This window comes from Pogoniulus pusillus, chromosome 5 (genome assembly GCF_015220805.1).
Source record: "Pogoniulus pusillus isolate bPogPus1 chromosome 5, bPogPus1.pri, whole genome shotgun sequence".
Lineage (NCBI taxonomy): Eukaryota > Metazoa > Chordata > Aves > Piciformes > Lybiidae > Pogoniulus > Pogoniulus pusillus.
The window spans coordinates 22,687,764-23,264,479 of record NC_087268.1 but is presented as its reverse complement, the minus strand read 5'-3'; the positions used below and the strand labels follow the sequence as shown (position 1 = coordinate 23,264,479).

The 576,716-nt window shown below is 40.8% G+C and overlaps 3 protein-coding genes and 2 long non-coding RNA genes across 8 annotated transcripts; 2 read left to right on the top strand and 3 right to left on the bottom strand.

Annotated features, from left to right (window-relative positions):
- Positions 1-128,868: 128,868 nt before the first annotated feature.
- OCA2 (OCA2 melanosomal transmembrane protein) lies at positions 128,869-374,648 on the bottom strand. The gene is made up of 24 exons (XM_064143512.1): positions 374,593-374,648; positions 341,092-341,378; positions 302,990-303,088; positions 302,222-302,410; positions 298,497-298,554; positions 297,539-297,611; positions 287,263-287,420; positions 285,062-285,144; positions 284,551-284,704; positions 263,558-263,629; positions 262,600-262,665; positions 261,388-261,444; positions 259,883-260,007; positions 253,854-253,992; positions 241,947-242,079; positions 227,059-227,206; positions 225,487-225,544; positions 224,025-224,133; positions 207,122-207,249; positions 202,105-202,164; positions 201,416-201,520; positions 191,763-191,856; positions 174,618-174,711; positions 128,869-129,433 (listed from the first exon to the last, which is right to left on the bottom strand). Exons 2-24 carry the CDS (start codon positions 341,355-341,357, stop codon positions 129,346-129,348), a joined length of 2,556 nt encoding a protein of 851 aa, XP_063999582.1. The 5' UTR covers positions 341,358-341,378; positions 374,593-374,648; the 3' UTR covers positions 128,869-129,345.
- On the bottom strand, positions 317,370-340,286 carry LOC135175419 (uncharacterized). Of its 2 annotated transcripts, none has more exons than XR_010302352.1 (3): positions 340,250-340,286; positions 330,244-330,275; positions 317,370-318,273 (listed from the first exon to the last, which is right to left on the bottom strand). It is a non-coding gene; the product is annotated as an uncharacterized LOC135175419 (long non-coding RNA). The 2 variants fall into 2 exon arrangements; XR_010302353.1 differs by lacking the exon at positions 317,370-318,273 and adding an exon at positions 321,613-321,805.
- A 24,810-nt stretch (positions 374,649-399,458) lies between the features above and the next one.
- Positions 399,459-517,475, bottom strand: HERC2 (HECT and RLD domain containing E3 ubiquitin protein ligase 2). Of its 3 annotated transcripts, none has more exons than XM_064143509.1 (93): positions 517,384-517,475; positions 516,426-516,542; positions 506,791-506,905; positions 495,490-495,627; positions 487,496-487,715; positions 485,816-485,916; positions 484,956-485,112; positions 484,055-484,165; positions 483,573-483,744; positions 482,870-483,043; positions 482,168-482,356; positions 481,378-481,529; positions 480,654-480,811; positions 480,113-480,226; positions 475,604-475,855; positions 473,627-473,820; positions 472,890-473,090; positions 472,043-472,271; positions 471,842-471,966; positions 469,111-469,289; positions 468,102-468,286; positions 467,615-467,770; positions 467,144-467,329; positions 465,303-465,473; positions 465,090-465,193; positions 464,854-465,004; positions 464,039-464,253; positions 463,023-463,155; positions 462,787-462,914; positions 462,469-462,664; positions 461,487-461,623; positions 460,819-460,992; positions 460,598-460,734; positions 460,336-460,487; positions 459,776-459,967; positions 458,759-458,946; positions 458,066-458,258; positions 457,332-457,514; positions 456,564-456,748; positions 454,836-454,983; positions 454,547-454,743; positions 454,078-454,308; positions 452,761-452,896; positions 452,055-452,198; positions 450,423-450,565; positions 449,955-450,222; positions 449,648-449,790; positions 448,104-448,202; positions 447,841-448,009; positions 447,600-447,725; positions 446,334-446,442; positions 446,046-446,185; positions 444,252-444,442; positions 443,273-443,378; positions 443,013-443,104; positions 442,305-442,480; positions 441,219-441,330; positions 439,678-439,759; positions 439,441-439,584; positions 438,746-438,836; positions 436,682-436,859; positions 436,130-436,211; positions 435,876-436,047; positions 433,921-434,065; positions 432,985-433,210; positions 431,913-432,084; positions 431,192-431,378; positions 430,335-430,475; positions 429,825-430,016; positions 427,876-428,029; positions 427,075-427,182; positions 425,837-425,968; positions 425,417-425,575; positions 425,204-425,322; positions 424,693-424,818; positions 423,661-423,816; positions 423,398-423,513; positions 423,078-423,276; positions 421,646-421,860; positions 420,712-420,889; positions 418,429-418,590; positions 417,446-417,537; positions 416,542-416,681; positions 415,314-415,501; positions 414,457-414,654; positions 412,729-412,812; positions 407,142-407,283; positions 406,184-406,378; positions 405,974-406,086; positions 404,914-405,104; positions 403,052-403,157; positions 402,240-402,452; positions 399,459-400,485 (listed from the first exon to the last, which is right to left on the bottom strand). In XM_064143509.1, the coding sequence occupies exons 2-93, from the start codon at positions 516,495-516,497 to the stop codon at positions 400,213-400,215; spliced, it is 14,520 nt and encodes a 4,839-aa protein (XP_063999579.1). In that variant the 5' UTR covers positions 516,498-516,542; positions 517,384-517,475; the 3' UTR covers positions 399,459-400,212. The 3 variants fall into 3 exon arrangements, with proteins under 3 accessions (XP_063999579.1, XP_063999580.1, XP_063999581.1); XM_064143510.1 differs by having other exon boundaries at positions 484,971-485,112; XM_064143511.1 differs by lacking the exons at positions 506,791-506,905; positions 517,384-517,475 and having other exon boundaries at positions 516,426-516,536.
- LOC135175417 (uncharacterized) lies at positions 471,049-472,666 on the top strand. Its single transcript, XR_010302351.1, has 2 exons — positions 471,049-471,159; positions 472,197-472,666. It is a non-coding gene; the product is annotated as an uncharacterized LOC135175417 (long non-coding RNA).
- Positions 517,476-558,131: 40,656 nt separating the features above from the next.
- Positions 558,132-575,266, top strand: NIPA1 (NIPA magnesium transporter 1). The gene is given in 7 exon segments (XM_064143507.1): positions 558,132-558,230; positions 558,233-558,292; positions 558,294-558,486; positions 561,729-561,776; positions 566,091-566,181; positions 567,431-567,591; positions 570,015-575,266. Coding segments are annotated over 7 exon segments (1,164 nt in total). The 3' UTR covers positions 570,527-575,266.
- The last annotated feature ends 1,450 nt before the right edge of the window (positions 575,267-576,716 follow it).

Genomic DNA, 576,716 nt, shown 5'->3' with positions numbered 1-576,716 from the left:
TTTAATAAAAGGTACCACTTGATGTTGGCTTCCTGTGGTCCTTTTTATTAAGTGCTACTTTTCAATGTACCCTATGAGAGAATAATAATAAGCTCTGCCACACTTGGTGCACAGAACCCATTAGAAAACATCATTTGTCCTTGCCCTGTGAAAATGTGCCCCCTGAGAGGTGGTAATACTGATTTTCAGAAAATAAAGAAAACTACCAGCCAAAGAACCTTCATACTTTACCTTATGTAAAAAAAAAAAACCAAACCACCAACCAACCAAAAAAACACCGACCAAAAAAACCCAAACACAACCCAACAACAAGAAAAACAACAAAAGCACCCCAAAAAGACGAATTTACCTTTCAGAGGTCACATGCACCATTGTGGGTTTTTTGCTTATTGTAAAGTTTAGTGGTAACTGAACTAACCTGACTGATACTTGCCAAGCTGAGAATTCAAATTTGAATGAATGCTCTTTGATGTCATAAAATTGGACCCAAAGTTGTCTTCCCCCTTGTGGGATCAGAAACTCTTCATAGTCGTCTTTGAAAAACGTAGTCCAGAGCACATCAAATGCCACCGTTTAGTGACTCTGAACTGGCCTAGAACAATGGCAGAAGTCTTTGCTTCTGTAACTGATTTGTGAATAACAGTGGAAAAATCCTGCCATGCTCAGTGCTGCTCTGTCCATGACAACAGTGAACAGTGTGGTGTTTGGCTGCAAAGTGCCTTGAAAGCTGCACTTTTAGTTCCAGGAATTGCAAGCACCGTTAGATTACTTTATTTCCAACAGAATTAATGGAACCAGAGTCACAACGGAGCTAACATGACAGCTAGATACAGCAGCAAAGGAGGTAAAAAAAGGGGCAGACTTTTGAGCAGTGGTTTTGGTCTCCTTTGTTCCACAACAATGGCTACCACTAAAAATCTTGGAAAATCCTATTAATAATGCAAAAAAGGAAGAAAACTGTTAAGGCTACATTGATATAAGGTATAAAGGAAGACTTTTACTTTAATGGTATCCATAATCCTTTTCCACTGCTAAGTTTTATAATAAAAACTTGTCTGGTTATTTTTTAGACTGTATTTGAAAAGACCAATTCTTTGCTTCCAGGGGGCAAAGTAAGTTGAAAGAGTAGAGGCTGTTGCTGCTGCAAACCCTGCTTTGTTTGGTGCCAAGCAAGATCAACACAGAGCATAAGACAGAATGGCAAAGCTGCAGCTCTTGTCTCAGATAATGCCTGCTGCTTGCAAGCCAGCTGCTGGAGGCTTCTTGCTGCAAGCGACTCCTCAGACACCATGCCAAAGGCAGTGCTGCCTCTGTGCCAACTGCTCTCTATAGCACTGCCCCACTCTGTTCTCTCTCGATGCACTTGACTCTAGTGGCACTGCTTCCTGTGACCACATTGCTCTGTAGGACTGTGCTGCCTGGTAGCACTGAAGGCAAGTTACAAAACGGTCTTAGTTGCTGCCTTTTGAAGGATATTATTGAAAACTGTAATAGTGCTCTGTGAAAAGCCCCCAGAATGGACTTTGAATGAGCTTCTTCCAAGGCTGGAGACAAAAGCACTGCTTGCCTGAGTTCAGTTTATAAGTCTGTTAACTAACTCAGATGAGTTAGCTATTGGCACAGCACCACATTGTCATGCTCATGCTCCTTGTCCAGCTGTATACCCTGTGGTGCTTCCTCAGTACAGCTCTACACTAAAGCTTGATAATGTCTCCCTGTGTGGGAGGGACCTTGGAGTGGCTGAGCCCATCCTGCAGGCAGCTACCTACAGGGGCTGAGAGCTCACACTTCTCCTACATTTACCTCCAGGTCAGACATACTCACCATGAGCTGTATCCAATTTGATGTAAAAACCAGGATGAAATTTGATGCCTTGAAAAATGTTAAGAGGAGACCATTCACAGAAGACCTTAGATCTCTCAGATGAATCCGTCTCCTTAGGTGGACAGAGATCAATAAATACAGGCTGTGTTGTTCCAGGTTGAAAGAGTTAACTAATTTTCAGATGATTCTAGTGTCTCCATTTATAGGTAGTGACTGACATTACACTGAGCTGTCAGGCAGTCTGTCATTCTTGTGTTAGTCATAATTTAGTTATATGTTTCTGTGTAATTTTAATGCGTGTCAAGCATGATTCATCTGGAATGTTGCTTCTACTACCACACAGAACTTACCCGGCTGATACGACAGGATGATGCAGGCTCTTAGAATAAGAAATGTATTAAAGCATCAAAACACAAAAAACAGTTGAAAAAAAAAAGTCAAAATCAGGACTGTGAAGCTAAAGCCTGTGATGAAGATTAAAAAAAAACAAAAACCAACAAAAAGACAAAAAATGTATATATGATCAGGTACTATTTGTGCAGCTCAAGAATTTTAGCCAGCAAAGCCAGTCTTCTGTCATCCCACAATATTAACCTGTGAATACCTTCACAGAAGAATCAGTGCAGCTCAGGACAGATATCTAAAATAAATAAGAAAAAATGCTGCCTTCAGACACCTATTTTCTTTCTTTTTGTTCAATAAAACGAGTCTAGACAACTATCTACAGTTCCAGCAGTCAAGATTTAAACTAACTCAAAACTGAAAGAACAAAGACATTGTTTAAATCCCATTCCTAGCTTAGTCTTTCTTGAATGTTCAGAAGCTGTGAACAAATAATGCATGTTACTCAAACACGCTTTGCTTCTCCCATGAAATAGTATAGCCAGTATGCTGGTACTGAGCAAACCAAGTCTGAATACTCCAGGTGATGCACATGGTGGAAAGGGCATGAAGTTCAATGATATCAAGGCAAGGTCCTTCACCTGGATCAGGACAATATCCAGTGTTAATATGGACTGAGGGACAGATGAATGGATTGTGGGTAGCCCCATGGAGAAGGATTTGCAATAATGGTAGATGAAAAACTGGATATGAGCAGCTGTGAGAGGGTAGATTTAGACTGGAAATAAGGATGAGGGTGATAAGGCATTGGTCATGTTGCCCAGAGAAATTATGGATGCCCTGTCTCTTGAAATGTTCAAAGTCAGGTTGGACAGGGCTTTGAGCAGCCTGATTGTTGGTGGTTTGGCCCTGGCTGAAAGCCAAATGCCCACCAAAGCCATTCTATCTCTCTCCTTAAATGGACAGGGGAGAGAGGGAAATATCACAAAAGCCAGTTATAAGGTAGGAGCAGTTCAGTAATAGCAGTAAACAAAGCAATAGCTTGTGTGGAAGCAAGAGCAGAGAAAGATGTTAGTCTCTACTTCCTATCAGCATAATGATGGTTAGCCTCAGGATGCAGGGCTCTCTATGCATAATGGTTGCCCTGGAGGACAGAAAACATAAAAGAATCCTCCAAACTTCCTTCTTTCACTTTGTTCTAATATCTGAACTGACATCAGAAATACAGAGCCCCAAGAGTCTGACTCTGGCAATGTACAGTTGATGTCAGAGAGAAAACAGGAATTCTTGAAGATTCAAATTCCCTGCTTGACCAGCAGAACAAGCCACTGGCCATTGCAAGCAGTGCTGATCACCTCAAACCATCACTTAATAATCATCTTATACATCAAATTCTTCAGTTGCTACTACGTAGTGTGTACAGAGCTACCAGAAAGCAGGCATTGGCCAGTTTAATATACAAGTTTTTGAAAGCCAAGCAAACACAGCTTCTGAAATTTGCAAATATTATTAAGCCTTCCTCTGTCTGTACTGCCACAGAGATGAACATTTTTTTCTGGGAGCACCCAGAACATGTCTCAGTCAGGGATATTGCACTCACAGACCGAAAACCCAATCTATATAAACAAAAGACAGAGAGGCAAAATAAACACCTGTCTAGATAGATTAGTATAGATTAGTAAACAGAACTCAGTTTAAAATGTTGTTTGGTTGGGTTTTTTTTTGGTGAAGGGACTTCAACATCCCTCTGAGTGAAGAGAATGGGATTGCAGCTTGCTCTGTTTTTCTGTCCAAGTGAAAGCTGCATTTCTGATGTCACACATGATGCTCCAGCAGGAGACCTGAAAAAAGCCCCATTCCTACTATTCTGTAAACGAACATCTAAAGACTGTGGATTCAAGTTCCCATTTTGAATCTGACACAAAGATTTCAAACCCTCAAGCTGAGACTCCATGAGCAGAGCATAATGTAATGTGTAAGGGTAAGAATAGAGGCACAAACACTGAAAGAGGCTAGTAGCACTCTTCTGTTTCAATGGGAAGCTTTGGTGGGCAAATATACATGGAAAGGCTAACAGTATAGAATTAATTTCTGTCTTGGTTGGTCAGCTCTGCCCATTGTTCTCTAAAATAAAGCCCAAAGGCTGTCCTTAAAAATGGACTGTCTGTGACAGCTCAGCTGAAAAACTGATCCATGGCTAGAGCCATTAATCACTGCTTGACTGTAACACCTTAAAATGAAATCAATCTAAAATTATTGAAGCCTCTCTAAAGGTCTGACTCCAGTTTTTGCATTGATTCTGGTCATGTCCAGCTGAGATCAGATGATGGAATGATAACTTACTCCATTTACCTGCTTATTGTCCAAGTCAGCTTATAAAATATAATTTAAAAACCCCCTAACCACACAAACCAAGCATGCTGCTATTTCTTTATTTTTGAGAATCCTTTTAAATAGAAACACTTAAAAATTGCACCAACAAACCCAAATTAAAACCTTGGCTTTACTTAATACATGTACAGATATAGATCTGTAGTTGAAAAACCATGGGACTGGTAAGCACTTAGATCACTCATTCCCTGTCTCTCTGCAAGGCAGGTTCAGCTATTCCTGTGTCAGTCATGACAGATGTTTAAGACTAAATGACCTTTTGTTCTTTCACAGGAAATACAGGGAAGACCTCATTCTCTTTATAGCTATTTTTTTGAAATGTGGTCTCATGTCTACCACAAGTTAGTCCTCTTCTTCTAAATTAAATCAAATCTTTTGCTTAGCTTTTCCTCATTCACTATATTCTAAATTGTGCTTGCAATGCACCTCTCTTCAACTACGCATATTTTATTGAAATTGGGTAGTAAATACTACTCACAGGTCAGTTCACACATTATCTGGATCAAATGGTGTCTGCATTTAACCTGTATCTAGGGCTGAACCATAGCTCTTATTCTATCACCTGATGATCCCTCCACAGCAGAGGAGGGGAGTCAGGAAAAGCAGAGAAGACCCGCAGGTTGAAACGAAAACATATTTAATGAAACAGCCAAATTAACAACAATGTCAGTATAAGATATGTAAAGTTACACACAGCCCAGCAGAAGTGCAGAAACCACAGTGCACAGAAACGCAGTCCTAAAGCACAGGCGAGGAGCAACGGTGCAGTGCAGGCGCAGAAGAGCCCAGATGAGAAGCTTCCCTCTTCTCAGCAAACATCCTCCTTTATGCTGAGCATGATGTTGAGTGACCTGTTCTAATGAGAGGTGTCACTGGCTATGGCAGAGGGGTTGGAACTAAATGATCTTTGAGGTCCCTTCCAACCTAAACCATTCTATGATTCTACATTATGTGATACACCTGTAGCAAACTTGAGTTAACTGCCCTGACTCAGCACTGCTAATGGCTTACAGCCCACAGCTGGCCTATGATTCAATCTTGGCAAAATCAGGACAAATAGGAACAATTAGTTCACATCCCTTGCACGTTGTCATGGTTTTCAAAGATGGCAACAGAAATTAAGCTCTCAAATGAAATTGGAGAAAAAAATACAGAATTATATTTAGAGAGAAATACAGAGATAGACATTACAAAGCAATTACCGCATCCCTGGCAGACCCTCTTGAGTTTTTCCCTCATCCCAAAAACTAAATGTAATCATAGAATCATAGAATCAACCATGCTCCCCAATGCTCAACCCTCCCTCCCCCGAATGCCTCTGCCATCCAAATAGGCCTAAACAAGCCTCTGGAGGCCTACTGCTTACATATTCTTCCCACTAAAGTGGCTCCTGCCACACACACAGGGCAGGAGGAAAGGAGAACGAACTGACCTTGTGGTGAGTTTATGAAGAGATAGCAGAATTATGGGATTGAATAATAATCTTCTAGTCCCAGGAGATTTTTTTAACCCTATAGTCCCAACCTAGGCCACAAGTCATTTTCAAAACCATCAAATGAGATAGATATAAGAGCCTTTCTACCGTAGAGCCTGCTACTGGGTTGTGTTAGATTGGTTTGCCAGGGGAGGTATAGGCTGGATGTTAGGAGAAAGTTCTTCCCAGAGAGAGTGATTGCCATTGGAATGGGCTGCCCAGGGAGGTGGTGGAGTCACCATCCCTGGAGGTGTTCAAGAAAAGACTGGATGAGGCACTTAGTGCCATGGTCTAGTTGACTGGATAGGGCTGGGTGCTAGGTTGGAGTGGCTGATCTTGGAGGTCTCTTCCAACCTGGTTGATTCTATGATGATTCTATGAGATCACAAAACATATTTGCTGAATTCCTTTCTCTTCTAGGTGTTTACACAGGAGGCTGAGGGAGCTGGGGCTGTTTAGGCTGGAGAAGAGGAGGCTCAGGAGTGACCTCATTGCTCTCTACAACTACCTGAAGGGAAGCTGTAGCCAGGTGGGGGGTGGCCTATTCTCACAGGCAACCACCAATAGAACAAGGGGACACAGCCTCAAGTTGTGCCAGGGGAAGTATAGGCTGGATGTTAAGAGGAAGTTCTTGCCAGAGAGAGTGATTGGCATTGGAATGGGCTGCCCAGGGAGGTGGTGGAGGCACCGTCCCTGGAGGTGTTCAAGAAAAGCGTGGATGAGGCACTTAGTGCCATGGTCTGGGTGACTGGATAGGGTTGGGTGCTAGGTTGGACTGGATCATCTTGGAGGTCTCTTCCAACCTGGTTGATTCTATGATTATATTTTCATTTCCTTCCAGAAATTGAAAGTATCCAAGTTCATAATCCCATAGCTTGCTGGCTTGGGGAGCTTCCTGTTTTGAAAAAGCAGGCATATTTGTTGTATTTTTCCAGTCTTCTGGAAGTTTAACTCAGTTCCTTCAGGTTTTCAAAAGTAACTATATGTGGTTTTAAGGTCTTTCAGTCACTCAGATGATGTAGGTAATTTTTTGGTAAATTTCTACTTTTAAAGCTAGCCACTTGACTGAAATCAACCTTTTCAGTGATGACTGCTACCAAAAAGACAATCAGAATGGTTAGTCATCTGCTAATAGCTTCTTGTTTCTATGTAGTGATAGTCTGATGCTTCCTTTTTTCCTCCTTACATGATTAACTTTTGAAAAAAAATCTTCATTCTCTGCTTATGTTTTGCATTTCCCCCTTTGTCATGTGCTCATCTATTCATATTTTGATTAACTTTCTTTCATTTGGCAGTTGAGGGGGGAGGAAATGAGAAGAGAGATACTTTCTTCCTGTGCTTCTGGCCACCGAAGAGCTGGTGATTTAGTGAGGCTCCCACTTAAACCACTTCTAGGCTGTGTGCAAAGTAGCTGATGCTGTGTAACATTAACTGAATATTTTTGTTGCTCTTTCTTTCATGGCTAGACAAAAGCACAATTCTCCAACACACCATGCATGCAACCAAAAACTGCACTGAGAACCAATGGGATAAAATACATAGAATCATAGAATCAACCACGTTGCAAGAGACCTCCAAGATCAGCCAGTCCAACCTATCACCCAGTCAACAAGACCATGGCACTAAGTGCCTCAGCCAGGCTTTTCTTGAACACCTCCAGGGACGGTGACTCCACCACCTCCCTGGGCAGCCCATTCCAATGTCAAATCACTCTCAGTCAAGAACTTCCTCCTAACACCCAGCCTATACTTCCCCTGGCACAACTTGAGACTCTATCCCCTTGTTCTATTGCTGGTTGCCAGGGATAAGAGACCAACCCCCACCTGGCTACAGCCTCCCTTCAGGTAGTTGTAGACAGCAATGAGGTCACCCCTGAGCCTTCTCTTCTCCAGGCTAAACAACCCCAGCTCCCTCAGCCTCTCCTCATAGGGTTTGTGTTCCAGGCCCCTCACCAGCCTTGTTGCCCTTCTCTGGACACATTCCAGCACCTCAACATCTCTCTTGAATTGAGGAGCCCAGAACTGGACACAGCATTCAAAATGTGGCCTGACCAGTGTTGAGTACAGGGGAAGAATAACCTCCCTTGTCCTACTGGCCACACTGTTCCTGATACAGGCCAGGATGCCATTGGCTCTCTTGGCCACCTGGGCACACTGCTGGCTCATCTTCAGCCTACTATCCACCAGTACCCCCAGGTCCCTTTCTTCCTGGCTGCTCTCCAGCCACTCAGTCCCCAGCCTGTAGCGCTGCTTGGGGTTTTTGTGGCCTTCTTAAATCTCATCCCATTGGCCTCTGCCCACCCATCCAGCCTGTCCAGGTCTCTCTGCAGGGCTCTCCTACCCTCCAACAGATCAACATCTGCTCCCAGCTTGGTGCCATCTGCAAACTTACTGATGCTGGACTCAATTCCCTCATCCAGATCATCACTGAATATATTGAACAGGACTGGGCCCAGCACTGATCTCTGGGGAACACCACTAGTGACAGCTGCCAACTGCATGTGGCACCATTCACCACCACTCTCTGGGCCCGGCCTTCCAGCCAGTTCTTGACCCATATCAGAGTGAATCTGTCCAAGCCATGAGCTGCCAGCTTCGCCAGGAGTTTGTTGTGGCAGGCTGTCAAAGGCTTTCCTGAAGTTCAGAGATATAATGAAGTCCATAGGTATAATGAACAACAGATACAAGGGAGTAATGCCAGTATGAAACAGCATGTGTGACTTCTGAAATGGGCAGTGACCTTACCTCTCACAGAGGTATAGGTTTCACCTCGGAAGTTGCAACCAACAGCTGAGTCAATTCAGTTAATGATTTAAGACACTCATAAATGCATCATCATTTGCGTTCTGATGCATCACCCAGAAAAGCATTGTTAGCCTGATGAAAACAAACAGAGAGATAAATAAAATACATAATCACAGGTCCTTTTCATTATCTGGGGTACACAATCCAGAGGTTTATGTGGGCAGCAGAAAGACGAATGTTGCAGACATCATGCAAGTCAATGTAGTCAGTAAATGTGTTTAACGTGTTCTTGGCTCTTACTCCAGAAGAGCTCACCTCTGTGGTGTATTTGCAAGCCTGGCAGCCTGAGATACCCAAGTGCATTTCAAGCTGCACCAGATGCCCTTGGCTGAGCAAGTAAATCACACCTCTAGATCTCAATGAGAGGAATCTCATCCAAATTTCTAAAATGTGTTTTCATTCCAGATAAAAGTCAAAAGTTGGATGAACCTTTGCACATGGGAACTGAAACTGTAAAAAACATTATAAAACTCTTAGAACATATTAAAGGGAAAACTGTGCTTGAAGAGCTGCTTCTTAACTGTTTCAAAATTCACCCTCAAAACCTTCATTTGCAGCCACAACAAGAGTCAAGTCCCCACAGGACTCATAGGACTCCTAAGTATGTCCATGAGGTGAGCAAAATGCATTTTTTGAGTGCCACTGTTGAGAACATAGGAGACTATTCCTCTCATCAGTGATTTTAAACCTGCCTTTAAGGCTACAAAGTAGGTAGATTTTTTTAAAACTTAATTTATACTAGCTGGTGGTTTTGTTCTGTCAGTTTATGGATATCAGGTCTGTAAGAATGATGAGATCAAAAGCTACATGCAAGGCAAGAAAGACGATAACAAATGAAGAGGTCAATGATGCTAAAATAGAGATAACAAGTGATAGAAGGAAGTGGAGTCATAGAATCATAGAATCAACCATGTTGGAAGAGACCTCCAAGATCAGCCATTCCAACCTAGCACCTAGCCCTAGCCAATCAACTAGACCATGGCACTAATAGCTTCATCCAGTCTTTTTTTGAACACCTCCAGGGACAGTGCCTCCACCACCTCCCTGGGCAGCCCATTCCAATGCCAATCACTCTCTCTGGCAAGAACTTCCTCTTAACATCCAGCCTACACTTTCCCTGGCACAACTTGAGACTGTGTCCCCTTGTTCTATTGGTGGTTGCCTGTGAGAAGAGACCAACCCTCACCTGGCTACAGTCTCCTTTCAGGTAGTTGTAGAGGGCAATGAGGTCACTCCTGAGCCTCCTCTTCTCCAGGCTTAGGGACCCCAGGACCTGCAGTCCCTCAGCCTCTCCTCATAGGGTTTGTGTTCCAGGCCTCTCACCAGCTTCATTGCTCTTCACCACTCTTGAATTGAGGAGCCCAGAACTGGACACAGTTCTCAAGGTATGGCCTGACCAGTGCTGAATACAAGGCAAGAATAACCTCCCTTGTCACTCCCTAGTCATCAGCTGCTTTCCAAAGGCATTAATGAAAAACACTAAGAGACACCTGGCCCTGGGGAGACTCCTGTGGAGTCAGCTGTATTCAGTGCATCCTTCCCACTCAACTGTGCTCTTTAGGGAAGCATTTTACTGTAACAGGCAATTGCGGTGAAAGTTCCAAATTATACCTAGAATTCATATTCAAGACATGTCCTAAACACCTGCCTGGATACCCACCTTGGCCTCCACCCCTCTCTCCTTCCTGGGTGGAAGAAGCACGGGAAATCAGACAAAAGCCTTGGTGCCTCTCAGTCTGTCACAAAGACACCATATTTGGCCTTGTTTTGCAGCCTGCTTTGTCTTTGGCAAACACAGGTCGCAAATCCTAGGCATGTGCATCTCCCTTTTTTGGTGAAATAATTTAGGATTGGTTCTAGGGGCATTTGTATCTGTTGCTATTGGTCAAAGACACTTGCCAAAATGCTTAAAAACCTAGCAAACGTGTTTGATGCTGCTGCTGCTTTTGTTTTATCTGCTACTTGTGTGCCTTTTGTGCTTTGCACCACCCCTAGCTGGGGACTTGTCTTCCCCACGAATGGTATGCCTGACCCTGTTTGTCTTCCATGCTGAGCCAAAGGACTGAAACAGTTTGCCCCATGCTGGGATACAGCTGCCTGCCTGAGCTCAGCCAAGCCTGAGTCTGTTTGACTCTGGCTGAGTCTAGGTGATGACCTAGCAACGAGTTGTGACACCAGGACCCCAGATGTTGCCTTGTGCCCAAGAAAGAATGGAGGGTTGGCCAGGGGGGTTAGAAAGCAGGCCGATTAATCAGGTTAGGTTAGAGAGAGAAAAATGCAGCTCAAAGCAGAGGCAGTGACTGAATGTGTTATCTATAATTACATTCTTGTTCTTATACCTCTCAGCAAGCCTATGAGTGAAGTAGACATCACCATTGTTTCTCTTTCACAGCCTGTAATCTGGTTCTTCCCACCAAAACATTCTAGCTAGCTTCAAACAATCTACCCCTGTCTATTTCACTCATAGTATTGCTGAGAATTATCTGATCTAATCTAAACCAATATTTACACTAATGAATATTACAAGTTCAGTTCACACTTCATTCCATCTATCTTGGAAGTAGGTGATTCAAAAGCTCAGAAAACAGCAGTTTGTCTCCTCACAGATGAGATGAGAACAGGGACTCCCAGGTGACGTTGGGTTCATGCTCATGTACTGTAGATTCTCTCATAGATTCTTTCATTGGACACCGATGGTACCTAGAACAGACAACTCCTAACAGCTTGTATTATACACTCTGAATTTAGACTCTCTCAGCTAAAGTTAGATTTCTCTGTGGAATACACTGGATTTCACCATTCTCCTGCATTACCCAGTAGGTATGACCAGGACCTTCAGCAGAAACCACCCCTCGGACAGGTTTCCCTTCGCCCGAAGGAGAAAATACCCAAACAGTTTTCCCTAACAGATTCTTTTCATGTACAACAGGAACTTTATCACCGTCTACTGTTTGGACCAAATCTGATTGTGCAGGTCCTGCTCTGTTTACTGAACTTCTACTATTTACCAACCAGGTAGCTTGTGCTAAATGCTTTTTCAGAGTTCCACCCCCCATCACCTTTAGGGTGGTTTTCAGCAAACCGTTGTAGCGCTCAATCTTCCCTGAAGCTGGTGCATAGTAGGGTATGTGATAGATCCATTCAATACCATGCTCTTTGGCCCAGTTTTTCACAAGATTGTTCTTGAAATGAGTGCCATTGTCCGACTCAATTCTCTCTGGAGTTCCATATCTCCACATGATTTGTCTCTCCAAGCCAAGAATGGAACTGGATAGGTTTCCAGCCATCCGGTGCTGGCCTCTGCCATACTGCACATACTGCTTGCCAGAACGAGATCGAGATAAACTGATGTAGTCAACCTACCAGGCTTCACCATAATTGTACTTTGACACTTTGCTTTAGTGTGATCAGAGAAATCATCACCTGGAGAAACTGCCATAAATTATGCTTCCAAGATTCGAGGACTTGAATTTTGAATGAGTTGACTTGACCTGTAAGGGCAATGACTGTATTTATTACAACATCTTTCATATAGTTACTTCTTTTTATACACTGATAGTTTTGCTGATGAATGTGTTAAGTATGTTTGCCACATAACCATAACTGAAGCCCTGAGAAAAAAGTTCTGTCCAAGTGACAACTGCCTTTCTGAAGACAGGATTTTCACAGTGTCATCAGGGTTGGAAGAGACCTCACAGATCAAGTCCAACCCTTTACCACAGAGCTCAAGGCTAGACCATGGCACCAAGTGCCACGTCCAACCTTGCCTTGAACAGCCCCAGGGACAACGACTCCATCACCTCCCCAGGCAGCCCATTCCAGTGTCCAATGACTCTCTCAGTGAAGAACTTTCTCCTTACCTCAAGCCTGAATCTCCCCTGACATAGCTTGAGGCTGTGTCCTCTTGTTCTGGTGCTGGCCACCTGAGAGAAGAGAGCAACCTCCCCCTGGCCACAACCACCCTTCAGGTACTTGTAGACAGCAATAAGGTCACCCCTGAGCCTCCTCTCCTCCAGGCTAAACAATCCCAGCTCCCTCAGCCTCTCCTCGTAGGGCTGTGCTCAAGGCCTCTCACCAGCCTCGTTGCCCTTCTTTGGACACGCTCAAGCATCTCGATGTCCCTCCTAAACTGGGTGGCCCAGAACTGAACACAGTACTCAGAACTGAACACAGTTTAAACTATATTATGTGGACTTTTTTGTTCTGCTTGGGAAAATTCTTTACCTCTCTAGGTGTTCTTAATCTAAGGAAAAAAACAAGCAAAAATGCAGAAAAAATTCCTAAATTGGGTTTTTGTTCTCCCAGAATATTTATTATTTTCCTGTAATTCTTAAATACTGGAAAAACAACACATCTGTACATTTTTGAAAGACTCAAGAGATTTCTAAGTGTCCAGTGTGGAAAAAAAAAACAAACCCCAAACTAAAGTAAAGCCTGGCTGAGGCACTTAGTGCCGTGGTCTAGTTGTTTGGATAGGGCTGGGTGATAGGTTGGACTGGATGACCTTGGAGGTCTCTTCCAACCTGGTTGATTCTATGATTCTATGGTTCTATGTATTTAAAAAGCTGTTCCTTCCACAGTCTATGTAGAATGGAGTTTTTTAGTACCTCCAGAGAAGGAGACTCCACAACCCCCATGGGCAGCCTGTTCCAGTGTTCTGTCACCCTCACAGTGAAAAAAATTCCTCCTCATGTTTAAATGAAACTTCCTATGCTTCAACTTCCACCCGTTGCCTCTTGGCCTGTCATCAGGCATCACCAAGAAGAGCCTGGCTCTGTCCTCCTGGAACTCACTCTTTGCATATTTATAAACATTTATGATGTGTTAACCCTTGCTGCCACACATGTACTATTTGAATTAGAGTTTAATTTCTGTACAAGTTAATTCAAAGACTTTTTTTCCTTCCCACAGCAGAAATCACTGTTATACTGGAATTGGTGATGGCCAATGAGACACTAAATACTGAATCATCTGCCCTTTGAGTGATCACACTGCTGTATTTGACTTGTACAGCTGAACCAAGCCACACAATGTTTATTAAGTTCTAACATGATTTGTCCTGAATGTTGTGTCTGAAATATGTCTATAAATTGCAGAATGACTCACCTAAAATTCCAAAGAACATCGAAGTACAAATAATTAACTGCAATGTGTTGGTAATAGTAATATTAAATGTAGTAATTCGATAGAATTGTCTGAATATTATGGTACACAGGAACATAAGCCATGGACAGGCGAGAGCACATGAGCTCAGAAGTGCTGCGTTGAGATAAAGCTGGTTGGAATGACCTTAGAGAATGGTGTAACAAATATAAACAGATGTAAGGCTGGAGTCTGTGGTTTTTGCCTATCTCTGCTGACTTAGATTGCTTAGACACAATGTATGTGTTGCTGAGAGAATATGATGAATGCCTATGCTAATTAGTATGCAATTTCTAATGCAAGTACATGTAACCAATTATCGTAGAATCATAGAATCAACCAGATTGGAAGAAACCTCCAAGATCAGCCAGTCCAACCTAGCACACAGCCCTATCCACTCAACTAGACCATGGCACCAAGTGCCTCACCCAGGATTTTCTTGAACATCTCCAGGGACGGTGCCTCCACCACCTCCCTGGGCAGCCCATTCCAATGGCAAACCACTCTCTCTATGAAGAACTTCCTCTTAACATCCAGCCTATACCTCCCCTGGCACAATTTGAGACTGTGTCCCCTTGTTCTATTGGTGGTTGCCAGGGAGAAGAGACCAACCCCCACCTGGCTACAGCCTCCCTTCAGGTAGTTGTAGACAGCAATGAGGTCACTCCTGAGCCTCCTCTTCTCCAGCCTAAACAGCCCCAGCTCCCCCAGCCTCTCCTCACAGGGCTGTCCCTTCAGGCCCTGTGGTAGTTTGGCTTCTATCCTGCCCCCCCGCCCCCCACTTTTTAGAAACACCCAGCTAACTCAGACGGGCTCTGGGAATATACATGAAGCTATTTATTTACAGCTAGCACAATATACAAGCAGCTATTTACAGTATATACAGTTACATACAGAAATATACAAAGTAAAAATAATACAGAAGCACAACTCCCCTCCCAGAAACCTGAGTGCCCAGGAGGGGCTCTCAACCACCCCTGCACCTCCCCCTACCCCTCTCAACCTTACCCCAGTTCTCAGGAAGAAAAGAGGTGCAGCCAAGAGGTGAAGAAGCAAGGTTAGTGGCAGCGAGGTTAAGGAGCTGTGGCTCGGTCTGAAGCCAAAAGCAGAGTGAGAAAATGGCGGAAGTTATCTAATGTTTACCCTTCTTGTTCCCACAGCTCTCAGCGAGACTGTGAGGGAAGGAGACACAACCATTGTTTTCCTTTTTCAGCCAATTATCTAGTTCTTTTCACCAAAACATTCTAGCCTGCTTCAAACCAGCACAGGCCCCTCGCCAGCTTTGTCGCCCTTCTCTGGACACATTCCAGCACCTCAACATCTCTCTTGAATTGAGGAGCCCAGAATTGGACACAGCACTCAAGGTGTGGCCTGACCAGTGCTGAGTACAGGGGAAGAATAACCTCCCTTGTCCTACTGACCACATTATTCCTGATGCAGGCCAGGATGCCATTGGCTCTCTTGGCCACCTGGGCACACTGCTGGCTCATCTTCAGCCTACTATCCACCAGTACCCCCAGGTCCCTTTCTTCCTGGCAGCTCTCCAGTCACTCTGTCCCCAGCCTGTAGCGCTGCCTGGGGTTGTGTTGAATACAATTTGTAGCCTTCTGATGAAAGGTATAAAAACACATGTTTGGAATGCAACAGATTGGATTGGATTGGATTGGATTGGATTGGATTGGATTGGATTGGCTTGTATCAGGCCTTCTCCTCATCTCTTCTTGATGCCTATGGCATTGAAGCCTGTGGCTGCAATGTGCTTATACAGGAAGATAAAGACAGCAAAGTCTTTCATGGGAGAGTAGTGATGTAGTGAACTAATTCTTCAGTGGAGTCCGCTCAGTATTAAGGCTTCTGTTCTGGAAAGACTTATGCCCACAGCCAGCTGCAAGCGTAAGACACAAGCCTGAGCAGTCTACATTCCATACACTGAGAGATAAACCCCTGTACATGCTTTGCATTATTATGGGGAGAAAAACACTATTTTGTTGACAGGTTGTGTGAGAGTCCAAAGTTCCAAATCCCTTCCCAGCTTTGCTGCTAGTTTACTTCTGACTTCTTTGTTTTCTTGGTACCAGGCTATGAAATCAGAGTAATGGAACTTCCTTAGTGCATGAGATTGTTGTGACAAAAAATGCCAGCTGCAAAGTAGCTGGCGTGAAGCAGTAAACACTAAAATACATTTTAAAAGCAGCTGAGAGAGTAATCTAGTATTCACAAAGTGTCTGAATTCTAGGTCATCTCACATTTTTCTTCTGGTGACGTAATAGTCATCAAAATGGGATTTCATTTTACCACATGATATAATTTAAAAGAAGAGCTGTAGTAGTATATGTAATCTACTTCTGCAAAATAAATCTTATCTCAGACTAGTATTACAGAGTTCAAATACATGTCCTACTTTTCTTTAGAAGTACCTTGATCCTAAAGAACTTAGTATACTTTTAAGTTGGGAATAACTAGATGGGAATAACAACACATGGGAATAATTGTATTGACGTCATATTCAATACATATTGACTTCATATTCAACATAATTAATAAACTTTCAGAGCATCAGTTGAAATTGACGGTACAGAGATTGTGACTGTAATTGGAATGGATGTGATTGTCTGGATGTGTTCCTCTGTGATCTGTGTGTAATATTGTTTTGCTCTGGCAGGGGGTTTGGACTCGATGATCTCTTTGGATCCCTTCCAACCTTTAATATCCTGTGATCCTGTGAATGAGTGGCTGAAATGGCTTTGTATGCACATCCATGTTACGCATGCTATAAGTATATGTCAAGCTGGAATTCGAGACAGAAATGCCACAGTTTTCTATTTATATGTAACTTGACAGTCATGGCATACTTTTTTGGTTGTTGTTCTTTTTTTTTCTTTCTTTTTTTTCTTTTCTTTTCTTTTTTTTTTTTACTTCAGAGGACCTTCAGTGTAGTATCTTGCAAGCACCTCTAAAGCCTGGCTTCATTCCATACTGAGGCTGTCTTTGGCTTCAGTGGTATTTTCCTCAATGTATAAATTAGTCACACAAACACACACACTCAAGGAGTAAAGAATAGGCTATTATAGTAAGAACATCTGTTGTTTTTTCCCCTGCTCTATTTCACTGCAGCTATAGAAGCCCAGTGGTGGTAGGCACTTTTACATATATATTTCATTTATTCCAGTAGTGATCAGAAGCACCAGCTAAATAAGCTACAGCCTGTGTTAGACTGTGCTGTGTGACTTAACTTTCTACAGGCTTGCAGTGTCAGGATATCCAGCATGTCCCAAAACAGTCTCATTTCCAAGAAGATGCAATCTCTTGATCATAGAACCATAGAATGGTCTGGGTTGGAGGGGACCTCCAAAGGTCATCTAGTCTAACCCCTTTGCAGTAAGCAGGGGCACCCTCAACTAGATTAGGTTGCCCAGAGCCATTCTGATCTATTGCATCTGGCCCTGCTAAAGTGATCATCCACATTTCTCTTATATGCTTCTTTTAAGACTGCAATAGGTCTCCCTGGAGCTTTCTCCAGGCTGAAGAATCCCAATTATCTGATCCCATCCTCATAGGAGAGGTGTTTGAGTGCTTGGATCATTTCTGTGGCCTCCTCTGGACCAACTCAAGCACTTCCATGTCCTTGTGCTGAGGACTCCAGAACTGACACTACTCTAGTTGAGGTCTGCACCAGGGTTGAGCAGGGGTCAGAATCACCTCCCTTGACCTGCTGGCCCTGCTTCTTTAGAAGCAGCCCAGGACACGATTGCCCTTGTGAGCTGCAGGTGTGCATTGCTGGCTCATGCCCAGCTTTCCATCAGTACCCTTCACTGCAGGGCTGCTCTCACTCAGTGGTAGCAGGGACTGCACCGACCCATGTGTGGGGGCTTGCACGGGGCCTTCTTGAACCACATGAGTTTTGCACAGGGCCACTTCTCAGGCTTGTCCAGGTCATTTTTTACGGCCTTGTTTGCCCCTTTCCCACCAGCAGCAATGAGGAGGTGCCCTCCAGGAGCTGCCTGCTCACCACACGGGCCCTTAGTGGACAGTTGGCACACTATGCCCTGTGGCCGTTGGTGGACGCCACCTTGGCGCGACTCTGGGCATGTTGATGTGTGATTTCTGGAACTTAGAGTGTTTGCAAACTGTTCCACATGCATCCACAGGTAGATGAAGAATTAAACTTTATTCTGTGTGCTCCAGCAACCTTCTCCTCTGCACTCCAAATACACATGAGAAGCAGACGCAGGAAAAGGGTTTCTGTGGAGTTTTCTTGGATGGTCTACTGGAAAACTTCCTCCCACAAGGGACAATGTGCCCTACACTGGGAAATCTCTAAACAATTTGAATTGTGCTAATGTTTGAAACATTTTTTTTTCAACTGCACCTGTTGGCTGTGGAGCTCTGGTCTTATTAATCAGTCAGCTACAGTAGCATTTAATACCTTCTGTCTCAGCAAAAGTATGTCCAGTCAAACACTTGTGAAAACCCTGAATGGTGCTTTCATTGTTTAGCTCAGTGGTAGATTTTGTCCTTCACATGGGAGTGGAAATATGAAGAAAAGGACTCAAAACTGGAGAAGAAACCTGAGCAACGTTTTTTAAAAGGTAAGCATCATAAGGAAAACAAAGTACTACAGGCTGTGCATTTGAGTGGGAAATGACCAGAGTATAAAACATCATCTACAAAGATTATTTGCATAGCATTTTGTACACCAAACTGCTTCTTATTTTTCTTGTAAGTGGTGTTTTTTGTTTTTCAGTGTTTTCTCATTTCTTTTTCTTCTCTTGGCTACTAAAAGGAAACTTTTTTGTGGTCATTACTTGTATTACAGCTATGATGGTGACCCAGACAGGTTGCAAGCCACTTATGAATATGGAACACTGAATATTTTATGAAGTTTGTTAATGTTTACTGCTAAGTAATTAATGTCAATGAATCAGCATATTTTTATGTGCATGTAATTAATGTATTTATAAATAGAGGGAGTAAGGCAAGGAAAAAGAAGCAAACAAAATAAATTAGTTCTGCAAAGGGGATTAAACAGTAACCTTTTATTGCTTGCTCAGGAACATATGAAGCTTCTTTCTTCAAGAGAACATGAGCACAATATTAAATGAAAAGATAGGAGGTCTTGATAGACTCTAGGGGACGGTGATGGACTCCAAAGCAATTTGTCAAGTAGAGCACCAAAATAAAAGCTGCTTTGGTTTTGTAGGTGTGCTGGTTTGAGGCTAATTGGAATATTTTACTGAGAGAAATTAAATCTCTAGCTGTGAGAAAGAAGAAAAAAAAACCAGAAGAAAAAAAAACCCTCCAAACAGTACCCTATATTGCCCATTCTTCTGCTGAGAAACACAACTAGTCAAAATACAGATAAGACACTCACTTCTCACACACCTCTCAGCTAGCTCTCAGTTCTGCTCCTCTTTTGGGGCAGACTGGTCTCTGTGGTTGCCTCTGCCTTAAGTCTAATCCAAACTAACCCTTTTTACTCTAACCTCCTTGTTGTCTTTTTGACATCTCCCCTCAGATCTCCAGATTTATCACATGAGTTCTATGTGGGTTGATCTGGTTATTTCTGAAGGGAGGGAAAGAGGGGGGTGGAGGGGGTGGAGGAGGTTTGGGTTGGAAGCCCTCCTGGCAATCTGATTGTTCTGGGAGGGGTATTGTGTTTCTGTATTACTTTTAACTTGTATATAACTATATATTTGTGGATATATATGCCTGTCAATTGTGCTAAGCTGTAAATATAGCTTCATTACTTAACTTCCAGAAGGCTGAGTCTAGTCTGGGTGATTTCATAAGGGGGGGGGGGGCCCAAACCATCACAGAAGGAATATAGAAAGCAGAACACAACACAATCCTTTGCTCTATTTCAAACACAGCTGCTCCCAACAGTGAATTTGCATTTTAAAACTAATGATCATACTTTATCAGACTGTCTTTGCAATTTTCGTGGTGCTGGCCCAGGGAGATGTAGGGAATAGTCCCAGCACAAACAACAAAGGGTTCTCAGGGACGATCCCCATAAACATGGAGGTAGAAACAGCCCTCATGCCTTCCCTTTAGCCACTAGTCTGTGGAGGAGTCCTCTAACAAAGAAACAAGAATCTAAAGTGTATGCACAGTAGAAAATCGCTTATAAAAGACTAACGCCTTATTGCTGCAACTAGGTGATATTTTAGAACTGATTTAAACACAAGTTCTGCAGACTTTCAAGGTTTTAATGATCTTATAAGGAAACCTATGTAGCATCAAGCACCATTTGGCTTTTAAACTGGAATGCTCAGCTAAAGAAGGGATGCAGATTATAAATAGAAACACAGTTGCCTGCAAAGTTCTGGATGTCTTTCCTCACCACCTAAAAATAATTGTCCTGGACCTATTGTGTTGTACTCTTAGCTAGTTGTCAGTAACACAGAATAAGTTGGAAGGACACTACAGAGTGACATCCATGTATCCTTTGAGACTCATACGGTGTTGCAGATTGCAGTGCCTGCTATCTCTGCTTGCTGTGGGACCACAGCAAACAAGCCCATAGACCAATATGGTCGTGGGCCAGCCACAAGGGTCTCCAGACGATTCAATGTGAATTACTCAGAAGCCAATTTTATTCATGTAACAGCCCGAATTTATACACTCAGCCAGTAGAGCACACACCTACACATTAGCATAATTAGTCAGGGACATCCCACCACATCTGCATACACACACGCCTTGTTATTCTCCTTAGTGAAGGTCCATCATCTACCCCTTCTGAGATCAGGTGGCCGGTTGCTTGTGAGAACCAAGGTTTGTTATTACAAGGATCTGCCTGTTGTCATTTCTCTTCACTCCATTCCCACAGCTCTCCTGCACCTGCACCCCACAACTCTTCTGCATTCTGCATTCCCACAATACAGTATTAACTGAATCCATCTTCCATGAGAGAGAGTGTATTGGAAATTAATAATTGTTTTTAATTATGAATATTATTTTCTGTATGTATATTAATTTTATTATTAATATTCAAAAATTGAGGAAATTCCTTGAAATTCTGTGGATTTTCAGTCAACAGGAAGCAATTGCACAGAATTAAACTGTTTAGACAATCAGAACTTGACAAATAGTAATGCAAAACCAGGAAAAATTCTAACTATGCTTATGGAGTCTTGGCACTCACTCCAGCATATGCGCTCACGACACTTTTGGTCCCTGAGTATGTCTCCTGTATCAAAGATGCTTTCAAACTTGCAATGATGATCCCAGGGTAAAATACAGGATATTTCAGGCAGAGTGAAGAAAATGCTGCTAAGCCACTAGTGTTAGCTGCAACACGTGGCTGCCTTTAATGAGCTGCAAAAGATGGGAGGCAGAAAGGCTCCGTGCTGAATGCAGAAAAGCAGGTGCAGAGAGGTGCGGTTTCTAAACCATCCCTCTTTATATTCTTCATTTTCAAAATGAAACTGGCCAACAGGCACTAGCACCATTGTTCTGGCCAATGAATTCAAAGCTTCATGCCTCCTTTGAGCAGCAGGCATGATGAGGGCAGCACAAGACACCTGACACGTGGTGCTAAGCCCCCTACCCCTCAAGGCTTTGCTGGGGCCAAACCCTTATTGTTTGCTCATCTAACTCAACTCCAGATGCCACAAGAGGAGGAGGATTAAACCAGCCTGGTAGGATTTATGCCCTACCAGGACAGAAGGGTATGTTAAGAGTTAGTTGATCTTGAATTTGGACATGCCTATATTGTGACTCACTTTACCTGAACTATATGAATCCCATTATCTTTCTTTGAAACATGGTTCTTCTGAGAATTTCGCCAAATTATCCATGCAAGGACAGATATCCTGTTTTCTCAGTGATACCTCCTAGCATGGCAGGCAGGGCGGGGGGAAGAAGGGAAAAAAGCTAATTAGAAGCAGTGGAAGCTTTAGTATTTGGCACATTTGAAGGAAGATATAAATCACAGTATCAGATCTGAAATAGTGAACAATGCTCCTGTGACACAAAAATGAATACGAAAACACAGTAGGAATTTTTTATTGCTAAAGTTTATGATTTTCTGCTCAGAACACTAATCACCACCGGATTTAAGTTTCAGTTTTTAAATCCATTTGATAGAAGTAGAATTTCTCATGAGAAAATTCCATTCTGCAGTATTGACAAGACAAAGAGCTCAGAAGTAAGAAAAGTGTTTCAAAAATTGTAAGTCCTTTGAAAAAAAATAGCCTTTTATAGTGAGGTTAGTGTAATTTCTCCACATTACTGGAAAAAAAAAAAAAGGCAAAAAAAGCAGAACTTTCTAGAAAAACGTTACATCAATCTTGAAATTTCACTCCCTACACCTTTTTTTTTTTGTGACATTTAGGTCATTATTTGAGGTTAGCTTTAAAGGCTGATAATTTCATTCGGCCTTGGAATTTCATCAGAGATATTGGAAGGTTTCCCACTGTGAGACTAAAATAAATGTCCTTGCTATAGATACCTGTATCAAAAACTCTGTGCAACTCATTTCTAATGTACATAGACTAGAAATATCAAAGCAACCTTGCAGAAACACCATATTCCACTATCTGGAGGACAAAGTATGCAAAAAAATACATCTGGATTCATGATCCAAGCTCCCATTCATATTCATAATTACTAAGTACAATTTTAAATGTTCATTGTTTTGTTGCATAGGTTGGTGTATTGATCCATGATTCTCTCATTTTGTGAATTCTTAAGGGTAAAAGCAATTAAATACTGACTGTAAATGAGAATTATAAACTATCAAAAAAACATCTAGGTCACAAATACTTAGTTTAATCAGCAAAGAGTATAACATAAAAAAGCAATGGGAAACACAGGGGCTGATTCTAAGACAAGCAGTTCACCAGAATAACTTTCCCTCCACAAATAAGTCTATTATTCCAAGATATATTATGTAGAATGGGCTCCATTATTTTGCTATTGAAGATTAATTATCTTGACATTGGTCAACTTTCTCAGAGATAAACAGGTTATAAAAATACTGATTGCTTCCCTGAAGATAGTAGAAACATATTTTTTCCCTACAAAATGTGTAGAACCAAACTCCAAAAGTTAAAATTAGCTTAGAGTATTTGTTGAGACCAAGAGATATCTTGAAAACTGAACGGGGGAAAAAAAAGGCATGAAATGCAACAGAGGCAGTTCTGAAGTACTCTGCCTGGACTGAAGGCTGAGTGTCTACTGGGTAATCTCCATCATCAATAAAGCCTCCTTTGGAGAGTGGCATCTCTCCAAAGGAGGCTTTATTGATGATGGAGATCCTAGTCTGAGTAGAAGTCAACCATTACTCAGCGTTAATTCATTAAGTCATCACAGACTGAGCATATATGATCCTGTTTTAATTTAGGCATTGAGCTGTCCACTCTACAGTACATGAGTCAACCTCCATGATTTCTCTTTTACATAAACTCCAATTTCATTAACTGCCCTACCTGTATCATATCCTCACAGTAAAAAAATATCATCTTCAGGTAGGCCACACAAATAATTGCTTCTTCTATTTAGTAGCCCCACTGAGGAGGCAAAAAAACAATTACTCTTGAGTAATTTAAAACTTTTAAATTCACATTTTATCTAAAATGTAGTATTTCTTTAGTAACCAAGAATAGTCAATCATTCAGCTGCGGATCACCTCACTGAGAAAATGGCACCAGGCAGCATAGCCTGTGGACATATCCCAAAGCCAGAATTAATATTAGTGCCCAGAAAGATTACTGCCTGCTCTACCAAGTTATGCCATTTCCTGAGGCGCACAAATACTGCTGCAGAGAATCCCTCCAGATGAAGTAGGCATCCCCTAGAGCACATTGCAGAGCAACCAGAGATCACAGCAGCAGCTGAAAAGGTGCAAAAAACTCAGGAGCCATTAAGGAACTTAGGAGAGAAACAGCAAAGCTGAACACAGAGCAGCAACGAAGGAAGCTAGATGCAAAACACAACAGCTGCTTGGGAGGACACAGAGGAAGGTAGCTGAATAAGAACTAGGTGAATAATCTTGAAAGCAAAAATGCACAAATTACTACTCCATCCACCTGTGAAAAATTATCTGTTATCAAAAATGATGCTAGAGCCACCTTCCTATAGTAAATGGAATTGGTGAGCAGCATGTAGTGTGGTGGGGTAAATACTCAGTCTTTAGTGCAAATTCCTGCAGAGGAATAAATGCACTTTAGGCAACAGCCTCTACTTTCTTCAGCCCTGTGAAGAAACATGTGTTTTCCTGTGGCTGTACACAGTACTGAGAATTTCTTGGCAGTGTGAGACAGAAGTATCATTGTAGTTGTTTCTCTTCAAGTCTACTGCTTGATTCAAACTTTAAGGGGACTGCTTTTGGCAGACTTGTTCTCAGAAAAAGCAAACTCCACAAAATGCCCTGGTGCATCATGGAAGAAAAGCAGGATATGTCAGTGCAGTTATTGTGCAGCTATCAATCCACACGCAATTGATGTGAGTACCTAAAGAAGATCAAAGCCTCAACTCTATCTCATCTTGTTTCCCTCAGCCTTTCAACTCCCCTTCACGTGGCAGAGGCAGCTTCAGTAGTTAATTTTAGAGTGGCAATGGTCTGTTTTGAAAAAGGTTTTGAACCTGTGCTTTGCCATGCTGCTAACAGGATTAGTAACAGAAAGGATCAGGAAAAAATAGTAGTGCATCCTGAGACCTTTCAGAGGGCACTGTGGAGTTGAGACTTCCATAGTTGCTAGGGGGGATGATGTTTAAAGAGCCTTTGTTACAGGTAAAGCACTGCTGCCTTTAAGCCCACAACACTAGTGAAGCCTATACGTATTTGATAAGAAGAAATTTAGTTTCTCCTCATCTATTAGCATGGGTGGCTGTAAACACGTACAACAGGATTTGTAAATGTCCAACAGCTTCTTGGTGCACAGTAAGCTCTGGCCTGGTGGGCATGGGGCAAGAGGAGTGAGACCAGCACCTGCTGGAGCATTGCCTGTGCTGAACAGACTTTTATATTTGATAGACAACACATTTTAAATGATGGATTTTGTGAGATGCTAAAAACAAAGGCAAGGAAGCCAGTTGTGTCCCAAGTACCCACTGATTCTTTACTTCTGACTCCAGGAGGTCCAGAGCATTATGGACTAAACTAACCAGGAGGCAATGGGGAAGGTTTATTTACATTACACAAGTTTCCTATCCATATGAATCGTTTTATTCACTCTGAGAGTCTTCTGATAATCACTATATTTTTCTGTGCATATATATTACTGCACTCATATGATAATAGCACACTTTGATTATCTTGAAATACAAGTTTTGTTTTAAAAAATAATCATAATTACTAGGGGGAAAGTACAAAATAGAACACATGCAACAGTTAATTATAAAGTATAACTTACCTCATCATTAGAGATTTTGGGTTAAAGTTTGGTTGCCAATGTGGGCATAATGGTCATCAATGCAAAGGTATAGTTGTTCCTCTACTGCCCCAGGCCTGTTTTGCTGTGGTGAAAAGGCAAATCTTTCATAAAGCTACCTAGCTTTCCCAAAGAAAGGCAGCTCTGCTTGTTGGATCACAGGTGGAAAGTAAGGCAGAAATATTTCCTGAGGAGAAAACTAGATTCACAAGGTGGGATTCGTCTGAGCACATTAAAGCATCAATACGGTAAAAACAAAAAAATGCATTGCTGAAATCTTCCTGAGGAGTGTCTAAAGCAATAGCTTGATCATGCATTACAAGTGCTTTAGAGTAAATGGTCCAGAAGACAATTTGTAGTGTCAAAGCACAAGAATTTCTGTAATCCTTGATGCTTATACTTGACCATGATGAATCTAATGTTCTCTATATCATAGGGAACAATGCTTATCTCTGTGTTATAAAACACAGATTAGTGTTTTGTGATGATATGGCTTGTCTCTACAGAGGTATCTGCTATTGACAGAACTAGATATCAGACAAAACCTTTGAGGGATGCAGTAAAAGTACAGTGGAGGTCTCCTTTAAAAAGAAAAGAGACAAAAACCAAAGATTGCAGGTCTTTAGCTGAAGAGAATTCTTAGTTTAACATTTTCTCAAATTTAAATGAAAGACAATTTTAGTTCAGTACAACAACTTTATTGTTATTTTCAGCTGTCTGAAGCTTGGTGCAACCAAACACAATTATTTCATTATTCAAGAGTGACTGTTGTAACAGAAGGAAAATTTGTACAACTCCCAACCCCTTTCAGCTGTCTTCCCCTGTGCCAGCCTATTAACACATGAAGATCTACAGCCCTTTTCTATTCACACAGAACAGGGCATAACTAGGTAGTGGTAAACATTAGCTTTTACATAGACCAATAGAAAATAAAAACCTCTTTGTCACTGTATAGCAAATAAATAGTTTACAATCATGCTTTTGAACAAAGGTAGTTGTCATTATCAGCTGAATAAAACCATGTGGCTCAAGCCCCCAAACAATCTTTTATTTTCCTTTTTTTTTTTCCCCCCCTTTTCCTGTAGGAATTCCTATCAAACTTGAATATTTCTGCTAGGAAACCTATAGAAAGATCCTTCATCAAATGTATAGTGAAAATGCCTAGTGTATATCAAAATCTAATCCAACCCATCTTTTCCACCTAAGAAGAAGGGAGAACTATACAGAGTGCATAAAATAATAGAATCATAGCATCAACCAGGTTGGAAAAGACCTCTGAGATCATCCAGTCCAACCTATCCCCCAGCCCTATCCAATCAACTAGACCATGGCACTAAGTGCCTCATCCAGTCTTTTCTTGAAGACCTCCAGGGACGGTGCCTCCACCATCTCCCTGGGCAGCCCATTCCAATGGCAAATCACTCTCTCTGGGAAGAGCTTTCTCCTAACATCCAGCCTATATGTCCCCTGGCTCACTGTGGAACTGTGTGGAATCAGACTGAAGCTCCATCTAGTCCTGTACCAAGCAGTATAAGGAAAGAACAGTTTATCTCCTTTTACTTATGAGAAGAGATAATTTTCCCAGAATAATTTCACCATTTCCAGTTGTTTGTGGCTCAGGAACATCCTGAAGCACAGATAATCACAATGGAATCTTCTCTCCAGAGTTTGTCAGATCTATCTTTGAATACACCTGAATTTTGCAAGCACTTTGTAAAGAGGTAGCATCAAATACAAAAAAGGTGCCTGTTTTTTACCTGTTTTGATTTCAAGTGTTCTCCATTTATAGGCCCCTGAAAGCTGTCTTAGGAAGATACCATCAGAAGGTAAAAGAACCTTTTTTGCTAGCATGAATAAACTTTCCAATAACAGCAACTTCCTTGCAGAATGAACTTTTCTGTTTCTCTCCTTTTCAGATATTTTTAAACCTCCAAATCCATATCATCGTGTTTAAGTAGAAAGAAATGATTTCTGAGAGAGCTCTTCAGCACCCTTCAATCTAAATAGAAGTCTAAGTGTTTTTCTCAGACACTTGCCATTGTAATTGCAAAGCCAATTATTTCCTTTGACATCTGCAGTTTAAGGAACTCCATGCGTTCTACTTGTGCTCAGCTTTGAGAACTTGACACAATAACTGCATCTTACATCTTTTGCTTTTTAGGCTTAATGACCTTTCAGCTGCTGACATAATTCTTTTAATTCCATTCCACAGATTCATAAAAGTCCACCTCTTTTGTTAGAATCATCAAAACCAGCTCTGTTCAGGGGTCCACAATCTTAACTTTATAAACCATGGTTTCAAATAGTCTCTCAGAATCCATTTCCACCTACACAAAACTGTGTGCAGAACTCATGTCCTTTTGCACGACTCAGCACACTTAAATGTGCATGCACAAAAGGAATTCAAACCCCTAAGCTGTTTGCCTCCTATGTGTGCTGCGTGTGCTCCTTCTTGGTTGCAGTAAGAGTTTGAAAGACCTCATGTAACACCCTGATTTCACTGAAATCAGTAACAAAATGCTGCCTAATCAACAGAACCAGAAAAAGGTGTATGCCTTCTCTTTTTCTCATGTTCACGTACAATGATTTCATTGTGACGAAGACTTACGCTTAAATTCTACTAGTTTGAGCCAGAAACTTTATATTAAGCTATTTTCCTTCCTCAGTACAGCATAGAACAAGAAAATTAAAAAAAGGTTTTAATTGTAAAAGTTTTCCCAGAGTCTCCTTTTCATCTCTAAACTTCTAGCTGCTCCATACTCTTTCCTTCCTTGGGGACATTTCCAATGATCTTCTCTCCCAGGTGCAGATCGTACTGGCTGTCACGTGTTCGCTCAGTCAGAAAGAGGGAAGATCCCACACACCTTTGACCAGAATGATTCTGATTTCAAATGCTGTGGTCTCATTACTTGCCACAAACCATTCACAGAAAATCACACAACAGAGACAGGGGAGGAAATGACAGAAAAATAGTCAGGTAATAACACGTAAATTACTGAGTCATGAATTACTTGCTGAAATGAACTTAACAAAATTGTGGGTTTGCTGTCGACATGATAGAAGCATGAAGAAAACTATAACATTTTTTGCACTTACAGTATTGATTCTAGTTGTAAAGAACATCTAACTAGAAGTGAAACTCTTACAGTCTTTTTTGTGAAGTCAAAACTGAGTTTTCCTCTAAGGTATTGTAGTACTTAGGCAGTAAGTTAGCTCCTACCATTGAAAAGTTGAGGGGTTTGCTGCAATATGACTCTATATAATTGATGTCACTTGCCTAAATTAGTCAAATTTATGTGTTGGTGCTTTGAGATATGAAAGATTTCTGCCCACTAACCACTGGAACCACCAGCTGGAAATAACATGTTTAATTTTCCATGACCCAGGTATCCTGCAGGCTCATTTGTGCATCTGTGTGTAAGAGATGGGGAAGGTGATTTAGGAATGTGTCTTAAAATTGTATTCCTTTTCCCCTTCTGAAATTTTTCAACTACAGTCAGGGCTCTTGGATATCAAAAGTACTCAGAGGAACTGCACATAAACCTAATAATCAGAAGCATGAGCCAGGATCAACTAAGAGCTCCTGATCCTTGTGTAAGCAGAAGGAGTAAATTGGAATTATCATTCAGATAGTAGGGTTGGGGTACTAGTTACAAAGCCAGTTTCCTAGTATTTCTCCTCCTTTCCCTCACCCTTAGAAATATTAAGCCTTGAAAAACGAGCTGTCATCTAGTGAATATAAAGCAGAGGAAAGGAGACACTGTTCCCATCTGATTCATGCTATGACGACAGTGAGGAGAGAATTGTCATTTGTGTTATCAAGCAGAAAATGCGTCTGGAGCTCTGTCAGTCATTTGTGGTTTCTGTACAATGAGCAAAGTACTTTCCAAAGAATCATGCTACCCTTGAATTAGTCCCACCGGGCTTCACATGCCAGCAGCTGCAAAGGCAAAGGATCTCAGGAGGTAGTTGGTTTCAGTCTGTCCCATAGGTCTCAGTGTATGGAGCAGATAGAAAGGATGGTGGGTAGTTGTAGGCATTTCAAATAAGAACAATCTCATTTAATTCTGTGGGTGACTGCATGTTACAGACAGCTAAACTTCCCATATTACCAGTGCAATAGACCATTTTTATGCATGATCCAGAGAAGCTACTTTAGACATCTGCCTTCAGATGAGATTAATGTCCTCCCTAAAATGTGTCTTTCCTTCTATCAGTTACAATGGGAATCGAGACAAGTAGCCCAGATGTAGGCATATATGCTGTACATCCTGACAGTCAGGTGATTTCACCTTCACATTCTATTCTGCATCTAATAACAGGAGACTCATCACTTCACAAAGAACGATAGAGAAAAACTTTCTGAATCAAAAATGCTTCCCTTCTAAAAGATCTGCAGGGGCTACAGTCTAGGAATTCTTGGTTAAAAAACGTTTAGGTAGATGTTGCTGAAAGACTGTGGGACTGACTGATAGGAAAATTCAGGTTGGAAGGGATCTGGGGATGTCTGCTGTTTTAAAATTCTGCCCAAAATATAATAATCTGTGATATCAGATCAGGTTGCTCAGGGACTTGCACAATGAGATCTTGAATAAAATCTCGAGGATGAACACCACAGCTTTTCTGGACAACCTGCTTCACCACCTGGATGTACTCTCATAAAGAAGTTTCTCTTTTCTTTGTTCAGCGTGTTCCCATTGTTGCCCTCTCACCATGTGCTACTATGAGGAGCCTGGCTTCATCTTCTTAAAGACCCCTCATACGTACCAGGGGAGTTGTTAGGTGTCCCCAAACCCATGTCTTCTCCAGGCTGAACATGATCACCTCTCCATGTAGGGAAAGCACTCCAACCTTGTCGTCTTTGGGGTCCTACATTAAGCTTCCTCCAATTTGTCAATGCCCTTCCCATTTCAGGGGCCTAAAGTTGGACACAGTCTCTAGATATGGTCTTTGCTTTTTGCATTGTTGATTTTTGTGTATCTGTTGGTATATTCCTCTAAGTGCCTAGCTCCCTCACATGGCAGCCATACACTTGAGCATATGAACTGTTCCCCAAGCTTGGTGTCATCTGCAAACTTGACTGCACATCTCACTGTCAGACAAATCCCAGGACAGATCTCTGAGGTACTCGCCACAGGCATCCGTGCAGGGCATGGATTAACTACTGATAATATGAACATCTTTCTACCCATGTAGTTGCCCACCCATCCAGACCATTAAGTTCTCAATACCTACAACAATTTCTCCTTCACGTTCTTAGTTACAGAGGCATTGTCTGATTGAACAATGTATGGTGGGTTGAAAATTACCCCCAGATAAAATCACCAGACTAACTCATACAGCTTGGAAGCAAATGAGGCTATATATTTACAGCAAGCTAACATTGACAAGTATATAATGCAATGCATAGGTACAAAACATATTTACATGTATTTACAATCAGGGACAACGAAGCCAAGGATGGAAAGAAGAAGAAATTGGTTATGCACTCATTTTTTATCCCAATTAGTAAACCAATGGATGACATAGATTTTAGCATCATTATTCTTTCCACAACCAATCATTTGTTTATTTACATTGTGCATTGAGCTTTGGGGAAAGTCCCAATTTCTCAATTTGGAATTTTAAACTACTACAGCAAGAAATAGTGTCATCCTAGAATCCCATTTGGATGTTAACTCCATCAGAACATTTCCTCGGTACTCTCCCCATGAAAGATCTGGGGGTTGTGTGTTATCAGTCCCTGGGTGAGTGTGGCAGGGACCATGTAATTGACTTCTGTATGGCAGAGGAGATGTAGCTAATCTACTGCCCATGGACCTACATAATCTTGCTTCCAAATCTCTGCATATCAAAATATGCAAAAGCATTCAGCTCTTCCAGGATCAAGATTATTATCAGATTATTGTTCTCAAGGCCTTTGAGGAGGTCTGGAAAAATCCTTCACAGGTTTTCTGCATCCATAAATTATCCTGGAAAGTGAAACACAAAGACTCAATACATGTGATATATATGCATATATGCAACTTGTCAACATAAATGTCTGCTGTCTTCAGTGAAGACACCAGGCTTTCTGGTTCCTAATCTCAAACAAGAAAGTAAGGGGGACATTGTTAGATTGAGGAGTTAGAGAAGATCATGCTTTGTCCAAAACTATTAAGTGTCTGTCTGCATCCTCACTAGTACTTGTCACCAAAAGATGTTAAAATTTAGCTTCGGCTTGATTGGAGTGCTGAAGCAGGAAGTTGAGCACAAAAGCTTCAGTTATTTCACATGGTATTTCCCAATATCCTGCTGGTTTGCAGAAAGATACCGGTTTCTTCTGTAGGTTGAAATAGAGGAGCAAAAACTACTAACATGATAACAGGGAACTGCATCTTTGTTTAGCTGTACATCATGAATCACATATGTTGGTTGATACAGCATCTTTAGTGAAGCAGCAAAGCAAGAAAACATCACTTGTATTGTGTGTAACCTCCTCCAAGTCCATAACCAGTTTCTCCAGGCTGAACCAAAGTGCCTGGTATGACAGACAGAAGATTTAAATTAGCTTTATGACAGATATTTTCACTGGCAGTCTCCTTCAAGAAATTCTACAGCGTCCTTGTGTGGCAAAGAAAAATACAAGACAAAAGATCAATCCACACTAAACAGAATGAAAAAGAGCATATCAAAACCAACAGCTTATCAGAGCTGATGGTTAAACAACTGCTAAAAGTAAATATTTTTCCTGCTTTCCACTGATGTGAAAAATCACCACCACTTGAGATGCTCCTAATTGCAAACAACTATTGGAAACCATCCCAGGCTTCCCAAGACATTCAGCCAATTTCTTGTGGCATAGCAGAACGCTGACATATGCATCACAAAAACAGGCTTCTATGCATGAACTGGAAACCCAGAATGGTCAAAAGTAAAAGCAAATATAGAGTTACAAATATAACACATGACAACCTTCACCAATCTTGAAAGTAGAAGGAAACAGAGAAAAACTCTTTGCTTCCCAAGCTTTATTGTCAAGGTTTTTCTGTTTCGGAGACAATCTGTTGGTATAGCCACCATCTGATTTGCAGAACACAATATATAATAAGGAAATCTCACGAGAATGGAAGTTCACCTGAAAGGAGACATGGATGGGATGTTTGTTTTGGGAGGATTGCAGGAACACTTATGCAGAAAATGTGTGCATTTCATTACAAAAAAAAAAGGAAGTTCTGTATCACATAGTAGTTTTCCCTAAATATAACCTTCCACAGGTTGGTTTTATTGAAAGTGAAAAAAATAAATTAAGTGTATTTTAGTTAGAAAATGTTTGAATACTTACAAAAAGAAACCCAAACCAAACTAAATCCTCACTAGTTCTATGAGGAGGGATATCTTTAACTTCATGGCTTGAATGACATTGGTGTATTTGTAACACAAAGTTATTGTGTACATAGAAAAAAAAAAGTCAATCTATTATGCTTACAGCTTTAATGTAGATTAAAGAGTTTCTTGGTACATATCAGAAATATCTCCTACTTAAATGTGTGTTTATGTATCCCATCCTAACCAAGAAATGTGTAACATTGCATTAGCTGGAGCTTTTGTGTTATAAACACTGTCAACATGACGTGTTTATATCATATTTACAGATGAAAGTTCCTTCAGGAATTATCTGTCTCTTTTCCTCTTCACTACTGTAATCAATAGATACAAATTTTATAGATGCCTAATTTTACACTCCAGTTAAAGCAGTAATTGCTAGGAAAGAGCTAGATTCAAAAATCAAGCACCACATAATCCTTGGCAAAGAAACTAGGAAGTCACTCCAATTTTGGAGATTTTTAATATCCAAGCAAAATTCTAAGGATGGGCTCATTTCAAATGCTTTCTAACAGAGCTTCAGATGTCTGTAACAAATAAACCTTGCAGAGGTTTCTAACATAGCACCATCCTTCCTTAAACCAGGAGGAGGCAGGGCTACTAATTTCACTTCAAATTAAAAAGAGTGGACTGGGTATTTTAAAATATTACTTAGCAAAAATCATAGCTTATCATAGCTTCCAGGAGGACCTGTTCCATTGTTTTCTGAGGCACAGAGGTGGTTGTTGGATTGAAGGTTGATAGTCCTGTGTCCTCCTTTCTGCCTTTTAAAAAATTGATGCCATATGTCCCTTCATCCAGACACCAGGGACTTCATCTGGCTGTCATGGAGAGTGGAGTGGCAACTACATCTGCCAATTCTCTCAGAACTCTGGGCTGCATCTCATCAGGTTTCATAGACTTAAGCATGTTCATGTTCCTCAGATGGTCACAAACATGAATCTTCTCCTACAGTGGGATAGACTTGGCACGTCTAGTCTCTGCCTTGTGGTCCATTCACTTGAAAGGTGTGCAATAGACATTCACAGTGAAAACTGAGGCAAAAATGTTGACTACCTCAGCCTTTCCTCTTCTGTTGTGACCAGCTTGTCATTCTTCTCTGCTAGAGGGGGTACAATGTCTTTGATCTTCCTTTTCTAGTTGACATGCCTGTAGAAGACCTTCTTCTTATTCTGGCACCTCTTTCCAATTTCAGATGCACCTTGGCCTTCCTGACTGCATCTCTACACAGCCACGCTGCATGCATGTACTCCAAGGATACCTATCCTTGCTTCCACTGCCTGAGGACTAAGAAGAAGGAGAATAAGCACCTGTCATGTACATTCTGGGTAAGGAGAAATGATTTGGGTTTCGCCAGTTCCTTGGTCTCAGTCCTCAAATGGAATGAGGTAGGAGTGACGTAGACCTGATTCACCAGAGTGACTCACTCTATTAAGAATATTTATTAGCTGTAGGCTGGCCAGTGTCAGAGAAGCTGGAAATTTTGAGCAATGCAAATAACTGCAAACCAAACTGTTTAGAGCTTATAAAGTCTTAATTTCATCAAGAGGTAAAATTTCTGAGTCACAGCTACCATTGGGGTGCCACATCAAAGGGAAAATGGTCTAGAGTAGTGCTGTAAGAGGGGCAGGGAGGGAGAGCAGCAGATACGGAACATTTTGACAGGCTCATATTAGGAGGTAACTGCCTGTATAACAAATACATGGAAAATCTCACTTTTGTTCATTCTATCTAGAGGAAAGGGTGGAGAGGAGTGGAGGATGATGACGGTGACAACCTTTTAATCTGGTTGATTATAAGAGCAAGACAGTCATCTGCCTACAACTTTGCCAAAGCAAGCACACAGAGCACCCACCTCTCTGAGTGACTCATTCAAAGAACAAGCATGACATAGCCCTAAGTGATAGCTTTATCATGCAATTGTCTCATTTCCTTCAGGGTTCAGTGCATGGGGTTTTGTTTCTCACAGTGATAGTTTTTAGAACTTTTTAATTTATCAATTTAATCAAGGTCTTATTAGGCTTTAGCAGCTCAGAGAGCCCTTGAACTACTAATTCTGCAACTTGCTTGTATTTTCTTTTTACTTACCACTTCATCTTTAAAGAATTCACTACAGTGATTAAGTGGATTTTTTTTTTCCCCATTCAGGCCTTATTTTCTTTTTCCATAAATGTTGTTCCACTCTTGCCAGATCACAGGCAGTTTTCCTTGGTAGGAAATTGTCTTCCATAAAATAATAAGTTTCCCTGTTTTGCAGCAAGAGCAGAACACACACGAAGTTGCTTCAATAATCTAGCAAATGAGGCACGAGCATCGTAGTAATCTGGCCACAGATCAATTTATGTATTTAAAAATTGAGTTTTTCACAAAGTCACAGAACTAACATTGAGTTCACCACTTTTATGTGGATAAATTAAAACAAACAAACAAACAAACAAAAAAAAAAACAACCCAATAAGAAAAAGAGGGAACAGCTGGTATAATCCAGGCTTTTTTTATGTGATAAAAGGCTGGGTGAGATTTTACTTTTGTAAGGACTACATTTGTTTTCTGCTGGTAGCATATGTATTGTACAGTTTGCAGTGACAGTGACATTAACAAAGTCTTGAAAGTCATCAAACTTCTGTTCTGCCTGCTGTTGCTTGCCTATTGTTCTGTCAGAGAGAAGAATGTATTACCCGCTTCCCTGTGAAGGAGCAGCAGTTGTTTGCACATGGAAGATCAGCGTTGCATGGGGTGCTTCCCTGCTGGAATGCAGAAGGTGTTAATAATCCAAAGAGTATGAACAGATGTTATCTTTAGAATAATTAGCACAATATTTCCTGATAGACTACACTGTGCATTCCCTCTTTTGCTTTTGTTTTTTAATTGAAGCTGTTATCAGAGTAATACATTTATTAATTTTCTGGGTTTGTTTCTGAGTTATAGACTGAGAAAGTTCATAAAAGAATATAAAAATCAGGAAACAGATGCAATGACTGAGTTCTGTTTTCTAAGCTACTGTATGTTTTGTCTTAGCATGGAGTGTCAATGATAGCATTGAAATATATAGGACTACATTCACAGAAGACCTCATGAAAGGATGAATGCTGAAAAGAAGACATTTTTTTTTATCCTCTCACTTACTTGTATGAAACATAAGTACAAAGTTTGAGAGTCCAGGGTCTGTAGGCAGTACAAGAAGGGTGTTGAGCAATTTCCCAGATGTTTTCATTACCTAGCAGAAAATATTGAAGAGACAAGTGAATTCAGTTAGACATCCCTGATGTAGCTAGATGTCAAGTTTCAAGACAAAGGGTCCTAATTTTGCATTTCTTTTACTTGCAAGAACTCCAGTTTATTATTGTCTCAATAAATGTTAAACTAAGGGAGTGGGAAAAAGACACTGAAAGACTTCTTTATATTTATTCTCATTTAAAAAGGATACATTGAAGGCTTCAATTAGTTTAGGTTAACTTTCCAAACTTCAATCAAGTGTTTATATCTAGGAAGAGTTTACATCAATATTTATTGTGGATTGTGGCAGTGCTTTTAAGTGAAACCTAATTGTCTTGAGGTACATCCAGAACTGTATAGCAGAAAAAAGGAGAAAGAAGGTTGTCACTGGTCTCACGGAGAAGAGCAGAATTATCATGGGTTATTTAAGGAATGTTGGGAATACACAGAAATCCAGAAGGGCCAAAGTGAGGAAACAGGATGATAAAAGTGGACCAGATGCATAAGCAAATGGAGAGGAAGAAGCATAAAAAGGACTAGTTGCTGGTCAGCACTTTCACCTGGCAAATCCTGCCTCTGATCTCAGCAGCATGTCTGTGATGGTTTGGGAGTTACTTGCCCCCACACACAATGAAATCACCCAGACTAGACTCAGACAGCTGAAAGTTAAGAAATGAAGCTATATTTACAGCTTAGCACAATTTACAAGCAGATATATACACAAATATTTACAGTTATATGCAAGTTAAAGTAATACAGAAACACAATATCCCTCCCATAAATCAGACTGCCAGGAGGCTCCTGACCCAAACCTCCCCTCCACCCTCTTTCCCTCCCTTCAGAAATAACCGGATCAGTCCCTGTATATCTCAGATGATAAATCTGGAGAGATCTGAAGTGAGATGTCAAAAAGATGATGAGGATGTTAGAGATTGGGTCAGATTAAGGAGTTAAAACAGAAGCAATCACACACACAGACCACCAGAGAAGGAGCAGACCTGAGAGCTGAGCAGTGTGTGAGAAGTGAGTGTCTTATCTATATTTTGACTAGTTGTGTTTATCAGCAGAAGAATGAGTGATATAGGGTACTGTTTGGTTTTTTTCCTTTCTTCTCACAGATAAGGATTTGATTTCTCTCAGTAAAATATTCCAATTAGCCTTAAACCAACACAATGTCCTACAAAAACCTATTCCCAACAATTTGCAGTGTTACCCTGCTCTCCCTTCTGTGTGCATGTTACTCCTGCAGTGCATGTGCAATTCCCTAGCGATCTTCAAGCTGGATAAGTTGGTGACTAGAAAATATTTATAGATCAGTGTCTATTTCTTTCTCTACCACAAAAAAAAAAAAAAAAAGAAAAAAGAAAGGAAAGGAAAGGAAAGGAAAGGAAAGGAAAGGAAAGGGAAGGGAAGGGAAGGGAAGGGAAGGGAAGGGAAGGGAAGGGAAGGGAAGGGAAGGGAAGGGAAGGGAAGGGAAGGGAAGGGAAGGGAAGGGAAGGGAAGGGAAGGGAAGGGAAGGGAAGGGAAGGGAAGGGAAGGGAAGGGAAGGGAAGGGAAGGGAAGGGAAGGGAAGGGAAGGGAAGGGAAGGGAAGGGAAGGGAAGGGAAGGGAAGGGAAGGGAAGGGAAGGGAAGGGAAGGGAAGGGAAGGGAAGGGAAGGGAAGGGAAGGGAAGGGAAGGGAAGGGAAGGGAAGGGAAGGGAAGGGAAGGGAAGGGAAGGGAAGGGAAGGGAAGGGAAGGGAAGGGAAGGGAAGGGAAGGGAAGGGAAGGGAAGGGAAGGGAAGGGAAGGGAAGGGAAGGGAAGGGAAGGGAAGGGAAGGGAAGGGAAGGGAAGGGAAGGGAAAGGAAAGAAAGAAAAGAAAAGAAAAGAAAAGAAAAGAAAAGAAAAGAAAAGAAAAGAAAAGAAAAGAAAAGAAAAGAAAAGAAAAGAAAAGAAAAGAAAAGAAAAGAAAAGAAAAGAAAAGAAAAGAAAAGAAAAGAAAAGAAAAGAAAAGAAAAGAAAAGAAAAGAAAAGAAAAGAAAAGAAAAAAAAAGAAGTGGCTGGATTTATTTCCTTAAAGTGTTATTGAAGCACTATTATATCATTAAGACATTTAAATATATGGGTATATAAACATATTCATGCAATCTTATTATTAAGACACTTATTCAAGTGTGTGTTGACAAAACAGAGTCTAGAGCAACCAGCTCAGTTATGGGCATCTACACAGGAGTTACCTAACGTGAGTGATAGTTTAATCTTTCCTTTTACCAATTAAATACCATGGCCAACTATCCCCTGTGTACTACCCATAGAAATAGGCTTCCCAGTAACTTAGAATTATAGAATCATTTTGATTGGAAAAGACCTGTAAGATCATCTAGTCCAAACATCAACCCAACACCACTATGACCATTAAACTATGTACCAAAGTGCCATGTCTAAATGTTCTTTGAACAACTCTGGTTTTTTTTAACACCTCTGATGACTCCACCACCACCCTGAGCAGCCTATTCCAGTGCCTGAGCACTCCTTCAGTAAAGAACTTCTACCTAATATCCAATCTTAACCCCCAAGCAGTGCAGCTTGGGTCCATTTCCTCTCATTTGATCACTTGGTACTAAGGAGAAGAGATGAACAACATCCACAGCCTTGCACTCAGCTGTTAAGGAGATCAGGTTTGTCAAGCGGCACCTGCCTTCCTGAGCCTGATCATCTGTTTGTCCTATATGTGCAGCATGATGGTACATACAATGATCTGTTCAATCAGATTCTCCAACATTGAGATTAAACTGATAGGCCTGTAGGTTCCCAAATACTCCTTCTGGCCCTTCTTGTAGACGTGTCAAATTGGCTAACTTTCAGTCTGCTGGGGCTGCAATACATGTGAGTCTCTGAAATAAAGTAAATCTCCCTTTCTCATTGCTTTAGATCTAGTTGATTTGTAAGTGCTGAGTTCTGCTGTCATCTTCCATGCTGTGCAATTCAAATATCACCAAAGCAATTGACAGCTCCTCCAAGCTCAGCCTCTCAAGATATGGGTGAGATGCCAGATGGGATGTAATGGATAGGACAAGATTTATGGTGCTGCTTAGTGTAATTCAAGGCACAGCTACCAAGAGCTAGAGAGAGGAGACAGCGTGAGCTGATGGCAGGCTAAGCAACAAGTTAATGTTTGTGAAATAAAGGAGATGGATTGGAGCAAAAAGAAGAAGCAGAGTGGGAATAGAGTATTGCTGATGAATAACCCAAAAATAAGAAAAACAGCTCATCTTTACATAGAGAAACAACTTCTTACCAGTTCCAGAAAAAACACTTAAAATGCACACTGTATGTTCAGTCCCTTCCAGCTTTATTCTCAGCTTTGCAAACCTAACCTGATTTTTACTTCTTTGGTGAATTAGGTACTAAAGAGGAAACATTTCCAGGACAATAAGACTCATAGATTACATAGAAGCAAAAGAGAATATTGCAAATTAAAATCTGTTTCTTTAAAATAAGGAACCACTGGGAGAGAAGTAATGATTGCAACTCTCCAACTTATTGCAACAACACAATACTAATTTGGCACTAAATGTCAATTCATTGCAAAAAGATATATGGAATGGAAAATTTAATGTATTCACTAGAATTTCTGGTGCATATTATGTCTGCATTATATTGTCAAGTATGCTGTAGTTCTTACTGTAAAAAATAGTCTTAATTACTTCCTCTTAAGTGTCCTTCAAAATCAGTAGTATCCCTACAGATAGTAGTTCTTGACAGATGTATCTATTTTGATGGAATACGTTTTGTGCAGAGCTGTGTTCAGGCAAAATTAGCTAAGTGGATGTCCAGAGGGACATTAAATAGCTTGCAGCCATATCACAAAGTAAAGGTTTATTGTAGTCAGTGTATTGCAGTACAATAGATATCAGGCAGATTTTCCTCCACCTCCTTCCCTGTTGATGTCTCTCAGACTTAAAACAGGAAACTGTAGACTGCACAGGAAATTTAGTGTATTTCAAGCAAGGTTCCTGATTTGTCCATCTGGGGAGTAAGGTCTGGGCTCAATTTTTTTCCCTTCTTTTTCTAAGTAATATTTCTAAGGCCACATGTGTTTGTATGGGTGTGTTTATGTAAAGCACGTTAAGATAACATCTTTGTATAGTAAGGAAAATCAAGATAATATTTGCTGATTTCACAAATTATATTATATTTATTGAAATATGACATTTTTAATGAAAAAGGGAAGTGGTTAATGTGGAAAGGCTTAAAAAAAAGAAAAAGATAAAAAGAAAGCTAAAAACCACCAGCAACCATTTATGTTGACCCATAGCCTTTACAGAAAAGGAGGCAAATATTTAAATAAGCACCCACACAAATGTCTGTACTCTCCTTAACAGAAGAAAATGGTTAAATTACCTATGCAATATAAGCAAGTTTTGTGTATCCATGTACAGTTTGATGTAACACATTTGCTGTGATTCAGCATCAATCCATTCAGTAAATACAGGAGAGGCAAAGGACAGCCACCTATTCAAAGGACAGTGAATACTGACAAATTGAGTACCACAAAAGTCTCCATCCAGTACAGTGTTTAAAGACAAGGTTAATTGTCAGCATGCAAATAGGCTGCCTCTGGATTTACAATCACACATCCAAATGAAGACATTTGCATTTGAAAAATGTAAATTATTTGTTTTGCCACTGAAAATGTGATAGACTATATGAGGAAACATAATGAAAGAGAAAGCAATCCCAGGAGGCTCCTGAGGCAAGACGCATCACACGTTTTATGTTTTGCTTGAGAATCTGGATAATAAATGATGGCAGTATGGCTTATTATAAGGGTATTTCTATACATGTCCTCACAACTACCTGAAATCTAAGCGATAAAACATGAAAGTAACAGAGGCTTTTCAGTCTGCCAGATGGATATTTTTATGTGCACAGAGCCAACACAAGATCTGCATGTGAATTCTGTCTCATTGAAGCCCTATTTCCACTCAAGAGTGATGAATTGGAAAGGTTTTATATGTCATGTGTATTTCAATTTTATCTCTAGACAATACCCAGAAGACTTTAAACACTGGAGGATTTAAATTCAGGTGTCTTGTTTGAAGGTTCTTTGTCAGCTTGAAGTAGCAACCTGCCCCCCATGGATTATTTACTGATCTGAGTGTAAGCAATACTATAAAACAAGGTAAACCCCAGTAATCCATAAAAATGTATTTGAAAAAAGCTGCTCAAGTCTTGTAGGACTGACCTCATCCAGGCAAATTTGATTGCCCAAACTGATTTGTCCAAAGTAATTGAGCCATGGTATCAAGAATTCACATGTGTATAGGGTAAACCCTGGCTGTTGTCATGGCTGAAGTAATACTGAATGCTCACATTAACTTGTTGAAAGCAAGTCTGGCAATCCTGCCATAATAAACCATCTTCCTGTGTAGCTGTGGAACAAACCCGATTGCCCTGGGTTTACTCTCACAAGCATCCCTTTGTCCACACATAGCGGAGGGAAAGTAACACAAGAAAACCTCTGGGTTGAGATAATTAATTTCATGAGGTGATACAATACACAATTACCTTAGCCTATTTGCAGAGAAATGCAGGGAGTGAAAAAGAAAAAAAGCAGAAACAGCAGCAGAAGTGAGAGATAGGACAGTACCCACTACTCAGGCAGAGCAGCCAGCCCAGCAGAAAAGACCAACACCAATAAAACTAGAAATCAGAAGCAGCAACTGAAACAGCCTCTCATGTTACAACCTGAACTTCAAGACCTGTGGCACCTTGCTCAAGCTAGCTCTTTCATTTCAAAAATGGCATGGTGTCATCATTGTACTGAATATTCATCAGCTGCTTCAACTCAGCCCATCACAGGATCATAGGATCATAGGATACTAGGGCTTGGAAGGGACCCAAGGAGATCGTCAAGTCCAACCTCCCTGACAGAGCAGGACAATATTATCTAACACAGATCACAGAGGAACACATCCAGACAGGCCTTGAAAGTCTCCAGAGAAGAAGACTCCACAACCTCTCTGGGGAGCCTGTTCCAGTGCTCTGTGACCCTTACAGTAAAGAAGTTCCCCCTTGTGTTGAGGCAGAACCTCTTTTGCTGCAACTTACACCTATTGCTCTTTGTCCTATCACAGGGAGCAGTGAGCAGAGCCTGTCCCCCTGCTCCTGGCCAGCCCTCAGATACTTATAAACATCTATCAAATCCCCCTCTAAATCTTCTCTTTTCCAGACTAAAAAGCCCCAGGTGCCTCAGCCTCTCCTCATCAGCCATGCCCTCCTGGCCCCTAATCATCCTCATAGCCCTCCACTGGACCCTTTCCAACAGATCCCTGTCCCTCTTAAACTGGGGAACCCAAAACTGAACACAGTATGCAAGATGAGGTCTCACCAGGGCAGAGTAGGGGGGGGGGAGAACCTCCCTTGATCTGCTGGACACACTCTTCCTAATACACCCCAGGATCCCATTGGCCTTCTGGGCCACAAGGGCACATTGCTATGCCTTCAGCTGTATCAGCCAAGCCTTCCAGCTTGGTGTTGTCAGCAAACTTGCTGAGCAGACACTCTGTGCCCTCATCAGTGTCATTGATGAAGATGTTAAACAGGACTGGCCCCAGCACTGATCCCTGGGGGACACCACTAGTCACAGCTCTCCAGCTGGACCTGGCACCATTGATCACCACCCTCTAAACTGTACCTTGCAACCAGTTCCTAACCCACCTCACTGTCTGCTCTTCCATCCCACACTTCCTCAGCTTGCTCACTAAAATGTCATGGGGAATGGTGTCAAAGGCCTTGCTAAGGCCAAGGTAGACTACATCCACTGGTTTCCCTGAATCTACCCATTCAGTTATGGCATCATAGAATGCTATCAGGTTAGTTAAGCATGACTTCCCCTTGGTAAATCCATGCTGACTACTCCTGATAACCTTCTTCTCTTCCAAGTGCCTTGAGATGCCCTCCAACAGGAGCTGCTCCATCATTTTTCCAGGGATGGAGGTGAGGCTGACTGGTCTGTAGTTTCCTGGAACCTCTTTCTTGCCCTTTTTGAAGACTGGAGTGCCATTGGCTCTCCTCCAGTCCTCAGGCACCTCTCCTGGCTGCCACAATATGGCAAAGATGATGGAGAGTGGCAGAGCAATAATATCAGCCAGTTCTCTCAGCACCCTTGGGTGCATCTCATCAGGGCCCATGGACATGTTAATGTTTAATTTGTGTAACTGATCCCTAACCCAGTCTGCACTGACCAGTGGGGAGTGTTCCCTTCATCCAGGGTCTGGAGTACATAGGAGAGTTCAGCCTTAGGCATAAAGACTGAAGCACTTTGCTTTCAGTATCTCTGCCTTCTCTGCATCCTCAGTTATCAAGGCTGCCTCCTCGTTCAGCAGTGCCCCCACACCTTCCCTGTGCTTCCTTTTCCTACTGATGTATTTGAAGAAGCCTTTCTTGTTCTACTTCCTTTGCCAGCTTCAGTTCCAAGAGAGCTTTGGCCTTCCTTGTTGCTTTCCTACAAGCCCTGACTACTTCTCTATAGTTCTCCCAAGTGACCAATCCATTCTTCCATGAATTGTGAGATTCCTTCTGCCCTGAGATTTCCTTCAGGAGCTCCTTATCCAACCATGCAGGTCTTCTAGCAGGTCTACCTGATTTTTCACTCAGGGGAACACACCTGGTTTGGACTTGGAGGAAGTGGTCTTTAAAAATTAGGCAACTTTCTTGGGCTTCTTTCCCCTCCAGAGCCTGAACCAATGGGATTTCTACAAGCATGTCCCTGAAGAGCACAAAGTTAGCTCTGCGGAAGTCCAGGGCTGCAATTCTACTTGTTGCTCTGATTCTACCCTTTAGAATACTAAACTCCACCATGTCATGATTGCTGTCCCCAAGGCTGTTCCTGACCTTAATGTCCTCAACCAGTCCCTCTTTATTAGTTAATACAAGGTCCAGCAGTGCACCTCTCCTGTTTGGTTCCTCCATTACCTGCATCAAGAAGTTATCATTGATACACTGCGAGAGCCTCTTGGACTGTCTGTGCCTGGCTGTGTGATCTTCAGCACAGCCAGCCCACGCTTGGGCCTGCTGCTGCCTTCTCCATCACCACCACTGCTGCAGCCCATGAGACCACTGCTAACACTAACAGGAATTTTCTGTCACCAGGAGCTCAAAGAGCAGGCAAACAGCCCTGTTTTTTGCATCCTGTTTTTGCACCAACCAATTCAAGATACCCAGGGAGTAAGTCCTATTGAGCTCAATGTGACCTAAGAATGTGCTTATTGATGAATAGTGTGTTGAATCATACCTACACAAATCCATTCAAGGGCTGACAGGCATAGGAAAAGCAAGTCACAGGGAAAAAAACCATACTGGAATAAAATTGTGAGCATATATTGATTCTGATGAGAAAGCAAAGGTGATGGCTCATTTGGCCTTTCTCCCACAAGAAAATAAATTAAGATCTCTCTCTTCTCCACATGAATTCCTATTTTAATATCTGTAGGAACTCTTCTGATCTGTCAGTGTGAATAGATTTGATCTATAGTTGAAGAGTTGTCCAGCTAACACACAAACACACAATTATTTTGTAAGCCACGTTTCCTAATGAAATCCAGCTAAAATTGAAGAGGTAATTACTCAAGTGAGACATTCAAACAAAGCAGAATTTTTGCTTTGAATTGCACCAAATTTATTTCAGAGCAATTCCTGTTCTGAATGAAGTGAGTGGCAACATTTTCAAATTTGTGTTACCAGCTTATTGATAACAGGAGAATACATAAACTTACGTGGTGTAAGAGCTGGTTCCACAACTTCATTTGTTGCTGAGTCTAAAGAGTAGAATACATGCCTGAAACAACTGTTTCTCCTTCACTTAAATAGTGTGATGGTTTGGGTGTTCCCCTCACCCCCACACTTTGGAAATCACCCAGACTAGACTGTTGTGGAGGCAAGAATTAATGTGTGGCCAAGTCAGGAATTTTATACAAAAATAGTTATTTTATTTTCCCAAAAACTCACCCCCAAAACTATATAGACAAAGGTTAATTTAGTTTAATTAGCAGATTCAGTCGCATGAGAATTATCTACAGGGATACCATCAATAATCTGACTATTTTGGAAGTCAGAAGTTGGAAGAGGCTTTAGCTATTAAATTATAGTGGTTTTCTTACTAATAAAGCAGAGCCAAAATAACTCACGATCAGGCTGACTTGCTCGTGGTCTGTCTCTCTTTCTCGCTCTCTTTTCAGCGGCTGTAGGTGGACCATTAAGAGTCATTAAGCTTGCAAAGGTGTCGATGGCCTTTGAAGCTTTCTGTATCCAGCTTAGGTGAGCGAGGGGAGGGGGAAGAACTCTCTGGTGAGCACAAAGGTTCAGGCAGTAACCAAGTCCAAGGTGGGAACCCCCAAAGGCGGGAAGACCCCAATATTTATACCCTCGCTAGACAAAGGGCAGAGTTACCACACCTTAGGTGCGAAAGCGCACAGCCGATCCCGGCTCGATCCCAGCACAGGCACCTCACGGGGCACTCCTCGTGCGGGCAGGACCCCTTTGCTCACCCCCTTCATGCCTGCAGGGCAGGCGAGGGGGAGGGAACCAGGCAGCTTTCCCCCTCCTATTCAAGCCACGGAGAGAGAGGAATTTAGGGGTACACAGGACTTCCAGGACATAGACTCATCTGGCTCTGGAAATATGAATGAAGCTTATATTTACATCTGGCACAATATACAAGCAGATATTTACAGTATATACAGTTATATACAGAAATACACAAGGTAAAAGGTAATACAGAAACACAACTCCCCTCCCAGAAACCTGAGTCCCCAGGAGGGGCTCTCAACCACCTCTTCACCTTCCCCCTACCACTCTCAACCTTACCCCAGTCCCAAGGAAGAATGGAGGTTCGGCCAGGGGGATAGGAAGCAATGTGAATTAATCAGAGAAATGGCAAAGAGGCTAGAGAGAGAAATACAGCTCAGGCAATGCCTCAAGAAGAAGTAGGACTCTTTTACCTATGTTTGGATTCTTGTTCTTATACCTCTTAGCATGCCTATGAGTGAATTAGACATCACCGTTGTTTTTCTTCCATAGCCTGTGATCTAATCATTCTCACCAGAACATACTACCTAGCTTCAGACTAGCACAGAGATGTTAATTCTGATACAATTTCATTATTTGAGTATAGTAATCAGTTGATGTTAACATGCTCAGACAACAAAGTGTTAAAAAGAATTGTTATCAGTTTTTCCTTATGAATCTCTGGAGCCATTTCCCAGTGGTATATGAAAGGGTTAAAGGCAAAACTCTATACTCACATTGTTTTTTCCTTCTGTTTTTTTTATTTGTCCATAAAGATAGCTTTAATTAGTATTTGCCTGGAAAGAATTTTTGTATATGTTAACTAAGAAGTGTAATCAGTATGAAGAGAAGTTGATGAATAGTTACAAAAATAGCATCTAAACATCAAAGTCTCTTTCATAAGAAAAATATTTTTAATCTTTATATGAGATAGTGCAGAAGTATTGCCATGTCGCTAAGAAGTTCTCTGTCTTCATGCCACATTAGCATGGCAGCTGGAGCCATGGTCACTTCATACTCCAAGCACATCCGCAAGATGCACAGAGAGCGTTCAGAACTAAGCTTTGTGTCTCAGATAAAATTTCTCTCTAACTTAAATTTGTGAACTATTTCAACTATATTAATCCTATTTCCTAATTGAAGGAAAACAAAAGCAAGCAAACAAACAAAAAAACCAACAAACAAACAGACAAAAGCCCCAAATCATTACATTTGCTCAATTTTTTAGCTACATTGCCAAATTTCAACATCATAATAAATGTTATGATAGTGGGGATTGTCTTTAAGTCCAGATCTTACAGTCAAGTGATCAAGAAAGAATCTTGTGCTAGTTTGAAGCAGGGTAGAATGTTTTGGTGAGAAGAACTAGATCGCAGGCTGTGAAAGGAAAAGAATGGGAATGTCTACTTCACTCATAGGCTTGCTGAGATTTATAGGAACAAGAAAGAAAAACATAGCCACCAGTGTATTCCACAGAGAAATCTAACTTTAGCTGAGAGAGTCTAAATTCAGAGGGCATAATACAAGCTGTTAGGAGTTTTCTGTTCTAGGTACCATCGGCATCCAACAATGAAAGAATCTGAGAGGGAATCTACAGTACATGAGCATGAACCCAACGTCACCTGTGAGTCCCTGTTCTCATCTCATCTGTGAGGAGACAAACTGTTCTGAGCTTTTGAATCACCTACATCTGAGATAGCCGGAATGAAGTTGTCACTGAGGGGTATTCTGCCGCCTGTGCCAATTGTGGCGGAGGGGAGAAATTAATTGGCATGAGAGGGTATTTTATAAAAATATCTACTTATTAATGTCAATATTTTTAACTCTCACCACCCCCAACCACTGAACTTTAATATCAATATGGATCTACACAGTCATGGAGGACATTATGGGAATATTTCAAACAGTAACTTGTTAATAACTAGCATACGCTCAGACTATTACATACAGAGAGGATTTTCCCCATGGCTTAATGCCGCTTGGGGTCAGTATACTGCTTGCCCAGCAAGGGTGGGCTGAAAGTTCTTCCTGCTCTATGGCAGGAAGCAATAGAAATTATAGATGCATTAAAGCATTTACTCACAAGTTTTGATTAATTATCAATCACCCTCTGGGGCTACGTCACAGCCTATGCCTAGTGTCCAATTCTTCAGGGTCTCTGCCTGTGGACTTTGAGGCTGGAATCCTCCAGTTTCAGGGGAAATGACAGTCTCTGACCTTGTGCTGCTGGATTCTTATGGGTGCTCTCTCCAAGGATACATAGGCAGGATCTCAGGCACAGAGGAAATACAATGCTGTGCAGTCTGAGCATGGTCTAACGCTGGCTACTCAGGCTGATCATACGCAGACAAGCGGGTCTGCTCCTGGCAACTTGTGGCAATGGTGCACACCAGGTAATCATAAGGCAGCGGGTGTGCAATAGTATGCATGGCTGCATGGGAGTCTGAGCTCCGTAAAGGCAGGCATAAGTGGGCTCTGCATGTGAGTACGCAGGCAGGCAAGCAATGTGGGGGAGCAAGCACGTTGTTTACCTGTGTACTCCTATTTATTAAATGTGGGCCAAGATTAATGGCCTCTTGGCCACTAGAATGACCAATCAGGTTGGCAGTCAGCCAAACCTTACCATAATTTGCAAAAGCCACAAGCCTAGAGTCTTCAAATATAGCAATCACATGGGCCTTACACTGGGCAGGCATGAGCTGGGCGTGTGGGGGCTTACACAACCACCTTACACAATCAGGGGTCCCTGGGCAGCCCAGATTTCATGGCACCAAGTCTGTTGTGCCCCTTTGTGCTCGTTATGTGTTTACCTCTGGTGCAGGCAGAGAAACATGTCCAGGCAAGGTAAGGTAAAAATAAGCCTATTTTTGGGCCTACAGGCCCTCCACAACAGAAGTGTGAACTGAATCATAGAATCATAGAATCAACCAGGTTGGAAGAGACCTCCAAGATCATCCAGTCCAACTTATCACCCAGCCCTATCCAGTCAACTAGACCATGGCACTAAGTGCCTCATCCAGTCTTTGCTTGAAGACCTCCAGGGACAGTGCCTCCACCACCTCCCTGGGCAGCCCATTCCAATGGGAAATCACTCTCTCTGGCAAGAACTTCCTCCTGAACTTGTGTTATTCATTAGTGTAAATACTGGTTTAGATTAGATCAGATAGTTCTTATCAATACTCTGAGTGAAGTAGACAGGGGTGGATTGTGCTAGTTTGCAGCAAGCTAGAATGTTTTGGTGAGAAAAACTAGATCACAGGCTGTGGAAGGAAAACAAGGGTGATGTCTACTTCGCTCATAGACTTGCTGAGATGTACAGGAAGAAGAAATAAAAACGCAGCTAACCACTTTCACTTGGGCTACTGCTGGGGAACTGGCTCAGCTACATCTCACTCTCTAAGCTCACCCTCCATTTTGGACTTTGCTTCCTAACCCCCTGGCCAAACCTCTATTTTTCTTTGGGACTGGGGTAAGGTTCAGAGGGGTAGGGGGAAGGTGAAGGGGCGGTTGAGAGCCCCTCCTGGGGACTCAGGTTTCTGGGAGGGGAGTTGTGTTTCTGTATATACCGTTTTATCTTATATATTTTTTTATATAACTGTATATACTGTAAATATCTGCTTGTATATTGTGCTAGCTGTAAATATAAGCTTCATTCATATTTCCAAAGCCAGCTGAGTCTAGTCTGGGTGATTTCTAAAAGTGTGTGGGGGTGGGGAACACCCAAAACATCACAAATCTGCCCCTTTTTTTCTCTTTTTTTTTCCTATTATTAGCACATTTCTTACCTTTCTTGGGGCACATATTTAAACATGTGAAGTTGTATTTTGGAAAGAAAAAAAAGGTTAGAAGTAAGAGTGTGCATATGTAAAGAGAGTCTTAAATATATACAGGAACTGGGGGAGGGAGATGCTAATTTGGGAGAGTGGGAAGACTGCATGTATCAACAAATACTAGTCTCACAGTGTTGAAGCACTGCTTAACAGAACATCTGAGGCTACACCTGTTTTGTCTTCCCCACAGCCTCCTTGTTTTAGTAAGTGTGAATACATAGCAGGCAACAAGGAACAGGAAACTGAACTAATTGGAAGGTGAGCAGGATGAAAATGGAAAGAACTGGCAGCTCTGGGCAAAGGAGGAATGTGGTGGGTTGGATGAAGAAAAGGAAAAGTGTGTGCTCAGTAAACAGAAGGAAGGCAAAAGTCAACACGAGTGTAACAGATGATTACAAGACTTTCTTATAAGAGCAGCTCATGGAAGGATCTATGGCAAATGGTTTAGACTACAAATCTGAAAAATTATCTGATCATTATAAGCAGCTGACAAGTGTCAGAGTCCCAAAGCAAATCCCATGACCATCTCCAAAAAGTAAAGCACAAAAATTCAAAGACCTAATAGCTTTTGTCCCAGCTTATAAAATATTAAATATAAAACACACACTGAAACCAGTATCTCAATTATTAGCACCTTATGAGAGATGTGGAGAGAAAGTTGCAAGAAAATGAAAGATTACTTAGAACAGCAATATGCCATTGAATTTTATCTTCCATAACCAGGAAGCCAAATAGCATTCTGGGCTGCACCAAAAGAAGTGTGGCCAGCTGATCAAGGTGATTCTGCCACTCTACTTTGCTCTGGTGAGACTTAACCTGGACTATTGTGTCCAGCAATGGGATCCTAACACAAGAGGGACATAAACCTGCTGCAGGGGGTCCAGGGGAGGGTCCAGAGGTTCATGGCTGAAGCACCTCTCCTACAAAGACAGGCTGAAAAAATTTGGGCTGTTCATCCCAGAGAGGAGAAGGTTCCAGGGAGACTTTATGACTACCAACAGGAAGGCTGAGGAAGGACTGTTTAGACGGGCTTGTAGCAATAGAATGAGTGATGGTTTTAAGCTGGAGCAGAATAGATTTAAGCTGGACATAAGGAGGAAGCTCTTTACAACAGGAGTGGTAAAATACTGTCATGTGTTGCCCAGGGATGCAGTTGAGGACTTGTTCCTGGAAACATTCAAGATCAGACTTGATGTGGCCCTGGGCAGCCTGATCTAGTTGGAGGTTTACGTGCTTACCAGAGGGTGGCTGGACAAGATCATAGAATCATAGAATCAACCACATTGCAAGAGACCTCCAAGATCAGCCAGTCCAACCTAGCACCCAGCCCTAGCCAGTCAACTAGACCATGGCACTAAGTGCCTCACCCAGGCTTTTCTTGAACACCTCCAGGGATGGTGCCTCCACCACCTCCCTGGGCAGCCCATTCCAATGGGAAATCACTCTCTCTGTGAAGAACTTCCTCCTAACATCCAGCCTATACTTCCCCCAGCACAACTTGAGACTGTGTCCCCTTGTTCTATTGCTGGTTGCCTGAGAGAAGAGATCGACCCCTACCTGTCTACAACCTCCCTTCAGGTAGTTGTAGACAGCAATGAGGTCACTCCTGAGCCTCCTCTTCTCCAGTCTAAACACCCCCAGCTCCCTCAGCCTCTCCTCATAGGATTTGTGTTCCAGGCCTTTCACCAACTTCGTCGCCCTTTTCTTTATTGTTAAAATTTCTTCTTTCAACTTCCAAATTGAAGTGAGATTGTTTATTTGGGTGTATTTTACCTTATCCTCTCTACATCTAATTCCTTTTCTTTGGGAAAGAAGGGGGAAGAGGGAAAGGTATCCTATAAATTGTTATTGGTTCTATTAACTTACGTTTGAGTCTCTGGGAAATTTAAACTAGAACTGAGACAGCTTTCCTCCATAACAGTAAAATTTTTCAGTCTTTCCAAGACTTATATCACTGGTTCCCAGTGCTTTCCTCACAAGACATGCCTTTAGGTACAACAAACACTCTTGTTTGTAAAACTTGGAGCCAATTTCATTAGCCACAACTCTGCTTTGGTTTGCTACTCCCTCTGTTGCCTTGGGGAATTACGTGCACACAATCTTTTTAGGAAGGTCTCAAGGTCTGATCCAGATTTCATTGTGTCTTTGAATGTAGTGGGACCTCCCTATGCAGAATCTTTCTTCTTCTGCAGCATGAAAGCAATTGAACCTGGTTGCTGACAGCTTCCTCATAGCAGCTCTGTAAAATGCAGCTCATGTAAGGAGCCATTCACATTAGATGCAATTTAATTACTGAGGCTTTTCAAATCTTGAGCATAATCATTACATTCATTTCAGAGGCAAAGGAAAGCTGTTTGCTTTTCTAAAGAGAAGTGCTGGAATAAGCTACAAAACATGTATGTAAATTAGTCTGCTTAGACTTGATCTATTCCAAGCAGTTCTGCTTGTTCTGCATGACCTGATGGACTTTGCTGCTATGGAATACTTAGAGAGTTCTGTATTTCTGTTTTTCTTTTTCTTTAATGGATATCACAAGGAAATCCCAAAGCTTGCTCTAGGGCAGAAATAAGTCACCCCACCCAACATGCAGAATTGAAAGTCTCTGCTTAATCAAGTTTATAAAACAAAAGAAAACAAACAAAATAGCCACACACACAAAACAACACAACACACACACAAAAAGAACCCCACCAAAAACCCAAAACACACCAGAAAAAAAACCCAAACCCTGAAACAAAACAAAGAAAAAAATTCCAAGAAAACTCTGTATCAGCTAACTTGTATGAGCATTAAAAATCAAAAATGCTTTTAGGCATCCAGTTTATAGATCAGAGTCAGGAGTCTAAAACATAGATTTTGCATTCTTTCCCTGAATTTACTATTCGGACTCAGTATGCTCATGTCAGGTTCATGGAAATGGTTGTTATTCCCCCAAATTTTCTTTTTATCACAGCAGTGAGCTGCTGGAATTTTTCAAGGAGAGAATATTTGATATAACTATCATGATATATATACACACACACACACATTTATGTTAGCAAATGTCCTTTCTGAATGTATTGAGAGCCATCTCGGTAAAATTTATCCCTAGTTCCACTGATTCATATTCTCAGGAAGGACAATTTTTCTAGATATAGAGGGGAAATCCCAACTTTTTTTTTGGCCTGCAAAGCCTCTGAGGTCAATGGCATTGAACTTGTTCATTCCAAGAGCCAGTCCAACCTGGGTGGTTAGAAGGCATGATGAAATTTTATGCAGCTAACAGACTGTGATTAATACAATAGCAAATGCAAGATTTGTGTCTTCCTCCTGTTTCTTTGTTCACCCTTGTTTAACTGATACAGTAACAGAGCTGTCAACGGGAAACTATGTGAAAAGTTCATGAATAAACCTAAACAAGCTCTCAGTTGTTAGGAAATGTCCATCACTGTATCCATTAGTCTTTTCAAATTGTCCTTTGTTCTGTTATTAGACATAAGAGAGTATGAACTTTGGGAACCCAAGAATGATTAACTATAGTCCTATTTTGCCCAGACAATGTCTTCTGCTGCTGCCCTGGGTCAACTCTGCTTAGTTTCTCTCTGTGTGAATTATGGATGATGATAGTTTTGTGCTCTAAAAGGATGTCAGGGGCTTGATTAGAATAATATTTTTACAGTGGCATGAAGGTGAATGGTATCTGAGATGATCACTGCTTTTATTGGTGCTTCAGTTATGCATTATTTCCCTAAGTTTATTTGCTTTCTTTCCAACATTGGTTCTGTATTATGATTTTTGCTACTCTCTTGAGCAAAATGACAGATTCCTGCATGTTCCTTCATGGTTGCTGCTCTCCAGTGTTTTATTTACATCTATTTTTTTCACCACCTGGCAGACATTCTTGAATGATAAACTGCAAAAGCTAAGTTACATCTCACAGTCCTCTTCCAGGAAGTTCTCATTGATAGCAATAATGCAGTATATCCATCAGAAGGAAGCCGTAGAAGTTCCTTTTCCCTCAGCACATCAATAGTTATTCTTGTCTCTCTAGGTATTCAACAGTGACTATACTGTAAAAGGTCTGTGATTTGTAGTATTGTCTATTTAAAGTACTACAACATAGTGTTTATCCTGATGACCACCTTTGTGCCTGTGATGTTTCACTCTAGAAAGTTAGAATGACCTTTACAGCACAAGGAATGGCATTAAGGCACCTGGAGAAGCTGGGTCGCTTTCTCTACAGCCTGAAAAGGTGACCATTTTGCTTATGTCTACTCCTCAGCAGTCCAGGCTGGAGAAGACAAATCTTGCTCTGGTGCTGTCACAGAGGCTGAACTTTAAAAAAAAAAAAAAATTAAAAAAAAAAGGAAAAGTAGATTTAGAAGATTTAGAAACAGAAGAAAACTGTAGTTGTCTTTTTAGTGAAAATAAACAAAAACCTAGCTGCCAAAACTGCCCTTGTATGTAAAATTAAAATTCATGAAAACCAGGTGAAAAAACCTGCACTATTTGGAAGATGTAATTAAAGAAGACAGGTGAACTTTAAATGCATGTTTCTGTAAGATTAATCAACAGGAATTATGGTGAAGGAGAAGGGACACTGGATTTCTTGACAGTCAGAACAGTGCACCCATTGTTCATAGGTTATACTTTTTCTTAAGCTATAGCTGTAAAGGAGCAGTTGCTTTTCATTCTTCTAATGTTCAGTCAAGCCAATGACAATACACAGCATCTCCAGAGATGTTTATTAAACTGGCATTTGCAAATGTCATACATTTAGTATCTCTACTGAGCATATAAGAGTTTCAGTAGAGCCACGAAGACAAGATAGGACAATGAAAAAAAAACACCAAACAACTGAGCCAGGTACACATAAATAAAATATAAGGGAGCTGTCTTCCTTGGGATGTTTCTAAACAAGATTCAGAGGCATTCATTAGGGCTCAAGTTCCCATCTCAACTCAAAGAATGCGATGCATTTTATGAATCAGACTGAGATGATATTTCAAGTAAGTTGGAAGAGAATCAGTAGGTTGCATCAGTGCACTTTTCATGAACCAGTTTTCAAGAATGAATTTTGAGAGGTTTTCATGTTGTTATCAAATGGAAGCTTTCTTAGGAATATTAATATCAAACTCTCCTATATTATCTGCATTGTAATGGTACCCTTAAACTCTTGGTACACAAGCACTCCTTTCTACCACTTTTCCCTTTCAGGACCCTCTTCTCGGTTGGAATGTATGAGTTTTCCTTTTAGCTGCATGTGAAACAAAATGTGGTAATGATCTTCAACTTACAATCAGAGCAGGTCATGAAAGTTGCCCATTAACAATTTCCAGAAGGGTAGAAGTGTTCTCTTAGCTTCACAAATTAAAAAGACGTTAGCCTCAGATTACTTTCTGTAGGTCTTTGGAGAAAATTGGCAGCATTTTAAAATTATTGTGGAGAGTTACCTCTACTTACACAGCTGTGACTGTGTTGTCTGCATCTAATCATTCTGCCCCTGTACTCTGCACTGGTTAGACCACACCTTGAGTACTGTGTTCAGTTCTGGGCCCCCCAGTTTAGGAGGGACATTGAGATGCTTGAGTGTGTCCAGAGAAGGGTGACGAGGCTGGTGAGAGGCCTTGAGCACAGCCCTACGAGGAGAGGCTGAGGGAGCTGGGATTGTTTAGCCTGGAGAAGAGGAGGCTCAGGGGTGACCTTATTGCTGTCTACAACTACCTGAGGGGTGGTTGTGGCCAGGAGGAGGTTGCTCTCTTCTCTCAGGTGGCCAGCACCAGAATAAGAGGACACAGCCTCAGGCTGCACCAGGGGAGATTTAGGCTTGAGGTGAGGAGAAAGTTCTTCACTGAGAGAGTCATTGGACACTGGAATGGGCTGCCCGGGGAGGTGGTGGAGTCGCCGTCCCTGGAGCTGTTCAAGGCAGGATTGGACGTGGCACTTGGTGCCATGGTCTAGCCTTGAGCTCTGTGGTAAAGGGTTGGACTTGATGATCTGTGAGGTCTCTTCCAACCCTGATGATACTATGATACTGTGATAATCAAAAATGAGGGTGGCCAATCACAGAAGCAGGCTCTTCAGGCCACAGCACAAGCCTTTCAGAATTCAAGGAGCATGTGGAGGACACTCTTATTAGTCATATGGCTTAGTTCAGGTAGTCCTGTGTGAAGCAGGAAGCTGGATTCAATGATCCTTATGGGCCTCTTTCAATTTAAGACATTCAGTAGTGCTGTGACATTCAGGCAGTACAGTCCTTTCACACCTGTAAATCCTGCTTTCTGCTAATGAGGCTTGCTTAAACATCGTCATAGAAATGAACTTTAGATAAATGAGGCCAGAAATATTTGTCACCTTTACCAACAGTGCAGGCAACACAGTGGATCACAGAGCATGGTATGTCAGCATAAGAAATGTCACTTTATCTTAGACTATTAAGATCAATTAGCTCATTGCTTTGGATGTTTATTGACCTGTCCAGTGCATATTTGGCACACCAGTAGTGTCTGTATTAGCCTAAGCCATAGGTGACTCTTATGTTAACTCCTCTTCAGACATCTTTGTTCCTCTTTACCAAAACAAACAGTTCTAGAGCTGCCTTCAAAAACATCCTGTGCAGGTTCTTAGCCCATGCTTTGCATGAACCAAAGCCAGTTAAAGAAACCTTCATGTTAAAGAAACATTCCTAGTTTGAACAAGCTACAGGTACTGATATTATTAAAAGAATACATTCTGTATGCTTGCTTTCCTCAAGAACTATGCAGAATGGGCATTTATATTGGGATAAGACACCACTCTTCTAGAGACTATAAAAGAAGCAGGAAGGGGTGTGGGGGGGGGACACACTAGCCTAGATAGAGGTACCTAGGATGCAATTTGGCTACCTAAACACAGACACCAGTTAGCATCTTGAATCTAAGTTATTTCACTTTGTTTCTAGATATGTCCTTCTGTAGGTCCAGTATTGTACTTAACTGGCCTGTGTCAAAATCTCAGTTAATACTGGGGGTCTGAATGGCCCTGGGCAGCTACGGGTGGCAACTGAAACCTGCTCCTACACTTTGAGCCTCTGAAAGGTGTTGAGATTAATTCCACTATTTGTTTTGCAATTGCCTTTGTTGGACCCTCAGAGAATAAGTGCCAGGGTACATGTGGAGCAAACTACCATGTGCCACCAAGACTTCTGTCTAAATAAAACCATCCAGCATGACTTTAGGTATCCTTCAGTGTCCATAGAGAGGATGGCAGAAATGGTAGTGGTTTGAATGTAGAGCTGTTCCTTCAGTTATAGACCCAGCAGCCAGATGGGTATCTCCAAAAAGCTGGAACAAGAGTAGGTGCCAATGTTTACACAACCGAATGATCCCCCCAGGGATGAGATTTGGACATCACTGTGTCTATGACACACATATCAGCCTATGTGCCACTGAACTGATAAAGAAGCCTAAAGATATCTCTTCAGGTGACAAGATACCGGCATCTGAGCCATCCTTGGGGAATGAGATGGATAACACACTAGAGTATAGCTCTATCCTGTAAGCTTAGGCATCTTTCTCATACATGGACATCTAAAATACCTGAAATTTAGTGTCTCAATCCAGAACTGAATCCAACCCCCTACTTTGGGAATTTTTTTGAAATATCTTTTATTATTTAGTGTCTCTTGAAGTGGATAAGAGATAAACTTTCTACATACAAACACTGTCGTCAGGTCTCCCAAATCTCTTCCAAATTTCTTGTGCAATCTCTATTTCTCTAAAGCCAAGTAAATGTCCTTCTTTAAGATCTAGCAGACTAAATGAATCACATACTCTTTTCTGAGAAAGCTGAAAAACAGTGCCTCTCACCCAGAGAAAGGCAATATGGAAAGGCAGATAAAGAAGATAGTGTAGCTTCCTTTCTTGGAGAAAGAGAGCCTCTTTTCAGTAGTGCCCACAAGTAGCAATGACCATAAACCAGAACACAGAAAGTTCCACCTAAACATAAGTGTGATGGTTTGGGTGTTCCCCACGCCCCCACACTTTAGAAACCACCCAGACTAGACTCAGCCAGCTCTGGAAACATGAATGAAGCTATTTATTTACAGCTAGCACAATATACAAGCAGATATTTACAGTATATACAGTTATATACAGAAATATACAAGATAAAAAGGTAATACAGAAACACAACTCCCCTCCCAGAAACCTGAGTCCCCAGGTGGGGCTCTCAACTGCCCCTTCACCTTCCCCCTACCCCTCCGAACCTTACCCCAGTCCCAAGGAAGAATGGAGGTTCAGCCGAGGTTCAGACAGGGGGGTGGGAAGCAAAGTGGATTAGCCAAAAAAAATGGAGGGTGAGGTTAGAGAGTGAGATGCAGCTCAGCCAGTTCCCCAGCAGAAGTGAGAGAAGTGAGAGACTCCTTTATCTATGTTTTGTTTTTATTCCTATACATCTCAGCAAGCCTGTGAGCGAAGTAGACATCACCATTGTTTTCCTTTCACAGCCTGTGATCTGGTTCTTCTCACCAAAACATTCTAGCTTGCTTCAAACTAGCACAATAAGGAAAAAAATATCTTCACTTTGAGGGCTATGATATATCAAAACATGATGCCCAGAGAAGCTGTGGAGTCTTCTTTGGACACTTTCAAATCCCACCTGGTTCCTGTGCAACCTGATCTAGGCAACCCTGCTTTAGTAGAGAGGTCAAACTAGATGATTCTGAGAGGTCCGTTCCAACCTCTAACATTCTGTGATTCTGTGAATCTCTGATCAGTGTTTCTGTTGCACTTCTCAGTGCTGTGTAGGAGGTTTCACCCTGCAGAGCTCCATACGTTCTCTTTCCTCATGCAGCTGTGGGAAAGTCTCCTTATACCTCTATCTTCCAGGGTACTAGGTGACTTCTCCTTAGTTTTCAAATTCTCAATGCTCAATTGGGGATTTCATTTGTTGATTTCTTTGGGTAATACTGTGAAGAAGCAGGTCTGAAAGACTGCAGATGGTGTCTTACGATGCCAATAAGAGGTTCCCATCTGCACTTTGTTAATCATCTCTTATCAACACTTTAAATCCCTGTCCAGCATGACATACATAATAGAAAGATAACTGTGTTAGCACAGAACTGCTTGGTGATTACAAAAAAAAAAACAACAAACAAACAAAAAAGCAAACTAGCAAACTACCAACCACAAACCAAAACAACCAAAAAAACCCAACAAAAACGAAGATAATAATAATAATAATAATAATAATAATAATAATAATCCAAACAAAACCAACCAACCAAACAAAAAAAAAAAAAAAAAAAAGCTGTAATTTACAGTTTGCTATTGATAGACCTACACAGAAACACTGGTATGCTACATCTAATATACACACCTGCTCACATGTTATGATGATGGCCATGATAAATTGATCTTCATGCTACAGAACAGGAATGTTCATACATGCTCAGTTACAAAGATAATAAGTAGCCACACAGGGTTCTATCTCCCTGTTTCACTTGAGGGGCTTGTGTGTCCTCTCCATTTCAACCCAGCTGCTCTGCAAAATGAAAGAGAAGTCATTCTAATTTTAAGAATGCAAGATAAGGGTTGCTTGGCAACACCACAGTCCCTGTTCAGGCTGGAGTAAGTCTCTTCAGAAACACTTTATGTAGAGATATCCCTTTATTATTGAGATTTGGGTTTGTTCTCTTTATCCATTTAATTGAATAAGTTTTCTTTTAAAAGTAACACCATTAGAGGATTTAATTTTTTGCTTAATTTCAGGAAGTTGTACATCACATAGAACTAATTAGGGGAAAAATTTGTGGTAACTTCTCAACGTATAGTTATTAACACAGCTGCTGCAAGCATACAAAGTATCCCCAGTTAGGAATCTTTGTAGGGTTATGTGCACTGACTTGTAAAACCAATATGTATTTTTTTCATACATTGCCACTAATTATTAATGTGATGCATTCCATACAAAGTAGAGGATCCACTGTGTCTTTTGTCTCACTGATAACAGGTCCATTTGTTCATCCTTCTACAATCTGTTAAAGCAAGTGGAAGTGGCTGTGGTGTTTTCTGTGACAAAGTTGTCATATTTCTCTCAGTTTTTGATGAAATTCTATTAAGCACATGTAAAATCCAGAGAGGTATTTTGCAGTATCATTTTAAAAATTATTAACCTTGTTTACTGTGAATTACTAAACTTCTTTACTGAGTCCCTCCTTAATCTTTTGAGAAATCCTCCTCAGCAAATCATAATTCAAGAGAGATGTTGAGATACTGGAACGTGTCCAGAGAAGGGCGACAAAGCTGGTAAGGGGCCTGGAACACAAACCCTATGAGGGGAGACTGAGGGAGCTGGGGGTGTGCAGCCTGGAGAGGAGGAGGCTCAGGGGTGACCTCATTGCTCTCTACAACTACCTGAAGGGAGGATGTAGCCAGGTGGAGATTGGTCTCTTCTCCCAGGCAGCCAGCAACAGAACAGGGGAACACAGTCTCAAGTTGTGCTGGGGGAAGTATAGGCTGGATGTTAGGAGGAAGTTCTTCACAGAGAGAGTGATTGGCATTGGAATGGGCTGCCCAGGGAGGTGGTGGAGGCACCATCCCTGGAGGTGTTCAAGAAAAGCCTGGGTGAGGCACTTAGTGCCATGGTCTAGTTGACTGGACAGGGCTGGGTGCTAGGTTGGACTGGCTGATCTTGGAGGTCTCTTCCAACCTAGTTGACTCTATGATTCTATGATATCTGAGTGAGAATTTTGGAGATATATTTCCACAGATTTTATAGCCTTAAACCTTTTTCTCCTTTTCATCATTTTGCTAATTCCATATTTCAGCTCATGACTCCTACTACAGGATCAGGTTTGAAATAAATTAAGCCTAGAAAAAAATTGTGACTCGTGTTTTATTCTCTTTAAAGTTTTACTAGGCTTCTAGATTTACAGAAACTGAAAGAAACAGATCGACCCTTCAAGCAAACTTCTATGTGGATATTGCTTCACTGTTCAAAAAGGATTATTTTTACTGGACTACAGCATTTTTCTTTACAAGTTCATTATGGAATATCTTTTGCTGAATATAGTAGCAATAACATGTTCGCCATCTTACACACAGCTGGAAACTGTGGACTTTGAGTAAAGTAGAATATAATTTTAAAGAAAGGGCTAGATTAAAATATCAGGTTTCCACCAGCATCTGCTGAAATATCCTTAATGTGTCTACAGGGCACAATAAACTGCAGTTATTTTGCAGTTTTGAATAAAAAGCCATGACTATGAAAGAAAAATAATTTCACTGAAAGACAGCTATAGATTTTTTTCACTGTCCATATGTTCCACTCAGAATCTCAGATAATTTCCACATGGAAGTCAAACGTAACATTATTTACAAGTCATAACACAGATAGTTAAGTTAGCATTATTTTTCTTGTGCTACACACAACTAAAAATTAAACAGGAAAGGAAAAAAGGCATAGAACTCCTCTAAAAAAAATTATATTTGGCTGGTTCCCAAAGAATTCAAACATCACCCAGTAAAGCCCACTAAAAATAGCAATGTAAGAAAATAGTGGTCTTCTTAGCTATTATGACATACAATGCATGGTGATTAACACGGGGGAATATGCACAGGGTCAATTAGACAGTGGGATGAGTAACCAAAATTAGCAAGTGATCATTATACCATTTTTACTGCATCCTCTTTTCTCCATTTCTCCCTGCTATTATTATTCAAGTTTCTGTGAAGTGTTTGTGAGGTTTTTGGAAGCATTAAGATGCATTTTTTCAACAGATTTTTTGTTACTTCTATCACCACAACTTTATAAGTATGTTTGCCAAGAAAACAATAAGTTGCAGTTCTCTTTAGTAATTTAATCCTTTGTCTTTGACAAATATTTCAAGACATAGGACAGTTTCACCTCTCCATCTTTGACAGAAAGATTGACTTTGTAATAGAAAGAGAGGCACTGTGATTATGTGCAATTTGTGCAAACTTACATGTCATAAAGAGAGATCATATCTTGAGATGCTTGAGAAGGCAAAGAAATCTAAGTGCTCTTGCAATGCCAGTTACACAATCCATTACATACATTTCTTTGTCATCTATGATTAAAAAAGATAATTTGAATTTGGAAACAGTGCAAAAGATACTAAGATAATAGCAGAACTAAGATTATATTACTCTAGAGATTAGAATAATTGATTAGTCTAATGTGAAGAAGTCTAGGCCAGAAGAAATGATAGTGGAAGTTCACTGGAGTGGCAGAAGGACATGTAAATAAGAATGAAAGACAATACTGAAACAAGGAAGAGATGGGTTTAAACTGGCCATGAGCAGAGGGAGACTGTAAATTGGGAGAATGATCCTAAATATGGGAACTACAATACTCCAGAACAAACTGCCAGGAGACAAAGGTGGCAGGAAGGCCCTGAATAAAATTCAGATTGAGCACATTAAGATTACAAAAGGCAGAAAACAGCAGAGCTATCTCTGCTGACTCTGTATGAAAGAGGAGCCAGCAGGTACCAGCCCTGCTGCCCACTCGTGTATGTCTAGGTTGGCTGGGGGCATAGGGCAGCCTTTGTGCCTAACACACCATCACTGTGTTGTGCCCTTGCTAAGAGCAGGGCTACATGAGGTGAGGGTGAGAAGGACCAAGACCACAGGACTTGTCCCCCATCTCTCTGTATCTGGCTCATACCTAGCATAGAGTCATCTTGCTAGCTCTGCAGGGGAGGTGTAGTGTGGGATGGCACTCCTGAAGTTCACAGGAGGAAGTGATGCAAGGGATTAATGAGGTGGGGGCACCCCACTGCAGCAATAAATTGGGAGGGTTAGTCTTTCATGGACAAAATAGAAATTGCTTTCAAACAAGTATTACATAAATCCAAAAATTTCTGCAAATAAAAAAGACAATAATAGATTTTTATTGACATTGTTGAGAGAGAGCAACGAAAAATAAATTGTTGCTTTATTGGTATAGCAGACTTTGGTTAGAAATCCTTCAAAGAATTCTTTAGAGATTTCACCTCTTTCCACTTCCTATCAACAAGATTGAGTCTTGTATCTCTAACAGGGAAGTATCAGGGGTCAGGTTCTCTGCTGCCTTGTATATTTCATTGCAAAATCAACACAACTCTCTCATTTTTACTTAAAAGCCTTTTTTTTCCCCCCTTCTTCAGAGGGCATGAACATCTTTAAAAAGCTCCAGGTAATCAAACACTATATGTTATTTACCTAGAGAAAGAGATTTTTCAGTTCTCTGCATTTTGTATGTCACAAACCAGGGACCAAGAGGCAAAGGTATGTAATTGCACTCCTGCTTCGAGACTAGACTTTCTCTTCAAAGATGAACCAAAATTATTTGAGTAAGCCACAGCAACACCTGACCTTCTAGAAATGTCATTACATCACTGCCCATGCCATAGGTTTTTCCTGTCATAAAGCCTGATTTATTCACTGTTTTCTTAACTTCCACTGAACATATCTCTGCCAGAAATAACTTCCCACAGTTACTCTTATGTTTAAACATTTGCAAGGTCATTATGATTATACTGATGAGGACAGCATAACACAGGGTCATCTAGACAGATGCTACAATATATATGGGCTAGTTTGAAGCAGGCTAGCATGTTTTGGTAAGAAGGACTAGATTACAGGCTGTGAAAGGAAAACAATGGTGATGTCTACTTCCCTCATAGGCTTGCTGAGATGTATAAGAACAAGAATCAAAACATAGATAAGGCACTTCTGCTGGGGAGCTCTGAGCTGCATCTCTCTAACCTCACCTTCTGTTTCTCTGATTAATCCACTTTGCTCCCTAACCCCCTGGCCAAACCTCCATTCTTCCTTGGGACTGGGGTAAGGTTGAGAAGGGTAGGGGGAAGGTGGAAGGACAGTTGGAAGCCCCTCCTGGGGACTCAGGTTTCTGGGAGGGGAGTTGTGTTTCTGTATGTGATGGTTTGGGCTCTTACCCGCCCCCTCACACGTTGTATTTGCCCCAGCTAACTCAGACGGACGCTGGGAATATAGATGAAGCAATTTATTTACAGCTAGCAGAATTTACAAGCAGCTATTTACAATATATACAGTTATATACAATTATATACAGAAATATACAAAGGATAAACAATACAAAAGCACAACTCCCCTCCCAGAAACCTGAGTCCCCAGGAGGGGCTCTCAAACCACCCCAACACCTCCCCCGGCCCTCTCAACCTTACCCCAGTCCTCAGGAAGAAAAGAGGTGTGGCCAAGAGGTTAGGGAGCAGGGTTAGAAAGCAGTGATGTTAGAAAGATGTGTCTCGGTCTAAGGCAAAGGCAAGAGTGAAAGACAAAATGGAGAAAGTTTACTTCTTCTTCCCAGAGCTCTCAGCGAGACTGTGAGAGAAGTTGACATCAATTGTTTTCATTTCACTGCCTGTTATCTAGTTCTTCTACCAAAACATTCCAGCTTGCTTCAAACTAGCACACTGTATTACCTTTTACCTTGTATATTTCTGTATATAACTGTATATACTGTAAATATCTGCTTGTATATTGTGCTAGCTGTAAATAAATAGCTTCATTCATATTCCCAGAGCCGGCTGAGTTTAGTCTGGGTGATTTCCAAAGGGGGGAGGAGGGGGGCAGGGAACACCCAAACCATCACAGTATACTATGCTGTAAAGCTAAACCATTCAGAGACATTTAATTAGTCTGTAATCTGATGTTCTTTCATATACTATTGTATTCAGCTGTGTCCTGTGTTCCTGTCTTTCCTCTGTTCTTTTTTCCTTTTTCTCCCTGACCCAGATGTCCACCAAAACACAGCACAAACAATGACAACAAACAGAAGGAACAAGCGGATCTCTCTCAAGCATGCAGACGAAAGGTTAGACGCACAAGCAGGGAAATCTGGCAACATTTCTCTGAGCTTGTTGCCCTGATTCCCGGCATTTTAATGAAGTAAGAAAGTCTTAGTCATTAAATTCTGGAAATAGCTGAAGCAGGCATAATCCATGCAAAATGTGCCTTTGAAAATCTGTGAAGAGTCTTGCACCATACCTTGGAAAAAATGAAAAATGTCCTTTTCTGTGAGATGCTGAATCTTTTGTCATTACATGGATGCTTCGCTGTCAGTGTTGTAGGAAGCTACATTAGTTTCGCAGGATGGAAGGGAACTTTAAAATCTGGCTCATATATTATTATTATTTGTATCTCATTTTAATGTCAAAAGTTCAGTATTTGAAGAAAAAGAGGAACTTTTCTCCCAGGGAAGATGACAAACTTAAATCTAACATGGTCCCTGAGCATCCTCAAGCCTCTGCAAACAGAATCATCATGAAGGAAGTAACTAGATCTACAATGTCAGGGTTTTTTTAACATTTGTGTAATCTTCCAAGGCTAGTGTTTGATTTTGGTGACTTTCTCAAAGCTTGTTGTGTGCACTTAAATCTTGTAGAATAACCAATGCTCTTTTCCAGTTTTGAAGACTACAGACATTTAAATCAGAGAGAAAAAACCCACTTGGTTTAGTGCTTGTGGTGCAGGGGCTGCAGCACAAAACTGAGGCCTCCCAATGCCTCTACATGCCTGGACATATTTTTCTGCCAGGACCCATGGCAGTGAACAGGTTGTCTAACACACACACACAGAGTCCGTATATCCCTGAGGTCCGCCCAGGTGATCCCCATATTTGGGAGGGTCCAGGCAAACAGCTACTGCCTATTAAGGTAAGGTTTGGCTTACTGCCAACCTGATTGGTCCCTTTGGATGGCCAAAAGGGCCACGAATTTCAGCCCACAGTCTATAAAGAGGGGTGCAAAGGTGCACCATATGTTCAGACTTAGCTATTCAGAGTGTTCAGACTCAGCTGTTCAGACTCTGCTCTCTGACCCTGCCTGCAGCACAGCTCAACTCTCTGATCCACATTGCAGCTGTGACCTGCACCCGAAGCGCTCAGCTGCTCACACCCACATGCTCGGAAGCCAAAGCACTGCTCCGATGCTCACTGAGGCTCAGACCTCTTACTTTGATCTCAAGGCGCAGTTAACCTGTCTGCGAACCTTTAGAAGCAGAGCACATTCAAGCCTGCACCTTAGACATATATGGGGAGCCGATAGCCCCTAAGCCTAGAGCCAGCCGTGCATACTGGCCTGCTATTTTGCATTTATCTACAGAGCCCAGACTCCTAGCTTTAGCCTGGAGAATCAGGATGGCAGACCTTCTAGATTGTGTGCAAACCCACAAACACAGCCTGCTAGCTGTGAAAGGACCGTGCCAGTAGCTGCATGGACGACATTCTTCTCCTGCTCCTGGAATCCTGCCAGCTGATCATCCCTGGACATGCAGCATCCCGAAAACCAAGAGTGCCAAGGCAGAGACCACCTCCAATCAGGAGAACAAAAGGTTAGAGAAAACCTGTTTACCCCAGAGACTGGGAGATTCATCTAGTTTTACCTCGCAAGCCGGGAAGATTCCAGCCTCACAGAGATCTGGGAGATCTGAACACTGGGCACAGGCTGTGACACAACCCAGAGAGCAACACTTCTAAGTAAGCTTTGATTCCTTTGTAATATAAGTTGTCTCTGCCTTAGAGCAGACACAGTTTCAGCCCACCCTGCTGGGCAGACAGCATAGTTCTTAAACTGGCATTAAGCCTGAGGGAAATCTCTCTCTGTCTATAGTTGATGATATTTAACAATTATTAACCAGATCCCTGTACATATCGTATCCAAATTGTTTTCATAACTTTGCACTAGAACTAATCAGTGGTTGGGGGTGGCAAGAGTTTGTAAATATTAATGTTAATAAATAATTTTTATAAAAAATTAATACCACCTCAAATTAATTTCTCACCTCCCCCTAATAAGGGAGGAATAGAGAAACCCCCTCCGCAACAGTGCTGTATCTTCCTTGGGGTTTTAGAGTTACAGGATATTTTTTTTCACTTTAACTTATACAAAGCCCATATAAGACAGTCTTACAAAGCACCTCAAGGTGCTTCCTACAGATGAGCTTGCTAAACCTATATTTATTTATAAGGATAAAATACAAACATGGGGAGCACAGAGGACAAAAGACCTTGTTATATACAGAACATATCACAGTTTGGATGCAACTGTGTGCTAGTTTGAAGCAAGCTAGAATGTTTTGGTAAAAGAACTAGATAATGGGCAGTGAAATGAAAACCAATTGTGTCTCTTCACTCACAGTCACACTGAGAACTCTGGGAAGAAGAAGTAAAACATTCTCCATTTTGTCTTTCATTCTGCCATTGCCTTCAGACCTGGTCACATCTCATTAACCTTGCTCCCACTAACCTTGCTCCCTAACCTCTTGGCTGCACCTCTCTTCTTCCTGAGAACTGGGGTAAGGTTGAGAGCGCCAGGGGAGGTGTTGGGGAGGTTTGAGAGCCCCTCCTGGGGACTCAGGTTTCTGGGAGGGGAGTTGTGCTTTTGTATTGTTTATCCTTTGTATATTTCTGTATATAACTGTATATACTGTAAATAGCTGCTTGTATATTTGCTGCTGTAAAATAAATAGCTTCATTTATATTCCCAGAGGCCGTCTGAGTTAGCTGGGGCAAATTCAAAAGTGTGTGTGTGGGGGTTTAATGCCCAAACCATCACAAACTGTTATGTTTCCTTGTTGACACTAGACCTCTCCAAAATCTTTCAAGTTAAGTTTGACTCAAATCAACTGAGTACCATAGCACATGTCAACTCCATCACCACAGCAGATACTCAAAACACAGCTGGAGGTGTTACAGACACCCAGGAGTTAAAACATCATTTGCAATAGATTGACAAATGTAATTTATTTGAGTGCAGTGAGTATGGCCTGAAGGAATACAATCTGAAGGAACATGTGAAGGGACTAAAGTCAATTGGACCCTGGTTGCACAGATAATTAAAAGGGCCTCCCAGCATTCCCTGAGGATATGATTCATTCCATTATCAGGATACAGCTGTCATAAACCTGCCCCCTCTATTTTTTTAAAAACATTTGGTATTGAATTCTTTGAAACGCGTGACAGAAAAAACAATTATGCTCTGAAGTGCTGGAAGACAATGATAAATGAACAATGTAACTGCAGAATTACTAGTGCCTTTTAATAGCCAGCAGGGACACACTCAGCAAATCTCTGAAATGTGACTCTTGACACACTTGCAAATAAAAGAAAGGAAATGTCTGTGTGATTTTTTTCTTCCTGGTTGTTAGAGGGCTTTACTTCAGTCTTTTCCGCCATCTAATGAGTCTGGCTCTGAGCTCAGTGAAATAAATATGGCAGTCAAAAGAATACCTAAGATAATTGCTAACACCTTGCTTAGCCTTTAAATCGTGGCTTAAACATTGTCTGTATGTGATCTTGTTTCAAAATACAAGGGTTGGTTTGAAAGATAGAAGGGGAAAGTATAGAGCCTTTTTTTGTTATCATGTTAAGATGCATACATGGTTTTCATGCAAAAATAGAGCAAAACTTTCTACTAAATAATTTTAATCTATTTAAAAAATGTAGGTATGCTGTGCAGCAGGCTGCATCAGTGAGGGAATCCTCTCTGGAACATGTAAATCACCTTGTGATCATGATGATTACATTGAGAATGGAGAGGTATCTCAACAAAGACACCTGCCTGATGATATCTGCCCACCAAGACAGCAAGTGCCATAGGGGTGTGGTGGAGAGCAAAGAGAGGAGGCTTCTTGACTCAGACACCTGCAAGCCCATGGAAAGACCCCACTAGAAGTCACCCTAGAAGTCATGTATGCACTGCTAATGTGACAAATGTGTGAGCTTAGTGGATCTACAATGAATGAACTAAGAACAGTTACGCCTGCTTGAGAAGAGAGAAAATGTCACTGGAAACACTATAAGCTGGATCAATGCCATCAGGACATCACAAGCTGGATGAACATTGGCCAGAGTGCCAGCAAAACAGCATCTTCATCAGCTTGCCTGGGAACAACTGCCCCCTCCTCCCCACCAAAGAAAGAACACGAGGGTGGTAATTATCTCTCTACATCTCTCCTGCTCTCTCCCTTTCTCCATTCTCTATCTACCTTTTATTTCCCTTCTTTCTCTGTTTTGTTTGTAAAAAATAGTCTCACTTTGATATGTGACCTCATTTGTGTCTTGATTTCATGCCTCCTTCTCAACTTCTGGACTGAGATGATCAGTCCTTATTTAAAGAAGTAGACCTGCCACTAGCCAGGATAATTATATTTAAAATGAATGTAAAGGTGAATGTTGCTCATTCAATTGACAAGACTCCTGACTCAATCTCTAAATCTTTTCAGAGTGGTGAACTGAAAACTAGTGTTTGGTTTGGTTTTTTGTTGTTTGGTTGGTTTTTTTTCTCCTATGGAGAACAACAATTCATGTTGTATCCATTTGTAGTTGTTAGAGTCTCCCTGGTACTGTTTGTAAGTGATAGTGAGATGTAATTTCACCTTAGCACAGCACTCATCTGATGATTTGTTCTTACCAGTTAACACACAGTAAATAGGTTAAGCTGCCTTCTCTCCTCACCCCTCCCCTCTCCCCTCTCTCTCTCTCCTGCTTACAAGGGATAACAGAAGGAAACTAGAGAGTTTTAGCTGAGGTACACAAATTATTTACTATTGTCTCACAGGGATATCAGACTACATAAAAAAGAGACAAGCTAAAAAAAAAATAAGAAAAAGAAAAAGAAAATACCCAACTGAAATCCATACAGAAGCCAACACAACACCACCCATACAAAAAATGAAACTGGAAAGTGACTTATGGAAAATGAGACCTCACAACACGCAAAGTGTTATTAGGTAAGGCATGTTTAATCAGTGTTGGGTGACAAGGGGAGGTCATCCTCCAAAGCCCTTGCATACCTTCACGTGCTTCAGGTAAAATATTTATGCTATAAAATCATACATATTCAGTACTGGGGTAGAGTTATTACAATTAGTTCTGGGAATAGGTGGAGTTATTACAATCAGTTCCTAGAACTCATTTCCATAATGTCCCACCTCTTTACACATGCTCATTGCCACCTGGTGGTCATCTTTTGGGGTCTTTGGGAGGAAGGCCAATGCCTTCCTCAGGCTGATCTCTCTACCTGTCTTTCACCTGGCATCAGTTGTGGGTCGCATTCTTGGCTGGAGTCTCCAATGTTCTCATCTTTGAATACAGCATTCTTCTTCTCCATGAGAGTGTTTAAAGATCCCCTCAAGCTTAACCCACCTCCTTTGTGTTTATCTGATTGATGATGCTTTGTATCAGTGCTCTCATAGTTAATGATTTAACTGGGTTTCTACACTCTGTGTTCTCTATCCCTTTTCCCATATCAAAAGGGAAGGGCCCAAAACAAAGGAACAAGGACTTTTGCAAACTACATAAAAAACCTGCAAACATGCAGGGCTGGGTGTCTACATAGCAAGAGTCTGCCATGAAACTGGATGGGTGCAGGCATTGGTCCTGTGGCTGAGCTCCAGTAATAGTCTCCTGTCTGCCAGATGCCTGTGAAAGATGCTAAGCAGCACTTGCAGAACAGTTTTTGTGACCCAAACTCTGCTGGCTTTCAGGAAGTTTCAGGCAACTAAACACTAAATGATTTCTAAAATGGAAATTAAATTCCAAGAAATCTGAAGGTCTGCCCACACCATAAAATGAATGTGGCAGATTTAATCTAGATAGCAGGGGCAGCAACAGCAACAAGGCTGGGAGAGATTCAATGTCAAAATGTGCTGCTGTAAGGCCACATACAGAGGCAGCTCCTGAAGCCAGTGGTTTGCATCTTAGCAGCCACCTCTAATGGACCTGTTGTCTTGGTCTAGAAGTTGGGAGAGAGACTTAGTTCCTTTTAAAACATCCCCATATGTGATGTTAAGGCGTGGAACTGCGTTCCACGACAGGCACAAAGGAGGCTAAATATCAAAAGCAAGACTGTTTATTTAAAAGTAAGTAAATGAAACAGAAGAAGGGAGAAAAGGGAGAGCGAAAGAGAGGGAGGGGAAAAATAGAGAAAGAAAGAGAGAGCAGGAAAGGAATTATATTACCACGGGAGGGGAGAGAGAGATCCTTTTGGCCTTATCTTGTCCTTTCTGTCTGAGGGTGCTGCCGAGTCCTGTGATTTTTCCGGTGTGTGGTGTCTCCAGCTGGGAGGAGGCAGAGAGAAACGTCTTACTCAGGCTCCAGCATGTAGTGTTTTTCAGTGGAGTTCTCTTCTCGTCCAGCAGGCAAAACTTAGGGCTTTTATCCCCTGGCCCCTCACCGTTATACCTCCAGGTCTTAACGCATATTCCTGTGTGCTTGCAAGAGTTGTCACCAGAGTGGCCTTCTCCCATCTTTGCCTCCCTCCTGTTCACGACACCCACTTCTGGGCTTATCAGGCCAGGACCTGCTTATATCTGTTGCACATTCCAGGGGGCCTTTTCATCACACCCCACCATGAGGCAGCTACTGGCAGAGATGACCTTATCTTTGTTGAGTCATTCCTCAGTTCTTGATATAATCACAAGGCGATTTGCACCCAGACACCTGTCATAACTACTTTTCTTACATCAGCTATCTAAACTAGCAAGCGTGCATGTGCAAACAGTATGGATGTAGCTATGGTAGTGAATTAAGCAATACAAACCACTATATGGGTGAACAGTTGGGTTCCAGGACTGCTCTGACCCAAACCAGCTGAACCAGTGTGCTACCGGTGATTCCTAGGCATGATTCAGGGTCAGTACATATCAGGGATCATCCTTCCCATACATGCAGTTTACAGGTAGACTGTTTGGAAAGAACGGGACAGTTCCTCTGCAGATACACACTGTGCAGTACCAATTGACATCAATGCCCAGAACTCTTTCTAGGCTTATTTTATTTGCTGCTGTAAACATAGCCTTTGAACACAGCATTTGCCTTTTGCTCTATGAGCATGCTAGACATCTCCAGTGTTTCTTAAAGCATTTGCTCCTTAGTGTTTATGTCACCGAACTCTGGGAGTCAATCTCTTTAGCACCAATGTAGTGTTAAGAATCAGGCATTTCTTTATTGTGGTGCACCCAGGTGCATGGGGGATTCCTCTTACAAAGCAATGCACACCTCCAAACATTTGTTGTAGCTATTTATACACAAACTTTTACAAACTAACACTTATCTGATAACAATTATTTCTCCTACCTATTACATGCACCTGAAAATATTTCTGTGTCTGTGCTTGTGTGAGTGGTCTGGGTCCCCCTAGCCCCCTCCTCAACTTACCTTTTATAGCATCAAGGATATTCTTGATGTTTTCCTCATCTGCCTTTAGTTCCTGACAAATAAATCACGCCATAAGCATGCTTTCTTCTCCATGCTTAGTTTACATAAATTGATTAGGAGGCTAAGAAAGAAGTTCTAAAACAACTCACGACAAAACTAATATGTTTTATGCCAAACTCAATATATTCAAAACAAGTCATAAAATAGGGGGAAAAAACCCAAACACCTCATGAATAACTGAGAAACTCAAGGTCTCCAGAAAAATAAAGGAAAGAGAAAGAACAGCTAAATTCTAGCTCGATATTGCTCTTTGAAATGCAGACAGGCTCAAGGCCTGGCCTTTGAAATGCAGGCCTAAGGTGACATTTGCACAACTTTCTCACTTCATCTCTTGCCGCAGCTTTGCTCCACCCTGAAGAGATTCCTGCTCCCAGCTTTCACCTGGCCAAAGAACTCTCTATTTAATTTCTATTACGTACCTCTAGCTGCAAAGACAAGACAGTAACTCTTCTTATACACAGAGTACATGGCTTATCCACAGAAAGAATACTCCTATGCCATGTAATTTGGGAGTGCCTTGCAGGGATTAAAATTCCTGGACATGCTCTGTAGTAAGACCTGTACACATGACCCATGTGGGAACAATAGTGTACTCTTGGAAGTGTCAGTTCAGACAAACAGCAGATTTGGGTTGAATTAATTTGCAATAAAACTAAAGAAGAGATCTAAGAGCATGTGTTTTATTCTCTCTCTTTTTTTTTTTTTTTCCATTTGGAGGTCTCTTTGTGTGACCATATTTAGAAAGAAATTAGAACTGCAACAGATTAATGATTTTAAAGCCCATAGAAAGTCATGAATGGCAAATTATACTGCCTGAAAATGTAAAAATCATCTCCTTTTATTTTATACAAAAGCATGGGCATAAAAATGGAAATAATCCCCTCAGGACACAATCCAGGGAGAAACAACAACATGACCCTGAGTTATAAACAGGAAGAGATTTTCGGTGTACTGCAAGGGATTTAGTGAAGGGATTCCTATTAATGTTAATAGGAGGCAAAGGGATGAATCCCATGCACTAAAGTAGAAATGCAGCCCTTCATTTCAAACGTTTGGAAAACTAGGCAGCTTGCTTCTGCCTCTGCACTCAGCTGGAAGCAGAGATGAAAGCAGTTAGTTGCTTTCTGATGTTTGAGTTGAACTGAGGACACACTGTAAGCCTAAGGCATCTGGAAATAATGCTCCTTTTAAGAAATCTGAGAGGTAAGTGCCTACTTCCCTACACAGACATGGGATCCCTCACTGCATCTCTCTGAAGAAATCTAACACAAGCATCATTTAGATTAGATGAGATTAATCTTAAACTTCATTGCCCATGCAAACAAGGTAATCTAAGCACACTAACATACACGTTAACTGTTCTTATCAAAGCATAAATGCTTCTCTCTGTAGGGCTTTAAAGCAAATTGCAAGCCAAAATGAACATAAAGTGTAAAACGAGCTATTCTACTGTAAAGGTATTGTATTTTTTATATGGTTTCTGAAGATTTTTATGCTCTGTAATGTTTAGCAAAGTAAACTATAAAATGTTCTGGTGTATTCTTCATTCATTACATTTTATGAGTTGAAGTTTTTCTTCTTTTGTAACAGAAATACTGAAACATGAAAGGAAACTCTGGTCTCCTGAAGTACGGAATAGATGTCTCACTGTTTTGAAAGAAGTCTGAATTTCATTCACTTCCTTCTTGTGCAGCTAAAAGCAAGGGTAGATAAGCAATGGGAAACAAAAATTAAAACCAGTGGAGGCAATACTGGCACTGCATAACAACTGGAGATCCCACACAGTGCTTAACTCTGAATACACTGTTATATAATACCAGAGAATGTCAGGGGCTGGAAGGGACCTCCTATGACCATCTGGTCCAGCCCCCCTTCCAGACCAGGATCATCCTACGGCACAAGCTCCAAGACAGCTTTTCCTCCCTTGTGACTAGGGGGTACTGCCTACTCCCACTGATATCAGTTGAGGAAATGAAGCAAATTAAGTGCACCATTTATGCAAATTTTTATGATTTACAAACTGTGAGGTAGGTGGGCACCTGATAAACTGGAATGCAGGGCTGCCATGACATGCTGGAGAAGTGGGCTGGCAGGAAAAACTCACGAAGTTCAGCAAAGACAAGTGCAAAATCCTCCACCAGTTTGTACAATACTAATGCATGCTGGGGAAAACAGCTTTCCAGAGGAGGCCCAGTGGTCCTGATAGGCATCACGATGAACACAGGTCAGCTATTTGCCCACAGATGACAACAAACTGCATCCCGGGCTGTATTAACAATATCACAGTCACTAGATCAAGAGATGTTATTCTGCTTCTTGATCACCTGTGGGGCCACTTCTGGAACAATATGTCTAGCCCAGGTTCTTGAGTGCAAGAGAGTTAGTGGATTATTGGGGGAGAGATGAATATATGCATAAAATATGAAGTTCACAGTATCACAGTATCATCAGAGTTGGAAGAGACCTCACAGATCATCAAGTCCAACACTTTACCACAGAGCTCAAGGCTAGACCATGGCACCAAGTGCCACATCCAATCTTGCCTTGAACAGCCCCAGGGATGGCGACTCCACCACCTCCCCGGGCAGCCCATTCCAGTGTCCAATGACTCTCTCAGTGAAGAACTTTCTCCTCACCTCGAGCCTAAATCTCCCCTGGCACAGCCTGAGGCTGTGTCCTCTTGTTCTGGCACTGGCCACCTGAGAGAAGAGAGCAACCTCCTCCTGGCCACAACCACCCTTCAGGTAGTTGTAGACAGCAATAAGGTCACCCCTGAGCCTCCTCTTCTCTAGGCTAAACAATCCCAGTTAAAGGACCTGAGCTCATTTAGGCTAAAAAAAAAAAAAAAAAAAAAAAAACAACAAACCAAACAAATTAGACCACCTTCCAGTACTTAAAGAGGGGCTGCAGAGAAGATGGATCCAGATACTTAACAGGTACAACGCAGAGAGCAAAAGGCAATAGGCACACGTTGTCACAAAACTTCCAACTGAGCTCAAGGGAACAGTGTTCACAAATACAACAGAATATCCTGTCGAGACATTTTGTGCAGCCTCCACCCTTGCAGACTTTCAAACAGATTGGAGAAGACTTTGAGCAATCTTATCTATCTTTGAAGTTAGCACTGTTTTGAGCAGGATATGAACTAGAGATTTCCAGAGCTCTCTTCTAACCTAAATAACTCTCTGAATTTATGTGAGTTCTGCAGAATAATTATAAAAGTCTAGCCAGAGCCAGGAGGGCACAAAAAAGTCACTGTGTTTATGAATGGTTGAATTTGTTCAGAAAGGGGCTCAAATCCATAGGCAGAGATTTCTCCTTAACTTTTAACTCACGTTGCATTTATACTTCAGAATCATGTAACTAGTGCGAAACAGTATGTGTGGCAGCAGATTATCTTATTTTGAAAGTGGCCAGAAAAAAAATCTCAGAAGCTCTTTCAAATAGCATTTGGAAGCTTTTTTAAAGTGAAATTTCAGCATATAGAAAAGTCTTCTCTGAAATTTCTGTTTCTTGTTTACCTGGCATTTTCCTGGTGAGGAATACAAAATGCAAGGCGGTGTAGGTTTCCCTCTCTGTATCGCTCTTTAACTACATCCAAGTGTGCCAGTAATGGGAAGCCCCACACTGACATGGCCCAGATGCATAACCTTATCTCAGACTACTGAAGTCTAGTTTTGAGAGTCTCAGTTTGAGAAAGAACCTTGGAAAACTGCGTAGAGCAGAGATAAGGAAGATAAAATTGCAAATAGGTAAGAATTGTGAGACAGGATCATTAGTAGCTCAAGTACTGAGGAGGAAAAGGTCATGGAAGGGTATAAAAATCTATAAAATCCTAAAAACTAAAACCCAGAGGTTGATACCAGAAGGTCTCGTGTCTTCAGGCATTTGTGTAAGAGGTTGTTTTAAGATAGCACCAGGTCTAGTAGAATGTTGTACAAGGTCAAAGGGGAGATTGCACAAGGATGAAGAATTTTAATGACAATGGATCTCAAAGGAAGTGAAGCTTGGGTGATAAATGGACTTCTCTCCAGAGCTTCCTCAGAACCTAGTACATTTCAAAAGGACAGGTGTGAAAACTCCAGCAGGGATCTCCATGATAGTTCAATTACCACCAGAGACTCCCAAAGAAATTCACCACGCATGTGTAATAGATATGCAAATGTGGTGATTAGTTATGGGAAATCTAATGTATGTGCATGTGTCTAAGAAATAAAAAGCTGCTACTTTGTCTTGTTGGTGTGCAACTTTGTAACAAAAAGCTGTCTGCCTTCTAAAACTTAAAACTGGAATCTTAGAGAGTTTTCATAAATAGGCGAGTTTTAGGGTATCACGATGATGATAAATGATAGAATATGATGAAGCAGTTCCATCCCTCTCTTCCTGAGTAATGCCTGCCTGGCCTGCAGGCTCTCTTTGAGTATCTTATTGGGGTGGAGAGCATAACAAACCATTTGGCTTGTTAAGTACAAGCTATCTTTTATGCCTGAGGGCTAATTGTCTTAGATTCATTGTTTCATAGAATGGTTTATGTTGGAGTAGATGTCAGAGTTCATCTAGTTTCAATCCCTCTGCCATGGGCAGGGGCAATTTCCACAAGACCAGGTTCCTTGAGACCTCATCCAACCTGGCCTTGAACACCTCCAGAGAAGGGGTATCCATGGTGTCCTTGGGCAACCTATTCCAGTGTCTCACCACCCCCACTGTAAAGAGTTTCTTACCATTTACAGCTCCATGTGTCCTGCTAGAAGGTCTCTACACAGGGATAGATGTACTGAATGAGAGGCCCAAAGAGATACTATCACAGGAGTACAATTCTGAATTTTGTACTTTTGCTAGGGTTTGCATTCTAGGGGTGGGAAAAAAATAAGCTTTTAATATGTCATTTTATTAGTCAGCTTGAACCAATGCAAAAGCATTCAGGCTGTCTGGATGAAGCCCTTAGGAATATTCATTATATTGTCACTGACAACTTTCTATGTGGTTACTCTGCCTGGGTGTTTTGTAATTAGCATCATTCCCAAATAAGCAATTGAAGAGTAGCATTTCTCAAGGGTTTTCAATGCAGAGCCACTTTCCTTTTTACAAACTTTGTACACTCAGCCATGAAACAAAGAATAATGGCAAGAGTTTAGGAAATTGATGCACAGTTGTTTTATGCACCTTTAAAATTATTGCCCTCAAGTAAATTTCCTGCATTCAGCTGATAGCAGTGAAACTCCTAGAACTTGAAAATACTTACAAGAAAGAAGTCATGTTGCTTTAATTACCAGAGACTGAAAACCCCACCACTATGCTGCACACTATTAGAGACCACTGCCGTCTGCTAAGGGCATCACATCTTTCTCCAGAGAAACCACTGCATATCTGCTACCAAGTCCCTCTTATGCAAGAAATATCTGGCAAGTGTTTGTCATCGAGAAAGCAGCATTAGAAACAGATTCCTGGCTGTTGTGTTTTTTATTCCATCATTTTTATATTTCCAGAATTTCAGTTTCTATACACATTAAAACTGTTGGTGTTAATCAGCTAAGCATGGAGTTCTCTTGAGAAATTTGTTTCACAAAGCTTAAGGTTAATCAAAGTTTCTGTGACTCGTTAAGAAATTCTCTTGGGAATGCTGTATTTATTCAGCGTGTCCTCCAATGGCCAAAATAATGGAGACTGCAGAAGAGATGGCCTGAGATTTTTGGTTGACCAATGTCCTGGGTTTGCCCAGTGTTGTGGAGGCAGGAATTAATGTGTGGCCAAGTCAGGAAATTTATACAAAAATAGTTATTTTATTTTCCCAAAAACCCACCCCCAAAACTATATATAGACTTGCTCACGGTCTGCCTCTGTCGTTCACCTTTCAGCAGCTATCCGGTGGGCCATTAAGAGTCGTTAGGCTTACAAAGGTGTCAATAGGAAAGCAGTTCCTTGAAGATCTCTCTGCATCCAAGGCGAGGGAAGAGTGGGGGAGCTCTCAGGCAAGCACGAGCGTCCAAGCAGGGATAAAATCCAGGGCAGGAACCCCAAAGACAGGAAGACACCAATATTTATACCTTCGTTAGACAAAGGGCAGAGTTACCACACCTTAGGTGCGAAAGCACACAGCCAATCCCAGCCTGATTCCAGCGTGGGCACTGCACGGGGCACTCCTTGTGCGGGCAGGACCCCTTTGCTCACTCCTTTCACGCCTGCAGGGTAGGCAAGGGGGGGGGGGGGGGGGGGGAACCAGGTGGCTTTCCCTCTTCCCCCAAAGTCCGGGCAGGAGAGGAATTTAGGGGTACAGGACTCCAGGACACCCAGGATAGGGTTTGGTTTTGTTTGCTTGTTGGTTTGTTTTTCACAGGATGCTGGGAGGGAGCACAATCAAGATAGGCTGCTGAACCACTCAATGGAATATTCAATACCACGCTGATGTCATGCTTGATATATAAGAGGAGAGGTGGCCAGGGCAAGTGTGGATGCTTCAAGTGGGTGGCTGCAGTGGGGCAGAATTGGATTAGGCGAATGGATGGGCCTGTCCTGTCCCATGCTGTTGTGGCCATCATGGTCAGTGCTACATTTTGTACTACTCACTGTATATACTTGTTCATTAGTATTATTGTTCTTCCTGATTGTTTTTTTCTCTCTTTGAGGTGTTCTATTAAACTCTCCTTAGTATCAACCCACATGTTTTTGCTTTTTTCTCCCAATTCTCTTTCCTATTCCAGCAAGGGGTTGGGGGCAGTTGTGTGAGCAGGTGAGAGTGAGGCTTGGCAGGTAGCTGGGCCTGAACCACAACCACCAAACAGCTGGGATCCACACTTATTGGAGGGAGACACCTTTGCAAGACAGCAGATGATACTCATGAAATCATCACAGACTCAGCAAGCCCTAGAGAGCATAGAATTATTCTGGTTCCAAATCTCCTCAAAAAGGCTGCACTTCTATATCCACAAGCCATAATTGTTGACCTATTTGCCATGCACCTAATATTTCCCCAATTTCCTGAAGCACTGTGTTGCTCATGGCAGGGAACTAAGATAAAATCTAAAATCCTCAGCTGAAATTGTCAACTTGGCTTCTTAGCAGTGTCTTATAGAGCCAAGTATCATCACTGTGCTGAAAATGCAAAGGGAGGAAACTGAGCAATTAAGGAAGCTTGTAAAACCCTTTCAAGCTGCAGAATGCTCTATTTATTTTCCTATTGATCTTGCCTTTCTTTCTTTGAGAAATAATGACTGTCTCATCAGACTTCCCAAGCTGCCCTTGTCGCACTCTGCCTTAACCTTTGTAATGCTAAAAATCTCGCATTTGCAATTCCTAGCCTGTCTTTTACTCAGTAATCTTTCACCTAAACCTCTATAATCGTATTTGTCCTGCATTGTTCTCCTAACTGTCATCCTTGTGCTGTTATTCTCATGCCCTTCCACCTCTAAAATCAAATATCAGATTTATGATAGGAGATGATTTCCTCAGCATGACAATTGCCCCTTTTAAGCTGCTTTTCCCAATACAGTTTTGTTTAAATTTTTGTTTAGTTATATATCTGACAAGTATTCTAATATACATGGACAGTGCTTAGCCAGTGAATTCCTCTTCTATGATATCCCAGAGATAACCCTGAAATAGGCTACTGAATAAAAGCCTCTTTTAAGTTTGTGGTCTATGATGCTTGTGGGTTTCATTTTTAAGGAAGTTACAGGATGTGCTGAAACATTTGAGATAGGAATGATATTTTCCCATGCACTTGCTAGTTCAACACCAAATGTCATGGTCTCTTTATATATGTAGCCATAATCTTCTAACTGTCATCCCATTGACTATCTATCTATTCACCTTAGGTTAAAAGTCTTGTTTCAATTTTTTATGCTTGGGTTTATAAATACTGAAAAACTTCAGTGTTTGAAACCTGAAATAATTTCTGCAGAAATAACTCTTAGCATACATAGCACCTTTGCTGTTATCTCTCTCCTGGTTGTAAGGACTCCAGCAATTGAAATGTGGTTGCTTCTGCTCTGCTCTCCCAGGACAGCTGTACTCTATCCAGGGTACTAATTCCTACTATATAGTTTGTGACCCTTGCTGAGGACAGTTTGTCAAAGTAGATAAATCAAAAGTAGATTGAATAAGTGAGCTAACCTGATTACTTACAATCCTTAAAAATGTTCCAGGCCAAGCAATGATATGAATGATAGCAGTGACCAGCACAGCACTGCAATATATGAAGGCCTTCCTCTGGGATACTGGGGCTTGAGTGAAATGCATTTGCAGAAAGACTGTTTCTTGAAGATATGAAGATATGGAGAAGAACCTGATACAGTCTCATTGGGAGTCACAGAGGTAGAGAGATTGGGAAGCCTTTCTACCCTTTCCCTAGGTCAGACTAGCGGGGATATTGTCATTCTTCACAAGTACATATCTTAACACCATAAGTCAAGCTTTCATCCATTATTTCTTTCTAAACTTTGTAAAAATAATTTGTAAAGGAATTACTTCATTTCATCTCAGTAGATCAAGAAGAACAGGGAGAGAGGAAATCTGAGCATCTATAGATTCTCTTTTTCATTTGAAAAATGAGGTCACATAGTATCACAGTATCACAGTATTATCAGGGTTGGAAGAGACCTCATAGATCATCAAGTCCAACTCTTTACCACAGAGCTCAAGGCTAGACCATGGCACCAAGTGCCACATCTAATCTTGCCTTGAACAGCCCCAGGGATGGAGACTCCACCACCTCCCCGGGCAGCCCATTCCAGTGTCCAATGACTCTCTCAGTGAAGAACTTTCTCCTCACCTCCAGCCTAAATCTCCTCTGGCACAGCCTGAGGCTGTGTCCTCTCGTTCTGGTGCTGGCCACCCGAGAGAAGAGAGCAACTTCCTCCTGGCCACAACCACCCCTCAGGTAGTTGTAGATGAATTAAATGAACTTAGCTGTCAACATACCTCAAGCCATGGCCTGATGCCAGACAGGAGGAAATTATAAAAAAATTAATAAAGAAAGATTGAAATCTAAAGTAAACAATTCTCCCCCTGTAAATGCTAATATTAATACTAATAAAACCCAACCAAACAAAGGTTCTTTGTTTTATGTTGTTTTGTTTTATGTTGGAGTAAATGGTTCTGATTGACTTGCAATCGTTTTTTTCTGTGTAACTTGAGGAGAAGGGAGTGTATGCCTAAATAGAATTTAAAAGACTAAATAAATATTTATCTTCTTCAAATCTCAGACTCTTAATTTGTTACTCAGTTACCAGAATGAGATGTTTGTTATTTGACCAGTTAAATTTCTTAGTACTAGCTCAAAGTGGTCAACTCTTCCTCTAAAATTATATCCATGGTGAAAAGAATTTGTACCAAAAATTATCTTGTTTGCTTTCCTGATTACTTTTCCCATTCATTAATGCCTTACTTTTTTAACAGCCATCCTGGATCAAGACAGCTACGCTACCACAGCCAAATGGTTTGGTTTTTTTTTGCAGTTCTACATAATAAGCCAAAATAAACCCAAACTCCTCCTTTTTCCTTGTATGTACACAAGTATTAAATAACAGATGCCCTGCTGCAACATGTAGAACTATCACTCACCACACAAAATGGACCACATTGATCTGATATCATCGCTTTGCACTACATTACAAACATAATCCAGATCTAAAGCCTTGTTAGCTGACACACTGAGGATTATCTCATTGCAAAGATAATCCTGTTGAGCACAGACCAATTCTAGAGTTCTCCTGGGATTTTTTTCCTTTCCCATAAATATAGCAAGGAAATAGGGATGTTGCTAAATGACAAGAAAAAATATTTATCACCTTACCGTGTCATGCCAGACAAACCCTTATGAAGGTTTGCAACACATCTGTAATAGAACTGACAAAAGAACTTCCTCCAAAACTACCAATGTGTTTACAGTGAGGTGAAGAATATTGAGCTTAATAACATAAGCCTTCTCAACTGACTCTTTTCACTGTTTGAGAGTATCATTTTTAATTTGATTCTAGATCTTGCCCTGAGTCCCCGCAGCCAGTCCACAAAGTACCTGTCTGGTACTACTTCACATTATCACAGTATCATCAGGGTTGGAAGAGACCTCACAGATCATCAAGTCCAACACTTTACCACAGAGCTCAAGGCTAGACCATGGCACCAAGTGCCACGTCCAATCCTGCCTTGAACAGCTCCAGGGACGGCGACTCCACCACCTCCCTGGGCAGCCCATTCCAGTGTCCAATGACTCTCTCAGTGAAGAACTTTCTCCTCACCTCAAGCCTAAATTTCCCCTGGTGCAGCCTGAGACTGTGTCCTGTTGTTCTGGTGCTGGCCACCTGAGAGAAGAGAGCAACCTCCCCTCCTGGCCACAACCTCCCCTCAGGTAGTTGTAGATAGCAATAAGGTCACCCCTGAGCCTCCTGTTCTTCAGGCTAAACAACCCCAGCTCCCTCAGCCTCTCCTCGTAGGGCTTCTGCTCGAGGCCTCTCACCAGCCTCGTTGCCCTTCTCTGGACACGCTCAAGCATCTCGATGTCCCTCCTAAACTGGGGGGCCCAGAACTGAACACAGTACTCAAGGTGTGGTCTAACCAGTGCAGAGTACAGGGGCAGAATGACCTCCCTGCTGCTGCTGACCACACCATTCCTGATGCAGGCCAGGATGCCACTGGCTCTCTTGGCCACCTGGGCACACTGCCAGCTACTTACACTAAAAGCGCAGTCTACAGAAAGGTCTTCAGATTTCAGATGCTCTAAATGTTTTTGTATGGATAACCTATAAGTAGTAAGTATGTCATGGGTTACTCAAAGATAAAATAAACAGAGACCTGTCAAAAAGCCCATGCAGTCAACAGTCTCTGCAAGATTTTCTAGCTAGTTCAAGACACTGTAGTAGAAATCAAGAAATGGCAGCCAAAAATTATTTGGCAAAATTTATGACTTAAGAAGCAGGGGGAAAGAAAAGGTAAAAAGACATTCCCCAAAACCCAAGGTGGTGATCTTGAGCCCAGTCAGAAGACAACTGGCTCTGAAAGTGGTGTGGCACTGCCTCAAATCCTGGGTTGCAAATGAATTTGAACTTTCTCTTTAGAGATGGATGAACTTGTGAACAAGGCTCACAATGGTGTTGTGAGAGTGTGCGGGCTCTGTGTGAGCTCAAGCAAGTCACCCAAATTTGTCTGTTGGCCAGTGCTTTTATCTGTATCACAGCAAGGGTAATCTTTTTCCCTCATCCTGTGAGCATGTATTGTTGCATTTTCTAAAAGCATCCTAACTGGGAGCTGCACTGAAGATAAGAACATTTTGATTCTATTTATTGGCATCCAAATAAAAGCAATAACAGCAACTGACTGGGCACCCTGGGGTAGTTTAAAGCAGATAAGAAGAGTCTCCTGAAATGATTTTTCAATTTTAACTGTAATATGATCTCACCATAAACTGATACATCAGTTCTCCCTAGCATGGAAGGAGAAAAACATAATCTGAAAGACATGCACAATCCAAGAGATCCTTCTAGGCCAAGGGCTTCAGCAGTATGGGGGATTCTTAGAGTTTCAAATGTAACTGTGATTTACAGAGAACAGCTGACATGTATGCCTGTGGCCTCCTTAACTAAAGAGGAAACCATATCAACCTTTCTAACGCATGAGATGTCTTCATACTTGTATAAAACATATGATGTTGTGCTCTTAAAATACAGTGGAATAATGTTCACATGAGTCTTGGCTTCCACTGAGGTTAAGCAAAGCTTTGTGTTCAATGGCCCACGTGCCTACCACCTGAACTCTAATGTCTGATCTGGCCACATACTACTGCTGAGATCATTCTCCTATTTAAGGAGATAATGAAAGCAGTGTGCATAGGTGTTGCTGCTTAGGTAGTCCATGTAAAGACAGCAGCAGTGCTCCTGGGAGTGTAGCATCTGAACACTGCTGTCCATGGGCATTTCATCAAAGGGACATGTGCAGAGCCCTGAAAAAAAACCCAACCAAACAAACAAAAAAAGCCCAACCAAAATCAACATAAACAACCTGCCTGTTGTGTGAAAACCAGGAATGTTCCTGTTGTAAGACTGATTTAATTAATTGAATGTATTTTTAAGCATTAAAACTATGGGCTGCCCTCCCAGTTTCTCATGTAACTACAGCTGAAAGTAACTGAAATAAAAGGTAGTTTTAAGTAAAGTTGAAAATACCTGGGCCTATATTTTCAGGGAGGCTGTGGCAATATGTCTGAGCTCCTCTATGCATAACAGCACATGGCTGAATTAGAAAAGCAAAGGAGAATTGTCATATGAAACCCAAATGCTATGTGATTTGGGTTGACAAATTCCAGCTACCTTCTCAAATGTGATTTTGTCCTTTCACTGAGTGGATGTTTAAGAAAGCCCAGTGCAGTACACATTGCAAAACCTGTGCTGATGCTGGATCACTCTGGTTGCCATAGAGATGATTGTTTCAGGTTTTTTCCACTTGTAGGAGGACTTTTCTGCTCTGTGCTACTACTGAATTTTATTTAGATACTTAACAGTCCCATAAGGTCAAGTGTAACTTCTGTTACATTTGAGAGATTTCTGTTCATGTGCCTGTTTCCTAGAGAGGTGCTCATGAGTGAAACAGTGGACTGAAAAATCCCTTTTGCTCCTTGTATCAATAGTGTGAGTGTGATCTTGGTAATTCGCTCCTTGTTTTCACATCAATAAGCACCTGTTGTCAGATAAAACAGGAAGATTAATGGGAAATGCAGTTTGCTTGATAAACATTCAGTTTTGACAAACAAGGAAAAAAATCAATATCATGTTTTTATATTTCTGAAACTAAGACTCATGTTCTGTTAGCTTAGTGCAGAGCATCTGAATACCGCTTGAACATCCCTCTTTGTCTCCACTGCAGGGCAGCTTAGGATCTATCTCCCAGCTCTGTGTAAATAGTTTGGCTATTCTAAGAGAGATTAAACAGCATTAGGCATTCAGTTTACAGAATCTGCATTCCATCTTCAATGCTCTGCTTTCAAGGTCCAGGACTTTGATGCCACACAAAAAAATAAGAGAAATGTAGTTTGTATCTTCTCCCTCCTGAATCCAGTTCAGAGTAAAGACACCAGTCAGAGACATGAGAGATCTAGATTCAAATTCCCACTCCGCTTGGTTCAAAGGAGGGACTGCAGTCCTCCCCAAAGACAGTTACACTATCTGGTAAATGCAGAGTATCTCCTTTATATACTGTATGTAAAATGAATATTGAAAATGGAGGTTCAAACCTACATTGTGCCGCAAGGTCTTTAATTAAATTATGACCAAGATCTTCTTTCTAGCTTGAGGTATATTTATCAATGTGAAGTGTAAGAGCTGTAAGGGAAGAATGTTATCCCAGAAGAGTTTATAATTTTTTTTCAAATGCTTTGTTTTAGTGGACAAATGAGAAATCCAAACAGCTGAAACCTCAGATGTTGCTGTTCTCTCAGCTTTACTGTGGTCTGCTAAGGAAAAGACATTAGCAGTGGATAACTATGGAAAAGCCCAGCACATAACATAAGCATTTAACAGACCTCCAGGCACTGCTGCGTCAGGAGCCGGCTGCTCCTCATGGAACTTAGGGAAGCCTAAGGGAATGGGGAGGCATTGCCTGTCTTACTGTAAGTGACACAAATGGTTCTGAGAGCAGTAGAAAATACTGCTATCATCTTCTGAGCCCCTACTTTCTAAACAATTGCAAATCCCTTAATTTGGGCCTAGATTTAAAGTTTGGTTATGCTCCCTTCTTCCTGCACAAATATATGGCACAGTGTATGGATGAACTGCCAGCCACATCAGCTGAGAACATTCTGTTACATACAGCCAGCCCCACGCATTCCAACATCGTTGCCTGTGATGGTGCTGTGACTCCTCAACTGTGCACCTCTCAGTGCAGTCAGGTACAGGAACATCCATCTGACACTGAATTAAATCTAAGTTTTGGAGACATATATGTACACAAAAGTGAAAATACATTGAAAAAAATTGTTATGCATTGGAATGAGATAGAGAAATGTTAACGTGGTAAAATCAAACTACTTTCCCTCTTTGCTCCTCCATAAGTGGGGGTGATAAATTTGAACAAATGTCCTCGTCTTTACTAGCAATAGAGAAAATTAGGTATCTTTATTGCTTCAGCTTTTAAAAGTTCTTTTTACCAGCTGAAAGAAATACCCATACACTATGCATTTTTTTTTCTCCTTATGTTAGTTGTCTGGCAAATAACAACTGCTCATTGATGGCCAGATTTAGATGCAGAAGAAATCTTTATTTAGACATAAGGAAGTTTCAAAGTAGGAGTACAGTGGATAATTATCCAAATACCAAATATCTAAAGATGCGTTACCAGCAGATCCAGAGGTGACTCTGCCACTTTGCCCTGGTAAGACCTCACCTAAAGTACTGTGTCCAGGTCTGGAGCTCTCAATAGAGGAAGTACATGGACCTAATGGAACAGTGTCAGAGGAGGGCCATGAGGATGATCAGGGAGTTGGAGCACCTGTGCTACAAAGACAGGGTCAGAGGAGGGCCATGAGGATGATCAGGGAGTTGGAGCACCTGTGCTACAAAGACAGGGTCAGAGGAGGGCCATGAGGATGATCAGGGAGTTGGAGCACCTGTGCTACAAAGACAGGGTCAGAGGAGGGCCATGAGGATGATCAGGGAGTTGGAGCACCTGTGCTACAAAGACAGGGTCAGAGGAGGGCCATGAGGATGATCAGGGAGTTGGAGCACCTGTGCTACAAAGACAGGCTGAGGGAGTTGGAGCTGTTCATCCCAGAGAAGAGAACCTCCAAGGGAAATTAATAATGACCTTCCAGTACCTAAAGGGAGCCTAGAAGAAGGGTGGAGAGAGATTGTTTACAAAGGCCTGTAGTGAGGACAAGAAGCAATGACTTCCAACTAGAGAATAGTAGATTTAGATTGGATGTTAGGAACAGGTTCTTTGCCACGAGGGTAGTGGAACACTGAAACAGGTTGCTTAGGAGTGAGGTTGGGGCCCTATCTCTGGAGAAATTCAAGGTAAGGCTCAACAGGGCTCTGGGCAGCTTGGCCTAGTTGAGGATGCCCCTGCTGACTGCAGGCAGTGTTGGACTAGATGACCTTTGGAGGTTTCTTCCAACCCAGCCCATTCTATGATTGTGTGACACTTTAGCTAAACAGACAACTTTTGAAATAACACATATCCAATATGTGTTGGTGGGAATCCAATAGATTGAAAAATGTGTCCAGTAATAAGTTTCTTCTACAAACTGGAGAGCAATCTTGCTGGGAAAAATTGCAGAACTGTGAAAAAAAAAAAAAAAAAGCCACATCTAATCACATTTTTCTACCCCTCTGGAAAACTGCAGCAGATAACTACAGGGGAAAAAAAAAAACAAACCCACAAAAAGTTGTGTAACCTAATTAGAGACTATTTCAACTCCAGTAGGAAATTTCCATGAATTTAAGAAAGAAAAAAAAGGTATACATTAATTAATTAACCAACACACACACACAAAAAGGAAAGGACTAAGCAACACAATCACTTGGATCTTTCTAATCAGTCTCCAGCTGCATGGTGCCAATTCTGTGGCGTTAGCTGCAATCTGCCACTGACAGATGTATTCAGGTCTGGAAGCTGTTACTTAACCTAGAGGCCATGGCAGTGTTTGGATAATTCTAATGTTATTCTGAGAGGATTAGAGTACAAACCCAAATTTAAACTCTCTCCTCCAATGCGTATTTGAAGATAGAAGTGATGTACATGTGCAGGGGACTGGCTGTCACAAAACTAATTTGGCCTATGGTTTTTATTTGTACATGTGTGGTTTTTCAAAGGAAATGGATTGTAGGCAAAAATGAAAGCAATTCAGTGCCTCTAATCTCTGAGATTGTCACTTCCCAATGGGATCAACTTCGCTGTGCATTTTCCTTTCCTAATACCACTCTGGAATTTAGAGAACTACAAACACACTCATATTTTCAGAAGTTTGGGGGTTTTTTTTGATAGACTAGATATTTATTCATTTATTTTTTGTGCTAGTTTCAAGCTAGCTAGAATGTTTTGGTGAGAGGGATTAGACCAAAGGCTGTGAAAAGCAAAACAGGAGTGATGTGTACTTCGCTCATGGGCTTGCTGAGAGGTATAAGAACAAGACTCCAAACATAGATAAAGCACTTCTGATTCTTCTGCTGGGCAGCTCAGAGCTGCATATTTTTTTTCTTTCTCTCTAGCCTCTCTGCCATCTCTCTCTGATTAATCCACTTTGCTTCCTAATCCTCTGGCCGAACCTCCACTCTTCCTTGGGACTGGGGTAAGGTTGAGAGGGGTAGGAGAAGGTGAAAGGGTGGTTGGGAGCTCCTCCTGGGGACTCAGGTTTCTGGGAGGGGAGTTGTGTTTCTGTATTACCTTTTACCTTGTATATTTCTGTCTATAACTGTATATACTGTAAATATCTGCTTGTACATTGTGCTAGCTGTAAATATAAGCTTCATTCAAATTTCCAGAGCCAGATGAGTCTATTCTGGGTGATTTTCAAAGTGTGGGGGACAGGTAACACTCAAACCACTAAATTTTTCTTCAATGTATAATGCATGTCATTGAAACAATTTTGGGCTTTGCCTTTTTCAGGGTATTGTAATTTCCTGACAACTGAGGTAAATGGTATTTTCCAAAGATGGACACAAATGATACCACTAAAAAAAGCCTCTGTTTCCTCCTCAAATTCACAAAACAAAATGTTTCTAGAAGCCTTTTGAACTCTTTTTATTGTCTCCAAAGAAAAATAGCAATGCAAGGAAGATGTACTTTAAGTTGTAAGAGCATCACTACCTTTCAGAGGTTAAATGTAAAAGCTAGACTTGTATTTCAATACACAGTACATAAAGAAATCTTTATACACTGAAAACTGTGAATCTGAGACAATTTTTTTCCACATCAGAAATGTCAAAAAATCTGTTGCTGCTCTTATTAGAGGTAGGACAAAATTGTCAGTTTCTAATGTATCTTCTGTTTGTTGGTACTATTTAGTAAGACATGTCACAGCAAGATCCACCTTTCAAGTGACAAACTGAGGTGGGAACTATCACCTGTGTTGCTATACTGGCATTTCAATTGATATCCTAATTGTTAATTGCTTGGTTTCTTACATCTAGCAAATGTGTCATGATAGCTTCATGCTTCTAAAGTTCCCATATCCTTAAGTGGGAAGGGGAAATGTATTTATGAAAAGAAGATCGGGGAGGGGGGGAGGAAAGAGATGATGTTAAAACTCTTTAATGGAATTCCTTACCTCTAGTGGTCTGACTTGTAGAATCATAGAATCATAGAATCCACCAGGTTGGAAGAGACCTCCAAGATCAGCCAGTCCAACCTATCACACAGGCCTATCCAGTCAACTAGACCATGGCACTAAGTGCCTCATCCAGGCTTTTCTTGAACACTTGTTTCATATAGACAGCACACAACAAGTGTTAAAAGATATCTCACATTTCCCCACTTCCAGATTGTGAATAGAAGTTTTGGAACACAAAGAGCTTACTAGCATGATAGCTTTTCCTGGCTTGATGGTTATAGACTAGTGCAGTTTTCAATATTTTTTTTTTTAGTAAGTTGCTGATTTTACAAATAAAGTAAAGAATGAGGATTTGTCACAAGCATTTGCAATAAAACACAGATTTTCTAAACAGAAAGGTATTAGAAAACAGCAGCTAAAGTACATACTGTGCCTCCAAGCCAAAGGATCACTAGGCACCACCATTAGACAGAAAAAAAACCAACAAAACTAAAGATATGCTTAAGGGCTTGTAGAAACACAAGCAACAGCTTGAGTGTGTGCTAGTTTGAAGCTAGCTAGAATGTTTTGGTGAGAAGAACTAGATTATAGGCTGTAAAAGGAAAACACTGGTGATGTCTACTGCCCTCAGAGTCTTGCTGAAGAAGAAAGAAAAACATTAGATAACACTCTCGCCATTTTTAGCACTCTCTGCCTTGGGCTTCTGACTGAGCTACATCTCTCTAACACACCCTCCACTCACCTTTGCTTCTTAACCTCTTGGCTGAACCTCTATTCTTCCTTGGGACTGGGGTAAGGTTGAGAGGGACAGGGGGAAGGTGCAGGGGTGGTTGAGAGCCCCTCCTGGGGACTCGGGTCTCTGGGAGGGGAGTTGTGTTTTCTGTATTACCTTTTAGCTTGTATATTTCTGTATATAACTGTATATACTGTAAATATCTGCTTGTATATTGTGCTAGCTGTAAATAAATAGCTTCATTTATATTTCCAGAGCCGGCTGAGTCTAGTCTGGGTAATTTCTAAAGTGAGGGGGGGCGGGGAACACCCAAAACATCACAGAGTGTAAGGAGCTGGTTAGTATTTACAGAGTTTTGAAAATGCTCTGATTTTACTGCTCCATGTTCTGTCTTGAAAAGTTATTTCTGTACATTAGACATAAATGCTGATTATATAGGTCCATTGAGGACTGTAACTACAAAACACCAGACTAGAAACGTGAGAAGATTTGGGGCTTAGAGATACATATTCTAAAGTGAATTTATGAGAACAGCTACTATTTTTTACTTCCCCAGCACCCTCTCTCTTTATTTCCAGGTGAAATAAACTGGGTGCTTTTTTTTTTTTTAATCTCATTGTAAGACTGATTTCATAGCTTTTGAATTACCTGTCCTTGGACCTTTCTGCAACTTGAAAATAATAATTCACCTTAAATTTTTCTTATATTGCCTCTCTACAAGGCTCTTGTGTCCATCCAGAGTTCATACCTTATACCAGGGAAGAACAATGGAAGAGGTGACTATGAAAAAAGCATAACAATAATAAAAAGAATCTATATTTTGCTCTTTTTATTTTATTCAAGTTGCCACATTTTTAGATTTGACTTTCAAGTTTCCCTCTGCAATGATAAAAAATAAAACCTGGGAAACAAGATTCTAGGGCTTTCAAGGCAAAGATCAAATGTCAAGAAAGTTGGCAATTTTGCTTACAAGGATACAAGGGCAATTTCCCATGGAAGACCTTTTGTTTTGTGCAGATGACCTGAATTTCTAAGGAGCTTCTCAAGCCTACACTAAGCCCACTAAAGATTGATAGAGTCTTCTTCAGACAGAAAACTTCAACTTTACTGATCATTTCCAGAATCAGATTTGTACCATCAGTCTGATTTTGTAGACACCTACAGAAGAATATTTTTTCCTAGCATACCGAGATTAAATAGCGAGCCTGGAACACTTACTGAATTTCATTGTTGAAATGATGTCTTTTAGAAGGTTTAGCTTCGAACTGTTTAGCTTGTCTGTTGTAAATTTTGGTGTATAGCACTGCCTGCAAAGAAAACCTACACTTGCGAAGAAGTCCAGTTGTCACAAGAAGAGTTAACAAAGGTAAAGGTGGTTTCATAGGAAGAATGTGTTAATTGCTAGGTTCTGTAATAAAAGGTTGTCTGCAAACTCAGAGGGGCACAACTGGGAAGACAGAATACTGCCCTCTTCCATCAGCTTCCAGGCCCATCACAGGAGACATTGGCTCATCTCCACAAACTCAGAGGAGCACATGGGCACAAAGGCAGGCAGAAGCTAAAATTAAGGACTCAAGAGGAATGGGCACTGTCCAAACCCTTCTCAGGGCTGCCCCAGGAGGCTCTCAGCCCCACACCCAGAAATAAAACCCGTCAAGCTGAGCTCAACCTCAAGGCATCTTTTGGACTGAAGGAGTTTGCTGTCTAGGGGTGTGGAACACATTTTGGGATTGCACAAAACTAATGGGATCTTTAGGGAAGAAACCAAGAGGGAATCTGGAGAGGAACAGGTGTGGAAAAATATAAGGGTAATAGATAAAGGAGGCTGGTCACCTGTAAGCAGTTGATGAGTTGGTAATCTTATCTGGCCATGCCCTCTGTGTCAATGGAGGTCTGAGTCTATGTCGTGGAGGGCCCATAGGCCCAAAATCAGGCTTATACATGCTTTGCCTCACCTGGACATGTTTTTCTGCCCACACCAGAGGTAAACACATGAAATGGACACAAACGAACACAAAAGGGGCACAACAGACCTGACGCCATAAAGTCTGGCCTGCCCAGGGCCCAGGTTGTGTAACACAGTTGCGTAAGCCCACGCTTACGGCTTATGGCTTACCGGGCACAAGGCCCATGCTCTCCCCAGCTCTGGAAGAGCCAGGCCTGTGGCCCTGGCCTACTATGTTATGCTTTAGTTAACTGCCAAGCTGATTGGTCATTCTGGTGGCCAAGGGGCCACTAATCTCGGCCCACATTTGATGAATAGGGGTATCACAGTGTCACAGTATCACAGTATCAACAAGGTTGGAAGAGACCTCACAGATCATCAAGTCCAACCCTTTACCACAGAGCTCAAGGCTAGACCATGGCACCAAGTGCCACATCCAATCCTGCCTTGAACAGCTCCAGGGACGGCGACTCCACCACCTCCCCAGGCAGCCCATTCCAGTGTCCAATGACTCTCTCAGTGAAGAACTTTCTCCTCACCTCAAGCCTAAATCTCCCCTGGCGCAGCCTGAGGCTGTGTCCTCTCGTTCTGGTGCTGGCCACCTGAGAGAAGAGAGCAACCTCCTCCTGGCCACAACCACCCCTCAGGTAGTTGTAGACAGCAATAAGGTCACCCCTGAGCCTCCTCTTCTCCAGGCTAAACAATCCCAGCTCCCTCAGCCTCTCCTCGTAGGGCTGTGCTCAAGGCCTCTCACCAGCCTCGTCGCCCTTCTCTGGACATGCTCAAGCATCTCGATGTCCCTTCTAAACTGGGGGGCCCAGAACTGAACACAGGACTCAAGGTGAGGTCTAACCAGTGCAGAGTACAGGGGCAGAATGACCTCCCTGCTCCTGCTGACCACACCATTCCTGATGCAGGCCATCTTCCACAACCGTGTAAGAACAAATATTAGTATTAACATTCAGTGGTTGGGGGCAGCGAGAGTTCAGAATATTAAAATTAATAAATTGCATATTTTTATAGGATATCCTCTTGCACCAATTAATTTTCCCCTCCACAAGAGTGTAGCAGGTGTAGTGAGTGTGGGTCTGCAATCTCTAAAGGTGAGTCTTACGTCTCTGTGTATGTGCTCAAGGTTCTGCAGCAGCAGCTGGAGGGTTGTGTGGCCTCATGAAGTTCTATATCCAAGAACTGGGAAGACTGGGATGCCCACAGATCTACTGGGCAGACTGTGTGTCTGAGCCCAGTTATTGGCAGAAAATACTTTTGTCATGGTTTAGGCCTAGTCAACAGCTGAGCACCACAAAGCTGCTCACTCATGCATACACACCACACCCCTTCTATCCTCATCTCCTGGGGGATAGGGAAGCAGAATCAGGAGAGAAAAGTAAAACACCTTGGACTGAGATAAGAGTTGAATAAAACTGAAGAAGAGAAGAAACAGCACTGATAAGAGTAACATTAATGAACTAGTACACAAAATGAGTGATGTACAACACAGCTGCCAAGAATCCAGAACCCGCTGAAACTGTTGAATGGCACTGAGTCTCCCCTGGCCAGATCACCCTTACATATACTGGGCAGTATGGTATCAAATGTTCTGCTGGCTAGTTCACTTCTGCTATCCTGGCTGTGGCCTCAATCAGCTTCTTGCGAAAATTAACCCTATCCCAGCCAAACCCAGGACAAATTTGTGATATGTGTGTATACATATATATTTACATACACACATATAATTATATCTGTGTGTATATATATGTGTGTGCGTGTAATGGATCTTCACCCTGCTCAGGCAGAGATAGAGGCAGGATGAGGCTGTTGGTGCTGTCTGTGTCATGTGAGTGTGCTCATGTGAGTGTCCTGCGTGTCTGTCTGTGAGCTACATGGCCAGCCATTTCTATGCATATATGTATAGTGGTGCCTGCATCTGTGCTGTCTCTCTGTGTGTGTCTATTGGGAATGAATCTTCAGCCTCACTACTGCTTGGGCAGGGGGGCATAGAGCTGCTATATCCTTACTTCTCTCAGGCAATCAATCAGATCCAATGTGTTATGTTTTCCTCCCAGATGTATGTACCACTGCTTACAGGCAGAAAAATCAGACCCATTTCCCCTTCATTATTAAACAGATAAATATTAGATTAATTACAGCCAGACACTAAATCTTAGTTTTCAGTTGTCCTTTAAGATGTCCAATAAAATTGTTGCCTGATTATTACCAGATGGAATGCTTAAAGTTCAAATGTGAAAATTAAATGTGATACCATTAAATGGAAATTAATTGCAAGGTTCCAGAAGGAAGCAATCAGTCTTTATATAAAACATATTCAGAATCAAAATGACACATACCAGAGCTGCCTGCAGCCTCAGTGCAACTCTCTACTCCTAGTGTTTTGTTGCTGTGAGGTGACTTGGTAGCACTGCAAAGGTCCAGTGCTCACTAACTGGGGCTCAAGGGTGCAAAACTTCCTGTAGAGGCAGCACAATTCAAATCTTGTACAGCTCAAGACCTGTGATTCTGCTCTGCCTCTTGTTAGCTCAGATCACAGCAGCAGTGAAACTTACTCTTCTATTACCATATGAGACGTGCCAACAAGTGGCCAAAGGAAAGATTTTTCCAGGTTTTCCTCAGTAGCATCTTCTGATTGCACTCTGGGTCCCTGAGAAGGCTTTATTTGCCAGAAAGAAAAAGGAATAGGAGAAAGGAAGAGAGAACAACTTCTACTGGTGGTAGGTGATATAGCTTTGTGTAACAGCAGAAGTTTCCCCTAGCACTAAATTCTCTCTTGAGTTTTGATGGTACAAAACTGGGCTGTCTGAGGCACCACCAGGTTGTGCTGTAACTCAGAGAGACCTGGACAGATTGGAGAGTTGGGCAGAGGTCAATCTCACTAATTTAATGAGAGCAAATGCAGAGTCTTGTATACAAGCAGGAATAACCTCACACATCAGTACAGGTTAGGGCTTAACCTGCTGGAAAGCAGCTCTGCGAAGAAGGACCTGGACAACAATTTCACAAGTCAGCAATATGCCCTTGCAGACAAAAAGCTCAATGGTATTCTGGGGTACATCAAGAAGAATGTGGCCAGCATGTTGAGGGAGGGTCTCTTTCCCCTCTACTCTTTGCTTGTGAGACCACATCTGGAGTATTGTGTCCAGTTCTGAGCTACCTAGTTCAAGAGGGACTGGGAGTTACTGGAGAGAGTCCAGCAGAGGGCCACAAGGATGATTATGGGGTTGGAGCATGTCTCTTATGAGGAGAGGCTGAGAGAGCTGGGGGTTTTTAGCCTGGAAAAGAAAAGACTGAAAGGGGACATTATAAATGCACATGAATATCTAAAAGGTGGAAGTCAGGAGGATGGGTCTGGGCTCTTTTCAGTGGTTCCCAGTGATAGAATAAAGGACAATGAGTAAAAGCAGGAAGTTTCACTTGAACTGAAGGAGAAACTTCTTTACTTTGAGGGTGATGTAGCACCAGCCTGTCCAGAGAGGCGGTGGAGTCTCCTTCTCTGGAATCTTTCAAAATCCACCTGGACATGTTCCTGTGCAGCCTGCGCAACCTGATCTAGGGGTACCTGCGTTAGCAGGGGGTTTCTACTAGATGATCTCAGGTGGTCCTTTCCAACCCCTATCATTCTATGAAACTCTGAGAAGACCTCATATTCTTTATTCATGAGCTAAAAAAAAAGCAAGCTTGTGTAGGACTACTCACTCTGTGTGAAAATACATTAAGCACAGAATCATAGAATAGGTAAAGTTGGAAAATGCCTTTTAAAGGTCAGCTGCACCGAGCAGGGACTTCTTTAAATCAGATTACTGAGAGCCCTGACCTGACCTTGAATGTTTCCAGAGATGGGTGTCTATCACCTATCTGGGCAACCTTTTCCAGTGTTTCACTACACTCATTATAAACAGTTCTTCCTTAAATCGAGTGTAAATCTACCCTCTTCTAGTTTAAAACCACTACCCCTTGTCCTGTTAGAATAAGCCTTGCTAAAATATTGTCCCCATCATTCTTATAGGCCATTTTTTGGTATTGAAAGGCTGCAATAAGGTGTCCCTGGAGCCTTTCCTCTCCTGACTGAACAACCCTAACTCTCCCAGTGTATTCTATAGAAGAGGTGTCCTCTTCTATAGAGAGATCAGTCCTCTGACCATTATTAGACCCTCTCCAACAGGGCCATGCCTTTTCTGTGCTGAAGGCTTCAGAACTGGACACAGTACTCCAGATGAGGTCTCACCAGAGCAGAGTAGAGCATGGTAGCACACACCCTAGTTTACACATGCAGAAAGTGAGGCAGAGATTAGGTACTTGCCCTGTAACTGCCAATTGCTGTCAACCAGAGAAAAGGAAGGAGAATAAAAGTAATATCTGCACAACAAATATATCACCAGTAATTGCCCAAAGGCCTAGGGCTGATTGCAGTGCAAAATGTTTTTAAATATCTTTTGTTTTATTTCAGGCTAAACACAGACACTATCTGATTGTATGTGTTATTGTATTATTTCACTGTTTCACATTCTTAACCACTCCTTAGTTTTTTGATGTTTTGGATGGAAATGAAGACAATAATAATGCGGTAACACAACAAACTCTTTAAAATACTTTTATTAGCATAGGATCATTTTGTTATAAAATACCATACAATGTGATAAAATATGGCAAGCAACATGCTGAGGTATGGAAAAGACTAGTGGAAGAGCAAAAGTCCAAATACATCAACACATATAATGTGATGTCATGGGTTGATCTGAATATTTGCTGCTGCTGTTCTAAACCATCTTGCCTCAAGACAGCTTCAAAATGAAAGTACTGGCTATAGCAAAGTATTATGGGGCTTAAGTTCAGGTTGTAACATGGGAAGCCTTTGTGTTCCAGAGTTTTGGGTCCTGGGATTTTGAGTGTTGCCTGTCTTCCAGTGACATGACAGCAGGATTGGGAGGGATGGGGGAGTAGCTCCCTGGCTTTTTTGACTTGCTTGTGTCTGCTTTCTGCTGCTTCCTGCTGTGCTTTTTATGCAAATCATAGAATCATAGAATCAGTCAGGGCTGAAAGGGATTGCAAGGATAATCCAGTTCCAACTCCCCTGCCATGCCCAGGGATGCTCTACCCTAGATTAGGCTGGCCAGAGCCTCATCCAGCCTGGCCTTAAACACCTCCAGGGATGGGGTCTCAACCACCTTCCTGGGCAACCCATTCCAGGCTCTCACCACTCTCATGCTGAACAACTTCCTCCTCACATCCAGCCTGAATCTCCCCACCTCCAGCTTCGCTCCATTCCCCCTAGTCCTGTCCCTACCCGATATCCGAAACAGTCCCTCCCCAGCTTTTATGTAGGCCCCCTTCTGATACTAGAAGGTCACAATAAGGTCACCTCGGAGCCTCCTCTTTTCCAGACTGAACAGCCCCAACTTTTTCAGTCTGTCCTCATAGGAGAAGTGCTCCAGCCCTCTGATCATCCCAGTGGCCCTTCTCTAGACACACTCCAGCATGTCCACATCCCTCTTGTAATAAAGGCTACAGAACTGTAGGCAATAGGCTAAGGTAATTGTGTATTTATCTTGCCTCATTTCCATTAAACTGTTACTTACCATGGGCTTCAATGCCACAGGCATCAGAAGAAGAGATGGAGCAATGCTTAACATAAGCAAGATCCAATTGCATTCCAAACGTGTTTTTATACCCTTCTTCAGAAGGCTGCAAATTGTATTAAACTGTAATTGGTTACATGTACTTGCATTAGAAATTACATACTAATTAATGTAGACATACATCATATTCTCTCAGCAACACATACATTGTGTCTAAGCAATCTAAGTCAGCAGAGATAGGTGAAAATCACAGACTCCAGCCTTACATTTGTTACACCATTCTCTAAGGTCATTCCAACCTTCCACTTTATCTTAACTCAGCACTTACTGAACTCATGCACTCTCACCTGTCCACGGCTTATGTTCCAGTATTTCAATTTCCAATAGCTGTACCATAATCAGATAATTCTATAGAATGTCTACATTTAATATTACTATTCCCAACTGTTACTTTGTCTCACTCTATCTCAGCCTGGAGGTTTTTCGTATGCTGTTTTCCCCTCAACTTTTGTGTTGAGGAGAGCAGACAGGTTAACCCATTCATATTCACTTTCACCTGTTACGCCTGATACTTCTGCAATGTGTGATACTTCTGATACACCGGCGATTGAGGGAAACTACAAATGTCTGTGTTCAGCTCAAGGAAACTTGAATCAGAAGTGCATAAGAGGCAAGTCCATCCTGTATTTCTTCCTGTTGTAAAAATTCACTCCCAAGTGAAGTTCTCACTGCCTGCCCTTTTTTTTTAAATCTTTCCATGTAATCACTGCACCAGCAAGCAGCGTTTGCAGAACACCCATCCTTCAAATGTGGGATAAAAGGATTCCTGTTTGAACAGTGAGCTGAACAGTACCTGGAACCTATCACTTTGAAAATTTCAGGTTCACGGGATGGTGGCTTGGGGGAGAGATAGCCCGGTGGAGAATGCGTGCCCTTCAGATCTTGATGTGCACCTTGTCATTTGAATAATTCTTCAAATGATTCAGGGATTATGTAACAATCTCAAAATTTTGACTGAATTTGGCTCTGCTTTTAACCACCTGCCAGAGTGACAGACTCTGTTGTTTGTTTTTTTTTTTCATCTGCAATAGTGCCTGCTATCTCCCAAAAGTCTGAGCAATACCATTTGTCATTTTAAAAGCTATGATTTGCAACATGAGTTTGTCTCCACTCTTTTTCAGCAAATAAAATTAGTATAAATTTACAACTGATTTTGTAAAATTTATTTTAGCTTTATTTCCTGTAATGCAGGGGGAAGTACAGGCTGGATGTTAGGAGGAAGTTCTTAACACAGAGAGAGTGATTTGCCATTGGAATGGGCTGCCCAGAGAGGTGGTGGAGTCACTGTCCCTGGAAGTGTTCAAGAAAAGACTGGATAAGGTATTTAGCACCATGGTCTAGATGACTGGCTAGGGCTGGGTGCTAGGTTGGACTGGATGATCTTGGAGGTCTCCTCCAACCTGGTTGATTCTATGATTCTATGATTGAAACCCTGTTTGACTAGACATAATCCTGACCCACACACACACTTTGGAAATCACCCAGACTAGACTCATTCAGCTCTGGAAATTTGAATGAAGCTTCTATTTATAGCTTAGCAGAATATACAAGCAGTTATTTGCAGTATATACAGTTATATACAGAAATAGAAAAGGGAAAAGGTAATACAGAAACACAACAACCCCTCACAGAAACCTGAGCCCCCAGGAGGAGCTCCCAACCACCCTTCCACCTTCTCCTACCCCTCTCAACCTTACCCCAGTCCCAAGGAAGAATGGAGGTTCGGCCAGGGGGTTAGGAAGCAAAGGGGACTAATCAGAGAGACGGCAGAGAGGCTAGAGAGAAGTGCAACTCAGGCAATGCCCCAAGAAGAAGTGCCTTATCTATGTTTGGATTCTTGTTCTTATACCTCTCAGCAAGCCTATGAGCAAAGCAGACATCACCCCTGTTTGTCTCTCACAGCCTGTAATCTAGTTCTTCTCACCAAAACATTCTAGCCAGCTTCAAACTAGCACACTAGATATAATCAATTACCTACCATTTACAGTAGGATCAGTCCTTTATCTTCAGGGGGTTATCAGAAACTTAAGCTGATATTTGCATTCTTTTGACAAAGATCAAACTCTGCAAATTTTGAGAGTGTTAGTTTCTATCTCAAGCATTTTTTCAGTTAAGTAATCCAGACTATATGAAAATTTCCATATATCCCCAGTCAGACACATGACACATATCAACTGTTTTAATGTTGCACAGCAACATTAAAACAGCTGATATCAACAGATGTCACTGGTATCAGCATGATGGAGCCACCAAAAATTATGAACCTGATCCAGTTTCCACAGTGATTTACATGGGAAGTCATGACACACTGAATCAGAAAAGTAAACTTACTGGAAACAAAGCTTTTTTTAAAAAAAAGTTATTTTTCATTCTTCTTTGCCTTATTTTCAGCCAGGCGTGATTTAATCTACTTTGTTTCAACACTTTGCAATTCTTTATCTTCTTTGCATCCCACACTATCACTACTACTCTGTCCGCAGAACTTGTGCAGGCTTGAAAGACAGTAATGGGCAACACTCTGAAAAATGGAAAATTTTACCTGGTTTCTAGAGACTGCAACATTTCTTTTCTTTTTTCTTTTCTTTTCTTTTCTTTTCTTTTCTTTTCTTTTCTTTTCTTTTCTTTTCTTTTCTTTTCTTTTCTTTTCTTTTCTTTTCTTTTCTTTTCTTTTCTTTTCAGAACCTAAAATTAAGGAGTAGTCTACACTGCATCACTGGGAGGAGATAGAACAGCATAACATAATGCAGTGATAATTTGGAATAACTGCTGTTTTCATGATTCTGCAAAGTAAAAATGCTCTAACAAAGAAATGATTGAAGCTTGACTAAGAGATGTGACAGCCAAGTCAGAGACGACTCAGCCTTTGGGTCTTCGATAGTGTCTGGCATTTCTTTTCTAGGTGAAAGTACAGCCTGGAGTCAAAAGGAAGAGCAAATAAAAATCAGTGGGGAGACTTGGAGACAGTCTCAGAAAAATGGCAAGGTAACTTCAGATGTTCTCTGATATGAAAGCACTGCCACACAGAGTGATGAAAACAAGAAGCCAAATTTATGATAGAAGGAAAGAAAGAGTTTGCTATGCTTCAGAAAACCACAGGAGGGTGGAAGGCAGGGATCAGACAGAGACAGAGGAAAAAAACCTGAGACAGAGGAAAGGAAAAAAAAAAAAAAACAAACCAGAGGCAAATGGGCTTATTGGGGAGTGATTTTGCAGTCAGAGAAAAAAGGAAAGAGGTTTCCAGTTTTTAGCTCTGTCAGTAGCAGTCAGATGGGAATCTGTCCCTCTGGACACCCCATAGGATGTAATTTCTTCCACCAGAATTAGGGAGTTTAAAAAACTATTATTTTTCACATCTGCCTTCCTATTCCCTAAATCGGTTAAAAAAAAAAAAAAAAGAGTTATGTTTCTTCATCTACCTTCCCCTACAGCTATTCCCTCTTTGGAACAGAGATGATCATGCCTACAAAACACTAGGGCTAAAGGTAACTTTTGTTGCGTTCCTATGATTTCCTAACTACCTCTTGTTCCCTGATTTCCTAAATTGTTTCAGTTTCATAGAATGGTTTAGGTTGGAAGGGATGTCAAAGACCATCCAGTTCCAACTCTCCACCATAGGCAGGGACACCTCCCACTAGAACAGGTCACTCAAGGCCTTATCCAACCTGGCCTTCAACACCTCCAGGGACAGAGCATCCACAGCCTCCCTGGGCAACCTGTGCCAGTGTCTCACCACCTTCATTGTAAAGAGCCCTTTCCTAACATCTACTTTGGATCTCCCTCTTTCAGTTTAAACCCTTTACTCATTGTTCTGTCATATACAAGACCTTGCAAACAGTCTCTCCACAGCCTTCCTGTAGGCTCCCTTCAGATACTGGAAGGCCACTAGAAGGTCTCCTTGAAGCCTTCTCTCCTACAGACTGGAGAGCCTCAACTCTTGTAGCCTGTTCTCATAGCAGAGCTACTCCAGCCCTCTGATCATCTTTGTGGCCCTCCTGTGGACTCGCTCTAGCATTTTGATGTCCTTCTTGTGTTGGAGGGTCCAGAACTGCACACAGTACTCCAGGTGAAGTCTGACAAGAGCAGAGTCAAGAGGGAGAATCCCTTCCTTTGCTCTGCTGGCCATGCTTCTCTTGATACAGCCTAGGATGCAGTTTTCTGTCTGGCCTGTGCACACACACTGCTGGCTCATCAGAAATCAAGAAGTACTTGAAGAGATCATTCAGGTTCAGAAGTCTACATTCCCATCACCTCTGTTCCTTTTGTTCCCTCTACTAGACTTTCAAACCACATCGTTGACTCAAAGGCCAAAGAATCTTCCTTTTAGAAAATACAGATGCTCCCTTGTTGCCAAGAGATAGCTGCACCCACAAGAAGCTTAAATGTCGAAATCTCTTGCTTGATCCTATAGGACACATCTGGAATTAATTCAGAAAGGTGATAGAAGGCTTTGTAAGCAGGTTTTCAGATGACCCTATAAACAAAATTATTCTCTACAACTTACCTAAGTTTGGAACTGTGTATGACTAAAACATGCAGAAAGAAAATTACTTTTCCTCTTGTAATGTCCAGTTAGATGAAGTATATGAATCACTGGAGAGCACTCAGGAAGATACATGTCTGCAACACAGGAGCTGAGATCTATCGACCCCAGAGGATATGCTTTGCAAAGCATAATTCCAGCTGAGCAGAGAGATGACAGTCAAAGGTGGCTGATAGGAGGTATCACAGTGTCCTGAAGGGACCACAATTTGTGAACAAAGACAGCGATTATGCTGAAATAATTAACATCCTTAATCAAGCAGACAAGATGTAGGGTTCAAAACACTGATTTTGTTCCTTTTATTTAAGAGAAAGGAGCTGCTCTTTTATCGCAGACACTGTAGCAGTTCTCTGTGCACACTGCCACAAGTCACAAAGCTCTTATTTTTCACAATCTGCTCTGAACACACCAAACTGTGCACAGCATGAGTGGACAAAGCTTGGCTAGGATTGTTTTTTTCCATATGTAAATCGCTGTAGACTTTAAAAGATTTCAGACCTCCCCAGAGTGGGCAAAAACTATTTTTAAAAGTGGATTTGATACAATGTCCGTTTTAAAAGTCAAGTCAAAAGAGAATACATCTGTCTGACAATGGGAGTAACTGGGATTGTGAAATCTATGCTGCAGAGACACCTACGCTGTGCTAAGAAGATAAGCGCACAAATAACAAAAGTAACAGAACTGATAATTCGTTGTGTACTCCTGGCACTCCCCATTGTCAAGGTCCAGGGAACAGACATTAACAATATCTGTGTCCAGAGGAGCAAGATCTGTTCTTATGGACTTCCGTGTTGTGAAATTAAGGTGCAAACGAGACCATAGATCACCACAAGGCTATTTATTAAAGGATAAGGTTGGACGAAACGGGGAGGGGGGTGGGGGTGGAGAGAGAGGAGCGGGGGGATAGATAATGACAGAGAAGAAAAGAAGAAGCAGGGAAGGAAAAGAGCTGTGATCATACTACCCTCAGTTGCAGATGGAGGGGGAGAGAGACAGATGAGTGCAAGGCCCAGGGATGATCTTCTGTGGAGTTCGTCAGGAGGTCTTCTGGTGGTGGTGCAGCTCTGGGAGTCTGGTGGAGGTCCACTTGGTGGCCTGGCAGAGGTCTACCCTTGGTAGTCTGGTGGGAGTGCCACTTTGGCAGGCATTTCTCCTGCCTTTTATCCAGTTTTCTGCTCGGTGTCCAACTGCAGCTCCCCAGGAACTCTTCCTGTGTACTCTCCTGCATTCGCAGGGGTCTGGCACCACTGGGGGGAGGGCATCCGCCCCCTCCCTGTGTGGTGGTTTAGGTGTTCCCCGCCCCCCCACACTTGAGAAGGTACCCAAACTAGGCTCAGCCGGTTCTGGGAATATAAATGAAGCTATTTATTTACAGATAGCACAATATATAAGCAGATATTTACAGTATATACAGTTATATAAAGTTATATACAGAAATATACAAGTTAAAAGTAACACAGAAACACAACTCCCCTCCCAGAAACCTGAGTCCCCAGGAGGGGCTCTCAACCACCCCTGCACCTTCCCCCTGCCCCTCTCAACCTTACCCCAGCCCTAAGGAAGAATGGAGGTTCAGCCAAGAGGTTAAGAAGCAAGGTTAGTGGCAGGCGAGGTTAGGGAGATGCAGCTCAGTCCGAAGCCAGCCAGAAAGTGAAGACAAAAATGGCAAAAGTGTTATCTAATGTTTACATTCTTCTTTAGCGAGACTCTGAGGGAAGGAGACATCACCAGTGTTTTCTTTTTACAGCCTATCATCTAGTTCTTTTCACCAAAACTTTCTAGCCTGCTTCAAACCAGCACACCCTGGCTGTACCTGTCCATACCCTGAATACACATCAGCCTTTTCTTTTCTGGGTAGCTGAGATAAGATGTATGCACCCTGGGCATTCCAGCCAGGCTGAGGTCCAGGAGTTTCCAAGGCGTTGTCTGTTGATTTGCACCCCTGAGCTTTAGGCCAAGCACCGAGTCTGAGTCCCAGGAGTTACCAAAGGCAATCTTTATCTTTGTTGATGAATGAGGGAGAGGATTTAGACTCACACCCACACACATACAAGTGTATCGACTTTGTCACAGAGATATAGCAGGCAGTTGTAGGTCAGGCATGCAAACTGCAGCTAAGGCATGCAAACTGCAGCTGGACTCTGCACAAACAGCAGCCAGTGCATAAAATGGGGGCAACAGAGAGGATTCCCTTATGGAGAAGGTTATACAAATTATTTTATTTGCAGATATACATATATGTGCATACTCTATGTATATATGTATGTACATACACAGACACATATATGCACATGTATATTCATATATGTATATGCACATACATATGTATACATGCACACATTTTTGGACATGATGTCTACAGAAATTTTAAGTTACTATTAAGTTATGAAAATATCAACTGTAGCTCAGCCACTGATGTGTTCCCATCTTGAAATGTCTCTTCTCTCATCTGAGCTCCCAGAGGGCATTAAGCATCCCCTGGGGCACACAAATGCCTCTAACAAGGAAGGTTCTTATCACCCAGTGAGGCAGCAAACTCTGAGGGAACCCAGTACATACAGAAGACAGGAGTGAAAGACCCCCAAATTCTCAGTCCTGTGACATCCTGTGGAAACATCTATTTGCAAGATAAATCTTTGGAAAGAACACTCAAATGTAAAGAAAATAAATCTGCATTTTAAAATATAGTAGCAAAACTTCCATTATGTTTAATAGACATAAAGATTTGCCACTTAAAAACCCAGAAACCTGTCTAACATATCCCTTCACTGACTGTCTCAGAACAGTAGTGGATGCACGAGCAAGCAGCAGTTTCCCACTTGTATTATCTTTCTGCCCTTGCACAAGAGCTGGGATGTGTGGAAATTGTAATTTTTGTTGCTGACTGCTTCTGACTCCTATATCATCCATGCATCCTTTTTCTGCCAGCACCTGCAGTCACAGTCTGTCAAAGTCAATTCTCTCTCACAATGGAAAAAAAAAAAAAAAGGAGAAAAGAGAGGAAGAAGGGAACGGAGGGAAGGGAGGAGGGAAGGGAGGAGGGAGGGAAGGAGGGAGGGAAGGAGGGAGGGAAGGAGGGAGGGAGGGAGGGAGGGAGGGAGGGAGGGAGGGAGGGAGGGAGGGAAGGAAGGAAGGAAGGAAGGAAGGAAGGAAGGAAGGAAGGAAGGAAGGAAGGAAGGAAGGAAGGAAGGAAGGAAGGAAGGAAGGAAGGAAGGAAGGAAGGAAGGAAGGAAGGAAGGAAGGAAGGAAGGAAGGAAGGAAGGAAGGAAGGAAGGAGAAAAGAAAAGAAAAAAGAGCTAATTAAAGGGCACTGCACTTTGGAATAGCTTAGAGAATGAAATTGTCACCTTTACTCTGAATCAGTTATCTCATAGAAAATATCTACCTGTACTCAGCAGTTTGTTCTTTATTCTTTATGCCATTTCTACAAAGCCATGCTACAAAACAGTGGGTTTAAAATTATGTTTTCAGTCATGTTTTATGAAACTATGTGAAGCAGTCAATCTATCTGGATTTAAAAAAAAAAAAAGACACTGTGCCATTTTCTTGGCAGAAAAAACAAAGCAAAGTTAAGATTATTATTATTATTATTATTTCATTTTCTCCTTAAATACTCTCAATATCTGTGGTAGAAGTAGGATTAACATGTCAAAAATATTATCCTTTGTGATGGATTGTTGGTAGGTGTGGATCCTGCACATGCTTAGGCTCTTCCCAACTTGACTAGAAGATTCCCAGAAAGGTTATTTTGACTTGCTTACTGTTTCTTAGAATTGATCATTTTGGAAAGATGGATATCTCTTCGTAGTCTAAACATTCAGTGTAGGCTGAGATGAACAGGGACTTGAATCCAACCTAGGTTTGTAGCATTCAAGTTGTAACAGGGCATTTCTGTAAGCAACCAAAATCTTCCTTTCTTCCCTGACACAGAATTCAAATCAAAACTGTGGTGCTAGACTTCAGTGTCATAGTGCCATGTCAGAGAGTGTGGTGGTTTGGGTGTTACCCACCCTCACCCCTACACTTAAGAAAAATCACACAGGCTAGACTCAGCTGCTCTGGAAATTGAATGAATGAAGCTATATTTACAGGTTGGCACATTATACAAGCAAATATTTATGATCTATACAGCTATATACATAAATACACAAGTTAAAAATAATAGAGAAACACAACAGCCCTCCCAGAAACCAGAGTTGCCAGGAGGGGCTCTCAACCACCCTTCCACATTCTTCCCACCCAGACTTTTTGCCTTATGTTCAAGGTGAGTTTGGAGGGTCAGCCAGAGGGGTTAGGAAGCAGACAGATTAGTCAGGCACAGAAGTGCATGCAGCCTAGGAGGCCCAGAGAGAGACTCTATTATCTGTGATTGTATTCTTGCTCTTATACATGTCAGCAAGCCTATGAGTGAAGTAGACATCACCATTGTTTCCTTTTCATAGCCTATAATCTAATTCTTCTCACCAAAATATCCCAGATAGGCTCAAACTAGCACATAGTGCCAGTGTTTTGTGCTTCACCAGAGAGCATCAATGGTTTGACAATAAAAATTCTTCCCTTTCTGAATGGCTCAAGACTGGCAGCACCCCAAAATGCCAAGTAGTATCATGAGTTGCCTCTTAATGTCAATACAGGAGAACTATTAAAGAATAAATTATTAAAGACTTAGTTAATAAATAATTAAATAATCTGATCTCAGCAGAACAGATAACTGGCTATGAAATCGTGTGGTAAAACAGAAAGACATCCCTCTAGGAAAAGCTGTCAAGACAACAAAAATCTGAATGTAAAAGTGGTGTAAATAATTATCTTCAAGCAATGAGCCAGGACAGACAAAGAAATACAGCCAAGAGAGAGTGAGATACAGATATAATCCATGCTTCAACAAGTGAGATACAGGAAAGCCAACCATTGATACAAAGTACAAGATAAGAGGGATTCTAGAATTCTGGAGTTCTGTTCCGGTAGAAAAATGGTACTTATAAATAGCTACTAACCACAGAATATTCATGTATTGGTGGTTATTCTAACTTTACTACTCAAGCACTCTTGTTTTTCACTTTGAACACAACTAAGTAAGATGAGTATGTAGATTAATCTAAACCTGGAGCCAATTTTCAATCATAACTGCTGAGTATTTGTACACAAATACCGTTCTGCAGAAATGTACCCTACACCTTTAATTTAGTACCATGAGTCCCGGAATCCTCTTTGGGCTGAATGAGTGGAAACTTTAAAAAGGTTTATACTCTGACATCAAGAGCTACACATAACTGTTTCCAAAGGGAATGCAAGATCACCAATGTGAAGTTATCTGTGCTTCGCATTCTTATTTTTGCTGGCTTATAAAACCCTTGCTGTAGCACAAGACTTTGGGACTCTGAGTAGCCTTTGCCTAACAGGGCCAAGCATTTTAACTTTGTTCTTCCTGCCCCTTGCTCACAAACACACTAGTCAGTGAACACACATTCCTGCACTTACTTTATTTCTCATCTCTCTCTCCCCTTCCTTCTTCTCCACCTGAGATGAAGCCTTTTTTCCTAAGCCCTGAACCCTTGTGCAGGTCTCAGATGACTATTTCTGATGAGCCTCTTGACCATCACAGGGCTCCTTTCCACCATGCTCCCAGGCTGTCTTTCCTGGGATCTTAGCCACAGTCCAAGCACAGTGACCACCATCTCCCAACAGCTCTCAGCAGTTGCTGGGTTTGAGCTGGAAAGACTTTGAGCCCTGCAATCACCTGGATGTCAAAAAATAATACCTTCCCAGATCTGTTGTTATACTCCAAGTTGCCCAAACCAACAGCTATGGAAAGGAGACACTTGTGCAGCTTGGAGGACACACACAGAGGCCTCTAATACCCATAAGTTAAAGCAAATGGAGCAGAAAAATATCTCTTCCTTCTCACTAAGACCTGCTGGTCAGGGCAGACAAACAATGAATGTTTTCATCTCCCTGTGTCACAGCAAAATGTTGCTGGAGGCATTTAGCTTTTGAGAAGTGCCAAGCTTAGAAGAACAAGAAAATGCTGGAGGTCACAAGGATTTCTCATATCCCTGGGGACAATATCTCTGACAAGGAAAAGCAAGTCTCAGGCTTCTTAATTGGCCAGTGAAACTTTAACACTGTACCTCACCTCCATGGTGCTTGCTTTGGTCTCCACTTTGAGTCAGAACTGCCATTTAGTTCTACCCCACAGTATGCTATGTTGCACTGCAACTATATAGACATCTATACAGTCACCGTGATGGGAATGGTTAGGAGACTGACAAACCAGACCAGAGTTTAACTTAAAAAATAATGTTACTAAATTTATCCACTATCACCTCTCTCCTGACAATGTTATTTTGCTTAAAATTTGGTTGCAAGGATTTCTGGCTACATTTTCTCCCATGCCTTCTGTCTGTAACTACACAAGCCTCCTCTCATCCCTTTGGTGGTCAAATTGCTCACACATATCTCTAAAGTACGTAAACATTGTGTCTTTCCAGCACATTGTCACGAAATACTTATATGCTGTGGTAGATCACATTGGGTTAGAACACTTTTATTTGGGTTTAAAGCAAACTATTATTATTACTTATACACTAATTGGACGATTTATAATCCATAGACATGACAGACCTCTGCTGGGACTGCAGTGGCATTGTTTACCTATTCTCAAGACTGTTTTTTGCTTGCACTTCTTTGATTGTATACTATTGTGAAACACAAAGACTTTCTTATTTAAAGTATCATTGGGATAATTTCTACTTTATAGTGTACTGCTGCATGTGTTGTTTATGCTATGCGTCTTGTGCCTCAAATAGATTTTCCATCCATTTTCCAAAGCCTCTTTGAAAGAAGACAACAGCAACACAAAAATAATGGTGTAAGAAATCCCCTTCTATAGACAATGAGAGGGTTGTGATTAATGGTGTTATCACTGCCACCACTCAACAATCAGAATGCAGCACACTGGATTGTGACATGCAAGATCCTCATTTTCCTGTATGAGATTTCTTGTATTGAAATGTGTGCCATGATTGTACTGTGCACAAAACTTAGAGCTGAATAGAACATAGCAGACAAGTAGCCAAAATCTTCTTGTGCCTCAAAGTTACGTGAGAAATAGAAAAAAATGATGTCAGGGTGACAGATTACTTTTAAAGGTGGCAGCATCTTTTCACTTCTCTTTCCCAAAATGAAAAAGAGACATCAAATACACATATATATTTTAATAAAATTAACCTCAAGTGGAGAGCTGAATCATTAAAAAAAATGAGTCAAAGAATAAGCAAATAGCAAAATGGGCCAATTTCTGCTCTAGAGAAGACTGTAAATACATGGAAGAAGAGAAGAAGAGAAGAAGCTGCCAGAAAGAGAATAGAAAGACAGAAGTGAAATGACAGATGGAAAAAGAATGGCAAGGAGCTAGATAATGTTAAGCAAAAAATAGATGTCTAGGAGACAAAAAACAAGAGTGGAACAAAAATGAAAGGCAGATGTCTAGGAAATAAACAAGAGGAGGAAAAAAAAGGGGAAGGGAATGTGCACATCTTAAAAAGGAAAATAAAAGTTTTTAAAATAGAAAAGACAGAATTCTAGTGAGACTGAATGATTGTGTAGCGGAGGCAAAGCAGCCTCAGGGGAAGAATAAGGACGCAAAAGTCATATTTCTTTAATTGTGCTGTGTAGCTGCACTAGTAAAAACCCCATAGCACAGAATCAGCTGTGCAGATCTTTGTTTGTATCAATAGAGCACATTTGCAAAAGAGGTGAAAAATATGTAGGGCAGAAATGCAGCTAATAGCAACAAAGACAAATCAAGGGTTGGGTTGAAAAAAAGATACAAGAATTGCACATTCTACTCAGCAGTAATAACAGAGTGGCAATTAAATGGTGTCTCTTGAGTTTTCCTGCAGAAAGGCATCACTTCTGTAATAAAATAATAAATTCACCTTTCAGAAGAACATTTCCAAATATTGTATGGTTCATTTTCACTTTAGGATACTTCAGACACAGGCTTAGCCTGAGCACTTTCAGGTAGAATTGTAGACTCATAGAATCAACCACTTTGCAAGAGACCTCCAAGATCATCCAGTCCAACCTAGCACCCAGCCCTAGCCAATCAACTAGACCATGGCACTAAGTGCCTCATCCAGGCTTTGCTTGAACATCTCCAGAGATGATGACTCCACCACCTTCCTGAGCAGCCCATTCTGATAGCAAATCACTCTCTCTGTGAAGAACTTCCTCCCAACATCCAGCCTAGACCTCACCTGGCACAACTTGAGACTGTGTTCCCTTGTTCTGTTCCCAGTTGCCTGGGAGAAGAGACCAACCCCCACTTGGCTACAGCCTCCTTTCAGGTAGTTGTAGAGTGTAATGAGGTCACCCCTGAGCCTCCTCTCCTCCAGGCTAAACAACCTCAGCTCCCTCATAGGGTTTGTGTTCCAGGCCTTTTGCCAGCTTCATTGCCCTTCTCCGGACATATTCCAGCACCTCAACATCTCTCTTGAATTGAGGAGCCCAGAACTGGACACAGTACTCAAGGTGTGGCCTGACCAGTGCTGAGTACAGAATAACCTCCCTTGTCCTACTGGCCACACTGTTCCTGATACCTTTAATGATCCAGCATAAAGTGAAGTTAGAGATGTAGAGAGGTTGTAGCTAGATGGTGATTGGCCTCTTCTCCCAGGCAATTGGCAACAGAACAAGGGAACACAGTCTCAAGTTGTGCTGGCGGAGGTATAGGCTTGATATTAGGAGGAAGTTCACAGAGAGAGTGATTTGCCATTGGAATGGGCTGCCCAGGGAGGTGGTGGAGTCATTATCTCTGGAGGTGTTCAAGAAAAGCCTGGATGAGGCACTTAGTGCCATGGTCTAGTTGATTGGACAGGGCTGGGTGCTAGGTTGGACTGGATGATCTTGGAGGTCTCTTCCAACCTGGTTGATTCTATTATTCTATGTTGTAATTATTCTGTTCTTTTTCACACCAAGTGAATACAGAGCACCTATTTTAATTCTGATGTGAGCAGGTACATCATCACAGACACCTAGCTCAACGTAGGCATCTGCAGTAAGATCCTGGGTAGGTCAGTCTTAAAGGTGACATGGCTCTGCTACATTATGCATTAATATACCCAGTCCAACAGTCAGAGACATTCCTACATTACATACTTTTTAATAATAAATCATAATTGATGGAGTGAAATTCATTAATAACAGAGTTAAGTAACAGGTAAGCTAATAATTATTATGGAAAACATACTGCTAGAGGAGCAGTGGATTTGTGCCTCCATCAGACTGCTTGTGGTGGTTTGGCTGTTATCTGCCCCCCCCCCACTTTAGAAAGAACCCCAGCTAACTCAGGCGGGCTCTGGGAATATAAATGAAGCTATTTATTTACAGCTGGCACAATATACAAGCAGATATTTACAGTATATACAGTTATATACAGAAATATACAAGGTAAAAGTAATACAGAAACACAACTCCCCTCCCAGAAACTTGAGTCCCCAGGAGGGACTCTCAACCACCCCTGCGCCTCCCCCTATCCCTCTCAACCTTACCCCACTTCTCAGGAAGAAAAGAGATGCAGCCAAGAGGTTAAGAAGCAAGGTTAGTGGCAGCGAGGTTAAGGAGCTGTGGCTCAGTCTGAAGCCAAAAGCAGAGTGAGAAAATGGTGAAAGTTATCTAATGTTTACCCTTCTTGTTCCCACAGCTCTCACCGAGACTGTGAGGGGAGTAGACATAACCATTGTTTTCTTTCATAGCCAACTATCTACTTTTTTCACCAAAACATTCTAGCCTGCTTCAAACTAGCACACTGCTAACCAGCCATTGCCTCAGAGATATGGAGAGAGGGCAGGTTAAGTCTCATTTACTTTCTCTCAAAAAGACAAGTGCTTTATAACACATACACAATAGAATCACTACCCAGCATTTCTCTGGGCAGAAAACACAGGTCGATTTTTTTGCATTGTGAGACACAAAAGTGCTACCCTCAAGTGTAATTAGATTACAAAGGTAATCTCTAAGTGTATCTTTATGTGACAGCTTTTTCTGACCCTCTTGTTAATTGCTGTAGTGGTTTGGGCGTTCCCCACCTCCCCACACTTTGGAAATCACCCAGAATAGACTCAGCCAGCTCTGGAAATTAGAATAAAGCTTGTATTTACAGCTTAACTCAATATACAAGCAGATATTTACAGTATATACAGTTATATACAGAAATAGAAAAGGGAAAAGGTAATACAGAAACACAACTCCCCTCCCAGAAACCTGAGTCCCCAGGAAGGGGCTCCAAACCACCCTTCCACCTTCTCCCACCCCTCTCAACCTTACCCCAGTCCCAAGGAAGAATGGAGGTTCAGCCAGGGGGTTAGGAAGCAAAGGGGACTAATCAGAGAGACGGCAGAGAGGCTAGAGAGAAGTGCAACTCAGGCAATGCCCCAAGAAGAAGTGCCTTATCTATGTTTGGATTCTTGTTCTTATACCTTTCAGCAAGCCTATGAGCAAAGCAGACATCACCACTGTTTGTCTCTCACAGTCTGTAATCTAGTTCTTCTCACCAAAACATTCTAGCCAGCTTCAAACTAGCACAACTGCCTACAAAGGTAAGAGCAGTCAGACACTTTATATAGTATACTGGCTTGCATATCCCATTACAAGAACTCCTAGGTTTCCATAAAAGAAACTAAATTTCAATTTCCGTGGATGTTTTAGGTTTCTAGGTATAATTTAATTTAATACTAGCACAAATCTACAGCATTTCCAAAACTCCCATCTTACAAGATGAGATAATTTATTTAGGGGATATTAAAGAAGTACCCATTTATACTACAGGGATGAGAAAGCTGCTTGATGACTTGGAAGGGTTCCTTCTCTTCAGAGTTAAACAAGGGAAATCATAAAGCTCATGCTACATGAGGATAAAATGAATATTTAACAAGAATTTTCCACAAGACTTCAGCTCTTCAGATACTTAGCTGAGCCAGGTTTACAGGGCCAGGACATAATGTAATTCTTATATATATATATATATATATATATATATATTCTAGTTTGATTAGAAGAGTTAGAGTTAGAATTATAACTAATAGGGGCCAAAATATCTCCTGAATGGAGAATGTCACTGAGGTCTAGATTTCACTAAGCTCTGTGCATGCTAAAGTACTGCCTTAAAATTATTTGCCCAAGTCAGTCATTTGTGTGTATTACACTTGCTTGATTTATTTCCCCACTTGAGATGGACACAGGCTATGAGCCATCCTTGTACCACAGAACTCCTTTTTTCCTCCACAGCTCCTTGTTTTTGTTTACCATATACACTGCCTCACCCCTAGATGCACGCACAGAAAAAAAAGCCAGTGATGCACAAGATTTTATGGGTGACAAGGGAATTCTCCTTTGCACAACCTTTTATTCCTGCACAAAACTAGCGTTGAATTCCAACTAACAGCATTTGCAATGACATAAACAACTATGTAACTGCTAGGATACCCTGCAGGCATTTTTATCATGTCTCAGTTACCCTTTTGCTTCCATAACAGCTGTGGCATGAGAAAAATTGCCTAAAGAGACACTACTGTTGGCAGTTGCTTACAGCCATGAAACCTCACTCCATCCACTATGGCCCCTCTGACTACAACATCAATAGAGATCCTTCCAGTGGCCCAAATGAGTCAAATAATTTCTGTCTAGGAAGCAGATAGAGCTGTGCAGCCCTGACTTTATTGGTACTTCTCTTGCCTGCATCTTCTCCAGGGAGCTTTTTTTGTGTTTGTTGGTTTTTGCTTTTGGTTTTGCAATGGCCCTCTTGGCTGTCCTGAGCAGATGTTTTGAGCTGTCAGATGGTTTGTGCTGGCAATGACTGACTATAAAGTTCTGGCAAAACAGAATAACTCAGTGTGAAATGAAGCTGCTATCAGGAGCTTCTGGGATCTGTAACCCTCAAGATGGTTTAGAGAGTGGTTATTATCATGCTACCAGTCAGAACTGGTTCCTGAGAAGCCTACTGAGGACAAAGCCCTACTTCTTGCTCCTTTATAACCTTGGAGAATCCACTGCAGAGTTAAAATGAGGTCACCTCTGGAAGTGGAGCCACAAAGCCCACTAAAATGCAAGCGCAAGCATGTCTCATGTCAGAAATGGTGGCTCTGTGTCCAGGAGTTAGTTTGACTTGTAAGCAAGGCTGAAAAATCCTTGCTCCCTTCACTGTCGTCTTTGGGGTTTGTCATCAGTCACCAAAAGCAAATGTCAGGGGTAGACAGGGTTGTGCTCTAGCTGACTCCCTCAGTTCCCTCAACTCCTTGGTTTTGTTTTTGTTCCACAAACACAGACTGATTGACTTGCTGCAGGGCCCTTTGTCGCAGGCCAACCAGGCAGGGGAGCATCAGGAGAACAGTGACAATTACAAGAAGTACAACAATCTCTGTTTTAACTATAGACAGAACCTATCCTGTGAGACCCCAAGCTGCAGTGGCCTATATTAAGCCATCTTTTTGAGGTGTCACCTCTTTTTATGTACCTGCTGTGGAAGGCTACTGGCTAATCTAACATGCTGCAAATGAAATCTCAGCATGTGTGTGTGAAAACTGAATCCAGTAAACTTTGCCAGAGTATTGTAACAAAGACTGTTCCATTCTTTTAAATCTTGACATGATGCCTGTCCTAAAGTACTACCATTAAATATAAAGAAAAACCCAAAAACTCCTATAATATCTCTATTCTGAACTCTTGACCTTAACTATGCTGATGCTAGAAATCCATAACCTAAAATATTTTGTTAAAGTTAAAACACTGAAATCTGAAAAAAAACAACAACAAAAATAACCCCCCCAAAAAGTTACATTACATGGAGTTCCTTTAAAATACCCTGGTACACAGAAAAAGGCCTTACAGCAATCAATGTAAAAGAGAATCATTAACCTATAAACTTACAAACAACTTATCCTATTAAAATTACACCAAACTCATTCCCAATATAATATTATATTACAATTATTAACCACTTATCATATTCTATTACAGTTACCAACTACTTAGCATACTATATTTTAATTACTTAAGCCTTATTATAATTACCCATGTATTTATTATTCATAAATAGATTAATACATTCATAGATTCATACAATGGTTTAGGTAGAAAAAGACCTTAAAGATCATTTAGGCCTCGTGCAACTTGGCCTAGAACACATTGAGAAAGGAAGCATTCATTGCCTCCCTGGCCAACACACTCCAGTGTTTTACCACACTCACTGTAAAGAATTTCTTCCTAGCATCCAGTCTAAATCTACTTTCCTCAAGCTTAAAGCTGCTCCCTATCATTCCTTCACTGCTTTCTAATAGGCCCCTGTCATGGAACACCAAAAATAGGCCTAAAACATGTCCTGGCTTGTCCAGGCATGATTCCCTTCTCACTGCTCCCTCTTCCCCCTGCTAGAGTGGGAAGCAATGAGGGAAAAAGGACAAAAGGCTTGGAGACACTGAGTCTGAGGACTTGGCTTGCCCAGACTTGCTTTCCTCCTGCTCACATCCTGTGGTAAAGAAGGTATATGCACATGCCTCATGCATAGACCCATGCTTTCTCAAATTTGGGTAAAGCAAGCCCCTGGCTTCACATAATATGGTTAGTTTTGGCCAAGTGCCATTACAATTGGTAAATCTCTGTTGTCCAGTGGAGCCACCAGGAAGGACTCAGGCATGAGAAATATGGCCAGAAGTTGTAAAGAACTCTCTTTGCTATGCCTTAATTCACCTTGCTATGCCTTGCTTTGCTCTGCCTAGCCAAGCTTTGCCTTGGAGGCCAGGGCTGCTTCAAACAAGCTTTGATCCTTCAAGCTTGTCTACCTGGAAACTTTGCCGTTTCTCAGTTTACCAAGGAGAGGCATTAAGTGCCTTCAAGCTGTAGGCAAGAATCATTGCTGAAAGCTGCCTGAGATAGTCAGCCTTAGTGTGAACAACCCTACCAGCAGGTAGCCACACCCTGGACTGCGCAGAAGGGGTTTACCCAGTAGTGGTTTACCTGGAGATCCAAGTGCCCTTGAGACATCTCACCGCAGCCTTCGGGGTGAGAGAGAGGAGAGAAAGCTACTGCCACACAGCAAGACACCACGCTTGCCTGCACACCTGCAACCATTCATGAGGAGTCTGGAGCCCTGAAGAGGACAGCTTTCACCTGAGAAGAGATCAAGACAAGGTCAGGAGACCGTGCAAGCCCCAGCACCCTGCCAGAGTGCTGGGGAAATTCCAAAAGCTTCCAACGGGTACCATACCACTGACAGCACAGCTCTGAGTGTTTTGGGTACTGTCTGGAACTATAACACAGCCCCAGAAATCCAGAGATACTAATTTGTGGGTAAATATTCTAAAAAGCCTCTTCATAATTAAAGCTCTTTGCTTTGGTTCTGTTCATTCTGCTTACTCTGTAATTGTGCCTTCTGCTTTGGCAGAAAGGAGCCTCTTGAGTCCCCCTAGAGAGCAAGCTGCATATTGGACTGCAAGAATCTCTTTCCAAGAATTTACTGTTTGTGTGCTTGCTAGTTCTGCTAAATTGCTTGGTATTGCCCTATGCACTGTACACATTCTGTAACTTCTTTTCACAACCAAGCATAAAGAGTCTGTAAATAAGTTAAGAAAATACATTTTGCATTAAAAGAATTACCATTTCATATTGAGTGCAGTTGCTTGTCTGCATTTCTGTCTCTATCATACTATGAAACCTTTTGACTGCCTCTGCAGCTCAGTCACCTGTTGCAGGAAGTCTTCTACCTGAGCACAGCTTTTGCAGGCAACATTGCTCCCCATCTCCACCTTAGCAGAAGGGTTGAGGCACTGCTTACAGTTCAAGGGTTAGAGTTAGTTTTGGGTTAGATTATGGTTAGGGGTAGGTGTAGGGTTTAGAGTTAGATTTAGGATTAGGGTTAGCACTAGAGGTAGAGTTAGGGTTACAGATTACGGTTAGATTTAGGGATAGGAGTTACAGTTAGGGTTTGGATTAGATTTAGGGATTAGGATTAGGGTTACGATTAGGGATAGTCTTCTGTGTTATTGTTAGAGGTCAGGGTTAAGGGGCTAGTGTTAGGTTTAGGGATAAGTAAATTAAAAATTTTACATGCAGATTGCTGGTAGCTTCTTTATCTATTTTATCACACAGTTTTCACTGTCATGGTTATGTATTTTTTAATTAAAAAAAAATCAGCCATCTTTAGATTGGAAATGCTGTGGATATCTGTTTGGTGTGGTGTTTTGTGTCCACTAATGATGTAGCCATATGTTGTTCACTAAATATTGTTCAAGATTTTTTTTCTCAGAGTTGCATCAGAATCTGCATCAGAATTTAAGAATTCTTCATTCACACCTTCAATCATTTTACAAACCTCTTTCAACTAGTGGGGACAGGTGAATTGAGATAGAATTTAAGTGTAAGTCTTCAGGCTAACATTGAGTTTACAATTTGCAGCAGCAACTAATCATGAGATAGGAAAATAGAGGTAGTTTTCAGGTGAAAGCCTTGTTCACCTTCCAGTGTCTCCCAGATTCAGCATGTGCACTGCAGATACTGTCTTGAAGTATTTAACTGCCATCCTAAGCAGCAGGTAGGATTTTTCAAAGGCTTGTGACAAGGTTGGCCTGTAGGATTTTTCTTTCAGAACACTTAAAACTATGTCTATGATGGTGTGTCTGCCTCTGACAAATTTTAAACCCTGAACTCTGTCTCTGGAACATGGGAGCATTAGACTGCTTCAACAGAAAGCATTGTGTGACATATTCATCCTCCCTTGATCTTATTCTTCACAAATAACTCAAACTGTCAAGCACCTTTATTTACTGGCAATGCTGAAAACTGTGTCTATAATGACAGTGGTTGTTATCTGGAATATATCTTGTCAAGATTTTGCTGGAACTCACCATGCGTGTGGTTCATGTGCTCCTTTCCCAATGGGGAAGAGAAAAGGAATAAGTGAGAGAGACTTAGGGAGTGGAAAACTGAACCAGTGTTAATGACAAAAAAAAAAAAAAAGAAAAAAATCTGTATACAAAATCAGTCTCAAACCCATCACTATCACCATGGATGTGGTGGCACGCACTGGGGAAGCCCCAGACTGGACTGAGTAGCCAAAGGGAATTGGATTCAAGAGGTGGATTCTGCAATTCACAGTATCACAGTATCACCAAGGTTGGAAGAGACCTCACAGATCATCAAGTCCAACCCTTTACCACAGAGCCCAAGGCTAGACCATGGCACCAAGTGCCACGTCCAATCCTGCCTTGAACAGCCCCAGGGATGGCGACTCCACCACCTCCCCGGGCAGCCCATTCCAGTGTCCAATGACTCTCCCAGTGAAGAACTTTCTCCTCACCTCAAGCCTAAATCTCCCCTGGCGCAGCCTGAGGCTGTGTCCTCTCGTTCTGGTGCTGGCCACCTGAGAGAAGAGAGCAACCTCCTCCTGGCCACAACCACCCCTCAGGTAGTTGTAGACAGCAATAAGGCCACCCCTGAGCCTCCTCTTCTGCAGGCTAAACAATCCCAGCTCCCTCAGCCTCTCCTCATAGGGCTTGTGCTCAAGGCCTCTCACCAGCCTCGTCGCCCTTCTCTGGACACGCTCAAGCATCTCAGTGTCCTTCCTAAACTGGGGGGCCCAGAACTGAACACAGGACTCAAGGTGTGGTCTAAGCAGTGCAGAGTACAGGGGCAGAATGACCTCCCTGCTCCTGCTGACCACACCATTCCTGATGCAGGCCAGGATGCCACTGGCTCTCTTGGCCACTTGGGCACACTGCTGGCTCATGTTCAGGCGGGTATCAATCAGCACCCCCAGATCCCTCTCTGTCTGGCTGCTCTCCAGCCACTCCGACCCCAGCCTGTATCTCTGCATGGGATTGTTGTGGCCAAAGTGCAGCACCCTGCACTTGGAGCTATTGAATGCCATCCCATTGGACTCTGCCCATCTGTCCAGGCGGTCAAGGTCCCGCTGCAGAGCCCTTTTGCCCTCCAACCCAGCCACATCTGCCCCCAGCTTAGTGTCATCTGCAAACTTGCTGATGACTGACTCCATGCCCTCATCCAGGTCATCTATGAAGATGTTAAAGAGGATGGGGCCCAGCACAGATACCTGAGAGACACCACTAGTGACAGCCACCAGCTGTATGTGGCACCATTCACCACCACTCTCTGGGCTCGGCCCTCCAGCCAGTTCCTAACCCAGCACAGAGTGTTGCCATCCAAGCCATGGGCTGACAGCTTAGCCAGCAGTTTGCTGTGGGGGACAGTGTCAAAGGCCTTGCTGAAGTCCAGATAGACCACATCCACAGGCCTCCCCACATCCACCAAGCGGCTCACCTGATCATAGAAGGAACCTCTTGGGTCCCTCAGCTATATAACAAATATGGCATATGTGATCTTGTTGGTCAGTTTATGTTCACCTGTCTGCTTCTCCCCCCAGGTATAATATTTTACTTTACAGCACCTTGATGTGGCACACCAGATTTATCAATGAGTTTAGTCTGCACATGAACAAGTATTTGCAAGAGCCCTTCTGCATTCCAGTCCTTGAGAGTAAGAATAAACACCAAGCGCTGTCACTTCTAGAAGCAGATGCTGTTGGCAAACTTACAACAGTAATTTCAGAAAGCACAGTCACTTAAAAGAGACTCAGCTGAAAAGCAAAATCACTGAACAGAATTAGCTCTGTTGTAGCTTGAACCAGGGCAACATGCCTTACATCACATGTAGGAGTTTAACACAGTTTTTTGAGCTCAAGCAAATCACATTCAGACTCTCCACTGATTTCAACTGGTAAGGCACAAAAATAGTGTGTAACTCAATTCTTCTTCAGTCTTACATTAGTATTTCTGCCCATTTTCACACAGTCAAGACAGAAAAAATATGCTCTTTGCATATGTTTTGACTAGTTAAAGTCATACTGTTCGAGCTCAGAGGTGGTGGATCTATGTAATGTTTTAGTGCAAGGTCTAAACTCCCCTCTCCCTCCTACTTTCCCTTCTTTTTCCTCTCTCCTTACCAGAAGATAAGAAAGGGAGGGGTGATAAAAAAGGCAGAGGGAGAGTTTTCAGTTGATTTACACAGAATATTTCACTCCTCTGCTACAAAGCTATCAGATTACAACAGTACATGTAGAGAACAGAAGGGAAAGGCATACTCATCCAAATCCCGTAACAGGTGAAAGTGCAGTCACCCACAGAAAAGCCAGAGAGAGAGAAAGAGAGAGAGAGCCTCCTTTCCAGGGCCATAACATGGTGCAGCCATGAATGCTGTAGCTGTAAATCCATAATCCTGACAGTGGGCAATATTATGCGGCTCAAACTGCTACAAGCAAAATCTTCCTTGAATATCAGACTGTATGCCCACATCAACTCGCAAAGTATTTTTTTTCTAACCAACCCTTGAAAATAAATATTCAGTCATGTGTACCCTTAGATCATGGAATAACCTTTGCAGGTGGAAATGCTCTTATCTGTAAAACAGAGAATATGTGCAATAGGTTATGTTATCCACAGTTTCAATCATCACTAAAAATCTGCAATGGTTTACACGGTATAATCAAACTAGTAGCATAAGGTTGGATATATTTCCATCTAGAATCATAGAATCAACCAGGTTGGAAGAGACCTCCAAGATCAGCCAGTCCAACCTATCCCCCAGCCCTATCCAATCAACTAGACCATGGCACTAAGTGCCTCAGCCAGTCTTTTCTTGAAGACCTCCAGGGACGGTGCCTCCACAGCCTCCCAGGGCAGCCCATTCCAAGGGCAAATCACTCTCTCTGTGAAGAACTCCTTCCTAATATCCAGCCTATACTTTCCCTGGCATAGGCGCTGGCAAGTTATTCCTAGTCTATATAACTTATATATATATATACATATATATATACACATATATATATACTTCCAGGTTTCCTTCTGTTAGGTAGCCTGGGAGATTAATAAATTAATTCACTGGCTATAATCTGTAATCATCTGAGCTCAAACAATGAATGCAGGAAAGGCAATGAGTATCAAACATCCTGAAGTATTACCATTCCTGAGCCAATACAGGGCTTTTCAGTTTATGTTCATGAGCCCCAGCACTGTCAGAATTACTGTGATTTTCTTTTTTTACTTCACATCAGTGTCAGCAACTTTTTTTCATGATCAATCCATAAAATGTACAAGAGAAGTTTTAGGTTGGGAAGTGCAATAGCTGAATATATTACATGGGAGGCTGAATTTTAAAAGGGAGACTATGCATATCACTCATATCAGGACATCTAAGAAAAAATAACTGCTCTCTATGCAACTTAATGTTGTTTTTGAGCTAAGACAGGTTTGGGGCTTTTTTGCCTTCCTCTTGAACTTTACTAAGGATAAATAGACTCAGGTCCTCTGGAGAGGGGCTGGAGGCAAAACAAATGAGGTAAGGTTTAATTTGGCATCTGATGGACTGGAGGAATAGAATGTGAATGAACAAGGAATAAGATTCAAAATAGCTGATGTCTATAAAGCAGTCAGGCAACAAATTTGAGAGGGAAGAGGGAAACATAGGAGGAAGACAGAAAAATAAAACCCTTTAATTCCCTGTGGTTTGTGCCTCTTATTTTTAGCACTACGCAGCTCCCTTCCACCCATTATCAGCTACATTTAGGGTAGATCATGAACAAACTGATGTGTGTTGATTTTCTTTAACATAATAGGATCTCTTTTACTCCAGCCAGGATAACAGTAATGATGGCCAAGACCACATCTTGAGAGGGCTTTCTTTCCATTACTGATTCATTAGGCAAAGCACTAATTGAAACTACTGCTAACGAACAACTGCTGCTTATCAAAGTAGCACCAGCGACCTGAAAAAAAGAAAAGAACAGCATGTGCTCAACTTTAAACACACTGCAAACCCCTTTCTGCTTATTATTTTGAGTAGCACTAGGGTGTTGCTAATCCTATAATATTTTCACTAATAAGAAATGTGTGAGTAAAGGTTTATTCTCTCATCCTCTCCCTCTAGAGCATCTACTGAGGAAGACTTTAATCCTTCTCTCAATAAATCTCCAACACTTGTTGATTTTCAGTTGCCGTTAACAAATCACTCAGATTTTTATATGCAGACTCCATCTGAGGTGGTTAGCACTTACTCTGGATTGCTAGGATTTCCATTTGTAAATTCACTTAAAAAATATTAATTTAATGCTTCAGCTATTTCATTATTTTTTCCTGACTTGGTTCCAAACAATTTTCTTAGCATCCCATTGCAACAAACTCAAAGGCTTGTGCTTAGCATATTTATTTTGTTTTTCAGGTGCCACTGATTGTCTGTCATTAGGAACCTATGAATTCTTTACTGGTGGTTAGCATAGTCAGCCATCTGATAGCTATTACACTAATGTTTCCACATGTTTTATTCTGATCTGCCATGGTTTTAGGTGGGACAGATTGCTCCTTTGCTGCCTCAACAAGGGACAAAAAACCTGCAAACACAAAGGATGGGAGAATTGGAAAGTTTAAATGGAGAAGCAATTCATGAGCTACGACGTTACAGTTCTACATAGTGGTGTCTTGGGTTCCCTTGCAAGTTCCCAGAGACTCTAATAATTTTAATAGACCCAATGACAATTTATAGAATTTATAGAGTGCCCTCCCCTCTTTCCCCTCCTTTCCCAAAAAATAGAGATTAGATACAGGGAGAGAGAGAGGTAAGCACACCCAAATAAATCAATCTCACTCGATTTGGAAGTTAAAAAGGGAAAGTTTAGCAATAACTTAGAAAAGGTATTGGAGGTAGGGAAGTTTACAAAGGATAAGGAAGGGAAAACAGCAAAATACAAAAAGGGATAAAATACAACCCGAGCAATGTGATGGTGTCTCTGCCTCCTGGCTGCCACGTGGTGTGCTGGTATGCAGTGTGTGTGTGTGTGTCGAGAGGGAGCGAAGAAAAAAGAGAGCAAGGATGCTCCTCTGTCTTTTATACCACAGGAAGTGGGGGGAGTGGGCTAACCATCACCTGGAGTGTGGCCCACCCCTGGGGAGGAGCCAAGACCCCTAGGGTCAGGTTCAGGGTTACTCCCCCGGAGTGTTAACCCTATACAAGTGGTGAGCATAACAAAGCATATAAAATACACACATTCATATCCAGCCTTGGCCCACTCCTTTGAGCTGAGCTTACCACAATCTTATTTGGCTAGTATGTCCCAAAGCCTTCCCCCAACCAGGCCTCAATTCCACTGACCTCAATGCCCCTTCCCTGTCTTTCTACCCCCGTACCAAAAGCGTTTGTGACACAGAACAAAATTTATCTTGGCAGCTTTGTCCTAACTGGTGGCATGGCCAAGGTCAGCAAATAGGCCTCTCTCCCCTGAAGGAGATAAGAACCTGGGCATCCTTTCTGGGAGGAGGGAGAGAGACATAAGCAAAGGGAGGATACAGCCAGGTTTTATAGGGATGGAGGATTATTGGTCTGAAATACAAAGATTGCACTTTCTGGTACACCTCCTGGACCTTTGTATCTCCTGGAGTCTTGTAGCTCCAGAGTCTGTAACTCTGCAGTCTTAAAGGCACCACCCAACCTCAAACTGGCACACATCTTTTAACTAAAAGCTAGCGTTTGCATAATTCCCTGCTATTTGATAAATGGTATGTATTTCTTTTGGAAAGCCCAAAGCATGCACAAAGGAAATATAACAGTTTAAAGCACTTCAAAAATTTAGTTAAAACCAGGAAACAAACACATAAACAAATCCACTGAATGCAAAAAGTTACACCGAAATCTAGCAACACAGCAGGAAACAGAAGCCTTTTCTTTCTGAACCTATTCCCACATATTGAAATCATTCTGAGTCACTGGGGGAATTCAGAATGCAAGTTGTCTGAAGACAGTTTTTGCAAATACTTTGATTTCTTAGATGATGTCTTTTTTGTGAGTGGTTAAACAATTTTCATTTCTAACTATACCTTTAAAATTGGTTTCTTAGAAACTATATACTTCATCTGATTTTTCACTAAAAAACCTTTAGTTCCTGGGACTACAATTTGGTGGAGTCACCGTCCCTGGAGGTGTTCAAGAAAAGCCTGGATGAGGCATTTAGTGCCATGGTCTAGTTAGTTGACTGAATAGGGCTGGGTGCTAGGTTGGACTGGATGATCTTGGAGGTCTCTTCCAACCTGGTTGATTCTATGACTCTATGGTGTTAACCAAAATATGGTATAAGAAGATGTAGTAGGGTCTAAAATAAGATTTTTTTTTTAATTGCTGTGACATGATTCATTCAATTAAGGAAACTTCCTTTTATATATATACTATGTGAAGTAGGTTTGTTCCCCAAATAATGAACAATTCTATATTTCTCAAGGCAGTTGGGCGCTTCTAAATCCTGCAGTTTTAATTCAGTATTCTCTTATAAATGAGAAATATTTTTTCAATCATACTTCAGTAATACCTGTGTTGAGTTTGAGCAGAACTGAAGTGAAAAGAACAGGCAGAGTGACTGAACAGACTTAGGTCATACTGATAAGGAGACACAGCTGCAGAAAAGTGGCCTAAGGAGGCTGGCAGAGAGGCTGCTATCTTGGCTGAGCCCTGTGAGAGGGTAGGCTGCTCAGCCCTGGGAACAAGCAATGTCATGGCTGAGTTCTTCCAAAGGGGGACTATGGGGGGTAGTTGGCCAGGTCTGCCTCTGTGCATGTGGGCAGCCCATCTCTGCTGTGTAAGTCTATCAGGAGTGCACGCCCCTCTGCCGACCTCCACTATATAGGTATCACGTTTAGCTCCAATAATCGGATTGACTGTTATGCACCACTCTGGTGTAAGCCTGGTGTCTCTCCCTCTCACACATGGCCTATAAGAGAGGCCAGCTCGACAAAGGTGTTTACAAAGCTTAGTGAGCAGCGTTGGAAAACAGTTTCATTTTTTTAACCTATTTTGATTTGATCTGTGGTTGGAATAGACTACACATATATGTGGTCCAATAGCATGAAAGAAATTAAACTACCACAGGATAAGGAGTATGACCCTTCCTTAAAGCTCTAGAGGGAGTCAGGCCAGCTCTGTGACGGTCATTTTATTTTGTAATCACCTAGATTTTTAAGTAAAAGGTTAAGTCTTAATAACTAAATGTTATTCAGGGTAGCTAAGACAATGTTTAAGAGTAAAGAGCCTCTGAAAACCCTTACCAGAGCAAGTGGCTGGGAAAAATTGGCTGGTGACATTCACTGTGGACAGTTGCAATTTAATGCAGAGGTGTAAAAACAACCCTAACATCACATGCTAGACAGTGTCCAGAGAAGGGCGACGAGACTGGTGAGAGGCCTTGAGCACAGCCCTACGAGGAGAGGCTGAGGGAGCTGGGATTGTTTAGCCTGGAGAAGAGGAGGCTCAGGGGGGACCTTATTGCTGTCTACAACTACCTGAGGGGTGGTTGTGGCCAGGAGGAGGTTGCTCTCTTCTCTCAGGTGGCCAGCACCAGAATGAGAGGACACAGCCTCAGGCTGCGCCAGGGGAAATTTAGGCTCGAGGTGAGGAGAAAGTTCTTCACTGAGAGAGTCATTGGACACTGGAATAGGCTGCCCGGGGAGGTGGTGGTGTCGCCGTCCCTGGAGCTGTTCAAGGCAAGGTTGGACATGGCACTTGGTGCCATGGTCTAGCCTTGAGCTCTATGGTAAAGGGTTGGACTTGATGATCTGTGAGGTCTCTTCCAACCCTGATGATACTGTGAGCTAAAAATTATTGCTCAGGAAATGTAGCTTCTTATTATGATGTGTTCCTCTATAAAAAATATTTTCCTCGACAAAATATATGTTCCTCAACTTATTTGTCTATAACAATTCAAGAACTTAATTAGATCTTAGGTATTTCTAGAAATAAAATGGAAAAGCAGAAGAAATCAGCAGGCTGCTGTCTAAATCCAGGGTTTGTCTGTGTCTTAGTTAGTGATCATTCTTCTCATGCCTTCGACTCAAAAAACTATAGTGCAACTTGCAACTATGGTGAAAAAAAGGAATGAGCAAAGATACAAGAGTACTCCCATATGAGAAATGGGCAAATAGACTGTGATTTCCAGACTGGAAGTGGGTCTATAAAACCACAGTTTAGAAAAATGATGGCTGTTCATTATCCCTTACAAGCTGAAAGATTTGGGAATGATGTTGAAGCAGCTGAAATATTTTCCCCATAGTTTATCTGTGAAACATCTTGTGACAGATGTTAAATGTGCGCAGGTTCAGCAAGGAGCTGGCTAAGTTTGTGGAATAACAATCCTTCAGGAGCAACGCAATATAAAGATGCCATCTCTCATTCAAGAGGGCTCTGAGTCACAGAAGTCTTCAAAAGCTTGGACAGTATTCTGGCAAAACACAGTTTTATGCATCCTTCCCTCTTCTGTTCTTCACAGGCACTCACTATGCCCCCTCATCAGAGACAGATGAGGGCTTAGCCACTCTCGGTGCTGTTCTTTGCTAGATAACTCAGTATTTGGTGAAGTTCTAACATGCCCCTGTTTCTTTGCTTGCTTTCAGTAATTCCCCTGCTTTATTTCCTGGAGATGGTTTCTTTTAAGGGGCTTTGCTTACATTGCTTTGTAATGCTATAATTCATACACCACTCTTACTGCACTATGCACCGTTCAAAAAAGGGAAACAGATCTCAGGGTAGTCACATGTTGATATTTACTCTATGGCTTAAAACAAGCATCACCAAATAGCCTAAAGGGATGTGAATGAAAATAAGAATCCCATCTTCCAAGATTAGCCACAAGCATAGTAAAGATAATACACTTTTACATAATTTATTACTTAACTATTATTTTATTCAGCCTTTTAGAGAGAATTTCATTGCATAAATAAATTCCACCCACTCTTCAAATTCACTCCATTTTTATGGGATGCTATACATTAGTTTTGTCACAGCTGTAGTCACATAACTTGCGCCCTTCTGATGCACAGATTACATTGATAACTATAATGGAAGTCAATGAAAAATATACCTCATTACTTTAAAATGATCTGAAGTACCTGGGTAATTTTCATTTTAGCAGATTGTCTGGTAATGTGAGAAACAACAGCAAGAGGCTAGAATAACATGTTTATCACCATTATTCCTCTGGTTATTGAACAGTAGATTACATTCACGTAAAGCACTCTGCAAACAAACAACTTTATCTTCTTACCATTTGCTGTGTTGCAGGAGCTCTCACTGATCTCCTCTAGGCTATGCAAAAGAAGGAACAAGGTTGTTTAAAGAAGAATAGCTAGCGTACTTGAAGGAAATCCTCAGGAAAACAGTACATTATAATTTTTTTTTCTCAGAGGCAGAATAAATTTAGCCTTCACTTTGATTGCCTAAAAGTGTGATCAATATGATTTTGTTCTCTCCGTGCACTACTTGCCTTCTTTTGACAGGACAAGTAACATAAGAGAAAGAAAATCTCATTTGAGTCCTGCTGATGTATCATTTCTGAAGCCAACAAGATCTCTCTCCCACTAAACAGTCCCAGAGAATTTGATAAGATGAATGAGTGGAAATGAATTACTGCACTGCTATTTTCCTTTATCCAGCAAATGGCACATGCAGATATGCATTTTCATGTCAGCTAATGTGATTGCACTATTAGAATGAGTTTGCTTAAGGCTAGCAGGCGAGTTTCAAGGCCCCAGGAGCAAGATAAGCTTTTTCCCCCCCTTTTTTTTTTCTTTTCTCTTTTTTCCCTCTTAAAAAGAACAATAGAGAAAAAATGGTGTCTGACTGTAGTCTCCTTTTTATACTTCCATGTGCTGGCAATGTTTAATTGAACAGAAGTGAGTGGAAAAAAAAAGAAAAGAAATGAAAGGCAATCTCCTCAAAATGAATGTCTTTTAGCAGAGACTGATTTTTGCATTCTATAGCACTTAAAACAATGCTTCTTGCACAACTGATGACTGCACTGAGATTGTCCCAATGTGAGAAATGTTGAAGTCTACAGAATATTGTGTGAATATTTTTTATGCAGGGATCAATGTTAACCAGATTATAATAAATGTTTATTTAATTGAAAGAGAATTCCACCTATCACAGAGGAAATTGTTTTTACAAAGACAAATCTCCACATTGAGAATGAGAGAGGCTAAATTCAATTTCAGACAACTTGTCTGAAATTGAACTGAGTCTTTTAGGCTCATTTTTTTTGATTTTGTTTTGTTTTTCTTTGCTTTCTTTCGATCCAGATTTGTGGCAGGCCTTTCATTTGGGTGGGACTTTTCAAATATAAAAGTCAGTGGAGCTTTTACTGCTTCTGTGAGAAATTCTGGTGATCTAAAGGTGGTCACTGTTGGAGCAGACTCAGGATTTCCCAGCAGTGCTGCAAAACTCAGGCCTGTTGTAGGATACTTCACCAATTTAGGGGGCCCAAACATGAGTGGGTCTGGAAGTCCTGATGGGAGGTTTAAGGGCACTGGAGAGAGCTCTTGCCATCATGCTCCACAAGCTGCTTCTACTACTACGGGGAGCAGGAGTTAGCCTCTCTTTGAGTGGGTGCTGTGACTCATTTCCATTAACCTTAGACTTTATTGAGACTCATAAAAACCTCATTATCTAGGTGAGGGATACAACCTACACATGAGTAAAATAGGATGTATGATTAACCTCACATCCTCTGTGGGAGAGATACGGTGTTTCTCTCATCAGGTTGTCTCAAGGACTAAGCACAAGTCAAATGTATGTTTGATCATCTCTGCTGGCTCCCTGCCATCCACCCTTATCCACCTGGGCTGCACTCAACAAGTTGCCAATTTATCTACCTCAACATAAAATGGACTCGCCAGAGGTTCAGATCGGTCCCAGAAAGGTATTGGAAGATGGGGTTTGGCATCTTGACTGCCTCACAGGATTTGATATTCATAATAAGAACTATGATGTTTTGGCAGCTAGTTGTACCAAACAATATATTTGGTTTCACACATTATTGTCAGAGAGGAGGAAATCAAAGCCAAAGAACCATCTCGTTCTTCCATATAGTGTATTAATCTATTAAAAGATTTAGAGTATTCTATCACAGAATTGAATTGATAATTGAGTGGAAGTTGCCCAGTGCGTTATCATATTTTATGTGCATACTTCTGTAAAAAAGAGAGGCATTTGTTAAGAGTAAATAAATAAATAAACAAAAGTAGCTCAATGCTGGTTGAGAGCTTTAAAATTAAAACCAAAGTCTCAATAGAATGCAATTCTGATTTGAAAATGATAGCTTCTTCCACAGCACATTGTCAGGAAATGTGTTTATTTTCAAAGCTAGATAATGATACAACCTTCATAGTGCACAGACTTTCTGCTTAACTGTCTATTACTACAACTTGTAGATTAGTTACTTTAATACAAACAGCTAAATAGATAGACAAAGACAAATGGAGGTCTAAAAAGACATTATTGAACTTCTGCGATTATGAACAAATTTTTCATCTCCAAGTGTACTCAGACTGTGTCAACACAAACTTCCAGGCTCAGCATATTCCCTTGAGATTGTATTCCTAATTAAGTATATGAAATGGTTTAATTTCTAGTTCTGTAATTTTTGTGGCAAAAGAGAAGGTTAAGAGTGACCCAATCTAATCCTGATAATTTTGACTGATACCATATATTGCAGTTTTACACTTCATTTTCTTTTGACATGTCTTCTTAGCATTCTGATATATAAACTAAATGAAAGAGAAAACTTCTTTGTGTCTTGAAAGTATAAATTACTATGAGTTCCAACCTATTACAACATGAGCAACAAGAAGATAGCACATCCCGATGGTGCAGGAGACAATCATCATAGGGAAACCTAACCTGAAACAACAAAGAAAATAAAGGAAAGGTTAATAAGGGTACAATAGTTTGTTTCCCAAGCAATTTCTGAAAGGAAATTCAAGTTATCTTATACATTCCAAGCCACAATTATGCATATAGCAGTGTACTGAGCATATGACAATGCCTAGGAGTATAATATTCAAGTTCACATTTCTACTTCTGGTCTATGTAAGAGATAAGAAGTCAAAGACAGCCTATTTACATTGATTCAGATCAGTCTGCTTTGAATCTAGCATACTTTGCCATTTTGTTTGGGGGTTTTGCATGCAACTATATAGGTGAAATAACAGTTCTTGCAAATGATGCATCATTAGAACATATCATCAAGTGTGTCTCATTTCAGATTAGGCATGTAAATTTGATGTGTCACTTTAAAACTTAATCTGTATCTGAAACTCATTAAATTGTGTCCCTGCTAATCTGCAGTCACATAGAGTGCTAGTAATTCTCTTCCATAACTCTCACCAGGTTTGACACACTTGAACATTGATGAACAGTTGCAAATAAACCCCATGCAGCTGCAAGAGTGTTAAAACTTTGCCGTTCTATCAAATCTGCTATTTCTTTCTCACCAGAGAGTATTTTTTTAAGACAACAGCCAGATTACAGGCAGCAGAGATGGAGACCTGGAAATGAGGTGGAGCTGGCCAAGTCCTACTCTGCCTTATTCATAGGTCTTACACGTGTGAAATGGAGTTTTCTGAAACTTAAAATCATTATTGTATGACACTGCAGGACTGTAAAGAACCACTGCTGCGATCACACTCAAGTATTTGTTATGACACTAAAATTACAAGAACTGAGACAAGAAACAATCACAGTACCAATGACCCTTCTTACATACTTTGTTTTGTCAAGTTCAGCCAAGATTTCAGTAAACCTCTTCAAAGTCTGGCAATGTTCTCTGAAGTACAATGTTTTTCATGTATTCTCTTCCACAAAGTAAGACCTGCTTATATGTGGGTATACTAGTTGTGCCTTTTTGCCTTGCTTGTTAAGAGCCCTTAGGAAGTTTCCTTGAGTCTGTTCCTCTCTGCCTTTGCTGATGAAAGCACTAATGAAGAGATGTCCATTTTATAGGTGAAAGGAGGACACCATTCAGTAAGCTTAGGTGGATGAATAGCTCCTTTCTTTAGGAAGCTACAGCTAGAAGGCATCTCTAGACGAGTTAAGCACGGTGCCTGCTTTCTCAGGGCATGAAGCCATTTGTATAAAATCAGAGTTAAACTTTTCAATGGATTGCTGCAGCCTGCTCTTTCTATCTGCAGCTGTGACATTACTCTAAATTTTGGATGATTCATGTTTCTTTCATTATTGCTTTGATAAAAGCTGACTGATGGAAGCAGAGCTGTGACCAGCTGATTGGACATGCTTTCATCTCTGATATCCACTGGTTCAAGTTAGTGGCAAAGGAATGAGAGTCACCACAAACACAAAAACAGTCAGCTCTGACCACTAAAGTTTGCAGAGTTATTAGGAAATTTATGAAACTCAGTCTATTTAAAATGTTGGAAGTATTTAGAAAGGAACAAATTTGTCCAAAATGCCTACCTTATGGCCATTTTTGACCCACTATCAAAGTGAATGCATGTGATACACAAGTAGAAACAGAGGTAAATCAAGAACAAGAGGAAAGCAAGACTAGAAAAGTACAAAAGGCAAGAATGTCAGGGCTGACTAATCATCTCATTCCTGTTTCCTTGCCACTCTTCTGGAGAAACTGGAATATCCCTGTGTCCATGACTCAGTGATGCCTGCAAGATCTGCCCCAGAAAGACAATTTCCAAACATGACTTGATAGTCTTTCTTCTGCATCTCTGAATGATGTAGGACATATTGTGATGTCCTCTACTGCCATTTTGGTAACAGCCATTATTATTATCCTACTGGCTTCAGAAGCATTCTGTTAAGATGGTTTTTGAACCTGAGAAAAGAGAAAGAGAGTGAAGACAGAAGGGCTGGCTGTGTTCAAGTGGTAAAAGGATAATTTCCTGAAACACGTGAGCTGAATTCAGAAGGGTTTTTAATTTGGGATTGTTTGGTAATATGAATGTGCATGAATATTCTGCATATAAGTGCTATTTCTTTTGCAGAGTGACTACTTCTCAGATTCTTTCTTTTGAATGACTCATTACTTCAGGGTTGCCACTAAACCAAGGTGATAATACTTTAAAACAGCAGAGCTAAAGCACCTCTGGTAATTATTTTAGAAAATAAATAAATATTCCATTCATTTGATGGCTGGCAAACAGCATCCTCACTTCTCTCAGAAAATCTGACTTTTGGCCTTCTCTAATCTCACTGGAAGTGCCTGAATGGGACCAAAAAGCAAACCTAGAAACAGATGTGGGAATAAAACAGGACGGCTAAAAAATCCTCCTCTCTTACATCCTTCAGTATACCTAATGAAGGTTCCCTGCAGTTGTATCTAGATGACAGGCTGCTGAACTAGAGATTGCTACAACTCTCATGAGAAAATTGGCTGCTTGACAGATTTTTATTGACCTCACAGCTAGCAAACAAAGACCTGGTACTGGGAGAAGTGGGAACAGTACATATCTTAATCTGTACTAACGCGACCTAACAAAGCTGGCTGGAGAAAGCAGAGCAGCTCAGCACTGAACAGCATTGAAACTCATTTGTGAAGACTGGCAAGGGGAAGGAAGAATCCAAAAAGATTCAAGGGCTACTCAACCATTGAAAAGAAAACAGAAAAGCTAGCTCCAGCTTGGAGGAGGCCTGTGCAGGAAAAAGGATTAATTACAGAGGGTCACATACAAAGAGACAGAAGCTGTGATCATACCCCCTGTATCACAGAAACAGCCAAACATGCAGACAGAGCCAGACACAGCCTGTCTGGGGCTCGTTTCATTTAGTGTGGATGCTTGCATAGGGAAGAATTGTGAAGCTGTTATTTTCATTGCATGGATAATTACCCCTCAACTTGAGACCTGAATTTCAGGCTTGCTGGCCTGAGTACTGATGTAATTGGATCAAATTCAATGTGGAATTTGTGTTCCAGAGAGAGCAGAGATAAGACTTAATCAGTAAGTATTAGTTACTTTGGAGTTAATCGATTTCTTGAGTCAGTTCGGTGTCCTATTATGCTATTGCACTACTCGTTGCTCTCGCTCTCAAACAAAGGTTCAGCTCCTGTTCCAGGCTACATACAATGCAATTTTTAGGTACATGTGTTTTCTTCAGTGACATCAAAGTCATTTTGAACAATGTAAAAATTATTTCCAGCAACTTTTCATTTCTTCAATACTGCTTGGAGTCAAAAACCATAATGTCACCCAATTGCTCCTGTCCAGGAAGGATCAACAGAGAAGTCATAAAAATCTTTCTTGTGGTAAAACCTTGTAAGAAATGTTAATTAACATCTTTGACATAAAAGTCATGTTTTTGTATCCTGCACTGGGAAACCTTTCCTTCTCTTGCTGCTGTCAGCAGACAGGGGTATACACATGCCCTGCTTAATACAGAAGGTTCATTCCGACTGTCCACAGAGAGCTCAGGGACTTTTCACCACTGCAGAAAGGAAGTAAGACCAGATTCAAGGAAAGGATGGATGACAGGATCTAGAAATCTCTCCACATTTTCTTACTACTCTTTATACTAAAAGCTCACACAAAACCCCTGTGGTCTAAATTAAATCACCCAGCTTAAATATACACAACAAGTCGATGTCAGTTCAGTGTGAGATAGTGAGAACATTTCAAGTGAGAGCCCCTGGGATTTGTCTTGAACAAAGTTTTACTTATTAATAGCTTCAGCAGTCCAGTTGTGAAAAGCTTGCAAATTGCCCCGGTATAGGAGAGATGTCAGGCTCTGTGGAGAACACAATTCAGCATGTTACTAAACTGAAACAAGAATTTGAAATTAATGAAATGAAACTCTCTGAAGCTAAGTATAAATTATGTATTGGAAGTCAATCAGGGGCACAAAACCAGCAAGGGAAGTGAAGCTTTTCATAGGTAATGAACTAATAATTTCTGCTCCTGTCTCACTGGAGGATTTCTGGCCCTCTATTTACTTTTGGGAAAAGGAAATTAGCGTATGATTATTCTGGAAATAAAAAATATTTTTAAAGAGTATCTAGATGTGTGAAACTTGCAGTTTTCTAAGGTTGTACATTGATCCAGCCTTATTTTCTAAATAGTAATAAAGATGCCAAGGGGGTTCGAGCTGAGTTTTACTGGACAAACTGATCTCCTGCAGTACCTTGCAGCTGTACTTTGTGATGCTTCAAGAGCCAGCAGGACTCAGGATGTACAAGACCCAGGTTCAGTGTCCTGTTTTGCCTGATTTGGGACATGACATATGAGAAGTGCTCACTCACAAAACCCACAGGTACTGCTTTCCTTGACATTTGCAATGCACAGAGCCTGTGCCTCCTCAGGGAGATCTGTACAAAACCAGACCTCCAAGCAAATGTGGAACCTTCAGAGTGGTTTCCCAGTGGAAAAGTATCAGGATCAAAATGCTGGCAACAAAGTAAGCCTGGTGATAGCCAGGCGTAAGAGTTAAAAAACAGTTAAAGATAATTCTACTCCTGCTTGTATTTGTAACAATGCACGATTTAAACTCAACTGGTGGAGCTTGCATCAGGCTTAAAATTTAGCTTTTTTCACTTCATATCAATTTTATACTGCAAGCTCTATAGAAAGTATAGCCTCAACTTTTCTGAGAGTACTTTGGAAGTCATAGTGAACTTGGAGTTCACAGTGGACACAAAAGCCAGGAATGTGCTTTTGAAACAATGAATTCTTGTGAGTATTGGGCTGCATCAGGAGAGACATTGCCATTAAGTCAATGGAGGTGATCCTTCCTCTCCAGTCAGTGAGGCCATGCCTGGAACGCTGGGTCTAGTTCTGGGCTCCCCAGTACAGGAGAGACGGATGTACTGGAGAGAGTTCAATAAAGGGCCAGAAGGACAATTAAGGGACTGGAGCACCTCTCATCTAAGGAATGGCTGAGAGGACTGGGACTGTTTAGCCTGGAGAAGAGTAGGGAGCAGAGACCTCACCAATGGGTGTAAATGACTGAAGGGATGGTGTAAAAAAGATGGCACCTGGCGCGTCACAGTAATGCCTAGTAACAGGACCATAGGCAATGGGCACAAACTGAAACACAGAAGGTTTCCTCTGAACATGAGGAAATAATTTATTACTGTGATGGTAACTGAGCACTAGCATAAGTTGCCAAGGGAGATTTTGGAGTTTCCAGCCTTGGAGATACATAAAAGCCCTAGTCAATGGGCTCTAGGTGGTCCTGTGTGAGGGCAGAGGTCCCTTCCAGCATTCTGTGATTCTCACTCTTCTACTTTTTCCTTTGTTGTTGAATACAGTGTTAGAAAATGTCATCTGCACACCTAAAGATTAGCATGTCATCAGATAACACTTAGCAAAATACAGACAAGAGGTAATTCTTCTCATTCTTGGACAGTCTCTCATTGTATGCTGTGGTTTCCTTTGGAAGTCTGATAATCACAAGCTCATTTTTTAAACATACAAACCCTTATGCAAGCAGCCTTCAAAAAAAACAGATGTTCCAGTGTGGGTATACTTAAGATACATAAGATTATTCTCCAATAAAAGGAAATTGACACCCATTAATGAAGTGTCCTAGTTCAGTTTGCAAAGTAACTCATTCATATTTCTTGTCAATAAAAGTGTATAAACACAATATCCATGTATCATGATGGAATTAATATATCATAACCCTCATGAACTGAACTCTAGAAAGGTGGGGTTTCTCATGGAAGATAAGACAATTTTATTTTGATGAAAACCAGAACTCAGCTAGTTAACAAAAGATATACAGGGCTGTTTAATCATAGAATCATAGAATCAACCAGGTTGGAAGATCATCCAGTCCAACCTAGCACCCAGCCCTAGCCAATCCACTCGATCATGGCACTAAGTGCCTCATCCAGCCTTTTCTTGAACACCTCCAGTTATAGTCTATATGTTATAGGCTAATGCAGTAAAGCTCCGTAAGCAGTGTCTTTTTCTATACCTCAGCTAGGATCATAAAGCAGGGTTAAAACCTTTTGAGGGAGGAAAAGAATTACATTTATAAATATATGACTTGCTTGTGAATATCCTACTGTGCTAATTTGAAGCTGGGTAGAATGTTTTGGTGAGAAGAACTACATTACAGGCTTTGGTAAGGAAACAGTGGTGAAGTCTGCTTCGCTCACAGGCTTGCTGAGATGTATAGGAACAAGAAATGAAAACATTAGATAATCACTTGGCACCACTCTCACTGGGGCTGTTGGCTGAGCTGCATCTCTCTAACCTCACCCTCCATTTTGGACTAATCCACTTTGCCTCCTAACCCCCTGGCAGAACCTCCATTCTTCCTTGGGACTGGGGTAAGGTTGAGAGAGGTATGGGGAAGGTGCAGGGGTGGTTGAGAGCCCCTCCTGGGGACTCAGGTTTCTGGGAGGGGAGTTGTGTTTCTGTATTACCTTTTACCTTGTATATTTCTGTCTATAACTGTATATACTGTAAATATCTGCTTATCTATTGTGCTAGCTGTAAATAAATAGCTTCATTCATATTTCCAGAGCTGGCTGAGTCTAGTCTGGGTGACTTCTAAAGTGTGGGGGAGCAGGTAACACCCAAACCATCACACCTACTTTTCTAAGTTCTCCTTACTTTCTCATATTTATCCACAATGATCAGTTTAATTATGCTTTTAGACACAGCATCACAGGATGTTGGGCATTGGAAGGGACCCAAAGAGATCATTGACATATAGCTCATTTTCATATGATTATTTACTATCATATTCTCCTATGGAGAGATATTTTCAAAAGTTTATTTTGACTTTTTGTCCTAATTGTCAAAAAAAGGAAAACTTTAGAATTCTTGGGAAAATGGTGCCATTTTTATTGGCTCTGTCTATTAATCCTCATTTTATTTTTGGCTCTGGAAATGAATGGAAACCAAAAGGAAATATTTTTCATTTGTTGTCTGCTTTATTCTGAAAGCCACAGGGAATTTTCCTCTCAGTCAACTCCTCTGCTTTTATTATATCTGTGGTTAGTTGCCTGTCACCTTACTTATTCTCTCCCTTTCTTTCAATGCAGATTGCCTTATGTGTTTCATGCCATTTTGGATGTGTCAAACTTTCCATCATTCCAAGTTTTTGAGATGCTGAACCAGATCAGCTGAAAGGAAAGTGTGGACTTTTCTAACACCTTAAAGAAAATATTTTAAATGCTTGTCACATGCTTATCTCCCCCTCAAATTCACACACCTGTTGTAGCTCAGGAAACAGGTGGCTAAAACTGAAAGTGATCATTATTTCAATGTTAAGTTGCTACAAATTTCATGTAGTCTGGAATTACATAAAAATTATAGTGTGGTTACCTACTGGTTACCACAGACATGAGTTACTGGGCAATTTAAATCACAGAAGAAATCCTGTAACACTGTTTTCTTCTGATTGCTAAAATTATAATAATTTCTCATTATAGTCTATCTGTTTTGAGTCCATATCAAGATTTCCCGCAGAGTTCCTGCAAGCACTGAACCTGAGATAGGGGCAAGCAGATTCTCAGTGAGAAAACATAAAGGTGTTAGGTTTTGCCTACCACAGTTTAGAGTAGACTTGATATTAGGAGGAAGTTCTTCACAGAGGGAGTGATTTGCCATTGGAATGGGCTGCCCAGAGAGGTGGTGGAGTCACTATCCCTGGAGGTGTTCAAAAAAAGACTGGATGAGGTACCTAGTGCCATGGTCTTGTTGATTGGATAGGGCTGGATGATATGTTGGACTGGCCGATCTTGGAGGTTTCTTCCAACCTGTTTGATTCCATGATTCTATCTTTGTAAAAGTGTTTTGCTGAAGCCTCAACTCATTTATGTGCAGAATGAGCACTGAGCCTTTCCTCAGCCCTTCAAAACTCTGGTTATCTAAACAAAAGGGCACAGATCTTCATTGTAAGAACATAGTTGGTCTGCCAGTTTCACTTTACAAATTCATATGATTACTGATAGATTGTGTGTTTCAATATTTACGTCTTGTGGCACAACTGAGATGAAAATACAGGACTGTCAGAACAAGTGACTGATAACTATGCAAAACCTATTCATACATGGTAAACTACTAACATGTAAGAAACAGCGAGAGAGAAATTGGAAAACATATTAATTGTACTTAAAAAAATGCTGCAAATGATTATTTAAAAATCAGCAGGAAGCTAGTTATTAGATAGTATCAGTATCTGACTTTTCTTTCACAACTACACATGCAACTCAAAAAAGAAACGCTGAAACCATGAAGACAGCAGGGAAGAACAGAAGCTTGACTAGAGAAACATACTTGAAAACACAGACTTAATAACAATATTTAACTCATGAAGAGCAACGTAACACTGATGGATTTTTTTCCCCACTATCCTTGTGACTCCAACACATCTTTAAATGAACAAATCCATGGTAATAATTTGCAACCTGAACAGGGCGTTCAAAGTCTTTTGACAAACGGGGAATACAACATGTAACTTCCTACCTTGAGTCTTGAGAACCCCGCGGCAAACATAAAATCACTGTGTTTAAATGAGAATGAGAATTACTTGAGTCATGCTCACTGGTGTGACAGGCTGTGGAGGAAGCTGGGTTGAGATCTCTGCACATGGCGAGATGTTTTTTACTAGATTTATACAGATCACTCAAATACAGATTACTTCCCTTCAGTGTAGAGTTATTATAGAGACATGCACAACCCAATAGTTTGAAGATGCTTTCAACTTAAATTACGTGTTTAAGCATTGGGCTAATTCCATCCTAACTTAAAGAACACATTTAAATATTTTGCTGGATCAAGACTCAAACAGATAAATGAAGTGGCCCCATATATCTCATCTGTAGTCCCTCTTGGAAGATCTCCAAAGGCAGAAAATCCAATATAATAAGGTAAGGCAGCATGACTCCTCTGTGTACATGTAGTGGTAGGTCAAAACAGGCCTAATAAGAGCCCTGGCATGTCCAGGAATGGTCTCCCACGTACTCTTCCCCTTCTGGAGTGAGGAGAGACACTAGAACTAAGACAAAGCCACCTGGAGCCAGAGTCTAAGGACCCTAGACTTCCCAGACATGTTTTGGTCCTGTTTACATCTTGTGGTAAACAAGGTCTATGCTTACCTTATGCAAGTCCCATGCTTTTCCAAATTTGGGTAAAGCTTGCCTATGCCTTCACCTAATATGGTTAGTTCTGAAAAAAATGCCCTTCTGATTGCTTAATGGTTGTGTTTACCTCCATTGCCCATTAGATCTATTTCCTAAAAGCTGTACTGGACTCATTCAAGCAGTCTCCTGTCCTTCTTGAACTGAAGGGCCCAGAACTGGACACAATATTTCATATGCAGCCTCACCAGGGCAAAGTAGAGGGGGAGGAGACCCTCTCTTGACCTACTAACCACAGCCCTTCTAATACACACTGAGATGGCACTGGCCTTTTTGGCCACAAAGGCATGTTGCTGGCTCATGATCATCCTGTTGTCCACCAGGAACCCCAGGTCTCTTTCCCCTTCATTGGTCTCCAACAGGTCAGTCCCCAACCTGTACTGGTACGTGGGGTTGTTCTCTCCCAGATGCAAGATTCTGCATTTGTCCATGCTGTATTTCATTAAATTGCTCCCTGTACAACTCTCCATCCTGTTCGGGTGCATCCAGCAAACCTGTTGAGATTGCACTCTGTTCCCTCATCTCGGTTCTTGATGAGTATGTTAATAGTACTGGTGCCACTACTGACCCCTGAGGAGCTCCGCTAGGTATAGGTCTCAACCTAGACTCCACAACTCTCTGACTTCTTTTCTTCAGTTCATAATCCACTTTGCTACCTGACCTGCTGGACCACACTTCCTCAGTTTAGCTGTGATAATGCTGTAGGAGAAGATATCAAATGCTTTACTGGAATACAGATAACTGTGATTTATTTTAGTTCCAAAATGCTTCAAATTAAATAACCTTTGCTCACTTTGCATTATCTTGCTTTTCCTCAGTGAGGATTCAGGAATGGCAGTTACTTGAATGTTGTTTGCACTAATGTCCTTTATCCTAGCCAGCACACTGTATATTGAGGCACTTTGTTTCTTTTTTAATCCTAGTGTGCTTTTTTATTTTGGTGAAAGCACCAGATAAAAGGGAAATTACATTTTACAGTGGAGATTAATCAGTCAACTCTTTAATAATTTCAACAGAATAGTCTCAACTATTTTAAAAGCCCTGGAATTTTATCAAAGGCCAGATGCTACGTAAGAAAGAATATATTCCACTCCATTGCCTCTCCTGTTTCTCCCCACTTTGAGATTCCCATTCCTGTGCCATATAATGTAGTGATAGAGAACCCATGTAAAACAGTTTATTGGGACAAAAGAGCAGTATAATTGCATTTTGAATTACAAAGCAGAAGGATGCCACTAATAATTGTTTTACATTATGAATTCAGCAGATGTAAAAAAAGGTTGTTGATAATGAAGGTCATTACACTTTACACCACAAGCTCTATGTTCTAGGCCACCCAGTCTAAGAGAAAAGCAAAGAGGAGAGATTTTCAATCCAGAAGGGTGCTTTTGGAGGATTTCCAGTTCATCATGAAGTGCCAGCCAAAGGCAGACAAGGGAGCAGCTGGAACCACTCAAGCCCTCTCTGCTATCATGGTACACTGAACAGGTCTTTCTGCATCAGAGAAGCTACAAATCTGAGCTTCCATGAGCTCACTACAAGGAAAGCTTTTAACCACGTGTTTCATTTTATTTGCACTAGCAAACTAAGATTAAATAATGTGAATCCTATATTAAGTCCCACCACCAAATCACATTATTAACTTTCTAAAATATCAAGATCATCCTTTCAGAGATGTTTAATACATTTTCTATTTTACTTTATCTGAATTTGGCCTTTTCAGCTAAGGTCAACAGACTTTTGAATTTCCTATCTCTGTCAGAAGTAGGAGTTGCAGAGATGCATTCTGATGTATTTCAGCTGTAGAATAAGCTTAGCATTAATGTCCTTACATTGCCAGAGATGGAATATGAATATTTCTTGTCTGTGTGGAATAATTAAGGGGTTTTATTTCCTTTTCCTTTAGAAAGTCTGCTCTTTAAATAATTGCCATAATACTAAGGAAATAGTTTACCTGCATGGATACTACTTAATTTTGAGCCTCTAACAGTATTTGCTCATCTCTATCATCAAGTAGTAGAGAACAAGTAGTAGACAATGAACCCAGAAAACAAACAACCAACCCCCCACAAAAACCCACCCCAACACTGACCCACACACATTTTTAAAATTCTTTAGTAATACTTACTAACATATGTGTTAGAGTACTAGAAATTAAAACAACAAAGAAAACAATTGAAACCAAACCAGAAATTTCCAAACTTTCCTATCATGAATTCTTCCCTTTTTCTAAATTTTCAAGACAAGTATAATAAAACTGATTCCTAAGAAACTCCTCCATAGCCCTAACTCTTTGTCAGGAACATGTTTTATAGCTTCTCAGAAAAAAAACAAAAATCCAGCCCTTAGTCACCAATATTGTAAAACTATTGCCCATAATAATCACAATTTTAGCCTACTGAATTGCTCTATATTTGCTTAGAGTATGCCTATTTAAGAAATCCTCACTGAAGCTGAACTGCAAGTGTCGACTAGGAAATTATTTTTTGAGGGGTTTATTAGTACTGTTTAAATTAATGTAATACTCCTTAGTGAAAATATAACCAGAAAGGTATATTTTTAAAGTTTTCAATTAAAAAAAAGAAAGAAAAAGGGCAAATAATATAGTAAATGCTAACAGGTTTGTGGGTTTTTTAGCATGACAAATAATGTCTAGCTTACACATGGAAATTATAATCTATTTACTATTCTATGAAAAGCACCACTTCCTATAAGGAGTTCTAATTTCAAACACATTATAATGAAAATAATGTAAACATTAATTCCTCTGTTCTTCTGATCCCACTGGAAGACACCAGGTTAGTCTTGTTTGACACCTTATTTAGTGACAGAGAGAGAAATCTATCAAAAATCTCAGATTATTTGAGAAAATGAAATGTCATCTGAAACTATGATTCTGGTGTAATTCCAAGTGTCTGTGTGATGCTTTGGCAAGCAAACATGAAGCATGGGATAAAGTAAACTCAAGCTAGTGAGAATTAATATATTCTCTCAAGAAGGCTTGTTGGATAGGGTTCACGTGGCAAATATATATAAACTTCAGACTGACTGCATTCTCTGTATTTCTCAGGCTTCAGGTCTCTTCCTGCCATTTTACTTACCTTTGAGTTCGGATCTCTTGCAAACTGTTTTTCAAAGCAATGATTAGGCAAATTTTCTCAATTCAGCACTTTGTGACTAATTCTGGTAATTGCCAAAGTGGAGCATTTAATCAGAAAACCACTTTCTAATTTCAACAATGTTTGAATAAGATTCTTGTTCAGAAACTACAGTGACTGTTTAATCAAATTGAGCATGCTGTAATTAACTGGAAACTTGGTACTTGATGTAACAACTGTACAAAGCTGCAAAAAAACAGGAATTTCTTACCTAACAAAAAAAAATTACCAAAACATGACATTACATGTGTGAGAATCCAAATATATCTTGCTTAGTACAAGTAACTGCATATGAATTTTATATCATCTCCCAGATGGAATAAACACAGAAATTGATTTAAGACAATCTGTGGTGGGTTTTTGTTTGGTTTGTTGGGTTTTTTTTTCTCCTCCAAGTTAAATGACAAAAAGCATAGAAATGGCCAAGCATGTCACTAGTTCTTCCCCTCTTTCGATCACCTCTACTTGGCTGAACTTGTTCCATTCTCAAACCCCTTCCTCCTATCTCTCACTATTTCACTCCCATCACAGTTTGTCAGAATACAACTCTCTTTTCCTCTGCTGTTCATGAGCTAAATCCTGTTCCTGGGCATACAGCTCATACTCTGAAATAAATCACTTTCTGGAAGTCACTTCTCTCCATTGACTACAATGAGAGCTGGGTGTAGAAACAAAGATATCAACACTGTAAAATGGAAAAGTGAGGTGAGAGTAATCTTTCCTTTACTGACAAGTAGCTCTATGAACACCTTTATTTCCTACCAATTTGTGTCTTAAGTTTGACTGACTTTCTGTCAAAGCAGAAAGCTCTAGATGAAAATTTCTTCCATAACTTATAATGATACTTAGCTGCATGGATTCTTTCAATATGTAAAGACTCACTTCCCTTCAGTGGGAATACTAATCAGGTTTCTTTTCCTAGCCACCAATGTTGATGAAATTTCAGGGATTTTGATTATCTTTGAGAAATCATGCTCCCTTCTCCACCATCCTCTTCTCTCTCAAAAGGGTTTGAAGTTGCTAAGTATATTCAGAATTCATTAGGTGGTAATCACAGAGATACATTCACAGCAGTATGATTGCACAGGAAATCAGCTGAAAAGTTAGATTTTGACAGAAATCAAGGAACAAGAAGCTTTCAAAAAATTATCTTTTTTTTTTCCTGAAACATAATTCTTACAAGTAACTAACTGATCTTGACATGCACCAAAGGCTAATCTTGATATAACTCAATAATGATTAGAGATGGGCATCTAGCTTTGCATGTGCATACATTACATAGTTCTAGTCTCCAACTTGTTATCAGAAAGTTTATGGGCACGGGAAGGTTAACAAGGAAGAGAAAGAAAAGTAAAGTTAAAAGTTGGTAGGAATTAGCATACATTTTTGTTTGAAATTTCATAGAGTTCTTAAGGAATTGTTAATTAAATAAATAAAGCCAGATCTGAAAGTTATAAAATTAAGTTACAAGACAGAAAAATTGTTACAATTCAATAGTAAATTTCAAGGTGATTTTAACTAGGGTAGTGCTGTTGACACTTCTATAATATATAACTCAGACTTTAAGAAGAAATAGAAAAATCAAGTTCCATTTTAAAAACCATGTTACAACAGCGGTATGACTTAATGAATGATCACAGATAAAGTCCAAATAAAGGGACTATTTTCATCAATGTGCTACTCAGATGTACACCTATTGAACATGAAAATATTCCTGATGTCATGAATAATTGATCATTGTTGCTCACAATGATAAAACTTCTACATGCAATTTCTATTCTGAGTATTGCATACAGTTCAGAAATCTCATAAAGCCAAAAAAATAGTATTCCAGCAGTGAATGTCATAACTGAAAAGTCCAATTGTTCATATGATAAGAATATCTGCCAAAGTTCAACGAACAAGTGAACTGATTGTATGTTTTGTTTGAAATTATTAAACACAAAAACGTATTTGAAGGGTTTTTTTTCTAAACTCAGTGACATCATTAGTTCAGACCAAATATGCTGTGCTCTGGTACTTACAGTGGAAATAAACAACTTGCACAAGTCTCACTGAAGTCATCTATTTAATGATAAGCTTCAGCACATTATTTTGTATTTAAAATTCTTCTATGCATTGACGTGTTAATTGCTAGCACTTCAGAATATACACTGACTACATGCACTTTGTGTTAGAAGAATATACTCACAAGATTTTCTGTACAATGTTCAAAACATGGGGTAATTTTAGTAACCATCAGGAGATACTTATTCTGCAGTCTGACTAGTACAATGACAGAACATCAAGCTCTGTGTAAACATATGATGTGATTGCAGATTTAACCAATGGCTTTTTAAATGTCAGTGTATCAGTCATCAAGCTTCTTTTTCTTGGTATGTAGGTACATGCATCTATGGCAAGAAAAAAAATTAGTTTTTGTTGCAAATCAAATAGCCCTTCAGGGGCAATGTGAAAGATACATATTACCTTCTGGCTATTTCTCCATGGAAAGAGCATAAAACTTGTGCAGTATACACAGCATCTGGTGGGATCAGCTCTACGCTCTAATGTAATTCTTCTCTAGGTTAGTGTATATAAATATGTACCAAAAATTAGAACTTTCCTCAGATAAGCTGTAATGTAAGCTACTACAGTCATGCACAAATTTCATTTCAGGCCTCAGCTTAGCCTTCAACTCATTTCTTCCTTTTTCTTCAGTTAGTGACAGAAACTTTAAAGTACTTTATAATAATACAGCACTTCATTTTATTATCAAGAAAATAATTCTCGATGAAGTCCACTCCACTGATCTCTTAGGTTAAACTAAAAGCAACATTCCCTCCTCATCCTCTGTTGTGGTAGGCCTGATAGGCCGAAATAGACTTATACATCTCCTGGCTTGCTCAGACATGTTTTTCTGCTCTTCCTCCTTCTGTTTTGGGAAGAAGGAACCATGGGATTCTGGCCTGCCCAGACTTGTTTTGCTCCTGTGGTAAACAAGGCATACAAGCTTAGCTTGTGCCTGCCTTGTACAAGGTCTATGCTTTTCCCAAATTTGGGTAAAGCAGGCCTGTTTTCACCTAATATACCCAGGCTTGGCTAGCTGCCATTCTGATTGGCTATTCTGTGTCCAAAAGCCCATTAGTCTCAGTCTATAATGATAAAAGGAGATAAACAGGCAAACACAGTGTGTGCACTGCCATTGTACTCATGCCTGCTGTTGCCTGCGGCTATTTCTTACTGCCTCCATGCATCCTGAATTGCCTGGAAGCTGTCTGCTTCAAGTTTTCCAGGAACAGGCTCTAAATACCCCCACGTGATTGGCATTCATAGCCAGCGTGACACTGTGCTAAGACTGCACATCGCAAGACATCCTGCCTACACCTGCAAGTCTCCTGCCAAGACAGGAAGTCCTGGAGATACATAGATCATCCAGAGAACCAGGTCAGAGATTGTCTGCCTCCTTTCCACAGAAGCCTAGGCAGAATCAGAAATCTCAGCAGCCAACAAGACAGTAACAGAATTCCCTGAAAACGTTTGGGTGCTATCTGAAGCTGCAGGTAGCCCCATGAGTTGGGAAATAATATTTTGTGAGTGAATACTCAAAGCCTCTTGTAATTCACCATTGCCTTCTGCTATAAGCAGAAAAGTGCTCCTTGAGTCCATCTAGTGGACAAGCTATATTGGCCGCAAGCAGTATATATGTTGACCATAGGAACCTTCTCTTCCAGTTCAGTTAATGTTTATATTTTTGCTGGTTATTTCTTGATACTGTGCTATTATCTGTATAAAGTTTCCATGACCATGTGAAGAACTGATTGTTATTAAAATTAGTTGTTGGGGGTGGCAAGAGTTCTGAATATCAAAATTTAGTAAACAATATTATTTTTGAAAATATCATCTTGCATTAATTAATTACCCCTTCATGGCACCCTCCCAGCAGTTACTAGTTTTGACATGGCTGCCTGTACTGTTCTTGGCTTTGGAGACCATTTCCTCCTGTAGATTTCCTCTTATCTTGCTTTATATGTTTTTTACAGCATCCTCTTCTTCTTTCTACAAATGTTGTGCTTACTGTGTATCAATGTCTTCCAAGAGTACTAGCACCACAGAGATCTCACACATATAAACACAAATCACAACAGGGAAATGGTTCCTGACTGAAGAGTAGCAACCTACAGTGCCATGCAAACCTAGGTTTAAGGTATAACAAAAAGAGCAAAAATGATGTAGACAGTGTGTGCAAAACACAGTATATATGGTTAAAATTCGAAGGGGGTAAGAAGTAGGTATAAGAGTTACAGCTGAAATGTGAATGATAAAAAATGAAGAGTAGAAAGAAAATTACTCCAGCGTGGGATCTTCCACATCATTACTTACCCATAGTAGGGTAAGTACTTACCCATCACCTTTGGTAGAAAAAAAGGGATCTGTTCTTCTCTTTACATTTCACAAAGTTTTGCTGCCATATCTCTGTAATACTTTGTGACACATTATCTTTTACTGTATAACTGGGCTGAATCACAATTCTAAGGAAATGTGTTTTTTCTGTTCTGGCCTTACAATTCGACATAGCGATATTTCAGTATTAAGCTGCTATCCTTGAAGATACAGTATAACACCTATGATAATATTCTGTTCATATTGACCACACAGGAAATACAGAGCAGGTTAAACACCTCAATTCAGTAGCCTGAATTACCCTACTCTTTCTATTCATTACTACTGAACAATCTTACATGCAGATTAGAAGTTGGCTTGAACAGGTACCATGGTTTTGATCATTGCTTTTACAGTGTCTCAACTTTTTACTGTCCTGGGCCTTGGCAAGAGCTTGGTAGCAGTAAGTGCACAAATCACAAAACAAACCTGAGTGGAGCAAGCAGCTCTGGATTGAGAACATGTACATTAATGCAGTTCTTATGAAACTGCCTGCACAATGACCTCACTTTGTACTTCTGCAGGATAAATCAAAAGCACAATGTGATCTTAAAGGAAGACAGAAGAAGCATTTACCAGAAGAAACACAATGCTCTCCACAAAATGTGTTGCTATCAAAAGAACAATGAAATACTCTGCAATACTGAAAGATGCTGCCTTGACTGTTTCGGTTCACAGCCCTGGTAAACAAGAGTTATTCAGCCACCGAACATTATACTGTCCTCAGGAACAGATACATAACTCCTGCAATTTGAAGATGTGAACTTCTGTTACATTAATTTATATATCTTCTTTTATAACGTATGTTCCTGTGAATCACATTCAAATTAAACAAGCAGTAAGAGGAAAAAAAAGGTGGTATCAAAAACAGAGGCAGATATTGCTAGATTGAAGAGGCCCTTTTGGTCCCAAAGCTAGACGACTGGCCAGAGAGTCATTTGCTGGCTCATAAGCAGACTTGTAATCACCTATCAGCAAGGTACAGCTCTATCTGCCACAAGACAATTTCTTGCACTAAACTTCTTGTATCACCTTCTGAATTACACTTATATTACCGGATCATTTCATAAACTCTGTATATAATCCAACAGTGCCTCTAGTGACAGTTTAGTCAGACAGTCTAAATGTTTGCATTAAATATATCCTTGCACAGAATGAGAAAAAGAAAATGTACAAGAGACTCTGGAAATACTCTTCAAGTGCAAGGAATTTTTTTTTCTTGTTCAGTTCTTTCATTAACATGACTCATGTTTGCTCCATAAGTGCCTAAGTCTCAAAGAGGTATGAGCAGTTCTGCCCTTCCTGTAGAACGCGTGTTAGCTTCAACTGTGATTTATTAGACTACCAATGTGTACTTTCAGCCATCAAGGTCCTCAATGTTTTGGTTTTAAAAATGAGAAAGAAACAGCCTTGTCAGTAACAACAAACCAAAACCAGTTCTGTCTCTGATACGCACATCTGTCTAAGAAACAAAGTTAAGAGCAACGGTGTGTAACATAGACTCTGTGCAATGAATGAAATTGAACTCCCTCATCTGAAATGTATGTTCCAAATCCTCTATCCTTCAGCCAGTCTAGCCCAGGGCCCCTGGTCCCTGTCATTCATCAGTACCCTTAGAACCTGAGACATAGTCAAGCATGTAGAGAACAAGTCTTACAAGGAGCGGCTGAGGGAACTGGGGTTGTTCACTCTGGAGAAGAGGAGGCTGAAGGGAGACCACGTTTTTCTCTACAGCTACTTGAAAGGAGGTTGTACCAAGGTGGTGGTTGGTCTCTTCGTTCTACTATCAGGTGATACAGCAAGAGGAAATGGCCTCAAATTGTGCCAAGACAGGTTTAGATTGGATATCAGGAAAAAAATATTTACTGAAAGAGTGGTTGGGCATTGGAATAGGTTATCCAGGTGTGTGGTAGCATCACTGTCCCTGGAAGCGTTCAAGAGTCATATGGACATGGCACTTTGAGATGTGGTTTAAAGGCCACGGTGGTCTTAGGTCAATGACTGGACTCAATCTTTGAGGTCTTTTTCAACCACTACGATTCTGTGATTCTATATTTAGACCAAAGATCACAGTCTGATGCAGACAGCATGGACAGGTAGTGCTATGTCTGCAAGCAGCAATACTATATGCCAAATCTGGAGCTCAATGCATTCCACTTTGTTAGCTGTGTAATTGTGATTACACTGCTACAGCTGATCAAGGTCAGCAACACTACGCTGAAGTCATTTGACATGTCCTAGATTGTGGAATTCAGCTCCACATTCATACACCTAAACTCAAATGCCTATTATGTAGACATCTACATGGGAGGTTGGTAAGTTCTCACTGGAGAATCAGTCAATATAGCAAGTAGAAACTGCAGGTGTGTTTGTCTCACCCTGCCATGACGCTGTATTTGGTAAGATAAGGAGATTTTCAGTCATAACAGAAAAGCTCTTGAGGAGAAAGTGGTGTTTACTAGAAAAATAATAAATCTTTAAAAGGACTGACAAAGTTAATCCCTGAGACATTTATGTGAATTTTCCATGTTTTTCTATAGTTAAACATTCCCTCCTTCCACTATGAGTTCACAGAAAGGTGCAAAGATAGCACAGGGTATCTTTTTGTAATAAAACTTCTTTTGTGGTAATGAAATTAAAAGATAAATTAGACTAGTGCTAGATCCAAGTCCTCCTGATATTAGCTAAGTCTCACTTGCAAAACAATCCCACTCTCCATTCATCTCTAGAGCAGTAAACCATGCTCTTTATCCTTTTAAACTTGGGTATTAGGCCTCCTTATATATGCAAGAATGTCCTTATTTTATCACAGTATCACAGTATCATCAGGGTTGGAAGAGACCTCACAGATCATCAAGTCCAACCCTTTACCACAGAGCTCAAGGCTAGACCATGGCACCAAGTGTCATGTCCAATCCTGCCTTGAACAGCTCCAGGGACGGCGACTCCACCACCTCCCCAGGCAGCCCATTCCAGTGTCCAATGACTCTCTCAGTGAAGAACTTTCTCCTCACCTCCAGCCTAAATCTCCCCTGGCGCAGCCTGAGGCTGTGTCCTCTTGTTCTGGTGCTGGCCACCTGAGAGAAGAGAGCAACCTCCTCCTGGCCACAACCACCCCTCAGGTAGTTGTAGACAGCAATAAGGTCTCCCCTGAGCCTCCTCTTCTCCAGGCTAAACAATCCCAGCTCCCTCAGCCTCTCCTCGTAGGGCTGTGCTCAAGGCCTCTCACCAGCCTCGTTGCCCTTCTCTGGACATGCTCAAGCATCTCAATGTCCTTCCTAAACTGGGGGGCCCAGAACTGAACACAGGACTCAAGGTGTGGTCTAACCAGTGCAGAGCACAGGGGCAGAATGACCTCCCTGCTCCTGCTGACCACACCATTCCTGATGCAGGCCAGGATGCCACTGGCTCTCTTGGCCACCTGGGCACACTGCTGGCTCATGTTCAGGCGGGTATCAATCAGCACCCCCAGATCCCTCTCTGTCTGGCTGCTCTCCAGCCACTCCGACCCCAGCCTGTATCTCTGCATGGGGTTGTTGTGGCCAAAGTGCAGCACCCTGCACTTTATGCATCAGGGATTTTCTTGTGTTTACTGTGAACTACAAACTTCCTGATCTTCTGTAATATACATATGAGGTCTTCAAATTGCATGAAGACCAACAATTTTCCAGGAACTTGCCCCCAGGCTGCTAAGTTAATTTCCTATACCTTAATTTTCCTGTAAAGTCTCAGGTTCTAGGCAAATCCAAGTAAGCATAGCTGGAAAAAATCATCTGGAAGGCTAGTTTCAATCTTAACCACTTTGGTATTGCACTTTCTGCACCAAATGTTTGTGGGAAATAAAAATTAAATACTTTTTGTGATAAATCCTGGCCCATATTAATAAAAATGTATTTTGAATGTGTATTAAGTGCTTCCTAACAATATTACCTAGTTTTATTTCTGACTAATGAACTATAAAAAAGTCCAACAGACTTTACTTTTAATTAGATAAAATGTTTTAAGAAATTAGATGCTAAATCAAAACAATAAAGCAAAGGTGATGTATAATGTTTCCATTACATTCCTTGAGGATATGTTGTCCTTCAAAGCTGGTCGTGTTATTGCCACAGATTTTAGAAAGAACAAAGGTTTTAATTTCAGATTACCATTTTTATAACCTAAAATAGCACAGCACCTAGGTAGAAAAGCGTACTTTGTGGAAACTAGTTATGTGGAAACCTTCATACTGGAACAATTACTAAGGAAAATGCTAAGGAAATTTGAAAAAAAAATACAAACACCTCACCCAAAACCAAAAAACAAACAAACAAACAAAAAAAAATCTTGCTCAACAGGAAAATATCATAAATTATGATGAATTACAAATTCAGAATTTACTTTATTAAGAGTCAACACTGGGAAATGTAATAATGATATAGAAAGAAACTACTATATGAGGAAAGAATTCTCCTCTTATTGACTAACCATTTCCTGGTTCTTGTGGAGCACTTTAAGAAGCTATCTGAAAAGGCCACAAAGCTAAAATATTACTGAAGGAATTATTAGAAATGTTTAAAGCAAAATGCACAAAAAAGATATTTCTCTGTTGCAGCCAGTAGGCCATGTAAGAGACAACATTCTTTAAATTCCATATATTTTCCCATTTTCTATTTTTTTGCCCCACTTATATTTTTTTTACTAAAGAACTTAAACCACTGGCATCTTTTCTGCTTTAAGGGACTATTTCCATGCTTAAATTTAGGCATAATAGTGGGCAATCACAGAACTTTTCTTATTTTTGAGCATCAGTATGGATTGGAATTATGAAAACAAATCATATCATCTGATCTACAGGAGTCAGCACATGAAAATAGAAGAAAATATTAATTTCAGTTTTACCTTGGCTTTCAGCAGGCTGAAGGGACTTGCTCTTAATTTTACATTCCTTTAGTTCATGCTCAGTCATTGTTTTCATCAGTTTTGAGAATCTTATGGAAATACTGGGGTTCAATAAAAGCAATATTCATTGTAGTCACAGCCTTGACTAAGTCCTGTGATCCTGAATGGTCTGTTACAAGTCTTGGCAACAGTAAAAGTAAAGAAAGATCACAGTGTTTGCCATGAAGACTCTCCGAGTATTTTATTTACTGCTCTTGCAGTAGGAAGCTTTTGATAATTTTAACGTTAAACATCAATTAAATCTCTAATAACCTTGCAACTGAAAAACATAACTCTATGGAGCTGGGCCTGTTTAGCCTGGAGAAGAGGAGGCTCAGGGGTGATCTTATTACTGTCTACAACTACCTGAAGGGGCATTGTAGCCAGGTGGGGGGTGGCCTCTTCTCCCAGGCAACCAGCAATAGAACAAGGGGACATAGTCTCAAGTTGTGCCAGGGTAGGTATAGGCTGGATATTAGGAAGAAGTTCTTCACAGAGAGAGTGATTTCCCATTGGAATGGGCTGCCCAGGGAGGTGATGGAGGCACCGTCCCTGGGGGTCTTCAAGAAAAGCCTGGATGAGGCACTTAGTGCCATGGTCTAGTTGATTGGATAGGGCAGGGTGATAGGTTGGACTGGATGATCTTGGAGGTCTCTTCCAACCTGGTTGATTCTATGATTCTATGTGTATAAAGAGAGAATGTTCTTTTCTAACAAACAACATGCTTTTGTGACTTCTGTAATTTATGACAAGTATTATCACACACATAATGCTTTCACTTCAAAATACTTTATAATTTTCAACAGGAATTTATTCTTAATAACAGAAATTTTCATCTGCTTTTAACAAAAAAAAAGAACTTATGTCACACTTAATGGTGAAATCTGCAAACATTAGGTTCATATTTGGAGTTTAACTGACTAGATGATCCTCAACTAAGGAAAAATAATGAATCACCTCTGTAAGAATTTAACAGTGGATGAAGAAAGTTAGGCACAGAACCATTAAAAAGGAATGTCAGGGTAAAAAGTGTAAAATATTTTTATGAGTCTCGTTGAGAAGAATTCTTCAGGGACCACAGATGTTCCTATAAACTATGAAAATAAACAGCTAATCTTTCATTTCTTCTGCAGCAAAGTCTCACCAGCCAATAAAACTTTAAGGTTCCCATTTTATGCATGACCAGACTTGAAGATTATACAGATTATATCTATCAACAATGCATGATTCTTACAGCAGTTATTTTCATGGAGTTTGAAATTTGAAGTAAGTATGCATCATGAGATTTTATTTTAATATATATAATACATTCTGGTCTAAATCTGATAAATGTAGAACTTAAATAAAAATACATTATATGATGGCAGAAGCAAGGAAGTATATTCAAAACGTTTTCTTCTTTTCTGATATGAGAATTTTAAGAAGGAACAAACACAGTCAAAGGGTTGTTTTCAGCAGACTAAATGTCTGACTGGTGAAGATTTGCAGGTTGTTAACTAAGTATGTTTTGCATTTGGGAATGCAAAAACAAGTTGATGTCCTTCCATTTTTACCTTCAGAATGCGCTGAGCAAATGATGCCTGTTTGGTGTACATGTATATTTCTTTAGGTGAAGTGAAATACAATGACTGTGACTGACCACTAAGCATCAATGTACAATCTTCACCAAGACCGCAACAAAAAGGCACATGAGGAGAACCCCTTTCAAATCTGGTATTCCCAAGGAATTAGACCTTGGTGAGTATAAAACTGCACTCTCCTATGAATTGCCCTTTTATGATTGTTTCAGTGTTGGTGGGGAAACTACTTGGAGAGAAAGTACCACAACGGAATGAGAGACACCCAGTCCCCCTGAAGCCAAGGTCCTGTCCCTTCTTCACCCTGCAGCATCAAGGACAGCATCTTCACTGCTCATCAGTAAACCCCTAACAATGACCCAGCATCTTAAACTCCAGAATCATAAGAAGACCATCATCATCCCTGAAGCAGCAAGTGGCTGACTAAAGAACAAGATTGCCATTTAAAGTTCCTTTCATTTGTTTAGCCAGATGAAATATATATTTAAACCTGGCTCATTCAGATCCTGATGAAAAATCCTGACCGTTGACCTAATAAACATGAAGGAGCTTGGGAAGCACTAGGTCTTTGTCCCTGGCTTTCTCATAGCTGTCACACATCTCTAAGAGAGATGAAAACACTACCTGCTACTAGGCAGGAAACAATAAGGGAAGAGATACAAACAGAGGGACAGTAAGAGATGAGAAGAATGAGTAGAATGCAAAATGAAAATAGATTAACATGTTGCTGTACCTTAAATGGAGTTTCAGTGGACTGTGTTGTTGTGTTTGGGTTTTGGTTGGTTGGTTTTGTTTTGTTGGCTTTTGAGGCTGTTTTCCAAGTGCATACTTTCTACATTTCTGCCTTGGTTATCCCTTATTATTCTCTTCTTCATTTTCATTTGATTTTTTTTTTTCACTTTGTCAGTGTATGCATGAGAAACTTATGCTGTGATTCATCTCCAGATGCAGTTACATGTATAAGGGAACTACATGTGAAAGGGCTGTTTAGGTAAGTTCCCACAGTAGACAGTAAAAAATCCAGTCAACACAGTAAGCAGGGTGTAGAATAGATCTGTCTACTACAGGATGACACAAAGTACATGGTAGATTACATTGAGTCTATTGTGAGATGCTCGAATTAGTTGCCCTAGTGAAGGGATATAGTGCCAGTGGAGATGTGAAGACTGCCCCACTCAGCTTCCAGCTGACACTTGAGGATGGTATGGGTGTGTATATCTTATGTCATATCTATCAGAACCATGAAGATACTCTAGGTATAGGACTAGATAAATATGTGTGTTTAGACAAGTGAATAAACTTTTACATCCCTGTTGGGACCTCCAATGGGAACTTAGACAATTAGCTCTTATCATATCACAGTATCACAGTATCACCAAGGTTGGAAGAGACCTCACAGATCATCAAGTCCAACCCTTTAGCACAATTCTCAAGGCTAGACCATGGCACCAAGTGCCACGTCCAACCTTGCCTTGAACAGCCCCAGGGACGGCGACTCCACCACCTCCCCGGGCAGCCCATTCCAGTGTCCAATGACTCTCTCAGTGAAGAACTTTCTCCTCACCTCCAGCCTAAATTTCCCCTGGTGCAGCCTGAGGCTGTGTCCTCTTGTTCTGGCGCTGACCACCTGAGAGAAGAGAGCAACCTCCTCCTGGCCACAACCACCCTTCAGGTAGTTGTAGACAGCAATAAGGTCTCCCCTGAGCCTCCTCTTCTCCAGGCTAAACAATCCCAGCTCCCTCAGCCTCTCCTCCTAGGGCTGTGCTCAAGGCCTCTCACCAGCCTCGTCGCCCTTCTCTGGACACGCTCAAGCATCTCAATGTCCTTCCTAAACTGGGGGGCCCAGAACTGAACACAGGACTCAAAGTGTGGTCTAACCAGTGCAGAGTACAGGGGCAGAATGACCTCCCTGCTCCTGCTGACCACACCATTCCTGATGCAGGCCAGGATGCCACTGGCACACTGCTGGCTCATGTTCAGACGGGTATCAATCAGCACCCCCAGATCCCTCTCTGTCTGGCTGCTCTCCAGCCACTCCGACCCCAGCCTGTTTCTCTGCACGGGGTTGTTGTGGCCCTGCACTTGGAGCTATATTATCACATCTATTTTAATTGAAGCTGAATCCCATCTTCAGGTAAGCTATTGTATTGAAAGTCAAGATACTTTTGTTGCATGAAGTTTAGCCATAAGAAAAATTGTATTAAAACAGGACAACAATAAAATTTTTGGTCTACATTTTTCTGGAATAAAAATAACCCTAAAAACGTAGTGCTTGCATTGATCAATAATATTTGAAGATTGCATTTGACTGGTTAGAACACTACATGATTTCAAAACTGATGTGAGTTTGATCTACTTGGTTTGGGTTTTTTTTAATTGACATGTTAATTAAATTAGATATTAACTTTTAATTAAATCCACTAAATGTAGAATGACTCTCAGCTACTATGCCTTGTGTAGGCATATATTCATGCATGAATTCCGTGAAAAATTGTCAAGATAAATTGGGAGTTTTACCCTTTATCTCACATTAATTAAGAAGTAGTAAAAGGAATTGATCATATAGCACTATTTCTTTTGTACATGTACTGTAGTTCAGCCTTTATCTAAGAGCTGTTAAAATGTAACTGTATGTATGGTTTACCTAAGGTACAATTTGCATTATTTGGCTTCAAGAAACACCAGTATGGGGTTATTTTTAGTCATTTGAAAGAAAGGGATTTAAAGAAGGTAATTCTTATCTCAGGATATCTCTTCAAGATGTCAGGATGAGTCAAGCCTGTTCTACTCCACTGACTGAAGAAAGAATATGAATGGACTGAATTAAATGGGTGAACTCAAGTGTGATATGTCTCGTTTCAAGACAAGTATCCTGTTTCTAACTGCTGTCTTGCTGTTTTCAAGGAAAATGTAGAAAATTCTGGATTAACACAACCATAGAGAAAATCTGTAACTTCTGTGAGGTGAAGGCTAATCCAAAAAGTGACACAAAAGGTCACTGACCAGGATAAACTTCTTTTACAATACTGTATTATCCACACTCATGAGTTGAGCATGCAGTTTTTCATGCTGTGACACAAAAGGTCGCTAATCAGGCTAAACTTCTTTTAAAATACTGTGTTATCCACACTCTTGAGTCTAGCATGCAGTTTTTTGTGCTGTGCCTTACTACTCCATATACACCAGGCAAAACAGCCTGCAGACATTGTTCACGTTGGTAAATCATCTGATTTTCGATTACACTGCAAAACTGCCATGTTCCTGAGAGCACCCACAGACAGCCCTGTCCCTGCACAACCTGAGCTGCCCTCTGCTCATGGCCAAGGATCCCATTTCACCCCTCTCTGGAGCTCTTCTACCCAGGTGTTCTTACTGTCAAGAAACCACATTGTACATGAGACATCAATGTGTTTTTTTCAAAAAGTGGGTTTTAAAAATAGTTATCTGGCCCCATCCTTTTTAACATCTTCATAGATGATCAGGATGAGGGCATGGAGTCAGTCATCAGCAAGTTTGCAGATGACACTAAGCTGGGGGCAGATGTGACTGAGTTGGAGGGCAGAAGGGCTCTGCAGCGGGACCTTGACCGCCTGGACAGATGGGCAGAGTCCAATGGGATGGGGTTCAATAGCTCCAAGTGCAGGGTGCTGCACTTTGGCCACAACAACCCCATGCAGAGATACAAGCTGGGGTCGGAGTGGCTGGAGAGCAGCCAGACAGAGAGGGATCTGGGGGTGCTGATTGATACCCGCCTGAACATGAGCCAGCAGTGTGCCCAGGTGGCCAAGAGAGCCAGTGGCATCCTGGCCTGCATCAGGAATGCTGTGGTCAGCAGGAGCACGGAGGTCATTCTGCCCCTGTACACCAGAACGAGAGGACACAGCCTCAGGCTGCAGCAGGGGAGATTTAGGCTGGAGGTGAGGAGAAAGTTCTTTGCTGAGAGAGTCATTGGACACTGGAATGGGCTGCCCGGGGAGGTGGTGGAGTCGCCATCCCTGGAGCTGTTCAAGGCAGGATTGGACGTGGCACTTGGTGCCATGGTGTAGCCTTGAGCTCTGTGATAAAGGGTTGGACTTGATGATCTGTGAGGTCTCTTCCAACCCTGATGATACTGTGATACTGTGACACATAATCAGTTTTCTATACTGCAAGAGTTCAGAATAAGCTGTTTTTCAGAAAAGTATTTTGGAAATCTCTACATAGTCAGAAAAGTTAAGAATTTCAAAGCATATAATTCTACTCCATCCAGAACAGTAAATATGACAAGCACTGGCTTATCACATGCCTCTTAATTAAACCAGTAATGATTATTTATTATATTTATTAATAGTGTCATAGTAACGGTCTCAAAATTTACAGAAAAGCTGACCACTCGTTTTGAATTTGTTTCTATCTTTTCCTCTCAGAAGAGTCATAGAAGTTCATCTTTTCATGGCAGTTTATTCTGTATGTACAAGAGCATCAATTATTTCTAACCTCTCAACTAAGAGAAGGCACATTATCTGTCACTGATCTTTTGAGTTTGATATCAATTATGTTTCTCCCATTAAAAAAAGACTTATTAGAGCAACACAGAGTCCTACCCAATCAATCTGTCAAGAAGATTTTCCTTTAAAATGTTCAAAGAGAAAACCTTTTCATGTCAAGCAAGCAGAAATTGTGGTGGCAGGCTTTAACTTCAAAATTAAAGCCCAGAGAGTCCAGACACTGTACTTTGCTCCCTTGAACATGACAGATAAGGGAAATTTTTATGTATTTTCACAATATTGTGTTTAAGTAATAAAATTTGATGGATTGTGTATTACACAGGAATGCTACCTTGTTTCTCATCATAATAGCCACTCGATCAAATAACGAATGTAGTGATAGGCCTTAAAAATGACACTGATTTTATTCACATATATTCAGTTGCATAATATAAAATATGATGTTAATATACAAATGACTGCCTGCTGGTTGCAACAGTCAATGCAATACTGCATGTTTTTCGTTTTCAAAAGACAAGAATTTAGGCAGAAGACAACAATTTGGCACTTCCCCAGAAGATCTTGCAGGAATAAAACAAATATGGCAAAATTAAAAGAAGTATACAGGCAGTAGGCAGTGTCTTTCTGACATTTCTTTTTGAAACTGGAAAAAGAGATTGAAAAAGTCTTAAACATGAAGCAGTCATTAAAAATACATGATGGAGAAACTAGTGTGAAAAGACAAAAAGTTTCCAGAAATTCCTGTTCCACATCTCAGCCTATAAGCAGATGACTTGGGCTACTTAGCAGGAATATTATTAGCTTGCTTTTCTCATCTAGATGGGTAAGGTATTTGTACTGACCTGAATGGCCATAACACACAGCTGCCCAAAGACAAGGTCTGTTTCACCTGAATGACAGGTAACAGCTATTATGCTCTGCTTAAGAGAAAGAACATTTTGTTCAGCCATGCCAATTCCAACCTCATTATGATTGACTATTTTTGGACCAGGTGCCACACATGAGCAAGTGACAAGCCACCAATAATCGAGTTGTTGTCTGTGAACATACATTCTAAAATTAATAATGCAGTAATAAATACCATGGAAATAAAATAACTTTAAGGAAATAACAATATTATCTCACACCTAAAAAAGAATAGTGATTTCCAGTGAAAAATGAAGCCAGTTTGGACTGACTGAAGCCTGGTAGCACAGAGAGAGGGGGCACAAGGAGACTGCACACTTCAGAAAACTACAGTTGTCACACAATGGACCAGAGCCTTTTTTTAAACAAAAGGTATCTCTTCCACTTTTTAACATATTTTACCTCTGTAGTTTAAAATACTCCAAAGTTTTCTGGCACTTGTTTCAAACATATCCTTTTTAGAACTATTTTTAAACCAAGTTATCCAAGTTTAAAATCTTGCATATTTCTCCCCCTATAATATACAGATCTTTTACAACTACAAAGCACAGAGGTCAGCCAGGAACCACATCTAAGAAAACCAGATTCTTTGCTTTTCCATGTGCCAAAAGAACTATCTATCCAATTGTTATCTCCAAGACCTGGTAGGGAAAAGCTATGAAGACCATTTCAGACCTCCTCCTTTGCTTCTCATCAGGAATATTTCTCTAATCTTTGCTAGTAAAACAAGCTGTCAGTATCAGGTGCGCATGGTGATCGGCGGGTGGTGTCACTCAGAAGAGACTGTAGACTCTTCTCTCCTCACTCATAGCCTGTTAATTCACTAGCTAATCTTTAATTTAATGGTCTGCAATGAAGTACAAGCACTAGACTACAGTGGCAGTAGAGACATGTGCATGCTAACTCTCGATGCATGACCCACATTCATGCTAACGCTATTGACATTGATAAATTATCTAGGAAAATAATGGACTGAGCTCTTTTAAATACAAAACCTCTCCAGTTTAATAAGCTTCATTTTAAAAAAAATCATGAAAAGCTGTCCCAGGCTGAGACTATAAGGTTAAAAATTTTCTGGGGACTAGAAGATTGCTATTCAATCCCATAATTCTGCTATCTCCTTATAAACTCAGAACAAGGGCAGTTCTGTCTCCTTTCCTCCTCCTCCTACCCTCTGTGTGTGGCAGGAGCCACTTTATCAGGAGGAACATGTAAGCAGTAGGCCTCCAGAGGCTTGTTTAGGCCTCTTTGGATGGCAGAGGGGTTGGGGGGGAGAGGGTTGGAGCACTGGGGAGTATTAGATTTAGTTTGGCAGATGGGGGAAAATTCAAGGAGGGTGCCAGGGATGTGGTAATTGCTTTGTAATATCTGCCTCTATTTCTCTCTAAATATAATTGTATTTTCTTTCTCCAATTTCATTTGAGAGTTTAATTTCTGCTGCTATCTTTAAAAAAAAACACAACAAAAGCCTAAAAGCACAGTGGTACATATGACCTCACTGGATAAGGGCAGAGATGCCATCCAAAAGGACCTGCACAGGCTGGAGAGGTGGGCCCAGGCCAATCTCATGAAATTCAGCAAGATCAAATGTAAGGTCCTGCATCTAGGTCGGCGCAATCCCAAGCACAAATACAGGCTGGGTGGTAAATGGCTGGAGAGCATCCCTAAGGAAAAGGACCTGGGGGTCTGGATTGATGAAAAGCTAAACATGATCCAGCAGTGTGCATGCACAGCCCAGACAGCAACTGTGTGCTGGGCTGCATCAAGACAAGCATTCCCCTTTTACTCTGCTCTTGCCAGACCCCACCTGGAGTACTGTGTGCAGTTTTAGAGCCCCCAACACAAGAAGGACATAGAACTGTTAGAGTGAGTCCAGAGGAGAGCCACGAAGATGATCAGAGGGCTGGAGCACCTCTGCTATGAGGACAGGCTGCAAGAGCTGGGGCTCCTTAGCCTGGAGAAGAGGCTATAAGGCTTCGAGGAGACCTTATAGTGGCCTTCCAGTATCTGAAGGGGGCCTACGGGAAGGCTAGGTAGAGACTGTTTGCAAGGTATTGTAATGACAGGATGAGGGGTAATGGGTTTAAACTGGAAGAGGGGAGATTCAAGCTAGACATTAGGAAAGGTTTCTTTGCAGTGAGGGTGGTGAAACACTGGAACAGGTTGCCCAGGGACGCTGTGGATGCTCTCTCCCTGAAGCTGTTCAAGGCCAGGTTGGATGAGGCTTTAAGCAATCTGTTCTAGTGGGAGGTGTCCTTGCCAATGGCAGGGGGTTAGAACTGAATGACCTTTGAAGTCCCTTTCTACCTAAACCATTCTATGATTCTATGGCCTGCATTTTGTGCCTTTTAGCATTAAAAAAAAAAAAAAAAAAAAAATGTTTGCCTCAATGCAAAAGCAGAAAGGCTGCAAATTGACTCCTGCCCTGATGGTGCAGAAGTTTAATTAATTACAGAGCCTTCCTATTTTCATTCTGGATGTCCCTAAAACTGCATAACACTTATTGTAATTATATCTTATATCTAACCAATCTGTATATTCAAATAGAGTCCTTTTTAAACTGGTTTTAGAGGATCTGGTAGAAATCACACTCAGTGAAATGAAAAATGAGGTAATTTACTTGGCTTTCGGAAAAGAGATAGAAAGGTGAATATTCAGGGGTGATTTCAGTCCACATTAATACTGGCAAAGTATGATTTGACATGTCAGCAAAGAAAGAGCTTTTATTTAAATTCCATCATCTACCAGTGAAAAATTATTCCCTGAGGATTTTTCTAGCAAATATTTTTTTTAATTTTTTGGGTGACTATTTCAAGAGTGACTGTAGAAGCCTTACACTGTTCTTTGGAGCAAACATTCTATCCACTATTCAGCACAAACCCTAATCTACTATCACAATTCAGGGCTTTGGGGATATTTAAGAATCTTTTCGTAAAAATATGATTCTGTTCCTCTTAAAGTTTCATGAAGGACTTCCCAAATCCTATCTATTTCACCTACTTAAATGTAGTAAAAACTCTTCTTCAGCTTCATTTACAGATTGTTAGAAAAAGAAATGCAAAGGCATTGTAGTCTAACAACCACAAAGTCTATAAATAAGTAATATTTTTCTTACTGCAATATTCACTTATATAATAACCGTCATAGCTCTGTGACTTGAAAATGGAATTAATCCAGGAAATTTGTACAGCCTTGTGATGGGGAAAAAGACATCTATGGAAACAATAGAATTAAACTAGTCTCTATAGAAAGAGAAGATTTTAAATCTTTCTAAAATGCCAAGTCAAGGTAATAATGAATTTCTCCTTCACAAATACTGTTTACAACTACATTTTAGAAGAGATCCTGTTTCATTTAGGGCTACTCTAATAAAAGATGATGAATGTGATTTCCTATGTAGAAGTTAAAACACAAACTCATTGAGTGAGATAATGAGTTAGCTATAAAAATCACTTCATCAGATGCACGTCTGATTTAGTTAATGGATTTCAACATTCATCTGTGGTAAAAAAGATGATCAAGTCACACACAGATGAAGAATAAGGCTTCAGTGTGATAATCTTTCTTCCAAGAACACAATCAATCTCTAAACAGGCTATGTTCTAGCTGTATACCACCTCCAACCTGAAATGAGAACTGAGACTACAACAGCCTCTTTCATCCTTCTTTCTCTCTCTTCATTTCTTCGTCCCCTCTCCTCCCAGATTCTATAGGAAGGAAATGCAAATAGGAACACCAGATTGGAAATACTGCATATTCCAAACCACACCTCAAACTGGAAGACCCAGGGACAAGGACCCAGGGATTACAAACCACATTACCTCACGTCTGCACCATGCACCTATGTTGGAAGTTAAAGAAAGAACTCCCATACATATTTAAACATGGTTGATATTGGCCAGAGGCTAGCCAAGCAGCTAAATACATATTTCTGTTACTAAAAATGTGGTGCAATTTATTCAAAAGTGTTAAGAAACCTGTCTTTGATGAGAAAACAAAAGACATTGCTGTTGTGTCCTTTCATTATATGCTGGACTGCATAAAAACTCTCTCTCCATGTTTTCAGAATGCCTCAGCATGGCTCCCAGTTTTGTTAGTCTAATTTTTCCCTTCCTACTGTCTAGATTCCCCTTGCCATCTGTACTGAATGTGAAACAAAATTGGAAAATGTTGGTTGGAACAGACAAGAAAGAGATTCATCTTGCCAGACATTACTTGTGTAGGAGTTCCAGACTCCTTCTGTACAAAATACAGCTATAAGTATGTACACAGAGAAAAAATCATCCTGTGTATTTTAAATTCAAAGCTTAGGATGTAATGCTCTACAGGTATAGTTACACAAATTTATTTGATGTAGATTAACACTGTAGAGTACTATAGATTAATAAAAAGTTCTGAAACACCACTCCTATCCCAGCAGGTGGTATCAGTCTAATGACATAACTAGTTCAGATGCACAAGGGGAGAATTTTATGCCTTTTCTTCCATGAAGGAAGACACAATTCAAGATGCTTTATATAGGAATAGAACTGTAAGAACACAGCAGGATATCCATTTTCTGACACTGCCAAAAAATATCTCATAATCATTACTGTTAAAACTATTTTCCTTACAAATACTGTTGAGAAGTTTCTAGGTATTGATTCAGTTGATATACTGTAACCAAAATCAAGTTATGGTCAATTCAAGGTTACAGAAATATATATATATAAAATATACAATCTCCTTAGTGTCCATTGATTGATTTTAAAATGTTAAATTATTTTATATTGCTCATGACTTATCGACATCCATTACATGCAATTTCTAACTCTGTAAACATGATCACTCCTATAACCTGCACTTCTAGTAGGAGCAGGAATGTGACCATACATTTTCTAGTAAAAACCTTAATTCCTCCATCTATACTGGATGCAACTATTATGTTTTCCAGAAGAAACTAAAATCAGTATCCTACATTTCAGCAAACAATGAAAGTTGCATTCTCAGTATGATCCAAAACAGTCTTTCCCTCTCTGTCCTACTTGTTTATTGTCCCTGCTCACTTTAGTAGCATGTAATACAAAAACATCTTCGAGAACAGGATTGATACCTTTATGCAGATCATTCTGTCGTGGAGGGCCTGTAGGCCTGAAAAGAGGCTTATTTATGCCTATACCTGCCTGGATATGTTTTTCTGCCAGGACCCTTGGTTGTAAACAGGTTGTGTAAGTCTCCACACACCCAGCTCATGTCTCCCTGGGGTAAACTCATGTGATCCCCATATTTGGGAAAGTCCAGGCAAGAGCCTTCTGCCTATTATGGTAAGGTTTGGCTGACTGCCAACCTGATTGGTCACTCTAGTGGCCAAGGGGACCATTAATCTCGGCCCACGGTCAATGAATAGGGGTGCACAGGTAAACAACATACACAGCTCAGCTCAGCTCTGACACAGCTGCATGGCTCAGACACAGCTCTGACCCTCACTTGCAGCACTCAGCCGCTCAGACCCCCACGCTCGGATGCCATTGCATAGCTCCAATGCTCAGAGGCTCAGACCCTCATGCTTTGACTTATTTGCAGCTCACCTGCCTGCGTAGCTTAGATGCAGAGCTCATTTAAGCCTGCCTATAATATATATATGAGGAGCCTATAGCCTCCTAAGCCAGCTGTGCACATCTGCATGCTATCATGTTATCAGGACCAGATCCTGCATTGCCTTTACCTACGGAGCTCAGATTCCCAGCAGCCGTGGACACTTTGCATGCCTGCTGCCTATCATTGCCTGGTAACAGCCACTGCCGCTGAGATAACCAGGAAGCAGACTCTGGATTGTCTGTGCACACACAGAGCCTGCTAGCCAGGACAACCGTGCCAGAGACAGCACGATATTCTCCTGCTCCTGAAATCCTGCCAGCTGAGAATTCCTGGACACAGCATCCAGAAGAAGCCAGCAGCACCAAAGGCAGAGATCACCTCTTCACCAGGAGAAAAGGTTAGAGAAAACCTATTTCCCCAGAAACTGGGAAGATTTATCCTTTCCCCTCAAGCCGGGAGGATTCCAGCCTCAGAGTCCACAGGCAGAGATCCTAGAGTAGTCTGGACACTAGACACAGGCTGTGATGCAGTCCCAGAGGGTGATTAATAATTAATAAGAAGAATTGTGAGTAAAGCTTTAATACCTCTGTAAATATCTGTTGCCTCTGCCGTAGAGCAGAATCAGTTTCAGCCCACTCTGCTGGGCAAATAGCATAAGACCCCAAGCAGCATTAAGCCACAGGGAAAACTCCTCTCCCTGTTTATAGTTTGAATGTTTGCTAGTTAATTACAAAATTCTCTGAACATATTTTATCCTAAATTGTTTTCATAACCATGTACTGAACTTTAATATTAATATACAGTGGTTGGGGGTGGCGAGAGTTCAAAGTATTGAATTTAATAACTCTATATTTTTATATAAAATTGCATCACCCCAATTAATTTCTCCCCTCCGCAAAATAGGCATAGGCACTGAGAATCCCCCCCTGCAACATATTCATACAAGTAATATTGCACATGAATTATACCTCCAAACACATCATCAGAAATATGAGGAGTTTGCATCTATTGGACATGAGTCAACAACATGCACTTGCAATCACATACTGGAATGAATCAAAAGAAGAGTGGCCAGCAGGTCAAGAGAGGTGATTCTGCCACTCTGCTCTGCTGTAAACTTAGCTGGAATACTGTGTCCAGCTCTGGGGCCCGCAACACAAGAAAGACATGTAAACCTGATGGAGAGAGTTCAGATAAGGGCCACAAAAATGACCAGAGGGCTGAAGGACATCTCCTATGAAGACAAGCTGAGAGAGTAGGGGTTGTTAAGGCTGGAGAAGAGAAGGGTCTGGGGAGACTTCACAGTGGCCTTCCAGAACCTGAACTGTCACTTCCAACTGAATTTTTCTATGACTGTTCTAAGATCTTCTGATTAGATACTACTATGTGCACTAGATGTGCCTGGAGAATCAGTGCTTCCTATGGAGCCCAGTGAATCCCTGGATCATTGCAATCAAAACTAAAATAACATCTTTTTTTCAAGAACAAAGAGGAAGAAACACATTTCACAGACTTGGAATGATAAAACCACATTAAAATGCTAATACCTGTATCATAACGTTGTTTTGAGATAAGATGATAAGTATTTAAATCCCATCTATACCTCAAGTAGAATCTAATTTGCTAGGCCAAAAGACTTCATGGTGAAAGAAAAAAAAAGAAGAAGAAATAAACAATATCCATATGTCCACAGGCCAAATGATTGAAAGATATTTGCTCTACTTAGAAGACATAGAAGCATTTTAAGCTCCATGGAAAACTTCACATCATATAGATCAATCCCATTTCAAATTGTAAAAGGATATATCCTCATATTCAAGGGTTCAAAATAATAATTTCCCCCTTTCTGCTACAAAATAAACCATTGAAACCCACATTTGATTATATTTTCTTCAATAAAGTTGTAACAAACAAACTAATTAAAAAAACTCAAACACCCATAACTCAGAAATTATTCTTAAAATGACTTGTACCACACTACTGCAGGAATGCTTGCTTGTATGGTGTTTGACATAAGTAATGCAACTGTTTAAAAGAAACTGCATTCATTTTATTCATTTGCCACAGGTGTCAGTGTAACATTTTGTAATGGTTTGGCTGTTCCCTGCCCCCCACACTTTCAGAAATCACCCAGACTAGACTCAGCCAGCTTTGGAAATATGAATGAAGCTTATATTTACAGCTAGCACAATATACAAGCAGCTATTTACAGTATATACAGTTATATACAGAAATATACAAGGTAAAAGGTAATACAGAAACAAAACTCCCCTCCCAGAAACCTGAGTCCCCAGAAGGGGCTCCCAACTGCCCCTTCACCTTCCCCCTACCCCTCTCAACCTCACCCCAGTCCCAAGGAAGAATGGAGGTTCAGCCAGGGGGTTAGGAAGCAAAGTGGATTAGTCCAAAATGGAGGGTGAGGTTAGAGAGTAGGATGCAGCTCAGCCCAGTTCCCCAGCAGCAGCAAGACTGGTTATCTATGTTTTTATTTCTTGTTCCTATACACCTCAGCAAGCCTATGAGGGGAGTAGAATCACCATTGTTTTCCTTCCACAGCCTGTAATGTAGTTCTTCTCACCAAAACATTCTAGCTAGCTTCAAATTAGCACACATTTGTTTAAGAACAGCAGGTACATCAACACTGCAGTTCAAAATCTTGCAATGATTGTTCTTGAATAACTGAAAAAGTGGCATTCTTAACAAATGCAACCTAGAATTTAACATTGAAAGATGAATTCATGCTGAACTACATTTTTCTACATTGAATGCTCAGCTGAAAACTAGAACTGTCTATGCCTTTTCTCTTTCCTAGCATATAGTGAATGACACATCAAAATCTAAAGCACATTTGTTAAATTTAGTTCCTTAAGGCTGATAATAGAGAGTTCCATCATTAAAATCAGTTATTTGAAAACAAACAAAAACCTCAAATGAAACAACCCCCCAGAACTTCTAATATTTTCCTTACACATCAAGATAAAGATGAAAACAAGCCAATGTTGTAACTATCAACGATCTGGAATTATAAAGGCAGAAAATCTATGAAACAAAAGTTATGAAAATGTAAGACTCAGCTAAATTAGAACTGTACACTAACTCACTCGTTGAAAGGGCTTTGCTGAAGCATTGTTTTTGCATGTATTTGAACAGAAGAAATCTGTTACCATAGAACCATAGCATAGCTTGGCGTGGTAAATACCTTAAAGATCATATAGTTCTAGTCCCACAACGTGGTCGTCTCCCACTAGCCCAGGTTGATCAAAGCTGCATGCAGCCTGGTCTTAAACATTTTCAGGGATGATGCAAACTTCCCTGGGCAACCTGTTCCTGTGTCTCACCAACCCCATAGCAAAGAACTTCTTAATGTCTAATCTAAAACTACTCTGTTCTAGAACCACTGTCCCTTGTCCTGTCACCACATTCCTTCTCCAGCTTTCCTGTAGGCCCTCTTCAGGTACTGGAAGGCTACTATAAGGCCAACCCTGATCTCTCTCTTCTCCAGGCTAAACAGATTCATCTCCCTCACCCTGTCTTCATAGGATAGGTGTACCAGCCCTCTAATCATCTTCTTGGTCTTCCTCTGGACATTGTCCCATAGATCCATGTCCTTCTTGTGTTAGGGACTCTAGAGCTGGATACAGCACTCCAGGTGTGGCCTCAAAAGAGCAGAGCAAAGGGGCAGAAGGACCTCCCTTAACTTGCTGACCACATCTCTTTTGATGAAGCAAAGGATATGGCTGGCTTTTTGGGCTGATAGTGCACAGGTCAAGTGCCTCATCAAATGCACTACCAAAGTCTCTGTAGAGCTGCTCTCAGTCCACTCATCACCCAATATGTATTTGTGCTTGCAATTGCCCCAACCCACGTGCAAGACCTTGCACTTTGCCTCACTGAGATTCATGAAGTTGGCATAGGCCTAGCTCTCCAGCCTGTCAAGGTGAAATGTCAACACATAAACCATGAAAAATTACTCTTCCTTACTGATAAAAAAGTAATGGGAAATGAGATTGAGCTAACTCACGAAACTCACTCAACAGTTCATTAAATCTTCTTTATATATATTTAGCATCCTGAAATTCTCTCTTCAGGAGCTACACCATTGACCAGAAAGCCTACAGGTTAGTTGCATTCAGGTGTTTGGATACTATATTGCCCAAGTGAAATTTCCATTATTAAAATTCACACCCAAAATAGTAGGTCTGCTCCTATTCTGATCAGAGTTATCCTTAAAACAGCAACACTGTTTAGCATAGAGTGGTGTTAAGACCTAGGATTTTAAAGAAAACAAGCAAAGAAATCCCCCCAAAAACCAACAAACAAAATAAACCCCAGTCATTTTCAGTGAATTGTGTAAATACAATACATTGATGTAACACACATCACATTTGGACTCCCCGATGCATAAATGGCAGCTCTTATGGGAAGCACTGTTTTGCAGTCTATCCTGAAGATATATTTTTGGACACTTCCAAATTATTGTCACTCCCAAAACATATACAGAATATTAATTTAGCTCTTCAGATGACATATGAAGTGAGAGCAATGAAAGAGGAATCCAAAACCTGGAAATGTGCACAGTGCTTTCTGCATCATGCCCAGCTAAGCTAACCACTGCGATCTAAATTAGGTCCTTGGGTTCGTGCCCTGTGTTCTTATGGGCAAACTGATTTCCTCATGTCTTAAATCATCTCTCCCATATGGTTATCTCATTACATAGAGTTATCCAATATTTTTCTCTCTTACCTATATATCCCACGTGATGATATATTCACAAGCAGTCTGAATTTACTTGAAATAAAATTAGAGTATTTTGCATAATACCCACTTTTTTGTGTGTGTCAAATAAGCTCAGCACTTATCTGCATTTTTTGTTGTTTTTTTTTTAATCTTATCCTACATCATAGCGGATTTAAATTGGATGTTAGGAGCAGGTTCTTTCTTATGGGGGTGGTGGAACGCTGGAACAGGTTGTCCAGGGACATAGTTGGGGCCACATCCTTGGAGATATTTGGGGAGAGGCTCAACAGGGCTCTGGGCAGCCTGATCTGGTTAAGGATGCCCCTGCTTACTGTAGAGAGGGTTGGACTAGGTGACCTTCTGAGGTGCCTTCCAATCCAGAATGTTCTATGATTCTATGATCACAGACACACAGGAGTAATTGGTATTGAATTATAATAGGATGAAGTAATATGATCCATTTTATGTTTTAAATACTAGGTTTCTCTACAAGGTTATAAATACTTCTCTTAAAGAGAGAATTAAAATCAAGCTGGCAATTTTATTAGCAAGTAGAAAGATAATTAAAGCCCCTACAGCAATGAGAACTTCTTATGCTATGAAGCTGTAACTGGATTTTTTTCACTGGTAACGAAAAGATTCCTGTGAGTCATTTCTGTATTCCACAGAGCAGGTTGATCTAGTGGAATGCTATATTGCAACAAGCAAACTTAGAGATATATTAGTAAAAGATTTTAAAAGTAACATGAAATCAAGCATCTAGATTAGAAGAGACATTTGTTCTATTTCTTTTACATTGTTCCTTGAGAAAAACAAAACTATTCTTATTATTCTACAGCCTTAATTGATATGAAATTACTATGTTAATCTCTGGGAATAATTTGGCAACAAGACCTTACCATCTTTATGGGACCATTTGCCAAGGAAAACAGTATTGTCCTATATTTAGGGGTTTCCTTTATGTTAACCTCTTATTTATGATTTATTGTTTCTCCAATAGCTAGACTAAAATTCATCATATGCACATTATCTTTCCCTACCTTCTGTTAACTCACACATGCTGCCGCTGAGTAATTACCTTCATATTGTAACACAAGTGACATTTTCTACAGGGTCAAGAGTACCAAAGAAATTAATCTTCTCTCCTGAGGCATAACTTGCTTGCTCTGATGTTCACCCCTAACCACTGTTCTCTATGTCTTTTTACAGACCCCACCGAATCACAGTTATTCCTGGTTTTACCACTTAGATTACCACTCTCTGTCCATCCTCTAATTCACTTATTAGATCACACAGCTTGTCAGTTCCCTTTTATCTCTGCCCATTGGTGATGTGTCAGTTAGAAACACTGTAGGAAAAAAACAAGAACTTGGGCAGAGGAGGAAACAGATCTACTTGCACTCAAGCAAGTAACAAAAGCTGAAAGAGACTTGGATTTAACAAGCAATTTAAGCAAGAATTTGAAATTGCCTGGATTAATAATGAAATGGCAAAAAGCACTGTGTCTTGTATTTCATCTTATCTTTGTAAAATAGGTTAAATAACAGTACTGTGCCTGAAATATTGTGCTCGGCTCTGCCTTCTGAATTACTGCAGAGATAATAAAATATTAGGCTATATATAAGATTTTTTTTTCAGGAGAAAAGAATAAAACATATAAATACAGTTTAATGAGGAAGTTTCTAAAGTAGAAAAGGAGTGTGATTTGGCTAGACTGACTCAAAAAATGCAAAAGTGTCTTTAAGAAAATTGCTACTTGAACTTCTTGGACTTTCATTTTTCTTCTTGTCTTAACATTGCTTCTTTTCCTTTGAGTTTGAGATAGTCCAAATGAATCATTCAGTGTCGGATATTCATTATTTGCCTTCAGATTTGGATCCAAAATAGCTGAGTTACAAAGGCACCACCAAGGATGGCAAACACCCTGGGAAGCACCAGTAAAGACTGGCCTCCAGGTGGAATTTGTGCTGCTGGTCACTGCTCTGAGAACTCATGCCTCCTCCATGTCATTTGTCAGCAAGTCATTTCTCCATTCAGCAGCAGACTCACATGCCCTAAACTTCGTCCTGCTCCTGATACATCAGTGTAGATGTATATATATATATATATATGAGGTATGTGTGTATATATGCATATAAATATATATATACTGATGGATGGATGTGTATATACGTATATAAAGGATATTTATATATATATATATATATATATATATATATATAAATTGTATATATATGTATATATATGTGCCCTCTTTTGTTGCCCTGCTACCTTGTAGAACATATTCAAAGGTAAAAATATTTTCATGGTGATAAAGTCAGTGTATTACAGTATTTGTGTAATTCAAGGCATGTGAGAATCTTTATTTCAATGGAACATAATGAAGTACCAAGAAAAGCTCACAAGAATCAGAAATAGCCAGCTGAATTTGCAACAACCAAGGGGTCTTTTCTTACAAGTAATCTTGATCTTTCTTGTGAGCACTGTTGAAACAGGACTGGATTCTACATGAGTTGACAGGTAATGTGGGAGAAGGGAACAAGATCTGAATCCATTCTGGGTAAGATGTTTGGTGACACTGTCAAGCACCCTCACAGAAAGGCATGTATGGATAGGGATCTGGTATCTCCTCGACCAACAAAGTGCTCTGGACACCAGACTGCTTTGAATTTCTTCAACACAGAGGGTGAGGATCTGTGGTTTTGTCTCTCTTTTCTCAGTATAATCTTTCACAATTACATGGCATCCTACTGAGACCTCCCTACAGGCACATCAATTCCAGAACACGGCACTGAGTTACTTGGATTGGTGAGGATAGCACGTCACTGCTGTCTGTCTGTCTGTCTTTGCAAGGAGATGAATACCTCCAAATTCTTGGGGAGGTAGGACTTTAATCTGGGAAAGGGAGCAATTGGATGTGACTCTGGAGGGGAATCTTCCCCAGGGTGACAGATTTCTGACAGACTATAGCACTCACAGTCATTCAGGCATACATCCCCCTACACAGGATATATTATGCTGAAGACACTCCAGAAGGAAGTGTATTGAGTCAATCAGACCACAGTTTTCAAGGCAGGCAATCACACTCAGCTATCACTGGCTCTACCTGGGCAGAGAATAACCTTGCACCACACAGCAGCTTGTATAGGGTTAACACTCCTGGGGGAGTAACCCTGAACCTGACCCTAGGGGTCTTGGCCCCTCCCCAGGGGTGGGCCACACTCCAGGTGATGGTTAGCTCACTCCCCCCACTTCCTGTCCTATAAAACAGAGGAGCTTCCTGCTCCTGGGGAGGGGCCAAGACCCCTAGGGTCAGGTTCAGGGTTACTCCCCCAGGAGTGTTAACCCTGTACACAGCTGGGTTGCCACTACTTTTCTAGAAAAGAGAGCAGAAAACTTGAATCACACCAAGTGCCACTGTGCAGACATACACAGCAAAGGTCCTGAGCCTATCAGCCCTCTTACAGGGCACAGAGTCTGGTTCTTGTTTTTTCCTTTCTCTTTCTACAGAGACAGTAATGATGATGTCTCTCACCACTAGGCACCCGAAGTCTCTCCACCCTTGTTTCACGGTGTACTCACCAAACCATTCAGAGTTCCTCCTCAGACCACCAAGTCAAAATATGTTTGGCAAAAAAAAAACGCTGCTTCTAGCAAAGACACCCCTCTTTAAACATAGCTGTATAATTTTGGCTTAGCATGGAGGTAGGGAGGAAGGGTATGAGATGTAAAGTACTGTACTCTATGTCACCAGGTGCCATCTGGAACAGGCAGGTCATGTTTCTTCTGCCTAGAGACACAAACAATACTAACACACTTTACACCAAAAACATCTTAGCAAAAGTCAAGCAGCATGGTACCCATGATTTTTCTGTAGTGATTTGTAGGGGTTTGCAAGATGAGAATAATGATCTGTGACTGTACTGGTAGAAGCACTACAGAAAACACTGAATAGGGGTTTGAAAACTAATGAGCGATCCTGAACAAACAAGGAAAAAAGGCCAAAAATTCACTTCATGCTTTGATACAACCTTGATAAATAGAAGTAACTTCACAACATTAAAAGGATGCATGTAATACCTCTTCATGCCAGAAGATGAAGAAACAATTGAACTGCGTCACATGAGATTGAAACAAATATTTTCCTAAAATAAGTTATGATGGAGATTATAAACTGCCTGCTTAGTGACTGAGAGGAAGCCACAAGTGTTGCACTTCAGCCACAAGCCCATGCAAGGCTGCCAGCTTGGGGCTGAACAGATGGAAAGCTACCCAGTAGAGAAAGACCTGGCAGTGTTTATCTATGTCCGGCCAAACATCAGCCAGTAGCGTGCTCAGGTGGCCAAGAGGGTCAACAGTATCCTGGCCTGTATCAGGAATAATGTAGCCAGCAAGAGTAGGGAAGTGGTGGATGCATAGATGTGGTGCTAAAGAGATGTATCTTAGCACCAGATTTGGTAAAGTTGGATAATGGTTGAACTCAATGATTTTAATGACTTTTTAAACCAAAATAATTGTATGATTCTATGATTCTAAAAGTGGACTTGAATGCTCTTTTTTTTTTCTAATTAATATCCATTGCTATCTTCTTGTGACCATTCTGAGGAGACTAGTCAGACTTTACACTTTTGTTTCTGCTTAGATACGTGATGCCATGGCAGCTCTAAGAACATTTCTCAGCAAAGTCTACATGTTGCTACATTGCTACATTACCAAAGGCAAGCTGAGCATCTGTGCAACAAGAAAAGAATGCTTCACAAACCCATTATTACTGTATTGCTATCTGCTTTTGTACAAGGACTTGACTTCCAGTAAGTCTGTACTGCAGTCTGAAAGGTCCGGACAACCAAGAATTTTATTTGATAGGCACTCCATCTTTCCATTATCAAAAGACTGTGGGTGAAGAGATAAGCTACGCTATGAGCAGCACATGCTCATTGTAACATTTTTAGGAAGAACAGTTCAGATCATCTTTCTTTTCAGGATTATCAATGGCTCTGCTCCAGGGACTCTCACATGAGTAATCACATTGATTATGCAGGTTTGAAGGCTTTGACATAAACAAAATAAAGAAAAGCAGATAGAGCTGAGAAACTAAACAATAAACAATGTTGGAGGAAGAAACAAAAATGAGGTGGAGAGAGAAACATATTGGCTCAACACTCTTTCATTTTGGCTGCTAAGCAGCTGGTCAAAAAAAGTATTTACTTTTAGATAAATAGGTTTGTTCACAGAATCATAGAATCAATCAGGTTCAAAGAGACCTCCAAGATCATCCAGTCCAACTTATCACCCAGCCCTATCCAATCAACTAGACCATGGCACTAAGTGCCTCAGCCAGGCTTTTCTTGAACATCTCCAGGGACGGTGACTCCACCACCTCCCTGGGCAGCCCATTCCAATGGCAAATCACTCCCTCTGGGAAGAACTTCCTCCTAATATTTAACCTATACCTCCCCTGGCACAACTTCAGACTGTGTCCTCTCATCTTGGTTGCCTGAGAGAAGAGACCGCCCCCATCTGGCTACAACCTCCTTTCAGGTAGTTGTAGACAGCAATGAGGTCACTGCTGAGCCTCCTCTTCTCCAGGCTAAACAAGCCCAGCTCTCTCAGACTCTTCTTATAGAGCTTGTGTTCCAGGCCCCTAACCAGCTTCATCTCCCTTCTCTGGACACGTTCCAATAGCTCAACATCTCTCTTGAAATGAGGAGCCCAGAACTGGACACAAACCATGGAATAAAATTGTACTTAGCCCAAGCTGGGACATCCTACTTTCTCCTGGAGATGGAATGTTCATGAAAATGTGCTGCTGAGAAACTACATTTAAACTGTATTTAACAACAAATCAACAATTTAGTATCACTCCAGAGATGAAGATAAGATTGAAGGTGATCAACACAGGAATTTCTGAGCCTTTGCTTCTCCCAAGTTTCCACTGTGCTCCCACAGCATTTACATATTCTATTCACAGTACACAAAAGTAAAGGAATCTGCCCTCCTCTTGGATTTCATTGCCAAAACCAAGTTAGGAACACAGTTCTATTTTATAGATCCTTCCTTCAGATTTTCTCCCTGGAGGTTCCGTTGTTTGCTTGGGGTGGGGGGAGGAAAAATGAAAAGAGGGAGAAGGGGAGAGAGGAATACAATGACAAATTTAAGGTGAGAAGTTTAAAGTTGTACCTGAAAAACTCCATGAAAGAGAAGCCATAACCATGCTGTTCAGCAATTCCTGCACAAACGACGTTTGCAGATGCTCCAATCAATGTTCCATTACCTGCAGTTCAGAAAACAAGTATCAGTTTAAAGTTGCACTCTGTTTCTTACCCTTTGTCTGTTTGTTCTGTGATAAAGTCCTAAGATGTACTAGTTAGAAAAGAAAAATCAATTTCTCTTGTATAGGCTTGAAAAGAAACATGCAGGCAGTATCACTACATCCTATAAATAGCTTCACACTTTGAAAGATAAGCCTGGTATTATTCCCTGACTCCACATAAGCCAGAAAACTAGGGAAAGAACATAACACCAATCTAGCAGTTGTCAAAATGACATCAGGGACTTGTATTCAGATAAACCTGCTGATTTTTGCTTTTATGTGCAAGCAGGTGCCATCAGATGAGCTGAAAACAAAGGATGAACATGCTAAGGAAAACCGATGTCTTTTTTACCTCCCCCAAACTTGGCAATGACAAATTAATATCTTTTTACAAAGAACTAATTTCTAAGATTTTCATTTTTTAAAAAACAGAAATTTAAAAGAAGTGGGATATTGGAGGGGAAAGGATATGTTCAATGCTTCTGCTAAGGCACCACAAATACACATTCTGCTTACCAAACCACACCTTTAAAAGATAAAGGAAGATAGCTTTATTCAGTGAATGTCATCAAATTACATTATTCAAGTCCCCTTAGGAGAGGAACACACCAAAGGAAGATAACATGCCATGTTTATAATATACATTCATTGCATTAGAAGAACTACATACTTCTCCTAAGCTTTTTCCAGTAACTAATTTATGTCTGCATTTTCTTCAAACTTTTAACAATCTGGCATGTAGAGGAATCAAGCACTCAGAGCTCAGAAAGACCCATTTTCTATAGCTTTCCCATGAGTCATACTTCAGACTTCCACAATGCAGATGTCTTCACTGATTTTTTCTGATCTAAAGCACGACTTGGGAAGTGACAGGGACTCCTACATTCAGTTCTTTAACTGAAATTTTGAACAAAAGAGGCAACAAGCTAGGAGAAAAAATGTACAATAGCAAGTCATCTCTTTTGTTATATCTTGCTACATTAACAATCCACTGTTTAAAGCATGATTCTTCCTTTGCTCCCATTGGCATATAGGTACTATTCTCATTTTGGCACTGCTAAACACTACTGCTGAGTGAAAATTCCTCTGATGTGACTTTGAGAGAAACAGATCAGAAGACAATTCATGCTCCAGTTAATTGTTTCAACTCAGAAAATATTTCAAGTCACCCAAACTGAAGTTTACTGAGCAAAAGCAGAAGGATTATTTCTCTATGTGTTCACACATGGGACCCATGGTCTTCTTCATCTGAAACTGAACACAAATTATAAGACATCTAAATATATTTTTAGAACATAATAAAACACCCTAAGGTCAAGCAACAACCCCAAACCTTTCACCACAGAGCTGCTCTCAATCTATTCATTCCTCAGCCTGTATTTGTACTTGAGATTGTCCTGACCTGGGTGGATCTTGATCTTGATCTTGGCCTTGTTTAACTCCATGAGGTTTCCAAAGACACCAAGGTCTGTTTATGACCTAGGTTTCTTACAATACACAGTGAATCACATCTACACCCACACGTTCTAAAGTTAGGGAGAGAACAGATACCTTACTAAATGACCGGAAACCTTTTAAAAAGGTGTCTAACACTGATCATTAGGAAGTGCACAGCCAATTTTCTTTGCCCTCTCTTTGCCTGAGAGCATACATTAGTTGCTTTAATGATGTTTAAAGATATTAAACTTGGAACATCGGCATTCCTGGTAGGCTCTGGCACAAGAAAGCAAAGACACAGGGTGTGTGGAACAAATGAACACAGATGATGTTATTAAAGGAGTCAGGCAGGAACACTTAAGGAATTTTCAATTCCAAAAGTAATCAGTACTCTGAAGCCTCCAAACATTTCATAAGAGGTTTCTGCTCTATGTGTAGAACAATCAGACATCACCATCAGAATAATATTACTGTAGACAAGCAATATATCTCTGCCTTCAAATTAAAGAAACAGGACAGAAACTGCACTTATCCTGTGTCTGTGTCTAGATAGGGTCAACATCTCCAAACAGCACACACTCTCTATACTGTACTTGGGCTATAGTAATCCTTTCATATAATGAAGTATTATGGGAAGACCTTCTGCTTCATCAGTGAATTGATTTCCCCAAGCAGATTCCACTGAGAAGAAATTGTCACCTTAGATGTTATCTGAAAGAAGCAGCATTTCTTTTTCATGCATTCAGAGAGTGTGTGCAGTTTAATTAGGTATTGGCTCAACAGGCTTCAGAGCACTACAATGAAATTAACAATAGAGGCACATTTTGTTTCCCCTCACAGGAACTTCTGTCTCCATGGCAAACACTTAACTCCATATTGAAACAGCAACACATGCCCTCTGAATCACAGAAATCCCAAGAATCGGTTAATGGACATTAAACCCTATTCATTTTAAATTTAATCCAGTTGATGCAAAATAAGAATAATCATTTTCCAGGACTTCGTCCAGTCTTTATCTTCACATCATCTTAAGCCTTAAGAATAAGTAAATTTTGAAAGACTCTTGCTTGTTTGTGTGATCACAAACGCAAAAACACACACGTGACCTGTATCACAGAATAACGTTGCAATAATCAGCCTTGCTTTGATGACTCCTATCGGAACTTTTTTTGATTACTCCTAGTGTAACAGATCCTTTATTACAAGGCTAGATGGTTATTAAGTAACTGGATCATGACAACAATTTAAGAATTATATTTCTAATATCAATAGTATGTGACATGTATAAGGTAAGCCATACATTTTATCCTGGATATCTGTGTTGCCTGTTACTCTTGGTAGACAACACACGTTATTGTCAATACTAGCTATGCTTAATAATTCAGTAACATGAAATTAAGAAAGACATTTTTCTTAATGCAAAAAAAAAAAACCCTAATTCTCTCTTTGAGGTGTCATCATATAAGATACAGACGCATCACCTAAATGCAGCAGCCATGCTGCTGTCTAGGCTAAAAAAAAATCTTTCTGATATTGAATATCTTTAGGGAATGTGAAATCAATGCTAAATATAAAGAATATTTTATAATCTATCATGAAAGATCCAAAGCCAAAACCCACACATTAAAATGTGTCTTTGTGTCTCCAGACAATTTAAAGGTATAAGCATCAAGACATTGATAAGGTTTAGTAAGCTTGGTTTGGTACCTGCAGTATCTATCAGCCTTGCTTCCTCCACTCTTCTGATTCTGTTTGTATCTACTTCTCTACCCAGTTTTCAGCTATTATCCTCTGCTACACAATTCCCTCAGAAACTACAAAATTCAAATTCAGAACCTGAACACCACATGTAATACACCTCCCTGGTACTCAGACTGCCTCTCCCTCATCAAACAGTGTCTGCCTAAGTGATTAAGGTCTGCAATGCACTGCAAAGCAATGCTGGGAGAACCGACTCAGCTTACTAAAAGAAGAGACTGACAAATCAGAGTAGAATCCTAACAAAAAAAAGGGAGAGAGTTTGCAGTAACACTCTTTTTTCCTCTCACTTTTAAGCCTCATTCTCAGCTGCTGAATTTTATTTGTCAGCAGTACATCTATTATATCTAAATTGCATTAGTTCTCAGGAATGCCTTTGGTATTTCTCCAGCAGGAGCAAGCCCTAACCTTTAGGTTTACTACATTAATATGTCTGCCTAGAAAATCACCTCAGCATGCCAGGTAGGATTAGTATTTATTACTCAAAGCATTGAGAAATCAAAGGGAAGGGATTATCACCATTTGGTCTAGCAAGAGCAGCTTTCATAAACAGTAACTTTCTCAAATATAAAGGAGCCGGTATCTTGTGCAACAGTAAGCTTCAAGCTTATACGTGGATTGCTTACAGAAAAGTCATGCTCTGCTGTGAGCATTACAAACCACTTCCCAGCCACATGCTCTGACAATGGATAACAAGCTAAACCTGTGCTTAACAGATCTTCTGCTTTTTTCCTTCTCTATATCACTGGACAGTTAATATGCAAGCAAAAAGACTACCCATCTTTTACGTCAGCGCAAGCCCTGAAAACAGCTTTTCCCTGAGTAAACATCTGCGACAGACTCAGTTTCACACAGGCACAGCTGTTTGCACTGCTTTGTCCCAGACTCTTGTCTGAGGTTTGCTGTGTAGACACAGCCTTTTGCTATAGTCAAGCCATCTCATTACAGTGTGAAAGCAAAATGTATTGAAACCAGTTTCTTGCTACCCATCCATCTCCAAATTCAGTCAAGCTCCACCAGGGGAGGTTCAGGCTGGATATTAGGAAATATTTCTTCACAGAGAGGGTTATCAAACCTTGGAATTCTCTGCCCAGGGCAGTGGTGGACTCAAAGTCCATGCAAGTGTTTAAGCAGCATGTGGACCTGGAAGTTACGGACATAGTTTAGTGTTAACATGGTTTAGTTGTTCCACACTGGCTCAAGGGTTGGGCTGCTTGATCTTTTAGGTCTCTTCCAACTGGGTGTTTTCTGTGATTCTGGAATGAAAACTATATGCAGTTTCTTATATGCTTTATCATCAATAAATAAAGGTAGACTGATGTGTGTTTTCCTTTCCACAGCATATTACATTTCTTTCCTTAAAGCACCATCTGCACAAATGTAGCTTTGGGCTGCAGAATGGAATGTTGAACAGTTACTGTTTTGATTAGCTTTACAGGAGACAGACTTCATATCTTGAAAGAAATTTCTGTTTCATACAAAGCTTATCTATCTGTGTGGTGCAGCAGACAGGCTGGAGGGAAGGGATGCCATCCAGAGGGGCCTGGACAGGCTGGAGAGATGGGCACAAGCCAACCTCATGAGGCTCAACAAGACCAACTGCAGGGTCCTACATCTGGGTCAGGGCATTCCCAAGCACAAATACAGACTGGACAGTGACTGGCTGGAGAGCAGCCCTGAGGAGAGGGACCTGGGGTGCTGGTGGACCAGAAGCTCAACAAGAGCCAGCAGTGTGCATTTGCAGACCAAAGGGCCAGCCAGATCCTGGGCTGCATCAGCAGAAATGTAGCCCTCTACTCCACTCTGCTGAGACCCCACCTAGAGTACTGCATCCAGTTTCGGAGTCCTCATTACAAGAAGGATGTGGATGTGCTGGAGCATGTCCAGAGAAGGACCACTGGGTTGATGAGATGGCTGGAGAACCTATCCTATGAGGACAGACTGAAAGAGTTGGGGCTGTTCAGTCTGGAGAAGAGGAGGCTCCCAGGTGACCTCATTGTGGCCTTTCAGTATCTGAAGGGAGCCTACAAAAAAGCTGGGGAAAAACTTCTCAGGATATCAGGGAGTGACAGGACTAGGGGGAACAGAACGAAGCTGGAGATGGGTAGGTTCAGACTGGATGTGAGGAGGAAGTTCTTCACCATGAGAGTGGTGAGAGCCTGGAATGGGTTGCCTAGGGAAGTGGTTGAGGTCCTGTCCCTGGAGGTCTGATCTAGGGTGGGGTGTACCTGCCTAGGGGAGGGAGGTTAGAACTAGACGATCCTTGCGGTCCCTGACTGATTCTGTGACTCTATGATTTTTCTCATTAAACAAAGCCATTTATATTCATTTGTTAGATATCCACAAGCCTTGAATATCTTTTAATATTTTTATGTGTAAAAATTAACAAGCCCTGGATAATGAAACCTTGTGGTCAAGAAAGAGCTACAGAATCAAGGCCAGCTATACCATTAACAGTCCCTGAAATAAAAAGGAGCCACAGGTCATAGGCAGTAAAGGGAAGAAAGCATACATGAATTTATTCAACATTGCTATAGATGGAAATTTTACGATGTCTAAATTTTACTGATTTGGAAACATTTTTATGGGATGTTTCTGCACAAATGAACATGCATGGACATTATAGGGAAAAAATAAATAGAAAAAGATAGCATGAATCAAAAAATTGAGTTATCATCTCTAAAAAGTTCATTGAACTGCTTTCACTTAATCAGGTGAACTATATAATTTTTAATCATAGAATCAATCAGGTTCAGAGAGACCTCCAAGATCATGCAGTCCAACCTAGCACCCAGCCCCATCCAATCAACTAGACCATGGCACTAAGTGCCTCAGCCAGGCTTTTCTTGAACATCTCCAGGGACGGTGACTCCACCACCTCCCCGGGCAGCCCATTCCAATGCCAATCACTCTCTCTGGGAAGAACTTCCTCCTAACATCCAGCCTATGCCTCCCCTGGCACAACTTGAGACTGTCTCTCCTTGTTCCGTTGCTGGTTGCCTGGGAGAAGAGACCAACCCGCACCTGGCTACAATGCCCCTTCAGGTAGTTGTAGACAGCAGTGAGGTTGTCCCTGAGGCTCCTCTTTTCCAGGCTAAACAACCTCAGCTCCCTCAGCCTCTCCTCATAGGGTTTGTGTTCCAGGCCTTTCACCAGCTTCATCACCCTTCTCTGGACATGTTTCAGCACCTCAACATCTTTCTTGAATTGAGGATCCCAGAACTGGACGCAGGACTCAAGGTGTGGCCTGACCAGTGCTGAGTACAAGGGAAGAATAACCTCTCTTGTCCTTCTGGCCACACTGTTCCTGATACAGGCCAGGATACACCAACAGGAGGATAGTTACTATAAACACTGCATTACTCGATGTTCAGTGCTTCCTTTTTTCTATGAGAGGAAAAGGTAAAACTTAAATTTGTCACTTTTCCACCCCAAGTGTGAAATAAATAAGACAGGTTAGTGAACATCCTTCATTTGCTACTTTAACAATAAACAAATCCATAAGCATCTTTCAAAGCCAGGCATCTGTAAAAGAGACATAAAACCAGTGACGATCGCTTGACCACTCTCTTCCTTGAAGTCAGCTTGTCCAGTACTAGGGCAAAATAAAGTAGTATAATGAAGAATAGTGTCATCAATGTACTCTCATACATCATTCCATTCCCTCACACTTTGAAATACATATTCAAGTCAGTTCCGTATGAACCCTTAAATGCTACACACAAGTCCCGGTTTGCATTTTTTCATCTCTGATTCTTTGATTCAGAGGTTAAAATTACGTCAGCTCATTTTTGCAGCTTCCACACACACAGAGCACTATTACTAGGTATCAAATATTGGAAAATGGTTCCAATTATAGGCACCTGGCATAAAAGTACATTATTCAACTTTACCAGAACTTACTTTGAAGACGAGCTGAACAAAAGAGTATTTAAGAAAGAAAAAGAGAAAAGGTGTCCCTCTGTTAAGTTATTTTAGAATACCAGCCTGCTTTAAATTCAGATTCTGACTTCAGCCAGACTGATTTTTCATTGGAGCCTACCTATTATGTTTTGCTATGGTTCAAATGCCACATTTAGAACAGCTTCACAGCTCCTACTAGTGTTTTAGTTCTGCTGCCCACAACTGTGCTAGGTGTATTTATTAGTATCTTTGAAACACAGTTATTAGCTAAAAAATATTATAACTTTATCTAGCGTCATGCAGTGTCCAATTCATCAGTAGAAATCGAGATGATTATTGCAGACTGATACATTTTTCCTCCTTTCTGCCGCACCACTCAAAATGCAGAAAAGATGTTATTGTCTGGAAAAGGTCTGCAGAGGAAGAAAATTAGATTGTCCAATACTATCTTCTGCACTTAAGCCTTTTAAACCTTGCTATAGCTCTCCTGTTTTGGTCCATCTGGTAGTCCAAGTGCTACCCTCTACTTGAATGTGTATCTATATCTTTACATATAATCTACACCTCTTCAACTGAGAGTTATGCATAGTATGTATTCTCATACTGCAACAATTCAGCAATACCACATAATGTATACTCTATATAGTTCTGAAAACAGAAGTTGCCAAGGTTTCCAGAAAGAATTTTTTGAAACTTGTGCTAACAAATGCATAAAATAAGCAAATAAAATCGAACAAAACTCCATATATCATTTGTAGGTGTCTCCAATGTCATATCTGACCAGTATCTTATCAATAAGTTGCAGAACTTTATAACATGAAGTTATTTTTCACAGATTGAAAACCATTAATACAAGCATTCAGAATTCATCAGTAATGCAAGCATCAGAATCAAGTACTATACTAATGATGTCTGGCATAAACTCTTTTTCTGATTCAGTGTAGAATACACACACCTCTCTTTGCTTCCAGTTTAAATTGTAATACTCACCATCCAAACTACAAATCCTCATCAGTTCATCTGAAATGGCATCTTTTAACCCATATACTTCACATTTCTCTCTTAGCGACACACACATCTATCTATGCAAGCCTGCCAAGGTAACCCTTTTCAAGCTTAGAAAAATGTCCTTGCCAATTAAAATTAACTGAGTTCAATATGTGGGTTTTTTTAAGACACTAACTCAGTGTCTTGAAGCCAGGCAGGATGATCAAGTTGAGTCATTATGGGTGAGACTTAAGGCAAAGGCCAACAAGGCTGATATCCCGGTTGGAGTCTGTTACAGACCACCCAACCAGGAAGAAGAGGTTGATTTATTACTCTTTAAGCAACTGGAGGCTGCCTCATGATCATCTGCCCTTGTTCTGGTGGGTGACTTTAACCTACCAGACATCTGCTGGGACTTAAACACTGCAGAGAAGAAGCAGTCTAGAAGGTTTCTGCAATGTGTGGAAGACAACTTCCTATCCCAGCTGTTACATGAGCCTACCAGAGGGGCAGCCCTGCTTGACCTGCTGCTCACAACTAGAGAAGGGCTGGTAGGGGATGTGGTGGTTGGAGGCTGCCTGGAGTCCAGTGACCATGAAATTATAGAGTTTTCAATACATGGAGAAACCAGGAGGGGCATCAACAGAACCTCCACACTGGACTTCCGAAGGGCAGACTTCAGCCTATTTAAGGAACTAATTCAGAAAGTTCCTTGGGAAAAAGCCCTTGAAAACAAAGGGGTCCAGGAAGGCTGGACCTACTTCAAGACAGAACTCCTGAAGGCACAGGAGCAGGCAGTGCCACTGAGCCGGAAGATGAGCCGACGAGGGAGGCAGCCAGACTGGATGGGCAGGGAGCTGCTGAAGGAATTAAAGATTAAAAAGAGAGTGTATCACCTTTGGAGAAGAGGGGAGGTGTCCCAGGAGAAGTTCAAGGAAGTTGCTAGGTCTTGTAGAGGAAAAATTAGAGAGGCAAAAGCCCACTTGGAGCTCAGGCTGGCCACGGCTGCCAAGGAAAATAAAAAGTGTTTCTTTAAATATATGAATGGCAAGAGAAGGGCCAAGGACAACCTCCAGTCCCTATTAGATGGAGATGAGAATATAGTGACAAAGGATGAGGAAAAGGCAGAGGTGCTTAACACCTTCTTTGCCTCAATCTTCAATAGGGGGACAGGTTGTCTCCAGGACAGCTGGACTCCTGAAGTGGCAAATGGAGTCAGGTAGCAGTATAGTCCCCCTCTAATCCATGAGGAAGCAGTAAGGGACCTGCTGAGTCACTTGGATCCTTACAAGTCCATGGGATCAGATGGGATTCATCCTAAGGTGCTGAAAGAGCTGGCAGATGAGCTGGCCAAGCCACACTGCATCATTTATCAACAGTCCTGGCTCACTGGAGAGGTCCCCAAAAACTGGAAGCTGCCCAGTGTGATACCCATCCACAAGAAGGGCTGGAAGGAGGAACTGGAAAACTACAGACCTGTGAGTCTGACCTCAGTGCCAGGCAAGGTCATGGAACAGGTCATCTTGGGTGCCATCACAAAGCACCTACAGGATGGCCAAGGGATCAGGCCCAGCCAGCATGGGTTTAGGAAGGGCAGGTCCTGTCTCACCAACCTGATCTCCTTTTATGATCAGGTTACCTGCCTGGTGAATGTGGGGCAGGCTGTGGATGTAGTCTGCCTGGACTTCAGCAAAGCCTTTGACACAGTCTGCCACAAGAAGCTCCTAGCCAAGCTGGCAGCTCATAGTTTGGACAGATTTGCTCTGTGCTGGATCAAGAACTGGCTGGATGGCAGAGCCCAGAGAGTGGTGGTGAATGGTGCCACATCCAGTTGGCAGCCAGTCACTAGTGGTGTGCCCCAAGGATCAGTGCTGGGCCCAGTCCTGTTCAGTATCTTTATTGATGATCTGGACCAGGGGATTGAGTCCAGCATCACTAAGTTTGCAGATGACACCAAGCTAGGAGCAGGTGTTGATCTGTTGGAAGGTAGGAGAGCCCTGCAGAGGGACCTGGACAGGCTGGATAGGTGGGCAGAGGCCAATGGGATGAGATTTAACAAGGCCAAGTGCAGAGTTCTGCACTTTGGCCACAACAACCCCAAGCAGCGCTACAGACTGGGGACAGAGTGGCTGGAGAGCAGCCAGGAGGAAAGGGACCTGGGAGTACTGATAGATAGTAGGCTGAAGATGAGCCAGCAGTGTGCCCAGGTGGCCAAGAGAGCCAATGGCATCCTGGCCTGCATCAGGAACAGTGTGGCCAGTAGGACAAGGGAGGTTATTCTTCCCCTGTACTCAGCACTGGTCAGGCCACACCTTGAGTCCTGTGTCCAGTTCTGGGCTCCTCAATTCAAGAAAGATGTTGAGGTGCTGGAACATGTCCAGAGAAGGGCAACAAAGCTGGTGAGGGGCCTGGAACACAAATCCTATGAGGAGAGGCTGAGGGAGCTGGGCCTGTTTAGCCTGGAGAAGAGGAGGCTCAGGGGTGATCTTATTACTGTCTACAACTACCTGAAGGGGCATTGTAGCCAAGTGGGGGTTGGTCTCTTCTCCCAGGTAACCAGCAACAGAACAAGGAGACATGGTCTCAAGTTGTGCCAGGGGAAGTATAGGCTGGATATTAGGAAGTTCTTCACAGAGAGAGTGATTTCCCATTGGAATGGGCTGCCCAGGGAGGTGGTGGAGGCACCATCCCTGGAGGTGTTCAAGAAAAGCCTGGATGAGGCACTTAGTGCCATGATCTAGTTGATTGGATGGGGCTGGGTGCTAGGTTGGACTGCATGATCTTGGAGGTCTCTTCCAACCTGGTTGATTCTATGATTCTATGACTGGCATTGCCTTAATACAGACAAAAGTATGTCTGTCAAATGTACACACTTAATGTCATCTGCTTTTGCACTGTAAATTCATAACTTTCTTATGTGCATGCCACAGGTGACTATCTCTGGTAATCTTAAGGATTAGAGAATCTCCTTTAGCTGCAGGGACTCTGGTAATGAGCCTGGCTCTCCCACCAAGAACTTAACAGCACTGCTGGGCTTTGAGAACTTCATACTGAAAAAGCATGAAGATGGCCCAGTTTGAATGCCATGAAAGAGATAAGGATAGGAGCAGCTGGATTTTTATAGGCTGTTACAGATTCTTCTGAAAATTGCTAGAGAACAGTTTGGACACTCAGATATCAACAGATCATAAAGAGTCCTTGTGCTTACATCTGATTGTGTCACTCTTCATGCCACAACAAATCACAGACTTTCAGTTAACACCTGAATGAGGTTCTCATTAACAAGCAAGTAGTACTACCATTTAATGGACAGCAATCATAGCTTGAGTCTGTGCTACTCATTTCTATCATTGTAAACATCATAGAAACAATGAGAAGTATATTCAGAAAGCAAATTAGACACGTGTAAAACCTACAAAATATCAGCTGTACTTTGCTTCTACATCTGTACAGGAGGCATAACACTGCTAAAGACTGAAGTGAGGTCTTTAAAGAAGAAAAGATGAGTCATTTACTAAATTTACTCATTTGTTTTGCCTTCTTTTCAAGGTCAAGAACAGACACATTCTTTTCCTTTGGAAAGATCTCTAGTAACCTTCATTCTCTGCAATATCACTGTTTGATTTGGTCTATAATCTTTATATGCATAGGCACAATTCTTATCTAAATCAGGGCTGTCTCACCCACATAACATAAAACTGAGCCCCAGGATTTCTCATTGTTGAAACCTTCCTTTAGAAGTAATAGGGACTTTCAATATTGGTGTCCTGGTTAAAATTAATCTTGGGTAGGTGTATTCTCTCCACCAACAAAACATTCCTACAGTTTGAATTCCATGATTTATACAACTAGGTTCAAAATCAAAGCTCAGTAGTGCTCCTCTAGCTGTTACATTTTTATATCACACATTTGATTCTTGATGAACTTACTGTATCTTTCAGATTGAGAAGTTTTACACAAATTTGATCTATATAACCATACAAGAATATAAAGGGATCTATAGCTGGGCTTTCCCCCATTATATTATTGTCTATTTTGATACATTTTATATTTTATTGAAGGCTATGGCTTTCCACGTTTTGCAAAGAAGAGTTGGTTTAGGAATACAAACAATACTTCTAGGTTTATACCTTCAGTGTGTCTGGAGCTTTAAAACTAGTTAAGGATTTTATGGAGCAGAATCAGCAGGAATAATAAATCAATGATATTCCACTGTGGAAGAGGCCATCTGCATCAGGATCGTAAGTAGGGATGCTAAGAGATTGAATAGATATAACACTGGACCACTGAGAGAAACCCCATTGCTCAGCTGCGCTGTGGATTGCACTCTGTTAATAGCTGTAATTAACACAATGTCCTGTGGATAATGGATTTTATTCATACCTGGGTTTTGACCTTGCAAGGTTAGAAGAGAAGTGCCAGTAGCACCCTCCTCCTACCTTCTTTCTTGAAGCAGAGCATAGAATTGAGATTGTGTGGCTGGAATACCATAGCTGTATGCATCCTAAATATTGCCTCTTTCAAGTAGAATTGTGACAATGATGACTTTCTGGTGTTGCCTTTCTAGGAAAATATGCAGAGAAGAAAAAAGGTGCAAAACTATATAGTGTAGGAAATATCCCCTTTGGACTACAGTAATAGTTACTGCAGCAAAGTAGTATTTTTTGTGCTTCTAGTAACTGAGAACTCAGAAGGCAAGGACTTGCAAATAGAAATAATTTTTTTTCCTCTGAAGTTTTTTTTTTTAAAAAAACCTTTTTATAAATATTTTTTAAAAATAAAAAAAAAGAGATAAAAATAAAGTAAATTCCACCTCTTTAAATGTCAAATGTACAAAATCTCATCAAATACTGTCTTCGCTATAACCTCTTCAGCTCACTAAAAAAATATAGCTTTACACAATTGAACAGCTGTAATAGGTGGATTTCTGACTGTGAACTGACTCAAATTAAGTTGAATCTATAGTTCATGTTTCTTTAAAAATTCATGAGACAATAGAAGCAATGTAATGAAAGCTCCTTTTGTTCTGAAACTGCTGAATCTAACAATCTTCATTTGTCCTGCAAAATTGCAGAGCAGCATTCCCTAGAGCCTATTGGAAGGTCCACATACGACTCAGTTTCAAGAAGTACCATAATTCTATCATGTACTAGAATAGGAAGCACAAATGAATAAAACTTTATTCAATGTCCTCTTGTGCAAAAGAAATACAGATGCATATCTGTCAGAACACCATAGAAAACAAGTGAATTTACTTCCTCATTTGAGGAAGTGATTGTGTCCCTGTACACAGCACTGGTGAGGCCACACCTTGAGTACTGTGTTCAGTTTTGGGTCACTCACTACAAGAAAGACATTGAGTTGCTGGAGCATGTGCAGAAAAGGGCAAAAAAGCCGGTGAAGGGTCCGGTGAACAAGGCTGAAGTGAGAGCTTATTGCTGATTATGACTACCTGATAGGGGATTGTATCAAGGTGGGTGTTGGCCTATTCTCCTTAGTATCAAGTGATTAAACGAGACAAATTGCCTCAAGCTGCACTGGGGGAGGTTAAGATTGGATGTAAGGAATATTTTTTTTACTGAAAAAGTGGTCAGGCATTGGAATAGGCTGCACAGGGAGGTGGTGGAGCCACTGTCCCTGAAGGTGTTCAAAAAACATGTAGACATGGTACTTCAGAATACAGATTAATGCCCATGGTGGTTCTAGTTTGATGGTTGGACTCAATGACCTTAGAGGTCTTCTCCAATTAAAAAGATATTATGAGTCTGTGAACAAATAGCATCATTCAGAAGCACTGACAAATCAAAAGGCCTCAAGGCCTGAATTCAACTGACCTGTCTTTGGGCACCCCTCTCAGCCACTGACTTCTGCGCTTAAGGGACTCTGATGTCCTCTGCAGAGAGCGTTTGGCAAACATCTGCTTTCTGAACATGTCAGTATTGCCATCATCCATCAGGGAGCCTAGAGCATCCAGACTCTAGAATTGCAGCTGAATTTAAATGCAGAAAGATAGCTGGGACAAATACAAACCTCAATTTCCAGAATCAGCTCCCTTGAGAAAAATGACCATGTTTATTTCTTAACCATGGAGGGTTGACATGATCCTGGGTAAGAAAACTTCTGCCAAAAAGGAATTGGCAAACTCCTAGGAAGAACTCAAGGTTTCGAAATTGTGACCAACTCATCAGGAATTGTCGAGGATCATCACTGTCCTTGACTTCCTTGATTAAGAGATGGGATTTTCTATCCCTTCTCTACCTTCAGAAACACATTTTACACAGCAAGGAGCATCTATGTGATATTAAGTTACTCCTCATGTCTGAGCCCAAGGCTATGAAAGACAGAAATTTAATAGAAGGAGCTCTCTTTTGGGAGACGCTTCTGCAGGTGACAACAGTTTGGCAGTTACACTGACAAAGGTCTTTTCATCTTGCTTCAGATTGACTCAAGCCTTCTTACATTTCCAGGAAAACAGCTGAAACAATGAAAGAAAATTACTGTCTTTTCTCATACTATCATCTTTTAAACCGGTGGCTGTCTCTGCACTTTGTGACAGTAGAAAAGGTAATTGCTCCCACAGGAAATTTTTCAGGACAAAATGTCACATGGCATTTTCCAAGACAGACACAAACACTGTCTTGGACATAAGCGTATAACACTGTTTAACACAAACCCCAGAAATGCTACCAAATTACCAGAACTGAAGCTCTGCATTATACAATAAACAACCCTTAAATATGCAGTTATAATACTGTTACATCATCTTGTCTCTTCTACAAGATGTCTTCTTTGCCAAGTTCATTTGGTTGCATAAGCAGTAATAAGATCCAATTTTCTGCCTTAAGCACCAGGCAGTAATGATTTAATTGTCATCTACCACTCCCACAATGGGATTAGCCTACTTTGAGGCTTCTCTCACATCACATCAGTGCTAATAAGGGTTCTATTTTGGAAATAATTTTTAAAGGCCATTACCATTTTTTTAAAGTTTTGTTTGTTTGGTTTTTTTTTTTAAAGCGTGCCCCTTTTACCTCATTCTTGGGGGCTACAAGATTTTTCAAAGCAAAAGTTTTTCCATAGTTTTTATTTCCTAACCATAAGATGGTGTCTGTTAGCTTTTTGACATAGGAAAGTCAGAAGCATAGTAATTTTCAGGCTAACACACCTGTGAAACCCTTGCCAGTATAACTTACCGTATGCTCAGCTTTATCCTAATGGAGCATAGTCTGGAGTGTTTAAGCTTTTGCTAATAATGATCCAACTTTTCATCAAAATATTTGTATAGAGCTTATCTGAATACCTAGGCACTTCTTCTAGTTATGCAGTGATTTTAATTCTAATTCTCATGGCACTGTTTATATTTTTACTTTTATCTCACATTGAATACACACAGAAGTCTCTGCTAAAATCTCAGCAGCCTTTAAACAAATCATTTTATTTTAGAAAATCAGCAGAAACTTGTGGAGGCTCCAAGGCTGAGAAGTGTCTCCCACCCAGAATATGTCATCATAATCTATTTTATATTCCTTATGCTTACTTCTTTTAATCTCAAAGTTTAATGAATCAAAGTATGTTCAATGATTAGCAAAGCATGAAGAAAGATTATATATTTCACAGAAAAACACCTTCATAAGCATATACTGATTATTCAAATTATTTGTTTTAAAGTTCAGTAGAAGAAAATCACAACATAATGAGTACAAAGAGATATTCTTCAAATTAATCACTGTTGTTTGGTATATATTGTCCTGTCTTTGCAAAATGCAGTAAATTTCAATCTGTAAATTACATTATAATCTTTGTCTTGTATTAAGGTCACTTGTGATAGCAATCACTTATCTAAATAAACACACAAGAACTCCTATTGCACACAAAACTGTTTTTTCATTCCAATCTCTGTATAGTCAAGGAAACTATTTGATTGTGTGTGGAGGATGAGTGGAGGTGGATGCATGGCAGGATGCCATTTTGTCAATTTTAACTTTATTGAAGCTAATTACCTAAATATTTAGGGGTCAAAACTCAGTTCAATACAATGTAATTAGCATTAACATTCTCAGTAGCAAAAAAAATAAAAATAACTACTTCTCATTAAAAATTTACACATTCTAGTTGCTCTTAGTACACTTCCTATTTGGAAATGTGGTGTTGCAACACCTTCATGAGTAATTTGCAGAATCTGGGAGGGGGGGAAGAGTAATCAAGTATAAATATTCATTTTAAAACTACCATGTGGCTATTTTTCTTTATTGTAACAAATAGTGAAGAAAATCCTGGGCCTATAGTACATACATGCTACGTTTTCAATTAAAAGTAAAAGTAATTAAACCATCTGCTTGTTTTTGTTCTAATGCACTGACAGTATAAGGAATTCCAGTTAATACCAAGATGGACATTAGAAGAACATCTATTAGCTTTGATTATTAGAAGTACATTTCCCAAAGGCTTCAAAAAGACTTTCATTCAAGAGTGGTTTTAGCAAATGGATACTCAAACAATTTCTGTGAGCCAGCTAGAAAACTGCCCAGCGACTTCAGTAGACTTTGAATCAAGCCTTCAGATCTCAGATATTATACATTTTCTGCATCTTTCCATTGCACAATGAAAGATCTCTGCTCTGAAAGCCAAATGTATCTTTGTATTTTCTCTCACAAAAGATCAGAACCCTATAAGTACCATCTGGACTACTTCTTTGTGCGTCTGTACATTCAGAAGATAGGATTTTCAAAAACAGCCTGCAAAAATCCTATTACAGCAGCAGACAATGATTTGGATCCTTGTCTGGGAGTCCTCTGAATTCAAAAGAATCTGGATTAGGCTTTCCTTGTGATTTGCATAATAAAAACATTGAACCTCTTTTGCTAGATCATATATGTCATACTAGAAAAGGTTTGACCTTATGTTGGCTTTCTCACACACACTCTTACCTCCAAGGCATGCACCCATGGCCAATGAGAAGATTAGTGGTTTCATAGGCAAGTTAACATCAGGATCTTTACTCAGATTGAGAAGCACAGGAATCTGTGGTTTAAGAAGTAAGAGAAAGGTTCAGGAAACATTATCCAACAACCCACACAATATAAATAAAATCCATTTAAGTGATCCATTAAAACCACCAGCAAGTCCAAAGAATAACTTAAAGGTTTTTTCTTTCATTTTCTTTTTAAAAAATATAATTAGTAACTTTGAATCCTACTCTCAATCTGTGTTCATTTTTCCCCACTGACAAGGTAAAGAGACAATATCAGCAACATTAGGCAAAGCCTGACACAGGTGATGCTGACGAAACGGGGTCTATCTTAAGGTGCTGAATTTCTCCCATTAGATCCTTTCAGTTCAACAAGGTGTTGACAGTGAACTGGCAGTGAATTCCCCTTCCATTTCTTGAAAACTGGAGGACAGAGTTATTTTGCTTTTTCTTGCTGAAGACAGCTCTAAGAAATGCCCAGACCTTCACAATCAAGATGGCTGTAGATCATCTGTCAGTTAACCAAAAAATTCCTGAGGCTTTGTTATAACCAAAACTATTTGATCTGTCAAGGAAAAATGAGAAAGATTGATGTGGCAGGCTTCCGAATTCATAAACAGAGCTGAGGTTTTAAACTTTTTATTCTAACTTTATATTTACCAGAGTATGTTGGTTTAGTTCACTGGAAAATATTTGCAAGTTTATGAGTTTCATTTAATCACTTTAGTAAATTAAGTAAAATAACAAAATCCCCGAAATGTCAAATGACATTTAACTTGCAATAAACTTCCTCATGTAGTTGTTAGAGAGCCCAAAACCACGCCAGGTAGGGTTTCTGGTTGCACAAGGTCTCAGCACCTCTAAAAGATAAACAACCTTTACCGTAGTTGAGAAAAATTCATTTGAGTTTAACTTAATTGTGTAATGAGTTGGTTTGAAAGGTGATATCAGTGCCTACAGAGTGCAGGTCACCAGTAAGAGGAGAAGTGATAATGTTATTAACCTAGTTTTAATGTGTGCAGAGGCTTATGGGACCAAAAGAGAGAGAGAGAGAGAATAAGCAAATGTGGAAGCAATTAAATAGGATGGGATCTGTGGAAACATCTGTGACATGCTTTAAAATTAATGCTTTCTCAGAGTACAGGATCTTCAATAGTGAGTAGAGTTATGACTTTTAATTGTCCAGTTTGACATCTGAATGTATTTTACAGGTTCCCTTCATGGAGTATGATCTCAGAGGTGGGACAACTGCTTCCTGAAAACCGTTTTCACTTTGACAGCTCTAAAATGATCACCTTTACTGATCATGTGTCTTCATTTCGTATGAGGCAATATACAGGCTTTATGAAGACTTACAACCCTTTTCACGCCCCTAGTGAAAGTGTTGCTAATCATCCCTCTTAAATCCTGTAATTGATTCATCTAGATAAGTTCAGGGCTAAAGGCTGTTCCTGAGTTGTTCATTGCTTGAAGATGTGTGTTGCTATTTTAAGGCCTAGAGATGGGCAAGTATGCTCAACATACTGCCTTTCCCCCCAAAAACAGTGAAGAAAGATCTTATTTCTCTCCACAAACTTTGTTTGTCTAGAGCCACCACTGTTAGAAAATGAGATGCAATTGAAATGGCAGTTATGTTTATTTTAAAGATATGCAATTGAAATGGCAGTTATGTTTATTTCAAAGATATGCAATTGAAATGGCAGATATGTTTATTTCAAAGATATGCAAATGAAATGGCAGTTATGTTTATTTCAAAACAGCATTGTGTCTCAACACAGATTTTAAGCAGAAATACTGAAATGACAGGATAAGTCAGCTTGCTCAATCTAAATAAAACATTTGTTCCTACTACAAAATTTTGACCAGTGAATCAAAATAAATGTAGTTTCCAGAGTTGTTTGCAAGTACCCTGGTGGAACTACTATGCAGACCAGTGACAAATAAGACTCCTTGTACATGCCCTACTCAGCACAGACACTGTGCTTAGGCAAAGCAGATTAAAATGACAATTCTATTTTCTTACTGTTAAGGTTAGCCCTAAAGATGATGCCAGCCACCTCCCAAGTGGAAAGGAAGTAATGCCATTTTCACACCTCACTGGTGAGAACCATGCAGAAAGCAGAGCCAAATTTCCCAAATTGTTGATGGTTGGTCTGTCTCTGTAGACAATTACAGCTCAGTTTGACACTTTTACCAAGCACTGAAATGCAGATCATCTCTGGTAGCACAGAAGGCTAAAAAGATCTGCTGCCACTAAGCGCACAAGATGAATACAAAGCCTTCAGTACTGCAAATTAAAAAACTCTGATGGTTTTAGAGGTAATAGTGGGATAAAAATTATCTGGTTTCTAGCAACAAACCATCAGAAACTAAGCCACCTTGCCAGCCAAGTCTTTAATGGAAATTGTTTGCTAGCCTTTATTGAGGAAATAGTATTTAAACTCAGTTAAAATGGGAATTTACTATGTCTATATTTGTGGTTTCAATAATAAAAGGAAAACATAAACAGATGGCTCCAGCATACAGAGCTGATAAAAAATGTCAGTTAAACTAAAGAGCATACTGGTAATAAAATTGTGTCATCTAACATTCTAAGGGCAGAAATCTGTGGATATTTGAATGATAATACTAGGTAAATGCAGGCTTACAAGCTAGTAAGTCTGTCTGTCAAGGAATGTCATTGTGAGTTTAGCCTATTGAAAAAGCAGGAGAAATATCAGAGGATTAATAGAATGGCACATAGAGCATCACTGTGTGATTCACCAAATTTATGCACAAAGACAGCTGGATATCCAATATGAAAAAAAAATCTTTGCCATTCAAGAATTGAAAGGTGTTAGGCTTAATAACTAAGCTCCTGTCATATGAATTGTTTATTCAGAGAAGATTTGGTGGGTGTTACTTAAGGATTTCCCAGATATATCTATTTATCTCTATATTAGATGTGCTGCTGGCTACTTAGTCTTTTACATACAGTCAGAGTTTATGGGGTTTCACACAAATTTTATCTCAAAATTTGGACACTGAAACTGTAAGGGACCAGTTGTGTCCACTGAATGTTTACAAGCCCATGAGACCTTAGGTGATTTACCCTAGAGTACTGAAGGAGCTAGAAAATGTTATGGAAATACCTCTTTTGATCATCTTGAGAGTATTTGGGAGTCTGGAGAGATCCTCATTGACTGGAAGCTAGCAAATGTTATTAAAATCCACAAAAAAATACACAAGGGAACATCCAATAAAACAGAGACCTGTTAGTCTAATTGCGGTTCCTGGAAAAATTATGGACAGGTTTATGCTGAGTACTATTCAAAGAACAGTGCAATTGTCAGGCACAGTTAACACTGCTGCATAATCAGAAGGTCCTGTTTAACTCACTCGATATCCTTGCATGAGAAGCTCATCCACAGTGTGGCTGAAGAGAAGGTGGTGCATGTAGTTTTTCTGGATTTTAATAAGGTCTTTAATGCTGTCCCTCACAGCATCCTTCTGGACAAGTTGTCAAACTGTGGAATGAGTGAGTTCACGGTGCACTGGCAGAAGAACCATCTGAAGGGTAGAGCTCAAAGGGTTGTAAGTGCATAGGGCTACATCTGGCTGGTAGCCAATAACCAGTGCTGCTCCTCAGGGTTCAATGCTAGGGCCAGTTCTGTTCAACATATTTAACAGTAATCTGGCTGAAGCAGTCAAATGCACCATCAGTAAGTTTACAACCCAAAACTAGGAGATGTTGTTGAGGTTGAGGGAGCTGGGCCTGTTTGGCCTGGAAAAGAGGAGGCTCAGGAGTGATCTTATTACTGTCTACAACTACCTGAAGGGACATTGTAACCAGGTGGGGCGTGGCCTCTTCTCCCAGGCAACCAGCAATAGAACAAGGGGACGCAGTCTCAAGTTGTGCCAGGGTAGGTATAGGCTGGATGTTAGGAAGAAGTTCTTCCCAGAGAGAGTGATTGGCATTGGAATGGGCTGCCCAGGGAGGTGGTGGAGGCACCGTCCCTGGAGGTGTTCAAGAAAAGACTGGATGAGGCACTTAGTGCCACGGTCTAGTTGATTGGTTAGGGCTGGGTGCTAGGTTGGACTGCATGATCTTGGAGGTCTCTTGCAACGTGGTTGATTCTATGATTCTATGATTCTATGTGAGGCCTTGCAGAGAGATCTAAATAGATTGGAGAGTAAGGCTATGACTAATACTATTAAATTTAACACATCCCACTAGGCTATGACTAATACTATTAAATTTAAGACGTTCTAATAATAGATTTTGCACCTAGGTTGGAGTAACACCAGGCACAAATACAAACAGAGAGGAGTGCCTGGAGAGCAGCCCTGTAGAAAGTGATCTGGAGGTGCTGGTCAACAGGCCCAGTAGCAGTCAGCAGCATGTCCTGGCAGCCTAGAGGACAAACTGCATCCTGGGGTTCTGCAAATGCAGTGTAACCAGCCAGTCAAAGGAGGAGATGGGCCCACTGCATTCAGCACCGGAGCTGCCTCACCTGGAATACTGTGTGACCACATGATTTGCGAAGAATGTGAAGGCCCTCCAATGTGTCCAGAGGAAGGCAACAAAGCTGGTGGAAGGGAATGTTCTTTGAAGTGGCTAAGGACTCTGGGCTTGTCCATTTTGGAGAAAAGACAATAAGGGGCAACCTCATTGCTCTCTGCAGCATCCTTAAGAGGGAAAGTTTAGAGGGACATCCTGATGTCTTCTCCCTGATATTCAGTGACACGATGCATGAGAATGGCTCAAAGCTGCACCAAGGGAGGTTTAGACTGGACATTAGGAAACAATTATTTATTGAGAGGGTCATCAAACGCTGGAACAGTCTTCCTAGAAAGGTAGTCAATGAGCCAAGCCCCTCCATATTTAAGAGCTATTTGGAAAATGTCCCTAATAATATGCTTTAAGAAGTGGTTGTTTTCATTCCCTTCCAAATGAAAGTCTGTTCTATTCTATAATTCTAAAATATGCTGCTATAGTATACTTGTTACACATTGACAAGAAAGAATTCATTTTCCATTTGCAGACACCTATCACAGTTTCCAGGTATTTTTATACAATGAAGTGCAATACACACTCACTCATATAAACATCTACTTAACTAGAGGTCTAGATCTTCACCTTCAAATGCCTGAAGAGAAAGCAAAGATCCTGAGATTACAGTTCAAGATGCAAGTTTCAATCATCTCATTTTGTTTTGGGGCAGTTCATGATCTTTGCATTCAGGACAAACAATATGAAAAATGCAATTGGAAGATACCCTGAGGATTGTTTTGTCTTTGTGCAACTCAAATACTTAATTTTAGTTTAGCACAAACAGAATTTTCCCAAGAAAGAAACTGTGAAAGTAATCAACCTATGATGAGCTAAGTGCCCTCAGAAACTCAATCCACAGTTTCATGTGCACAGTTAGCTTTCTACAGTATTGTCTGCAGTGTAAAATACTTTCTGTGTTCTGAGCTCTTTGTGGAGATTTCAGTTTAGCAACCTCTGTACATGAATGTCCTGGAGTCCTGTACCCCTAAATTCCTCTCCTGCCCGGACTTCGGGGGGAAAGGGGAAAAGCCGCCTGGTTTCCCCCCCCCCTCGCCTGCCCTGCAGCCGTGAAGGGGGGGAGGACTGCCCCGTGAGTTCCCGCGCTGGAGCCAGGCTGGGATTGGCCGTGCGCTTTCGCGCCTAAGGTGTGGTAACTCTGCCCTTTGTCTAGCGAAGGTTATAAATATTGGGGGTCTTCCCGCCTTTGGGATTCCCGCTTTGGAGTTTGCCTGTGCCTGGACGTATGTCTCTGCCTGAGTTCACTCACTCCCCTGTGCCTGGACTGCAGAGAGACTAAGGATTCGCTTTCCTGTTAGGCACACCTTGTCTGCCTGACGACCCTTAACGACTCCTGCAGCCGCTGGAGGAGGAAGACAGACCGCACGAGCCAGCCTGAGTGAGTTATTTGGCTTAGCTTAATTTAGTAAGAAACCGCTATTAATTAATAGCTGAGTCCTTTTCCAACCTCTGACTTCCAAATATAGTCAGATTATTAATGGTATCCTTGTAGATTAATTCTCATGTAACTGAACCTGTTTATTAAACTAAATTAATCTTTGTATATATAGTTGTGGGGGCGGGTTTTGGAAAAAAATAAAAAATATCTATTTTTGATAAATTTTTGACTCGGCCACGTATTTCTGCCCTCTGCAACAATGAATTCCACACAACACTGACATTTTTGATGGTGGAATTATACCACATCTACAATTTTCTAGAGCAAAGAAGAAATTGACCAAAACTGATGTTGCACTGAAAAGGTGTTTTCAGGGTAAGGTGCTTCAAATAGCAATTTGATTTTTATAATTTCAGAAATTTTCAGAGAGAAAAGACTTCTCCACATTGCTGATGCTGAAGGCTATTGAAAAGCATTAATGTGTTCAGAATGTTTAAACGCATGAATATTTTTATACTGAAAATATCTCCATCTTAAATAGATAATATGTTGCATTTATGTTTTAGGATAAGCAAGAATCCTAATTTGTCTACATAAATACTTAGAAACTCTTGAAAATGCTTAGATTTTCTGCTAGGAAGCTGTTTTCTTTACCTTTTTTTGTAACTTCAATTCATAAAACAGTTTATTTCCTAGAATTTTTTGTAATACTGGCTCAGATATATCCATAATATAATTGCCTTTTGAAAATGTTGATCTACAGCTTTTAGAACTGTAAAGTTGAGGGTCTCCAGAGGCTAGAGAGGTACAGGAGGTATGTCAGAAAGTGTCTTTCATCCCTATACGTCCTTCATCCCTATAAAACTGGATGCAGAGTCAGATTCTTCCCTTTTTCCTTCCCTCTCTGCTCCTGGGAAGATGCACAGGCCGTTATCTCTTTGTGGGGAAGTGAGACTTCCTTCAGCACTGGCAATGCTGCCAACTCAGGGCCTAGATCCGCCTAATTGGGGTCTGGAGCTGCCAAGACAAATTTTAGCAGCAGATCTATGATTCTAAAGCTTTTGCCAGGAACAGGATCATAACACCTGCTACATCATAGCAGATGCCCCATTCTCCTTGCTCACTATGCTTTAGGAAACCAAACTCATAGAATCGTAGAATCAATCAGGTTGGAAGAGACCTCCAAGATCATCCAGTCCAACCTATCCCCCAGCCCTATCCAGTCAACTAGACCATGGCACTAAGTGCCTCATCCAGTCTTTTCTTGAACACCTCCAGGGATGGTGACTCCACCACCTCCCTGGGCAGCCCATTCCAATGCCAATCACTCTCTCTGGCAAGAACTTCCTCCTAACATCCAGCCTATAATTCCTCCGGCACAACTTGAGACTGCGTCCCCTTGTTCTGTTGCTGGTTGTCTGGGAGAAGAGATCAACTCCCACTTGGCTACAGCCTCCCTTCGGGTAGTTGTAGAGAGCAATGAGGTCCCCCCTGAGCCTCCTCTTCTCCAGGCTAAACCATACAGTATGATCCTCTACTTTTGAACACACACTTGGAGTTGACTCACACTGTGTGAATGTGTGAGTGAACTATGTGACCGAACAAGTGAACTTACTGTGTACAAGGTTATCTGCCACAAACAAATGTATCTTGATCCTGTAAACAGCAAGTCAGTAAATAAAATGACATCTAAGAAACACCTGCTGCACTGTGTGCTTATTACACACACATTGTAAACCCTCTTGGGGAAGTGGTCTTGAACCTGACCCCAGGTCCTCCTGACTCCTCTCCAGGGGTGGGTGTGAACCTGGCCCCAGGTGTAGAGGTTACTCCACTCCCACCTCCTGTCTAGCCCCCTATAAAAACAGAGGAACTTCATTTCCTCTTTCTCTCGCTCTGCCTCCCTGCTTGCAAGCACTGCTGCTCTTTGTTTTACTGCATGGCTGTCCTTCCACAAGGTGGACAAACTCATTGCCACCAATCTGATTGTATATCTATATATATATTGTGTCTTGTTTTTCCTTCCCTATATCTCTTTGTAACTCCTCTACCTCAAATAACTTTTATTTATTGTTAAAGTTTTGTCTTTTAACTTCCAAATCGAATTGGGACTATTTATTTGGGTGTGTTTTACTTTTTCCCCTCTCCATCTAGTTCCTGTTAGCTATATCTATTTTTTGAGTCTCTGGGAAATTTAAACTAGAACCGAGACACACACAGAGAGACACACACACTCAGACCTCAATTAGTGAAAAGCCATTTCACAAAAAAGATACCTTAGATATATGTAATACTCCTCATCAGAGGTTTCTCAGTTTGATATATATCATTAAAAAGACTCTTCCAAAACCAAATGTTGCCCTTTTTAACCATAGGAATCAAGTGCAAGAACAGCAAAAAGGTTTTTAAACAGAAGTTTATACAGTCACAGATCAGAATATAGGACTTAGTTCCTTACGAATGTTCTGTAAGTATTTTCTAATGCAGAATGCCAAAGACCAAAATACAAGCCTGTTCTCTGAACTAGATGATGTGAGGTCTCAACTTCAGTCTGTCATATCACAGATTAATATTCTAACACCTCAGCTAATTACTAATTTTGCATAGCCTCAAATACACCTGCATTTCTAACCCCCCCCCCTTCTGCCTCCTCTCTCCATCTATTTCTAAAGAAAAAAAAAAATCTGAGATTCAGCTAAGAACAGAATGAAAAAAATATGTACATTTTAGTGTTGGCAAGGATTCTTTCTTGTCCATCTGTACTTCCCACCCACAAAGATACAGAAGAACCAATATTCAAGCATCCTAAAAGATTCCTGCACTTCCATTCCTTTCTCCAAATATACTCCTTTTAGAAGAGGGTTCCTTTTGAAACCCTTTAAAGACTATCAGGTAAAAATATCTGAACTAAGATTTTTTGCATTGGTGTTTAAGAGTCCTCTAGTATTTGCTGGGAGATATCTCACATTAAACCAATATTTCACTTCATACCTATTGCTTTTTAAATCAATATAAGTACACATGAAACACTACAATAATCAAATCAGAATATCATAACAATAGAATAAAAATAGTAAAACAATTATACTTATCTGAGAAGAAGCTGTAACAGTGAATCATGCCTACAGTATAATGGATTATTGCACTTTAAACAGAAAACTTGATTGAATAAACCTATATGATTATGTCCTAATTTGCTATAATTTAATACTATTCTGATATTAAAACTCAGATGCTGATAAGCATCCATAATGTTTAACATCATTTGGTGGGGTCTAAAGTAATTACATAAATAAGGTAGCAATAAAAGGTTCAAGAGTTAAAAAAGCATAGTGTAGCTACACAACACATAGAGGGAAAACACTGAGAGGAACTTATGAGTAGAGACAGTTTTTATCAGAAAGACAATTCTATTTTTCAGCTATGGATGTGAATATAAGAAGAAATATTCAAAAAATGCAGCTGAAACAGTGTCTCTAGCTCCACAGCTAATTGGAGCTGCTAGCAGCAATGGCCAGCTAGACACCTAAATGGTACAACTAAGTTTGTAATAATGATTCAATCTCAGATGATAAAGTAAACTACAACGCAGCAGAGGTCAAACATAAGCAAACCATTCAGTACACCGGACCCCCTTGCCAGCACCAGGAGGAGGAAGTACAAGTCCTGCACAGGCCCTTACCATTGTAGCTGTGAAGGGGATATTGTCAATCACAGAGGAGGCCAAAGCAGACACCCAGAGCACTAAAATGATGGCCACTGCCAAACGCTGGTCCTCAGGAACCACCTGGAAGAGAAAGCAACCAAATTATAATTTTGGTGAGATTAGTGTTGCTCTCTTCCCCTCCATGGCATAACTGTAAATTCTTCATAGGTTTAGTTCATCAACATTCACTAAAAAGCATCTTAAAGATGCATCTTAAAGAAAACAGGTCAGCATTTAGGAACAAAACCACTAGTGTTTTTTTCTCCAGAAAATTTGAACAACTAGAAATACAAAGACTGATATTTCTAATACTGTGATTTCACACAATAAATACTTTGTGCAGCCGTGAATTTTCACCTCTACTTCTTTATACTTGTTTCCTGGGTTTTTGTTTGTTTGTGGTTTTCTTTGGGGGGGGTGGTGTTAAGCTAGAAAAGGCTCATCTTTTACTTTTATGGCTATGCTTTTATGGCTATGCTTATTCTGGCTGTAAACAGATACATATTAAACATTCCCTCCACCAAAACAGCGTAAGCTTTCTTGATATTGTATTCTCAACACAAGAATACAATCACTAAACTAAACATGAAAGTATTATTCATTGTTCTATTGAGGTAAAACTATTTTCATTACCTGTTAAATAACTGCAAACACTTTAAACATACCTTTATTAATAAAGCTGTCTGCTCTCCTATATAGTCTATTAGGTGCAGATGAGCCAATGCCTAAAAAATAGAGGACATTGGTATGAACTACTGAAGTACCCGATGAGGTTACCATTTGTTTCCAGTCGATGTAAGAAAATGCAATACTTTTTCCCGTTCACAAGATATTGATATTCATGTCACATAGCTTTGATACTAACTTTGCAATTAGTGGAAAGAAAAGCCACTGCGGAAATTGATAGCTGGATTTGCAGAAGGGGGTTGATTGTACTGGACTGACTGGTAGCATTACTTAAGAGTGTGTGACACAGGCATCAGAGAATGGCTGAAATTTAAGAGATCACATTTTTCAGTGGACACATGCTTTTGAATATCTAAATGTGACTGATTTTAAACCATCTTCATCAAAAGACAAGTATAGATAGTTTATTATGTGCTTAAAAGGTCTGTTGAGATCAGGTATCTTACACTCAACCTCAGATGAAGAAACTGGAAAACAAAATACATGGTTCTGTTAAACAGTTTTCTCAAATCCATGAGAACCAAGAGTACTCAATTGCTAAAATCAGATATATTGGGTGAATGGAAATCAACACTGAGGCGGCAGCACTTGAAAGACAGGAAAAAACATCTTTCCAATGCTCAAGTCAGGCACCTGAACCAAAGAGACAAAGCCCTGTAAGAGTGTGGCCCAGTGAGAGCCTGGATCAGTGTGCTTTTCCCTCCCTCCAAGAGCCGTTCTCATTTGTACAGACAGAGGATACAGAATCTTCACAGCTGTGGAGAAGGAAGGATCTATTCCATCAAACCACAAGGCAAAAGGGTGATTTTAAATCATGAGAGTCAGCCTTTAATTCATGTTGGGTTTATTTTCTTACAAGTGTCCAAAATGAAGTCCTATTTTCAGGTTGAATAAAGTATATCTATTTTATGATTTCACTTAGCTGCTGTGCCTCACTCACAGTCTGTTCTCACACAGAGCTGCAGAAGTCAAGCCACGCAACACAGCTCCATATAACCCACACACTTAACAGTCAGAGTCCTTCGGAGACATCTAAGAAGGCAACTGAATGCTGGAATTTTGAGCAGTATCACATATCAAATTTGTCCCAGAAATTATGTTTCATTTTAAAAATGCATTGCACAAGAAAAGGTAGAGCCACACTTAAGCACACATCATGGAAAAAACAATCGATAAAATTGTGAAATATGTGCATGTATCCCTTACACTAGGGGGAAAAAAAAGTACACTTTTTCTGACTGTAACTTTTCAGGATAAAGTTTCTTAAGAAATTAAATTTTGTTGGCAATTTTAAGTTACTATTTTTATTCTATGCTATCTGTGTTTCTTTATCAACTCACAGGTTATGACCATGACTTTTTAAATGCATTAAAAAAGCAATATTCTTAATGAACAGTAGTATTTTTTCTGCAATTGCTTTGTGATCACAATTCATCAGAAACTTTTTAACACATGATTGGGAGCAATTAGAGCCCAGAATTACACTCAATTAACCAATGCTGCCTTAGCACTTTATTATCTATTAACAGAACATATAACTTTTCAGTAACACTTGCAATTTGGTCTGAAATCCAGATTTGGTGCTACAAATGAGATATTCAGGAAAGAGGGAAGGGAGTACACAGCATGTACATTACTTCTACAAGACATTCTGGCTGCAATTGGAAAGTCAGCAATTAGCACCCTACTGCTAATTAGCACCCTACTGCTGACCTCCTCTGGATATGAACTGCATGGAGGGTCTCCTAGATCTCCTAAGAGAACTAAGTATTCCTACACTAACTGGTATCTTAGAATCATAGAATCAACCAGGTTGGAAGAGACCTCCAAGATCATCCAGTCCAACCTAGCACCCAGCCCTAACCAATCAACTAGACCATGGCACTAAGTGCCTCATCCAGGCTTTTCTTGAAGACCCCCAGGGACGGTGCCTCCACCACCTCCCTGGGCAGCCCATTCCAATGGGAAATCACTCTCTTTGTGAAGAACTTCTTCCTAACATCCATCCTATACCTACCCTGGCACAACTTGAGACTGTGTCCCCTTGTTCTATTGCTGGTTGCCTGGGAGAAGAGGCCACCCCCCACCTGGCTACAATGCCCCTTCAGGTAGTTGTAGACAGTAATAAGATCACCCCTGAGCCTCCTCTTCTCCAGGCTAAACAGGCCCAGCTCCCTCAACCTCTCCTCATAGGATTTGTGCTCCAGGCCCCTCACCAGCTTTGTTGCCCTTCTCTGGACATGTTCCAGCACCTCAACATCTCTCTTGAATTGAGGAGCCCAGAACTGGACACAGTACTCAAGGTGTAGCTCCTCTCTGACAGCTCAAAATAGAGTTTTACTGCAGAAAATATAATTTGCTGGTTTAGACCAAAGTTTAATTCATGAGACTGTTTTATGAAGAGTATGTCATGATAGCTGTTGTAAATCAACTCTGCCTGAAGGAATTAAGGTAAAATGTCAATTTTGACTACAAAAGTGAGCAAAATACTGTATCCCAGAGAGGCCTAGGAGCTCATGCCACAGAAACAGAAATATTTTACAATCTGTAACAGGCACTTGTGAACAAGGACCAAAAAGACAATTGTAGAGACAAATTACCTGAGGATACAATAGAAAGCAAGAGAGCTATAAAGAAATTCCAACTTTTTCATTGCAAAAGAACTGCCAGACTGGGCTGATAAGCACCTGAAGGCAGAATATCCAAGCATGCCCCTGTGGCTCTGGAACTCAAATCATATTTTCCAAAATTTCTCACAGCCTAGGTCCCACACAGGATTTCAAATGTACCTTGTAATAGGAAAGGGAGCATTTGTAGCAGTAGGGAATAGATTCTAGACTGGGAACTAAGGCAAAGGATCTCCCGGGTGAAGAATAAAAGCTGACAATTGCTGAATGCTGATGCTACAGGTTGAGTCTCTAGGGGACTGGGAGGTGGTCTGGAACCTGACTCCAGGTCCCCCATGGCCCATTCTGGGAGGTGGTCTGGAACCTGACCCCCAGGTGCAAAAGGTTACATTTCCTTTCTGCAACACTATAAAAGCCAGTAAACTGCCTGTTTGCACTCTCTCTGCCTGCCTTGCCTGAAGAGTGACACTCTCCCTGCACAGCTGCTACCTGCCCATCTGGGTTTGTATGTCTTTTTTGTAGCTGTTTCCCTTCTCTTATACCTCTGTAATTTCCCTTACCTTAAATACCCTCTATTTATTGTTACAGCTATTTTTTTAACTTCCACAATTGGTACTAGATTGTTTTCTTTGAGTGTTTTACCCTTTTTCAGTCTTTCTACTTAATTCTTTTCACAGAGGAAGGAGGAGGGGCATCCTGTATTTAATTGTGTTCCATTGGGCTTTGGGTCTGTGGGAAGCTTTGAACTAGAACAGCCTCGATCTTGGAAAGATTTATTATACTTCAACTCATATCTTTGTTTTGACTTGTTTCTTCTTGACGTTCTTAACCTAAAGGAAAGAAAATGGCATTTGGGAATGACTATCCTCTCCTGCTAATCCAAAACAGATTCAAGTCAAAATTAGCAGCTAAGAAACTTAGAACACTTTCCTCCTGCACTTACAGGGAAGAATTTAATGTCTCCCACCTTTTCCTTAATCTCTGTACAGATTTATTTCATGACCTTAAACTCATACTATTCTAGAAAGCCAGGAAATATACTTTCATTAGGAAACCTTCACTGGTCACTTGAGAAACTGCAAAAACATAGTAAATTACAACAGCAGTATCTGAAGTCTGGCAATAAATGGCAGGTTACTTCCTGTGCGTCTTACTATGTTATTGTACGGTCGTGCAACACTCAAAAATCATTCAAACCATACTAAAATAATAAATACATTGGAGAATGCAAACAGTAAACCATTAGAGCAGCAGAAGACAAAATAGATTCAATATGGATACTCTAGAAGTGATAGAAAATGCAAAGCTAATATGCTGGATACAATAAAGAAATTAAAATTGCCTGTACCAATGGGTGTAAAAAAAAAGTCAACATTTCCTGATAAGTTTTATACCTAGCAGCTCACAAACAAGTTTCCTAATGATAATCAGTTTCCATTAATCTTCTCAGAGGTTAAAAGATTGACATTAATGAGAGATAATTGAATTATTCACTCTCTATTTCTTCATATTTTGTCCCTTTTAAAGTTGATTACTCTTTTAATAGGTGCCTGTTTACAGATCCTTGGACTCTGTAGTTCCTGGAGGGAGCAGGAAGGAAGGAGGCTACGTGAGCAAATTTTCTATTACAGCTTTCCCAGCCTGCCTACTTGGACAATTCTCTACCCATGGCAGTGGTCAAACCAATTGTGTTTCTATGACCTTATAACATAGTTTAAACCAAACCACTCAAAGAGACCAAACATTCTAAAAGCCTAATTGACAAGTAAATGTGAGTATTCTTACATACAATTATTCGTACATGTGAGCTAAAAATAAATCCTCTTAGACTATACAAAAGCATCAACCAGTAAATAAAATGAGATATACACATGTCTGGGCTACTCCTAATAGTCAAGCAGACAAACACAATGAAGCATTTTAAATAGTAAAAGTCTTTTGAAATTACAATGCATATTCATATGCATACAATGCATATTTCTATGAAATCTCTTAGGTTATTTAATAGCCAGCACATAGTAGACACCATTAAGAACATTCTTCAACCCTGGTTTATTTTTTTTCTTGAATGTTTCCTACAACTCTGCAGATACAGACCTCCAATGAATGTGGAAATTAAAATTCTCCCTATATGACAATGGCTGTTAGGCACCTTCAGTAAATAAAGGAGAGTAAGACCAGGTTTACAGTGAAAAATTAAATATTAAAGAGATCCAGCCAGTTTCCACCCCTCTGCAATTTGTATCTATGACTGCACTTGATATACAGTATTATAGGAGTGAATCTGCAGGAGGGCTCTGCCTAAGAACATAATTCACATTTTAAATCAATTGTAACACTTCAGACTTTAGAAATCAGAGAATCTTACCTCCATGAGAACAAACAATGCTGCAAAGAAAAGTAGGGTTGCCCACTCAACTCTGTTCAATATCATCTCAAAATCATGGATGTCTGCTAGCACTAGCAGCCAAATGGCTCCCAACATAGCAATCCAGCCTGCATCATAAAAAAGAACATCACTTTACACTTCACAGACTTGTTAGGCACTACTAATTTTTGCCACATTTTTGCTTTAACGGTGTAGCAGAAAAGGTCACAGCAGAGGATGGATGGTCTCTGCTTTCAATTTAAAGTAAATTGGAAAAGAAAAAAATGGCAAACAAGGCACATTTGGGTCACTCTCAATAATCAGTGGGTTTGGTTCCTAGAGAAATCTTTACATGTTTCAGGGATTGGATAGAGTTCTGGAACTCCCAAAAGGCCAGCTGCATCTCCAGGGCCTTGAAAACTCATTGCTATGTGCTCCAGAAGATAAATAGAGAGGAAAATAAAGCAGAAGACAGAGTGGCTTTAAATAGCAAAATAGTCTGTCTCCAGAAATCATCCCTTTGTACATCCTGAAATGTTTTAAGACAGCTACTTAGGTAACTGATTGAGAGAAAATGGAAATCAAATGCACAATAAGCTAGAGGACACAACCAGCAAATCTTCTGTCCAAGCGCTTTCTCTCTGCACAATTAAAATGCTTTCTGGAGCTGTTTGATTCTTCTGGCACATTTGTCTTGAATGATAGAATGGAATTTCAGCCATGAAACAAAAATAATTTAGGTGTTTTTTTGCTCTAACAAAGCTCCTTTTTCTGTCTTTTTTTTTTCCTAAGTAGGAGACGTGGGTTTTTTTGTTTGTTTGTTTGTTTGTTTTTTTACAAAAACATAATCCAGACTTGCATGGAAATAAACCCTCCCATCTCTTCAAGTTATTTCTTTATGAAAACTGTTTCATACACCTCATCCTATTTCACATATTCACAATCAGAAAATGATGAAGTCACAGAAATGCAGAAGAAGTGAGGAAGAGACAAAATTAATAATCTTCTCTGGCAAAAAAAAAAGGTATACCCAAATATGATTTACAGAGAATAGATCCTTGCTACAAAGCATATAGATAAATAAAATAAGCCCTCTCCAACAGTTGTCAGAAAACTCAGAAGACCAATTCATAAAAATTTAGGCCATGCAATTTACAGATCATGCACAAGTGCTTTTCCCTTTAAGTTAAAAGAAGAAAGAGATCCAGTTTCACATTAAGTTGTATTCTATTTAAATCCTAATAAAATATAAAAGAGGCAAAGATACCAAAGGTTTTTACTGTTGATGATGCTGTAAACATGAACAATTTCTGCTGAAGAATCCTTTAGGCACTCCCCAATCAAAGAATACATTTTGCTCTCTCAAGTACATTTCAGGAGCTGTCAGACATAGCACACTCTTTAAATGAGAATTTCAGGTTAGATATAATCAGTAAAGAACATCTGCTGAAAATACTGCAGCTCAGTGCAGTCAACCAGACCTACTCAAAAGACAAGACCAGCAGTTCAGGAGTTACTCTGCCTGGTCTGTTTGGCAAGGAAAATTGAGACAGCTAGTTTGACAACAGCTCTAGCTTTCGCTCTACTTTTCATGCTTTAATATGAATGTGTTTTCTGCCATGTTTTTTGTGCAGCAGTGAAATAATATATCTTGCACTGTTTGGATCCAAAATCACAAGCTCTTCAACTGATTATCTATTTCTGTCTTCTAAAACACCTCCAAGTGCCATCTACACCCCAGTTCAGCTCTGCTCTTGATGTCCCTAACCTGGCTTCTGTCCTTGTTGATCACTTGAAATGCATTTTCCAGCACTATAAATAACTTTTCCCTTCCCCAGATGCCTCTTGATGATCCTTCTTGAAAAGTTTCCACACAGTTGATCACTTCAGTCTTGTTTTTTCTTCGAAAGTGACTCTTGCAATAAGTTTTTCTTTAGCTCAGTGCAAACCTAATCTACAGGGAAAGCCTTGCAAGGGAGTGTCATGAAAGGCCAAAATAAACCAGATTAGGCCTAAAGATGTCCTGGCTTGCTCAGACATGTTTTTCTGTTCCTCCTGCTTCTGCTGTTGGGGGAAGTGGCTGCAGGAAAGGAAGACAAAAGGCCCTGACACCTCAAAATCTTCTCTCCTTCCAAACTTCTTTACAGGGTACCCTCACATGTTAATACACTTGTTTGTGTTCTGCCCTAAAAAGGTAAAAGCAAGCCCTGGTTTCACCTATCACCTAATATGGTCAGTTTTGGCAAAGTACCATTCTTATTGGCTGATCTGTGGCCAAAGGCCCATTAATCTCAAGCTGTATTGATGAAAAGGGAGGAACAGGTAAACACAACATGCTCTGCTTCAGTGAGCTTCTGCTTCATTGCTTTCTGCCATTGCATCCTGCCATGTTCTGCAACATTCTGCCTGCTACATAATAACAAGCCCTGATGCTTTGGGTTTGCCTGCCTGGAAGCTGCCTTGTCTCAGTTTATCAGAGGATTGGCATTAACTGCCCCATGCGATAGGCTTGCTTAGCCAGTGCAACATTGTGCCAGTCTGCGTATCTGCAAGACATCCTGCCCACATGCCTGCAAAACTCCATGCCAAGTCTGGAGGCAAGAGGAACCAAGATAAGGACACAAATTGTCTGCTTCTCTCCCAGCACCCTTATTAGAGCCTGGGAAGCCTCACCAGCTAAGAAGATATTGACAGAATTCCTTGCAAGTGTTTGGTTCCTGTCTGGAAACTGTAGTTAGCCCCAGGAATCCAGAGGTATAATCTTTGTGAGTAAATACCTCAAAAGCCTCTTAGCAAAACTCTGCAAATTTTGAGTGAATCCAAGTGCCTTCTACCTTAAGAAGAAAGGAGCTTCTTGAGTTCCTCTGGTGGGCAAGCAGTATAATCGACCACATGAACCTCTTTTCCAGTTCTAATTGTTTAATATTTCTATTATTGCTAGTTATTTCTTAAGTGTTCTAGAGTCTGTTTTCCTTTGTGCAATGCTTTTATGACTGTTGCAAAGAACTTATTATTAAAAATACTGGGTGGGGGTAAGAGTTCTGAATATCAAAATTAATAAACTATATATTTTTTTTAATAAAATCTCTCACTCCATACCACCATTACAGGCACTCAGTATGAAGGACTAGGAAATGTAATAGTTTGGAAGCAGAAATATCACCCTGTAGGTAAAAACAAAGCCAAATCTAAGCAGAGAGAAGAAAAATGAAGGAATTCTTTATCCCAAATTTTGTAGTTTCAGCTTCTACAGTGTTCCTAATACAGATTTCGAGGAAAATCTGATTTGAGTGCCTCCTTGGATCAAAAATTGACCTCACAGACAGCATTGATCACCTCCAAAGACAGAAACATTGCCATGCTGTAAACTGAGCAAATCTGTTCCTTGTTTTGGTCACAGTGATATAATCAGAGTGCACAGGCAAAATAAGCTCATGCATGGGCTCTGCAAATGAGGAGCAGAGTTAAACACAAAAGAAAGCAGGGTGGGAAAAACTAGTCCCAAATTTTCTTGTCAAGAATGACATTTTATCACTCACTAGAAAGAGAGTGCAGAACTAATCAAAGAATGGAAATACTTTGTTGTTTAGGATGAATACTGAATTGTTGAATTCTGGTATGAAATGGAAATACTTTTTTTTCCCCCTGCACTGAAGTCTGTGTATATATATAAGACTTTCCAAAACCAGTTACAGGCCACAGGGAGAGCTGTGCTCACAGAGTTCCCAAAATGGCAAGGGAAACTGAGAACAGTCTTTTCTTCTCTACCATGTTTTTTTTGCTAGCATAGCTAATTTACTGTCTTCCCAAAACCAAAGTGAATCTGTTCATGCAAATGAAATAGTTATTTGCTCTAAGGACGAAGAAAGCATAATTTTTTCTGACTGTCATCCTGACTGTTCTTTGAATTCCAGTAAAGAAGACTGGCCCCAACTCCACATTAAATAAAGACAATCATAAATCTTGTTAGAAGGATACTGCAACAGAAAGTAGATGTGTGCAGATCAGGACCTTGGTAGCAGAATTTGAATGCTATTTTGTACAAACCTAGATGACATTGTGTTTTGCATGCTAGTACAACAAGGTGAATAATTAAAGAACAACAATTTCTCAATAGTTCTGGAACAATCTGTGATAATATCTTGGCTTTATTTCTACACTTCTGCCTCACATGAAAACAAATCAGTTTGAACATGATGTACAGAGCTATCAATTATTTGCTAAAGCTAATATTGAGAGAGAATTGAATTGCACAAGAGGCAGATAGAGTCAGACATTTTCCTGCACCATGAGAATTATCAGCATGCATTGGCTCCACACATGTAACTCTCTATGAGAGAGCAGTGCCCTGCCTTACAATGTTCCTTGGGGATATGGACAGGCAAGGGAGATGTCGTCGGGCAGTACTCTAGCAAGTACAGGTCTCCACAGGATCAAACGTGTCAGCTGCCAGTTGTAACTGCAAGGAGCTTATTTCAACCTACACACATGTTCTGTATTTTGCTTCACCTGCTATGCCTGCAAGGAAGAGATGCAGTTACCCATCTCTCAGAGTGCAGAGAAGAGAAGAGAAAGGAGGAATTCTCTTCAGGAATTTGAAAGACCATGTAAGATGCCCTTTAGTACCACAGTGTGGTTCCAAGCACCTGGCAACTGGACAGGAGTAAAGTCTTGTGAAGCCTTACAAACACAGCAGACAGTGTATGCCACAACTGCTAAAGTCCTCTCCGCTGAGCTGCTTCTGAAAGTTAACTACAAATTTAGTGGCAACTTGCCTAAGTGGGCAGGTTTTCCAGGCTCTTCTGAGGCCTTCCTATGTACACTTATGACAGCGACTATACTGTATCAGTGGTTTATGTATTTGGATAACTTTGCATTTGCCCCGGATTCAATTTGAAGCATTCTTTCCTTTTGAAGAATTGAAAGCACTAGGATGCATTAAAGACTGGCTTCTCTGTTCATTTATTTTCTAGCTTACTGGGCCACAAAAGACAGCCAGAAGGAAGAGAGAGAAATAGAAATAATTTCAAAAAATAGCTTCTCATTACTATAGCGAAAGCACAGCTCATTTATAGTTCCACAGACCACTTCCTTTACTGCCTTTTAGTGCCACTGTTTCACAGTTGATGTTCTGGAAATAGAATATGGAGAGAAACTAAATCTAAATTCCATCTCATCACTGATACGGTACCTGTTTAAGACAGTGACAGTTTCTATTTATTTCAGGAAAAATAAAATGAAATTTTATTACAAAATGCACTTTACAAACTATAATGCATTCTTCACAGAAAAGATTCCCATGATTTCTGCTTGGGACCAGAGGAGGTAGGAGGGGAAGTACAGTACAGAGAGCTTGAGTGCTTTGCTTTTCTCATACACTTTACGCAGCAGGAAAAACACCTTTGGAACAGTAAATAGCTCATGACGAACAGAATACAATTGCAATCCTACTCAAAAAAAAAAATCCTCTTATTTTGAAATAATCAAGCAGAAGAACTTGAAAATAGAAAATAATCTAATAGAATCAAATAGAAGCCTAGAATATGTGGGAGGAAGGCAGGTGAAAGAGAAAGAAATAAAAGAAGAATTACTATGTAATCTGTAGATCTTTCAAATGTTCATTAAGAAAAATTTGTATTCCTTAGTAAAAGTAATTTTGGCTGACCTGCTACCAGCTCAAAGTATAATAAGCTTCCTTCTAACTATGTGAATATGTAGACTCTGTATGTGCACAGAATTTGAAATAGTATATTTATGAATACTGAGGGTACACATCTTTGCAGAAATTGAAATGCACTTGAGACATTTGCACTGAAAACCAAAGCCAGGATACCACTGCACAATCTCAGTGCTAGGCTGGGCAAAACAGTGTGCTGATCAAGAAAACACAGACACAGGGTACCACGTTTAGGTAGGAAGAGGTAATACTGTACAAACCCAAGGTGGGAAGCAACTGGATGCCTAACAGTTCTACAAAAAAGACTCAAGAAATACAGTGGATCACAATGGAACACAATGCATCACTGTAACACAGAACCAGGACAATAGTAAAGCAAATCCTGGGAAGCAATGTTGAATCTCTTCAACCCTGGTAAACCCTGAGAACATATACATCAACATACATGTCCATTAGAAAATCTAAGGCAGGTAAGTAAGCACAATCAACAGCCTGAAAAGTTGACGTTAAAGGATATGTTTAAAGAATTGAGGTTATTCAGCTCAAAGATTAGAATGCTAAAGGGGTCCTGACAAGTCTTCAAGCTACTAGGTGGCTTCAGAGAGCAGAGAGCAGCCTGTTGGTGATGGGCAGTACTGGACTGGACATGAAGAAAATTTAGGCCACAATATTCAAGGTCACATATTTATAGTGATTGGGGTTTTCTTTAAATCAGCTAGACCAGCTTCTGCCAGATGAAAATACAATGCCCCAATCTGTAAACAACAGGACAGACCTACCAATTTTTTAGACATTCGTCACTGAGCAAAGCATAATATTATTTTTTGTCTTTACATTCCAACTGCTTAATCAGAAGGAGCACAATTAACTCCACAATACCTTAAAATTTAGTCTAAGTATGTATGCTAGTCCTTCACATGCTATGGTGTGGCTATAACAGCCTGGAGAAGGCTTCATGGAGACCTTACAGAGGCCTTTCAGCAACTGAGGTGGCCTACAAGAAAGCTGGGGAGGGACTATTTACAAAGGCACGTAGCACTCAGACAAGCAGCAATGGTTTTAAGGTAGATGAAGGTAGATTTATACTGGACATTAGGAAGAAGCTCTTTACTAAGAGGGCAGTGTAACACTGGAACATGTTCCCCAGGGAGGTGGAGGCCCCATCCCTAGAGACATTCAAGGTCGGGCTGGATGGGGCTCTGAGCAACATCATCTAGTTGGGGATGTCCCTGCTTACTGAAGCAGGCCTGGACTAGATGACCTCTAGAGGTCCTTTCCAACCCAGTGCATTCTACGATTCAAGAATTCTACGTCAAGCATACACTCAGTTACATTTCTACACAAGGGTATAGAAACACTGTGGTGGAAAAGTTACATAAAAGAAATATTGCCCTTATTGCTTGTTCAACTCACAGAATGTATTTTTTCTGTAGTTATGCATGTGAATTAAAGTGTCCTGCATTTTGTTTAATCAACTATGTCTGAAAATATACACCCTGAGATAACTGTTTCTAAGAAATATTTGCTCTCAACTGACAAGCACCTTTTTATCTTTGATATTCTTTTCTTTTAACAAAGTTGCCTCCTTACGAATCAATTTGCAGGTCTTTTGAGTACTCTGTTTTCATAGGCTTAGCTTCATAGAAATTGTTTTTTGTTGGTCTGTGCTATTTGTAGCACCACAGTTTAGGGCTGCCTCTTGAGGAGAAAACTGTGATGGTGACAGTCCAGGGCAACTTGCTCTACAACAGAAAATGCTGAGTACAGTACAAGAGGATTAAAAGAACGTGGAAAAAAAAGTAGGTGTAAACTGGAACCCCTTGCAAAGCACAAGAAGCAGAGACCTATGCTGAAAGAAGGTAATTGCAACATTAAAAAAAACAAACAAACAAAAAAAAAAAAACCATAGCATAGAACAATGAAGCAGAAGACTAGCTGCTCTGTAATCACAGATCACCACATGTGCATTAGGAAAGGATGTGGTGGACTGTTGCATAGCAGTAACACCATGAGAAATCATATCCAGTGTTGTATTGCAATGTCAACACCCAACTTTGTTAATTCTCCAAATACAGTTGCATAGCTGAGATAGCATGGCATTCAAGATAGATATTGCTATAGCTAGACACGGTGTCTCCAAGGAAGATGTGCTGACAGATATATAGCTGTGTATATTGCTCCAATCCATAAGTCTAAAAAATTTATGGAGTTATCTCAGTAAAGGTCACTGAAAATAAAATCGGTCTGTTGCCATAGCCTCACTGACTGTTGTGAACCAAAAATAAATTGAGAAGATGCAAATATCAAGACAGAGAAAAGGTCAACTTTTCTAGAGTTAAGCAATAAAGCACAAAAGCTGCTACACCAAACATATCTGTTACTGAACCTTGGTGGTTTTTTTTTTCTAATCAAGTGTATGAGCAGCTTCAAGAGCAGATGATATCTTCTGTACTTGTAAAGATGACTGCACAGTTTCAAGAGCAAAATATTCTGGAAACTAAGAAATTAAGACTGCAAGGATTATGGAAAACAGATTCCTCTTATTTTCAAGAGCAAATGAAAATTGTTCTAAGAAGAAATAACTAAGATCTGGATGAGGCTTTCTGAGTCCAAGTTAATACTGACTACTTCAGCCAGCTCCATTCCAACATTTTCTTTGTTGCAAGATAATTGCTGAAAATAACGATTGTGACAGCTTTAAACACAGTTGATAATTCAGTATTATTTGAGACATGGCTTAGCATCTATAAACTCTCCTCAGCTAAAATGATTAATGTCGCAGACTCTAGATAATCTGGTAAAGAATATTATATCAGTGACAAATTAAAGAGCAAATGTGGACAATGAGGATGTAATGGTGTAACATTCTAAACTTAATAATGTAGTTTTTGTCTTTAAGCCTACATTTTGTCACATCTATGTCATTCACCAGTTTTATAGATTGCCTGGATTTTCTGGTTTGTTTATTTGTATTTTTAAGAACTAAACAATTATACATCAACTTATTAAACCTACATTATTTTTCTAGCGATTCATACAATAATTCCTCAGTAAAATTAAGTATTTCTATAATAAATCTTTCATTTCAACTATTGCTCAAATTAAACTAAACCCAAACATTTCCAAACTACAAACACTTTCTTATTCTCCTTCTCTATGGGTACAAACAACTAAAGATTTAGAGTTAATTTTCTCTGTTCCTGCACAGATAATTCTATTCTTGCAAACAGTGTCAGACTTATACTACTCTACCACCATACAGGACAGTATCACAGTATCACCAAAGTTGGAAGAGACCTCACAGATCATCAAGTCCAACCCTTTACCACAATTCTCAAGGCTAGACCATGGCACCAACTGCCACGTCCAATCCTGCCTTGAACAGCCCCAGGGACGGCGACTCCACCACCTCCCCGGGCAGTCCATTCCAGTGCCCAATGACTCTCTCAGTGAAGAACTTTCTCCTCACCTCGAACCTAAATTTCCCCTGGTGCAGCCTGAGGCTGTGTCCTCTCGTTCTGGTGCTGGCCACCTGAGAGAAGAGAGCAACCTCCTCCTGGCCACAACCACCCCTCAGGTAGTTGTAGACAGCAATAAGGTCTCCCCTGAGCCTCCTCTTCTCCAGGCTAAACAATCCCAGCTCCCTCAGCCTCTCCTCATAGGGCTGTGCTCAAGGCCTCTCACCAGCCTCGTCGCCCTTCTCTGGACACGCTCAAGCATCTCACTGTCCTTCCTAAACTGGGGGGCCCAGAACTGAACACAGTACTCAAGGTGTGGTCTAACCAGTGCAGAGTACAGGGGCAGAATGACCTCCCTGCTCCTGCTGGCCACACCATTCCTGATGCAGGCCAGGATGCCATTGGCTCTCTTGGCCACCTGGGCACACTGTTGTATCGATCAGCACCCCCTGATCCCTTTCTCTTTGGCTGCTCTCCACCAACTCCGACCCCAGCCTGTATCTCTGTATGGGATTGTCGTGGCCATAGCATAATATGGTTTACACTACTTGATTCCAGATGAGAAAAAAAGTTCCAGAATACCATTTTAAAATGTAAAAGATAACAACCTTTGGATGCTTTGACATTAACAGTCCTTTCATGTTGATGGGATCTGTTCAACCCTTTCTTGGCCCTATGCCCCTTTGTCTGTAACCATTTGCAAATCTTTTGGAACTGAGAAGTTCTGAAAAGCTGTGGGGAAGTGGTTCGACTTTAAAAACATTTTCATTCTTCTAAAGAAACCTTTTAGTTTATGTTCAAATGCATCTACATGCTCTGTTGCCAGGCTCAGATAAAAGCTGGGGGGGAACGTTTATTAGATGTCTTTTTAGAATGCTTCCTAGGATGCAAATTCAGACCAAAACCAGAGAGTACATTCATTTCACTTGTCAATATTAGCTCTTCCAGCTTGTAGCATTCAATGACTTAATCAAAGATCTATAATACTAAGTTTTCTGTCATTGCTCATGTAAGATTTTGCACATACTGACCCTGTTGATCACTCCCTTATTTGTTAGGAAAGAATCACTGCTGCAGTGAGTTCCTTACTGAAAATGGCACAGAAAAGAAAATGGGTGGAGTTAGTTGTTAAAATCTTAGTAGGCTGCACTAATGGAGAACTAACATCAGTGTTTCTGAGCCAAGTAAATATTGCATGGAACTTCTAACTTTCTGTGATTCAGTAGCAAGTCCAGGCAAGTTTGTGAACCTCTTTAGGACCGTGCTGCTTGCTCTTCATCACAGAGCAAGATACCAGACAAGTACCACTCTCTTCCAATTGTTATTATAATTACTGGTTCAACTATGCAAATTGCAGTCTAAGCCAATATTTGAGTGTGTTCACTTACAAAAACAGGATGAAAATTGGGAAGTATTATATGGAGTAAGTTCAGATTCAGAGCACTTCCCTAAGTTTGGGGTGTCACTCCTCTTTCCAGGATAAGACAAAAATGATGCTACAATTTAGGTACTATTCTCTGCAGATGTAATTTGGTAGGAGGTATGTTCTACTGAAGCCTTTTCCAATTTTCTGATTTCTTACACGAATTTCAACAGTTTTTTGTGTAAATTATGGAAATAGGCCAGAAAGTATGACACCTTGTATCCAAAGGAGTGACAGCAGGAGGGGTTTTTAATCTATGGCATCTGAACACACTTCTGCTTTAATGCTTTAGTAGTAAAATAAACAGAAAGTCTGTTTATTTATTTGGCCTACCAAACAAATAGAAGTCAATTTAAATCAAATTAAATTAATTATCTTGCTGCCTTTCTACTATGCCAGTCACAATATAAAAAGTTTCAGTGACACAAGATGCAACTACTTAAGGTAAATCACAAAAAAAAAAAGAGAGTTCCAGATCCTGAAAAGTATCTGCTGCACAATTTGAAGACCAGGCTACAGTCAGAAGTGAAACCACAGTGGACATAAAAGACACAAAGGAGTTTTCCAAGAGAAACTAGATTGAACTATATTTAACTATGAGGTCTCAGCAAACAAGATAATCTTTGTAAATATTGAGGGATTTTAGGTTTAGAGAAAGGACAACAGGGAAAATTTAGATCTAGGATGTTTACTTGACAGAAGTGATGCAGAATGTTGATTTAAAAAACTTGTTGTACTACCCAGAAAGGTCGTAGTGATCACATTAGTTTGTTAAACTAATAAAACCATACATCTTTTTAAAGTTCATAAGTTCAGGGGGTTTGATAACACTGTTTTGGTTGATAAAACCAAAACTGATTTTTGTTAAAAGTCAACCCCCTAAATAATTAATTTTCAAGCCAAATGTCCATCTAACTCTTGAGATTTGGGGTTTTTTACGTATCTATGACTAAAACTTGGTATAATTTGAGAAGATGCCCTCTGGCATACAAAAAGTGAAGTGGCATGGGTAAGGTGAATCATTTCACGAGTTAGACTTCTAAATTAGGTCAGATGAATCACATTTTCACCAATTATTAACCTCCTCCAGAGGTTATTTTAAGGGAAGCTGAAGGTAATTAGCTTAAACACTGATGTCTGAAGGATCACAGATGCCAATGGCACCAAAGATACCAGAAACGGCTCAGGCAATAGCATGAAGTCAGAACCCCTCTGCAGAAACAAAAAAGCCTCCTTCAGGGTTTAGTTTCAAACTTTCTCTTCTTCTAGGGTTGGAGCAAATAGTAGTCTGACATTATGGAAGAATTCAATGAGTTCAAAAATTTCTCCCTGTTTCCTTGCACAAATTATTAATTTATCAGAGGAACATAAGAAGGTCCATAGATGATGATGGCAAAGATTCAACTAAGCAGAAGCCATATCTCCACAAGGGAAAATAGCATCAATAAAGACAAACTGAATGTACAAATAAGAAAAATGTACAATTGCATTTCTCCTGATATCTTTCCAGCTTCCAGCAGTCTGCAGCCAAAATAGAGATAGTATCTCTTTGGAAAAGCAAACATCTCTTTTGTTTAGTCTTTGGCTTACACTTTATTTCTTGAAGATCAGAGCAACAGAGTCTGTTGCAACCCTCTGAAAAGGGGAGACCTCCTGTCTCAAAGTACTCAGCCTGAGCCTAGGAAAGTGACGTCCAGTGGTGTAAGGGAGCAAGTTTTAAAGGGTTTACAAGGAGCACAATGCAAAGAGCATTGCATACAGAGACCACTGAGAGGAACATACATAAGCAGGGCCACAGAGATGATGGGTCCCCTCTTCATGGGTACTAGAAAGGAACATCACAGAGTTCATGGTAGCTCAGTGATTCTTTGAACTGACTGAAACCAAATTGAAGAATCACAGAGTCATTGAGGCCAGAAAAGACCTGAGACATCTTCAAATTCAATCTATGACCTAACACCTCAACATCAGCTAAACTATGCCTCCAAGTATCACATCCAATCTTTTCTTAAAGGCCTCCAGGGACAGTGACTCCACCACCAACCTGGGCAGTCCATTCCTCACCCTTTCCGTGAGGAAGTGCTTCCTAAAATCCATCCTAAATCTTCCCTGGCACAGCTTCAGACCATGCCCTCTTGTCCTGTCACAAGTTGCCTAGGAGGGTAGCCTAACTCCCACCTGACTATGACTTCCCTTCAGGTAGTTGAAGGGAGTGATAAGGTCTCCTCTAAGGCTCCCCTTCTCCAGGCTGAACGACCCCAGCTCCCTCAGCCTCTCCTCACATGACTTTCCCTCCAGCCCCCTCACCAGTCTTGTCACTCTGCTCCAGACCCACTCCAGCACCTCAATATCCTTCTTGAAGTGAGGGGCCCAGAACTGCACACAGTGCTTGAGGTGAGGCCTCACCAATGCCAGGTACTGGGGGAGAATTACATCCCTAGTGCAGCTGGCCGTATTATTCCTGATACAGGCCAAGATGCCACTGGCCTTCCACACCACCTGGGCACACTGCTGGCTCCTGTTCAGCTGGTTGCCAGACAGCACTCCCAGGTCCCTCTCTGCCAGGCTGCTCTCCAGCCATTCATCCCCCTGTCTGTTGTGCTGCATGGGGTAATTGTGGCCAAAATGTGGGACCTGCACTTGGTCCTGTTGAATCTCATACTGTTAGCCTCAGCCCATCAACCCAGTCAGTCCAGGTCCCTCAGCCTCCAGGAGATCAACACTCCCTCCTAACTTGATGTCGTATGCTCAATCCCTTCATTCAGATCATTGATAAAGATGTAGAATAGAGATGGGGCCAGTACTAATCTCTGAGGCACACCAATTGGATGCAGCACCATTCACACTCTCTGTGCCCAATCATGCAGCCAGGTTTTAACTTAGCAAAGGATGTGCCTGTCCAAGCCATGGGCTGCCAGCTTTTCCAGGAGAATGCTGTGGGAGACTTTCAAAGGCTTTGCTGAAGTCTAAGCAGATCACATCCACAGTCGTCCCCTCATCTACCAGGTGGGTCATCCAGTCACAGAAGAAGGACCTGCCCCCCCACAAGCAGAAGGAAATAGGTTATAGATGGATATTGCGTCTTTTTTTCTGACCCAGTCATTTTGGGCATCCTTTATTAAAAATAATAATGATAATCTAGTTTAAATGCCAGCAAAATCCTGCTTCTTTAGCTTTGAAACAATTTGTCTTTTCTGGTGGATCACATCACAGTTCCAAGCTCTACACATGCCTACTTGAAAGTTAAAGTCAAAATAGGAATCAGATGCAATCCTTGAAGGGGCTTTACATCGATTTTTTTTACACTTATTAGATGCTTTATCAATGATTTATCAAGAAAGTGAAATCCCATGGGGTCACATGAAAGTATTGTAGAATGTTTGCCACACCTGTTTGTTAAAAGTCTTAGTACTAATCTTTCATTAACATAGATTGTTCATAGAACTAGTCTAAATAACTTGATGATCAAGTATCAAAACTAAGAAAGTGCTCTGCTTTGTATAAGGCATTATAAAAGGTATCTAAGTATGCAGATTTTATTATTTAAATTAAAATGTCAGTTCCCACAAATTGTATTAATGATTCCAAGTTCATAATGGAAAAATTGCATCAAGGCTGGGAACTGATAAAGAATTCTATAATCTTTCTAATTTACTCTACCAAATGCAATTAAAAGTTATTAGACTTCTAACACTGTAGCCTCATATAAAACATTATTCTGGTAGAAAATGAAACACTGAGCTACAATCTACTGCCATTTTTATGAGAAAAACATATTGAACAAATTTACCCAAACCATTAGAGTACAAGATTAACTCTATTTTAGGAGATTCATTTTGATGTGCTAGAGGACTAACATTCATAGAGACAAAAACATTGCTTCAGTAATGATAAATAAATGACAGCTATCTTCAAGACAATGGAATTCAAGAATCGTCAGTTAGATCTCAGTAGATATTTGCAGGTTCCATTAATTGTTAATAGAAATGATGTGCATGCTTTAATAACACCTACTCATTAATCTGATCATTTTGCCATGAATATAGACGAGGGAGAAATTATACAGAACACATGCAGCCTGTATTTACTTTCAAAGCTGCATCTGAAGATCACCTAGTGAATAATGAAAACCTACACTGCCAACCATGTCATTTGTTCTCATTTCTTTTATTTACATAAAGTAAGACGAAAAAACATTATCAGCTGTTAAATTTCTTCTAATATTCACTTCAACCACTTTGTAGTTTTGAAGTATCTCACCAGGAGCATGTGCAAGCAGTGCTTTTCAGTCTTTACCAACTGCCTATGATTTTTGAGAAACACAGATGTTGAGTTTAATTCAAGAAATGCTATGTGGTTCAGTGCCTACTTGTCTGAGGCAGAAAAGTGAAGATGGAAACTGGTGTCTTAAATTGCCAGTGTGACTGCCTGCCTTACTTAGCCACTGTGACTTCATGCATGTTCAACTGTCTTCAGCTTCTGCATCTTTCTGCACCCTAGTAATATAACACTTTCACTGTCATACATCAGTATACCTTTAAAATTTCTAGCAGATAATATTTTTTATGAGCCGAAACCCCCCATTTGCATGGCAAATACTCTGGAATAGAGAAGCTGCCACAGCAGCTGTAGCACCAGCTGGAGTAAGAAAGTCTAGCTAACGTGGATTGTTTCCTAACCTCATACTGCTCAAGGGCACCAGGACTTCCAACAAGGCCTTGATGGGTGTATTGACACTGCTGTTTAACTGCTTAGTCCAAGTCTACAGCAAGGTACTAGTCCCTTAGAGTCTCAGTTGTGTATATGTTGATTTTGTCCCAGACTCTTTTACTGTGACTCAGTTTGTTTCATCTCAAGTAAATGCAAACCAAGGTGCATTCTGAAGACAATTCACTTCAGAGATCACAACCAAACAGCAGCAGGAGTGTGGATCAGGTTTGTGTCTCTGCTCTGCACTGTTACTCCAACATTACACTTGGTGGCTTTGTGTACTCAAACTCTATAGTGTGTACCAGATAATGTAACACATGTCCTCAGCATTACAATCCTAAAACACAGCTGTACTGGGCTATAAACTGTCCCCACTGCAAATTTTAAAATTAACCCGTTCTTTTATGTCAAGAGGAAACACAGGGCCAACCACTGTGCTGTGGAGATGCAGGCAGTCTGCTCTGAAAGAGTGGTTTGAGCAGCAGGAGCCATTCTGCACCTCTAATGCCTGAGAGCTGGGGATCAGTTCCTTGCATTTAGCAGCAAAGCTATACCTATTAAAAGAGTGACCTGCATGATCCCACCAGTTCCATCAATACACAACACTTATGTTTCCCCAGGTTCCAGCAAACAGCCTTCTGCTATTGTTAGATACCTTCCTGACCCAGTCAATATACCAGAAGCATCAGTAGCAGCTACTGAAGGTCTTGCTACAACTTGATCATCGTTGTACGTCTATGACTAGCTCTATATTGTGCATAACAAAAATGGATTTCAATGTAGCATCTGTGTATATGATGACATAGTTAATGATGTACTGATTATGAGGTACTCCTCCTCAAGGCTGTTGCACCTTTCATCCATTGGGATGGATGTACACAGTGGCAAAATTCAGCTTTTGTGAAAAAAACATAAATCTGAAATCTTACAACTTTCAAGTAGCCTAAAAGTATATTTTTAACTTCTTATTGGGCAATGCCCAGTCAGGTTTGATGACTCTCCCTCAGTTAAATGTGAGATTTAACTTGGTTTTGTTTTCAGGCTATGCAGAACCCATACTCACACAGGTATGCAGCTAACTGTGTAAAAACCTGCGCATACAGGTCTACACATAGAAAGCATAGGGGCTTGCTTTTCACACATATACAGTGTCTTTTATTATTATTTGGGGAAATTATTTATTCTGGCAATAAAGAAATTTAGACTGGAAGTTATATAAAGAGTTGTCTATATTTAAGAAATAATGCCAGGCTATATTTTGTTCTTCCATGGAATGATTTTCTGGTCTCTAGAATGCATCTCGGCCTTTCACAGCAGTGAATGTAGGTCACTACAGTGCAATGATGCTAAAATCAGATTTGCTCATTCTGTAATATTTAGTCAGCTCATTAGTATTGAGAAGTCAGAAAAATAAAGTAACAAGCATTTTGTTGTTCCTCTTGGCATTACTGGAATGTGACTGCATTTGGAAAGCCTGTGCTGAGAAACTGCTGTTCTAATAAATCTGGTGAAATTATGAGGCCAGAGACATATGGAAAGTGGCTTTCTGAAAGGATCCAGACTCAGAAAAATATTATTGTTTCTTTCACAGAAGTTGTTTTCTTTACTTAGATAAAACAAAACTATGAAACTTACCAAGATCTAGGTAGATGCCTGGAACAAATGAGTTGAGAAAAAACATAAGAATAACACATCCCAGCACAGTCAAGCATTTGATGAGAAGAATTTTGTCTGTTATTCTGTGCTGCAGACAGGGAGGAAAAAAAATAATAACTGTATTAAAGAAGGAGCTACCTGTTATGCATAGAGTTCACAAGTGCATATGTGAAGCACAAAGTTATTTTCCTTTATTGTATATTCCTCTTCAACTTAAAAGATAGAAATAATTAAATTGAAGCATTTCAAAAAACCATGAATATGTGGCCCAGTGTGATCTAATATACAGAAGCAGTTAGCAGCTGCTACTTTGTTCAATAGCTGTGTTCAGCTATGTTAATCTACCGTGATCACAATTTCATTTCAGTAAAAATAAGGTTGAAATGTAATTCCTACTAGACAGCATTCTGGACACTCTGTGGTTTCCTGACCCTGGACAAAATCACTCTTTTTCTCATGTGTACTTTGAAAACCTATAGACTAGTCTAGCTGCCAGATGTTTCATGATGGCTGTGCAGCTCTCATGGATACATCAAGACCATAACCCCTATGCAACTTCAACGTCCCTGGGATCAGTTCCTGCACCCATGTTCTGACCTCCTCATGGTCTCACATTCAGACCCAGTGCTTTCTACCACAACTCTGCTTCTCTGCTCTCATCTCACATTTGTCACCAATCCAGGAAATCACCTTCTTTCAGTCTGATGTCTTTCTCATTTTACATAGTTCAAAGCTCTATTAAAGTCTCTGTTCTTAAGTTTGTCTTTTATACAATGCCTTGGAAAAAGTGTACAGTCTAATAAGGAGTCCTGTTGGTTTTGTTCTGTGACATATAGGACAGCAATTTCCCAGTGAAGGATCTGAGCTCCCAAACACAGACCTGGGTTCATTAGTGATGCCAATGAGCCAGAAAGGTTGAAACATTTTCACAGTTGAATTTAGATGAAATTAATCCCATCATAGACTTCACAACTCATCAGATCCAACTTCATCATAACAATTTAGGCAGTGTTGAAATGTGCACAGCAAAGAAAACAGGATTTATCCAAATTATTTATCCCTACTTAAATACAGGTGTGTCACACACAGTACAGTAAATTAGAGATGATATTTGGTACATTCAGGAGTGTACTGTACCATCATACTTCATTTATAAAAAACTATCTGACACCTTCTGCATCCCTTTTAGACGTGGATTAAAAAATTAAGACACTGTTGATCCTTTAAATTGTTTTTTTGTTAAGGAACAAAAGAATAAAACCTAACCAAACCTTGAAATGTGGTTCAGTAACCCTGTCTCAATGAGAAGCCAGCCAACCTGCCTGCCAGCATTTTTGCTGTCACGAGAGTTATTAAAATTGCACTGGATTCAAAACACTCTCTCCTTACAAAGACACAGATCTGCTTACATGGATACTGAGGAAAACTGCCATCTACTTACATTTTTCTGAAGTTCCTGAATATTTGTTTCCCAGTTTTTATCTTCTTGTGAAATTTGCCTGAAAGACAATGACACTTGCTTTTTTCCAGAGTGAAATTAGTGCTCTGAGAAGAGCATTGGCATAAATCCCTCTCATCACAAGCAGATCACCTCTTCCCCTGTGTGGAGTAACACATAGCACAAAGGACTCACGGCCTTCGTAAGGCCAGCTGCCAAATTCCCATAAGCATGTCCTTAAGACTCCTTTTAGTAACATGTTGTACTAATACACAAACCCATTGGTATAAAGTGTGCAGGGGGCTTGGAAGGAGTACGAGTATTCTCCTGTTCCTCCAGACTATGGACCTTGGTATAGGATCTGGCTATATGCATTATGTAGCTCCCTCAATAGTTTCAAGAGTCAATGTGTGGTCTACAGCGATAACACCACAGTAGTAGAGCGGTCACATGCTAACATCAACAAGACAGACCATACATATTTCACATTTGCATGTTATAATGAAGTTTTGAAGATCTGAATAACTTCATCATGTTATCAGCATAGTCAGCCCTCCAGCAAGAAGCCTTGGGGTTTGCAGTTCAGGAGTGCTGTTGTTAATGCTAATGAATTTTCACATTGTTGTAAATGAGCTGTGCTGGAGGAATCCTGATTTTAAATAACTCTGCCATTTTTATTTATACTGCAGAAGTGTCTTCTGTAGAGTGTTGCTAAGTCTAATAAAAATCTGTTAGAATCTTTTAAAAAGGAGGTGACTTAAACAGCATTTTGGTCTTCAAGTGTTAATGCTGTTGCTCCATTCAAAGTGCACAATACCAGCCAAGAAAATGTGTGAACAAAAGTAATCTTATAACTGGAAGAGTTTAAGACATCTTATTTACATGCCTTTGCCTATCTAGCATGTTGTTTAGTGATAGGTTATTTATAATCGCTATTCTCAGTCATCAAATTCCATAGCATAACAGCTGGTTTTGCTGGAATGTAAACAAAATAGGGTTAACATTTCTGCTAGTGATAGTTACATAACTTGCTTTATATCCATAAACAATTATGTCTGAACTCAGGTTCATACTGAAGATTTCATTATGTGTTAAAACACAGTAATTCATTGAATTGAATTTTCAAAATCAGCTGTTTTCTAAAGAACATTAGAATCTTTCAGTTAAAAGAAAAAAGAAGTGTTAACATTTTATTACACTGCAGCCACTACCACCTAGAGAAGTCCAGTGACATTGGGTGATTTTTTTAAAATAAAAAGCTACCTGAAATTTCTAGGCCTTTAAACCTGGGTTATGTCAATATTTATTTTCCAGAACTTGTACATCAGTTTTGTGACTCTTCATATCTGCCTTGACACCCATCTTATCAAAAGACACCTAAGAATATAGGTCTTGTCCTAGTGAAGATCCCTGAAAGCCTTTACCTTCAGCTCCACTGAAAATTACTTGTGAGCCTAGGATGGTTGAAACAAAGAGCCTCAGACAAGCAGGAGTTCCCTGCCAGTTCCTGTGCCTTTAGCTTGTCCCCATCGAGGGTCACAGCAGGACAGCTGGAACACCCTGGTCCCTGCTCACCTGTGAAAAGTCCTCAGCTTCTTCCTCAGAAGCATCTCTAGAGTCAGCACCTTCTGCATCAAGAGGCATTTCACAGCAGTCTCCTCTCTGCTGGCTGGGTTAATGCGCTGTGCAGTCAGTCTCCAAACATAGATCTCATGTTTCAGCTCTGAAAATAACCCACATTGCTTGTCTTAGAACTGGTGTAACACATGGGAAAACAGAGGCACACAAAATGTTTTTAAAAAAAATCAATCTCAAAGCCTTTTCCTAAAGGAAAGGAAGTACCATTTCCAAGTGCTTGCAAATGTCTCTCACAAGCTTCTGTACTAAAATTGTAGCACAATGATTGTTCATCAGAAAATAAACCACCAATATACACTGCTTTTATAATTCTAACAAATACTAGTCACATTGTATTTAGGAATCACAGCAAATGTTCCTTCACTGTACTCAGAATGGGCAACCTTCTTTCCACTCCCTCTGGGTTCACAGATGAAAAAATATCAATGTAAGGAGAAACTGAAATTTAGCACTGTCTAATGAAATATTGTTTAATAACAACTTAAAGGTTTCCTAAGAAGACTTAATTCCTTCATTCTTAGGCACTGAAAATATCCATGACCTGTGTGCTGATCTAAATGATTCTGTGTGAGTCCAGACAGACTGATTAACGCTTGAAATCAAACTCCAAAGTCTCAATGGGATTTTCAACACTTTCTGATTTATTTTTTCCCAGTATTGGCAAGCCTTTGGGGAATGATCAAAAAACACATGTTCTTGTCCAAGAACGACCTTACACTTGGCACAACCAAAAAAAGCTTTCCATTTTTCAGCAAATCACAAAAAATATAAAAGCAGAACAGTCATTCAGAAATTGTTTGTGAAAATGCTTCCTGATAAAGCAATAGGATCTTTCCACACACTTCTTTTTCCTGTTCTCTTATGTCTTAAGATCCCAGTTCAAAGAGGAAATTGTTTTAATCCTGAGAAATAGATGTGGTAGTCTTTGCACCATGTATACAAACCATATGCATTATTTATTTTTAAAAATTAATTATGAAGTAATGTAAGAAATGTTTAAACACATTTTGATGTAGGCAGTGATATTAACATTTACCGCTACAAATCTCTAGTGGCTCACAGTACGTACTATCAAAAAGACTGAACATGTTTAATTCCCCTCTTCCCTTTGTGACCAAGCATTTACAATGGTAAACAAGTGAATTGTGTAAAGACTAACCGTAAGAGAGTATTATACTTGACAGAGTTCAAACATTTAAGAGAAAAAGTGTGTTCAGACTCTACATACTTGACACAAAAAAAAAAAGGGATCTGAATAGCAGTTGGCTCATTTTGTAAGGTTCACGTCTACAGATGGGCACACATCCATCAAAATGCTCATCTTTGCCTAAGCTTTACAATGCAAGGCTAGAAACATAAACTCACACTATATAAAGCTGTCAGAAGCATGTAACAGTGGAAAAGCATGAAATAACAGTATTTATAAACTTGAGGTGATCACAGCAGGCACAGAGGTTGAGTAGAGATTTGTGGTCACCAGAGAGGAAAGAGGAGCAGACCAAGGCCCATTCTTACACTGAAAGGGCCTGTAGAGTCATTCCTCCACTGATCACATGCAGGAGAGCTCAACTGCTTATTCAACTGATAACAAAGCAATGACTTTACCACAGTCCTACTTTCCATACTCTGCATCATAGTAGATACAAGGTATAGATATTACTTTGATTTCTTACTTGAGGGACAAGAATTTCAGCACCAAACAGGGATTGATACATTTGTCCTCCTCACCCCATTCCTGAAGGGACATCTTTTGATACGACTTGAGACCTCAGCTGCACCGAGTGCTTTCCAAAGAAATTAAGCTTGTGCTTGTGTAGCTATTCTGTGGTGTAATGCATTTGTTGCTAGCAACCATAAAGAATTGCTATATGTTGCATGTTGTGCTAGTTAGAAGCAAGCTAGAATGTTTTGGTAAAAGAACTAGATAATGGGCAGTGAAATGAAAAACAATTGTGTCTCCTTCACTCACAGTCACGCTGAGAGCTCTGGGAAGAAGAAGTAAAACATTCTCCATTTTGTCTTTCATTCTGCCTTTGCCTTCAGACCTAGACACATCTAATTAACCTTGCTCCCACTAACCTTGCTCCCTAACCTCTTGGCTGCACCTCTCTTCTTCCTGAGAACTGGGGTAAGGTTGAGAGGGCAAGGGGAGGTGTTGGGGTGGTTTGAAAGCCCCTCCTGGGGACTCAGGTTTCTGGGAGGGGAGTTGTGCTTCTGTATTGTTTATCCTTTGTATATTTCTGTATATAACTGTATATATTGTAAATTGCTGCTTGTATATTTGCTGCTGTACAATAAATAGCTTCATTTATATTCCCAGGGTCCGTCTGAGTTAGCTGGGGCAAATTCAAAAGTGTGGGGGGGCGGGTTAATGCCCAAACCATCACACATGTAAATAGACTATACTAGCTGTGTAGCTATTCTGTGGCGTAATGCATTTGTTGCTAGCAACCTTAAAGAATCACTATATGTTGCATGTAAATAGACCATACTATTCATCTACCTGACTGCTGCTTTTGAATGCAGCCAGACATACAGCAGACAAGCTGTTTGTGCAGCCAGCGCTGGGCCTGTAAGCCACATCAATGGTTGGCCTACCTAGTATGAGATAGGTCCAGCCACCTCTATCCCCTCTAATCTCTGAGGACCAGCCAAACACCAGGTGCTTCACCTCTTAGCAAATTTATCCTTTGCTAAATGCCACAAAACCCCAATGCTTATCCTAGGTTATTAAACAACTAGAGCTCACCTAGGGCTTTTTTTCCAAGAAGAGATTCATACCTGAACTGCAGAAAGAGATGCAGGATTTATCACTTTTCTTTGTAAGGTATCTGGTGACTCTTGCCAGGAGCATAAATCGGACACTAAATTGTATTAAAACATTGGCCTTGCTTATCAAACAGTTCACATGACTCTGTGGAGACCTGGAGATCCTTTCCTAACCATTATTTACTTTCCCATCAACATTTGACAGAATCACAGAAACATTCCAGTTGGAAAAGACCCCAAGGACCATCAAGTCTGACCATTATGCCTACTCTACAAAGTTTACTCTTAAAGCATATCCTCAAGTACCACATCCAAATGACTTCTAAACATATTCAGCCTGGTGGCTCAACCACCTCCCTGGGCAGCCCATTCCAATGCCTGACCACTCTTTCTGTGAAAAAATGTTTCCTAATGTCCAGTCTAAGCCTGTACAGTCACAGCTTGAATATGTGTGTCTGATGCAGACAAACATATTAGCATTGATTTTCCATTTTATTCCAGAATATAAACAAGTGACAGAGCTTTAGGCCACAGCTGATCTGCTCCCCACAGAAAACAAAACAAAACCCACTCTTTCTGAGAATTAGAGTGGACAGGATCTGTGATAAACCCCACATATTTTAAACCTCAGAGATAGTGAAGTATTTGCTTTCATAAAATGGCACTACTTTTTGTTTTTTTAATAGTCTGAATTTATACAGTAACTCTGGCAATAAGTAGTGCTCACATGTTCAGAAACTACTTCAGATCCAGTAGTTTCTGGTCAATTGGGTAATAAGCTATTTCCTTATAGCATCTAGCTTTAAATTGGTCTGAAATCATGAGCTGTGGAATTGTTTCTTCCCATACAGCAAAATCAGATGGAGAAAATTTTGATCATGACTTTCTTGCACATAGAACATCCCAGGCAATTTTTTTTTCTTTGAAAACATTTCCTCAATCTTTTATAGTGAAAGAAGTATTCCTGTGACCCTACATGCTGCCCTAGAATGAAAGAGATAGAAATGTTTATATTCAATTAAGTGAATAGGAAGAACCTCCTCAGTCAGGGAACACTCCTTTTTGTAATGCTTTCATGTGCAATTTTCAAATCAATTGGCCTATGGCTTTGAAATTTTCTCTCATCCTAAGTCCAAGATAAGGAGCAAGGTTTTGTCTTTTTACATGGCAAACTCATGAAGCATGGTTATCAAGTTTAGACATATGCTTACTGACAGCTTGTCTTTGCAGCTCTACTTTCTCTGATCTTGTTTGTGAATCCCAACAGAGCATTTGGCCCCAGCCTTTCCAAGTTAAATTTCACCAAAGACTTTGCTGATGGAGGAAAGTTGAAACATTTACCATCTAACCAGGACACAGATCCCCAGTGAGTATTTTCATACAAGGATCTTTATTTTCTCTGCTTCATAAAGGGGTAGCAAGTATCAATGTGTCTGTGAGACAAACCCACAGAGCAGAATGCAGCATAACTTATGTTGGACATTCCTGATCCATGCCAGAACTGCTGTGGGGTTAATCTCCAGACTCAGCAAGGTCTGCCTGGTCCTTTCTGATCAATGTTAAAAAAATATATACACGTTTTCACATTGTTTTCGTCTTGTCTTTATATACAACAAGTGCATGCTTGAGGTTTCAGCCCTTAGTTTTCTAAACATATCAAGTATGTGAACATCCAGCCTGCTGTAGAATTTACTTTCAGAGTAAAATTGCCTTTGAAAAATCAGAATAGTTAATACATCTTTTATACAGTGACTTCTGTAATAATTTGTGAAGAATTTTTATTAGGTCATCCCACAGAATGTTTCTCCTATTTCTCTTTCATGTATACTCTTCCTGTAATAACTCATTGTTGCATCAGGTGATATGTATATAATAGTGTCGTGGAGGGCCTGTAGGCCCGAAAATAGGCTTGTTTATGCCTTGCTCTGCCTGGACATGTTTTTCTGCCAGGACCCCTGTTTATGAACACGTTGTGTAACTCCCCACACACCCAGCTAGTGCTTCCCTGGTGTAAGCCCAAGTGATCCCCACATTTGGGAAAGTCCAGGCAAGTGGCATTTGCCTATTATGGTAAAATTTGGCTAACTGCCAACCTGATTGGTCATTCTAGTAGCCAAGGGACCATTAATCTTGGCCCACATTCAATAAATAGGGGTACATAGGTAAACAACGTGCTCAGACCCCCATGCTCAGATGCTCAGACGCTCATGCTCTGACCCACTTGCAGCGCAGACTCACTTGCAGTTCCCTGCCGGTGTACCTTACTTGCAGAGCTCACTTAAGCCTGCCTATACATATATATGTGGAGACTATAGTGTCCTAGCCAGCTGTGCACATCTGCACACCACTGTATTATCAGGACCAGATCCTGTATTGCCTGCCTTTACCTACGTAGCTCAGACTCCCAGCAGCCGCGCACATCCTGCATGCCCACTGCCTTATCATTGCCTGGTAAGCACCGTTGCCGCTGAGTTAACCAGGAAGCAGACTCTGAATTGTCTGCACACAAGATTGGCCTGCTACCCACGTGTGAATCATGCTAGAGACTGCACAATATTCTCTTCTTGCACCTGAGATCCTGCCTGCTAAGAATCCCTGGACAGAGCAGCCAGAAGCACAAAGGCAGAGATTGCATCCTTCGTATGGAGAACCAAGTCAGAGACTGTCTTTCCCCACAAACTGGGAAGATTCATCCTTTCCCCTCAAGCCAGGAGGATTCCAGCCTCAAAGTCCACGGGCAGAGATCCCCTGAAGTTTGGTCACTGGCATAGGCTGTGACGTAGCCCCGGAGGGTGATCATTGATTAATAAGAATTGTAATTGTTTCGATGCCTCTGTAATAATCCATTGTCTCTGCCATAGAGCAGAAGCAGTTTTCAGCCCATTCTGCGGGGCAAATAGTGTATAGACCCCAAACGGTATTTGCTGTGGGGAAAACTCTCTCTGTTTATAGTTTGAATGTTTGCTAGTTATTAACAAGTTTCTGTAGATGTTTTATCCTAGAATGTTTTCATAACTGTGTAAGAATCCTTTTAATATTAATATACAGTGGTTGGGGATGGTGAGAGTCCAGAACACTGAGTTTAATAAATATATATTTTTATATAACATTATCTCACCCTAATTAATTTCTCCCCTCCGCCAAAATAGGCATAAGTGGCAGAATACCCCTCCGTGACAAATAGCAGTAACTTTTATTTTGAGGGAAATATAATGCAGGACCCTGAAATCAGTGACAACGGTGAACATGCCCTAAAAACTTTGGGTCACTTTCTATACTTCTCACACATCAAGTCTGCAAATCCACTTAGGCAGCATCCCCTAGAGTTAGGAAGTATCTGATATTTCACGTGGACAAGGGCTTAATGCAACTGCAGGTTCTTATCAACTACTTCAGAATTACAACTAAGGCAACATAAAGGTAACATTTGCCTGTCCCTGACGAGGAAGGTCTCACATCCTGTTTCCTCATGTCCAAAATTCCTGTCCCAACCTCAGATGAGATCTAATGATCATGTTACACCAGGGAAAACTCCATCTATTTACTCATCCGATAAAACTCTAATTCAGAAGATTTCCTTACAGTGGATCAGCCTGATAACTAATTTATATTACCACTGCTCAATCTACTGATGATAATTGAAATGATATGTGTGTGTGGCAAGCACTTTTCAAGGCAGTTTATCATCAAAAGCAGCCAAATTAACATTTAATGGCAGTTGTAGCAGCAGTAGTTTAAACGATAGAAAAAAAGGCAAAGATTACTATGCAGTGACCTGGAGTAAAGGAACACAGCAGAGCTGCAGCTCAGTCATGGAATTCAGCTCATTATGATGCTAAAACCTTTGTGAACATGGTATATTCTTAAAGCCCACAAGACACTACAGCAATATGACTACCAGTATTATTTCACAAAGATCTTTTTCCTTTTTTTTTTTCCCCTAAAAGTCCATTTCCAACAATAGAACATTTTTAGCTTAGTTCTAGGACCGAATAGGGGATCAGAAAATATGTAAACCTTATGCTGCTAATCTTGCCTGGTTTTGTCTTTACCACAGACTGGCATCCTAGACTCATTGAATTTAATTGAGCTTCAGCTACTAACCAGAACTCTAATATTTTAGAAAACATTTTCTGCACTTTAGAAAACATTAAGTTTAATTTAAAAGGCAACCTGACAATTAGTAGTCAGAGTGATTTTCACTTAGAGTAATCACACATTTCCTCCCACTCAACTGCCAATAACAAAGAAGACATCCTCAAAAACGGAGTGTAATTAATTTCTAGTCTCAGAATCTGAAAAGACTAGCCTTGTTAATTGAAGATACTCATGAAAGCATGACCAGCCCTGATGAGATGATAAAAATTATCATAAACCATCAATTTGTGCTCCTGGACTATGACAAATGGCATGCAAAGCATGTTCCTTTGAAAATGTTGTTTTTTTAAAGTCCACATGCTATTGCAGCTTAACTATTTTCAGTAAAGCAATCATTTTTCTTAGTTAACTTCTCAGAACAAGAATGCCTCTGTTTAAACATTGATTGAAAACCCAATTAAATACCATGAATAGCTTCATCTAATAATAGTAATATCTATAAATTTGGGGTTTTTTTTTTAGTCCTTGATGTCATATAATTAATCTTTTAAGCAGTTTTAGATGGCAAGATTCCTCACCATCTAAAAATCACAGAAGTTAAGTTAGAAAGGTGACACTCAAGTGTAGAAATAATTCACCTTGAGGCATGTTCCAGCTCAACAGCTCATACCCTGTCCTAGAGATGGAACCCCTCAACATGACATAAGCCTGGAATATTCTTGGGTTTATTACATTGAGTAATCAAGTTCATTAATAGTGGACAAAGGTAAACAGAGGTTTAAATGTTACAATGTCTTCAAAACCAATAGAAAGCACTGCCTTATTCAGCTAAAAACTTGCAAAGGAATGCAAATCTGCACAGTGCTGCATAAAACATTAGAAAACATTTATATAAGCTTCTCAGCTCAAAGTCCAACAGCTGGGGCCTCATTTGGTCACCAAGGCACATTAATACCAGTTTGTTTGTCCAGTGTGGGACTGCATCCATATCTCAGGACTTATAACACATCCTCATCCCTGAAGCAATCCTTGAGCAGAAAACTGCAAAGCTCAGAAGGTGCCTTGCACCTAAGTCATCTCCCTGGAGTCTCCTGGGCAAGACAGAGCAATCTGCAGCAGCCACAGGAGTTAGGTTGTTCGGAATGCTGCAAAACAAATATTCTTCTCCTTCAAAAGCTAACTGGAATTTTTCCTCACTGTGCTTTGGGTTTCCCCCTGTAATTTTAGCAGCGACACATATACAAAAATCAAAGAGCAGAACTGTTATAAAAGAAACCAGAAGTATCAATTCCTAAGCTTTTACATCTCTCATGAGTGATTTCTCTGTGCTGATCCTTAACACGTACACACAAATAGTGTATAATCATCTGTGAACTCTGCTCTATTGATTCAAAACACCACTGCATTATACTTTCTTTCTGCATAAGACATGTAAAGTCATATTACATCTGCCTTTTTGTGATGCATTAAACAAATAATAAGATTGTCATATTGTGCTTGCTTGAGACCACTTGGAATATTTTAGTGAGAGAAGTTAGATCACTGGTTGTGAAAAGAAAATAAAGATGATGTTTATAACATGCTTCAGTTTGCTGAGAGGGATAAAAAGTCAAAACATAAATGATGTTCTCTCACTTTGTCCTGGGACTTTGCCCTGATGGTTTCTCTGTCTAGTCCGTTTCATTAGATCTAATCAATTCCCTTTTAACCCCGATCTGCTTTGATATCTCACCTCTAACCTCGGCAGATAACATGTAAGATTTTGCTGGCTGCTGCTGGTTTATACTTTATGTTTGCCCGTCTGAGATAGAGGGGGAAGGGAACAGAGAGGGGGGGTAACTTTGAGCCCTTCTGGGCAGTTTGCTTTGTCTGGGAGGGAATTGGATTTCTGTATTGTTTCTAACTTGTATATAATTGTGAATATTTGTGTATAGATGCTTGTAAATCTTGCTGTGCTGAAAATATAGCTTCATCTTACTTCCAAACCCTCTGAGTTAGTGTGGCCATTTGAGCTGATCCTCTAGCTCAGACATAGGGGAGAGATGAACATTCCAGGGATAGGCCACATAAATGGCAACAATAGATAAATTAATATAATTTCATTGGAGCATCAAGAACTTAATGTCTAGAAGCACAGTTTGTTCTCCCCTTCTCCCGCTGGCTTCGGCTGCTGCAGATTTGGCTACTGCTGCTTCTACCACTGAGCCACCAACACATCCCCCCTTGGGGAATCGAACCTGTGCCACCAACACATCCCCCCCCCCCCCCATCCCAGGACATCAATTTTTGGTGCTTTTCCAAACGGAGACTTCTCTCCTTCTTAGGTGCATTGCCTTAGAAGCAGCAGTAGCCAGAACAGCAGCCAGGGAAGACAGGCGAAGCTGCAGCAGCCGAAGCCAGCGGGAGAAGGGGAGAACAAACTGTGCTTCTAGACATTAAGTTCTTGATGCTCCAATGAAATTATATTAATTTATCTATTGTTGCCATTTATGTGGCCTATCCCTGGAATGTTCATCTCTCCCCTATGTCTGAGCTAGAGGATCAGCTCAAACGGCCACAGTTAGTCTGGGAAATTTCAAAGAGTGGGGAGGAGATGTTCCTAATCCATCGCACATATTTTCCTTATTTTGCAGTGTCAGAATATAATTTTTTTTTTCATCTGAAAACAAGATATAAGAGATTTTAAATATAAAGATATCTAAAATATTTAAAAGTATAAAAATACTGAATTTGTGTAAATAATTACACTTATTTTCATTCATGACTATTAGAAGAGCTACTGAAGGTGCAAATAATAAAAGACAAGTTTTAAAACATTCTCAAACGTAAAAGCACAACCTTATTGTGATGGTTTGGGGAGGCTGGGGGGTGATTGTTTGCAAGGGCATGCAGCAATAGGATGACGTGCAATGGCTGTAAACTAGAGAAAGGTAGATTTAGATTAGACATTAGAAAAAAGCTCTTTATTGTGAGGGTAAAGGAACATTGGAACAGGTTGCCCAGAAAGGTTGTGGTAGATTGAGAAATCATCCCCCAGATAAAACTGAAATCACCAGACCAGCTCAAATGGCTTGTAAGATAAAACTATATTTTACAGCAAGCTATATTTACAAGCATATATACCAAATATATTTACATGTATTTTCAAGTATATACTATTATTTACAATTTAGAAATAATACAGAAGTACAATCCTCCCTGGACAAAGAAAGCCCAGAGGGGGCCAACACCACCTCCTCCTCTCCTTCCAGATAGAAAAGCAACAAGGCCTCACAAGCTATCAGTACAGTCAAGATTAGTATGCAGTCATGCACAGAGGGGCAGTGGAGGAGGTGGAAGCAGAAGGCAAAGGGAACAAAGACTGAGAAATTGTTTATATATTGCTTTCTTACATCAATTAACAAAACAATGAATGATATAGGCTTTATCATTATTTTCCTTTGACAACCAGTGTCCTGCTCATTCACTCTAAACAATGTCCAGAAAGTTCCTCTCTCTTGTTTATAATTTAGAGCCAAAATAGAGTGTTAGCTCTTAAACTGCTACAAAGGTGATGGAGGTCACATCCCTGGAGACATTCAAGGTCAGACTTGATGGGGCTCTGAGCAACCTGATCCAGGTGGGGATGCCCTTGCTTACTACAGGGATATTGAACTAGATGACTTTAAAGGTCCTTTCCAGCCCCAAGCATTAAACCACAAGATTATATGTTACATTGTAGGACATGGCATGAGAGCACACACCACTATTAGAGAATGCAGAAGACACCTGAACACTCCATAACCTGAGAAAATAGTGAAGTCCCTAACCTTTTAACCACAGCTGCCTGCCCTGGGGACTATTCCCCCTAGGCAGGCATCTCCAAGCTGTGATAGGCAAGGGGCTTCACACTGACAAAATAACGACAGGACTGAGCTGCACCTTCTGCTCAGCAGCAATTACGGTCAATGATGCCCATGCTTGATCAATCACGCACAGCACAAAGTGCTACAGCAGACATTTGTAGTCACTATGGGATGTAGAGGAAGAAAGTCACAAGGCATTAAGCACTAAACTAGTGTTTCGGTCTTACCTTGGGAACTTTTTTTTTTACCATCCCCTTAGCTCTGCCATTCTTTCATGCAAAGTGAGGCCCAATGTGAGCAGTAGGAACAACATCTAAATATCTTCCAGGCAGCACAGTGCTCTGTTGGTTGCACATGTCTGACAGCCCTCAGTTGTCACCCCCCTACTTCTTTTCTCTTCTACACTTTTCACCATTTTACTGCTGGGTTTGTACCTCTTTTTTCCCTCCCTCATCTTTCTCTTTCTCTTCTCTTAGAAAAGCAACTGTAAAACTCCATGTGGAATACAGAAACAGATTTGCTCACTCATCTGGTTACCACATTTCACATTGTAGGAAATATCACCATGTTTTTCACACATTAAGTACTTTACAGAAGGCTACAATTAATTAGAAAATTCCTTCTGTTGTCGTCTTTACATACCAACTATCAAACTACCATGAGAGCATTTTGCCAGCTGTTGCAGAAGTGAGATACACCAGAGAGAATAATGTGCTCCTCCACCTCCTGGCATCACCACCCCTGCTTCAATTTTGGGTCTCCTTTTTAAGCCAGAGAAAGAATCAGTAACCAGAGCAAGCAAGACAAGAGAAATATGGAGTTGGTGCGAAATACATTGGTGTGCTTTTCATCCTTGGTAAAAAAATAGCAATAATAATACTTGTCACTAGACCATGCGCCACCCACTGTCATAGAATAGAATCATAGAATCAACCAGGTTGGAAGAGACCTCCAAGATCATCCAGTCCAACCTATCACCCAGCCCTAGCCAATCAACTAGACCATGGCACTAAGTGCCTCATCCAGGCTTTTCTTGAACACCTCCAGGGACGGTGCCTCCACCACCTCCTCGGGCAGCCCATTCCAATGCCAATCACTCTCTCTGTGAAGAACTTCCTCCTAACAGCCAGCCTAGACCTCCCCTGGCACAATTTGAGACTATCCCCCCTTCTTCTGTTGCTGGTTGCCTGGGAGAAGAGACCAACCCCCACCTGGCTACAACCTCCGTTCAGGTAGTTGTAGACAGCAATGAGGTCCCACCTGAGCCTCCTCTTCTCCAGGCTAAACAACCTCAGCTCCCTCAGCCTCTCCTCATAGGATTTGTGCTCCAGGCCCCTCACCAGCTTTGTCACCTTTCTCTGGACACATTCCAGCACCTCAACATCTCCTTTGAATTGAGGGGCCCAGAACTGGAGACAGCACTCAAGGTGTGGCCTGACCAGTGCTGAGTACAGGGGAAGAATAACCTCCCTTGTCCTACTGGCCACACTGTTCCTGATGCAGGCCAGGATGCCATTGGCTCTCTTGGCCACCTGGGCACACTGCTGGCTCATCTTCAGCCTACTATCTATCAGTACCCCCAGATCCCTTTCCTCCTGGCTGCTCTCCAGCCTGTAACGCTGCTTGGGGTTGTTGTGGCCAAAGTGCAGAACCCTGCACTTGGCCTTGTTAAATCTCATCCCATTGGCCTCTGCCCACCCATCCAGCCTGTCCAGGTCCCTCTGCAGGGCTCTCCTACCCTCCAACAGATCAACACCTGCTCCTAGCTTGGTGTCATCTGCAAATTTACTGATGCTGGACTCGATCCCCTTCTCCAGGTCATCAATAAGGATATTGAACAGGACTGGGCCCAGCACTGATCCTTGGGGAACACCACTAGTGACAGCTGCCAACTGGATGTGGCACCATTCACCACCACTCTCTGGGCTCTGCCATCCAGCCAGTTCTTGACCCATATCAGAGTGAATCTGTCCAAGCCATGAGCTGCCAGCTTGGCTAGGAGTTTGTTGTGGCAGACAGTGTCAAAGGCTTTACTGAAGTCCAGGCAGACTACATCCACAGCGTGCCCCACATTCACCAGGCAGGTAACCTGATCATAAAAGGAGATCAGGTTGGTGAGACATGACCTGCCCTTCCTAAACCCATGCTGGCTGGGCCTGATCCCTTGGCCACCCTGTAGGTGCTTTGTGTCCTGGTAAGCTTCCCAAATGCTGAGGTCCACATCTCCACAGCTAGATAGTCAAGACATAATAGTGTATTGCCTTGCTTCCTAGATACTATGTATTATTTACTCTTAAGGAAGTAAAAACTTCGGTTTCAAGTTTTAGGGTAGAGAAGAGAAGACCAAGTTCAATTTCTCTTACACTACTATATTATTCTTTCCCTTTACATATTATTTTGTGATAATAAACACACCTATTTTTTAAACCTTCTCAGCACACAGTCCTGACCTTAACATCTTTTTCTGCACCACACAAAGATAAGTTGCAGATCTATTATCTGAAAGTCACACCCAACAGAGTTTTCAAAATACCTCTTAACCCTTGAAAAGCACTTGATTTTTCTCTTTTGAAGCTGAATTCTTCAGATTTTTTTTTTTTCCTAATATACCTCACTTAAAGCCACTGCAAATAGATAGTGGCTCCTGGGGCAAGAACATGTTTTGTTGTTTTAGTTTTTTTGATACATATATCCTGCAGCTCAATCTGAAAGCCAAAATTTTAAAGAGACAGGCAATACACCTAACTGAAATGAACCTAACAATGTAAGATCAGAAAGCCAGCATTGTTTCTTCTTAAAATTAGTGTTCACCCATTCTCAATTATCTGCGTAGCCCAAAGCAATAAGAAGGTAATCTTCAAGCACATGGCAGAGAGGGGGAAAAAATCTGTAAAGAATGAGATACCAATTAAGTCTCACATATCTTGTTTAATTGTTAATTGGAAGATGAGGGAAGGCTGGTATTGAGTTGATTAAAACAGCTGCCTGAAACAAACCTTTTGAAGTTATCACAGAATCACTGCAATCTGAGGTGGAAGGAGCCCTCAAAGCACCTTGGAGCACATTTTGCACATCCAAGCCAAAATGACTGCCTCCTGATGGAACTGTGATTGTCACCTTCTCTTTCCCTTTCACAACAGATTTTAATAGAAAGAGTAGCTCTTCAGTGTTTGCCATAATTGAGCAGCCACTGATTAGCTTCACAGCAATGGAGGAGCAGCTGATTATGAGAACACACTGTATACTGATTAGGAGACTGCTGCCTCCAAACATACTAAACTGCAAGTAGCAAAGATTACCATGAGATTGAGGGAAATATGCTAGCCAGTGTTTCACTCACAAAAGTATTGTGTCAGTGGATAAACTATACTATTCAAATTAATTTTAAAAGTGTTATGAATACTTGGCAACTTAAAATTCCAAATCATATTCTTTAAAAGTTTATAGATCAAAAAATATCAACAGCTCTATTTTCTAAACTATATATTCACAAATTAAAGATATTCTGTCCTGATCAAATTTTCTCACAGTTGGCAGAATGAATTTTCTGACTGTTTAGGTAGTAATTGTCTCAAGATACCTTGCAAGCTGGCACTTTTAAAGGTAATTAGAACCTAAACTATTTTTGTCTGTAGTTTGGGGGCAGAGTTTTCAGGAAAATAAAAATAATTCTATTTTTATAATTCATTACTTGGCCACATCAATTCCCTGCCTCCAAGACACACCAGGAAAAAAAAAAAGTCTATTTCTAAAACCCACACAGAATCACAGAATCAAGCAGGTTGGAAGAGACCTCCAAGGTCATCCAGTCCAACCTAACACCCAGCCCTATCCAGTCAACTAGAACATGGCACTAAGTGCCTCATCCAGGCTTTTCTTGAACACCTCCAGGGACAGTGACGCCACCACCTCCCTGGGCAGCCCATTCCAATGGCAAATCACTCTCTCTGTCAGAAAATACCATGACTTTAAAGAACATCTGAATTATTAGTTTAAATGTTAATGTACATAGACTGAGAAAAGAGGACAATACTACAGGTGGCACTTTTCATTTTCTATTTGGCAACATACTCAATGTAGTGATAATAAAAATGTTTTCATACTCATACGTACCAACGATTTCACTCGGCTCCTTATTGTAGAGTTTTTTGTTCCAGTAAAGAAGTCTAAGAAAAGGAAAGGAGACCAGAACAACAAGGCAGATGCCAACAAACATATGCCCTGTGAACGCTGCGAAATCCAATCCCTGGAAATAAAAATGAAAACCTAAATTAAAAATCAGTTATTAAAAATACAGTTATCTGTATCACCTACAGGGGAAAATACTGAACTATGTGTACTTTAGAAACCAATAATAAATATAAAGCAATAAAGTCAGTTCCAAGTGCAGTAAGCTGCATGTAATCTGTTTCAAGGAGATGAGACACATTATAATTGAATTCAAAGAACTAAAAAATAACAGTATCAGTTACTCTGAAAAGCAGTTTGTATTCCTGACCTGGATAGAATAACAAGCAAAACCAACCAAACAACAAAAACTCAATAATGACCTTTCACTTTCCATTTAAATTACTAAGTTAATTTTAAAGCACACTGAATCACGAAGTTACAATGTAACGACCAGCTTTTGTTTTAAACTAAGGACAAAATGTTTTTTTACCCAAAGAAAAACCCAGGATTTTGCCTAAATTCACAGCAGTGTTCCACAACAAAAATGCTGTATGTTGACACACAGTTTATTTTAATGCCTGGTGAATAAATGGACACATTTCTTCTTTACATTTTGCATAATGGAATGCTATAATGAAAGCATTCTCAAAAAGGTTAGGCTGAGTATATTAAAAAGCAATAAGAATGGTAGCAAATTGCCCTTAAACTTTGAAGTTAGCATGTTTCGAGTAGGACATGGGACTAGATGACTTCTAGGGCCCCTTTCAACTGAACCATTTGATGGTTTCATATTACACACACAGTAGCGGATCCGGGTTAGCCTTTGGGCTGGGATTTTCTGAAGTAGTCATCGCTAGCCTGTCCAAATGAAGCTGTCCATGAAACTCCAAGGGGGATCACATCCAAGTACTCTGGTAGCAAGGGACTGTCACATTCACAGGGTGATTAGGTGTTCTCAGCAGAGAGCTTGGATGAAAGCATTGTCTCAGTCCTGGATAGCTCAGATTGTTCAGACTGAGTTTTTAGAGCACCCATTGACTTCCTAGAGACTCTGGAAAGCCATAAGATCACCCTATTGCCACACCTCTAGGTCTCTATGGAGGACTTGTCTTACACAGAACACCTGTGTGTTGCCTATGCCTTCCATAATGACTAAATACCTTCTCATGCAGTATCAGCTGATATTACCTCATGAGCGTGAAGACTGTTGGAGGCTTACTAGCTTAAATGTGTTTTCTTCTGTACTGTCTCCTGCTAAAAGAATTTATGCACAAATATCCCAGCTGAAACATCTCTGACTTCAAAAACGAGACAAACCCCCCCGTTTTCTATTGCATCACAGGGTGTAATAAAATGACACATGACATAAGGAACTGATTAGGGTCATAAAGAACTCTTGTCACCAGATAAAAATCTTTTACCAAAAGTGCATAGTTTGCTAATGGTTTAATAAACCTCAAAATATAAATATGCAGACCTTGGATTAGAATTTGATCATACTAAAATACAGGCTTCAGATTCATGAGCTAAAAAACAAACAAAAACCCCACAAAGCAATCACTCTCAGTTGGTATTTAATAGTAGATTCCTTGCCTTTTCTACATTTCCACCTGTGCTTGTTTGAGGTTAATTGGAAAATTAGATTATAAGCTGTGAAAAATAAAACAATGGTGGTGTCTACTTCACTTAGAGGTTCACTGAGGTGTATAAAAACAAGGACATAAACATAGGTAAGACAGTCTCTATCTGTCAGTATCTGTTTTTTTCTCCCTGGACTTCTGCTGCTCTGTCTGGATCTGTGTAATTCAGCTAATCATTCTTCTTCTAACCCCCTCGCCAATCCTTCCAGATCACATTCCACACAAGGCAGACTCTGGCATAAGGTAGAAGGGTGGAAATAAGGGTGGGAACAAGGGTGGAAAGAAGGTGGAAGGGCAGTTGGAAGCACCTCCTGGGGACTCAGATTTCTAGGAAGGGAGCTGTGTTTCTGTATTACCTTTTACCTTGCATATTTCTGTATATAACTGTATATACTGTAAATATCTGCTTGCATAGTCTGCTAAGCTGTAAATAGAAGCTTCACTCAGAATTTCCAGAGCTAGCTGAGTCTAGTCTGGGTGATTTCCAAAGTGTGGGGGGCTGGGTAACACCCAAACCATCATACTCCCAAACCATCACACTGCCTCTGAAAGCTGAATCTCTGTACTTATTCACTTGGTCTTTTAACATAATTCAGCTAGTGCTGTTTCTGTTATTGAAGTAGAAAGAAGTCTCTTCATAAATTAGATTTTTTTAAAAAAAGAATCAGACTAGAAAATGTGATATCACTAAGGAAAATAATATATCTCCATTTAGTTTGTCCACAAAATAAGTCAGAAAGTCGTATGACTGCCACCTTTGCAAGACAGATTTACAAGTCAATGTTTATAAATGCTCAGAAAGACAGGCCTCTGGCATGTAAGTCAAGATTCAGAGCTATGGGGGACATTCCTATGAAGGATGAAAACAATTTTCATAACTAAGAAATTTACAAATAGCAACTGAAAAAAAAAAAAGAAATTCTGAAAAGGGTCCATGATTGTAAGACCTGCCTTCAAAGTGTATAAAGTCTGTATCCCCTACATGCATTTATTACAAACAGTTAAAATGGACAATAAACCAAATTCATATATGGGTTCCCTCTAAGATTATAGAAGGGTTATAGAAAGATCAGAGCATTTTGGCCAGAAGAGACAGAAAATTTTAACCAGGGGATACTCATACTAAGAAAATTACTTTTACTCTCATTGCAGTCTTACAAAAAAACAGTGGAGATGAAGTTTCCTTAGGCTGGTAGCAACATGCCCATATCATCAAGAAGGGTGCTAGCTACCAGACAGAGTATGTCTGCAGAAATATTTAAACATATAGATATTGTAGGAAATAGGAACCAAATGAATCCTTGGAAATTCTCAAGTTTTAGTGTTTGCTGTCTCCATCACAAATTAATGGAATTTAAGTAAGTAGCTTGCTGCAAACAAACAAAACTTTACAAAGTTCTGGCCTCTACACTCTGAATGCTGCCCCAATTTCAGAGCAAAACAAATGTTCTTTGCTACTGAAATGTCACAATGCAGAATCTTTTCAAACAAAATTACAGCACAAGAAATGTGTCACTTGGAACCCATAAAACCAATTTCTTTATAAAAAGGAAAATCACATTATCCTAGAAAGTAAACTAAAATACTGAGGTTAAGATGGAGGTCTCAGGTCTGACTGATAGTTGAAAGGAATTGAAATGAGATGGAGATCACAATGCTCTTAAGAAGATATCAAGATTAGCACAGCTTCCTGACATGTGAGTCTTCAAAGTGATCAAAAGAGAAAAAAAATATCTACTAAGGGCTTTTTACCTATTATCCAGGAGCTTACCCAAACTTTTCAAAGAGATTAGTAGCACTATGATCCAGGATTTTGTTAAAGTTCATAATATCACCATATTGGTTTTCTTATCTCTGAGATCCCTGGAGAAATAGCAAACACACTACTCTGCTGTGACTGCAGAAGAGCTTTCTGATTCAGCTGAAACAAATCATTTTCTAACATGGAGTGTGCTTATTTCAGGAAAAACCTTGCACAACAATATTGCCTGTGATAGCACAATGCTAGATTCAATTCACTTCCCAGTCCTTGCTCCGAGCTTTACTCTCCATTACCTCCTTGCTTTCATCCATAAGAGTAAAGAGTGAAATGGAGTCCTCACAATCGCTGGTCTTGGTCAGACACCTGATATCCTGTAGCCATTAGGAGGATGAGTTCTACCAAGTGCACTCATTTCTATGCCCAACATCAGAAGGGCTCATACTAAAAAAGTGGTCACTGCCCAATCTGGTGTTTTGGCCTGGTTGCTCTGCACCAACCTCTTTGTAGCACATAGAGTATGCTTCCAGGGAAGAATAAAGCAGCTTTCACACCAGATAGTGTCATGTAGCTAGTAGTTAAGTGGCCCTCCGTGAAGAGCTAAATAAAATTAAGGGGGTTTGGACTTGGTGATCATCTTGGGTCCCTTCCAACCCCTAATATCCTGTGATAACCCCTAATATCCTGTGGCAGGCACAAGCAATGCATCGAAGGATAGCAATAAAGTATCACAGTATCACCAAGGTTGGAAGAGTCCTCACAGATCATCAAGTCCAACCCTTTACCACAGAGCTCAAGGCTAGACCATGGCACCAAGTGCCACGTCCAATCTTGCCTTGAACAGCTCCAGGGACGGCGACTCCACCACCTCCCCAGGCAGCCCATTCCAGTGCCCAATGACTCTCTCAGTGAAGAACTTTCTCCTCACCTCGAGCCGAAATTTCCCCTGGCGCAGCCTAAGGCTGTATCCTCTTGTTCTGGTGCTGGCTACCTGAGAGAAGAGAGCAACCTCCTCCTGGCCACAACCACCCCTCAGGTAGTTGTAGACAGCAATAAGGTCTCCCCTGAGCCTCCTCTTCTCCAGGCTAAACAATCCCAGCTCCCTCAGCCTCTCCTCGTAGGGCTGTGCTCAAGGCCTCTCACCAGCCTCGTCGCCCTTCTCTGGACACGCTCAAGCATCTCAGTGACCTTCCTAAACTGGGGGGCCCAGAACTGAACACAGTACTCAAGGTGTGGTCTAACCAGTGCAGAGTACAGGGGCAGAATGACCTCCCTGCTTCTGCTGACCACACCATTCCTGATGCAGGCCAGGATGCCATTGGCTCTCCTGGCCACCTGGGCCACAATGTTGGCTCATATTCAGGTGGGTATCAATCAGCACCCCCACATCCCTTTCTGTTCATCAGTTGCTTCTGCTCCCTTTCCCACACTCTAGGAAAAGCATGCAACATCTCCACAGAGCCTACATTCATATCATTTGTGCCTGTGGATAATGTATTTTATACCTCCTGAGTCCCCAGCAGTGCTGGGGACAAATTCAGCATTGTAAAAAACACATTAAAGTGCTCCACATCTGCTGCATACCACAAAATGTAATTTTCATAAAGATTTTCTTTTTCCTGCACAATAGACTGAAATAGAATCGACATGCACAGTAGGCAAGAAATACTTTTCTTCCAGCAGATTTCAGTCCATCAGATAAATACAATACAAGTTTCAAATGTCTCTTACTGGAGGGCATACTGATTGTGTTAAATTTCTCCTGCTCCCCAGTCAACAGGAATTCTAAAGACTTTGTTTCAGCTAGACAACAGCCTAAAGGGTCTACTGTCTACAGATTCAGAACTGAAGCAGGGCAGGTATCTTTCGCTGGTTTACAGCTTTAAATGCAAAAATCAAATACATCAGCTTCATCTTAAGAGAAAGTAGCACACTGATTTTCAAAAATATTAACTTGCTGTCACCCTGTTTTTTTGTTTCATTATTGCTTTTGGAGGTATGAGATCAAATTCCAGTAATTCAGACCTTTCCAGGAGTAATCTGCCATTTTAGAGCAAAGACAAAGAAAAATTATAGACAGATGTAGCAACCCAGGCAGTAGCAAATACTGTGCTTCTAGCCAGAATGCCCTGTAATTGTATTTTAAAACTAATACAACGAGGAAGAGTGAAATTAATTTATTATTTCTGTATTGGTTTAACTGTCTCAAGGGAAACTGTTCATGACATTATTGAACCAGAAACCACTGACAGTCTAACGCAGTTACATGAATAGGTGAGACGCTGATGAACCTCCTTTTTTGTCTTGAGCTATACTCTTTAATGATTACTACATGCAGAAGTAGTCAAAAAAAAAAAAAAAAAGACAAAACAAAACTGAAATCAGCTATTAAGGCTTAAATTTCATTTCATATGCCTTACCTAGAATTTCAGTTTGTCTTGAGAAAAGGTATCAATGAAACACTGACAAAAAGAGAAGTTCTTCTAATTGGTTACAAGTTTTATCAATCATGTATCGACAAAAATAGCCTTGTAAGCTATGGGAATCCATTTCACAATCTGCCAGTGCTAGGACTTTCTCTCATCTATTTTCCAGAGCTACCTGTTTTCATTTAGAAATGTGTGGTGACACAATTTTTTCACAAAATACAACCGACTACTATCACACCATGCTAAATTTAAGCACAAAGGACAGAAGTCTCCCGCAAGCAGAACAGGAGAATCTGACGGCCACTCATTTCGCAGGGAGTTCTTTTTAGATGACAAGAGTGACTCCGGGATGCTGAAACACCCAAATCCTTGGCAAATATCAGGCAGAAGCTTTGTCACATGCTAAGAAAGTAAATAAGAGGATATAATCCAGTGGCTAGCACACACTAAAACTGCCTTTGTTCTTATCATTACCTGTTTTAGGCTGGTTATAACTGAATACACAGTGCACACTACGTTCACATCACCAATTTGCTCTGGAGACAGACATCCTCTAAAGAATTTGTAATAGCAGCGTGGGCTTAGAGCACAAGAAACTTCTGAATTCAAAGATGTGGCTGTAGATACTTCTGAAGTTCCCAAATACAGAGGATTTAGTGTTCAACTTTTCTGAAAGCCATGACCATTTTGAACTGGTTCGTGCCCTATTGTCTATATAAAAATGCATTTCTAAAGCCTGCAGCACCTATCTCTTCAAGATAAAAACACAATTTTGCTAACAATGTCCACTCGGTAGTGGTAGTCTGAAGGTAATAAAAAAATAGCTTTTTAAAGCTATGAATTCACTGAATAACTTTTAATTTTACATGTAATGAAAACTTCTCCTTTCCTTCCCTAAAATCAAAACAGAAGTGCTGTTTTGTGAAACTTCCCCAGCTGCAACTAAGAATGTATAAGAACATAACAATTCTTCCTCCTCTATTATGCAAATCTTCCACTGATGCCAGGCATGATAGTAGGGAATATCTCAGTATTGTAAATTAACCACTGCTAGAAAGGAAAAAAAATATCCTTTTGGCACCCATTTGCATCTGAAGACAAATAAACAGATTTATCTCTACACTTTAATGAGTAAACTGTAACAGAAAGCTTATTTATGCAAACATACTTTAAATAAAAAATCCTTAATATGACAAGAGAATTTCCTAGAACCAAGGGAGGAAAAAAAATCTCTCCAGCACTACAGTAAACAAAAAAATAAGACATTTTTAACTCTATAACCCCACAACAGCCCCCAAAGTAACAAAGCTGCATTTCATTTTGTATCGATTTGAAAACCAAGGTTTCCTAAGAAGGTGTAATCTCACATGATGCCTTACTAGACTGCTTTTAGAGGCTGATGTACAGCAGTAAAATTTGAGAAAAATGAGTGAATGCACTACACAGCTTCCTTGAAGGGCGTTTATCTGAGTACTCCTGTACTTAACTAAGCAAAAATAACCAAAAAAGAAGTACAAGAGGATTGAAAGGGGAATTTCAATGGCAATATCAAGGAAAAAGACCTTCCAGAATGGTAAAAAACATGACCAGAATGATTAGAAGTGGTAGAATCCAGGTGTTTTCTGTAGAAAATATCATAATATATACTACAAAAAAAAACACTGCATAAATACAATAATATATACTAGAAAAAAACACACTGCATGAGATGCTGGTCCCAAAACGACAATATTACATTCCAGAACTTTTCCCTCTGAAACAGCTTTTAATTCTTTTTTTTTTTTTTTCTTGGTACAAATATAACAGACACTCCATGCATTTCAGAGGCAGATTTGTGGTTGAGTGTATAACCCTACCCCACAGCAGCCTTTGCTAAAACTAGTTTCAGAAACAAGACAATGTCTGTGTTGCTTCTTGTGAGCAAAAGAGCATGCTGGAGCAGGCAGGTAAAATTTGGAATCGAGCTATTAGACCAACAGTACAAACTGTAAGAGGCCAGATAGGTAAGCTCCCTCCCTGCCCTCACTCTTGGCTTTATGCAGTTACTCCTGCCAGAGATCTCCCAAATCTCCTTCAGAGAGGATGAGCCCTAAGCAGAGAGGATGTAAGCCCGTTCGTGCCACTCTGCCTCAGAGCCAAAGAGAAATCACAGTATCACACAGTATCACCAAGGTTGGAAGAGACCTCACAGATCATCAAGTCCAACCCTTTACCACAGAGCTCAAGGCTAGACCATGGCACCAACTGCCACGTCCACCCTTGCCTTGAACAGCTCCAGGGACGGCAACTCCACCACCTCCCCGGGCAGCCCATTCCAGTGCCCAATCACTCTCTCAGTGAAGAACTTTCTCCTCACCTCGAGCCTAAATTTCCCCTGGCACAGCCTGAGGCTGTGTCCTCTCATTCTGGTGCTGGCCACCTGAGAGAAGAGAGCAACCTCCTCCTGGCTACAACCACCCCTCAGGTAGTTGTAGACAACAATAAGGTCTCCCCTGAGCCTCCTCTTCTCCAGGCTAAACAATCTCAGCTCCCTCAACCTCTCCTCGTAGGGCTTGTGCTCGAGGCCTCTCACCAGCCTCATCACCCTTCTCTGGACATGCTCAAGCATCTCAATGTCCCTCCTAAACTGGGGGGCCCAGAACTGAACACAGTACTCAAGGTGTGGTCTAACCAGTGCAGAGTACAGGGGCAGAATGACCACCCTGCTCCTGCTGACCACACCATTCCTGATGCAGGCCAGGATGCCACTGGCTCTCTTGGCCACCTGGGCACACTGCTGGCTCATGTTCAGGCGGGTATCAATCAGCACTCCCAGATCCCTCTCTGTCTGGCTGCTCTCCAGCCACTCCGACCCCAGCCTGTATCTCTGCATGGGGTTGTTGTGGCCAAAGTGCAGCACCCTGCACTTGGAGCTATTGAACCCCATCCCATTGGACTCTGCCCATCTGTCCAGGTGGTCAAGGTCCTGCTGCAGAGCCCTTCTGCCCTCCAACCCAGCCACATCTGCCCCCATCTTGGTGTCATCTGCAAACTTGCTGATGACTGACTCGATGCCCTCATCCAGATCATCTATGAAGATGTTAAAGAGGATAGGGCCCAGCACTGATCCCTGAGGGACACCACTAGTGACCTGCCACCAGCTGGATTTGGCACCATTCTTTGACCCTCTTTTTTTTATGTACATAGATGTAAAACAGTTGAGAATATAGAAATAAAGAAGTAAACGTCCCATGGCCCTGTGCTGAATCAGATCTATTTTACTACCTCCTGGTTTCTGTGATACAACAAATTACCTGAAAACAATCCTAAGTGGAAACATTTGACAAGTTTGTGTGCTTGTTTCAAATATAGAATTTGCTATGTCACATTTTCCAGGGTGTTTATACATGTGAGTTCTCCGAAAATTATCAGCATCTCATTTAAGAAACATGTAAAATTGTTTCCTTTCAATGTGACTGCTTAATTGCTTCCTATGTTTATAGCAATTTCTGAAGGTTCTACAGAGACTATGAGCTTCTGTGCATTTAGGAAAATGACCTTTATGACAGGTGCTAATTATTTGCTTTTAGAAAGAAAAATGTTCCAGGAGTTGCACAGGCTTCATATTTAAAAATGTAAAATTTAGCTATCAGATCCTTAGCCATGAATATTACAGTCTCCAAAAGTCAACAATCAAACAAACTGCAGGACATTTCTAACATTTTGAAGATAAACATAGAATTTATTAAAATCTACTAATTTTCAAAGATATTTTCCAGCACTTAATCAACTTTAGCATATTTAGTTAATTGGAAGTCAACTTTTTTATCATGGCAATAGAAACAATTGATTTTGTGCTAGTTTGAGGCTAGCTAGAATGTTTTGGTGACAAGGAGTAGATCATAGGCTGTGAAAGGAAAACAATGATGATGTCTACTTCCCTCAGAGTCTTGCTGAAGAAGAAAGGAAAACATCAGATAACACTCGCCATTTTTGTCACACTCTGCTTTGGGCTTCTGACTGAGCTGCATCTCCCTAACCTCATCTTCCATTTGGCCTAACCCAGCTTCGCTTCATAACCTCTTGGCTGAGCCTCTATTCTTCCTTAGGACTGGGGTAAGATTGAGAGGGGCAGGGGGAAGGTGCAGGGGTGGTTGAGAGCCCCTCCTGGGGACTCAGGTTTCTGGGAGGGGAGTTGTGTTTCTGTATTACTTTTATCTTGTATATTTCTGTCTATAACTGTATATACTGTAAATATCTGCTTGTATGTTGTGCTAGCTGCAAATAAATAGCTTCATTTATATTCCCAGAGCTGGCTGAGACTAGTCTGGGTGATTTCTAAAGTGGGGGGGGGGCAGGGAACACCCAAACCATCACAGATTTTTTTTTTAATCTAGAATTTTATGCTATAATTCCCTCATCTCACTTTCACAGGTATTTTCACTCTAGACCATTGCATTCCTTTCAATGCATTTATCTGAAGAATTTATGACACCTAGCCAAACCAGAAAATACATAATTGCTGTGCTATCAACTTACCCATTACATAACTACCCCTTCCATTGTGCTGCCTGGTGACGGTGGTGCAGGGGCAGACAGAGAGCAGAGCTGCCCCATCTAAAGAGGGACTGTACCTTACATCTGGAGAAAACGGCCTCTCTCCTGCCCCCAGCCTGACAGAGAGAGGTGACATATCAAGGGACACCTGATGCCCTCCTGTTTGGAGTGGCAGGTATAGCTGAAAGCCTGAAAAAATTGTGCATACATCAGCTCCATGCAAAAGCTGAAGACTGCAAACATGAACACCTGCCACCAGCGGCTCCCTTTGTTCATAGGGCAGAGAGAGCCGTATGGATAGGAAGAGATGAATGGACTGGGACAGTCTCACTGCCAGGTGTCTGAAACCCTGCAGTTCCACCCAACACCAGCCACCACAGCCTTTCCTTTAGCATCAATCACCCAGCAAACTGAAATGGAAGAAGAGCCATGCATTGGAAGTTCAAATTTGCCATTGCATCCTGTGAGACATCGAAACATTGACAGGAGGTAGGAGACAGTTGTGGCCAATGGGAGGACCCTTCCACTCCTCTTCTCTCACCCTTCATGCATGCTTGGGCTGCAGCTGAAGGACAAAGTCTCTGACTGCAGTGGACTCTTGTATGATGTGGGTCTATGGGGAGAATGCAGCCACTTTAAATGTGGAGATTTTTGTATGGGTTTTTGTTTTCTGAAAAGGAATCAAATTGCCTTCATATACTTCACTTTTAGGACAACATCTATTCTGAGAAAAAAGGTTGGATTTTCACCTTCATTTTCATGAGTTTTTTTGTTTGTTGGTTGGATGGTTGGGGATTTTTTTCAGATTACTGAAAGAGCTCTTTAGAGCTCTTCATCATTTTCTTTCCTTCTTCACTTTGCCATTGGCAAGGAATCAAAAAAAAAAAAAAAGGCAAAAAGCTATTTGTCTATTCTTTGTTACATTATTGTCCCCCCAAAAAAATCATAGAATCAAGCAGGTTGGAAGAGACCTCCAAGATCATCCAGTCCAACCTAGCACCCAGCCTGATCCAGTCATCTAGACCTCGGCATCAAGTGCCTCATCCAGTCTTTTCTTGAACACCTCCAGGGACAGTGATTTCACCACCTTCCTGGGCAGCCCATTCCAATGCCAATCACTCTCTCTGGCAAGAACTTCCTCCTAACATCCAGCCTAGACCTCCCCCGGCACAACTAGAGACTGTGTCTGTCCCCTTGCTCTATTGCTGATTGCCTGGCAGAAGAGACCAACCCCCACCTGACTACAACCTCCCTTCAGGTAGTTGTAGAAGGCAGTGAGGTCACCCCTGAGCCTCCTCTTCTCCAGGCTAAACAATCCCAGCTCTCTCAGCCTTTGTTCTGTCTAATCATCCTACTAAGAAAGAAATAGCATGACACAGTGGACTATATTCCGCTTGTATGACTGTCTGGGGAAAGAGAAGTTTCACTGCTGTGTAAGTCAACAACAGTACTTAAATTTAGTAGCCAAACAGCTTGCAGTACTTACCTCCTTTCTCAGCTCCTGCTTTGAAACAATAATCACATTTGGAGGATCTCCAACAGCTGTGGCAGCCCCCCCAATATTTGTGAAGATTACTTCTGCAATCAAGACATGCCTAGGATCTAGATTTAGCACTTCACAGAGCCTGCAATATAAGGAGAATTAAATAAACCTCTTTTCCAATGACTAAATTACCTTCAATCTTCAAATATCTAAACCTCTTTTCCAATGACTAAATTACCTTCAATCTTCAAATATCTAACATTTACAAAATGCAGCCATTTTGTTGAAAAATTGCAGGATTCTAAACATTTGTGTGTACATTGTTGAGGTTTTAATTGTGCTACATTATGCATGCTACAGTAATTCAGTACTTACAGTAATATAAATGCACATATGGTAGGTTTTGGGGTTTATTCATTTATAATGCAATAATAAAAAATGCATTAATTTTGTAATTATTAAAAGAATTCATTGCAAGTAATCAACTATTCCAAGGGTTAGACTACACAGAAAATAGCATTTCAGATTTTCAGCATGATGCAACTTCTTAATCCATGGTTCTCAGTCTATACTGACTCACAAAAAAAACTCTTTTAGGCAACCACAGGCTGTGTACTCAGCATCAGTTATTAACTGGTGGTAGAGGCACAGGCAGCCCTATTAGACACGAACCATCTATTAGTGACATCAGCTTCCAGCCTAGATTTATCCAGTATACTCAGTTCCTAGTTTTCCCCTTCTCTAAAGCTTGATCATAAGTATTTCTGTTTGTACCACAAGAGTAGAAAATACACTTTCTACATAATTTAATAAAGTCTCAACAAGTTTTGAACAGCTCAAAACCATCTAATGCTTCTTTAGAATGATGCTAAAGGAAATTTTTTTCTTTAATTAGGTGTATCTTAAAGTGCTCTGCACATACTGGGGTTGTCTGAGTAACCTCCTGATCCATTTGAGCTCAGAGCCCGCTTACACACAGTAATCTTTACACAGAATTATAGAGTCATAGAATCAACCAGTCCTTTCCTGAACACCTCCAGAGACAGCAACTCCACCACCTCTCTGGGCAGCCCATTCATTCCAATGGCAAATCACTCTCTCTGTGAAGAACTTTCTCCTAACACTCAGCCTACACCTCCCCTGGCACAACTTGAGACTGTGTCCCCTTGTTCTGTTGCCTGGGAGAAGAGACTGAACCCCACCTGGCTACTGCCTCCCTTAGGGTAGTCATCGAAGTGATGAGGCCACCCCTGAGCCTCCTCTTCTCCAGGCTGAAAAACCCCAGGTCCCTCAGCCTCTCCTCATAGGGCTTGTGCTTCAGGCCTCTCACCAGCATAGATTACTTCAACTCACACAAATTTCATTTATGGACAGAACTACACAATCTGATCACTTCTGAAGCACACATTTGACTTCAAACTTGGGCTGTGGTACTAAAGGCTGAAAGTTAATGTCACACCTAAGCACTTTGGAATACGGAATTACTGCTTTCCTGTTCATAGCTTATCAAAACTTTGTTCCAGTGCATAAAGATGGAGGTCACACTTAAATTATTGCCCTCTCTACCTAATACTGGATTAAGGAAAGAGTGGATGGCAAGAATGCTTTCTCAGGATTGCTTTTGCTATAGTGCTGTCATGTGGTGTTCCCTGAAGGAAGAGTTGATCTTTACTGTTCAGCCTAAGTCAGTATTATTAAAACCTATATTTCAAAGATAAGTATATATCGGACAAAAGCTTACCTTGATACACTTATCTTGTCACCAAGAGTGTCAATTTAAAAGATGACACATATCAGCACATAAAAACTCCACAAGAAAATACCTATGCAAAACTGCACTATTTCCTCAACAGCATAAAATTACCCAGTTAAAAGATACATTGCAGTACAACAAGACAAGTTGTATCAATTGTACTTGTAATTTTAACCTCATCACTCCTTGATTTCTGAATGTTCTGAAATCCAATCTTAGCTATTTTTGAAGAGATCCTTCCTTTTTTGAAGGACCTAGTTACAGCTTTAAAATAAGGACTACTCGCATGTACCAAGAAAGGTCAAGCTCAAAGTATAAAACTATCAAAATATGTTGGCTACGTGGTAGGATGAAACTTCTTCATTTAGCTTAACCCTGGTCATATAAAGCTCCAAGGCTAAAAGCATTTGCTTTTTTTAGTTTTGAATAACAAAGTATTTGGAAAATAAACCATAGCTAAAAAGAGGTAGTTACTTGGGGTTTTTGTCAGGCTCATACAAAATACAAAGTGAAAGCAGCATTGTGTTTCACAGCTTATTAATGGAAATATAAATCTTCGTATTCATGGAATCAGTAAGACTTTCTGTAAGCTTTGTCTCCATGGCAATGACAACACAGTGCAACACAGTGAGACTGTAGACAAGGGCTGAAAACAGTGACAGTAAGACAAAAGAAAAAGATGATGCCCAGCACGAAGCTTTCAGAAATAGGCAATTATTTAGTCTTACTAGATGGGATAATATTTTATTTTAGTTTCAATACTGATTTAAATGCAAATATTTCCCCCAAACAGAGGTTCCATTCAGTGTTTCAAATTCATTTGGTATAAGACTGAAGTACTTAGTATACATTTAGTAAAAAACTCCAGTATTTGAAGGGTGACAACAAAGGCAGAAAATGTTAACAAGAAGCCGTATGGAGAAGACAAAGTGTAACAAGTATAAGCTGCACTGGGAGAGATTTCTTCTCAATGGAAGAAATATTTAGTGGTGAAAACATTTAACTGCCAGAACAATCTCACCACAGATGTGGCAGACTCTCTGTTGCTGGAGGTTGTCAAGATGTGACTGAACAGGGTGATAGATAATCTCATCTGGACTCCACTCCCTTTCTATGGAAGGCTGGACCAGATGATCTTTTGAGGTCACTTCTGCAGAGGCTACTCTGCAATTCTTTGAAAACAGAGTTATTGCTGAAGTAGCTCTGCCTATGAGCAGTAAGTAGTTTATATGCATAGACATCTGGATTTCAATCTGTCCCCATTTAGAGTTAATCCAACATACTCTGCAACACTGCTAAGAAAAATTGCTGTTTAATAGTTCCAATATTGCTTACTGCTGGAGGTGAATTATTGACTGGAGTAACATAAAGTGATCTCTCCAAACTATAATTAAACAGAAGACAAATGGAGCTTTCATTTACCAGCTTATTCTCAATACAGAATAAATTCCACTTGTAAGGTTATTTCATACTGGTTTACACTACATATCCTAATAGAATTTTGTGTACTTCAATGTCATAGTGACTGCAACTGTTACACTACTTAGGATTATTTCAAAAACACAACAGATCTTTCTGAAACTTAACTGGATTAATAAGGTTTGCCTGGCCAGACACAGGTTAAATTGTAATTTATAATCACACATTGATTAAATGTAGTTGCAAACCGTGTGTTATTAATTTATAGATATATATTGATAGTTCCAAAAATCTAGTCTCAAATTGTGGATTAACCAGTGGCTGTACCAATGTCATGATCACCAGCAGAAAAAAACCTGCAAGTTTCATATTCTGAAAAGAAAAAAATAAAAAGCTTTTACTTGAAATCTGGATAGTATTTTGAATTTATTTGTATTAGGAGAGATACAACTTCCCTAAAGCATAGACTGCTATCTAAAATTGGATATTAGCCAGCAAAGAACAACAGAAAATTACCCTGCTTACAGGAAAGAAATTTCATCTGCTAGAGAACATTTGCTGCAATATGTTATTGGAGTTCAGATATGGAGATGAACCAGAATAGCTGTCTGCCAAGACATTATAACTGCCTTAAGATATGTGTTCACTATTAACATGAAGGGAAAAAATGCAACAGAATACTTGAAAATATTATCTCTTTACCTTACTACAATTATAAACTTAATATGAGCCACAGGTGTGCTCAGATGGCCAACAACATCCTGGCCCATATCAGGAAAAATGTGGCCAGCAGTCTTGTATCTCACTACAAGAAAGATATTGAGTTGCTGGATCACGTCCAGAGAAGGGCAACAAAACTGGTGAAGGCTCAGAGCAGCCTTATTGCACCTTATTGCTCTCTACAGCTACCTGAAAGGAGAATGGGGGAAGGTGAGTTTTGGTCTCTTTTCCTATGTAACTAGAGATAAGACAAGATGGAATGACCACAAGTTGCACCAAGGGAGGTTTCAATTAGATACTAGGAAAAAGTTATTCACCAAAAGTTGGTCAGACATTGGAATGGGCTACCCAGAAAGGCAGTGGAGTTGCCATTCCTGGAGGTGTTAAAAAAACATAGATGTGGCACTTCAGGCCATCACTTATTAGGCATGGTGGCATTGAGCTGGCAGTTTGTCTTGACGATCTTAGAGTTTATTACCAACCTTGATGATTCTATGAGTATCTGATTTTTTCATTTCCAGTTAGATGATCAAAAAAGTCCAACCTAGCACTTTGCACACATGCTTATTACTCATTGCTGTCTATTGTTGTGGGGCATTCCAAATCCCTTCTTTGCCCTCCCTCCATCTCCGGAGGTTTGAATGGGACAGGAAGAAGGCACAAAAACTGCTTTCTCCCCCAAACACTTGCAGGCTTGAGGTGGGGTGAGGGGACGACATGCAGCAAAGGTGCCCTTTTCCACATAAGTACTGACTCATGGAAAAGCTGGCACTGGAATTGGCTGGTGATTGGCTGGATTCTTGGCATGCAGTATATATGGCAAGTAGACACAGTGTCTAAAAAATATTATAAGCCGAGTGAGGACAAAAGCATTGAGCTCCTGCTTTTGGACCATTCCTGCTTTTGAAGAGTTCCCGATTTTGCACTGTCCTGTGCAGTCCTGCTCTTGCACAGCTCATGCTGCAAACTCACAAGTCTGCAAGCTGCGGAAGTCCTTAGGTTCATTCGAGAGAGAGCTGCCAGTGGCAATCAGACCTGGTGTCTCTCAGGCCACACCATGTCCTGACTTCTTGATTGCTACCCTGAGCTGGGCAGCATGCCAGCAGTTTGGCTTTTCCATATGCAGTTAAAGCAGTGCCACTCCACAATCTTTTGCCTTGTGGAAGCCGCATCTGAGACACTTGGACTTTGGTAGTTTTTTTACTTGCCTTGGAATTTGCCATGCAGATCCACAACATGGATATAGCTTGCAGTTTCAGAGGCTGCTGCAGAGAAATTCATCAGGGATCACTGCTAAATTCCTACCTCACCTCCACGAGTAAAGTCTACAGGGTCAAGAACTGGCTGGATGGCAGAGCCCAGAGAGTGGTGGTGAATGGTGCCACATGCAGTTGGCAGCTGTCACTAGTGGTGTTCCCCAAGGATCAGTGCTGGGCCCAGTCCTGTTCAATATCTTTATTAATTACCTGGATGAGGGGATCGAGCCTGGAGAAGAGAAGGCTCAGGGGTGACCTCATTGCTGTCTACAACTACCTGAAGGGAGGCTGTAGCCAGGTAGGGGTTGGCCTCTTCTCCCAGGTAACCAGCAACAGAACAAGGGGACACAGTCTCAAGTTGTGCCGGGGGAGGTCTAGGCTGGATGTTAGGAGGAAGTTCTTCACAGAGAGAGTGATTGGCATTGGAATGGGCTGCCCAGGGAGGTGGTGGAGGCACCGTCCCTGGAGGTTTTGAAGAAAAGCCTGGCTGAGGCACTTAGTGCCATGGTCTAGTTGACTGGATAGGGCTGGGTGCTAGGTTGGACTGGGTGATCTTGGAGGTCTCTTCCAACCTGGTTGATTCTAAGATTCTGTGCTGTTCCCTTAGGTTTTCTGTTCAGCTTGATTTTGAAGTGGGGTAGCTTAGCCTTTTCCATTTTCTAACTTCCCTAAATTACTAAACTTGCCCATAAGCATCTTTGTGAAGATTTCCTGACCAAATTAAAACCTGTAAAGAAACGTTAACTAGTTCTGTATATAGTTTGGGGGCAGGGCTTTTCAGGAAAATAAAAACAATTCTATTTTTATATTTTCTGCCTCAGCCAATTAATCCTCAACCAAATCATATATAAAAGATCAAGTCTGAAATCATAACAATAATGTACCTTATGGTTACTGGAGTAAAGAGAAGCATGGTGGTAACGTTGTCCAGAAATGCAGAAAGAATTGCAGCAATGAGGCACAGAAGTGTAATCATGGCCCACACCTTGCCTCTAGAGAATCGATAAGCCTGATAAAACCAAACAGAAATAAAATTAAGGGATTAGATCACTCCACCTTAGTTTTTAAAAGTTATAGATAAAACAACTTCATCAAATATGAGACAACAGTGAGCTCAGAGTACTTAGTACTGCATGCACCTCCAACAGCACCCTTTCCCATATTAATTAATTTTGGAAAGAAAAAAAAATCATGAAATTTGGCAAGCATTTCCATCATTCAAGGAAAGACACAAGTCAGAAGAAAGTCCATTCTTCACTGCCAGCCATGAAGGGGGTCTGTGGAAGGAGTAGGACTGAGTCCTCATCTAGTGCCTGCAAGCCTAGGTGCACTAATTTGGTTCACATCTCCCACTCTCTCCACACACTGGGGACACATTCCCCATCCTCAGTCCAGTACTGCTGGGGAGTCACAGTTTGGGCATCTACATAAGCAGAGGTTGTGTCCATCCATGTTTCATTTAGATCTGTGATCAAAGAAGCCCTTGTCATTTTTGTTTTCATTCTACTGTTTTCCATAAAATGAAGCTTTTGTAGCAGGTGAAGGAGTCCTTCGCCATGGGTAGTACTTGCTTTACACCGTTCCATCAGAATTATCCTTCTTGTGTAATCTCTGGTTCTGATATTGTGCAAAGACCAGTGGACAGTTTTCACATGTGATCATAAAGGTAATTTTCTTTCTCCTACTGCCTGGCATAAATAAAGAATCACAGAATGTTAGGGGTTGGCAGGGACCTCTAGAGATCACTGAGTCCAACCTCAGTACCAAAACAGGATCACCTAAGGCAGATTGCACAGGAACACATCCAGGAGAGTTTTAAAAGTTTCTAGGAGAAGAGACTCTATAACCTCTCTGAGCAGCCTGTTCCAGTGCTCCATCAGAAGTGTCTACTCACATTAAGATGCAACCTCCCATGTTCTAGCTTGTACCTGTTGTGCCTTGTCCTATCACTGGGCACACCAAAAAGAGACTGGCACCTTCATTTTGACACCCATCCCTCAGATATTTATAGACGTTGATAAGATCCCCTCTCAGCCTTCTCAAGACTAAACAGCCCCAGTTCTCTTAGCATTTCTTCATAGGAGATATCAGATACGAGTCACCGCAGAACTGCAATCCTGGGGAAGTCAGTGGAATAACTCAGCTTTATATTGCTCATATGCTTGTGTACTCTACTGGGGGAGGGAGGGTGCTTTCTCCTGGAGAAACAGAATTACTTCAAGGGCTTCCTCTCACCCCTAAAGGATTATGCAAAACTACAGGCTGATGCTGACATTTCTAATGTGATTAAGTACACACTGCCCCAAGAAAAGTTCTTCAAAGATAGTGTTTAGTGTAACAGATTTGATTAAATAATCAGTAATAATTAAGAGTAGCAAAATAACCCTACCTTTACTGCACAGTAGTCAAAGAATCCAGTCTCTGAAAATATGGCCACCAAAACCATCTACCAAAATATGAAAAAAGATAATAGCTTCAACTTAATTATTATACAAAACCAAATCGTGATAGTTTGTGATCCTGATGAAATTCCTTATTTGACACAGGTCTAAGAACCTGCTACTACCATATTAGGATATCCACTACAGCTACCAGATATCTCTTGTTAATGTGCCATGAAATTTAGTTCTCAACATAAACAATCTGTAAGTGTCATGCCAGTCTCATTTAATTTTATTTGTAGTTACTAAGTGAACATCACACATTAAGTACTCAATGTATCTCCCTTGGCTCATTGATGATGAAAAGTCAAACAAAATATAAAGCGTGTTTCTTTTCTGCAGTAAGGCTCTACACAGGGCAGAAGATTGAGGCTCCAGAACTACTGTTGTTTTTATGTATTTCTGGACATTTTCCTCTCATTGCTTCTTTGCTCCCAATAGATTTTTTTTCCTTTCTTTCTTCTTCTGTGGGTAAGGCAGGGAGCAGTTTTAGGAAATAGGAAATGCTCAGAATGGAAACAGATAATTGCAATTTGTGTCTTTGTGTACTGTATATTCTGTATTAGAGATTAACAGCATTTGGACAACTCTTCTTACCACAAATGGTTCTGGGCAAAGTAATCAAATTAACGTATGGTTACAATCAGATCAGATATTTCTCCTTTACTTCTAGCTTCCCCCCTCCCTCTTCTTTTTTCTTTTTGCAGGGGGTTGGGGGGTGGGGAGGCAGCTCTTGTTTGGTAGGTTGGGTTGGGGTTTTGTTTTTTTCTCTGAACATAGCACTAAGAAAAAGCAAATCACTTTTCCAGCTGAGTGTGTTTGGGGAAGGTTTTGAGTAAACAAAATTAACAAGCTAATGAGACTGATAATACTTGGAACTTAAACAGATCTTTCCACTTATAGGCCTCGAGGATGCTTTTAGTATCTTATTAACACAGCTCACAGATTTAAACAAAAAAAAAAAAAGAAAAGGATCAACATTTTTAAAAGGCTCCTTCAGAGGTATGATCAGTCTCTTTCTTGATAAATCCCTTAAGGCTCAAGTTTTCATCATAACATGCCTCAGCAAAGTATAATTAACAAAACATTTAAAGGGAAACATCTCCATATTGAATGTGATTAATACAGCACATTTAGAGCAGAAGATACGTTTTAATTACCATTCCAAACAGCAATGCCAGTGTCTCATAATCAATCCATTCTACCACTCTGACCATACTTGGCCTCTGCAATCAAAACATGGGATTACCAGTGAATGCCATGAAACACCTGTCTTGTGATAAGCTACGAAATATAAACTCCACTCAATTGCTGCATCTTTTAAAGAAGTTAAGATAGAAATTAATAAGTGTTTCTATGAGGTACACACAAATGACTCTTTATTATTACCAATATTACTGCTATTATTATTCATACAAAGTACTGTTGGTGTCCTAAGTGGGTCATTATCAAAAGCTTACATTAGGCTATTGGTTGATCAAGTTTTTCCATACGTAGAATGAAAGAAAAAAAAAAGGCAACTAAATTGTATGGTACACTCCAGTTTCTTTTTGGTAAGAGAACAAAAGAATGTCACTTCACCTGTGAATAGACCACAGGGAATATAAGGGAACATAGCAATGATATGGTGACCAGTTATGAGAAAAATAGAGAAAAATCAATCAGAGGTTTCTCTAAATACCAACTAAGGCTAAACAGGGAGGGGATCAAAAGGACAGGAGTATGCAAGCATGAGGTGTAATTACTTGGGGTAGTATAAGGCAGTGTATTTCCACTTAGGTTTGCTCAGTAACATAACATTACTGAAAATAACAATGTTTAACTCTGAATTTAGCTGAAAATGGTTGCACTTAGCTTCCTGCAAATCAGAACAAAATGCCATCAGTTGACTTTTTTCTGTTTTTATTTGTTTATACCTTAGGCTGACTTGCTTTTCCCCAAGATGTTTTCCCATCATAATATCAACTCTACCATCCCTCTCTCAAAAAAAAAAAAAAAAAAAAAAAAAAAAAAAAAAAAAAAACACCATCTCTGTGACATGCCCAGCCACAACAGGGCAAACACAGAAACTTATGACATCATAACCAGAAAGAGAGTGAGCACAGTTTGATAACTTACCTCCCCAACAGCTGCTAAGGCGGCTAAAGCTGCCAAAGACCCCAGCATCGCTGCAAGAGTTCTGTGAACAATCTGCAACAAAGAGTAAGAATTGAGCAGAGGCTCCTTTAAATACTTTTAAAAAGATATTAAGAAAAAAATATAATAAATTCCTGTTGTTGATTCTTTCCTTTATCTGTGAAGTTTTTTTCCTTATTTCACCCACCACATTTGTGCAAAACTCTGCTAAGAATTCTCGTCTCTGATCTCAAGGCAGAGAAGGGACTTCAGCACTAGTTTCCTGTATTTGCCAGTGAATGACCCAAGAAGAAAAGTAATTCTTCTACCCTAACTTAAGGATCAAAAAGCCTGGTCCTGTTGTCTTCCCCTCTCAGTCCATGGGAAGAAGGCTTATGTCCAAGAGGTGATCCACCTCATTCTTTGTCGGTGTTTGCTCATTTCCAGTGTCCAAAATCTTCTAAACACCTTTTCTGCAGTCTCATCAGTTCCTTAGAAGCTACTTTCACCAGTTGTGATGGTTTGAGTGTTCCCCACCCCCCTACACTTTAGAAATACCCAACTAGACTCAGCTGGCTCTGGGAATATAAATGAAGCTATTTATTTACAGCTAGCACAATATACAAGCAGATATTTACAGTATATACAGTTAGATACAGAAATACACAAATGAAAAGGTAACACAGAAATACAACTCCCCTCCCAGAAACCTGAGTCCCCAGGAGGGGCTCTCAACCACCCCTGCACCTTACCTCTACCCCTCTCAACCTTACCCCAGTCCTAAAGAAGAGAAGAGGTTCAGCCAAGAGGTTATGAAGCAAAGGTGAGTGGAAGGTGAGGTTAGGGAGCTGCAGCTCAGTCCGAAGCCCAGCCAGAAAGTGAAGACAAAATGGTGAGAGTATGATCTAATGTTTTTCATTTCTCCTTCAGCAAGACTCTGAGGGGAGTAGACATCACCAGTGTTTTCCTTTCACAGCCTACGATCTAGTTTTTCTCACCAAAACATTCTAGCCTGCTTCAAACTAGCACACCACTGTATAGAATATCCTGGCCTTTAAGAATGCTTCCCTTCCATCTCTAGTATTCCTTTTCCATATCAGCAGTGCTTCTGAAAATAAGATTCAAGCTTTTGACCACAACACAGACATTCATTTAGTTGTGTTCTTCACAGGGAGAGTGATTTGCCTTTGGAATGAAAGGGCTGCCCAGAGAGGTGGTGGAGTCACCGTCCCTGGAGGTGTTCAGGAAAGGACTGGATAAGGCACTTAGTGCCATGGTCTAGTTGATTGGACAGGGCTGGGTGATAGGTTAGACTGCATGATCTTGGAGGTCTCTTCCAACACAGTTGATTCTGTGATTCTACTGATACAGTTACTACAGTTCATGGACATTTTTCTATCTCTACATATCTACTGAACAAATTGCAGTTAAGGTTTACAAGGGAGTTTAAAAAAAGTATGATGTGGAAAATGTACTGTGTTTTCTGGATGCTCACTTGCAGTTATTTAATGCCACATGTCTGGAAGATCTCAGATTGTGTAAGACAACTCAGCAAAATGAAAATTATGCTACAAAAAACCCTTGTTTTTTATTAACAGCATTTGCTATTAATACTTTAAAATATTATTTAGACGCAAGTCAATTATTTTGAGAAGCTGCTCATTTCATAAGAAACATTTGCTGCTGGGAAACAATCAATGGGATTTGGAAAACTTAAGGACCTCCTACCTGCTTGTGAAGTGAAAAAAATAAAAAATGAAAATTATTCCTTTGGTTTTCCTTCCTGAAAGTTTTAATAGTAATGGTAAACAACTAATAAACTTACCAAATGACTAGAAAAACATATAATAAATAACTAATTCAGGAGCTAAAAGATAATCCTGTCTCATTGCTGTGTTTTTCCTAAGAATACACCGGAGATCAAGCTATACATAATGATAAAGCAGGAGGTCAGACCAAGATTTTTATGTCACAATGACCTAAAACTACATAGCACAGACTATGGCTCCCACAATAAAGTGTGCAAAAGGTCAGTGTCATCTTGGATTTTCATATCCTGAGCATTGATACGGCACATGTGTGGCCCTGACGATTCTTTAAAGGGAGGAGCATTCGATAACATTCAACAGTCCTTGTGTCTGACAACGAGGTGTAGCAATTACACCTTACAGTCTTCTCCAACAAAAGATGCAAAGCAGAGATGTCAGCTGGGGAAGGAGTTCTGCTCATTACCAGGGCAAAATAAGTTCAAGAGTAAGCCTCTGAGGAATCCTCAGCCATCCTCAAACTGATTCTCAGTTTAGCACCACACTAGACCCCTTTTCAGCAGTTCTCAGGGAGATATCACAGTTTTCATGAGACTTGATTTGCTTTAGATTTTTTGCTCATTTTCACAAACATTGTCACAGTTACCATTGTACACTTAATTGCATAGGTTTAGTTGACTGCATTTTAAGTTTCTGAGAGTTACTGTCACCTGTAGGTGACAGTAACACCTCCACTACCTGCACCAAGGGGGGTTCTCCTCATCTGCTCTGCCCTGGCAAGGCCTTATCTTGAGTACTGCATTCAGTTTTGGACTCCCTAGTTTTAAAGGGACAGGGATTTGCTGGACAACGTCCAGCAGATGGCTACAAAGGTGATTAGGGCACTGGAGCACTGCCTTATGAGGAGAGGCTCAGGGACCTGGGGCTTTTCATCTGGAGAAGACTGAGAGTGGGTTTAATAAATGTTTATAAGTATCTGAAGGCTGGGTGCCAGGGGTGGAAGAGGGTGGGGGGGGGGGGGGTGGTGTCAGGCTTTTCTCACTTGCTCCCTGTGACAGGACAAAAGCTTACAAAAGGAGAAATTGAGAAATGGAGGATAAAAGCTATGACATTCTTTGAAGCACGGTTCCACCTAACACACATTTGGAGGGCATTATATAAGGTAGAACTCCATTATTATTCTTTTGGAAAACAGTATGGATCTGATCCAAACCTTTCTGAAGACTGGCAGAAGAACAATTATCATTTCAGGATGGATCTCAGAGTATATCCATAAACAACAGTTCAGGCATAGAATTAAGATTGAGCTCAGAAATAAATTAACACAGAGATTTAATGTTAGGGAAAATGAGAGATTTGTGATATCTCTGAATCTAAAGACATTTTGAAAGATTAAGTGAGAGATGATCTCTATTGACCTGATCCTTCTTGTGCTTGAGAAAGTGAACAGCTTTGTACATTCTCTAGTAAGAATATATAGTTGCACTATAAGAGCTGCAATTCATAACAAGTTTCTTTTTTTAAGTGGGAACTGCCAGTAAAATTGCAAAATTGGATTGGCTGCATCAGCTGAAAAGAGCTTTCATTTTTCACTCCTGTTTCTTCCATCTCACAATTTTATCTCTACATTTCAATGATTCAATCCATTTTAGCACCCTCTAAAACACACTTTTCATGAAAAGTACCTTGTCTCACTTACTGGTGAGTTTTCTTAAACAAGCAATGGCCATTGAGACTGAAAGGACAGAATAGATGAGGAAAATATAGAAGTCTAGATGCTGGATCTCCTCACCTCCCAACTCAGCTAGAAACCTTATAATCTCTTCACAGAAAGGGCATCTTCATTATCTTTATTTTTGTCTGAAGAATGCTTAACAGTGCTAACTTGAAACAGCACAAGATGGTGCTTGCCTTTCACAAAGAGACAGCTATCCTGATACAAACTGCTACTGAAAACAATGCAGTCCAGATTGCATTCCTTACAATGGACACCTCTATCGTAGCGCTCACTGATACAGGAAGTTGCTAGGCTGAGAGCTGAAGAGATTTATGAAAAATGGAGTAGATATTTACAGAAAAGTAATTGCACTTAATTAATGAAAACACCCAAAGCTGCAATGATGGAGGCTCCTAAGAATGAACAACAATACAGGTGTGGCAATAACAACACCATAAAGTCACACTCTAGAGTCAGTCCAGAATGGGCAGATTAGGAAAAAAAATCCATAGCTCTTTTGTTTCATAGATACCTGTGGAAAGTTTGTCTCATGATTGACTGCTGTGTGATAAACACAATGTGCCGAGCACTGCTTCTGTATGATAATCTCCATACTTACTTCAAAAGTTAGTTTCAAGGTAAGAAATGAAAGTAATCCAAGTCCTTTATGGCACAAGTCTTTGTGCGTGATATTAATTTTTAAGTCTACATTTCTGGAGCAATAATCTAAAAGATTTAGACAACCTATACCTTCTCCAGATTTACATTTCTTTATCTATATGAAAGTGCTTTGGAATCTTTGCACAGAGTTCATCAAATCTATTGGTAGACTGCAACAGTACCACTATACAAATGATTCAGAGTTCCACACACGTTCTCTTGTACAGTGCTGCAGGAGATAAAAGGAAATTATTTAGAAGCCAATTGAATGGTGACCTGTATACTATTTCAGGGCATACATTTCCCAGATGAAATCCAAGGCATGTATATTTCAGGAATGTACTTCTAACAATATTTGATAATATTTGATACATCATACCAAATATTTATTTCTACAAATCCTTCTTTATAAGTGATAAATAGCAGTTGAAAGATGGCTGTCAGTAACTTTAATGTAGAGCTTCAGCTTTACGCAGCCTCCAGTCATTTTTTACCCATTTTTTTCTCCAATGAAGCCTATTGTGTCAAGATACTTATTTTACTCCCTGTTTTAGTGGGAGGTGTCCCTACCTATGGTGGAGGGGTTGGAACTGGATGATCTTCGAGGTCACTTGCAACCTAAAACATTCTATGGTTCTGCTGAGAAATTAATTTTCATTTGATGAAGTGCAGCAGTGTTGCCACTCTAACAGGAGGTAGTTGTTCCCAAGGCTATATCCACAAAAAGTTTTATACATTTTCCACTTATCTCCAAAATAGTTGAGACCTTCCCTATAAAATCAACAGCAAAACATCACTTAGTCTTAACAAAACCTCTAATTCAATTCTATATTCTATAAGGGACAAGGGGAGTGAGAAGGGGAGTAAAATTTAATCTATTTTTTTTCCTGACTTTATGTTTTGCATCTATTCCTTTCCATGTTTTAATAAGAGTTTATTGGTTTAAAGGAAGATATCCTCAGCAGTGGAAGAGCTTTTTTCCAAAGACAAAAATTTTGCTTTCCCTAAGGATTACCAAGACACCATTATCCTGACTGCCCCTGGAAACGTGGTCCTCAATCAGATCCCTTGATGGAGATTATCTTATTTCCTGCCACAGATTATTTAAATTTTTGTGGACTCCTTTGCTCTGGACTATTCCAGCTGTTTTAGCATCTGGAATACAGATGAAACTTCAGTCTTTCATGTTACATGTATTTGATCCACTTACAATTTGGAAAAATCAGCAATGAAACCTGACACTAGCATCAGAAACTGAAATTTGCAGAAAACCTATGGCAATTCAGCTAACTAATTTAGGTATTTTTTTTCCTGTCAAGCAATATAACTGCAAACGTTAGAAAAACAGCAGGATCCAAAGAATACCTTGCAATACTTCCATCTGTGTCCTGCAGTAGATCCAATTCAAAGCAGAACGGCATCGAATTCCCAATTTGTGAAATTTTGCTTTACTTCATGTAAATTACACAATTTGGACAGAATACAAACCAATAGACTAGAAATGCAGGATATATTCAGACACAGATGAGAACTCCGCAGCAGAAAAGGAAGGTCAAAGAGACCATCTAACCAGTATCAGTTTGTGAAGTGATAGCAGCATACCTCCCCTTCAGCTGGTGACGGCAGCTAATGCTTTACTTCCTCACCCTCTTCCCTTGGTTTGATCCCTAAAGGAGCTCTGAAGAAGCAGTTCTGCAGCTTCTTCAGCTGTAGGGTACTCCTCCGTGCACATGGAAACCTTTTACTGGGGGATGGGTCTCAACAGTTAATGCAAAATGAATAAAAACAGAAAATTACACAGAATCACAGAAGGTTGGGGGCTGGAAGGGACATCAAAAGATCATCCAGTCCAACTCCCCTGCCAGAGCAGGATCACCCATACCAGATCAGATAGGAACACATCCAGGTGGGTTTCAAATATTTCCAGAGAGGGAGACTCCACAACCCCCCCAGGCAACCTTTTCCACTGTTCTGCCACCCTCACAGTGAAAAAATCTCTTTCTTGTGTTTACGTGGAATTTCCTATGCCTCAACTTCCACCCATTATCCTTTGTTCTGTCATTGGACATCACCAAGAAGAGCCTGGCTCCCTCCTCATGCCACTCCCTTTTACATATTTATAAACATTAATTAGGTCACCCCTCAGTCTCCTCTTCTCCAAACTGGAGACCCAGCTGCCTCAACATCCTCTTGTAAGGAAGATGTTCCATTCCCAAGTCAATTGCCTTAGAACTACTTACTTGAGCAGTAGCAAGTAAACTCTCTAGAAATGTTAATGAAACAAAAGGGAACTGTTTGATATAGCATAGAAAGTATGACATACAGGTGCAACACCAGGGATAGAATAAAGCAGCTCTTGAGGCACTCATATACAGCACAGATGCTGAAAGTTCATGCACATTAAGGATCTTACAGTGACTACAAGCATCACAAAAAAACAGCGACAGAAAGAGCACCCATTTATATCTTTGCACATTAAGACACCATATGCATGGATTCTATACATGGCAGACATGTGAATCATAAAATAACACCTTAAGGTATAGTTCATTTTTTAGAAAATCTTATTATTAATCTCATTTTGGTAAGTCAAAACATGTCCAAATGCCATCACTCTACCTAAGCATGCCTTACTAAAAAAAAAAAAAAAAACACACAACCTAGATGAACATTTTTAAAGCCACACCTTGAGTACTGTGTCCAGTTCTGGGCTCCTCAATTCAAGAGAGATGTTGAGGTGCTGGAAGGTGTCCAGAGAAGGGCAACAAAGCTGGTGAGGGGCCTGGAACACAAACCCTATGAGGAGAGGCTGAGGGAGCTGGGGTTGTTTAGCCTGGAGAAGAGGAGGCTCAGGAGGGACCTCATTGCTGTCTACAATTACCTGAAGGGAGGTTGTAGCCAGGTGGGGTATAGTCTCTTCTCCCAGGCAACCAGCAATAGAACGAGGGGACACAGTCTCAAGTTGTGCTGGGGGAAGTATAGGCTGGATGTTAGGAGGAAGTTGTTGCCAGAGAGAGTGATTGGCATTGGAATGGGCTGCCCAGGGAGATGGTGGGGTCACCATCCCTGAAGATGTTCAAGAAAAGTCTGGATGAGTCCCTTAGTGCCATGGTCTAGTTGACTGGATAGGGCTGGGTGCTGGGTTGGATTGGATGATCTTGGAGGTCTCTTCCAACCTGATTGATTCTATGATTCTATGAATAGTGACTCAGCCTGATAGTACTGCCTTATGCATGAAATATTTGCCCAAGATTAGTTAAGAGCACACTGGAGAGGTCTGTAGACTTGGAAACATTAGCAGCATATCTTAGAATAAACATGCAATCTCCCAATGTAGACAATAAATGGCCAATCCCTGTAATTCTGTGGAAATAACATTCCATATGCATTAAATAAGCCTTTTTTTATGGACAGATTCCCAACCCAGAAAGATTTGGCTGTTTTTAATAGAAACATTAGAGTCTATAGCAAACTGTGTAACCTCCATAGCAAATTGTTCTTGTAGGCAACTTTAACCTGCCAGTTATCTGCTGGGACTTTAATACTGCAGAGAAGAGGCAGTCTAGAAGGTTCCTAGAGTGTGTGGAGGACAACTTCTTATCTCAGCTGTAACATGTGCCTACCAGGGGTGCAGCCCTGCTTGACCTGTTGCTCACAAATAGAGAAGGTGTGATGTGGTATGTGGTGGTCAGAGGCTGCCTGGGGTCCAGTAGCCATGAAATTAAAAGTTTTTCAATATAGGGTGAAACCAGAAAGGGTTAACCCTCCACTCTCCAAGGGGAGTGACCTTGAACCTGACCCTCGGTGGTCTTGACCTCTCCTGAGGGGTGGGTCTGAACAGTACCAGGTGATGGTTAGCCCACTCCCCATTCCTGTCTAAAGATCCATACAAGCAGGGAGACTTCCTGTTCTCTCTCTGCGCTCCCTGCCTCCCTGCTTACCAGCAGCACCATCCTGTTCCTGGTTCCTCTTTGTTTTACCATATGGCCATCACCCACGAGGCAGACAAAGCCATCACCATCAAAATCTGGTTGTATTTTCACATTTTGTATTTGTTTTCCCCTCCCTACACTTTTGTAACTTCCCTACCTCAGATACTCTTTTTTAATTTATTGTTAAACTTTTCTTTTTTAACTTCCAAATTGAGTGAGATTTATTTATTTGGGTGTGCTTACCTTTCCTCTCTCTACATCTAATTCCTTTTTTTTTTTTTTTGGGAAAGGAGGGAGAAGAGAGAAGGGCACTCTATAAAATTGTTATTTGGCTCTATCACATATATTTGAGTCTCTGGGAATTTAAATCAGAACAGAGACAGGCATCAACAAAACCTCCACACTGGACTTCCGAAGGGCAGACTTCAGCCTATTTGAGGAACTAACTCAGAAGGTTCCTTGGGAAACAGACCTTAAAAACAAAGGGGTGCAAGTAGGTTGGACCTACTTCAAGAAAGAACTCCAGAAGGCACAGGAGCAGGCTGTCCCACTGTACCAGAAGGAGAGCTGATGAGGGAGGCAGCCAGACTGGATGGGCAGGGAGCTGCTGAAGGAACTAAAGATAAAAAAGAGGGCGTATCACCTTTGGAAAAAAGGGGAGGTGTCCCAGGAAGAGTTCAAGGATGCTGATAATTCTTGTAGGAAAAATATTAGAGAGGCAAAAGCACATTTAGAACTCAGGCTGGCCACTGCTAAGGAGAAAAAAATATGTTTCTATAAATATATGAATGGCAAGAGAAGGGCCAAGGACAACCTCCAGTCCCTATTAGACGGAGATGAGAATATAGTGACAAAGGATGAGGAAAAGGCAGACGTGCTTAACACCTTCTTTGCCTCAATCTTCAATAGGGGGACAGGTTGTCTCCAGGACAGCTGGACTCCTGAAGTGGCAAATGGAGTCAGGTAGCAGTATAGTCCCCCTCTAATCCATGAGGAAGAAGTACGGGGCCTGCTGAGTCACTTGGATCCTCACAAGTACATGGGATCAGATGGGATTCAGCCTAAGGTGCTGAAAGAGCTGGCAGCTGAGCTGGCCAAGCCACACTGCATCATTTATCAACAGTCCTGGCTCACTGGAGAGGTCCCCAAAAACTGGAAGCTGGTCAGTGTGATGCCCATCCACAAGAAGGGCTGGAAGGAGGAACTGGAAAACTACAGACCTGCGAGTCTGACCTCAGTGCCAGGCAAGGTCATGGAACAGGTCATCTTGGGTGCCATCACAAAGCACCTACAGGATGGCCAAGGGATCAGGCCCAGCCAGCATGGGTTTAGGAAGGGCAGGTCCTGTCTCACCAACCTGATCTCCTTTTATGATCAGGTTACCTGCCTGGTGAATGTGGGGCAGGCTGTGGATGTAGTCTGCCTGGACTTCAGCAAAGCCTTTGACACTGTCTGCCACAACAGGCTCCTGGCAAAGCTGGCAGCTCATGGCTTGGACAGATTCAGTCTGTGCTGGATCAAGAACTGGCTGGATGACAGAGCCCAGAGAGTGGTGGTGAATGGTGCCACATCCAGTTGGCAGCTGTCACTAGTGGTGTTCCCCAAGGATCAGTGCTGGGCCCAGTCCTGTTCAATATCTTTATTAATTACCTGGACGAGGAGATTGAGTCCAGCATCAGTAAGTTTGTAGATGACACCAAGCTAGGAGCAGGTGTTGACCTGTTGGAAAGTAGGAGAACCCTGCAGAGGGACCTGGACAGGCTGGATGGGTGGGCAGAGGCCAATGGGATGAGATTTAACAAGGCCAAGTGCAGAACCCTGCACTTTGGTCACAATAACCCCAAGCAGCGTTACAGACTGGGGACAGAGTGGCTGGAGAGCACCCAGGAAGAAAGGGACCTGGGAGTACTGATAGATAGTAGGCTGAAGATGAGCCAGCAATGTGCCCAGGTGGCCAAGAGAGCCAATGGCATCCTGGCCTGCATCAGGAACAGTGTGGCCAGTAGGACGAGGGAGGTTATTCTTCCCCTGTACTCAGCACTGGTCAGGCCACACCTTGAGTGCTGTGTCCAGTTCTGGGCTCCTCAATTCAAGAGAGATGTTGAGGTGCTGGAACATGTCCAGAGAAGGGCAACAAAGCTGGTGAGGGGCCTGGAACACAAACCCTATGAGGAGAGGCTGAGAGAGCTGGGGTTGTTTAGCCTGGAGAAGAGGAGGCTCAGAGGTGACCTCATTGCTGTCTACAACTACCTGAAGGAAGGTCATAGCCAGGTGGGGGTTGGTCTCTTCTCCCAGGCAACCAGCAATAGAACAAGGGGACACAGTCTCAAGTTGTGCCAAGGGAGGTACAGGCTGGATGTTAGGAGGAAGTTCTTCACAGAGAGAGTGATTGCCATTGGAATGGGCTGCCCAGTGAGGTGTTGGAGTCACCATCCCTGGAGATGTTCAAGAAAAGCCTGGATGAGGCATTTAGTGCCATGGTCTAGTTGACTGGATCAGGCTGAGTGCTAGGTTGCACTGGATGATCTTGGAGGTGTCTTCCAAGCTGGTTGATTCTAAAAAACATTTACGCAACCCCAAGGTGAGAAAGCAGCCATCTATGACATTCTGCTATAATACCCATTTTCACTTGGATCGTGTGCCAAATTACTTGATCTGATTCAATGTCAGTAGAGAAAGTCATGGTGTATACAACCCTGCCTTAAGGAAAGGCAGCAATTTGCCATTTCCTAATGCAGTGTTTTAAAATATAAGACAGCAGCACACAAGATGGCTATCCTAAATAGGAGATTAAAAGAAACACTGTATGATATCCAAGACAAGTTCATGTCTGCGTTGGTTCACTTTTATTTCTATTGTATGTTTGCTGAAAAGGATAAGAAATACAAGGCAGGGATATCTTGAGGTTTTGCCTATAAAAGATAGCCCTAATGTAAGTTCCACCAGCTGACATGAGTTCTTTCTATAGGTAAAACACAATATTTAGGAAGGAAGAGAAAAAGAAAAAAAATACTTAAGGAGATCAAATTATTTTCTTTGAATAAGTTATCTGGTTACTTTATTTCTCTCTTCTATACAGAAAATCTATAAGCCAGTTCTAGATTCTGAAAAGGTATTTTTCCTCTAGATCATGCAATAGTATCTCCAAGACTGTCCCCACACTCTCACATTTGACAATTGACATTTGCCCTTGCTCTAGCTGAAGACAGATATCAGCTGAGGACTCAAAAGAAGCTGAGTGGCACTCATCCCTTTTCCTGTGCATTAGAAAATTTTAAGTCTTCGTGGCTCTCTACTCCTTTGGTTGCCATAGGCAGGGTAGAAACTGAACAACAGCATTCAATTAAGCTAAGTTAATGTTCTATTGCATGTCTCAGACAAAGGATAAAAACCAACCCACAACTAAATAGTATGCAAGGCAGGACAGGAGTCTTTCAAAAATTGCACCAAATACAGTTCAAAACTAGTGTTAAAAGGCAACAGGAGAGAAAATATGTATTTGGAAATTACTTTTTACTCTGAAGTGTTGAAAAATATTACTCCTATTATTAAAAAAAACCAGCATTCTGTGGAAAGCAGAGCCTAGGTAATTGAATCTTTTCAAGCAGACAATCCTACTGAGTCCTTAGAATAGCAAGCAGCACCATCCAGTGGAAACATTTTCCTAGTAAGTTCTTAATTAAGCACATTTACATAATAGAGGAGCACCATAGCACCCAAAAGAAGGTATTTTCTCTTAAAGTACATATATTTAGAAGAAAGCCAGAATTCTACCAAGGTAGGCCTAACAATTAGACAAGCATAAAATCAGTATTTAATCAGTATAAAATCAGTATTTACATTAGATTAATAATACAAAAACATTGTTATAGCATATCAAGCTGGGATCCAGGTAAGGATTTTATGTGAAACAAAATTACAGTGTAGTAGCAAATTAACCATATCCTGTCCTTCTCGTACAGCACTCTGATTCCTTTACACCTTGTTTTTTATTGCAGTTATGGCAGGTAAATATGACTAGTTTATATAAATAGTGCTGGTACTCCCCTGTTGAAGCCTCCTCATTGGTCAGAGTGAGAGTTCTAGCCAAGTGGTAGAAATCCCAACACTTCAGACATAATGATCCAATGCTTTTGTAGTGGTCCTGCACAGCTACTTTAAAGTCATTCAGAGACTCTCAAAATACAGAGGTCAAAATGTAGAGGCCACATCCTTCTCATACATCAGAGGATGACATAACTATAAGCCTTGATGCCCCATATTGCTTAATTGCTACCTCAGTCACAGGTTGTTCTGCCTGGGAGAACATTAGAGTACTGACTGGTGAACATTTCACTCTGGAGGACAGGACAGATGGAGCCTGCCTTGTGCCTCAATATTGTCGTTAAATCCAGTCCTCCAACACCAATGTCAGCAGAATTTGCTGCCTCCATCTGCTTTACAAACCTCAATATCATTCTTGGTACATGCCCCCAGTTTATGTTCTAAAAAGCATTATTTGTGAGGACTGAGTGTCCTCATTTGCAGCTGTGAAAAATAAACAAACAAACAAATAAATAAATGGCAGACTTTTGAATGGGAATTGTGTTTTAGCCTCATGGAGGTGCTAAACCTGACCCACAACCACATGCTGCCACCCTGCATCCTTTATGGTTTAGGTTTCACTGTATGGAATTCAGGTTCTATATAAGCTCCCAAGTTCTATATAACTCCCAGAGACACAACATTTATGATTTATTGCCTCAAACTAAGAATTTTGGCCTACAAGCCTTACCTTTTGGCTTCATTTCTACCTTACAGTAAACCACTGTGGCTAACCAAGACCGTATCAAGGCAGCCTTGGCTCTCCCCCAGTGAGTGCCAATAGTGTCTCAAGGAATGAAAAGTGTGTAGGAAGCTGACCAGGACACCCAGGGACACTGACTTTCCAGCTTTGCCCTAATCTTGGCCTCTTTTACTCTGTCCCAGCCATAGACAGGAGGGCAGAGGAGGGCAAATTTTCATTTTCACAGTATCACAGTATCATCAGGGTTGGAAGAGACCTCACAGATCATCAAGTCCAACCCTTTACCACAGAGCTCAAGGCTAGACCATGGCACCAAGTGCCACGTCCAATCCTGCCTTGAACAGCCCCAGGGACGGCGACTCCACCACCTCCCCGGGCAGCCCATTCCAGTGTCCAATGACTCTCTCAGTGAAGAACTTTCTCCTCACCTCCAGCCTAAATTTCCCCTGGTGCAGCCTGAGGCTGTGTCCTCTCGTCCTGGTGCTGGCCACCTGAGAGAAGAGAGCAACCTCCTCCTGGCCACAACCACCCCTCAGGTAGTTGTAGACAGCAATAAGGTCACCCCTGAGCCTCCTCTTCTCCAGGCTAAACAATCCCAGCTCCCTCAGCCTCTCCTCGTAGGGCTGTGCTCAAGGCCTCTCACCAGCCTCGTCAGCCTTCTCTGGACACGCTCAAGCATCTCAATGTCCCTTCTAAACTGGGGGGCCCAGAACTGAACACAGTACTCAAGGTGTGGTCTAAGCAGTGCAGAGTACAGGGGCAGAATGACCTCCCTGCTCCTGCTGACCACACCATTCCTGATGCAGGCCAGGGTGCCACTGGCTCTCTTGGCCACCTGGGCACACTACTGGCTCATATTCAGGCGGGTATCAATCAGCACCCCCAGATCCCCCTCTGTTTGGCTGCTCTCCAGCCACTCCGACCCCAGCCTGTATCTCTGCATGGGGTTGTTGTGGCCAAAGTGCAGCACCCTGCACTTGGAGCTATTGAACCCCATCCCATTGGACTCTGCCCATCTGTCCAGGTGGTCAAGGTCCTGCTGCAGAGCCCTTCTGCCCTCCAACACAGCCACATCTGCTCCCAGCTTGGTGTCATCTGCAAACTTGCTGATGACTGACTCCATGCCCTCATCCAGATCATCTATGAAGATGTTAAAGAGGATGGGGCCCAGCACTGATCCCTAAGGGACACCACTAGTGACAGCCACCAGCTGGATGTGGCACCATTCACCACCACTCTCTGGGCTCAGCCCTCCAGCCAGTTCCTAACCCAGCACAGAGTGTTGCTATCCAAGCCATGGGCTGACAGCTTAGCCAGGAGTTTGCTGTGGGGGACAGTGTCAAAGGCCTTGCTGAAGTCCTGATAGAGCACATCCACAGGCCTCCCCACATCCACCAAGCGGGTCACCTGATCATAGAAGGAGATCAGGATAGAAAGGCAGGATCTGCCCTTCCTAAACCCATGCTGGGTTTTTGCCCAGTGAGGCATGGCCCACACTCTTCACTGAAGACAATAAATGATTTCTTCTGATAAACAGCCCCTAAATTTCTGCAAATTCCTACAGCACTGTTTAAATTTCTCTGCACAATTTATCCATCCTATCAGAAATGAAATCAATAGCAGCAGGAATATATACTCTTCCACAAAGGCCAGTGAGAGTAACAGCTACAGTGTGTTTTTTTTACATCGACATTTCCCATGAAGACTGTGGGTTTTCTTCTGTCTTTTGCTACTAGTCTTTTGGTTAAATATATGTAGAGATGGGAACACTTTAATCCACACTCTGTCTATAGTTAAAGGCAGATCAATATGAGAAAGGATGGGAAGTGAGAAACCATGCTGGGTGAGCTAATCAGCAGATCCTGTGATTTTCCTCATCAGAAAAATTCTCCCTTAATATAAGCCAATTGCCACAACTTAGTATTATGTTTTGTATAGCAGTGAATATTTCTTTCATTTTCCTAATCACTCCATGAAGCATAACTTTCCCAAATGCAAATAAATAGCCTATTACTGGAAGTAAGAAAAAAAGGGGACTGTGTGAGCATAGGTAACTAATCACAGGATCATAGGATATTAGGAGTTGGAAGGGATCCAAGGAGATCATCCAGTCCAACTCCCCTGCCAGAGCAGGACAGTACTATCTAACACATATTACACCTCCAGACAGGCCTTAAAAGTCTCCAGAGAAGGAGGCCCCACAACCTCTCTGGGGAGCCTGTTTCAGTGCTCTGTGACCCTTAATGATAAACACCTTATTGCATTTGTAAAAATGCTTCCTGCAAGGTAATACTTTTTCAACCAGCTCACAAAGATAGAAAAAATGGTCAGGCTGAGCCACATAAGAGTTTGCTATCTGCAGCCAATTTCTTCTGGTTAGATGTTATTAGAAATCCCTTTGCTTTGAGTTTAAAAAAATTAAGCTTAGGGGATGTTTATTCATAATTTAAGATGGTTAATAATAGAAAATTAATATGGAGATAAACGGACACTCTACATTTCCATTAAAGTAATACAAATTATGATTATATGCCCATACTTCATGCTAGTAAGAAGCTAGAGCTTTTAAGGTCAGGTCTTGCACTTTTAAGTGTTTGTATTTTAATGAGCAATACAGATACATAAAAGTTATTCAGTATCTGGGATCATTAAAATGCCATCTGAAAGATCCTGGCAAGATCTTTCTTAGGGCTACCTACAAGACAGGATATGAAGCTAAATGATAGCTCCTGTGATAAAACAAGCCCTGTGGAGACTCTCATAGAATTTATGACACTTACTGGTATCATTTTTCTGCCATTTGATGTGCTGTTGGTATATTTTTTTAATTTAATACAATTATTGTTATTCTGCCTTTGCTCCCAAATAAAACAAAACATTTTTAAAATAGCTTTTAAAAGGCCATCACCTTCATATTTGCTTCTGCTGGCTCATTTAAGTATTATAAACACCTAATCCTCCACTTCAATCCACAACAAGAAACAAATAGATTTCTAAAAGAAATTATTGGACAAGTGTACACAATAATTCAAATTTATGAGCCCTATCCTTTAATAATAATTGTTTAACATATCCAATTAACATAATTCCAGCATAACCACAAATATGCTATTAATTGCTAATAAGATAAATATGCTTATTAATTACTAATAAGAGCTTTGTCAATTAAAGAAACTTAGTTCTAATACCAATTGAACTTTATTATATTAAAAGATATTTTAAGATATAGACAGATTTCTTTAGGATAACCTATGTGTTATCCCATTCTCTATGTCTAAAAACACATGCAAAAGGAGAAATCAGAGATATCTTATTGTATTGCAAGAAAGAAACAGGAAGTTTCTATCCACTTTGTTTTCCCTGACTATGCTCTACCAGCAGAAACAACATTACACCAGTGCTTACTGAAACTAAGTATATGGGGTGCAAATAGTTACTTCAGTTAGATTCATAAAAAGCCAAGAATCAAAAACTCTTAGAGGAAAGAGCAAAGGTGTTTGAAGCAGAAAAGCGCAAAAATTGAATTTTCTAACATATTTTGGTTGAATTGTTTTGCAAGTTCTCAATCTAAAGAAGCCACACATTTGGAGGATCAAAACTAGAAAGAGACTATCTTGAGGCAGATTCTGCGCTAGTTTAGTACAGCAGCAGCTGAGTGGAGAACTCAGTACTTTACACCAGATGTCCCTGTACACATCAATGTGAAAACATATTTATATCCCATTTTACCTAATCCTGAAGGGTCAGAGATGAGAAAAACAAAGGTAAACCTGGCACACTTTGGGGTGTTTTTTAACATGTGCTTGCATTAGTTTCCCACGTGGGATAGGCTTCTAAAAACAAAATTAAACACTTTATTGTTTTCAAAAAGTCTATAGTATAGATTCATTCAAAAATAGCACTAAAAGCAGGTTGGTTTTTTTTTTTCCTCCTTTCTCCTCTGAGAGAAAGGAAGTGTACAGAAGACTGAAGTGCCAAGGGGAAACTGTTCAATACTTGAAGAAAAATCAATTTGAAGAGAATGAATGTCTAGTTACTGAAGGAAAGGATGATTAGATGGGGAAACAAAGAAAAACCTGCACATTTCAAAGGTAAAGTGTTACTGAGACACAACCATCTAAAAAGAGTTAGAAGCAATCTAGCAAAATTTCAAGGGGTAGAGTAAGATTTTGAAGAAAATACTCGTGTTTGTGGTAAACATAAAAAAAAAAATTACATCATTAGAAATTACAGAGGAAGAATAGGCTTCTTCTACCAGAAAAGTATTTGTATTTCATGAATACAAAACATGTAATCTGTTTCAAAAGAAAGAGCAGTTAAAATAAAAGTCTCGAGAAACAAAGTTCAATGGCTTGTTTTCTGAACAACAGCACATCCCAAGACAGTAAGACCCCTGCACTAACAGAGATGTACTTGAAATACATTGACCTAGAAATTTGATGTCAGCATAGAGGCAAGCAGGTGCTTCGAAGCAGAGTTTACCCTGTATCTTTAGAGTGGTGTAAGTTTGGAGGAAAGGGTAGTTTACAGTAAATGCACTTAATTTTCCAGCTAGAACATCTTACTTTATCAGTTTTTCCTGTCATCTGTATCTGCAGGAGACAGAAGCTCTTGCAGCCTGTTCGCCTGCTTGCTTGCTGGTGACTAACATTGCACAGGGTAAAGTGGAAATGTAAGGAAGGATTGAAAGACGAGGACAATGAAGCTGAGGAGATTGTCATCACAACATTTATAGTTCGTGTTTGGGGAAAAACATTGTCCAGGAGAAGCGTGAGGCACATCATCTGGTGGCTCTTTTAAGTGTAATAGGTGAAATGCTTGTTGTTTTTCATCATTGCAAGAAAATATATGAAAATGCAGCTCTACAACTTGTTCATACTGCCTGAACTTGAACCTGTGTTGCCAATGATAATGAGTAAAGCACAGGAAACTAATATAGGCTGGTAAAAGATGAGGAGCAGAAACACCAAAAATGAAAATCTGTGAGAGATTGTCCCTGCAGTAACACAAACTGATTTCTCTATCAGTCATAACATGCAATGGAGTAGAGCACAATGGTAGGGAAAGCAGGACTTCAGGCACTGAACTTGTAAATATTGAATAAAAGGTAAGCCAGTATTATGCATTCTAACAATATTAACATCCATCTCTTGTAAGAGATCCATAAGAAAACTGTGAGAAATATATGTTTAATCCGATCAATTCATGGCAAGAGGCCACAGACAGGGAGGAAGGGGGGGTTTTGAATGGAGCTGCACTCCTCCTTGCACAACCATCACAAAAGCATACACTTGCCTTAAGATAACAGCAATAAATAATTAGAAACTAGAAAGGTGGTGGAGGAGGGAGGCAGGTGGAAGAGACAGCCTTTGCACATGAGCAAACCGAGGACTAGTTTGGAGTTAATGGAAAGGACACTTGGGGAAGACCCCTCACTTCATCACTGAAGACTGCTAGAGGGACCACCGGATAAAAAGAGCCATGCATGGAAGAGACACCTCCCATTTTTAGAACTGATAAGGAAAACCCAACCTTTTCTTAGAAGTAGTAATGAATATGGAATAGAATAGGATATAAAAAGAGAAAACTGAAAACAAAAGGTGTGTGTTAGGGTAGAGCGGAGTCTCCCCGCGCCTGTACATTGCTTGATTCCTGCAACTCTATTAAAGCCTTATTTTGCATGAACTCAAGTTTATGCCTATTATTTATGACAAAACCATTCAAGTTTTGTTTCTATGACAGTTATTCTTGGTTTATATATTTATAGTTCAAATTTTGCTCTGGTTTTAATATTTGTCATTCCTACAGATGTTTTGCAGCAAACAGCTAACAGTGATGCAATAGATTACTTTCCACATTTTAAAACTCCCAAAAGTTTACTTATAAGTATCTATTTATATCTTTGAATTTGCAGAAATAAATTTTGTGCCAGCAACAAAAGCTTTTCCTTGGTCTTTTTTGCAGAAACAGTAAATTGTTTGGGTTTTTTTTCCTTTAAAATGGGAGGAAAGTGTGCTTCCCTTTGCTGAGCTTTTAATTCTCAGGCATGCATTTCCTTTTCATATGAGTTGTTGCAAAGAATCAGCTTTCTAAGATGTAAACACAAACTCACCTTTTATACGCCTTAAAATTTTGATGTATTTGCAATTGGTAAAGGCGTGCATATTTGTGCTCTTCTTTTAATAAAAAACCCAAATGCTGGTTTTGAAAGTATTAGGATTATTTTGGTGCTGTACTGCATGCTACATTAATTATAGTAAAATCTAGTCCAGTCACTCTCCACACTTAATATTATATCTCTCTGTCCACTTATGCCACACAGAAGCATCTTTGGCTTCATAAATAAATCATCATTGTTGAACAATGTAATCTAAGTGCCTAAACATCTGCCATGTTATATGTACCCACTATTGATATTTGATTAGGTGTTCCACTATCTTACCATTTCAGTGAGTAACAGGATGAGAAGCATAATATGTGCAAGAGATGCAGAAGAAAATGAGCATGATGTACATATTTACTGCGTAACACAATGTAGATTTTGATTCATCTCTGTTTCATATTATAGGCTATTAAATAAAACAATGGTGATGTCTACTTCACTCATGGGTTTTCTGGGACACATAAAAACCAGGACACAAACACAGATAAGGCAGTCAGAGCCTGTGTCTCTGTTTCTCTCTTGCTTCTGCCATAATAACTGCTTCTAGCTGGATTTATGTAACCCAACTAATCATCCTTTTCTAATCCCCCTTGCCTGTTCTTCCAACTCACCTTGCACATAAGGCAGATTCTGGGATAAGAGAGGGGGTTGGAAAGAAGGAGGAAGGGTGATTGGGAGCCCCTCCTGGGGACTCTGACTTGCTGGGAGAAATACTCTATTTCTGTATTAATTTTAACTTGTATATAACTGTACATATCTGTAATATATTGTAAATATATACTTGCATACGGTGCTAAACTGTGAATACAAAGCTTCATTCCTTAACTTCCAGCCAACTGAGTCTAGTCTGGGTGATTTCACCGGGAGGGGCAACTCCCAAACCATCACACCCCCCTTTTTGTTCTTTATGTCAAGATAAGGAGATGTCAAGTTTTTTTGATTCAAAGAGGTCAGTTAGAGCTCTGTGAACTTTTGGATATATTTTCCATTCCTAGTGCTGATGCAATGCATTCTCACTGGGATTAGTACCTCAAGGCTTTGGAAAGATGCTGTAATGTGTGTTTAAAGTGCCCTGTCCTTTGACTTCTTCATGTTAACTCAGACTTTGGTTTTGATTTAAATATTACAGTAAAAGACTTTCTAAATTCCTCCCATTAAAAAGTATGCTCAGTGTAACCTTTTAAAGTACACTACATTCATAGTTTAAGGTGCCTTAGAGAAGGAAATAGCAAAGCTTTTTCTCTTTTACCTTATCTTGAAAAATAATTGAAACTTAAACCCAGATTTTCCAAACCTTTTATAACTCAAACTTATTTTCACTCTTACATCCAAACTATGATCCCCTTAAAATAGAAAAGCACTAGTAAATCCAAATAGAAAAATACACAAGCTCATTATAATGTCGATATAGCTTGCCAAAAGGAGTTACTTAGCACGTATCTTGTTAATGTCATTTGCAACAGTGATGTTACAGCAAGGATATATTAAAACCTGTTGGAGAAATTCTTGTTAGCACAGCACACAAGAATTGATAAACACAAGCAACCCGTGCTGGGAACACCCTTGGAGCCCTGGTAGCCCAGGAAATCGAGCTGTAAACAGCTGAGCACCCCACACACAGCTGCAGTGGGCAGAGACTAGATAACCAAGGGGCTGGAGTGGGGGGTGATGGAGGCTGACCCTTAGAATGTTGTGATAAGTTAACCTATGCACGCCTTACAAGTAACTCTGGACCCTCTGACTGTAACCAATCTTGGTGGAGCACACCTATTGCTAGAAGTGCATATCAGTCACTGCATCACAGAAATAAAGTGGATTTGACCATCTAACCATATTGGTGAACAAAGAGTCATTTTCCCATAGCACTCCACCGAACGGTTTTTCTCTACAATAACCCAGGAACTAAAGCCTTCCCTGTGCTCCATTTACAATACAGAGGAAAAACTAAAATGAAAGAACAAAGCTAGCTTACTTCCAGTATGATCAGCACGTAGACACCTACTAAGATGATGGATGCAATTGTTACTTGTGCCTCAATAGTTGCATGAAGGTATTGATGCTTCATGGAGAGAGGAATACTTCTGGGCTCCTGTAGGAAAGCCTGAACATTTATGAAGATGGTGCCTCTGGTGAAAGAAAAAGAAGTTCTTCTTGTTTCTGGAATTTTTAATCTTTTTATATTTTTCTTTATGCATTCATTTAATAGTGAATATCTATGAATATATGCATGTGTATTACATCTTTACAACTACAAACAGCTTTTCTAACATTTTCACTCTATCCCTCCAAAATAGCATTGTTTGGAAAGTAACCCAAGTATAGACCAGCCTTGTAAACCCATTCAAAGAGCAACAGGAAGCTATCCTTTCCTACCCCTCTGACACAGGCAGCAAGAGATTTTTTTTTAAACCCATTATCTATTCCTTCACAATGAAGTTTACGTAAACTTCTTCAGTGGATCATTTCATAGTCTCTTAGCCAACCTGCTTGGTGTCTGAAAGGTTCTAGTTGTGATGATTTGATCGTTTCTTCTTGAACTTAAGGGTAGAGACCAGTTGTACACCACCTGCAAGAGAGTCACATTGGGCAACATTAATAGTCAAAGTGACACATTTCTGATCTAGTGTTTAATTTTGTTCTGTCTTTTGTCCATTTATGAGAATCTTCTATGGACAGATCATCACACAGACCAGCATGAATCAATGCTGTCTGACCAGGTATGTTAAAGGCATTCAGCTTGGAGCAAATTAATTGTCATTCCTTCACTCAATCAATGAAACGAGACAGCTCTAGGAGGTGCTCTGGCAAGGGGACATCAAGTCACACTTTGCTTTGACTGCAAAGAGTACCTAGGAGAGCTAAGCTCTGAGACAACAATATGGCTTTCTCCCAAAGACTGCCTGGAAAGAACACAAATATACAGACAATGTAAGGCTCAGGAACAACATCATGTTCCCAGGCATTAAGAAGAGGTCACGGTAGAATTTCAGTAAACAAATTCCTGTTTACTGACCTTCTAGCAAAAATGAGAAAAAAAATCTTCAGAAAATAAACACCTTTTGAAGTTTTACCTATTGCTGCACATTGATATTCATGCAGCTTTAGCAAGATATGCTCCTTAAACATAGATACAGATAGCCTCTGCTTTTTAAGAAAGATGAACTTAAAAACCCTTCATACTTAGCTAATTGTAGCCTAAATCTCAAGCCTGTCCTGATTCTGTGTGCTATAAAGTGAAAATAAAGCAATCAGCCAGCTTGTAATATCAGACACAGAAATTCGTGAGAAGCATGCAGACAGGGAAGATTCATTTGGCTAGCTACTCCTTTGGTCATGTCAGGATGACCACTGGAATGCCAGCAGAGATGAGCTGCTGCAGCCAGCTGTGTGCTGGCTGTCTCACTGCATGCACAAAGGCTGCTTGCAGATAACAGCTGGCAGCAATTGTTACAGCAGCTTTCTTATCACAGGGGTAGGTGGTTTAAGGCAGTAATCACCATTATGTTGTGCTGTTTCCCATGCTGAGATAATATTTTGCTGTAGATTGTGAGATTGGGTGCTAGCAGGAACACTAATGATTGTCACTGGTAGAGCCATCCTGTCACATATGTTGAATGAGAAGCAGTTGTTTCTATGTCAGTGACATTTATTAAATGATAAACCTAATTTTTATTTTTCAGGCTGTAAAGGATCTTCCTTCACTGAGTTCTCTAGAAGAGAGAAGCAAGAACTAGTTCCAAACAACATCAACAATAAGAAGGCCTTAAGAGAAATAAAGTGTGCTAGTTTGAAGCAGGGTAGAATGTTTTGGTGAGAAGAACTAGATCATAGGCTGTGAAAGGAAAACAATGGGGATGTCTACTCCCCTCAGTCTTGCTGAACAAGAAACGAAAACATCAGATAACACTCTCGCCATTTTGTCTCACTCTGCCTTGGGCTTCTGACTGAGCTGCATCTCCCTAACCTCACCTTCCATTTGGACTAACCCAGCTTTGCTTCTTAACCTCTTGGCTAAACCTCTATTCTTTAGGACTGGGGTAAGGTTGAGAGGGGCAGAGGGAAGGTGCAGGGGTGGTTGAGAGCCCCTCCTGGGGACTCAGGTTTCTGGGAGGGGAGTTGTGTTTCTGTATTATCTTTTACCTTGTATAATTCTGTATATAACTGTACATACTGTAAATATCTGCTTGTATATTGTGCTAGCTGTAAATAAATAGCTTCATTTATATTCCCAGAGCTGGCTGAGTCTAGTCTGGGTAACTTCTAAAGTGTGGGGGGGCAGGGAACACCCAAACCGTCACATAAAGCAAATAAATGTGACACATTTTAGAAAATAATTTGCAACATAATCTGAAAATGTATTTCAGTTAGTCCAAAAAGGCACTCCACACTTAAACATTCCTTTCTAAGACAACTTTTGAAATGGTGCCCATTTTAAACACAAAAACTTGCATGCTAAGTGTCAATCAAGGGGCACAGACTTTACAGAATTTCAGTATAAAAAGATAAAGCAAGTCTCAAAGACAAAAGGAGTGTAACATTATTCTTATCAGAACAAGTTTTAACGCTGATGTTGACACACTTCAGAGCAGGGATAAGCATGACCACTTAATCCACATGATGGTGATGGAAGTAAGTGATAAAACACATTTCAGAAAACGTGAAAACAAAATGTAAAGACTGTTACCTGCTGCTGCCGTCTCCTCCTTGACCCAGCATCCTCAGTCTGATTGATTTGTACTACAATGTACTCCTCTGTTTGCTGATCAACTACACCTGCTACAAATGGGCCTCCTACATCTAACTTCAAGAGAGCAGAATCACGAGAATCTGTCAGATTCATAGCTGTCAATAATCTTGTTAAGGTGTCAATTTCCAGTGAAAATGAGTATAGACTCCACAAACTCCAGAAAAAAAAAAAAGACTAGTCAGTTTACATTCAAAAACACATTCTTCAACTAAAACGTTTATGAAACTATAAAGAGAACAAAAGAAATGCCTATTACTCCATCAAGTAGCACTGTCTTGTCCAGGTTCCTAAGGAGCAGGAGTCACACGCTCAGAACAAATACATCTCTCCTTCCCTAGTGACTTTTGAGATCACTAGCACTTTCAGCTGGCCCTGTAGGTGTGCCAAAATAGTATACAGAAATACATGGAGATAAAGAGAAGTAAGGCTTTTTAAGTGCTTGTCCTAGATTAAAAGCTGTATGGTTAAGGTCAGCAATTTAAACATTACAGAATTTGTACTGGGGAAAACACAGTGGAAACTCCAACCACAAGAAAAACTAATGCAGAATCAACATCCTATTAATCCTAGAGGATTTGATTCTCATTCAAAATTCTACTCACAATTTTTTCAAACAAATTAAAGACATGTTTTCAAGCTCCTGTATGAGTACTCCATCTCCAGCTCCCTTGTCTACAGAATCCCAGGTTGTCAAGGGTTGGAAGGGACATCCAGAGATCATCAAGTTCAACTGCCCTACTAAAGCAGGATCACCTAGGGCAGGCCACACAAGAGCTCATCAAGGCAGGTTTTGAAAGCCTCCAGAACTTCTCTAGATCTGATGGACACACTTTTATTAATGCACCCCAGGATCCTGTTAGCCCACTTGCCACAAGGGCACATTGCTGTCCCGTGGATAACTCATTGTCTACTAGGACTCCAAGATCTTTCCTCCATGGAGCTGATTTCCAGTAGGACCACCTGTAGTCTGTACTGGTGCCTGGTGTTATTCCTCCCCAGATGCAGGGCTCTGCACTGATATTCACTGAACTTCTTTCTTTTTCTCTTTGACATCTAATACCAAGTGTGGTCAAATTGTATTCCCAGCCTAATGTAATTGAGAAGTCAATCATGATCCACAAATCCTTTGAAAGTTTGGCTCTATTGATACAAATACATTCAGAACAACAGCAACATGGCATTGTATTTAGCATAGTTGAGAAAGCAGCATCCCTGCAGGTTTGGGGAAGGGGAGGGGGGCAACATCTAAGAAAAGAAAAGAAGATACTTCATTTTACACATATATGTTCTGTTGAAATCATGCAATTTAATCATGTTTGAGTATCTTAGCAGTTTAAACAGCTTGCATTTAATTGATCATATTACAAAGAGAGGATCTCTTTAAAAAAAAAAAAAAAAAAAAAAAAAAAAAAAAAAGGTACCTACCAGAAGGATTTTACCAGAAAGACATTTTGTTGTCCACAGAAACTCAGAGCTTTTAACAGAAAAAAATTACACAGTATGGTTAAAGGGGTCTAGGGGACTCAGAGCAGTTCTGTGTCCTGCTTCCCAGTGAGCCCCAGCAAGGCCATCCATGGTAGACCATTCTCTACTAGGGAAAGCCTTGAGATGATATGCAAATCTCTTTTAAAGCATTGCATCTGTCCACACTCCCAGCAGAAAAAAATGGATCCAGAGAAGAGACATCTCTCTACTAATCCAGTAAAGATCCTAGCAGATACGGTGACAGGTGAGCACCCAATCCATTACAGAGTAATAAAAATGTCACCCTGCTTAGCATGGTGGGGAGAGCAATCAGAAATGTCACTTGTATGCCATTCATCAAGGATGAACCTCTCAAGTATCTATTTCTTTAAAGGCTTTACACGAGAAAGGATTAAAAAATAACCTCAGATGCAGCAAATCAAGAGATCAACTCCAGTCAGGAGAATTGACATACTCAGCCCTTAGCAAACATAAATACAAATTACAATAGCTTCTAGTTCTGAAGGTCTTAAATGTGACTTCACATCAGTTTTTCTGTGTCCTTCAAGACAAAATATTAATTTCAACTGGAACTATAGCTATATCTTTACTTAGAGACATTAATTATACCTTCTAAAAAGCCTGCTGACCTGAAGTCATTAAGCCCATGGTTTGGGAGACCTCTTGACAGTCTGGCTTTTATTAGAAGTGTAGCCAGTAATTTATGTCTTGGAAAGTTTCAGGTGCACATAATTGTGACAGATTCCTTTTAAGTAACACTTTTAAAATAAATCCTGTCATTACCTTGGTGACACATTCAGAAGCTATTATAAAAGGTGCTTAAAATTAAACGTGGGAAACCTTATTTTCAAGAAGAGCAGTTCCTTCTTTTCCTATAAGGATGGAGATACTTAAGATTTTTTTCCACTCCTTTTTGTGCATTTCTAAAACCATCTAAGAAAGAGCCCTAGAAAAACAAGATCTCTTTTGGCTGCAAGTGGAGCTGAACATCATTCACCCATCTTCACTGAGGCTCTGAAATCCCAGAGTTACCTTTCTCCAAGCAATATTTAGAGGATGTCATAAGTCCATTGTTACACTAAAGCAGATCATAGACTTTATGAAAGGTGGAATCGAAATAAACCAGAAGAAAGCTTCAACTATGCTTATATGAATAAAAATGTGATTTTTTTTTTCCAAGCTGCTCTTCAAATTATTTTTGTTCTGTCTCATTTTGGTGTTGTGTTTCCCTTAAATATTTAGAATGTTAATTCCTTTATATTTTAATAATTCAGATGTGAATAACTCTTGGGAAAACCATCTTTTTATTTCTATTACTTTTCTTTTCTGTAGCTTAGGCTAGGACTTTTTGTATTTTCTGAATTTTTTTTGTACTGTGGCCTTCAGTGTGTGCCTTTAAAGCAAAAAAAAATCTCCCTGATAAGATTTACAGTCAAAGCTATTATTTTTTATTTCACTTCAGCTAAGCTGCCTCATTTTTATGTAGTTCTATTCTCAAAATTATATTACTGCTGTGAATTACCCTGTCAAGGGATTTGGGTTTGTGTATGCTTTGTGCACTGCTGTGCAGTGGCTGTCTGTATTTACGTCTGGCACCAAACTGGGTCCACTGCTCAGAGAAAAACCAAGAGCAGTTTTTTCTAATCTCAGTTTTCTGACTAGCTGCTCCTAAAAGATATGCAAGAGTCACCTCACATCACTTTGTGGTTTTGTAGCTTATGGAGACAACATGGTGGAATGGGATGCTGTAGCTAAATGTTTAAATTGTTGTTCATCCATGGTTTATATTTCTATGCTGTGGACATATACATCTGATTTGGTTGCCCCTTTAAAATCCTTGAGAACAGGATGCTTTTAAGGCAGAATTCATTACTTCATTTTAGACCACCACACAAAGATGAGAGAATTCACTCAGGTGAAGCATCACTTCTCTCTATTAACTATAAAGAGAGCCTAGGATGACTAATTCAAGGCAAGCTGAGATGACTCACTTGCTAAATACCAAGTCCCTGCTCTACCCTCTATCATGCCATTAACTTGGTATATACAAAGCCAGAAGGAAAGTCATGACTGACAGAGCTTTTTTGGCATATTCATCTGTAGAAGGCTGACTTTATGCATTCTTTAACCTCTACTTGTATCACCTACTTTGCCTACTGTAAAACAGGCTGAATACCGTGTCTACTGATTATTTTTCACCAAGTTTCTTTATATGCTATTGATCCTGATTTATAATCAGGTCACTCCTATTAGTTTCTGTAGGATATTACCATTTTGAAGAATGTGTTTTGCTTGGCTCTTCACATCTGTCTTTATATTTTCTCCTTAACTGAGATCATTTCTGTGCCACAAAATTTTCCTCTTTTGATGTTCTATCTCCTTTCATATTTTATGAATTTGTTTTTACATCTTCCCCTCACAGTGTGCTAAGTGGAACCAAATGCTTTACTATACCTGAAGAAAGCTTCATAACTTTTTATTTTCCTTTTTTGAGTGTCAGCTATCTGGCTCCATGCTTCCTCAGTTCTAGAAATGCTTTGAGTCCTTAATAAATTCTCTGTTCTACAGTATTTTCTTAATGATGCCTTGAGATTCTACTTCTTTGCCTGCCTCTTCATGAGGTTCTGGTCTTCATAATTCCTAGCAGCTTGAACATTGCCTTCAGGCCAAAATGTTTAGCATATTTCCAACAGCATCCACAAATAACTTTTAAATTAACTCGGCAAGGAAAAACTACAAAGGAGGGTCTGACAGTTGGGAACTGGAGCTACGAAATAAACAAGAATTTCTAAGGGGAAAAAGAATTAAAGGGGTTATTTTAAGTTGTATGCTAGAAAGCACTTGCTCATGGAAAGGGCAATTGGACACTGGAATGGACTGCCTGGGGAGGCAGTGGACATGTTAAAGGAAAGACTGGATGCAGCACTTAGTGATACAATCTACTGGATGTAGTGGTGTTGGGTCATAGGCTGGTTTATCCCAGCATCAATAATTCTGTGATTCTGTGATCTTGTTAATTCACACTCCCTAGGAGAAGGATCCATTTTTAGGTTCCATAGAAAGAAAGAAACAAACAAAAACAAGAACGCAAACAAAACCAACCTGCTAAAATCTGACTTGTTTCTTTGCATCATAGTCTTTCATTCTATATATATTTCCGGTTAAGAGTAGTAAAGGTGATTTTTAATGTAACCGATGCCCATGTCATGATTAAAAGTTTTCCTAATGGCTTTTGTTTGCTCCATGATTACACAGTTGCACCAATCTTTCAAACTCACACAACTTGAGCAGCAAATTTAAAAAGCTCAGCCCATTTAACCATCCTATGTCTGCTCAAACTAGAGCCTCACTATCAACTGCCATGTGTAAAATTGTTCTAACTAGTTTCCTTGAAGCAAAATTAAATGAGAAATCTGGCCTATGATGCAAGTTTCCTTGAATTATTGTTATTGAGAAACATCTAGTTTCTGAATTTTAGATGTTAAGCCTGTAGTAGATGTGACATAATTTCTAAGAGCTACTGAGGAAGGAGGCAAGCCAGTGAAAATGGCCGCTGACAAGGCAGTTTGATATCTCTGGCTTTGTCTGATTTGCATGTCTTCTCATTAAGTTTTGTTTTGTACATAAAGAGTAAGCAAGTAAGGAACCCTTCACACTGAGTATTGTGTAAATATGTACCTTGCAAAATGCCAGCCCTTGCTCCAAAAGTTTTACTGAGGAGATATCAAACACCTAAAGCAAACAAGCAGATCAGGACTGAAATGCATTATAAAAATGCAAGATCTTTGCTCAGACTCAAAGAATTCACAATCCACTCCCCAGTTATTGTGAGGTTTCAGGTCCAAAAGAAGGAAGTTCTGGCAATCAGGCTGAAAAGGAAAATGAAATTCCTTCACCTAGACAGATTTAATTTTCCCTCACCTGTAACAAGAACTGCCACAAGTACAGAGGTTGAGATGGAAATAAACAAGATTTTACTTTAAATCTTGCCAAGGACAGAGTAAAAATGGAAATTCACAGCTCATACAGGTAAATGTGAGGCCCACTGCACAGAAACTTACTGGAATAAGGCTTACCTGTTCTCACAAAAGGAAAATATGTCTACTATTGCAAAGTGTAGAAGCTGCAATCATTGTATCAAGTACAGTGAAAGAAAAGAATGCTCTGTATCAGGGAGACAGACCTTTCTTACAAATGACTGTGAGGTAGCAGACTGTTTGATTTCATAATTCCTTAATAAGAGCCACAAATTCTCAGTATTTTTTAAATTTTGTAAAGCCTAGCTCATTAATTTCATAGAGCTCATGCACAGTGCTGTTCCAGCTCTGTTCCCCATTGCTAAAGGAAAATATAAAATTTCTCTGAGATCAAGGTGGAAATTATTAGAAACAAAGGAAAGAACACAGAATACACTTAGCATTTCAGAAGGTTCTTCAGGTCTGTAACCCTGTGTAAACTGTGGAGAAGAACACCACTATTTCTCACTCACTCTTTGGTCAAACAGTCAACAGAGAGAAGTTGCCTGAAGGTTTGAATGGTCAAAGTCACAGAACATGGCACATTTAACTAAACCAAGAAATAGTGGAACTTATTTAGACTTTATATCTCTTCTTTCCAAAGACACATCATCTTATTAATTATTGCTACTTCTCAGTTAACATACAGCCTTTGACCAAAAGATCTGGAAATGGATGCTTCACACATTTGCATCAACAGAGGTCTAAAATCTTGCTTCCTGAGGAAAAGAGCTCTCTAGCCAGGCTTCAGGATAAACTTACTTCTTTCTGACTGACAGAATTTATAAGCAAATAAACCCCAAATGTTGTTGAAATGAAAGATCATTATTTTTTAAAAGTATACTTATGTTGGGGGCCATAGGGAAATCAGTATTAAAAATAAAAACAATAAAACCCCCACAACTTAGACTCAAAACGCTTCTATTAATTCACAGGAGGCATGATGCTTTCAAAAACTGCAGCCAACACACCTCAGTGCTACATGACAGGTTTATACCCATGAGGATGGGCAAAGCAAAGGGAGATAAAGTAGGCTAATAAAAAAAGGAAGATAATAGGAAGGAAAAGAAACAGTCTAAATCCAAGCAAGAGATAAAGGTATAAAAATACAAACAAGTGAGCAACTGGAAATGTGCCAAAGAGTTGTTATATGAAAAACAGATCACACCACACCAGCTGATGGGAATGTCTCCCAGAACAAAAGACGAAGTACTGCCTCTGAATAAGCTGAAGATCTAACTGGCATGACAGAAAAATAACATACAACTATCAAAGTAATATCAGTAATACCTTTGGATATGAAGTCCAAAGGGGATGACACAATTTGGTTTTTAAAAAGATTTCAAACTTTGGTTTGATTTTTCTTGTGTGTGTAAATACATCGCATGTGTAAGCACACACCCCTGAAGAACACATCAATGTGCATGGGTAATTTTACAACTAAAAGTGAGAGGAAGAAGAAGAAGAAAAGGATATAGTTGTTAGTACCCCTTCAACACTCTTGAATGGCTTTTCAGGCATGAGCAAGAGGCAGAGAGTGTTCATTTTCACAATTTGGCATCATATGAGCTAGCAGACTTATTTTCCACGCAAAGCTGTCTCTTCATGTGGAGCCTCTAGTAACCTCCAAGGGTTTTGTGCCAAAAGACTACTACAAGCATACACGCCAGCATATCATGAAATTCTTGCAGATGTTCGGAGGGCAGCGCCTAACGTTCACTGGGAATACCACAGTCTGTCAGCAGGCATAAATCACATATTCAACACTGCTGTGAGGTTATAGCCATCCAAGTCTAGCCCAAGAGGTGAATACTTTCTTCACAATATAACTAAGTGGAACACAAATATATGAGTTTGTTTCTGTACAAACATAGACCAGCAAGAGTGGTGAGAGGACATTCAGAAGCAGTTGTGCCCTTTCCAAACCTCATTTAGAAATGCACTTTCTCTTTGACCCCTCTGCTTTAATTACCTTGAAAAATAAGCATCACTTTGTTGAATCATTACTATTTTTCCCTAGCTCAGTGACATAGAGAATAACACACGACACAGACTCCAGGTTTGTCATGAAATGGGAATTCTGACAGTTATTTGAATCAAAGCACCCTGATGTGATGGAGAAAATTCAAGATATAGGAGCACCTGTTTCTACTCAAATTCCATCTCACCAGCACTTCCCTGAAACAAATAAAACGGAAAATTGGTTGAAGAATTGATGTGTGCAGTGGACCAGCTCTGATTCCAACCCACAATCTGTGGAAATAGAGGAAATCCTTAAGCTATGTTATGACAGTTGGCTAAAACTTGAACTTAAAGACTCCCTACCAATATACCCTCATTTGATAGACTGAGTCATGGAAGTTCTGGTGCTGTTAGTAGAAAGGACAAATGCCCTTATGAAAAGACATGCCAACATTTTGAAGGGTAATTGGGATAAACACCTGCCCCACACTTTTTACCGTAAACAACAGATGGGGCAACTACGGCAGCCCAAAGGTCAAAGCATTTTGTCCTGCTGAGCCAGTGGGAAACACTAACCACCCGCCAGGTAAATCCAAACAACACCCTCAGCACTCACTAAACAAGCTACAGGTGGGACAACCTTCAATCGGAATGTAAATTTTGCCTTATCCCTCGATTTATGGCCCATGAGCCAGGGGGTGGTACATGTGGTGGAGGGTCACACAGGCCCCAAATGACCATGTTTACAAATCTATTCATGTCCAGACATGTTGTCCCCCCAAAAGGTGATGCCCTGCCTAAGCTTGGGGAAAACAAGTTAAGGGGGACAAAGGAGCACACTAACACTGGTGCCTTCAAGTCTGGCCTGACCTGCTTGAAGGTTGAAGTAAACACCTTATGTAAGCTCATGCGCCTAGGGTGGGGATCTGCCTGACTCCTCTCCATATTTGGGGGTACCAGACCTGTGGATTTCACCTTATTTGGTATGTTTTGGCCTGCTGCTAGACCCCTATTGGACAGAATTGTGGCCAAGGACCATCAATCTCAGGGTCAAACCTCATAAAAGGGACAATTCAGTGTTCCTGCCACCCTCCTCAATCCACTGCTTCCAGCTGCTTTGCCATTTTGGGGACCAGTGCCGCTGCCTGATTCTGACCCACAGCACCTCGCACCAGCCCGGGGAAACTGACCAAGGCACTCCTGGCCAGCCGCCACTCCAGCACGCCGTTCCCAGCTTGACCGTGCCCATAGAGCCTTAAGACAGCGCACCCCAATAATCCCTGAACTGAACTATTCAGACGCATGAGGGTTAACAATGTGGCTTTGCCGCACATATTTGGGATCACCGAAACTGACTCCAGCCAGTGAGTAACTGAGCAAACTCGATTTAAACCAGCATAGACTCTCACTAATTTTACCTGTGGCACTTTTCATGCCACAGACTATCTAAATCTTTCCAAATCTCTGTTAAATTCCCAATTCTGCTGTATATAGACATTCTGTAATATAATTTCCCAACTGCATACAAAGAACTTGTGTGGGGTAGCTGTAAATAAGTTTGGGGAAGGGGGGGATTTAAACCCTTTTAAATTCGGCCTCATATTTCATTCCCCCAAAACCCAGACAAACCCCTTCACAACACTGTTCAACACTGCACATATATGGAAGTTTTCAACAAGAAGGAAAAAACATTCATGTGAACAGGGAATGTATAGCTGAAATTATCACTGGTCCTACTAAATGTTGATTTATTTTCCTCCAAAAAAGAATCTCACTTTTTTATTACAAATGGCCTTCAAGCACTATTCTTTTCTTCCTCTTCTACCCTACTAATCACTGCATTTTATTATGTTATTATTTGCAACAGTGAGAATGTTAATAATCAAATCTTTTTAAAATGGACTCTCCATGCTCACAGCCACGGAAATACTCAGACATGAAAAAATAGCATTTCAAAAATTAAAAATATCTGTAGGTGAACCTTTTTTTACATTGGCGAAAATAAGAGGCAAGCAGATTGGGAACCATGCTGACTAAACAAAAAATACAGAGGAAATGAGATGGGCAATTTATTTGCAAAACTTTTTGTTTATTTACTAACTAAATGCTCACTCCTCAAAGACTTTTCACATTCAGGTCTGCATTAACCTGCAATGAATCACTTTTAGGTTATTCTATTGCTTGTTCTTTTGAACAATTTCTTGGCAATCCACGGACTTTATCCACTAATGAGCAAATTTGCATGTAATATTTGTAAAGGAATCTGCATCACTGTTGAAAAATGTCTACAGTTCCATACATATAGATGGGCTAAGCTGTTTAGGAAATACAATCATGAATCATCTGTTTTCCTGCATTTGAAGGAGATCACTGGGTCACCTCATAGTCTAAGTACACACTACAGTTTCAGATGATAGCTAGCCTGGTGTGCAGTTTCTGTAGTCAGGTGCATGTCGTAGCCATGACCCCAGCTATTTACTATTCTTTCATCCCACTGGGTTTGTAACCCACTTCAAACACTCTTTGTTTCATGCAGAGGATGGACCAAAAGGCTGTGCCAAAGGGCACATTGGACAGATATCATTCAACATACCTTGGATAGGGAGCACAGCCTGCATTAAAGGACGAGTCTAAGTGCAGACCAGGCTCTGAAGCTGCTCAGTTTAAGACAGTGAGTATCCACCCAAAGAGTTCATCAATGAAACTTCAGTTCAGTTTTGGAGATTTTTTTTTTTTTCTAAGAAGGATACAGAAGCTTTCCAGAGGTGATACAGCCAACATCTGCCAGGACACACCTTGGTCTGGATAAATGCCAAACAAAATCTAGAGCAAGGATAAAACCAAAACATTAATAACATAAAAACTGAAAAATATCTGCTAAGTCTACTTCAGACAAGAGTCACTCAAACTGTACATTAAATTGCAAGAATATTTTCAGATATGTTTTCACCACAGCTGAAAGGCTGCCCTAGAACACTTGAATAAGGACAAGTAATATTCCTGCCATAAGCTTACTGCCAAAGTCCCATATTCAGTGAATGTTATCCAAGTGTCTCTTAAAACAAAGTTGTAAGATTAAGCATCTATCTGGAAAACACACCTATATCTGAGGAAATACTGTGTCATCTGTTTCGTCTCTGATATAGAAACACTGCTAAAGTAAAGGTGCTCACAGCAGACAAAAGAGAAAGGATAAACTCCAAATTTCTGAAATGCTTGAAGTCTTGAAGACTAAGATTTTACTAATTTCAAAAATCTTGGTCAAGAAGAGCATTATTCTGGCAGCCCCATTTAGCCTCCCCATGGTCTTCTGCCTTTCACATCTTAAAGTGCTGTCATTGCTGGTGTACCCTCCTCAGCACAGCTTTTCCTATGAATGTTCCTCAGGTATTTTCCAGTATCTAAAGACTCATTCTAAATTCAACAGGCACCCATGAGTGGCATACAAATTTGAGTTTAAGCTACCTTCTCTTCTAAAATTCAACTGCTCACCCTACCATATTATCCAGGGTGGTGGCTGCAGTGCCAAGGTGGTCCAGCAGTGTCTGGTTAGGCGTGAAGCCCTGCACAGTACTTTCATTTTTTGCCATCTTGACTACATCCTTCAGGTATCATTTTATCAGCTAGGACCAAATATCTATTGTCCCACATTTTTAACTAAATCTAAAGAAACAGGGGCCATGTAAGGACTGTAAATTCAATACTTACAGAGCAGACAACTACAAAGATAAAAAGGCCTGAAACTTTTAGGAATTTTAGACAGCACCTGGAACATAAGAAACATATATTTACTACATGGATAGTGCAGAAACACTATGGAAAACACTTGGAAATTATAATATACCACATCACCAGAACTCAGAGTCAGCAAGGTCTTGGAAAACCACAGTGACTACAAGGGCTCCTGCCCTAAGTCTGCTGCCAGCTGGATGTCATTGCATGGGAAGGAAATTTCACCCCTTGGGAAAGAGTGAAGGCTGCAGCATGAGCTGCAGCTGAAGCCACTTCTCCAGTGTTGCTCTTGGTCCCCAATAGACAAAGAGCCTCATCAGATTGCCCAAGTCTCTCCCAGGGAGGTAAAGAGGCATTGCCACTACAGAGAGGTGGCATGGCCAGGCAAGAAGCATAGCTAGTTGCATGAAGCGGTGGTGTCAGGAATGACTCCATCAAAACTAGACTTATAATAAATATTCTGGAAAGAAAAGAAGGTTTGCAGAAAAAATAAGCTTTAATAATCTGCTGGGTTTAATAGTGTATCTTTAAACACAATATACAGTTCATGAGCATCTCTATATAAATCAACCAGCAAATCAGGTATTTGTTTCTATAGCATATTTGTGCCCTTTGAAGGAATGTCAATTTCTGGAGATGTGATGGCATCAAATTTTCTAAGTGTCAGAGCTTACAACTGAGGGAGTTAAGCAAGAAAATTCTAAATTAAAATGTGAGGTGATGAAATGTATGCTCTCAACTAAGACATCTAAGTATTTAGCACTTTCAATTACCACTTTCCAATATCTTACCATACAAGGCAACTTTGAACTTATTTTCTGGCTGCCCATAAGAATGTTGCATAGATGTCTTACTTTACAGAACTCCTTTTGGAGATGTGCCCTTATTACATCTTTTCATTAATTGAAAGCACTGATACTCTTATCCCATTTTTTAAAAAGTAAGCAGTCAAACGTTACTTTTCAGACAGAATCACAAATGTGAGGCTTGATTTAAGCCTGATGAAATGCAAAAAGGAAAATATTTCAAGTTACCAGGATATAATTCAATTGAAAAGACAATAGTACAATAATTAGTTGCATTGACTTGCTACAGAAAAAAATATTAAAGCTGAGTAGTCTGAAGAGAGTCAGGAACAATTTTCATCACAGAGGAAATAAGTCACTAAATCAAGGTCATTGACCAAAAGCAACATAAGTGACAGGAGACTCATTTTTTTAAAACATTGCTTTCTGAAGATCCCTTGTTTTAGAGAATTCTCCAAACAGACAGAGGAAAACAAACAAAACCACAAAACAATAAAAATGCTGCACTTAATAAAAATGTGTTGCCACAGAGAAGCTACTACAAAGAGGCTACAATATCCTACGAAATACAAGTGGTAACAACCTCACAAAAACTTTGCATAACACAAAAATCTGAAGTAGAAAAAAAGAAGGAAAGTAAGCCAGTAAGGTGGCTTCTTTCAGAAATTCCAGGTAGTACTGCTCTACTGAAAAACAAGGTGGTAGAGAAGGGAAAGCACATAAGGTTTGAAAATAGAGGAACGACAACATGGAGTCAGTCATCAGCAAGTTTGCAGATGACACCAAGCTGGGGGCAGATGTGGCTGGGTTGGAGGGCAGAAGGGCCCTGTGTTCAGTTCTGGGCCCCCCAGTTTAGGAAGGACATTGAGATGCTTGAGCGTGTCCAGAGAAGGGCAACGAGGCTGGGGAGAGGCCTTAAGCACAGCCCTATGAGGAGAGGCTGAGGGAGCTGGGATTGTTTAGCCTGGAGAAGAGGAGGCTCAGGGGTGACCTTATTGTTGTCTACAACTACCTGAGGGGTGGTTGTAGCCAGGGGGAGGTTGCTCTCTTCTCTCAGGGGGCCAGCACCAGAATGAGAGGACACAACCTCAAGCTACACCAGGGGAAATTTAGGCTGGAGGTGAGGAGAAAGTTCTTCACTGAGAGAGTCGTTGGATACTGGAATGGGCTGCCCGGGGAGGTGGTGGAGTCGCCATCCCTGGGGCTGTTCAAGGCAAGATTGGACATGGCACTTGGTGCCATGGTCTAGCCTTGAGCTCTGTGGTAAAGGGTTGGACTTGATGATCTGTGAGGTCTCTTCCAACCTTGTTGATACTGTGATACTGTAAAGGACCAAGCAAGATAGAATGAAAAAAAAAAGCAAAACTTTTGGAAATTTATTTTATTAAATCTTGAAGTCAGAATATTTTTTTCCTCAAATCTGTGTTTTCATGGCATTTTGTATTAGAGAAACAGCACATCCAACAGCTTCCAGTTGAGAACTTATCAGCATTTGACTCACCTGTCTACAGTAGTAACCTGGCACAGATATGCAAGTATAAACCCTGACCCAGATCCTGAACTGATACATTCTTCCAGCACAATCCTACCTGACTTCACTTGGAAATCCATAACTCTATGAAAGATTTCACCCTCCATTTATAATCAAATGATTTTTAGCTTGAATTACATGTGGCATGGGACCATTTTTCTCCATTTATTATCTCAGCAGAGTATGCTGATTTTTATCAGCCAAGGGAGCTGGCCCCATATGTACAGCCAGCGCTACAGTAATGGAAATATTTTGCAGTAAATTCTTTCAGAATTGCACTACCCTCCAGATTATAATCCTACACTGTACTGGAAACAATTAATTCAATGCTCCCACTTGATGCTTGTGTTTCATCAAATACCAGGAAAAGCTATGGTGAGCATGAATCAAAATGCCTGCCAAACTTCTTTGCATCTGCTCATATTGCACTAAGTCCGACGTTGAAGTCTCCTGTTCTATTTGTTCAGCAGCAGTGCAGGAGAGCAGCACTCCACACAGTGCCACACACATGATGAAAGGAAGAAAACATTTGTGGAGTGATGAGCTAATAGAACACACAGATCAGGAAAAGATAAATGGACACTTCGAAAAGGGTCTGCAGATCAACACACAAATGAAGATGTACAGTGCTGGGCCCCGTGCAAATCTGGGAGCTATTTGAAGAGGATAAACAAAGATAGTAAAAAATACTGAGACTCTGGAAGGGTCAGAGAGAATCAGTATTCAAGATTAAAGGGTTTGCTAGTTAAATCCCTGAGAACATTTGAACTTGAGCTCTTACCACATTGGTATCTATTAATGCATTAACAGATTCAATTTCCTCAAGCTGAATGAGGTAAAAGACTGCTTTGAGGTAAAGAGTGAGATATGCTAATATACTTAGAGATGGAAAAATTCTCCATTAGACTAAGTATTGTGTACATGTGAAAAGCTATTGTGATGAGTGAAGAAAGACTGTCAGATACCTATTTTGAGGAAAGTATTTTTTAAAAGCAACGAAATACTGAATGAAGCTGTGGAATCAACCAAGGAGCTTTTAAGAAGCTGTTTCCAATAAATGTTAAGAGCAATATAAAAGGCATTTAATTACAAATTTAGAATTGGTGCCATTATTGATGCTTGTAAGAACAGAGGGGCTATTTATCACTAAGTAGAGTCTGGAGTTAGTTTCACCAGAGTTTGTTTATAAAATATCAATGCAAGGTATTAAAATATTGCATAACTATACAGTGTTATATTATTCATTTTCAGAAAATCTTTTTCTAGACTTTTATATTTAAAGCTAATCTCTGTATATTTTTTTTAAATATATATATAAAAAAATAAAAATGCAACAAGAAATAAGTGAATATTTGGATTCAGACCTCATCTTTGATAAATTGAACTTGACGTGAAGGGTGTCCAAGATTTCATATCTCTCAGAAGAAGCAGATCTGGACAAACTTGTCATTTCACTTCCCAGTTGAAACCTTTGCTCAAATTCTGCAGAGCTGTTGTCCCATGAATCATCATCTGTGGTAAAATCCGGATTATGAAGAGCCATGCACTGCAACCTGTCATACATTTTCAGCAAACATAATGAGACAAAAGAGTGGTTTTTCATCAGCTAGTAGGTGCAACTGACCTTTCACACCCTTAGGTTCATTGTGAGATATTGTAATGGAAAAAATCATAGAAAGACTTATGCAGTACAGAGTGAGCTCCCATTGGTGACACAGCTGGGTAGACTGTGGAGCAAGAACAAAGACCCCCATGATGTTTAGGTGCATCTAGGAGAAACAACTTCTTGATGCACTAAGCATGTGTGCCTTAAAGTTTGGTGTGTAAACCCCTATAAGAATGTGTTCTACAGATATGCTGTGTCTTTCAGAGCACCCAATGTGGCATCACGCAGAGGAAATAAGAACATATGACCTGCAGTTGCCTGATCTCAGACCTTAAATCCTTCCTGTCCACATTTACAGCCCCTTTTTTGTATTCAACGTCCTTCAGAGTAATTCTCTGCTCACAACCCCTGCTATTCACTTTATTTCCCAGCAGGTTTAGTGTCAGGATATAAGAAAAAAAACATGCACAATTAAATAGAAGAGAGTTTATAAAAAAATATGTCAAGTGAAATGAAAGTAACTCACCCATTTTCCTCTGAGGAAACTTTCAGTAGTGGTGTCTTCTCCGTAAAGCCAGTGTTTTTTGACCTTGAGCTGAATAATTTGGAAAAATTGAAGTGATACCTTTGGAGGGAATAAAAAGCAAACACTAAGTCTGAAGTACAATGATTCACTACAGTTCTACACAACATTTTGATGCAAGTGCATCTAACTAGTTATAGATTCTTCAAGAATGGTGTTCATTTTAGCTAAGGTTTTCTTTATGCTTAAACTAGTGAAGGATGCTACTTCCTTACAGTCATAGTGGACTGTACTACATAAAATAAGATAAATTTATCTTACCTTAAAATAATCAGTTAAATTACCTTTGAATGTAAGAGGTGCGATAGACACTTAATGCACACTCTAGTGCTTGTATTTTGGACACCTAAATTTACATTAGAACAATTGCACTGTAATAATACTGTTTAGAAAATTATTAAGATAAATAATCACATATATTTGTATATATTCATATTGATATACTTTGTAAAACAACAGGATAATTTCTGTCACATAAATATTACTTGAGACATGGATCACCAGAAATCTACTAATCATTACAACAACTTCATCAACCTTTATGTCAGGGAAGAGAGCTTTATCTGAAGTTGAAATACTTCACTTCTGCAGCAGAATCCCTTCCAAAAGGTTCCTGTCAAAGTCTTGGTGCTGTAGAAAACTGGCAAAGCATAATGGCTTGAATCAGGGGAAAAAAAAAAAAAAAGAGTCAAAGTGGTTAACCTATTTTCCCAACACAAGTGAGGGAAAAGTAACACACAAAAACTTGAGATCAAGACCAAAAAAAGATAAGAATAGAGTTTACTGGTGAAAATCAGATAATTATAGTACAAAACACATAATTTCCCTGACCTTTTTGAAGAAAAAGCATGTTGTAAAGCAGCAGTAAGCAGAAGCAAGTGAGCCAAAAATCCAAGCCAGAAAACTACTACCCCTGTCCCTCCTTGTCCTGCTACTATCCCAGCAGGAAAGACCAACACTCAAGAACCCAGAAGCAGCAACTGGAAGAGGAAGCCTCCCACGTTGTAATCTGAACTTCAAGCCCCATAATACTTTGCTCCAGTTGCCACGTTCATTTTTTGAAGCTGGCCTGACCGCAGCATGGTGTGAATAACAGCAGCAGGTTCAACTCAACCACAGAATCTCAGAAACATTCTGGTTGGAAAAGACCCTGGTTGGACCAAGTCTAACTGATAACCCTACTCTAAATGCTTCACCCTACACCATATCCCAAATCCAATACAATAAGCCACAGTACTGCTTAACAGGGTTAAGAATCCTTTCCCTAAAATATAAGCCCCAAAGCTTAAGAAACAGCTGAAGAGAATTAAGCACTGTCACAGAACGCTGGCTGTGGGGCAGGTTTCTGGAAGAGATTAAATAATTGAATGAATTTAGAACACTCTCCAAGACCTGTCTCTTCCAGACACATTTCTCAAAGCCATCATTATTTAGCAAGCTCAGATTTATTCCATTCAGCCAGACACCACCAGAAATTCATAAAGAAACCTGCTAGACGTACAGTCAATATGCATATATCATCACTCTCTCAAAAACACAAGAAAAGTAAAGCATCTTCTCCAATTGCTGGACTGCAGTGTGGAAGAAAATTATTAAACACAGACAGCTAAATAAATTTGCAAAGGTGACTGATACTTCAATCTTCTAAGTATAAGACCTGTGCACAAAGGACCTGTGTATCTAACTTTGTGGCTGTTATAGGTTAAGGGAATTACAGGTTAATTGGTATAATCATAAAAGAAAGTCCTCCAGAGACTAGAGGGAGTCCCAGGAGGACAGGCAGCTTGTCCCAGGATACTGTAGTTAGTTATTCTACTCCAATTTCCCATGTATTTCCATTTCAGGGAGCGCACAGCCTCTCTTCTCTCTCCGCCTCAGGAAGAGCGTATACCTTACCTTTACGGCCTGTGGGGGAGATGGCTTTCTCTGGGCCGTGGCTGGCAAGGCATTCCAAGCTATGCCACAAGGCCTGTAGAAGCCTGCAGTAGGCCTCCTGTCAGGGCAGGGGCACAGTTTGGCCTGCCCTTGGGCCTGCTAAGGCTGAGTGGGGTGGAGGTTTTCTCTTGGAAGGCTCTGGAAGGTTTTTGGCCTGGTAGGTCCAGATGAAGAACTGAGCTGAATTTGTGAATGTATTCCTTTTACCTGAGCACTTTTAGTATATGTTTGTAAATAGAATTTCCATTTAAACATCCAAACAGTGTGGAGCATTTATTATTTCACTGCTTGGAAAGGGGTAAGATACATCTTCTGTCCTTTTACCTTGGGCAGCTTGTGGCTCAAAATTAAGACAGTAACACAATGGAAGACAGTGAAACTCCCTGCAGTTCGGGAGGTATGCATGAACTCTGACTTTGTAAAATTAAAACCTCCCTTTAAGGTTTCAGCTCACTTGTTTAGTAGTGTTATTATCTAGAAGCCATTCTAGATAGGAAGCATTGTTTCATCCTTGAGTGGCCACAACACTCATGCAAATTCTGCCCTAAGCATTGTGTCTGCAGTGTCAACAGAAGAGATTAAGTCAGAGAAGCTGAATTATCCGGTACCTCAGTGTCCCAGGTTGAGGCTATAGGGCTTCATCATCTTTCCCCACCATTTTACTTGCCAGTGTATGGGCGTAATTACAGGGGGTGAGCTGAATAAGTTTCTTTAGGAGAGCACTGCTCACAGGTATCTCATCAGGGTCCTCTGTCACATAATCTCCATAGTTTAGCTCTCTTATGGCCATCTCTCGCAAGCACTGAAGTCCCTGGTCAATTGTATTCCAGCGTGAAGGTCTCCAGGGTAAGTCATCCCTGTTGGGGTACTGCAGTACCACAGCTGTCAATACGCGTGACCAGAAGTTAGAGTTGCCACCAAGATGTCCTAAGTGCTTATCTATGCCATTGTCTCTCGAGAAAACTCCCAACTGCCTCATTGTCCGAGGGTTTATTCCTATGGTATCAGCCATAAATACTATGGCTGAAGAGATAAAAGATGGCATGAAAAATTCTGTCATGTTTTTTTTTAAAGAGAGCACGACAGAGATTAAACTCTCAAATCAAATTGGAGAGAAAATACAGAATTATATTTACAGAGAGAAAACAGCTATAGACATTACAAAGGCAATTACCATGGCAAACCCCCTTGAAGTTTCCCCCATCCCCAAAAAACTAAACCTACATTCCCCAGTGCTCCAATCCTCCCCCCTCCCCAACACCTCTGCCATCCAAGAGGCCTACTGCTTACATGTTCCCCATAAATTGGCTCCCACCGCACACTCAGGGCAGGAGGAGGAGGAAAGGAGAATGAACTGACCTTGTTGTCAGTCTATAAAGAGATAGCAGAATTATGGGATTGAATAACAATCTTCTAGTCCCAGGAAAAAAAATTTTTAACCCTATAGCCTCAACCTGGGACATTCAGCTCAATTGCCAGGCAGATTCAGGTGTTATGTTGCACAGAGCTTCACTTGTGAAGAGATGATTGCATAGTTTGAAGCTGTCAAAGTGCTTTCATTTTTAGATAGGAGAATATCATTCGTGAAAGACAACAACAAAGAAATTAAATGGGGGAACTGGTATTTCAAACCAAGTTTAAACTTATGATAGCCTTAGATCTAAAAGTTTCTCCAGAGCTTTCACCAAACAAAACCCACAAGGACAGCAGAAAAACACTATCGGGACTTTGAACGTGTGCTTATTGAGCATTACTGATAACACTGCTATCTAATCCGGGCATCCCACTACATGCAGAGCTTGAATCTAAAGGTGACAGTTTTAACAGAAATTCTGATGGTGCACCTTTTACATTCAGAATTTTAACTCATGCAAAGACCAATTGGCTGTTTCTACTTTTGTACAAAACTATGCTGCTTGTTCCACAAAATGGCTCCAGCTGGTACCTACTACAAGCTGTTCTGATCCAACTTTGCATCGTGTTCACCTTTAGGCATTCCACAATCACTTTCCTTTTCTCCTACTAGGACATATGCAAAGTCCAAGATTAGTAACAAAAAAAAAAATTTATGTGAAAACTTCAATTTTCTTAATTTTTTTTGAGTTTGATAGCAAAGCTGCTTTGTGTTACACAGGCATATGTGCAACACATATCTACTGGCAATCCAACACCTCCCCGAGTGTTCACTGCTAGTGTAAGTGACCAGCCAGTACACAAAGAGTGCTGAAGGGCAAAGCAACCACACCAATAACAACCAGAAAGAAGGGATAAAGGTTTGACCAAAGGTAGTTTAAATGGTGGAACCTGAGGTGAAATATCCAGAATGCTGAAGACACTACCTTTGATTTCTTTTGTACCTCTGCTATCCACACTTTCTGGTGTAAGTCTTGCCATGTTTAAATACATCTGCAGAGCTTCACAGACCAAAAATTGCTGATATGGGAAAAATAGAAAAGGTCTTCGGGTAAAGAAAAAAAAAACCAAACCACCAACCCAGAAACATTGCATGACAATATCAATTTGCAGAGTAAAAACAAATGAACAAGAATAAGCAGCAGGAAACATCCAGGCTTGACAAGACAAAAATAACTAGAGAAAAATCAGAAAAGACTCAGCTCCCCTATGATGTGATTATTCTAATTAGAGAATAAGAGTAGTACAAATAATAAAGCTAATTAGGACATAAAAGGATCTCAAAGGCTGAAAGCTCTAGGAAGAAAAGTTGAAAAAATGCAGGAAAAAATATCATGGATTATAAAAAAAAAAGTAATCCCTGAACAGCTTCCTGTATGCCTCTCTTACTTCAGGTTACTGAGAGAATTGACCACCAAGCACTGTTAGAAGTGTCCACCAAGCCACTTCCCATCGCTTACAAGCAGTCTTGGCCAACCAGGGAGGACCCAGCTGACTAGGGAGTGGCAAACGTGACAACTCTAGAAGGCTGAAAGGAGGACTCAGAACTACAGACTTGTCAATCTGACCTTGATGCCAGGAAAGTTAATTGAGCAAATCACGTTGAGTGGCATTACACAACGTGTGCAGGGCAATCACATGATCAGTCCCAGCCAGCATGAGTTCATGAACGGTAGGTCTTGCTTGACAACTCTCATCTCCTCTGACAAGGTGACCCACTCAGTGGATGAGAGAGAGGCTGTGGATTTTGTTTACTTGAACTTTTGTATGATGTTTGACATTGTCTACCACAACATCCTCCTAGAGATAAACTGGCTGCATGTGGCTTGGATGGGTGAATGTTTCACTGGCTTAAGAACTGGATGGATGGCTGGGCCCAAGGAGTGGTGGTGAATGGAGCTAAATCCAGCTGGCAGCTGGTCAAAAGTGGTGCTCACCAGGGTTCAGTTTCAGGGCCAGTCTTCTTTACTATCTTTATCCACCATTTGGATAAGGGTATTGAGTGCACTCTCATTAAGTTTGCAGATCACGCCAAACTGTTCATTCAGACTCAAAAATCATTAGCATTTTATACATCAGAGAAGATACATGAAATAATTACATTTGCAAATGTATGCACTTATATGTACTATGTACACAGACCATCACACAAAAAATTAACATTCTCATTCATCTTTCATTCAAAAGTAATGGGAGACAATTAAACCCAAGAGGTATAGGGAAAAAAAAATATTTGAAAAGGACTTCTTCTAAGACATAGAGAGTATGACCCATATGGAAAGATCTATATAGAACTGACATTAGAAAGAGAATAGTGTGTGCTACCACCTGTGGTCATATTCATCCTCATATTTGCTACAGCTGGGATTTTTTTGTTTGCTTGTTTGAATTCAGAGAAATCTTTCAAACAGAAGATTGTGTTCTTAACCACTTGGCTACTGCTGTGACAGCTGTATATACAGATTTTGGCTATCTCTGCAGGAGTATACATTTGTTCCAAGGAATAATGTTTCCCAAGTTGCTTCCTTGCACTCAAAGTCATACTTCCCCATTGCTAATCTTTCAAGCAAATACAATTTGTGGCTGTTTCCATAGTAACCTAAGAGAGGAACCAGTATTGTGGGAGGGCTGTCCACATCCCAGATGATACAGCAGGTTCTGCCAAGTCATGGGAGTGTCCACAGATGAAGCTCCAGTTGCCTGAGAGCAGCTGAAGAAGGAACTCACCCACAGCAATAAAAAAGTATGGCAGTTCAAATATAAGTACCAGATATCTGCTGCAGAAGCCCACACAAACTGTGGTTATGCCACTGGTCACATAGGTGAACAAGGCTTACTCTCTTTTTGTGGCAATTTGTACTTCTCTACAGCTGAACAGAGGAGCTAGGACCTTCAATCTTCTCGACTCATTTGAGCAGTTTAACTGGAAGCAGAGCATGAAACAAAGAGATGTGGAACACTCTGGTGGCTCTTACTGATGAAATGATGATTTCTTAGATGTCATTCAGAATCAGTAGTGAAGGAGTGCTGCAGGTTCCAGCCACAACACACTGGTGTTTACTATTACCTGCAAATGATAACTCTCAAAGTCAGAGAACTTGGGATGAAATCCAAAGAGAGAACTCAATTCCTGCCATTGAGCATCAGATGTGCTGCCTCACTACATTTTTAGGCATTTGTAAATGTGTTCACACTTTAAATAAAATGAAAAGGGTGATTTTGTGATAGTTCAGCAAAAAGTGGTCTTTCAATCCCAAGCAGCAAAGGACAACAATAGAAGTAGACACCCTATAAGAACCCAAGAAAAAGAATCACAGAATCAACCAGGTTGGAAAAGACTTTCAAGATCATTGAGTCCAACTTATCACCCAACACCTTCTAATTAACTAAACCACGACATTAAGTGCCTCATCCAGTCTCCATAGTCATCCTAATCAGCTAGCAAACACTTGAAATAATCACTAGGTTTGACTGGAACCTATTATTTAACCTCATATTGAAAAAGTGGATTAAGTTCTCACTCACCGTAATAAAAAGCATGCATTCTAAACACCAGCTAATACAATGAGTGATTCATCTGCCATATGCTATGTTGCACACACAGCTATCAGTGGAAGAGCTATTTCTATGACAACAGAAGGCAATAATGCTCACTTTTACGCAAAGGGTTTGGTCAGAATTGAAGGAGAGGTGAATAGGAAAGCATATGTATTATGCAAAAGCATAGACACAAAACATTGCACATAACTAATTGGAAGTTTCACTACATAAAAAATTCAAATTCAAATCTCTCCAGGTTAAAATATATATATATATAATTTAGCATGCTCCCCTGAATTAGCAGTCACTAAGACCATTATAAATGAGGCTACCTCTTGAACAGAAGTCTAGGAATACTACTGAGACAGGATATTATAACAAAGCAAAGTTTCCTAAAGGAGAAGGCAGCCAATGCATGAGTATGAGAGACAATTAATCATACAGGAGACTAGTAACAACAGCAAGACTTTAATTTGTCTTTTCTACATTCTTATAGGCTACAGCCCAATTCCAGAAGCATCATCTTCCCTGAATAGAAAACATTTATAAAAATTGTATGTCCTGAAATAATTACTCCTGTCATAACTGTAAACAATTGTGGCACAGAAATAAACTGAAAAAGATGCTTTTACAAAAAAAAAAAAAAAAAAACACACCACCACAAAACACAACCAACCACATAAACCAAAAACCCACAATCACAAACAACCAACAAACAAAAACAAACACACCCCCCCCAAAAAAAAAATCACAAAAAAACAGCAAAAGAAAATAAAAAAGTAGCCAAATGACAACCCAACACCCAAAGAAAATATTATACAAGGTTTTTACTGCTTTTGGAGCTCTTTCTTACCCCAGATTTGGTATTTGTTGCTTTCTGATAAAGTCCACTTTTGAATAACAGTTACAGGATGTAAACTATGCCAGCCACCATCATAGCATGCAGCTTTTACACAATGAATGTGCATAAAGCTACTATATGCACACGCATTTGTCAACATTATGGTATACACATATATGAGACACACACACAACCTTCTGTCATGTTTTCTCCTCAGTGGTAGCACATCATGAGGGAACTGTTAAAACCACCCATCACAAGTGAAGTATGGTCAAGGAAAGTATCAAAGACTCCAGAGCTCACTGCTCCAAACAGGCATTAGATGGTTTCTAATGATGACTTCTTTATGCAGCTTGAACTAAATCAGTTAATAACCTCTAGACCCTTTAAAAGCATGTACCATGTCATAAGAATTCAGCAGTTAGAGCACTACTTAATACAGATGAGTTTTCTTATTGACTTTTCTGATTTTCTATTAGACAGGACTGTGCAGAATTCCCCTGAGAACCACAGTGCTGGCACTGCCTGACAGCAAGACACTGCAAGAGACACTGCCAGCTGGCAAGTTTCACCCTGAGAAGCACCTACCATGCCAAGATCCCAGGCAAATAAAGAACATGTTTGAGAAAGATGTGATTAAATGTGTGCTGAACTTTACTGAGGTGGAAATGGTTACTTACATAGGCCACACAATGTCTTTGCTTCATTCATTTCTACTGGATTTAGAAAGTGAAAATGTCCTGCAAGGCCAGTAGTCTCTCCTTTTGTGTAATATCTGCTGTTTTAAGAAGTAAGACAAGTTTAAGTTCAGGAGTCATTTGGGAAAGAGTGCTTCCTGTGGCCTGGAGATTTTTTTATCAAATCAGGCTTTGTAGGGTTAGGGTTAACACTTCCCTGTGAAAGTGAAATTTTCAGTTACCTCCAAGACTTGGTAGATCCTTTTCCTCAAGAGTCTTTGCTGGCCCTCGTCAGGGAGATTCTCCATCAAAAAGACATCAGGACATGGCCAACAGACCAAGATCTCACTGAAGCAGATGAAGTTTTTCAAAGTACTTAATCCTTAAGATGTCCTGAAACTCCTCTGGCTCTACATAAGACAACTAATTTGCTTTCCACACATTTTGTGTTCCTGTGTCAGAGTGCCACAAGGTGAAGCTGTCCATGAGCAGAGTGTGATCATGGACCAGCAGTGCCATGACCTGCTCAACTAAGTCCTGTCCTACGACATCCAGCAAAGCAGTAGGGGCAGAACACAGACAGAAATCCAGACCAGATTTTCATGACTATCCAGCAGGGTCATATGGATCAAATCAAGTGGACCATCAGCAAGTTTGCAGATAACACCAGAGTTGTGTCATTAATACACCAAAGGGATGGGATGTAATCCAGAGGGACTTGGACAAGCTGGAGAGGTGGGCCTAGGTGAACCTCAGAAGGTTTAATAAGAGCAAGTGAAGGGTTCTGCACCTGGACTGGAACAATCCTCACTATCAATACAGGCTGGGGGATGAGGTGATAGAAAGCAGCCCGTGGAAAAGGACTTGGGAGTATCGATGGATGAGAAGCTAGACACGAGCAGACAGTATGCACTTGCAGCCCAGAAGGCAAAGCGCACCCTGGGCTGCATCAAAATGTGCATTTCCAGCAGATCCAGAGAGGTGATTCTGCCACTTTACTACCTCACCTGCAGTACTGCATCCAGATCTGGAACCCTCACTATACAAAGGACATGGTCCTGATGGAGCAGGTACAGAGGAGGGCCACAAAAATGGTCAGGGAATTGGATCGCCTTTGCTACAAAGACAGGCTGAGGGAGTTGGAGTCATTCAGCTGGAGAAGAGGAGGCTTTGGGGAGAACCTAACAGTGGCCTAACAAGAAAGCTGGAGAGAGACTGTTTACAAAAGCCTGTAGTGACAGGATGAGGGGCAATGGCTTCAAACTAGAAAAGAACAGATTTGGATTGAATGTTAGGAACAGCTTCTTTACTATGAGGGTGGTGGAACACTGGGACAGGTTGCCCAGGGAAGTGGCTGAGGCAGGCTCCATCCCTGGAGATATTCATAGTGAGGTTCAAGAGGGCTCTGGGCAACCTGTTGTAGCCGTGGATGCTCTTGCTTACTGCAGAGGGAGTTACACGAGATGACCTTTGGAGGTCCCTTCCAACCCAGACCACTCTTTGATTCTGCAGGGCAGGTCCAAAAGGTCTACTCTTTGAAGGACTGAGAAGCTGCATTGATAAAGTGTAGCTGCTAATCCCTCCTCTCCATTTTTTGCTTCAGTAAAGAAAACTGGAAAGCTACAGTAGAGAACATGCAAAAACTGCAGACAGCCTGAAGGAGAAAATACATTTAAGGAGCAGGTGCTGCCAAAACAGTTTAGCTACTGGTGACTGCCAGCAAGCTGCAAATTTAAAATGGGCAGCAGTAGCCAGTATTGGTAGTGGTCCAAATTCCAAAACCCCAGTTTCTCTATGGATTACATGAATAACCTGCTAAGAAGTATAATTCTCAAGTGTTGCAGGGCATAGTGAAAAATGAATCTACTATAGGGAAGCAATTTATCAGCAACACTTTAAGTGTAGCTGCTCTTATAATACTTTGGCATATTCTGCAAGCTTGGCTTTTAAATGCCAGCATTTCTCTTTGGCATTTTCAATGGGCTTTTAGTTTAACAAGCTGCGAGGCTCACTGAGTTTATGACAAATAAAGGAGGATTCACACTTTTTTCCATGGTCTGTGAGACAATCTCAGGGCTCTCAAAAGTTAAGGAAGCAGGCAGGCAAAACACAATGTTTTAATTTTATTTCTGACCAGACTCTCTTAAAAACACAGCATGGGGCACTTGGATGATGGAAACAGGAACAGAAGGGCAGGTACGAGAAATGACTGGGTGATGTATCTACCTCTAGAGAAGGTTATTATTCAAGGTTATTGTTGCAGTGATTCCAAAGTTGTAGTCCCAAAGGTGCTGGAGAATATTTGTTGAAGTACAAAGACTTACTTTCAGACTAGCTGGATTGGAGAATGTTGCAAGAAAGGGAAGCACTGTTAAAAGAAGATCATTGACAATTTCCTAGATGGGAAAATTTTCTGAGACAATATTGAAATGGGATTATTTTGGCAATTTTCCTTAGTCCAAGCAATGTACTGACAAACTGTCACATGTAATTAAACTTCTAGGCTTGCATTGCTTTGTAATATACTCTTACACCACTCACCCAAATTTTGGAGATTGAAAAGAGTAATTAATGAGCTATACTTGAAGATTAAGTCATGAACAAGCTACTCTTATTTTTTTAAAGGACATTTGTTTTAAAATTATAGTTCATGTGTTTCGGTCCAAGAATTTGCAGATAACATTGTTCATACCTTCGGCTCTTAGAGAAAAGGAACTTTCTCACCAACAGCGAAGTGTCCCCATTGCTTAGAGTTAAAACAAAACAAAGCAAACAACACAAACAACAACAAGAATCAGGAAGATACACAAGCTCATTAACAACATGAAAAAAATGTGAGGCAAGCATTAGGTGGTTACATGGCTTAAAAAAGAATAATCCAAGATGCCATCAAATTAAGCTTTGTTTAAAATAAGAACCAAAAATCACAACATGGTTGACCTCAACCATTGTACACTTACTGGGAGTTGTGTTTTTTTCCTTGGTCACAATAAAACAAGATAAGGCAAGTTCAAGAAAACTCACATCTGATAAATAGTGAGGTTCTTGTAAGATATTTCAATATATCTAGGACAATTTGCAGATTACAATGTAGATGGTGATCTCAGTGGACTGGACCCAGCAAAGACAGTAAAATTTGCTCCAAAGCTAGGACATGAAACATAATACTCAGAGTACTCAGTACACTGAGAAGAAATACCAGGGAAATGTTATGATAAATAATATGTAGGGGGTGTGTCAAAGCTTTTTTTGTCTAAGTGCATGACAGGCTCTGTTTTTGTAAGGAAAAGGGGCAGTAAAATAATAATGTTCTTACTGAAGTAGAGAAGAAAATACAGAAAGGTTGCATTTAAAAACATGCAGGAAAAGATACAGCATACATGAATCCTTAACACCTAATACAGATACAAGATACATGAGAATTCCCCCAAAACCTTCCCAAGCAAACAAACAAACCACCAAAACCCCAGGGCTCATTTTTTCACATCCCCCATTGTCTCCTAAGTGGCCCCAAACAAGACATATATTCACTATGTTTGCCTGCAGTTTTGAAGGACATGGGCTACCACAGGGTCCTCCTACGTGGTTACCTCATTATAAGATAAAGATCCCTCTGGAGAGTTGGAGAGGCAGGGAGAAAAGAGAACAAATTGTAAATTGCTTGCAGGATTTATGGGATTGAATAACAAAATTATGATATCTGGGGTGGGGGGACTAGTTCATCCCCTGGAACAGCTCTTGGTCTCTGTAGTTCTTTTAGGAAGTCTGGAATAATATGGAAGACCTCAAACCATGACAGGCTGACAATCTGTCTAAGATTATGGCTTAGACAGATTCACTCTGTGCTGGGTCAAGAACTGGCTGGATGGCAGAGCCCAGAGAGTGGTGATGAATGGTGCCACATCCAGTTAGCAGCCAGTCACTAGTGGTGTTCCCCAAGGATCAGTGCTGGGTCCAGTCCTGTTCAATATCTTTATTGATGATCTGGATGAGGGGATTGAGTCCAGCATCAGTAAGTTTGCAGATGACACCAAACTAGGAGCAGGTGTTGATCTGTTGGAGGGTAGGAGAGCCCTGCAGATGGACCTTGACAGGCTGGATGAGTGGGTATGAGATTTAACAAGGCCAAGTGCAGAACCCTGCACTTTGGCATCGAGTCAGTCATCAGCAAGTTTGCAGATGACACTAAGCTGGGGGCAGAAGGGCTCTGCAGCGGGACCTTGACCGCCTGTACAGATGGGCAGAGGCCAATGGGATGGGGTTCAATAGCTCAAAGTGCAGGGTGCTGCACTTTGGCCACAACAACCCCATGCAGAGATACAGGCTGGGGTCGGAGTGGCTGGAGAGCAGCCAGACAGAGAGGGATCTGGGGGTACTGATTGATACCCGCCTGAACATGAGCCAGCAGTGTGCCCAGGTGGCCAAGAGAGCCAGTGGCATCCTGGCCTGGAGAAGAGGAGGCTCAGGGGTGACCTTATTGCTGTCTACAACTACCTGAAGGGTGGTTGTGGCCAGGAGGAGGTTGCTCTCTTCTCTCAGGTGGCCAGCTCCAGAACAAGAGGACACAGCCTCAGGCTGCGCCAGGGGAAATTTCGGCTCGAGGTGAGGAGAAAGTTCTTCACTGAGAGAGTCATTGGGCACTGGAATGGGCTGCCTGGGGAGGTGGTGGAGTCGTCGTCCCTGGGGCAGTTCAAGGCAAGGTTGGATGTGGCACTTGGTGCCATGGTCTAGCCTTGGGCACTGTGGTAAAGGGTTGGACTTGATGATCTGTGAGGTCTCTTCCAACCTTGGTGATACTGTGATACTGTGAACAACCCCAAGCAGCACTACAGGCTGGGGACAGAGTGGCTGGAGAGCAGCCAGGAGGAAAGGGACCTGGGGGTACTGATAGATAGTAGGCTGAAGATGAGCCAGCAGTGTGCCCAGGTGGCCAAGAGAGCCAATGGCATCCTGGCCTGTATCAGGAACAGTGTGGCCAGTAGGACAAGGGAGGTTATTCTTCCCCTGTACTCAACACTGGTCAGGCCACACCTTGAGTGCTGTGTCCAGTTCTGGGCTCCTCAATTCAAGAAAGATGTTGAGGTGCTGGAACATGTCCAGAGAAAGGCAACAAAGCTGGTGAAGGGCCTGGAACACAAATCCTATCAGGAGAGGCTGAGGGAGCTGGGGTTGTTTAGCCTGGAGAAGAGGAGGCTCAGGGGGACCTCATTGCTGTCTACAACTACCTGAAGGGACATTGTAGCCAGGTGGGGGTTGGCCTCTTCTCCCAGGCAACCAGCAATAGAACAAGGGGACACAGTCTCAAGTTGTGCTGAGGGAAGTATAGGCTGGATGTTAGGAGGAAGTTCTTGCCAGAGAGAGTGATTTCCCATTGGAATGGGCTGCCCAGGGAGGTGGTGGAGGCACCATCTCTGGAGGTGTTCAAGAGAAGACTGGCTGAGGCATTTAGTGCCATGGTCTAGTTGATTGGACAGGGCTGGGTGCTAGGTTGGACTGGATCATCTTGGAAGTCTCTTTCAACCTGGTTGATTCTATATGTTGAAGTAAAAGTATTAATAAAATAATGGATATTTTTTCACTAGAAGATACATCCTTCCATTATGGTTTTTTTTTTTAATGTTTGTTTGGGGGTTTATTTTATTTTACTTACTTTTATTTATAATGGTATCATGAAGAATTCATTTTCAGGTTTCAGCTGAACATAAGACTTTGAGGTTATTCATATAACTCTTGCAATCCAAAAATCCAGTCTAGGATAATTACAGTCACTGGCAAGAGAGACACCTTCAAATAACTTTTATCCCCATCTCTCTTGTTGATTATACAAGGAACCTGGAGACTTTATTTTGAGATAACAGAAAAGCTTCTTCATTAAATAATGTATAAGTCCCACACAAACAGTGTCTATATTACAGTGTACCAAAAAAGTACTTTTATAATGTACTTTTTATTTGCTCTTATATGAAATCTCTTTTCTGTGTAGAAGAGTTTTCACAGGTTATTCAGTGTTGATTAGAAGTACAAAGAACTATCCACAAGTCCTTCCAAACATATTTCCTTCAGAACTTCCTAAAAAGTAGTTTCCAACACAAAGTAAATCCACATCACTGATCATTAAATTTCACCTGGAGTTATATCAGAGCCTACATTTTCAAAGTACTGGAAATCCCAGAGGAACAAATTAAGGAACTCGAAAATAATAAAAAGGTAGCTGATAATAACACAATATTTACTTTTATGTTTGGAGAATATTCAGTGGAACCACTCAAAAGAATAAAGGCAGTTTTATCTCACCAAGTTGCTACTCTTCCCTGTAATAGCCCTTCTCTAAGATCACTGTAACATATTAACATATGCAGCTCACAAGCCTCAGGAAACTCATTCCACAGTGACATGTTCTGTTTTGTTACCAGACATATTTGTACTTCTTGAAAGGCTTCAGATATCTACAGATACCTGAAGTCTACAACGTCAGACCAAAACCTATCTAATTTATATTGATGAACAGCTTTAAAATTCAGGTTTCTGATTCAATGTCAGTGAGAGAATTTTGAAACAAGTCCCGAGTCCATAAACACATTCAACTGAGATTCTAAAGGTTAAAAATAGGGAAAAAAAATCCAAACACAAACCAAGAATATAAATAATGCATTCCAAAGAGACTCTGAGAATTTCCTTGTCTCATGTATACTAGAATGCAGATTATATTCCCCAAGTAAGATAACTCTTCACAAAACCAAAGAATAATGATGTCATTTCAGCTTCCCTTCCTCTTGATTTAAACTGTACTCTTTCTTCAGGTGAGAAGATACTCTTGTGCACTGAAAAGTAAAAGTGAACAAACAAACAACAAAACACAGTCATGCTCCTCAGAGTTCAGAAAAAAATTCCTTTTCCTACATGCAGATGGCTTGTTCAGGTAGCACAGTTTAACTATACATCATATTTCTTGTCAGCAATGATACATATCTTCCCTCCCAGTAACACAGCTGCTGGTCTCTTTGCTCTCAGGTACTGCATTCCCTTTCTCCCTTTACAGAGTGACACTTAGGTTACTCCATAGCCTTAGAGGTAATTTCCTTCCATATTGCTCCTGAAACAACATATACTTGAGAAGAAATGTCACAATATTTGCTATATGCTTTACAAATTACCCAGGGCACAGATGAGAAAAAGAAGGGGAAAAATAAAAGATAGGATTCTACTCAATAGCCACATCAGCAGTAAGTCTCCACATACACATAGAAATTTCTGGCCATCCAGACCTGAGGTTACACAACCAACACCTCATTTTGTGCTCCCAAACAAAAAGAGAAGCATCAATGCTGCCAACTTTAAAAAAACCTCACCAAGAGATCACTGCAGAAAAGGAGAACCCCATGCTGACATGTCTGCCCATTGTCATCAACTTCTTGCTTTCTTCTGCAGCCTATTAAGGCAGACGGCTCCAAGCTACTGTTCAAAGATACAGATGAAAAACAAAACAAAACAAAAAAAAGGAAGAAAAAAACCCCAGCAAGTCTTTAAACATAAACTCCATTAAAGAAGCAAGGCATACATCTGTCTCCAAAAGAAGAACTGAGGGAAAGGATATGTTACTGGTTCCAGCCTGGTAGAGATGCTGTGGAGAACAGCTAATTGAAAGTTCAAGACAGAAGAACTTTTATAAGTCTTTGCTTTCTTCAGGCAGATATAACATCTGAATAATCTGCTAATTTTAAATTTAATCAGAACTACTTAGCATTTTGAAAGCATGGAGGGTGAAGGCTTTTCATTAAAATAAACAAACAATAAATAGGCACACCTAGTCCTTCACTGGGTGTTGGACTAGATAGTGACACAGCTATTGCTTATAAACAGAAACAGATCAAGTTTAGTGCTCTTGAATGAGTAGCATCTCCAAATAACAGAAACCTGAAACACACATCAGATGCCTGAATGTAGGATAACAATACTAACAAAACACAACCTCCAACATGCATCATTTAAATAAAGGAACTCCAGGACTGTTACCAGCATAGCCAGCCATGACAATAACAAATGTCCCCTTAATGCAGTCTGCAAAAATAAATTATCCATAGAGTGCAACACATAGAAAAGCTGACAATATGGAAATTCAAAGGAAAATGTTAAGTGGATTTTGGGAACCTAAGGGAGTAGTGAACGGGACATTTAGCTGGCTTCATGTCTATGCAGAAACCACAGGAAGAGATAAGTGATAGGATCTCTTGTTGCACCTTGAAACTGTGTGAGAAAGGATGGGTGTGGATGTTGTGGAGGGCCCATAGGACCAAAATAGGCTTATACATGTTTACCTATCAGACACAAAGGGCCTGGTGCCATAAAGTCTGGCCTGCCCAGGACCCAGGTTGTGTAACGCAGTTGTGTAAGCCCATGTGCCTAGCTTATGGCCTACTGGGTGCAGTGCCTGTGCTCTTCCCATATTTGGGGGAGCCAGGCCTATGGACACTGCCTAATATGGTAAGGTTTGGCTAATTGCCATCCTGATTGGCTAGTCTTGTGTCCAAGGGGCAATTAATCTCAGCCCACATTGATAAAGGGATATACACAGGTGAACAGCATGCTTTTTTTTCACTGCTTTGGATCCCTGCTCTTTGCCCTGCTCTCTCTGCTGTGCCCAGTCGTGCTGCTATTGCACACTGCCTTATTGCTTGCCTGGTAAACTCCACTGCCATGAGTTACCAGGAGCAGACCCTGGATGCCTGCACATGATCGGCCTGTGTGGCCAGAGTGACATCATGCTGAGACTGCACAACATCTGCCTTCACCTGCCTAGAATTCCTGGACACATACACAGATTGTCCAGAAGAAGCCAGGAGAAGAAGTCAGAGATCATCTGCATCCTTTCCCCAGGAGCCAGGAAGATTCATGCCTCAAAATCCAACAAGGCAGAATCCCCTGAAAGTGTTTGGGTACTGTCTAGACTGTAGCTAGCCCCCACAAGGGTAATAATCTCAAGTAAATGCTTTAATGCCTTTTTGTAATTCTCTACTGCCTTCTGCCATAGAGCAGAAAGAGCCTTAGCCCATTTAGTGGGCAAGTGGCATATTGACCACAGGGATTCTCTCTTGTTTGTTGTTTGAATGTTTGCTAGATAATCATAGTCAGTTTGGTGTTATTCCTAGAATGTCTTCCATAAGCATGTTAATGAACAAATATTAACATTAAAATTCAGTCGTTGGGGGTGACAAGAGTACAGAATATTAAAATTAATAAATTATATATTGTTATAAAATATCATCACACATCAATTAATTTCCCCTCTGCAACAGTGGAAATAATGAAGCAAATGGGCAAGTATTCAGGGAAAAAAAAGGTCTAATAGAATGAGGATGTAAATGGTGGGTTTGAGGATTGGTAGGCTGTGGGAAAGTGAAGTAACCCATGTACAAACCTTTCAAATAGTGAAGGATTCTGCAATGCAGGGCAACTTGGCCCACCTGCAGCAGTGGTCACCACTCCACAATAGGTCTATCATCTTGTATGTAGGCTCCCTGCGTTGAGACCAGTGGGCTATGGAATCAACATACTTCAAGATAAGAGCAGGCATAGCAACAGTAGATAGTCTAGATGGTAAAGCAATAAAAAAAGTAATAGAAAGGAAAAGAAAAGGAATAAAAACCCAAACCCAAAAATGCCCAGAACCAGAGATTGTTCTTAAAACTAATACAGAGGTAGTTATTCTGAACCTCGAGAATCAACAGAGAATCATGGTTGCTTCTCTACACAGAACTAACAGCTACAAAGCTTAAATAACGGAATCACATTTGAGCCATGGCACTTAAGTTACAATAGGTAGAAGTGGTTACTAAAGGAAAAGAAAAAATATTTCTAAGGAACAGTATTCCATAGCACATTGTTACAGGGAAAGAAGTGGTTTTGTACAGTTTTAAAGTTATGCAGTGTGAGAGGTAATCAGAACAGTTGAAGAACTACTGCTACAGGATTTATCTCCTCCAGAAGCATTAGGAAAATGTGTAGACTGGAGAGCAAAAAAATGTCATGACACATGGCAGAACTAAAAGAGCAGATTTTAACTTAAGACAAGAGAATGCAGACATATTGCCCTTTAAAAAGGTTTAGAAAGGAAGGACAGACTCCATCAGCATTTTTTCTTCATTGCAAGAGGTACAATTGGATTTTCAGCTCTGGTGTGTTATTATTGTTTACATAGTCATTTATTTTGGTCGAACACTGTAACCTTAGAAGGTATGCTCCTCCTTGCAACTTTCCTGTTGATGAAGACTAAATGAGATGTAGACCATGACACCTTGAAGACCTCATCCCTGGAGGGATACATGTGCAGCACAGGCAGGTTCCTGGTGATTAATTCTGTATACATTAAATAAATTCTGTTACATATATGGAAGCTGATATGTGAGATCATCAAAATCAAGTATTGATGATCCCACAGCATTGCATGCATGATCTAAATCTCCCTAGATTCCTATAGTATTTAACTAATATGAAGAATCAGAATTCTCTTTTCTTCATCCTGTGTGAACCTAAAATGTTTGTTGAACTGACATATCAAGAAAATTAAATGTTCAGTCCTACTTTAAGCTATATTTTTTTTTTCCATCTAAAGAGAAGCACAACAGGTTTAATGAGATCAGTGGTGTTCTTTCAACTTTTGTTGACAGATGTGCAAATTCAAAACTCTGATTAGTATGATACCCATGCATACAAATCCTTATGACAATCTATTAGTCTTTTCTGTTAATCACAGCCTGTCTTCTGTCAAAAATCAGCTAGTTGGAATGGTTTTGGCCCTATGATCCTCTTTAATACTGTCATACAGCTATGAACATGTTTGTAATGGGTATTTTTTGCCTTTTTTACTTGTGATTTTAAATTTGGTTTTTTGCATGCTGATGTTCAAAATTTTTACTCTGAAACATCACTATTCTTTACAGTTCTGCCTTATTTAGTGGCAACTACAATATGCCAAGTAGACAAGAGCAAAAGCCGATGTTCAAAATGCACAAATACCATTGCCCCTCTTGTTGCCACCTCTGGAAAGCACTGGGGGGAACAATGTACGGCACAGAGCGGGTTGGCAAAGAAACCACGTGCTGCCAATGGGTGCAACAAAAATTTGTACTTCTAAAACTTTACAACACAGCTCTGGTGTTTTAGATTACACAATTGAAGACATATCAGAGAAAACTGAAGTACATGCCTTGTTACTCTCCATTCTGGGTTTACTCTTGCTTTTGTCAGACAGATTCACTAAATTCAGGTTCATGTTTCACTGTAAGAGGTTTACATGATGAACCAGCTGTCAAGATACTCATAAAGAGGATTGCAGCTCACATGTCACTGATGTGGCTGAAGAGGTAGAATTGCTCCTATCACTCCTGGAATGATTAGCAACAAAATAAAATTTCAAGCTGTTTTTACTTTATTTTCTCAGCAGGAGAGAAAACAAACTACTTAAGAGCACGAGAGTATGTGGAAAACTCACAGCAAAATATTTACCTATGCTATTCAAGGAAGAATTGTATTAATACACAATTAGACTTCTTGCAATAAATTCATCATTAGCATAGCACTTTCTCCTCAAACAGCAAGTGCAACACAGCTCAATCTAACTGCCATCATGGCCATCTGAGAAAAATATTTTTATATTCCACCATGGCCAGAGCTTCACTTTGGACAAGGAAGTCACAGTATCACAGTATCATCAGGGTTGGAAGAGACCTCACAAATCATCAAGTCCACAGAGCTCAAGGCTAGACCATGGCACCAAGTGTCACGTCCAACCTTGCCTTGAACAGCCCCAGGGATGGCGACTCCACCACCTCCCCGGGCAGCCCATTCCAGTGTCCAATGACTCTCTCAGTAAAGAACTTTCTCCTCCTTACAGAAACTCTATTCAGGCATACCAGGGCATGAGTGGCAGATGTCCTGTTTACTGACTGGCACAGAAAAGAGAGTAGCTCAGAACGTGCAGAAAGTGAGAGCAACATCTTCAGCTTTTCAAAGTTGCTTCCGAACGAAACCAACTCAGTACTGAGTCAGTATTTTCTGCTGCACTTAGTACTGAGTTGCTGTAATTACCAATCTGTTTTTCTGTTGCACCCTGCCCTAAAGGGATCATACACAATTGTGCAAAGGAAAACATATACACACACATCCCCCAGAACAAAACTTCGTTGCTTCTGAACCTGTCCGGGTCTGACAGACCTGGCTCCAGCTCATTGTGCTGTGTTTGACTCATCTCCAATCTGCTGTAGAGAAAGTCCTGCACGGTCTCTGCCTTTTGCTGGTCCATTAGCACAATTATTGCAGGTTGCCCCTGAAGCCCCGTTAGTACCTATCAAGCGGAGAATTGCTTGCTTGGTCACTGTCTGTAAGCATTTTGGTGACTCATTTATCAGCTTTTGCTGTATTTCAGAGAGTAAATCACTTGAGCTCCTTATGAAGAGCAGGTTTTAAAAAGCCATACCATTTCCCAGACTACAAACCATGACCCTTTTTTTTCTAAATGCACTGGCTAATTTCTTCCATCTGCATTATCTATTTTTCCATCAGCTCCATTCAATTTAACATGAACTTCTGTTCTTAAATGTATGACCGCCACTACCCTGAATTTTTTTGCAGTAGCTGAGCAATGATTTCCAGTGCTTCTAACACAAGAGGACAAAACACTCTGATGATAATTAATTCTAATGGGAGAGACATTGAAAGTGTTGGACAGACTAAAACACATCTATATCACTGTTGTGGAGGAGTTTGTCTGGGTTTTGGGGGAATGAAATATGAGGTCGAGTTTTTAAAGGGTTTAAAAATTATTTAATGTTATATACACCAGGAATCCCCCTTCCCCAAACTTATTTACAACTACCCCACACAAGTTCTTTGTATGCGGTTGCGAGATTATATTACAGAATGTCTATGTACAGCAAATTGGGAATTTAGCAAAGGTTTGAAAGGATTTAGGAAGAGAGTCTGTGGCATGAAAGTGCCACTGGTAGGCTATTGAGAGATTATTCTGGCTTAGATCAAGTTTTCAGTTACTCACTGGCCAGAGTCAGTTTTGAAGGTCTCAAATATCGTGGATTGGAACAATTCAGGGGTTATTGGGACGTGCTGTTTGAGCTTCCACGGGTACGGGCCAAGCTGGGTGTTGGGGTCTGGAGGCTGGCGAAATGCGGATCGGGGCACTGACGAGTCAACTCTATAGCTTCTGTGCATCAGTGTGATTTGATTAGGGTAATGCAGTGTCTTATATAGTGCTCAGAGGAGGTGTTCCCAGCCAGACTGGGCTGGCACAAGTGGACAAGACAGATTGGCTCAAAGTTATGTGTAAGGCACAGATAGGTTATTTCTTATCAAAACAACCTGTGGTTCCACCCCAGGGGGCTGGCAGGGTCAGCCCCCAGCAGGTGTGCATGGGCAGCTCACAGTGCCTTCCAGCTCAAGGACCTTTTCCCATCACAAGGTCTCACGTTTAAAGCTCATGCCCCGCTGCGGGAGAAATTCTCCCACAGCTGGGACGGCGGCTGGCCAGGAGTGCCTTAGTCAGTTCCCTGGGCTGGTGCCGTGGGCTGTAGTCATGCAGCGGCAGTGGTCCCCAAAAGCGGCTAGTAGCAGATGGGTGGTCGGGCGGAGCAAGGTTTTGACCCCGCGATTGATGGTCCTTGCACCACAATTCTGTTCCAATGAGGGCTTGGCAACAGGCCAAAACATACTAAATAAGGTGAAGTTCGAGGGTCTGGTACCCCCAAATATGGAGAGGCCTAGGGTGGGTTCCCCACCCCTAGGTGCGTAGGCTTAACAGTCATTTTGAGGCCTGTGCAGCCCTCCACCACAATCACCAAGCAAAAATTTGTTCTAGAACATCTTCTATGAGTAAACTATGATTTTTTGTAAATGAGAAAAGAAAGAAAGGAAGGGAAGGTTTTATTCTGTAAATCTTACAGGGTGGCATTGTTTTATTTTTTTGAGGGCCCATGGCCTTCCATGTTTTTATCTTGTTAGCATGTCTCATTTTTGTTTGGAAGGTCAAGTTATAAGTACTCACAAGGTGTTCAGGGTAAGGAAGAAATACCTTTGATTGTCAGTCTCAAACCTTGAAGCAAGGCAATTTCATACTTTTTTTGTGAATTGTAGTGACAGAGTTACAATTTCTGATCATAACTGATGACAGATTGAATCAGTTCCTGGCTTATAACCATGACATTAACTTGCTTTAATTTAATTCACCCCATGTTCCATGCCATCGTTCAGCTTTACCCAAAGTCTCCCTGTAGCCACATGGAAGCATTCCCATTCACTCCACTCACTACTCCTGCAGTCTGTGCATTTTATTAGTATTTGTCCTTCCAGGTGCTTCTCCTTCCACCTGGGTCTCAATGATCTCTTTCCTCAGCAGCTGTTCTCCAATAGCCTGGGCAGAAGCTGTGGCAACATTTTTGAGTACTCAATATGAGCTAAACTACACAAGGTATCACCTGACTACCATGACTTCTAGGAAAGATAGCAGCCTGCAAATCCTCCCTATCCTCTTCCTTCATGCCTTTATATTTTCAACATAACAATAGAATCAGAAATATTAGAGGCTTTTTCCAGCTAAAATAACATCAGGTCCAACTGTCAACACCACCATGGCCATTAAACCATACCCCAAAGTGCTATCTCTACACATTTTTGGAACCAGGAACGGTGACTCTACTAACCTCCTTCAGCAGCTTGTTCCAATGCCTGACCACTCCTTCAGTATAGACACTTTCCCTAATAGTCAATCTAAACCTCACCTGATACAACTGTTTATTACTTGATAGAGAGAAGAAACCAACAATCACCTCACTGCTACCTCTTTTCAGGTAGCTGTAGAGCACAATGAGGTCTCACCTCATTATTCTCCAAACTCAACAATCCCAGTTCCCTCAGCCACTCCTCACAAGGCTCGTTCTCTAGACCCTTCACCAGCTTTGCTCCTCTTCTGTGGACTCACTCCAGCAACTCAATGTCCTTCTAATAGTGAGCGGCCCAAAATGGAACACAGCATTCAATGCATGGCCTCTTCATCAGTGCCAAGTACATGTCTACTGGCCCCAGTGATACAGGTTAGGATGCCATTGGCCTTCTTGGCCATCTGAGTAATACACTGTTGGGTCACATTCATCCAGCCTTCAACCAACACCCCCAGGTCCTTTTCTGAAGAGCACCTTTCAGCTACACTGCCCCAGGCCTGTAGCATTGCATTGAGTTGTTGTGACCCAAGTACAGGACTCATCACTTGACCTCATTAAACCTCTGTATTTGGTTTGGCTGAGCTAGAGTTAATTCTCCCCAAATCATCATTCTAGTGCTGTAGCTGGGTATTGATAACACAACAGTGTTTGGGCTACTGCTGAAGTGAGCATGAGGGCTATACTTTTCCAGTGTTTCCCCATCCCAAGAGTATGCTGAGAGATGAGCAAGATTCTGGAAGAGGACACATCTGGGCCAGCTGACCCACGCTGACCAAAAGAGTATCTCAGGTTGTATGGCATCATCTCATAAATAGAAGCTAAGTGAAAGAAAGAAGTGGGGGGCCATTCCATGATGGCATCTGTCCCCCAGAGCAACTCATATGTTTATTGAAGCCCTGCTTTCCAGGAGTGACCTAACAATCTGCATGATAGGAAGTAGAGAATAACATCTTTGTTCGCTTTTGCTTCTGTGTGAGGCCTTTTCTTTGCATTATTAAATTGCTTCTATCTTACTATGGGCCTTTTATTATAAGGGCCCCCTGTCCCTCTAAGAAGAGCAGTGATAGAGTGACTTTGGTGGGTGTTTGGCCTCCAGTCAGGGCCAAACCATCACAACTTTGTCTTCCTACTTTGATCCAGATCAACATCCCCACCCAATTTGGTGTCATCAGCAAACTTACTGAGGATGCACTCAATCCCCTCATCCAGATCTTTGACAAAGATATTAAACAAGACTGGCCCCAAAACTGATCCCTAGGAAAGACAATAATCACTGGAAGAAGCACAAAGAGAAGATAAGCAGTGCTGAGTATCAAAAAAAATTTACTTAGAAAATACAGTATCCAAGTTACAGTTTCTGTTTCATTTTCCTTTCTTTCCACTTGTAAATTTAAAAGGAGAACAAAAAAAAGAATGCTTTATAGTGTGGTGGCCCATACACTACTCAAAATTTGGGAGGTATGTGTTTCTGATCCCTCAGAGCAGAGATTGTACATCCACTTCCTACAGAATATTTACAGTAAGAGATCTCCACAGGCACTACTTCTTTATTATTAGACATGAAACCAAGCTGCCCTTGTCCTGTGCTCTCTCCATCTATGCTCTACAAAGTACATGACTTCCTGCCCTACCTCAGACTCCCTGATCTAAGTGGTCCAAACTTACTGTCAAACATCAAATTCCTTTCTCAACTGTGTTTGGCTTCGCTTTCAGGTTTTGTCTCACTGTCCTTCAATTGCATGGCCTGGGCCCACAGGAGAAGTTGCCATTTTGTCACACAGACCATTTCCTGCCCAGTCACAATGTCACAGTGGCTGCCTATCCGCATATGCCCCGATACATGTACGTGTAAGGGCTGTGGATCATTTGTGCTTTATTTTCCTTCTCCCCAGTCACTGTCAGCACTGTCATTTGTTCTTTGACACATAAACCTCTTGTATACCCACATGGCAGAAAAGCAGGGACAAAGTTTTACTGCCTGCTAGTGCAAAGTTATGATTTCCACAAAATGCTTAGTATTTCAGAGCTACCATGTACACATAGGTGTGTCAGCCAAGAACAAAGCACACAGGACAGTTTTGCAGAGACAAAGCTTCATTAGGGGATACCAAGCAACTAACTTATGTGCTGAGTTATTTTTGTTGGAGAGATCTTCCTGATATCAAATCCAGCATGGATAGCTACTCGACACAGCAGCTATTTAAGCCTCCTGCCCAGCTGTGACTGCCCTTGTATAACATATTTCTTATCAAAGTCTGGCTACTGGCATTAGAAATATTCCCCCATTTAAACAGAGGCTTACACAAGAAAACAGCTGTCTGATCCTAAAGAGGATTGAAGCTTGTGTGTTACTGGCATCTTTCCACAGCTGGCCTAAGAGGTCTGATGAAGATGAACCCCATGTAACCATATTATTAACCATTAGGAAGAGAGCAGCTGCTTGCAAAATTCAGTTTTCTGCAATGCTACAGAGACTTAATTGAAACATTTGATCTTTGGAGGCTGGTACACTGCAAATCTTTAACTGAAAGCTGAGTTCAGTTCTTAGCCTGACAGCTGAAAAAAGTATGAAGCAGTTAATTAGTATACCCTAATTCTTTCAACTCAGCACTTAGAAACAAAAATTAATAGCAGTTCATTTTTCATTTACCAAAATGTCCTGTCAGAGTCAAAACTCATTTAAGTAGCTACATGCAAGTGTTACGCTCTAGTCTGTCAGCAAAAGAATAGAAATTGTAGTACACAACCTATCCAAGATATTGTTAATTACAAGAAATAAGCACTGAAATTACACACAACAAGGAAGAAATTAAATAACTCTGAGCAAAGGGAGTTCTACTATGAGCAAAGTCTGTTTTCATGTGTTTCATTAATAGAAAAGACTAAGTTAAAAATCAGTCTTCTGCTGAGCAACTTCTACTCAAATGAAGTCAAGCTCTCTGTTTGAGCCATGCCATTACAGCACGTTCCTGTCTTCCTTCCATTACTATTCCAAGATGCCTTTTTTGCGGGAAATGGAGAACAAGATGTTAGAAGGGGGCAGCAGAACTTTCCATTTACTTAGTTGCCTATTGTATATAACATCTTTCTGATACACTTTTTACCATTCAAGATAAAGACTTGTTAGAGCAGCTTACTGAGTTTTTCATGTTTTGAATGGTGTTCTGTCACATAGAAAAAGCAACAGCAGGGAGCTGTAATGTGAGCTGAGTCTTGGCAACCACCACAAAGCTACTGTTCGTTCAAAACAGGCTGTCTTGCAGCTGTATGCCTCCTTGTTAGCAGAAAAAAAGCATTTTCATGGCCAAATTGACCAATTAAATCAATTAATAAAGTCAGGACTTTAAAGCTTCCTTAATAGTATTTGTTCACTGCTGTGTCATAGTATTTAAATAGTCTCTCAGGGAATAAAAATGGAGAAACGTTCACTGCAGGTATGAAATGGCAAGAGCCAAGAGTCACCACTCAGCAAGCAAAATCACCAGAATCCACACAAGAATGATGAATGTGGTGGTTTGCTGTGAAGTCATCTATCTGCCCTGGACTCTTCTCTAATGCTTGTGTGACTGACATGAAAAATTAGAATGGTTTTTACACAAACATGCAATTATGATGTGAAAATGACCACTTTCCCTGTTTGACTGCTGAACAGGAGATGATCCCATTTTATTCTAATAGTCAAAGATCAAAATTAATCTTAGTACACAGAGAAAATGTAGCTTGAATGTTTTTGAGGGTTCCCCCCCCTCAGTCTCCTTCCTCAGTCTGAAGAAGCTTTTAAATTGTCACATAAATTTTATTTACTTAGACAGTAAGCATGTCTTCTTGACATAATTCTGAGCCTCATAAATGTCCTTTAAAAGTAGCAATACATCAACATAATTAAAAATCAAAATTGAGATTTATGATCCCTCACTGCTAAAGTCAGAACTCAACTTTCATATTGACTTTTTGCTATACAATAGCTCATCACCTCTCAGCATCTCCAACTAACAGAAAATACAATAGCAATCTTTTCTTTGTATTGCTGCAAAATGAGAATTCAATAGACATTTTTAACTCACTGACCTTCTCACTGCAAATTGATCTCCATCCTGATCCTGGGGCCACATATTCAGAGTAAAGGAAGAGTTTGATTTAGTTGTTTTTACTTTTTCTTACATAAATTAACATTACATAAGTGAAACTGAGGGACAGGAGAAACATTGAGAGAAAGTTTTGTTTGATCACAGAATCACAGAGTTTATCTGGTTGGAAGAGACCTTGAAGCTCATCCAGCCCAATCTCCAAGCCAACATTGAAGGGCTGACACTAAAACACGTCCTTAAGCAATAGGTTTTCAGGCAGCTTGAACTCCTTCAGAGATAGTGACTCCACCATTGCCCTGGTCACACCATTCCAAGGTTTGAGAAAGCTTTCATTGAATAAATATTTCCTAACATCTAGCCTGAACCTCCCCTGGCATGGCTTGTAACCATTTCCTCTAGTCCTGCCTTTTGACACCGAGAAGAAGAGGATGGCCACTTCTTTGCTTCAACCTCCCTTCTGGTAGTTGCAGAGAGCAATAAGGTCTCCTCTAAGCCTCCTCCTCTTCAGAGTGAACAACTCCAGCTCCCTCAGACACTCATTATAGCCCGTGTTCTCCAGGCCCTCACCAGCCTCATTGCCCTTCTCTGGACATGCTCCAGCACCTCAATGTCTCTTTTGTAGTGAGGGGCCCAGAACTGAACACAATATTCCAGCTGTGGGTTCACCAGTGCTGAGTACAGGGGGATGATCACCTCCCTATTTTTCCTAGCCACAGTATTTCTAATACAAGCCAAGATGCCATTAACTTTCTTGGCCACCTGGGCACATATTCAGTCAACTATCAATCAGGACCCCAAGATCCCTCTCCAAATTGCAGGTTTCCAACCCTACATGCCCAGATGTGTAACTTACAATGGGGTTGTTGTGATCCAAGTGCAGGACCTGGCACCAACCTTGTTAAGCTTCACACAGCCTTGGCTCATTGGGCTAACCTGTTCTGATACTGCTGCAAAGCTTTCCTCTGCTTGTTGGGGAGGGGAAATTAATTAATGCGAGATGATATTTTCCAAAATTAATATTATTAATTTTGCTATTCAGAACTCTGCCATCCCTGACCACTAATTTTAATAATCTCAGTTCTGACACAGTTATGGAAACATTCTATGGATAATATCTACACCTAATATAATCACCAAAACATATAAACATTAATTGAACTGGAAGAGACTATTCCCACGGTCAAATGCTGCTTGCTGTCAAATACACCATTCACCCGATAGATGGGCCCAGGCCCAAGGTCTTTCTGTTCCATGGCAGAAGGCAGCAGAGAATTACAAAGAGCCATTAAAGCATTTGCTCACAGATTATTATTATTATTACCCTCACAGGGGCTAGCCACAGTCCAGACAGTGCCCAAATGCTTCCAGGGGATTCTGTCCTGTTGGACATTGAGACTTGAATCTTCCCAGCTTCTGGGAACAGGATGACCTTGTTCTCCTGGCTTCTTCTGGATGATCTGTGCATAAGTCCAGGAATTCTAGGCAGGACCATCAGGTGCAGAAGGCAGATGTGGTGCAGTCTCAGCACGATGTCACACTGACCACACAGGCCGATTGCATGCAGGCATCCAGGGTCTGATCCTGGTAACTCATGGCAGTGGAGTTTACCAGGCAAGCAATAAGGCAGTGTGCAATGGCAGCAGGGCTGAGCACAGCAACGAGCAGGGAAGCAAAAGCAGGTTGTTCACCTGCATATCTCCTTTTATCAATGTGGGCTGAGATTAGTTGCCCTTTGGACACAAGAATAGCCAATCAGGGTGGCAGTTAGCCAAACCTTACTGTATCAGGCAAAGCCACAGGCTCACTTTCACACAAATGTGGGAAAAGCACAGGCCTTGCTCTAGGCAGGCACAAGCCAAGTGTGTGTACCTTGCACCACAGGACCCTGGGCAGGCCAGACTCAGTGGCTCCAGATATTGTGTCCGCTTCCTGCACTTGCCTCTCTGGTGGAGCAGAAAAGCATGCCTAGGCAAGGCAGGACATGTATAAGCCTATTTTGGGCCTATCAGGCCTACCACAACACTACTTTGGCAGATGGACACATGACTGTCTTGGTGTCATCTACAAACTTACTGGGGTACACTCAATCCCCTCATCCACATCATTGACAAAGATATTAAAGAGGACAGGCCCCAGTACTGAACCCTGAGGGACATCACTAGCAACTTGGTGGCAACCAGATTTGACTCCATTCATCACTGTTCTTTGGGCCTGGCCACACAGTACAGAGTGCACTCATCCAAGCCTTGTGCCATGAGTTTCTGAAGGGTGCAATGAAACAAATTCCAGCAGAATCAAAAAATAATATTCTTTTTTGTTATCCCACAAATTAATTTTCTTAATCATAGAATCAACCAGGTTGGAAGAGACCTCCAAGATCATCCAGTCCAACCTAGCACCCAGCCATATCCAATCAACTAGACCATGGCACTAAGTGCCTCATCCAGGCTTTTCTTGAACACCTTGACATCAAGTTGAGTCATTATGGGAGAGACTTAAGGCGAAGGCCAACAAGGCTGATATCCTGGTTGGAGTCTGTTACAGACCACCCAACCAGGAAGAAGAGGTTGATTTATTACTCTTTAAGCAACTGGAGGCTGCCTCAAGATCACCTGCCCTTGTTCTGGTGGGCGACTTTAACCTACCAGACATCTGCTGGGACTTAAACACTGCAGAGAAGAAGCAGTCTAGAAGGTTTCTGCAATGTGTGGAAGACAACTTCCTATCCCAGCTGTTACGTGAGCCTACCAGAGGGGCAGCCCTGCTTGACCTGCTGCTCACAAATGAGAGGGGCTGGTAGAGGATGTGGTGGTTGGAGGCTGCCTGGGGTCCAGTGACCATGAAATTATAGAGTTTTCAATACATGGAGAAACCAGGAGGGGCATCAACAGAACCTCCACGCTGGACTTCTGAAGGGCAGACATCAGCCTATTTAAGGAACTAACTCAGAAAGTTCCTTGGGAAAAAGCCCTTAGAAACAAAAAAGTCCAGAAAGGTTGGACCTACTTCAAGAAAGAACTCCTGCAGGCACAGGAGCAGGCAGTGCCACTGAGCCAGAAGGTGAGCCGACGAGGGAGGCAGCCAGACTGGATGGGCAGGGAGCTGCTGAAGGAATTAAAGATTAAAAAGAGAGTATATCACCTTTGGAAGAGAGGGGAGGTGTCCCAGGAGAAGTTCAAGGAAGTTGCTAGGTCTTGTAGAGGAAAAATTAGAGAGACAAAAGCCCACTTGGAGCTCAGGCTGGCCACGGCTGCCAAGGAAAATAAAAAGTGTTTCTTTAAATATATGAATGGCAAGAGAAGGGCCAAGGACAACCTCCAGGCCTTACTAGATAGAGAGGGGAACATAGTGACAAAGGATGAGGAAAAGTCAGAGGTACTTAACACCTTCTTTGCCTCAATCTTCACTATTGGGACAGGTTGTCACCAGGACAGCTGGACTCCTGAAGTGGTGGATGGAGTCAGGGACCAGTATAGTCCCCCTCTAATCCATGAGGAAGCAGTAAGGGACCTGCTGCATCATTTGGATCCTCACAAGTCCATGGGACAGGATGGGATCCACCCTAGGGTGCTGAGAGAGCTGGCAGCTGAGCTGGCCAAGCCACTCCCCATCATTTATCAGCAATCCTGGCTCACTGGAGAGGTGCCTGAAGACTGGAAGTTGGCCAATGTGATACCCATCCACAAAAAGGGCCGTAAGGAGGAGCCAGAAAACTACAGACCTGTCAGCCTGACCTCAGTGCCAGGCAAGGTCATGGAACAGGTCATCTTGGGTGCCATCACAAAGCACCTACAGGATAGCCAAGGGATCAGGCCCAGCCAGCACGGGTTTAGGAAGGGCAGGTCCTCTCTCACCAACCTGATCTCCTTTTATGATCAGGTTACCTGCCTGGTGAATGTGGGGCAGGCTGTGGATGTAGTCTACTTGGACTTCAGCAAAGCCTTTGACACTGTCTGCCACACAAAGCTCCTAGCCAAGCTGGCAGCTCATGGTTTGGACAGATTCACTCTGTGCTGGATCAAGAATTGGCTGGATGGCAGAGCTCAGAGAGTGGTGGTGAATGGTGCCACATCCAGTTGGCAGCTGTCACTAGTGGTGTTCCCCAAGGATCAGTGCTGGGCCCAGTCCTGTTCAATATCTTTATTGATGACCTGGGTGAGAGGATTGAGTCCAGCATCAGTAAGTTTGCAGATGACACCAAGCTAGGAGCAGGTGTTGATCTGTTGGAGGGTAGGAGAGCCCTGCAGAGGGACCTGGCTAGGCTGGATAGGTGGGCAGAGGCCAATGGGATGAGATTTAACAAGGACAAGCGCAGGGTTCTGCACTTTGGCCACAACAACCCCAAGCAGTGCTATAGGCTGAGGACTGAGTGGCTGGAGAGCAGCCAGGAGGAAAGGGACCTGGGAGTACTGATAGATAGTAAGCTGAAGATGAGCCAGCAGTGTGCCCAGGTGGCCAAGAGAGCCAATGGCATCCTGGCCTGCATCAGGAACAGTGTGGCCAGTAGGACAAGGGAGGTTATTCTTCTCCTGTACTCAGCACTGGTCAGGCCACACCTTGAGTGCTGTGTCCAGTTCTGGGCCCCTCAATTCAAGAGAGATGTTGAGGTGCTGGAACATGTCCAGAGAAGGGCAACAAAGCTGGTGAGGGGCCTGGAACACAAACCCTATGAGGAGAGGCTGAGGGAGCTGGGCCTGTTTAGCCTGGAGAAGAGGATGCTCAGGGGTGACCTTATTACTGTCTACAACTACCTGAAGGGGCATTGTAGCCAGGTGGGGGGTGGCCTCTTCTCCCAGGCAATCAGCAATAGAACAAGGGGACACAGTCTCAAGCTGTGCCAGGGAAAGTATAGGCTGGATATTAGGAAGAAGTTCTTCACAGAGAGAGTGAATTGCCATTGGAATGGGCTGCCCAGGGAGGTGGTGGAGGCACTGTCCCTGGAGGTCTTCAAGAAAAGCCTGGCTGAGGCACTTAGTGCCATGGTCTAGTTGATTGGATAGGGCTGGGTGCTAGGTTGGACTGGATGATCTCAGAGCTCTCTTCCAACCTGGTTGATTCTATGATACTACCTCCAGGGATGGTGCCTCCATCACCTCCCTGGGCAGCCCATTCCAATGCCAATCACTCTTTCTGGGAAGAACTTCCTCCTAACATCCAGCCTATACTTCCCCCAGCACAATTTGAGACTGTGTCCCCTTGTTTTGTTGCTGGTTGCCTGGGAGAAGAGGCCAGCCCACACCTGGCTACAGTCTCCCTTCAGGTAGTTGTAGACAGCAATGAGGTCACCCCTGAAATGAGGGTAATGAGGAACAAAGGTTACCAAAGGAAAAAAAAAAGCTTCCAAGGACTATCATGTTAAATTGACAGCAAATTCCAAAGCCAAATTCATCCAAATATAACTTCAACTCACACTAGAGCTTGATTTCATTATCTTGCTTTTATGGTCTAAATTCTATTGATAAGTTCATGACATAAGAATTCAGAACGCCAATCTTTTTCATTCCTTAAGAAGATAATGTTGATATCTGACCATCTAAAGGGAATACAACCAGCAATTACAGTGAAGAAAGGGACCAAAAGGCAATATGATGCCAGTGACACAGGGTCTAGTTATTCTAGTACTCCCATTTTCACCACTTCTGTATTCCAATAAATTCCCACAGACACCCACATCCCCTTTTTTTTTCCAGAGACATAGTTTTAAATAGCAACACAAAGTAATAGGCTCCATGGGATCAAGAATTACTATTCATCTCATTTTTATAGATGGACTTCAAGGCTTACTACCTGCTAAACCAAAACCAGCTGACTTCATCCCTTTCGATGTATCACAAAGGAAGGTTTCAAGTTTGGTTCATATAAGGCCATATCATTAGACTTTTTCCATGGATGAGACCAAGGCATCAGGTGACCTGTTTTGTGGCCACATCCCATATGCTCACAGGTATGACATAAGGAAGCAACCTGTGCTTTTGGCGATGTCAGGGCTCACTTGACGAGCACTGCCCATGCTGCCACAGAACAACATGACATCATCTTACAAGGTAAGTATCTCTGGAAGGTGGCTTGGACTAATGTCTATCCACTGCAAAAGCCACTTTCATGCAACCACAATGAAGAAGAGGCTGGTCAATCCACCATTTAAAGGCTGAAGAGAATGAGAGAAGTACAGTATCAAAATCCAGACTTACTACTGTTTTGCAGTCCTTTAAAACCAACCAATGTTTCTAACAGACCAAACTATATCACACTTCAATGTAAACATAAATCTAGGCCAGGTGCATTCCCACTGGGTTCCACTGGAACTCATTCATAGTTAGCTTCAGAGCGGCATGCCTGCCTTTCCTGCAGCAAACACAACTGAAAGTAGTATGCTGCTCACAAGAAGGTGGAGAGGGGTGCTCTAGAAAGACAAAGTCATTGGAATGACCATTGTAGATGGTCCAGATCTCACAGAAATCCCAGGGAGCCTATAGTAGTACAGTAAAAGATAGAGTCAGAAGGTACTCTTCTTCAATATAAGAGAAAGCATTTTTCCAGTCTAAGATAATACACACAGAAACACAAAACACCTACAGGATTGTGCTGCAATGAGACAGAAATAATCAGTCCAGAATACGGTGGACAACAATGTCTCTGGGAGATGGGTCTTGTTTGACTCATGAGCACTTTCTTGAAGTTAATTAAACAACCAAGATAAATCCTCTGGGCTATTAAATGGATTCTTTGGAAAGTCTTGTCTCAGCATACATTTGAACAATTTAGAGAACCTGGGAAACTTATCCCTGAAAGATAATTCAGCAATTTAAGTTAAGTAGATGCGTTAAAACAAACCATGCAGACGTGACAATTTAGTGAACCTCTTTATGTTAAAAAAAAAAAGGAGACCAAGACCCTTTTTTTGTAATCATTAGGTCCTTTGCTTGCAAAGAAAACTACAATTTACATAAAAAGCTAATTCTCATTCTAATGAAACTAATCAAACAACCTGCAAGTCTGTAAAGGTTTATCGATGTTTTTATCTGCATTCTGTTCAGTAGTCCCAATGACATAAGGGTAATTGCTTACACTAGAGGGGTCACACAGAACATATCAGTAGTTTAGTTGCATCTAGTGTACACTGGCTAAAATACATGCCAGAAACAGATAAGAGTCCCCATTCTGGGGCAGGGGGGAAGGAAATCAATATTGGAGAATGAGAGGTAAAGGTCAACAAGGATAAATTTCAAGAGATCCTTTCCTGAGTCCTAATACACTGATACAGAAGATTATATATACATTTGTCTCTAAAGGAGCATGGAGATAGGAATAGATCTACAAATGAAGAACTAAGTTGTATGTAGTGACTGCAGTTTCTTCAACATGAATACAGTCTTACAAAATGACCTGGATCTACTGCTTGCCCTTGCAGGAAGGTAGGTGACAGATGAAAAATACTAAATCACAAGGGAACCTGTGATCATGATTTCCAAACAGTGGTCCATAGGTTCACAGTAAATAGCATATCACTGGTACACAAATTCATAGCACCCACGTGAAAATAAGAAGAAGGTTAACCAGGAGGGTGACAGCTGGTTCATAAGACTACAATCATGCATTTTGTTCATGTACCAGGTTAATTATGAGGACAGTAAACAGCACTGATAATCAAACCTGTAGCAAGACATGCTTGTGTATTCACAAAGCAAAACTCTGTCTTCAGACATACCCAGTCCTTTCCTTCCCCTGCCTTCCTCCCATCCTTATAAATACACTGCATTTATTGTACTCTTTCAAAACAAGGCTTTAAGTTGTCACTGCCACATGCTAAACTGATGAATTTTTACAAGATTTGATTCTGTTGGTAAAACTCTTAATCAACAAAACAAATCCTCAAAACCTCCAGATTTTTTTTTTTTTAATATTTATATGGCTTTTGCTGTCAAACTGTCAGTTGCAGTATTTTTTTAATGTTTGCAAAGCATAACTATAATAATTTCCAGTTCTTGCTCTGACAGAAATGCTTTCAGATGCACATAAAACCTTGACTTGGTTTGCTGTAGGACACACACTGTAGGCAAGTCAGAGGCACAGCAAAGCTCATCCAGCTATCATGCTGTACCCTTGCCCAGATCAGGGAACTTGCCAAAATGACCCAAACCTGCTTTCCTTTCATTATAAGCAGATTTCCTTCTAACTGAGCTGCAGAGGCACCAGATAGTCTCTAGCCCTGCTGAGCAATGCAAGGGTATGACCACCATATCCAGAATTGTGGAACCCCAGGACTGCACCTCCCACCTGACTTGAACCACTGTGGAGAACCATACGGAGAGGAGGGAAGAAAGGAGAGAAAAAAATAAAAAGAAAATCCCACTCTTTAGATGAAAACTGTCTGACTACAGGTAAGATCCAAGGCTCTGATCTGCATTACACTTCTGGTTCACTTTAATTGCATAATGAAATAAACTGTACTTTAATTGTAATTAGTTTTGGTTTATTGTTTTTGGGGTTTTTTTTCAATCTAGTTTAAGCATTAAACTGCACAGAAATTTACCCTGCTTTCTTCTCCTGAATTGTAGCATTGCAAAAAGTATGTTCTGGAAATTGTGCTGGTACTCCACAACCACAGTGTAAGTTCAATTCAGGCAACCCCCAAACAGCCCTTCAAGGCCTGTGCTTTTCAGGAGGTCAGATTAGGTACAGCACTGCTCTTGCTTTAGGCTCTGTCAAGTCACCACTACAAATCCTCAAAACTACCCAAAAAAACAGATGAGAGTCCACCCTTGCTGTCATCCATGCACTTTCATTGCTGCTGGTGCAAGCCTTGCTCCATTCCACTGCCAAAGAGGCTTAGCAAAATGAATGTATGTCACCTGGCCTGCTAGACTCAGGGTCCAACTGCCTAAAAAGGGCAAAAGAATTCTAGCCCATGATTTGGCAGCCCTCATCAACAGGGCTTTAAACTAGGTTTGAGGGGGAAAGGGGTTGAAACCAGGTGCTCCAAAGAGGAAGATGAAGGTGGTAAGCCAGAGTCAGGAGTGAAATCAGCAGCCCAGCTGAAGTGCATGTACACTAATGAACACAGTATGGACAACAAGCAGGGTGACCTGGAAGCCTTGGTGAACAGGAAGACTGTAATATAGCTGCCATCACAGAAACATGGTGGGATGAATTGTATGACTGGAGCACTGCAATGGAAAGACAGAGGCTTTTCAGGAAAGACAGGAGAAGTCTACTTCACTCACAGGCTTGCTGAGATGTATAAAAACAAAACCATAAACATAGATAACACAGTGTGGCTCTCTGTTGCAGCTGATGCCTGTACTTGTCTCCCTACCCTGCTTTCTGTCTAACTAATCCTTCTGCTTTCTAAACTCCCAGCCAATCCATAAGGCAAATTCTGGGATAAGGTAGAAGAGTGGATGGGAGCCCCTCCTGGGGCCTCTGGTTTCTGGGAGGGGTGTTGTGTTTCTGTATTACCTTTACCTTGTCTATTTCTGTCTATAGCTGTACATATTATAAATATCTGACTGCATATTGTGCAAAGCTGTAAATATAAAGCTTTGTTCCTTAACTTCCAGTTTGGCTGAATCTAGTCTGGGTGATTTCATAAGAAGGGAGGGGGCAGGTTAACACACAAACCATCACAAATGGGTTGCTCAGGGAGGTGGTGGAGTCACTGTCCTTGTAGGTATTTAAAAGGAGACTGGATGAGGCACTTAGTGCCATGGTTTAGTTAATTAGAAGGTGTGAAGGTGTCAGGGGATAGGTTGGACTCAATGACCTTGAAGGATCTTTCCAACCTGGTCAACTTTGTTATTCTGTGAAAGAAGCAGCTAAACATAGAGGAGCTCAGCCTAAGTAAAAAGGCCCAGCCAGCACCCATAGGCAACATTAGAGTGACCATCAAGCCTCTTCCTGCCTAACCAGGAGGCAGAGAAGGGCCACCAGGCCCTCTGGCCTTTGTCCCCTCCCCATTCACCCAGTGTGCACCATGGGGGACTCACCAGCGATGACAAAAGGAGGATCCATCTGCCCAGCTGGTCACAGCTTAGGGCTTCTGTCTTTCCTGGGGCAGATTAAATAGGGGAGTGAACAGGGAGGGCAAAGTGATCACACCTGGGGTGGGAGGAGACTCCAACAGAACCCAGGTGCTCTGAGTTTGAGGGGAAAAGAGTGGGGTAAGTAGTCCTGCTCTGGCAGGGGGGTTGGACTGGATGATCTTTCAAGGACACTTCCCGCCCCTAAAATTCTGTGATTCTGTGACAGGTTTAGAAAGCCACCTGCAGTATTTTGTGGTCTGTAAAATGTCTCTGAATGCTACTAAATAGAATTGTTGCTGCTGTATATGTCACAACAGGAAAAGCTGGCATGCCAAATTGCCTTTCTTGATGTAGGAGAGTGTACACAAGGAGCACATGCTCCTTGTGCAGTTCATATGTGGTGTGGTAACTGTCACAGCTGCATTGTTAAGGCCATTTTAATGTGCACAGTCTTAGCCATAGTGATTCCATTTATGGCCTTAAGATGATTTTTTTTTCTGAAAGAGACGTGGGACATGAAAACTGCTTTACCTGCGTGTTTTATGACACCTAGCAGGGAAGAAAACCCACACATGTGATCTTGGAAACACAATAAAATTCGTCTGTGGATGCTATTAAAACAGAGTTTAGTTCAAAAATCTGGTGATCCATGGCAATTAAGACTGCTCTGATATCCCACTAAGCTTCCTGTTCTCTGTGTGGTTGGGAGAAACTATTCACTTAATGAACATACATACCTGCTCTGCAAGGAAATAAATGTTCATTTTGATTAGGAGAAAAATTATTCTGTTTGCCCTTATTCTTACCTTCCCTGCATGGGAACAGGTGTAAAATCCTTCCCCAGAGTAATGCAGATGTCCTCTTCTATTGCTGATTTTTCACAGAGGGTCTGTGGTTCTCCAAGACTTGCTACCATGCCGCGATACTCTTTCAACAGTTGCAGCTCGTTGCAACTTCTGGTCACCGGTTTGGCTGCCAGCTTTGCAGATAGATTGGGTTGGTGCAAAGAGGTTTGATTCAGCTCCATCTCTTGTCTAGAAACTGTACTGTCATCTCTGTTATCCAAGTACATCTGTCCCTGGGGGCTGTCCACCTAAAGAACATGAAAATAAGTACATTAAGACTAAATCAAATTGATTCAGTGTTTATTTAAGCACGTTAAAAATGCCAAGCAGAAGACTTTTCACGCACCTATGGAGATTTCTCTGGGTTTATTTCCACCAGGAATAATTCTGACATTTTAACCATCTTTGAAACTCAAAATTCGGCATTAGAAAAAGCATTGAAATACATAAAGAGAAAAGTCTTTCACTTTTTTCATGTCTACCAGGATTTTCTTGAACAAATTTCCCAGCAACTTGCAGTGCCCTAGCCCAGAGTGAGCCAAAATTATCTCTGCATCCGAGCCATTGGTGCAGAACATCTTCTCAGCTTACAACAGCACAGTTTCACAGGACAGCACGACTTTTTGCTGGTGGCTGCAGTGGCAGCAGCCCCATCAAAGCCAACATTCTCTCCTCCCATCACTTGGGCTCAGTGAGAAAGCCCTGCCACACTGAAGCTGTGCCACACCTGATGACCCCTCATTAAGCAGATCAGATTCTCAAATTTGATGAAGACAACATGCCATTTTACAAGTTGCCAGAGGCATTTGTGAAATGTGAATCAAACCCTGATGAAATGAGTTCTACTATACGATTATTAACACTGATTATAATAAAATTTAATGCATAAGAGTAAAAAAGCTTTTATGCTCTCATCACTAAAATTCAGCATTAAAAGTTATAAAAAACACTTCACAATCCCACAAAGTGCACAAATCAGACACAAAAACTGAGCTAAAGACCAGTGTTTCTTAAACACATGCTGTGGAGTCTAATCACAGGAATATTTCAGCATAAAGTGCTAAAGCCACCACAGAGGACAGCAAGAGCTCAGGAAACAGCCCTGTCAGCCTCCAGCATCCTTTCAGTGCGGGAGAGCAGCCTTGTCTCCCTACCTGCAGACATCTCAGCACAGGGCACACAGGTAGACCTGCAGGGCTGTGGGACAAAAATAGCACAGTAACAGGGAATAAGGTATAATTTGATCTCAGCAGGAGAAATCACTAGAAACAGAAATAACAGAAAACTAATAATGAGTTCACAGAAAAAAGAAATTAATCACCTGAGTCACCCCTTGGCTCCAAGGAAAGGCACTCTTGCTAGCCAAATCTACACCAAAATTTCTCCAAGTGCCATTTCCCACCTCAGTCCCACATTTCTTTTGTTTCCTATTTCCAGTGCTTCTAGTCCACATGTTCTAATCTACTTCACCTGTCCTTACAAGTATATTGACAACTTGACTCTTCCCATCATTACACAGTAGAGGGAACATTGTGTTCAGTCCTGACACCAAAATTCAGAAAAGACATGGACAAACTGAAGGGAGTTCAAAGAAGGGCCACACAGGGCTGGAGAATCTGGCCTATGACAAAAGACTAAAGGAGCTAGGGGCTTTATGCCTACAGAATGAAACACACAAGGCGTCTTCACTGCAGTATCTCAGTATTTAAAGAGTAGCTACAGAGAGGACAGGCTCTCTCTTCACAAGGAAGCACATGGAAAAGAAAAGGAGCAACAGGTACAAGTTCTACCAACACAGGTTCCAGAAAGAAAGAAAGAGAGAGGGAAAGAGAGAGGGGAAGAGAGGAAGAGAGGAAGAGAGGAAGAGAGGAAGAGAGGAAGAGAGGAAGAGAGGAAGAGAGGAAGAGAGGAAGAGAGAGAGAGAGAGAGAGAGAGAGAAAGAGAGAAAGAGAGAAAGAGAGAAAGAGAGAGAGAGAGAGAGAAAGAGAGAAAGAGAGAAAGAGAGAAAGAAAGAGAGAGAGAGAGAGAGAGAGAGAGAAAGAGAGAAAGAAAGAAAGAAAGAAAGAAAGAAAGAAAGAAAGAAAGAAAGAAAGAAAGAAAGAAAGAAAGAAAGAAAGAAAGAAAGAAAGAAAGAAAGAAAGAAAGAAAGAAAGAAAGAAAGAAAGAAAGAAAGAAAGAAAGAAAGAAAGAAAGAAAGAAAGAAAGAAAGAAAGAAAGAAAGAAAGAAAGAAAGAAAGAAAGGAGGGAGGAAAAGAGGAAAAGAGGAAAGAAGGAGGCAAGCAAGCAAGCTAGCTATCAGCTTTGCAGGGCTCCCAATTTTAGACATGGCTGGCATACATCAAGAAATACCGAAGACATTTCAATTTTCAATGGATAATACCTGTTGCCCAGACATTTCCACAGGGGGACAAGCTTTGTTGTCACCTGGTATAAGAAGCACAGGCATGGCTAATGCACTGTCACTGAGTTGAACCAATGAGGTTTCTTTATGCCCTGGAAAGCACTGTTTTTTGGTAATCCATGACAGAATCCCAACTGAAATTCTTGGAAAGCCAGGCTTGACACTCCAGCACTGTGTATTCTAAGGATGGAGGAGTTGGGAGGATCAATACACACCACAGAGGCCCACCACTGCCTCACCAACACCTTGTCACTCCTGGTAGCTTACTGCCTACCAGGCAGCCAGTTTTGCCATTCTAAAATTCCAAACTGCTTTCCTTCTTAATAAATAGCTTTGAAATGCAAATAATTCCCATTCCAAACGTAAAAGATAATTGCTCTTGACTTCAATCTCACTTTAGATGTTTACATACTGCTTTTATTAAGATAGTCTGTAAATCATAATTGAGATATCTGCCTGTTTATTCTGTTTGGTTTGTCTGAGTGCCTGCTGTGAAAATACAGAGGATTTTAAATGATGTCAGGCTGTGGAAACATGAGCAGTAAATGTACAGAAACCCAGGCTGTACTAGTTTTTAAAAGATGGAAACCTGAACACAAACTCTAAAACTGATCCTGTTTCACCTCACAAGTAGGAACATTTTATCTTGAGGTGAATAAGGACTACGTTAGTGAGGGGCTTATATCTACGTAATCTCAGTAAGAAAGATATTTATTTTCAGGGTTAACATCAGTGGAAAAAATAAAAGAATGCCCAGTTCAAGAAGCTTGAGAGAAATCTGATGCCTAGCTAAAAACAAACAAACAAACAAAACACCACATAATTGTACATTAACAAAAGCTTTGGGGATAAAAAACACCACTGCATCATTTTGCCACAGGAGACAAGTTTGATTGTGCTTACCTGCACAGCTAAAACATTGCTAAGGCAACTATTACCATGGTATCTAAGTTTCTAAGACAATGTTGCATTTACCATTCAATACATTCTGAAATGATCACATTTCTCTGTAGTTGCAGAATTTTTTCTTCACATTCATGTCTTCTTCCTTTTTCTTATCCTGCAATGCCTTTTAATCAGCAGTGAGACACAGGTGAGAGATTATCATATGAAGTTGAGGAGAGATTTTAGCCAAGAAAAGTTCATTTCAGGTTCATCTCTGGAACCATACATCAGAAATCGTGTTTCAGCCACAGTTAGAAACTGATCCAGTAACCACCTATCCAGAGTTTGACTATAAAAGGTATTTGACCATGACACGGTATTAAAGGATCACAGGATGTTAGGAGTTGGAAAGGACCCAAAGAGATCATCGAGTCCAACTCACCTGCCAGAGCAGGACCATACAATCTAGCTCAGTTCACAGAGGAGTGCATCCAGATGGGCCTTGAGAGTCTCCAGAGAAGAAGGCTCCTCAGCCTCTCTGGGGAGCCTGTTCCAGTGCTCTGTGACCCTTATAGTAAAAAAGTTCCCCCTTGTGTTGAGGTGGAACCTGCTGTGTTGCAGCTTATATTCATTGCTCCTCGTCCTATCCCAGAGAGCAAGTGAGCAGAGCCTGTCCCCCCCCACCCCCTCCTGACCCCCAGCCCTCAGCCAGCATGGGTTTAGGAAGGGCAGGTCCTGTATCACCAACCTGATCTCCTTTTATGGTCAGGTTACCTGCCTGGTGAATGTGGGGCAGGCTGTGGATGTAGTCTACCTGGACTTCAGCAAAGCCTTTGACACTGTCTGCCACACAAAGCTCCTGGCAAAGCTGGCAGCTCATGGCTTGGACAGATTTGCTCTGTGCTGGGTCAAGAACTGGCTGGAAGGCCAGGCCCAGAGAGTGGTGGTGAATGGTGCCACATCCAGTTAGCAGCCAGTCACTAGTGGTGTTCCCCAAGGATCAGTGCTGGGTCCAGTCCTGTTCAATATCTTTACTGATGACCTGGATGAGAGGATCGAATCCAGCATCAGTAAGTTTGCAGATGACACCAAGATAGGAGCAGGTGTTGATCTGTTGGAAGGTAGGAGAGCCCTGCAGAGGGACCTTGACAGGCTGGATGGGTGGGCAGAGGCCAATGGGATGAGATTTAACAAGGTCAAGTGCAGGATTCTGCACTTTGGCCACAACAACCCCAAGCGGCTCTACAGGCTGGGGACAGAGTGGTTGGAGAGCAGCCAGGAAGAAAGGGACCTGGGGGTACTGATAGATAGTAGGCTGAAGATGAGCCAGCAGTGTGCCCAGGTGGCCAAGAGAGCCAATGGCATCCTGGCCTGCATCAGGAACAGTGTGGCCAGTAGGACAAGGGAGGTTCTTCTTCCCCTGTACTCAGCACTGGTCAGGCCACACCTTGAGTGCTGTGTCCAGTTCTGGGACCCTCAATTCAAGAGAGATGTTGAGGTGCTGGAATGTGTCCAGAGAAGGGCAACAAAGCTGGTGAGGGGCCTGGAGCACAAATCCTATGAGGAAAGGCTGAGGGAGTTGGGGTTGTTTAGCCTGGAGAAGAGGAGGCTCAGGTGGGACCTCATTGCTGTCCACAACTACCTGAAGGGAGGTTGTAGCCAGGTGGGGGTTGGTCTCTTCTCCCAGGTAACCAGCAACAGAACAAGGGGACACAGTCTCAAGTTGTGCCAGGGGAAAGTATAGGCTGGATGTTAGGAGGAAGTTCTTGCCAGAGAGAGTGATTGGCATTGGAATGGGCTGCCCAGGGAGGTGGTGGGGGCACCGTCCCTGGAGGCGTTCAAGAAAAGCCTGGATGAGGCACTTGGTGCCATGGTCTAGTTGATTGGATAGGGCTGGGTGCTAGGTTGGACTGGATGATCTTGGAGGTCTCTTCCAACCTGGTTGATTCTATGATTCTATGATTTATAAACATGTATTAAATCTCCTCTGTTTTTGTCCCTTTTCATCTTGTTCATCCCAGTCCAAGAAGTTGAAAACTCACTTTTAAAGTGCAAAATTCATTATTTCTTCAACTTTTCAGGTGCTAATAAGAACAACAGGGTATGTTATTTTATTTAATAGGCTTTGTGTTGCCTATTTTTTGGTTGCAAAACAAAACATTGGAGACAAATTATATAGCTGGTAATACACAGTATCACAGTATCACAGTATTATCAGGGTTGGAAGAGACCTCACAGATCATCAAGTCGTAATGATACGTAATCATTTAAAACATTCTTTTCCTGGGTATCCATAAGCCCAGCCCATCCATGTCATCCTGCCCCACTGACGAGTCACAGTCACTGGTTCAAAGCACCCACTTTCACCCCAGCCAACCTTTCCCTATTATAGCAGTCATGACATCAGTACGGTATCATAGAATCATGGAATCATAGAATCAACCAGGTTGGAAGGGACCTCCAAGATCATCCAGTCCAACCTAGCACCCAGCCCTGTCAAATACCCATCGGCTAGTTCAGCTGCCTGTCTTGGCTCTGCCCCCTCCCAGCTTCTTGTGAAGGGGGAAAAAACCAAACAAAAAACCCACGTAGCCAAACCATGACAGGGGGAGATACGGGAGCAGAGCACTTACAGCACACTGCCTGAGTAGAATGTCTTTGGTGGGGAAGGGAATGGAAAAATTGGTCTAGAGAGTCTGAACTAGGGACAGATCTACACTCGGGAAGTGGCCGGGGAAGCTGTGAGGGATTCGGGCACGGCTGGCGATAGAGTGCATGGAGGAAGTTCATGATGAGAGGGCTGCGTGATGGACAAGCTTATATATGTACAGATATGATTTGAACAGCTTAAAGAGGGGAGACAAAAGAAAATGTTGTGGAGAAACCACTTGCAGGCCAGCAGACAAAAACAACTACTCTTTGGGTTGTTTTGGTTTTTAAAGTGCAGCCCCACAGATTCTGTACCAGTGCAACTCTCTGGGCGGCAAATCAGCGCAGAAGCAAAAGCAAGCAGCGCAGGCGGGACCTCCTTGCAGAAAGAAAAACCACTGCCTAACTGCATCTCAAGAAGCTGCGCTGAGCGGCTGAGAAGCTGGAGTGACGAGCGTAACAGACCAGATGTAACCGAGCGAGAAACCAGTGGTGACACAATGTGGCCACGCTGTAAAAAACACCCTGCCAGGAGAACGCGGGCAGAAGGACCTGCCTTTCCTGGGTCTCCTCTCGGTGCCCGCGGCCCGCCGCACGGCTGAACGGCACGCACAGAGAGCCGCGGCAGCAGCTCCTGACCCTCTCTGGGGCGCTCTGAGGACAGCTCAGAGGGGCAGCACCAAACATCAGCAAGAGTTTTAGTGTCACCGACAGCCCCAGGTACCGGCTCAGGACGGCGGCGGGCGCTGCTCGCTGGGTACGGCCGCGGCAGCACCAGCAGCATCTGCTGGCACAGGCTGCCCCCTGCTGGCCGCCTTGCTGCTGGCCAGGAACGGGTTTCCCGGAGGAGAGAGAGATTAATAACAGGCGCTTAAAAGAGTCTAGTTTTAAAGCTGGGTCTCACAAGGCGCTCCGCTGCCCGTTCTGTGCAGGCACAGACCAAGTGCATATGCTGTGCACTGAAGGTGCGCTGATGAGATGCCCACAGCAGGTCTGGCCACCGGCTGGTCCCTGACCGGCAGCGTTCACCTAATACGCGACAAGTCCTGCACCTGGGTCACAAAACTGCCTGCAACGCTGCACGCTTGGATAAAGACCTGTGGGGTCTGAACATGAGCCAGCAGTGTGCTTAGGTGGCCAAGAAGGCCAACAACCTCCTGACCTGTATGAGGAACAATGTGGTCAGCAGAAGTAAGGAGGTGATTGTGCCCCTGTACGCAGCACTGGTGAGCCTGCATCTTGAACACTGTTTTCAGTTTTGGGCCCCTTGCTACAAAAAGGACATTGAGGTGCTGGAGTGTGTCTAAAGAAGGGCAAGGAAGCCACTGAAGGGTCTAGAGCACAAGTCTTATGAGCAGCTGCTGATGGGTTTTTAACCTGGACAAAAGGAGGCTGAAAGGAGACCTTGCCAGTTTCTACAACTACCTGAAAGGAGGTTGTAGCAAGGTGAGACTAAGCCTCCTCTCAATGTAAGAAAAGATAGGACAAGAGGAAATGGCCTCGAGTTGTGCCAGTGGAGGTTTAGTTTAGACATTAGGAAAAATCCTTCACAGAAAGAGTTATGAAGCTTTGTAGCAGGCTGATCAGGGGACTGACTGAGTCATCACCCTTGAGTGGTTTAAAAGACATCTAGATGTGGTGCCAAGATACACATGTTGTGGTAGGCATGATAGGTCCAAAATAGGCTTACACATGTCCTGCCTTGCCTAGGCATGTTTTTTCTGTTCTACCAGAGAGGCAAGCACAGGAAAAGGACACAAAAGAACCTGGAGTCACTGAATGTGGGATACCCAGGGTCCTGTGGTAAGGTACACACACTTAGCTTGTGCCTGCCTAGTGCAAGGCCTGTGCTTTTCCCACATTAGGGGAAAGCAAGCCTGTGGCTTTGCCTAATATGGTAAGGTTTGGCTAACTGCCATCCTGATTGGCTACTCTGTGTCCAAAGGGTCAAATCTCAGCCCACATTGATAAAAGGAGATACACAGGTGAACAAAGTGCTTTTGCTGCCCTGCTTTTTTGCTGTGCTCTGCCATTGCCTGCTGCAATTGCCTACTGCCTTACTGTTTGCCTGGTAAACTCAACTGCCATGAGTTGCCAGGAGCAGACCCTGGCTGTCTGCACGTGATCAGCCTCTGTGGTCGGTGTGACATCATGCTGAGACCGCATGACATCCTAACTCTACACCTGACAGTCCTGCTTAGAGAAGCCAGGACAAGGTCAGAGATTGTCTGACTCTTTCCCCAGAAGCCAGGAAGAATTAAGTCTCAACATCCAACAAGACAGAATCCCCTGAGAGCATTTGGGCGCTGTCTGGACTAAGCCTCACAAGTCAAGTAATAATAATTTGTGAGTAAACGCTTAAATGCCTCTTTGTAATTCTCCGTTGCCTTCTGCCATAAGCAGAAAGAGCTCCATGAGTCCATCTACTGGGCATGTGGCATATTGACTGTAAGTGGCATTTGCCCAAGGGAATCTTCTCTTCCAGTTCAATTAATGTTTATATATTTTGCTGATTATTACTAGATCCAGGTAAGAACCAAAATGTTATTAAAATTAGTGGTCAGGAGTGGCAAGAGTTCTGAATATCAAAAGCAATAAACAACATTAATTTTGCAAAAATATCATCTCACATCAGTTAGTTTTCCCTCCACAACAACACAATTTAGTGGTAGGCTTGTCAGTGCTAGGTTTATGGTTGGAACTGATGATCTTAACTGTCTATATTTGTATATGGATTAAACATCTGTAATTAGTAAGCAGGGATTGGTTTTGCATGGATGGGAATGGCCTGATAGCAAAGTCCTTCATGCACAGTTGCAATAGGGAGTGGTTTGTGTGTATCTTAAGATAGCAGGGATTGCACAGTCTACTATGGAGTGGCCAGCTGGATTTCAAAAAACTGCCAGAGAAAAAATGTCTAGGGAGTCTCATCTAGTTCAACTGAAGGTGATATTGACACAAAGACTCCAATCATCCTCTAAACATCCTCTGACATCACCTTGGTCAAAGTTTCAGTTCCCCATATAAGCAGCAACCTGTACAAAAGATCCCCATCTATTGTGGTTCATTTTCTTTAAACCCACTCTATCCCTTAATGTCTTTGTACCAATGTCCTGCTTTTCTTCAGTCTTTAAAGTGTTGGTTTGGGCAGCCTTTTTTAAGGTGCCTTTGCTAAAAGAAGAATGCAAGTGAAGAGCTATAAGCATGGTCATTAGGAGCTGAGAGCCCTGTAGGCATAATGACAATAAACAGGACAGCTACCCAAAAAAAATTATTCAGATGAAACAATAATTTCCTTTTCCCTTTCTTATTACACCTGTCAGTCAACATGAAGCACTTTCAGATGAACTGAGTGACTTTTTAAAATGTCCAATCAGATGCAGATATCTAAGCTGCAACACAATGTAAGGTTAACTTTCCCCTCACAGTGCCTTTGCACCCAAGTTCTCCATAGAGCCCATGAAGAGAGACAGGCACTGACCACCAGAAACTCCATCCAGTTCATGCTGCTGTGGGCTCCTAAGATAGTCAATGCACCATGCTTGAACCTGCATCTCTCCCTGACTACCAAGAGACCTAGGTTTGAAGTCTGTGCTGTAAAGACATTCATCTCAGCTGAGGTAAACTAATTTCCAGCAAATGTTGCCAGCTTAGGTCCAGGGACTAGAGCCACTGGAAGATGTAGCACCAAATAATTCTGTGCTGGGCCTGACTTTGGGACTTGGTCATTTGAAGACTTACTTAATGCATCAGTCCCATCAGTGCATACATTGAAGTAGATTTCTTGCTGATAAGATGTACAAGTAAAGAGGAAGGGTGAACATCAATATTAACACAACAATCTGCTGACCAATTGATTCAGCCAGTGTTGATAGTTGCATCTTCTGTGCACAGGGCCTGTGGGGCACCCTCACTGGAACCAAAATGGTGCATACATTATTAGACAAACAGGGAAGAAAAGAAGCTAAATACTAAGTTGTTCAATGTGTTAGCAGGAGGCTGCATAGAAGGAAGGTGTAAGGTTGGAATATACATTATTTTTAATTCCCCAGATCTTAATTTGGGGAAAACAGGAGAAAAACTCTTGAGTAGACTCATAAAATACAGCTAGAGATCACTCAGCATATGCAGCTTGCTCCAATTAAAAACTGCTGACAAAGCAGGTAGAGTTGAAAGGAAATAGTCTTCTTTTGTCCAAATGCAAACCCAGAGTTTCCTTCTCTCCTTAAGCTGAGGGTGATGCTTTTATGCCATAAAGTTTATATTTCTGCATTCTCTTCAGAAAATGTCACATCTCAAGAAAAAACTGCTGAGAAGCCCAAGGCTTTCCATGGCACCTTTGTGCAAGAAATTATTCACACCAGTGAGTAAAATTCCATAGCTATAGTCTACTAGAGGACTTTTGAGAGCTTGGAACATCTCTTTTGCACTTTCATAAACCATCATAGAAAGACAATGAGATTTCATGTTCTCAGATCACATAGAGGAGTTTCTGTGGGTAGCTGCTGAGGTCTCGAGGTAGAAAGAGGCAAGAAATACCTGGCTCTGAAGGCCCCTGGTCTCCCCAGCTGCTACATGTGAAAGCACTACAGTAAGACAGCAGCCCAGACAGGGAAAGACTATTAAGATTGTTCTGAATTGTTAAATGTCTTCCCACGGATCTTTATTGATTACAGATTGGTGAGGTTGCTATTTTTAGTTTGGGTTCTTTATCTTTCAGACATGTCAGATTAAGTATACCATGTTATTTGGTGCATGTAAAGACCTTTGCATCTTCATTTTTTAGTAGCAATCAAGACAGTAGGAAAAGATTGATCAGTCAGTGCCAGATTTTGAAATTGTTAAAATAACCCTGGTAAGTTTCAGCTCTGTTTCAGCAGGGGGGAATAATAATAATAGTAATAATTTTTTAAAAATCAGATTGCTAAGTGGAAAAGAAATATATCTATCAGTGGTTGGGGTTTTGTTTTAATCTACAGACTTTCAAGCTGAAAACCAAGCGCTCTAAAACAAAGAACAAGAGAAAATGTGTTGTTGCTCCTGAATGACATGTCTAGATGATTGTTACTGCTGCTGTGTCAATCGTTCTTATATCTAACTTGATAAACTGCAGGTGTTTGAAACTGCTGCAGCAACCAGAATACTGATAAGCAATGTCTGTTGTTAGCCAAAATTTACTTCATAGAAAAGACGACGATAAGGAGTCTCTTTGTGCAAAGGAAGTAGAATCTCCACATGCCTTGGCAACTGTACCACAGAAAAAGATAATACCAACAGTTGCAGGAGAGGAGAGTTCACAATATCAATGGCTTCTCCTTTGTTCCAAACATGCATTAAAGATGAATAAAATAGATCTTTTTCCTACAGGACCCAAGTGTAAAAGGAGGTAGCAGTGAGACAGATGTAGAGTTTTCAGCCTGCCTCTTTGTCCTAGTATTATCAGACTCAAGTTTGGTTTGTGAAATGCACTTTGGTGAAGCAACCATTTTAACTGGCATACAAAGCAGCGTACTGCTTATGATTGTGGTTTTCAGGATGAATTACTCATAGCCTACTGACATGGCTGGAGTTTTTATTTCAGTGCGGGTAAAAATAACTGCTAGATGATTTGTTGACAGTGGACATAATATATCCAAGATGATTAAACCAAAGAGAGGACCTTGAGAGAGCTAGTTAAGTAATTTGTATAGAACTATTTCCATATGCAATGCTCCAAAAAGTCATGGTTCTTGTTTACTTTTTAAAACTATTTCCTTCATGTACTAAATAGTTTCTTAACTATATTCCAAATCTACTCATCACCACAGGACAGAATTATTTCCCATTTTACAAAGAAACTAATGCAAAAATTATACCTGAGGCAGTCGAGGCAAACAGCAAAGAATTTCATGAGCCTTACAGTGACCCTGTAAAATGGATGTAAAATGTGCTGATTTCAGGTGTTGTTAGTACTTATTCTATTTTCCAGAAAACTGAAGGGATTTAGTTCTGTTCCTATCAAAGTTTTGCTTTGATTTTTAGCTGGGACAGGGTCAGACTTGATTGAGTTAATAAGCCTCAGTTTGGATTAGAAATTTCAGTGCTATTCTAATAAACTGCTCTGATATGAATTAAAAATGATCCAAGCCTACACTGTGTGAGCAAGGGTGAAAATGCAAACAGGCATATTTAGAACATCCTTTTTTTTATTTGGGCACTCCATTAGCACCCTACTGCTCTCCAGCTGCCCCACGATGCAAGTCACTCTGCTTTTATCTACATTCATATTTCTTAGACAGAAACAACCATATCCTAGAAGGAATCACAACATCTTCAAGGAAAACTGGTATTTCTGTGCTGTTGAAAGGACTGTGTCACGTTATAGTCCTGACAAATTCATTAACTTCTCTCTCAGCTTAAAGCATTCTTACAAAACCAAAAGGCAGAAAGCACATGCTACGGGATGTAGACTTGTGAAGCTGGCAGTTTTTAAAGCTTATGAAAATCCAAATCCAAGGTAAAATGTATGGAATGTGAGCTGCGTCTCAGGGATTTATCCAAAATGCACCAAGGCTAGTGAGAGTTCTTCCACTGACTTCACTGGCTTTGGATCAAGCCCTTCAGAGATGTAAAACAGGCTTTAAATACTTAGCTTGTGAGAGATATTTGGTCATAAAAAGAAGTTGCCCAGGTCCTGACTTTGATAGGAAGATTGAATCATGCAATCTCCAGGCCAGAAAGTCAAAATCACACAGAGAAAATGTACTTGTTGGCAATGTGGGTATAGGAAAGGTAGGAAGTGAAGGACAACAGACCAACCTCAATGCACAGTAGAAGAGGAGGTTTATGAATATCAATGCTGCAGCTGGTGTACTTGCATCTTCTGGCACTGCTCCCTGCAGACTACAGCCTTTCCTTTTCCCTCACCCACAACAAACACTATTTCACATGATTATGAATTATTTTATTCAGGTGTCCCTGGGAATTAGGTGTTCCCAACATGAACACAGTAACAGAGCTTTCTTCCCACAATGAAAAGGAAGAGCAAAAAGAAATCTCCAAAGTGACCAAGCAATTTAAATGTTCCAGCCACTAAGGATTGCTCTAAGTATTTAGGAAGTGGACGTTAAGCCACAGCCTAGTAGCTGCCACAGAACTAGAGACCAGAGACAGCACTCTCTGTTCCCTGCTTTACTATGCATTTAAGTTTGTCTCACAGCTAAGGTGTCCCTTGTCTGCTAAATAACATTTGTCCAGGTCTCATTCAGCAAAATCACAAATTATTTTGATACTTTGAGGAAGTGCCTTATAGTTGTAGCAGTAACAGGTTCTGTTCATCAAAACATCTGTCCTGTGTGTGAAAACACACCTGAGTGTGTTTTTTTTCTGAAAGGGAGAACAAGGATGGCCTCTGATCAGATTATTTTAAGCAAACTGCCCCTGATGAGCAACTGTGTCTGTTGGCACGCATGGAAGACAGTGCATTCCTAGGTAGAAAGTTCACTGCACAGAAGAGTCATTAGTGAGCCCTTCTGTGAGTTCCTCTAAGTCTTCAGAAGGGTCTGCAGCAGGAAAGTATTTCTGAAGCAGCTGCTTAAAGACCTGAGGGAAACTTGGCTGGAAGAATAGCCACATGATCCTCCAGTCCTTCATGTAATTTTGGCTTTCAGACACTAAGTCCAACGTGACATGACACCCTTACACAATCAAAAAACTCACCACTGACCTACAGAGCAATGTGACATCATGACAATTAAACAGAAGGAGGGGAGGCAGTCAGGTGCCCACCTTTCTTTCTTTATTCTCACTTGAATTTGTATAGCCACCAACAGCTCAGATGGAAGTGAAAAAATCCCATAGTGACTTTGGCTGTCATACAGGGCAGAGTGCTGAGCACACATGAGCACTGTGATCGTCTTGTGCCAGGGGAGAGCCACAAGCACAGCCAGCTCAAAGCTTTCAAAAAGTTCAGACGAGTTTGTTTCATCTCTAGCTCTTCATCATCGTACTTTTCCTTTTAAAATCCCTATTGAATAACAGGCCCTGAAAATGTAATCTGTAGGTGATAAAACTCAACAGAAGGTCAGAAGAAATTATCACCTTGTTGTGAGACAATTGGCTTCACTCTGCTCTTGGTCTCTATCCTTATATTCTAGACATGACATGCTATTCCCACTGTAGGACACAGGTACAAATAAGAAGGGGGGAAAGAGATAAACTTCTTTGGCCTGATGCACTAATGACTCCTCCCTACCATAAAGCTACAGCAAGATACATTTGCACTTACTCTAAATCCCACTTCCACTGTCAAAGCAGCGTAAATGAATGCTGAGGTAAGTGGGAACAAGGACTATTATCTTCAAAGACATAATTTGACCTATCTAAACTTTGCAGCAACTTTGGTGGAATAGAGAATTTTTCTTTACCAAGATACAATTTGGAAATCTCACCCTAGCAGTCGTAAGAAAGTGGAAGACTAGGTACTTCTGTGTATTCCAAGGTCTTAAAATTAATCATGGGTTGTGCTTCAGGAGACATGCAAAGGTAATGCACGAATTCCACGTTAAACTGCAGACATCTGTTTCTTTTGCTGCATACAAGACAATAGCTAGGTTATGAATAATTATTAGATAAAATAATTTATTAAAGCTCATAAAAATTACCTCACACTATCATCAGAGTTGGAAGAGACCTCACAGATCATCAAGTCCAACCCTTTACCACAGAGCTCAAGGCTAGACCATGGCATCAAGTGCCACGTCCAATCTTGCCTTGAACAGCTCCAGGGACGGCAACAGAAGAGAGCAACCTCCTCCTGGCCACAACCACCCTTCAGGTAGTTGTAGACAGCAATAAAGTCACCCCTGAGCCTCCTCTTCTCCAGGCTAAACAATCCCCGCTCCCTCAGCCTCTCCTCATAGGGCTTGTGCTCAAGGCCTCTCACCACACAAACAGTTCTGAGTAAAGAAAGCAACACAAAATTCTGAATTATTAGCTTTCTCTCACATCTAAGTCATCTGTATTTTAAAGCTAAATATCAAAGTAAATTAAGTCCCTCTGATGCTTGAAGCTGTAGCTCAGCGAGCTTCTTGTTTAGTGATTTTTTTTTAAGTTATATTTATTCCATTCAATATCTTTTTTAAAGTGTGGGTGAAACGTGTTACATTCGATATGCTAAATGTGTTTTTTTCTGGTTTATGGGGCTTTAAAGCAGTCTGTGGGTAAGAGTATCCTGTTTCTCAAAAAAATAATAATTTGTTTATCCTCTGTTTCATTAAAGCCAAAAAGTTGGCCCTCTGAGATGATTTCTAGAGGAGAGAATCAATGAGTTTAAAAAAAAAAGTATAATCTGTGAATGACTAATAAAAGTACGTATAGCATTTGTAGAAGAATGCATAACTTTCTGTGTTTCAAAATATAAGGGAAAACAGTAACTTAGCCCAAGTATTGGTGTCAGAAGTTTCCCTTTGGAAGTAGAGACACCTTTACCTTAGGGTTATATACCCCCAAATTACTGAGACACCTTTTTCTTAGTGGACAGTATTGACCTTTGAATTTTTTATGGTTATAAATTGATTTTAAGGCACTCATCTGGTCTCATTCAGAACAAGTGTGTCTGTAAACAGACCTATGCAAATAACAGGTGTAGGAAAAAGGAATGTAATAAATTTACAGAGAATGAAGCAAGGAGAGAAAATGACTGACACTAAAAGACTCTTGAGCCTATAGAACAAGGCATGACGCTGATTGCTGAAACCCAAAGCCAGACAGATTGAAAGAGGAAATACAGCACCAATTTTATTACTTGTTCTTTAAGTCTTCATGTTGATTAACTAGTGAAACAAGCTACTGAGGGCAGCAGCCTGGCAATGTCTTCTTGACTAGAGTTATCACTGAGACATCTGCTTAGACAAGGCATGCTGCTCAGTCCAACTCTTAGAAAATCAGCTGAAGTGTGCAGATGTGTCATAAAAATGTGAGAGCTGCAGTCAAGAGTCTCTCTCAAGCTCCAAATGCTGTGGAAGTCCCACTGGACAGACTTTCTTTCAGTTCATGATCCGCAAAGCATTTGAGGTTAATTTTCTAGCTCAGGAAATATATCAGCGTCAGTATCAACTGGAGTTTGGATTTTAGACCTTGCCTTCACAGATTGCTGTTAGCAACCAGGGAAAACAGAAATGGTTATCACAGTAGAAGGAGTTATTTAAAAAATCCTCACAGTAATCTGTTCATTTTGGACCTATAAAACTTCTAGGAGGCTTAGACAATAAAAGCATCCAGTTATTGAGGTTTTTTTTTGTTCATTTTCCTGTTTAAGAAGTGATGCTTCTGCCAGCAATTTTCATTGAACAGTTATTTATAGAGCCACTTCAGCAATTAAATGGGAAGCAGTAATCATATTCTACATGCTTTGGCAGCCCTTGACATGGGCAAGATGTCTAAGAGGTACTGTATTCAGATTGTTTCCTTTCCAATAATAATAATTAAAAAAAAAAAAAAAGATAATAAAAATCTGTCTTCAGAGCTTCTGTAAAAAAAGGGAGAACTCATTAGCTGAAAGACACACAAAATGCAAAGAACTCATTACGCTTTTGCAATGAAGATACTAACTTTAGCCAGACATTAGATTTTAATTGGATTTTCCAGCAGTAAAAGCAGAAGTGTCTCAAAATGAACCCTCCAAGGGAGGAGTGGCTCTGCTCTCTCCCCTTAAGCTGCTGTAGCCAACGGGGCATCTCCAAGTCTTTGTTCCTAAGGACTGCAGCCCCACTGGAGGAGCTCATACATTCACCCTATAAAGGAGGAAACAGATGATGAAGAATGCTGATGCCTGCAGCTTCACTTCTCAGCCCTAAGCTTCTGAGCATGCAGAAACACCTTTCAATGCACCATGCTAGACAGGGACTTACTTATGTGCTCTTCTGCTTGATTCAATTCTTACTTCAAACCTGCCACACCTCAGTCACAGCTTCTGCTTGGGAAGCTGCTTAAAGGGACCCCTGTACCTAAGAAGAGCTTGTTCAGGTCAGTAGGCCCCACAGACACTGCTGTTTGGGCAGCTGCATCACTGGAAAGTCAGCCTTGCTTGTTCAGGTGGGGTCCTGGTACTCAGCACCCACATGTGCGTGTGCTCTCCTGTAGCACAAGCAAGGACCTTCTAAGGAGTATCTCATTGTCCCATGCTGTTTCTGTAACTCACTGTGTGGCATAACAAGAGGTACAGGAAATTGAACATAAACTGTCTTCCTTTTAACAGGTAAAAAAGAAAACGCCTTATAGGAGGCTGCTTTCTCACACAACTATGGGATATGCATCACAAAATAATTCAGGTTGGAAAGACCTGTGGAGGTCTTCTGGTTCAAACTCTGCCCAAACCAAGGCTAATGTCAAACTGCTTTGAGGTTGCTCAGGGCCTTGTTCTGCCACATTTTGAGTATTTCCCAGGATGGAGTTTGTTCAGCCTCTCTCTCCCTGTTGCAGTGCTGACCTAAGCACAGCATGAGAAAAAAATTCTTACATGCAAACAGAATTTTTCTTGCAATAGTTTGTGTCTGCCTCTTCTTGTCTTTTACTGTACACCTCTGACAAGAGCCATGCTCTCTCTCCTCTGTAGTTGCTTTTGATTGCTGAAGGCAACACTAACATCTCAAATCAGGCAGAGAAAACATCCAGTTGGAAGACACCTCAAAGATCATCCAGTTCAACCTTCAACCCCATTTAGGGTCAATCCTAAACATGCTGCTTAAACACCTCCTGGGATGGCAACTCCACCACTACCCTGGGCAGACCATTCCAAAGTTTGGTAACCCTCTCTGTGAAGAAATGTTTCTGAGCATTCAGCCTGAACCTCTCCTGATGCAGCTTGAAACCATTTCTTCCTTGACACCAAGGAGAAGAGGCTGCCCCTCCCTGCTCCAACCTCCCCTCAGGTAGTTGTAGAGAGCAAAGAAGTCTCCCCTCAGCCTCCTCTTCTCTAGGCTGAACAATCCAGCTCCCTCAGACGCTTCTCATAGGCCACATACTGAGGCCCTTGACCAGCCTTGCTGCCCTTCTCTGAACACGCTCCAGAACCTCCAGAACCTCAATGTCCTTAAAGTCTAAAAACTTGTCAAGTTTTGGAAATCATAAGCAAAGTAGAGCAACAGGGCAGAGATGCCAGCATTGACTGAAACAGGTTGGTCTAAGTTTGGAATTTGGAGATGAGAAGATAAGGACGAGCCCTTTAACTCTATAAATATGACACTACTCTTTCATATACGGTAGTTGTCACAGTATCACAGTATTATCAGGGTTGGAAGAGACCTCACAGATCATCAAGTCCAACCCTTTACCACAGAGCTCAAGGCTAGACCATGGCACCAAGTGCCATGTCCAATCTTGCCTTGAAAAAAATTTTTTTTCCATGTTGTGATGTTAGACACACACACTTCTATGTTAATTTTAATCAACAAAGGCATGCAAAAAACAAAACTGAAAGCAGGGAGTTGCTGCCATTAACCATTACCTTTCCTGTAACTAAACACATGGCCAATGTTAATAAGTAACCTGGTGAATTTCAGCACACCAATCTTTGAACCTCAGGAATCTCTGCTTTCTTCCTTCCCCCAAGTAACACCAACAATTGTATGGAGAATGAGTTTCCCTTCCAGAGGCAGCAGAGCAGCACTCAGTTTGATTCATGCCTCCATCATAGATGCTCTCTCTGTTTGGTGGCCCTGTTGTCCTCTTCAATGCTATTGGATTTCTTGTCTGCATCTTTCTTCTTTGCTTTTTCCGGTTTGGTTTTGTTTCTGCCTTTCTCATTTTCTTCTGCTCCTTTGCCAGGATAAACCTGACCTTCCACAGTAACATCTGCACACCTTTCCTGATTGATCAGGAAGTCTTTGATCTCCCAGGCGTAGCCACCATCACGCAGCATGAAGATGGCTCGTTTGGACCCAACAATAAACCTTTGCACATCATAGTTGGCATTGAAGAGACTGCCCTGCCACAGGCTGGTGATCTCCATTGTCCTTACACCAATGTTCCTTTGTATTTATTTATATGTTACATTTGTTCTTCTCCCCTTCACGCTGGCAAATAGCCAGGAAATACAAAGGAAAAACACCAAGCTCAGCCTGCTCCTGAAGCTTAACACCCTCTCAGGTACACACATGGATTATCTCTGCCACAAACCCAGCCCAGTCCTGCGGAGTATATAGATACATAGTATCTATACCACACACATAAAAGGATTCTGAGGGTTCAAAAATAATTATTTTACATTATTTTTCCCATTGCTTTTCTTACCTCTATTGGTTTTTTTTTTATTCTTCTTTGAATCAGTTAGCTAATCGAAGAAGGCAATTATCTCTGAGTTCTTACTGTGTTTGTCTAACATACAGCCAGCACTTCAAGTGCAATCTTTGAGCTTCTCAGGACTTGGACATCACAGAATATATCCACAGGGTGATTAATATATGGGTCACGTGCATGCTGCATGCCTTATATATGAAACAATATGATGTTTCAGCACTGCTAAACTTGGAGGTGAGCATTTCACTTCTGTATTTCTCTTTTCCAAGCTCTCTCAAGAAAGACAGTGACCATAAACAGAGGTCCCAGGAGACTGGAAAATGGCCAACGTGGTCCCCATCCACAAGAAGGGTCGGATGGAGGAACCTGGGAACTATAGACCTGTCAGCCTGACCTCAGTGCCAGGGAAACTGATGGAGCAGGTTATCTTGGGGGTGATAAGAGCGCACCTGAGGGATGGCAAAGGGCTCAGGTCCAGCCAGCATGGGTTTAGGAAGGGCAGATCCTGCCTTTCTAACTTGATCTCCTTCTATGATCAGGTGAGCCGCTTGGTGGATGTGGGGAGGCCTGTGGATGTGGTCTATCTGGACTTCAGCAAGGCCTTTGACACTGTCCCCCACAGCAAACTGCTGGCTAAGCTGTCAGCCCATGGCTTGGATGGCAACACTCTGTGCTGGGTTAGGAACTGGCTGGTGGGACAGACCCAGAGAGTGGTGGTGAATGGTGCCACATCCAGCTGGCGGCCAGTCACTAGTGGTGTCCCTCAGGGATCAGTGCTGGGCCCCATCCTCTTTAACATCTTCATAGATGATCTGGATGAGGGCATCGAGTCAGTCATCAGCAAGTTTGCAGATGACACTAAGCTGGGGGCAGATGTGGCTGGATTGGGGGGCAGAAGGGCTCTGCAGTGGGACCTTGACCGCCTGGACAGATGGGCAGAGTCCAAGGGGATGGCATTCAATAGCTCCAAGTGCAGGGTGCTGCACTTTGGCCACAACAACCCCATGCAGAGATACAGGCTGGGGTTGGAGTGGCTGGAGAGCAGCCAGACAGAGAGGGATCTGGGGGTGCTGATTGATACCCGCCTGAACATGAGCCAGCAGTGTGCCCAGGTGGCCAAGAGAGCCAATGGCATCCTGGCCTGCATCAGGAATGGTGTGGTCAGCAGGAGCAGGGAGGTCATTCTGCCCCTGTACTCTGCACTGGTTAGACCTCACCTTGACTACTGTGTTCAGTTCTGGGCCCCCCAGTTTAGGAAGGACATTGAGATGCTTGAGCGTGTCCAGAGAAGGGCAACGAGGCTGGTGAGAGGCCTTGAGCACAGCCCTACGAGGAGAGGCTGAGGGAGCTGGGATTGTTTAGCCTGGAGAAGAGCAGGCTCAGGGAGGACCTTATTGCTGTCTACAACTACCTGAGGGGTGGTTGTGGCCAGGAAGAGGTTGCTCTCTTCTCTCAGGTGGCCAGCACCAGAACGAGAGGACACAGCCTCAGGCTACGCCAGGGGAAATTTAGGCTGGAGGTGAGGAGAAAGTTCTTCACTGAGAGAGTCACTGGACACTGGAATGGGCTGCCCGGGGAGGTGGTGGAGTCGCCGTCCCTGGGGCTGTTCAAGGCAAGGTTGAACATGGCACTTGGTGCCATGGTCTAGCCTTGAGCTCTGTGGTAAAGGGTTGGACTTGATGATCTGTGAGGTCTCTTCCAACCCTGATGATGATGTGATACTGTGATAAATCATAAACTGCACATCAAACATTCCATAGCCCTGATAACTGCATGAGATGTAAGCACTGACTGGCACATGAATCCTGAGGAAGTGGAGGTAGTGAGTTAAAATAGAACTCTACAGGCAGAACACTGACTTTTAGTCAGTGCCACTAACATTTTGCGTAGCCCAAATTAAACCATAAAAACCTTCTGTCTCAGATCTCCTACATCTAAACATTGTATCAACACACTTTATCTCATCAGTCATTGAAAATGTTTGAGATTAAACCAGTCTTAAGCCACCACAACAGTTTTGCAAGTCCAGCAGCAGCAGCATTATCTATGGTCAGCCAGGAAAAGAGTAAAATAATCTCTTGTATATTGAAAATACATCCTAAGTGTACTTTCTCCTGTTTCCACCAAGCGCATAATGGAGAGAGACAGCACTGCCAATCCAGCAGCAGCCCTGTGCACTGCCTGTTCTAAACACAGGGGATTTTGTACAGGGTAAATTGCCTTATGCTTTCAGTGGATTTTGTATGACTCAGACCATTTTTTGTAGCTGATCAGAGAAAGAAGCGACAGGAAAATGGTTAGCTGGGGAAAATATCAAGACTCCCCATGCTGTTATCCACAAGAAATGCAACTTCAGAAACATTTACCCCAGAACCGGAGCACAAAATCACTGCCATCAAAACAGTTACCAGTTAAAGGCTGCTTCCTGACCATCTAGCATCGGAAGCTAGCAAAGGAGAAATCACAAGCTGTGCAATGACAGTCTTAAGTGGAACGTTTCAAGCATGTTACCACTGCAAACCTGGAAGTGTGGTCACAGTGCACTGGCCCTGCCCCAGTATTGCCTCTCTACCACAGAGTGATAGATTGCTAGTGATTGGAAAGGACCTCCAGCGACTATCAAGTCCACCCTCCCCCAGCAAAACGGGACCATTTAGGGCAGGTCACACAAGAATGCCTTCAGCTGGTTTGAAGATCTCTAGAGAAGGAGACCACAACTTCTCTGGGCAACCTGTTCCAGTGCTTTGTCAGCCTCACAGTAAAAAGTGTTTTCTCATGCTGGAGTGGAATTTCCTGTGATTGAGTTTATGTCCATTGCCACCTGTCCTGTCACTGAGTATCACTGAATGATCCCCACCAGCACCTACCGCAAAACAGCAGATACATTCAGCGTCAAACTGTAGCTCTTTGTCAGCTATTTTCCTTGGGTATTCACGTCTAAAAGCCAACTGTATAAAGATGCTTCATTTTCTTGAAATGAGAAGAAATTTGCCTTTATTGAAGTCAGTGGCAAATATTTACTTCTTTCTACTTTGGGCAAAACAGAAAAATAAGTTTTGAAATTGAACTTAAGTTATCTGTGGCTTCACAGTTTCAGCCAGACTGCAGTGGCTTAGTTTCATTGTGGTTTCTATGTGCATGCAAATGAGCTGGTTTACTATTTCTTTATTCAGAGCATTCACGTTAGTGAAGCTGAGGCACGTATGTTGTGACAGAGATGAGACTTAAACCCACTGAATTCATAAAGAATAATAGCAGAAAGAGATGCAAAAAATGTGCTATGAGGATCAGAGAGAGAGAATGACAAAACAGTCCTGCTGAAATCCTCAATCATAAACTCTTCAGTACATTCAGGAGTTGCATCAGGATGTCGAATGTGTCACCTAAGATGATTTCCTTACAAGGACTTACCCAGATACATTGGGTTCTGGTACTAGAACTGCCTGTTATTCCACTAGGACCATGCCATGAAATCAGATGCACAGAAAAAACTAACAAAAGGTAATATTCTCAGGACATTATGACCATGCAGCCTTTGTAAAAATATACACTTTGAAGTTACAAGTTTCATACATTTGACACATACAGGGGCTAGAATATGTATCCACAACACCACACATGTCCGCTGCCTGCCAAACATGAGTGACCATGTGATGCATTGCATAAATTACTCATGTTCCACCAAATGCCCTGAAAACAGAAAACAGAAATCCATGGGGTTTATCTCCTGATACAGCAGGTCCCTGCTCAACTCCAAATCAAGTGTGATTGTATGTGAAGTTCTGGTTGTTTTTTTTTTTTTATAGCAATTTACCACTTATATTATTGTGAATGAGATTTGCTGGCTTCTCACTGAAGCATCTAGTGTCCCTGCAAAGCATGGTTTCCCTGGTGAGGAGTTTCAGAGACTTTCTTTTTCCATTAAGAGATGAAACATCATCTGCATGTGAGTGCATCACACACAGCCAGTCTAAAAGAGAAATAAAAGCAGATATCAACATGACCAAAGAGAAACATTAGAGAATCATAGAATCATAGAATCATAGAATCAATCAGGTTGGAAGAGACCTCCAAGATCATCCAGTCCAACCTATCACCCAGCCCTAGCCAGTCAACTAGACCATGGCACTGAGTGCCTCATCCAGTCTTTTCTTGAACACCCCCAGGGACGGTGCCTCCACCACCTCCCTGGGCAGCCCATTCCAATGGGAAATCACTCTCTCTGTGAAGAACTTCTTCCTAACATCCAGCCTATACCTACCCTGGCACAACTTGAGACTGCGTCCCCTTGTTCTATTGCTGGTTACCTGGGAGAAGAGACCAACCCCCACCTGGCTACAATGCCCCTTCAGGTAGTTGTAGACAGTAATAAGATCACCCCTGAGCCTCCTCTTCTCCAGGCTAAACAGGCCCAGCTCCCTCAACCTCTCCTCATAGGATTTGTGTTCCAGGCCCCTCACCAGCTTCGTTGCCCTTCTCTGGACATGTTCCAGCACCTCAACATCTTTCTTGAATTGAGGGGCCCAGAACTGGACACAGTACTCAAGGTGTGGCCTGACCAGTGCTGAGTACAGGGGAAGAATAACCTCCCTTGTCCTGCTGGAACTAACCTAGTAATGAGAGAAGCACATTTGTTCTGGGCTGTGAGGAGAAGGCAGGAACAGAAGCACATTACAATATCCCATATATCGCCCTGCTCTGGCTCTGTTGCCCCAAACAGCAATAAAAGACATAAGTAGTCCTCAGGCTTCCTGTGGCTATGTCCGTGTTAGTTGGTAGCGTAGGACAATAGGAATTAATCTCTAGGGCAAAGGATTGATGCTAAGAATCTAAAGTCCATGTTATATCCACCTCAGAAAGCTTAGTGAGGACTAGTCCTAGTCTGGCCCTGTGGACAGAATGCCCATCAGGAGTAAGAGTATATCTCTTGGTTCAATTTCAATCAAAAGTAAAGATTGTGCACACTGAGACTTTTCCACCATAGAAACCAAAGCACAGTGCAGGAGGGTAGTGAGGAGATTTGATTCAGACATGCGTTTCTGATCCACATTAAACTGTGTCCAGTAAGACTGGAATCAGCACCTATGACTAGTCACATAAAACAGAGGAGGGAAAATGTATGCAAAAGTTAACACCCAAATCCAGAAGAGAAAAAGTGGAACGATAAACATAGCCACCACTGGTGAAGAACACCTGAAAACTGTCTTCAAGGATGGGCTGAGACAAAGCATCCTTTCCATCAACACAGGTCCAGTTAAGATCATCATGGGTGGTATGAAAAAGTTTACTGCTTAGTTGGTCTTGGAGATAACAAGGATGATGCACAGCAAATGTCAAGGAGAAAAATACACAGCACTTAAAGCCCCAAACCCTTAGATTATTCATCACCATGAAAGACCATATTGTTCACTGAAATTACTTAGCTTCCTTCTTCATGAGAAAAACGTTTCAGCATTGTACAATGTTCAGGATGGAAGTCCCTCTGTATGAAATGCTAACTCATCTTGGGTCACCAAGGATACGGACATGGAGCAACAGATCTTAACTAAAGCATCATAAGTGTCTGTGTGTGTGTGAATGTTACATCTACTTTTTCAAAGAAGGTGATTCTTTCAGTCTAAAGATTTTTTTTAACTCCATTTGTCTTCTGGTTTGTTTTTTTTTTTTGTTTTTTTTTTTGCTCAGCTGGAAAAATTGGGCAGAGGCAGGCACAAGCACAACGAGCTTGCTGCTGCCCAAACTTATCTATTAAATGAAAACTCCACAGCCTAGCATAACAGTAAATAGACAATGACACCAAAAAAAACCAAAAACCTTTCATTCTCTTCCCTTAAAGTTAGGGATATAGATGTGTTTACAAAAACTTATCTTCTGCAAAGCATGTCATTAGGTTGCAAGACTATAGTTAGGGTATGTCACCACATTAGAATGTGGTCTGGGCAGGAAGAACCACGGTAAGACTAAGGTTCAGTCACAGCTCAGTAAATCTATCCATAGAAAGCCAAGGCCATGCTTACAGACAGACAGCCCAGCATAACAGTATCACAGTATCATCAGGGTTGGAAGAGACCTCACAGATCATCAAGTCCAACCCTTTACCACAGAGCTCAAGGCTAGACCATGGCACCAAGTGCCACATCCAACCTTGCCTTGAACTGCCCCAGGGACGACGACTCCACCACCTCCCCGGGCAGCCCATTCCAGTGTCCAATGACTCTCTCAGTGAAGAACTTTCTCCTCACCTCAAGCCTAAATTTCCCCTGGCGCAGCCTGAGGCTGTGTCCTCTCGTTCTGGTGCTGGCCACCTGAGGGAAGAGAGCAACCTCCTCCTGGCCACAACCACCCCTCAGGTAGTTGTAGACAGCAATAAGGTCCCCCCTGAGCCTGCTCTTCTCCAGGCTAAACAATCCCAGCTCCCTCAGCCTCTCCTCGTAGGGCTGTGCTCAAGGCCTCTCACCAGCCTCGTCGCCCTTCTCTGGACACGCTCAAGCATCTCAATGTCCTTCCTAAACTGGGGGGCCCAGAACTGAACACAGTACTCAAGGTGAGGTCTAACCAGTGCAGAGTACAGGGGCAGAATGACCTCCCTGCTCCTGCTGACCACACCATTCCTGATGCAGGCCAGGATGCCACTGGCTCTCTTGGCCACCTGGGCACACTGCTGGCTCATGTTCAGGCGGGTATCAATCAGCACCCCCAGATCCCTCTCTGTCTGGCTGCTCTCCAGCCACTCCGACCCCAGCCTGTATCTCTCCATGGGGTTGTTGTGGCCAAAGTGCAGCACCCTGCACTTGGAGCTACTGAACCCCATCCCATTGGCCTCTGCCCATCTGTGCAGGCAGTCAAGGTCCCGCTGCAGAGCCCCTCTGCCCTCCAACTCAGTCACATCTGCCCCCAGCTTAGTGTCATCTGCAAACTTGCTGATGACTGACTCGATGCCCTCATCCAGATCATCTATGAAGATGTTAAAGAGGATGGGGCCCAGCACTGATCCCTGAGGGACATCACTAGTGACAGCTGCCAGCTGGATGTGGCACCATTCACCACCACTCTCTGGGTCCGGCCCTCCCGCCAGTTCCTAACCCAGCACAGAGTGTTGCCATCCAAGCCATGGGCTGACAGCTTAGCCAGCAGTTTGCTGTGGGGGACAGTGTCAAAGGCCTTGCTGAAGTCCAGATAGACCACATCCACAGGCCTCCCCACATCCACCAAGCGGCTCACCTGATCATAGAAGGAGATCAGGTTAGAAAGGCAGGATCTGCCCTTCCTAAACCCATGCTGGCTGGACCTGAGCTCTTTGCCATCCCTCAGGTGCGCAGTTATTGGCCCCAAGAGAACCTGCTCCATCAGTTTCCCTGGCACTGAGGTCAAGCTGACAGGTCTGTAGTTCCCAGGTTCCTCCATCCGACCCTTCTTGTGGATGGGGACCACTTTGGCCATTTTCCAGTCTCCTGGGACCTCTCCGGTGAGCCAGGACTGATGGAAAATGATGGAGAGTGGCTTGGCCAGCTCAGCTGCCAGCTCTCTCAGCACCCTGGGATGGATCCCATCTGGTCCCATGGACTTGTGGGTGTCCAGATGACTCAGCAGGTCCTGAACTAATTCCTCATGAATTTCCAGGGGAACACACTGCTCCCCGACCCCATCCCCCAGTTCAAGAGGCCACTTGCCCTGAACTCCTCCCTCCTTACTGTTGAAAACTGAGGCGAAGAAGGCATTCAGGACCTCTGCCTTTGCTTCATCATCAGTTATAGTGTTCCCCTCCTGGTCCAGGAAGGAGTGGAGGCTCTTCTTGCCCTTCCTTTTAGCGTTGATAACTCAGAGCTACTCCCCCTCATGGTAAATCCTATGCCCCATATGCTAGTTTGAGCCTAGCTAGAACATTTTGTTGAGAAGAATTAGATTACAGGCTGTGAAAGGAAAACAGTGGTGATGTCTACTTCACTCATAGGCTTGTTGAGATGTATAAGAATAAAAGCAAAACATAGATAAAGGTAGTCTCGCTTCTGCTGGGGAACTGGCTGAGCTGCATCTCTAACCTCACCCTCTGTTTCTTTTTCTAATCCACTTTACTTCCTAACCCCCCTGGCAGAACCTCCATTCTTCCTTGGGACTGGGGTAAGGTTGAGAGGGGCAGGGGGAAGGTGAAGGGGCAGTTGAGAGTCCCACCTGGGGACTCAGGTTTCTGGGAGGGGAGTTGTGTTTCTATATTGCCTTTTTACCTTGTATATTTCTGTCTATAACTGTATATACTGTAAATATCTGCTTGTATATTGTGCCAGCTGTAAATACAAGCTTCATTCATATTTCCAGAGCTGGCTGAGTCTAGTCTGGGTGATTTCTAAAGTGGGGGGGGGGAGGGGCGGTGTGGGTAACACCCAAACCATCACACCTCACCTTCTACAGTCTCTGGGGATTTGCAGTTCCTGAGCAGGTAATGGTAGGTTTGTTCTCTGCAGCCCTTTTTGGACTTCTATGGCATGAAGTCTCCTTTTGAACCCATGAAAATGTTTATTATTCACATCTTCCTGTTTGAAAATGCTCCTGGCCCATGACATGTCACTGTAAGTGATATTCTATAAGAAGAAAGTTTTTCCTAGACAGCTGTGGTTATTCTGGTTAAAACTAGGCTGGTAACCTAAAGCATTAAGAAGCCCAAGGGTTTATTGGGCATGCAGGAGATCTGGATTAAAATCTCTGGTCCAAAACTGAATGTCCCACCAGCCCAGCATTTGACCTAGCTTTGGGTATTCTGCTGCTAATGTCTGCCAGCACAAGCTGTTGGAGCTATAGCAGTTTTCACAAACAGGTCAGTTATACCTCTATCTGTGTATCTTTTTGGTCAGGGAAGACAATATGTTGGTCTGTAGTCATATATTCCCTGGAAGATCTGAGGCCACCCAATGCCCCACTGTGAAGAAGGACATGGAATTAAGAGCAGTCCAAGTGGGAGGAATCTCTGCAGATTGCCAGTCCAGCCCCTGCTCAGATTAGGTCTGGCTTCAAAACTGGGTAAGGCAGATGATAGATTAAGGTGCTATCAGCTAAGATAAGCAAAGCAGCCAAGTGTTTGGACCAAACACTCCCTGAGTGCATCAATCGAATGTAAGAAGGAAATGGGCTCCCAGTAGACAGGTTATGGCTCCTGGAAGACATAAATGAGGTAGTTGTGTATCCCAGGGCCAATCTTGACACCTCTACCAGACGGTCCTATGGGAGTTTTCATCTGTCTCTTTATTTCATCTCAACACCAGTAGTAAATGTTTCTAAAGTGTCACAGTTTCTAAGGGCTAGGCACCTAATTCCCTTCCCATGAAGTTTTAGGCAGAACTGAGTCTCTCCTTTCCAAACCATTAAGTCACTTTTCAAAGCTAATATAGATCATAGAATCACAGAATCAACCAGGTTGGAAGAGACCTCCAAGATCATCCAGTCCAACCTACCACCCAGCCCTACCCAGTCAACTAGAGCATGGCACTAAGGGACTCATCCAGGCTTTTCTTGAACACCTCAAGGGTGGTGACTGCACCACCTCCCTGGGCAGCCCATTCCAATGCCAATCACTCTCTGGAAAGAACTTCCTTCTAACATCCAGCCTAGACCTCCCCTGGCATAGCTTGTGACTGTGTCCCCTTGTTCCGTTGCTGGTTACCTGAGAGAAGAGACCAACCCCACCTGGCTACAACCTCCCCTCAGGTAGTTGTAGACAACAATGAGGTCCCCCCTGAGCCTCCTCTTCTCCAAGCTAAACAACCCCAGCTCCCTCAGCCTCTCCTCATAGGCTTTGTGTTCCAGGCCTATTGTCTACCATAACCTGCATGACACCACCTGTAACTACACCATAGACTGGGCCCCAGCACACCCAGAAGGAGGTTTTCTTCAAACAAAATGGTGGTGCCCACATCAAAACATACTAGGCAAGAGTCAGAGCCCAGCACACATGACAGTAACAAGAGCGTTTGGCTGACACTCAGCCCTCAGCTGACTGGCCTGACCATGATGTGAAATTCCTCAGATGGTGACGAGGCATTCCTGGTTAGACACGGATCGCCTGAGGTGCAGAACTCACTGTGGGAGGTAGTGAGCATTTCTGAACACATCTCCCATTTCCCCCCACTCATACAGCAACCTGCTCTAATTTTCTGCTTTACCAGAATGTCCCTCAAGAGTCACAAGAGTCATTCAAGGGCAGCAAGTTCACTAAGCTTCAGCTCAGGTGAAAAGCAACTGTCCACTGCTAGCAACAGTGAAGTCCTTTCTCTCCTGTGCTTCTGAGCTGCTTACTGTAATGCAACTGGAAAAAAATAACATCAGTGGGAAATTCTATTTGCAGTTTGTAAATGGAATAAACCCCATTCAGCACACTATGAAATTTTAAAGTAAACCAAGCAGGATCACACAAGCACCACACTGCCCATTTTGAAAAACAAAACTGTATTAAGGGTTATGAAAGCAAGTATAAAGCAGCAGCACGCACACACACACACAAGTTTCAATGGATTGCAAAAGATTGAGTTCCTTGTTGAAAACGCTAGGTCCTTGGCTGATGGTTGAGCTGTATACAAGGGTATTTAAGGCTCTCACAGTAAGTTTTCTTGTGCCTACTAGTGAGTATGTTTGGCTGCCTCGTTTCCCACAGAAGCCCTGCTGAAGTGTCCCTGCCTCTCCCTTGCCACTTTTTCAGGAGGTTTAGCTTTGAGGCACACATCTGTTTCATTCACATATGTCCAAGGCTTACTTTGAGGTTCTTCTGACTTTTTCCTTCAGGGCCCTGTTGTTGGAGAAATTCTTGCTAGCAGAGGACATAAAATCATAAACATGAGCAACCCGTGCTGGGAGCATCCTTGAATCCATCTTGGGAGCTAAGATACCAGGCACAGGGTAGTTCCCCCCACATGCAGCTGCAGGGGATGGAGTGCCAGCTGTAGGTGGGCAGAGTTTAGCCAGCCCCAGAGGCTGACTCTCAGACTGTTATGGTATATTACCCTATCCATGCCTTACGTGTAACCCTGTACCCTCTGTTTGTAACCAATCTTGGTGGAGCACACCTCTTGCTAGAATGCATATAAGTCTCTGCATCACGGAAATAAAGCAGACTATGACCATCTAACCATATTGGTGAACAAAGAGTCACTGTACCCAGGTGCTCCACCGGCAGTTAACACCCTGTAATTAGCCCACTGCCCTTCATGACTGCCAGGTGAAATTCTCTCTGCTACTGATGAAACAGAGCAAGAAAGTTTAATTACCTAGTCAGGAAATTAGAAGATAGTTAATAAAGATTTATGAAGGTGCAGTGTGGGGTGAAAGAAAACATTTTGCTAGTGCTAACAAGCAGGTAGAAACTATTCCTTCTTTAAACAGCCCTCTTAACTAGAAATCTTCCTCCATACTTTCCTAAGTAAAAGTGGCAAATATTCAAAAATACTTTATGGTATGAACATTCCTGATGATAAATGATACCACCTTGAAAAATATTTTCACCTGCAGAGCTCAGGTTAGCTTGATTAAAACAAATTTCTAAATTATCACCTATCAAAAGATCTCTACAACACAGTGAAATTTGCAGCAGCTTCTAGAGCAGCTTATAAGAACTAAAATTAAGTGCGTTTGCAAAGAGCCACAATGACCAAAATTAACAGGCACCATTTATAAAGATCATCCACTAGGGATGCAGTACAAACAATGAAATAGCTCCTTCATAATCTCTTTCAGTGGGAAAATCACACATAAACACACTTTGGGGATGTTCAAGGAACAGCAACTGGTGCCAAATTTCACACTTACATTTCTGCTTTAACTTAGTTTCAAACAAACCCTCTTCCAGCAAGCTTCCTAGCACCCCTACTGAAGCAGTTCCCACATCATGCAGCTAGAAGATGCACTATGCTGCATTCATCCTTCTGCTGCTCATTGCAGAACACAAAATACATCCCAGCTGTGCCTCGTACCTCCTGAGACAGCCATATCCCTGTGCAGTAATTACCAAACCCACATTAATGCTGAATTCACAAATCCAAATGAAGTCTTGCCTTACTGCAGCTGGACTGGAAGGAGAATGTCTGCCTCATGACTTCCCAGTCTGATGACAGGTAAAAAAGAATTTTTTTGCAAATGATGCCTTGATAAACGGAAAAAAAAAATACTGCACAGTCCAATACAAGTCCTAAGACCAGAGGAGGCCTCTGGCTCCAGGTTGGCTCCAGAGCAGCCCAAAGAGCAAGTCTCTTTCCATTATATTTGTTAAACATTCCTCAAGGGTTTTATTTCAGTTAGGAAAAAGGGCTGGCATAACCCCTAGTCCAACTGGAGAAGAGCTCTTTGCAGGCAGCCTCTGTGAAACTGCTGAGAACTGCAGCCCAGCTGTGGCAGTAGCTGAATGAGGCAAGACCTCACTCCTTGAATCTAAAACTCTAGTGCCTGAGCTGCAATCTGCTACAGCACAGCACTACTAGCACAAAGCGGTTGTGTGGAGGCTGAGCAGAATTCAACAGCTGGGAACCAGTGCAAAAAGAAAACCTCAAGACAAATCCTGCTGTTCCTTTGTGTTTAGCAACCTGAGAGATTATAGCCCAGTCTATTGAGAAAGAATAATCAATGCTGTTGTCAATTTTGAAATTAGAAGTTACAAAGCTCATCACACCGAGATGCTTTATCTAATTAAAACAGAAACATTGCACGTTGATTTTCTATGTTAAACTATTAATTGCAATGGTGTGTAAAAGAGGTGAAGTTTGCTACTACAAGCAGCTGATATCAAAGAAGATAAATGGTTAGAGGAGACCTCAAGCGTAGCATCCACAGGGTGTGCTGGTAGCTTCACAGATCATATAAACGAAACAATAAATATCCCTCCCAAGAGAGTAAAAGAAGAGGTGTGGTTATGCAAACTAGTAAAAGGCAATGAGAATTGAATGAGATCTCTGTAGTGTTAAGCCAGCTGACACTGCAAGCCTTTGAAGTGAACAAATGACCATGGAAGAAAGTAGTCGTATTTGCTCTTGTTTCAGATTCCCCCCCACCTCCCTCCTTTATTTTAATTGAATTAAATAACCTTAACTGAATGCAGTCACTACCCTTCCCCTACAAAATATATTTGCTATGTGGCTGTTCTTAAAAAAAAAAAGTAATTAACCAAAACCCCAGCAGTTGATTCTGTGAGAGAGGCAATGGCCAAATCTTAACGGTAAGAACCTGAAGGCTTTCTGCTGCAACAGGATTTAGCAATAACTTTTCATTTGCAGTTCAGAGTTAATCCTCAGGAGAATATGTGATCTGGCAAAAGCAACCAGCCACGGAAAGAGGAAAAAAAATCATTAAACTGTGGGAGTTTTTCTTAGTATTTCTGCAACTGTTGTTACTGAGAAACATTATAGAAATAATTGCTGCATTGTCTCAGACTAAAAAGGCTTCTCTTACATGATACATTTGTCCCTGCTCTACATTATTTCTCTAACAATTAAAACAAAAAAATAAGTTAAAGTTCTCAGTTCTCCTAGTAAACTGCAGTTTTATTTAACACAGCTTCTGAAGATAAAATCATAGGCAAATCCCTTGGACTAACACTCTGCTCTTGCTTCGTTGTCCTTCAACAACAGTTTCTCATGGCCACAAGCTTGTATTTTCCACCTGTCTCTTCTCAAGCATCATTCCTGAAAGCCTGCATGGGAGAATAATTTCTTTTCCTAGATTTAGCTGTCGGAAAAGCCCATAAATCAAACAATTCCTCTTATTAACTCACCAGAATCTGTTCAGCTCTGAATTTCAGAAACTCTGTCATCCGTGGCTTCCTTTCTTTGTTCTGGTAATGTTTAAGACTAACTCGTGGTGACCTGTTTAACTCAGAAGAAAGCATATGGACGCTTCAAGTGAGAACTGATGGGGTCCCAATTAGACTCCTACTGATAGATCAAAGTCTCTATTGAAAGCTAAGCTTTCGGCAGCAGTTCAGGAGCTGCCCTCATGAAGCTACTGAGAATTTTGATGCCAGCATGTGAGAAGAACAACTTTTTTTGTGAGAGCTTAGGCAGCAAGTAAGTGTCTGTTTACTATCTTTGATATTTGGGGGAGAACAGAGATTGCTATACATGAGCTTAATCACATCTATTGAAAGTTGCAGCTCTTTGATATCTGTTTTACACAAGTAGTAGTTTTTATAATAATAATAATAATAATTTTTTTAAAAAGATATATTCATCATAAAAACTATGTAGCTATGTGTAAGTGACTACTTGCCTGAAGGCTTTCCTTACCAAACATTCGCACTGATTTGTAAAGTCTCAAGCTCTCAGGAAGTGGGACAGCTTCACCTTCTTCCTCCTGTGGTAAATGCATGGTTGAACAGAACAGACCAGGCCATTGTTGCTCTCTTGCTGGCAGACTGCTCCAGCAAGATGATTAGAAAAATCACAGCAGCTGGTTACAAATGCAGCCAATACAAGGAAAATATCCATGAAATGGGATGCTTCAGAAAAGTAATGGGGGTATGTACCTGCTTAGTTTTTTTTTATTAAAGCATTTTGCTTGAAAGAGGCATTCACCCCACAAAACCAATGTGTTACATCAACACTCAGACCTAAACATACTTTTAAAAAAGGAAATTTCCTATTTTAAAGAATATCCAGCCCAAAAAGTAAGCCTGAATTTCTTCCCTTGCACATAAATAGAGCAGGAGGGGTGAAAAAAAAAAATAGAAATTGCAGTAAGATTGCGCCCCTAAAGAATCTAAAGTAAGTTAAAACAAGCTGTTGAATATTAAATATTCTGGGAAAGGTTAGTGTTTGAGACAATGTAAAGGTAAAAAGAAATGTAACTATAGAGCCATTAAATGTTGTTACAAATACTCAAGATTCTCCACTGATGTTTTAAAGTGTTGATTTCTCAGGTGCACATAAATAATGTCCAGAGACCCTGCACTACTTGCAAAGTTCAACTAACTTTTAATATGAAATATTTTATTTCCCATATTAAAGCTCTTCCTCACAAAAGGATAGAATTGCATTAAGTTATTCTAGAAAAGTTTTATTTTAGAAAAAGAAAATGCATTTTACCTGCTCTTTCAAAGAATTCTTGAAGCAGTTCTTTAGATGAAAAGAAGGTGCACAGAAGTTATAAATAAAAGGCTTGGTTCAGCTGAGAGAGCTGTAAGATGCGTGGCGTTTTCTGAAGAGAAAGTTTATTTGGCTAAACGACTTTGTTGCTGTGGAATTCAGCTCAGTTCTTTGTAGTAAGCATCTCTGGATAGGGTGAGAGTGACATTGCATCTTGTGCACACTCGTAAATGAAGCAGGAATTCCCAGATTTGCCATCATGTGATTTCAGTGAGGAACTAGCACTCGACTTACTCCCAGCACCCGCTACACCCTGCCCAAACACAGTTCTTCCAAAGCCTGAAACAGTTGTTGCAAATGGCAAAGAGAAGAAAAGTACACAGGTCAGGATTAGCTTCATCGAGCAGACAGTCCAGGCATTGCCCTGAGCCTGGGCAGGAAGCAGGAGGAGAACACAGCAAAAGTACAATTGTTAAAATGCCAGAAAAGTTACAAAAGAGCACATTTAACAGTTCTCACTATGAAACACTGGTCAGATTTGAAAAGGGAGGGGGAGGAAAAAATCACTTTTTCTGTCATCAAAGAGTGCTAAAAGATTATCCTGACACTCATTCTTTATATTGGAATTTCAAACATTTATGAATTACATTGCAGTACTCAATGCAATGTTAATTAGGCACCACACCAGTCAAACTCTTTTTGCCTGTAGCAGATAAACTCTGATAAAGGACAATATAATCTACAGTCCCTGTACAGTGCATGCCCACTGGAGAAAGAGATGCTACATTTACATCATAGGTACAAGCAGAGTGACACTAATAAAAATAATCTAAAATCACTTTTTCACAAAGATGCTATTAACATTTTGCTTTGAAGAACTGGATGTTATTAAGCAGTAATGATGGTTTCTGCTATCTAAGCTTTCCCAAAGAAGCAGTTGCTCTTGAAAAATAAAGAAGCATTTTTGACCTTCTAATATTTGAGCCAGAGATTATCACTTCCAGTTCCCTCAGGATTATTCATCAGGTCATCAACAGTTGTACCCAATGTTCTTATTTGATGTACATTGTGAATGTACATCCATGGCCTGTCTCTTGTCTCTTGCTGCTGGAGAGGGGTGCTTACCGCATGAGTCTGGTGAGGAAAAGTGATGAGGTGAATCGTTAATTTTCTATTAAATTGTTCCATTTGTGCTTTTGATGGAAGCACCTAATTGTCCAAAGCTTTTCAAAGCTTTTCTATTTTTCCCCCTAGGATGAAGACCACATGTAATGGATGTTTTCTTCCTCCAAAACAGGTTCCAGTTTAATCAGACTATGAACACCAAGGTGACAATAGCGTAGGCTCTAGGAAGTCACTGCACCCCTGTTTTGTGAGTGCAAATCTATTTATACCTTTCCCCAGTATCACAGAACAGCTACCCCAAGACTGCCCTAATGTGGCAATAGACCCACCAATGTGAGGCAGGTCTTTTTAACCACAGAAAACATAGTTTCCATGAAAGTATTCATTTGCAGGTAGATTATAAGTATTACCTGGGTCACTCCATCCAGTTCTATGCAGATAAATGAATCCACTTCCCCTTTCAGAGTATTCTAATTTAAAAGAAATAAAAGTAGTCTCTTTATTAAGACAAATTATTAACTTCCAATCTTAGAACAATGATGACGTAAAGAGATGCTGTAAAAACACAGAAAAATATAATGTTTTCCCCTATGCAGATGATGCAAAACACAGAAAATAGCAAACAGGATAAGGACCAAGTAAAACATCGTTGATCTTCACAGTAATTGTCATTTTTTTCAAGAGAATACACATCAAAGGGATGCAGACTATTCTGTTTGCCATGAGAGGTCATCAAGCATCTATCACCTCATTTAACCTACATTTAGCATGTGGCATTAATATTTGTGCTACATCATTCAAACAGCCATATTAACCTTGGAAGGCCAGGCAGAAATTCTGAGAAGTCAAAAGAAATGCTTACAGTGAAATTTTAGATGTCATATAAACAGCTTCACACTGTCTAGCAATACTGAAGTCATGGTTTTGTATCTTTCTCCTGTAAACCTTTAACTGCAGACCTAGCCATAAAAGTGAGGGCATTGTCTGGTAAATGCAAAACCAACCTAAAGTCTGCATATAAAATTGTGGTAATTTGGAGGCTGCTCTGCACACAGAAACTATGAGGTCCTGCTGATGCCATGGGCTTGCTGTGCTCTTCCAGGCTTTCTGAATCTACAAACACCACTGTGTTGGAAGGAGCTGCAGCATTTCCCTCCCATGTTATAAAAATCCTGACAGAGTCAATCCCACCTAGATGAGTATACTGAAGAGATTTACTGAAGTGGTTCTCACCAATTTGCAGCAGAAGAAAGTTGCTCAGCATAAAACTGAGAAGCTAAGGCATTCTTAGGGAAAAGAGATGAAAGCAAACTCAGGGCATTCAGGATTCGTGGTATAAAATAAAAATAGGGAGCAGATGAACTATGGTAGAAAAGGGTGTTGGAAATAGGCTAGCTGCAGATATTGTGCAAACAGCAGCTGCACAGACCTGAAGGACTCCCATGGAGTCCCCAGGAGAAGGCAGCAGATAGACTTCAATACCTTGAGTTATGTCTTGAGAAACTGCTGCTGATGTCTAAGAAGGATGAGAAATGGTAGGAAAATGCATTGAAGGTTTAGTATTATTTTCCTGGATTCATTAATCGAGAGCAATAGGAACTTCAGCAAACAGGCACAAAGAGAGAGTTCTCCTTCCAGAGCTGTAGGGCCTTGACCAAAGCTGTGGCAAGAACACAAAGTATGAGAATGCCTTATGGGTGATAGAGGCGCAGGTGTCAACACAGAGACTGGATTAGAAAGGTGGAATTGATACAGTGAGTCCAGTTAGATGTTTAGAAAGTGTGTTCCTACCAAGGCAACCAGAGCATGGCTGAGGGGAAGGGTCAGAGGCGGGGATACAAGTGAACAGCTGGAGCAGACAGGCTGACAAAGTAATATTGAAAAGCAGCAAGTGAGGTGTCAGCAAAAAGATCAGATGAGCACTGAAAAGCTGGAGAAGACGCAGCTGCCAGGAGTGAACTGAAGACCACACTCCAAAACACACATAGACCACTGAGTTGGCAGAAATGCTTCAAATTAAGGGCAGGTTATTGGTCCGTGAAATGCTGTGGCGTTTGCTACACTTGTATGTGGATTTGAGATATTCTCATCCATTCTAGGAATATGCTGAATGTAGGAAGTGTGAGCGTTTGGAATGCAATGTTGCTGGATTTCCTTATATTGTTTCTAAGAATGATTTTGCTTGCCTAATTCCATTAGTAAATTCAAGAAAAACAGCAAAGATAAATGTAGAGAAAATGATGTTTAGCATATATACTCCAAGTCTCTGGAAATAATGCATTCAGCATGCCACTGAGGTACTCCATGCAACAGCTTCTGTTGCCCTTGCAGAAGAATCGGCAAGGGGACAAAAAGATGCACCAAAAAATACTAGTAAATTATGAAATTCCACCTAGAAAACATTGCAAAGAGAAAGGTGTGATGTTGCTCACCTTGAGTTAGGATTTCACATCCATAAATTTGTACAGCAAAATGGAAGCTAAGTGGGATCTGGACTCAAGCTGGCCATTTTTCCAATACTGAGTTCTGAAATCCTTGATTTCCACAGAACTGGTCAGAGCTAAGTGGCAAACCAGGCTGCATTATGGTTTTATTTTCTGTCTTTCAGAGCAGAAACAGTTTTTCTAGCACTCCCAATAAAGGATTTTATGGAGAAAATGTTGGGTTTGAAGTAAAGATAGATAGATAGATAGATAGATAGATAGATAGATAGATAGATAGATAGATAGATAGATAGACAGATAGATAGACAGATAGATAGATAGATAGATAGATAGATAGATAGATAGATAGATAGATAGATAGATAGATAGATAGATAGATAGATGAGATTATGGGCACGTAGTCTAGGTAAGTCTCTGCTGTAGAAGTGGAGGAAAGACTTCTTTCTTAGCAGGGAATAATGTGCCTGCAAACAGGCTGGCCGTTGTGTGAAAGTGGCACAGCTCAGACCAGCAGAGAGGGGCTTTCACATTCCTGACAGACTTTTCAGGCTGGAGAGCCCTGCTTGCCCAACCCCAGGGACCGGGTATGAAGGGAGGTGGCAGGAAAGCCAGCCAACAGCACCTTTCACCCCGTGGAAGGGATGACTCCTCCACTCACCATCTCATCCTTTTCTACTGCATTGCTGTTCCTGTACGAAAGTTGGGTGTCCAGCCTCACCACTCTCCTACACTTCAAATAAAGATACAGATACTCTAATGGACAAATCATCCCAGCCTAAAGCAGGGAGGGGTTTGTGCTAGAAAGTTTTAAGTGCCTAGGTGAAAGCCACAAGTCTCAATTCCCACTCATAGTCCCTGCAGATGAGGAGTCAATACAGAGAGAACAGTCTAAGGAGGAACAGTCCAACCACAGCCATCTGTCCATTGCAGGATGAGATTAAAATCTCTCCAGATCGTATTTATTAAGCCTCTACACCCTGAAATAGTCACTGACTTCACATGTGGACAGCTTCACCTTAGAAATCTAGGATTTAGGAAGGATAAAACCAAAGGTGACACAGTTTAGTAGTCTTCTGGAAGAAGACGGCTATGTCTCCTGCACAATAAATGGGACAAGGGAGATGCCTTTGAAAGGAGTCTTTTGTATCAGGAACAATTTGATCCTGTTAGGGCAGAAGCCTGCATGCATCACCCTGTAGCTGCACTGCTGTTTTACCTTGTTTCCAGAAGCTGCACTGAGTAAATGCACACCAGACTCAGACAAGCCCTAAACCAGCTGTGGCTGGGTTCTTTCCTCCCTTCTGTTCCTTTCTCCTTTTTCTAGTTATATTTTTTTCTATTTACATGCTCCTAGATCTTCTTCTGGTCTCTTACACTTGTAATGGCCTGTCCACATTAGAGTGGAGATCTGGAGGGGAGAAGGATGGTGAGAGGAGTGGGAGCAAAAATCCAGAGGCGGAAATGAGAGACCTAAAGTATTTTCAGAAAGGAAAGCTGAATGGTAGAAGACATGGGGGGGGAGGGAAATCTAGTCCATAGCTTATGTGTGCAAATCATCTAGCTGTAGTGAGTGTGACAACTGGCTGTCTTCCTCTGAAGTTGCTGAGCAGGAACAGTACAGCAACACTGTACACTCAAATGACAAGTTAATAGATGGATGTTGCTTTGCCTTCTTGAACTGACCATCTGAGAAGCATGTGCTGATGTATGTCAGTGCTGAACAAATCAAACTCAATTAACCAGTGACCTTAAATTAAAGATTCACAGGATTAGATGAGAAGAAGGAGCCACTCCAGGCAGGGCTTCAGCAATAAAAACCTAAGGAAATTCATCTCTGACAGCCAACTCCACAAGTTTTTTCTGTCAGAGTGAGGCTAAGACAGTACTGCTGGCCCTGTTACTGAGTTTCTGGAGCTATTAAACAAACCTACCAGATTCTATATGACCATTATTAGAGGTCTCAGAAAATTTCATATCAACTACATGTCAGCCCAGCACAAACCATGCTCTGCCAGCAGCAGGAAGGCCTGCAAGGAAGAGTAAGAGAGACATGAACTTTCAATCCTTGCTCACAGCGTGCTGCTGGCAAGGAGACAGGCATGCATCCCAGCCCAGCTGTCTGTGCCTGGATCCACTGTGAAAGGCTCCATGCACCATGTCATGGGATGCATCTGGGGAGGGATGCAGAAAACAATGATACTCTTTCATCTCTGGACCCTGAAAGGTGGCATTCAATGCCAGCCCCACACTGCTGCCACTGTGAGCCCCTGGCAATCACAGCTACTTCACATGTCAAATACTGCCCACCTTCACACCCCAGAGAGCTCCTATACCTTGCTTCATGGGCACAAGGACAGGAAAGCAGGTTCCAGGAGATACAGGACGGACTACTCGGACCATTACATGACTCCCTGTATAAGAAGTTGAAATTACAGGGGCAAACACTCTTTTATGCATCAGCACACACATCAAACAAGCATGAGACAGTACTTACCACACAAGAGGATCTTCATGGTCAAAAGTCATCCTATATCCTTAGGGTTAATCATAACTCAGCTGAGGAAATCACAAAGATAAGTCTTTAGTGGTGCACGTACCTCACCTACACAGAGAAACAAATACTGAGTGGCATAAAATTCTACATCTTGTACCCACTACTCCTTGTCTTTTCCATATGACTAGTTGTAAAAAGGGAGTCTCCATCTTCCTGGTAGACACCATTTATGTAAGAGTATGTGGTAATAAGGTCTTCTCTAAGCCTTCTCTTCTCAAGGCTGAACAAATCTAGTTCTCTCAGCCTTTCCTCACATGGAGATCATTTTTTCAGCCCTTCTCTGGACGCTTTCCAGCCTGTTCACACCTTTTTTGCTGCTCTTATTCATACCATGCTACTGTCAGATAAAGTGCTGGCTGGGGCAAAATATAATAGGGCTTGAAGGTCAGATTGTAATGTGAGAGGCTTTCTGTTCTGGTTGTTGCTTTTGGGATCCAGGGTTTTTTGGGTGTGGGTGCTTCTCCTCAGGAATGGCAGCGATGCAGGTGGGAGCTGCTTTGCATGCTGGTTTTCTATTTTATGCTGTTTTTTCCTGCACTTCGCTGTGTTTTTTCCACAAGCAGGCTAAGCGAGGGCACTCGTGCGTTACAGTTATACTGTCTTTTTCTGCAAATGCCCACTAGGGTGGGGCAATGACTTCCTTATCTCTGCTAGAAATACCCTTGCTGAGGCAACCCAGCATCCTGTTGGCCTTCTTTGCCTCTGCAACATGTTGTTCACTCATGCTGAGTTTGTTGTCTACCAGGTCGCTTCCCAAAGGGCTGCTCTCCAGCCAGGTGGATCCCAGTCTGAGCTGCTCTCCTGCATTATGCATTCCCATTGAACTTCATAAGGTTCATGCCAGTCTGATCATTCAGCCTGCCCAGGTCTTCCTGGAGGGTAGCTCTCCCTTCTGGAGTATCAATCTCCCCACTCATTTTAGTGTCATCTGCAAACTTTATCAAGGTGCTCTTGATCCCAACCTCCAGGTCATTTATAAAGCTATTAAACAGCACTGGGCCCAACACTGATTCCTGTGAGACTCTACTTGTGACTGGCTGCCAGGCTGAGAAAGAGCTATTTGCTACCACCCTCTGGGTACAGGCTGACAGCCAGTTCCCAACCCACCTCCCAGACCGCTTGTCTAGGCCATTACATGGACTTCATGTGCACATAATTTGTATGCAATTCTGCTAGGTAAGTTATAGTATCATTTCACATTACCTAACATATCCCAGCCTCACCTCACTATCATGCTAGTCCAGTTGAGATGAAACATCTCCACCTCTGTAGGGCTTTGTCCTGGAGTCCTGTACCCCTAAATTCCTCTCCTGCCCGGACTTCGGGGGGAAAGGGGGAAAGCCGCCTGGTTTCCCTCCCCCCTCGCCTGCCCTGCAGCCGTGAAGGGGTGGGGGAACTGCCCCGTGAGTTCCCGCGCTGGAGCCAGGCTGGGACTGGCCGTGCGCTTTCGCGCCTAAAGTGTGGTAACTCTGCCCTTTGTCTAGCGAAGGTTATAAATGTTGGGGGTCTTCCCGCCTTTGGGGTTCCTGCTTTGGAGTCTGCCTGTGCCTGGACATATGTGTCTGCCTGAGCTCACACACTCCCTGTGCCTGGACTGCAGAGACCTTCAGGAATTTGCTTTCCTATTGACACCTTTGTCTGCCTAATGACCCTTAACGACCCTTAACGATTCCTGCAGCCGCTGAAAGGGAGAGGAAGACAGACCGCACGAGCCAGCCTGAGTGAGTTATTTGGCTTAGCTTAATTTAGTAAGAAACCGCTATTAATTAATAGCTGAGGCCTTTTCCAAATTCTGACTTCCAATATAGCCAGATTATTGATGGTATCCGTGTAGATTAATTCTCATGCGACTGAATCTGCTTATTAAACTAAATTAATCTTTGTATATATAGTTGTGGGGGTGGGTTTTTGGGAAAATAAAAAACAACTATTTTTGATAAATTCCCGACTCGGCCACGTATTAATTCCTGCTCTCCGCAATAGGCTTACATCAGTTGTTGCCAAACTGGTGACAAGAATTTTCATTCCAGGCTTTAAACAGTGTTATCTGGCTCCCAGAATCTCAGCTATAACAAAATCTTGCCAAAAATACTCATCTTCACATCAGTTTCAAGTGAAGGAGAGACACATTTCACAGGCACTGTTTCATCTCACTTCATAGTTGTTTCTTACTTTTTACTTGTCAGATCTTCAGACATGGCAGAGATATCTCACATTAATGTGAACAAGGCTGTTAGAAGGTTCAGAAGCAATAATGCCCACTGGCCTTTTTCAGCTTCTCTTTTCTGTCTGTTTGTTTCTTGTGCTGACCACAGACTTTGATAGATCTCAGAGTGACCTGGGCCTCTAAGAGCTCAGTATCCTATAAGAGAAAACTGCAAAATTATAATGACTGATTAACTATTTAGTAGAAATTCTCTTCACTCATGTAACTCCATCAGACCAAAAGCCATACCAAAGGACAGCCATCTCTGCACCATCAACAGGGGCATCCTCAAGGACAATTGTCAACCTTTCATTTCGGAGTTACGTGCAAATATTCAACTGTGACAGGTGGAATTCATTACATAGGTGATGAGAATTACTCAACACTGGTTCAAAGCCTGTGGTGCAACAGTGGTACAACTGTAAATCACTAGATTTGTAACTCACTAAATTTGTAACTCACTAGATTTGTAACTCACTAGATGAAAGAGCTCTATCACGCTAGAGTCCAACTCTCACATGGTATAGTCCCTTCTCAGAGCAATCCATAATCCCCAAGGTGGCTTTTCACACTAGTCGATATCTGACCCAGGGCAATGCCTCTCAATACATAGTTATGGTGTTATTTTTAAGAGCTTCTGTCTTCAGGAAACAGACAAGTTGCTGAAAACTCATAAAATAACCCCAAGATGAGCCATGCCAGTAAATTGCTCAGTAATTGCAGTTTGCCTCTTTCCTAAAATCAGCAGGAAAGCTGTACCTAGGCTCTGATGAGTAGAGGAGGCACTGACAACTTCTGCAAGCACTACTGTCTCAGAATAGACCATAAAGTAAGCTGAATGTCCCAGATGTGCCACGGTACAGTTGTTTCACCATCTCCCATAAGGCCCTGGCAGCAGTTGTCACCAGGCTGTAAGAAATAAGAAGGTGATAAGACAGTTTGTACCACTCCCAAATGGACACAAACAGCTTATACAGCTATGATTCAAATTAGACAGCCTGTAAGTGTGTGCTAGCTAGGGATTTTGTGCTCCCTGCTTCTGCCTTCAAAGCCTTGTATAAATGGATATCCCAAAAGAATTCTCTAAGCATGGGAGGCATTTTTGGCCAGCCACTACAAACAAATACTTGCTCGTTTTTCCATCAGTTATCTCTACATTCTTTAACTCTTATAACTTTGGCAAATAATACCCAAGTCAGAATTGATTTGTTCATTAAGACATAGGGAAAATACTATCTGCTTTACTTGGCCATGGTTATGCTGACCACATCCTTCCTAAGCCAAGTGACACAATCATAGAATCATAGCATCATAGAATCAATCAGGTTGGAAGAGACCTCCAAGATCATCCAGTCCAACCTAGCACCCAGCCCTATCCAGTCAACTAGACCATGGCACTAAGTGCCTCATCCAGGCTTTTCTTCAACACCTCTAGGGATGGTGCCTCCACCACCTCCCTGGGCAGCCCATTCCAATGGGAAATCAATGGGACACAAGTAAGCACAGTCATGTTCTACCTATTCTTTCCTGTTCCCACTCAGTGCTTACCACTTTGAGGCTACTTTCATGGTTACAGCAATGTACATTTTAACAGACCAGCAAGAACTGGTGCTATTTGTCCTTGCTCCCTTTGCAGGATGGCAGACTTTTCTGGGTGGGATGAGCTGGTTATCTGCAGTGCACCACCTGGCAAGAACAAAGCCTTGGCTCCATCAAAGATATCTGTGCAGCACTCCTATCACAGAATGTTAGGGGCTGGAAGGGACTACAAAAGATCATCCAGTCCAACCTTCTGCCAGAGCATGATCTCCTATACCAGATCACACAGGAACACATCCAGGGGTCCTCAATATCTCCAGAGAGGGAGACTCCACAACCCTTTTGGGCAGCCTGTTCCAGTGTTCTGTCACCTTCACAGTGAAAGAAGTTTTCCTCATGTTTATATTACTAATTTCCTATGCCTCAGCTTCTGTTGCAGGCTGCGTTGCCTGCTACCACTGTGTGCTAGTTTGAAGCAAGCTGGAATGTTTTGGTAAAAGAACTAGATAATGGGCAGTGAAATGAAAAACAATTGTGTCTCCTTCTCTCACAGTCACGCTGAGAGTTCTGGGAAGAAGAAGTAAACTTTCTCCATTTTGTTTCTCACTCTTGCTTTTGCCTTAGACCAAGACACATCTCATTAACCTTGCTCCTACTAACCCTGCTCCCTAACCTCTTGGCTGCACCTCTCTTCTTCCTGAGAACTGGGGTAAGGTTGAGAGGGCCGGGGGAGGTGTTGGGGTGGTTTGAGAGCCCCTCCTGGGGACTCAGGTTTCTGGGAGGGGAGTTGTGCTTTTGTATTGTTTATCCTTTGTATATTTCTGTATATAATTGTATATAACTGTATATATTGTAAATAGCTGCTTGTAAATTCTGCTAGCTGTAAATAAATTGCTTCATCTATATTCCCAGGGTCCCTCTGAGTTAGCTGGGGCACATTCAAAAGTGTGGGGGGGCGGGGTAACCCCCAAACCATCACACACTGCTTGCCGGCAGACACCAACGGTAAACACGCCCATAAACCAACGTGGTTCGGGCGAGCCGCTTGAGCTTCAGAAAGATCCAAATGTGAATTCTGCTGAAGCCGTTTATTGATAGTGACAGTCCAAATCTATACACTCAGCCAGTAGAGCACACACCCACACATTAGCATAATCAATCAGGGACGACCCACCACATCTGCATAAGTCCACGCCTTGTTGTCCTCGTTAGTGAGGTCCATTATCTACCCTTTCTGAGATAAGGTGTCCAGCTGCATGTGAGAACCAAGGGCTGTTATTACAAGGATCTGCTCTTCTCTTCACTCTGTTCCCACAGCACTCCTGCACCTGCACCACACAACTCTTCTGCATGCTGCATTCCCACAAGCTCCACACATTGTCCCTTGTCCTGTCATTGGGCATCACCAAGAAGAGTCTGGCTCCATCCTCTTGGCACTCGTGAGAAACATGTAAGCAGTAGGCCTGTTTTTGGGCCTCCAGAGGCTTGTGTTTAGGCCTCTTGGATGGCAGAGGCATTGAGGGGGGGAGGACTGGAGCACTGGGGATTATAGATTTAGTTTTGGGTTGGGGGAAAATTCAAGGGGGTTCTCCATGGATGCTGTATTTGTTTGGTAATGTCTTCTCTGCACCTCTCTCCTAATATAATTCTGTATTTTTTCTCCAATTTCATGTGAGAGCTTCGTTTCTGTCAGCTCTCTGTAAAAAAACCACGACAGTCCTCATAAAAAGCTATCAGGTTGGTCAAATTTGACTTCTCCTTGGTAAAACCATGTTGACTGCTCCTAATGACCCTCTTGTCCTTGATATGCCTAAGGACGGTGCCAAGAACAAGCTTCTCCATTGCCTTTCTGGGGATGGAGGCGAAGCTGAGCAGTCTACAGTTACCTGGGTTCTCCTTTTTACTCTTTATGAAGATTGGAGTGACATTTGCCCTCCTCCAGTCCCCAGGCACCTCTCCTGTCTACCATGACTTACCAAAGACAACAGAGAGTGATCTGGCTATGACCTCCACCACCCCCCTCAGCACCCACAGGTGCATGCCATTAGGACCCATGGATGTCTGGATGTCCAGATTACTTAACTGTTTCCTAAACCAGTCCTCATCAACCAAGGAAAACTTCTCCTTGGTCAAGTCTTCCTCTAGGACTTCAGGGGTCAGGGGCTCCTGAGGGCAATCTCCAGCAGTATAGATGGAGACAAAGAAGGCATTCAGTAACTCTGCTTTCTTTGTACCTTATGTCACCAGGGCACCCACCTCATTCAGCAGTGAGCCTACATTGCCTCTAGTGTTAGCTTCTCCTGCAATGTATTTAAAGAAGCCCTTTCTGTTGTCCTTGACATCCCTTGCAAGTTTGAATTCCAAGGAGGCCTTGGCCTTCCTAGTTACCTCCTTACATCCTCTGACAACAGTCTTATACCCCTCCCAAGCATTCAGCCCCTCCTTCCATGATCTGTAGACTCTCTTCTTCTATTTGAGTTTGTCAGCAGTCCCCTATTTAGCCATGTGGGTCTCCTGGTTTCCTTTCTTGATTTCCTGCTTGTTGGAATGCTCTGATCTTGAGCTTGGAAGAAGCAGTCCTTGAATATTAACCAACAGGATCACTGTAATCAATGCAGCCTATGTGTTGAAAATATCTTCTCTGTACAATACAGGAACTTTGATTTTCCAACTCCTGGTCCTGTGCCTTAACCACAAAGGAAGCTTGAAAGTCTCCCACAGGCTTCTCCTCCCCTACTCATGCCTATCTCAACACCACTGCAAGCTGCTGGGACCAAGCAAGATCACCTTGGAAGAGAGCATCAGAATGATATCAGCATCTTGCAGCATGTAGGCAGTCTCACTTTTTGAAACAAGGACTGAGAGGCAAACCCAGGGGCTGAAGCCAGAGAGGATTCCAACTGGAGCTGAGACTGTCACTCGGAGTCATACTTGCCTGGTTTCATGAAGAATTTGATAGCAAATGCTTTTCCTTCTTCTGGAGGCTTTCCTCCTGTGACACATACAATGTCAGACATTTGTCTTCTGACAGTGAACAAAAATGGTTAAAAAAAGCCACTGTCATTCAAATTTGATGCAATTTTCACAATAAACAGCTGGGATTTGTGCATTACAAACTAGAAAGGCAATTTGCCTGGTCACAGGGTGGCATTTCTGATGAAGTAGGCAAGATCCACAATATAAAATTTGGGTCAGCTTCATGCTGGCACCAGGACAGATGATAAATAAGCTTGCACTGAGCTTGATAGCATCTACTTTCCCAGCACTCTAACCGTTTGGGTGAGTTTGAGTTGGCAAAATGACTTTGCACAACATTTAATTTTTTAATTACCCATGCCATTTTAATTACCCAGGCCATGGGATCATGCCACTTTTTATCTGACAGTAAAAGCTTTGAAGCTGGACTTACAGACCCATGACCTGAAAATGCCAGGCTATCCCAGTGAAGGAACTGACTAGGATGCAAACACTGAGTCTGCAAACCAGAAATAACACTCAGAAAAATAAATGAATTGAAGACAACGAAACAAGGCAGATAAAAAATGTCAGAGCCACCCAAGTGCTTCTGTATTTCAGAGGTTCCCCCAGCACTATGCACTTTATCCAATGGACAAGAGGTATGTATAGACTTCCTACTTCTTAGGGAGCATCAGGAGGACTCAGCTGCTGCAGATGATAGAGGCAGTCTCGCTCCTTACCCTTCCTTGCAAGTAGCCACATGCTCTCACCACTTCCCCCACCAGCCTCCACACACCCTATTCATCAGTAGTTGAAGCAGCAGCTGTTCATGAGGCTGTGCTTTGCCAACATGAGGAATTCTCACAGCTCAGCAGGGCTTCCCTCCCTGCAGCTTTGAACAAAACATGGCCAGCACAGAGTCTCCGAGTGCAGGAGGAGAGCAGGTACTTTGGCAAGTATTTGTAGTGTTGGGAGAGGAGGCCTCATGAGCAGGGCTGGTGTAATGATGTTTGTCCTCCCATCGACATCATACTTGGCCAGTGAAATTGACTGCAAAGAAATGAAATCATGTCACTGTCAAACTGGCACCAACAGCTACAGGCAGGTGATGAGAGAAGAGTCACCTCATCAGTCTAGCGTATGGGTCTTTCCCTACCTTGGGAGAGCAGTCAGGGACAGGGACAGGTGGAGGTGAAAGCCTTCTGCATGGCTTTCACCAGTATTTTAGAGCAGATGCAGTCCTTGAAAAAACAAAATGCCAATGTGGCAGCTTAACTCGCCTGTTGCTTCCAGAGCTTCCTGAAGGACTGTCATTTGCAGGTTCATTGCTTCACCATTTAGTTTCTCCCCCTAAAACAACAAACTTATCCACACTGCTGTATTGAACAGAGCACTGTCAATGGAGGGTCAGCACCCACCTTAATTTAATGTGGTGATGGATACTCATGTTGTAGGGCCATAAACCAGAAACATTGGGATGCTGTGGGCCACAAGGGTCAGAGAGAGCTGTGGCATATCACCAGCAGACACACTGCTCTGGCTGGAGCTGCAGGAAAGCATGAGAGGCCTCTTGCAACTCAGAATGGCAGCCTGCTCTACCCTAAATGATCAGCAATCCCTGATGGGGACAGGTTGAAGTGTATAGGCAGAGGAGTCAGCACCTAGTTAAGGAAGCTGTTATTGAAGCAGAAAAGATTCTGCTAAGTCAATTTAGGTTCACATTGGAAAAGCAAGCAGCTAAAAAACTCCAGTGTCTTCACTTGTAGTAGATTCTAAAGATTTCAAGAATCTTTGTCTAGAGTAAGTTTGGATATCTCAAGGCACCTTGGTTAGAACATGAGGGACAGGGTACCACTGAAAAGTTTATTCTACTTTCTAGAAACTTGCTTTTAAAGAAACTAACAATGAATAGGGCATTGCAGGACCAACAAATAAGATGATAGAACACTGGAAATTGATTTGGGTAGCTGTCTGTATGATGGTAGATCAAGGATCATCAGATCATCACCAAGAGATGTCTAACAAAGCCTCTAAAAAGTCCTATTGACCTAAATTCATGATCTCCCTAGACAGGGCATTCTGGTGCTTAAGTGTCTCTAAAATCAGAAAGTGGGAGGAGAGGGATGTCACATATCTCTGCTCTGAGAACACTATTTTTTCTTGATCTGCTTTGGATAGCTGTGGACAACTCATTGTCTTTTTTTAATCCAGAAGTTTTACATATTGAAAGATTTACTACAGTATTTTTATCTAGTGTTTCTGCATCAGATATTCCCACTCTTTCCTTTCCCTTCCCCTCTGTTTCCTAACACTGCTAGATATGTGCTCCCCATTGTACTTTCTCCAAGGAGCATGCTTGTGTCTGAGGGCCTAGCCAGCAGCACTCTAGACAAGGCTTTTTCTATTATCAGGTTAAAATGGACTTTCTGCCAACAAACACCACTGAAACTTTCCTGAAAGTACACTTGCTCATTCATAACTGCTCATCACTGTTGAATTCTTTGGTCTGTGGTCCTTGCACAGATGGGGCACCAGAGAGCTAACTCCTTAGCTGCACAGCCAACTAATAATAAATCACTTCTGACCATACTGGCAAGGATACACAGGAGGAGAGTTTCACTCTTTTGAGGGTATCTGGTCAAAGAAGGCAAAAACAAGAACAAAACCAAAACTTATGTGCTAGTTTGAAGCAGGCTAGAATGTTTTGATGAGAGGAACTAGATTACAGGCTGTGGAAAGAAAACAATGGTAATGTCTACCTCACTCATAGGCTTGCTGAGATGTATAGGAACAAGAAATAAAAACATTAGATAACCACTCTCGCTGGGGCTGCTGGCTGAGCTGCATCTCTCTAAACTCGCCCTACATTTTGGGCTAATCCACTTTGCTTCCTAACCCCCTGGCTGAACCTCCATTCTTCCTTGGGACTGGGGTAAGGTTGAGAGGGGTAGGGGGAAGGTGAAGGGGTGGTTGAGAGCCCCTCCTTGGGACTCAGGTTTCTGGAAGGGGAGTTGTGTTTCTGTATTACCTTTTACCTTGTATATTTCTGTCTATAACTGTATATACTGTAAATATCTGGTTGTATATTGTGCTAGCTGTAAATATAAGCTTCATTCATATTCCCAGAGCCAGCTGAGTCTAGTCTGGGTGATTTCTAAAGTGGGGGGGGGGGCAGGGAACACCCAAACTACCACATCTTTTATAACCTACTAACAGAGGTAGTAGGGATGACCAAAAATAAGAACAAATCTGGTGAGTTCTGCTAATTGATAAACCTGTATGGTGCATGGGAAAGGTTATTTTATCCATTAGGAGGACAAGGGAATGGAGAGACACAAATACAGAGAGCTCTGAAACCTGAGCAGCTAGCATTACCAAACACACTAACCAAAAGTTAAGTTGGCCAGTCACACTAACTGATGGGCTAGCAAGAACCTGCAGGCAAATGGAGACTTCGCAAGTGGCAGGGATGGAAACTTGGGAATCCAGTGTGTTGGAGAGAGTGGGTGGGACTTTGCCTGCTGATAACTGACATGTAGAGGAAAAGAAGCAGGGAGCAACAGAGAGACAGAGATGAAAGGGTGTAAGAGGGTCTGGTTACATGTAAATGGAGGCAGTCAGCATGCTTGTCCATGTGGGCATGAGCAAAAATTGAATCAGTGGAGGTCTTTAACCCCTAGCCAGTGGAGTGGAGCTGGATGCATCAGCGTCCTTTGTGTGTTCATGTCCACGTGTGTGTCTCTAGGAAGCATGAACAGGTTTGTCATTGGTTGAACCTGTAAAACAGAAAGGCAGCCATGCCATTGTCCCCAAGTCCCTGAGCAAGGCTTTGGGGGCTGGACAGGATTCTGGGACAGGGTGGCTAGCAGTGGTGGTCACACTCTTAACCCTTACTGTAAGAGATTTAAAATATCTCTTTTGTGTCACTCTGCCAGTCACATGCACCCAAGGGGACAAATATCCCAGGTAGCTGGTTTCTAGGCCATACTAGACCATTGTACAGTATATTTTCTTCCTCTAGTACCTGTAGTCTATACACAAGTTTATTCTATTAAGTCATGAGCCGGAAGATGAGCCGACGAGGGAGGCAGCCAGGCTGGATGGGCAGGGATCTGCTGAAGGAATTAAAGATTAGAAAGAGAGTGTATCACCTTTGGAAAAGAGGGGAGGTGTCCCAGGAGAAGTTCAAGGAGGTTGCTAGGTCTTGTAGAGGAAAAATTAGAGAGGCAAAAGCCCACTTGGAGCTCAGGCTGGCCACGGCTGCCAAGGAAAATAAAAAGTGTTTCTTTAAATATATGAATGGCAAGAGAAGGGCCAAGGACAACCTCCAGTCCTTGTTAGATAGAGAGGGGAATAGAGTGACAAAGGATGAGGAAAAGGCAGAGGTGCTTAACACCTTCTTTGCCTCAATCTTCACTAGTGGGACAGGTTGTCTCCAGGACAGCTGGACTCCTGAAGCGGTGGATGGAGTCAGGGACCAGTACAGTCCCCCTCTAATCCATGAGGAAGCAGTAAGGGATCTGCTAAGTCACTTGGATCCTCACAAGTCCATGGGACCGGATGGGATCCACCCTAGGGTGCTGAGAGAGCTGGCAGCTGAGCTGGCCAAGCCACTCTCCATTATTTATCAGCAGTCCTGGCTCACTGGAGAGGTCCCTGAAGACTGGAAGCTGGCCAATGTGATTCCCATACACAAGAAGGGTTGTAAGGAGGAGCCAGAAAACTACAGACCTGTGAGCCTGACCTCAGTGCCAGGCAAGGTCATGGAACAGGTCATCTTGGGTGCCATCACAAAGCACCTACAGGATAGCCAAGGGATCAGGCCCAGCCAGCATGGGTTTAGGAAGGGCAGGTCCTGCCTCACCAACCTGATCTCCTTTTATGATCAGGTTACCCGCCTGGTGAATGTGGGGCAGGCTGTGGATGTAGTCTACTTGGACTTCAGCAAAGCCTTTGACACTGTCTGCCACAAGAAGCTCCTAGCCAAGCTGGCAGCTCATGGTTTGGACAGATTCACTCTGTGCTGGATCAAGAACTGGCTGGATGGCAGAGCCCAGAGAGTGGTGGTGAATGGTGCCACATCCAGTTGGCAGCCAGTCACAAGTGGTGTTCCCCAAGGATCAGTGCTGGGCCCAGTCCTGTTCAATATCTTTATTGATGATCTGGACGAGGGCATTGAGTCCAGCATCAGTAAGTTTGCAGATAACACCAAGCTAGGAGCAGGTGTTGATCTGTTGGAAGGTAGGAGAGCCCTGCAGAGGGACCTGGACAGGCTGGATGGGTGGGCAGAGGCCAATGGGATGAGATTTAACAAGGCCAAGTGCAGGGTTCTGCACTTCGGCCACAACAACCCCAAGCAGAGCTATAGGCTGGGGACTGAGTGGCTGGAGAGCAGCCAGGAGGAAAGGGACCTGGGGGTACTGATAGATAGTAAGCTGAAGATGAGCCAGCAGTGTGCCCAGGTGGCCAAGAGAGCCAATGGCATCCTGGCCTGCATCAGGAACAGTGTGGCCAGTAGGACAAGGGAGGTTATTCTTCCCCTGTACTCAGCACTGGTCAGGCCACACCTTGAGTACTGTGTCCAGTTCTGGGCCCCTCAATTCAAGAAAGATGTTGAGGTGCTGGAACATGTCCAGAGAAGGGCAACAAAGCTGGTGAGGGGCCTGGAACACAAATCCTATGAGGAGAGGTTGAGGGAACTGGGCCTGTTTAGCCTGGAGAAGAGGAGGCTCAGGGGTGATCTTATTACTGTCTACAACTACCTGAAGGGACATTGTAGCCAGGTGGGGGTTGGCCTCTTCTCCCAGGTAACCAGCAATAGAACAAGGGGACACAGTCTCAAGTTGTGCCAAGGTAGGTATAGGCTGGATGTTAGGAAGAAGTTTTTCACAGAGAGAGTGATTTCCCATTGGAATGGGCTGCCCAGGGAGGTGGTGGAGGCACCGTCCCTGGGGGTCTTCAAGAAAAGACTGGATGAGGCACTCAGTGACATGGTCTAGTTGACTGGCTAGGGCTGGGTGATAGGTTGGACTCGATGATCTTGGAGGTCTCTTCCAACCTGGTTGATTCTATGATTCTATGATTCTATGATTCTATGATTCTATGCTTTTGCAGTAACAGAAGCAGTTCCCTAGATACCACCAGCCTAAGTGCCCAATCTTCTTTTTCTGCTATCAGCAACTTACTGTACAGTAGACCCATATGTGCAACTAAAATGGTTTCCTTTGTGTCAGAGTTAAAAATTCCAAAGGCTGCTGGACTCTATGCCACATGGGTAACTCTGATCATGAGTGCAATAGACTGGAGCCAGGGAAATGATTCTGCCAGGAAGCAGCAGCCCCCAGGACCACAGGAAGGAAGACATCAGATTTGTACTTAACACAGGCAATTCTTCTTCTGGTTGTCCATCTGGTTCTCCCCCAGGGATCCCCTGTCCTCTGCAGGAGCATGGCTAAGTGGAACTCACTCAAGCCAGTTCAGCTCCTACTGGGCCTCCCTAGAGAGGTATTTCATGTTCTTGATTTCTTTCTCCCTCTATACACAGCACTTCATAATCTATTGACTTTTGCATTGCTCAGGTCAAACAGAGCTTTTGCTGTCAGCTTTATGTTGGACATGGACACTGATCTCTAGTTAATCTTCAGGGGTGCTTCTAGGTCAATGCAATGAAAGCAATTTAAGTATTTGAGAAGCAGCAGAATCAGGAAGGACACAGGCATGACTCCTACATAAGAAGTTTTTCTAGTTTAGGAGGGACCTTCACACTTTGCTTGAGTTTTACCTCTACCTCATCTCTTGTAAAAGACTGTTATAAGGGAAGGGAGAGCATCAAAAGCCATTAACAAAGCAACCATGCCTCATCTGTTAACCACCAGTCAGAGCACTAGAACGGTTTCATAATTTGTGTTTGGCAAATCACATGTTCCTGCCACAAATGTCAAGCACAAACAAACAAATGTTAGGAAAATTATCACTAGGAAAGTACAGAAAGAACTTCCTCAGATGAGTTTCTGAGGCTAAAGAGCATCTTTTCTTCAAAACAGTGGTGAAATAGTTTATATGAATGTATTAATTATTAAAACCATCTTCTAGGAAAACAACTCACAGCTACATCTACCCAGTCATTCTTTAATCTCTGCCCTTCTGGACCTTTGAAATGGCATATGCTTTGGGAAGAAGCAACAGTTGTCATGTCATGGACACAGCTCCAACTTTTCGTAAGGAGAAAGAAGAGTAGATCCCTATAGATGCAAGCATCCTGATTTAGAGCATTCTGATTTTACACTTAGCCTTTTTTCCTATGAGCTGTTGCTAAACAGGGTAACAAAGCCTGGCTGACCACTGAGACCAAACCGCACTGGCACCTTTTTGCCCCTGAGCGCTGATAGAGCTGTCACAGTGAAGCAGGAAGGTGCACTTTATCTAGGAATGCATTTCTTAGAAGTGCTGCACCTCACCACTGTCAAGACTTATCATCAGTACCTGACTGTATGCAAGTGCCCAAAGAGAACTAAGTGTCTCTTCACTTAACACTGACCCACTTACAAAAAAGCATCATAGAGGAATATGCATTCTATCACATGTGTGACTTCAGGTCCCCCAGACTTCTCAAGATGCTCCTGTGAGCTCTTTTCAGATCATGATGCCAATGTACCACACCCAAACTCATCCTTGCTGTGAGATGATTACACCATCTTACACACTGGCCATCAGATGACCAAATGCAAAACTGAAGAGTGGTGCTTTGCAGACATACTATCAACATTCATATTTGAAACAAACATGTATTAGGAGCATCTGTTAACCAACAGTTTGCATCTTATTCACAGTTGTGCTGCTTTCCTGCAGTTTCACTTAAGAGTAAGGACATGACTCTACAACTTTCCCACCAATCTCACACTCCTGAATTCCAGCTGAATTAAAGAACTGTGTTGACATATTTTAGTTAACATTGTCATTTTTAGACTATAAATGCATGTTGTGGAGGCAGGGAATTAATGGGGCTGAGTCAGGAGTATATATAAAAACAGAATTATTTTCCTGAAATCCTGCCCCCAAAACTATATACAGAGATTAATTTAGTTTAATTAGCAGACTCAGTTTCATTGAGAATATCTTAGAAAAGATACTATAGATAAGTTTGGCTCTTTTAGAAGCTAGGAAATGGAAAAGGCTAAGCTAATAAAAACAGCTTTTCCCAGTATCAACCAGGCTGAGCAGAAAGTTACACTACTCACAGGCAGCCCAGATGCTTGTCAGCTCTCCCTCTTCCAAAAGACATCAGAGGCTCCTTAGCCCTATTAAGCTTACACAAAAAGAGTGCTGGTGGTGGGAAGCCGCCCAAAGCAGGGACGGTCTGGTCCCTCAGGAGCTTGTCCTTCGCAGCACCTGGGGACTCCCTGCAGGAACTATCCAGGCCAGGGAGAGCCCCAAGGGGGAAGCACCCCAATATTTACACCTTCCTAGACGAAGTGCTGAGTTGCTGTTTCTAGGTGCGAAGCACACAGCCAATCACCAGCCTGATTTCAGCGTGGCATCGGCACGGGTCACCCCTCCTGCCCGAAGGACCCTTTGCTCCTGTCCCGCTTCAAGCCTGCAGGGCAGGGGGGGAAAGAGGTTTTTCGAGCCTTTCCTCTTCCATTCAAACCACGGCATGAGAGGACTTTGGAGTATCCAGGACTCCAAGACAATTCATCAGGAGGTTAACCTTGAAAGGTAACACCTACAGGAAAACTACACATACTTGCATTTTCCTTCGTCTAAAGTTTAGATGTTAAAGCTACTGCTTCCCATTTTTGCTACAAGAGTGCTGCATGGTTTAGTTTCAGAATCATGGAATCATTTAGGCTGGAAAAGATCACTGTTATGTAACAGTGCCAAGTCCATAACTAAATTATGACTTAAGTACTTTTTAAAAGGTATCTGCAGCTATGGTGACTCAACCTCCTGGCACAACTCAGCACCATCTCCTTTTGTCCTATCGCTTGTTACGTGGGAGAAGAAACTGACTTCCACCTTGCTACAACCTTAAGAAATGGGCCCCTCTGAGCCTCCTCCAGACTAAACAACCCTAATTCATTCACCTGCTCTAGACCCCTTGCGAGGCTTCACTGTCCATGTTCTTTAGACATGTGCCAGCATGCCCAAAACTCAACATTTGAGGCGCAGACTCATCAGTGCTGCTTCCTTAGTCTTGCTGGCCACACTATGTCTGATACAAGCCAGGATGCTCTTGCCCTGTGCTTCTACATACAGTCTGGCACTAAAGATGCTTGCAGGGAAGGCAAGTACCTACATATGCTGGGTGAAAACTTGACTGTGATCTTAAGGAACACAGATCATGATTATAACTGGTATGTGTCCCCTGAACTCCTTGGTGGGACTAAATGACCTTCTCTCCTTAGGTACAGGCTGTCAGCAGCCACTATGTGGTTTTAGGGACATCAGAAATTTACTCAGGCAACAGAGCAATTTTGAACATGGGAAGGGATTTCTCTCTCTTACATCAGCTTCTTAGTGGTAAAGCTTTTATAATAAATCAGACCATCACCTTGGGTTTTATAGTGAAGTAACAGAAGGAAAAGGAGCACTATGGATACATCCTCACTTGAAAAAGTTGAGCCCTTTTGCACCAAAAAGCCAATAAGGAGCAAATCCTATTTTTTGACCATTTGAAGCAATGTTTTTTTTCATGAATGTCAACTGACTACTCAAATTCTGTAAGCCAGACCATAGGTGACAAGCATCTCACACTGTAAAAGGGCATCTGAGACTCTTCTAAAGAGGACTGGAAAGATAAAGGTTTAAAAAAACCTGATTTTGCTAATTAACAACATAACTGCTTCCTTACATAAAGAATACTTCCTTTTTGCTTTTCTTGGGGAAAAACAAAAAGACTGACACTCTTTTTCTTTCCCAGGAAATTCTGTGTGCTACAGCAGTACATCTGCTCCTGAAACAGAGTCTGAAATCTGAAAATGCCATTTCAACTTGAGCTCAGTCCTTGGACTTGATATTTGGGCATGACTCATCCACCACATCTCCTAAAAAGCTGACTACAGAATCTCTTTGATCAAGGTGGATGCCTACAGGGCTTTGGTGTTACCACAGCGAAGGACAGCAGACAACCACGTGAGTACTTCTGTACTAGATTCTCCAGTCTTTACCCTCGGGGGAAATCTGATTGAAAACGTTGCTTAAGGTTTTTGGGTTTTCTAACTTCCTTAAGACTTAAAGACTCAGCGTTTCTCATCAGCAAAGAGAGAAGATCTGGAGGACAGAGCATCAATCTGACATCTAGAATTTCAATCAAGACAGAGGATGGGGATGGGAGCATTTACTGCATGAGGTCTCCAGCACTAAATAGAGACCTTTAAAGCTAATGAACTTCAAAACTGACATTTTACCAACAAATACATAGTTCCATCACTATTCTGATATTTCAAGTATGTTTTGGGAAAACGTTCATGGTCACATTTAATATTTACACTTACAGAAGCTGGAGTGGAAGTCAAATGCACACACTTAAAACAATACTCTGAACTGTAAAATGTTGATTACACATAAATACCCACCCTAATAGTTAGTGAAGAAACGGTAGGACGTCGTTACCCGTTGGATTTTAAAATAAAACACTAATGCTTTGCCACAACTAAATCTTACCTTCCTACTTTGAAAAACTAGCACATACACTGTAGTAAACCCAATATGCCTGCTCAAATGCCATTTACTTCAGTGAGTTACTTAAAAAGGCTCTCTGAATGCACCACGTTTCATGATCAAGCCTCATAAAATGATCTGATTTTCTCTGAGACAATATTGTTTTGTGAGCACCATCATACTCTTTCACAGTATCACAGTATCATCAGGGTTGGAAGAGACCTCACAGATCATCAAGTCCAACTGCTCAGGGCCTTGAAGACACCTGTCCCTTACACTTCCTCGAAAGGCACTTTTTTCCCCACGTGTCCAAGAACAAATACACATTTACTGGCAACAGTAGCATTAGGAACAGCTACATAAATAAAGCAAACCCTGTTGCAACCATTAATGTGGTTGTGTAGACGTGCTCTGAGTTTACTGTAGCTCATATGTTGTCTATGGTAATGCACCTACGAAAAGTTGGTGTTGCACTGGCAACATCTGGTCTAGAGTTGTAAAATGCAGAAAGGTTTCTTAGCAGAGCCATTGCAATGTTCATCCTATGTGCAAGGTGCAAGGCCACTAAAAGACACAAACTTGGTTTGTTTTTTTTACTGTGGCAGAACTTTTATTTGGAGGGAAATTATAACTTTTGCATTTACATGGCACAAATTATATACAGTACACTTTCCATGATAAGAATTATGATGCTGTTCACAGAAAGGTATCAAATTTGAGATAAGTAATGCATAAGCTAAAATATACAAACCAGGGGTGGAGGTGAAACTATTGGCCATCTTTATTATCTATAGAAGAATTTAAAGGAATAATGTTAATTCAATGTTCCAAAATTTTTAACAAACTTCTAGTAAAGTTAATTGAAATATTTATAATACTATTCAGTTGTTACACGGGATTTCCAATATACAATCAAGATGCACAGAACACAACACTTAATATGAAAAAAAACCCAACCAAACAAAACTATTGCACCCACAATTTAAAAGGTTCCACTGCCTTTTGGATGCTGCACTACCATATTTATATAAACATTTACAACACTTCAGTAAACACAAAGGTTCTAAATGTAGTGCAGCATTATGGGGGGGCACTTTCAGCTCTTAAAATAAATGTTAAATGCCCATATAGTGTGCCATTTATTCTAAGCTGATGGTTTAAGATGTAACCCTTAATTGCTACTCTGAGTAGTAAAACACACTTACCCCACGTTTGGAAGATTACCATCTCTCTGACTATACATACTCTATATTCTGAGCCCTAAACTGTCCTTGGCTTCATTGTCATTTTGGCGTTTCGCCTCAGTGCTTGTCACAACTATCCCTTATATTGTTTTTTTAATGTCCTGTTAAGTAATCCTGTGTAGAATCTGAAGCAAAAGAATCTGCATCTTCATTATCAGAATCATCACTACTGTCATCAGCCGCCGGCTCTCCCGTCAGCGCTATGCGGGCATAATCATCAGTGTCTATGGACTTGCAGAAGTGAATGGCATACTTCAGCTTTTCCTCTAGGACTTGCTTACAGGAATACCTGGGCAGCTTCAGGAGAAAGAAGCAAGTGTACGACTCGGGAAGGAAGTGGTCTGGAGGATTGTATTTATCCAATACCTGTTCAGAGGCAAAAGCACAGCATTTTGATTCACAGCTCGGACCACAAATAATTATCAAAACAGCATTTGAGATTTTTTTTAACAGCATTTAAGATCTGAGATCTAAGTTTACAAAAAGAAGACTGAAAAGATGAAATCCACTTTCTCTATGCTAAGCAAATAAATAAATTCAGGTATCTACGAGCTTCTTGAATTATCAATATGGTTGAAACAATCTAAAAAAGGTCACGTTCCTTCAGCAAACCCAAAAGGATTTGAAGATTGTGGCTTTTAAGTTTAGTTGAAATGATTAATGGAGCTCAATGAAATGCTAGATAAACATCAGCAAGAACAGCTGATGACTGACAGGGGAAAACTCTCAAAATCCAGGGAAGTGGCTAAGAAATGAAACAAACAGCCACTTGCTCAAGTCAAGGGAGAAAAATATTTATATACACTACAGGTCCCCGTAGTAGTGTCAAATCCATAACATAATGCTGCAGAAACAGTTCACTGAAATCACAGAAACATTCAGGTTGGAAAAGACCTTCAGGACTACCAAGTCCAACTGATACCCCTACTTGACAAGGTTCACCCTAAACCATATCCCCAAGCACCCACATCCCAATAACTTTTAAACACTTAACCACCTCCCTGGGCAGTTAATTCCAAAGCCTGACCACTCTTTCTGTGAAAAAATGTTTCCTAACATCCAGTCTAAACCCACCCAGCTGCAGTTCTATCACTAATTACCAGCAGCAGCCTCTCCATAACATCCTTTCAGGCAGTTGCAGACAGCAATGAAGTCTCCCCTCAGCCACCTCTTTTTCAAACTAAACAGTCCTAGCTCCCTCAGTCACTCCTCATAAGATTTATTTTCCGGGCCCTTCCACAGCTTCATTGCCCTTCTGTGCACTTGCTCCAGCACCTCCACATCTCTCCTGTAATGAGTGCCCAAAACTGAACATGGTACTCAAGGTGTGGCCTCACCAGAGCCTAGTACAAGGGGACAGTCACCTCCCTATTCCTGCTGGACACAGCATTTCTAATACAAGCCAGGATGCCATTAGTTTTCTTTGCACCTGGGCACACTGCTTACTGATATTGAGCTGCTTGTCAATTACAACTCCCAGGTCCCTTTCTGCCAGACAGCTTTCCAGCCACATTTCCCCAAGCCTGTAGAGTTGTTTGGGGTTGTCGTGGCCCAAGTGTAGGACCTGGCATTTGGCCTTTTTGAAGCTCATGCCATTGATGGTGGCCCATCAATCCAATCTATCCAAGTCCCTCCACAGAGCTTCCCTACTTTCCTGCAGATCAACACTGCCACCTAACTTGGTTTCATCTGCTAACTTACTGATGACACTCTCTCTGTCTCCATCAAGGTCATCAACAAAGATGTTAAACAGAAGTGGTGCCAACACTGAGCCCTGGGGGACACCATTAGTGACTGGTAGCCAGCTGGATTTAACCCCACTGACCACCACCCTTTGAGTTCTGTCATCCAGCCAGTGCTTTATTCAGCAGAGCTGTGCTCATCCAAGCCAGGAGCAGCCAGTTTGTCCATGACAATTCTGTAGGCAACAGTGTCAAAGGCTTTTCAAAAGACTAGGTAGACAATATCCACAGCCTTTCCCTCATCCAATAGTCAGGTCATCTTGTCACAAAACAAGATTGGGTTTGTCAGCCTGTTGTTTTGTTATGTCACACTACTACTTCTCTGCCAACAGCTTTTTTAAAATAACCCCCCCACACACCTCATCCCATACACATTACCTGAATAACAAAGTCTCTCCCTCTAAAGTCTGCAATAGTCCTGGGCAGCCTTGTTCTGCCCCATACAAAACGCAGGAAGAGAGATCGCTCTGTGTTGGAGAAGGACTGCATCACCTCCCAGAACCACTGTATCAAGGAAGCAGTTGGTTCAATGCCTTTGTAAGTTGCTACAGATTTCAGGAGGTGAAGTGGAATATCCGGGCTTCCACATACCTGAGAAATGAAATGCAGTGACAGGCACGATCAAGTAATCACAGGTAATTTCTGCCCCCCCCCCCATCCCTTCAAGATACTTAATCAACTTTTACTCTGACAAAATGAACGTATCCAGTATCTGAAGTACTGTGCACTGTAGTCTCCTATTACAATAATGTTACACACCTACCTTCCCATCAGGAGACTATAATGAACCTTCTTTTGCATTTCTGAATCATATATTTTACTTGGGATGAATATCTCACAATTCAACTCCTAGGTCCCTGTTCTGTGGTTTGGCTTTTTTATAGTTGTTGGTTTGGTTTGGTTGGGTGGTTGGGGTTGTTTGTTTGATTGATTTTTTTTTAAATTGCTTTTCTCCTTTGTTTCTTTCTTCCAAAAATAATCCATTACATCACCGTTCAACTATATCAAAATAACCTTATTAACATCTAGAGAGAAATTAAACGCTTTTGTGTCTTTTCTTGGACAAGATGTTTGCAATTACAGAATGATCACTGTAAACAGTAATTAATGAGGGGTTTGATTAGTAAGATACAAGTGAAACATCACACTCAAAATTAGTCTGACAGAGGTAGCAAATTAGAGATTGATACCATGGTTTCCAGTTCATATCCCGTAAAGAGCGAAAGCAGAGGAACAGGAACAACACGGGCCATCCCCTCACGAACTGCTGCAACTTGTTCGTCAAATTCATGAAGCCTGCAGAAACACATTTTCAGAGTTGCTGTCAGTGTCACTTGCAGCAATTATTTCTAGCACTTACTGTAATCAACCACTCTCCTCGAGTCTTCAGCTGTATCTCAAGGAATATTAACAAACACTTTACCACGCAAGACACGTGACTTAGAACAGCTTCTACACCAAGTCACTCTGTACAGCAAGCTCAGTATATCTTACTTCCAGTACCATTCAAAGAGTGTTTCACTTGCAAACAACATACTCTTGGGAAAAGAATGGCTGTGCTTTGAAATTCTGCCCTCAAACATTCCCCACACTAGACAGATATGGTAAAAGAAAATTGGGTCTGAACTAAAACGTGATGTCTGAGGAGACAAGAGTGGTTTTATGTCAAGATAGACACAGATTAAGTCTAACATTTTACTGCTTCTGCTGCCACCTACAATTTGTGTTTCACCTTTTTATTTTCCTCCCTGTCTAACAATTTCTGAGATACTTTACAGAGAGCTCTCCAGAGCAGAGGTCTGCATCCTTGACAAGTCCTGTGCTGAGGCTTTTCATCAACAAAATAAGTAAAAATGTTGGGACAATCTTGGTCTTGCACATGGATTTTTCCACATGGATTCCATTAGAGTGCTACATTTTTTCTCAAGATATTAATATAATTCTACAACTTAATCTATACTCTTTGGTCCTTCTCCCAAAGCCCTTTTAACTGTAAAATGCATTATTTAGAAGCAATTCCCTTTGAGGAAAGCCAGAATTGGGCAAGAGAGCAAAACTATTTCTTCCAAGGAATGTAACATTTTATATAGATGTATAATTTACCCATTCCAAATGAAATTTCTCTCCATTGTCAAGAATAGGTCCAATTATTAGCTCATAATCAGTTATAGAAGATAAGAAAATCAAACACTGCAATGCAGTAGCTGTTGGCAGGCACAAACAGTACTTTGGCAGTTGTAGTTACAAACTAATAAGCAAGTATATAGTGATGATAAAGTTTTACTCAAGCACTCTCTAAAAAGATTAACTACGATGTCAAGAACAAAACCACCATGCATCAGTTTCTTGTCTAAATGATCTAAATTTACATATTTCAATAAGCACTAGGCCTGCTGCTTCATGTAACAAGAGGCCTGTGCTTGTTTCTTAGATGTACTTTTCTGGATCAACTATCTAGGTATTTAAGTGGTCACCAAAGGCCTGCCTTCTCCAATACTTAAAAATTATTTCCATGCTTTCAGCCCAATGTTCAGCCTCTGGCACCTCTGGGTGAATCTGCTTGTCTGTGCAAAAGTGTCAGACATTTTACAGTGCTCAAGGTATGAACATTTAGGTTTGTGTATTCCAACAATAGAGTAAGAATTCTGCTAGAACTGCTCTTGACTGCAACTCATGATATGCAAAACTGCAGGAGTATTAGTACTAAATCTAAGCTCTCTTCACAAACAGTTTAAGGATTAAATCTATTACTTTATTGCCTAAGAACTAAATGGATGGTGCATGCCTTTTCACATAGAACTGTCTACCAAAAATGCTCTTTCAAGACTGCTATTCAAATCTAGAGCCATATCTGCTAGCCTATTGTTTCCTAAAAATTAAGTTTCATCTTTCCTCTTTGATTATAAAATAAATCAGAAAATCAATGCTGTAATCACATGAAAATACGAACTGTATACGCAAGGTGAAGTGTCATATTGGTTAAGAGTTTGTACATATGCTTTCAAAGAAAATGCTTACTCATGTCAAGAATTTGAACAACTTATTCACAAACCTGTAGTTTATTGCCAGCCTCACATATTCAGCTCTGTTATCCAGTGTAATATGGGTGTACTTGGAACTCAGTTGAATATCTTGACCACTTGCATTAGGCACAGTGAATGGGAGGCTCATAGCTTCAAACTCTTCTGAAGTGGCTTCATTGTCTCGAATGTACATTAGCCCCGGAATAAAATCTTTATCAACCTTTTGGAAATAACAGTCTCAAGTTGAAGTCAGCTTACTAGCACTATAAAACAGTGTGTACTGCACACCAAAAGCAGTGCATCATGCGCGATCTAGCAAAAACATTGTTAAATATCTGATCACAACCCATTTAGTTTTGTGTTTTATGTAAAACTCTGTTACCCTAGGATGTGTTTGAGATTTCAATCCTTTGGAGGAGTGTTTGCCAAGAAATGGTATTATTTTAAAAAAATGGATTTAAAGCTTCAAAATGTAACCATATCTACAAAGTCCAGTGCTGGGTTTGGTACAAAAGGAATCCCTTTACTGACAAGAATGACTCAATGCTTTCAAAGCAAGTATCCTTCTATATGACAGTATTTGAGAAAGAACTCTTCCTAGTGACAGGTTAACTCTTACTCCGCATTTACTGAGCTCAGAAAACAGGATCTGAAACTTTATGCTGTTCAATATGTAGGCACAAACTATTTTCAGTCACAGTTTGAACTCACTCTCTTTTCTTCAAAACAGTGTAGGCGTGTGCACCCAGTCAGTTACTGCATCTTGGCACAACAGAGAGAAACAGCACCAGAAAGGTCTACTGGTAAGTAGGAGTTCAACTACAAATATTTGTCTAGTCAAAAACCTTGAGAACATTTGAAAACACTCTACAATTCAGATAGCTTATTCACTAGTTTTAAATTACTTGAATTAATAGTTTTATCAGTGAGTACAAGTCATCCTTCCACACTGGCTCAAAATGTCAAAGGCCAGTCAAAATACAAGCACGTAGAAATTAAAAAGGCCAGTCACTGGAGAAAGAAATTACACTAGACTCTGCTTGTCCGCTCTACTCTGAGCTGCATTCTACTTACAAACTTCTTACTTACCTCACTGAGATCAGCAATTGTTAGGTTCATTCCTGCAAGCTGTTTCCACACTGGCTCAGCCAGGTTGAGGCTCAGAGGGCTGCCAGTCCGAATAGCAATGCCCAAAAGTACACCTGTAAGATTGAACATAATGTTATTAATGTCAGAATGTTAGATGCCCGATATTTTGATGACAGAATGCAAGCAAAAAATCAGTTACTAAGGAATTACCAAGAAAACGAAACATGTTCATATGCAAGAGTGACTTGGCAGCAGGATTTAATAGGAAGCAATCTCTATTTGCTCCAGATTCATCTCTTCCATTTGGTGTCACAATTAACAGAGGGGTCAGCCCGTTCTGAAGCTCCTCACACATTTCTGCTATTGATTCACTATAACCTCCACCACAATCATCCACAGATTCACCTTGGGGGGAGGGAAAAAAAAAAGTTTCAAAGTTAAATATTAAAAAATAAATTTAGCATTAAAATAATCTGCATTTCCTTTCAAAGAGATAAGTGAGTAAACAACCAGTCATAAAAGCTACACAGTCATATCTGTTCATATGAAACCCCTTTATCTGTTCCTTTCGATTTGAGTATTTCCAGTTCTTCGTAAACCACATTATTTAGAAGATTATACAACGTATCACAGTGTCAAAATCACTGTTTTGTCAATAGTGCAACTAACACTTTTGTGTTATACACTAATCAAAATGGTAAAATGAAACAGAGGTAGAAAAAAGGAAGTCAAAACAACATTTTAGAACAGATTTTATATATCTTATACATAGTAGATTTTATAACTATTTTTCATCAAAAAGCTTAAAATTGTATCTGAACTGTAAAAACAATTCTATCAGTAAAAGCATTTAGCCAGGATTATGTACCAATTTGGACAGCATAAAAACAAGTTTAGGTTTTGCAGAATGTTTGTTGTAGGCAGAAGAGTTATTCCTGGGATTGGAGGAGAATTACAGGCACATTTCCACTAATGTTGAGGGGTTTTTCTATAATAGTTTTTAAAAAGCTTTTTTACTTCCTAGTGTTGTAAGCACCTTCCTCTGCCCACACACATACATCATCTTCCAATATCCCTCCCTTCCTTCAGGTCCCCCAGAAAAATAAATCTGAAGAAGACTGTAAAACGAAGTGCAATAAGGAAGGGAGGTGGTGGACAATCTTCTTACCAACAAACTTGACTTTCCAAACACGATGAGGAAGCAGAAGGCTATCGGGGCTAAAAGAACTCATTTTAGCACACATCTGTCCAAACACTGACTTTGTACCATCAGGCCCAGCCAGTCCTCCTTTGCTCCTAGAACGTTTTACCTATCAAGTAAGCACATTATAAAAGACACTGTAAGAAGGCAGTTCAGCTGGGATCACTGCGCAGAGCAGAGCATTGATGTTTATAAAGTAAGTTTTCAGTGAAACATTTGCAGAAGTCCACAGTGTATCTTGTATGTATGTGACATTTACAGTAGAAAAAAAACAGATTTCAAATTGCAGCATTACAGTATTTTCAGTACCATTTAATATCCATCCCTAGATACAGCTATCATGCAGTCCAATCTAGCACCCAGCCCTGTCCAATCAACCACAGCACTAAGTGCCTAATCCAGGCTTTTCTTGAACACCTCCAGAGATGGTGACTCCACCACCTCCCTGGGCAGCCCATTCCATCGGCAAATCACTCTCTCTGTTCCTCCTAACATCCAGCTTATACCTCCCCCGGCACAACTTGAGATTGTGTCCTCTTGTTCTGTTGCTGGTTGCCTGGGAGAAGAGACCAACCCCTACCTGGCTGCAATCTCCTTTCAGGTAGTTGTAGACAGCAATGAGGTCACCCCTGAGCCTCCTCTTTTCCAGGCTAAACCACCTCACCTCTCTCAGCCTCGTAAGGCTTGTGCTCCAGGCCCCTTACCAGCTTTGTTGCCCTTCTCTGGATACATTTCAGTACCTCAACATCTCTCTTGAACTGAGGGGCCCAGAACTAGACACAAACCCCTGTTGGTTATTAGTTCTTTCAAGGAGGATGAAAGCTCTTAAAATTCCAGGCTATCAGGAGCCTAGAACTATTAAAGAATCACAAGATGACGGAGGGCAGAAGGCACCTCTATAGGTCATCTGGTCCAATTCCTTTATTCAAGTAGAGCCACCTAAAGCCAGCTGCCCAGGCATATGCAGATGGCTTTCAAATACCTCCAAAGACAGAGACTTCACAGCCTTGCTGGGCAACCTGTACCAATGTTTGGCCACCCTCACAGTGAAAATGTTTGCTGATGGTGAGAGGAAACCCCATGTCCTTCATTTTCTGCTCATTGTATCTGATCATGCCACTGTTCACCACTGACCAAAGCCTTCCCTTCACATATGCAAAAATACACATTAACGAGATGCTTCCTGAGCTTTGTCTTCTCCAGACTGAACAGTTCCAGTTCTCTCAGCCTTTCCTTATAAGAGATGCTCCAGTCCCTTTACCATCTTTGCAGCACTCTCTCCACTATGTCCATGTCACTCTTGTACTGAACTACACCCACCACTCCAGGTGTGGCCTCACCACTGCTCAGCAGATGGCAAGGATCACCTTCCTTGACCTGTTGGCAACATCCCTCCTAGAGCAGCCCAGGACAGTCATTAACCTTCAGGACAAGGGCACAATTCTGGGTCATGTTCAACTTGGTGCCCACCAGCAAACCCAGGCTCTTTTCTGCAAAACTGTTTTCAAGCTAGACTACCCCCATCATACTGATGCCTAGGGTTGGTCCTCCTCAGGTGCAGGATTTTGAACTTCCCCTTGCTGAACTTTATGAAGTTCCAGTCAGCCCATTTCTCCAGCTAGGCAGCATTTCTCTCAATGGCAGCACAACCCTCTAGTGCATCAATCACTCCTCCCAGTTTTCTATCATCAGCAAATGTGCCAAGGGTATTCTCCATCTCCTCTAAATCATTAATGAAGATGTTGTCCAGGACTGGGCCTAGTATTGACCCCTGGGGTATACCACTAGTTACTGACCGCCAACTTGACTTCATGCCACTGATCACCACCCTCTGGACCCAGCTGTTCTGACAGTTTTCAACCCACCTCACTGTATGCTCATCCAGCCCACACCCTATCAGCCCATATCTCATTGTTAGTGACATAAAAATAGGATATACCTAACCATTAAGGAAAAGAAATAGTTCCTGGTTCTAGGACAGGCTGCACAGCAACTTCCGCCACAGATCTTTTCTCCATGACATTGCTGTTTAATTGTTAGTGACTACTACAATTATCACTATTAATAAACACCACAAATTCAAGTGTCTCCCTAACAGCAGACATTTAGGAGCTAATGCCTGGATTTGAAAAAAAAATTAAAAACACTATCTGGCTGTTGAGACACTTCCACCACCTCCTGAACTGACCTGACAATGCCAATGCTGAATGACTGTTCTAGTTCATTGTCATAACTACTTGGTTCATTGTCATAACTCCTTGAGACAATCTTCAAACATGGCTGAACATAATGATGATGATTTTTTTTAAATAAAAACACAAATCTGGAGGTTGGTTAGGTCTCAGCCATTTTACTGCTATTGCTGGGAACATACAAAAACAATAGGAGTGTTCATTGCAGCTAGGCAGATCTATTCTTACCAGTTCAGCTGACAACCCTGTGGGCACTCTTCCCTAGACAAGGAAGTTTACATTTCCCCAACCTTACTTATCTTTAATTTCACACATGTTGTCATTCATATATGTCTCTACTCAGCATCTGTTCATGTTCAAAAGGAAAATGGAAAGACAGAGAGGTATTAACAATAAAATTTGTTAATGGTTTCCTTCCCCTATTCCTGAGGTAGCCACCAGTACCTTGGTAAACTCATTTTTACTGGATTGCAATCCACGTAGTTATTGCCATCTCTGTCAAAACTGTATATATTTTTCATACACAGGAAACTGAATGCAAGTTATTCTTTGATCTATTTAGTAAAAATCTCTTAAAGGAATAAGCACTATCAAAATACATCTGTGTATATATATACACACACATGGAGAAATGTGCTTTTAGATACCTATGGAAAAAGTGTATTTTAAGATTTGGTTACAATCCATAAGAAGTGGCATGCAAGGAAAATTCCACGCATTTTGCTTTGAGTTTCACTACCACTTTCAACTGCAGTGAAAATCTCTTTCATCTAAAGGCAAAGATATGATCTAACAGCATTATGAATGTGTCTGTCCATCTGACACCACATGAGCTACACTAGTATTTAAATAGACGGTAAATCTGCTCTGCTAGCAAGAGGGGCAGTAAGCAAACTTGAGCAGTACAGCCCTTTCTAGACAAGTAACTTAGTTTGCTTTCTGGCTCAGTCTTCCACTACTTCATTTGCGCATTTTCAGTGCATGGCTCAGATGCTGTTTTGGAATGCATCACTTAATGATCCTTCCCAAAAATGCCACGGACAAAAGTGCACCAAGTTTAATTTCTTCTGCCCTATACAGATCTCAAACAGTGTCCCAAACTGTGTTCATTCAAGCTTGCCTGCACACTAAGCCTCAAGGTACAGAACATCCACCCTCAACATTATTCTACAGAAATACCAGGCTAGCACTGAAGTGAGCTGTGGTACTGCCATCACACAACTTGGGAAAGAAAACTATGTAAAACTACTTCAGAGGAGGACAGTCAAGCTGGTGAAGGGTCTGGAGAAAGGGAGGCCGAGTGAATAACTTTTCATCTCTACAACTACCTGAAAGGAGGTTGTAGGGAGGTGAAAGTCAGTTTCCTCTTCCTACAAATGCATGATGAGACTAAATGGCCTGAAGTTGCACCAGGGGAGGTTGAGCTTGGATATCAGAAGAAATTTCTCCACTGAAAGGTTTATCAAACACTGGAATAGGTTGCTCTGGGAGGTGGTTGGATCATCATCCCAGAACCATTAATCTGGTTCTATGAGACATGGTTTAGCACCAGACTTGGTAAAATTAGATGACTGTTAGACTTAATGATCTTAAAGATCTTTCCAACTGAAACAATTCTATGATTCTCCTGTGTCCTGCTATTTTAAGATTCCCAACATAAAATATCCAGGGGCTGAACATAATCTGCTCTAAAGGATTCTGGTGCATGTAAAACTTGACCTAAGTACAAAGGACTGGTGTTTTGCTTGCTTTTATACCACAAGTGAGACAACTGTTATGTCCAGTTTTCGTACACCCAATGAAGCCACTGATCAACAGAGTAAACTGAAGAAATATTTATAAACCAGGTCAGTATTTGTAAGACAACTCTAAAAATTCATTTGTTTATTTTGTATGAAGAAAGATGACAAAGTGAATTGTCTGCACTATATAGTATATAAACTGTGAGAAAGTATCCTGAAAACAAGGGAATTTGAAGCATAGATCAAAACTCTAACACTGGCAGTTAGCTGTTTAACACTATGTAAAGCAGCCTTGGTTCTTCATTTAAGTATTATAAAGGATCAAACAGTTTCAGGGTCCACATTATCCTTCTTTGCAAAAGGTAACTCAAGAAACTGTCACTCCTATTTGATACTGTATAATCAGGCCAGACTATGAATAGGATCCCTCTCGGCTAAATCTAGGACAGACCTGTGTTACAGCAGTGTTTCCTTTCCCCCACAAGCTATGAAGAAGGGAAGCCCTGCAGCTACTAGTTCTTTTCCAGAGTTCAAGACAGATTCAAGTAGTGAACTGGAGTACAAGAAAAAGTCTATCTTAATTAATTAACAGCAGAAGGATGGCACTACAAAATGAGCGCAAACCCTACTCCCTGGTTTCCTGCTTAAATTCTTGCACTGCTTTACTGGACCTTCTAACTTCATACACATGCACAAAAAGCAGTGAGAAAATTTCTAACACTCTTCAGCTTCCCAAATAAACTAAACCAGTAACTTTTAATCACATATCATCACAAGAAACTTTACATGTCCACAGAAAATAGCAAATAAGCAGAAACAGGGTCTGGATGCAACAGGATGTCCTTCTATTCACTAAGACAAAACTCGTTTGTCAGAGTTTCCACAATTTCTCCATTCTAGCCTTACAAAGAGTAGGTTTTCTTATTTTTTACAGCATACCCAAAAAACAAAAGAACATCACTGCTAAAGAAAAGAAATGCATGTGGATTCCATAAGACTAGGCTTACAATGCTTTAACTATTCTTCATTACAGAAATATCCGAAGAGAGAGACACATCTGGCCTAAGGCATAACATTACATTTTCTAACGTCAGTGATAAGGAAAAAAAAGCCCTTTTATATCAAAGAATTCTGCAATCAATATGACATGTGATGACCAGCAAAGGACAACAGTTTATCAGCCTCAATTTTAATTATATTCAACGGCACTTTTTTTTCCCCCACCACCCCATATGGTCTCTGTTATGAAAGCAACAGTTGAATAATTCATCTGACCATTTGGGAAGATAAGAAAGGCAACAGAATCACACTACTTTCTTCAACTGTCTAGTGCAGTGAGACTTGAAAAAAACATTTCTTGGTCAAACAGGACTTGCTTTGCTCATTAGACCCTAAATCTTTTAATTATCATTTTAACAAGTGTTCCTACAGTGTGGCTGTAAACATATTGAAAAGAAAGACAACAGCCTTAGCTCCATTCACTTCTTCATTGTTAGTGTCTCTGATAAAAAAAACAAACAACTCTATTTAAACTGCTTCTTACCCAGATACTAAAAGGGAATTGACAAATCTGTGAACTAAATATACAGATACTTAAATCAAAACTTCAGCTTCAGATACCTGTATTCTGTTGAGCTCTACAACTGGCCCATGCTGACGATCTCTCACCATAGTTGCTTGCACAACTTTTCTGAAAGCTACCTCCTGAGAAAAAGAAATTACAAGAATTTCAGTGTCAAAACTGCAATTGGGTGAGAGAAAACTGCACATATTTCACAGATACATATATTGTTCAACTTGGGAGAAAACAAAACAAATGAAAAACAAAACAAAACAAAGAAACACACCAGAAAACCTCGGAAGAATACAGAAACTGATCTTGGCATATCATCTTTCAACAATTTCCTTCTGAGAACATCACAAGACACTAGATAAGACATAGCACCTCTGAGTCTTTCTTGAGTAGTGGAAAAAAAGCATCAAATATATTTGAAATAATTAAAACAAACAAAATACACCAAAGATAAAGCTGTGAGATAATTTTGCTATGGAAGGCAATAAATAGAAGAGAAAGCATTAACATTTTTTTAAACTGTGTTTTAGTGTAATTTAAGTAAATATTTGGGTCTGATTTTACATTGTCAGTTTCAAGCAAACTTCAGCAAGATTTTTAAGTCTCTAGAAAGGTAAGCCTGGCTTAAATGCTTAGATATCAACACAGCATCACAACTTCTGTTGTCTCTGTTGACTGCTTTTGACCTAAAATATGCCTCATATCACATTTTATCTCACATCTGGAGCTCTTCCTGAACTATGTTTAATGTGTCTCCTGAGTACACATTCCTATACTTAACATCATATGCCCAAGGACTCCCTATTAATAGCACTAAAACATTAAAGTGATATAAGCAGAAGAGCTAGGATTTCCTTTTCCTTTTTCCAGTTTAGGCTTTCATGTAAAATGACAGCCTTTAGTAAGGCAAAATGAAAGACAAGCCCTTAGCCTGATAAGCGGGGGTTGGTCTCTTCTCCCAGACAACCAGCAACAGAACAAGGGGACACAGTTTCAAGTTGTGCCAGGGGAGATACAGGCTGGCTGTTAAAAGGAAGATCTTCACAAAGAGATTGATTGGACAGGGCTGGGTGCTAGATTGGACTGGATGATCTTGGAGGTCTCTTCCGACCTGACTGGTTCTATGATGAAGTCTTTCAAATATATCTCCCAGATTTTGTCTCTTTATATAAGGTTGTATTTTTTTTGTTAGGCTAGTTACTACAGTGAAAAAAATCAGATGCAAAACCGATGATCATACTGAAGGTAGCTAAATGCTTTCAGCATACGAATTTTTAAGTGTTGTAGCCTTGAAGCATGACTGACTACTTACAACTGAAATAATCTACTTTCTTTACTGATAAGAGACAGAACTCCTAGGTATTCTGGTTTTGCTTTTAGCCCAGTATAAAGCAAGTTTGTAACTGCATAGAGCTTTGGACCATTTGGTATATTATGTGATCATGACAAGTGAAATATAAAAACAGACAGTGGCCACTTCATACCTTACATTTTCTTTCAGGACAGCATCTACTGAATACCTTGTAAGAATTCACCTATACTACAAACTGAACATCTACAATGTAAAGTTATTTCAAGATAACACTGTGATGAAGAACTGAGGAAAACAAAGGTACACATTCACAAAGAAGTTTGCCTAATCCAGATGGAAATATCTGATACACAACCTCCAGAACAAAATGAGACCTAGAGATCTATCTTCTTCAGAAACAGCTGAAAAGTGTATTTCACTTACAATTACAAATCACTATCTCAAAAATAATTCTGCTAAGTACCTTTCCCTGTGATATCAGTATTCCCCGTAACGTGTCAAACCCAACTGAGGGTCCTTGGCCAGTTTCATCAAGTCTTCCTTCAAGATCAAACATTGGAATGCAAGGACAGAAGAGCTCAGAAATGTGATGCAACAGCAGAAGCCTGTTTCTCAATGAAATTATGGGAATTTCCTGCAGATGATTGTACTCCATAGGCACCTATGATAAGACAATGCTATTTTAATGCAATTTAAAATTATTGCATGCTTTATTAAATAGAACAACAGTTCATAAGACCTGTAAACTTGCATTAGGAATTCAGGTACTTGCTTATTCACACAAAACTTATTACACAGAGTTCAACTGTTTATAAGGGGTACTAATAGTACACGCCTAAACTGAAACAAGTGTCGGAATTATGAGAGTTAAAACTATCCTTTCTATTCCATATTCTACAATTCCCTTTATTGAAAAGCAGGCCTATTTTACATCCTGTCATCACTATACCCAGGCAGTACAGCTGAAAGAATATTCAGAAAACAAGTCTTGACACAAAGCAAGTAATGAAGAACTCCTCTGGAAGGCATAATATTTTCTTAGCTGGAATATAGAACTAAAACACCTGCTGACTCGCAAACTGAGTTACCGTTTTCCACTGGATTAACAACTGAATGAAAGAGGCTTTCTCACCTCAGAAAACTGGAATCCTTCCTTGGAAATATGGAATTACACAAAAGGAACTGGCTCAAATGCAAAGCCAAATCAACACACACTGAGCTTTTGGCAGGGATTTAGAAAGGAAAATTATCTACTGCAAGATTGGCAATAAGTATACTAAGTATGTTTAAAATCTGAACACAATAAGCCAAAAATTTTACCTGTGTAGGGAGCTTGCCAGCATTAGCAGGTTTACTGGTTGACCAAGCTAAAGTATGTGCTGAGCCACAGGCTACTCTGTTGATCTTTTTGCTCTGAAGTGCTGCAACCAAGCGCGGTCTTTGGATGGCATTAGTTGTTCCATCTCCAAGCTGCCCTTCATCATTATCTCCCCACGTATAAACTTCCCCTAAACCAATAAAAATATTTAATTGTCCTGAAGATAAGACAGAAGCTTTTCCCCTTTTTTTAACATTTGCATTTATAAATAATTGAACTGAATGCAGCCTTAGACTTTAATGAAGACTTTTACAACTGACAGTCATTCTGAAATCCACCATCTAGTTCAGATAAATCTTGAATGACATGGTTAATTCCACAGTCTACATAAATCAGCTAGCATATGATGAATTCATTTCCACATAGTTTGCTTAACTTAAAACACCTGGTCCAGAACAGAAGGAAATTGTGGAGCAGAAGAGTAACAACAGACACAGAAAAACAGTCTCTATTTGACAGTTTCATAATGAAAAAAAAAAAATTAAAAAAATCTGATGTTAAAAAAAAAATAGAAAATACTTCATGTTTTGCACGAGATAAAAGATCCTGTAATGGGTTGTATGACTAGAGAGGGCATTAAAGTAAGTGCTAACCACAGCAAAATAATTAGAAAATATCTTTAAAATGGCAACCTTGTTTCTGAGCATTCATTTCCTGCAACTACAGCCTATTTTACTGGTACTTATAAAACACTCAGTTGTTGTGCAGACTTGTTAATTACTTCTGGGAGTTAGTCTGCTATAAAGAATATTCAGTATCTCAGCCTGCTCTGTTAGAAGCAATATTGTTTGCATAGTTTTTCATTTAGCAAGTTAAACACCTCAGCAGGCCCAGAAGACCCTGCAAAAAAACCCAAAAAGCCAAATAAATCCATTCGTTCTACTGCTTGTCCAATCTGTAATTACTTTTGGAGCTCTATATTTTTCTTTGACCATCAGAATTTATGAAACTTTATTAACTAAAAGTCTTCAGTTGGTTTTATGTGATCATTTTAAATCAATGACACACTTGCCACTTGAGAGATACGCAGCATCTGCAAACACAAAATATTGCCATGCACGCAGAGGACCAGCATTATTATCCAGGACAATCAACCAAGAGCTAATTAAAAAATACTTTAATTTTTTCAAATTCAGTATTGAGAACTAAGTAAATGATTTTTTTTTTTACCATCTTCAGTGCAGCAAACACAGTGTAAAGATCCAGTAGCAATCGCAATGACTTTCTTCCCCTGCAGACCCTGCACTTGTCGTGGTCTTCTAACATGGTCATCAGATCCGTGGCCTAACCTATGATAATCTCCTTTGCCCCTGCACAGAGAAGGTAAAACATGTTAAAGCCATGTTTTACTTGTGGAAAAACAGATTGACAAATATCTGACCTGTAGATGGATTGATAATCGGTCCAATATTAAAATCACCCTCCAGATACTCAATCATCCCTAGTTTGTATGACATGGATGTGATTCTGTTGATAAGAGCAAAAATTCTTAAACCTCCACTATGTTGTTCCTACTTATTCTATGTAGGTCCTTGTACCACTTTTACAGGAGGCTGCTTGTCATTTTCCTCTTAAAAGGGTCTACTATTAGAAGCATTCATCTGCAAAAACAGTACATTTACTGAACTTTGCAGAGTTTAAGGCTCTCCATAATGCCACGCAAACAAGGGCTTAGAGGGATGTTGAGAAAATATTTTGCTTAGTCTGTTTAAACACTTATATCTAATACTTTACACAAATTGGAATGTCGTAAGAAGAGTAAAACAAAGTAGTAAAATAAAATTCTCAGACTACAGCCACCACAAGCTAGACACAATTTTGATCACAGATAACAATGTTATTTTTGCTATCATCTTCCACTCTGCATGACACTTCAGGCTTATCCTTCTATTAACTCTCCTAGGAACTGCTGAATCTTCCAGTGGTTCCCCAAAGTGGTAGATTTTATTACTAACCAAAACAAGAGGAACTCAAAAAAGTTTCTGATAAAGGATTAAAATTGAATTAGTAAAAAAAGTCTAACACCAACACCCGTTGCAAATCTACAATGTCAAAGCTAATGCTAAATACTTACCATGTATATACTGCCCCAGATTTGGTAAGAGCCACAGAGAACTGCGATCCACACTCTACTTTAACCACTCCAAGGCCTGTGAGGGAATCAATCTAGGAAAAGAAAATCAAATTAAATCAAAGTTAACTTTCCTTTCTACTATTTACTACTTAAACATCAAAAATAAGCTCAGATTTGGCAAACTGTTGAAGATCACATCTACTACATTTTGCCAACAGTTACTCAGTAACTGCCCCTTAGTAGAAATGGTAAGACTCTGTCTCCAAACACTCAACATTAATCATCCCTAGACAATGTAGTGATGTGATTCTACTAGCACAGTAAAATTATTTAAACCTCCACCACACTCTACCTATTTATTCTGTGTAGGTCCTTATATAACTTCACCATCAATTCTATGGGATTGATGAAACACATGACCTCTTTTCATACTGCATTGTATCATGCAGTAACACACTTCATCTAGACAATAAAGTATGACTCTTGACTAAGAACCTAAAATCCACTCTGCACAGGTGTACACAGTCACACACATATACAAACATATGGTCACATCTTCATGACAAATGCTGGATTTAATTTGCAACATGAAGAAACTTTAAGTCAATCATGCGTTCAGATTAAAGGTTTAACATGAAGTAGGACTGCTTGTTAACCAGTCGATACTCTTTTCTGCAATAAAATTATGACTTCAGCAGTATTATGGAATTCTATTAATGCAAGGAAATATGAACATTTCTTGGCAAAATCTTGTGTTTTGACAAGAGTTAAAACTGAGAAATACTCTGGAACAAGCTACACTCTCCAAAGAAAAAACATTCAAGTGCAAATCAGCACAAATTACAAAGGCCTTTCATAGCCTACAAAGTGGGTTCTTGACCACAATCACAAGAACACTGATGTCCCAGGATTGGTGGGACAACTATGAAGCCTGTCTTTACCATTCACCATTCCTAAAACAATGAAAAAATACACTCAAATACCTTCATTGGTACTTTGCAGCCCTCACTGCCTCCTCTCCCAAGTTTTCCATAATCTCCATCACCCCAGGACCAGACAGTATCATCATCAGTCAGGCACAGCGTCTGTGCATCTCCGCTGCCACAAGCTATGTCAATCACATGGTAGCCCTGGAGTGCTTCCACCTATAAAGAAATCACCCATTTTTGTTCTCAATAGAAGACTCAGTTATTTAGCTTTAAAAAGATTTTAAATTCAATTTGCCAAGGTATTTCACTGGAACTATGTCTAAAACATCACAGAAACAAACAAATAAAGGCAATTCAAAGGATTTTGCTCTTTAAAAAAACAGAGAATTAACTCTATGCATTTTAAATACTGGATTACTCTTTTCAATTGGCGATCTAGTTAACATGGGTTTGATCTAAAACCTCAGGGAAAGCAATTCATATAAAACAGACAGGGTTATCAAAGACTATATTCTGTGGAAGTATTTTGAGATCTAAGTACTGAACACAGTAAGAAGAGAAAAAGTCTTATTTTCAAATGCTCTTCTACTAGTTTATAATTCGCTAGGAGTCACATCATAGCCTGAATTTAATCACTATCTTTTGAAATACTGCCCATCTGGTGATGAAGTATGGGATCTGCAGGCACAGAGTAGAAGGACGTTAGGACTAAAATGCGTATAAGGGAAAGTGTGTAGACAATCAGTGAAAAAAGTGAATGCTTGCACGAATAGAAACGCATGCACAGAGTTATGAATATAAACAACAATGGTTCTGTCTGATTCAAGTAATGTAATATTATCTTCTCTGCACTTTCAGTTAGAGAACACAGGTAGCAAAATGAACTCTCATTGCAAAAGCATGGCAGTTTTCTTAAGCTCTTACAGTCTAGCTCACAGGAGTATGGAACTCTGAATTACCGCATGAAGTTCAATAAGGACAAGTGTAGAGTCCTGCACCTGGAGAGAAGTAACACCAGGTACCAGTACAGATTAGGGGTTGTTATGCTGGAAAGCATCTCCAAAGAGAAGGACCTCAGAATCCTAGCAAGTTATTTACAGAACAGCAATGTGCCCTTGCGGCCAAGAAGGTCAATGATATCCCTGGGTGCATTAATAAAATTATGTCTAGCAGGTCTAGGGAGGTTCTCCCCACTCTCTACGCTCTCTGGTGAAACCACACCTGCAATACTGTATCCAGTTTTGAGCTTGCCAATTCAAGAAAGACAGCGATCTTCTGGACAGAATCCAACAAAGAGCTACAAGGATGACTAAGGACTTGAACATCTCTCCTATGAAGAAAGACTGAGAGAACTGGGACTGTTTAGTCTGGAGAAGAGAAGGCTGAGAGGGGATCGTATTAAGGTCTATGTCTAAGGGGTGGGTGTCAAGAGGAAGAAGACAAATTCTTTTTAGTGGTATCTGGTAACAGGGCAAGGAATAATGGATATAAGCTAGAATACAGGAAGTTCCATCTCAACAGGAGGAAAAACTTCTTTACGGTGAGGGTGACAGAACACTGAAGCAGACTGCCCAGAGAGGTTGTACAGTCTCCTTTGAAGACTTTCAAAGCCAACATGAATGCGCTCCTGAGTGGCATATCCTAGGTGATCCTGCTTTCAAATCTCTGGAGATACCTTCCAACACCTAACATTCTATGATTCTAATTAGTATAATTATTATTTCTACATTTCATACTATCCAAGTTCCATTTGATTCTTATATGGAAATCCAAGAAACAGTTATCTTCTTCACCAACAATTGCTTAACTCAAATTTCTTTAGCAAATAACAAATACTTTATAACTACTTAGATTAGAATCTTATTTACTCAGTAGATATTCAGTAACATCTCAGTACTCATTAATTCTCATGATTAATTGTTATGTGAGGAAAAGAAGCAGTTTGCAAGTGACTAAGTGGCTATCACTAATCACTGGTATTTTCCAAAAAGCAAGCAGTGAGGGAACCCAGTAGACAAGGAAATCACTTGTTACTTTCAGTGCAAACTAACACCTGAGAAGGGGTGTTATTTACAGTGGGGGGGAGGGGGGAAATTTAGGGAAGACTTAAAGAAAATCCCAACCCATTTTTTTTTCTAAGCTGTTTAGTGCCCTCTTACAAAGGTTTTGCAGCTCCATTTTAATTTTATTCTTCCCATGCATTCCCATTTCCTAAAGCAACAGCTCATTTCTTACAAATACATATCACCATTTTGCCTTGTCAGTCTTTATATGCAGAAATGAAAAATGTTACAAATCAGGAGGTGAGAACTGGCCTAAGACTCCTAAATTTCTTACCAGTTTAGGCTTTAACTGATCCTCACTATCTCCATGCCCAAGACGTCCATATCTTCCCTTTCCCCACGTAAAAAGATCTCCTGCAGCTGTAATGCATGCACTATGTGCTCCTCCAGCCGCGATGTCAACCACTTCTACACCTCTCAGAGATTCAATTACACGAGGACGATCACACGGGCTGAAACGAAAATATTTGTGTCGTCAGTACTTTTAGAATAGACCATTCATGGTCACCTGTGCACGGAGAGAGGTTTTTTAAATGAGTACAAGGAGATCTAAAATAACTATTTGGTTTTTGCTCTGCTTTAATAGCCTACAGACTTATGTTTAGTTACACATTCTGAAATATTTTTAGAGGCCTATAAGAGCTAGAAATATTTTATCACAAATTATAGTACAGCTTTACAGGTAAGCTGAAACCACAAAACCACTTCCATTACAATCCAGTGTAGCCGTAAAAAAACACTCCTATTGAACATACAGTATCGAAATTTCTAGCATAAAAGGTACTACTGTCCTCCAGAGACTTCAGCATTCCTTTTTCTTTTTGGATCAGGCCACTGTTATCTCTAACACAACAGAATTTCTCCTACAATGCAAGTGACAATGTATACAGAGATCAGATGTAGAATGTTGGTTTCACTCCCCAGTAAGCCTTTGAGCTCCTCATACCGCAAGACAAATTAGCTCAAAGGAAAGACACTAGATTTCGACATCCACAGTGTTAGAACACAGTATCTAATTAGCAAAATCAGAGGAACTGTTTATCCAAACATTATTTCGTGACTTTCCACAAAAAACCACATTTTCACATCACTATTTAACACTGGCTTCTACATCTGGGCAGCACCTCACACAACACTTCAAATACACTGCAACGCTAAGTATCAATTCATAGCTTTAAAAAACCCAAACGTTTCAAAGTGTTACTTACCTTCGGTTGCCATGACCAAGTTTGCCATCTTCTGCTTCACCCCAAGAATAAACTTCTCCCTCAGAAGACAATGCCAAACAGTGCTTTCCTCCTGAGTTCACTGCAACTTTCTTTATAAATACATGTTGAATGGATTCCAGCAAAGTTGGAGTAGAAACTGACTCTGTTCCTCCAATTCCAAGCCTACCACCTGCTCCATATCCAGTGGCATATAGCTTTAAAGTGAAGAATAAAATTTAATGTTTGCTTGCCTTTTGAAGAACATTCACTAAAGCTGTACAGGACAACTCTCAGTGAATGCATACTGTAACACAGTTAAAGGAAAGCCTGAAAAATCAGTTTCGTACGTATCTCTATAAATTTTTCTATAAAATAAGTACTTTGAAATATTTCACAAAAATATGGGAAGATATGGCTACATACAAGTTAATATGAACTGCCACTGGCTTAATGGATTTCATTTTACATTCTCAGGCTAATTTTGTAGAAGTATCAAAAAACCATAGCTTTTTGAGACAACATCACGAAAACTTCTATCACCTGTAAGGTCTCTCTCAAGCAACACTATTCCATTTTTCTTTCTTCTGTGCAATATCTCTAAATACAGTTGCTTCTTTCCCTTTCATACCATGAATATAGTGCTAAGTATTGCTTTTTATTCTGGGTTTGTCTATGTGAAAGTAATTTGTCTGAACAGAATGATGTCAGGCAATGTCATTAATCTGTCCCTCAACCTTCTGTGAATCACTAACAAGGATGATACTGACAGTTCAGGAATCACTCCAGTATCGAACTAGATAAATGTAACTGTCATGAAAAGCTGTAGCTAAAATTCTCAATCACATCCCTAACACAGAGCTGCCATCTGTATCAAATTTAAGAATTTTTTGAAATTGTGACTTTTCTTTTTCCTCCTCTACCTTGCACTCAACTTCTGCAGTGTTCTTTTTCACTCAGGATTTAAGCATCTGCAAATCAGATGCTGCAATATCTAACTTACAGGCTAGATGCCTAACTGCGAACAACTTCAAACTAACTACACCTCTCCCCAATCAGGGAGACACCACCATATTTGTATGTCCATTCTTTTATTGGATTCTGTAACCATGCTACTTGTGTTCAGTTTTGCTTTCCAAAAACCTCATGACAGCTTTGAACTGAGAACTGAAATGCATGTCTTGCTTCATGCACTGAACTCATAGTGGAGTTCATAGAATCCATAGAGTGCATAGAATTCACTGAAGTTCGTTCAGCTCCAGTTTCTTTAAAAAAAAGTAAAATAAGACAAAACTACTACTAAATAGTAGTAAAAATACCAATAATAACATCATCATCACCTACTTATGCACATTATTTTTTATTTCACCAAACTCCTTCTGACTGAAGATTAATTGTTTCAAGGAGTCTAACCAGCAATTATTCATATCCTTACCTTTCCATCAGCAGTCACTGCAAACAGAGTCTGTTCACCACCAATTAACTGCACAGGTCTAAGGGTAGCAAGAGCTTCACATGGAGTTGGAACTTTGACTTTTGCCCCTTCAATCCCACCAAGCTGTCCTCTGTGATTATGACCCCAACCATAAATAGTTCCGCTGCCTCCAGCTGAAAGTGTCCAATCATCAGGTCGCCTGCAGAAAATGCAGAACAAAATTTTAAAAGACCTTTTCAAAAATCACCAAAAAATTCAATTTACCACAGTACAACAACAAAGCATCACAAACCAAACCAATGACAGTTGAAAGAAATAACCTGTTCATCCACTGGACAAGCTGCTCATCCTGTTCTCTCTTAAAAACATCATGGCACTCATGAAGATCATCCATATTTTCATTATCTGCCATTAATTCTCGGATTTTCTTTGCCACCTGTAAAATACTTTGTATTAAACTACGTTATACACACTATCAGTTACTGCTACCACAACTGGCATCAGATACTTCAAAATCAGGATGCAATTTTAAGTGTATCACTTTCATATATTATATGAAGCATTCAAAGTATTCCTGCAGTACCTCATCAAGGAAAAGGCGAGGCAATGGTGTCCTTTTATCAAGGGCCACAGCAACCCTGGATGCCATACAGTACCTCCTGAACCAGGCCCATTTGTGTGTCTCTGCACAGCAAGGGAGAGTGTCCAACTCCAGATCACAAGCAAGAGCCACAAGAACCTGGAGATTATCAAAAAACATTTTAGAGATGTATCAAAAATGTGTAATAAAAAGCAATTATACATTTGAGGTAGCTGAACAGCTCACAGACCAGCAGAGTCTGAACATAGGCTCGAGAACACATAAAGTGCAAAGGACATTAAAAGCCATTTTCATGGCTCTCACTGATGGGGCCACATCAGTAGCCATGGTTATATATCTAATTTCCTCTTCCAAATGAAAAGCTTTTCATAAACCCTCCATGAAAACACTCCCAGATTAATAAACTTTTCTATATCAAATGCCATGTGAACTTTTTACCTTACATTTCTAAACCAAGTCCTGTGATTAAATTAATTTAACTGATTTTCAATTCAAATTCAAATCAATGTTACTGACGAAGATTGTGAATGATGGATCACCTCTTTCCAGTATAAAATTCTTACATATTTTAAGAATTTCTTTTCCTTAAGGTAGTTAAGTCCTCTGAGTTTAACTTTTTACTAATTCAGAGGGTTTTTTTCATCCTTTTACTCTTATTGCATTTCTTTATTTTTACTTTGAAATACAATCCTTCCTTTTAAGGCATTAGTATTTGCTCCAAGTAAATGCAAAAACTTTTATAGTATTTAAATAAACAAACACAACACTCCTATTAGAAAAACTCAGAAATCACTTACCAAAAAGGGTAGCACAGTGTACTTGCAATGTTTTTCTGGCCAATCATATTCTGCCTAACTAGGTAATTCTGTATTTGCATATCTAATTCTCCTTTTAGAAGTAGTATTCAGATTTTGTGACAAAATGTTTTTGATATAGGACTAGGTGAGCTAACCACATCTCACCAAAAAATTCAGAACCAGGATAGTGAATTCTTTTCTGATTGTAACCCATTACCTTAAAGAAAGGGCTGTGGAGCAATTGTTTGCCACCTCTCACAATGGGGTCCTCATAGTCAAATTGTCGCTGCAACGCTTCTGGAAGACCTTTGACCAAAGCAGCTAAAGCACTCCCTGTGAAACTCTACAGAAATCACAGAACTAGAAAGTCAGTCTTACTGCACTGTATTACAAAAAGCACATTATTTAGGTGACGGCAACAAAACATTACCAACTTCCCAAACTACCATTAATCATGTGAAGTATCATCTCCATCCATTTCCTAATACAAAAGTATTCCTATCACTTTTTGGCATCACCAAAACCACATCTACTCAGTACTGAAATCAGCCCTCTTTTTCCCGAAACAGAGTATATTTACAGACTTGCAGACCTGTGTAAAAAGTCTATTCATTTGTGCAATTCCTATTGTGCAATTAATAACAAAGCCGTTGTACATTAGGGTTAGCATTTTAATCCTTCACATACATCTTGATGTGAAAAAGAGGAGAGCATCACTGCCCTCTTACCAAAGCTCGTGTTTCTCCATCGTTATCCCCCAGAATCCGGTTGATGTTAATAGACTGGCCAAACTCTGTCGTGAGCAATTTCCGTAGTCTCTGCAAGGCCCACATTCTGTGGCCAGCAGCTAAGGAAACAGAAACACATTAAAAAAACCCACATTTACTTCAAAAAATCATTTTAATTTTAAAAATTAGGCTTAAAATTATGACTACACCTACCTAAGGCACTCAGTTGAGCACAAGCTGCAAGAGAAGCTGCCAAACGAGGAACTATACTCCTGTTGGAGGCAAAATTTAAGCGAAAATCCAACAAAAATGTAACCAAATCCATTGAGGGACATGAAAGAATGCAACGATCTGAGAGAAGGTCTTTAGGGCCTGAAAGAAACAAAATGCAAAAACAAAAAGGTGAGGAAGATTTCTCCTCAGACTGAAGTGAAAACAACATAGCAGAATTTAGATCCCAAGACGTTGTTAAAAACGTTTAAGTATGAATGAAAATGTTTTCTTAGTATGAAAGTTAAATGAACTATTATTCATTTATGGCATGTAAATATCATGCTATAAAGGCAATTGCAAAAACCAGGCAAGTACATTTACTCTCTTGTCCTTCTGTAAACATCATCTATGTCACTTTACCTGCAGCTGGCATGATGGGATAAACAGTGAATCGCCATCCCCACCCATTTACAGAGCCATCACTGATGAACTTCCATTTTAGTTCATCCCCTGGAATTCGCAATTCACTAGACCAATCTGACCACTCACGACCTATTAAAGTAGGTAACAGGAACATATTACTATTTATTTTCTGAGCCAACCGACAAGCCACTCATGAAATGCAAATTCTCTCAATGATTCTATCCTATAAATATCATGTAAATGCTTTCAAGATAAAAAAATCCTATGTAAAACCACACAAACACAACTATAAGGATGGTATAATAATGAAACTTGAGTCTCAGAAGATTGACTTGGCACTGTTAACAGATACTCTGTACATTTAATACCATATTCAAAAGACAATTACAATAACTTAGGAAAATCCACTGTCCTATTTTTAAATTATGTTTTCATATTACAAAAACACATAACAACAAACACATAAAAGAAAACTTAATAGCCTTTTCCAACCAGAAATCATTAATGAAACACACGTGCATCTGAAACAGTCTGAGGAAAAGACAAGTAAACACTAAAAGCCCACTTCACGACTGATCAGAAATGTTAAGCACAGGCAGTAGCTACTGAGAACCTTGCACATATATAGGGAAGTTCAATGTTAAATTTTATGAGATTTAAAATATTCCTCCAAAGTCTACTGTAAATTAATAGTGCTTAAAAATGAAATCAGAAATAACAGGATAAAAGATGTGAAGATTTCATGTAGTGTCACATACTCAGGCCACAGCAGAAAACAGAGAAAGCCTAGCTATTATTTTGAGCACTTAACAGCAGAAGGCAGTTTGTCTTCAATGTGCGAGAGCTCAAATTTCTTCATTACTGGAAAATGAGAAAAGCTAACAAAAGTATTCTTTTCCATTTATGATCCAATTTGTTAAAACACACTTTGATTCTACAGATTTATGCATGTTGTCAGGGGTGCTAAACACTGACTTTTTACACTCTAATTGCTCTTAGGAAGATTGTGACAACATGCTCTCCTGAGAGATTCTCTATGTTCAAAGGTCTCGGATGTCTGTCTAGATTGTACATCTTTTGTTTTAAAACAGAACACCAACTGACATAATTTTTCCTCTTTCTTTTTTCCTGCCATAAACTTCACAATAAATCAGTCACAGACAGCAGTAGATTTCATTCCACATCTAACAGTTACTTTAGACAAGACATTTCTGAAAAGCACTAGTTCTCATAACCTGATCGGACGGAAACAATTCTGTTGACACCATCCATTATGGTGAGTGGATCATGACGCCGCTCTGTGGAACACTGGCGATCAAATTCTACCCTCAGTCCCTCAGCACCTAAACAGCAACAAAGAGTTTACACACTTCTGTGGAGCAATCCGTACCATGAACAAATGCAGTGTTTTAGAAATTCACATGAAATCAATACAGTTCTTGGCAAATCACTGCACTCATAAATAAAAATAACTTTAATTGGTTTAATGACATTATTTGTCTTTATTTTCCTCTCTTTGAAAGGCTTATCTCACTGCAAACTCACGTGAGCAGGGGGTAGCAGATAGAAGACTATTATCAAAACATTCCAAACGGAAGTTGCAACAGACCAAACAAAAAAAGTCTGCCTAAAGTTTAGGCAAATAGGTCTGTGTTGACTGTACAGTGATAAGTGCTGCATAATGTACTAACAGAAACACTAAATGAGAAGACAGCATTGTAGCAAAAACTAATTCCCTATTGCTCAGGACTACACAACAAGCATTCAACTACTGACCCTCAAAAAGGTTCAGTCATTCTCAGATTTGTAATTGAAAACTGCTGCAGTCACAGCCAGCGAACCCAAAAATGTTATTTCACAGCACTGAGATGTTCACGTCATATGTAAGCAATTTAACAAATGCTTCATTATAGCACAAGGATGTGTAACACAGCTATAGAAGTTCAATACACATTTTTGCAAGCTAAGCAAAAATCTGTGCGTGCAGGCTTGATAATGATTTGAGTTGCAATAACATAACTCTAAGAATTCTGTACCTGGTATTTTCACTGTGCCACTAGAAGATGTATCATCGGTATATGGATGGCTGCTTTCTACCACAACTGGCTGAGAAGAAAGGCGACCACTTTGTGAATCGGTTGCTACATCTTCTAGTTCAGTAACACAAAGCTCCAACAACATATCAGCAACCTAAGAAAAGAAAAATGTACACTTTACAAAAAGCAAGCTTGATTAGTCCAAGGCATCTAAGCCAACCTTCTCAAATCTAAAATAACAATAAAGTTAAATTAATAAATCACTTATTTTTTTTAATTCTGCTTCATAAACAATCACATTTATTCAAAAATACTATGTTTGATGTTGTTAATGCTAAATAAATTTCCAGTAAGTAAATGACAACACAATTTATTTTTTCCCCTTACAGAAAACATAAATATAAACTGTATAGCATAGGCCAAGAGATTAACGAAAGGTGTAAACATTTAACCACTTTGTAATATTGCAAAACACTGCTTATAGAGAAAATTCCAACAACAGTAATTTTCAAAGAGGAGTTTCAAATGACAATTTTAACTTTCAAGGTTAAAAAATCCCAAGTAAACAAAACCACCAAACCCATTCACAAATACAAAGTCGTTCAGCTACTCACTATTAATGCTAGAAATTGAAGAACAAACAATGTGTAAATGCATCTACAGCATGCCATTTAACTAGGGGAGGAGGAGGAAAAGAACTACATCTCAAACCCAAACCAGAGATATACATAGCTGGTCATTGAAAAATTGGGGAAATGAAAAAAAAAGTGTAACAATTTAGGAAATTCAACTCAGGTGAACAGCATCAGTTAAGCTCATCTCCAATCCTATTCACTCAGACAGAGATACTGTAAGAGTTCAAGAGAGATGAGGAGACACTTCTTTACTGTGAGGGTGACAGGGAATTGAAACAGGCTGCCCAGAGAGGTTGTGGAATCTCCTCTGGAGACTTTCAAAACCTGTCTGAGTATGTACCTGTGCAGCTTGCCCTAAGTGATCCTGCTCTGCAAGAAGGATTGGACTCAATCTCGGGAGGTCCCTTCTAAACCCCACCATTCTGTGATCCATTGTTTAAAACTGAAGCTGTCACAGCATTTATACCATTAATTCAACACACAATCCTTAGTGAGTCACCATTCACCTTTTTGATCAGTGAAGCAAATAATCCTTTAATAAAAGAATATAAAAATCAGCTTTTTATAACCACTTCTGATATTTCAAAGCAGTCTTTAAGTAGTGTAAAGCCATAAATTAACTACATCATATGAGCATCTTAAAAGAAATGCAGAAAAATATAGTCTAAGTTACAAGAAACATTAAGCCCTTTTCAGTTCATTAGTGCAAAGAGATACTCTAATGATCATTTAGAATTTGTAGCATTCTTTCATATTGCTGCTGATATCAAATGTTACAGCTGTTTGACAGTTGCCCTCAAAACTCCCCACAACTGTGAATACTTTGTAAATAGTTAGAAACTTACTCGCACCATGTTAATCTTAAAAATTAAGCAGAATTAATGTATCGTTTAACAATATATTATCAGCATTTTCAGCAGGCAGTAATGCCTGAAGCAACTGAGAAATAAACATAGATGCAGACCAAAAATTCACAAGGTCTTTTTTAATCTAACACTCCACAGATCCAAGAAATAGGATCTGGATACTTCAGTTTCATTCCAATACCTATAGCCACTAGTCCCATACATAAATACCATTACTTAAGCTTTTATTTTAATGCCTAACTGCAGCATAACTAATCAAGGACATTGCTGATATTTGTAGCACATGTACATATCAAAGTAATAACAACTCATGTGTTGATATTCATGTAATGTTTCCAGCATCTGTGTTTCTCAATATGCTGAACTCCACTGCAAATGTAATAAAATTTTCTAGGGCAAACTACTAATAACAAAGATATGGTTAAAATGCACAGAAACAAAATCTGACCTGTGGGTAAGCTGTGCCCATTCCAGACAGCACAGCTGAAAGGACGTCTCTTCCCTTTTCACCTGCTCGGTTGGACACAGCAAGCTTTAGCAGGTCAACCATGACTCGTGTGTCATCTGGCACTAAGAGGCTAGTAAACTCATCCAAGTACTGAGGTTCTGGGCCAGATACTTTACTTTGGCTTTCTACATCCTACCAAAAAAAATTGCAGAAGCATTTAGATTGTGAAGATGAAAAGTATTACACTGAATCCAAACAAGTTAACTACTCTGAGAAAGGTAAAAAGCAATTTAAAACACATTCTGTAAATCTGGGATTAAATAACCTCAAAATTAATGTATTGTTAAACCCATTACTCAAGTGAAAAAAAACACACTATGCCTCTGTCTGTGGATAGGTTTTTAAAGCACATTCATTTACAGAGTAACTTTAAAAGCAGAAGAACAGTGAAACTGCTTGATACAAGCATAGTAAGGAGCTAAGTTTTAAGGAAGATATTGACAACATTACTTCTTTCGTTTTTGTCATGGTTTCTGCAATGATACTGGCAGCTCCAGGATCATCTGTGACTGGAATGAAAGGACGGCAAGAGGCAGCAGCAGCTGAGGGAGTTACAGCAGATGGTGTCACAGCATCTTCTGAAGAAACAACCTAGCCAAAACAAATAATAACTAACAAAAGCTGCAACAAGATATTGTAAAACCTTTAAGAGTAATTATTTATTAGAAAAGCTTACTGTCAAGGATAGCAGCAATTCAAAAACAGTCGGTAAATCAAAATCAACAATTAATTTGCTGTGTTTTTAGCTTTTGAGTTCTTAACATGGCAAACCAGACAACATCCCCCTCAATGCCAGTTACTACAAATATGTACAAGAGAACACCAGCACCTGCCAAAAAGTCTACAATGTAAAGACACGCCCTAACAATACATGGCAAACTGATACTGAGGAAAATATTTCCTCAGTAACAAGCCTCTTCTTTTTTCTGCTTCTGTTAGCAGCTGGGAAACAGAGTAGAACTCCATTCAGGCCCTTCCATCTACATTAGCTGATATAAATCTACAATAACATTTCATACATTTCATGAAATATTCCCTTAGTCTTTTTGTTTTTTAAACACATTTTAAAGATCACTCCTGTAAAATTAATTCCATTTCAAGGACACTATACATTCTGAAAGCTCAAAACTGATTTTACACTCAACTTTTAGTTTTTTAGTTTTGCCAAATCTGACACATGCGGGGTACTTTCTCCTCAAATTACAGCATGAAAGGATTGTTTACTCTCTGCTATTATTGAACTAAACAAGACATGTTTACCAGTTTTACTGTAAAAGATTGACAGAAAAATTCATTCGATACATTACCTCTCCTCTCCTGTCCTGCCATGGGTTTGGGCTCAGCCTCTCTTCTGTATCTCCTGCAAGCACACATTCATCTCCATTTGCAGGGCTTCCAGCAGAAGTAGCATCTGATGGAGGAGCTGGTGACGAAGAGGGACATTCTACTGGTGCAATCATACTTGCAGGCATCAGTGCTCCCACAACTGCATCCCTGAAATCGTTGAGAACAGATTAATGTAAACCTAATTATACTCCCTTGTCCAACTTAGAAAATATTATATTAGCTTGTCTTAATAAAATAAGGAAAGGTTTCCAAGCTCTGGAATTTAAAGGGCAGTTTATCTCCTTTGAGCCTGATGCTTAAATGCTGTAAGGTCACTGTTTTATACAAGTTCCTCTTCATAAATTTTAGCACAAATTCTCTAACAACAAGGAGGGCACTATGAAGTTTTATTGTTGACTCCACCCTGATCCCCATTGCTTTTTCAATATTATGTTATTTACACTCCTTTTACATGATTACTTGAGAATTCCTTAAAAACCCCATTTTTTTTTCCCAAGGCACTGGCAGTTTCTGTAAAGAAGGTGTAACATAACTAAAGATAACACGGAAAGAAAATTTAAAATAAAGCTTAGGCATAACTGTAGGAAATTCAAACTTGCGAAGCAATTTACACTCAAGTAACCCTAAGAGATGATTAACTAATGTCACCTTTTCTCTACAAAAGAACGTTTGCACACCTACCTGGCATACATGATTTGTAATGCCATCAGTATATGTGACAATGCCTGCTGTTTAGCAACATTCCCATCAAGCGACAGGAGAATCTTAGCGAGAGATGGGCGATTTGGCTTTGAACTGTTTGCCCCACTCATCTTATTACTGGCAGCAGAAGAATCTGCATCTGAAGGAACACCTGGAATTAGTGGGTAAAAAAGAGAAGGCAACCATTTTTCAGTGATGCCATACATAACTTGCACCGATTTACCTAATTCTTAAATCAGAAAGATGGCTAAAACTAACTCTACAGCAGATTCCTGAACTGCTATGCCTACACAAACATTCATATCAATACCAAGACTTTGCAGCAAAGACTTTCATAAAAGCATTCCACCTCATTGCTTCATCTCTCATGAAGATTAAAGTATACATAAATACTTTGGTGATAACAAGTTTTACTTACAAAGAAATTTATTAAATAGCAAGAAAATGAATCAGGTACTCTAAAAAATACTACTTGACAATTCTATATATGTACTTGTTGCTCCTTTTTTAAATGCATTGCCATGTTTATGAAAAAGCTTGTCTAGTAAAACATTTGATGCTTTTATAATCAACACAAAACGTTGCTGGTTTTCCTCCCTAATCCTTAAGGCACCTAACTCGGAAACAAAAGGTAAGAGCAGAATCAAGGACACTAAGAGGTAGCATGTAAGAGCAGCATTATAGTAGTATTGATGGACCATTACCACTGTAAAGCTCCATTACAGATAAAAGACAAAGTCCTCGTGGTGTTTAGTAAAATATGTTGTATTTTAATTTCCTGAAGAGCAATAAAGTTCAAACTAATGATATGTCTGAACATGTCCTTTACAACCTCCACTTTCAGGAAGAGGTTTGTTGATTTGGATTTTTTCCAGAGGTGTATTTTCTGTTTTGTGAAGTATTTTGCAAAGACAGTTTTCTTTTTGCACTCTTCTATCACCTGTTAAACCACACACACAAGTAACTCTCCAATGGCATTAAAAATAATTATATTAAAACCAAAACAAACAAACAAAAAACCCCACTGCAACGTAAGGCAATATATACCAACCAAGATAAGAAGCACCCAAAGGGTCCCTCGCTGTCTGGAAAAGTACTGGTTCATGAACAGATGGTGTAGCTACATCCACTGTTGTCCACGCAACACTGTGGGAAGACCCACAAGCAACCCGAGTGATCTTCTGGCCTTCCAAACCCTGGACTAGAGTGGGTTTTCTATTGACTGTAGTAGTTCCATTTCCTTGTTGCCCATGGTCATTGTCCCCCCAAGCATAAACCTGTCAGTAAACATTTCCACATATTACACTGCTGCACTGGTTACCTCATTTAATTGCTTTCTTCAAAACATCTTACAAAGGAACAAAGGAACCTCAGTGATTTGTATTATTAATCTAGGTAACTTTAGAGAACTTATCGTCAGGACTTCTTCCTCCCCTCATTAAATAATGTAAGCGTTATCACGATTAAAAGAAATTGGAAAACATAATAAAAACCCAGAGCTGCACTTTTTATCAGATGATTCACACATTATTGCCAATCCATAAATCATCAGCTGACTCATAAATTAGTCAACGTTCATAGCGAACAGAAAATTAGAAGAATTAGTTTCACGGTAATTACACTGGGGATCTGAATCAATACTATGATCAAGATAATGCTGTATCACAGCAGAAAAATCTGTCCAGAATGCAATGAATGTTTCTGCATTTCAAGAGTGAGAAGCCAGAAACTTAGGAGATCATACATAAAGAAAACATTACAGAAGCTACAACAACAACATTGAAACTCCAATAACAATATGGAGGCCAGTATATTTTAAATTACAATTGTGCTCATATTTATTTAGGAAATTAAGAAATTAATAAATATGACCAGAAATTATTGCTCCATTTAATCAGCATAGATGCTATTACACACTTGTTCCTCAGCAACTTAGTTTATTCCTTTCTGGATGAAGAGGGGGAAAGCAGAGTGATGCACAACGTACCTGTCCTGTGTCAGTAACTGCCAGACAATGGAGTGCACCTACAGCCACATGCACAATCTTTTTACCCCTCAGTCCTTCCACAACTTGTGGCTTTCTTACATGTACATCTGTTCCATGACCTAGCCTGAAGTAGTCACCTTTACCCCTGCAACAGATAGTAAAACACAGATTAATTATACTGTTCACACAAATCAAAATACTTCATGTATCACTGAGATTAAGTACAAGCACCAACTAGTGAACTCCTCAATCCTGAATTATAAAGGCTTAATGAGGAAAACTGCAGTTCTGTGACTCCATAACCTTCCACCTCAGTACAGAAGAGGCATCATTATTGCTATTTTTTTGTACAAAGTGTAGATGTAAATTTTCTCTGTTGCAGAAACAAAGCAATTATAAGTACAGCAAAACTGATGTGTTCTCAGAGCCTTGGAGAGATTTCTATTACCGGGGATAAACCTAATAATAATGGACCCCTTAATAAGTCTACTCAACATTTAAAAAAAAAAGGGGAAGTAACATTTCAAAATTGAGATTTTTTGCAGTCTTGCAAGTCTCATAATAGGTTCTCAAGCCTCCATAATTTAAATTCTTCTAAAATGTTTACAACACAAACTGGACTAAAAACATGTCATTGACAAAATAACACAAGCATCTTAAAATGACTCTAAAAATGTCAATAAAGAAGAAAAGCACCCTGAGATTTCTTACATTGTGTTTTTAGTAACCATTCAGTTCTGCTGCCCATTATCACCAATTTTCTCAAGATTTTATTATGTTTGAGGCAGATATGTAATGTATTTAATATTGCTGCCTGACTAAAGTTCTAACACAGAAGTTGTGATACTGTTCTTGAGCGTGTCCAGAGAAGGGCAACAAGGCTGGTGAGAGGCCTCGAGCACGAGTCCTGTGAGGAGAGGCTGAGGGAGCTGGGATTGTTTAGCCTGGAGAAGAGGAGGCTCAGGGGTGACCTTATTGCTGTCTACAACTACCTGAGGGGTGGATGGAGGTTGCTCTCTTCTCTCAGGTGGCCAGCACCAGAACAAGAGGACACAGCCTCAAGCTACGCCAGGGGAAATTTAGGCTTGAGGTAAGGAGAAAGTTCTTCACTGAGAGAGTCATTGGACACTGGAATGAGCTGCCCAGAGAGGTGGTGAAGTCACCGTCCCTGGAGCTGTTCAAGGCAGGATTGGACGTGGCACTTGGTGCCATGGTCTAGCCTTGAGCTCTGTGGTAACAGGTTGGACTTGATGATCTATGAGGTCTCTTCCAACCTTGGTGATACTGTGATATCTATCTGCCATATAGGAAGCCCCCAAATTTTATAGAAAGATTTAAGGTTATGAAGAGCCAAATTTGCATTCAAACTAAGCAGAAGCAAGCAGACAAATAGAAAGGGTTTCTGAATAACTCTCAGCTATGACCACATTCTTGCTTCAAGGCATCAGTACCACCAATTCAGTGGCCTGAGAAGCAATGAGCTCTATAGAGCCCATGTTTCTAAACAGCTTCTTCCCATCTCCTTTGAACTTCAGCTTAGTTCCTTACATCCTTATTCTGTCTCTGCTTTCACTATAGTCTACATACTCCAAATTACAATTCTCAGATAACTCTCCATTCCAGAGTTTTGAATTAACATACTTTTATAATCTCCATTGTCCCCAAGAGATGAAACATTCCTTTACACTCTCCACTGCCCCAAAAGATGGAATGGTTCTCCCTTTCCTCCACTAATCCAGTAAGACTTGGGCATACTAACAAGAGTGCAATACACAACTGACCGTGCTACAAGGCACAGCATCAGAGTAACATTTCACAACTTGTCTCAAAGAGCTGCTAATTTAAACAACGAAACACACAGGTAAGGAAGAGATGGAGCTAAGACAGTCAAACACCAATAAATACCACACATACTTAGCAATTATTTGTAATACTTTCTGATAAATATAACATACCATGTCCATACCACTCCTGACTTTGTCAGTGCCAAAGAGAACTGTGCACCACACTCAATCTGACAAACGCCTTGGCCATTCAGTCTCTCAATGTTCTGAGGAATGTTGCATCCTTCGCTTCCTCCTCGGCCCAGTTTTCCAAAATCACCATCACCCCAAGAAAACACCGAACCTGGCAAACACCAAACTGCAGGTCAAACAATTATCACAGTATTCCCATGTGACAGAAACTTTCTGGATCAAGATACTCTTACCTTCATCTGTCAAAGCAAGAGTCTGGGCATCTCTGCTTCCACAAGCAACCTGAATGACTCTGTGGCCAAGGAGCACTTTAACCTACAATACAGAAGTAGTAAGCAAGATGTTTCAAAGAAATTGTGTCTTAAAAGAAATTATGTCTTAAAATCCTATGACACTTTCGGGATCTTGTGACTGATCACTGTAGCCAGCCTGAGCATGCCATTTAGCAGAGGATTATCAAGCCCTTCTCACTGAACATACCGCATCACTCAGTGCCAGCAGTAGTTTCCAGCTGTGCATCAAAGTAGATGCGGGACATGAACGGTCGAAATAGCACTAGCCATTTTACATCTCTTCCCAAGAAAGAGATTAGAACTTTTTTGGCCTTTCTGAAATACCATGTCTGTTATTAGAGGTATGTGTACCAAAACTTAATTTAGATCACTTTGAAATAATGTCTTTATACTGCCTTATTAGTTTTCTTCCTTTATTTCAGAGTTTGTCATTTATTAAACAAACACATTAACACATTTGCATTTCATCAGAGATAAAAACATTTATTTTACCATTTTAGGCTTCAGCTGTGTGGTATTATCTCCATGTCCTAGCCTTCCATATTCTCCAAGACCCCACGTATACAGTTCACCACTAGAGGTAATGGCAGCACTGTGGGAACTGCCACAAGCAATGTCACGAATGCGTTTGGTTTTCAACGCTTCTATCAGCCTGGGTTTATCACAGTTCCTAGAGAGAATGAGTGAATAATTCATTGTGTTAATCATGGAAGAGCTGCACAATATACTCCAACTCAACAGGAACCTAAAGATAAAAGAAGATGCAACAGGATTCCAAGCTGTACTCTTCAGTAGCACCATAAAGCTAATCTTAATCTATTTCAAAGTTTATTTTAAATAAATATTTTCATGTATGCTGCAAAACCCAGGTGACAAATCCACAATACTAGAGTGATAAATAAATTAAAAAGCATATAATACAAAATGAAGACTGATACCCTATTAACTGCCTAAATTTGAGAGATTGTTAGCTCTGGAGAGAACCAGACAGCAAGATTAAAAGATGACGCTTCCATCTCAACTTTGCTCTATATAGGAGATAAATTAGAATTGGAATTTACTGTTAGGTTTCCATGACAAGACTGGAAACTTTTACTATTTATATGGTTACAATATTTCCTAAATTCAAGGACAAGATCCAACATCTTTTAATATTGACTACCTATCAGAGCCACTATTACAGTCTTATCAAATTATGCATGGCCTCTGGAAAATTTGCTCCTGTGGAATGATTGAGCGTTCCAAGACTCACTTTTAATAAAATTACAGAAAAACATGAGGCAGTTGAACAACAGACATCAATACTGCATTAATCTGGACAACTCTTTTCATTGATCTGACATGCATGTCCCCATGAATATTTATTTGTTGTCATATAGCAACCCTCTGAATTGGGCACTCTAATTTTATGTATTCTGGGCAAGTACCTAAAATGTATCAGAACAACAAATGAAGTTTTTCCAGTCTCTCAAAACATCTTTCTGTGGTGCATATAAAATAAAATCTGCAGACATTTCTCCTTAAAGCTGTCCTCTAGAGGATTAAACTATGTATTGCTGAAAAGTGTAAGAAAACTATTTCTGTCTAGTAAATTTGTGAACAGAAGACTAAAGAAAAGGTCTACAAAATACTCTCAAGGCTTACATTGTGAACTGTTACAGCTCAGGAATGTAAAACTGCTACTCTTTTACACCTCAAAGCACCTCTGTAAACCTTACCTTACAAAAGAAACTAAAATCTCTGTGTTCAAAAGTATGCCATTTCATCAGGGACATTTAAAACCACTACTCAAGACTTTATCCACTGTTTCCGGTATTACATTTACTGAATGTCTCCTTTTTAAACAATTGAAGAATGCTACAAATGCTGCACCATTGTGCTAGTTAGAAGCAAGCTGGAATGTTTTGGTAAAAGAACTTGATAACAGGCAGTGGAATGAAAAATAATTGTGTCTCCTTCTCTCACAGATACGCTGAGAACTCTGGGAAGAAGAAAGACTTTTTCTCCATTTTGTCTTCCCTTCTGCCTTTGCCTTCAGACCTAGTCACATCTCATTAACCTTGCTCCTACTAACCTTGCTCCCTAACCTCTTGGCTGCACCTCTCTTCTTCCTGAGAACTGGGGTAAGGTTGAGAGGGCAAGGGGAGGTGTTGGGGTGGTTTGAAAGCCCCTCCTGGGGACTCAGGTTTCTGGGAGGGGAGTTGTGCTTTTGTATTGTTTATCCTTTGTACATTTCTGTATATAATTGTATATAACTGTATATATTGTAAATAGCTGCTTGTAAATTCTGCTAGCTGTAAATAAATTGCTTCATCTATATTCCCAGGGTCCGTCTGAGTTAGCTGGGTACCTACAAAGTGGAGGGGGGGCAGGGTAACCCCAAACCATCACAACCATAAACTGACACACGCTGTTGAAAAGGGTCTTTTCACAACACAGTTTTTTACTCCTACTGATAATGACAGGATTTCTAATACCATAGCAGTGGTCAGTTGTGATATAACGTGTAACACCAATAACCCTTTACTGAAATACAGACAAAGTTCATGTCCTTACATTCGACTGAAGTGACCAAGTTTTCCATCATCTCCTTCACCCCATGAAAATACCTTTCCATCAACAGTCAGTGCCATAGCGTGCCGGCCACCTAGAAGTAAAACCAGAAAATTACATTTTCAAGTTTTCATCCAGGCACCAGATCCAGCAAAAATTTGATGTTTCTGTAGTTCTACAATGTAATTGCATGAGCCAACACATATTACTTGTTTCTTTGGAGTTTTTATGTGATTTAACTTAAAACATAAAACTTCAGTGACAGTAGTTTCCCGGAACATTACAAAAAAATATAAAAGAAACAATCACTGAAATTGTTGGGTGTTTTTTTCATGCAGCATTAAGAATAGCAACCAAACAAAAAATGCAAAAAACACAACAGAAAAAAACCACAAACCCCACCACTCAGCAATATTCAAAAATGGAAACATTTTCTTGGAATTCATAAGTTACCAAATTTAACTTCCCGGAAGAAACTGTGTATAGTCTCAATTCATAGATTTTAGTAATAGAACTATCAGATTTAATCCTTTGTTTTGTGCAACAAGCAGAATTTAACAACCTCAAGGGTTTTGATTTATGTTTCATTAAAATATTAGATATGCTGAGATTTAACAGCATTCAAGAAAACTGCAGAACAACTATGTGCAGGCTTAACATGTTGTGTTTATGCATAAAAGTATAGCAATTATCAGTACCTGAGTGAACAGCCACCTTCTTTACCACATAGTTACTGAGAGCTGTAATCTGGCGGGGAATAGGAACTGTTCCACTGGATATTCCTAAACCCAACCTTCCATTTGTGGCTTCCCCACAGGCATACACTTTACCCTCAACAGTCACTAAAATGAAGAAAAAAACCCAGCATTAATGTTTCACAATTGAAAATCTGTTTCTGCCCCTAAGGGATTGCATTTACTTTAAACTTTTATTACCTGCAAAAAGGCTTTTGGATCCTCCAGCTACCTGCACAACATTCAAGGCAGACAGGGTTTCAGAAAAGGAAGGGACCTTTATCTAAAATGGACAGGGGAAAAAAAACCAACATTCCAATAAAGTTTTGTACTTTAAAAAGAAGAGCTATTCTTAGATGATAAACCAGTTAATCTAACATGTTGGGGGGTTGCTTTTGTTTTATACAGATGATATTACATGCATTAGTCACACACCGCAAATACCAGTTAATATAGACCATGCAAAAGACAGAAATCAAGGAAAAATTTGGTACTGAAACCATGATAAATGCAAAAATTGAGGGGAAAAGAAAACACAAATGTGATATAAACAAGGACTTCATTTTCTGTAAGGTTTTCTTGGGAAAAAGAATAATAATACAGTAACAGTTAACTTTTTGTTTGAAAGGGACTCAAAATGTATACTAATATATCCTAAATGCTTTCTAAACATACTTTTCAGACTGATATTTTAAACTGATCAACCATTTGCCATGTATCTCCTATCTTGAATTACATTAAAAATATGTATAAATAAGTTCAAATTCCATTCAAATTGCATTCAAATGTCATCAAGTTACACAAATAAAGACATGGGAATCCAACTTCATTATTCTGGTGACCGCTCCAGTTCCAGGTACAAGTAACATATAGAAAAGTTCACCAGAATCTTAATTTTGTGCAAGCAAACTCAAAAGGAACAGAACTCGTATCTAGTGCTACACATTTTTAAAACAATTACTTCACTTTTGTATAGAAATGAACAATTAAGAGGCTGCTATAAACCCAAACTTTCATACTAACAATCAAAATGTAAATTTTCTCCAATGTTCCACCCCAGCAGACATGTACATGTCTTAACAGGAAAAAGACATTAAAATCTATTCCTCCTAGCTTCTGATAATAAACAGTAAGATTTCAAATAAATCTGACTATTTTTGCAGTGTGTCGAGACCTGTTGTGCTAGTTTGAAGCAAGCTGGAATGTTTTGGTAAAAGAACTAGATAATGGGCAGTGAAAAAGTAAATATGGTTGTGTCTCCTCGCTCACAGTCCTGCTGAGAACTCAGGGAAGAAGAAGTAAACATTCTCCATTTTGTTTTTCATTCTGCCTTTGCCTTCAGACCTAGTCACATCTCCTTAACCCCACTGCCACTATCCTTCCTTCTTAACCTCTTGGCTGCACCTCTATTCTTCCTGGGAACTGGGGTAAGGTTGAGAGGGGCTGGGGAAGGTGTTGGGGTGGTTTGAGAGCCCCTCCTGGGGACTCAGGTTTCGGGAAGGGGAGCTGTGCTTCTGTATTGTTTATCCTTTGTATATTTCTGTATATATTGTAAATAGCTGCTTGTATATTTGCTGCTGTAAAATAAATAGCTTCATTTATATTCCTGGAGGCTTTTCTGAGTTAGCTGGGGCAATTCCAAAAAGTGTGGGGGGGCGGGTAAGAGCCCAAACCATCACACCTGTATATTCAATTTTTAGCTGTTTCTGCTTTCTAGTGAAGTATGGAAACAACAAACATACCTTGGAACCTTTTAGTCCTCCCAACTGGTCTTTGTCATTCAGTCCCCAGACAAAAACTTTGGTTCTTATTGTAGCTGCTGACTCAAGTCCAGCTGCCTTCTTTCTAACAAGACTGAGCATATTGAGAAAACAAAAAACAAAACACAAAAACAAACTCACAACACAGTCAGTTTAGCAACCTGCATGCTAAAGCACAGACACCTTTCTATTGTGTTTACTATCACTGGAATAGCTTCAGTAGTCAAACTACACCACCACAGTTAACAAATAGACAAAAAAAAAAAACCCAGAATGTTTCATCAAGCAGTGGTAAATACGTGTCAGACAACAAATGTAACCAAATCAAGTTTTTAATTAAGTTTTGCACCTCAAATATACTGCACAAGCAGTGAAACTGTACAAAATGCTAACAACTTAGCAGTGCGATAATGCAAATAATTTATTTATCAATAAATGATCTTCCTATAAATATGCTCATTTCTCTTAATTACCATTCAAGAAAATTAAGTTGCTCTTTTTACAATAATCTCTTGAATTGTAGAAATATAGAGACATTAAGGTTCTTTATTACCCCACCACCTCTGCAGTTACCTACTGTGCTAGTTTGGGCCTAGCTGGGTTATTTTGGTAAGAAGAATTAGATTATACGCTGCGAAAAGGAAACAATGGTGATGCTTACTTCACTCATAGGCTTGCTCACATGTATAACAAGAACATAAATATAGCTAACAGAGTCTCTGGGCTTTTTGGGCTGCACTTCTCTGTCTAACCTGCCTGACTAATACATCTGTTTCCTAACCACCCTGGTCAACCCTCCAAACTTACCTTGAACATAAGGCAAGATATGGGGTAAGGTAGAGGGGTGGGGAGAAAGTGGAAGGGCGGTTGAGAACCCCTCCTGGGGACTCTGGTTTCTGGGAAAGATGTTGTGTTTCTGTATTAGCTTTTAACTTCTGTATTTCTGTACATATTGTAAATATCTGCTTGTTTATTGTGCTTCATTCAATTTTCCAGAGCCACTGGGACTAGTCTGGGTGATTTTCTTAAGTGTGTGGGGGCAGGTAACACCCAAACCATCACACCTACCTCCCAGTGTTAGCTTTATCATCATCCTCCTCCTCATTATCGGAAGCAAGGAAAGGGACTGCAGCCAAATCTTCATCCTCTGCACGTATACGTCCCAGTATGCTGAGGCCATGTATTTTGCAATCAATCCCAGAGCTTCTGCACTGCTTGATTGCAATCTCAACATACCTGTGGTACTATGAAGACAAAAGCTAAATTTAACTTTATAAATGTAAGAAAGAATTAGAATTTTGCTTGAGTTTGTCAACTTAAAACTAAACAGTAACTTCAAATATTTGGCTTTCCAGTCCTACACAATTCATACTTTAAGATAAGCATTATGGCCTCATTAGAGGCCATTAGAATGATTTCACTTCCTATCTTCTAAAATTTCATTATGCATTCCTCCTTGCTGCTACAAAAAAAGATCAGAACTATTATCTGAGATAAGCTTCACCACCTACCAACACAATCCTCAGATTTAAGATGATTGGGATTTTTTCTTGGTTCATAGGTATATTGATTTACATTGGAAAATCTACATTATCTTTACTACAAACACTATTAGAGCATTATGCTACGATTATGGTAAAACTTAACTATACTAAACTTCCAGAAGTTTTGATAAGTTAAATGCCATGGTTTAATCATCACAACAGAACTTTTCATCCATCTCTTGCAGCAAAATACTTTTCTGTTGCACACAAGTCTCACACAAACTTCACTTACTTCTGTACAGTCACTGAGAAGAGGCACTGTGGTGTCTGTAGGATTTATATTGATTGTCTTTAGCTCTATAAGGTTATTTAAGGAATTCCCCCCTAGAAAACAAAATACAGAAAGAAAAACATTTTAAGATACTGTGTTTGTTTCAGAAACAGACATGATGCATGATAAATAGGTAAATATGCTAATCAAAACCAGGTAAATACCTGCAGCTGAACGTACAAAGAAAGTGTTTTTAGGCTTCTCAGACAGCATACACGTACCTGAAACTACAACTAAAGAGGGCATGTAACTGCTGTCTGCAGGGTCCACTATCATCTTTAGTCTGTGAACAAGAACATCTGGAAAAATCTCCAACCGAATCCAGTGCTAGGAGAAAAGCACAGAATTTCATTTTCAGACAGTTAAGAAGAAGGAGTGTGCTGGTTTTGAAGAAAAAATGAAAAGCATTTGTGAATGGTAATCAACAGCTTCAGTATGTGGGAAATGGCCAAAGGAAAAGTGACCCTGTGAACTCACACAGCCAAACTCCAAATACAGTTGCAGCAAATGATTTAGGTCACCTGAGAGCAACACCACAAAGAACTCTGAGAAAACACAATATCACTATCAAGATACTCGGGGCAAGGAGCCTTTGGTTGCAGTCTGTAGACAATCTGAAGACAGGGTACATGGGGATATTTTCAATATGGCTGTGAACAGAGCACCAAACATGTTGGACAGAAAAATTAGGGAGGAGGGAGTTTGACTCCATAGGTCCCTTTCAATTCAACATACTCTACAATTCTCTGCAAGTAAGAGAGCGCTTTGAGCCAGTTTTAGGTAGTGAGAGCACAGATACTTTTCATATTGCAATAAAGCCATTTAATATAATCATCATAACTATTAAGAAAAATTGTCATCAGTTATTATACTGAAAAGGCAATTGTAACCGTTTACCCAACTACAGAAAACAATGACTACCCTGTTTTTCAAAGCTCACTTTTCAAAACTTCCTCCAATACACATGAAATTAGAAAAATGAAGCACAGCTTTAAAAATGTAGGTACATTTGCTATGAAGAAACACAGTTTTGCACTTCAGATATCTATTTCTACTATTCTACTGTTTCTACTTTCTTACATGGAAATAAAAAAAAAAAACAAAAACAAAAGCAAATATATTTAATGAACTTCATAGCTTTTTAAGAACAAAGTATGCCACAAAATGGCTTTTTCTCTGACCAAAAGAAACCAGTTATACCTTTCCTTGTGACCCAGAAGACTGCCAGCACTGCTCACTACCATCAATAAGTCGTGAAGCCTGATTCACAGAGGATGACACATTCAGATTCTTAACTATTCTTGACCAATCATCCAGTAACATTCCCCGCTGACTACTATGCCGTCTCTTCAGCTGCTTTCCAGAACGCCCGCAAAATACCGGAGACTGACCTGCGCGGTTAAATGAAACGTAAAACACTTATCTCTCAAAGAAAACTCCTTTATTAAACCTATGAACACCGTGAAGAGCAATACAAAGCAATGACTTCAAGTATGCAGTCTAAAAGTCAAATACACAAGCATGTCACAGAAGTATGGTAATACTACTCAGGCTTAAAGGGCATAGATCAAAACTCAAGCACTTCACAGTCACACTTTCTATTCTTATACTTATGATTGATTTGTATCACGAAAACAAGCATAACACACAGTAAAAAGTAAAACATTAAAAAAATAAGGAAAACTATTCTTCTGGAATATAGAGTAATAACAAGAGTAATTCCTAAAATCAAATGGTCAACCATTACAGTGCTATGCCATCTTTGAACTGACTGAATTCTTAGAAGACTAATATTCATGACTTAAGTTTTGAGTCCTTCCTTTTAAAACATAAAAAGTTCATGATGATACATACTTCAGAATGCAGGCCCATAGCACATGGATTTTGTACACCACCAGAGAACAGGAAAAAGAACCACAACCAACCCTCAACAAAAAAGCTTAACTGGATCATAAACACAGTTAAACTACAAGGCTCAAAAATTTACAATCTTGTCCTTGAGGTGGTTTCACAAGTTGCTGACATTCTCCCTGAAAAAAAAACCACACTTCTACTTCACTCACCTTAGTAGCTTCTAGAAAGACTGACTAAAAGACTATATGAACTATTCTATCCAGGGAAACGGGAAGGACTGCAGCGTCACACCATACTAGCTGTACAATCATATTAACTGGTTTATTAATGGAAACTTTCTTGCCCTTTGGACAAATCATCACAAACATGCAATGCATGCTTCATGATTTCTAGTAGGGAATAAGTCTTAGTCATTTTCCAAATCAGTTTGACTGACTCTGTAAATAGTTTAATCCAGACACTGGCATCACCTGGCAAACACTAGGGATCAGAGTGATATTTAGGCAGACGTAGAGGAAAGAAATAACCGTGTCAGGTAAGTTTTGCTTAAGAATGAAAACTCCAAAAGTTTGGTGGAGCTAAAATGGCTGCACCTACTCTTGGCTATAAACAAAAGCAATCTGATTATGAGTCTTTCAAAAGGCTTCCTCCTCCTGCCACACTGCTCTGGAGTCTCCACTATCACAGAGGAAATGAGGCAACAGACATCACACTCTGATAAGCAAAACTGTTGAACAGAAATTGGAGTGTAGGGAGGTACCTTAGGTATTTCAAGCTGCATCTGCATTTAGGCTGGTATTAGAAGATAGGAGGATTAGAAAAATTACATGTTCCACTCTCAGTATAGTTGAAAACACTCTTTTGACAATACAGAGTTACTGTCACATAGCTGTATTTTTTTTTCAAACTTTAAATAAATAAAGTTTAAATGCTGATGTTTTGGTGGAGTCTACCATATACAACTGCAGCAGTACTATGATCTGCTAAAAACATTTTGTTGTCTAGAGGGTCAGACCAAACACTAATTTCCTTAAGAGTTGAAATTTTAAAAAGCTTTTATTAAAAAAAAACAAACAAGCAAAACCACTAATTCAATGCTCTTTCAATTAATCTACAAAACTCCTAGATTATAGAACTTACCTGGTTCATTTATTCGGCCAAACGTATGTCGAGTGTTATGCTTCCTAGTCTTAAAACAGGTTTCGCAGAAGTCAAAATCATCACAGTTTCTGCACTTGAATCTGGGCCCATTGATAGGAAACATCTGACAGCCATCACACCTGGTTTCACAAAAGAACAATGAATAAACATATTTTTAGCAGTTTCCATGGTACAAGTTAACTGCAACACAAGTCCAGATAATGGAATCAAGACAACAAGGTTAAAGAGTAAAAACATACTCTAAGACAAAAGTAAATCATCACTTACGTGACTCCAGGATGAATGCTGGGGACCAGTTCCATTTCTGACAACAAGCCAGTCCAATGAGACTGCTGAGGAAAGTCTACAATGACATCTTTCCCATTGGCACTAAAAGCTGTGATAAAAACATGCAGAAAATACAACGTGCTGCAAATATCTATAATATGAAGTGGAAAGTATCCAGTGTAATATCGAAGTAAAAACATGTTATAAAAGTTATTTTCAAAAGTAATCTTTTATTTTAATGGAACTATGTATCAGCCTTATCAGATATCCTGGAAACAGGCAGAGGCAAAGGGAGTTCTAAGGGCTATTTAAAGACATATACTATTCTATTTAAACGCTTTGACTGATTTTTCAGAGAAAGAGAGAGAGCGAGAGCGCTTGCTTCTATGCACAAATAATAGTATAGCCAAAATCTGTACTTCTTCAAATAACCTATGCCCCACAGATCATTTCCATAACATGTCTTACACCTTGACACTAAAAAAGCAGATGAACATACTAAAACACAGGTTCCCACAGAGTCTGTGTATATAAACTTTCTCCAGAGCTTTTTATGCTTTCTTAAATCACACTGGGTTGCAGAATATGGTAAGAATCTGTGCTAGTTTGAAGCAAGCTAGAATGTTTTGGTGAAAAGAACTAGATAATTGGCTATTAAAGGAAAATATGGTTGTGTCTCTTCTCTCACAGTCCCACTGAGAAGTCTGGGAACAAGAAGTAAACATTAGATAACATTCTCCATTTTGCTCTCACTCTGCCTTTGTCTTCAGACCTAGCCACATCTCCTTAACCTCACTGCCACTAACCTTCCTTCTTAACCTCTTGGCTGCACCTCTATTCTTTTCTCAGGATTGGGGTAAGGTTGAGAGGGGTAGGGGGAGGTGTTGGGGTGGTTTGAGAACCCCTCCTGGGGACTCAGGTTTCTGGGAGGGGAGTTGTGCTTCTGTATTATTTATCCTTTGTATATTTCTGTATATAACTGTATATATTGTAAATAGCTGCTTGTATATTCTGCTAGCTGTAAATAAATAGCTCCATTTATATTCCTGGAGCCCTTCTGAGTTAGCTGGGGCAAATTCAAAAGTGTGGGGGGCGGGTTACAGCCTAAACCATCACAGAAACACAGATTCTATGATTCTTATCATATTCCACAACCCAGTGTGATTTATAAGTGCATCTAGAAGATTCTGTCCGTAAACATGACAAAAACTCAACATAGTTTCCAGTTTTATTGTCTCCCCATGCCCCATTTTGAATATACATTACCTTTGACAACTCCTACACTTCGGTGAGTAACTGACCCCCACTTGTATTTGGGTGTGGTAACAGAGCTTTTCACACGCACTTTGTCACCTATCTTGATATGAGATGCAGAACTCTGTGGTGGGAATCCTAGCAGATGCAAGAACAAATGCATGGTGAGTGGCTTTTCCCCTTCCAAAAATAAAACTCCCTTAATGTAGCTTTCTTTTTTTTTTAATTAGAAAGAAGTTAGCAATGAACTTACCTAAAAGTTCAACATGGATATATCTGACCCAGTAAGTTCCACCCTTTTGTTGCCAATCACACTGTACATTCAGGTCATGCAATCCATCTCGATCCAACTTAATAACTTTGCCTACATCTCCTTCGCAAACCTCCTCATAGGTTCTGCAGCACCTAACCATCATCCCCACCTAGGAAAGGCAACAATGGAATGCCATAGATATGTGAAGACTTTTGCACCAGAAGGAAGTTAGTTTCAATATAGCTTTTGATTGTCATGCTTACCTGAATATTCTCCCTCACATATACAGCATAATCATCATTACTTAAAAAATCAGCTCTTTTTTTATAGGTCTGGCTCTCAGTTACAATAGCACCACTTGACTGTGGGGGGAAAAAAAAAGGTTTCAATTAAGTAAAACTGTTAGCAGAGATTGAATATAACCAAACAAACTCAAGTACATATAAGTTGCATGCCAAAATAGAGAAGATATTCAACAAGTCCATTGGCTATATGGCTAATCACAATAGCTATAAGATTTACTTTAAAGTTTAGTTTCTAAAACTACTTGCCAAGGAACACAGCTGCAAATTTTCAAAAGGTATGAAGCAAGTTCCAAGTGGCTTTTATGAAATCTGCTTGGCAAAGAAAGCTAAAACAAGCAGGATTTGTGAGCAATTTACTTAGCCTTGTGGATACACATTCTTATTCAATTTCTTAAGCTATTTGTTTGGAAAGGAAAATAAAAAAATAAGAACTCCCAGTGGTGAATGGTAATCTCTTTATCTAAAGTACATTACTATTATTTGTCACATAATACAGTGGGATTTAAAGTATTGTCTCAGAAAAGCAAGCTGATGAATAACAACAGTATTGTAGTTATTGGAAATTATTCAAGAATTGGTTAACTTAAAGTTTAAAAGAACTGTTGCAGCTGTAATGTGAGTTTTCAGAAAACCTTGTTCCATTTTCAGCATTTAATGGCTTTTTACTTTGTTATTTTGTTTGGATTTTGAGTTTGTTGGTTTTTTTTTTGGTGGAGTGGTGTCTTTTTAGGGTTTATTTTATTTTTCCTTTGGTTTTTTAAGGAATATGTAGCACAGTTTCTCACTGCAATACTGATGAATATACCAGAACTCAATGTCAGGTCAATTTTCTTCAAAATATAACACATTTCTCTCAACTACAAAATTCCGTATGTGCCAGAAAACTCAACATAACCCCTTCAAAATAAGTAGAAATACAGAACCAGTTTAATTTTATCATCAAATCCCTACTGAAAGAGTTCCCAAAAATCAAGAAAAGATTAATATAAACCCACATTAAAGCCATCACACCCAAGTGGCATTGTCAAGATCATTTTATAGAATCCTAGAATTGTTTTGATTGGAAAACACATGTAACATCATCACTAATAAGTAAAAATCACTTTTATAAGGAAAAAAATCAAAGTTGTTTCAGAGATCTTTGTTGGTTTTCAGACCAATGGAAGGGAGGCAGGTAGGAAAAAAAGGAAGAAAAAAAAAAAGAGTCCATTACAAATATTATACAGTAACATTGTCTACTTTACATGAAACTGACTGGAGCTATCAGGGATACCTACAGCTAACACTAGTGAAAGATCTACTTGCATTCCAAAGGCTACTCATACATAGGTATCTATAGTTTCTTCTTGTTACAATATGCCTTAGAAACATATGACAAACGCAGTCCTTGCTACAGTCTGGAGAGCTAGGGACAGCACAATGTCTTTGTACTCTAAGTTCACAACAGGAAAGAAGCACAAAACTTTGCAGCACCACTTAGGTTTTAGTAAGCTGATACTCACCATGGGGCAAGCGGCTTCAGCTTCCTCTACCTCCTCTGCTATTTCCTCATCGGAATATTCATCAGAGATAGTATCAGCATCAGAGAGATCCGTAATTTGAACATCAGGGTGATCCAACAGCCAGCCAACCAAGGCTTCCACTCCTAATACAAAAACCAAACTTAGTCCATTTCTAAGGGAATCTCTAACATTCTTACAATATCATGCAAAAAAGAGAAGTACAATCACTCCCTTTTAAGTAGCACTTTAAACTGCTCCCAACTTTCCTTCTGCTTCCAACATCTTTGACTTAACTAAAATCAAATACCTGGTAATCCAGAAGCACTTCCAGAGGTTCCAGACAGAGATTTTAGTGCAAATTCTATGTTTTTTCTAGGAAATCCCATTTCCATAAGTTGAACTACAATGGGAAGGGGTGGAATCGGAGATTGCTTGCGTTTCTTTACTTTTGTGGGTCGGATATGCTGCACTGTGATTGGTGTTGTAGCTTCACTAGAGCTGCAGTCTTCAAACAATGGAGTTGAAGGATGTGTAGACTCTACAGCCAGGTACTGGCATACTGCCAAAGCAGCAGCCTAAATGAGAACAAAAAAAAGTAAAACAAGCACGTTGGTTATGTTTTTGAGGGTATGTGTAACTGAAAATTAAATGTTATTTGCCCAAAAATGTTTCAGTGTTGTTCTGTAATAAAACCTATGCCTCAACAAGTTTCAATTGGAATATGAATAAGAAAGTCTTATTTATTAGGTTACTAAGCAGAAAACACAAAGACTACCTCAAGCTCTTGCTTGTCAAATATTGCTTTCACAGGTGATGGTTGCGTAGCAGCTGCCAAAAGTTGCTGTAAAAGAATCATGGGAGGCTGAGGTCCTTCCGGAGACATATCTCCTATGTCGGGAGAGGCAACTGCTCCATCCTCTTGAAAGAAAAGAATTATTTTAAACCAAACCCATATAATACACATCAGACAGCAGAGTTATTCTGGGGCTATTAGCTGATTAAACACTCTGTTACTTTATTTTACTTTACTTTATTTGTCATCCTCAGGATTCGTGCATTTAAGATTAAACCATGTGTGGCACAATCTTCATAGAAAAAACGCAAATGGGAAACCTAAAAACAAACAATCATTTTCCTAAAATACACCTAAAACATGTCAAGCAGAAAATTGCTCAGTAGACACTGAATTTGCACAACTGTCTTCTGAGTTCATCTTTAAAAGATTATTATAAAAGATGATTATAAAGAGGGTTTTCCAGGATAAAGCACTTTATACAGACAACCAGTGATCTCACTAGTTTCCAAACAATGCATGCTTTTTGGCTTGAGTCTAATACACCTTTTGGGAAGAGCTACATTTAAGTATTCATTGCTCCTTTGAAAACAGCATATCTTCTTTGAACAAAGTGGCTGATGATTCTTCAGCTTTCTTATTTTATTTTGCATTCCTGTTAGCAGAAAAATTCAGATCTTCTAGATATTTACTGTTGTTGCCTCCGAAAACCATTCTCCCTCTTCTTTTAACTCCAACAAAAGAAAGTTCTCATATTTGAAACAACAGCAAAACAGTTAATAGTCCTCATCTAATTATAGTGTTCTAGCTGAAAAATTAAAAAACAATAAAAAAAGAGAAGTTGGACGTTGGGGTTTCTGCTGCTCCTCTGCTCTTAAAAACTCATGCTAGAGAGGTAAACTCATGCTGTAGAAGTAAACCCTTGCTACATTTCTGGGAAGAAAACTGATTATTCTATTGACTTAAAATCTGGCAGCTGACAAAAAACCTTTAGATGCAAGACAAATAAGACAAATATTTTTAAAGCCTTTACAGTGTTCACAAATGCCCAAGGAACTAACATAAATTATAAAGGCATCAATAATTACACTGAAATATGAAAGCTATTTTATTTATTTTTAAGTAGACTGAATGTATGTAGAGGATGAAGTCAAAATACCAAAATTACAATTTCTTAAACTCCTTTTCAGAGTATGCTCACAACACTGTATCTTGTAATATGCAATTGTTTCACTGGAAACTGCAAAGCATGTAAAGCACAAGGAATAACTAATTGAGAGCTCACACTTTAAGCTTTGATGCAGAAAAGGAAACCACTGCAAGAAATCCCTAAGTTTTCTTACAATTACTTACAAAGCTTACTGACTAGAATACTCAGAAATTGAGCTAACTCAAATATGTCAAACTTCAAACCCCTGACCCACTTTAAAACACAAGTTAACAAGTTAGAAAGTTTCCAATATACAAGGTTAAACACTCCTGAATTTTAATTTTCAATCTTTAGAGGGTAAACCTAATTTCTACCCTCCAACTGCCATCAGCAACAGCTATAGTCACAAACTCTATCTACCATCTAAACAAACAGCAGCCCACTCAGGTTATATTTGAGAATACCTGAAGGATTTAATGCACACTCCTGAACAGCTGGCTGAGATAAGATCTGCCTTAGTGTATCCTGGTGAGAAAGCAGGGCTCGGCCTGCCTTCAATATGTACAACTTTAATTGCTGGCATCGCAGAAGATCCAAATCCACTTGACCTGTTAGAAACATTAAACAGCTGTTAGCACTAGGAATCTGCTCTAGTAGAGGATAAAGGCTACCATTTAGACAGCTCAAAAATGAGTCTACATCTTAGTTAACTATAAAAGTCTATGAAATACTGACGATATGAGATAGTCTGAACAGCACCTGGATGCATCTTCAGACTTCTATGACACTACCTCCCTACTTTTCACACCATGGACAACCATACAACTGATAAATAACATAGCAAGTGTAGTTAAGATGTTACAGAATCCACTTAATTTAAGCAATTCAGTACAATAAGCCCAGCCCTAAGTCACCTAAACATTTTCTCACCAAATTAGAAATGGTATTCTACTTAAGTGCAACTAAGTGTCAACTAAGAAAAAAGGCAAGGTTCCAGAAAACTCTTTTCCTTATTTACATGTGCTGTTAGAAATATTTTTCTTGGGAGTATACTGATCTATTTAGAAACAAACAAACAAAATAAAAGCCCTAAGAACAACCAAACAACCAAAAAAACCACAAACAAAAAAAAGAACCAAAAAAAAAAACCCGAACAACACCCAACTGTACCTGAAAGACTCTGACTGGGAGACTTCATTCTTTGTTTTTCCACTTTACTTCCCGCCAGATTTACTAGCTGAGCCCAAATAGATAACATAGGTTCAGTGAAAGGCAAATTGTTCACATTAAAAGCCACAACTGGAAGCTAGACAGTGAGAGAAGAACCAGAAAAAAATGCAGTTAAGTATGTTCTTGAATTTTACAAAACCATTAAAAGCATCAGTGGTTATTAACTGAAGAGAAAAAGTAACATTCAGCTTATTGCTTTGATCAGGAACAACTGAAGAGGATTTCTTTTCCTATATAGCTGTGCTAGTTTGAAGCAAGCTGGAATGTTTTGGTACAAGAATTAGATAACCGGCAGTGAAATGAAAACAATTGATGTCAACTTCTCTCACAGTCTCGCTGAGAGCTCTGGGAAGAAGTAGCAAACTTTCTCCATTTTGTCTTTCTCTTCTGCCCTTGCCTTAGACCGAGACACATCTTTCTAACATCACTGCTTTCTAACCCTGCTCCCTAACCTCTTGGCTGCACCTCTCTTCTTCCTGAGAACTGGGGTAAGGTTGAGAGGGCCGGGGGAGGTGTTGGGGTGGTTTGAAAGCCCCTCCTGGGGACTCAGGTTTCTGGGAGGGGAGTTGTGCTTTTGTATTGTTTATCCTTTGTATATTTCTGTATATAATTGTATATAACTGTATATATTGTAAATAGCTGCTTGTAAATTCTACTAGCTGTAAATAAATTGCTTCATCTATATTCCCAGGGTCCGTCTGAGTTAGCTGGGGCAAATACAAAGTGGGGGGGGGGCAGGTAAGAGCCCAAACCATCACATTTTTAATGGCTAGCTTTTAAGCCTGTATTTATACTATGCAATTGCAGGTCTATGAGGTTTAAAAAAGGCAAGACAGAGTCAGAACAAGCTGGAACTGCAGTCCCTGAAGCAGCCTAGGTACTTTGGCTATGCTTTCACTAAGGCCACTAGCCAATTTGAGATTAAGATTCAAATAAATTTTCCCAAGACTTTCTATATTCATTAGTAAATAAAGTTAAATACAACCAAGTAAGATTCTCTCATGTAAGAGCTATACATCACACTGTCATGACTTTGGATTTTACCTCATGTCAAAGGGCTTCAGCTCAAACCGATTCTCCTTTCGCCTTCTCAACAAAAAAGGCCATAGAGAGATTCACATGTGTGCCTTCTTAGATTGCATTCAGAGACCTGAATGTCAATGCCTTTACCCAATAAAGAACAAATATTTCCTTTGCACCATATTGGAGTCGTTAACCACAGATTCCCTGTATTAAATCATCACAGAATCAACTTACTGGTTTTAGCTGATTGAGGGGGCACACTCTACATGTTCGCATGTCATAGAATTGTACAGTGATTTTTCCTTTTGGGGTGATGCGTGTCACTGTGCCTTCTCCAAATTCATCATGAACTACTTGTCCACCCAGTCTCAAGCGACTGTCTATGCCACCAATCACTGCTAATACTGCCATCAGGCCTCCCACCTCTGGATTCTCTGTGTCAGGAAAGTAGTCATCCAACACAGCCTAACAAAGAACAGTAAAATAAACTGTAGGGAGAAAACATATACTACTATCTGCTTTAAAACACAAATTTAATCATGCATACTTCAATTTAAAAATTACAACACAAATACATATATATATATAAAAAATATATATGGTTTCAAAATTAAGCTTAATATTGCTTATAAACATTTAATATTTATCATTTCAAAATAAATATTGCTATAAAAATGAGCTTATTTTAAAACGTGGAAACTACCCCTTCTGACTGTTTTCCTGCAAAGATGTGGGTGATGGAGGTTAGCTGAGAGTTGATGTACTTGTTTATGAGTCCATTCCACTGGCTGAGCGAATGGAGTGTCCTCAGCAGTGCCACTATCTCTTCTGCTAAAGTACTACTGTGAGTAGCAGTTAGAGATGCTTGGGGCCTGGCCTTTCTCCTTCTCAGAGTAGATTCTGGAAAGACAAAGCAATTGCACAACAATTATCCATTTAACAAACACATTTTCTACACAAAAAAATAACCCTCTGAGGGAAAGTTCCTCTACCTCTGAGTAGTGGGATATCTGAAGAACAAGTACTAAGTAGGCTGCCTAAAAATCCAAACAGCTTTTCCACAAGAAATTTCATGTCTCTTGACCTTTCATTTTTATCCCAGGATGGAAGTACTGCTTTCAATAAATGTACAGCAAGGATCTACAAAAAAGATTTTAAAAAATTCATGTTACTCCATTCTAGTCACAAAACATTTCTTAAAAATCCTTAAATAAGTGAAGCACTGAAGAAAGACATTTTAAAAGTTCGATTTCCTTCGTAGTTCCTTCTATAATGCTGATTTCTTTCCAGATGTGAAATTACAGAGCTACTGATCTTCTGTTTAGTTTGCTAAAGAATATTTTAAAAGAGGCTCAAAGTCAGTAGAAACTTTATTAGCATATACTAGCAAACCCAACCTCTTCAATACTCAGGACATGAGACAAACACATACTGAGAAACAACGTAAATGATTAAAACATATAGGAAAGAAACAGGAATACAGAATGGGAAGGTTTGCAGATTGCAGACTTGAGAGTTTTTTATTTCATTATGAAAGCTTCCAAACATTCTGCAATGAAGGTATGATAATTAAAAACCATGAGTTATAAGTCTGAATGATACAAGAAGGCAAAAAAAACCCCACAGTGACACTCAAAAGTAGTTAGTGTAAAACTGGGGCACTCTAACACAGTACAGAAGGCACAGGCTAGCATCTCTAAACCTCAACACTCAGCACACGACTGATAAGGAACACAGAAAAGGGGCAGTGCCGCAGTATGAAGAAGCAAATGGAGTTGCAAATTCTTAACAGGAGTATTTCAGGGTTTGAGTTTCCTCATCTTCTACCCAGAAGACCAGTACAAGTGACCAATAACAGTGAGGAGACCTCTCTTCTTGTAAATATCTGTCATTAACACATCTTTCTAAAACTTCAAAGTCTTGTCTTTTTCTTGTTATTAATTTAGATGCTGGTACATGATGAATGCTAAGTTCTCTAGAGTATTCCCTGAACAGCACAGACAACTAACACAAGTCCTGAATTATAACAGAATTCTCATCATATTAAAAATACCAGCAAGAATTTGCTAGAACATCAGACAAAAACAAACAGGCCTTTATGATGCAAGGCTTTAGTTAAAAAAATTAAGAAGATCTTTTGATGCCCAAGCGTTAAAACTTGGAAGACTTAGTCCATAAGGTTGCTTTTCAGTCTCATGAAAAAGGCACTACAAGATGCTAAGGAAAAAAAAAAAGAAGGGAAAAAGAAAAGGGGACAAAGGAAATACAGTACCAACAAAAGATGCAAAGATGAAGCTTCTATGAGAGACGGCAATTAAAATAATAACAACAGTTTACATGGAAAGATGAGGGACAGCTGATAACACACATTTGATGAACTTCAAAACAAAATTGCACATTTTTCCTAATTATCTTTTTGCTATTCTCTTATTCTTTCAACTGCAACAAAACATGAGAGTTTATAGAATACATTTCCAGAACACTGTTTTGGCCTGTCATCTGTACAAAACTTCTGGATTTACAAATGGAGAAGGGAGTCTGTAGTGCTCTGAATGAACTACAGATGTATAATTGTAAAAAAATTATCTCTCTTTCTACTTAATGAAAAACTGATTTAAGGATATATCCCATCTGTATTTTACAAGATTTTTTTTCTTAAGTACAACTAAACTCTACAAATTCATTGCCTATCAAAGTAAATTTGGAAATACACACATTACCTGTCTCTGTAGTGAAGCAGCAGTGAAAGATTCATGCCCCTCAACAATTTTCATTAGCAAAGTTATCCACTGAGATGTACTAAGAGTGCTGCACATCTGAGGCATGAGTGCTATACTTCGAATGAATCCCAACGTGCACCAACTCCTATGCTGTTCTTTATAAACTAATTTATTTGGCAAGGAAGCTAAAAACAAAAAGATATACACATGTAACAGTTGACTTCTCCACCAGCTAGATAATTCTTTATATACTACACTGGGCTTTTTTGGACAAATTGTAATACTGAACTGCTCCACTGTCTTTACATCAACTATTAACTTCAGGTTTAAAGCCTGTAATTAATTTTATTAAATAAATCTTTATAACAACTCTTGCCCTTATACTGTTTACTCATTTCAAAGTAGTCAGCATCACTATTTCTGAAATTATGAAGAAGCTACAGAAATGAATATGAGATACTCAGTCATACTCTTGTCTCTAAGCAGGAAAAGAAAGGTAAGAAATTCATTGTTCAAGACAACCATACACATACTGATGCGCAACATCTCATTCACTTCTGCAGTTCTTACTGCTTACGTTCCAAGAACATTCAAGAACACTTATATTGCCTTTGTTAAGAATTAAGATATTAAAAGCTCTGAAAATGCATATTCTAGCCTTTGCTTTTTTGGGTTAAAAACCAGTAACAAAAGATTTACAAAATTACAAGACAACAAACCACAAAACAGAAGAATATAGCTGACTAAGATGCTTCTGTGTTAAGATACCTGATTTATCTATTGTTCCACTCTCCACGAGCATACGGAGTAGGCCACACAAAGTTCTAGTAGCATCACTTTGCATGACTTCAGCATGGACACCAGCAGAGAGACACAGCGTCTGCAACAGGTTCACGGTACTTGTCAGCATCATGGAAGTGGGGTGGAGATTCCGTTCAACTTGTTCCCCTTCTGAGAGGAGACACAAAAGGTAAAGAAATACATTAATACTAAGTTAAGCTATTTCACAGAGTTCTGAATGAAAACCAGTAACGTTCTTGTACTTTTTAAGACATTTTGACATGAAGAAGATTCCTTATTTCCAACTGCAAGAGCAAAATATAAACCAGGTTTCTTGTGTGGCTATTTTCACATTATTCTGGAGTATGCAGTTTAACAGAAATTTCAAAAGCAGTGCCAAGAACAGGGAAGTAGTGAGATGAGTTGTTTAATTAAGCCATATAAAATCTGTATTTTAGAATGGCATCAGCATACATTAAAATGTACACCTCTTGGTGTCAATACGATCAGATAATAGTTTGCCCTATAAATATGTGTTACTACACTTTCTATCCTCCTACCTCACAGTAAAGATATCTTGAAAAGCATTTTGGTCAGAGATGTATACCTACTAGTTTAATCTTCTTTCATGAGCCATTTCCCCCCGTGAAAGAAGTTTTTTCACGCTAAATTGAATTTGGGATTCAACTAATATTCTGCCCCCATTTTTACTTCTTTTTTACCAGAATCATCCTCAGTGTCGGAATCCTCTGTTGTAGGCTGTGTTGCTGGTGGTGGCTCAGCCAGTTTGAGATCATATTTTCCCTCCTTCCCCATTCTGTAAGAATTTGTACTTCCAGTGTCCCACTGCACTCTAATCCAGCCATCTTCTCCCAATTCTCCAATCACACGACCCAAGCCTGGAGCAGGCCCATCCTGACAGAAGAGAGAAGCTTAAGTTATACCATCAACAACGTTAATTCTTATCCAGAGTTCATAAAATAAGAGCTTGTTTGCTGCTAACCTAATGGTTAGGCAGTAAACATTCTACAGTATTTCAAAATCCGGCAGAAAACTGGAAAGCATTTCCCAATCTTCACAGAAAAACACTTCCAGTAAACTGCAGCACTCCTTATGTTTACAGCACATTTTACTATGTGCTATGCAAGTGCCATACACATCTAGTTGGCAGTGTACAATATTGTAGCAAAAAGAGTGACCCAGTTTCCTGTTAAATCCTGAATCAGAACAGTCTCGCTGAAAAAGAGCTATCATATCCAAAAAAAAGCTTAAATGAATAATTAATATATTTTGTTAATTCTCCAAGTCTCTGAAACATAAAAGGCTCTTTACAGTTCAAATATGGAATTCAGACAGTTCAATGAATGGAAACTTCAGATTTTGGCACACCCAAATCTGTATGAAAGAATTTGTACCTGATCGCCCCATTTCCAGTCCACACCTCTCACCACTCGGGTACCAATTTTCATCATGGCTGCCAGCTCTGGTCCAGACACAGGGAGCTGAACAGGAGTGGTTTCCTTTCTTGACTCTTCTAGGACTGTGGCAGAAGCTCCATGAGAAGAGGCAATCATATCTTCTTCAATATTGTCAGAACTAGGTCCTAAAGAGGCAAAATACAACACACAAAAAAAACTTAAAATCAGCTACAAGTTTTTATACCGACTTTCGTCACATTTCAAGGCTCATATGATCTGCAATATAAAAGTAAAAATGGTCAGATACAGTGATATAACGAGGTGAGCTTTTAGGAAACTAGGATATAAAGGTTTTGAATGCACAAAACCACAAGTGACAAATCATAGAGACATCACAACGATGAGTCCATGGCTAAATGGTTCTACTAACAGACTTTTTTTTTAAAAGCTTATGAGTGTTCTACTTAAGCACAAGTTATAAGAACAACAATTTGCTATTATCTAAGAAAACCAAGAGAGAAAGAGAACCTGAATTACAGCAATAAACACTACGGGACTTCTTCTAACAAAACAAAGGAAGCTTCCACCTTAAATATGCAATCTGAGAACAGTTTTAATAGGTAAAACAAATGAAATAATGAGCAAAGAAAAGTAGTTCTTAGTCTAGTCACCATCCCTGGAGGTGTTCAAGAAAAGACTGGATGAGGCACTCAGTGCCATGGTCTAGTTGACTAGATAGAGCTGGGTGATAGGTTGGACTGGATGATCTTGGGAGGTCTCTTCCAACCTGGTTGATTCTATGATTATGATTTTTCATGTTGCCACCAAAACTACACTATCACTCCTAAATTCTACTGAAGGATGGCCAAAATAAAGGCTTAGGAGAAAAATCATGACCAAATAAATGCTGCATTAAGTACTGTGTTTAAGAAGCAAAGCAATTCTGTAGTTTGGGTACACTAACTGGTAAAAAACACATCTTTCATCCAAACAAGAAACAAGATGATCACATACCTATCAGTCGCAGCGTTGTTTGTGTCAATGCTAACATGCCAGAATTAAGGAGGAGGCTCAAGGTATTAGCACCATGCTGCAGTGTCAACATGTTAAGCATAACCAGCAGAAAACGTGCTTGTGGAATAGTTCCAAGACTTGGTCCTGCTGGATTCTCATTAGTAATTGTTTGCAGAGGAACAGGCTGCACACCTAATTAAAAAAACAAAATAAATAAGACAAACAGTTGACATTTGGAAGCCACAAGGTAACAGGTTATAGATTTGTTTGTTAACTTTTTATAACTTAGATTTTAATGGTAAGATGTTACTGATGAGTAATCAACCAGCTGTTGCTGGGCAATCAGCAACACACTGTTAACCACTGAAAAGAGTTGAGGGAGGGTTGGGGTAACAGGGTTGGAACAACAATGGGTAGACAGAAAGTCAAAGTAACTTTCAATACAAACTAAGGAAAGAGATTTTAGGAACCCTCCTGGGAACTAAAAAAAAAAAAAAAAAAAAGTAATATGAATTGAATACTGCTCCCTTCCCAGTCAACAGCAACAAAATGAGATTCACCTAGTTCTTTAAATTTTGCATTAGCATCTAGCAGGATGTTCCGGACATTCTGAATAGCCCATGCATGCAACTTCCCAAACGTTACTTCTAGCAGCATTCTGTTGAACGGTGGGATCAGATCAACGTCCTTCAAGCAGTCAGTAAGAGGTTCCCTTCACAGAAAAAAAAAAGAAATATATAGACATATATATGTATCAGTTGTTTGGTGTTTTTTTGGTTCTCACTGAAGAACTACAAAAGCAAAAGCAACGAGAAGTTTTACCCTATATTGGCTCCTTCTGGAATAAGCCTCTGCCATCCACAGAACATAGCATACTGCACAGATGGGAGCAAAAAGTTCTTTGCTGCCAATTTCAGAATAGTATCTATTCCCTCCAGACGAACTTCTGCTCTTTCCAACTGCAAAAGTGGACAAAAGAAAGAAAAAATTAACTGTCATATGCAAACTGCTAATACATGCAAGCCCATTTTCATCCATCTTACCTGTTTTAATAAACATTTCCTCATTTTTTCTACATCTACAGGCTCTTCTTTAAGTGCAAATTCAACAATGGTGTTAAGGAGGGCAGACTGTGGATACAAGCCTTGGACATTTTGCTTCAGCCATTTATATTTGTGGACACCTGTAACTGTATTCAGAATTGGCTGCCACTTATCCTGCAAAACAGTAAAGTAGCATGTTGAAACACTTTAAATAATTTAAATTACTGAAAATACTAGTTCTTTTCATGTAAAACCATGTATAAACTTAAAATACTATGAGCGAGATAAAAAAAGAAAGCTTCTTCAAAACCAGTTTAGAATTATTTGTAGCTCATTGCCTTGTTTACAACTGTTGCATAAAATTTCAAATACACCGATGTTCAAAACAGAAGAAATAACCCACCACTACCTTTTACTTTGAAGTGAAGCTTTAACTGAACACTTCTAAGATTATCAAGAATCTAAAAATTAGAGAGAGGATCTTTATATATTCTAAATATGCCATACATGAGCTTATTTTCACTAAAAGAATGCACCATACTTAATTATACATATCAAACACCATTACAGCATATTAAGTGTCAAATTACAGCAATCATGCTTTAGGCAGTAATATTTTCCTCTTGTTATTTTTATTCACAAGGCGGATTCAATACCTGATATCCTACCTTGGGTGATTTGACTGGTATTGGCCTTTTATCTATAGGTACAGGACTGTGAGGTACCACACACGATTCCTCTAAATCACTCTCATGATTTCCAATTTTGGATTCCTCCACATCAGCAGATTCAGATTTTTTTGGCACTAGACATGAAAAAAGAATTATCCTTTCCTATAATCTGGTAACACTTTGCAGTTTCACTTTTTCTAGGTTTGTGTTGTAGTCTAAACATACAGGATACTTAACATCTACCTGTAATAAAATGGAAATGTATTCTTGGTGAACTCTGTGATCAACTACTGTTATCTCTGGTAATATCTGCAGTCCACTTTTATCTTTGAAGGTCAACTTCAAAAGTACCTTGCTGTTTATTCATCACATTAATTTACTCCCAGTAAAACAGTTATTTGAATACACTGCTTTACTAAAGCATGTTTTTTACTAAGATACCATTTCTACATCAACTTTACTAAAACCACAGTGACTGACACTGACAGATCATCTTTAATACACTAGAATACAAAGAAGGTCTCACCTAAACTCAACTCTCTTGTCTGCCTGTTCTTGCTATAGGGACTGATGCATACCTGGTGACTCAGAAAACTTCTCTAAAACTGAGCAGAAAGCAAATGGCTGACACAGCCTCAAGCTACGCCAGGGGAAATTTAGGCTGGAGATGAGGAGAAAGTTCTTCACTGCGAGAGTCATTGGACACTGGAATGGGCTGCCCGGGGAGGTGGTGGAGTCGCCGTCCCTGGAGCTGTTCAAGGCAGGATTGGATGTGGCACTTAGTGCCATGGTCTAGCCTTGAGCTCTGTGGTAAAGGGTTGGACTTGATGATCTATGAGGTCTCTTCCAACCTTGGTGATACTGTGATACTGGCTTTGATGCTTTAGCTAACCAGAGTTGAAAACAGAGTAGCAAACCCTGGAAGTAGGTTGATTTTCATTGTTTACAGAAGATATAACATTAATGTTTGTTGCCTTACCTTTTTTTTTCCGTTTTTCTCTAATTATTTTCTGAGCTACACTCCGCCATCGGGGCAGGGAACTCAGAAGTTTAAATTTAGACATTATAGAGAGATCATTGCAAACTGCAGGGCGTAGCTCATTGAATAAGAATCTCAAACGCTCAATGACAGGAGCACAAACTTCCTTGTAAGAACGTCCTTGTTCTTGATGGGTCTAGAAGAGGCGTTGAAAGATGATGTTACAGTTTGTTATACAATAAAATGAGCTATACAAAACTTTTCAGTAAGACAACTCAAACAAAAAATAATCTCAGCTTCAGCAGGTAAGAGGCTTACCTTAATCAGTGAGCATTTTGCTTGGTAGACAACACGACACACATCCACTACAGATTTTGGTAAGGTTTTGTGCTTTACTTGGTCAACTCCAAGGGTACCAGGATGAACAAGAGACAGTGCTACATGACCTTAATGGGAAAACACAATCTTTGAATATGCATTTCTAAAACCATCTCTCAGGATTTTAAACTGGTCCAAAATGTATTTTGGGACAGCAATACTGTAAATTCACCTACCTAAGTCTTCATGCTTCAGAAGACAACATAGTAACAAACGTCCTACTTCTTCCACAGGGTGCTCAGGAGGGAACGTGATTGGTGTTGTTAAGTGACACTGTTTACAATATCGCTCTATTTGACACAAGAAGTCCTACAAAACCAAACAGCAGGCTATATTTACCTTTTGGGTTTAAATACAATTAAATGGAACCCCAAAATAATGCAGCCAGCATTTATATAACACAAAACCTCTACAATCTTAACATTCAGAAGCAAGATGTAACACAGTATGCACTCTTTAATATAGAGAAATAAAGTCCAATAGCACAAAGAACACCCTGTATCATTCTTCTAGTATTAAGAGCAACACGACTCAAGGAACAAAGGTACTACTGCTTTTATCTCCTTCTGAGACAGCAAGGTCAACTAAGACATTCCTTAAATGGTCTTCCCCTGACTTCTTATTGTTATCCTACCCTTTCAAAGATTGTTTTTGGGTTTGTTTGTTTGTCTTTTCATGAAGAAGCTGAATTCAAAGGGTTACAAAATCTAAAGGTATTACAGAAGACAGTTATCAATGTATATCCACAACTCCGCCTAGGTGAAATCTGAACCCCAAGGTATAAAGGACCTTTCAAGACAAGGCAGACAAGCACTTGGTGCACAAAATCCACCTACACCTGAACAAAGACAATCCCATCCTGCTTCAAGTGGAGGTGAGCACAGTCTGTTAATACTACTAAAACTTGGTATGGAAAGTAACACATAATTAATTTTTTTGTAAGAATATACTCATACTTTTCAGTTCTCCCACTCAAAACTTCCAAGATAATATAATGAATTGTCAAAATATCAAGCAAAATACAGAAATCATATCCAGTAGTAGTATTCAACCACTCCTTTCTTCAAAAGCAATTCTGAAATAACTTTTTCAATGTTTTACTTTTAGACAATTTTTACCTACAAAATGATTCAGGCCACTCCTGTCCACCTTTAAGTAACACTTTTTGAGAACACAACTACTGAGGGCTTACCTTGACAGTGTGATCCTGAATATTATTATCTGCAATAGCTTGGAGAAAAGGTTGCGAATGGTCACTCAAAGTTAATTGATGTGAATAGAGTTTTGATTTATTTGGGGTGGTGTTACCAGGTGAACTGCAATGGTCTTCATCTTTTTCCTCGTTGTAACTGTAGTGAATCTGACTAGTTTGCAAACCTCCAGAAAAGATAGAGGACTTCAACCATACTAGAAGAAAATACAGATATGTATTTTAGTGAGTCTTAACAGCTTAATCAACAGTTGACTCAAAACGCATATACAGTTTCAAACAACACTTAACAGCTCTTCCACTTGTTGAAACTTTTTCCCATTAAAAAAGGGTTCTGCAATTCAGAAACAATTAAGTAACTGTGTAGCCATCACCTGTTCAGAGATGATAGGGTCTTAGCTATTTTTTCTGAAATTAATTATTAAATTATGTCTTCTATTTAACAAACTAAGATACTCAATAAGATGGAAACCAACACCAGATGCCTCAGCCACTCTTAACTGAACGCAAATTAATGAGGTACCTTTGCTACAGTCTCCTTTCTCTTGCCATATTCTCTTCATCTTGCATATTGTGAAATTCCGGATATTTAACTCTTCAAAATAATTACCCATTTAAATACTGCTCAATTACTGAACCTTGATGAACGTGGCAATTAATCTTAAAACTAAAGACCTATTCCAGACAGTCTAAAGAGGTGTTAGATTTCCAGTTAATTTATTTGGCCTGTGTCTTTTTATTGCATACTCTGACAAATATTTATCACTTATTTAAGCTCAAAATGAAGTTCTGCTTACTGGCACATTCAATTTCCAGAGGAGAAAGTGGTGTGCTCATTGCCAGATAGGAAGCATGTAGTCCAAGGAGAAGACCCAAATTCCTTTCTGTGTCTATTAGAGGTGATGACAAAGTACTGAGATCTGGTGTTGTAATCACTTCCTGGTCAGGCTAATTAAAAGAAACATAAGTTGAATGCTAGAATTGAGCTCCAACAAGAATTTTTAGGTGTGTCAGTTAATATTAACATATTTACCTCCACATACTGGCCAACACAGAAAGCATGCATTGACTCCCGTGTGTCCTCAAACTGTAAAGCAGCTTCCAAAGCAACAACTGGGTCCTCACCTGCAAACTGAGCTAATGGAAGAATGAGGTAGTCAGTCAGTATGATGTTGAAAACCTGTTTATGCCATCTAGTTTGGAAACAGAAGTAAATTTTATCTTTAATTAAGATGTTGATTCTCACCAAGTATGCTATTGCCAGTTAAAGACTGTGTTTGGAAGTCCTTTATATCATATACTTTCCCATCAATCACTGTCCAAAATCCTCCATCTTTGTTGTGGTTCTCTAGATCAGCTTTACGTATAAGCATCACCTCCTCATTATTTCTGCTACTCTGGCCAGTAAAAAATGAACCTAAAGGTATAAAACAGAATTGAGAATTTATCATCAGATAAACAGAAAAAGAGGGATTTTCCTCAGGTTCTTTTAACAGTTCCCTAACCAAATTCTTTACATCTGTTCAAAGGCCACTTCTCTTTTGATACATGTGAAGTCAAAACAGCTCAAAAAAGTTGGAGCACGTATTTCTGTCTACATGTTGTGCAACTGAATTGTCTTGTTTGCTGTAGCTTTTATAATTCTTTAATGTCACGCTGTCAAAGACGCAGCACTGCTCAACCGTACGGCTGCTTTGTTTGGAAGCAGAGGGGAACAACCAGCATTCTGGCAAATCACTGCTCTAGCTGTTTTGCCCTTCAAATTATTTCAGTTTTATTACATGCCTGCCCAGAACACATTAGTTGCGTATTTAATTTCAGTCTAAATACAGATTTTCAATAAAAGTTACATACACGAGAGCTCTTCCAATCTAGGTATCAATAAACTCTTTCATCTAGGCAAGAAACATCAGACTAACATTTACACACAAGTGCCTCACCTAAACTTGTCCTATTAGACTGAATTTTTGATGAGTTTTTGCCTTCCCCAACATACCACACTATCAGTGTTACTTTTAGCTCTCTTAGATTATGCCAACCATGTTTCATTCCTCCCTCTATCAATAAAATGCCCAAAGTCAGAAATGCACAATTTTCTTGCCCAGGTGGCCAAGAGAGCCAGTGGCATCCTGGCCTGCATCAGGAATGGTGTGGTCAGCAGGAGCAGGGAGGTCATTCTGCCCCTGTACTCTGCACTGGTCAGACCACACCTCGAGTACTGCGTTCAGTTCTGGGCCCCCCAGTTTAGGAGGGACATTGAGATGCTTGAGCGTGTCCAGAGAAGGGCGACGAGGCTGGTGAGAGGCCTCGAGCACAAGCCCTACGAGGAGAGGCTGAGGGAGCTGAGATTGTTTAGCCTGGAGAAGAGGAGGCTCAGGGGTGACCTTATTGCTGTCTACAACTACCTGAAGGGTGGTTGTGGCCAGGAGGAGGTTGCTCTCTTCTCTCAGGTGGCCAGCTCCAGAACAAGAGGACACAGCCTCAGGCTGCGCCAGGGGAAATTTCGGCTCGAGGTGAGGAGAAAGTTCTTCACTGAGAGAGTCATTGGGCACTGGAATGGGCTGCCTGGGGAGGTGGTGGAGTCGTCGTCCCTGGGGCAGTTCAAGGCAAGGTTGGATGTGGCACTTGGTGCCATGGTCTAGCCTTGGGCACTGTGGTAAAGGGTTGGACTTGATGATCTGTGAGGTCTCTTCCAACCTTGGTGATACTGTGATACTGTGATATTATATAAAAGTGCAGTGGGCAAAGACAATGTCTCTATTTCAAAGCTTTCACGTTACACTTTCTGTCACAGGTAGAATTCAGCATCAAAATGTGTAATGTACTACTCATTTCCACTGCAACTTTTCACACTCAAAATGCAAAATGGTACAAACAGTTCTTTAAAAAGTTGCACTGTACTCTACTTAATCCTACCTCTATGCGTAACTTTAAGAATTTAATGACAGAAATACTGCCACATGAACTGATTAACAAAAATTTGCACTCTAAAGTAGAATTCTCTTCCTGAGAGTAGTTGATAAAGTCACCATTTCTATACAGCTACTTAGCAAAAACATAAATACTCCAGATGCTACTAGTACGTACCCATTATTCCTGGCCATGCTAAATCCTCGCTGTCATCTCTTTCCTTTCCAGGGGCTAAATGGTTAAATCTATCTAGATGTTCTAGCAAGCCAGCCAACAGAGGGATAGCACCAGCTTCCTGCATTAATCCAGCATTTTTACTGAGTAGCAACACTATAGAAACAACCAATTCTGGAAGAAGAATGCCTAAAAAAACAGGAGGAAAGAAAAAAAAGAAGGTGTTCAGATTTAATTCAAGACCTGTATTTAAAGCATCATTAAAGTAAACCACTAGGCAATACATTCTACCTTCTATTACTGCTTTAGTACAAAGTTCTTGCTCTCTTCATCAGATTCACTCTCTTCTTCTCCCATCAACCAAAAGATTAATTTGACTCTTTTTCAGATACGTAAAACTTTCAAGAACACCCACAATGTAATTTTGTCATTTCATAGAAGGGGAGAAAAGGAGGGCAGCATAGAAAAACCTACCTGTTAAATCTCCATCCACAACTCGAGATACTTCTGCAAAATGCCTATGACTAGTAGAAGCAATGCTGGTTGCCACAGGAAGTATATCACCAATGTGTGTGCACAGAAGAGCAGTGTATTTCTTCAGTAAAGAGCCAACACCTAAAAGGTCAGGACCTGCATAAAAAAGAGGAAGAGCACAGAAGCTACTGTCATATTTAAGAAACAGACTTCAAAAGATGACCAACAACTTCAATTAAGAACCCATGTTTTCTTAAACTTTTAAAAATTGTCTAACAAGTTTATCAGCTAGGTGACATTACCTTCCAAAGAGAAAATTTCCTTTACTGAAAACAATTTAAAGAATCTACTTTCAAACTCTTTTTAGATAGACTAAGTAGCTAGGCTTCTAAATGAGACAAGAAGAAAAATTAAAATAAGACTTTGCTATCCTGTAAAAGGTATTACAGAAGAGGAGGGTTTTTTTCTTTTAAACATAGTTACTTACTGTATGCACTAGGGACCTGCCCAACACAATCTCCTGGGTAAAGTTTACTAACAAGCAGACGCTGAAAACGGAGCAACAGGTCCAGAGAAGCAGATCTCTCTTTGTTATTATGCTCATGATCCATGCAGGAAGAAATGCGACGAGCAACATCTTTTAGCTTGGCTATCGTCTGTGAAGCAATGTTCCTAATTGGTATAATAAGTATTATCAGGTATTTAAAAGAGAGCCAATAACAAAGACAATTCACAGCAACACAGGTTAAGTGCTAGAGTTTCACACAAATATATACAGGATGTTCCCTTGTTTGTAACAACAGTACCCATATAGTTGGTGGGTTTTGGAGGGGCATTTTAACAGGATTCATAAGGTACGTCAGTTTTACTCTTTTGGCATTAATCACTCAATACAAGAAACAATCTGACAGACAGCACTAGGCAATCAGTGAAAAAGCAGGAAAAAAACACTCTTAATAATCTCACATTTACCTCCTGCTACATCTGTTATGTGTTAAATACTGATGTAGTTGACATAAAGCAGCGTTCTCCTTAGCACCCTATTGGTTATGTATTCGCATCTCTTCCTTGGTGTCAGGAATTTAAATTCAGGTTGCTTCTCCATTTACAGACATAGCTACAATCTCCTTAAGGTGAAATACTCAGTTCTAAAAACAATGTTGCTAATTGTCATACTTCATAAAGGACAGGCTTTTGAACATTTGTCCTATATTTGTTACACAGACTTTCAGAGTACAAGAAGTATCAAAACCTTAAAAGCAAGGGAGTAAGTCTTTTTAAAAATCAAGCAATTAAATATAGAACTTTCCTGCTTAGCAAGCATAAAACTGCATAACTATAGACAAGCTAGGACAACATTCAATGTTTTTACTTCTGAAGAGCTAAAATGCTAGCAGGAGACTGTTTGACAACTAAAATTAGACATCCTTTAAAGTTTACTATTTCATAACTAAACAAATCTTCCAAAATAAAATAAAATAATGCAAATAAATTACCTTAGTAACTGCTGAATTAACTGAACTAATGGTAAACTTTGTTTTCCAGCTGATTCATAGATTCCAGTATTAATAAGGTCTTTGTCCAATGGAGTCCTGCTCCTGTGAAGTGTTGATGCATTTGCTTCTTGTTCATCAATTTCTTTTTCCTTCTGCGCTTCTTTTTTTGCTTCAATATCCTAAAAAAAGTAAAACAAGCTAAAGAAAGCACACAAACTACCATACTGAAAACATTGTGAAACATTTTGTTAACGACTATTCACAACAACAGGACAAGTTACTTTTTCCTATGCCAGAAATGAAACAATTCTTGCCACTGTGTACCATATATTCCATAACTAACACATGGGCACACCTTTTAAATACATATATAAAAAGGGAGAATGGAGTGTGTGTGTGGTTTGTGTGGGAAGAGAAACAATAGCAGACAAACTCCAAGTCCAGTTTCCACCAACGCAACAACTGACTTCTGCTCTCTGTACATTTACACATGCCAGCAGCTGCTGCAGTGTACAACTGAAGACGTGCTTACTCTCTATTTGTCAAAGTAACAAATCCAGTCCATTGCAGAGCTATAGTCATACAGAACTCTATGGAATCCAACTGAATCAGATTTCAGACAATGTAAATTAACCTGCAGTGCTGAGTGCCACCACCTAGATCACTTCCAGCAGATACCTGAAGCTGGCTCCAGCATCTCTGACCTATGCTACAATGAAAACCATAGAATGAATTGGGTTAGGAGGGACCTTAAAGATCATCTGCCGTGGGCAGGGACACCTTCCACCAGAGGTTGCTCAAGGTCCAGTCCAACCTGGCCAAGGAAGGGGCATCCATAACTTCCCTGTGTAATCTGTCCCAGCATCTCAACACCCTCACTGTAAATAACTTCTTTCCAATATCCCACTTCCAGCTTAAAGCCATTCCCCCTTGCCCTATCACAATAAGCTCTTGTAAAAAGTCCCTCCCCAGCTTTCATGTAGGCCCTCTTCATACACTAGAAGGCCACTCAAAGGTCTACCCAGAGCTTTCCCTTCTGCAGGCTAAATAGCCCAAACTCTCAGCTATAGGGGAGGTGCTCCAATCACTTGATCACCTTTGTGGCCCTCCTCTGGACCCAATCCAATGGTCTGATGTCCTCCTTGCATTGGGGGCCCCATAACTGGATGCAATACTCCTGATAGGATCTCATGAGAGCAGAGTAGAGAAAGAGAATCTACACCTCTTTCACCCTGCTAGTTATACCTTTTGACACAACCCAGGTGACGGCTGGCTTTCTGGGCTACAAGCAAACATTGCTGGCTCAAGTTGAGTTTTTTCCATCAACCAACAACCCCAAATCCTCCTCAAGACTGCTCTCAGATCACTCAGTGTTCAGTCTATATCTGTGTTTGGGATTGCCCAGGTGTAAGATCTTGCACTTGGGTTGTTGCACTTCATAAGGTTGGCATGGTTAAACCTCCCAAGCCTGTTCACATCCCTCTAGATGACATCCATTCCCTCCAGTGTGTCAACCAGGAGACTTTGTTAAGAAATCAAGAGGGCCTGCATATCTTTAAACACAGCCAAAAATTTTAATGCTAGGTTATGCATTCATGTAAAACTTCATGCATGCATTTTCTCTGCATCATAAAAGAGAAAATACACTTTCAAGAATAAAATTAAGAAGCAAGCAAAAACCATGTTTTTATTTTCACACACATGTTTACATAAATATGGCAATTTAAAGCAGTCTGCATAGATGTATCATCCCTTAAGCATAAGGATAGTCTTTGTCATAGTGTGCTAGTTTGAAGCAGGCTAGAATGTTTTGGTGAGAAAAAGTAGATAATTTAGCTGTGAAAAGGAAAACAATTGTGGTGTCAACTTCCCTCACAGTCTCGCTGAGATGTATGGGAACAAGAAGGGAAAACATTAGATAACATTTTCGCCATTTTGTTTTCACTCTCGGGCTGGGCTTTGACTGAGCTGCATCTCCCTAACATCTCCTGCAACTCACCTTTGCTTCTTAACCTCTTGGCTGAGCCTCTATTCTTCCTTAAGACTGGGGTAAGGTTGAGAGGGGCAGGGGGAAGGTGTGGGGGTGGTTGAGAGTCCCTCCTGGGCACTAAGGTTTCTGGGAGGGGAGTTGTGTCTCTGTATTACTTTTAACTTGTATATTTCTGTATATAACTGTATATACTGTAAAGATCTGCTTGTATATTGTGCTAGCTGTAAATAAATAGCTTCATTTATATTCCCAGAGTCCGGCTGAGTTAGCTGGGGTACCTTCTAAAGTGTGGGGGGGCGAGTAACAGCCAAACCACCACGCATAGTCAGTATCTGTCAAACGTTTAAAGCACTTTGAAATGGAACCTATGAAAATTTGGAATGCTGCAAAGAATTCATTCATGTTGAATTCTGAAGTAGTAAGGGTGAAATTTCTGCTGGAGAGATATAGGTGAATTCAAGGAAGGGAAGATCTCAAGAATCCACAAGAAAGGTGTTAAGTGCTTTGTAAAATTATGGTCCCATTACAGAGGTTTATGAAAAAGATTGTTACCATTGTTACAATCATCACTCTAGGCAAAACAAAACCAGTCTACTAGAAAGGAGAGTATGATTCATGCTTCCATATAAACATTGGCTTAAGTTTCAGGTCACAAGAGGATAACACTAGTCCACAAACTTCAGGAAACACTTGATAGACCTTACTCTCTATAAACAGAACTGCAAATATGTTGAAACATACCTGGATTTCTGCAGTAATAGCAGCATTTAGTGCAGACTCTAAGCCTCCATCAGCCATCAAGCTGCCCACTAAAAGGTCAATCATAAATCTACGTCCTGGACTTACATTCATTTCATTTCCTGAAACTAAGAATGCAAAAAACTATTAATGAACTACAAATGCAAGCACAAAAACCAAAAAGTTTAAAACCTTAGAACCAACCTCCACTGGGTAAGAGCGCTGAGAGAGCCCTAGCCCGCTCTTCTGCTGTTGGCAGCAACACAGACCATCCACTCTGCAGCACAGCTTGAGCAGCCGATTGCACGGTATTCAGAACACCTGCATTGCTTGCTAATGTTACCACTGTCTGTTTCAGGCTATTGAGCAGGATACTGCCCAAACCTAAGCCAAGGCATTCTGGATCCACCTGAAGACTAATGGCAGCATGAAGCTAAGAAAACAAAGGGAAGAAAAAGGACAAACTGTAATTAAGGAGAGATGTAAATCTCAAAGGAAAAAAAGAAAAAAATCTTGAAGCAACTGAGTAAATTCACTGACCAAGACAGTAACTTTCATCTGGGTAAAAACCAAACACATCCTGAATTTCAACTGCTATTCAAAGACTATGAACTACATTTCACTTTATCTCCTAAAACTCTGAACTTGAAGAATAACCTAAGCTGTTTCTTCTTCACTACAGTATGCCAGGAAAGTAGCACAACTTCAGTGACTGTCAGATACCTTCTAAAGAGGACACTCTTAAAAATGCTATTTAAAAGTCTTTGAAATGCTTCGAATCTCTGAGTGTATGGCTTATTGAGTGAATATACAACATACATCCATTTACATTTTGGTTTTATAGTTCTACTTTAATGCGGCCCAAAACACTGTTAAGAATGAACCAACCACTAGCTGCTGGATTTCAAAGAGCAGAAAATGATACTGTACTGATTTCACCTCTTCAATTATAAGAAATGTTTTAAATCACACAACCTCCACTATTTAATCCAAGCAATTTAGTGAAACATTTAACTCAATGACTGCTCAATGCATAAGAAACTTAACATACCTGAAGCCTTAGAAGGTTTAATGTTGCCACAGCCATACATTCCTTTTCCTGAGGGGGAGGCCAGTCAGAGGAGCCATCCATCCCCTCTGTCACTTGTTTTAGTAACAGATCCAGCTGCTCAAATGTCATGGGGCAAACATCCACCACAAAAGGCAACCGCAAGTCTATTGACCACTCTGAACATGATGACCAAGCAAAACTCTATAAATGGAAACAACATAAGAAGTTGAACAGTTATTTCCCAAATATGACACAGATTAGAGATAGGAGTGTAAAGCTAAGATTTGCCTTCTAACAGTAATAGAAGATGCAGAAACATCAGCATATCTGCTGAAGAAAACCCTCCACTCTCATCCTTCTAAATAGACTTAAAACCCTACCAATTCCATGAAAAAAAAAACCCTTATCACATTTCCCAAATTGCTGTCATGCCAATTCAGATACCTTCCTAGCTCTGCTGCAGGAAACATTCTGCTTCGCAACTCTTCCATTGCTCTATCAGATGAAAAACAAAATAGGTGAATAGCTACTTCTCGGAATACTCAATAGAGGGAAAACTTGTCATCTCTTGTTGGCAGAGGAACTGCACAAAATTTGTTTTTACAAAGCCTTCACAGTAAGAAATAAGAATGAAATAAAAAAAAAATCAGGTGAGCACATAAAGAGGGGTTAAGATTACTGTGCAGAACTAGTTTTAGTGACAAACTGTAATTAATACTTCAAAATAAAGAACTTACCTGAGCAGGCCCACAAGCAATTCCAATTATATGTTTTCTGTCTAATCCTGGGAGAGCTCTGGGCTCTGGTTTGGTGACTCGCAAAGTATCAAAATGTTGGCACTGATCATTGCTTCCCCAGCTGTGAACTTCACTATCTTCAGTCAGTGCTAAACAATGGGTAGAGCCAGCTGCCACATCTATCACCTTTTTTCCTGATAAAAAAGATGACAAATATTGACCACAATCAAGATGACAATCATTAAGAGAAAAATATCAGAGGTGAGGAAAACTGTGCTAATTACAAAAATTCTTGACATGTGTGAAGTGTTCATAGTTAAGTCTCATCTTTGTCTTAGTAGAGCATTAGAAGAGTACAGCAAAAGATAAACCAAATATTTAAAGATTCTTCAAAGACTGTATGGATTGTCTGGTTCATGGTTCTAAACAAGTTCTGATAATGTCTAGTGAACACAAGTGAATCACAGGTTGTTGTAGAAGTGACCCCTTTGCCTTGAGGCACTGTCTATACAGACGCAAACCATGGGGAGCTGTGTAAGTAGCTCAGCCCTGAGCTATCCACAAGTCACACACCAAACAGGGTACTGCTGCGCTGAGCCTTGGAATCCCTCAATAGTATTCCCTGAGTCTCAATTCAAGCCACTACACCGTTGCCCAAAAAACTAAGATAAAAAGAAGCTGGGGAGAGTTCAGAGTTGGTTTTAGCCAGTAGTCCTGTGTATCCAGACAATCGTAAGATCAGCCAAAAAGAAGTAAATGAAAAGCATGTAAGTGAACTCTACCCATGGATAAAGAAAGAGAAGGGGAAACTTCAAGACACTGCCAGATACAAACACGTCAGGTGGCATAACCCACTCTAGTATAGTTTGGCCCATAGTCACATAAATTAGGGGATAAAAGCCTTAAGATTTGGGTTAGAAACCAGGAGCTGCCTCTCCAGCACTACATCTAGCCTGCACAGAGACCTTTTTGTCTTGGTCAGGACACCAGCCAAGAGCACGCTTTCCTGGGACTGAGAGCCCTTACCTGGAAAGTTAAGCAAATATTTAGCATGTTCTAAGTTTGTAACCTTAGGTTGCATGTGTAATGTTTAGTGCACTTTTCAGGTTGTTATGGCATATTCTTGCTTTTAAACTGTAACAGCACATTCTTCCATTTTATGCACAAAAATGTGTGATAGTGGCATATTAGATTTGAGTGAAATTTAACTTAGTTATATGTTTGGGCCTTGCAGTTAAACCTGTAAGCAAAGATTAAATAAATCATCTGCTTCAACCTTGCAGTGACTGCCTAAGTACAAGAGTTCACAAGTCTTTAAAAAGCTATTTTTTAAAAATCTAGTTTATATACGTCCTTAGATACTTTTAAGGAAGATATTATTAAAAAATCTCATCCTCATCTATAAACCAAGCATAAAGTTACACTGCAGTTATAGTTCAGAAGTTACTTTCAATCAGATCATTCCTCATATATGAATAACAATTTTAAGAAAGACAAAGCAATAAAAGAGGTTCCCTTCCTCATCTTCCCCTACAGCATCTCTGCTTTCTCACCAGTGGAAGAAATAATCCTTCCTGTGTCACAAACTAGTCAAAAGTACTGGCAAAACCAGAAATTTAACACATTACTTATTGCCTCTGATTTCATATGCCTTAATCTAAGAACATATATTACAATGTATTTAAATACATTTTAAGTAGTCATTTATGTGAACCCAATAGAAGAAAACCAGTCAGAATAAAGACAACACAAGACAAGTAGCATTAAAATAATCCTAAAACAGAGTCTTTAATTCTACTACAATTTTAAAGGTGTGAACACAGAAGCAATGGGAAATGTGCACCATTACCTTTTTCAACTGAATCAACATAAAATATGACTGAGTACATAGGCCTCAGAGTTCAGACCAGTAGTGTTTGGTAAAAGACTCCAACAACAGCAAAAGAACTTTGGAGTATTTCCAGCTACGGTACTTACCTTTCAAGCCTTCCAGCAGTTTGGGATATCGAACATGCTCTTCTGTTCCATGCCCAAGTCTCTGATTGTCACCCTTCCCCCAGGTGTAGACCTGGCCATCTTTGGTTAGAGCAATAGAAAACTGATTCCCGCAGCGTACTTTCACAACATCCAGTTTTTGAAGTCTTTCTATCAACTTGGGAGTCTTGCAACCTTCACTGCCTCCTCTTCCCAGTTTTCCATAATCTCCATCACCCCAAGACCACACTTGACCTTTAAATCAAGAGAAAGAAAACAAAAATACTTATTTTGACATATAATAGTGACGTATTTTGACATAAAATAACTTTTTTTAAATGTCATAAAGCCACCAGTATTCACCAAAAAAATGAGATTCTCTAAGTTAGGAATTACTATAAATTAATTTCTATTGTTCATGAAAATAAGAGGAAAGAAAAAGACTTGAAGTTTTCACATTGATAAAATGTGTGTAACACTGATATGCGTGTAACACATAAGATGTAATGAAAAACCACCAGTGCACAAGAAGGTCTTAAAAACATGTTAAGTATAGGATTTATTGTTAATCAAGCCTGCAATATGATCTCTGGTTAAAATCTGCCTTCTGTTGTTATTATGTAATATCTACCTTCTTATTTATAAGAACTTGCAAAATCTTTTTCCTAAGTAAATAGTCAAGTTGTCAGCAAAATCTGTTTTAACTTTCAATTCTTGTCATTATATATTTAGTAGTGTGTATCAAAAGAATACAAAATCTAAGCCCTGATGCAAGAACTTAGACATAACTCAAGTCATTCTGCCTAATGAAAGGTTCAAGAAAGGTAAAACCATTCATGTTCAAAAAGAGAAAGTCTTGGTTGATTTTCTGATGAATTTATGTTCTCTACTTGCACAAGCTGGTACCCACAAAAACGTCTCAGCCAAAAATGGCTTTCCATTTCCTGGATGAGCAAATATTTCAGCTATTAAATGCTGCATATCACCACTACCAGCTGCATTTTAAAATAACAGCTAGCTCCCAAGCACCAGCTGCTTTCTGAGGTATGACTCTGGGGCTTAACCTCACAAAGAGGAATTCAGGTTTTTAAGCTGTCTCACCCTAGGCACTTTGCTCAGATTGCTGGGAAGCAGAACTTCAATACAACCTCTCCTTGGCACTTCCCAAGGGTCAACACAGACAACTCTCCTACTCAAAATCTGGCTGCTGTGACAATGTGAGTTATTTGCACTATGAGCAAGAGACAGACTTTTATGTACATGTATGTAGTACTTTTTGCATAAACTGAAATATATCACAGGATGAAAGGATGTTAGGGGTTGGAAGGGACCCAAAGAGATCATTGAGTCCAACCCACCTGCCAGAGCAGGACCACACAGTCTAGCTCAGGTCACAGAGGGCTTTCCAGACGGGCCTTGAAAGTCTCCAGAGAAGGAGACTCCACAGCCTCTCTGGGGAGCCTGTTCCAGTATTCTGTGATCCTTATAGTAAAGAAGTTTCACCTTGTGTTGAGGTGGAACCTCCTGTTCTACAACTTATGTCCACTGCACCTTGTCCTATCACAGGGAGCAAGTGAGAAGAGCTTATGTCCCCTCTCCTGACACTCAGCCCTCAGATATTTATAAACATTTATTAAATCCCCTCTCAGTCTTCTCTTCTCCAGACTAAAAAGCCCAAGTCCCTCAGATTCTCCTCATAAGGCACTGCTCCAAGCCCCTTATCATCCTTGTACCCTTCTGCTGGACCCTCTCCAGCAGATCCCTGTCCCTCTTAAACGGAGAAGCTCAAAACTGAACACAGTATTCAAGATGAGGTCTCACCAGGGCAGAGTAGAGGGGGAGTAGAACCTCCCTTGATCTGCTGGACACACTCTTCTGAATACACCCCAGGATCCCATTGGCCTTCTTGGCCACAAGAGTACATTGCTGTCCCATGGACAACTTGTTATCCACCAAGACTCCCAGGTCCCTCTCCACAGGGCTGCTTTCCAGCAGATCACCTCCCAGCCTGTATTGGTGCAGTTTGTTATTCCTCCCCAGGTGCAGGACTCTGCACTTGTCCTTGTTGACCTCACTTGGTCCCTCTTTGCCCAGCTCTCCAATTTGTCCAAGTCTCACTAGATGGCCTCACAGCCTTCAGCTGTATCAGCCAAGCCTCCCAGTTTGGTGTCATCAGCAGACTCTGTTCCCTCATCAATGTCATTGATGAAGATGTTGAACAGGACTAGACCCAGCACTGATCCCTGGGGGACTCCATTGGTTACATCTCTCCAGCTGGAGCTGGCACCATTGATTACCACTCTTGGAACTCTATCTTGTAACTAGTTCCTAATCCACCTCACTGCCTGCTCTTCCATTCCACACTTCCTCAGCTTGCTCACTAGGTTGTCATGGGATACGGTGTCAAAGACTTTCCTAAGGTCAAGGTAGGCTACATCCACCAGTCTTCCTCAATCTACCCATTCAGTTACGGCATCATAGAATGCTATCAGGTTAGTCAAGCACGATTTTCCCTTGGTAAATCCATGCTGACTACTCCTGATAACCTTCTTCTCTTCCAAGTGCCTTGAGATGCCCTCCAGCAGGAGCCACTCCATTTTTCCAGGGAGGGAGATGAGGCTGACTGGTTGAACACTTCCCTGCAACCTCTTTCTTGCCCTTTTTGCAGCCTGGAGTGCCATTGGCTCTCCTCCAGTCCTCAGGCACCTCTCCCGTCTGCCACAATTTGGCAAAAATGACAGACAGTGGCAGAGTAATATCAGCCACCCTTGGGTGCATTTCATCAGGGTCCATGGACTTGTGAATGTTCAGTTTGTGTAACTGATCCCTAACCCAGTCTGCACTGACCAGTAGGGATCACTCCCTCCTCCAGGCTTCCTCTCATTCATCCAGGGTCTGGAGAACATAGGGGAGTTCAGCCTTAGGTGTAAAGACTGAAGCAAAGGAGGCATTCAGCAACTCTGCCTTGTCTCATCCTCAGTTATCAAGGCTGCCTCCTCATTCAGCAGTGCCCCCACACCTTCCCTAATTCTTCCTTTTCCTATTGATACATTTGAAGAAGTCTTTCTTCTCTTTTACTTCCTTTGCCAGCTTCAGTTCCAAGAGAGCTTTGGCCTTCCTTGTTGCCGTCCTACATGCCCTGACAACTTCTCTATAGTTCTCCCATGAATTGTTCTTCTTCCATGAATTGTACCTGAAATTTCCTTCAGGAGCTCCTTGCTCAGCCATGCAGGTCTCCTAGCACATCAACCAGACTTTTTACTCAGGGGAACACACCTAGCTCGGACTTGGAGGAAGTAGCTTTTAAAAATTAACCAACTTTCTTGGGCTCCTTTACCCTCCAGATCCTTAGCCCATGGGATTTCTGCAAGCATGTCTCTGAAGAGCACAAAGTTAGCTCTGCAGAAGTCCAGGGCTGCAATTCTACTTGTTGGTCTGCTTCTACCCTGTATAATACTAAACTGCACTATGTCTTGATCACTGTCCTCAAAGCTGTTTCCAACCTTAACGTCCTCAACCAGCCCCTCTTTATTAGTTAATACAAGGTCCAGCAGTGCACCTCTCCTTGCTGCTTTCTCCACTACCTGCATCAAGCAGTTACCATTGATATCCTGCAAGAGCCTTTTGGACTGGCTGTGTGAGCTTTCCAGCAAATATCAGGGTGACTGAAGTCACCCATGAGTACCAAGGAGTTAGCTCCAGAGGCTACCTCCAATTGTCTGTAGAAGGCCACATCAACATCTTCCTCCCGGTCTGGTGGTCCATAATAAGACACCTACAACAATTTCACTTCCTTTCCCATATCCCTTAATTCTTACCCACAAGCTTTCAACCCACTCTGCCTCCTTCCTTGTACAGAACGCAGCACATTTCAGTTGCTCTAGCACATAGAGAACAGCTCCCCCACCTCCTCTTGCTGGTCTACCTTTCCTGAACAGTACATAGCCATCCATAGCAACATTCCAGTCGTGGGATCTGTCCCACCATGTTTTACTGATGGCAATTATGTCATAGTCATCCAGCCTAATGCAGATCTCCAGCTCCCCCTGCTTATTTCCCACGCTCCATACACGGGTATATAAGCATTTCAGGGAGGGAGTTAATCTATTGCATTTCACTCTTGCAGTCTGACTATTCCCAGACACTTTCATGGCCACCAACCTAGCAGTAAGTTCTGCATGTGCTGATTCCTTATTACTTGATCCCCATGGTACATATCTGTAAGACTTTAGAGTTCTTGTGTGTCCCCAGCATGCTGCAAGGTAGCAGGCTGAAGGCTCTTATTACATATTTACATATTCATAATAAACATATTGCATGGAAATATATCTGCATACATGATCATGCAAAATGTACAAATGCACATATATGTATTTCCCCCAAAGGAATTTCAGCTTCAAATTCTTACACAGTTCAAGACACTAGAAATAAGCATATCTGCAGTATAAACTTCATCAGAATGAAAGGAAGAAAAGATAAATGTGAAGCATTAAATAGCATTTTACTACTAACCGTTTTCAGTAACTGCAAGAGTCTGAGCATCTCCACTCCCACAAGAAACATCAATAACTTTGAGTCCTTTCAGCCCTGTGACCAGCATCGGGATGGTCTGATCTTCATTGGAACCTTCAAAACAAAGCAGTTGTGAGAAGCAAAACAAAGCAGGTGTGGGAGATTCTTTCTGGGTTTTTTTTGCTTGTGGGTGTTTTGTTGGGGAGTGTGATGGTTTGGTTTTCTTTTCAGATTTGAGCATCGTAACTTGTTAGCTCCTTTATCACTTCCTAGGTATACATTTAGCCCATGAGATAGTATTTGCTTCACAAGGAAGGGAAAAGAGATCAGTGTAGAATTTTCTTCTCCATTCTACTGCTTATTTTCACATACTTCACAGAAATGTAGTGGTTTTGAGACAATCCCTCCCACAACTATTTCAATTCCTGTGAAACTACATTTGGTTCTCAAATCAGCTTTAGCTACACTGAATAGATGATTCAAGACAGGCACTAAACAAATGTTCAACAAATAGCTCACTTCAAGGTATCAGGTAACATACCATGACCAAGTCTGCCATAGTTTCCTCGCCCCCATGTATACAGCTCTCCTTCAGCAGTAACAGCTGCACTATGGGTGCTTCCGCATGCAATATGAACAACATGTTTCCCAGCTTGCTTTCCAGATAAAGCAGATATCATCTTAGGCTCCTCCAGAGGGCTAAAGAGAAGATGACATTATCTCAGAAAAGGTGATCTGATGAGTAGATGCTAAAATGTGACACTCCCTTGTCAGACAACAATTGGTGCAATTCCATCTGCAAATCTCATTATTAGTCTGAAGTATCAATACATAAATAGAGCCATAAAAATTAAGTTCAGATTGTTCAACAACATGCAAACCTTTGAAGGAAGGTCTGACAACTATTATTTCCATTTCAAATTAATGTAGTGTTTATTAAAAAATAGTCTATTATAAATAAAGATTATCTTAGTTATTATAGCTGAACTATCTCATGACACTGCTAACCCTTCACAGGGAATTCAGCACTGGGGGCAGACACTTGCAACACTATATTCATACAGAAGACTTCTACTCAAAAGCAGTATAGTAATGCTACTGCATAACAAAGAGGGGGAAAAGAGCATGATACATACAACATGCCTGCATAGAAAATGGTGACATCTGAATCAATGTTGGAAGATTGTGTGAATGTGTTTATATACACAACTAAATAGCTTTTACTATGAACTCAGAACACTGATAAACAAATTATTATTACATACACTGTATCCCCATGACCTAATCTTCCACCATCTCCACAACCCCAAGAGAAAACTTCACCATTTGCTGACAAAGCAAGATAGTGATGACCATCTGAATGAGCTGCTATCTTCACAATGTTTCTGGAAGCGAGACTCTGCACCAGCTGTGGTCCCTGTGAACCAAGCAAAAGCAATACACTCTCAAAAACCGCTCGTCTTTTCCATCGCTTGTCTATATGCACAACAACTAGGGAACATTTCCTAAGGTTTTATTCTAACTGTGCATTCAAGTTAATTAGGCAGAGGTATAAATGAGATTTAAAAAAGGTCAGATCTGCTATTTCAGTCTGACAACAACAGTGCTTTGAAGTTTCTTGTTACCATCCTCATAGGCTCTTCAGTATATAAGAAAATGGTGTTCAATGGGCAACTGAAGTGACAAATATTTCTGTTCTAGTATGGTTTTGAGAAACTACAGAGTTCAGGCACAATGTTACATGACTGAAAAATAAATGCCATTGCGTATCTGCCAGTTTCTAAGTTGTTACAAGGCCAGCATACCAATGAAAGCAATTATCATTGTATTCATAACCTCTAGCCTGATAAAAAATTACAGAAACCAGATGCATTTCCTCAAATCAATACAAGAGATGAAAATCGCTCTTTCTGAAGCTTCAAAAACAACACAGAAGCTGAAAAAAAACAAAGCATGCCTCTATCTGCTCTTACAAAATACTGTAAAATGTTAAAGGAGCAGACTTATGCTATGAAGTAATACAGAAGTAATGCAAGCAGGTGAAAAATCACTCACCAGGGTATCGCTGTTGTATGCTTGTGTATAAACTCGTCCATTCCTACATAATATTAGAAAATGTTTCTCTGCACAGGCAACCTGAACAATGCCAAGATTGGCAAGTCCTTCACATTGAATTGGACCATTCACATTAGCATAATATTTCCAACCTATTAAACCCCAAGCAATGACCTCTTGCAGAGACCCCTGGAAGACAAGAAATACTGTAAGCACTAATTTTGAAATATGCTACTTATTAAACTGCACAGAGCAGACTATTTTTTTAAAACCTAAACATATGCCAAACACACTCAAATCTGTGATAGTAATTACTGCCACTAGTCAATAAAGCGAGCTCAGAAGTTTGGGGTTTTTTTTATTTTATTTTTCATACCTCAGACTCTTAACATTTAAAATAAAAAAATCTAGTCCTGAATATTTACTCTGATAAACACAGGAAGCAGTTCAAAATATGTCAGAATTAGCCATAGTGCTGTGATAATGGTTCACAAACCATCAAATTGTACTCCAAGGCTGACTGAAAGAGTGCTGATGTAAAAGGAAATATTAATGTAAGACACACTTGGGCAACTCAAGGTTACCTTCTGAAAATCAAAAAAGGAATTTGAAGAAATTTAGGATTTGTCTTCTATCAAAAGTGAAGATCAGTTAAACTTTTAGGAAAAATGTCTTACGAAATTCGATGTTGCAAACAGTTACCTTATGAGATGTAGGAGAGCTACACTGTGGAGGCATACAGGGAGTGGCCAGACGATCTAAATGAGCCATGATCACTACTGCTGTCTGTCTCAGATCAATCGCTAGCTCATTGTCCTGTGGTAGAGTCAAGTATCTTAGAAAACTTTCATTTGGACTCAGGGGGTAAGTCAGGAGCTACAGAAGAGGAAAAAAAGCAGTCAGAAGAATATTCAGGGTATTTCCATACCGATGTCACATACAGATACACAATATATTTCACATATGCTGAATATCTGCACAAGTTCAAGAGAAATCAAATTAACTCTGCACATCCTCTGTTGAGAAAATAGAGACATATTGTGAAGAGACAGCTACAAGCGTAATAAAACAACTGATCAACTATGTTTTATTAATGCCGATAATAATCATTAAGAGTCACAGTACAACTAACTTCAAACATAATTAAAAACAATGCTAGTATGCAGAAAAGTTTAACTGTCTACATCTCTAGTTATCACAAAAGCTTTAACACTGAAACACAATGCTCACATCTAACCATACTGGGACATTTCTCCTGCTACCTCAAGAAACTCAAACACATACAAACCCAAAGATGGTGTACATACATCTTAAGGAAAAACACTACTCCAAAGTTTCTTTGGATTTTATAATCACTGTAGGCAGACAAATGAAATTCAACATTAAGAATTCAAAAGGTAAGTACCTGAATCTCTTCCTCAGCATTGGGCATGTCTTTATTACATATTATACTCTGAAATCTTTGTAGTAAAGGTAGAAGTGGTGCACTCGTTCCCTGTGCAGATCGTTCATTATCTGTCTCCCTTGTTCCATTATCCCAGAGCTGAAGCAACAACATAACTGCAGACAGCATTTGGCTGAAAGAGGAAGTTTACACCATCTAAGAACAAGCATTCCTAAAAAATGTTGTTTTAGGCTATCCATATAATTAATTTTCTACATTTTGAAGTTCAGCAATATCAGATGTCACAGCTTTCAATTTTAAACAGACTCAAAATAACAGAACACTGCTTTTGCAATCTAGCTAAGATTACTGAAAGGATTCACACGCTTTGAATTGCAATTGTGATGATAAACCCAAACTCATGGAAACTGAAGATAGGCACTACCCAGGCCAGCCTCCAACAGACTGTGATGGTTAAGCATTAGCATACTTATATATCTCACCTTAGTGTACCTCTCTGCACTGCCAGTTCTAGCAATATGGCAAGTGCTAAGTGCTGATCTTGTAATGGAATGTTTCCTGGTCCTTTAGTACTGGGAGTTCCATGCACATCTCTGTTTAAAAGTCAAACAACATACACTAAGAAGTAATTTGTAACAATACATACTTGCTTACCAACAGCATCTACAATACACCACGTACCACTAAACTCACAGAAAAATATAAAATTGGTAACAAAATGAAAACAGTTGAGAAAAGTTGATACATTCCACACAATGAATTTTCCGAGTGACAGCTAGGCTTTAACACTGCCTCAAGCTTCATTATCTTCTCTATAGCTCTATTAAACATGCCAAGATCACAAAAAACATTTTTCACAGGTGAAATTCAAATATCCTTTATGATATTGACTACAAGGATGATGTTCCAACATTCCAAAGGTAATTAATTTCTAGTAACTATTGCAAAAGAGTAATGTTCAGCTACCTTAAATAACAATGGAGTTAAAACAGGAGCACCAGAAGTCCAACATTAGTGTATTTTCTTTCATGTGCACAGAAGCCTGCATTACTATACTAGAAAGATACAATTAAGTGTATATACACTGTATTACCAGATCACTCTTCATGTGGCTACACTGTGTATGAATGACACTATTTTCCAGGTCAATCTACAGGCAGAATTCTTAGATTTTTCTTAACCAATTAAAGGAATTGCCTCATATTTTAAAGCATAATTTGAACAGTTCAGTATTTTTTTGCTTGTTTATATAACATTAGAAAAGGAAAGCAATCTTTTGAATTTTCCATAAAATACGTTTATGTCATCAGCTGCTAAGAGATGTATATTTGCCATTTAACAGCTACTTCAGTAATGCTCAAAAAAGAAAAAAAAGAAACTTACCCAGTAACAACAGACCTTAGGAATTTAGTAGCTCTTTCCACTACTTCCAGCCATACAGAAGATACAGTCCCTTCATCAAAAAGGGAGGCTTCTGGTAGAGCTCGGAGTGCATCAAGTGATTCCTGTAGCAATTCACTACACAGGTCTGCATCTTCACCTGTGGAACACAGTAACACTGGCTATGCTCCCAGGCTTCACATCACAATGTTTCATGATTTTTTTTTTTAACTTCAAGCTTATTTAAGTTACTTAATAATATGTACAAAGTTCTCAATTTTCACATAACATTTGACTGCAAGACCTCTAAAGTACCATCTGCTGAACAGAAACATAGGTTTAGGAAGGTGACAACTCTTAAACCAGTTCTTCACACTATGTGCCTGCTGAGATATCTGCTAGGACTGGCTGGACAAAGAGTGAGCCAAACGGCTGCCTTCTGAATAAACAGCACAAACTGAGAAAAACAAGCAGGTTCAAGTGGCAAAGATGATATCTTTGATAGCCTCTGCAACTTGACAAATTAAACACAAGTTTCACACTACCACTCCAAACTTCATTTATAAGCTGCCACTATCACGTAGCAATACAGTGTATCAACCTTGTCTGGAGAATAAGCTTACCTTTTCTGAAATCTGGCATTAAAAATACATTCTCTTCATAAAATCCCAAAGTGTCTTCCTATGCACAAAGGTATACCAACACAGCACAGAGCACTGGTAGTGCCTTGGATGGTTTTGATCAGCAAGAATGTTGCTGATATTTATGTAGTTCTATGCATTTTTTTAATATACACAGATGCTTTAATGAATCATCTATAGTCCAGTAAGAAATATATGCAATATGCCACATGGCAGACCTACCTGATCTCCAGGCTCTACGAAGGAACGCAAATGCAAATGAAAGTGCTGCTCGGGATCCAACTCGGGCAAGTCCTTCTATACCTTTGCCTACAGGTCTTGGGCTGAATCATAATTTTGTATTAACTATTTGTGTAACTTGAATATTCAACAATTTGATAATTTAGATACATGCATGCATATATAACTACACAATTTTTATTCATAAAGTATTGTAATTGTCTCTTGAGAATGAAGGTGATCAACATCAAAATGTCAGCAACTGAAATGCAACTTCGGCTGCTTCAAAGATCAACCAATTCCACCCCCAAGAGCAAAAAGCTTCACATCAGAAAAATCACATTGGCATAACTGACTGCCATCAACAAGCCTATAGTTACTCACAATGAAATTATGATGATGTATTCAAAACATACAGATGTCAATATATTTCATGTACTCATTTACTCAGGAAGTTTATAAACTTCTAGTTAATTTGGACCACATAAACTATGATTAGAGGTTGGAGCTTTTTAAATGAATCTTCAGTTACTGGTAATTCCAACAATTTTGTCATTTATCTTTCCACTTAAGGGTCAATATTACAACTTTTTCTTTGCAGCTTCTGTGTTGGTGCATGTAAGAGAATGAAATAGTTTGAACTCTTTTGAACACACACTGGGGCCACATACATTTCTGTGAAATTTCTTTTTATGCAAACAATCACAGTAAATTTAAATAAGCTTTCCTTTGTACTTAACAACAGATTCCCTACTGTTTCCTCTCAGAAAGACACCAAGTCTTTTTGATCTCATGTGGTAAGAAAGTGAATTGCTTAGGACTTTTTCAAGAGAGAAAAAAAAATCCAACTAACATTTTAAGCAGTCTGATATATTTAAACATACCACTGTTCTTTTTTATCGAAACTGGGGGGGGAGGGAGGAGGAATGATTGAGAGAACAAATCTTTTACAGAAAGATCAGTCAGAATTCCAATCCTATAATAACTTGTCATGATATCTACTTACTATCTCCTTTCATTTTTTAAGCTCAAAGCAATCTAACAAAAATTTCCTTGGCTGAATTGCTCATTCTGTCAGACAGCTACCTTGTTCAGCTTTCTTAATGTTTCCTATGTTATGTGCTTTAATGTTGTCTATTTCAGGTCTATAAGCTGTTTAGACACAGAAAGTAATCCCCAATCATTTCTTATTCAGTTAGTTCCCCAGAAACAGTTTCATATAAGATGTACACTTAGAGCATTTGTCATGCAAGCTAAGGAAAATGATGATTAACTTTTATGTATTTGTATTTTTAAATTGGTTGGGTTCCTTAACAGAACAAGCATTGACCAAAAAAAAACCAACATGAAGTTATTAGAACTACATAACCTCCATAAGAATAATTTCCAAAACAGGCTTATTCATACTTTCTAGTTGAGTAGAATGAAAGGGATGCCTCAACAGATACACACTTACAGCCTTAAGAGCAGCATCTAAAGCAATGTATTACAATAAGAACCTAACAGTACAGACAGCGATGCTATAAGCAATCATCAGCCAAGGAGGAAAGCTGTGTGGCAGCTAACACCACATAAAAACTACATTAAGAAATAAGAAGTGTTTTTTATTGATACATTTCACAAGGAGGAAGAAAAAAAACATCATTTATTCATGTATTCACTTATTCATGCATATGCTCTTACCTTTTCTTATCCACAGCTGGCAGAGGAATACTACTGCTTTTCCACTTAACTTTGACATTCTCCTGAAGAACTGTTCTATTCAACGCAATGAAATATCGTTCCAGGATAACTAGCCTCTGCTTTAGCCTCATAGCTGAAAGAGCTGTTGTTGCAGTTTGTGCAGCCAGAGTTTGTTGTTCCTTCACTAGTACATGAAGGCATTCCTTCAATTCATTCACATCTAAGAATCAGAGGAAAGTATCATTTTATGAGTGTTCAACTTTCATATATACTGTGTCAAGAAAAATCAAGACAAACTGAAAACTCTGAACCAACCAGAAGTCTAAGCCTCAAAATGTAGTGAAACTCATTGTTACCATACCTAATGCACACATCTCTTACTCACAGTATTTCATAATCACAATCAGAATAGCTGTTTAGGGAAGTATCATCAAAACTATTGCTGTGAACACATACGAAGTTTCGTATTTTATGCCACAGAAAATATTTATGCACTAAAAGTTACCAAATTCTTATCATCATCTGACCTCAGAGGTCGACTTGTCTTAAGTGCAAGCAACCACCTTACAAGTCCTCGCAAGGATACACTTCCATTTTGAACTGATACACATTATCTTAAGTTTCTCACAAGTTACAAAGCTGCTCTCAGAAGCTCTAGGATCACTGCCAAGTGTTGCTGAATTTTTGAAAAAAATAATGTCAGAAATTTAAGATGCTTTCAAATACTTTTGGCAAGTAAAAAGACCAACAACAGAGAATCAGTTCTTCGATAACCAGAAAAAACAGCTAGCAGCTCAAAGTTCTAGTATTCTAACAGCACATAGTATCAAGCACAGTGTCAAGCACCAAAGAAAAAAAAAGGAATTGTGTAGTTTTACAATTTTTTGTGTTCTTTGTAGCATGGGAAAAACATCAACAAAATGTATGTTTGGAAAGGTTCATAGGTATGCTTAGAAGGGCTCTTTTCAACCTTTTTGTTCACAGTCTGATCACTGGGCCACCCTACCCTGCTTTGCACCAAGCCAATTAACATTTGCTGCCTTGCTGTTAAACAAAGTACCTTTGTTTAACTGACACCTGACTAAGGGGTACCAAAAAAACCCCTATCTGCATGTATTTAACAATGTTTGTGAGAAGATGGGACACAACCTTAAAAAAAATAAACAATCCACAACAAAACAAACCACAGAAATCAACACCTTTTTTTTTGTGTGTGTAACAGATGCCTCCAGGAAACAAAACTTTAGAGACTACTGTAAGCGCGCCTAGAGTTGAAAATTTTATCTAAGTATAATGGGTTTTGCAGCTACATCCCTATAAAGTACTTTGAAGTTTTGTCCTCACTCTGCAATGCATCCTTGCTACCCCAGCAGAGAATTCAAGTGGCCTTCTCTGCCACCAGATCACATTGCAGTCACTTAGCCATCACTCCAGCCTGTTTTTAACATTGCTACTCACATTTCACTGTTTCATAACTTGTTAGATTCCTTTCCTTGAGACAATTTACACCTTTCCACCTGACTATAAAGAACAACTTTTTTCAACAATACATTAATAAGCATTTCTTGCAATTTAGACCTTAAAAAGCACAGCTATTACAGACATTTATATCACGACTCAAGCAGCATACAAAGAAGCCACACCAACTTAAATACCAGCCCTACAAAACTCTTGAAGAACTCTATAGCACATTTGAGTATCAGCAAGTTCCATACATACAACTACTTCAGATCACATTGTAAATCAACATATAAATAGAACAGATGTATGCCAAAGGCATGTTTGATTTGTTTGGTTTGGCTTTTATAATGTTCCTTAACGTTGTGGCCGTGTTAAGTTTACTTGGAAGGTTTAACAGATACCCAGTCTGAACCTCTAGTATATCTCCAGATAGGTCAACCAAATTTTTGCTGGATTGCTAAATACCACTACTTTGAGGAAAAAGTCTCAGTTACAAAGTGTTTGCATTGCTCAGAACAGCAAAGTATGACTTACACAAAATGCCACATTCTGAGGCTGTTGCTGTAACCTTAGGTGTGCCTTACCCTTTGCTTTTCCTAACAGAACATGGTCAATACTGACATGCAGGTTTCATATTCACCCTAAACAAAGCATCAAAACACATAAAAATAAGGGTTTGGGAGGCTTTTCTGCCTTTCCTGAACACCAAAGTCCTATAATCTCTGAATACAACCAAGATACAACAATGAAGTACGAAACTACCATACTCTGCACCACAAAGAAAAATATTGCTCTTTTTGGTAACTGATCTCACTCTGCAGTCATTCTCCATACCATGGGCTCATGTATCTATGTGAAAAAAGTAAGTTCAGTCAATGAAGAAAAACAAGGCACTTCCAACTAATGCACCTATGTTTGAGGAAGAGAAAAATCTATCTTTGGTGATACAGAAATCAACCATTAGGTGCCAGATTCAGCAGAATCTATAAAATAATACAGAGCTACAGCAGTCACTATTCCTTCCTGACTTGTAAGTTATCTAGATGTGTACACCCTCTCATGATCACTGAAGAGCTAGATGAAAAGGTCCTTCATTTCAAAATAATGTGTTTATTAAATTTGTCAGGGGGACTACAGAAAAAAAAACACTTAGGATGTGCACAAGATGCCTCTGCCAGAAGGCTACAACTGCATGTTTCAAACCACCTTTCAATCAACCAAAGCACTGCCATTACCAGCATCCCAGGCATTCTGATGCGGTAGGTGACACTACTGTATGAACGCTCAATGCTCTGAAAATAGAATCCTGTGGAAGCACATATCATTTATGCACATCCAGCAGTATCAATTTTAAAGCTGTCCATTGTTTACACACATGATACTGTCTCTCTGCAGAAAGTGAAAAAAAAAAAGCCACCAACCAAAAAAAAAACCCCAAACTCCACTTTGGTAGCAGCACCTACAAAATTAATTCCCAATTTGTCATCAGTACACACTGAGGGTAACCTGTAAAATACTCAACATCAAACTTTATAATCCAAGAAGACAAATGGCTTACCTGACCAAAAAATAAAATAAAATTGAATTACTGTAGGGTTTAAATGGTTCAAAGTTTCAATTCCATTTTAGTACAAGAAGAGCCCACAGTTTGGACTGTACAACATTTCACAAAACAAAAAACTCACAATAGCATTTTCTGAAGGGATTTAAAAAGCACATTATCTTGCTTTCTTGTCAGTGAAGTAGAGAGCAACAAATAAAATCAGGTATGTTTCTGGCTGCAGCAGAGATAGACAAGAAGAATACCATTTTGTGCTAAAATTTATCATATCTCTTCTTCCCCTCAACAACTAACACATTTTCACTAATTAATTCTTTCTGCAGAAATTCTCTGCACTAAAAGAAAAAATAATACCATTTAACCTAGATTAGCTGACAGAGCAGAGTTAAGAAGTGACATGTTTAGGTTATGCCAGAAAAAGAAGGGGTGCAAAACAAGCTGCCAAAGACAACAGTTTCTTGAAGCACCTCAGCCACAGCCAGATGACTAACTGGGCACGAGTTTAAGACAGGTAGCCTATGCAAGGCATGTTTGCTCCCATTTTAGCAGTTTAAATAAATAAAACACCCACTTAATTATTTCTTAATGCTTATTTCATTAGCTCTTGTAGGGAACACCACAGGCTTCTAACTGGTAAAGAAAGGACCTTAAAAATATCAAAATCAAACTGAAAAATTTTCAAGGACTTTGGTTGAGTCACAAGCTTTCGTAAAGGCAAATATAGCCATTAACAGTGCAGAGAGACTTCAGATCTAAAAACTCAAGACATTTCAAAGAGAATTTGGCAAGAATTTACTGTTATAATGAGCACACATTCCTGTCAGCAGCAGAACTAACATGCTCTAATTTCCTAGAGTTTTTTATATTCTGTCTCCTTTCTCGCCTTCCACTACACAGTATTTCCGCCAGACAAAAAGCATACAGAGGATGCAGTTGGCTTGGCTTAACAGGCATCTAATGATCTTGCAAGCCCTTGCCACAGAATGAGTGCATTCAGAAGTTACAGGGAAAATACAAAATATCTTATCACATACACATAATTTTCCTCAGAAATACAGCTCAACATATTCCAAGAATTACTTTATACCAGCAAAGAATGTAATTCCTAAAGGGTGTTTAGCTTCTATCTTCCTTCTCTCTGCTCCCTGTTCAAAAGATGAACATTAGCAGACCTCATCTTATTTGTATTCGGTAAGAGAAATAATGAATAGTTGCATGCACATTCAGAATGCATCTCATTATGTGGCTGGGGCTTATATTGTGAGCAGAACTTGTTGGAACTGATGCTCAAAATAGCAAGAACTGAGACTCCTCTGTGTGTAAAAATACTTGGGAGCCGGACAACAGCTTTCAAGTTGGGGGAGGAGGAGAGAGGACACAAGTTAAAATCTGTTCCAAGAAAGTAAAAACAGAGATGAAGGAGTTCTGAGAAATATAACACAGAGGAGGTCAAATTTCATCCTCTGACTGATCCATTCTTTTATCAGAACTTCTAAATCTAAACTTAAAAAAAAGATCAGGAAACACATTTGAAGAAGAAAATGTGAGACAAAATGCCTTTTTTTTTTTTGCAATGCCATAGCTGCTTTTAATCACTTTTGTACACAGTACAAATTTAGATTTAATCATGTAACTAATAGCCCTTACAGAATGAAAGCTCTGCATTGTGATAACTCTCTCACAAAACAAGCAGAAATATCTGACTGCTGTTCATTGTGACACGTATCTCAACAAAATCTCATGGGTAATTTTAACCTGCTCGGTTAGGCATTGGCTCTAAAGGAATTCTTAGTAAAATCAGCTACAGTAATATCAGAAAAACAAGAGGCAGCACTGTCTGTAAACTAGCTCTCACTCATACACAAGGAAACCCTAGAAATGCTACATCATGACAGATTTAACAACATAATAGCTTAATTCACTGCTAACATAAACCAGATCTGACTACACAAGAAAACCATATCCTATTTCAACTGTACATTGTTTATTTATTTAGTGATATTTGCATTATTTCCTCATTTACTTTTTGTCCTACATGGAAAACAGAAGAGCAGCATTGCTATTAAAACTTCCATGTAGTTCTAGTCAGACAGCAATTAACCAGCTGAACAATGTCTACTTTTTAAAGAAATAAAAATTACCTGACCTCAAGTGGTATGAAATAAAAACTATACCCACAGTAAAAGCAAGTTGACTACACCATTTTAAGCTCTGAGATTTAACAGCAAGAAAAAAAAAATCCACAAATAACAATCAAAAACCCACATACAACCAATTTCAAAAAAATAATTTAAAAAAGACCAGGATGCATCCGAAAGGAAAGCTGCACTTTTGGGTGAAGCCAAAAAGCATTCAAATCTGATTTTATAGCTTCAAAGACATGGTGTGTTGAAGACATTTCTAAACACCCAATGGTGATATATACTAAATGTTAAGAGCTAGAACCCTTAACACTGATAGAGACACATATGGAATGAATCAAGGCATACAAATGAGCAGCCAGTACACAACCAGGAACAACACAGACATTTGTATAGATTCCTCTGCTGTTCCATATTTGCATAAACTGTGTGGAAATGAGACAAATACTGAGGTCGTTAGGACTGTCGGTACTACATTAGTAAAGATAATTGCCTGCATAGTTTTTGCAACTGACAGAGAAGTGAGCAACAAAATCATAGATGTACACTGATCAGCAAGGGAAAAAAAATCCCAGCTTTTACTGTTACAAGTACTCCAAACAACCTTACACTCAAGAAAGAGACCTTTACATTACAGTAAAGCAGATTCAAGAAGAAATCGATCCACTATCATGGAAGCTATGCTGCCATGGAAGTTTGTCTTTGACAAACCGTTTCTCTGCCACCATGGAATTTTGCCTCCAACAGACTGTTTCTCTACTCCCTTTTCTTTGCATTCAAACACCCATGCAGTTCAGACACTGCTGAGTGCCTACACCTGTGCCAACTCAAGGCAGTCTCTTCAAAACAGAGCCTGCACAAACAAAGGTGAAGCAGCAGTCTTACTGGTAAATAAACACACAATCTGGTAAGAATCAGATACAAGGAAGATGTTTTAAAGAAACACTCAGCACAAGTTAGCCTAAAAATGAGTCAGAGTTGAACATGAAATAAATACTAAAATTCAAGAGGAAAGGAAATACATTTTCAAATCAAGTAATGATTTACTCATGTATTTATTACTATCTTACACATTTTTACAGTACCTGGCATAAGAAGACATTTTAATTTTTTTTTTTAAAGCTATGATCTCTTTGCCCTGTTCTGGCAAAAAAGTGATCTAGTATAAATTATAACTTGAGAAAGCATTCTGCTTCTCTGGACTACAAAACACGTGTGGGGTTGGAGTGGGGCAAAAATTACTGACCACTGACACAATTTATCAACAGATTTTTTTGTGTACTCTCACAAATCTCTCAGACCAAAGAGGAAGGGACATCACATGGCCCCCTGACCTTCATAAGCTATTTTTAGAGTAAGTATCCATGTATGTGCACCAATAAACCATATTAAAGCACTCAATGTAAATATAAGATAGCAAGTTATTTCTTTCTGAAAATGCCAAACACACATATATTGCCTTTTTATAAAAAAAAAAAAAAACCACACACCAAAACCCTTTCTTTTTCTTAAGAAATAATTGGAGAATGAACTTAAAGGCCATGTCTCATTCTACACACCTTGGTGAGTTGGGAGACATTTGGTAAGATGGTGAAATATCTGTCATTTAGATTACCATTTTTAAAAATAGTCTTGCTTTATTATTGAGCAACAAACACTATGTAAAAACACAAAAGTAATGTGACCCTCATCTTGCACATCTTCAATGCATTCAGTTCTCATTCCTCCTTTCACTGTAGTGGAAACTCTTCATTCCTGCTGCAAAAACTCCTTCCCACTACTAGAGAGACAGCAAGTCCATCTGTCCTCTCATCCTCAAGAAAGGAGAGCAAGCTGGCTGGCACAGAGCAGAGGACAGCAGACTGTGGCTCTACAAAAATCAGATTCCCCAGCAAACAGGGCTACACAGATAGAGATTCTGGTGCTGAAAAGACAATACTTTCCCCAAGGATCTTCAAGTTTTTTCTGCATGAGGGGAAAGGAAAAGAGGCACACCAGATGTCTCCAAGGTTTGTACATGCCGACATCTGAATCAGAAGATATCATGCACCAGAACTACAAAACAAATCACTGAAGTGAAGCTTCTTCTAATCTGCTGTTTTTAAACATGGACAATTTTATACAACGAATTGCTGCTCTGCAGTATCAACAGCAATGAACATCAACTGGCTTCAATATGTAAAAAAAAAAAATCAGGGAAATAGAGAGTTATACACGAAGATGTTAATACAACAGCAATGAACATCAATTGGCTTCAATATATAAAAAAAAAATCAGAGAAATAGAGAGTTATACACGAAGATGTTAATACAAAAACAACTTTCTGCTGTCATCATAGATGAGATTACTGTCAGCAAAATTCAGGATGGACAGTTAATTGAAGTAACAATTTCAGCCTTCCTCTTATGATTCACTCTGTCAGATAATGAAACTGCAAATAAAAATCACCTATTAAACCTTTATTGCCTGCAGAAAATTCAGGCTTCAGAAACTAAACAAATTCTTTTTAATGTCTGCAACTGAAAGTAGGTATTCTGAATACATCATAACATTTCACTGTATCACTGCATTGCCCCAAGTCAGTTTATCATTCATTCAAGTAGCATGAAAGGTGCAAACTGACTCTTCAAGTCATGAGTCTAATTTAAGGCAATTATAGTAAATGTTTAACTTCAATCACAGTTAACCACTTATCCAATTTATTCCATCAACCCAACAATAGCATCTGCTAGCAAGTACATTTCATCCAATTACTTCCTGATGCTACAAAAGCAGTGATCAATATATAATACATAGTCGGTAAGTCAGAATGACCAAAACACCTTTAATACCTGGTTGTTTGCCCCACACCCAACTCTCAACAATTGATTTGGCCTTGTAAGTGGGCAGTGGAGTCTCTTCTTCATCTTTCTTTTCTTTGTCATTTTGTTCTTCTTTTTTTGATGCAGTTTGGCATTCAGTGCTATCATCTACAGCAAAAAAAAAGGGAAAACAAAAAAAGAGCAGTTAAGCTAATTCCTCCTTGAATTCCATCTCAGATTAGAAATGCAAAGGTGAAATGTCCAGCAATAGTGCCTGTCAATACAGGACTGTATTTTACCAGTTAACTGTCACAGGTGCTAGGTCTCATGCTACATTTTGTAAGACAGTGACCTTAGAATTCAAACATCATTGCTGTAACCTCCTAGGGAGAAGGAACATTTAATATCACAAAGGATGCACTGTAAATCAGAATTTGCTCACAGCTATCCTCATTTCTATAGTATTTACTTGGTTTTATATTCCATTTCCACCACAAAGAGAATTTTTTTTAATAGCAATTGCCTTCATTTTGAAAATCAAGGAGAGCTATAAATTGGCATTTATACTAATTTCATGCAGCAGTATTGCAACATTTGTAACACATCCAGCATCTTAGTAATTACTAGTAAGTAATGAAAATAATACCACCGTTTTCAGCACAAGAAGCAAAACAGCATTTGCAGTCCTTTTCAGATTACTTTCATAAAGCCAGAACACAGACATTAGTCACTTCTCTCCATAATCAAAGGCTGCATCAAAGTCCCAATTTTCTAAACACAGTAGAACTAGACAGCTGGAAGTCCTTCCTATTCATAATGGGGATACAGAATCTCATATCTGTACTTCCAGCCAGTTCAATGCACAAGATTGCCTTACAATTAAGGGCCGCATTGGCAACTCCTTCTCTCACTTCTCAAAATAGCCACAAAAATTTCTCAAGTCCAGCATTTGAAACTAAGCCATGAAGAATGTAGCTCCAGACATTTACACAAGGTTCTTAAAAATGACTGGTCCTCAATTCCAACATGCCCATCTAGTCTACAGAGACTCCCCATCAAAATCTCACAGCCACAAGCCAGAAAAGCATTGGAACTTCATTGTCCTATGTCAGGCCTCGCACCTAAATCATGTGCATTTGTACCAGCATACTTCACAAGCCAACAATAAAGCAAGCTTACAGCTGCAGCCAGCCACAGCACATCAGACTGCAGCCTGCCTGAGACTCAGCATTAGTCTCCTTGAAGACCAAAAGCTCTCATTAACTCAGAACACACAAAATGCACCTATCACAATGTACAAAAACATTCAACTATTCTTTCCATTTGGCCTGAAGAAAAATGAATGCACGATCTTGTAACTGGATCTGTGATTGCCTCCTAAGTTAAGCTGTAGACAATAGCACCTCCTAAAGTAAGTTTTAAAGGTGCCTTAATTATATAATTAAAGCCAGTGGTTTCTAACATGTACAAACACTAGTGCTCACAAAATGGTAGATGAGACGTGTAAAGCATCTGGCACTGTCCCACATGATGTCCTGGTCCCCACATTGGAAAAGACTGGACTTGAGAGGAGTGGACCACTCACTAGGATAAGGAACTGGCTAGGTGGGCACAGAGAGCTGCATGTGACAGCTCAGTATCCCAACTGAGACCAGTGCTAAGTGGCATCCATCAAGTATTGGTACTGGGTGCATTGCAGTTAAACACTTTTGTCAGCGACATGGACAGTGGGACTACACTCAGCAAGTCTGCAGATGACACCAAGCTGTATTGTGCAGTTGACAAACTGGAAGGAATGGATGTCATCCAGACAGACTTGGACAGGCTTGAGAGGTGGGCCGATGCCAACTTCACAAAATTTAACAAGACCAAATGCAAGGTCCTACACCTGGGTTGGGGCAATCCTGGGCTGGGAGAAGAGTGGCTTGAGAACAGTCTCGAGGAGAAAGACTTGGGGGTGTCACCTGATGAAAACCTCAACATGAGCTGTCAACAAGCTCCTGAAGCTCAGAAGGCCAACCATACCCTGGGCTGCATCCAAAGAGTATAATCATCAGGACAAGGGAAGTGATTCTCCACCTTTACACTCTGCTCTCATGAGACCCTACCTGGTCTACTGTATTCAGTTCTGGTGCCCCCAGTGTAAGGAGGACATCAAACTGCTGGAGTGGGCACAGAAGAGGGACACAAAGATGATCACAGTGCTTGAGGACTTCCCTTTTAGGGACAGGCTAAGAGAGCTGGGGCTGTTCAGCCTGGAGAAAAGACAGTTCCAAGGAGACCTTACAGCTACCTCCCAGTACCTGAGAGATGCTACAAGAAAGCTGGGGAGGGATTTTTTACAAGAGTTTGTTGTGACAAGACAGAATGGATTGACGTTTGAGGAAGGTAAGTTTATACTGGATATTAGAAAGAAATTCTTTACAGTAAGAGTGGTGAGACACTGGAACAGGTTGCTCAGGGAGGTCATGGATGCTTCCTCTCTGGAGGTGTTCAACACCAGGTTGCACGAGGCCTTAGCAGTCTCTTCTAGTGGAAGGTGGCACTGCCAATGCTAGGAAGGGTGAAGCAAATGATCTCCAAGGTCCATTCCAACCCAAACCATTCTCCGAATAAGACCGAAGGAGAACAGGAAAGAAGGGGAAATAACTGCAGCATGCACACTGTGGTTGAGATTGTGGACTAGGAAAGGCATCGCAAAGTCGCTTGAGAAAAGTGAAAAGCAGTCTGGACGGTACAGCAGTCATCACCACAGTAACACATGTCCAAATTCTGACTGAATTCAGCTGTTTCTATTCCAAGGCACAAGCAAATACAATTACAGGCACAGGTTCAATTACAAAAGTTAAATCAGTGACTAAAGACCCCATTTAGACTCAATAGTTCAGAATATTCTCACAGTAACACCATAATCTCACTGCTTCTCCACTCACCCACACATCTAGAGGCCTACTTTGCAGGGTCTGTGATTTTAGTTAGTGAGTAGAAAGTGTTAGTGTTGTGCCAAGACACTACACTTCAAAGGCAACTGTGAGAAAACTTGTAACACTGATTAAACAAATCCTTGGCAAAGGATGACAGCGAAAGGCTATGAACTTAATTATTTTGCATAACTCCTTACTGCAAATCCAGAAGGATCCAAGTTCAGGTGGAAATCAAGCTTCATATTGAATAAAAACAACCTGAACACACAAATCCACAAGAAGGACTCTGAGATCACCTTGCAATCAGTGACTTGATCATTGACAATCCCAAACCTGTTGTTTGGACAATTAAGCCACTTAATTGTTTTAACTTTCTGAAGCTGTGTCAGTGCAAGTCCTTACTGGGACACTGGAAAAAGAGAGGCAAATGTTCATTTCGCCAAACAGTTCCTAGACTCCAAGAAAGGTAGACACTGACTGGTAGTGAAAACCAACATGGCCACAACAGTGTAACATTACCCTGAAACAGCTTTCTCTTAACTATGTTTAGGTTTACAACCTTAAGCCTTCAAGCTGAGGCAGGTATACTTAGTCAAAAGTGAACAATCAAAGTAGGCATCCTCAGTTAAAAGGCAGCCCTCAAACCAAAGTGCAGTAGCTCACCATATGTGCTCTATCTTGCACAGCAATAGCCTAATCCTGTATGAAGAGGGCAAAAAGAAGCAACTAAAGGTGGAATTTACATGTTGCATTTAATGAAGAAAATAGCTGACACCACACAGTCACTTCCAACAGCTGTTACAGTATAATCTCGTACTGCTCTTAAATGCCAATGAAGAATCCCTTAGTAGAACAGTTGGAACAGTTTCCCAACAGAAGTTGTCAGTCAAGAAAAAACTTGAGCAGTGTGCTTTAGGCAAAGGCTGCATTTTACAACCACTCTAAAATAGTATTTGATCATCTCAGATCCAGGAAGTATTTCCGCTGTAATACACAATAATACTGTGATTCTTGTCAAAGACTATTTATTTTACCTGTATGCGTGCACTTCAACTGATAGCTCTTTGTGCAGGAAGGATCCATGCCTAACATTTACAAACCATATTTACACAGCCTTTCAGGTGCAAGAGTCCAGAGAACAGAAGATTATTATCTCCTAATCAGAAACAAAAGTTTTCTTTCTTCCCTGGCATACTGTTTGTTAAAATTAATTCTTTCTACTCTCTGATGAATATTAACAAAGCATTTCACATTTAGGAAATGAAATTGTCCAGCAGAGTGACTACAGACCTTCCCCTGTCCTGCAGAAGAGTACTATAATCCATAACTAAGCACTGAATGATTGAGCTGGGTACAGCAAATGAAGCCAAGTTGGGGGAAGCAGAAAAGAAGTACAGAAAAGAGGCACTTCTCAGTTTTAAGAAGTTCCTTCCTACACAAAAAAGAAAGGAGGCTCTATGTCTGATTGTTACTATGATTTGATACCTCTGTGGTCTGAAACGCAGCCACAACAACCAAATCCCACATATTGTTTTTATCATAAAGGTTTGGTTTCTGACAGCCTCTCTGGAATCACTTGTGGCATTAAGTATTCACAGCTGCAACACCAAATGAGGTTTGTGGATTCAATGGAACTAGACTGACACAGATCCAACTCTCAGGAAGCCCACAGTGCTTACCAAAGGCAGGCACGAAGCTGAATATTTTGTATTTTTGCCCCAGAACTTAAAACAGTTAATAACCACCTACACAGACATTGGAGAAATGAACAATTAAAAACTGGAGAAAAAAAGAAAAAAAAGAGAGAGACAGACCTGACCAGTCCATGATTATATGTCTTAAAAAAATATAGCGATGGTTCTCTAACAAAAATTTAGTAAGAATAACATTATTGAATAGTTTTTTTATTATTTCCAGTACATTTCACCGTCCCTGAAGCTGTTCAAGGCAGGACTGGACGTGGCACTTGGTGCCATGGTCTAGCCTTGAGATCTGTGGTAAAGGGTTGGACTTGATGATCTGTGAGGTCTCTTCCAATCCTAATAATACTGTGATAGCTTCCACTATACAAGATATAAATTTCATCCAGATTTCCTGAGGGCACCCTTATTATCTTTTAAGTACAAGACAGGCTGCAAGTGCACCTGTATTTGGACATCACTACTGTCACAGCTGTGTCCTCAGATGATACTTGGAAACATGCAAACACATTCTGCTGAAGGCATTTATCAAGTATGTTTCTTTGAAAGTGCCATGAAGAAAAAACAAAGAGGTTATTTGTCGCATACTGCAGACTGCTTGCTGAAGTTGAGGCAAATGGACTTATGGACTCCATATGAAGTGTAAATGTAAGCCGTTTAATACACAAATCAGAAGGCTTTTTATACTGTTACAGGATTACATGTCGACTTCTAATTGGTCCATGCTACACATTTTTGTGGTTTAAAGCATAATCATTAATAGATACAAAAGTATTTTAACAAGCAGTACGTGTTCTCATACACCAGACTGATGTCCAAGTCCTCCGCTCTAAGGTATGTCCGTGACTGATTTACTACTTTGTTTTCTTTGCACAGCTGCACGACAAGGACACAACATCCTCAGGCTAACCTTGCTTTTGCACAGCACAGCTGCATGACTTGGACACAGCATCCTCGGGCTGACCAATGTTTTACCTGCTGTGCTCAAGTCACTTACATATTGACTGCAAAGCAACAGCCCCTACAAATGCACCCACAATTATTCCTAACCAAATGTTAGAGAAAAAAAAATATACACTACTTGCATATTCTCTCTAGAGAGAAAAGGAAAAGGAATGCTTTTCACTATCACTATCATGTTCTTCCAGCCTGTTGCCACTGCTGATATCCACTGGAAAAATGAAGTGCCTCTTCTGAGCAGCTCGGTCAACATCAAAAGAGAGCTCAATCACTAGTGAGGCAGGGATGCTAAAAAGGATGGGCATAAATCAAAACTTCTTAAAGCAGACTGAATAAAAAGAACTCTATGTCACCAAATTTATCAATTTAGCAACATAACCTGAACACTGAAATTAGTATTTTAATATATCACTTTTACATTAAAAGTATTGGGGTTTATATAAATCCACTACTTGTACATACTTTTCCCACTTCTCTTGAAATACACTGGTAGATCCTTTATGAAAAAAAAAGCAGCTACCAACTAAACAGACTGAAATACTCAAAATTAATATAATAAAATTAAAGTCTAAAGCTGCAAGTTCAGAGGTGCAAAGTGACCACCAACTTTTCTCATGCCATGATTCAAAGCAGCCTAATGGAACAAAATACAGTCTGGTTGCACTGAACAAAAATAGTCTTAATTAGAATTTTTTTTCTCAAAGCTCAAGTCTAGTAAGCAAGATGGTTTTATTTTACCACTCCAATAGGCCAGCACAACGGCAACTATGAAGAACAGCTTCACTCCAAGAGAATTCATACATGAATTAAAAGACGCAAAATCTCAACCAGCAACACAATAAGGAGATACAGTCTCAAGTTGTGCCAGGGGAGGTATAGGCTGGATGTTAGGAGCAAGTTCATGACAGAGAGAGCGATTTGCCATTGGAATGGGCTGCTCAGGGAAGTGGTGGAGTCGCTGTCCCTGGAAGTGTTCCAAAACAGACTGGATGAGGCATTTAGTGTCATGGTCTAGTTGACTGGATAGGGCTGGGAGATAGACCTCCAAGATCATCCAGTCCAACCTATTCCAACCTGGCTGATTCTATTATTCTATTTAATTTTTTAGATCACTGTGGCTTTTCAGGAAATGGATGTTTTAGATGCACCTATGTAGAAAAGCATTGACACTCCAGACATGAAAAGGAACAGATGTGATCTCTGCTAAATAATACCTACATTTAACCCCTCCAGAAGAAGGCAGAGGCAAATTTATAGTTTTAATTTTTATCTTTGCTACACATTATTCAACTCTACCTTAATTTGCAACAAATTAATTTTCCCCACATCAAGTCTATTTCACCCATGACAATAAAAAAAATTATCTCCCTGGCCTCACCTCAACCCAGAAGCTTTGCCACTTTATTTTCTCCGTTCATCCTGTTGAGGAGGGGCAGCAAGAGAGAAGCTGGGGGGTGGGGGGGGTGCAGCTAATTACAGTCAACACACAATATAGTACTAGAAACCAGTGGCAGTCTTGTTTCAACCAAACACAAAAGGAAATCAGAACACCACAGATAAAAGCAAGCTACCAAACTTTACAGCTTGGCCCACTGATATTTTAATCTAAACAAAATCCCTTATTTCTATAGTAAACCATTGGAATTTCTGGGGTTCTAAGTAACAGCAACCTACGGCCTTTAACACTTCATACCTTTTTGATCTTTCAAAGTTATAGAGCCAGACAGCATTAAAAAAACAACACACAGCCACCTCAATATCACTATGAGTAAGTTTCCCACATGTGGAGGACTATGTGAAGTCACAAGTGATTGAATTGCCTAGCACTTCTATTTTTTCTATTTCTCTCCAAATTTTTGGATCATATAGATTGCATTTTCCTAGTTGATATTTCAACGATTCCCCTAAAAACAAAACCCAATTATATCATGATATCTTTCTATAAGCTTTCTCAGAATTACTGAAAGCACGATAGCACCACTAACTAATTCTCTGTGTTATAAGGATACTGGAAGAATAGTCTTCTGTCAAAATCCAGCATAGTTACAGCTCGAAAAACAATGGTGCCCAGTGATTAATATTAACATTAATAGATGAGGGGCGAGCAACTAATGTCATTTACCTGAACCTGAACAAGCTCTCTGACACTGTCCCGCACCACATCCTGGCATCCAAGCTGGTGAAACATGGGCTTGCTGGGTGGACCACTAGATGGATAAAGAACTGGCTTGATAGCCACACCCAAACAGTGGCTGTCAAACAGATCCATGTCCAAGTGGAGGCCAGTGACAAGCAGAGTCCCTCAAGTATCAGTCCTGGGACCAATCTTGTTCAAAATCTCTGTCAGTGACATGGATAGAGGCAGTGAGTGCACCCTCAGTAAGTTTGCTAACGACACTAAGATCTGTGTTGCAGAAGACATGCTGGAGGGAAGGGATGCCATCCAGAGGGACCTGGACAGGCTGCAGAGGTGGGCACAAGCCAAACTCATGAGGTTCAGCAAGACCAAGTGCATGGTCCTGCATCTGGGTTGTGGCAATCCCAAGCACAAATACAGCCTGGGCAATGACTGGCTGGAGAGCAGCCCTGGGGAGAGGGACCTGGGGTGCTGGTGTACAAGAAGCACAACATGAACCAGTAGTGTGCACTCACAGCTCAGAGGGCCATCCAGGTTCCTGGGCTGCATCACGAGAAGTGTGCCCAGCAGGTCGAGGGAGGTGATTCTCCTCCTGTACTCCACTCTGCTGAGACTCCATCTGGAGTACTGCATCCAGTTCTGGAGCTCCTATTATAAGAGGGATGTGGAGATGCTGGAGTTGTGTCCATAAACGGGCCACAAGGATGATCAGAGGGCTGGAGCACCTCTCCTATGAGGACAGACTGAAAGACTTGGGGCTGTTCAGTCTGGAGAAGAGGAGGCTCCCAGGTGACCTTATTGTGGCATCCTAGTATCTGAAGTGGGCCTACAAAAAAGCTAGGGAGGGACTTTTTAGGCTATCAGGTAGTGACAGGACTAGGGGGAATGGAACAAAGCTGGAGGTGGGGAGATTCAGACTGGATCTGAGGAGGAAGTTCTTCAGCACGAGAGTGGTGAGAGCCTGGAAAGGGTTGCCCGGGGAGGTGGTTGAGGCCCCATCCCTGGAGGTGTTTAAGGCCAGGCTGGATGAGGCTCTGGCCAGCCTGATCTAGGGCAGGATGTCCCTACACATGGCAAGGGGGTTGGAACTAGATGATCCTTGCAGCCCCTTCCAACTCTGGCTGATTCTATGATTGGACAAGGAATAGGTACAAGCCAGGACATAAGAGGTTTCACCTGAAAATGAGGAGACACTCCTTTACAGTGAGGGTGGTGGAGCACTGGAAGAAGCTGCCCAAAGACTTGTGGAGTCTCTTTCTCTGGAGACTTTCATAACCTGCCCTGATGTGTTCCTGTGAGGCCTGCCACAGGTGATCCTGCTTTGGCAGAGGACCTGGACTCAATGTCTGAAGGTCCCTTCCAATCCCTACCATTCTATGGTTCTGTTAATGCACATGTAGCATAAGAAAAGAAAATTGCATCCATTTCCTTTGCAAGGCATGTATTTACTATATTGTCTTTATTATTATTGCAAGTGTTTGCTATCTTTCTGCCATGTGAAAGCAATGCATTGACTCATCATACCATCACCACCTCAATATCTCTGTCACGAGCTGTCAACAAATGTGAAAGCATTCACCACAGTTCTTTTAAAGGATGACCCTTCCCTTCTCTCCATCAAGTTTATGATATCGTTTAGTAATACATAGAAATTTATCCAATCCTAAGAAAAAATACCACACTACCTCTATTTTATAGGCAGCTGTTGTAGTAGCCTTTCTGATAAGATTAGCTGCATTTTACTCCAGTGTGAACATTAACATTCAAAATGGCCAGCAGCAAAAACAGAACCAAAAAGTTTTCTGACTCTCAAATTGTTACAGAATCATCAAATCATTGAGGTCGTAAATTACCTTTAAGATCAAGTCCAACCATAACCCAACTACTGTGACCACTAAACCAAATCCTGTCACATCTACATGCTTCTTGAACACCTCCAAGGGCAACCTGTTCCAATGCCTCAACCTCTCTCAAAGAAAGATTTCCAGATGTCCAAATTAACCTCCCCTGTCACAACTTAAGCCATTTCCTCTCATCATGGAGAGAAGCCATTTCCTCTCCACATGGAGAAGGAACCAACACCACTATGACAGTGCATAGCCACTCACAACTTCAACTATTTTTTATAGCTGCTTTCCTGTAAAAGTAACTTTTTAGTCAAAAAGACTTCCATCTCCACTCACAATTTTTAAAGACTTTTTTTTTGTACCTATGATTTACCTCTGTAAGGAATTGAGCATTACTGGTTTGAAAAGTCATGTTTATCCAACAGTACAGAAAGTAACAGAACATCATTACTACCAAAGATAGTATTTCCACCTTTCTCCTAGACATGACCTCACTTATTTGGGGTCACATACATTACTGAAAAGAACTTATGTGACCATCCAGGGAGCCTATTTCAGGTAAGTTAAATTTATGCTCAATAAGGAGTTAAAAGAGCACCACCACTAGAAAAAGCAAAAAAGGCAAGAGGAGAATAGCTCCATTTTGGCATAGTCCAACATGAAACAGAGTTCATGTCCACCAAAGTGATCTCTCTAAATACACATTACTCTGTGTGCAGGATTCAGAGTGTTTGAACTGCTCTCAGGTTCTGTGGTGGTTTAGTTGTTCTCTGCCCCTCAACCCAAGATTCACCAGACTAGCTCAGACTGCTGGAAGTAAGATGAACCACAGTATTTACAAGCATATATACATAATATTTACAATTATATACAAGTTAGAAGTAATAGAGAAATTCAAAATCCCTCCCGAGCAGCAGGGCTGCCCAGAAGGGTTCCCATTAACTCCCTCTCCTTCTTCCCACCTGTTGTTATCTCAGAAAATAATCAATATAAACCCTCATTTGAAAGCTTACGTGATTAATTCACAGATAAGCAGGAGTGAGATGCCAGAGATGATAAAGCGGTTAGAAAGAAATTACTAGATCAAGTTACATAGGTTTCATACAGAGGAGTAAAGGCAAAATGCAACCAAGCACATAGACCAAAGAAGTCATGAGAGACTTTGTTTGTATTTTGACTATTTATGTCCCTCAGCAGAACCAAGAAGTGATACAGACATCAGTATTACTTTCTTTTCACAGCCAATGATTTCATTTCATTAAAATATTCCAATTATCCCCAAACTAGCACAGGTATACTGGAGGACAGGAAAAACATTTTAAAAAATGCAAAAGCTAAGCCTTACATTCTCAGTCAAATTGCAGACAATTTTTAGCTGATCTTTAATTAACTCATGAAGACTGTAATAATTAGAAATAGCAGTATCTGCTTTAGTCCATTCCCTCAGTCCACTTCCTTTAAACAAGCACATCAAGCATACCAAACCAAAGGACACTGCCGAGCCTCTCTCATAACAACATATCCAGTTATGAAGTTTAATTTCGGAAGGCTGGGACAGATTTAAGCCTTCATTTGAAGGCTTAGACATCAGCCTTCTGTGCACTTTAAAGAGATCAGTTCCAACTGTATTTAATTCAAAACATAACACCCACAAATAGTACAGACAAACGATGATAAACCAGAGTTCTATGACAATACGAAATTTCATTTTCACGAGGAAAGAACGAATGTATGAAGAAAAACAACAACTTCAAAATCAATACCTTTTCTTGGAGGTAGTTCACCACTTTGCATTAGCTCTGTTCCAGGATATACAATCTCCCCATCTTTTACCATTTCATTCCACAAGCCACATAGTCCATCTCTTGTAAATGCAAGCTGTTAAAATAGTATGTTATACATAGTTACACATAACAATTTTCTCTCAAGCTAGCATTTAAAATACATCAAATTTTGTATTTTGTCCCTGAAGAAAGAAAACACAACCATCACTTAATCAGTGTATTCACTCTGTGTGTATATGACAGGAATTTCAAGATCTCAAATTCTCAAGATATGTTATTTTCAAACTAGAAGTGCAAAACAATTTTTATATAGGATCAAATACAGCAAGATGAACTTTCTTTCAGTGCAAAATTCTGATCCAGAACTATCCCCACATTCACGATGACATGCAATAATCAGGAGGGCATGGGGTGGGGTGTCCTTTTTGTCCTTCCAGAAGAACTCCTTAAGTCAGTCAAGCTACATCAAGTCACCAAACAGAGAAGTATGAAGAAAATCAATACAGTCCCCTCTCCATATCATCAACTTAGCAGCTGGGCACTCAGGTAGAACACATGGCATCAAGGAACAGACTCATAAGCATATTTAATCAGTTTAAACTGGTCCTGCTGTGCAAAGCATCTCTCACAACCCTCCCTCTTCCTTCCAGCTGCTACAATGCCTCCTCTTGCATGCAGCATAATGCATGTGTGTGATCATCTGCTGAAAGAGATTACGCAACAGAATAAGACTAAAACCAGCTGTGCCTGTGGGAACCACAAGGAGCCAACTCAGCCTCAGCCCAGGTCAGCTACCAAGCGAATTATATCTCCCAGGAAGAATCCTAGAAATCAGAATAATCTGTCTTCTAGTGTTATTCTCTACTCTACAGAATGCTGCAAAACAGGTGTCAACATCCCAAGTGAATTACATAATAAACATGGTATGATTTATAACTGTATAGCGTAAGGGAGGAGTACACTAAAAATCTGAACACCTCTAGCATATCAAAGTGGTGCAGTGGAGACAAAAAAAAAAAAACACTAATGAAGCTTATTCAGAAGCATCTTTGTGTTATGTAACTAGTATTCAAATCCAAAGTCTCTTAAATGAGAAGCAATACAAAGATGTTGCTTACACAACTGCAAAACATTTATCGTTACACACAGAAGTCCATTTATACTTTATTTTGATCTCCTTCCTAAAAAACATTCTAAGGATTAAAGATTATAGTTTAAGAGCCACAATCACCAGCAAGACAGTCATTTGCTGATCTACCTAGTATCAGTTAACATCAAGAATTAAAGGCAAGTTACATGTTTTGACACCACTGTAACACACTCAATCACCATGGCAGCTTCCTGACTTTGTATTGCATGTTTCACAAATTCCCTCCAACATGTATTAATTATTTTAATCACTTTTCTTCCAGTACCAAATATAAACTGACACACTGCATGTGTCAATTTATTTCCTGATCTCAGGGGGGTAAGAGGGGAAAAGAATTACAAATTTAAAAATGTCTAGCTCACAATGAAATGTGTTTTATCAACTGTGCAGCACCAGAATTACACTGTGATCACACTTTACCTTCCCTGTTCTTCAGATAAAGATACTGTATTTTTGCCCAAAGCTTCATATCTGCCTTAATTTTTTGAAAATTAGAATGTTCTGCAGTTAAGCTGCATTTCAACAAGAATAAAGAATTCAGCCATTTACTACTGGTTGAATTTCTTGCATTGTTTTCAGTCTGTAAGTATTTTTAAAATAACAAATGTTCACTTTTTCCTTCAGCAGATGTGATCATTTACTTCAATAGGGTACTTAATGTATTTTTCACTCTTTTTTTCTTCCAAAAATATCTAAATATACCTGCTTGAGGTTTCTTTGTTCATGTGTGACAAAAATAAGAAAAATAAATAAACATTCACCTGTTGAATACTACATTAAAATATAAGCTTGTAAAATGGTGACTGAGGCAACCCTCCATATGAGTTACTTAATAAATTTTTACAAAGTTAAGATTTTTGACTGGTAAACTGGCTTTTTGTACACTTTGGTTTACATTCTCAGATCACCTTGGTATGGAAGATTGTTCTCCCAGTCCATAAGCTTACAATATAAAGGCCTACATGCTTTGAATTCAAGGGCCTTCACAATGCAGCACTGTTCTATTCCATAAAACTTGTTTTCTCCAGTTTAACTTCTAATCCTTTCACATGGCACAAAAGTTCATCCAAACCTGCCAAAGCAGCTAAAACCTTAAAAAGTAAACAAATTTCTTCTGCCTTGGGTTTGGCGTTCAAACCCTTATCTTTGTCAGAGTACTTTTCTTGGTATGCTGCCTAAAGATAGAGCAACAACCAAGATCAGAATGCTCCCCCTCCTTCTCCTCATGTGGAAGCTCACACTGTAAGCAGTCTTCAGATAAACAATTTTGCTTTTATTCAGGTTGCAGTTCACATTTTGTCAGTGGTGTACGTTCTGGGAGAAGGGGAAGTGGGGACAGAAAAGAACACTGGACATTTTTTGTAGCCATAAACAAATCAACCAACTGAAAGAACAATTAAGCAGCACTATTTACAACCAATTCATCTGGCATCACAGTGGACAGCTCAATTCTAACTGTAACAATTTCACTATTAAGCTACTCAACATTCAGCAGACATAGTAAACAGCAAATTGCCACAATGATAGCTAAAAGTGAAAGAAAAACTCCAAGTCTTTAGCTGATAAATTATGCAAGTAATTTTATTCCATAACCATAATAGAAGCTTCACAACACCCTTTAGAGAAATACTTAACTTAAACAACAGAAACAGGGAGCAGTGGCAAGTATGCCAAAGAGTCACGCTGTGATCCAGCGAGATGCTGACAGGCTGGAGAAATGGCCTGAAAAGAAACTTACAAAGTTCAGCAAGACGAAGTGCAAAGCACTACACCAGGGGAGGAACAACCCCAGACAGCAGAACATCCTGAATGCTACCCAGCTGAAAAGTAGCTCTGCAGAAAAGAACCTGAGAATCCTGGTGGGCACTGAGTTGAAAGTGTCAGTAACATGCCCTTGCCGTGAAGGTTAATGGGCATCCCGAGCTGCACTAGAAACGTTGCCAGTAGGTCAAGTGAGGTGATCCTTACCCTCCACTCAGCACTGGAGAGGCCGCAAATTGGATATCTGGTTCACATTTATGCTTCCCAGTAAAGAAAGGAGGCATGAATGTCCTGGAGAAAGGTCAATGAAGGGCAACAAAGATGAGTATGGGACTAGAACATCTCTCCTGCGAGAAAAGGGTGAGACAGCTGGGACTGTTCAACCTCAAGAAAGGAAGGCTCAGAAGGGAAACTCAATGTATATCTGAATGGAAGAAGAAGATGGAGCCAGGCTTTAATCAGTGGGCACACACTGAAACATAAGAGGTTCCCTCTAAATAACAGGAAACAGTTTTTCACTGTGAGGATGACCAAGCACTGGCACATGTTGTTCAGGAGTCTCCATACTTGAGAAATATACAAAAGGCTATTGGACCTGGACCTAGCCAGCTGGCTTGAGCAGCACAGTTGAACTAGATGGCCTCCAGAGACCTCTTCCAATCTCAACCATTTGAGATTCCATGAAACCAGCAGCTGAAGATAATGGTAAAGTAGAAAAGTGAAATATCTGCTTTGACTACACAATTCTGCTTTTCTTTCTTTCTGCAGTGATTATCTTAGCAAGCACAAGTACATACCCCTTTCCCCTTTCACTCTCAATAATTCTTGCACCCAGTCATTTGCAAGGAGTCTATCAACATACATGTGCTGAGACAAGAAAATTAGAACTTTGTTCAGAATAAAGTTTGCAAACATCTCTCCTGGGTTTCTATTTTCAAAAAAAGTCTGACTTAAAAAAACCAGCTCTTCTTCCACTCAGTGTTTTAAAGAAAGTTCAGATGGTGCAGAAGGGAAGAAAAATACATTTGGTGTCTTCACTGTTTCTGAATTAAGTGAACTTCTACTGCACTGTGAACTGGGCAGCCCCCTAATCTTCTGCTAGTGTTATCTCTGCAGTTAAATTGTAATTTATTCTGTATGGTACAACAATTAAGTCGAAGGGCTCTGTAACTCGGTTGCTGTCATATGCTGCTGTCATATTTCACTGCTGCTGCTGGCAGTGAAATTTCTGTCCATCCCCAACAACTCCAGAATATAAAGCATTTGCATTAACATTTCCTTACACTTCAAGAAAATCAAATCTTGCAAGCATAACTGAAAATTCTCAAAGCATCACTACAGTTTCACTTTTTAAAAGTTATTTTAAGAATAATCAGTAACGGTGACTTTGTTCTAAAGTTGGCTGGCTTACTCCATGTGGTACAGCAGATCATCTTCTTGACTTGGTTTCATAATCTTTCTTGCAAAAAGCATAGAAGCCTGCACAGAAGTTAACTCAAGCTCAAGAAAAATGAAATGGCACAAAAGAGCACAGACTGATTCAGGTAGCACTCTGGATTATGTAACTGCCCTGGAAATTAAAGTGACTTCATAATGACAAAACATCAATATGGATTTAAAACGTAAGCTACTTAAATAATCTTCACCTCAGAATTGCCAGTGGGGAGAACGGGGGAGAGAGTATGTTCGTGCACTCAATTACTTCTGCACTAGCCATAGGCATCGAAAATATTTCCCTTTAGAAACAGATTTTTTAAACTTTTTTCTTCACTGTTACTGGGCTGAAAAGTCATAGAACAGTCCTTTCCCAAGTCTCTCTGTTGTTTTCACATTTTTTAATCCATTCAATTGTATTTCCTTTTTTCATTGTTGTTACTTCCAGTCCTTCTTTGTCCTAGCTTCCTTCCTTCCCTGCTGAAGCATGCCCTGAAACAACAGCTGCTTATCACACCTATGCAAAGCACAGAGAAACATCATTAGGTGTAAACATACTGCTCTAAAGCTCTGATAGCAAAGACAGACAAGTTTAGTAGCCCCACATCGCTAGAATCTGTAGCTAGAAATGTCCCCATAGGAGTCTACAGGCATTACATTTGTAACCAAATTTATTTAACAATTAATGGTCACATGCAAAGAAAAACTGCAATTCCCTCTAACTTAGAAGGTAACTCCTCTAACTTTCTCTATCTGCAGGACAGTAATTCTGTTTGAGCCAGAAACATTTGCAAAAATGTTTAATTTCTCTAACCTACCACTGCACATATAGTACTCCCTCCTGCAATTATTGATTTTGGAGGGATAGCATACATCATTTATAAACTAATTAAAGAACAAACAAACAAACAACACTTTACTGCAAATTTCACTTCATTCAAAAATGCAGGAATTCTCATTTTCAGTTTGCTAGAGCTTCCAAGTAAGCTCTTCATTTTTTTATCAGAAAACAAAAACTAAGAAGAAAATGAACAAGCAATTTTCACTAACTCCTTTAATAGTCAAGATATCACTTAGTTAAAATATCTTCTTACATGCAAAGATCTAGATGCTAGAAGAGTGGGATTTTCTTGAAAACCAAAATCCCGAATTTAACTTTGAAGACAAGATTAAAATATTTCAGTCCAATGCAACTCTTAGAGGTGACTGTTTAATTTTAAAAAGCTCTCTCTCATTACTGTGGCAAAAGAAGATGATACCAACAGCCTGCCAACCACAAACTCAATGAAAACTTTCTTGCCTATCACCTGAAGATTTTTCCGCATTACAGGAAAAGGTAAGTTTTTCACCTCTAAACCCTGCTGTTTAGCACAATAGTTCTGCACAGGATCCAGAATAAGCAGGCTAATTAAACACCAGTCAAACACACATGCACATAGAACTCCATTAGTTGATGGCAATTCTAGTTTTTCATTATTCAGCCATCGCTAATTAAAGTTCTCTGCATAAGGTTCTAAATTAGTAGAGCACTACATGTATTAAATCATAATTATTTTAAGCACTGTTTGATTCATCAAACTGAGTATCTAGGATTAAGTAACCAATTTTCATCTTCTCTTCCATTGGTACCTTTTTTATACTTTACAAACATTAAAAAATTCTTCTTTAGAAAAGGCAATTAAAACAATCTCCCATTACACAAAGATTTTGCTATAAATGGGATGGTTTCTACTAGTAATAGACATAAATAGACAGATGTCTTTAAGTGCATTAATTCAAATCTTAAAAAAAACAAACATTCAAATTGGAAATTCAGGTGACACACCAGCCTAATGACTATGTTAAACGTGATCCACAAACAAGTGTCCTTCAGTAAAACACATCTGGTTTTGAACTTCATAGGATTATTGTATTAATGACGATGTCATATATGTATTATTATGTCATATGAGAAAACATTACATATTGTACTACTGATAGTACCTCATATTGAGATGAATTATCCTAATTTTTCACTTGTTATAACAGTTAGTGGAGGTTTTCAGACAACTGGAATATCTTAATTTTGGTCCACCATAAAAATGGCATTTTAATTAAATAAATGTTTCTCATTGGTCCAAATTATTTTTGTATGGTTTACAGCTACCATTGTAAGTTAGTGAAAAGATGTGGAATATGGAGTACAACTGGGTCTCTGTAGAGCATTTTGGCTTCCTATAATAATATTGGTTAGTTTCAGATAATATAAGCAAAAAAATATATTGTTAACATAGCAGTTCCATTAACATTTCACAATACTTCAGTTGATCCCACAGGCTAGAGGCTCACTGCTGTTACAAAAGGGGTTGTGTTTTTGATAATTCTCTTAAGAACAGTAATAATACGCTACATCAGACTGGCTTTGTCTCTTCTACAGCAACATCCTAAAACTGAATAAGAACATTTAAATTTGGCTTGAATGCCAGCTGCAACAGTGACGCACACAGGTGATTAAACACAATCCATGGTAAAATCCACATATCATTCTTTTCTTATTATATTAATACCACTATACTACAGACTTATTATATCTTGTATTACATTATTAATGCAACATTGTCTTGAGCTACAGCAAGAAATAATCTGATAATTTTCAAAGAGATTTCAAGATTTCACTGTCTTAAATCTGCAGTAATTGCTATGCTCATCAAATCTAAGGAGCAAACTCTTCTGGCAATAGTAACAAACATTTTTTTAAAAACTTCACTTCAAATTCTACCTATACTCCTCAAATTTTAAAGGAAGTTCTTTGCTGCTGCAAAAACAACCAAAAATTTAGTTCTAAAGACTACTTTATATCTGCATGTCTCCTAAAGTAAGAATTTCCTGACATAATTCTGTTTCTCCAAGGACTTTCACCTACCTGCTCTTAAGACTGTTGCACAGTGAAAAGTTAAAAATCTAACTGCAAAAACAACTTTCAGTGTCTAATTCCAAACAATAATTTGTAGTCAGCTTGATTCATTGATATGAATTAGTGTCTTTCTTCAAACCTCTCCTAGGTACTACGCTAATCTCTGCAATTCCTGTTGATAGTCTCTTGAACACTAATAAGGTCTTTCTCTAGTTAGCTGGTAACAACATTCACAGTAGGAAATCAGCATATTCGGTGCACACACAACTTAAAGGACTAGTAGATGGAATTTACATTTCTATAAAGAAATTTCACACACAGCTAATTAACCAATAGCTAAAACAGTCAATCATGCAATAGTAAAATGCCCCAGAGCCTAAACTCCTTCACATGACAGAAGACATTTGCCAGCCAATATGTTAAAAAGGAGCAATTTTTAAAAGTACATTTTAAAAAATACTGAGCACACAGAGCAAGTTAAGAGTTTTGTGATGAGGACCTGTAATACCAAAACCAGTGAACCTAGTAAGAATTATACCCAGGAGGTCTGGGTAGCCTTCAGATTCCAGAGAAGTGATGTTTGTGTCCAGCAGATCACATATGATTACTGTTCTCTTATTTCATTAATGTCATGATTTTGACTACTGCGTGACTGGAAGAAAACAAAGGGAGTATCCTGGCAATTACAGTCTAGCTTGTTACTACTCATAAAGAACTCTTAATAAAAGAGAGCTTATTCATAGAATTTTGTTACAAATTAAGATTTTTATTATTAAAAGGAATTATTACAGCACATTAAATACACAGTCTCATAAAGGAAATATATTTCATTGCATTTACATGCACTGAGCTGAAAATAATATTTAAAATGTGGATGGCAACTGAAACCCTTTTGTCAAAAGTTTACATGAATAGAAAAAAGGGGATGTAGAAGGCACTACAAATGACAGGGAAAATCTAACATGTCACATGAACAGTCACGTTTTTCACCCTGAATAATACCAAAGAAAAATAGGTACCGCATAGTCAGCAGCTGTTACAAAAGATTGCCACTTTCAGATAAAATTCTCCTCTGTTTTACAATAACTGAAGTAGCATATTCGAAATCTAGAAGCCAGCTTACAAGGAAGCATACTTTTTTTAATATGCTTATTCACAAATTGGTTTCTACTATATGTATATACCATATTGGTCAAAATACCTGACTTTGGATCATAACTTTTACTTTGATAAGAATAAAAGATGAAAACAGAACTAATCTAGCCTCATCAAGAACAAGCCCTGCCATTTCACTGCATTTATTCACAAGACCTACTAAATAATGTAAACTCTAAGGCTATATCTGTCCCTTCTGATTCCAATTTAGCTTGTTTCATGCAAAGTACTGGAGAAAGGCTGCTCCTGAATCACAACTGCTAGGCAAAAATCCTCGTCTGACCACAAAAACAGCTAAATTCAACCATTCAGGCTATAAGCATGTCATCTGGGGCAAAGCCACCCAGGATGCAATTTTTTTTTTTAGTAGTAGTAATCTGCAACAAAGGAGTAACACTAGTTGGCGCAGCCCAAGAATTTCAGATTTTTGAGCAAGAACTAGGAAAGGTTACTCAAAGGCATCTACATGCAACATCTGGGAAAAGAAAGACTGACAAGGACTTACTCAAGTTACCAATTTCATGCAAAACAAGACTTTGACTTGAATCACTCTAATTCTCTGTATTTTCCACTTAATTTTCAAACATGAACTGGGAAAACATGATTGTACCCTGATCTCTCTATCATGCAACTTTGACAAGTGAACGGATTATCTTGTAAGACAAAAGAAAACTTTCACTGAACGCAAGCACATTTCAACCACTTCAGTCACATACCTTCGACAAAAAAAATTCACTTTCTTACAAAATGGCAAAAGTTAAAGGATGCCTATACCCATTATACAAACAACTGCAGTAAAAGCTAATCTGAACTCCTCAAACTGTAGGCTAGATTTCCATCACCTTTCACTTCTCTTGTGCATTAAAGCTGCTAGGTCATATGCAAATAAAAACTTCAGCAACAGCCCAGATGAAGAATTTATACTTCTAGCAGTAATGCTACAGACTCAGCTGTGTGCTGACACTCTGCAAAGATTACGTATGTAAGTCCAGCTTGTTTCTAAGCAGAAGGGAGTGGACTGACAACACAGATGTGTTGGCAGCTCAGAATAAGACAGTATTTCTTCAAGATCATTTTTAGATATACAGTAGGTTTTTTTTACTATGGCGATTTATCTCAAGAGCAGTGCTGCAATATTCAGTTTATCAGCTATTTAGGCTAAAAGCATCCTTGATCTGCACTTGAAAGGTCACAATCGAATACAACTATAAAACTCCTTACCTGTAAGTCTGTCTTCAACCATTTGGAGTCAAAGCTAGCTTTAGCAGCCAGACAAAAAGATTCAGAAGACATATTTCCTTCCCCAGCCTTCTCTCCAGGCTAGCTGAGCAGCCCAACCTGCCACAGAATGAGGAAAACAACAATCTAACACGTGAAATAAACCACACTAGGTTGTTTTTTGTTCAAAATAGCACGGCTTCCACTTGATCTTTAAAAATTTCTGAGTAAGAACCTCGCTCGTTCATATCCCCTGCAACTGCACAGGGAGAAGCACACGCATTAAGAACACTACTTGACCCCTCCAGAAAAAAATCCACTTCCCTTCCCTGTAAGACTCATGGAAAGAAGCCTTCCTTCTCCTGCACTGATCTATACCAAAGGCCTAACGCTGCCCCTCAGACCCCTAAGTGGTGCATGAAATAAATAATTGATCGTCGATTACGCAAGCCGTAGGCCAACATAAAGCGATTATCAGGGTCACCCGCACCCCCTCCTACCTGCGCCCCCGGCGGCAGACGAGGCCCGGGGTCTCCTCCTCGTCGCACGAACCCCTAAGCCGGGAACATATCCCCGCCCTCATGGCCCGCTGTCACGGCCCGTTACGGTCACCGGCTGCGGCATTAAGCCAGCCCAAAGGAAACACAGCCGCGGGGCTTAGGCGTCGAGATCTCGGCCGGTGGACACGGCCCGGGAGAGGGGGGCGGGCGAAGGCCTCGCCCGGACCGGGGTCGCTGCACACGGCGCGGGGGCTGCGCTGCACCACCCCACCCCTCCCCTCCTGACGGGTTCCTTTGCAGAGAGACTGAAAGGGCCCTTCCTCCGCGCCCACCGCCCCCTCCCCCCCCCCACTGGAGCCGGCTCCACGGGGAGCGGGGGACGCCCCCACCCTCTGCCGTGCCCCCTCCCCACCGAGCTATATGGAAACGTCAGGGAACACGCCAAGCTCTCTCGCACTCACCGGCCGCGGCGGCGGCGACAGAGACAGCAACGGCGGCGGCGGCACCTGCCCTCGCTCTGCCGCCGCCCGCTCGGTCCCGGGCAATGCTCGGTCCCGGGCAATCCTCGTCCCTCCTTCCCTCGCCCGCCCACCCCCTCCCGCCCCCCTCCGCCCGCAGAGCCGCTGGCCTCTCCCTCCCTCCTCTCCCCGGGCCCGGCGGCACGGGAAACTCAGCCCCCCGCACGCCAGCAGAGCTCTTGGCCAATCCGGAGAGGAGAGGGAGGCGGGACATCCTGTCCCGGACCGGGCTGCTGCGGCGGCGCTGGGCCGGCTTGAGGCTGCTGGCCTGTGCCAGCCCCACGGGTGCGTCTGAGCCGCAGCAAGGAGGAGAGGGTCTGGGGGAGAGAGCAGGACCTTGGTCAGAGCAGGTACTGGTGGGAATCTGAAGTCAGCTGTAGCTGTCTGGTAGCCCAGCTGAGAAGCTACACTGAGGGAAACAATTAACGCTTCAGCATAAGTTCAAATTAGGCAAAGGAAAAGATCTCATAACACCTTGACTCCAGGTCCCCAGCAGCTAAGGAATTAGGAAGGTAAGAGCAAGGCTTGGCAGATGAGTGCGTAACTGTCTTTGGTCAGCATGAAGCCACAGGCTGAATTTCAGTGAAATTCAGACAGAACTGAGACCGTTTGCTGGCATTTAGGTAAAAGTACACAACATTTGGTTATTTCACTTCAGAGTCACTGCAGTAAAATACAGTGAACTTGATTCTCCTGGGTTCGTTCACCAAGACATCTCTTGGATAAATATACAATGGTCACTTTATGTAAAACTCTGTGCAAAATGTCTGGTATGCCTGAAAACTTACTTTAAAAGACAGAAAAGCCTGGTTTTCTCATTACTCCCTGAAACTCCAAAATCCGCCCAAATGCTTACACACCAAAAGCTTTAATATGTAACAGGACAGTCTCAACATTATGCCTGCATTTCAAAGTTGAAGCCCCTGAGCATGCATTTCTAAGTTTGGGGGGGGTCCAGGGGAGCTTGGGTTGGGTTTTTCGGTGGTTTGTTTGTTTGTTTGTTTGATTGGTTCTGGGTTTGGTCCATGGCATCAAGCCTTAAGAGTATTTTTTCCACCTGTTATGGAATGTTCACTGTATGTTTTAGGAACTTCATTATCTGCAAATACGAGAAGCCAGACAGGTGTCTAATCGCTGAAAGACCATCTTTGTGCTTCAAGTATGTAAACCAGCAATACAGAAGAAAAATGCTAGGGTTTCAGGAACATCCTTATGTTGTAAAGGGAGATAACTGAGTGAGAAAATATTCAAGTCCCCTTGATAACATAGAACAATAATGTAAGAAAGTGGCTTGGGGACCCCAAACCACTTGCACAAGTGCAGACACAGAGAATCCCATGACTGGAGTATGGCTACCAGCTGTTCAGAATGGACAGGAAAGAAAGGAGGGGCATGACATTTTCCTTTAGGTCAGGAAACTGATAGAATGTGAGAAGCTATCCCTGAAGAATAACCATGAACAGGTCAAAATCTTATGGATAAGAATTAGAGACAGTAGCAACAAAGGGAACCTTGTGGCTGGCATCTACTAGAGGCCTGATAAAAAGGAGCCCTGCAAGCTGTAGGCAGTGGAGATTCCTCAAGCTGAAAGAATTGGGACTGTTCAGCCCGATAGAAGGCTCTGGGGAGACCTCAAAGCAGCCTTTCGGTACCTGAAAGGGGCCTACAAGAAAACTGGAGACTTTGTAAAGGCAACAGTACAGAGGGAATTGGTTTTAAACTATCAGGGTAGATTTAAGATGGACATTAGGAGGAAGTTCTTTACACTGAGAGTGGTAAAATACTGAAACAGGTTGCCTAGAGGTGGTGGAGACCACGTCTATGCAAACTTGATGGGGCCCTGTGCAGTCTGATCCAGTTGCAGATGTCCCTGCTCACTGCAACAATGTTGGACAAGAGTTGGCCCTTGAGCGTTCTTTTCAGACTAACACATTTTATTACTCATGTTTTGCTGAATTGTGCCCCATGTATATGTATTAGGAGGAGTAATTGTACCAGGCAGGCACTGCTTTTGTAAAACTCCTGTATAAATAGCCGTGGGATGCCTTCGTTGGCATGCATTGCTCTGGGGAGCAATCTCTAATGTACCCTGGTGTGCCACAATAAAGAAATGCTGCTCTCTAACACTACGCTTTGACAGTGTGACAGAGTTTAATTCCCAGCTTTGGTGACGACTGGAAGTTTTGTCATGCATATCATGTTGTGTCTCTTCTGACTAGTTAATGGCTACACAAGAGCTAGGATGGGAAATACTTCAGTCTCTTCTTACCTAGTATACTTGAAATGAAATAACACTGGAAGAGGTTGCCCCATCATGTGAATTGTACTAGGTCAGGTTGGATGAGGCTTTGAGCAACCTGGTTTTAGGGCAGGTGTCCCTGCCCACTGTAAGGGGATTGAACTAGATGATCTTTAAAGTCTCTTCCAACCCAAACCATTCCATAATGATTCCATTAAAATAGCCATATTGTTGTATTCCAAATAGGAATAAAAGCCATTTTATAATATATGGAGCCCAAACCAGGGTGAATTAGTAAAACTTGGTTGAAACCACAATGGCTACTGATTATGCCTTATGCCTACTTCTTGCTTAAATGATTTGCAAGTCAGATACCTTGCATGTGTAACATTCACTGCGGTTTTTTTTGTTTGGCTCTCCAAAAGGGATTGTTTTCTTACTTATATATAACAAATGGCAATATCTTTTTTGCTGCCACTCTTGATGTGAATAGTTTGAAACGTGTATAACTCATTAGACTTGAATCACCATTCCAATTAGCAGGTACACATTAACTTCAACAAAAAGTCAAAACATATTTGGGTGCTGTAACCATGGAAATTCAAAGCTAGAGATGCTTCTGAAGAATTTATGGGTTGTTTTCTATTTCCATTTTCAGATTTCACTTCTGATGTATAATTTTTGTTTGGCTTTGAAATGCACTTTAATAGCATGGTGCAATCTCAGATGTCAGTCTTATTTATAAGAAACATGTACGCACCAAATTTTCCCAAGCATGGTGAAGTACTTGGTTAACATTATTAACAGAAATTTTATTATTACAAATAATGAGAAAATTCAAAGACTCTGGAACTTGGAGTCTGTATCTGTATGCAATATTTGCAGTATTAAGTCCATCAATAGTTATTCTGATGTTATTTAAATAGCAATAATATGTTGTTTCACTTCAGTAAAAAACATGTTGTACAGGTCTGACAGACTTTGGAAGGCAAATAGAAGGCAAGCAGTTGAAGTATTAGTACTCCAGCTCTTGTGCTCCACCATTCTGATGCATAGTTCTGTCTTTGAATCGGTTCTCCAGCTACAATCCTTTGTGCCTCAGCTTGTTAAAGTAACCTACTTTACACCCAATAAATTCATTATGTGGATCTGATATCCCTGCCTTAGAGATTCCAACATCCTCAGGAGCTGCAGGTCAGACAGCTAGTGAAATGGAAGTAACTTCATCTTTCAGCTTTCACTGCAAGTCTGCCAAAACCCTTGCACACCTTTCTGGTTTCCTCCAGAAATGGCTGGACATAGGAAAATCTAGTTTCTGTGGGCAGACATGATCAATCATTTACATGTATCTTCCTCCAGGCATATGCTCAAATCACTTTTATAAAGTAAAACTTAAATACATCAGAATGAAAGGTGTACAGAAACCAAGGGGGTGCTTTTTCTGGTCCACCCATTAGAACACCTACAAACAATACATGGTGCTCCAAAAATGTCTGTCTCTGGGGCAGGAGATCCTCCTGTTTGCTGTAAACACAGTAGAGAACCATACTGACTTCTACAAGAGAAAGTGGCACTGTAGAGGTTCAGGATGGTGCGCATGTGGAAAATGTATAAATCACAAAAGGCTGAAGAACATAGGGTTCTAGTAGCGTGGGCAGTGGCCTCCTTCACCTCCATGCAACACCAATTTGTAGCACTCTCAAGCAGCCCTCCGTTCTCCAGCCAATGGTAATATAATCCCTGCTCTTTTCCTTCCTTGCTTTTTTCCTCTCTTCTCTTTTCTCTATTGTTTCCTCTCCCTCTCTCCCCCCTTCTCTCTCTTCTTCTGTTTTGTTCAAATTTATCCTTTAATAAATAGTCTTGTGGTGGTACTTGCAGACCGAACATGAGCCAGCAGTGTGCCTAGATGGCCTGGAAGGCCAATGGCATCTTGGCCTGTATCAGGAGTGGTGTGGCCAGCAGGACCAGAGAGGTCATTCTGCCCCTGTACTCAACACTGGTTAGGCCACACCTTGATTACTGTGTCCAATTCTGGGCCCTCAATTTAAGAAAGATGTTGAGGTGCTTGATCATGCCAGAAAAGGGCACTAAGGCTGGTGAGGGGGCTAGAACACATGCCCTATGAGGAGCAGCTTAGGGAGCTGGGGTTGTTCAACCTGGAGAAGAGGAGGCTCAGATGAGACCTCATTGCTCTCTACAATTACCTGAAAGGAGATTGTAGCCAGATGGGGCTTCTCCCAGGCACCCAGTGACAGAACAAGAGGACAGCCTCAAAGTGTGCCAGGACAGGTTTAGGCTGGGCATTAGGATGAAATTCATCACAGAAAGAGTGATTTGCCATTGGAATGGGCTGCCCGGGGAGGTAGTGGAATCACCATCCCTGGAGGTGTTTAAAAGGAGACTGGATGAGGCACTTAGTGCCATGGTTTAGTTAATTAGAAGGGTTAGGTGATAGGTTGGAGTCAATGATCCTAGAGGTCTTTTCTAATGTGGTTAATTCTGTGATTCTGTGATATATGGTCTCACTTGTATCTTAACTCCATGACATGGAAATCTATAAGAACAACTCTCACTCCTCTGGAAGGAGATATTTTTAATCTCTGCCCTCTGGACCTTGACAAAGGGGCACAATAATGCTTGTGTTATGATGCACTCCTTTTCATGGTCTCTTGCTGAGGTAGAGAGCTTTCAGGACTAGTATTCCAGGCATCCACAGGAGATGGCAACAGAGTATGTATGATGAGTTTCTCTGACAGGGAGATATTGAATCCTATTACATGAGGAGGAAGGATGAGGCTATTGGGGTTCTGGAGTATTTTTAGCAGTTGGACTTGGCGATTATGATAATTTTTCATTAACTGCACTGCTTGGAGCTGCAGGAAAGAGGAGATCCTCTTATTACTAAAACTACCAATCCCTCATATCTCACACTGTCTGTGCAAAAAGCAGCCTGCGTACAAGCAATGTATGAGAGGAATGCATCAAGGAGATCATAGAATCATAGAATCAACCAGGTTGGAAGAGACCTCCAAGATCATCCAGTCCAACCTAGCACCCAGCCCTATCCAGTCAACTAGAGCATGGCACTAAGTGCCTCAGCCAGGCTTTTCTTGAACACCTCCAGGGACGGTGCCACCAGCACCTCCCTGGGCAGCCCATTCCAATGCCAATCACTCTCTCTGTGAAGAACTTCCTCCTAACATCCAGCCTACCCTTTCCCTGGCACAACTTGAGGCTGTGTCCCCTTGTTCTATTGCTGGTTGCCTGGGAGAAGAGGCCAATCCCCACCTGGCTACAACTTCCATTCAGGTAGTGAAGATCACCCCCGAGCCTCCTCTTCTCTAGGCTAAACAACCCCAGCTCCCTTAGTCTCTCCTCATAGGGTTTGTGTTCCAGGCCCCTCACCAGCTTTGTTGCCCTTCTCTGGACACGTTCCAGCCACCTCAACATCTCTCTTGAATTGAGGAGCCCAGAACTGGACACAGTACTCAAGGTGTGGCCTGACCAGTGCTGAGTACAGTGGAAGAATAACCTCCCTTGTCCTACTGGCCACACTGTTCCTGATGCAGGCCAGGATGCCATTGGCTCTCTTGGCCACCTGGGCACACTGCTGGCTCATCTTCAGCCTACTATCTATCAGTACTCCCAGGTCCCTTTCCTCTTGGCTGCTTTCCAGCCACTCAGTCCCCAACCTGTAGTGCTGCAATATTGGCTCCTATCACAGAATCATAGAATGATAGAATGGTTTGGGTTAAAAGGCACTTTAAAGATCGTGCCTAGGGACACTTTCTACTACACCAAGTTGCTTAAGGTCTTGTCCAACTTGGCCTTGAACACCTTCAGAGAGGGGCATCCACAAGCTCCCTGGGCAACCTGTTCCAGTGTCTCACCACCTCTACTGTAAAGAATTTCTAATATCCAGTCAAAATCTACTCTCCACAAGCTTAAATCCCTTCCCTCTCATCCTGTCACAAAAAGACCTTGTAAACAGTCCCTCTCCAGCTTTCTTGTACGCCACTGCAAGGTTAACTTTCCTTATCTCTGGCCACCTGCATAGCCTTAAAACATGTAGGTAATACAGACGACTGCATACAAACTGCCTGTGCTATGAATGCTGCCATGGCTCAAGTGCAGCCTCCACATCAGCCAGCATATGAACTTGTGTGCCGTTTGCTACAAAATAAACTATGAGTGAGTTAGAGAAATCGCAAATGAGTGCCCCTCTGCAAAAATCACCTTACAGCTTCCACGGGACAAAAGGCACTGTGCCTCAGTACCTCATCCCACATCAAAAATCACAAAATAAAACAGTTCTCTCTGCCTGCAGCCACACATTCAGGCAGTAACAGACTTGGTAAAAAGAGTTATTCGCACTCATGCTCATTGCCCCTGTAATTCTCCAGTCTGGCTGGTGAAAAAGCTAAATACACAGTGGCAGCTGACAACTGATTCCAGGCAATTGAATCCCAATACTGCATCTATAAACAACATTGTGCCCAACATTGCAGAACAGATAAGAATAGAACAGAGTGTGGTCTTTCAGGAACATTTCCACCTCTCAGTTATGGTTCACAGGGATTGGTTATTGCCTACTGGTGTTGCCCAGATAGCTACAGTGTTTGAGCCAGCCGGGATTGGTTTAAATGCCTTAGGCTAAGGCAGTGGTAATGGTACTAACTACAATACCCACCTTTTAACCAAATTGTGCTAGTTAAGATAAAACTGAGCAGTTTTCCATTCTTTCCTTTTATAGATGCCCCAATGCCTGCAAATTGCACCCAGGACTGAGAATCACCATAATGAATCTGGAGTATCTGCAAGGACTGCTAATATTTTTTATTACAGTATTGCCACTTTTAGTTATGTGAAAATCTTACTAATGATAATTTTGTTAATAATATATTACAACTAACATAATATTTTGCACAAATGTATAATGTTAGCCAAATTACTGCATGATTGAGCCCTTCTTCAATCTGCTGAGTCTCTAGTAAGATGGGGGAAACTACAACATGATACTTTGAATAGGAGATGTCAGTGCACTTGAAGCCCCTCCACAGGAGACTGACAGGATCAGCGTGCATTTGGACTACTGACTCTCTGTCCTCTTTGGAGAAAAGAAACTTCTGACCCCTTGTAACAGGTTAACCTACCTGTTGCCCTCGAATACAGAAGTGAGGGAAGAGTAACACAGAAAACCTTCAGAATGAGATAAAGAGTTGAGATAAAAAGCTTTACTGAGAAAAAAAAAAAAAAAACCAAACAATAATACAATGCATAATTACCTTAGCCTATTTGCAGGAAAAGTGCAGCAAAATGCAGAAAGCAGCAGTGTCAAACAGAAGCCAGCAAACCTAACCACAAGCCAGCATGGTACTTCCCTATCTCTCCCCATTCCACAGTCATCCCGGACAAGACCAACACCCAAACCGAGAACCCCAAAGCAGTAACCAGAATGGGAAGTTTGTCATGTTACAATCTGAACTTCAAACTCCATAATACGTTGCCCCAGCCACCATTTTGGAGCAGCAGATGTCACCTCAACCCCATGACACCCCATAAGACTTAACTTAGTGTCCTTGTAGAAGGCTACACATTACTCTGATTGTGGCAGAGGAATGCATTGCAGCAAGCTCTTGTCCTGTCCGTGTCATGGTCTGTGGCTGAAGGAAGCAGGGAAACAAAAATTGGATCAGCCACCTGCCATCAACATGGTAAAGCCCACAACAGTCAAAGTCCTAAACTTTTTCAGTATCTTTGCAGAGCACCTCCAATCTCTACCTGTGTGCCTCACTACAGCAGCACATCATCGTCGGATGCTCTGGCCTGTTTTAGCATCCAGCACTAAAAGGCAGAAGAACAAGGGACAGATCAGCCACCATCCATCTGCACAAAAACATCCTGTTGCAGGTTTAGCCAGGATCTGTAACACATAAGTTTTTGCTTTAGAAAGGAAGAGGATCTGAGTGAACGCCTCTGTTGAGCAGGAAGGCAGAGGCCAGTACTGGGTCAGCTCTGCCCTGTTGGGACAGCCACAGTTGCAGGACAGAGACACTGCTAGCCCTGCCATGTCTTGTGGCATCAAGACCCTTCAGAAAGTAATGGCAGATGAGCCACATGTCCAGACGAGGGCAGGGAAGTTTGTGGGTTTGCCTTCCTCCTTCTCAGCTGCATCTCCAGCCAACCCACTTCTTACTGCTCAGCACCTGCAGCTGAGCCAAGGCCAGGCACAGCTGTAGTCTCAGGATGCTTCCATGGCTGCAGAAAGGAAAATCAGGGAGGGACCTTGAGGCAACAGAGCTCAGTGGCTCACTCTAGCCACAGCCTGGGTGCAGCACAAGAATGACAGAGGCCTGGGGACTGCTCTTCAGTTGTCCCTTCCCTGGGGCAAGGTCCAGGGCTTGGGGAGAAAAGAGGAGTCCTTCTTCCTTGTCATATGGCCCTGGATCAGCTGCTCACGCTGGTGGAGCAGTGACTTGGATGATGCTGGGAGAGGTGAGCACTGCTGGATATGGATAGGGTCATCCTTGCAAAGCAGACAGCACTGAGTCCTAGGCTCAGCCACACTGACAATTCCCAGAGCCATGGATGAAGCCCACCTGGAGCCACAGCAGGAGTTCAGCTGTTCCATCACAGAATCACAAAACATTCAGGTTAGAAAAGACCCTCAGGATTGCCAAGTCCAACCAATATCCCTACTCTACAAGGTTTACCATAAGCCATATCCCCAACCACTACATCCAAACAACTTTTAAACACATTCAGGGTTGGTGATTCAACCACCTCCCTGGGCAACCTATTCCCATGTGTGTCTGACCACTCTTTCTGTGAAAAAAATATTTCCTAATGTCCAGTCTAAACCTACCTAGTCGTAGCTTGAGGCCATTCCCTCTTGTTCTATCATTAATTGCCTCTGAGAAGACACAAGCACCAACTTCTCCAATCCTTACAAGTTGATGAGAAGCTTCATGAGGGACAAACTGTGCTCAGGATAGTACACAGCTGGCATAAGGGAAGGTGACAAGGCTTTCTTGGTGCTGGGCAAGAGCTTGGCTCTCTTGGTGCCACCCCAGTGCCACCCCAGCATGCCCGGGGGCCATTAGCAGGCAATGCAGGTCAGGGCTGCCAACCCAACTAATAGTCACTCCTGGGGCTAGGAGCAGGGCATGGGCAGGAAGGCAAGGTGTTATTGCAGCTTTTGAGACCAAGGGCACTTACAATCAGCAGTGTTTGTGTCAGACAGGGATCCCTGTAGCTGGCCTGCCAGAGACCTGAAGGTGAGAGCCTTATGAAGATAAAATAGCCCTGTTTTGACTAAAAGTGATGAAGCAGGACTCAAATAACATAAACACCCAACTTTGAGGTAGCTTTTGAGGTTCAGGTTACCCAAAGTAAGACATTTGCCTACATTTTAAAGTTGGCACATCTCAACATGCTAATTAACAACATTAAGTACATGCTGAACTTAATAGGACTATGCTACTCAACATTTTGGAATTTGAATCTAATCACATAAAGAAGAATGGTGCATTTTCCCCCTAAATTATTATGCAAAGCATAGACTTAGAAGCAAAATGGAAATTATTTGGCAAAATGAGAAAAGCATTAAATCCATTAGATCTCTGAAATAAAAATTATATAAGTATTATGCCCTTTTAGTTAAAGTAGGTGGATGCAGTAAGAGGAAATTTTACTAGACAGAGATGAGAACAGTATCCTTTAGCCAATAATCAAAGCATGAGAAGAATCTAATACGTAAGAAGGAAGCATGATGCTAATTTTAATTCTTTCCCTTTAGAAGCTACAAAGTATTGGGCTTCTCATAATGCCTGGAAGGTAGCCAAAAACACTTTAGCTTTTATACATTGCTTTTAATATATAGGGAAACACTTTGTGAATGCTGATAGGAATCTTTATTCATTTAAGCAGGAAAGGAAGCATTATTTCTATGAAGGTTTTTATAAACTTGGAGCCATATGGTATCATTTCATACAAAAATGGCTCATAAGGGAAAATTATTTGCTTAAAAAAAATAGAACAATTTTGGCTTCTGCCGTGTTTTGTCCTTGCTGCAAAGTGTTGGAAGACATATTAGCAGTGCAATAAAAAGGTCAAGGACAGGTCAAAGCACAAGCCATGGAATAATGGCCCCAGTTAGAGGGTGGAGGGAAGGGAATAGAGACAAACTGTTAGGTCTTAATATATAAAATGAGTACCAGCCCAAAACACCATCAGTCTATTTGGCTTACAGATCAACCAATTGTCCACAATGGTTGTGTCCACAACACCTCCCACAGTATCCTGGGTTAACACAGCCCACTCTCACAAGGACCGTCCAGGTCAGGAATAGAATATGCGCTTCTTGAGTTGATGGACCTCCCAGGACAGTTTCTTCACAGCTGAAACACAGGCTTAGACAGACGGGGAACTTCCCTTGTGTTGATGGAGCCTGCTACTCATTTCATCAACCATTAGTCCTTGGTCACCTTCCCTGTTCCCCTGATGAACTCGATTCATCTCACGCTTTCCCAGAGGAGCTGCTTTCCTTGTGTGTTTCGTTTTCCATACAGGGACAGCTGATACAGGCACAGGCTGGTTCTATTATGCAGATGGCATGGCTGTTGCTCTGTTTGTAGGTCCAGAGACCTTCTCTTATCCCTGAACACTCCAAACAGTGCTGACAAGAATTCAATAGGCACTTGTCAGGCCCCAACATATCACAGTGATTTCTGTCTCTTGGTAACTTCTGGACTGACAACAGACAGTTTTAAAACATTTTGTTAGCATATGAGGACCATGCTTAGGTCCACTCCCCAACATCACTGGGGGCTCAAGGAGGCAGGGAGATAGAAACGGGGCAACTCTCCCTACATCAACATGGCCCAATGCTCTGCCACAATCAGAAGTCCTTAATTTTGTATCAGTGTCCTTGCTGAAAGGCAGGAATTTGAATCTCCAATCTCTGCCTGTGCACCTCCACTATAGCAGCACAACATGGTCAGGTCCTCTCCAACAGTAAGCCTAATGCTGTAAAAAGGCAGAATAACAAGGACCAGGTCAGCCACCATGCATTGGCACACAAATACTCTGCTCCAGCTTTAACCATGACACTTGAACACTTAACTTTCTGTCAGTGTCCTGATAGAAGGCAGCACCACATGCACGGGGTTGTGGCAAAGGAATCCATTACACCATGCTCATATTTGGCTGGTGTCTTGCTCTCTGGCTGAATGTGACAGGGAAACAAAAGTTGGGTCAGCCACTGTCCATCAACATGTCAAAGCCTGCCCAGTACTCTGCAACGAACAAGAATCCTTAAATTTTTGTCAGTGTTATTGCACATCTACAATCCTTACCTGCGTGCCTCTCTAGAGCAGTACATCATCATATATTGCTCTGGTGTCTTGCAATCCACTACATCAAAGACAGAAGGGGAAGGACCAGATAAGCTTCCATTCCTCAGCACAGAAATACCTGGCTCAAGGTTTAGTCAGGCCCTTAAAAATTTACTTTGCTTCAGTGTACCTGCACATTGCACCACATCATGGGGGTTCTAGCTGAAGACTCTATTACACAAAGCTCTGGTGCATACCCAGATGTCACCTGTGGCAGAAGGAGTCAGGGAAACAAATCAGGTCAGCCACACTCCAGTCATAGGATTCATTCCACAATGTCTCTGTGATTGTCACTATGTCATAGCTTTCCTGTAGCAGGATAGCTTCCAACTCCTCCTGTTTGTTGCCCATGCTGTGTGCATTGATGTAAAGGTACCTCAGCTGGGCTGCCAGCCATGTCACCTTCTTGGAGGGGCAATCCTTAGGCTCATCACTAGTGCACCTATTTTTAACCCCCCTTCCCCTTCAAGCCTAGATTAAAGCACTTTCAACAAGCCCTGCCAATTTATGCATTAGGATCTTCCCCTCTGAGACAGATGTACTCCATCTATTGCTAGCGGACCCAGTACCATATAAAGTTCCTAGAGATCAAAAAAACCCAAATTCTGTTGATGGCACCAGCCCCTGAGCCACTTGTTAATTATGCACGCTTTCCTGCTCCTATCGGTGCTCCTACCTTCAGCTAAGAGTATTGATGAAAAAATTACCTGGGTTCCCAATCCCTCAACCAGTTTCCCCAGTCCCCTGAGGTTCCTTTTAATTGCTTTTGTATTTCTGTTATCAATTTTGTCACTTTCTACCTGCGTAACTAGCAAGGGGTAGTAGTCAGAGGGCTGTACTAGACTAGGCAGCCTTCTGGTAGCATCTTTGACCCTGGCCTCAAGGAGCAGAGAAACATAAATGAGGTCAGTCACACTCCATCAGTATGGCAAAGCCTGTCCAGTACTCTCCAATGATCAAGAGTCCTTGACCTTTTTCAGTGTCCTTCCAGAACATCTCCAGTCTCTGCCTTTTTGCCTCCACTACATCAACACATCATTGTTTGGTGCTCTGGTCTGTTCTTGGGTTAGCTCTAAAAGTCAGAAGGAGGAGGAACAGATCAGCTACTTCCCAGGTGCTTGAACACTTAACTGTGTGTCAGTGTTCTGGCAGAGGAACTCACTGGACTGTGCTCTTGTCTTTTCCGTATTTTGGTCTTGTCAGGGGTTACCTGAAGGTGGCTGAAGGAGGCAGGGAAAGAAAAGTCTGGTCACTCACCCACCATCTCCATGGGAAAGCTTGGCCAGTACTCTCCAACATCAGGAGTCCTTAACTTTTTTCACTGTCCTGGAAGTGCCTCACTACAGCAGCACATCATCATCCCTGACATCATCTGTGGCTGAAGGTGACAGGGAATCAGAAACTGGGTCAGCTACCCTCCATCTGTATGGGCATACCTGCCCAGTACTCTGCACAAACAAGAATCCTTAGTTTTTCAAGTGTCCTTGCAGAATCTCCAGTCTCTGTGTGTGTGCCTCACAGCACTGTATAGATCACAGCAGCAGCACATCACTTTCTGGTGCTCTGGACTGGCTTAGGGTCTAACACTGAAAGGAAGAGGTTTAGGCAGGCCTTTGAACACTTAACTATGTGTCAGTGTCATTGCAGAAGGCACCACATCTCTGGGGCTGTTGCTGTGGCTCATTGCAACATGAGCCACATGTCCAGATGAGGGCAAGCTCCTTCTCAGCTGCATCTCCAGTCAGTTCCCTGCTTGCTGCTCAGCACCTGCAGCTGAGCCAAGGCCAGGCACAGCTGCAGTCTCAGGCTGCTTTCCTGGCTGCAGAGAGAAACATCAGGGAGGGACCTTGAGGTGACAGAGCTCAGTGGCTCTCTCTAGCCACAGCCTGGGTGCAGCACAAGAGTGCCAGGGGACTGGGAAGGGCTCGTTGGTTGTCCCTTCCCTGGGGCCACGGCCAGGGCCTGGCAAGAAAGGAAGGTGAGCTGTAGGAGTTCTTTTTCCTTGTCCTATGGCCCTGGGTCAGCCGCTCACACTGGATGCTGCTGGGAGAGGTGAGCACTGCTGGGTGTGGTCATCCTTGCAGAGCAGACCGCACTGGAATGAGACAGGCAGGTGCTGTGGGTCCTAGGCTCAGCTGCACTGACACTTCCCAGAGCCATGGATGAAGCCTACCTGGAGCCACAACAGCAGTTCAGCTGTCACATCCTGAAAGGCCAAGGAGCAGCTTCACGTGGGACAAACTGTTAGGGCTTGGGATAGTATTTAGCTGGCCCAAGGGAACGTGACATGGTTTTCCTGGTGCTGGGCAGCAGTGCTGGGCAAGAGCCTGGCTCTCTCAGTGCCACTCCAGTGCCACCTCTGCACATGCTCAGAGCTGCTTACCCAACAAAGGGTCACTCCTGGAGGTAGGGGGTAGGGTGGGCAGGTAGGAACCAGCATGCAGACAGGAAGGCAAGGTGTTATAGCAGCTTTTGGGACCAAGGGCACTTACAATCAGCAGAGTTTGTGTCAAACAGGGATTCCTGTAGCTGGCCTGCCAGAGAGATGAAGGTAGGAGTTTTATGAAGATAAGACAGTCCTGTTTTGGCTAGAAGTGATGAAGCAGGACTCAAATAACATAAACTCCCAATTTTGGGGCAGCTTTTGAGGGCCATCGTACCCAAACTAAGACCTTGCCTAATTAACTGCAGTTTTAATATTGAAGTTGAAGTCTTGATGTGCTAATGAACAAAATTAGGTACAGGCAGAACTTACATGACTATGTTACTCAACATTTTAATCTAACCACATAAAGAAGAATGGTGCATTTCCTCCCTACATTATCATGCTCAGCAAATCTTGCCACAGAAGACTTAGAAGCAAGAGAGAAGTGGTGGGAGATACTGATCTGTGTGTCGCTAAAGACACAGGTATTAGTAGACTGGTCACTATGGAAGCATCCACAAATGACACAGTGGGAAGTAGGGTCTCTTCTCACATGCAACAAGGGACAAGACAAGGGGAAATGACCTCAAGCTGTGCCAGGGAAGGTACAGGTTGGGTATTAAGAAAAAGTTCTTCATTAAAAGGGTTATCAGGCATTGGAATGGGCTGCACAGGGAGGTGGTAGAGTCACCATCCCTGGAAGTATATGGAAGATGTGTGGATGTGCTGCTTAGGGATGTGGTTTATTGGTAGTAGCTTAGCAGTAGTGGTGGGATTATGAGCTCTAGGCAAGCAGCTGGACTTGATGATCTCAAAGGTCTTTTCCAGCCTCAACAGTTCTATGATTCTATATGAGTCTATGATTGCTGCCACCCCCTCCTGCTATAGGTTAAGCATCTAGGGGACTGGGAGGTGGTCCAGAACTGGACTCAAGGTCTCCCTTGGCTCCTCCTGTGGGGTGGTCTAGAGCCTGACTCCAGGTGCAAAGGTTGGCCCATGCCTACTTCCTATCTACCACAGTATACAAGCAGGTGAACTTCCTGCTCTTTCCCTCTCTCTGCCTGCTTTGTCTGAAGAGCAACACCATCCCTGCTCCAGCTTTGCTACATGACCAGCCAACCAGGTGGTGGTCCAGCTACCTCCTGAATCTACCTCCATCCACTGTCATCCTTCTGGTTTTGTATATAATTTTTGTACCTGTTTTTCTTTCCCTTATACCTCTGTAAACTCCCCTGCCTTAAATACCATTTGTTTATTGTTAAAGTTGTTTTTAACTTCCAAACAAATCGGTGTTAGATTGTATTCTTTGGGTGTTTTTCCCCCTTGAAAAGAAAAGAATTAGGTAGAGTGGAAAGGGGTAAAAGGGGGAGGAAAATGGAGACCTACTGTAGTGGTTTTAATGAGCAGACAGACTAATGTTTACTCCTCCATAAGAGTAAAATTAAAATGCTCTCAAAGTGGAATGAAACACAGAATCATATTAAAAACCAAAACTGTCCTGGAGTCCTGTATACCCCTAAATTCCTCTCCCTCTGTGGTTTGAATGGGAGAGGAAAAGGCTCAAAAAGACCTGTTCCCCTCAACCGCCCTGCAGGTGTGAAGGGGGTGAGCAAGGCGCTCTTCCAGCATGAGGGGTGCCCATGCAGTGCCCGCGCTGGGATCAGGCTGGGATTGGCTGTGGTCTTCGTGCCTAGGAAGTGGCAACTCTGCTCTTTGTCTAGGAAGGGTATAGATATTGGGGGACTTCCCACCTTGGGGTTCCCACCTTAGAGTTCACCCCCGCCTGAGCGTTCGTGCCTGCCTGAGAGTTCTCCCCCCAGCCTGGATAGATTCTGCAGAAGGAGCCCCTGGCGCTCTGCTCTGAAGGAGGCTTCCACCCATTAGCACCCTTTATGCAGGCTCAGTAGGCCTTAATGATGCTCCCACGGCCTCTGAAAGAGAGCGAGGGGACAAGCAGCTGGGCTGCCCTTCCTTTCAGCCATCTGACTCACCTGTGAGTAAAGTTTTTTGGCTCAGCTTTATTATTAAGTGGGAAATGCTATTATTTAATATCTCAACAAGCCTTTTCCAACCTCTGACTTCCAAAATAGTCAAATTACCTATGGTATCCTTGTAGATCTTCTCAATTGAAACCGAATCTGCTAATTAAAACTGTATTAATTAATTTCTGTATACAGTTTGGGGGCAGGTTTTTGGGAAATAAAATAGTTCTATTTTTATCTAAATTCCTGACTCGGCCGCATTAATTCCCTGCCTCCACAGCAATAACAAAAAAACAGAAAAATTACCGAGCACACGAATTCTTAGCACTTAATGCATGTACAGGATACATGACAACCTCCTTAAACCTTACCCCAACCCAATTAATCTGCAATCCCCGATGCTCCTCTTCACTCTCCCCAGAGCTTCTGCTGCCCATAATCAGGCCCACTCCCTACATGTTTACCAGATAAGTAGCTCCCACCAGAGATAGCAGGCAGAAGGGAGAGAATAGGAGGACAAGTTGGCCTTGCTGACAGCTTATAAAAAGACAGCAGAATGATGGGATTGAATAAAAATATTGCAGTTTCCTGGATCCATCCCCTCTAGTCACACAGTATCACAGTATCACAGTATCACAGTATCACAGTATCATCAGGGTTGGAAGAGACCTCACAGATCATCAGGTCCAACCCTTTACCACAGAGCTCAAGGCTAGACCATGGCACCAAGTGCCACGTCCAACCTTGCCTTGAACAGCCCCAGGGATGGCGACTCCACCACCTCCCCGGGCAGCCCATTCCAGTGTCCAATGACTCTCTCAGTGAAGAACTTTCTCCTCACCTCCAGCCTAAATGTCCCCTGGCGCAGCCTGAGGTTGTGTCCTCTCGTTCTGGCGCTGGCCACCTGAGAGAAGAGAGCAACCTCCTCCTGGCCACAACCACCCCTCAGGTAGTTGTAGACAGCAATAAGGTCACCCCTGAGCCTCCTCTTCTCCAGGCTAAACAATCCCAGCTCCCTCAGCCTCTCCTCGTAGGGCTGTGCTCAAGGCCTCTCACCAGCCTCGTCGCCCTTCTCTGGACACGCTCAAGCATCTCAATGTCCCTCCTAAACTGGGGGGCCCAGAACTGAACACAGTACTCAAGGTGTGGTCTAACCAGTGCAGAGTACAGGGGCAGAATGACCTCCCTGCTCCTGCTGACCACACCATTCCTGATGCAGGCCAGGATGCCACTGGCTCTCTTGGCCACCTGGGCACACTGCTGGCTCATGTTCAGGCGGGTATCAATCAGCACCCCCAGATCCCTCTTTGTCTGGCTGCTCTCCAGCCACTCCGACCCCAGCCTGTATCTCTGCATGGGGTTGTTGTGGCCAAAGTGCAGCACCCTGCACTTGGAGCTATTGAACCCCATCCCCTTGGACTCTGCCCATCTGTCCAGGCAGTCAAGGTCCCACTGCAGAGCCCTTCTGCCTTCCAACTCAGTCACATCTGCCCCCAGCTTGGTGTCATCTGCAAACTTGCTGATGACTGACTCCATGCCCTCATCCAGATCATCTATGAAGATGTTAAAGAGGATGGGGCCCAGCACTGATCCCTGAGGGACACCACTAGTGACTGGCCACCAGTCCCTAGAGGATTCTTAGACTTTATGGTTCCTAAACCTACAACACCTACTGACAAGGGATACTGTAACACATTAATGTTCTGTGAGAGGTTAACCTACCTGTTTCCTCCCAACACAGAAATGAGGGAAAGTAACACACTGTTGTCTCGGTTCTAGTTTAAATTTCCAGAGACTGAAATAAACTTGGTAGAACCAATAACAATTTTTTATAGAGTGCCCTTCCCTCTTCCCCCTCCTTTCCCAAAAGAAAGGGATTAGATGGAGAGAGAGAAAAGTAAGCACTCCCAAATAAATGAATCTCCCTCTATTGGGAAGTTAAAAAGAAAAAGTTTAACATTAACTTTAAAAGGTATCTGAGGTAGGGAAGTTACAAAAGGTATAGGGAAGGGAAAACAAATACGAAATGTATAAATACAACCAGATTTTGGTTGATGGCTTTGTCTGCCTCCTGGGTGATGGCCATGTGGTAAAACAAAGAGAAACCAGGAACAGGATGGTGATGGTGGTATGCAGGGAGCACAGAGTGCAGAGAGGGAGAAACTTTTATGGATCTTTAAACAGGAAGGGGGAGTGGGCTAACCATCACCTGGTGGTGTTCAGACCCATCCCTGGGGAGGAGTCAAGACCACCTAGGGTCAGGTTTTCAGGGTTACTCCTCCTGGAGTGTTAACCCTATACAACTGTTATGAAGGGGAAATTAAATAATGCAAGATGGTATTTTTCCAAACTTAATATTATTTATTAATTTTTATATTCATAACTGATTTTAATAATATTTAGGTTATTGCATGGTCATGGAAACATTTTACAGGTAATATCTGCAAAATATATAAAGATTAATTGAACTGGAAGAGAAGATTCCTGAGGTCAAATGCTGCTTGTGGTCAGTATACCACTTGTCCACTAGATGGACTCAAGGAGCTCTTTCTGCTTATGACAGAAGGCAACAGGAGAATTACAAAGAGGCTTTTAAGTGTTTACTCACAAGTTATTATTACCCACCTTGCAGGGCTAACCACAGTCCCAGACAGTACCCAAGCACTTTCAGGGAACTCTGTCTTGTCAGCTGCTGAGATTTGATTCTTCCCAGGTTTCTGGGGAAAGGAGGCAGACAATCTCTGACCTTGTCTCCTGGCTCCTCTGGATGATCTGTGTATCTCCAGGACTTCTACTCTTAGCAGGAGACTTTCAGGTGCAGGCAGAATGTCTTGTGATGTGTAGTCTCAGCATGATGTCACACTGCCTGTGCAGGCCAGTCACATGGAGGCATTTAGAGTCTTCCTGGTAAACCTGTGACAGTGGAGTTTCCAGGCAAACAATAAGGCAGTAAGCAATGGCAGCAGGCAACAGCAGGCACGAATAGAACAGCATAGCACAGCAGAACACACCAGAGCACATTGTTTACCTGCATATCTCTTATCAATGTGGGCCGAGATTAACTGCCCTTTGGACACAGAATAACCAATCACAATGTCAGTTAGCCAAACCTTACCATATTAGGCAAAGCCATAGGCTTGCTTTAGCCGAATTTGGGGAAAGCATAGGCCTTGCACAAGGCAGGAACAAGCTAAGTGTGTGTACCTTTTTTACCACAGGACCAAGACAAGTCTGGGCAGACCAGAGTCCTTAGATTTAGTGGCTCCACATTCTTTTGCCTTCTTTCCTGCAATTGCTTCTCCTGCAGGCAGAAAAATATGCCTGGGCAAGCGAGGACATGTATTAAGCCTATTTTGGGCCTATCAGGCCTACCATGACACACACAAAAAAACCCAAGTAGAGGTAAATAAAGTTGTGACACAAAGAGCTGAGATAAAAAGAGTTCAATATAAAGTAACAGACGGCACAATTGCCTTAGCTTAGTCCATTTGCATAAAAGGTGCAACAAAATGCAGGGGGGAAAAAAAAGGGGTGGGGAGGAAAGGGGGGAAAAAAAAACCCAGAACCAGCATAAAGCAGAACACCAGAGAGCTAACCAACTCCCACCCATCTTGACACTATCCCCTCGGAAAAGAGCCAACACTTAAACCCAGAACTCAAAAGCTGAAACTGGAACAGGAAGCCTCTCATGTTACAATCTTTACTTCAAGCCCCCTAATACTGTGCTCCAGACAGCACTTTTCATTTTCAAGCTGACATGACAGCAGCATGGTTTTCAATAATAAAAATCACATTTTCAACTTAACCTCCACTCCTTGCTCTATACCAGCTACATCACAGCCAGCAGCAATCAACAACAACATGCATCATGTGTCATTCTCTGTCCATTCTGACTCAAACAGAGACCCTTTGCAGTACATAGAAGACTTCTCACTGCAGATGCTCTGGAGTGCCACCATGTTCCATCAGACTCTGTCTCATTTCATGACCAGTCCAAATCGTGGGGCTGTGGTTTCCACCCCTGGGGCAGCTGACTCCAGCAATTCCTTCCACCTCTCCAAATGAAACCAAACTATGGCTTGCATTCTATTCTCCTGCTTCCAACACATCCAGGTGTGGAGATTCCCCCTTTGTAATTTCGTGGCACCAGATTGCACTGGGCACCTGTTATCTATTAAAGCTTCATACTCTCATGGGTTCAACTTGTCAAGTCACTGGTTCCATACAGTCCAATAAACCCATATGTACGTCTCCTCTGTCTGGTTGGAGGCAGGGCCCCTACAGTTCTGACTGGAATCACTCACATCTTGTGAAGATGCTTCGGAAGTCCCTTCTGGAGGATTAGAAGCAGTATCAGCTTGTCTGCTCTTTTTGGGTGACTTTCCACTGGAAACTGAGGCAGAGTTCTTCTGAGGAGAATTTCCTGTAATTCACATACTCATGCAGCTAGGGCTGCAGTGGGGTTTCCATCCCACTACCTCATGTCCTCCCCACGGTCACACAAGTAAAACCACGGGTTATGCTGTGGTGCGTATCTCCCAGATCCTCTGACAGGGAAGGACCTGGTTCTCATGACCGAAACACGGGACCATATAGGTGGGGAGTAGAACATATTCTTCATGAGTTGATGGGGGGGCAGTTTCTTCACAGGCCTGTACAAAGGAAGATAGATTTTTTTCATATTGCTGAGGCTTTCTGCTTATTTCAGCTACCTTTGTCCTTAGCCATCTTCCAAAACCAGAGACAAAAACCAAGCGAGCAGCCCTGTCTCTTTCTCTCATTCCTGTGATGGCCCTGATTCATCCTTATCTTTTGCAGGACAAGCTGCTTTCCTTGTATGATTCTTTTTCACTATTTGGGCAAGTGATACTGGCATAGGCTGGTTCTGCTGCCATGCCTGCTGGCCTGCCTGTAGGTCCAGAGACCTTCTTTTGCTCCTGAACACTCTGGGCAGCAATGAGAAGAGCTCAATAGGCATGGGCCAAGCCCAAACACACTACAATAATTTCTATCTCTTGGGAACTCCCAGGCTGACATCAGACTTTTTCCAAACATTTCACCAGCTTGTCAGCTGCAGGTAAAATTCAAGTTGGCTAAGGACATAAAAGGGAATATGAGCTAACACATCAGTGATTCCGAGGCATGTAACAAAAGCTTGGTGACTGGTCAAGTGGCTTTTTTGTAGCAAGGAGGGCAACAATACAACTTTAGTATTTCACTATTCTACTAAAAAAAGGAAATAATTTAAGTCTTGAGTCTTTTACAGCTGCTTCTGGATTACTAGGGTACAATTTGGTAAACTGGATGTATTTTAGATTACAATGATCACAAACACAGACTATTTGGATGTCTCTAAGTGATGCTTTGCTGTGCTTCACTGACATGTAGTGCTCGCTATTAAATCAGTCTTGTTAAATTAGCTTGGCTGCAAAGGACTATGTTAAGTTAGAGCCTGGCCCTTAAGGCATTAAATAGCCATATAACTGCAGTAAAAATAACATCACTAATTTTAGTATGCCAATGACATAAAGGAATTATAATAACGGGAAAAGTACAACACAAATAACTCTGCCAATGCAAATTACTTTGCTTGTGTTAATTCAGCTCTGCTGTTCCACTTTTCAGAGTCTTGTTTCAGACCTGTGCTTGTGGCACTGAGTAAATATGGTTTTGCATTGTAAGACCTTTTTGCCTGTTACGCAAACATTACAAATTTAGCTCTCAGGAGCATCCTATGTATTTCCTTGACAGACTCACCCTGGACATGAAATGACAAATGGTGCACAGTTAGTCTTCATCAGGAACCTAACTGGTACGTAAAGTAACAATCAACTCATTTTTTCCACTGATCAGTGCCCTTTTTAACGAAAGCACCTTGCAGTGACATTGTAAGTACTTAACATAATTCATCCTCCAAGTCAAAGATTGCAGCTCTTGAGCAGTCCTGATTTTCTGTGTTTCACTCAAGACTACTACAACGTCATACAGACCACACAAGATTTAGTATATTCATCACAATAATGTGTAGTAAATTGTTCTGGGCCTCAATAATACTGTATCATCCAATTCTTGCTTTGATTTTTTTAAAAATTATTTAGTGCAATTCTGAACTAAAATTATATACCCAGACTTCTCTTATTTGTATTATAAACGTTAATGTAAATAGCTATTCTAAAATGCCTTCAATAGCCAATGCACCAAGGTAAAGAAATGTACAAGGGAGCTATCCCTGATCATCAGAATGGCACTAAAGGGGAATCAAATGTTAGAACTAAGCTTCTGAAGGAAAGGTGGGTTGGTAGACATCTGTTTAATCATTATCCACTTGGATGAGATGCTATAGACTCTATGTTCACAATTCACATCATTCACATCCTGCAAACATTTTTTTGTCCTTTTGTACTGCTGTGTCATGGCTGTCTGGGACAATTTTATTGTTGCATATTTTGAACAGAAACGCTCATAAATTATTTAGATTGCTAAAAATACTCGCCAGGATTTAGAATATACTGCATAAGCGGAAGAATGACCTCCGGATTACTTTGACAAAAATCAATTAAAAATTCCTGAGTTGCAGTATCCAAATGACCAAAGCAGAGACCACATCTGGACTGCTAAAAGTTATGAGTGAAGCCTGTAATCTCAGTGTGCAAAAATATTACAAGAGAAATCTCAAGGGGTCTCAGTGAACTTGCAAAAACACCTCTGCTGTTCTGAAATAGGCTTATTGGGGTATGGAACCAACACCTGGGAGAGCAGCCAGAGATTTATGCAACCATTGCATTTGAAACTGTACAACAATTAGGTTTAACAGCTTTGTGTATTTTGGAACTCGTCCACTTCACCACACCCAGGACATTGTGGATATCAAGGACAGGAGAGGGTGATTTTTACCTCCTCTACTGTTATTGAACAGAAGGTTTTAGGAGCCACAATACTGGCTGGGTGCTTTACCACTAATTGAATTCTAATTTCCAGTACCCTACCTGTATATTTAGAGGTGGCATTACATTGCATCTATTCAAGAAACAATAAAAACCCCCACCAAACAATGCACTAAATAAATATACATTGCAAAAGGCCTGTTAATGTCTAGGATACCCAAGACATCTCTTATGCTGAAACCAGGATATGTCTACTGTAATATCAAAGGGATTTCTTAGATTCAACCAAGTAAGAAGTATGGTGGCTAGAACTTGATTTAAATGCCTGGTTTGATGTCTTTTTTCTATGAGACATACAAAAAGAGTCACAGCCTTAAGTTTCCTGGAATTCAAGTATGGCCACTTTTGCCTTTTTACCCAAGGCCTGTTTAGGTAACTTAAGGCAGACTGGACTAACACAAGCCCTGGCTCAGAGGCAATCCTGGTATGCGTAGAGGCTAGGAGATGAAAGTAGATCTGCAGAGAAGAACTTGAGCATACTGGTGGATAAAAAGCTAGACACCAGCTGGCAATGTGCACTGGCAGCCCAGAAGGCCAGCGACATCCTGGGCTGCATCAAAAGCAGATATGGTCTTGTTAGAGCAGGTCCAGAGGAAGGCAACAAAAATAATCAAAGGGAAGGAACATCTCTCCTATGAGGAAAGGCTGAGAGTGTTTGGGTTGTTTAGCCTGAAGACAATACCTAAAGGAGACTTGTAAGGAAAACAATTTGTTTTAGCAGGGCCTATTGAAATAATTATACACCTCCTATCTGCTCCACTGACAGGCTGACACCACAAGGCTTGGACAGAGTCTTCAAAAGCTATGGGTAGGAGACTGCAAAGGCTGTGTCCCCTTTCCTGCATATATTATGAAGTTATTACTCAAAGATAAGTGACTAGTGTAGTAGGGTGAAGAGATACTGGAAATTGTTTCTTCTTCAAGCCAGAGATGGAAATGGAGCTAGTGCATTAGACCCTCACCTGTGGCATAGCAGAAAAGTACCTTACCTATTGGATTGAGAAGGAATAGAGCTATCCATATTTGCTGACCAATACTACTTAGATTTGTACTAAAGCACAATGATTTTTTTTTTATGTTTTTGTTCATGTCAAAAGCTGACTCTATTTACCTCACCCCTCATCATTCCAGAATCTCTTCCACTTTGTCAAAACACCCACACACTTACGCTTCAGACGTTTCTTTCTTCCATCCTCTTTAAATTACACTTCTGGACTAATGCCAGTATCATCTGTCTCTAAGGAAATTAAGTCCCATGCCATCTTGTCCTCCTGCTTTTGTTTCTCCATTATGCTTTTCAGAAATATGTATTCATTTGGGACTGTTTTGAGAGCTCAGCACTCTCTGAATTTAAATCTAGCTGTTGTTCATCTTTTCCTGGTCTCAAATTGCAGCTACTTCCACAACAGCCTTCAGGAGTTAAAGAACAGTCATTTATAACTGCAAAAGTCACATTAAACATCACCCTAATATTTGTTAGCCACAGCCTAAAATCCTATTTTGTAGTTGATGATGTACTCTTAGCTACTTTCAAAAATTATTTTGACCCTCCAAACTGGGAGATGGCTGGATCCACATTTGGTATGAAAGGCAAAAAAAGCACAAAATCTTGCCACCTGTTCCTCTAGCAAGTTGGCAGCATAAGATGTTTCACTAGTGCCAACCCTTTGCCCCCAAACCACTCTAGATCTCTAGATCTAGCTGGCCAATCTTGTTTTGCCAGAAGAGGTCTCAGGAGATGAAGATACCTTATTCTTTGTCTGAGGAAGCTAATAGACTTTATCCTTTACTTTTTATGAAGGGGCAGAGAAGAGAACAGCACTATGTCAGTCCTCTCCTTCACAGTTCATTCTCCTTGACTTTACATTTGTTGCTGAAAGGAAGGACATTTTCAGAAGCAGTTACTGCACCTACTTCATCACACTAGATATTGTGCCAGGAAATACAGTTATTGATCTATATGTAAGATACCACTTTGTGAAGGAAAACAAATTATCCAGTGTCTCTGTTAGCACTGGTCTTACTAACATTGTTAGATGTGTTGTTTTCTTACCTCCATCCTCTCAGAGATAACAAGCCCATTTTCCAGTCAATTTTTTTTAACTATTCTAGAAAAAAAAACCAAAACAAAACAACAACAACAAAAAACCAACAACAACAACAACAAAAAACCTCAACTTCTGTTTCTACCTAGAATCTAAGAGGGGAAAAAAATATACAAGCATTTCTCCCTTTTTATTTAATGCCTCAAAGCCAGCTAAGTCTCATTTTCAAGTTGTCTCCTCATACAATAATTTCACAGGAGCTGGATTTGGGGTTGTAACTGGCTGCGCTTCTGGGCAGCATGGTTACTCCACACTGTGCTGTCATGGGCTCAGCTACCTGTGCTGTTTTTGAACTTCTGCTATAGATAGACCTGGCCATGCAAAGGCACATCCAATCTCAGCAGTATCTGCTCATTTAGTAGAAGTCAACCTCTTTCAGATCCTGCTCGACAGGTGAGTGCCCCCCAAAGAGAATTCAAATACAACATTTACTGGAAGCAAAGAGTTCTTGAGCAGTGAAGAGATGATCATCATCAAACTGTGCCTGCCTTCAGCCTCTACTCTCCTGCCTGCTATCTGTGTTCTGCACTTCAAGAAAGGGCCAGAAGGGAACCTGGACAAATAGGATTTCCCATTTAACACTTCCTTTCCTTAAATCTTTTCTCCTTAGGCTTTAGAAATAACAGGCTAAACATACATTTGCACATAGGTTACTACCATAGGGGAACATATATTTTGATTGTCACTGCCTGATGTCTGTAACAGTGTAGGTCTGCTGTTAAGTTTTAAGGCAGAAATAGCATCATGCTAATATTGCATACGATTAAATTCTCAGTACAGGAACTCATACTGAGTTAAGATCAAGCTATTTTTGGCTGCAGTCCATCATTTAAAGTTACACGGAAGTGAAAACTGTTTACCTACCTAGTGTTTACCAACATTGCATAGCTGATTATTTTAGCAGACTAGACCATGAGCATCTTGCACATTATAGAGCTCCTACAGTAGAATTAGGAACACTCTTACGTTTTAATGAAGATTACTCACAAAAGTACCAGTTAAGAGCAAGTCAACCCTGCCTCACCTTGAAAAAGAGCAAAGCCACAGGGCACAGCAGGCTCAGTGAATCCCTGAGACTCCCTTCAGACCTTCCCTTCTCATAGATACATCTAGGAATTTACGTGCCATCTGAACTTTAATGATGTTTGTAGTAGTATAGTTACACCAATAGCTTTCAGTGCATAAGAAATACTTTGAATAAATCATATTGATTTAAACATAAGCAGGGTACTTGAACATCAGCTATCTAACTTATGATGACCTAGTCTGCATGCAATTTAAATAACCTCTAGGCTCCACTATCCTCATATAAACAGCACCCCTTAGAAAATACAGGGTATGTTAAAGTAGCATTGTTTTGGTATTCACACAATTAGGAACACTGAATGTCATGGCCCTGGGACCTTGCACAATCCATCTGGAGGCCACACCCTCCTTTATGGCTCAAAGACCATAAGTCAGCCAAGAAAACCGAAGAGTTTCCCCCTTCCTCACTTCCTCCTGAAGTAAACATGCCAAAGGGCTTCTGCATGAACCTTGTGTGTTGTAATGTAGCAAGATTGTCCAGCCTTGGATCTGCTGAGTGAACCACATTAAAAATACATGAAAAAACAAACTTAGTCTTTGAACCATGGGACCTCCTCACCTCTCTGAAGTCTAAAATCACCTCAATACTTTCGAGTGCAAGCTGAGCATACAAGGAGCCAGACTATATGGAAACTCTTTTCTGTGACTTCTGAAGCATGGTTGTGGGCCTGCCTGCTGCAGAGACAAGCTCCCTGTTTCAACCAGATTTTCTCTCACTTCATACTTGCTCCTCTTTGCTGACTCCTGATCTCCTCACTTTGGCAGCAGGTCTGCTCTTCTGGTCCTTCCACAAGAAATGTGGTCCTTTCTGCCTTCATGCCACAAGGTGCAGCATGACCAAAGCGCAACAGCAGGGGATGAGGCCAACAGGCAGCTCTTCTCCCTGCTGCCCACTGACAAGACTTTTTGATAGGGATACAGCATGCAATATTCCTATGAGGCATAGACAAGTTAAAAATAATTGCCATGAGGATACAACTCCATACTCACACTGGTAGCGTACTTCTTCTTGGGCATGTAGCACAAGATTAAAGACTTGTATGACAGCCAAAATATTTCAGACATTTTTCACAAAGGAGAGAAAAAAAACCTACAAGCTGCTGTAATCAATCTAAAAAGTAATTCTTGTAGTACAGAGACAACCACTGGCCCAAGTAAGCTGTTCTGAAATGGCTTACAAGTGAGATAGGGCTTGGGATAAGCCTTTGCCTTAACTCCAGAGGACTTTAAATGAAGTTCTTTCTGAAAGAAATATCATGTGTTCCTTTCAGATACACATTCAAGAACCTGTTGGGTTTTTTTTTTGCCTATTTCACAAAACATGCCCATGTATTTGAGGTTCTGAGATTTCCAACATCGTGCCCTTGAGTGAGCCATAAGTTATAAAATTCTAGTTCAGGGCTGGACAAGGAAGGAAAGGGGACCCCAGGAATTGAGAGCTGGAAGGATTTGCCATATGGTTTGCAACGTATTGGTTATTTTAAGCATTAGACTTCCTTTACTAACTAAAATTATAATCATTTAAGGCATTAGAACAAGGTGCTAAACATAGCACTGATGCTCTCCTCTTTAATAACCATCCTTCCCTCCAAAAGCTGGAATTTAGCACAGCGCTCCTCTTCGGCGCAAGGTCAGGATCTGCCAGCCCATCCTCCCACTTCCCTGGTGAGAGAGCTCCACGTTGTGGGAGGAACGTGCACAGCGAGCAACAAAGGGTGCTGAAAAAGAGAAAGCGTTACATAGAATTTACACTGTTAATCATTTTTTTTCATGGTGGGAGCATCAGATGAAAACTCTAATCTCCGTTTTTCAAAGGGAAAGGCTCACGATAACATTGTTGTACTCTATTCTTCCCAAGCATGTCAGTGCTGTTAGAGAAAGACACAGCACAGAGATGGAGAGAGTCATCCCAGTTCCACTAGTTAAGTTTAAATACTTAGCCAACTAAGCTGATAGTAAGTTTAGAGGTCTTGGAATCATTGGCACGGATCAGCAGCCAGAAACAACTAAATCTGAAACTAGTAAGTGTTTTCATCTGGCTGAAGTAATTATTTACTTAAGGTGCAAGTAATAGTTTCCCATGCTGTCATTTCATACCTGGTTAGCGTCTCAGTCCATTTTAGACATTAAAATGTAATCTGCTTACCTCACTTTTAAGAAAAAGTAATAAAGGAGGCACTGTGTATTAGTTACCTGAAATGCAAAATATGAGAATCAGAGCACCGTGAGCTTTAAAACTGAAGTTGCTCCATAGTATGAAATTGTGTGCAGTGATTTGGTGACATTATGTTGTGCCAATTTTGTACCTGACAAAATCTTTAATTTAGGAAAAAAAAAATGTCCACCCTGTTCATTACAGAACTAAAACTGTGCCTTGTGACACCTTTTCTCTTAATCCCAAATTCTGCCATGCCCAGGTGACACACAATTTCCTCAGAGTTACCCCATCCTGTTGCAATTGCTGATCCATGTGTGTTCTTGCTGACTTTGACTATCACATCTTTTGCAGCTGCCAATCCAATCATATTTTTCCCTGCTCAGAATACTTCCCTTACCATTGCCAAGTCAGGCATCAACCGTTTCATTGCCATTTCACCTTCTGTCTTTATGCCCCACTGAAATGTATCAAACAGCAAGGCTCTCACTCCTTCCCATGCTGACATTGCAGCTTGGGCCCATTTCTTTCTCCATAGTATGCTTAGGTACTGTAAAGCAGATACTGAGGCAGCACCTTACAACAAAGATGAAGCTTTAACAAAAGAAAGGCATGGGTTGAAAAATTTGCTGCTGTTATTCAAAATCACACTGCCTCAAGCCAGCTTCAAAATGGAAGTGTGGACTAGAGAAAAGTATTGTGGGGGTTAGATTGTAACACAAGAGACTTCCTGTTTCAGTTGCTGCTCTTGGATTCCAGGTTTGGGTGTTGGCTCTTTTCAGAGCCAGGTGGGAGTTGGGTAGGACACTGTTTGGGTTTTCTTAAACCATCCTACATTTCACTGCACTTTTCCTGCAGGTAATTGTGCACTGTGATTACATTACCTTATTTTATATTTAAACTCTCAACCCAGAACTCTTTTGTGTTACTTTTCCTCAATTCTGTGTTGAGGGAAACAGTCAGATTAACCCATTTACCATGTGCTAACCTGTTACACTTCTACACTTCTTGTACATGTACAGTAATTCACAGCTTTATGATACAATATGGTTGTATCAGCATATACTGCCACTAAAGGACCATATTAAGATTGCATAGTGTTTACACTTAGCCAGTATCTGTGGCTGACCTGTAGCAGTTACTCTATCACTTGATGATCCCTCCTTGGAAGAAAAGGAAAATCAGGGAAAGGAGACAAGATCCACAGGCTGAAATAAAAACAGATTTAATTAAATAGCCAAATTATTACCAACATAAATAAAAAATTATATAGAAAGTCATACTCAGCCCAGCAAAAGTTTAGCAGTCGTAATACCTACCTATTCTCAAGAGCAGGAAGAGCAGTACGAGCAGGAAGCCTATGCAGGAGACATTAGTGGAAGGCCCCTCACTTCTCAAACTTCATCTTTTATTCTGAGTATGGTGCTCATGGTATGGGATGCACCTGCAGCCAACTCAGGTGAGCTGTCCTGGCTGACTCACACCTACTAATAGCCTGCAGCCCATGGCTTGCCTGAGAGTCTGTCTCACCAAAACCTGGACACATAGGAAGGCTGAACTTGGACACTTTTTGTCTGAACCATCATTTTAAGTATATTTTGTGTTTAAGCTGTCTAAACTAGCCAGATTGTCAAACTAACTATAAAAATACACATGCTACAGTTAAGTTGCTGATTCAGTTTTTCTTATACTGTATTTCTTATAATGAAAAACAAAAACAAACAAACAAAAAACCAAACCACCCCAACAGTTTCACAGCAAGAATTTTCCTCATTTAATTCTAGCATATAGGTACAGCATCAATGCTAATGATTGCTATTGCAGAAAAGTTCAATAACCTATCTTGATTTCCTTTCACAAAGTTTCATTACCTCAAAAATATCATAATTGGAGAACAACCAGAAAATCATTAGGAGTCTGAAGTCTGAAACAAAACTAAACACTTAAGAGTAGAAAAGGAACTCTGTCAACACTTGAATAAGAAGGAAAAATCCGCAGCCAGAGTCAGAGTTTTTTTCAGCTGTTAGGTTTTGTATGAATTGTGCAGATTGTATTCTTGTCATGGAATGGCAAGAGACAGACCTAAGCCTCCCTCAGATAGAAGGAACACTTCTGAGCACCACCCCAAAGGACAGTGGGAGTTTATCAGTGACAATACACTGAAATATTTACACTTAAGCCACATCTAGGCAGAACAGACTGTCTGGAAGACTGTCCTGAAGTGCCAGAGAAGAGGTATATATGCTACCTGCATTCATTTCACAGTCAATATCTGTCTCCATGGGTTCCCTAGCTGATCCCCCAGGTGGACTCAGTCAGGTCCCAGCATGACTCAGCCTCTACAGAGATGTTTCCTGCGACAAAGGAGAAACCCCTGTCATGTATGCACACAGTGCCATTTAGGCATTCAACTGTTTTTGTGCTATTTGGAGACGCAGAGAAGTGCTGCTTCCTCCTCAGCAGCGTGGGAGAAGGCAGCAGTCCTCAGATTACTTTTCTACATCCCCCACACCATAAGTACATTCTGGCTTTTGGTTGCCTTTCCCACGTAAGAGTTGCTTTTGGCTTACATGGGTGCAGGGGGAGTGCTGGCTAGAGTGCAGCTGGGGATGTGGCAAGAAGGCAGTAGAGGGAGAAGGAGGTGAAGGAGCTCCTGACATCTAGGCTGAGAGTGGAAGCAGGGGAAGTCTGTAACTGCTGCTAGCCACAGAACCAAGCCAGTATCCCTTAGCAGGGCCATAAGGAAAAGAGACAATAGGAGAAGGCAGCTTTTCCCAACAGCTCTCAAAATCCACAAATTGCTTCAGACACATTCCTGGTGGTGTTTGTCTGTGCTCTGAAGCACTTCATCTCCTGGCTCTGTTCCCAGGCAATCTTCTTGCTTAACTCTCTCCAGTACTTATCTCTCAGCAGCTTCCCAGGGACAGGCCACCTTCCCTCACCAGATGTATTCTCCAGGTCCCTAATGGAGCAATGTCAGTTTGAGAATAGCTGTGCTAAAATGCCATGTCCTCTCCAAAGATCATAAACAGTAGCCTGCATCCCAGGGTCCTGTTGTGGAGGGGATTTCTCTTATTCCTCCTCTGTTAGGGGGAGGTGAGAAATTCATTTGAGGCAGTATTATTTTTTTATAAAATTTTTTATTGAAATCAATATTTACAAATTTGTACCACCCCCAACCACTATGTAATCAAGTTCGTTATGTGCAAGGTTATGGAAACGGTTGGGATATATTTACAGGGATTGGATTATTAAATGGAAATATCAAATTACCAACAACTATAGACAAAGATTCCCTTAGGCTTAATGCCTCTTAACAACTATACTGTCTGCCCAGCAAGGGCTGAAACTGTGTCTGCTCTTAAGACAGAGGTAACTTATATTACAAAGGAATATAAGCTTGCTTAAATGTGCTGCTCTTAAGTATTAATCATTAATCACCCTCCCGGGATTGTGTCACAGCGTGTGCCCAGTATTCCGGTCTTGGTGAGGCTGGAATCTGTCCTGGCTTGCAGGAGAATGGTAAGTGTTCCCAGTCTCTGGGGTAAACAGGATTTCTCTGACCTTCTCTCCTGGTGTGGTCTCTGCCTTGGTGCTGCTGCTTCTGGATGCAGTGTGTCCAGGGATGATCAGCTGGCAGGATTTCCAGGTGCAGGAGAAGGATTTGTTCGTGTAGCTTCTGACATGGTCTCACAGCCAGCAGGCTGCATTTGCAGGTTAGCAGACAGTCTGGAAGGGTCTGCTGGGCCTGGATTTTTCCAGGCTTACAGGACAGCTGGCAAGCAGGGTCTATGCCGGGCTGCAGGGGACTTGAGCTCCGTAGATAAATGCAGGACAGCAAGCCAGTGTGTACGGCTGCTCTAGGCTCAGGCAGGGGGCTCTCAGCTCCCCATATATGTATGAAGTGCAGGCGTGCAGGCGCTCTGCTTCTCAAAGGGTTCGCAGGCAGCTTAACTGCGCCCTGAGATCAGTGCAAGAGGGCTGAGCCTCAGTAATGTTTGCAAGAGAGTAAGGCCTGACTCTGTGTCTAGGCCATGCAAGCAGGTCTGTGCTGCTATGTGGATCAGAGAGCTGAGCTTGAACCTCTGAACGCTCTGAATGCTCTGAACTTCTGAACACTCTGAACACGTGGTGCTCCTTTGCTCCTTCGTGGCTCATTTGGCCATCCAAAGTGACCAATCAGGTTGGCAGTAAGCCCAAACCTTACCTTAATAGGCAGTAGCTGTTTGCCTGGATGTCCCCAATAGGGGATTACCTGGGCAGACCCCAGGGGTACACGGACTGTGTGTGTGTGTGTTACACAACCTGTTTACTGCCATAGGTCCCTGGCAGAAAAACATGTCCAGGCATGTAGAGGCATAGAGAGGCCTCAGTTTTGGGGCTGTTGCCCCTCCACCACAAGTCCAATTAATTCATTAAGATGTGTGACTTTACTGAAGAAATTTGTTATCAGGCAGTGAGAGAGACAGACAAGATCAGAAAAGCACACATAAAAACAAAGAAGTGAAATTGTTGACTCATATTAGTTATTAACTGAAGGCCTCAAGAGAAAACTGATAATGTGAAAGTTAGAAAACAGGAAAAAAAAAGTAGAAGGTAGTTAGAAGACAACAACTCAGCAAGACAGAGGATTAGCCACTGATATTTTCCCATGTGACTGACAACTCTGTGGCCAAGGAGTACATGATGCCCTGGGGTGCTGAGTCTTGCACGCTGGGCATGTTAGACTCAGCTATCTTCTGTGTGCTTTCACCAATGAATAATTGCTGTGTACTCAAAACCTGGATATATTACTGCTTGCAGTCCTCTGTGTGTGGAAGAAGATGCCTAAACATTAGCAGACCAGTGGAAAAGATGGCTCACAGCCCAAATAGGTAGCATTTAGGTGTGCCACTTCCTGCTCAGCACACTGCAGTTAGCTGATCCATGTACTTAATAATCATAAATATTGAGAACTTGGTACTTAACCTCAGAGGCTAGCTGTAGGGCATAATTTCACAGATCAGGTGAGAAAATGCTTGCATGTATTTTCTTAAGGCATTACTGCAAATAGCAGGCTGGGTTTCTACTTGACAGAAAAAAACATCATCTACTTTGCCTCGGTATGGTGATCTTTTCCTCAAGCTACTGCATGGTGGTAGCCTGCCTTCTAGCAGCAAGGCAAGCCATGACTTTGATTCTGCTGCTAGTGTTTTTCTCATTATTTAGATCATTTGATAAGAGTTTGTGTCTTCCAGTAGGTATCCAGGCTTAAAAGTGAAGAGCACTTTTACATCCTGCTGTATTGTCAGCAACCACTTGACCACATTCTCATTGCAAAGGCATAAGGAAGAATGGACTAATACTTGGTGGCCCTCCATGATTTGTGCAAGATAGCTTACATGCACAATGCTCTTCAGCCATACCTACAGCAGGAAGAATTGGCATGAACACAGAGACCTGCAGAAAGAATCAGCTTCGACCCAAGATGTGTCTTTTTCCTATGCTAGGTAGTAGTCCTGAATGCAGTGCAGCATTAGTGAAGAATACTTCTGGTTATAGAGTTATAGAATCAACCAGGTTGGAAGAGACCTCCAAGCTCATCCAGTCCAACCTATCACTCAGTTCTATCCAGTCAACTAGACCATGGCACTAAGTGCCCCATCCAGGCTTTTTTTGAACACCTTCAGGGACAGTGACTCCACCACCTGCCTGGGCAGCCCATTCCAATGCCAATCACTCTCTCTGCAAAGAACTTCCTCCTAACATCCAGCCTAGACCTCCCCTGGCACAATTTGAGACTGTGTCCCCTTGTTCTGTTGCTGGTTGTCTGGCAGAAGAGACCAACCCCCACCTGGCTACAGCCTCCCTTCAGGTAGTTGTAGACAGCAATAAGATCACCCCTGAGCTCTTCTCCAGGCTAAACAGCCCCAGCTCCCTCAGCCTCTCCTCATAGGGTTTGTGTTCCAGGCCTCTCACCAGCTTTGTCACCCTTCTCTGGACACATTCCAGCTAAGATCTCCCTTTTCCTACTTGACACTTCAACTGGCATTTCCTTCTCCCTACACATCTGATTAATGTCTCAAAATTCATCTGGCTTTTTGAGGAGAGGGAACTCTTGATAATGACAATTGAAAGCTTTCCCTGTTTACATCTAGGAGGTGTTGCTGTACCTGTTATTGTCTCAGACCTCAGAGTGGGGCAGAAGTTAAAAGAGGGAAAAAAACCACAAACAAACAAACAATCCTAACTAGACGAAATAATTATTTATTTAAAGGCCAAAGGAGGGAAGTCTCCCAAATATTAATTTTGGGGGTTGGCAAAACTGAAGTCAGCCAGTCCAAAAGAAACATTAAGGTAGAGAATTATTCTTTTCCAGCTACTGGCCAAATCACATAGAGGAAGTTGCTTTAGGCATCCCTGCTGTTTTATTGCTGAAGTAGCAATTATCTTTTACAGTGCTGTTATGCAGTCAGCCTCATTTGAAAGGAAGATGTCTTGAGACAAAAGATTTAAAAACATTCTTTTGTTCACGTATGCTTTTTAAAAACTGTTGGTCTGGTCTGTTTCTTTTTTTAAGTCACATTTACTCGACTAAGGATCCTCATGATTTCATTGAGTTTAAGATTAGATCATTAGACTTGAGACACTATTTTTTGTTACAGTAGTTCATGACTTTCAACCTCAAGATCTCATTTCAGCAAATCATTAAAATCATCACTGAAATATTCAGTCATTAAAACTAGAGCTAGTGTGATGTACATGACAGACTACTTCATCTCTACAGTCTGTACATAGGAAGACCTGCCCTGAGGGTTGACACTATGTACAATATTTGCTGGGTACCTCATAACAGCCAGTAAACATTTTTAGGCACTTAGAAGTTATTGACAGTTAATGACAGAGATTCCTGTTTCTGAATCTCATTTTTATGTAGAAACTCTAGCACCTTTTGTGCTCAAATCTGTTGTTGACAAGGAACCTGTAATCATGGTCTTCATATATCCAGGATAAACACAATGCTGTGCCAACTAGCAACAGAACTCTAAAAGGGACTAACTCTTTTCAAACAAGTATTTGTGTACTAGACAAATCAAAATAAATCTTTAACACAGATATATGTCCTAGAGACCTGAAATGCATAAACAGAATAGCTGAAATGTAAAGAAACTCAGTAATTCAGTCTAATAATTGCCACACGTCCATGGCACCTCATCTGCTAAGGACCAGAAACACGACTTCCAATTTCACCTAAGTCAGTAAGGTAACATTCCTGACAGATGCTTTCCATGAAGTCATACCAAATTCAACCCAAGCATTTTAGGTATCACTAAAATGCACTTTATGTTAGGATCCATGACATATAACAGGACATTAATACTGATCTATCACATAATAGCCACTTTCACTACAATGAATAATGACTTTTCAGTGTAGACATTGCCAGGATTTTGAGATGAATGAATTTCTGTAGAGGGTGACAATGCCTTTCTGACACTGCCTAAGATCTTAATGTTACATTTAGTATAAATATAGCTTTGTCTTACTAAAAGGTGCATATTAGCACCTACAATGACTGTGGAGTAACACCAAGCATCTGTCAAACACAGAGTTAACCTTACGTTAACTGGTTTCTTCCTGCTTAGATGAGTAAATACCACTGTTGCCTTTCATTACAACTCTCAAATCCAATTAGACTCAGGCTTTAATATTAAATATTAATTACTATAAATACATAGTAGTGCATTAAGGTCAGTATGGCCAGCAAGTTAAGGGAGGTTGTCCTCCTCTCTTACTCTGCCTGAGCTAGGTCACATCTGTAGTATTGTATCCAATTCTGGGCTCCCCAGTTCAAAAGAGACAAGGAACTACTGGATAGAGTCCAACTGAGGCCTAGAAGATGCTATGAGGTCTGGAGCATCTCTCCTATGAGAAGCTGAGAGGCCTGGGGCTGTTCAACCTGGAAAAGAGAAGACTGAGAAGGGATTTAATCCTTGTTATAAATATCTCAGTGGCAGGTGTCAAGAGGATGGGGCCAGATGGTGCCCAGCAATAGGACAAGGGGCAATGGCCACAAACCAGAATGCAGGAGGTTCTATCCGAACATGAGGGAAAACCTCTTTGCTTTGAGGGTGATGGAATACTGGAACAGGCTGCACAGAGAGGCTGTGGAATCTCCTTCTTTGAAAACTTTCAAAACCTGCCTTCCTGTGCAGGCAGCTCTAGGCAAACCACATTTAGCAAGAAGGTTGGACTAGATGATTTCCAGAGGTGCCTTGCAGCCTCTACCATTCTGTGATCCTGCAATACTAAAGTAGCTGTCTCTGCAACTGCTCTGATTCAGAGCAGAGGCAATTAATGGAAAGCTTCCTTCTGCCATGCACTGTTAGATTCTCCCCAGAAATGGTTTGCATCAGCTGATTACCCTTGCTTCAGCTCATCACCATTTCTCCTGCTAGGACCCTATTTAAGCCCATTAGCAGGCAACCCTAGCTACTCAATACTGTTCTCCAAGAGCAGGCAGGCTGCTTCTTTGTGTCCTCAGTGGCAACCTTAAATGAAGCTGGAGATGTGAAGTACATATTTAGTAGACAGAACATGTTACTAGGATAGTAGCCTATTATAAATACCCAGAACTGAATAACTGGGTCCCAGGAGCTCAGTGGCTTACAGTTTGCAAATACATATTCAGCTGAAAGTGACGCTTCGGAAGGGAAGTAACTAAGCATGGACCATTCTCATAATGATTGTTTAATGTGATGACAAAAAGCAAAACAGGAAGCTGGACATTCAGTTATCTTTCAGTATGGAACTGTTGTATGTGGACACTGAAAGCTAGTATTCTGGGGTAGGGAACATCTTCTTTTTTAATTTTATAGAATATTTCTCCCATCCACAGGTGTAGATGACCAGAATAAATCAAAGGCTGGATTACAACCAAGATTCAGGTCACTTCCTTGCCAAAAGCAAGACCCACTCATACCAGCGATGGCCTTAAACCAAGGCCACTTTTGTACTCCAGGCAACTGGTCAAGACTCCTTAAAATGAATTTACAGGTAATCTCCAGGCCTAGGTTCAGTGGACCATTATGCAAATCTTCACATAACAACTGTTACGGTGGTCACCAGTTCACAGGAGCTGGGAAAATTAGCAAGGATTTCCACTATCTTCTTATTGGGTTTTTTTGCAGTCTTAGTTTCTACTGCTTCAGTTGCTGGCAAAGTAGGTTTTCATAGTACTTTTACCAAGAATTACTGCTGTTGCCTCAGGGCCTAATACAGTGGTTGGAAAATTTTCATCCTGCCCTCCCAGCTACTTTATAACAAACTTCAAATTATCTTCCAGACACAGCCACTGTTCTCAATCTGTGTCAGACACAGAATGGTGTGATTTTCCTCTAGCCCAGCTAAACCACTCATAACAACTGCTTTAATAAAACCTCCATTTTTTATTTTATGTACATAAACATAACAGTGGCATCCAAACCATTACAGAGGAAACAATACTTAGATCAGGCACAAGCATTTTTGTTCTCCTTCAGATCAAGAAAAAACAAATACTAGCCAAAAAAGGTCTATCACCCCTGAAAAAAAAACATAAGGAACCACTGCAAAATGAAGAAATGGAACCTCTGACAATTTTGTTTACTCACTTCCGAGAGATCTCAATCACTCATCTTTTCCTCTAGGCAGAAACTCTACAAAAATCTATTAAATACTGCTCTTGACTGATTCTGAACACCCATAGTCTACCAGAGTAGAGCTAACTACTTTGATAAAGTAACCTGTACACTTTTTATACCACGTCTCACATACTGCCCGAATTAAGCAGTAAGTGGCCAACGGGAGTAGAACTAGAAGTACAGGGTATTTAGATTGGAGCTGGATGGAGAGGTGCAGAGTTTGCTGGAGAAAATGACAAATAAATCAGAGGTTCTTCCTACACAATTTGTGTTCATGAGACATCAGAGCACAGTGACAATCATAATATTGCAGTATTGCAACGTACAAACTAACACAAACTATGTTGTTTTGCAATACTATGAAAGGATGACACAACTCTAGCAGGAGGAATGGTGCTCTCACAATGAAACTCAGTCTCAGAAGCCTAGATGCACATTATATGAGTTTATAAGCTGTATATATATGATGGTTTCAGAAAGGCCATCTAATTTCCGTTCAAGTTATGATAACAGATGTTATCTTTGAGGTACTTTTGTGCTTTGGTCTAGTTTGGAAAAAGAGATAATTCAGGGAGTTTTTTGTTTGGTTTTGGTTTGGGGGAGGTGTTTGGGGGGGTTGGGTTTTTTGTTTTGTTTTGGGAGGGTTGTTTGTTTGATTTGGGGTGTTGGGAGTTTGGGGGAGGAGTGTGATTGGTTTTATTTTTTTCATCCAGTCACAAGACATTAGGAAAGTCACTCTGGGTTTTTCAAGATTATTACAAATATATCAGCACTGTGCTTACTATTTTAGTCTATGACTAATGCTTTAAAACACTACAACTATTATATGGCAAGTGTAACAGTAACTGACTAAGGCAGATGAAGTGTATTTAGGATTACCTACCCAAATACATATCTGAGAAAGGCATATGTAAGTTTTACAATTAGATTAAAAGACATGTCTAAAGAGAAGAAAGGTGTTTTCTGGAGATCTCTGGTGCCTGTTTTTATCTTGAATCAGCCATGCCAGGCCTGAGCTTTGTTTAGACCTCTCTGATAGTTAGATGCAAAGGCTGTTCAATACAGATTATTTTTCCACTGTGCAAGCATATATTATGTCCTGTTATAAATTTCACTGTACATATAACTATCCTGTATATAGATCAGAAATGAGTATGTATAATTAGCCGGTATTTGCCTTCACCTCTGTCTTTGTTTCCAAGAGTTGCTATGGATAACTGTTTTCCACCTCCTATGTTCTCATTTTAAAGGTCTTGTGAGTCTCATAAGGAAGAATCCTCTCTTCCATATCATTAAATATTTATACAGTGACCTGAAGCAGCAGCCTAGGTGAATACACAGACAATGCTGCAGTAAGTATATATGTTCTTGCTGTTAAATCATAACAAAAGCATATCGCAGCCTCTCTATGCCTTCCTGTAACAGCTGCCTCAAGCAGTGTAGGCAACTGAGAAACACGCCATCATGATAATGTTCTGAGACTTTTTTTTCCTCTAAACTCATTTTTTCTGGGAATGCTAAATTTATGCTAAGAAGTGTGCCCAATAGTTACAAACTACAAAAATATCCATTTTTAGTTTACATCAAGCCAAGATATGACATCCCATTTCCCTTGATGGATATTGCCACAGTAATCCATTTATGGACTATTTCAACACACACCTGGAAATGGTACGAACTTCAATGAAAAACACACTACACAACATTTTTGCCTACCAAGAAGACTGCTTTCAGCTCTGCACTTCATACTTTCACAGCCTAAATTCTCTCAGAGAAATCCATGACCACAAAGATCCCAGGGCTATCGCTACCAGAGGGACCCCCCATCTCTCCCCACGATAGCAGTACAATTTATGTTCTGCTCTGCTAGGACCTGGAAGTTCCTGAATTACAGGTGAGAGGCCGAAAACGTCCTGAGTTTGAGCAGCAGGCCTTGTCCCATGCCATTAGGAAGAGCTAGTTTTTCCTGGAAATAAGTGTAGATCTGGAATTTACTGCCAGATGAAACCAGAGGGACTGTGGATCACACAAGTTTCAGTCAATGCGCAAGACCCCTGGCAGTGGCTGAGCTTTCCTAGTCTGTAACCCTTGCTGATTATCAGCTCCGTCGGGCACACTGACCCAGCCGCTGACGGCGTGGGTCGAGCCGCTGCTCCGGGTCGCGGGTGGGGGCTGCAGCAGCGGTCCGCGGCTCGCTCCTGTCCTGCTCGCACCGCGCCGCGATCTCAGCGGCCAGGCCACCGACATCAGGTCTAAAAAAGCCCAAGAGAAATCGAGGGTGCCGGAAAACAGTGCTGCGTCTACACCAGCTGCTCTGGCCCGGCGGGGCTTTCTCTGTCCTTCTGCAGACCACGTCCCCCCACAAATCTCGCAACCCTACTGAATCGCCGTGCTCTGTCCCATCCCACCTGCACGTCCTTCCACCACCCCCCACCCACAGACGCTCGCAGCTCCCCCTCCCGCAGGGACCGCAGCTTCTCCTCCGTATTTCCCCAAGCCGCCCCCCCTCTGCCGCCCCCGCCCAATCCCTAAGATGCTGCAAGCTGCAACCCGCAAGCAACGGCGCTGGAGCCGGCACTGCAGCTCTGCCCGCTGCCGCCTCGCCCCCCGCGGTGCCAGCGCGGGGAAGTCTAACACAAAGCTTTGACGTTAAACCGGCGGTTGGCTGGGGCGGAGGTGCGTGTGAAATGCCACTGCGATGACGTCACCCTGCTGCCGTCCCCGCGCAGGACGGGCGCCAGGAGCCGCCGCCGCTGTCGGTGCCCGCCCGGAGCCGCCTCCGGTGGGGCGGGTCGCGCAGCGCGGCGCAGCGCAGGGCGGGTCCCGGCGCAGAGCTGCTGCCGGGTGCGCTGGGCCCGGGGCAGCTGCCGTGCCAGCAGCTTTTGGCGGTGCGATGCGGATGGCGGTCGGTGCAGCAGCGGGCGAGGGGGCAGCGCAGAGCCCCGGCCCCGCCGCCGTGTCGCTGGGCTTGAGCGTGGCCGTGGTCTCCAGCTTGGTGAACGGCTCCACCTTCGTCCTGCAGAAGAAGGGAATCGTGCGGGCCCGCGGGCGAGGTAGGGGCCCGGTTCTGCGGTGGCAGCGGGCGCGAGGGGCGCACACATCCTGGCACTTACCAGCTTCTTCCCCAACTCGTCTCCACCTACCCCAGCACCACCGCCTTCCCCCAGTAACCTCTTAGGTCTCCAGAGCATCGTCCCCGGCACCATGCGGGACCAGTCCCCCGGCCCCCGGAGCAGCCTGGCCTCTCCCGCGACCGCTCCCTCTTGTTTGCCTCCTGCGGTTGCCCCGCGCTGCTGCGGCGGCGGCTGGCCCGGACGGGGAATACTGGGGAGGGGGAAACTGCCATGGGGTCCAGCCCTGGCGCCGCGGAGGACAGGGGGATGGTGGCAGACCCTTGGCCTGGGGAGGAACTCACAGTATCCCCTAGAGCGGGGAGTACCGTCTAAATAGGTAGGCTGGGAGAGCCGGCCTCAGTTTGTCACCGTGTGTTTGACATCAGAGGTCGATGGCTGGAGCGCGGCGTGAGGGATGCGATAAATTACGAGGAGACGACAAGTGGAGAGCAATGAGCGCTATTAACGTAGCCACCAGCAACAGCTTCCCCATGTATGGCCAACTCACTGGTCTTCTGTCACGCTGTAACACAGCACTGGGAACTCATCGGTGTGCATGCATAGGTTTCTCTTGCTGCAATTTAAGGTATTTATGGGACTCTTCTACCCATTTCTTTGAGTTGAATAGTTTCTCGCCACGAGCAGCACCAGTACGTATTGTCACTTGCTTATTCTATCTCTTCGTGGACACACGGAACAAGTTACATGAGTCATATGATGGTTTCCATTTGTAGAGAAGAAAGGCACACCAGTAACCTGAAATAATTTATTTTTCCCATTGAAATCCCATACCTTACTGTTTCCTAAAGTGAACTCGTTCAGGAACTGACTATCTGTTCTATCTAAACAATTTAGCCAAAACAAAGCTGTGAAGTCAGAGGATATGAAGATTTGTATTTTATTCTGAAACCGGAGCTCCCCAAAGCATGCAATCTCTGAATAGCATTTGGTAGTTGCAGCTTGATGCTGTGAATGTAGGAAAATGCAATCTGTTTATTCTCAATATCACACTTTTATGTAAGGAGAAAGTTGTAGATAGAGGTTACATGACATTTTTTTATTGTGTTTCTGTGGTCCATGGTGATTTGTTTTGTGGATGACGGTGCCCGTGTGTATATGAGCATGTTTTCATAGGTTCTGGGAACTCTTTATTATGAAAAAATCCTTTTCAGTGAGAGGTATTTTCTCTGTATGCATGTGTGTATAGTATGCATGTGTGTATACATGTGCATATATGAGTAGGCACATATATGTGTTTGAAATGGTTAGTGTTAGAGCAGCTGTGCTTATTTCCAGTGCCTGCTGCATGCAGGAGTTCAGAATGGATGCAGTGGAACAGAGCAAGCTTGTAAGTATGTTCCTATCAACTGGCCACTTGATCTAGCAAGTTTTTGCCTTTTCTGCAGTGACCTTAAAATTAAGGGCCTCAGAAAAAGTAATGCCTTGCAAGACTTCTTTTCCCTCCAAGATGGCTGTAATCCACTTTTATTGTCCACTGGGAGATTGGATTGGCATCACAAATACAAATTTTTTTTTGGGAGGCAGGGGGGATATGGGAGACAACGAGAAAACTGAAGAAAAAGGAATGGCTTTTGAAGAAAGTTCCATTTTGCTGCATCGTTTGATCAGTTTCCTTCTGAGGTGCTTTCAGTGGAGCACTGGGTTAGTTGGTGTCTTGGGTTGAGTCACCATTACAAGTGGGTGATGTGTGTGTGCCTGCCTTCTCAGCGCTGGCAGCTGTAAAACGTCCTGTTTGAAGTTATTACCAATGTTTATTTGTGTATCTTGCTGAGCAATTAATAACATTTCCTATTGCTGTGCTCAGTGTGAGGGCATTCAGTCAAATACTCTAAGTTGCTCTCTTATTTAATGTTTGAAGTTGTGCAGTTCTGCCTTGAACCTAGCAGTTGGAGCTATGAGCCTGAGATTGACAGGGTCAGATGATGTCTTTTTTCCATTGTCTTCAGTAGGTATTGTATTATTAACAAGGAGGCACTTCGAGTCTTTTCTGTCTCCTCTGATGAATCAATAATAGAGTATCAATGCAATTAGTAATCCTTACTTAGCTAGAAACAGCAGTGGGTGACAAATATTTTGCAAAGTTATCTTACTTGGATCAATATTTTGTATCATTTGTACCTCAACAATGTTTTTGTTTTTATATGCAATAATAAAACTCTAAAAAATCATTACACCCACTCTAAAGCTGGCCATTTTAATTAGTCATATTTAATTTCAATTATATAGTGTGATTTCCAAGCACTTAATATTTCATACTTCTCCAGAGTTACAGATTGCTGTGGTTTTGATCCACTCGGGATTTCAGGGTAGGTGCTGCAGCAATAGGCAGTGCAGCTTTTGAAAGGGCACCTTTCCCAAATAAGTGAATAAATGCTGAATTTCTAGAAAGAGGAACACAACATAAGAGCATAGCGTGATGCTAGGGTTATGCTCAGTGGAGGCTGGGCTTCAGTTTAGTAATTAGTAGTCATTAGCCTTGTTCTGCAGAAGCAGAACTTAGAAAGTTTGGTGCACAGGTTGCCTTGCCACATCACAAGGCAACAGCCTCTAAGTTGACAATGAAAATATTTGTCTTTGTGCTCAGGAGACTAAGAGGACAATCCAGAGCTTTTACTCCTCTTTGAAATGGGGCAGTATGTCAGGAATTCAGAGGCTTCAGTCATAGCATTTTCCAATACTCAAATGCAGGATTGGTTCATGCCGCCAAAACTGCATACCAAAATTATTTCTCTGCTACAGTTTATTCCATACAATTACACTGAGGCTATATAACCAAACTAACTGATCCAAATAATGTTTTGGGTTTTGTTTTTTTTTCATAGGTTTCGTATTCTCCTAGTAGTGATTCTAATGCATGTGTTTAAATGGCACCCTAAGAGGCAATTGGAGACAATTTGGATGCTCTTCTAAGTACTACTGCATGATTATCAGGTGCTTCACTGGAACCCAAAATTTCTAACTAATATGTTGTCTTAAGAAGGTACAACTGGGACACTTAGGCTGAATCTGAGAACCTTCTCTCTTGTTTTCCTTCTACTCAGTTGCCTTGAAGAAAAGGATTGAGGTGAAGGTCCCTTAATAGTTGAGACTGTAGAAATTAGGCTGTTTTGTATTTCAGTTTCATATTTTTCTAATATGTCTTCCTATATTTCCTCTTCCAGGTACTTCATACTTAACAGATATAGTATGGTGGTCTGGCACTATTGCAAGTAAGTATTTTAAAAGGCTTGATTTGAAGGGAGAAGTTGTGGTTAGATGATGAGATGAGGCATCTTAAGACTCATGCTCGCTTGTTATGAAATCGGTCTCCCTCAGAAATATCCCACCTTCAGTAAACTCTCACTCTGCTTACTGAATCTGACGGTGTTTGAGAAGGCAGAACTGGGACAATCTCAAGTCAGACATCTGTCCAGATTTCTAAACCATTTGGTACTTGCAGCCCTTGGCAGCCACATACTGCTCTGAGTTACTGCACGGTTTGTGTCTCTGGTCCACTCAGTTTTTAATAATAGTCAAAAGCTGAATGAGAAATTGTTGCTGTGCACAAAAGGGCTCATTGAACACATGTTAATTTTTGAGATCAGAAAGCACTTAGCCAGCCTTAACTGAAAAAGAAAAATCCTGTTTGATTTCTAGTTTGACAGATACAATTTCAGTTTTCCTTTTAATCTACAAGATTAATGTGAGGCCTTGTGTGGTGGGTGCTGATAGGACATCAGTGTAATTTCACTCTTGGTATCTTTGTAAACTCTGCTCAGGCTAAGTTCACTCTCTCATGTGAATCCAGGGCATAGGGAGCAGCTAGTTTTCTCCTTTTGCAGTTCAGCCCTAATTCTACCCACAAGCTTAAAATCTTGCCCCACTTTTAGACCTTAACCCTTTGCAACCCTTAACGTTTTGCAAATTAGTTGGAATTATTCTGATGCTGTTTCTGAGAAGTAGGTGCATCTATTTGTGCCTTTTGTTTCATGGCAGCAAGGTAAGTCTCTGCTGTCTTCAAGCTGTGCAAAAGGAGTGGAAATTTATAGAGCTCCTGAAGACCAAAGTTCACAGCAAGTGTAGAAGCCAGCAGAGGTTCAGAGGAAAGTCCTCAGCTAATTTAACCAGAGTTTAATATTTTGTCACCTTCCTCCTCTACCAGGTCCAGTGCTGTGTAACTATCAATAAATCTGTGCATTAATTACTGCTGTTTGTCACTCATGAGGTTCCCGTCTTGATCTCTGAGGAGAAAGAGTTAAAATAAGAGAGGTTTTATTACAGGAGTTTATTTTGGTAAACTAGTGAAAATGTATTTCACACTTAAAAGAGCTGACAGAATTGACTGAAGGCAAATGGTATCTGTTGGCTTGTGTCCAGTAGCTAGGCGCAGGTATTTCAAAACAAAGCCTCAGTAAATTTCCAAAGGAACCCAGGGAAGAACTGCAGCTAGGCACCCTATGGGATACAGAGAAAGAAAGTCTCTGGGGAATTAGCAGTTACCAGGACAAATCTGTAACAGCTGACATCATTTTCTCAATCAGGGAATTTGGAGTTTGGATGACTAATAAAACCCACATAAACTCTATCAACTTCTTTTCACAATATTTGTTCAGATGGTGAACAAGCATTTCTGTGTTGGAATGCTGACTCAGCATAACACTGCCTAACCATTTTGTGGCCTTGGGATCCAGTGGATTACTGAAGACTGCAAAGGAAGGGCCACAGATTCTACTAAGGGACATTTTCTTACACTGTAGTCAAAAGAATGATTTCAGCATGTGTACAGGTATTTCAATTAGCATTAAACTAATTAATTGACTAATTAATTAGTTTCAGTGCAGGTTTTGATAGCTGTATGGATTCTTATATGTTAGTGTTTTATTGCTGATGTGGAATGCATATCTCCACCGATGGGGCCTTATTTCATGTTATGGAGCAGTGCTGGAGTTCCTGAACTGAACTTTAAGATGAAGCTAGGCTGGAAGATGTATTTTGGAATATGCCTAATGCATGCTACCTGCAAATGCACTTTCAGCCCATGGTAGCAGGCTGAATGTAGATGGAAATAAAGCCCCTGACATGCACAGAGGAGACATCTTTTTGCTATATGAAGCTACTCCTGGTCTCCTTGCAAATGTAGACATGTCAGTGTGCATCAAGTTTTGTACTGCAGTAACTGTGGGGATATTGTACTCCTTGAACAAGTTTAAAGTTTACTTCACAAACTGAAGCCATAATTTGACTTAGAGCACTGATCTATCTGGAGACAACTTATTCTCTAGAGAGGAATCACAGGTTTGGGTTGGAAGTGACCTTGAAGATCATCTAGTTCAATCCCCTCCACCATGGGCAGGAGCACCTTTTAGACAGCTAGATCAGGTTGCTTAAGGCCTTGTCCAACCTGGTCTTGAACACCTTCAGTGAAGGGGGCATCCACAGCCTCCCCAGGCAACCTGTTCCAGTGTCTTATCACCCTTACTGTAAAGAACTTCATTCTAATATCCAGTCTAAGTCTACCTTCCACAAGCTTCAATCCATTCCCTCTTGTCCTGTCACAACAAGGCCTTTTAAAAAGTTCCTCCCTAGCTTTCTTGTAGGCACCCTTCAGGTACTAGAAGGCTACTGTAAGATCTTCCCAGAGACTTCACCTCTCCAGGCTGAGCAGCCCCTACTCTCAGCTTGTCTCTCTAAGGGAGGTGCTCCAGCCTTCTGATTGTTTTCACAGCACCCCTCTGGACTGACTCCAGTCATTTGATGTCCATCTTAAGCTGAGAGCACCAGAACTGGATGCAGTACTCCAGATGGTGTCTCAGGAAAGCAGAGTAGAGGGGGAGAATCACTTCCCTCCACCTGCTTCATTTGATGCAGCCCAGGATACTGTTAGGCACAAAGGTCCTCAACGTTAGGTAAATGGTGTTACTGAGCTCCCTTTTTCGGTTTGCCTCAGTTAATCCTGGCCCATTGTTTGTGGTGGTAAGACACTGTTACTATTGCTCCCTGCTAATACTGAAAACCTTTGGTAATTTCAGTTGCCTTACAATATGTGCAGTTTGAAGCTCCAGAGACCTAGTTTATGGATCAGCGTTGGTGCCATCTGTTAGGGTTCTTCCAAGAGAAAGTTAAGGCATCTGACCTCAAAAAAAAGCAACCTTTTGGCAGAGTCACTTTAAAAGTTATGTAATTTGCAGAAACACAGTGTGCCAGCTATATTCCGTCCTCCATGTAAGATAAGCCCCAGTGCCTTCAAGTGCCCTCAAGATAGTACCAAAATTGCCACCTACATCTGCTGAAAACCAAGGCTGAGTCTGATAGCTGAGTTCCTTTGTTCCCAGGGGCAGGGAGACCATCACTGACTCTCTGCTTTAGAAATGCTGCTCGTTAACTCCTCTGCCTCACCCCTGCACATAAAGAAAGCCTCAGTGAATTAAATTAGTATAATTTTACCACACTCTGCAGTTTTGCAAGCTTGTTTTTTGTCTCCATGTTTCCTGTACACAGGTCTTCAGCTCTACTGATAATATGAGCTAATTTGGTAAATTAATTAATGTTTGCACAGTGCTTTGCAGGTGTAAAGAACAGGATGATGGTAACGATATCTGATAGGTGAGGGCAATGGCCACCTGAGCATAAAGACAGCTTGAATTCTTTAAATGTTTTTAAATGTTGATAATGCCTCTTAACATGAACTGGAAACTTGAGCTGTGTGTAATTTGTGTTCAATCTCAAGGTTCTTGCCAGTTACCACGGACCTTGTAACTATGCAAGCATCATGTTGCCTATTATAAACTAGCCAGCACTTGCAAAACCATCCAGCTTTTCTTTTTTAACTGAAAACTTTGACATATGAACTGTTTGTTACAGCTGTGATGTGCAATAGTGTGGCACATCTTAGTATTTGCTTTTATTGAGGGAAAGAAAACCAAAAAATCATGAGGCTATTGTAACTTGTTAGGAATCTGCTCTTTTTACAGCGGCCAGGAATTACTTTTGACCTTAAATATTGTGCTGTGGAAATTTGATGTGGTTTGCCGTATACTGAAGAGCTTTATGCATGTGCTTAATATTTCATCATTAGATTTCTTTCCTCTGTACTGTCTTTGCTTTCTCAGAAAAAAAAGTAACAGTGCTGTTAGGAACTATAACCAAGTGCATTCATGTTACATGTACACATGTTCTAAAGCTAAAAGCAGGAGTTATATATAACTCAAATAAATGTTTGAGTGCAACACTGAGATATTTGAGAGTAATCCATAAGTGTTTCATATACTTATGTGCAACTACTCTTAGTTCATGTAAATGAGATTATTTACTGTGCCCTCTTGGATCTTTTGGTGTGGCAAATATAAATCCTGTGTTAAAAAATAATTTTAAAATATGAAAAAAAATCCAGCCATTTTTTTTTAAAGTGCAAAATTAACAGAGCTAAGCAAATCTGTAACATCTGTTTTCCAGTTAGGTCAATCTTTCCCAAACAGTATTGGGTAAGTTGTCATTGCTTCTTTTTACAAAGGGATTTAGAGGCTTATTTCTGGTTCTCTTGACAGTGGCTTTGGGTCAAATAGGGAATTTCTTGGCCTACACTGCAGTTCCAACTGTGCTAGTGACACCCTTGGGAGCTCTTGGCGTTCCATTTGGGTAAGAGTTTGCTTTTCTTGTTCTTATCTGAATGTTGTCACTACTTAATAAAATGTCAGATAGACTCAGTAATCACTGGAATTCCACTGAGAAGATGTCAGACGTACATTGTTAATGTATTACAATGTCACCTATTCTAATTTCTCCCCTAGTGAAGGGGCAGGAGCAGGGGTAGGGAGAAGGTAATGGTAAATAAAGGGTTGCTGAGTATCTTGTCCTTTTGACTGCCATTATGATCTGAACAGGTAAATTTGTTTTGGTTTAGTTTTTTTTGCTCTTCCCTCTGGTTAGTTTAGACTCTTCTGCATATTCTTTTATTCACAATTTCTTTCCTTTTGTCTCACATTCTTTTTCTCCTCTGCTATCCACAGCCCATGTGTTTATTGATGCTGATTTTCATTTAGTTGGATTTGACCCCTTTCCTGTAGCAAAGGTGTCCCTTGCATATGAATACCCTCTGCTTCTGGAGTGTTATGTTTTGGGGCAAGGAAGGGGGGGCAACAGACCAAAAAAGCAGTGCATGTTCCTAAAAGCAGTTTAATGTGCAACTATGTGTTTTGTGAATAGCTATGCTACAGTTGTGAAAGTAAGAAAGTGCATTGCTTTAAAGCAAAGCTGTTCATTGCCTCAAGATTTTTCTATTGCCTACTGTTACCTACTGAGCTGTATCTGACTGCGCTGGTCATCTGCGTCAGAGTGCAGATCACTTTGCTGGGCCTCATGGCTGTCCTTAGAGCTCTGACACACACTGATGATGTTCCACTTGCCACCTGTTATTTATCCCTAGCTAAATAATTGTGTGTGTTTGATCAGCTGTGTGTCTGAGCTGAGCCTTGTGATCTTTGTAACCAAAGGTCACTTCAATCACTTGACTGTGTAACACCTACAAAATGCAGCTTCATGACAGCTCACCAAACTGTTAATGGGTAGGTATTTGCTTCAGATGCCTGGCTTGAACATTGGTATTTTTGGAGGGGGTGATGTGGTGTTGTTTGGCGAGGGCTCGTGATTGGGTTGTTGGGGTTTTGTGTTGGTTGGTTGGGTTTTTTTTTTGTTTGGTTTGAGATGAGACATCAAGGATTTATTAAGTCTGAGACTGGATGGGTTTTTCCTAAGTCAGAAATACATTTGAGGATCCCCCAACATTTGATACTGTTCCCTTAAGAGGGAAACTTATGTGTCACACTGCCGTTAAAGCATTATTAACAGGATGTATTCAGACTCTTAATTCTCTTCCTTTTTGTGAAAGGTCCATTTTAGCTTCTTACTTACTGAAAGAAAAACTGAACATTCTTGGCAAGCTGGGATGTTTGCTGAGCTGCGCTGGGTCTGTTGTTCTCATCATCCATTCCCCAAAGTCCGAGAGCGTAACAACTCAGGCTGAGCTTGAAGAGAAGCTTACAAATCCAGGTACTCTGTTTTTTTCTTAACTCTCAATGATTTAGTGAGATTGCCCAAGAGCGTGCAGGAGGAAGAGGCTTACCACTTTCACCAGGTAGAAAAATTTACTTCTGAAGAAGCCATGGTGTGACAGAGACAGGTCAAAAAAGTACATGGGACATACAAAAAATTACAGCTTTTTTGTGGGGAAACCATGCCTTGCTGCACTTGGAGTTTGTCAAGTTTATTGACTGAGATATATATATAAATATATATATATACACACACACATATATATATATATATGCAGAAAGAAAAATGTGGATACTTTTGAAAACATTATCCTGCTGGCTATTTGATTTTGTCATTTTCTAAAATTGTGGATTTTGTCATTTTCTAAAATGATGGATTTTGTCATTTTCTAAAATGATGGATTTTGCTACCTAAGACATGAATGGTGTAATTCTAGGATCTCAATTTAAGTTGTTTTGTGCTGCGGTGGGTTGGCATGGCTGTATGCCAGGTGTCCACCAAAGCCACTCTATCACTCCTCCTCCCCAACTGGAGAGGGGAGGAAATAGAACAAAAAGTGTATTGATCAAGATAAGGAGAGAGAGAGACCAGTCAGCAATTGCTGTCATGGACGAAGCAGATTTGACATGGGAAAATTAATTTATTACCAATTAAATCAGAGCAGGATGATGAGAAATAAAGCACCTTCTACCAACCCCTCCCTTCTTCCTGGCTTTAACATTGCTCCCAAATTCTCTGCCTCCTACCTCACAGCAGTACAGGGTGATGGAAAATGGAGGTTATGCTCAGTTCATCACACACTGTCTCTGCCTTTCTTTTTCTCTTGAGGAGAGGACTCCTCACACTCTTCCCCTGCTCCAGTGTGAGGTCTCTCCTGTGAGAGACAGTTCTCCACAAACTTCTTCAATGTGAGTCCTTCCTAGTGACTGCTGTTCCTCATGTACTGCTCCAGTGCTGGGCCATTCTACAGGGTGTAGTCCTTCAGGAACAGACTGCTCCAGCATGGGTTCTCTGTAGGGTCACCAATCCTGCCAGCAAACCTGCTCCAGCATGAGCTTCTCTCTCTCTGTGGGGCAACAGAGAGCCAGGAGCCTGCTCCAGCACAGGCTTTCCATGGGGTCCCAGTCCCCTTTGGATATCCACCTGCTCTGGCATAGGGTACTCCATGGGCTGCAGGTAAGTGTCTGCAGGATGACAACCTGCCTCAACATGGTTCTACCATGGGCCACAGGGGAATCTCTGCTCTGGTGGCTGCAGCACCTCCTCTCCCTCCTTTTTCATTACCTTTGGTGTCCTCAGAGTTGTTTCTCTCACATGTTGTCATTCCTTTCTCTGACTGAAGTTGCTGTTGTGCAGGGCTTTTTTTCCCCCTTTCTTAAATGTGTTATCACAGATGCAGACAGTTAACCACCATCTCTGACGGGCTTGGTACTGGCCAATTGTGGGTCTGGCTGACATTTGCTCTGTCTGACATAGCAGAAAGCTTCTAGCAGCTTCTCACAGAAGCCACCTCTGTAGTGCACCTCTGCTATCAAAACCTTGCCATACAAAACCCAACAGATACGTAAACAACAAAAACACTGATTGTCTTCTATTCTTCTGCTTTTTTTTTTATTCAACACCCAGTTATGTTCCAAGCAGATTGCTTTGCACAATAAAGATGTGTAGAAATACTCTTGAGACATATGATGAAATGCCTGTTCTTTCTTACAGAGAATGTGAAGCTGGATGTCCTGTTAAGTGCCAAACCCGCTTTTATTTTTCTTTCATAAGAGCAAAACTGCCAACTATTGTGATTTCCTTTGACTTCATTAGATGAGGGAAACTCAAACCAAATAACAACAGCTATCCAAAAGACCTGCAAAGAAAAGAAAACAAATACCCTGGTCTAAATTTACTATTTCAGTCTGACAAAAAAAATTTGTAAATATATGTCTTTAAAACTGTAAAGAAGCTCAACATGTTTTTCACCAGTCTAATCTGTGTACTGATGCTATTATCTAAATCATATGGCCTCCCAGTTATTCCAGCTCTCTCTACTCACCTTAACAGGAGCTAATTCTGTGTTTAAGCTATTTGCTTAGAACCACCCACTATGCTTTGTTGAACTGCTTATGAATGAGGTGGTATTGCTGCTGTCTGTCACAGAGGACTTAAAAGACTGTAATGCTGATGGAAGAAAGAATAAGAAAAAAAAACATTTTAAATCCAGTTCAAATGTGCAACAGTATGTATTTTACTACCTGATGACTTGTTTTACTCAAAGAATGTGACAGTATCATCAGTTGCAGATGCCCACAACATCTCTGCAAGCTCTGTGATTCAGATCCATATTCAATAGAAAACCTTAATCCTCATGTATACCAGGTATGACAAAGAATTCTCACCTTGCTTTTGTCTTGTTTCTTTTTGCTTTCCAGTTTTCGTGGGTTATCTCTGCATAGTGCTGCTAATGCTTCTCCTGCTTATCTTCTGGATAGCTCCAGCTCATGGACCTACAAATATCATGGTTTACATCAGTATTTGCTCTCTGTTGGGCAGCTTCACTGTTCCCAGCACAAAAGGCATTGGGTTGGCTGCTCAGGATATCTTTCACAATAACCCATCGAGTCAAAGGGCTCTGTACCTCTGTCTAGTACTTCTGGCAGTATTAGGATGTAGCATTATAATTCAGTTCAGATACATCAATAAGGCACTGGAATGTTTCGACTCCTCTGTGTTTGGTGCCATCTACTACGTTGTGTTTACCACTCTAGTCCTGCTGGCTTCAGCCATCCTTTTCAGGGAATGGAGTAATGTAGGAGTGGTAGATTTCTTAGGAATGGCTTGTGGTTTCACCACAGTATCTATTGGAATTGTTCTTATACAAGTCTTCAAGGAATTCAACTTCAATATTGGGGATTTAAATAAACCTAACATGAAGACAGATTAAAATATTTTTTTGAGGGGAAACTGGATGGCTCAGGGAAGGATGCAGAGCCTTTCATTTCTAGGTCACTGATTCAAATGTCATTCAGGTTGGTTGTTACTCTCTGACGATTTGGTGGCCTATGTGAAATGAATTGGAGGCCTCCATCCAGTTTCAAAGGAACAGTTGTCCGTGTACCCCAGTCAACACAATAATTGACCTTAATTAGAAACACTGATTGAGTTAGCATAGAGACTGATGTATTTCCTTACTTTAAAAGGTAATCTGTCAGAAAAGATCTGAGGATATTCTACTTTTTATTGAAAGCTTGTATTGTGGCTTCTGAGGCACTGTTTTTATTGGCAGAGAACATCAGTTTCTAATGCACTCAATGTGACACCTTCCATGAGTGATGTATACCTTAAAATGTAGGGGGGGGGGGGAGGAAGAAAAGTGAGTGAAGCAATACATTAATCTCAATATAACAATTTGTTCACTATCAAGGCTGTGAGTTCTGAGACAAACGTTAGTTGAACCAGGTTGGTCCTTTTAGTGACCATCTCAGCAACTTTGTCTGCCATGCAGTGAAGACACAGGAGAGTTTTAAATTGAATTCTTTATACAGAGTGGTGAGATCCCTAAAAATCTTTCACTAATTACTTATCAGCTGATGGTAGTATCCAGGTATGCGTTTTTCTTTGTAACTTATGTGCATTACTTCACTCATCTAAGAGGTTTTTAATTTGGAGCAGGCAGAAAGACTGAAGGATGTGGAAATGATGCACAGACTCATTGCCTATACGATGGCTTATTTGTAAGCAGCTCAGAATTATCTCAGTGCCTTTGTAATCCAAAAATACTGCATAAATGTGAATGTATTCATTTCAGATGGCCTGTACCTGTTTAGTAATTTAATTTCACTGTCTGTAATATTGGGACTGTATTCAAATTCTAAACATGTAAAGCATCCAGAGGGAGCCACACATTTTTGGCAGAATTTACAAACCCAAACTAAAACCCTTAGATGCCTTGACAGCTTCTGTAAAACCCATCGTCGTAATGGGAAGAGGTAATCTATGGGAGGACTGTTTAAAGCAGTGCAGCATACCTTTATTTCACTAAATACAGGAAAATACTCTGTGAAGTATCTAATAAGCAGGGACCACAGAAAATAAATTGAAGAGAAGAGCATGAGATTTCTCATTGCTCACAAAAAGGTGGTCTAATGCTCTTGTAACACGGGAAAAGGAGGTTAAGGACTGAAAGAGCATAGGCACTCAGAGATGAATTTCAGATGATCAAGAGGGATATGCATTCAGATCCAGCATTTACAGACTTCTCTGAGCAGTTCAGCTACAATATTTTGACAAGTAGTACAGATAGCTTAAGCTATGAGTGGAATGGTTCTGAACTGTTGGGCTTAAACCATTTACAGAATATTGATCTGTCAGAGAAAGAAACAGTTAAATATACCTAAAATGTGAAAATTAGTAGTTAAAAGATTACAAATCAAAAGCATCTAAGGAAAGCTTGAAAAGTAGTGAATGTTGGTTTCCATTTAAGTACAAAAATGGAAGGGTACAGTGGAACTCAACGTCTGTAGCTCCAAACATCTCTTTAAACAAACAGAGTGCGCTAACATGATTACGAAACAGTATTTGAAAAAATTCACACCACTTTATCAAGTAATCATGCATGTAGCTTTGTGGCTGACTGACAGGAATGTGGACATGGATTAATGGGGGAGTAATACATGCACATTCATGATGTTTTTTTTTGTTGATCAGAATTAATGTTACCTTAAAATTCAGCCTTCATTTTCATTTCAGAAGAATGGCAGCAATAATTGCAAACAGTGAATCCTAAGGATTTAGTATACTGAAGGGTCTGTCTTGAGGGAATATGAGCCCAAATATGTAACTTGGAAGCTTGTTTTATAATTCCAAGCAGGCAGGGGATGACTCTGAGTTGGCAGAAATGTGTGTTGTTATAGGCCAGCATGGAAACTGGGTGAAATACAATAGTACTGGAAGAGAAAAGGCTGTTTTCATGGTTTCCAGAATACTGTGCATGGTTTCTAGAAAGTTTGAGAATTGTAGGTGAGTGGAGTAGGACTATGAAAGTTGGTTAAAATTAGCCTCTGTCCATTCCTGATAGGAAACTAGTATCTTGTTTCTCATCAAACGTTTATGTTATATTAACTCCTTTTTTTTTTCCTGATTGAAATTGGAATCGCACATCGGTTATGAGACCTGTAGTGACCTGCTTTTGAGTATTTTCTGAAGCAGTGAAGCTGTCTTTTCAAAACTCAAGATTCAAAGTTGATGAATTGCATGTTAATTTCATACTAGCCTTTAATCTCTGAGGACTGAAGTGAAAATCTTTAGGTCGGAATGGAAATTATTGTAGTCTCATCTTAGTCCTCCTTTGGCAATATTTGTTTATTTCTTTTAAAAACTCATTCCCATTTATTTAGAAAGTGCCTATCCTTGTACATTAGGTGCATATGCAAATTATTAGTAAACGATAGAGCCAAAACTACTTGACTGCCCTGTTGAAACCTTGTCATTTTCTGCACCATACACGCAAGCTTACTTGATAAGCACTCACTATGCAGAGCAAAGTAGCAGCTGTATTCTCTGATCTACTGACCACTCTTACAGCTGATAATTGTCTGCATACATTTCTCCTTTTCTCCCCAGCTGCTCCTCATCTGTGATGAGCTTTCTAGAAATGTCTAGTTAACCTTATTTTTTTAAAAAAGAGATGTCAAAAGCCAGCACATAAGGTGAAAGTAATTCTTGTGGCCTTGCACTCATTTATATCTGCAGCCTTTTACATCATGAATGTTAAATAATGGAAACTGTTATTTTTGCTACTTTGTTCAGTATGTAGCAGTGTTCCTTTGAGTTCTGCTGTACCTCGATCTGGTTCATTTCTAACTTTAGAAATGTATTAGCATTTTCTGTTGTCACTGTTGGTGTGATTCTTCCCCCCTCCATCCCACACCCTCCTCGTTCTAGGTGTCCTACCTTTTTTAGTCCTGTTGCTTTTCTGATTTCAGAGGAGGCACTGTTGAATTTTAGCTGTTCCCTCATTGCTGTTTATTTTGTTCCACCCTTTTGACAAGTAAGCACTTTGAATAAAACAGATATCTGAGTTCCATCATCTCAGGGAGCAAATGTGCATAGTTGTCTCCTGAGCTTTGTGGTTCCTACCAGATCTGCTGTTTTCACGTTCTCTTTGCGTTATGTCTGTTGATAGCTATGAGACAGATGACTTCAGTTCTGACTTCTGAGTTGAAGTAGGAGAGGTTACACATACAAAAAGTGGACTTGTTACAGCAGTGAAATGCAGATGAATTAAATTTAAATCCATATGAAAGGCATTTCACTCTGCCTGGCGTCTGTTATACTTGTCAAACACATATACTTCGTACTCACTTGAAGGTAGCTCTTTGGTCATTATCCCTTCAGTGTATGGAGGATTTACATGTGTCAGTCATGGTCTTTATTAGGTGTCAAACACAAAAATCCCTCAAATGTTCAGTTGGAGAATAGAAACTTTTTTGATACGACCAAAAAAATCTTTGTTACACCTTAAATACTTAACGTAAAAATTAAGAATATCTAAACAAGTATCTGCTGTATTGACTTTCCAGGACTCTGTATGTGTAAATAGAACCTATTTATTAGTGAGCTGCAACTAACACTAATAGTCTGTCACATCACAGTTTGACAAGTGAAGCTTCCTATTAATAATCTTGGTTTATATTGAATATATGTATTTTTCTGAAGTAACTAGCACTGAAAAATGAAAACACTGAATTAATTTGTTGAAATAGTAGAAACTGAGGTTTAGCTTTTTAATTTAAAAATAGTGGGTTTGTATTTGAAGAAAGGCTTGGGGTTAGTAAATCTGAGGTGATTTAAGTGGGCATTTGTATGCATGTTGTACCCTTCTCACCTTGTTTCATAAAACATCAGGAGTTCTACAGATCTTCCTCGGTTGTCTTGAGATTGTGTAACTGCTGAACTTTTACTGTTCAATGTTATCAAATCTTTATCTCTTACCTGTTATCTTTGCAGAGGTTAGTCTTTGTAGTATCTCTTTGGTGCTACTGAATATGGGCTTAAGTGATGCACAGTTTAAGTGTGTACTGTGTTAGGCACCAATGATGTCAACAGTTATTATTCCTACTGCCCAAGTGTTTCAGACAGCAGTGTTGAAATGTTATGGATTAAGAAATCTCTCAAAAGCTGCAATAAGTTTAGGGATTTTGTTGTTTTGGGTTTTTTTGTCAGATTGAGTTCCCCTTCCCCTGCAAGACAGTTGCTCTACAGAGTGGATAATGCTACAGAAGTGAAATCCTTCTTCAGCTGTGGAGCTTTCTCTTTTAAAAATTTAATTTAATTTTAACCTTATTCTTTCCCTGGAATGTAAAAAATGCTTCTAATGGGATATAGGGAAAAGGAGGATGGCAACAAACATACTGTGTCAGGTTTGGTTGCTTCAATGCTATTGCAATATAGTTACTACAGGTTACATAAAAATGGTTTATTTTATTAGCTTCCAAATAATGTATATATAGATTTGTTAATGGCTTACTAGTCAAGCTTACTCTTTTTGCTTTTTAAACAATAGTTATAGGCATGTTGTATTTGCCTTGTGTAAATTATAAAAGGCTATTTATTAAGTTTTCTGATAACTAATCTATTTATTAACCTGTATTGTTTTAAAATAAATGATTTATTTCTAGCTCAATGCTTGTTTTGTGACTCCTTTTTATCACATTGGAGGGGAAGAATCAGTTTCCCACACATGTAGCTGCTATGCAACCTAATCCCAGTTCAACCCAAACTATTTCCATTATGCTTCCACAAAGCACCAGCCTTACTTTTACTGAGTAGCAGAGGGAGGGCTCAGTTGTTCAGTGGTGTCTACCAGCAAGCTGCAGTCTTAATGCTTCATTGTGCTGATGTTTGCTCATAGGTAAAATGAGCATACCTCTGGAAAAAATGCTTGCTGGGGACTGAGTTGCTTCAAACCATGTCTTAAGGATTATCACATGCCCTCTTCATGCATTACTGCATGTTGGCTACTGGCTACAGATTTTATTTCAAGGTCTTATACTCCACAGTTGGGTCATCAAGTAGCAATAGCTGTAAGGAAAGTCTGTGTCACTGGTCTTAATTTACTGTCACAAGAGCTTCCTGCTGCAGGAATGACTTGGAAAATTGCAGTGGCTGCCTATCTAATCCATCATCTGAAATTCTTAGCTCCTCTTATCAGGTAATGGCAAATAAATGTCACTTTCAGGCACTGGAGGGTGGGGGAGGAGGAAGCAGAGATGTTGCTTTTGGGGAGGTTTGGGTCTTTTTGTTTTGTTTTTTTGAGGTTTTTGTTTAGTTGGGGGTTTGTTTAATGCTGGAATTTATGTTTAAATACATTTTTCAGTCTTTGCACTTGTGTTTTAGGGGATATATCAGTATTAGTGCTGTTTAAAATTGAAAGCTATCATTAAACAAGAGAGTTAGCTTGTCTCTAATTTAAAATGTATGCAGTGGATTCACATGGCTTTTTTAACAGGTATGTTATTGCAGTGTTGTTTTTAAAGGTGATGTGTGTATGTAGCATATGAAGATAGACCAGAGAACTAGAATAGCTTTCCCTTCTACCTGCAGCATCACTAATTTTTAAGCAAATAGGAGGAGTGTATTTTGAGGACATGTTTTTGGCAGGAAAATTCAACTCTGTTTTCTTCTTGTGCAAGAGACCCTGTTACAGGTGCCTGATTCTCTCACCAGTTTTCTGCCAGGTGCAGACCTCACTGGATTAATCATCCTGGTAGGATGCTTTAAAACTCTGCCAGCTGGCACCATTCTGCCCAGCAACCATAGAGCAGCTCTGGGGCAGCTGGTGGTTCCCTCACAACTCCGTCACTGTGCACACAGTTGGAAATCACTTCACAAGAGCTGGGTGGTTGCTACAGCAACCAGCTAACCTAAGTACTGCTTCCTGAGGTTAGGTGGCTCCTTGTCCTTTTAAACACTGTTATCTGTACACAGAGCTGAAAAACCCGGAGCTTTGCACAAGTACCCACACCAGCCGATTGGAGTCTGAAAGCTTGTGAGGATTGTTTGGAAGCCTCTTCACTAGAATTGGACGGGAAATATTTGTCTAACCAAATGTATCCGTTGTCCATCATAGCAGA

What these genes read in the sequence shown, in the direction of transcription:
- OCA2 (XM_064143512.1), bottom strand. Translation starts at nt 341,357, where the DNA reads ATGTACTTGGATAACAGAGATGACAGTACAGTTTCTAGACAAGAGATG. An exon ending in ATCACCTCTGGAAAGCTTCT is followed by an intron (nt 287,421 to 297,538) that starts GTATCCTTCTTA and finishes GATTATTGACAG; the next exon opens with CTATGAATCTGACAGATTCT. An exon ending in AGGCATCTACCTAGATCTTG is followed by an intron (nt 207,250 to 224,024) that starts GTAAGTTTCATA and finishes TTTATGATGCAG; the next exon opens with GCTGGATTGCTATGTTGGGA.
- HERC2 (XM_064143509.1), bottom strand. Translation starts at nt 516,497, where the DNA reads ATGTCTTCTGAATCTTTTTGTCTGGCTGCTAAAGCTAGCTTTGACTCC. An exon ending in TGTTTGCTGCACTGAAGATG is followed by an intron (nt 415,502 to 416,541) that starts GTAAAAAAAAAA and finishes TTATTGGTTTAG; the next exon opens with GGGAAGTTTATACGTGGGGA. An exon ending in TAGAGCTCAACAGAATACAG is followed by an intron (nt 407,284 to 412,728) that starts GTATCTGAAGCT and finishes CTTACTTGATAG; the next exon opens with GTAAAACGTTCTAGGAGCAA.